Below are 576,716 nucleotides of genomic sequence, written 5' to 3'. Positions count from 1 at the left end.
GGGCTGAGGAAGTGGAGGGGAGAGGGCCCTGGCTTCTGGGACCGCCTGACCACGAGGTTTGCTGGATTGATCTGGCCTGAGGTTTGCTGGATTGATCTGGCCTGGGGAGTAGAGGCTGCGTCGCCCCGCAGGGGCTTGGAGGTGGTGGAAGATACGCCTGCGGCCACATGGTGAGGAGGCCTGCCCGGGCTGCCATAGGAGTGCCCTGAGGAGCTATACTACTGACGCTCAGCCCGGAGCACAGAGGATTCCTGCAAGGTGCTAACTGGTGGTGCCTTCATTGGGCTGAAGAGAATGCACGTCGTAGGTGCGCAGCTGGTGTGGTTGTGACGCACGTTGATTGATGAGGGCTCCTGGGTGGCACAGACACGGTGTCGGGAGGCCCGGCGGGGCGCACCAGTCTCGAACTGTGAGAAGAGGAAAGGCCGAGGTGCTTTGTGAAGTGGTACGCCCTCATCTAAATCAGTTGGGCTCCTTGATTGGAGGGTGTTCTGTATTGACCGTGTGAGCTCCAGGAACTGCTATTCGCATTCCGTGGGGGTGCGAAGTCTGTATTGGGAGCCAAGGACTGGGTGACTGGCTCTGCCCCATAGGAGATCCGGGGAAGACTGAACCACAGGAGGTGGGTAGTCGGACATCGAGAGGGGGTGGGTGCTCTGTGACCTTGACGGCGAACCATAGAACGGGGAAAGGTGGCAAGATGGCGACGAGCCCGGAGCAGGACAAATCCTTACATCGATCCTCCAAGGGGTCCGGGTCCATAAAATTAAACAGACTGGACCGGTACACCATCTCTAAGGGTTCCCCGGTAGAATCGAAGAAATCCCCATTGGGGGTGAGGAGACCGCTCTGGTCCCCACGGAGCTGACGTTGACAGATCTTATGGCGGCCATTGGTGGGGTTCGGGCGGCCTTGGGTCAGCAGATGGAGGGCTTGGATACAAACTGGACACCATCACAATCGAGATGGAGTTGATAAGGGCAGACCTCTCAAAGGCCAATGAGAAGGTGAAGTCATTGGAGCTAAAAACGACTAGCCTGATTGACTATGTGAACCAGCTGCAGCAGGAGGTGCGGGACCTCAGGGCCTCGAGGGTCCTCACGGATCGTAAATTGGACGATTACGAAGGTAGGGCTAGACGCAACAATGTCCATATCCTCGGAGTGCCTGAGAAATCAGAAGGCCAGACACCGGATCTGTTCGTCGAGGATATTGTCTTAAAGCACCTCAAACCTAAAGGGCTCAGCAATTTCTTCATGGTTGAGAGAGCACACAGAGTCCTTGGAGGTAGGCAGACGCCGGGAGCGCCCCCCTGCCCTATGATTGCAAGGGTCCTGAATTTTCGCGATAGGGATGTCATTCTGCAGGTAGCGCGAACTGGGCCCCCTTTGAAGTATGAGAATGCAACTCTGTCCTTCCCAGACTTCACTCAAATGGTGCAAAAGCTGCATCAGGGGTTTTTAGCGGTGAAGAAAAAACTGAGGGACAAGGGTCTCAAATATGCTATGATGTTTCCAGCCCGCCTCCGGGTGGAGCTTAAAGGGATAGCCTGGTTCTTCGATAACCCCGAGGTGGTGGTGGACTGGCTGGACAACATGCACGAGACCGAGCTGGAGAGCCGGGACGGAGACGAAGCGGAGGAACAATGAGCTGGCACAAACTGCGTCAGGGAGGCATTTGCTGCGCTATGTGGGGAACAGGGGGTGGGGTGGGTTTGCGACGAACCCCCTGATTTATCGTGCAGACATTGACACTATGGTGTTTAGACTTGGTAGGGGGAATGGTTGAGGGACTGGGGACAGGGGTTGGCGGGGTTTAGTGGACCCTCCTTATTTTCTACCGTTAGTTGTAGATTGGAGTTTGGGCGAAAGGCACACTGCTAGTTGGGGATGAGCGTAAGCTACATGCAGGGTGGGGGGAGGGGGTTAAAGGTTGGGGTGCGTTCCTTCTTATGTGCTTCATTGTTAGCAAGTTATTGTTTTTTTGTAGCGTCAGGTGACCTTGATATGCTTTACCATTACAAGGTCTACTGGTAATCGCTGTATGGCGCTGCAAAGGGGGAGCTATAAGTTGATAGCGCATGCCGGTTTTACCACAGGGTCCAGGGGGGGGGGGTTGGGGGGGGGGGGAATGGGGGGCATCCTTGTGAGAAATTCCTTCCCACTGACTGTTTAGGCCACGTGGGCTGATAACAGGGGTAGATATATATATTGGCATCTTGGGGTTGTGGGAGGGGAAAACTTACTTTTTTGTCTGTATATGTTCCGCCCGGTCTGCAGAATGAGAACTTCCGTGACCTGTGCGCAGTTTTCTTAACCCTACCTGTACGGGTGCTGATTGTAGGCAAAGATTGCAATGCGGTAATGGATGGTGGTATGGATAGGCACCCGGTTCGATCTCTGCCGCCGTCCCAGAGGTGGTTATCAGACTTTGTAGAAACGACTGGGCTCACGGATGGGTGGAGAGCGAAGAACCCGAGTGAAATACACTACACGCACACCTCAGCTGCGCATCGCACACGGTCGAGGATAGACTACGTATTAGTGCCAAGGTCGCAGGTTGCATGGGTCCGTGAAGTGAGACAAGTGGGTAGGGGGGATCTCCGACCACTCCCCAATCTGGCTATGGGTAGAGGCAGGGCAGAAGGATGTTGGTAGGATCACTCCCATAAGTGCCTGGCATTTACGAGACCCCAACACCCAAAAAGAGGTGGTACAGGCCACTATACGGTATTTCCATGAAAACGTGGGAACATTTAAGTCGTCTCAATTCGTACAAAACAGTTATCAGGGGAGAAGTACTATCCCTGGTCTTGGGGAAAAAGAGTAAAGGTCGAAAGGAGGTGGACAAGTTGGAGGTAGACTTGGCGGATATGGAGGGGGAGATTGCGAGGGCTGCCACCCGTGAAGAGACACACCGTTTGAATCTCCTTAGAGATTAATATAGGAGCATAGCTAGAGAAAGGGCCAAAATAGAACATGCCGTCACCCAGAGCAGGGTCTATGAGCATGGCGACAAGGCAGGGAAATTGATTGTATGGTTGGAAAAAGGGGAGTGGGGATCAAGGTTGGTACCGGAGTTGCATGTCAGGGGCTCAGGTAGGGTGACAGACCCGCAAATGATAGTCGATGAGTTCTCGGACCATTTTCAATTGGTTTATACATCTGTAAGCACATATTCAGAGACGGATAATGCGGCTATGATTCATGATATTCCAATGCCCGCCCTGTCGGAAGAGGATGGGAGCTACCTAGACTACCCCCTCACGAACGATGAGGTGGCACAGGCTATAAGAGGGGTTCATTCCAGGAAGGCCTCTGGCCCGAACAGAATTCCCATTGAATTGTATAAGATCAACGCCGACAGGTTAGCTCCATTCCTCCGGGGCATGTTTGTCAAAAGCAAGGGAAAGGGTCAGCTCCCGTACGATCAGCGAATCGCGAATCTCATGGTCATCCATCAAGATGGCAAGCCTAAGACGCCATGCTTCTCGTACAGGCCAATCTCGCTCCTAAATGCTTAGCCTAAGGTACTGGCAAAGCTGCTGGTGACCAGGTTGGCCAAGGCCATCACTACTTTGGTCCAGCCAGATCAGTCCGGCTTCATGCCACGCCGGAATACAGCCCTTAATCTACGGAGGTTGCATGGGATTCTGGGAGGCGCATCCCATATACATGAACCGGCGGTTCTGTTGTCACTAGATGCTACTATGGCCTTTGATACGGTAGAGTGGCCCTACTTGTTTGCAGTTTTGAGTAAGATGGGCATTGGCCCATATTTCATAGGTTGGGTCCGTCTCTTTGGGTCCACTGGCTAGGGTTGTGGTGAACAACCTCAAATCCGCCGACTTCTCGTTGGAGAGAGGCACACGTCAGGGGTGTCCTCTATCCCCATTGTTATTTGCGCTGGCGCTCAAGCCCCTGGCGGCATGGGTCCGTTGGGACCGGTCGATCAGGGGACTACGTTGGACGCTAGAGTGGGAGGATAAGATCTCACTTTACGCAGACGATATACTGCTTTATCTCACTACCTCAAGGGAAATCGCTGATTAGTTTCCTAGATGGCTTGGCTATATTCGGGAGATATTCGGGTTTTGCCATTAATTGGGCAAAATCGGTGCTCTTCGTCTTAAGCGGGGACCCCCCAGTCCTTCCGGGTTCCTGCCCGGTGAGGGTTGAGCCGGTGGGTTTTCGGTACCTGGGTATGTACCACACCATGGACCAAAAATTGAGATATGACAACAACCTGGGGCCTCCTCTGGTCAGATTCCGCTGAGATGTGCTTCGGTGGAAATCGCTGCCGCTCTCCCTGCTGTGTCGAGCGGTGTTGTTTAAAATGATAGCCCTTCCCCGCTTCCTATATGCGCTCCAAAACACGATGGACCCGGTGCCTACCGCATACTTTACGGAGATAGATTCCCTTCAAAGACAGCTCCTCTGGGAGTGCAGGCCCGCATAGCTTTTTCCAAGCTTACACTTCCCTTGTACGATGGAGGGATCGGACTACCGGATCTCCGGAAATACTACTCTGCCTCCCAGCTGGCAGCGGTAAACCACACGATCTACGGGTCCCCTTCTGATCCTGGATATGCGATGGATCGCTGCCAGATGCCTTGGGGAGACTTTACTAGGGCCCTATACGCTAAGAGCGGCCGATTTCCCCTTGTGGGGCCGGCGGCTCGTGCAGTTCAGGTATGGCATACAGCTAACCGATTCCTTAAATGGGAGGGGAGAATTACTTTAGCGACCACTTTGTGGAATGCAGAGAAATTGGGCAGTCTGTGGAAATCGAAGGGCTTTGACAAATGGGATCTCATTGGGATTTCACAAGTTAAGGACATCTGGGGGAAAGATGGGAGCCTCACATTTGAAGCCTTGCAGGGAAAATAACAGTTGCGAGAGAGTGAGCGTTACCATTACCTCCAGGTTAGACACGCCCTTTCTACAAATATCCCCCGGGGCACCATACTCTCAGAGGCCTCTCCATTGGAGGACCGGGTCTTGGATGGTCATGTCCCAGAAAAAACTATCTCGCTAATATACAAGAAACTGATCAACCACACCGGGGACCCGTTGATGACTCTCAGGGAACAGTGGGGCGCCGATGGCCTGGTGCTGGATGATGAGGACTGGAGGGAGGCGGTTGCCTCCCCGAAGGTCGTGGCCATCCAAATGAGACACCATGTGGTGCAACTGAAGATCCTCCATCGGTCGTACACCACGGGACCCCGGCTAGTGAGAATGGGGCTAGCGGCGAATGGGGAGTGTCGGATGGGTTGTGGAGAGATCGGGACTTTCATGCACATCTTGTGGCACTGCGTAGAAATACAGAACTACTGGGGCAAAATCCATGATAAGATACGCGAAGTGATGGGGGTGGAGCTAGCGTTGGAGACCCGCTGATGTCTTCTGAATATCTGGGAGCCTACTGACCCGACTTCAAATGGGAAACAATGGGTGACCCTGGCGTGCATGATTGCTAAACGTTACATCACTCAGCTTTGGGGTGCCAGGCAGGCGCCTCAGATTGGAAAATGGACAGAAGACCAGGACTGGTGCATATTCAGGGAAAGATCCATCTATGTTTTTAGGGGGTGCCCCCAGAAGTGGGGCAAGGTGTGAGGTGCCTGGAATAGTCTCAGGGGGTATATATGTACCCCTCAGAGTATTGACATAAAGCCAGTGGGGTTGGAATCCCCGTGATCCTTTAAAGTTATTCTGCAGTATTTTTCTGTACATGGTTTTTTATATTTGATTACTGTAAAACACCGTTTGTCGCCTGATGCTTTTATTTTATTTTGTTTATGTTTAAATAAAAAGAATTAAAAAAATAAAGACAAATCTTTGCGTTGTTGATTTGCGCGACCGTAATCATAGCATTTGGGTGGATAGGGAACCCCTGCCTATTAATGGTGAGATGCTGATTACTTGGGATACATCTGCGGAATACCACCAAGTAGTTTTGTGTTAGGAATCCAGGCATTTAACTTCATTTGTCACGCCTGAAGGTGCTTTTCGGTTCATGCGCTTGTCATTTGGGTTGGCATCAGCTTCCTCCGTCTTCAAAGGCTCATGAAGCAGATACTGTTGTAAGGGAGTTTGTTACTTTCAGGGCGGCATTTTAATTTTTGGTCAGAATTTGAACACCACAATGGACGTTTAAACAAGGTTTTGAGTATATTGCAGGAAAAGGGAATGACCTTGTGGGAAGACAAGTGTAAAATCGAACAACTAGGAGTTGACTATTTAGGCCACTATATATCTATCTAAAAAAGGCATTAGTCCCAAGATGAAGTTGATAAAAGCTGTGTGTGGAGAAGGCCCCGGTTCATGGTAACAAAGATCAGCTGAGATCCTTTTTTGGACTTAGCTGAATACTACTCAAAGTTTGTACCACATTTTGCTAACAAACTAGCCCCCTTAGAGATTTGTTAAAAAAGGGAGTAGTGTTTGTGTGGAATGATGAATGCCAGGAAGCGTTCAACAGGGTGCGGTCAGACATCATACCTGCATGTCCTTTGAAGTTGTTCTATACCAGGGATAGTAGCATCAATGTCACAGTTGTGAGCAAATTCGGTCTTGGTGCTGTACTCATGCAGAAGCGGAGTAATGGCAAAGAGGACGTATTTGTATTTGCTTCCCGAGCACTTAAGAGGAGCAGAGCATACGTATTCTACCATTGAAAAAGATGCCTTAACGTTGTGGTGAGGAACTCAGTATTTTCACACGCATGTATGGGGTGTTTCTTTCTTCTTGAGAACTGTCACCGTTAGTAGAACTATTCAACACAAAAAGGGGTGATGAAGACACTCCCAGAATTGCTAAGTAGAAATATCGATTGCAGGAGTTCAAGTCTGACATTGAATATGTTCCTGGTAAAATAAACATCAAGGCTGATTTTTTTTTCTCGTATGCCTTTGGATGATTTGAAAGAAAGTGTACAATGGGCCATTGATGGAGACGATGAGTTGGTGTGTTTAGCAAATTCCATTAATAAATAGTGTGTTACAAGGATTGTTGGATAAAAGTGAGTGGATAACAGAGTTGGGCAAGGATCCCATTCTGTGCAAGGTCACAAGCTGGGTAGTGCAAGTTTGCTTAATTTGAAATCTTTGGACAACAGTTTCATGCCATATAGGTAGGTTGCGAGTGAATTGCCGTGTGATGGAGGACTCTTAAGGAGGCTTGGTCAGTTAGTAGCTCCTGTGAGTTTGAGGTGGAAGGTTTTGGAATTGGTCCATGAGGGCCACTGCGGCAGGCAAAAGAGCCATGAAACATGGAGTACAAGAAGATTTCTGGTGGCCCGGTGTTGATAAAGCAGTGGAAAGCCACGTGCGTGACTGTGGGCTTTATATTGTGAGTGGTAAGTTAAAAGTGACTCATCCCACCCCTACTGACCCAGTAAGTTCTCCTTTGGTTCCATGGGCGAAAGTAGCATTGGATATTGCGGGCCCCATTAATGTTTTAGGCGATAAGTCAAAATTTTCAATTGTTCTCATAGACTTTATGTAAAGTGGCCTGAGGTTGGTTTTGTAAATAATATTAACTCCGATGCAGTTATACAATTTTTACACAAAGTCTTTATGAGGGAGGGTTATCCTGCAGAAATTGCAACAGATAATGGTACACAATTGGTATCCAGTGAAATGGAAGCCTTTCTGGAATCACAGGGAATCAGGCACAAGAAGACATCCTTGTATCATGACTGACTGAATTATTTATTAAGCGCACTATTGCAGAGGAGTCTTGGCGCTGCGTGAGGATTAGGATGACCACTTCCAGTCTAGGATTTAGTAAATAACCAGGTTTTTTAAAGCCTTTCTAAACAGGATCTTGTTACTTTCCAGGCGTAACTCCGTGGGCAAAGAATTCCACAGCTTTGCCGCCTGAAATGAAAAAGCCTTGCCACCCCATCAGGCTCTCTTTATCTTTGGTAGGCAAACCAGACCCAAACTACCAGATCTTAATGTGCGAGGCCGTACATAACAAGGTAAAAAAGAACCAGGAATCCTAGAAGCAATGGTCTAGTTGAACGTTTCAATCATATGTTTCAATCATAGCTGAAGGACAATTTGCAACTGGCATGCGTCAACAACTTGGATTGGAAATCAGTTGTGGAGGATATACTGTTCTACAGGAGTTTACAGTGCAATTTGCTTTAAAAATCCAATACAGCTTTATTCAATGAATGTTCCAGGAGCATTCCTAAACAAGTATTGGCAATAGGTCTGGCTTTAAAAGAATGTTGTATGGTAATGTGAAACATTACAAGTAGTTAGCACAGGAATTGATATGTATTTGTGTAGTAGCAAAGAACTGTAGACTAATATGGGTGTAGGTTAAATGGTAAGGTGACAGTTCCACTATCAATCCAGACCTAAAACTCCTTGTAGGTTGATGCCTGCCTTCCTTCTTACCTATACTGCCAGAGAAAAATACTATAAATTATCTAGTAATCCAAGACAATGTAATAGTATGTGTGTCCCTTCGAAAGTTCACCTCAGGCAGCAGGATAAATAAACAAAATTATCACAACTGTGTGAAGAGCAAGCACCTTTTTGTGGAAGCACTCAAATTCTGCCCAATCAAAGCATGTCCCAACATATCCAAACTTCTTCTCCTGGTGTTCTCCCATAATTTTCTTGAGACAATTATGCGCTATGCTGTGAAGCCAGACCATAAAAATCGACTTTAAAGTTGGTTGCATTCTGTTAGTAACAACAAAAAAACTTACTGATGCCTGGGTGTGCTTTTTTTGAGTACCTTATAATGAGGCATGCTAAAATGTGAATGTTTTTACTTTAGTGAAAGTCAAGTGATGGATGAGGAGGGTTGGTATAGCCGGCCTTGAGTGTATTCCTTCTTGGGTAGGAAAAAGGAAGATTTCTGGCTCCGAGTGTTGTGAATGTATCTAGGACCCTAATTAAAACATTCCCGATGTATGCCCTTATGTGGTTATAACAAATCATATCCTTATAAAGGCATAAGAATCATATCCATATTAAGTCATAGCCAATGCAGTCCAAATACGGCAAGGCTACTCCCATAGACTCCTAGAAAGCACAACGCGTTCTTAAACAAACCAAGCCTCCAGCAGCCCGGGAATTCCCCCTGCTTCTGTTTTGATTTGTCCTAGAACTCCTAAGAGTCCTGAAAGAACTAACAGTTCTTAGTGACGTCTTATGTCCAACCTTACGTCCAACTCGGCACCTTCCAGGTACATATATACTAACATCTGCCTTAAGCAAGACACAGTGGTTTGGAGCAGATCTGCTATCTACTTGCCCGACAACCTGCTGATGAGAGTGCCGAAGGAAGCCGACCCTCCCTGTTGACGCACTGAGAGAGCCACAGTCTTTTCTCCTGCCGAGAAATCCAGCTCCAGTGTTTCCCTGACACCCTCACGGGTTTCTGGGAGATAGAGTCCTGAGAGAGATACAAGACCTCCTTCATTCTATACCCAAGGTACGGAGCGGATTAGACCGATAGAGAATTCTTGATTCAGATTCTTGGCAAAAAATGTAACTCATCTACTCCTTCCCAAGTACTAGGCTTAGGTTAGGTACACCGGGGTAGGCGTATCTTAGAAACACCAGTTGAGTACCTTTAGTCATTATTTTATCATTGTATGTATTTTATCCATTTTAAGTACCTTATGGCTTAGAAACCATATAAATGCTTTTACAGTATTATTTCATAATACTCCTTTTACTGTACGCACTTCACTTTATGACAAGTATTGCAATTGTGGCAATTCATTTCTCTTGCATGAGAAAGAAGACTGCTCAATAAATAACCCTTTTATTGAAAACGCCTGTCTCTCTATTTCTCTGCATTTCTGGTGAAACGAAGCATGCACGATTGACTGAGTAAAATAGCTATCTATTGTTTCCGCGACTCTGGAGATATTCCTTATTTCAGGGGGGAACAAAGTTGACATGTTATATGGTTGTCAGAAGCTAATCCCTTCTTGTCTATTCAGGAAAGTTAACACCTTCTTGTTTAGTCAAAAGTTTCTAGTGACCTCTGAGCTAGCTGGCACACACAATTAAGTCTAACATATTCAATAGAGACCTAGTCGACCTCAGTCCTACGTCTAAACTATTGTTTATGTTATTCCAATGTGCGAGCCTATTGGGAATATAGGAATTACACTACATGGCGCCCAACGTTTGGTAAGGCGATAATTTAACGCTAGATACTAGAGTAACTCAGTCGTGCTTTTCACACAGACCTCTTTTCCCGTAACAACTCCAATAGACGTCTGGATGGGTAAAACGTTAATATCCGCCAAAACTTAGTAGGAAGAGATTCCTATGTATTAGTTTTTAGGTCTCGCCTTTTCCATTCCGAAGGAATAGAAAATGGAGAGAATTCAAGTGCTCAAAATACTCGTCAAACCAAGGGTTTTTTGGTGCGGTTTTCTTCTAGTTCACTTGGCCACAGGCACGCGCTTTTGGGCCATAAACTTTCACGGCCATCTGTTTCCAAGCTCCAGCACCTCCCCTCTCTCTCCCTGCACACAGCCTTACTTAGATTTCTCCTCCCCCTCCCCAGCCAGCTTTCCCCAGGCCGTGTTCCCTCCCACCTTTCCTCCTCTCTGTCCCTTCTTTCATTCACAACTTGTTTGTGATTGCATTAAAACCAAAAATGTTCTATATCCGTTCTAAGTGCACCTGCCTGCAGGTAACCCATACTATGTTCTTTTATAGCAATAAACCATGGTTCATTTTTAAAATTGCTATTTTTTATTGCACACATTTGACTACCATGTTTAGTTGTCAGTTTGTGTTTTGTTTAACTTGTTATTTTGTGGCACCCTGGTATAATAAAAAAAAATAACCTTCGCCCACGCGTGCAAAACATTTTCGTTTGAGGTAGCTCAACGGACTAAGTGCCTGCCCTTGTAAAATGATAGATTACATCTTTTATCATTTTGCGGTCGTTAAAAATTGGACCCTCGATTAAGATAATAAAGTCTGCAAATAAAGCGCCACGAGTGAACTGAAGTGTGGTGTGCGCTAGAAAAAGGTTCAAATCACTGTAACTTTCTTTCTGTATCTGTTGGTCTCCTCTCTTTTCTCAACATTTTCTCTCGTATCTAGTTCTCCCCCTTCCCATTTTCTATCTTCTTTCTGAGCTCAGAACTATTTGATTCTCAGCCTTTTCCATTTTTTCTAGTAACTGTCATACGTGTGCTCCTTAGCACCATCTCTCGTTTTTTTTTTTATTATTATTTTTTTTTACAAATTTCCCATCCTTGCCCCTGCTTGGAGTGACCCCTTTTAACCCTGATTTCTGGCATACGTGAGCCCGGGCTCTCACACACTTACTGGTCTGCCTCTTTTCTCACCATCTCAAGCTTTTCCATAATATATCTGAGCCATTTGTTCACCCTCCCTCTCCTGTTTCTTCCTCAGCTTCTGACCCACGTGCGTCTCCTCCCAGCACCCAGCCCTTCCTCTCTTGCCCCCCCCCAATATCTCATCTGGGTGTGCTTTCCTTTATCTGGCCAGGTCTCCCGCCCATTTTAAGAGGTCCGCCGAAGGTTTGTTTTCTCTGGAGGGGAGGTGGGGCTCGGATGAGAGAGAGGAGGCCGCTTTTAATCCTCTTAACAGTTCAAACATTTCCCTCCGCTTCATCCAGCCTCTACTTGAATATTTATCCCTTTATCGCTTCAAATGGCCCCCTTCTGCCTCTTTGTTTGCGCCCTGGGGGGCTCTGCATATCACACAGTACTTTGTGTTTACAAAGCTTTCTCTGAGAGGGGATAGAGGTGGGGCTCGCGGGACTGGGCACCCCCTGCCTCTCCTCTTGCATATGTGTCTCCCCCCGCTGTGCCTTTGTCACTGACATGGGGTAGGTGTGACTGTTTACCTTTTCTCGGTACCCCGGGCTGCAATGCCATAAAGATTATAAGGCCAAATGCTGAGTGGAATGTACGTAACGCCTACAATAGGATCTTAAATGGCAGGTACAGCGCTAGCCCCTCAAAACTCGTGGCCCCAAAACCTAACAATCTGTACCACTGTTCTCAATCTTGATAATCTGAACCCGTTTTGACATTTCGCGTTGACATTTAATTAAACAATACTGCCCTTTGTTGGCCCCCAAAAATGATCACAACATATAGTTTATACCCCGGCGTCTCGTCTCACACCAAAATACAAACCAAAGAATGCGCAAGGTTTGTGACGAGATGTTAGTTGTGGGAACAAGTGACGCCAACATTAATTGGTGGTAAGAGCCTGGACAATGAATGAACAGGGATTATATAGCGCTGCAAACGTCCCGGGTGAGTCCTGTCAAGTCAATTCACGGTGTCCCGCCGTCACTACAAAATAATAGTCCTACTTCTATGTTCTTGGCATGTCCCAGTAGGACCTCTAATATGAACAGAACTTGGAAGACTTCTTTCTGTAGCACCCCTCCCCTCTCCTTCTAACTCAGGGTGTATCCTCTTCACTGCTCTCCTTATCTCTCTCCCTCTCTCCTTCTCTCCTCTCTCCTATTCTCTCTCTTGCTCTCTTTCTCTCTCTCTCTCTCTCCTTCCCTCTATCCCCTTCCCTCTATCCCCTTCTCTCTATCCCCTTCTCTCCTGTCTCCCTCTCTGCACTTCTCTCTCATCTTCTTCTCTTCTCTCCTTTCTCTCTTTCTCCCATCCATCCTTTTCACCCTTCTCTCCCCCTCGCTCCACTTTTTTCCTTCTCTCTCCCTCTCGCTCTCCCTCTCTCTGTCTCCTTTGCTTTCTCTATCTCTCTCTCTACTTCTCTCCCCTTCTCTCCGCCCACACTCCTCACTTCCATGCTCTCCGATTCTCCATCACTGTGCCTTCCTCTCTGCCTTGCTCTCTATCCGCTCTGCTTCGCTGCATCCCCCGTCTTCCATGCTGCCCGCATCTGTCTCCAGACTCCCTTCCTCCCGTTTTTATCTCTCACTAACACACCCTCTCGTCTTTTATATCTTCGTGTCTCGCTCATACTTTTTTGCACTCATCACTTTTCCTCATCACCCTCGCACTACATTATACTTCTCTCTTGCACTCCTTCCCTATCTCTCTCTCCCGCCCATCTCAGTTTACTTTCTCCCCTTCCAGAAGGGTGTAAAAAGGCTGTTTATTAGGGAGCAGGGTGGGCAATGAAACAAACATCATAGCAGGATGGGCAATAAAACAAACACCCTTCAATAATTAAAAAAATTAAAAGCCATTGTTATTTGTAATATCAATACATCTAAGTCACGTCAATACAAAACATGTGGCATTACAAATGCTAAAAATGTCACATTTGCGAGAGTTAAAAGTATTGGCATTGTAAATCACAAAACATAAATATAAAATGTAATTTACAAAACCAATAGCTCCAACTTTCCTACTGAGAGACCTATTGGCAACGCCAGTGCTTGTTGGTTTAGTCAACATTGGAGGGTAGTGTTCCAAAATATTGTGCACCTAATCTTGGTTTCCTTGAAACTTGGTCTGCAAACTTTCATTAAACAATGTTGGAAAACGGCGACAACAACACAACCGGTGGAGCTGCAGTAGATGCGAATCAACCGGGTTCAGACGTTACAGGATTTAATGAAAATCAACAGAGGTATTCTATTCATGGATAACTAAAATAGAGGAATCTCCAGAGGAATACGTTCCTTTCAAGGAAGTTTAAATTCCACTAACTTACCAGGAGCATGAGCTCTGGTTTAATGGCGCCCTAAAACATCAAAATCACATTACCAGGCTCGGTCCACTAGGTAGACCAGGAGCCACATGGCCGGTTCTAGCCAGCTATACACCACATCCTGACATTGAAAAAATGTCAAGCAGAGAACTTTTAGTTCAGCTAAAATAACTAATTAAAATACATAGACAATTGGTAGAATATGTCATGCGAACTTTAACAGTCCAACCAGCACTAAAAATTCCACAGCACACCCCTCACCAGGGGAACACAAATAAAATTACACCACAGACTATTCAATCAGTCATTGGCAAGTTACCCACAAAACGGGAACAAATTCCATTCTGGTTAGCTCAAAAGATTACTCAGAGGCAGTATTTCCTGATACTAACCCTCACGAAAAACACAGAATTTTGACAATCTGCTTACCAATGGGGATTGCACCACATGTGGAGGACTGTGACACTTGGGGAACAGTCTTTGCTTCAATATACACAAAAGCAGATGGTGTTCCGTCTATGGCGGTTATACCAGATGTACTAAGACAGATTCAAAATGATACGGTCCAGAGCCTGCTTTAACTCTAGGTATGAAACTACTAAAACACTTTAAGCAAGTCTCAGCTATACTACTAGCCAACATAAAAAGGAGAACCAGCATCTGTGGCAATCCGCCAAAAATTAAAAGAAACAGATATAGCAGAACAACCTATTGAACTTGCCAGAATAATTGAAAAATCCTATGAAGAATTAGGTAGAGACAGTTTGGGTGGGAAACCACTAAAACCACAACGAACAGAAAATCCTGAAAAGACTTTCATTAAAAATAACTTAATAAAACAGTTCCAGACCAGAGGAAGGTCTCCCCAACGGAGCGATAGATCTCCAGAACGGGGGTAGGTCTCCCCAACGGGAGCCCTCTGAGAAAAGATATAACCTTAGAAATAGGGAAAATTTGAGAAAACCTGACAGATATCAAGATATTGATACACGCCCCTCTCGATCTTTTCAGACTTCCTCACAGAAATCGGAAAGAAGAGGACGGTCAGAACATAAAGAAGAGCGCGTCAAGTCCAAAGACAAAGAACCTGCTCATCAAAGTAAAAAATTACTATTTCCCAAAAAGAAGGTAGCCAGCATTAAAATAAAACATGCAGAGGATCCTGAGGACACAACTCAAGAACGGAGAGTGGGCCCTAACAATGTTAGACAGCTCAGCAGAAGTGACCTTATTTCACAAGATCCTGATTAATCTTCTGGAGACAGTGGACACGAATGAATACATTCAGGTGGAAACTGCAGACACCAGAGTTAGCGTGCCCCATAAACTATATGAAATAACATTACGTATAGAGGGGGACAAAACTAGGACAATAAGAGGTCTCTTTTGGGAGAATCTATCTAAAGGCTATGATATCCTTCTAGCAGAGAAAGACTGGCCACCAGAGTTTGTTAGGGAGTGCCCACATGGCGAAGAAATGATTATGCCTGCCTTCTCAAATCAAATTCCAATTAATAAAAAATACACATATGCTAGAAAACGGGCAGTGGCCCAAGCTTCTGCATTATATAAAAATGATGTAGGATAGGATGAGGATTCTCCTCACCATAAAATCCAGTTAAAAAAAAATCAACCTACTGCACAAAGGCTGTATCCTATTAAGCAAGAAGCTAAAAAAACAAGTCAGGGAGATCTTAGATCAACTTGAGTACCAGGGGGTGATTGAAACATGCACCTCCCAAATGAACAATCCTTTGTTTCCTGTCTCCAAACCAGACAATTCATATCGCCTAGTATTGGTTTGCAGACACTTAACTCTTGTTGCAAAACATTTGCAGTACAAAACTCACACAGTGCAGCACTAATGAATAATATCGTGCGCAAAAAAATATAAAACGACATTAGATATTTCAAATGTTTTTTTCTGTCAAAACATTGCACCAGAAAGCAGGTATTTAACTGCTTTCTCCCGCATGGGGGTCCAAAAGCAATTTTGTCGTCTCCCACAAGGATTCAAGAATAGCCCAGGATTATTTTCAGCCAGGGTAACAGAGTTACTACAAATGTATGATGATGAGGCATTATCCTATGTCGATGACATCTATCTTACAGACAATGACCTGTAGACACACTTGAAAAGAGTGAACACCTTCATACTTGTGTTCGCATCTGAAGGGTACAAATTTAACTTTAAAAAGTCACGAATTGCCCACCAGACTGTCCTATTTTTAGGATATGAATTATCAAGTGAAGGCAAAAGCCTAGCTGACAACTTCTTAGAGAAGTGTGCAGTACTCCAAGCTCCAAAAACGCTGAAAAACTTACAATCAATTCTAGGTTTCCTGAACTTCGGAAGAACTTACATTCTAAATTATGCAGAGAGGGTTAAACCACTCTACGAATTATTAAAACCTGATTTCAAACCAATTAATTGGACTCAGAAACACACAGAAATTTTACGATCATTACAAACAGACATGTTAACTAAAACAAACTGCAAACACGGGCAAACGAACGCAACCTTGTAATCCGAGTCATCCCAGGAAGATGCGGATTGACATACCCGACCTCTAATGAGGGAGAAAATGTACCAATAGCTTACAAATCACACTTGTACACACAAGCTGAAATGAAATTCAGTTCTACTGAAAAAATTCTAACTGCGGTACAAACTGCTGTAGCAAAAGAAAGAGCCCTCGCACAAGGTAAACGTATAATAATCGTTACACCAGTACCTGCTTTAGAAGCAGTAACAAGAGCAAGCATTCCAAATGCTAAAGCGTTACATCTGAGATGGATACAATGGGTTAATTCTCTTGCTGCACCAGACGTAGTATACGAATTTGATCCTAACTTAAAAACGCAAGAATTTCTCCAATACGAATACGAATGTCCTCTGCCGACTGAGATTCTGCCTCTGGAACATTACCGCTGTATAATATATACAGAGAGTTCAGCACAGCCCGCAGTTGGGGGTAAACAAGCATATAGTGCTGCGTGCGCGATTGTTAAAGGTCGATGGCACGAAGGAAAATTTAGACCATTGGTCACTATAACAACTCAATCACTCGGAGATTGTACAGCTCAGCGAGCTGAACTACAGGCTTTTAAAATGGCGCTTGAAAATACTGATCGCGAATTCCCCACACTAATAGTGTGCGATTCCTATTACTGCGTCCAGTCCTACAATGAATACTTGCAGAACTGGGTTCAAAATGGTTTCAAAGATGCAAAAGGTGGCACAATCAAACATAAAATGTTTTGGGAACAAGTAGTTCTTTTGCAGAAAGAACTACAAAAGACTCATGTGATACATACACTGAGTCACCAGCGTGATGGCGTTCACGTTGCAGGGAATTCATTGGTTGATAAAGCTGCGAAGGCAGCTGTGCAAACGGCTTCCGTAGCAGCAATCCCCCGGTCAAAAACAAAAACAGACAGCGATATACTGCTAGCTGTCAGTGCTTCAGTAAAAGACAGTGGTAAGACACTCCCGAAAGGCTTTCCAGTAAAGTACTCATACAAAACTGATGCAAACAATGTTCCTTTTGCTGTAATCCCTGGAGTGGGGGTTAGGGCAATTCCAAACATGGAACATCGGTTAGGACTAATCTTAGCAGCACACGAAGGGCTCCCCTCTGCACATGCAGGTGTTTCCGCCACAGTATCGTTATTAAAACAGAGATACTGGTGGCCACGCATGAGAAAACAGACTAGAAACTAGGTTTTAGAATGTGAAATATGCCAAAAAATGAAGGTATCAACAGTGAAACGACCTGCCCTGACACCCCTTCTAATCTCAGACAAACCATTAGCATGTGTTTACCTGGACCACTGTGGTCCCGTACAAAGGGATGGCAACTATAAATATATCATGGTCGCATTGGATTCCTGCACGAGATCCATTTGGATGTGGCCTCAGCGCTCAGCTGACGCCAGAACTGTTATAAAAGATTTGCGAGTCTTTATCGGCACATACGCAATTGACATGCTACATTCTGACCAGGGTCCTGCGTTTAGCTCTCGAGCTTACAAGAAGGCCATGGCCAGCATGGGCATTGCATTGCGGTACTCTAGTCCATTCCATTGTCGTGTTCTATCTAGGACCCCGCTCAATATTGTGATCTTATGCCCTAATACGGCTATAATCCATCCATACCCCTATATTGGCATCAACGATCAGAGCCATATTTCAGAAACTCGCCTCTGCAGCTCATTACAGTATATGACACAGCAGAAGCCACTATCTAAGATTCCTAGATTACACACCAAGTTCTTTCACCAGATAAAACCCCCAGCAACCTGGGAAAGCCCCGCTTGCTATGTTTTGATTAGTAATAGAACTCTAATGAGCACTGTAAGAACGACCGGTTCTTAGTGACATCTTTATTGACGTCTTATGTCCAAAAACTTACGTCAAACAAGGCACCTTCCAGGTATAAATAATACCAACATTGCCTTAAGCAAACACAGCGGTGGTGATAGAGAATACAGGAGCAGAACAGCTGTCCCTTGCAGAGCCCAGGAGATGCGAGAAACTCACGGACGCTGCCCCTCCTCCTCCTTGACGCGCTGAGAAACACGCTGTCTTTTCTCCTGCCGAGAAAATCCAGCTCCGGCGTTTCCAGCCTACCCTCGCGGGTAACTGGAATATCGAGTCCTGAGATGAGATACCAGACCTCCAATATTCTATTCCAGAGGTACAGTGTGGACTAAACCCTTAGAGAGAATTCTTGAAGCAAACCCTTGGCAAAACCAACTTAACTTAAACTGCTACTTACTTACTCCCTCCCAAGTATTAGGCTTAGGTCAGGTACACCGAGGTAGGCGTAGTTAGAAGCACCAGTTGAGTACGTTAGCTAAATGTATATATGAATGTATATATTTTACTCGTTTTAACCATTGCATGGCTAAGAAACCATATCAATGCTTTTACAGTATTATTTCGCAATCCTCCTTTTACTGTACGCACTTTTTATAATAACAAGTCTTGCAATTGTGGCAATTCATTTCTCTTGCATGAGAAGAAAGACTGTTCAATAAATAATACCTTTTTATTGAAAACGCCCGTCTCTCTATTCTCTGCATCCTGTGAAAGTAATTCTTGCACAACTGACTGAGTGAAATAGCTGTCTCTTGTTTCACACGACTCTAGAGATTGACTCTTATCCTAAAGGAGCAAAGTTGTCATGTTTATGCGGTTGTTGGAAAACTGAATCCCTTCTTGTCTGAGCCAGGGGAGCTTATCACTCCCTATTCAGTCAAGAAAGTTTCCAGTGACCTCTGAGCTAGTTGGTACAAACCCAATTAAGTTTAGCATAGTCAGTAGAGACCTGGAAGATCGCACTTCTACGTCTACACTGCTGTTTATGTTATTCCAATGCGCAGGTCCTATAGGGAAAATAGGAACTACACTACACCATCCTGAGGGAAATGCGGTAGTGGGGAAAAAAACTGACATAAAGCAATCTATAACAGCGAGGGTATTAGGTTTGGGTGATGGGTGGGTCAAACATCTAATAAGTGTCCAACGTAGTCTTAATCTGCCGAGAAATTCTCTGGGTGGAATCACTCGTATGAACTTTTGTTTGGTACAAGAATGATAATCGAAGACCTCAATTATCAGGCTTCAGTGGTGGAACAAAAAGATTTTTAATATCAAAGATCGTTTGGCTGTTTTACAGGACTTGAATGAAACAAGAAGAAGTCTGAGTAACACAAAGCTAAAGCCAACGGCCACTGATGAAAAACCACCTGTCCCAGCAAGACCTGTCTGGATTCCAAAGATTGGGGATCTGGTCAGAGAAAAGATCGCGGTGAAGAAGGAATTGGGCCTTCTTACAGAAAAACAGTACCTGTCTTAGCTATCAGCGGAACAAGATCAGTAGTACTACCGCCCCTTGCTGGTAAAAAGGAGAACCGAGTTGTATCAATCGACCTGGTAAAACCACAACCATGTGGCCAATAATAAGTAGTAGGCCCAGTGGATTCCCAAGATTTAGCATAAGACCAAACCTTACTACAATCCAAGAGGTTCAAACTGAAAGACTAAAAAGATTTGATAAACCTGCAGTGAATAAAAAAAGGACTATGCAACAAAGCCATGGAACTAGTGCCTCTTGAAACCCAAGTTGCAACAGTTCGTCAAGAAACACCTGTCTACAATGATGTAGCCTCTGACTATACTAATATGACAAAGGAAGAAGCAAATCCAAAGATCAATGAAAATCCGGAAGCAATTCTAACAATTGACAGAACTGCATCTGGCTACTTTATCAACTTCGATGACTTTTCTGATGATCCAATTGAACATGGAGACAAGCCAGCAAACAAAACTTTCAAAGACGAAATTACAGAACTCTTTCATCAACTTGGAGAAACATATCTGATTTCACCCTGGATTGAACTGTGGATTGTGTTAGGTGTACTTTTCCTCCTGCTCTGGCTCATCTTAGTTTTAAGCTTGGGAAGAATGATCGATAGAAAATACAGTACAATGGACACAGTAAGTCAGAACATCAATTTGGTTCTAACACCTCACAGATCCTCTCACATTGAAAAAAGAGAACTATCATCAGTGAACATCACAGCCATTGCTATACCTGGTGGTGTAGCATGGGACAATACTGATTACAAAATCTATGGCCCGGTTGAACTCTTGAAATATCCACATCAGTTCAAGATTTCTTTAAGTGACTTTGTAGCACCTAGTACTTTCTGATGATTGGGACTTTTGAAATTATTCTTAATATGATGTCCGATTTAGAAATGTCAGCAAAATGTACAGAACATGATTTACAAGGTTCATCGAATTATGAAGAAATGTATTGCTTTAATCATTTTGGGCATCATTATTTGCATAAATCTGCTAATCCTAGAAATGTTTTCAGTTATAATCAATGGGAACATTGTCCAACTCCGCCAAAAGGCAGTTCGAAAACATTTTATGAGAAATTCCCATACTTCTCAGGGTTTAATATCACTGATCCAGAAACGTTTTATTTTAAAACTATGAATAAGACAGGAATGAAAAACATGTTGACTAACACTAAACTGATATATTCTGAAAAATGTTATGAAAAAATGTCTACATTTGGTTTTGAATTTTGGAAAAACAACATTGAGACAAAAACTGTCTGGGGTACAAAAGAATGGCAGGTACAAGGTTTATAATCATTATTCAGAGCCTGCATGATCCCAGAACAAATAATATTCCTGAATGACACCATTCAACAAACAACACTTGACTTTACTTAAAGAAGGTGCTGACTTGCGAGATTTCTTACTGGGACCTCGCAAACAGCGTCAAAAACGTTTCATATACGCCGGTATTTACGCAGCTTACAACGAAGCTTGGAAAATAACACAAATTGGATTGTATTAATTTGGAAAAATCACTGTCTGTAGTGGACAATGGGTTAACGACTGTCCTCCAGAAATTATTCACTGGACAGCATTGTATCATCTGCTATTGATATAATAGAACAGGATATGCTAATGTTACAACATGGCCAGTCCCAATTACGTTCTATTGTACAGCTTGGCTGGACGTTACAAAAATCTGCGTTCAGGCTACGTGCCATGGCGTCTGATAAACACAACGCCATTATTTTCTATCTTTAATCTTACTGATAAACAAATCTCTTTGGCACAAAGAGGGGCAGACTATACGGTGCTGAGCATTGAAAAACTAGAAAAATTACCATTGACAATGCCAAAACGACCGGTCATTGAGTGGATAATCCATGGCACCATTACAATCCTGATAACAACTTTTCAGTTTCAATACTGCCAAAAGTATATACCAGCAGGCCTGTATGAAAGGTTGGGTAATGGATACATCAAGTCAACCTGGAATTTGCCTTATACACATAGATGTTGGAGTAGGGGCAAGAAAGAGGTATTTCTTAGTGGTAATAACTGTAAAAAAATCACTAAGCGGTACACTTCTGTGTCAAGGAATTAACTTGCATGGAGCCTGCGATGGTTCATCAAATAACCTTTCATGTCACCTGCACGGCACCCCTGCTACACAGATAGAGCCTTTTTTCAGACAGCTTTCCAACGGCAGCTACGTTCTAATAAGTTACCACAGTTGTTGTGGCATGGTTCCAGGAATAGCCTATCTCGTGAGCGTTACTTCCATGGTCACTTGTTGTATGCAAGTATTGTATCCAAACAGCAAACCAGACATGGAGGCGGCAATATGGCCTTCTTTGAATATCTCTTCTATTCGAATTGATACTTTAAGCAGAATGAAGTCTATTCTTTTACAAACCACTGTGCCTTTAACCTCGTCTAGAGAAACGTATGATCTGCAAGTTGGAAGGACAGCAGCAGAGATACATGCATTATTAGCAACAAATTGCCCCGTACATTTCGTAGAAATTTTAAGTCAAATCTTAAACATGTCTGATACCAGTGGCATCGCATATTTATTTAAGACAATTTTTTCGGGACGGTTAGCACCCTTTGAAGCAGTTCTTGGCATCTTCCAGAATTTCATGCATTCTATGTTCGGCGGCCTGCCTCTCATCTGGGACTCTTAGCAGGAATCTTATTTTTGTTCCTTCTGCTCCGATATGGCAAGTGAAGTCACAGACAAAACTCAGGCTACAATGGAAGACACGATCCTAGCAATGCAATACCGAGAGCGGATTACTAAAGTCCTCGGCTTGGCTCGGCTAAGAGATCTGAATACAACCTGGTTTCTTTCATTCAGACTAATCTGGCAAGATTGCATCTTACCTGTTCTACGATGCCTGCTTTGCGGAGAAGAATGAGTATTAGACGTCTGTCTTACACTCCCATCAGCAGTACCTATGGATGTCGATACTTTGCTTGGTTCGGTAACGGCTCATGCAACGTGTTATCCCCAGCGGCTACCCATTCTGATGACGGCATTCGTGGAGTCTCACCATTACGATTAGGTGGCGGTGAGGTACGAGATGAAAGCGCCACACAGGTACAACCTTCCGTGACCATTGCTGATCTAAACACCGATGATGGTAATGCTTCGCACATATGCACTATTTCTACTTTTTCGACCTGGTCCAACTTTCACCTACTGTTGTAGACAAATTTTTTACCAGCCTATCTGAGTTAATGTTCTCTCCTAACAACAAGAATAACTTTTGAAATAGTAAGCACACAGCGTTCCCTGAAACTCTGAATTCGGCCTTCAGTTTTGATAAACAGAACTTCTAAAAAAACATTAGAACTATTTTTTTCTTTCTTCCCGAAAGCAAAATTATTTTTCTTCAGTTCATAAAATATTTACCTTTTTTGGCACATGATACTCTGCTTAAAGTAGAACTATTCTTAGAGAACAAGATTTTCTATTTTTCAAATATCTAGAGACACTATTTTGACTTAGCCTCCAGCATATGTACAGTCTTGTATAAATATGTGATGAAATGGTCTCGACCTTCTCTTCTGTTTTAAGAGCCATTTCATAAATGTGAATTTCGCGATTTATTCAGTCAACATTCTAAATGTCCAAAATATGCATTATCTGAATGACACCACTGCTTACAAAAAAAAACGGACCGTATTATACTCATTTTTCGTGTATATACCATTTCAAATGCTTACTATGTATTTTGGGGTGGGCTGGAAAATACATGCATCGTTATATGTTTAGTATTGCTTAGTATTTAGTAATGATGGACATTATACGTGGAGTGGGTTTTGTGAATGTAATTAGGACCCCAATTAAAACATTCCCGATTTATGCTCTTATGTGGTTATATCAAATCATATCCTTATTAAGGCATAAGAATCATATCCATATTAAGTCATAGCCAATGCAGTCCAAATACGGCAAGGCTACTCCCATAGACTCCTAGAAAGCACAACGCGTTTTTAAACAAACCAAGCCTCCAGCAGCCCGGAAATTCCCCCTGCTTCTGTTTTGATTTGTCCTAGAACTCCTAAGAGTCCTGAAAGAACTGCCACTTCTTAGTGACGTCTTATGTCCAACCTTATGTCAAAATCGGCACCTTCCAGGTATAAATATACCAACCTCTGCCTTAAGAAAGACACAGTGGTTTGGAGCAGATCGGCTATCTACTTGCCCGACGCCCTGCTGATGCGAGTGCCGAAGGAAGCAGACCCTCCCTGTTGACGCACTGTGAGACGCTGTCTTTTCTCTCCCGAGAAATCCAGCTCCAGTGTTTCCCTGACACCCTCACGGGTTTCTGGGAGATCGAGTCCTGAGAGAGAGAGAGAGAATATTGGGTATAGAATGAAGACCTCCTTCATTCTATACCCAAGGTACGGAGCTGATTAGACCCATGGAGAATTCTTGATTCAGATTCTTGGCAAAAAATGTAACTCATCTACTCCTAGTACTAGGCTTAGGTTAGGTACACCGGGGTAGGCGTATCTTAGAAACACCAGTTGAGTACGTTTAGTCATCATTTTATCATTGTATGTGTTTTAGCCATTTTAAGTATCTTATGGCTTAGAAACCATATAAATGCTTTTACAGTATTATTTCATAACACTCCTTTTACTGTACGCACTTTACTTTATGACAAGTATTGCAATTGTGGCAATTCATTTCTCTTGCATGAGAAAGAAGACTGCTCAATAAATAACCCTTTTATTGAAAACGCCAGTCTCTCTATTTCTCTGCATTTCTGGTGAAACGAAGCATGCACGATTGACTGAGTAAAATAGCTATCTATTGTTTCCGCGACTCTGGAGATATTCCTTATTTCAGGGGGGAACAAAAGTTGTCATGTTATATGGTTCTCAGAAGCTAATCCTTTCTTGTCTATTCAGGAAAGTTAACACCTTCTTGTTTACTCGAGAAAGTTTCTAGTGACCTCTGAGCTAGCTGGCACACACAATTAAGTCTAACATATTCAATAGAGACCCAGTCGACCTCAGTCCTACGTCTAAACTATCGGTTATGTTATTCCAATGCGCAGAGCCTATTGGGAATATAGGAACTACACTACACGAGATTTGCTTTTAAAGTGGACTGACACTTTCATGGACATGCAAGGCTATATAGAACGTGATGCAAGCACATTTTATGTGGCAAACAAACCATACTGTACTCTAGATACTTGAGATGTTATAAGAGGTCTTAATTACTACTTCATTACACAAAACGGAGAAGACTTTGAATCCAGAATGTGGAGTAGAGTACTGCATTATGTCATAAAAGAGTTCTGCAATCACACAGACAATAGTGTAAAAGGTTATCTATTTACTGTCACGTTACTTAAAGCAAATAAAAAAAATTACCTTCTGCTGCTTACTCTCGCTTTACCCATATGTTACTAACAGAAACTGCACCCGATTATATAAATTTCAATTTGTTTACATACAGCACAGTTTGACAAAATCATTACATCCACGAAAGGGATGATTAACTGACCGCCAGTGTTTAAGCACAGTGTCCAAACATGCAGCATTCCAACAGCACCCAAGAAAGCAAGCTTATCAACAACTGATCATGCCATCTTCCATCTCTCTAGATAACAAGTATCTTCAGGCCTCGAGAATGTTCAGTTACTTACTGTTAATCTTCATTACCCCGCTAAAGGTCCTCCTCGTCCCAGTCCTTACACAAGTGAGCCAATCCTGCCCCCGAGAGGCTAGTCTAAAACGCTAGAATTTCTTTTATGTTTAATATATAAACCCCTCCCACCCACCGATGCCTGTTATCAACAAGAACAGACCAACCACAGTAGGAGGGAACAAGGCTGGGATGATGAGGACCGTATTCAGGTTAATGAAGATTACAGGTAAGTAACGAAACAGTACCCCCTCATATGCCCTCCTCATCCCACTGCTTACACAAGTGAGGACCTAACAAGCAAAAAAACACCAAGAAAAAGGCATGACACCAGGGATACACGCAGAAATACAAAAGTGTAATCGAACACATGATTAAGATACAGCAGCGTTCTGAACGCAAACAGCAAAATTGTCCACAGAGGCATGCCAGACATCAAGGCGCTAATGCTGGACAAAATTATGATGGGACTGCCAGGTAGCCGACCTACAAATCTTGTAGATAGATTCACCAGCCGCCTCAGCCCAGGAAGCGGACACTGACTGCGTTGAACACCCCTGAGTCTGAGCCGGAGGAGGAAAACCCACAGACTTATAGGACTGACAAACTGCCAAACGCACCCACCGACTGATGAAGGATGTAGACACCTTCTTCCCCTCAGCCACACCACCACAGGAGACAAACAGGGCAGGATAAAGACAAAAACCCTGGGTACCCTGGAGGTTAACCTGAAAGGATTTGCCAACATCCGAGGTAAAATGAACAAGAGCATCCCCATCCCAAGGAAAATCAGGAAGAATCACCTCCCACTGCAAATGGAACGTGGAGGAAACTTTAGGAAGAAAATCCGGGTCAGGCCACAACACTACCCTTTCCTGTAAGAACTACAAATAAGGAAAGGAAGCAGGCAAGGCACTCAACTCACCCAACCGCCTAGCTGAGGGGATGGCCAACAGGAAGGCCAATTTAGTAGTTAACCACAGCAAATCCGCCTCCAACAAAGGCTCAAAAGAGGACAACTGGAGGCCCCTCAGACCAGTCAGCAAATACCAAGAAGGCACAATCACATGAGCGACCGGAAGACAAAGCCGAAAACTCTACAGGAGCCGACCCACCAAAGGAGTAACACACTCCAAGAAGGCCCCCGAGCACCTACATGCCCAAACAGCAGCCCACTGAGCTGACAAACTAGAAGGGGACAGATCTTTCAGAAAACCATCCCTGAGAAACTCAATAGAGGCCAGATAACTAACCACAGGATCCACTCCATGAGAGGTACACCAAGTGACAAAAGAACCCCAATGTTTACTGTAACTCTTAAGAGTAGTAGGCCTACGGGAACGCTGGATATCACAGGCTACCAAGAAAGAACAACCCAAAGACTCCAACGTCAAACGTTCAAGGGCCAGGCCGTCAGCTTTAACTGACTACGACGAGGGAAGGACAGAAGCTGGAACTAAAGCGCGGGAAGCCGGACAAACCCGGCCCGAACAGAAGCATCAACAATGGGAACCAAAGGCGGTGCGGCCAAAAAGGAGCAATCATGAGAACAGACACCTTCTCCACCCAAATCTTCTGCAGCACCCTCAGGAGGAGGGGAATCTGAGAGAAGACACACAGAAGGCCTGGGGTCCAAGTAATCAAGAGGGCATCCACCACCCACACCTGAGGACAAACCAGCTCGACCAGAACCGAGAGAGGAGGAAGTTGTGCGGAGAAGCAAAAAGGTTGATCCAAGGCGTCTCGAATCGAAGACAAAAGGTACCGGGACAGGGGAACAAACATATGTAACAGAACCAAAGATGGAAGGTTGCGGCTCAAGCTGTTCGCATGAAAGTTCAGATAACCCTGAATGTAAACAGCCCTCAAGGCTGAAAGGTGAGACTCCGCCCAGACACAAATCATGGAAGCCAGCAGATTCAGAGACATGCACCATCCCCCTTGGTGGTTCAAGTAACAGCAAGATATTTGATTGTCGTTACGAACCAACAGATTAGCCCCCGGGAGGGGAACCTGAAAGAACAGTATCGCTGGCCAAACGGCTGCCAACCAGGGCCGAACTAGCCACAGCGGTCACCGAGCATTTCCCCGGTGGGCTGTCAGGGTGGGGGACAATTTTGGGCTCCTGGGGGGCCTTTTTTGTTACAGGGCCGTTTTTGCAGCATAGCTGCAATTTCGGCCCATGTAACAAACTCGGCCTAAACTAGCCCTGGCAAACGGCTCGGCCGCAGCCCCAACCTTCGGGGGGCCAGCCGAGGACTTTGCCATGGCCGGTTTGGGTTAACAGTCCGGCCCTGCCGCCAACTCCCACCAATTCGCGGTACGGGTCGTAACCTGCAGTGGAGGGGTCCAACGAGACAACAGATGATTCAACAAAGGCTTGAGGTGCAAGCAAGCCAAGGGAACCACAGCTGTGGTCGCAGCTATCAACCATGCCTACCAAAAATGTATGTGTCCTTGTGTAACACAACTGGTGCTCATGTAAAGCGCTCCGATACCTTTGGGTCAAGTGCACGCTATATAAAACTGAAAGAAAAAAAAACCCTGGACCCGCAACCAAGCCCGAGCTGGAGCAAACGGCCGACTCAACAGGTCCCACAGAGGAAGCCGTAGGGAAGAGATGCGAGCAGGAGGGAGAAACACTGACCCCAAAAAGGAGTCGAAAAGTCCCCCAATAAACTGCAATCTCTGAACAGGGACCAGATGAGACTTCGCCAGATTCAGCTTGAACCTCAGCCCCTGGAACATGAACATAGTCGCCTCCACTGCCAGAAGAGCCTTAGGAAAGGAGAAAGCAGAGATCAAACAATCATCAATATAGGGAAACACAGAGAACTCCGAAGCTGTAAATCCCCCACAGCAGGAGCCAATACCTTGGTAAAAGTCCGGAGAGCAGTAGTGAGGCCGAAAGGCAACACCTGAAACTGGTAATGTGCCCCGTGCACCACAAACCTCAGGAACTGCTGGCTTCCAGGAAGGACAGGAACGTGAAAATAGTCGTCCAAGTCCAGAGAAGCCAGAAACTCACCCTCCTGGATGAGAGGCATGATGGACTGCAAGATGGTTATCCGAAAATTATCCAGCCGCACTAACTTGTTCAGAGCCTTGAGATTCAGAATCGGGCGGTACGAACCATCAGGTTTGGGACCAAGAAGAGAATGGAATAGAAACCAAGGACCCGTTCCGCCTCTGGAAAAAGGAGAGCAGCGCCCTTCGCCATTAACATGTCCACTCCTGACAACATAGCAGACCTCTTCACAAGGTCTCTTGACAACGGGGTAACACGATAATAAGTCTGAGGAGGAGGACCCCAGAACAGAATCAGGCTGGTACGCCTGACTGATAACCGGCAGGACCGCTGGTCGGAAATCAGAGACAACCACTGATACAAGAATAAACGGAGCCGAGAACCCACCTTGGCATAGTCGGCCCTCATCCCAAGACCCTGAGGCTGCTGCTGCTAAGGCCGGAACGCAGTCCCCTGAACACAGGCCCATCCACAAAAGGGCTGAGAGAGGAGAGAACACCCTGAAACCCCTACTTATGGAAAAAGGACGACTTCATCTGGACACACTGTAAAAGGTTTCAACAACTTCTTCTCTTCCGCTGCACTGTTGTGTTTAAATCGTCCCCAAAAAGCCGTGGACCCTCGAAAGGCAGTTTATGAATCAAGGCCTTCTAAGCAGCTTCAAAACCCCAAGGCTTTGTCCACAGAGACCGCCTACCAGTCATCGCTGCCCCGGCAGAGAGAAGGCCCACAGCGTATCAAAAGTGACATCGAACAGAAACGGTGCCAAGACCTCTATCTGTGTCAAGATAGGAGCTGGATCCAACAGATCCTGAAGACAAACAAATTCTAGAAATCCTTTATAAGGACCTGGGAGTCATAGGCAGAGTAAGGGATAGCCCAAATCTCAAAATGAGATGCAGAATAGGAACGTTTCAAGGCCGTCTCCACCTTCCGTTCAACTGGATCAGCAAGGGAAGCCTCCTCAGAAGGCAAATAAGAGGAAGAAGCCAATGAGGACAAAACAGAATTGACCTTTGGAACCTGAGGGCACTGGACATCAAACTCCGCCATGCGATACCTCTTGCCCAAAAAGTGAGGAATCCGCTGCTTGGCGACCTCAAGCCATTCTTTGGCCAGAATATCCTTATTGACATCAAGTGAAGGTAAGTCATCCACCACTGTGGTACTATAGTGGGAGTAAAATCCATCATCCACCAAAGACTTAGGATCAAAATCCAGGACCTCATGAATATAGGCCAAGATGTACGAAATAAATTTACCCTGGATATATTTCCTATTAGGGAAGTTGCCCAAGTCTTCATCCTCCTCCTCTTTGGATTTCTTGGCAGAAGGCTCAAGCAGAGCAGCTTGAAAAGCAGAATGAATCAGATCCTGCAAATCAGACCTGGAAATCTGCAATAGGTCATCCTCCTGCAAATCTTGCACATTATTCTATTTGGAAAGAGACTTGGCAGGCACCGGGACCGAATCCTCATCCCCCACGGCCAAGGCAGAAGCTCCAACCACCAAACAGGAACCAATAGAGCAAGGGGAAGTGCCAGCAACTTCCCATAAATACCGCCTCTCAGCAATCAAGTCTCAAAATCCACAAGACTTGAATTGGCAAAAAGACAGCCCCACATAAACAGAAGACATGGCCGCGGGAGCCGGGAGCTACTGAAAGCCTGAAGCACCGGAACGGCCCGTTAACCGAATGCAAAGAAAGCTGCCAGCCCCAGCCAAGCACATGCACGGGGAGCGCGTCGGAAAACATAGCAGAGGCGCGACCGACTGGCTATCGACATAACAACCACACACAAACTAAAAATAAATAATGTAAAGGAAACACACTACATTGCAGCCCCGACACGGATGAAGAAAACCAGCACTCCGACAGCATATCACACAGGAAAAAAAAAAAAACAGGCATGGTGGTGGGTGGGAGGGGTTTATATAATAAACATGAAAGAAATGCTAGCATTTTAGACTAGTCTGTCAGGAGGCAGGATTGCCGCACTTGTGTAAGGACTGGGACAAGGAGGGGGTAATGAGGGGTTGCAGGTTGAAACTCGTGTCTATATTACTGGTGCACCTTTTCTCTACAAGTATCCTACTGCTTGGGCATATATGCTGTCTCAGCCCGCCGCCTTCTACTTCGCTGGAGCTTCCAAGCTGCAGTTGTGATCCTCCAATTTAACAACATTCTCATCCTCTTTGCCAGGGTCATCTGTTCCGCCGGGGTCCTTACATTCTTTCTGTTGGATCCATCGATTTACCAATGGCCCTCTGATGTACCAGCTGCCTACTAGGCAACTTATGTCACACACATCTCAACCGCTGATGTACCAGCTGCCTACTGGGCAACTCATGATAAACCTCTCAACCGCCTGGTGTTCCTTTGTTTGAGGCTCTATATAATTGTATACTGTTACGTGTGAATCTATTATCAAGTTATGTATCTGTGCGGCTACACAGACAGTTCCGAAAGTATGCATTCTCAGAGATGCAGTGATTTGCATTCCTTCAAAAACACAAAATGTATTTACTTGAAAAAAGTTACTCAACTTTAGATGTATATAGCCTACAATGGTGCTTACATTCATCCACTAGCACATAAACTGATTCTAGCAAGTTTACTTACTGACTAATTAAAGAACTACAACTGAACTAATCATTTGCATGATGCTCACTACATTGCTTTCTATTACTTATTTACTTGGGTAATATTAAAGTTTGTTACTGAAATGCTGTACAAAGGAAGATGGTGCTACAAAACACGATACACAAATTTTATGGCTGTGAAAAAATAAACGTGTGATTGAGATATTGTACAAAGGTGCTGCTGTGAGCCGTATAAACAGCGACTACAGACGGTATGGTACATACAGGTTGTTTCACACATATGACATTTAAAATGTAGTACGAGTTATTACTCTTCTTTCTGATGGACTACTCTACAAGGTATTTTTAACTGGGTGTGTACGCAGCAAGGCCTGATGTCAGTAGGCTGCCAGTTACACTGAGTTTTACCAAGGAGGTAAAAGATTTTAACTTATGCGGCTGCATGTGGTGGTCTAGGTGTGACCAGAAGACTCTAGTTAGCAAATTGCAGGTTTCTAGTGTGGGTTGTATGTAGTGAGTTAAGATTTCAGCTGCATACTTTGAAACTAGAGTTAATAACTTAGTTTTGCTTAAAACAACCTGAATGTGTGTGGAAATAATGGGGTAACGGCATGCCTGAGGAGGTTAAGTAGAGTTCGGGTGGTAAAGATAAATACTTTGTCCAATGGAGATAAGAAAAGTTGAGGTAGACCTATGAGCAGGTTGTTGAAGTAATCAAATTTACAAAGCACAAATTAATTTATTAAGACTTTAGTAGTATGACACGGTGCAAGAGAACATATTTTTATATACATTTCGTGCCAGATAGTGTGCTGCAGTAGGTAGTAGCATTCAATGTTTTGAAGGGCTGAGCAACATTCCAAGGTTTCTAGCCAAGAGGAAAAAGTCAGGGAGAGGGTATGGGAATGGACACAGATACGTGGTGGCTTAGGTGCAGATGAAGAAGGAATGTAGAAAACTACAATTTTGGAAAAGTTCCGCGTGAGAGACCTTGGGTGTTATCTGCATTCAGTGGATAGAAAAAGTCACAAGATACCATAAAGCCAGGGTATTAAAAGAGAACAAAAGAGCCTCTGGGACGGAGTCATTTAGAAACTGCCTTACAGTGAAGTTGGTAGAGTTAACTTTGAGTCATATGCCACAAAAAAAGAAGTAGTCAAAGAGTTGTGAGAGAAGAAAGTTAAGTGAATTAGGATGAATGAGTGTTAAATGCAGAAGACATACCTAAGAGTATAAGTATAGATGATTGCGGTGAGCCACTGAGATAATGCCGATTACATGACAGTACAAAGTTAAGTTGCGTGAAGAGCACAGAAACCATACTGGAGGAGACAAGAATATTGTTAGAGGAAAGATTTGTATTCAGATGAAAACTAGGCATTTCAGTAATTTGGAGAACAGAAACTATGCGGTAATTAGAGGTAGGGTCTGAAGTGTTTTTTTTTATTTAAGTAATGGTAATAGAACTGTAGTTTTGAAACAAAGTAGGCAGGTAGCATACGGTGGGGTGACTGAAAAGAAATTAAGTATATGAGAACCTTGGAGAAGAGAGCAAAAGGGGTAATAATTTGAGGCATGATAGAAACAGATAGGGAGCATTATGGATTTGAAGATTTACATTGTGCCATTTACAAAGAAGTGTTCTTATCTTGGTCTTCTATAAACAACTGTCAGGCATGACCTGGTGTTGTGGGTCTAGGGTATCAGATAATATTGTGTACAAGTGATAGTCAATATGAAAAGTATGATGGTGGATTTTATTGAATTGATCAAAAGATGTGGTGCGTTGCCAAGGCACGATATGGTGGTATTGGCTAAGGAAAGCAATCAGAAGTAAGTATAGGCATCTGGGTGCCGGGCATGGCGAGTAGTGAAGGAATCAATATTAGAAAACAAGAATGTACACGGATTTATAAATTAATTTGAGGTTGCGATTTTCCCTCACAGAGTGAGGGTTTGGACCGTGTGTTAACTAACAAGTGAACAAAAAGTAATTGGGAAAGCAGAGCGTTCTATAGTCTGATGTTGTGTCTGAGTCTCAAGTACCCCAGCAGGAAAAGTGTGTTGGGCTCAAATCAATGACATGCACAGCAGTGGACAAAAGGAGGACATGTGTCTAACTCCTTTGGTTCAGGCATTGTAACAGCAATGTCTTCATAACTTTCCTGAATGCCCATAGATGAAAATACTCCTGTGAGAGAGACTGGGTGTTAATCCTGATCTCAAACCACGTAAAAATCCTAGTTGAAACTGGCCATAGACATAAATGTTGGAGTCACCACAAAATCTCCGACAGTGGTGATCCACGGTATTCAGTTTAGATCACAAATATTAAACTGGTGTGTAATTTTCAAGATACTACTAAACTAGCTGTTTCCGACTCCCTCGTTTACTTTTCCTACCATTTTCAATGAGACAATCTTGAAACTCCTGCGGCCCCATTTTTGACAACACATGCATTGAGAGAGGGAGGGGGGGGGGCTTACCTATACCCATAGCTGTGTGTGTCCATCTTATAAATGTTAGGTTGCAATGAAATCAGTAGCAGAAGGGCAGACCATCATGCAATCGAAAATGGCCCTGCTATCTTTTTAATGTTAGGCGTTATGCAATCCAATATTACTCGTCTCAATTCTCTACTGTTCAGACGCACAAGAATTAAATATCAATAGTGCCTGTCTTCGATTGACTGTTTAATAAACAGTGATTACCCTCCCCACCCCGCGCAAACAGAACCAAAAGAACAAACGCTACTTGATTTGGTCCCTGCTTTTTTAAAATCTTCTGCAAATGTATTTAGCACCACTGTAATGTAGTTTGGGCACATATGACACGATTCCCAGTCCATAACTGCACATTACGACTCTGGACTACTCTTTGGAAAAGGTAGAGTTTGAATTCAAATCAACCTTTGTACAATAGCCCGCGCTTGTCATAACTTAAAAACTCAGAAGGGAGTGAATTTGGAGGGCGTTATAAGGTTTCTCGGGTACAGACCCGGGAAAATTACGTTTTATCGAGGATAGAGGAATAGGTAAAAAGTTTGGTTTAGCCTTACAAAGTAGGTGAAGTATATAGTAAAATTTTTCAAGCTGTTGAAATGAATTTTAAGTTAAGAAAAAAAACTGACATTTTAAAACTAGCCATTTCACAGACTCGGAAACTGGGCAAGTCCTCAAAAAGTGGCGTACTGTATTTAAATCATGTGCGCAATACGTGTTTTCTACTCCTTGTTACTGTAGAAATAACTTTAGAACATAAAAGCGGGTCTGTCCACAATGAAATATATCTACGCAACTTCTCGTTAAACGGACACTGAATTTTAACATGAAATCACATTTTTACACAAAAAGTGCCTAAGCTAAACTGCAATTGAAGACGTTTATAAAGCTATACAAATGTTAATTACCAAATCTATTTTCTCAGCATACATACGATTCGAAAACGACGATTATAGGATTTAGACAACCCCACCCTCTGACGTCTCTTTTTCTCTAAACCTCAGTGTTTCCCTAGTACTGTCCTGTCAGTGCGACAGGGTGTCGACGTTTAGGTTACCTGCTCTTCTTCCGGTGTGAGCTGGGCGGCCATGCCGACGGCCGCGGCGTCCTCGACGGCCACTGTCGCCACTCTAGTCCGGGGATGCACACCGGGCCTCCGCCGCTACGAGCAAAAGAGGAAACCAGCTGCCTTTTGCCTTCCGCCAACGGATGCCTTAAATTCCCCCTTTTCGGATTCCCTTTCCAGCATTTCTGTATTTATTATATATTTTTTTAAACTTTAGGTGCAAGGTTTTGGAAAGGGGCGTGGGTTGACGTCTATAACATCTGGAAACGGAATGCCGTTAAAAACCAAAATAAAAGTCCAGTGGTCTAGTTGTAGAAGTCTTTCTTTATTTGTATCTGCTGCAGGGGGCACGCTGTTGGTCTGGTCTCTCGCGCAGGAAACGCCAAATCCCGGATCGGAAAAATCAAGGCAGACTTTGCAGAGAAGTGTGTAATATTTCCATGAAAAATCGTCAGTTCCAGGTAGGCAGCAGTCACTTTGCGAGCTCCCCCTCGACCCTTAACAACACTCATGTGGGAGCGGGCAAGAAACTAAACGTATATTTTAGGGGGTTTCTGCTTCCGGTGATGGTTTTTCATGGAGAAAGCACCCTTCGAAGGCTTAACTTTGGTGCCTTTTCTTGGAAAGCAGCATCGGCGTAGGCTAGAAACTGCAGCAGCCACCTCTTTTTCTTCCTCCGCCTCCTTCCTGCCTGCCTGCCTCCTCCCTCATCAACATTCTTCGCCTCCACCCCCCCAACTCAAACCATGACCGGCCTCCAGCTGTAGCTCCGCCATTGAGAAATAGGAAGAGGCGAGAGAGTGCTTTCCATTCACAAAATATGCAGAGCAGAAAGGAGAAAGGGAGATGCCGGTCGCATAGAGGAAGCAAGAATCGGGAAGGTTTTCATTTCAAAACCAGGCAGAGAGTAATCAGGGAGCGGATCGTTTACACGCGTTATCAGTTCCACTCCCACAGGACAGCTGATCAATGCATCATTATCAAGCAAATACTCGCCTTTTGCAGGACTTAAACATCAATGTGCTATGTATAAAATGATACATACTGGAGTGGAAATTGATATGTTTTAGTCCGTTGCATAATGCAAGCTTGACGTTGTACATTTATATAGTACATTTTAAAAAAAACATCGATAAATTCAATAGGGCTAGATAGTGAACATCTTTTGATGTTGTACACATATGTTTTCTGTTGGGTATAGCCAGATTCGTTCTGGAGCAGGGCTCGTTATCGTGGGGGCGGGGAAAAGGTTGTCCCTTAATCTCGCAGTTGTGACAGTATACTAACCTAGAGTTTTTATCGGATTCCCTGAGCACTAACACAGTGTAAATATTATTATATATTAATAAAGTTTTCAGTTATTTATTCAAAAAGAAGTGTTCAATAGAGTCCAATTTAATTCCGTAGTTTTTATTTCCGTATTCTTTCAATTTCCCAACAAAGACTTGTTATAGCACAGGTCCAATTTGACATAGTATAGCCGATACGACAGCCAACACGCATGTTTCGTCAATGGAGTATTTTTCCAAGAGACTTCATCAGGGCTGTAAATATTTATTTATTTATTTTATTTAATGCATTCTTATAAAGCGCAGACTTCACCCGAAGGTGTCAGAGCACTGTACAATAGTACCAGTTACGTTACATGAGAGAACCAATACCGTTACCATTCTTTAACATTTCTCAGTATGAGGTTAATCCTAACCTCCACCATGAGAAAGGAAAAGAGGGAACGAAAATCGAGGATATACAAAAAACACCAAAAATTGTGTGCAATCGGAACCCAACCACCAATCGCTCCAAGAGCAGTCTGGAATTTTTGATAACATTATTTTCAATGGGCCAATGACTTTATCTACTCAGAATTAAAACCAAGATCAAAACCAACTAAACAACCGTGCAGTACAGCGAGAATTGCAATTCTCATATTTACATGACTACAGAATCTGGATTTCATTAAAGACTCGGAGGCTGACATTATGCATAAACCTTTAATGCAGACCCCAAGCAGCCACATCACAATACAAAGGTTCTAAATAGAACACAGGCAACAGCAAAGTGCCATAAACTAATAAGAGACAGCCTCTTTTAAATGAGGAGAATAAAGAAGGTATAGTTCATAAAATTCTTGAAACGTCGAAGAAACCAAACTTCGAAACTTGAGTCGAGAAGGCAGAGAAGGAAGAGGACCATGCAGGAAGCAATCTTGAATGAGATGACGTAATCACTGTCAAGTTCAGGCATTATCTGAAAAGATAAGGAAATTAGTCCTGAAAAACCCAAAAATACAAATCCAAACATGTCATAAAATACAAATACAAAAGTACACTAAGGATTGTAAAGATCATAAAAAGACTGTAAAGCATTACATTACAATAAATTGTACAAGGTAATAATACTCATTGGAATGCCTCCAAAGGGAGGGAGGGAGGGATAATGTCAGCCTCCGAGTCTTTAATGAAATCCAGATTCTCTAGTTATGTAAATATGAGAATCGCAATTTCATTACAAGACCAGAGGCTACATTATGCATGTTGGTAGCTTCCTAAAACAGCATCAGACATGTGTTGGATGGGTTTACAATAATGACGAGCAAAGGTACTGGCATTTGACCAGTCAGCAGCTTTTAAGATGTCTTCCACCTTACCTCTGGACCAAAGTGATTTGCTAGCCATAGCACCCCTAAGGGAGTGAGCTTGAAATTTACTCAAGTCAACACCAGCAAGATTCATTGCGGACTTAATCCATCTAGCAATAGAAGAGGTACTAATTCCCTTATGTGGCTTAACGAAGGAGATAAGCAATTGATTAACACCAACAGGACGGAGTCCAGAGATTCTAAGATCATATTCCTTCATGCATTCAACCACGCAGAGTTTGGGATGAAGGTCAAACCGTGAATAAAATATGGAGTCAGACACGGTCTTAGTCCTCCTATGGATATCGAACTTGACGCCAAATACATTGTAAGAACGATAGGTGATATCAAGAGCACGGATATCTGAAGATCTTCTGCAAGAAACTAGGCATAAAAGAGTAGCCAGTTTAATGGAAAGATTCTTTCTGTTGAGGAGAGAATTAGAAGGCCAATTATTAAAGAGATGAAGAATCAAATTTACATCCCAAAGTGTATCATACTTGGGTTTAGGAGGTCTTTTAAGACTGATACTCTTCATTACCCTACAAATGATGACATTCTTCCCAATGGTCTTCCCATTACCAAGAGTATGGCCTGCAGATATTGCAGATCTAAAGCAGTTGATGGACCTGTAACTAAGTCCCCTTTCGAATTGTTCAACCAAGAAACTAGTCACATCAACAATAGGGGTCTCCAAGGGATCCAGGTCCCTTTCCAAGCACCAACGTACCCAAAGTTTCCAGATTCTGTTGTATCTGTAATGGGTGCCTAGTGCCCAAGACTCCCGGAAGAGGATTGAAGCTGCATCCGAAAGACCCGAGATTTCGTTAGATCTCCTGACAGCCTCCAGGAAAGAAGGGATAAACTCTGGTCGAGAATTAGAGGATGTATACGATCATCCAAATCTGTGAGAAGATCTTTCAGTGAAGGGATTAAGAAAGGAATACTGCAAGTCATCTCCAGAACTGTGGGAAACCACGCCTGGGAGGGCTAGAAGGGAGTTATCAAGAGGAGGAGACACTGATCTTGTCTCACCTTCTGAAGCACTCTCTGAATCATTGCGAAAGGGGGGAAGGCATATCCTCGAATACCCTTCCAGGGTTGAAGGAACGAGTTGAATGCCAGAGCACCCGGGTCGGGCACCCAGCTGTAATAATTCGGGAGTTGGAAGGTGAGTCTGCTCGCAAAGAGATCCACTTCCAGCGGACCCCAGATCTGATTCAGGGTTCTGAAGACAGAAGGATTCAGCTTCCAATCGCTGAAATCTATAAGGAACCTTGAGTTCCAGTCTGCGGAGGAGTTTGCTGCGCCCGGAAGATATTCCGCTTTCAGAGCAATTTTGTGCTCTAAGCAAAACATCCAAAGTTTTTTCCGCCAGATTCGAGAGGTCTGCAGACCTGGTGCCTCCAAGGCGGTTGATGTAAGCAACTGCCGACATGTTGTCCATCTTTAAAAGGACAGACCTCCCCTGAATGGAATTTCCGAAGCTCATGAGGGCACATAGGCCCGCGGTCAATTCCAGGTAATTTATATGGTGGAGAGATTCTTGCGGTGACCAAAGTCCTCCAGTGTTCTGACCCAGAAGACAGGCACCCCAGCCGTGCAGGCTGGCATCCGATTCCAGCACAAATTCCGGGGATGAGCCAAAAATGGCTTTCCCATTCCATGCCTCCAGGTTGTTCAACCACCAGACCAAATCTGAACAAGAGTCTAAGTCCAGAGAAATGCGATCTCCGTACCAAAGTCCGGACCTCAAAGCTCTCGCTTTGTTCCTCTGAAGGGCTCGATAGTTGAGAGGCCCTGGACAAATGGCCTGTATCGAAGATGAGAGGAGACCCAGCAGTCTGGCCAAGTCTATGAGGGAGAGGCTCTGTTGGTTTAGAGCATATTTTATCTGCTTTTTTATTTTGGTGATTTTTTTTCGAAGGAAGAAGGAGGAGACAACTGGTTGTGTCGACCGTGAAGCCTAAAAATTCTATTGTTTTTGAGGGGATTAGGCAAGATTTTTCTTTGTTTATGATGAAACCCAGGTTCTCTATTAGTTTTGAAGTGTCTGTAAGTAATGAATCTGTTGAGTTGCCGAAGGTTTATAACCGGCCTCCAACTTTATCTACTCAGAATTAAAACCAAGATCAAAACCAACTAAACAACCGTGCAGTACAGTGTGAATTGTAAAATCACCAAGGAGGACAACTCAATACTACTTATATATCCAGCTCACCTCAAACAGTTTTTATTATTCTCATTTGTGCTTCTCAGTGTTCCAGAGTCCTATTATATTCTAGCATAAGTGAACAATAATATAGTGACACTCCTATCAGTAAGAGTACTATTATGGTATCAAACTGCATATTTCACTTGAATAACCACTCTTCATGCTACTTACCACATCTATTTCTATCAATTTAATGCATATTCTCCGTTTCATACGTCAATTTCAAATTGGTCCAATTTCCAAGGAACCTGTAGGCTCTTCCTGGTTGCAATTCGCTATTACAAAACAGATTATATTCATAAGTACCAAGACCCATTTTTAGTACTTGTACTCTTACATAAAAATATCCTCAAAGCTGTTCATCAATGTAGTCCAGCATATGCTAAGTATTTAAGGACATATTGTTATTTTACTATCGTATTAAGTACTATTCAGCATATCCAAAAACCATTAAAACCTAAAAATCCTTCTCCAAGTATAAAACTACGATTCCAAGCGAAATATTGCCCCGACATTCATTATATTTTCAATCTCACCTGTATGGATTTAAGAGGGGAAAGGTGAGATTTGGGGAGGCCAGCAATAAGAGAATTGCAATAATCCAATCTGGAGAGAACCATAGATTGGAGCAAGGATTTTAGGTCTTGCTCCGGAAAGAAACGTCGAATCCCCCAGAGAAGGCGCAGTTGGTATCATGCATTCTTTGCAATGGCATTTATGTAGGAGAGTAGATTGAGTCTTTTGTCAAGTATGACACCAAGGGATTTTGTGCTGTCAACAATGATAGGTTTATTGTTCAGTAAATTCAGCTGATCAATCCAAGATTGAACTGGAGGAGGAGAGAGTGAGGTAGAGAGGAGGAGAAATTCAGTTTATAAGGATTCAGAATGCGTTGTTGAGCTAACATCAAGTTTTGAATAGAGTTGAGTGTAGAGTTGAGGATTGCGATATCATGTGTGGAAGACACCTTAAGGTAGATTTGAGTGTCATCCGCATAGAGATGGTAATGGATCCCAGATTTACTTAGGAGATTTCCCAATGGTTCTAAATAAAGATTGAACAAAGTGGTTGCAAGGATAGAACCTTGAGGGACAACTTGACCTACCGCCAATGAAGACGAAAAACTGTTCGCTATTTTGATCATTAGGGATCTGTCGGAGAGGAATGATGCAAACCATTTAGGCACTGTGCCTTCCAAGCCCATTTTCTGTTGAAGAGTGTTAAGGAGAGTGTTGTGATTAACAGTGTCAAAGACCGCAGAAAGTCTAGAAGAATCAGAAGACAAGACTCCACCAAATCGAGTCCACGCAGCCAATCGTCGATAACTTGCAGAAGGGCTGTTTCGGTGCTGCATTTTTTAGTAAAACCAGACTGGAAATTGTCAACAAGATTATTATCCTTAATATGTAGGGAAAGTTGTTTCGCTACACATCTTTCTGTGATTTTCACAAGAAAAGGGAGGTTAGTGATGGGGTGGAAGTTGTTGAGGTCGTTCACATCAGCAATGGGTTTTTTAAGAAGTGGGATAAGCTGTCCTGTTTTAAGGGCAACAGGAAGGGAACCTTGGCTGAGGAAGAGGTTAACCAGACTGGTCCAATAGGAAAGAGTATGGGTATAGAAATCAATGGCAATGTCACTAGGGATGGGTTCAAACGAATGGTTAGAGGGTTTTGTTCAACAGAAACGTTGTCCTTCATCTCCTAAACCAATGCAGAGGAAATGATTGGACTTTAAAAGAAAGCTCAGCAAACTCCATGAAAGACAAAGGTAAATGGTCTCATCTGGTGAAGAAATATACCTTCCAATTAAACTAGGAAAAAAAAAATAGACACAAAAGATTGCAATTGAAGGGAGTATCAGGTAGGGTTGAACTTTGCCTCCATATCTTTAAAAGAAAGCAAAACTCCTGTTGCTATAGTCAGAGAGATATTCCTTTCTATTACAAGATCTGAGGCTCAATAATGAAAAGTTTAAAGCTTAGGAATAACATTGCAAGACACACATTCTACTGATCAGTAATTTAAAAAAAAGTTGAAAGAAATTAGACTCCCTTCAATCAATCAATCAATGCATTTATATAGCACGCTACTCACCCGGGAGGGTCTCAAGGCGCTGGGGGAGAGGGGTATGTCACTGCTCGTACAGCCAGGTCTTGAGTTGCTTCCTGAAGGAGAGGTGGTCTTGGGTACGCCGAAGGTGAATGGGGAGGGAGTTCCAAGTCTTGGCTGCCAGGTAGGAGAAGGATCTTCCTCCGGCGGTGGCTCTGCGGATGCGTGGTACGGTGGCGAGTGCGTAGCTGGTTGATCGTAGCTGGCGTGCGGGCGTGTAGAAGGTCATGCGGTCATTGAGGTACTTGGGGCCCAGGTCGTGTAGAGCCTTGTGTGCGTGGGTGAGGAGTCTGAACGTGATTCTCTTGCTGACGGGAAGCCAGTGCAGTTCTCTCAGGTGTCCGGTGATGTGGCTGTGTCGGGGGATGTCCAGGATGAGTCGTGCGGAGGCGTTCTGGATGCGTTGGAGACCAATTTTCTGTTTTTGGAATGTCCCCCAGTCATCCAGATGATATGTACAACTTAGGTAGTCTAGTCCATCTTACAGAATGGGCTCCAAAGAGGGATACGCCAATGCCAGCTTCAGTTATAATGCATATAACCCATCTGGGAAGGGTATAGATGAGGAAAAGGTTATGTGATACAAACACGAATCCAGCCATTTTTGTATATACCTGACTTTGTACATCTTTGTCTGTGAAGTTTTTCCATGTACATGCTGAATTGTGCATTTTCTTGTTCTCTATGCCCTTGAAAATTACCAAATGGTTGCTAGACTAATTACACCCTGTTAATCATTTGTGGTTCTCTAAGATGGAAAACCATACTTTTTATCCATCCAATCTGCAGTTCATGAAGCCATGTGAGTCTCGCTCTCATTACTTACCTTGAAAATGTAGTGTGGTTAGCTATATTTTTTCTATGTATAACTGGAAGGAAATTTCCAATGGACTAGGGGATTGGAGTGGAGTCTGCACGCAGACTTGTTTGTAATATAGTATAAATATGAAAGGAGAATTATTTAAGTTGTTCATTCCCTTAACTGACATGTTTTTCCCGTGTTGGTTTGTGCCTGCTCAAGCGTGATTACACTGCTCTGCTTTACCTCCAACTACCTGTACTTCTTTGGATTTAAATGAACATGAGTGGTATTATCTAAGGCGCAGTGGAACGCAATCCATAAATTGTTAGAATAGATAAATATGCGATAGCATTATCGTACATAAGTTGGCATTTGCAGCGCCATTTTGTATAAGGGCACCATTTTGTACTATGATCAAAACGAATCCTTTGTCATTTTCGAGATACGGCCTTCTCTAGGTTATGTTTCTTTGGAACAGAGTTCTGTTACACTAATGAGTCCACTGTACTTATTAGCGTATTACTTACCTTTAGATGGAAGCCTTCTCCCACTTGTCTAGCTGTGGGCGCAGGCAGAGTGACCTTGACAAGTAGATAAGTTGTGCCCGGCCTCAGAATTGAAACTTACCCCTTTGTAATTTATTGTCCAGCTGCATCTCCTTGAAAAAAATTCCATGGTGGACGTGCTTGTATTGGTTTTGAAGTGTACATAATATATTGTTATGCTTGCTGATGTCAGTCAAGGTTGCCAGATTGGGCTATTTCCCGCACAATTGGGCGATTCTTTTCCCAGTTGTGCGGGAAAAACCCATGCCTGGCGGGGGGCTAGGTTTTGGGCTACTTTGGCGTTCTTGTGCGGAAATAACTGGCCTGGGCGGGCGCCCACATTCACCCACACACACTCTAATCTCAGTCTCTCAGAGAGCATCGCGCATAGTCACTGGAGGGAGGGGTAGCCGGTCCGATGATTGATGGGCCTGCCTCTGCGCAGGCACATGATGACCCCGCCCACCCCTAGAGCAGAAGGCAGCCTTAGCATAGGTCTGGCATCCAATAAATGATTGGGGCCTGCAGGCCTGGCTCAGTCCTCCTTGCTACATTCTTGCTTGTTGCGAGTGTGTTATCTAATCTGGTTGTCACACTAATTCATTTGCTGCCCCCTCGCGCTTCCCATATATGCTGGGGGCTGACGTCACGTGAGCAGTGCACGCTCGCTTTGCTTTCGGAGCGGGCCCCCGGGGCGGCGGACGGTGTGTGGAGATGTTACTGGTGGACTGGTGGTGCCTGTGCCGGTGACTGGAGAGGAGAGGAGCGGAGGTCTGGAGGAGGACTCGTGAGGTAAGTGACACTTTTCGTGTGTCACTGCTGCTGCCGGCCGCTGCCGCCCACCCAGGCTACACCACAGCCAACTTGCGACAGCGCCCAGGCCCAGCCCTAGCCCTTTAAGAGCAGCACAAGACACGGTGACGGCGTGATGCACTGACTGACTCAGCAAGCAAAAGTAGGCGAGCTGAAGCCGACACCAGCCTCGGCCCCCAGGCCGCGCAAGGTCCAGCAGCCCCATCTTTATTTACTTTATTTATGCATATTTATATAGCGCAGACTTTGCCCGAAGGCGTCAGAGCACTTCACAAAAGGGACAGTAATGATACATGAGGAGAAAATTAAACAAAGTACAAAAGCAGGCTATTGTTAAGACCAAGAATACCCATTTTTAAACTGGTTCTCTCTTGCCAGGATGCCCATCACACAGTTTTGTTTTATGGGTTAATCTTGCCCCGTGGTCAGTCCCTGTGCCTTCAATGTGCCAGAGTATTGAAGGTGTGTGCTTGGATCTAGTGACTGCCCGAATCTTTGGCTCGGACACAGCCAAAGAATCGGGCGGTCCTATAGATCACAGTGACTAGATGCGAGCACACACATTCAATAATCTGGCACATTGAAGGCACAGGGACTGACCACCGGCAATATTAACCCATAAAACAAAACTGTGTGATGGGCATCCTGGCAAGAGTGAAAAAGTTTTTTAAAAAACGAGAAGCCGGTTTTAAGCAGACCACACATACGTAGATGGTGCAAACCAGTTGTCTGTTGTCTGGCAGCTAGCTGCACGTTTAACTAATTCACCTGCCACCATTTGCAGGACAAACAAAACATATTAGTAGTTATATGGGAAATAAGTCATACAATCTACACCATATCACTCTGCACTGCTACAAGTTAAACACTTGTGGTCATTGACTAGGTCTGTTGACTTCCATTACAAAGGCCTAGCGAACAAGGCCTATATTTACTCAGCACAGCAACTGAAGCTAACTTTGGAAGCTCCTAATTCCAAGGACATCCCTCTCCATCTGTTCTCAGAGCCGGTGCTCCGTCTGGAAAAGCAACTATGTGTCAATGCCCCCAGACTCTGACGTGCACGTGAAAGTATTTCACACATAGCATGGGCACTTGCATGCTGGTATTTTTAGTCTCCCTATTTGGCCAAAGTACTTCAAGACCCACAAACACTTTGTGCAACCAAACGAAGAATAATGGTAGAATAGTAATCTATCCTCTCCTATAAATTTTAGGGAACTTATTTGCCTCTCTTTCGAGTTTCAAGGTAGACTCAGAAATACAGGCACTTTCAGGAGGCAAAAGCAGACGTTAAGTTACATGAGGCAAAAGTGACAATTGTGAGCGAACAAAATACATGAGGTAGTGAACACTGCATTACAGGAGGAAAAAGTGACAAGTGTGCAGGTTACAAGAGAAAACAAAGTACAATTAGAGGTATAATACTGCAATATATGCTAGACACTCAGGCACAAGAACAAACGTTAGGTAGGCAATGGTGGCACTTGTGCAAGTATCAGAAGCAAACAAAATGTGAGAGGTAGCAAACAGTGTATTACAAGAGAAAAGTGGCGTGTGCATGTTACAAAAGAGTACCAAACACATGTACAAGGATAATACTGCAATAAAAGGCAAACACTCCAACCACAAGAACACACTGGGAAGGCACATCCATAGTTATGGAGAATAGAATTTTCAGTAATGGGAGGTCTTCCTTCAGATAATAGAAAGGGCGTGAATTACTTTTGGAGGTGTCTTTGGAAGAGGAGAACTTTGAGGTCCGTTTTGAAGGCCTGGGAGGAGGAGGTGGTGGTCTGGAGCTGAGGCGGAAGGGAGTTCCACATTCTCACCGCGTTGCCTGAAAAGGATTGGGGCATCGATCTTTCCTCTTTGAAAGTGGGAGGTTCAAGCAGTAGATATTCCGTGTTATGTGATGGTCTAGAGCAGAGGTCTTCAAACTTTTGAAGGTTGAGCCCCCCCAGCTGAATTTTTTTAAATGTCGGGCCCCCCACCACCTGACAGATATTTCTGGAATCTGGTACACTACATAATCGACCGCCACCCGCATATCCCTGGCCATATCTGGCAAATAATGTTCAAAACAATGAGTGTTTCCTCCTTCTCCATGAATTCCCTCACTACCACTCACCAACAATGGACCTCATCTCTCTATAGCACCTTTCTGGCAAACATATATATTTTTTTATAGTGCTACTCATAGTTTCATCATACTCAGGGGCATATGTACAAGCCCCTATGGACACCACACTGTCACTTTTTAAGACGTTGTGGTGGTGATAGGGGCATTGCCGTATTTACACGACAGAGTTAAGCCACTTAACTTTGCTTAACGCTGCCTTGTAAATAAAGCCCTCTTTCATACTATGCTTAGCGTGAAAGGGTGGGCAGTGGGTGTTGCAGTGGGCGTTCCACTGCAACAGGCACTGATTTTGATGTTGCGCCCTATTTACCAGGGCAGCGTAAAAGTGAGGCAGTGTTAAAATTAAGAACAGGGAAAACCTGGTCTTAAGCTGGCGAAACTAGGAGAAATGCATTATTTCTCCTCATTTTTGATTCATCCATGTGTGCTGCCTTGTGCAGCACACATGGAAAAAGCAAAATGCCTTGTATTTGTACTCTTTAAAAAAATCCATTTTGTGATTTCTGTGTGTGCTGCATTAAGCAGCACACATGGAAGTGAGACAAATGGCATTTAAAGATTGTTTATGTACAGGAAGGTCCCCCTCCTGAACATAAACAATATTTTCCCTGCACCCAGACACCCTTGCACTATGGCGCAATGGTGTCTGCATTGGCGCTATACTGCTTAATGTAGCGCCAGCGCAGGGGAAACGCAAGGCTACACCATATTGTTGTAAATATGGTGCAGCCTTCCGTTTCTGAAGTGGTGGAGAGAGGCTTTAACCCATGACTGCTGACGCCTCACTCCGCAACTTCCTTGAACATATGCCCCTCAGTTCTTTAATCTGCGTGGTACACCTTCTTTGTAGCAGGCACATTAACCCTCTGTGCTGTGAGGGTGGCAGGAGTGCTCATGTGAGTGCACAGTGAGGTATGCAACAGTGTGAGAGTAGGGTAAGTGGAGTGACTGCAGGGTGACTGAGGTGACCATATGAATTTGGGTGCGCATGTTAGTGCAGAGTAGGACTAATGAATGCATTGTTAGTGATGGGCTTGTTTAAGTGAGATTGCAGATTGAGCAGTGAGGGGGACATGTGAGTGAAGTGTCACATGAGTGCAGGGTGGCTAGTGTGCTTGTGTGGCTACAGGTTGAGGTACAGGGAAAACCGCGGAAGTGCATTGTGAGAGCAGAGTGATCACTGATTGCCGGTTGAATGGTGTGAGTGCATGGGGGTCAGTATGAGGGAATTGTGATCGCTTTGAGTGCAAGGTGAGCATGAAAGTGAAGGGCGAGAATGAGGAGCAAGTGGTCTGAATGCAGGGTGGTTTCCCTGACACTTACAGTAACTCAGCATGCTATTGACGGCAGCAAAGGGTTTGAACAGAAAATATAAATAGAGAGCACTTTAAATTGTGTTTTAGGACTGCCTGAATGAAATGACTGATAATAAAAGGGAATAAAGACAGAAAAGTCACATCATAAATGAATACATACTTCTTTATAACCCCTATTTAGTGTCAAGAGAAGCAATTTGCAGGCTGTTTAAACACCTGACTGGGATTTGTCTTTTGGCAATTTAAAGCCCTTTTAGCCCTGTGATCATTGTGCTCCTGCCAGTGTAATTTAAAAAGCAACAATGTCACCTTTCTGGGAAGTGCTGTACATCCCTGGACGGGGTTAAATTCCTAGAGCTGAAATGCTTCAGCTGCAGTGGGAGGAAGGAAGCCTTCTCTGCTAAAACTGAAAGCAAGTTACAGACATTCATTTCTGAGGCAAGGAGTCTCCTCTGCTCTGAAATAGTTGCTTTCAGTTTTAGAAAAGGGGTCTCCTTGCCTCCCACTGCAGCTAAAGCATTTCAGCTGTAGGAATTAACCAGGATAGCCCCCCCCCCCCCACACAAACCCAGTGTGTGGCAGCCTGGATGAAACAGCTTCCTGCGCACACAGCCATGAAAATTTCACAGGTCCTTAAAAGACCTTTTTCTTGTTAATGAGTCTTTAATGGTTTTCACCCCTTCTTCGGGCCCCTGCAGCTCCACTCTGCTGTTTGTTTCTTCAATCAGTAGAGGACAAAGGTGAGATTTACAGAGGAGTGTGTCCCCCCCCCCCCCCCCCCCCCCCGAGACGGTGTTGCGCCCCCCACAGATTGAAGAACTCTGGTCTAGAGCCTCCAGAGAGTTTCAGTTTATTCGCCAGGTAGCATGGAGAGGAGGAGTGCAAGGCTTTGTGGCTAATACAGGCAGTCTTGTAGATAGCTCTAGCTCGATGGGAAGCCAGCGGAGGGTGCATAACATTGGTGTGATGCGGTGTGAGCCTCAACCTAGTCCCAACAGCCATGTCACGCCAGGCCCAGCCACCCCAGGCCCAGCCTCAGGCAGACCCAGCACCCAGCCTCAGCCCTGAGCCCAGGCCCAGCACCCAGCCTCAACACCAGCCAGGCCCAGCCCCCAGCCGCAGGCAGGCCCAGCAACAGCCTCTGCCCAAGACCAATGCAAAAACCACAGGTGATGGACAGAATGCAGAACAATGTCATACATTCAACCCAGTACAGAGATCTGGGCCTAAATCCATCGTTTTTGTGCACTCCACACCACCCCAGTTCAGAAATGGCCATATGCAAATCAGTCTGACCCTGTGCCTCATGGGAACAGTCCAGCCCGAACTGCCAAGCCATGCCTTCCCTGGACCGGAAACAAGCTTCCGAGGACCGGTTTCTGGCATTCCAGCCGTCTTCAGCCCGGCTTGCTTGAATCCAGTGGTGTGGAGTGCATGGGACTCACGTCTGAGCATACCCATCACACTTGGGGTGACAAATGCAAAAACCACAGGTGATGGACAGAATTCAGAACAATGTCATACATTCACCCCAGTACAGAGATCCGGGCCTAAATCCATCGTTTTTTTGCACTCCACACCACCCCAGTTCAGACATGGCCATATGCAAATCAGTCTGACCCTGTGCCTCATGGGAACAGTCCAGCCCGAACTGCCAAGCCATGCCTTCCCTGGGTCGGAAACAATCTTCCGAGGACCGGTTTCTGGCATTCCAGCCGTCTTCAGCCCGGCTTGCTTGAATCCAGTGGTGTGGAGTGCATGGGACTCACGTCTGAGCATACCCATCCCACTCAAAGTGACAAATGCAAAAACCACAGGTGATGGACAGAATGCAGAACAATGTCATACATTCACCCCAGTACAGAGATACAGGGCCTAAATCCATCGTTTTTTTGTACTCCACACCACTCCAGTTCAGACATGGCCATATTCAAATCAGTCTGACCCTGTGCCTCGTGGAACTGTCCAGGCCAAACTGCCAAGCCATGCCTTCCCTGGACCGGAAACAAGCTTCTAGGACCGGTTTCTGGCATTCCAGCCGTCTTCAGCCCGGCTTGCTTGAATCCAGTGGTGTGGAGAGCATGGGACTCACGTCTGAGCATACCCATTCCACTCGGGGTGACAAATGCAAAAACCGCAGGTGATGGACAGAATGCAGAACAATGTCGTACATTCAACCCAGTACAGAGATCTGGGCCTAAATCCATCGTTTTTGTGCACTCCACACCACCTCAGTTCAGACATGGCCATATGCAAATCAGTCTGACCCTGTGCCTCATGGGAACAGTCCAGCCCGAACTGCCAAGCCATGCCTTCCCTGGACCGGAAACAAGCTTCCGAGGACCGGTTTCTGGCATTCCAGCCGTCTTCAGCCCGGCTTGCTTGAATCCAGTGGTGTGGAGTGCATGGGACTCACGTCTGAGCATACCCATTCCACTCGGGGTGACAAATGCAAAAACCACACTTGATGGACAGAATGCAGAACAATGTCTTACATTCACCCCAGTACAGAGATCTGGGCCTAAATCCATGGTTTTTTTGCACTCCACACCACCCCAGTTCAGAAATGGCCATATGCAAATCAGTCTGACCCTGCGCCTCATGGGAACAGTCCAGCCCGAACTGCCAAGCCATGCCTTCCCTGGACCGGAAACAAGCTTCCGAGGACCGGTTTCTGGCATTCCAGCCGTCTTCAGCCCGTCTTGCTTGAATCCAGTGGTGTGGAGTGCTTGAATCCAGTGGTGTGAAGTGCATCGGACTCACGTCTGAGCATACCCATCCCACTCGGGGTGACAAATGCAAAAACCAAAGGTGATGGACAGAATGCAGAACAATGTCATACATTCACCCCAGTACAGAGATCTGGGCCTAAATCCATTGTTTTTTTGCACTCCACACCACCCCAGTTCAGACATGGCCATATGCAAATCAGTCTGACCCTGTGCCTCATGGGAACAGTCCAGCAGGAACTGCCATGCCTACCATTCCCTGGACCGGAAACAAGCTTCCGAGGACCGGTTTCTGGCATTCCAGCCGTCTACAGCCCGGCTTGCTCGAATCCAGTGGTGTGGAGTGCATGGGACTCACGTCTGGGCATACCCATCCCACTCGGGGTGACAAATGCAAAAACCACGGGTGATGGACAGAATGCAGAACAATGCCATACATTCACCCCAGTACAGAGATCTGGGCCTAAATCCATCGTTATTTTGCACTCCACACCACCCCAGTTCAGACATGGCCATATGCAAATCATTCTGACCCTGTGCCTCATGGGAACAGTCCAGCCCGAACTGCCAAGCCATGCCTTGCCTGGACCGGAAACAATCTTCAGAGGACCGGTTTCTGGCATTGCAGCCGTATTCAGCCTGGCTTGCTTGAATCCAGTGGTGTGGAGTGCATGGGACTCACGTCTGAGCATACCCATCCCACTCGTAGTGACAAATGCAAAAACCACAGCTGATGGACCGAATGGAGAACAATGTCATACATTCACCCCAGTACAGAGATCTCGGCCTAAATCCATTGTTTTTCTGCACTCCACACCACCCCAGTTCAGACATGGCCATATGCTAATCAGTCTGACCCTGTGCCTCATGGGAACAGTCCAGCCCGAACTGCCAAGCCATGCCTTCCCTGGACCGGAAACAAGCTTCCGAGGACCGGTTTCTGGCATTCCAGACGTCTTCAGCCCGGCTTGCTTGAATCCAGTGGTATGGAGTGCATGGGACTCACGTCTGAGCATACCCATTCCACTCGGGGTGACAAATGCAAAAACCACAGATGATGGACAGAATGCAGAACAATGTCTTACATTCACCCCAGTACAGAGATCTGGGCCTAAATCCATGTTTTTTTTGCACTCCACACCACCCCAGTTCAGAAATGGCCATATGCAAATCAGTCTGACCCTGCGCCTCATGGGAACAGTCCAGCCCGAACTGCCAAACCATGCCTTCCCTGGACCGGAAACAAGCTTCCGAGGACCGGTTTCTGGCATTCCAGCCGTCTTCAGCCCGTCTTGCTTGATTCCAGTGGTGTGGAGTGCTTGAATCCAGTGGTGTGAAGTGCATCGGACTCACGTCTGAGCATACCCATCCCACTCGGGGTGACAAATGCAAAAACCAAAGGTGATGGACAGAATGCAGAACAATGTCATACATTCACCCCAGTACAGAGATCTGGGCCTAAATCCATTGTTTTTTTGCACTCCACAACACCCCAGTCCAGACATGGCCATATGCAAATCAGTCTGACCCTGTGCCTCATGGGAACAGTCCAGCCCGAACTGCCAAGCCATGCCTTCCCTGGATCAGAAACAATCTTCTGAGGACTGGTTTCTGGCATTCCAGGTGTCTTCAGCCCGGCTTGCTTGAATCCAGTGGTGTGGAGTGCATGGGACTCACGTCTGAGCATACCCATCCCACTCAAAGTGACAAATGCAAAAACCACAGGTGATGGACAGAATGCAGAACAATGTCATACATTCACCCCAGTACAGAGATACAGGGCCTAAATCCATCGTTTTTTTGTACTCCACACCACTGCAGTTCAGACATAGCCATATTCAAATCAGTCTGACCCTGTGCCTCGTGGGAACTGTCCAGGCCAAACTGCCAAGCCATGCCTTCCCTGGACCGGAAACAAGCTTCTAGGACCGGTTTCTGGCATTCCAGCCGTCTTCAGCCCGGCTTGCTTGAATCCAGTGGTGTGGAGAGCATGGGACTCACGTCTGAGCATACCCATTCCACTCAGGGTGACAAATGCAAAAACCATAGGTGATGGACAGAATGCAGAACAATGTCATACATTCCCCCCAGTACAGAGATACAGGGCCTAAATCCATCGTTTTTTGTACTCCACACCACTCCAGTTCAGACATGGCCATATTCGGTGCACAGACAAAATATCGACTCCAAAATATCGACTGGACATAATATCGAGTTTTAAATATAGACTGGACAAAATATCGACTGGACATAATATCGACTACAAAAATATCGTTTTTCAGGTAAGTGAAGTAATATCGACTGTATAAAATATAGATAGCAAAAATATCGATTTTTTAATAATATATAATATTTTATAGTGTATTTTTATGTAATAATATGTGTGAAAAGTGTGTATTAATGTTATAAAATATTTTATTAAATGAATTTTGTTTTTATAATAATTGCGTAATGTAATTCTGTAGCGGGTTGTGGGTTTATAGGGGAATAGGGTGGGAAGTAATTTAATAATAATTAATTAATTGATATATGTTTGTAAATATTGTTAATTAATAATTAATTGATAATTAATTAATAATAATTAGTTAATTAATTAATATAATTTTGTACATATTTTGTATTAGTAATTAATTGGTAATTAATTAATTGTAATTAGTTAATGACATTAATTAGAGTACATTTTAATATATATAATTTTGTGTTATTGTTAAGTAATTAATTGGGAAAAAATAATATTAATTATTAAAATAATTACAGCTAATGTGCTAATATATTTACTTTATTGTTATTGTTAATTAATAATTATTTGGTAATTAAATTATATTGATACATTTTGGGTAAAGGAGTATTTTTAGGGTTCAGGGTCAGTTTTCAGTTTTTGGGTAAAGGGGCATTTTTGGGGTTTTGGGTCAGTTTTCAGTTTTAGGGTAAAGGGGTATTTTTAGGGTTCAGGGTCAGTTTTTAGTTTTTGGGTAAAGGGGCATTTTTAGGGTTCAGGGTCAGTTTTCAGTTTTTGGGTAAAGGGGTATTTTTAGGGTTCAGGGTCAGTTTTCAGTTTTTGGGTAAAGGGGCATTTTTAGGGTTCAGGGTCAGTTTTCAGTTTCTGGGTAAAGGGGCATTTTTAGGGTTCAGGGTCAGTTTTCAGTTTTAGGGTAAAGGGGTATTTTTAGGGTTCAGGGTCAGTTTTGGGTTTTTGGGTAAAGGTGTATTTTTAGGGTTCAGGGTCAGTTTTTAGTTTTTGGGTAAAGGGGTATTTTTAGGGTTCAGGGTCAGTTTTGGGGTTTTGGGTAAAGGGGTATATTTTAGGGTTCAGGGTCAGTTTTCAGTTTTTAAACAATATTTTTGCTAATCGATAATGTGACCGTCGATACTCTTTGGAGTGGGAATAGTATTTTTTACACTTCTGGTATTGTACGGTAATATAATAGTATCTTATTTAATTATAATATGTTACTATATATATATGTTTTAACAAATAAGATTGTAAAAAATTATTGTTATTATTTTCATTTATTATTTAATTATTATAATTTAATTTAAGTATTTTTAAGTATATTTTAGTAATTAAAATTTAATATTAATTTAATTTAACACTGTTTTTAATAAAGTCGATATTTTTTACATCTATATTATTGTAAACGATATTTTGTACTCGATATTTTTGTACTTACCTGTTTGTAGATACAAACTCGATATTTTGACTGTCGATATTTTGTCCACGATATTTTGGCAAGTCGATATTTTGTCCCTCGATATTATTTCAGTGATCCGCCATATTCAAATCAGTCTGACCCTGTGCCTCATGGGAACTGTCCAGGCCAAACTGCCAAGCCATGCCTACCCTGGACCGGAAACAAGCTTCTAGGACCGGTTTCTGGCATTCCAGCCGTCTTCAGCCCGGCTTGCTTGAATCCAGTGGTGTGGAGAGCATGGGACTCACGTCTGAGCATACCCATTCCACTCGGGGTGACAAATGCAAAAACCACAGATGATGGACAGAATGCAGAACAATGTCTTACATTCACCCCAGTACAGAGATCTGGGCCTAAATCCATTTTTTTTGCACTCCACACCACCCCAGTTCAGAAATGGCCATATGCAAATCAGTCTGACCCTACGCCTGATGGGAACAGTCCAGCCCGAACTGCCAAGCCATGCCTTCCCTGGACCGGAAACAAGCTTCCGAGGACCGGTTTCTGGCATTCCAGCCGTCTTCAGCCCGTCTTGCTTGAATCCAGTGGTGTGGAGTGCTTGAATCCAGTGGTGTGAAGTGCATCGGACTCACGTCTGAGCATACCCATCCCACTCGGGGTGACAAATGCAAAAACCAAAGGTGATGGACAGAATGCAGAACAATGTCATACTTTCACCCCAGTACAGAGATCTGGGCCTAAATCCATTGTTTTTTTGCACTCCACACCACCCCAGTTCAGACATGGCCATATGCAAATCAGTCTGACCCTGTGCCTCATGGGAACAGTCCAGCAGGAACTGCCATGCCTACCATTCCCTGGACCGGAAACAAGCTTCCGAGGACCGGTTTCTGGCATTCCAGCCGTCTACAGCCCGGCTTGCTCGAATCCAGTGGTGTGGAGTGCATGGGACTCACGTCTGGGCATACCCATCCCACTCGGGGTGACAAATGCAAAAACCACGGGTGATGGACAGAATGCAGAACAATGTCATACATTCACCCCAGTACAGAGATCTGGGCCTAAATCCATCGTTATTTTGCACTCCACACCACCCCAGTTCATACATGGCCATATGCAAATCATTCTGACCCTGTGCCTCATGGGAACAGTCCAGCCCGAACTGCCAAGCCATGCCTTCCCTGGACCGGAAACAATATTCCGAGGACCGGTTTCTGGCATTCCAGCCGTATTTAGCCTGGCTTGCTTGAATCCAGTGGTGTGGAGTGCATGGGACTCACGTCTGAGCATACCCATCCCACTCGTAGTGACAAATGCAAAAACCACAGGTGATGGACAGAATGGAGAACAATGTCATACATTCACCCCAGTACAGAGATCTCGGCCTAAATCCATTGTTTTTCTGCACTCCACACCACCCCAGTTCAGACATGGCCATATGCAAATCAGTCTGACCCTGTGCCTCATGGGAACAGTCCAGCCCGAACTGCCAAGCCATGCCTTCCCTGGACCGGAAACAAGCTTCCGAGCACCGGTTTCTGGCATTCCAGACGACTTCAGCCCGGCTTGCTTGAATCCAGTGGTATGGAGTGCATGGGACTCACGTCTGAGCATGCCCATCACACTTGGGGTGACAAATGCAAAAACCACAGGTGATGGACAGAATTCAGAACAATGTCATACATTCACCCCAGTACAGAGATCTGGGCCTAAATCCATCGTTTTTTTGCACTCCACACCACCCCAGTTCAGACATGGCCATATGCAAATCAGTCTGACCCTGTGCCTCATGGGAACAGTCCAGCCCGAACTGCCAAGCCATGCCTTCCCTGGATCGGAAACAATCTTCCATGGACCGGTTTCTGGCATTCCACCCGTCTTCAGCCCGGCTTGCTTGAATCCAGTGGTGTGGAGTGCATGGGACTCACGTCTGAGCATACCCATCCCACTCGAAGTGAGAAATGCAAAAACCACAGGTGATGGACAGAATGCAGAACAATGTCATACATTCAGCCCAGTAAAGAGATACAGGGCCTAAATCCATCGTTTATTTGTACTCCACACCACTCCAGTTCAGACATGGACATATTCAAATCAGTCTGACCCTGTGCCTCATGGGAACTGTCCAGGCCAAACTGCCAAGCCATGCCTTCCTTGGACCGGAAACAAGCTTCTAGGACCGGTTTCTGGCATTCCAGCCGTCTTCAGCCCGGCTTGCTTGAATCCAGTGGTGTGAAGTGCATCGGACTCACGTCTGAGCATACCCATCCCACTCAGGGTGACAAATGCAAAAACCAAAGGTGATGGACAGAATGCAGAACAATGTCTTACATTCACCCCAGTACAGAGATATGGGCCTAAATCCATCGTTTTTTTGCACTCCACACCACCCCAGTTCAGAAATGGCCTTATGCAAATCAGTCTGACCCTGTGCCTCATGGGAACAGTCCAGCCCGAACTGCCAAGCCATGCCTTCCCTGGACCGGAAACAAGCTTCCGAGGACCGGTTTCTGGCATTCCAGCCGTCTTCAGCCCGGCTTGCTTGAATCCAGTGGTGTGAAGTGCATCGGACCCACGTCTGAGCATACCCATCCCACTCGGGGTGACAAATGCAAAAACCAAAGGTGATGGACAGAATGCAGAACAATGTCATACATTCACCCCAGTACAGAGATCTGGGCCTAAATCCATTGTTTTTTTGCACTCCACACCACCCCAGTTCAGACATGGCCATATGCAAATCAGTCTGACCCTGTGCCTCATGGGAACAGTCCAGCAGGAAATGCCATGCCATCCATTCCCTGGACCGGAAACAAGCTTCCGAGGACCGGTTTCTGGCATTCCAGCCGTATTCAGCCCGGCTTGCTTGAATCCAGTGGTGTGGAGTGCATGGGACTCACGTCTGAGCATACCCATCCCACTCGTAGTGACAAATGCAAAAACCACAGGTGATGGACAGAATGGAGAACAATGTCATACAGTCACCCCAGTACAGAGATCTTGGCCTAAATCCATTGTTTTTCTGCACTCCACACCACCCCAGTTCAGACATGGCCATATGCAAATCAGTCTGACCCCGTGCCTCATGGGAACTGTCCAGCCCAAACTGCCAAGCCATGCCTTCCCTGGACTGGAAACCAGCTTCTGAGGACCGGTTTCTGGCATTCCAGCCGTCTTCAGCCCGGCTTGCTTGAATCCTGTGGTGTTGAGTGCAGGGACTCACGTCTGAGCATACCCATCCCACTCGGGGGACAAATGCAAACAACACAGGTGATGGACAGAATGCAGAACAATGTCATACATTCACCCCAGTACAGAGATCTGGGCCTAAATCCATCGTTTTTTTGCACTCCACACCACCCCAGTTCAGACATGGCCATATGCAAATCAGTCTGACCCTGTGCCTCATGGGAACAGTCCAGCCCGAACTGCCAAGCCATGCCTTCCCTTGACCGTAAACAAGCTTCCGATGACCGGTTTCTGGCATTCCAGCTGTCTTCAGTCCGGCTTGCTTCAATCCAGTAGTATGGAGTGCATGAGACTCACGTCTGAGCATATCCATCCCACTCGGGGTTACAAATGCAAAAACCACAGGTGATGGACAGAAAGCAGAACAATGTCATACATTCACACCAGTACAGAGATCTGGGCCTAAATCCATCGTTATTTTGCACTCCACACCACCCCAGTTCAGACATGACCATATGCAAATCAGTCTGACCCTGTGCCTCATGGGAACAGTCCAGCCCGAACTGCCAAGCCATGCCTTCCCTTGACCGTAAACAAGCTTCCGATGACCGGTTTCTGGCATTCCAGCTGTCTTCAGCCCGGCTTGCTTGAATCCAGTGGTGTGGAGAGCATGGGACTCACGTCTGAGCATACCCATTCCACTTGGGGTGACAAATGCAAAAACCACAGATGATGGACAGAATGCAGAACAATGTCTTACATTCACCCCAGTACAGAGATATGGGCCTAAATCCATGGTTTTTGTGCACTCCATACCACCCCAGTTCAGAAATGGCCTTATGCAAATCAGTCTGACCCTGTGCCTCATGGGAACAGTCCAGCCCGAACTGCCAAGCCATGCCTTCCCTGGACCGGAAACAAGCTTCCGAGGACCGGTTTCTGGCATTCCAGCCGTCTTCAGCCCGGCTTGCTTGAATCCAGTGGTGTGAAGTGCATCGGACTCACGTCTGAGCATACCCATCCCACTCGGGGTGACAAATGCAAAAACCAAAGGTGATGGACAGAATGCAGAACAATGTCATACATTCACCCCAGTACAGAGATCTGGGCCTAAATCCATTGTTTTTTTGCACTCCACACCACCCCAGTTCAGACATGGCCATATGCAAATCAGTCTGACCCTGTGCCTCATGGGAACAGTCCAGCAGGAAATGCCATGCCATCCATTCCCTGGACCGGAAACAAGCTTCCGAGGACCGGTTTCTGGCATTCCAGCCGTCTTCAGCCCGGCTTGCTTGAATCCAGTGGTGTGAAGTGCATCGGACTCACGTCTGAGCATACTCATCCCACTCGTAGTGACAAATGCAAAAACCACAGGTGATGGACAGAATGGAGAACAATGTCATACATTCACCCCAGTACAGAGATCTCGGCCTGAATCCATTGTTTTTCTGCACTCCACACCACCCCAGTTCAGACATGGCCATATGCAAATCAGTCTGACCCCGTGCCTCATGGGAACTGTCCAGCCCAAACTGCCAAGCCATGCCTTCCCTGGACCGGAAACCAGCTTCTGAGGACCGGTTTCTGGCATTCCAGCCGTCTTCAGCCCGGCTTGCTTGAATCCAGTGGTGTTGAGTGCAGAGACTCACGTCTGAGCATACCCATCCCACTCGGGGGACAAATGCAAACAACACAGGTGATGGACAGAATGCAGAACAATGGCATACATTCACCCCAGTACAGAGATCTGGGCCTAAATCCATTGTTTTTTTGCACTCCACACCACCCCAGTTCAGACATGGCCATATGCAAATCAGTCTGACCCTGTGCCTCATGGGAACAGTCCAGCAGGAAATGCAATGCCATCCATTCCCTGGACCGGAAACAAGCTTCCGATGACCGGTTTCTGGCATTCCGGCTGTCTTCAGTCCGGCTTGCTTCAATCCAGTAGTGTGGAGTGCATGAGACTCACGTCTGAGCATATCCATCCCACTCGGGGTGACAAATGCAAAAACCACAGGTGATGGACAGAAAGCAGAACAATGTCATACATTCACACCAGTACAGAGATCTGGGCCTAAATCCATCGTTTTTTTGCACTCCACACCACCCCAGTTCAGACATGACCATATGCAAATCAGTCTGATCCTGTGCCTCATGGGAACAGTCCAGCCCGAACTGCAAAGCCATGCCTTCCGGGGACTGGGGCTGGGCAGAAATGCGATTTCTGCCCAGCCCCCCTCCCAGCGCTGCATTGTTTTCACGGCCGGCCTCTGGCCGTGAGTCGCATTTCTCCTTCCTTCGTGCCCAGCCCCCCTCCCAGCGCTGCCTTGTTCTTATTGTTGTGGTCCCGAGGCACTAACTGCTATGCCGTATTATGTATGTTTTTCATGTCTTTTTGCGTGCTCATTTTAATAGTGAACATACATTTCGTGCATACTTTTTAATGTTATTATCTTTATTTAGAGGAATACACATATATTATGTCCGTACACTTAACTTTTATATTACTTCTGTCATAGTGCTACACCTGCTTCTTTGCTAAACTTCTGTTGGTTGTGTCGTCAAAATACAGAACTTCAGCGTATTGTGTACATGTTTGCTGTATGTGCTTACCTATTACACTCAGTTCGCCGTAGTTCGTTTTCCAGGTGAGCAATAAGTGCCCCTGTAGTCAATATTTGCCAGGCCTTCTATTAAGCAACAATTATGTGCCTCTTCTCTGCCCTCGTAAGCCTCTCATAAACCTTTTTAGCACACTACAGGTCCGTACCTGTTCTCACTATTAAAAAAAACCCAGCGTGCGGCAGATGTCTTACTAGCAGCATGTATAATTTTGCTATTAATATGCCCAAGTGGCAATAAAAGCATTACCGTATTGTGTACGCCTTCGCTGTATCTATTTACATGTTTACTTTACTTACTGGTGCTTTTTTTTATGGAAGCACAATCTTTTTGTGTGCTTTTTTAATATTATTATATTTACTTCAGCAATACACATAACCCCTATGCTCTAATACTGTTATTACTCGTACCGCACTTAGCCCTTAAATCCCTTCACTTTAGCCCAGCCACCAATCAAATTTACATACAGCATAGTGTCTGTCTATTTCAACACTGCATTATTTCTATGCAGCTACAGCCCCGTTCACTCCGCTTAATTATGGACAACACTTTTATCGTGCTGCAGTTATATGCCCTTAATGTGCAGTCACTAACAGCATTGTTATCTTAACACCGTCCATATTATGTTGCATTTGCAAACATTTCTACTTTTCTACAAGTCCCTTAGTCACTAACAGCATTGCTATCTTAACACCGTCCATATTAAGTTGCATTTGCAAACATTTCTACTTCTCTACAAGTCCCTTAACAATGTTTCCACAGCTGTATACCTATAGTTTATTACGCCATGTTCCCCTTCATATTACAACTGCGAGCCTCTAACGTCTGTCTCTGCTGTTCCCCATTAAATTACAAGTTAATCACAGGGTGCTCTACCCTCCTGTTTACTCTTCCGTTCTATAACATTTTTTAGGTCTCGCAGAGAGACCTATTGAAGTCAAACTAGAAAGCTGAGTTCACGATGCGGATTTGTAGAAGTGCACGTGCTCGTGAACGTGCGTCTATCCCCCTGCCTTGCTCTTCAAAGGCTCCCCTTACCATTTGCTCCTGCCTCCCCGCACACTGCTTCACACTTCACGGCCGCCTGACTCGCATTTCTGCCCAGCCCCATTCCCAGTGCTGCCTTGTTTTCTTTCCTTTCTATCCCTCATTTCAAGCTTGTTACAACTTCTGTTGCTGAGCCCTGGGTGCTATTTATTGTATCTGATAATTTCCAGACCCTGCAATCAGGGATTTTTTTCAGGTGAGATAAGTATTGCAACCCCCTCGGGCCAGTCCTAATGAGAGCCTCAGCCGAACCCTCGCAGAGCTTGTCTACATATACATTAAACGGAGACTCATTTTAAAGGATAGTGAACAATTACAGTGCAATTAACTCTCTGGGGCCGGCTTGTGTGTAGTACTGCCACATTCCAAAGCTAATTAAAAAGCTGAGTCGGCTGCAACAAACCTAGCGCCACATGCAGGCCCTCGCTGTTCGACTCAGACTCTCATCCTTCAAAGGGCAGCAGAGTGAGCTGTGATGACGTATCCATAGTTGTTTACAGGGGTCCCAGAAGCTATATAACACCTGCCACATGCTCTCTCCTGTTAATGACGTGGTTCTTTAGGTAGGCGTTTGTGTCCTACTTTAATGTGACATTTTGGGAGCAGCAACGAAGACGCTTTAGACTTTAATTTAACCATTTTGCAGCCTTCTCAGTACCCTTTTCTAAGTGTACAGTTCCGTGACGATAGTGATGTTAATGTAGGAAAATATAGATTTTTCCAGAGGCCCACTAGGCCCCTGATGCGCGCACCTTCTGTTTGCCAGGAAAAATGCGCGCGCACACACATACAACATCCAATTAACCCCACCCGATTTGTAGTAGATTTTGAAATTCACATATTTAGCAAATAATGGATCTCACTCTGCCTCCCCTGCATTATTTAGCTGTACCTGATGTTGGTAATGAATATATTTGCATCCTTGTAAAATGAGAAAACTTGCTTTGCACATTTTGTGTGGACGTGTGCAGGAATTTTTCAGCTGCCAGTGGAGCCGTGTGGATGTAATGCACAGAAGATGTTTATATTCACTATTTCTACATACTGCATCCGAATTCAGAATTACATTGATGCTGTTTTGTGTTCAACTTCTTCTTTCATGCTCGCACGTGCAGATAAAGCCTGTGTGTTTCTTTCTGTTGCACTGTTTAGCGGCAGGGTGTTAAATCGCAATTGTCATGATGATGGTATACACACACAGGTACTAATTGTGCTGGGGAGGCGGAAAAATGGCCATGGCGCTCTCTCACGATAGTAGTCTGAATTTGCCAGAGTCATTGCATTGTATTGCATTTATATAGCGCTTACTAGCCCTGACGAGGCGTCGAAGTCGCCAAAAAGGCAAACTGTAGCAGCTATGTGCATTCAAATTAAAATAGGAAAGCAACATTTGTAATGGCGCCTTTATGCTCCCTGTGTTTTGGCACGTCACTACTTCTCCGGTGATATATGTGAGTAATAAATGCATTGAAAAATAAGTTCAAATATTTTAAGGGTTTGGCTAATTTCAAAATAGATGAAATATAATGGCGTTTGAGACTCTAGGATACAGTTACCTGCCTGTTTTAATGACGCAGAATACCATTTCTCATCCTCCCAGTGCTCAAAGCAACTACATTTTGAACAGCCTTTATCCCAACCCCAGATGATCAAGATTTGGGGTCACCATCTTCTAATTCACGAGTCAGGATAGTATAGGGTGGAAGTATGCTGAGCGGTGACATTAAAAGCTCAACTAATCCCACAAGAGATAGCAACTCCTATCTTTGTAGAAACTTATGGTAGGCTTCATGTCTTATTAAAACAAAATTGAGCTGGCATCCAGGCGATTTATTACATAATCCACACAGTAATACTAATGTAAGATGGGTTGTCCCCCTAAATTGGTTTAATTGCTTCTGAGTGAAAGACTTCTCTCTCATGGGACAGTTTCTTTTGAGTCAAACCTTTGAGGTGATTTGATGATATGAGGTGAGTGTACAGCCTGCATTCATGGACGCAGAGGGTGTTTCTTAAATATCCATTTTCATTCTAGTACAGCGGATACGGTCCGACTTTTTATATTTTCTCTGTCTCTCGAACACGCCCGAGGGCGTTAGACAACGGGACAGGACGTCGCAGATTTGCCCACACAGCTGTATTTTTTTTCTGTGTCCTGTCATTTCCTTCCAGCATTATTTTTTTCTTCTGTTTGTGACTCAACGTCATTGTCCTAACCCCTTAATTAGTCGATCTCTTCACCCCTTACTGTACTTCATCTGTTAGTGGATCACCCTCTTTGCAGTAACCCCTCACCTGGTCCCTGTTCACCCCTCACTCAGCGCTCCTCTTTTCATCTCGCACTTTACTTGTTATGTTAGTGACTCCCCCTCCTTATTGTGACCCTCCTACCCCATTCTTGACCAGTCACTCGCCATGCATTAGCTACAGCTCACCAGTGGGCCTTTTGCCCTTCACTAAAAGCTCCTCTCCTCATCTTCGTTTCCCAATCCTCTCTGCACCCCCAGACTCACCCACTGTTTCCCAAAGTGCACTTCCAAACTACTCTCTAATCATGGTTTACCCAGGTGCTGCTTATCACCCCAGCCCTCGCCCATTGCTTATCCCTATTGAAGCATCTCCTCTACTCGCCACTCTCCCTTTCCATTTACTCCCAAAGCCTTCCATTGCCCCCGTATTACCTCTCCTCACTGGCACTCACTACAAGGGACACAATTTCAAACTGGGTGGAATTACACTCTTTTCCCCACTCTCTCCTACTTCCCTTGCAACATCTTTCTATTTTTAATTTCTCTTTTCTCGCCAAATGTTTTTCCCTCTCTTCCACAATCTCCCCTGCATCACTCATTCCATTGACAGTCTTCCCACCTTCAACCCCGCCCTTCACTCCCTACCTTACTGTTACCCTTTATTCACGCACGTCTCTCCTCTTCCTCGCACAACTCGTTTTTTTTATTATTTCATATTGCCAATGCTTGTTTTCCCTTCGCTTGCCCCGTAATCACTTTAGCAGCGCCCCATTGATGTTCTCCTTCAAAGAACATCCTTTTAGGGCTGCGACAACCCGCCCCCGCCCCCCTTCCCCTCCCCTCCCCCTCCCTCCCTCTCCCTCTCCCCTCTTCCTCGCACAACTCGCGTTTATTTTTTTAAAATGATTTCATATTGCCAATGCTTGTTTGGCATGCTCCTATGTGGCCCTTTCCCGCTGCACACATCCAGCTTTGTACTGTTGCAAGGGCTTGGCAGAGAAGCAGTTTGCACCGCTGCTCCATTTGAGAACCCTTTTCAAGGTAATAGCCTGGTGTTTCCCTGCTGACCACCATGACGTAAACTACTGACCGCCTTCCCTTCCCCGTATCTTTCCACCTCTTTTGGCGCCCCTCCTGTCTAGCACTCCACTATTTGAGCACATTCAGGCATTTTTTAAAATGTTAATTATAAATTGGACACTTAATTCTGGAATCTTGCAAATAAAACGAGCAACCGGGAAGCAAGCCGCTACCTTCCCGACCCCCATCGCTCAGAAACAGGGGCTCTGCTAGCACACGCACAGATAACGCCAGTAGTGAGGACTTGAAACCCTTATCTCAGCTGGCAGCGCGCCTTCCAGTCAAGCTGATGGACCAGGCTGTCGGGAGGGGGCATTTGTGGGTGTAGACAGCAGAGCTGGAAAAGTGCACTGGTCAAATGCAAAAGGATGGCTACAATGTGGTTGGTTACAGTGCTTAATTTGAGTCGGTGGTTTCCGGGGCTCGGCACCGGCTCTTAATTATCAACACCGGAGCTTGTGACAGTCTGCCGCAAGGGGGCATGGTCTTGATAATTTAAAGATGACCACAGCAACAGGTAATCAATAATGTAATCTAAATTCAAAAAATTACTATTAGCCGTACTTCTAGCTTTTGGGGGCCTGAAATAGTCCGAATGATCACACTTATTGGAGTGTGATGGTTAGTAGTCGTGTTGTTACTATCACCCCTGATGAAAACGTGTGCTGTACCTGAAAACAGGGTCAGTAATAAGCTAAGGAAGATGTTTACAATTTTGAAGGTCCTCATTTGACAGGAAGCCACCCCCAAAGTGTTTTGCAGTCACAGCTCAGCAGTACCAATGACATTTAAGCTCTGTGGTGGAGCGGGCGATTGTATTGAAATACCCAGTGCCTCGTTGAGAGAGTGATAGTCTGTTTGTTTCTCAGACAGCTGGCCATTATAGGTGCCTGGTGGCAATGGGCTTCCCAGAGACCCTTAACAATTTGCCCTGCTGTGGGCACATTGTTGGACAATGGGAGTCCTTACTTCTCTAGTACTTGGCTCAGACTTTGCACCTCAGTCCAGCCAGGGGGCAGTGGTTCTCTGATCCTGCAGTACTTGATTCTGCTCTGATCTCTTGTCTGTACATACATATTTTTGAATTATTTCAATAGTGTTTTAATACTGGATTAAACCCTACAGGTAGGTGCATTAGCTACTTTGTGGATGCTTAATTGAATGGCAGAAGTGTTTCTGTGAAAGCAAGATAGAATCACTAAATATTTGCAAAGGAGCATACAATTAGATAGTCGAAATCTTGCCTCAAGAGAAATCTCCGGACATTTATGATTGAAACCATTTCCCTGTTCTCTTCTCTTCTCCCGTGCTGATCTGCTGCTCTCTTCCACCCGCCTCCTTCTTTAACTCCCAGTTTTCTTCTCCTGTGCTAATCTACTGTTCTCTTCCACCCGCCTCTTTATCGAACTCCCTGTTCTCTTCTCCTGTGCTGATCTGCTGTTCTCTTCCAACCCGCCTCCTTTTTAACTCCCTGTTCTCTTCTCCTGGGGCCGAGCTGCTGCTCTCTTCCACCCCACCTCCTTCTTTAACTCCCTGTTCTCTTCTCTTCTCCTGTTCTGTTATGCTGCTATGCTGCTCTCTTCCACCCACCCACCTCCTTCTCCAACCCCCTGTTCTCTTCTCCTTAGCTGATCTGCTGTTCTCTTCCACCTGCCTCTTTCTCGAACTCCCTGTTCTCTTCTCCTGTGCCGATCTGCTGTTCTCTTCCACCCGCCTCCTTCTTTAACTTCCTGTTCTCTTCTCCTGTGATGATCTGCTGTTCTCTTCCACCGCCACTTTTTTAACTCCCTGTTCTCTTCTCCTGTGCCGATCTGCTGCTCTCTTCCACCCGCCTCCTTCTTTAACTTCCTGTTCTCTTCTCCTGTGATGATCTGCTGTTCTCTTCCTCCTGCCTCTTTCTGGAACTCCCTGTTCTCTTCTCCTGTGCCGATCTGCTGTTCTCTTCCACCCGCCTCCTTTTTAACTCCCTATTCCCTTCTCCTGTGCTAATCTGCTGTTCTCTTCCACCGCCACTTTTTTTAACTCCCTGTTCTCTTCTCCTGTGCCGATCTGCTGCTCTCTTCCACCCGCCTCCTTCTTTAACTTCCTGTTCTCTTCTCCTGTGATGATCTGCTGTTCTCTTCCACCCGCCTCCTTTTTAACTCCCTGTTCTCTTCTCCTGTGCTGATCTGCTGCTCTCTTCCACCCCACCTCCTTTAACTCCCGGTTCTCTTCTCCTGTGCTGTTATGCTGCTCTCTTCCACCCACCCACCTCCTTCTCCAACTCCCTGTTCTCTTCTCTTCTCCCGAGCTGATCTGCTGCTCTCTTCCACCACCTCCTTCTCTAACTCCCTGTTCTCTTTTCCTGTGCTGATCTGCTTCTCTCTTCCACGCCGCCTCCTTCTTTAACTCCCAGTTCTCTTCTGCTGTGCTGATCTGCTGCTCTCTTCCACATACATTCTTCTCTAACCGCACACACACATACACACAACCACACCATACACACAATCTCACACACAACCATACACACAACCACACACACACAATCACACCCAACCACACACACAACCACACATACAACGACACATACACACAACCACACACAACCACACACACATCACCACACACACAACCACAACTGCCTCACTCTATCTATCTGTCTATCTATCTATCGCCCTCACTCTATCTGTCTATCGCCCTCACTCTATCTATTTATCGCCCTCACTCTATCTATCACCCTCACTCTATCTATCTATCGACCTCACTCTATCTATCTAGCTATCTATCTATCGCCCTCACTCTATCTATCGTCCTCTCTCTATCTATCTGTCTATCTATTGCCCTCACTCTATCTATCTATCTATCTATCTATCTATCTATCTATCTATCTATCTATCTATCTATCTATCTATCTATCTATCTATCTATCTATCTATCTATCGCCGTCACTCTATTTATCTATCTATTGCCGTCACTCTATTTATCTATCGCCCTCACTCTATTTATCTATCAATCTATCTATCTATCGCCCTCACTCTATTTATCTATCTATCTATCGCCATCACTCTATCTATCTTTTGCACCACCACAGCATCACTCAGGGGCACCACAACATCACTATTCACTACCACAGCATCACTTAACGCCACAGCATCACTCATCGCCATCACAGCATCACTCAGCGCCACCACAGCATCAATCTGTGCAACCATTCAGCAACAACTGGTTCAAATATGTTCTCTCAATGTTTCAAGCTTTATTACAAATGTCACAAAAAGATGTTAATATTTCACTTCCGTTCTTGGATTTTCGTCACAATAAAATACCCTGAACATAATCTTCACAAAAGTTAACTTTTATTTAAGTATTAATTATTTAAAAAAAATTAAAAGCCATTGTTATTTGTAATATCAATACATCTAAGCCACGTAAATACAAAACTTGTTGCATTACAAATGCTATAGATGTCACATTTGCAAAAGTTAAAAGTATTGGCATTGTAAATGACAAAGCTATTAATTTCGCTATTTTCAAAACCAACACATAAATAAAAATGGTGTCATTTACAAGACCAATAGCTCAAACTTTCCTAATGCGAGACCTATTGCATTGCAAATGCTTGTTGCATTTGTCACCCCGAGTGGGATGGGTATGCTCAGACGTGAGTCCCATGCTCTCCACACCACTGGGTTCAAGCAAGCCGGTCTGAAGACGGCTGGAATGCCAGAAACCAGTCCTCGGAAGCTTGTTTCCGGTCCAAGGAAGACATGGCTTGGCAGTTCGGGCTGGACTGTTCCCATGAGGCACAGGGTCAGACTGATTTGCATATGGCCATGTCTGAACTGGGGTGGTGTGGAGTGCAAAAAAACGATGGATTTAGGCCCAGATCTCTGTACTGGGGTGAATGTATGACATTGTTCTGCATTCTGTCCATCAACTGTGGTTTTTGCATTTGTCACCCCAAGTGGGATGGGTATGCTCAGACGTGAGTCCCATGCTCTCCACACCACTGGATTCAAGCAAGCCGGGCTGAAGACGGCTGGAATGCCAGAAACCGGTCCTCGGAAGCTTGTTTCCGGTCCAGGGAAGGCATAGCTTGGCAGTTCGGGCTGGACTGTTCCAATGAGGCACAGGGTCAGACTGATTTGCCTATGGCCATGTCTGAACTGGGGTTGTGTGGAGTGCAAAAAAACGATGGATTTAGGCCCAGATCTCTGTACTGGGGTGAATGTATGACATTGTTCTGCATTCTGTCCATCAACTGTGGTTTTTGCATCAGCCCAGGACCAGCCACGCCAGGCTCTGCCCGGAGCCCAGGCCAGGCACCCAGCCTCAGTCCCGAGCCCAGACCCAGCCCCCAGCCTCAGGCCTCAGGAAATCCCAGCACCCAGCCACGCCAGCCTCGTCCCAGCCTCGTCCCAGCCTCGTCCCAGCCTCGTCCCAGCCTCAGCCCAGCCTCAGCCTAGCCTCAACCCAGGCCCAGCCACAGCCACAGTAAGGACTGGTCTTAAAATTGAGTAGCATTAAGGCAGGTGCCCAGTTAACACCCTCCCACCATCTGTATATTGAGTATATTGAATACAATGTATGTTTGCCCTTAAAATTGTTTCTGATGATAATTTGTGCATAATTTCAGACTTGCTAATTTGGGCTGGTTTTTGGTCTGGAACTGGTCTGATTGGGCTTATTTTGGGCTTATATTTGAGCGGCTTTGGGGTTGTGCCGGGTCTAAAAATCTGGCAACACTGAATTGTCAGTCCCTCTGCAGCACTCCTAGCGACTGAGCAGACCGGGCTCTGCTCTAAGTGTACTTTGTATAAACTGTTATTGGTTTGTATTCTCCACTGTCTGACCGACTCTTCATTAGTATGGAAGGCTGAGAGATGGTTGTGAGTGACCCTAATTGGGCCACTTCCTTCAGTTGGCGCCTGAACACGGACTCCTTTGGGTAAGTGACCCATCCCCTTCTTGCGGGGTGGGGGTGGTGGAGGTCGATGACATTGTAAGGTCCGACGTATGGATCAAAGAGTTCCTGGTACCCGCAGCTGCCCCTTCTGTCCTGCCGGACGGTGCCTCACCCAGTGGTCATCCTGACTGGAGTCCTGAACAGCAAAACCCTTGGATCTGACCGCTTGGTCTGAAGAGTCGGCTCTGAAGAATTAATTTGTTTTACCTGCGTATACCAGGTGAGTTTGTTTTGGTTCTCTGTGTACCATTTTGGTTTGTATTTGGTACGGTCTAAGGAGCGTCTTTGGGATAAAAGCAATTGCAGTTGTTTTGCTAGGCATAACATAGTGAACTGGTTTTCTTTTGAGAATGCCTAGTGCAAGTAAGTTGTTTTTCTTGTGTTGATGTTGCTCTGCTGATGCTCAATTGGAAGAAAGTCAGCCGGCACCTCCAGAAGGCACTCTGAATTTTGATAAGTATGTGAAGCATGGTCTTGGCCCTATTATGTTTAGTACATTATGGCACAAAAATACGAGGGACAATGCCGAGTTGATGGGCACTTTCGATGAACAAAAAGATTGAGTATTTACAAGAACAACTGTTTAAGATACGAAGTAGGCAGTCTAGGTTTGATTCCCTCAGAACATGGCAGAAAGCAGCTAGACAGAAGAGGTTGAAGGCAGAAAAAGAGTCCCGGAAAGCGAGAATGCAGACATTGACTCAGAAGGCTGTGGCATATGACAGGGAAAAACAGGAAAAGGGTGTTGAGTATGAAGATAGAAGGTTTCGAATATAAATTAATAAATCGTATGTGGTTCAGGAAGAAGATTATCTTTTGTCGAGGAATTGTTGGATACTCGACCCCCGCCTCCATATGCCAGACAGAGAATGTATCCCACTGTTCCTGTGCCCTCACAGCCGCCAGTTGCGTCCACTGTCTCTGTCACTGTATCTACTGCTGTTATTTCAATGGCTGCGGCTTCAGCTCCTCCACCTCCTCTTTCTTCTGTGTCTTTACCGTCTGTGGCGACTGTGAGTGTTAGTTCTCCTGCCACACCTATTGCCTCAGCGTCCCTTTCTCCAGCTCTTTCTTCTGCGACATAACCATCCGCACTGTTAGTGCCTGTTACTTCTGTTGCCTCTCCTACTAGGGTCTTTCATCCTCCGACATCAGTAGTAGGACACGGGTACGTGGATTTGAGGATAGGGACTGGATTACATTTATGGAGCGTATTGGAGCGTATGGGAGCGTTAGTGCGATCGGATGTGGGAGACGGTGAGAAACAGGTAATAGCTAATCAGTCTGCACAGTGGGCACATCATCCTATTAATAGTGTAGAGGGTGACTGGGCGACTATGAGAGATTTTGAGCTCTTCATATAACAGCATGCCCTTAAACACATGTGCAACTTTTTTTTTTTTTACAATTTTTATTATTAAGATAATCAATGCATTCCCAGGATAACAAAATTGACATGACGTGTAGATAGACCACAGTATTAGATATACAATTTTCTCCCCATTTCCCATAGATCCACATTTCCAGGACAACATAATTGGCATGACGTGTACTTATGTCACAGTAGTTAAATATACAATCCTCTACACAGTTCACATAGTTCCATATGTGAATATCAGTTTTTTGCACCCTTCCCTCACATACACAGTCATTTTCCAACTATCTGCTTCTCTTAGTGTATTCAAGCACTCGTATCCGAATCAGAGTCCTCAGTAGGCGGTGGTTCACATACATTTCTCCGGTAGGAGTTTCAGCACCCCCAGACCCTTTCTCACTTTTTTGGACAGCCTAGGTGAATAAAAACTAACCTTTCTGCTACCATTGCCAGATCCATATCCTTGTACCACTGGGCGAGCGGGGGCCCATCCTAGACCCCCAACGTTGGGCAATATTCCGCTTTGCTATTGTTATTCCAACGGTCACTCATCCCTGAGCTGTCGTGTTTAAGTCTGTTGGCTCCCATATATTGATCAGGCAACACCGCGGATCTGGCAATACGGTGACTCCTGTGACCTGGGTGAGCGTCCTCATCACTGCCTCCCAATATACCACTATCCTGGGGCAGCTCCAAATGGTATGGGAGAATGACCCTAGCTCCCCGCACTCCCTGAGACAGTTCGGCGTGTCTGACCGCCCGATTCTATGGCGGAGCACCCTCTTATAGTTGTACGGTGGAGAATTTTAAGTTGAACAAGCCGTAACCGTGATGGAATAGCCACCTCTCTAGGAGAAGCCAGCGCCTCCCTCCAGTCTGCCTCATCGATATCCCCCACCTCACTCTCCCATTTGGCCTTAACAGTCCCTGTGGGGTCAGGTCTATTAATAATTATTTTTTTATATGTCTTCGAGATTGCCTTTTTTTATAGATGGTCCGTAAGGAGTCTGTTCTCTAATGGCAAGGATTCCACCGGGGTCCCATCTGGTGGTAATACTGACTGTAGTGCTTGTCTGATCTGCATATAGCGGAACCTTTCAGTCTCAGCCAGACCATAAGTGGCCTGGTGATGCGTGAATTAAACTACCTTACCCTTCTGCCACAGGTCCCCAACAGTTGATATTCCTATGGTGTCCCAGTTGCGAAACCCCTTGGTGTTACCCAGCATTCCTAGCTTCTTTGTGTCCCATAGTGGCATTGCCTGTGTGATCACAACTTCCTATCCCAGCGCGCGCTGAGCCACAAACCATATGTGTATTGTGTGCAGTGTGGTCCGGTGATAGTGTACTTTCTTTTTTTATTATATAGGGCATTCATGATCCCTGCCGGCGCCAGAAGATGTCGATGTAGCCTAAACGCAGGCTCTTCTTGGGGAACATGCAGCCACTGGTTTACCGGGACAAGGTGGGAGGCCCAATAATACGCCCCAATGTCTGGAAGAGCGATCCCGCCATCATACCAGCTTCTAGTGAGTTTTTTTGGTGCTATGCGGGGCGCCTTTCCGTCCCAGAGCAGTGTATTCACCTCCGCGTCGATTGCACCAAAGTACGCTGATGGGACCGGAAACTGAGTGTTTTGCAACGCATATAAAAATCTTGGTAGCGCCATCATTTTAAAGAGCGCAGCATGGCCTAGGAGCGTCAGTGGCAATGTGCACCAATGCTTAACATCTTTTTTAAATTGCGCCTGGGATTGGGCCAAATTTGCCTCAATAAATTGTGCTCGATCATGTGTAACGAATATTCCTAAATATTTAAACCCATTTATAACTATTTGTAGGGTACATCCTCTCGGCAGTCGCGGCGTCGGGCCCTGTAGGACATATAGCAGTGATTTGTCCCAATTTATTGTGTACCTGGATACTCGTCCATATGTCGCACATAGGTCCAGTAGGCAATTAATAGATCGCGCAGGGGACGTTAAGTACAGCAAAATGTTGTCCGCATATAGTGAAATGCGATCTTCCCAGCCGACTGCCCACCGAATGCCCCATATCGTAAGTTCCTGTCTAATCCAGGCCGCCAACGGCTCAAGCACTATTGCGAAGAGCAGGGGTGATAGTGGACACCCCTGTCTTGTTTCTCTTCCTAGTGGGAATTATTTTGAGAGGTAGCCATTAACCACCACCTGCGCCATTGGACGCGTGTATAACAGACAGATTCACCCACTGAATTTTGGTCCAAAGCCCATGTGCTGGAGGACCGCGAAAAGGAAGGGCCACTCCACCAAGTCAAACGCCATACGTGCGTCTAGGGAGAGTATGGCTGCGTCCTCTGCCAATGTCGATTTGAGCTCTATTACACCAAACAGCCGCCTGAGATTAAGTGCTGTGTTGCGGTGTGGCATAAAGCCTGATTGATCCGGGTGAATAATTTCTGACAAATGCGTTTGCAGCCTAGTGGCCAGTGTCTTGGCAAGTATATTTGCCTCCGCTTTGAGAAGCGACATCGGCATATATGGAGTGCATTCTTGCGCCGGCTTTCCGGCCTTATGTATAGCGACTATGGTAGCAAGGCGATGGTTTCCAGGCAGAGCACCAATCTCCAAGCTCTCCGTGTACATGTTTAACAGATGTGGTACTAATTGAGCAGCGCCAAGTTTATAGAGCTCCACTGGGATCCCCTTAGGCACCAGCGCCTTCCCAGTGTGGAGTGCCCTAATCGCCTGCGAGATTTCTTCCTGTGTGATGTCTTCTTCTAAAGCAGTGACTGCGTCCTCCCCAAGGGTGGGTGGGTGTATGTCATGCAGAAAGGCCAGGTTATCCTCAACTGTTGCAGTGGCTACTGGTGTATATACCGATTCATAATGGTCCGCAGGCGCTTCGGAAATCTGTTGCGGGGCAGTTACCATGTCTCCATCTTTGGTACGTATCTGCTTTATCCAATTTCTCGCCCTCTCTTTTTTCCCCAACCAGGCCAGAAGTATGCCCGCCTTATCCCCTTGGCTATGTATTGTATGTTGAGTATTGGTCAGTCTGCTGGTGACCTCCTCTCGCGCGTATGCTCTATATGCCTGCTGTGCCAGGTGTAAAGAGTGCGCCGCCTCCTCCGAGTCGCTCAGCGCTTGCGCCCTCTCTACCCTCGCCATCTCTGCCTCTAGATCGTCAATGTGTTTCTGGTGTTCCCTCTTTTTACCTGTGATCAGTGATATTGCGTGGCCTCGGAGTACCATCTTATAAGCCTTCGATCAAACCGTTGATGAGGGGACTGAGTGTTAATTTTCCTCAAAGTAACACTTAGTGACCTGTAGCAGGGACTTTCGTAGCCTACGATCCTGGAGATATCCCGGTCTGATGGGGAAGAGCCTCGTAGTTTGTGGGGTAAATGATGTATATGTAACAATGACTGGGGATTGGTCTGATGTGCCCCTAGGTAGAAGTCTAATGTCAGTCAAACCCAGCATCCAAGTGGCCAACGTGTAGATGTAGTCTAGTCTAGAGAAACTATTATGAGCCCCGGAGTGAAACGTATATTGTCTATCAGTCGGGTGTCTAGTGCGAAGACGAAGTTGTTGTTGCAACAGGTTTTTAGGGGGACTGGCAGAGGATGTGGTGGTCCTGCCCGACAGATTCCACACACTAGTAGGCAGCCGAATGCTACGCCTTTCGGCCCGAATCAGTGTGCATACTGTAAGCAGGAGGCACATTGGCGTAGCGAGTGTCCTGTACTTTTGCAGAAGGTAACCATTATAAACAATGGGGAAGTCCCAACTAGTCCTTGGACCTGGGTATCGATTGTTACAGAGAAACAGTGGTCCTGGACCAATTATTCAAAGAAATTATTGGATAAAGAAAATTATAATTTCATCCTTTTAGAGCTTACAATAGTTAGCTCACAACCATCTATAAGTCATTGGATTATATCAAGAAGATGCGCAAATACCAGTATGTTGTATTACAATATAATTATTTAATAATTAAAAGAACAAGGTTTACACAAACCTTAGAGGGTCATGGAAGAAGGAAAAGGTTCTAGGGAACGTGTAAAAGGAGGTGCTCAGATATATATAAGAGGAGTCAAGAGAACCTTGAATATAGCCGAGCGTTAGCACTGATCGCTACTTATTGACATATCCGTTAGAAAGATCTTAGTTGTTAAATTGTATTTTTGAGGCCAATTTCCTTAACAGAACTACTATTGTTTGTTTATTGAGTCTTTTACCCATTTTAATTAATTCTACGTGTGTTTGTGGAGTTACCGCCCCCTGTTCTAGGCCACTGCCCTTTCATGGTATATATTCTCCCGCTGAATCCTCACCATTTGGCTGAAACCGCGTTGGAGTAATGAAACCAATTGCAACACTTCCAGGTAATTACCCTCAAAACCGGCACTATTTAGGAATGCATTAGCGCTCCTGGGATAGAATCTATAACAGGTTCCCCTCCTTTCCTTCTAGTTGTATACATTACTCTGTGTCCCGGAACGCTTTATTCAATCGGTAGACTTGTGCCACGTTTGCAGGCCTTGAAAGTATATTCTTCGGATGCTTTGGGCTCCACCACCATGGTTTAGCCAACTTACAGACTGAATTCAAACCAAGTTGGCTCCTGCCATAAATGCGGGTGAGTTACCACACCCTAGCCCCTTGTGTCCCTTTATACTGAACTACATTTATAGAATTTTGGCAACCAATGTTATTATTAATTTGCAGGTATTGGTGCCACATTTATTGAACCCAAATTGGGCACTACATGATTGATGAGGTGGGTCTAATACACTGTTCCCGCCGTTTGAAGTGCAGATACTATACATTGTTAATCTGTATAGGTGCCTGTTTTAAGTTCTAATGTTTTTAATCTGTAGGGTCACTTCACCACTCTCCTTGTCCTGAGGAAGATCTGCATGGCTGAGGTACTAAATTCCCTCAGTTGCCAATAAGACGGATCGAAACGTCAACGATACCCCATATTGCACCTGGACCATTCTCCCTATTCTCCCCATCACCCCCGTTTTCAGTCAAATGAGTCTCTCCTAATAATTTTATGACAAATATATTTCGAATGAATGTTTTGAATATGGCCAGGTTGCATTGAACTGTTTATTCGATATCCGTTTTGTACAATTTTTGTAAATACATGCCCTTTATTTTCTGCATATCTTGAGTTCTCTTGACTCCTCTTCTATATATCTGAGCACCCCCTTTTACATGTTCCCTAGAACATTTTCCTTCTTCCATGACCCTCTAAGTTTTGTGTAAACCTTGTTCTTTTAATTATTAAGTGAATATATTGTAATACAACATACTGGTTTTTGCACATCTTGTTATCTTGATATAACCCAACGACTTATAGATGGTTGTGAGCTGACTATTGTAAGCTCTAAAAGGATGAAATTATAATTATCTTTATCCAATACTTTATTTGAATAAATGGTCCAGGACCACTGTTTCTTTGTAACTTTTGCAGAGATGGCAGTCCCTAGAGGATGCCTTTTTCGTGGACTGGGTCGTTGAGCTGGTGGGGCACAGAACCCTGCAGCTTCACAGGGTCGTTCTGATAATAATTACTTTGACAGCCCTCGTGAGGGAAAATACTATCATGATGATTATGATATGGTGGAAGTGACAGGGATGTCTTGTAGCTAGGATAGTCGGGGGCAGAGTGCGGGACCAGTTTCGATACCTGTAGACCAGCGTGGCCCTTATGTAACTGCGGAAGTGCATGGTTCAGCTAAAGAATTTTTTGGTCAATACAAGTGCGACAAAAAGCTTTGTCTCTTGACATATGGTCCCTGGGGCGGCTCTGTCTGGCCATAATAGTGTTTCAGTAGGTTTTTCTGGTCTACCAGTTGTAAGCCCCATTTCAAAACCTCTTGCGTTGACCATTGGTCCTTTCACTGTGGATTCACCACTTTTGCTGACATCTAATTGTGGTGAAAATGTGATGGGTTTGGATTTGTTGAAAAAATTGCATGCTACAGTTTATTGTTCTCACACGGGTATCTATATGACAATAAGTCCAGATGTAGTGTGCGCTAAACAGTGTTTGTCCAAAGATGCGCCTCTTCCTGTTGAATTTAAAGATGTTGGTAACAATAAGAGAGGAAGGGAACTGACTCAACGCTCCTACCGTGCCCAGCATCAAGGGCGGTGTGCCACTTTCGCTACCATCCCCCTCCCGAGACCCATGGTGCTCTTAATGTTAGCAATCTCTAATAATCTCGGTTCCACTCCATTGTGACGCAATCTTGTTAAAGTGTTTTTACATAAGATAATTTCTTTTTAACACTACTGAACCTAGGTTAGGGTGGGCATTAGTGCGCCCATACCACCGGTGTTCCTCACCACACTTTATCACACTTTATTCCACTGGTCCTGACGAATGCCTGTATAACTACCTTCACATAGGCAGAAACATGTTGACCTCACATAAAGGATAAATCTGGACTTTTAATTGTGGTCCTATATCCTCCACCTCTGTTTTTATATATGTCTGATTGGCAAAACTAATAAAACTTTTTTTGACACAATTGGGAAATTTCTAAATCACTATATTCACACTTCACACTTCAAAAAACCAGCTCCGCAGTAACCTGGCGTTGCAGCACACTAGGGTGGCATTCGGCCACTCCTGGTGGGGTTCGATGATGAAGCATGTCACTAACTAGGTTGGTGAGTGAGGGCTTTCTGAACAACCTAATAAGGTTTCTCTCACAGTTGACCCTGGACTGTCGATATTGTTACATGCTTGCTCTTTCATTTTCTTTGGCATGACGCTCCTTAGTTGTTTTTTCGAATTTAAAGATGTACCACCCACTTTGTGGGCAACAGGCAACACAGACGTGGGACTTTTGCAGCTACTACCAGTTTCAATACCGGTCAAGGATGGTGCTATTTTGCCCTGTATTACTCAGTATAAAATAGCACAGGCCAGAGAGCGAACCATATTGCAAATTATTCAGAACTTGATTAAGAAGGGAGTGGTAGAGGAGACGTCTTCTAATATTTGTAATAGCTCTATTATTCCAATTCTTAAACATATGTCCTTAGGTACTCCTGATGAGCATGAAGATGTTTATCTTTTTGTGACTGATTTGCGCAAAGTTAGTAAAATAGTGGTTCCCCAGTTTCCAGTGATCCCTGACATTACTACTCTTTTGAAGATGATTCCTTCTTCTGCTAAATTCTATTCCGTCATCGATTTGAAAAATGCATTCTTCAGTATTCCTATTAATCCAGATAGCAGATATCTGTTTGGGTTCACTCTAGCTAGGAGGAGCTTTAGGTTCTGTAGAGCTCCTCAGGACTATATAGAGAGTCTGAGCATCTATAGTCGGGCTCTGAAAGGTCAATTAGATTCCCTTTCACTTCCCACAGGTAATGTATCAGTGCAGTATGTTGACGACCTCCTTATCGCTTCTGATACTGAGCAGGGTTGTAGAGATAGTACTGTCAAATTGTTATTGCATTTGGCCCAACATGGACATAAGGTGTCCCTTTCTAAATTTCAGTATTGTCGACAGGAGGTCACCTATTTAGGCACCGACTGTCGAAGGAGGGTAGGAGATTTACCCCAGAGCATATCAGTACCATTGTTAAAATGCCCATTCCACAAACTCAGAAAGATGTGCGCGCTTTCCTAGGTATCACTTTCTACTGTTGGCAGTGGATACCTAACTATTCCTTATTAATCAAACCCTTGCTTGCACTAACCACTAAAGATGTGCACGAGCCACTGCCCTAGATGCCTGAATGTCAGAAGTCTTTTGAGCAATTGAAAACTGTGCTTTGTTAAGCTCCAGTACTTGGCACCCCTGATTACAGCAAATTGTTTGTGTTGTAAGTCCATGAGATGGTTTGTTGCGCACTTTCTGTTTTAACACAAATATTTGGAGACAAGCAGAGGCCGTGTGCTATTTCTCTGCTTTTCTTGATCCTGTCGCAAGAGCCCTCTCAACCTGTCTAAGAGCTGTCACGGCTGTGGCCGTCTGAATAAGACAATAAGACAATCGTACTTGATACTGACCTCACAGTCATGGTACCCCATGCTGTGGATATACTTTTGAATAAGACCAAGACACAGCACCTCACCAGTGCTTGTCTGATTGGCTATGAATTAACATTGTTTGCGTAACATATTACGATCAAAAGATGTGTCACTCTGAATCCAGCCACGTTACTGCCAATCCCTCCTGAGAGTGATGAAGTCGATAAACATGACTGCATCTTCTGGACAGTACGCGACGGTACCTGTAATACGGTCTCCGTTCTCTAGCGTCCATAAAATCCTCGAGGAGGAGCGGCGGGGAACGGAGACCGTATTACAGGCACCGTCGCGTACTAACGCATCACATCTACCTTCCAGCCGGTTACCCTACCGAGCACTCTGACCCCCCTCCGCCTTGGAGTTTCCCCTAAAGGGTCCGGAATCAATATACTTCTCGCATTGCCAAAGTGATACTTTCCAGCTAACCGGGGGTCTCGAACTACCATTCCACTTGGAATTGAATGTGAAACTTTTTCAGGAATACATCGTGGTCTACTGTGATCATTCTTACAGATCAGCCTCCTAGGAGTAACCTCATCTAGGATCATCACATGGACCTGACTATTTAGTACATGCCCTGATGAAATTCCCTAGGCACGAATGGGAATGAAACGCGTTGGCTGTGCCGTTGTATGTGAAAATAAAGAATACATTTAGAAAAAGAACAGAAGATCTACGCTTTTTTTGGACTCTCTTAGAACATTGACTTCATTGAGTGCGCCTCTCTATTCTTTTATACTGAGTGAGGGACTGGTTGGCAATATTTATTTTAATTTTATTTTATTTGAAAAGTTTTATAAAGCGCAAACAAGACCCAGACGGGTATCAGAGCGCTGTACAAAGAGAAAAACTAAAGTTAACTTGAGTAAACAGTATAAGTACAATACAATAAGGCAACATAAGAGGAACATGAAGCATAAAAGTAAATGTGGGTGCTAGGGAAGAAGTGGTAGCAAGTGAACAAAGAGGTAAAAGCTCTACTAGTCGGCCCGTGCCATTTTAGCATCACACTACGTCCAAAGAACGACAAAATACATTTATAAACTAAAATAAACATTATTGTGAAGCACATATTTCAAAACACAGAGTAAGAATGATTGTCAAGCATACATTTCAACACACAAAGTAAAAATGATTGTCAAGCACGAGAGGGCCGTGTCTAGCAAATGACATAGGCTATTGCTGATGAAGTTCTTCCAAAAAATTCTTGGAGCCAGCCCTGAGAAGGTGCGAATGTAAGTTCTCTTTTTTGTTGAATTTAGGTGGTTTCAGTAGATGGGTATTAGAGCTTCTTAAGTTTTGAATGGAACCGGAGAGCTCGAGTTGTTTTGCCAGGTAAACAGGGCTATTGAAGTGTATAGCTTTATGCTTCAGACAGGCTATCTTGAAGCAGATCCTTGCTTCAATGGTAAGACAGTTAAGTTGAATTGAGTCATGTGAAATATGATCATGCTTTCTGGAGCTTGTGATTAGTCTGGCAGAAGCATTCAGAGTAGCTCTTAGCGGAGCTAACCTAGATTTAGGAAGCCCAGCTAGGGTCACCAGGCCATATTCTACTCTTGAGATAACTAAGGATTGGATAGCTGACTGGATGTCCTCAGGAGGTAGGAAAGGTTTGATTTTCCTAAGAGTGTTGAGCTGGTGATTGGCACTCTTAATGGTGGCACTGATGTGACATTGCATGTTTAGAAATGTGTCCAGGGTGACACCTAAAGAACAAGCAGGGTGCAGTGGAGTGCATAGATTTTTTTAATCCAGTTTTGCGTAAGGGTCTCGTGATGACAGGGGGTAATCGGGAGAAATTCCGTTTTGAGTTTTAATGTCATCTGGAAAAGAGATCTTCAAATACAGTTGAGTGTCATCCACGTACATATGGTACTGAATGTTTGGACCATTCAGAATAGCAGTTAGAGGTTCCATGAATAGATTGAAGAGCGTGGGGAAGAGTTTATATTTATGCGGTACTCCAAAAGAGACCGTGGTGCTGGCAACCAAAGATTGGTTGACTTTGATTCTTTGTGATAGGTTATGCAGGAAAGAGAAGAACCAGTTTAAGACAGGGCCAGATAAACCCATCCTATATTGAAGAAGGTTAATCAAGTATCAAAAGCTGAGGACAAGTCCAGAAGAATTATAAGATAAGGAGTATCTTGGTCAAGAGCTCTTATGGCGTCATCAACAATGTGAGTTAGTGCTGTTGCTGTACTATGACCTGATCTAAAGCCTGACTGATGTTGGTCTAGGAGCTGAAATTTCTCGATGTGGACGCAGAGCTGTGTGTGCACACATTTCTTGAGCAATTTCGCTAAAGACATGATGCTGGTGATCGGACGGAAGTTATTGGGATCTGTTAGGTCTGCATTGGGCTTCTTGGGGATGGGTATGACTTGCTTCATTTTTAGGCAGTCAGAAATCCTCCCCTGTAAGAGAGAGTGTTGGATGATCCTGAAACAGAGAGGCAGAATGGCCCCATTGAGGTCTTTGAGCAACTTGGTGGGGAGTGGATCACTGAAATGGTTGGATGGTTTAAGAGATGCCAAGGAATGTGCCGCTTCTCCAAATACATGAGCAGGACGGTATTCCAGCAGGCATTGTTTTTGGGTGTGTACTCTGTGGGGTAAAGCGGAGCACACTATGACGCAGGTACTGCCGATCACAAGGAGCTCGTAAACAGGTTAGCAGTGGCACGTTGCAGTTCCTACTCAATACTCCTAGACTTTTCAGAAAAGTGTGCAGAGAAGTCCTCACTGGGTGCAGAGGTTTGATTGCTGGATTAGGATTAGCCTGTTGTTTAATTATATTAAACAGTTTCTTGGGACGGTTTTTAGTGCTGTCCAGCTCCCTGAAATGATCTGATTTAGCAATGTGAATGACTTTGTAATAAGAGCTTCTCATCTTCCTTAACTGTTTGAGACTAGAGGTGGAGGGGGCATTTCTCCAATGTATCTCAGAGAGCCTCAGTTTGCGACGTTTAAGGGCACCATTGAACCAAGGTTTGGATGGTTTGCAAGGAATCCTTTTGAGAAGCTTTGGGCTGCAGAGTCGGGAATATTTGACATGGCGTTGAAGTAATGATCCTTCAACTCTTCAGTGGGCAGTTCCAGAAGATTCTTGCTCAAGTTGGATAGGTTAGAGATGTTGATGCCTCTCAGATTACGAGTAAATTGCTTTTTTTTGAGCGGTTATCCTTGTCTGAGCAATAACTTTACCTGAATGTGAAAGGAGATTTGGTGATGATCCGACCAATCATATGGTACTTTGTCATCCAGTTGAATGATGTGATCTCTAGCTATGAAGAGGTCAAGGGTAGCGCCCTTATAGTGGGTGGGATTGTTGCAGGCCTGTATATAGTTGAGGTCGGAGAGGAAAGTCTTAAAAGCACACAAACAAACTTGCCCTTGTTCCAAATTTCAGTGACTAGGAACTCAGGAGGACATCAGATCCTTATGAGTTTGCTTCAACACAAGGCTAGTACGATGGATGCGGGCAATGCCCCCATCCCCAATTTAACAGATCTATTGCATCTGATAATTTCATAGCCAGGAGAAATTAAGATATCAAGAATTGGAGAGGAGGAGTCATTAAGCCGTGTTTCCGTAAGAATCAGGAGGTCTAATTCTTGTGATATGATGAGTTTGGAGATATCCGCTGCGTGTTTCACTGCTGATCTGCAGTTGAGAAGCATCGATTTGATATGAGAGTTTGTAGTTGCTTGCACTAGCCAGGATGCCTTTGGAGTAGTGCATAGCTTTGGGCGACTATGGGCAGAGAGAGGGTTTCTTACTTAGCATGGTATAAAGATCCAACATGGGCATCTAATATTGAGGCTTTTGTCTGCTTTGACACTCCCTAAGCAATTGGCTATAGTAAAGTGTAGTGCTCACCGAAAGGTTACTGATTATGTGTGATGGGGTAATGCATTTGCAGGTCAGACGGCTAAGGAAACACCCTGGAATAAAATGAAAAGGATGTTCGCAGCAGGTCTCACTAGGTGGGTGCCTGAATTACTATGTTTGAACACACACTTGAGAATGTGAAAGAGATACAGTGTGAAGCCACAATGGAAGAGTTAGAAGTGTGGCAGGAAAGCACAGCAGAATTGAACGATGAGGGATGATGGATTGATAAGTCAGGAAAACAGAGATGGATGTTGACAGACGCATATATTCTTCCTGTAGTCACAATGGCTCATGACCCAGCCCATATTGGTGCTAAGGGTATTTGTAGTTGTTAGATCACACATGGCAGAATGATAACATTTTGAAAACAGCTGCACACTTAGTGTTGTATTTCATGGTGTGCACGATGCACAGTCCTGAAAAGGGTACCCCTACACCACTGGGTAATTTTGCACCACCCACTTTCCCTTTTGAGGTCCTCCAGATGGACTATGTTTCTGCTTGCCCCATTTGATCTGGAGTGATAATGGGAGTCATTTTGATGCTAAGGTGATTCAATTAGTTTGCGATGGGTTGTGTATTAAGCAGAAGTTTCATGCTGTCAATCATCCATAGTCAGCAGATTTCGTTGAAAAGTACAATGGTACTCTCAAGCTAAAAATAGCAAAGATTCAGGAGACCACAGGGTTACAGTGGCCAGATACTTTACCATTAGCTCTTTTGTCTACAAGAACAATAGCATATTCTAGGACAGGATTGTTACCGTATGAGGTTGTGTTTGGACGCCCGGCAAATGTCTGGGGCGTCCCCCACCTTTGGTGGTTTTCTGATAATGAGTATCAGTTGTTGATAGATTATCTTTGCCAATTAACTGAAAGTTTGCGTTTATTCACCAACAGGTCCAGGAATCCCTGCCACTTACACTAGAGGGGACCAGATACGATATTCAGCCTGGAGATTTTGTCCTGATGAGCAATTTTCAGCGGAAGAAGAGTTTGGAGCAGCGGTGGAAGGGGCTGGAACAGGTCCTCCTATCAACACGCACACAGTCAAGGTTGCTGGCTGTAAGAACTTGATCCATGCGACTCATTGTCACAGGGTCCTTCTGTCTCTTCTGCCCTATGATCAGTGGATAAAAGATGGAGTAGGGGACTCTGAGTGTGAGAAGGTGCCTCGATTTGTCCCCTTCAGTGACCAAAACGGATGAGGAAAATAATGAAGTGCTAGTTTAGGGTGATGTAAGATTTGTGCACTGTTTGAACATTGGACAGGATAGATTAAACGTGTTCCCTTTGGGGGGTACATTATCCTGATTAATGTGGGAACCCGAGCTTAGGACAGAGCAAGCTCCACCGACGGTGTGGATGGACAATAGGAGCCTGTACCAGTGAGGCTCTGACGGACACTGGCAACTTGTATATTTTTCTTGTTGGCATTTTGCCCCTTTGATTCATCATTTGTTATGCATCCCTTTGGCAGAATGGTTGCTGATGAAGAGTAGCCAGTGATTCCCCTTGTTCATACACTTGTATTTTGGTCAACTAAGAAACAGATACTATGTACTACTTTTGTGATGTCACTCTCTATTAATTCTGGGTGGGGTGTCCTGTGTTTTTGAGCATGATCAGAATGCACCGTCAAGTGTTGAGAACAAGATTGTTTTCCAAACCCGCACTAAAAGGACAGCCTTGAGTAATGTATTTCTAGACACACATAAAAGATTTTTTGGAGCAGGCACAGCTTGTTATCCCACCGAATCTGTTACAAGTTTATGGACTGCTTACCCATTGTCACTGATCAATTACTTGTATACTCGCGCAGACCACTTCATAGAAGTAAGGGGTGAGTTTGGTATGGGGTACCCTGGCCCTTGTTTGTATTACAAAAAGCCGCGAGGAAAGGGGTACCGGGGGTGTGATAATAATACGTACTGTGATCACTTGTATATGAGGGAGCAGAACATCACCTTGGTGGGCTGGCATTATCAAGATTTAACGGTTACTCGAAACGCTGGTTTTTATCCCGCATGTTGCCTGATAATTAATTGCACTGATGCATTTCTGTATGTCAATTGTTCTTGAGTAATACTGTTCAAAAATACAATGTCTCTAGTGAAAAAGAAGGATCCGAGTACCTTCGGAATAAATACTAGATATGCTCCTGTAGATTATCAAGGCCCACTTTATGCACACCCATGATTTTATTTTTATCCAATGGCACCTACTCAGATGTTCATAATGACACAGATGATGTTTCTTTAGGAATGGTGCTCCCCCTAGGCATACCCTGTAAGTATAGCAAGCCTAGTGTAAGATGGGTAAAAAGAACATTGACTGCAGAGTTTTGTGACTTAGTGACAGATTTGGAAATTAATAATTATAGTAATGGTATCTGTATATTCTTTCTTCTATTATTACCTTTGGTGGTACTGCAATGGCCAGGGGTGAAAGAGCCACAGAATATTTTGGATGCAAGCTGCAGATACTGTCTAAAGTAGCAGCATTATTACTTGACATCACCACCCAATTGGAAAGTATGTGGCTATATTCCGAGCAGACTAGATATGCTGTTGATTTCATTCTAACGAAGAATGGTGGTGTGTGCGCTGTAGTAGGAGTCCAGTGTGTAGTCGAGATCACTAATATGAAAAAGAACATTACCCAACGCATTTTAGACATCTTAGAAAATGTAAAAGGAATGGAGAGTGGGAACTGGAGTTGGTCACTTTTTAGGTATGGCACTTAGAGTTGCAGTGCGCAGCACTGCTCTCGCAGCGCAATACTTTATGTAATCAGTAAAAAGCCTTTGGAAAGCTGACCACATGCTTGTGCGTGTGGTTTTGTTTTCCTTGCAGGCTATTGGGCGTTGCGTGCGTCTTTCTAACAAAGACAGCACGCAATTGGGCAAATGGGGGCGCCTGTCCCGCATTTTGCCCCGCTCACGGTTTATTGGTGTCTGTTAAACGCACGGCCGACATCTGTTTTGCATTATTGTGCCTAGACTCATGCGCCATAATGCAAAACAGATGGAGTGCTCCCTCACACCACTCTCGGCTTATTACAGCCTTCTGTTTGTCACCTCTGGCTTCTAATTGTATTTTTAGAAATCTGAGAAACTGTTTTTTTTTCTATTTTTAAAGCTCATCTCTGAGGAAACTCTTTGTGACTAAAAGAAAGCCAGATGAATAATGCAATCTTAGATACCATCTAACCAGGCACGAGTGACTAGCTGTGTTCTCTCGTTTGCACAAATGGATGGAGCTGAAGTGTTAAAATTCATGAGTTAGGAAGCTGCTCTGTGCAGATCTGGCTTCCCTCGTCAGGCTAAAGGAGCATCATTGTGCGTAAAATATGAAAGATGTCACCTATGTGTGTGCCTTCGTGTGTGAAGAAAAGGCTACTGGGAGCATATTTAAAAACAATCTAAATATTCCATCCTAGTGACCGTGCGCTAGACATTTTTATTTTACTGTAAGTTAAAATAGCTGCCATGGCAAGATGAAAAGGATGCAGATAGGTGTTCCTTGGTTCAAACCGAAGTAAGCCCTGTAATCAGCAAGAATCCGCGGAGTGTATTCGGGTGTATTTTTAAAGCTGAAGTTATCAATCGGTTATCATACCAGTCGGTGAAGTCCATTCTTGCTTCGGGCCAATACACAGGAAGTCCCTTGGTGATTCCCTTCCTTCCAACCCTCCAGGCACTGATATGGCTGCTGGCTGCTTTAACTTCTGATTGCCAAAGTCAGTGGAGTTATAACTTACAGACCTTCGGCTTTCTCAGCATGGTGGGCTACAGTGCACTTTGTTGAATAAAGACATACATCATAAGTACAATGAAACCTCCATCTTTGCTTGAATATAGTGCATCAGACAGGGTGCGAGTCACACTGGCACTGCTGCGTGCTTAGAGAGCCTCTCGTTGAAATGTAGTTTTGTGCGGGTTAACAAAGGTGGCCCGAGTTCTTGAAGTGACTAATGGATAGTTGGTCCTGACGGTGGCAAGGTGCATGGCATATCCTCGTGGAGTAGCGCACTGGCAGTATAGAAGACAAGATATCCCCTCCTCTGGGCAGAACTTATTGAGAACTTGGGGCCGAAGATGGATATGCACTCTTTCTAGAAGTGCCAAATCACTACATTTATCGGCACGTCTCAGCGCATCATATCCGCAGTCTTACCGCTGCTTTGTAGATTACAAGAGCGAATGAATGCCCTCAGGTTGAACCTTTAGCATGTCAGCACTGTTGCATCACCTGACTAGGTACGGGCTTGTGTGTGTACTCAGACAGGGCCTTAAGTAGTCCGATTCTCAGACCCTGTAGTAATTACAAACGGACTTGACCATTATATAATTCTTTAATGCTTGAATAATAAAAACCATTTCAACACGTTCTCTGACCTATACCTAAGTAGCCAATTCTCCTCCCCATTGCAAGTTGTGGAGTCTCCCCAAATAACGATCCTGGAAATACGAATCAACACGTTCTCTGACCTATACCTAAGTAGCCAATTCCCCTCCCCATTGCAAGTTGTGGAGTCTCCCCAAATACCGATCCTGGTGTTATGTGGTCAGCATTCTAGTAGCTGGGGTGGGTGGAGCCAGATCGGTGTAAGGGAAGAGGAGGAGCGTGGACAGGATGGGGCTAGTTAGAGTAGGGACAGGGAAGTGATAAGAAGTGAGTAATAAAGCTCCTGAATAGTTAAGCACGTGTCTGTCATTATTGTATGAGAGAGACACAATAACTGGCGACGAGGGTGTGATGGGCATGATCACTGCCCACAGAACCCCACGAGAGTGCCCTGTCCCGTGCAGCATCGAGGAAAGGAGAACGCTGCCAAGTGAAGCGGAGCTGCCGCCTGAAAGGAGAGGCCAGCAGCAGGTGACCCTGTCCCTCCAGCGACTGCGAGGGAGCCAAGAGGGGGCCGAATCAACGAGCACTGAAACGCTCGGGAAAAGGAAACTGTTCGCGCGAAATGAGACTCACGCCGGATGCGTGCAACTTGGTGTGCGCTGAAAAAACAGAAGTCGGGAGCCCACTCCGACTCTGCCTGGCACCCCAAAGTGGAAGAAACCTGCTCCGAGCGGAGGACGCTGCCCCAAGAAGGTCCGCTGGCAAGCGCCGTTGAGCGCGTTGAAATTGGAGCTCAATCGGCTTCCGACATCGGAAACCTCACGCCCGATGCTTGAGCTTCGGCACGCTGTCGCCGAGTGAACGCGGGACCTGGGAAAGCAAGGTGGGAGCCCACCCCAACCTCACCTGACTGTGGCAGATGCTGAGGAGAACTGAATCCTGAAGTGTGCTGCCTCCTGAGAGCGACTGCTGGTGAGTCCCGAGTGAAGTAGCTGGGTGCCGAGTGAGCAGAGAGAAAGCCTTGTATGCATATAGCAACGGCGGCCATCTTGAAGTCAGGCAGCTTTAAGGATAGACCCATTGGTCATTGTGGGGCGGCCATCTTAAAGTCAGGCAAAGTAATTGGCCAGTGAAACGACACGCACGAGCTGCAAAGAGACGCATAACAAGTGTGAGATAGCACAAGTGACCAAGAATAAACAAGCACAAGCGAAGCTAAATAAACATTGCAAGAGAAACGACAGCAATTAACCTATCCAGGCACCTGCGAACAGGTCGATTAGAGGCAGTAACGGCGGGAAGCACGTGTTACCAAGATGGTGACACCAGAGACATCCCCACAGCGAAACGAAGTCAAGCCGATCGTTGCAGGAGGGTCGCACCTGCGGGCCCCGGAACCCCTAACACTGACCACAGGAGGGAGCATGGGTCCCAAGTGGCAAGAGTGGCTTGAAGACTTCGAAGACTACATTGAGGGATCTAAAGTGACTGTCAATGAAGAGAAATTGATCGCTCTCCGCAACCTGGCAGGTCGGGAGATAAGCAAAATAATTAAAGATCTTCCCCCTGCAGATGCCGGAACCTATGACAAAGTACGTGAAGCGCTGAACAAGAAATTTCTCCATTAAAGAAATTTGGACTATGAACGTCATGCGTTTCATCAAGCGCACCAAGGGAAGGACGAGGCGATGAGCGCATTCATCACCCGACTGCGACGGCTATCCCGACATTGTGAATTCGACACCTTTTCAACGGATGCTGCCATAAAATCGCAAATCATAGATGGGTGTCACTCAGAAACCCTCAGGAGGCGGTTGTTAAGAAAACCCCATGAACTAGACGACATTGAAGAAATGACTCGCGTCTATTATCAGGCCAAGGAGCATGCCACCAACATTGAAACAGGACGCAACGAGAGTCATGAACAAGTGCGTCGCGTCCAAGCCAAAGGCAGCAGTCGAAGAAGCTCGAAAGACAAGCAGTGGAGGTCACAACCATCGTCTCACCAAAGGTATCCAGAACACAGGAGACGAGAAACTGGGCAGAGGGAAAGGAGACCGGAGAGGACAAAAAATGCTACAGGTGTGGATATGACTACCCTCATGCGGATGCTTGCCATGCCATGGGTCAGAAATGTAGGAAGTGTGGGCGGACGAACCACTTCGAAGCGATGGGTGGGGACTATCACAAAGAGAGGCGAAGCGAAACAACGAGGTCGTCTCGTTCTGGCACAAGAAAGCATCATATAAGAGCTGTGCAAGGAAAGACCACATTATCCTCAGGCTCATCACATTCCAGCCGAGAGTCGCGAAGATCCAGATGGGAGTTTAGATCACCGTCCCGGGACTCCAGATCATCATCCAGAGACTCTGAATACACAGTTGAATACGTGAACATGATTGCAGACCCTGACCAACTCAAAAAATATCCACGCTTGGACATAAAAGTAGGGAACCATGACACTAAATTTGTGCTAGATAGTGGGGCTTCGCTGAACTATATCCCGGTAACAGAATATGAGAGGATGAGCCCTAAGCCTCCACTAACGTATGCACCAGTCCGAGTTTTCACTTGGGTGTCCAAGAGACCACTTCAATGCTTGGGCAAATTCCCAACGACACTCAAACACGACGCCATCACCATACCGGCGGTCATACATGTCATCAAGGGCCCAGAGGCTGACTGTCTACTCAGCCTACCAACTGCAGAGCGTCTCCGCCTTGTTGAGATCCTCTTTAAGGTCAACGATGACCAAGACATTGTCAGCAAGTTTCCCAGGCTGTTTCAAGGACTGGGGAAAATGAAGGGTTGTCAAATACGTCTACACATCAATGAACAGATAAGGCCCGTGGCACAGCACCCTCGATGTGTACCATTCCATCTCCAGAAAGCCGTCGAGGATGAACTTCATGACCTCCTGTCAGCAGACATTATTGAGCAGACGGATGGTCCGACCCCATGGGTATCGCCAGTGGTTATCGTACCCAAGAAAGGCACTATTAACAAAGTGAGACTGTGTGTCGACATGCGATTGCCCAACACTGCTATTGAAAGAGAGCGCCATCCTGGGCCACATCTGAGCGTCATGATTTCTGCTTTGAATGGGGCGAGGGTATTCTCGAAGCTGGATTTAAACAAAGGCTATCACCAGCTGGAGTTGGACGTCCAGTCCCGTTACATTACAACATTTGCAACCCACTTAGGACTCTTCAGATACAAGAGACTGAGCTCTGGGGTCTCATCAGCCGCAGAAATTTTTCAGGAAGCAATCCGGCAGATCATTCAACATGTCCCTAACACTCTAAATTACAGTGACGACATCCTTGTGTACGGTTCCAACGTCCGTGAACATGACATAGCACTTGATCGCGTCTGCCATGCCCTGCTAGATGCAAACCTGACATTAAACAAAGACAAGTGTGAGTTCCACCAGTCCACTTTAAAATTCTTTGCCCACATTTTCTCAGGTGCAGGGATGAAACCTGATCCGGACAAGATAGCGACTCTGAACAACACCAAGAGCCCTCAGGATGTCAGTGAACTAAGATCATTCCTGGGGATGGCCAGCTACTGCGCCCGTTACATCAGAGACTATGCGACCATCAGCCATCCTCTTCGCATCCTCACCAATCAAGGACAACCTTTTGACTGGACGCCCCAGTGCGAACAGGCGTTCAGGGAGATCAAACATGCAGTGGAGTCTGCCGACAATCTCTCGTACTTCAATCCTAGACGGAAAACCGAAATCACAGTAGATGCTAGCCCCGTGGGGCTAGGGGCTATCCTAGCACAATATGACGATGACTCTGACCAGCGACGTATCGTTGCCTATGCCAGTCGCAGCTTGTCTGATCCTGAAAAGGCATACTCGCAACCTGAGAAAGAAAGCCTTGCGGTGGTTTGGGCAGGTGAACATTTTCATGTTTTTATTTACGGCAAGCACTTTACTTTGATCACCGACCATCAGGCGCTGGTCACCATCTACGGCAACTCCAGATCCAAAATGCTTCCGAGGATTGAGAGGTGGGGCTTGAGACTTCAGGAGTATACTTTCACTATTGTCTACAAACCCGGGAAGGCAGAAAACCCGGCTGACTATATGTCCCGTCATCCCCTTGCATCATCGGACTCCAACCCCTCCATTGCCGAAGAGTACATCCACTTTGTGGCCGACTAAGCATTGCCACCTGCCATTGCCATGGAAGTTATCCGAGAAGTCACGGCGCAAGATGCTATCCTGCTGAAAGTACTCCGCAGAATTCAAACCAACCGGTGGAGACATGATCCTCAAGAAGAAGACAATGACCCGGCGGTCAAGCAGGCGATGCAAGCATTCCGACACGTCTGTGACGAACTGTCTGCTACCACAGATGGAATAATACTACGAGGTCAACGGATCGTGGTCCCCAATCAGCTTCGGCAAGGTGTCATCGACCTTGCACATCAATGCCATCGAGGAGTAGTATCAACAAAGCGAGCCCTCAGGGAAGGTGTGTGGTTTCCTCTCCTCGACCAAATGGTAGAGTCCACCCTGAAAGATTGCCATCTGTGCCAGCTGACCAACAAAGGCGACCCAACCGGCTCCATTGAAAATGACCACCCTACCCAATGGAGTATGGCAAGAACTTGCCATGGATTTCTACTGCCCACTATCCTCCGGCAAGTACGTGGTCGCCATAATCGATGAATACTCCCGATATCCCATAGCGCAATTCGTGCCATCCACAAGTGCCTCCAGCACTCTCGAAGTGCTTGATGAAGTGTTTGCACAATGGGGTGTCGCCAGAGAGGTGAAAACGGACAATGGACCTCCGTTCAATGGGCACGAGTTCAGTGCGTTTGCCAAACACCTGGATTTCAATCACAGGAAGATTACACCTCTTTGGCCACAGGCGAATGGCACCATCGAAAGGTTTATGGCCACGCTCAAAAAGACATTCCAGTACGCCACGGCTGAAAAGAAGGACCTGCAAGTGGCCCTCAACGAGGTCCTCAGAGCATATAGGACAACTCCTCATTCAACCACCGGACAGTGCCCCGCAACGCTGATGCTGGGGCGCCCCATGAGGAATCGCATCCCGACGTGGGAAGGGGCCTTGCGAGCAGTGTCACCAATCCGCAGTCATCTAGAAATGATAGCGACTGATAAATGCAACAAAGACAAGATGAAATCATATGCCGATGCCAAAAGAAGAGCGAAATCACACTCCCTGCATGAAGGAGACTACGTGCTTGTCAAGCAAGAGCAACAAAGAAAAACTGACTGTCGATTACGAGATGAACCTTTGCTGGTCACCCAACAGAAGGGTACCATGCTAACTGCGGAATCTGATCAACGGCGAGTTACCCGGAATGTGTTGCAATTTAAGAAGTGTCCTCAAATGGACCTTCAGTGAATGTGACTGAACTACTTACTCCGGAAGTATCCGATCAAGTTGACCAAGAGAGCAATGGTCAGCAGAGCGAATTCCTGATCAACGAGAATACCGGGGTCATGGCTACGCGACCCCGCCGAGATGTCCAGCGACCCAAGAGACTCATTGAGGAGATATGACTTAACACACTGTTCTGTTTGTTTTATTAAGAAAAGGGGAGATTTGTTGTGGTCAGCATTCTAGTAGCTGGGGTGGGTGGAGCCAGATGGGTGGAAGGGAAGAGAAGGAGTGTGGATAGGATGGGGCTAGTTAGAGTAGGGACAGGGTAGAGATAAGAAGTGAGTAATAAAGCTCCTGAATAGTTAAGCACGTGTCTGTCATTATTGTATGAGGGAGACACGACACCTGGAAATGCTATTATATTTTCAGCTGCATGCCGTGCACTTCACTACACATTCTCGTTCGCGCGCCAAGCCTACCTGCTCTAGAGAATATTTTCCTCTTATACCTGTAAGATAATAACATGCATTTATGCCACTGCTCAGCCCACCTCCCCAGTGACCACTCAGAGCATACAACTTCATGTTGCATTTGAGGTAGGTGCTGTGTAATGATACAGGTGGGGGGCAGTGATGACCACTGCTCTACGCATTGTTTTGCTGTAATACTGTTGGAATGTTGATAGAAGCTTTGTTGTTCAAAGGAGTAGAGGTCTGGGGTTTTGGGCATGCAGAAAGGAGTGTCACCTTAGGAGCGTGTTGTTCTTTTTATGTCTTGAATTTTGAGAGTTAATGTGAATAGAATCTTGTGGCATAGTTTGGGAGCACGAAGAGCAAATTAACAGAAGCAACATCGAAGAATCGAATTAGAAAGGGTATGTGGGGAGGAGGAGCGGCAGGGGCACCCTTTCGCTGACGAGGAGGAGGAACAACACCCCACTTCCTGGTTGCCAACAATCCAGAACCAGGAAGACTGCAGCAGCGCTCGAGAGGTTGAGCGGCAGAAAGGGGAGGAGTCGCGTCATCGAGCGGAAGCAGGAAGAATAAGAGGTGCGGGATTAGACCGGACGGTGTGCAAGGACGGAGAGGAGGTAGCGGAGCACCTGGTAGCGGAGGACGGAAGAGAGGAGAACATGAGAGTAGCGGAGGACCGAAGAGAGGAGAGCGTGCTAAGAGCAGCGGAGGACCGAAGAGAGGAGAGCGTGCTAAGAGCAGCGGAGGACCGAAGAGAGGAGAGCGTGCTAAGAGCAGCGGAGGACCGAAGAGAGGAGAGCGTGTTGGGAGCAGCAGAGTCCAACGATCCTGACACTGTTTCCAAACCCGGCGGGCTGAAGGGAGAAGAAGCCACGGGTCCTGCTGCTGCGGTCCGAGAGGTGGGCCGCAGCCCAAGGCAAGTGTTGTTGAAAGGGGCATTCTGGTGGGGTGTGTGGGGAGAAGGGAGATAGTATGTTAGGGGTGGCGGGAGGTAGGGCACGTCCGGAGGTGAGCCTTGCACAGAAACCCCCCCCTTGGTGACGGTAGCACGACCACTTAAAGCTAAGCAGAACAATAATCCCCGGTTGTTTTCTTTTCCATGAGGCTCCAAGAACTGGGATATACATTCGGACAAAACCCCTGAGGCTCCAAGAACCGAGAAAACCCCAAAGAAGAAAAACGAAGACCGGAACAATCCTGACCTGTAGTGTGGTGTTAAAACAATTGGGCTTCATAATAAAAGTGAAACTTAGAACAAAGTCACTACTTGGGTCTCGTGCTCTGTACACTACTATCTTCTGACAAAATATAAAAGAGAAGGCAAGAAACCCAAATAAAGATGAGCCCGAAAGCTACACATATAAAGAAAAGATAGAAGGAAACAAAACATAAGTTAGGAGTGCTGAGAGATAAAGGGCATGAATTTTGAGTGTCCAGAATTTAGTTCTAAGCACATCGGACATAGTATCAGTGTGACGGGCGCAGGCGCAAGGGGCACAGGAGTAATGGGCGATAGGCGTGTCTTTGTTAAGGAATGCTTTATTGCTGCAAAAAGGTAGTCCGTACACGTTTTCCTGGTAGGGACAGTCCTAAGCGGGCAGCGGCTTCTGTTGGTCCTCCTACTCTGGGGCTTGGTGGTTTTACTCCTCCGATAGCCTTCCGGGCTTCGTCGGGGCTTTCATTCGTCAGGGTTCGTCTTGGCTTTCGGCTCTCGGACAAATAAACAAAAGAGGGCAACTCGTGAGATCAGCGTTCTCAACTCTGCAGATGTACGGGAGGGGAGTGAGGAATAAAGAGCAACAACCCGTGAATGGCTACTATATACAAGTGCAGGGAGGGGTAGTGCTCGGGAAAAGGGAACCGGGACAAGGGGATACCACTATCATACAATGGAACCGCCCTTCCATCCCACCCAGCCCCTGATCTTATCACGCACCTGGGCTAGTCACCCCCTCCCCCGGGTGTGTGGCCGGGTGGCTCGTGGGGACGTTGGCCTCCTGGCGTCTCCTCCGTCACAGGTGCCTCTCCTCCTCCGCTCGCAACTCCCTCCTTCCCTCTCGACTCCTCTTCCGTATTTCTCCAACGGCTCCACTCCTCTTCTCTCAGTCTCCCCACGTCCTCTCCTCTCTGGGTGAACAAGCACACCTGGTCTTCCGGAACTTCCGTATTTGACTGCAACACGTTGTCTTGAAGTCCCTCCCACTCATCCTCCGACGGGGAATTAAAGGGCCAAGTACAGCCTTCCTCACTGTGGGAGCCAAGTCCGTAATCGGACCTGCTGAAGTCCGTCTGCTGTGGATGAGAAGAGGGGGGGTTGGTTTGAGAGTTCCTGCAGGGTCCTAGAGTCCCGTACCTAGTTATCGATAAAGTCAAGGGGAGTCTGCATGCCCGCCCCGTTACAATCAGTTACTATTCTTGTATATGATCATTATTTTTGGTTTGGTTATTATTCCTGTACATGATTATTGAATTTTGCTCCCTTTAAGTCATTATGCTCCATCGTCTAGCACATTCTTCGTTCACCCAGGTGTATAAATGATCTGTTAGATGTTCAACATTTGATTCAATGCATTTTAGACTTGACTCTTGTTTTGATTATTGTTTTGGGTACTGGTCATAATTCCTGTATATGATTATTGTATTTACTCCCCTTATCTCTCTATGCTCTATCGCATAGCCCATTCCTACTCGGGAACTGAGGTTATATAGAGCTGTTATGTTTGTACTAGTTGATTCAATGGCCCTTAGATTCCCCAGGTTAGACTAATGTTCTGATTTGTTACCTTTGCCTCAAATTGTAAAGTGCTCTGATATCCTTCGGGATCAAGTTCGCGCAATATAAAACTTTATAAATAAAATGTTATACATGATGAACACCTTAAAACAGTAATATATACAATTGAACCGTCAACATAAATTCATAGAAATAAACTCAATAAAAACCTGTACCTCCAGCTTCGGGAGCCTCATTCATCAGACAGTGCAATTGCGTGCTAAGAGTGCGGATGCTCCATTTGTGTCCAGTGCTGGTGGGGACAGTTTAAATACATCCTTATTGGATCAGTACCTTACTTAGTTTAAAATGCGAGTGCTTATTATATGATCAAAAGAAAGGTAAACATTTCAGGAAACAAAGACCATTATAGAGATGGAAGTGCAGATACTCATTGAGCGATCTAGGACAGTGCATTATGAAAAAGTAAGATGCAAGTGCTGCTTTATAAAATCGAATTTCAAAAATGTAGTGCACTGGTGCCTATGATGAAATCTAGGACAAGTTCTAGGCATGAGAGCAGTGACCATTATAGAGATGAAGGTCCTTCGTGCTCGTTAAGAAGTACATTTTAAGAGTTAAAGTGCAAGTGCTGTTTAGAAATACAGGGTGAAAATCAAGGGCATTGCTCTCTTCTCAGTACTTTGCAAACGGGTCCCTTTTGGGGCCCTGTATTTAGGTCCTTATTTTATAGGCAGAAAGACCCACCGAATGATGAACAATGAGTGTAAAAAAGTTAAAATAATCCATGTTGAAATATATATCTCGCATGCTTCTCTTACTCTTGCATTCCCTAATAGTGTTCGATATTTCCAGGGTGCTGTGTGTCCTTTGGTATACTCAATAATATGCACCACTCGCAAACAGTCGCCAAATCACTTGATCCCACATCAACTGAACACAAGGGAGTCTAGTTGCTAACCCAAAACCAGTGCTCAAGTGGTAGAAATGATATGTCTTTTTATTAAATGCATTAAAAACATATAGCAAAATTAAAAACAAGATACAAAAATCACATAGAAGTTTGAGCTATTGGCGTTGCAAATGATAATGCAATGCCAGTAGCTCAAACTTTCTGTAATGCCAGACCTATTGCATTGCAATGCTTGTTGGTAGTTGGAGCTGGATCCTTTAGAAAGTGATTTACTTCATTGTGATTCTGATTTCTTGCTGCATTCTGGTCCAGTGTCTCTCCTTATGTTGTTCATATTGCACCACCCTTCTCGCTCCTAAGAGAATATCAATTCATGATACTAATGCAACTATTAGTATTCAGAAGGAGGTAGAAGATCACATGCAAATAGATTAGGGTATTTTTGAGACTTCTTCCCTCCTTACTGCTTCCCTTCCCGAAGCTGAAGATATGGAGTGCTCTAAAGTAGTTTATTCATGATCTCTTGAACTATATGTCTTTCTGTTATTACACAAAAATGTTTAGCTCCTGCTAAAAGGAGGGTCTCTGTAGAATATTAAAATATGCTTTAGCATTATCTCACATAAGTTAGCATTCGCAGTGACATTTTGTGTAAGGGTGACATTTTGTATCAAGATCTAAACTAATCCTTTGTCATTTTCGAGAAACGGCCTTCTCTAGGTTATGTTTCTTTGGAGCTAAGTTCTGTTACACTAATGAATGCACTGGTATTAATAGCGAATACCTTCCCTTTAGATGTAAGCCTTCTCCCACTTGTCTAGCGGTGGGCACCGGCAGAGTGATCTTGACAAGTAGATAAGGTGTTCCCGGCCTCCAAATCGAAACTTACTCCTTTGTAATTTACTGTCCAACAGCATCTCCTTGGAACATTCCATGGTGGGCGTGCTGTCATTGGTTTTGAAGTGTACATAATGTAATGTTATGCTTGCTGATGTCAGTCCCTCTGCAGCACTTCTAGCGACTCGGAAGACAGGGCTCTGCTCTGAGTGTACTTTGAATACACTGTTATTGGTTTGTATTCTCTACTTTCTGACCAACTCTTCATTAGTAAGGAAGGCTGAGAGATGGTCGTGAGTGACCCGAGTGACTTCCTTCAAAATGGCTCCAGAACAGGGACATCTAGGTGGAACATCCAAAAGCATTTGTGTCTGTGGCTGAGGTGACACAACTCAAGATTAATAGATTATGGGGGCCCTTGCAAGAAGAGACTGGCTTCTCGCAGCTGCCATCTGAACTCTCGAACTGCTGTCCCTTGGGAACAGGATCTCCTCGGTAGAGGTTCCAAACTGGTCAAGCGAAAAGTGTCTGAATTTTAGAGTACAGAGAGTCACATGTCTTCAGCAAACACCTGGTGAGATTGTTCTGAGTTATTTTGTATTAGGGCTATTGAATTATTGATTAGTTTTTGGTATTGAGAATTTTATTGCACTACATTGGTTGGATTTCTGGTTGGACCTTATAAATAGGCCTAGATTGATTGTATTGGAAAGTTTATTATTTAGATGGTCTCTGACTTTAAGGGACAATGAGCAAACTAATTAAATGTATTTCGCAGTGTTGCTGTTGCTGTTTCATGAGTTCACGTTTGGATGAGTCCCAACCAGTCCTGTTGAGGGTAGTCCTCCATAGAAGATGACAACATATGGGACAGGTATGAACTTGTAGAACAGACTATGGCATCGATATACTAAGGGAAATGCGGATTTGAGATGTCTGGTGGACGATTCATTTGATCTAGATAAAGTTCAATATTTGCAGTGATGTTTGTTTGAGGAAAAAGGTCAGACAAGTGATGTGGGACAGTTTCAATAAATCGGAAAAACATGTTACAATATTAGTATCAAAAGAACAAAAAGAGAGGGAACGAGAACAGAAAAAGGGAGTGTTGCAGAAAGCCAAAGCATATGACCAAATAAAACAAACTGAAAGTATTGAATGTATGGACAGAAAGTTTGGAATGACCACTAACAAGACATACGTGACAAAAGGACAGGGATGAGGTATTAAAAAGACTACTGGAGAATCCCCCACCAAATGTCCCACAGGTTTCCAAACCTGCCCCACAGGCACAAAATGTACCACTACAGATGGGTCAGAAGGGAAATGCACCTCTAGTACCCGTTCCAAATGTACCAATTCTTCCTTTTTTATTACCAGGTAAGCATCTGCCTGTCACATCTAGACCAATAATCAACCGCCTGCTGTTCAATAGCAGTCACAAGCAGGACAAGCGACACCTGCACCAAATGTACTGACTATCCCTCAGGTACATTTTCTACCTAGGCTAGTGACTGGACAAACCGCCTCTGCATCCCAATCAGCTGGAAACACACCTGCCCCACCTTTGATTCACATGCATAGTGGTAATTTGAGAGATAGGAGTGGGAGTTGGAGGGAGAGACCTAATACCAGATATAGATCACAGAGAGCTGACTTACAAGAACTAAAACAGATAGCCATAGATGGATGGATGACATAAATAATGCCACCATGAATACTGTTATGTATGCAACAGTAGATAGGTTTGATGCTTTTCAGCAAAATTTACTCATTCAATATATTACTGAAAGGATAGAGGACTGTTGTATATGGTGTAATAAAAATACCCCCACAAGTGGTGTTCCAATTGTGGCATGATATGCAAGGTCACATGATCCCTTCCCCAGATATTCCCTTGACTGTTGCAAATTGTTTGCATTGGAGTGTTAAGATTGGAAGAATATATCAAGAAATTAATGAGGAATAGCCCATCAGGGAAATACACTCCCGCCCTGCACTCCTTGCTGCTGCTGGTTTTCCTGTTCAGAACCCCATTCCCCAATTCAGCCATACTCCCTGGAGTAGGCATAAATTAATGGCAATAAAGAAAGATTTGCCAGACTTTAGGAAAAACCCAAAGGGGTTTTATGAAGCCCTGGAGCCAGCTACTAAATTATGTTTAATGACATTCAAGGACTTGGATCTATTTTTTGATGCCCTACTCCCTAGAGAAATATCGAAGGGAATACATAGACATGATGATTTATCACACTTTGGGCATGCCAGGGGGCATTTATTTTTAAAATGTAGACACAAAGAGAAGGCAAGGAGACCGACCAGATCTACTTATACTTGATTTACTTGATCGTATAATTGCTAAATTGCTATTAATAATACCAAGGGAAGACATAAATTGGGATAAAATACAGGTTGTGAACAAAAGCCTACAGAAGAAGTCTCCAATTATTTTTGGGATGGAGGAAATATTTAGGGCTCAGAGTGGGCAGGATTCGGCAACTGTCACAAGGAAAAGAATGTTTGCTGACAAATGTGTGAATAATTTGATGAAAGAATTAGGAGAGATGATTAAAGTATCATAGAGCACCTGGCCAACTAAAGAACCTGCAGATCTTTTGGTAATGGCTACATATTATGAGAATTATCTGAAAATGAATAAAGATAAGAATGATAAGAAAATGAAAGAATTCAAAACAAAGGTTTTGCTACAGAAAGCCTTCCCAGAAAGGGGAAGACAAAGGAGTGTGGGAATGTCAGGGGAGGAGGTTTTGGAAGAGGGGTGGCAGAGCCTCATCAGCTCCTGCGCCACAACACAGAGCAGGATTAGGCAAAAATCAGTGTGCCTATTGCTTCCAGGAGGGTCATTGGAATAATGAATGCCTTAGCCTACATGACCAACCAATGGGGGTCGAGAGGAAGAGGTAGTTTGGGACCAAGGGGTACAGGGAGAAGTGGCACAAATAGGCAAGATTTCGCCCAGCATGAGAATGACAATAGATGTCAGAAATATTTTGATGGCCAACAAATTGACAGAAGTTTCTATAATTAAGATTATACTGACATTGATTACAATACCTTTGAGTATTTGCAATAGGACAGCAATGGTAAAGGTGGAAAGAGGGTCATGATTCCAGTTAATCAAGCAGGCCCGTATGTCACCCTGGGTATAAAAGGGAGAAGTATGTGACTTCCTTGTTGATATGGGTGCAAATCACACCTCTGTGGATTATGACTAATTTCCGTGGGCTTCCCTCTCTGGCAGAATTAATACATCATTGGGATTCTCGGGTTTCCCAATCCAGAACCCCATCTCCAAACCCCTAGATGGTAGATCCCTTCGCCACCTCTGCCCCATTTGTGCTCACTAAAAATGTTGCTGAGAACTTATTAGGTCTTGACCTATTGAAAAGACTGAATGCTAACATTTATTGTTCTCCTGATGCTGTTTTTATCTCAATGGCTTCTGAGAACTTTAGCAAATGTTTTACAATGATAGATGTTACTCACCTACCACCTGAATTACAGGCAATTGATAAACAGTCTGGGCTTCAGAAGTTAATGATATTGGTAAAATGGACATAGAATCCATAGAAATGACTGTTAAACAAGGTGTTTCTCTACCTCGTATTCCTCAATACAAAATATCCCGGTAGGGAGAGGAATGTCTAAAAGATGCTATCTCTGATTTAATATATAAGGGTGTAATAAAAGAAACATGATAGCCCATGTAACAGTCTTATACTTCCTGTTCTTAAAAAAACACAGAGATAATACCTGATCCATACAGATTAGTGATTGATCTTTGAGCCATTAAAAAAGTTGTAGTACCCCAATATCCTGTTGCTCCTGACACAAATTATATTTTTACCATGATTCCGTCTTCAACCAAATATTTTACTGTGCTTGATTAAAAAAATTATTCTTTTAGTGTGCCCATTGCTAAAGGAAGTCAATACCTTTTTTCATTTTCATTCAAAGGGTATTCCTCTCAATTTACTTGAGCTCCCCAAGGGTATACAGACATCCTAGCATATACCGTCAAGCTTTGAAGAAACAATTAGACCTTTTTACCACTTCACAAGGCTCTGTATTACTCCAATACAACGATGACCTATTAAATGCCTCAGATACATAGGAATGTTGTATGGAGACAACAGATTTGTAATGTTATATAACAATTATAGGGGTTTCCTTTCTGTGGTTATTTCATTATCATTATATACTAAATCAGACCAATAGAGCAAGACACCTGTTATGAGACAAGTTTTAGTTTCAAGTATCCTCAGTAACACATATACCTTCAGACCAGAGATTGTATCAAAAATGTCACATTTATTAAAAAAGAAGAAAAAAGCATTTATATTAAAGGATTCAAACAATTTCACATAAGCATTATTATATCATAGAAATACATGCATATACTCTTTCTTCCAAGTGTTGCAATATAAAAACATATAAAGACAAGTAAAAAAGCCAGTGTTGTCGACGCGTTTCAGTGCTTAGTTGGGTAGAACACCTTCTTCAGGACTATGTTTAAAAACTTCATAAATCTAAAAGAAATATATATGGCATGACATTAGTACAGGGTACATGAGGATTTTTTTAACAGAAACACTTTTGGTCTAAATTCATACAGGGTCAAAACTACTAGTGGTCAAATTGTCTTACTCTTAAAGCATTTTCAATTTGCTATGCCAGTCTTGATCCTGGAGTGGACTATTCCTTAGTTTGTATATTCACCTCAGCTTGACCATCTGAAGAATCTTAAAATAACAATAATACTTGATTTAGCACATGGTTCTCTATGTAGTTCATATATTATTTCTTTACGAGCACCAATCCTTACTTGATAGTGATGTAGTACTAGATGGAGACTTCTCCAAGCGCCTGCGTTTTATCTAGGTCGCCTCGAGATATACAGGAACCTTCTTACAAGTTAATTTGAATTGCTTGTTTCTTTGAAGGAAATTTAGGCGGGCTTCTCACCTGCAAGCAAAATTCAACAGGCAAGGTCGATTACCGTGTCTGATTTTGAGTATATTTACGTGCATACAGTCACATTAATATCAACAAGCACTTAGCCAGTGCTTCGTATTATTATTTTCGAGAGCCTAAACGCGCTTAACTCGTGGCTACAGGATTATAGCGCGATATAATTAGAGTGCCTTGGTTAGTTTCTATTAAACTGCACAAAGGATGGTGGCTATATCGTTTATGCCTAGTTATATTAGTAGTAGTTATTCGTGTTAAGGTTGTGCTAAGATTACAGGTACAAATACAACCTCCAGATAATGTGTTCGTGGTCTAAAGTCTTAAAATACGGGATTAATATAAATGTTAGGCACATATTAATTAGAAAGTGTTCCAAAGGCTCTGTTTAAGTCATGATAGCAGAGCATTGCAGCCAATATGGAGATTATTTAGCACAAAAACAGCTACTTGATGCACTATTTTTAGTTTGAGTATAGCGGTGGTATTTAGCAAAATAGATGAGGGGTAGGCTATGGCTAGGCAGCCAGAGAATTATTTCTCAGGACACGGGTATGAAGCTCCGCGTTCGTGGGCAGAGTCTTACCTGGATTAAATTCCTTCCACGCGGTCCGCCTGGTCTCCCCGGTCTCCAGAGTCGGTATGGAGGCCGGGGCACGGAAGTTGTATTTATACGCGTTCAAAGAGCGGTAAGCGTGATAACTAGATCCACCTGTTATTGATTAGGTGTAGTGATGGAACAACCGCGCCATTTTGGTAGTTTTTCATTATCGACTTTAAGACTCCGAAAGTAAAAAAGGACTTGGATAGGTGCCGATTCGTTGTCAGAGTAACGCATGGAATGCGTTGGTGTCCGAAAGTGAAAACGGACTTAGTTTTCCGTCGATGCCATTGTCGCAGTTTATCAAAACAATGGCATCGACGGAAAACTAAGTCCGTTTTCACTTTCGGACACCAACGCATTCCATGCGTTACTCTGACAACGAATCGGCACCTATCCAAGTCCTTTTTTACTTTCGGAGTCTTAAAGTCGATAATGAAAAACTACCAAAATGGCGCGGTTGTTCCATCACTACACCTAATCAATAACAGGTGGATCTAGTTATCACGCTTACCGCTCTTTGAACGCGTATAAATACAACTTCCGTGCCCCGGCCTCCATACCGACTCTGGAGACCGGGGAGACCAGGCGGACCGCGCGGAAGGAATTTAATCCAGGTAAGACTCTGCCCACGAACACGGAGCTTCATACCCGTGTCCTGAGAAATAATTCTCTGGCTGCCTAGCCATAGCCTACCCCTCATCTATTTTGCTAAATACCACCGCTATACTCAAACTAAAAATAGTGCATCAAGTAGCCGTTTTTGTGCTAAATAATCTCCATATTGGCTGCAATGCTCTGCTATCATGACTTAAACAGAGCCTTTGGAACACTTTCTAATTAATATGTGCCTAACATTTATATTACTCCCGTATTTTAAGTCTTTAGACCACGAACACATTATATGGAGGTTGTATTTGTACCTGTAATCTTAGCACAACCTTAACACGAATAACTACTACTAATATAACTAGGCATAAACGATATAGCCACCATCCTTTGTGCAGTTTAATAGAAACTAACCAAGGCACTCTAATTATATCGCGCTATAATCCTGTAGCCACGAGTTAAGCGCTTTTAGGCTCTCGAAAATAATAATACGAAGCACTGGCTAAGTGCTTGTTGATATTAATGTGACTGTATGCGCGTAAATATACTCAAAATCAGACACGGTAATCGAACTTGCCTGTTGAATTTCGCTTGCAGGTGAGAAGCCCGCCTAAATTTCCTTCAAAGAAACAAGCAATTCAAATTAACTTGTAAGAAGGTTCCTGTATATCTCGAGGCGACCTAGATAAAACGCAGGCGCTTGGAGAAGTCTCCATCTAGTACTACATCACTATCAAGTAAGCATTGGTGCTCGTAAAGAAATAATATATGAACTACATAGAGAACCATGTGCTAAATCAAGTATTATTGTTATTTTAAGATTCTTCAGATGGTCAAGCTGAGGTGAATATACAAACTAAGGAATAGTCCACTCCAGGATCAAGACTGGCATAGCAAATTGAAAATGCTTTAAGAGTAAGACAATTTGACCACTAGTAGTTTTGACCCTGTATGAATTTAGACCAAAAGTGTTTCTGTTAAAAAAATCCTCATGTACCCTGTACTAATGTCATGCCATATATATTTCTTTTAGATTTATGAAGTTTTTAAACATAGTCCTGAAGAAGGTGTTCTACCCAACTAAGCACCGAAACGCGTCGACAACACTGGCTTTTTTACTTGTCTTTATATGTTTTTATATTGCAACACTTGGAAGAAAGAGTATATGCATGTATTTCTATGATATAATAATGCTTATGTGAAATTGTTTGAATCCTTTAATATAAATGCTTTTTTCTTCTTTTTTAATAAATGTGACATTTTTGATACAATCTCTGGTCTGAAGGTATATGTGTTACTGAGGATACTTGAAACTAAAACTTGTCTCATAACAGGTGTCTTGCTCTATTGGTCTGATTTAGTATATAATGATAATGAAATAACCACAGAAAGGAAACCCCCTTTTTTGGTGTCACTATTTCCTAGTCCTTTCTGGGTTTGTTCGGGAAAACTCTCTCCTGTTTTTCACCATATAACAATTATAGAGCACAGCTTTCACTCCAAGGAGCATCATGGGGCTATACGGAACCCTACAATAGGTACAGAAAGTAACACAGAGATCAGAGCAGTGAGATGCATAAGGCCTCTGTGGCACCAAAAATCCAGGTTTTCAGGGCTTTTCTGAAATTTAGTTCTGTCTGAATGAAACGAAGATGGCTGGGAAGAAGATTCCAGGGTTTGGTCCCCAGGACAGCAACTGATTTGCCACCCTTCGTGGAACACCTAAAGCTGGGGGCTTAAGGAGATTTGCTGACGAAGATCTGAGGGGGCGCAGCGGCACCTATTTGTGCACCTAGACCGTATGTATTTGGGTCCTGATGGTCTAAAGGCTCTGTAGGTAATTAACAGGATCTTGAAAATAATTATTTTAAGGATGAGTAGCCAATATAACGGGCTGCTGAGGGTGAGGAGCCCCGTGGCCATTTCAGGGCTAAACATGCAGCTGCATATTGGACGATCTGTGGTTTGTTCAGAACAGGTTTATTAGTCCCTGCATATAAGCTGTTACAATAATCCAATCTTGACGTAATTAGGGCTACTGCCACTGCCTCTGGTTCTGACTATGCAGGGGAGTAGGTCAAAGCATTTTTTAAGGGACTTTATCAAGTGAAAGCACTTGCCTGCCACAGCTAGAGCTGGTGGACAAAAAGATAGTAAGGTATCAAATTTCACTCCTAGATTCTTTACTACGTTTACAGTATTGGGAGGAGGAGAGATATCTTTGGCCCACCATAGGCAGGGCGAAAAAGTGTTGGATTTTCCTAGTGGCATGATCTCTAATTTCTGAGCCTTACATTTCAAATGATTCTCTTCCATCCATTAAAATACAGCTATGAGGCACAGTTGGAGATTCTCTTCAGCCTTAGTGGAGTCTTTGTCTAACACCAGAATTAGCTGAGTATCATCAGCATATGAGATGGTCTCGATGTTGATCGATGATATCAGGTTAATGAGGGGATCCATATCAACATTAAACAGCACTAGGCTTTGAGCAGAGCCCAGCGGAACACCAGAATATAAGCGTTTTTCTGCTGACTGATAGTGGCCAAGAGTGACTACTTGTCTCTGATTGGACAAAAAAGATTTCAACCAAGCGAAGACCAGGTGGGAGATGCTATATGTTTTAAGACGGTCCAGTAAAATGTCATGGGAGACCTTATCAAATGCAACTGAAAGAGCTAATAAAATCAGCACAGTGTTTTTTCCTTGATCTAAGGCGGATTTGAGAGTTTCCATGGTGTGTAGGCACGTCGATTCAGTTGAATGCTTAGGCCTGAAATCTGATTGGCTAGGATGCAGAATTGTGGTCTCTTCTAAACAAGAGATCATAGATATTGACCAATTTCTCAGGGATTTTTCAGAGGGAATGAAGCAGGGAGATAGGACGGAGATTTGAGGGAGTTGTAGGGTCGACTAGTTGTTTTTTACAAAGGGGTTTAACTGCCATGATTTTCCATTCCATAGGTACTCTCGCTAGTGAGAGTGAGGAATTTATTATCTTATTGATAACTGGGTTGATGATGTCAATAATAGCATGCAAAACCACTGGGGGGCAGGGGTCAAACGGCGACCCTGACTTAAAGGAAAGAATGGCTTGGCGTGACTGTTCCAAACTAATGGTTTGGAAAAATTGGGAAGTAGGTCTGTCACCCACATAGTTAGAAGATACCTCTATGGAAGATGAGGGGGATATCTTAAAATCTTTTTGTAAAATTAGAATTTTCTGTACAAAAAATCGGCACTTTGATTGCAGAGGATCTGTGATGGCGGAATATCTTGTTTGAGTATTTTAGGGTGGGTAAAGGATTTCACTATTTAAAAAATATTTTATTGGTCCATCAGCAAACCTGAGTGAATTAGTAAAGTAGGATTTCTTTTCAACTCTAATATGTTGTTTTGAGAGCCATTTTGTTGCAACATTTAACACTCTTTGGACATAAGTATCTAAAATGGAATATTGTCAACAGGAGGTTGCCTATTTAGGTCACCTCCTGACAAAGGGGGCGGGGGGAGGGGGGTAGAAGACTGCACCCACAAATAATGTATTTGGTACAGAAAATAAAACATCCCTAGACCCAATCTGATGTTCACGCCTTTATAGGTATGACTTCCTTTGCAGGCAATGGATACCTAACTTCTCTTTAATTATAAAACATTTGCTTGCTCTAACATCGAAGAATATTGGTTACCCACTCCCTTGGACATATAAGTGTTAGCATGCTTTTCAACAACTAAAGACTGCCTTATGCAATGCACCTGCTTAGAGTATCCCGGATTATGCCAAGGTATTCTGCTTGATGTGCATAAAAAAGATGGCTGTGCTTTGTCTGTTGTGGCACAATCCCCTTAGGGGAGGAATAGACCTTCTGCCTATTTTTCCTCCTCATTGGATCCAGTAGCTAAGGCTTTTCCAAATTGTTTGCACACAGTAGCAGCTGCTGCGGTCAGACAATCTGAAATACATGTTATAGGTTGCAATTTGACAGTTATGGTGCTGCATGCCATGCATGTGCTACTAAACAAAACTCAGACCCTGCAACTGACCAGTACAAGCGTAACAGGGTCTGAGTTAACACTTTTTGCTCCAAATATCATTCTGAAGCGGTGCAATGTTTTGAACCCAGCTACATTGCTGCCCCTACCCAGTGATTCAGGAGAATAACACCATGATTGTATGTCCACCACTGAAGAAAAGACCAAGGGATGGGTAGATCTGACAGATACTCTTATATCTGACCCACAGGGAGAGTTGTTTGTACAAACACTGCTGCATATGCCATCACCACTTTGAAACAGTAGTAGAGTTATGTAAAATACCTCAAATGTCAGCACAAGCAGCAGAAGAGTTTGCCCTCACATGGGCATGTGAATTGAGTAAAGATCTGATATACCAACAGCAAGTATGTCTTTGGCGTTGGCCACTTATTTGGGTGATTATGGAAAGAAAGAGGTTTCTTGACCTCACATGGTATTAAAATACAGCATGGGGAATTATTAGTAAAATTATTGGATGCCCTGATGTTACCCCAAAAACTGCCATTGTTAAATGCAGTGGCCATAAAAAGGTTATTGATAAAATAGTTCAGGGAAATGCTTTTGCAGTTGAAATAGCCAAGCATACAGCCAGATCTAAATATAGTTTAATGTATGTTACAGGACCAGCTAGATGTGTCCTTGAAGTACCAGTGTTTAACAATACCTTAGAATGTGTTAGAGAGATACAAAGGGAAGCTACCATGGAAGGGAAAGAGACATGGCAGATGATACCGGGTGTTGGGTATGTCACGACTTGTGATGTTCTTACGAGTTCTGGCATGTTCGGTTCTCAACTTCGGTTCTTGAGTGTTCTGGTCTGTCCGAGGTAAGGGCAACCCTTTATGGTAGCCACAGTGATGCCGACAATGAAAAGCCAGAGCAGACTGTGCCTTCCAAAAGGAGTCCCAAGAGCAAAAACCCCATAGGGGAAATGTCTGCTGAAGGCGGAGACTCCAAGAGTGGAAAGGAAGGAAAAAACCTTCAAATAAAAGCAAACAACAGCAAGGAGTGGAGAATAGAAGGCAAGAATTCCAAATCGGAGTGGAAGGTTTCAAGGAATCCAAACTGAAACAGAAAGCGCCAACTGGAAACAAAAGTGCGTCAACAGGAAGCAAAAATACACCAGGCAGAAGCAAAGGTCACCAACAGGAGCGAGGACACACAAGCTGGAGCAAGGAGTGTTGCAACGCAAGGCAATGAAGGATTCAGCCCCTAAAAATACCCATAGGCAGGAAGTGCTATAACAGGAAGTGATGTAACAGGAAGTGATGTAAAAGGAAATAATTAGTTGCCATCTTGGATAGGGAAAAGTAAATATAAGGAATAGGAAAGGTCACCATCTCTGAAAGGGTTAAACAAAGAACTTTCCCAAGGCCCTCTGGGAAACAGGGCTGGGGACTCACGGGAAGAAGTAACAAGATGTCACCAGGAGAATATACTGGAAGCTGCAGTGAAATATGCAAAACAAAAGGTGAGTGAAAATATACCCCATAGAAGTACTGGAAGCAGCAGCTTCAATTTTGGAGCTGCAGTGTTCCTACTGGGCATTAATGAGTATTAACGGGCCGCCGCGTGTTACAGAGTGTAACAGCGATGCTGAAACTGCGGGCTGCCATTCAGCATCGCAACGTGCCAGAGAAGATGGAAGCACAACTGGGGCACGCAGGCTGCACCGCAGCCCCCGTGATGATGAAGTGAGCAGCGCCGCAGGCTGAGCCATGGCCTGCGGCGCATCAGGGTAGATTTGTCAAAAAGCAAAGATGGAGGCTTCCTTATTGTTATGTTAATGCTATTGTTACCATGCGACATTGGGCCACACTTCTTTGGCAAAGTGATGGACCTGGTCTGCTAAGGCTTGCAGATAAGGTAAAAGTTTCATGTTGTCCACCATCCACAGGCTACTGGCCTAGTGGAAAGATACAATGGTATCTTGAAAGTGAAACTGGGGAAGATATGCGCTGAAACAAAACTGAAATTGCCTGAAGCCCTACCAATAGCATTGCTTTCCATTCGCACCACTGCACACTCGAAAATGGGGTTATCTCCTTATAAAATTGTCATGGGGAGGCCTGCAAAGGTATGGGGGCGTACCTAGACAAAAGACATTTTCTGAAATCGAATATCCCTTGCTGGTTGACTATTGTGAACAATTGACAAAAGATTTGCTTCTCATTCATCAGCAGGTCAAGGACAGTCTTCCATTTTACCTCGAAGGAGCCGGACATCTACTGAGGGCGGGAGATTGGGTCTTGATCTGAAGCTTCCAAAGAAAATCTAGGCTTGAGTCTCACCAAAAAGGGCCGGTGCAAGTGCTACTTGCAACTCAGACTGATGTCAAGTACATGGGACACAAGCACTGGATACATGCCAGCCATGTCAAGAAAGCTCCATTGCATTTGTCCTATGATCAATGCATGAAGCAAGGGATTCCTGATTTGGAATGTGAACAAATTCCACAGTAAGTACCTTTTAATGATAGCGAACTGGTTGAAGAAGGAAAAGTAGCACATCCATTGATCAACTTTGTTCCTGTTTAGCCCAAATTGATACCAATACCTCTATGTCCAGCGCCAAGACACCTCAGGGTATATGCTGCGCTTTACAAGTACCAATAAATAAATAAATAAATAAATATGTGAGCATCTGCTGTGTGATTCACCTAGGAATCATTTGAGACCTAGGATTTAAAAAAATTATAGACTTTCATTGAAAAAACTATCTCTGGAGAGATTGCAACCCATGCTGGTGGTCAAGACCACCAACGTCTGGACCTGCACATAAGCCTGCCAGCAGTTTTTTTTAAATTAAAGGACACTGGGAACTGTTAATGTTCTTTGGTAAAGTAGATAGGGATTTTTAGGATGTCTTAACCATGTTACTTTTGGCTGTTTGGTGTTTTTGATTTGTTTCTCTTTTGAAAAAAAGAAGAGGACTGCAGAAACAAGTTTATCTGTCCAAGGAAAGGAAGGGTAGAAAAAAAAAAGGCCTGAGCATAATGACAAATATTAGAAGAACCATCAAACGCTCATCAAGAACAGGTATTTGTATATCATACATGATAAATACATTATGGGTAAGACTAAGAGTATTGAATCTAGACCGTATGGGAAGTCACCCTCTGATATGTGGCAGAAGGGGAAGACTGCAGTGTCTGGTCTACAACAATTTTGGACCAAGAAAGTGGAAATGGTGGTGCTACTGTGCCTTCTGATAATATTAGGAATGAGAAGATTGTTCTGGTGGTTAGAAGAAAACCACCTATTCGCCAAGTCAGTGACAACAGATACCACACCAATACCAGACCATCATTACATAACCCTCACACCTCATAAGCATACACTCCGCTTGCATTATTATATTCCTTTAGGTTTTACATAATGCCCATCTTGGCTATAATGCTAAAGATTGTTGGATATATGGCTTCCTGCCATCTTCAGTATAAATGAAGGCACCTCTTACTTATTCCCCTACCTTTATCTCACAATGGAGTGCCTAGTGGGAATTGAATTATGTTTCTATATTAAAGTACTAATAAGACTGTACAGAGCCAGTTATCACCTATATTATCTATGCTGGCCAAATGTTGTTAGGATCTATGGCATCATGGAGGAGAGGGAGGAATTCACCGGACATAACAATTCCTCTATGCTATTATAATTTAATGAGAGAAAGCTGTCCAAGGTGGCTATGAAACTCATCCCGTCCCGGAGTTGTTGTCCTTAACACGTCCTTACTTTTCAAACAGGAGACGCCAGTCCCGCATTTATCGACCTAACTGGGAGCCTCTGGGGGGAACGGGCCCTCCTCCCGTCGCCCTAACTTGTCTCGGCATCTTCGCCTTTGACCTTTCTGACACCTACAGTCTAGAAGTCTTTGTAGAGCCTAGTATTGCTCACTAAACTGCACGACCTATCCATCTCCTAGAAATTGGACTCGGAACCTACTCTCTCCCCGTGGACTGTCAACTCCCTGAAGTCTTTGTGACTTGCTTTGTAAAACTCGCCCTTGAATTGGACCACCTAGCGAGCAGGGGATCACAGCTCGTCCTGCCCTGCACTCTTTTATTAAGAGAACCTTCCCTATCTGTGGTCCTCGTTTCCCTCCAGTTCATCTCCGCCCTGATGAAGGTGTAGCCGCACTGGGCTATGCACCGAAACGCGCGTCGGCGTTTGTTCCACCCTTGGAACCTACAAAAAGACTCTCTGGGACTTTATGCCATCTGTCCCATATCCATCACATACATCTGTGGCTACTGTGTGAAGTGAAGTGTGTATGACTGTGAATGATTGTGTGTGTGTGTTGGTGACATGAATTGTGGGAACATGGTCTTTGTTTAGGAAATAACGCCCCTACCCTACCCTTCTTTTATTGTATATTTATATGTGTAATTGTTGAATATGTGTGTTGATACTTATGAAATACTAAATGAAAATGAGATAAAAATGAACCGAAATAATTTATAATAAACTGTTTTGATAAAATATTTGCTGTGATGTATTTTTGAGATATCCCTACGGGTTTCAGAGTGAATTGTAATTCTTCGGACCTATTATAGGCCGACCGCTTAAACTTCAGGGCAGGTTCCCGTTCCTGTTGTGATACTTTAACTTTCCCCATCGACCTGCCTTATATTGATGTGGGGTCCCCCTTTCCTCTGAAGGCTATGAAACTCATACCTGTGCATTCTCATAGAGCCCTCTTTTGTATTCAAGGTGAAGGGCCCCTTGCTGTTGTTAATAGTATTTGCTCCTGTACAGTGATATTAAATTGCACAAGGTCCCCATCATTTGTGCCCTTGCAAAACACCTATTTTGTTTGTGGTAATCAGGCTTATGTCTGGCTCCCCGGAGGATGGTCAGGCAGATGCTATATCACATGTATTCTCCCTCCCACTTACCTTGCACCCACTGTTTATCACAAGACATATTGACTTAATAAGCGGGAAGCACAGGTTGACCAGACAGATACCACCCTGAAGCAATTTATCGATGCAATGATGGGCCGGGTGCCTTTCTGGGGTCCCATTGCAAATAGTGTTCAGGTCTGTTGATTGACCAGGATAGTGGAAGCTGTTATCAATGAGACTGCAAATGCACTCAGAAACAGTACTGTATAAATGCAAGCTACCATGTCGCTTCCCTTTAAAATCGTATTGTTTTAGACATCCGTTTAGCAGAAAAAGGAGGGATATCCCGTATAATTGGCAGTTTCTATTGTGTGTATGTCCCAGACAACGCCCCTAATGTAAATTTGGTCATTCAAAAACTTCACAAAATTACGGCTGAGATACATTAGGATACTGGTTATTGGACTTGGTCAGGTTGAGTTAGAGAAGTACTCCTCACATGGGGCTGGAAACTATTAGTGATTGCCTTGGTTATAGGTTGGATTATTTTAGGGTGCTGTCTATGTGTGAATTGCCTTCCCATGAGCTGCACCACACTCCTTTTCAGCCGGTAAGCCTCCTACAATTATTGTTCCACAATAAAATATGCTTATGATTCAAGATGAAGAAATTCGGGAATTAATTAGCATTAGTGTTACTGCCTGCACAGATTAGCCTTCTTACAAAGAACAACCCTATAATGGAGAATATCTAAAAATGAAGTAATATCATGATATGAGGGACCAATCCAAATGACCTACTTCTAAAACTATAGGTTAGCAGGTAATGACAAAATGTTGAACTTATGTTCAAGGAACATTTGAGGAAAAGGTATGATCCGAACACGAGTCCAGCTATTTTGTATCTCCCTGACTTTGTACATCGTTGTCTGTGATGTTTTTCCATGTACATGCTGAATTGTGCATTTTCTTGTTCTCCATGCCCTTGGAAAGTACAGAATGGTTGCTAGAATAATTACACCCTGTTAATCATTTGTGCTTCTCTAAGATGGACAACCACACTTGTTTCCATCCAATTTGCAGTTAGTCAAGCCCTATGAGCCTCACTCACATTACCTACCTAGAACATGTAGTGTGGTTAGCTATCTTGTTTTGTATGTATAACTGGAAGGACATTTCCAATGGACTAGGGGAGGGTAGTGGAGTCTGCACGCAGACTTGTTTGTAATATAGTATAAATATGAAAGGAGAATTGTTTCAGTTGTTCATTCCCTACACAGACATGTTTTTCTCATGTTGGATTGTGCCCGCTCGAGAGTGATTAAACTGCTCCGCTCTACCTACCTGTACTCCTTTGGATTCAAGTAGAAAAGTGTGGTATTATCCAGGGCGCGAGGGTCCGCTTTCCATAGAGAGAGATGCCAGATTAAGTAGCTCATTGAAATAAACCAGAAGTTGTGAAGTAGAAAGATGAAAAGAAGAAGTTGTTGATTCATTGTAATGAAGGAATATAACTATAAATAGTATTTTAAAGTCTGTAAAAGCAGGATAAAAATAAAAGTATACTAAGTCTTAGTACCTCTGGTATCAAAGAAGGTCACATTCTCTGAGGAAAAGATCAATTAGCCACATCTAAAGCTCTCTCATTCGACACTCTTCTAAACAATATAAAATATAGCAACATTATCAATTTTGCTGATAACTGTTTCAAGGAGAAAAATTCTTTATCATTCTAAGAGCAATTCAATATCATTTTAACACCCCTTACATCAGAATACTTCTGTTTAATGAGAGGTTTGAGACAGATCAACTTCAAGAATCTGCAAAACAGAGAAATGCTTTCCAGATGGTTTCCATTTGACCAGAATATGACCTGCGGAAATCATTGACATGTAAGCATTCACTGTTGAAGCTTACCAAGAGGACTCCTTTAAGGGTGCTAGCGAAAGAGACACAATACACAAAGATCTCTCGGGAAATTACAGAGAGCTCCAGAAGTTGCATATGCCATAGATGAGCTGGCCAAAATGGAGTCACAGCAACCAGAGATGATAAATACCTCCTGAGATGCATCAAAATTCAGAGAATAACAGCAAAAGGAGGAAATACATAACCTTGAAAAGACTCCCATTGATGGAGGAACACACTCACTACCTCGACTTCCAGATATGGTTTCTAACTGAAGAACCGGAGCACTTCGCGATTTAAGCGATAGGCAAAAGTATCTATCTGAGTCCCGGATTCAAAGCTTGACCCCGGGTTTGTCACTTCTCCTTGGTGGAGTTGTATGATTGCTTGTTTTCATTGCAGCTGCAGGATTCGTGACAGATATTTCGTGTTTTGTAGAAGGCCGCCGCAGAGCTCTTGGGTTACGCTGCCATCTTGGCTTGCGCCAAAGCATAATTTTAGACGAAAATTGCAAAACACCATATCCAAATCAGCTAAACATTGGCCCTTGTACTTCTTAAGGAATTTGTTTATATATTTGACAGTTGAAAATTTTACCAATTTGAAGAAAAATATAACAGTTCACCCAGCCCTGAGGTAAGCTTTTTATGGCAAAGGATTTTTCAAGCAACTCTAAGGGCTAGATGTATGACCATTAAGTTTAGCGAGTCTCAAATTGAACAAAATTGCGACTCGCTAAACTTCATGTACAAGTGTCTCAGAAACGGTTGCAATACCCAATGGGGTCGCCAAATGCATGCCTCATGAATATTAATGAGGCTGTCGCAATTCGCGACCCCATTGACCACCATGTTTGGGACTGTTTTTAAATAAAGCAGTTTTTTTTAAATGCAGGCTGTTTTCCTTTAAGGAAAACAGGCTGCATTTAAAAAAGAAAAATGAACTTTTCAGTTTCATTTTTTAAGTCCGGGCAGAGGTCCCTGGGACCATTGCCTGCTCTTAAAATAATATTTATGCTCCCATTTACAAAGGCAAAGGGGTCCCCTGGAGACCCCTTTGATGTTTGCGAGTGGTTTACCACCTACTGAAAGTAGGTAGCAAACTGCTAGTGTTTTGCGGCCGTAAATACGGTTGCAAAACAACAGTACATGGCATGGTGACTCGCTATTAGAAAGGGACGCCCCTTCCTAATAGCGAGAGTCGCAAATGCTATTTTTTAGTCAGTGACTCGCAAAATAGCATTTGTACATACCTGGTACCTTTTTTGCGTTCGCAAGCGGGCCTATCTCCCATATGCGGCCACAAAAAAGGGTTGTACATCTGGCCCTAAATAGCTTATATGACTCTGACCCATTTTAAAAGACCGATTGCCTCCCGTGACTACATCCCTGCCTCGTATGGCCAAGCAAACCTTTCTGGTGGCTAACTCTAACGTGATACCTGGGGCCCACAGAAAAATATATTCTCCTTTCCAGGTCTCCACCAGGGAGAACCACCAGTTCCTCTCCTTTGCCTGCCTGGAAAGGGAAATTGATGCTGAGAATGTGTGGCTCCTGTGAAGATGTAAAGCAGTTAGGTACTCCACAGGCCAAAAAAACAAAGAGGAGCTGGAATATTGCCTGACTGGACCCAAACAAAAGACCTACAATACAGGCTATTTATTTTATTTATTTTATTGGATTTGTATTGTGCTTAGCTACCCTCAATGGTTTCCCCGGCGCCAGGGACAGACTGAAGAAAGAAAACAAGCAAGTGCAAAAAGAGATCACGAAATAAGGAGATCAAAACAGAAAGGTCTTCAATTTTTTGCGAAACGCCAGAAGATTAGTTTCTGTTTTTAACGCCAACGGAAGAGCGTTCCACATCTTCGGTCCAAGATATGCGAACGAGCGACCTCCCATTTTAGCCAGTCAGATTCTTGGAATCAAAAGATTGCCATTATTAGATGACCTTAAAGAACGGCCAGGTAGATAAGGCTAGACAAGGTTCAGGAGGTAAGTAGGAGCAGAACCCTGACGGATCTTGAACAAAAAACACAGTGTTTTAAAAGTCACGCGATCTGAGATTCTCAACCAGTGTAGGTCACGCAAGGCTTGCATTGCGGACGTTCTCCGTGGAACATTACGCAAGAGGCGAGCGGCTGAATTTTGTACCACTTGGAGTTTGTTAATTGTTGCTTTGTCCGCTCCAAGATAAAGCACATTGCCATAGTCAATGCGGGACATCACAAGGGCCTGGACGACAATTCTGCGGGTGGACTCAGGCAGCATCCATAAGATCTTCTGCAGCCAGCGTAAGATGGAAAAACAGACTGCAGCGACCTTAGTCACCTGCTGCCTCATCGAGAGTTTGTCGTCAATCAGGAATCCGAGGTTACGAGCAACAGGCACAGGGGTAGGCAGAGGACTCATATCACAGGGCCAGTGTCTAGAGCCCCACAGATCTTTATGCTTGCCTAATATGATAACCTCGGTCTTATCTCAGTTGAGCTTCAGCAGATGGTCTTGCATCCAAGCTGCAACGCGAGAAAGGCCAATTTTGAGGGCAGAGACTTCCTGGGCCCTGCTGCTAGAAAGAGAAAACACAATCTGCGTATCGTCTGCATATGAATATATGGACAGACCGGCGTCCTCTACGATGGAAGCAAGAGGTCTGATGTAAATATTAAACAACAATGTGTTTAATATAGACCCTTGAGGGACGCCGTAAGCTGAAGAATGAATCGCAGATTCAGCCTTGTTTGAGAAAATCTGGAAGGTGCGCTCATTGAGAAATGAGGCCACCCAGGCAAGCTCTGATCCATCAACACCAAGGGAGCAGAGGGACTCCAAAAGAGTGGAATGAGACACGGTATTGAATGCAGCGCTTAAGTCAAGAAGAATAAGCGCAAAGGTCTCACCGCTATCTATACCGTGTCGGAGTAGCTCGGTCACCCCAAGGAGTGCGGATTCGGTGGAGTAATTAGCGCGAAAGCCTGATTGGGATGGATGGAGATATCCCACGTTTTCAACAAACTCATTGAGCTGAGTGTTGACGTGACGTTCCAATATTTTGGAGCAGGCTGGTAGCAGGGATATAGGCCTAAAAATGGCTAAATTTGTGGTGTCAGCACCAGATTTTTTGAGCAAGGGGACAACCATGGCATTTTTCCATTCCTGTGTCACCAGAGATTCGGTGAGAGAGATGTTTAATAACCTCATTAAGAATCTCCGTGGTTCAAGGTCTAGTTGTTTTAGTATCTTCATAGGAACTGGATCCCGAGGAGATCCCGAACGGATACTATTTAGACAAGACAGGAAGGAGGAGTCATCAAATAGTAACCAATTATAAATAAATACAGTGGGAGAGAAAGAAACACTGCAAGAAGGGCCAGGTTGAAGGGAATCAGTTGGCAATGAGAGGGGGGCCAAAGATTGAAAGATGCCCTCAACCTTAGATATAAAGAAATCCGCAATGGCATTACATTGTGTGCCATCCAGGGCCGGCATGGAGGGAGTGGTGTCTGCTCCTGTAAGTTTCTTTACGGTGGCAAAAAGAGTCCGAGGACAGTTTTGCGCAAGGGTAATAGTAGAAGCAATATAAGTGGCCTTGGCACGTTTACAATTTGCATGGTAGACTTTCAATTCGTCTTTGTAAGCCACCTTGCAAGGAGTGGAGTATGAAATCCTCCACTTCCTCTCCAGGGCCTTACATTTGGCACGCTGGATTTTTAATTTGTCGGAGAACCAAGGTGCAGGGGGGCGCAGGGATCTATATTTGCTGCTAGAACGCGGGTTAAGGGCAGTCACTGCGTCTGTCAGCCAGCAAGAAATAGAAATGTTCAAGTCCTGCTCAGTATTAATAGGACTTCCTAGGCAAAACTGATGAAATCTCTTTCTTTGTTAACAAATTTTCACTGTAGGCATAAAAAGAGATGCTTTTACAGAATCTACTGTGAGGCCGATATGGTTGAAACACATCATGGCCCCAAATAGTTATGATTCTATGCAATACAATGGAATGTTTTCAATTCTATAACCTTGGTGTGGCCTGCTTTTGTTGTGCAAATCACCACAATACAGACGATATATATATATATCGAACAGATCCTCAGTGCGTGCTTCGCATATTAGTGTCATGATTCACCTCGACCTCCTGATTAGGTTTATCAGGTGCTTAATTGTTTTCATAAAACCCACCCCTGTCCCGTGCACCAGCACCTCAATGGCAATGTTAGTGTGATTTCAGAGTACTTTCAGGTGTGAATTTAACAGAATGCTTTCCGTATTTTTTATGTATATTTTTCCTTATTGTACACGTTAAATAGACTTTCCTTCCTTAGACCCAGAAAAGTGTAAGGCTTGCAGAAGAGTGAGCTTGATTTCCGAGAGCCGCGTTCAGCCCTCGGAATGCAGCCTCTGCCGTTTGTGTGCGCACGCGAGGGAAAGACGCTGTTCCTGAAAGCCGCGTTCGGCTTTCGGAAAGCAGACACGTGCGTGCGCACGTTATCTTTGGGTGCGGTTGCCTATTTAAACCGCACCCAAGTTTACTGAAGCGCTTTGCCTCCTGCTCGCTTCCCTGAAGGATCGCGCTGCTGGTTTCCTCGCGTCTCCAGGGATTTCGCCGCCAGCCACGCCCAGAGTCATCGGACAACAAAAGAATTCCATGGAGCAAGCCTGAAAGAGAAGACAAGACACAAGTTAAGTGTTATTTTTGATTCTTCTGATTTTGGCGCCCAACGAAAGAAAGAACAAGCAAGGACTTGGGAACTTTATTTCTAGGAAACAGAGACTACTTGCAATTCAGGATGCAGGATGAATAACTTTCATTTTATGTTTCTTATTTGAGAACTGACCAGTTGGTTTATTCAGATTGTGCTACTAGTCTGTGAACTTTACAAATGTGTACATTGTATTGAGTAATTCTTTGGTATTGAAGGTCAATGTTTATAATATGTATATGCTCTAGTTTTTGGGGAGTTAATTGGAAGAGTGTAGGTGCATCTTTTATGTGTTGCAACAGGTTTGAACACAAAGGAAAATAGGATTGCACCTTCAATTTTCATCTTTCAAATAAGTCAAGTAAGTTCGAGTCAAGAAGGGGAATTTAGACTAAACAAGTTATAGATATCTAGTAATATCACCTCTTGTTCTCCTTAGTTCCTGAGAGCGTGACGTCAACGCCTCTTCAAAGGACTTCCTCTACTCCACTTCACGACTCCTCGACAACCACTCAACCCACGACAAGAAATACTGGACGAAGGACAGTTGGCACTGATCGCAGGTAGGACACTAGAAAGACAAGGTTTAGAGGAATTAACTCTTTAAGGCAAGAGGAGGGATCTAGGGGGCCAGGATAACTAATTAAAAGACCCATAGTAAATATCATTTACTCGTTATTCCACAGGTCGACAGTGAAAACCCCTTCACCATCCCATCTCGTCCAGTACCGGCCCTCCTCCCTAAAGTCTAAGTTTATTCTAGCTGTGAATAATTTAAGACAGCAAGTTTATAGTTAGATTTCTGGGAAGTTGGTCCCTTGCGTCTCTGCGAAAAACTTCTACGTCGTTCAAGATCTTCAGTCTCTGCTCAAGGTAAGGAACGACGTAGTTTTGGCTTTTGACAGAAGGCAAAGCCCACGAATACATTTTCGCCCAGACGCAATGGACCAAATAACTTTGCAGGATATTGCAGCTATTTTGAAGGATCTTAGAGATGAGAACACGTCCTTACGTAGGGATATGTCAGTTTTACAGGAGTCCATTCAACGGAAGCCCGTTTTGTCACCCGCTACTTTTCAAAGCCCTGTTTCCGAATCCGGAACATCCACTCAAATTCAGGTGGTAACCCCCGTGCCCACTCCATTGGCACCTCCAGAAAGGTTTACTGGAGATTGTAATAAGTTTTCGATATTTCTACAACAATGCCATCTACATTTTATGGCTAAGAAAACGGCCTTTCCGGATGATTCATCCAAGATAGCTTTTATGTTATCTTATTTTGGAGGAGATGCGGCCCTTTGGTCAATTCCCTTTGTAGAGAGTGATGACCCGATTCTCTACAATTTGGCTAATTTTGAGCGAGCTCTAAAAAAGATCTTCGCAAAACACGTTTTTGTTCAATCTGCTGATAACGAGTTGTTAGGTTTGAAACAAGGATCTTCAGATTTACTCCATTATATTTCTCAGTTTAATCGTTTAGTTCTTGAGGCAAGATGGCCTTATGATAAGAGGGTTTCTATTTTTTACAGAGGCTTGAGGGACGATTTAAAAGATATGGTGACTCAAATCCTGGAACCCCCTGACGATATTACTGATTTTATAGACTTAGTGGTAAAACTGAATAGCCGAATAATCGAAAGAAAAGGAGAAAAAGGAAAGAGCGACAACAAATTGATATTCGTCAAGGAAAGAGGTTCTACGCCTCGTGAGGTTTCTTCTAGAATTGAGGCGGCAGAACCTATGCAAATAGGAACGGTTAGGGGTCCCCTATCTAAGGAAGAAAAAGATAAGAGTCGAAAGATGAATCAATGCTTATATTGTGGGAAATCTGGTCATTTTGTTAAAGATTGTCCTACTCGTCCCGTTAAAAGTAAAACTAAAACCTCTGACATTGCGGCAGTTCAGCAGCCTTCGGAAAACTAGAAAACTCGACTAATGAAGAGGTCAGTTTGTCGAGTTCAGTTGCTAATTTGGCCTCTATTGCTCCACCATCTAGTTGTAAACACTTCTGTATCTTAGTAGAATTAAAGAGTTTATTTTCCCCCTCTCCTGGAAAAAGAGTTGAAGCAGTCATTGATTCAGGAGCAACAGGAAATTTTATAGACTCTCATTTCTTCTCCCAGTTAGGTTTCAAATCCGTCCTAAAGGATCATCCAGAGATAGTGAGAGCAGTAGATGGGAAAGAGTTAACATCCGGGCCCATCAGTAAACAATCTGAGGTTTTAGAAATGGATTGTTCAGCAATCCATAGGGAAAGGATAACTTTTGACTTAATCGATGCACCTCAATTCAGACTAATATTGGGAATTCCTTGGTTGGTTTCACACAATCCTCAGATAGACTGGGAAGCCAAGACTTTGACTTTCAAATCCTCTCAGTGCCTAGATCAATGCTTTCTTTTAAAGAAAGATGAGGATGTTATTCAAGGACATGACTTTTGCACTGAATCTACTAGTGTTTTAATGTTTGAGGGGGTTCCTTCTGTTTATTCCGACCTTTCCGACGTCTTTGATAAAAAGAAGGCTAACACACTTCCTCCTCACAGGGATTTTGATTGCAGGATAGACCTAGTCCCCGGAGCAACCTTGCCCTGTAGTAGAATTTACGCGTTAACTGAGAAAGAAAATGTACACCTTAGGGAATACCTTGATGAATTCTTGGCTAATGGGTTCATCCGACACTCCAAGTCGCCTGTGTCTTCGGCTCTCTTTTTTATTCCTAAAAAAGGGGGGGAATTGCGCACGTGCATCGATTACAGGGCTCTGAATAACGTGACCATTAAGAACAGGTACCCTTTACCTCTGATTCCTACATTACTAGATCAAGTTAAAAAGGCCACTATTTATACTAAATTGGATTTGCGCGGGGCTTATCACCTTGTTAGAGTCAGAAAAGGTGACGAATGGAAAACAGCATTCAGAACCAAATTCGGCCTTTTTGAATACCAGGTGATGCCTTTCGGACTTTGTAATGCCCCTGCTGCTTTCCAATTTTTTATAAACGAAGTCCTACATGAGTTCTTAGACGTATGTTGTGTTGTCTACATAGATGACATCTTGATTTTTTCCAACTCAGAAGAAGAACATGTACAGCAGGTTCGGGCTATTCTTCAAAAATTGCTTTCCAACTCTTTATTCGTAAAATTGGAGAAAAGCCTGTTTCACGTTTCTAGAGTGGATTTTCTTGGGTATATCATCAGCCCTAACGGTATTGAAATGGACCCCAAGAAGGTGGAGGCTGTAAATTCTTGGCCTAGCCCTTCTTCAGTGAAACAGGTTCAGAGCTTTTTGGGCTTCGCAAATTTCTACCGCCGTTTCATCCAAGATTTCTCCCAGATCATTACTCCTATCACCAAATTATTGCGTAAAGGAGCAAAATTCGTCTGGACAGATCAGGCTGAATTGGCCTTCATGGAATTGAAGAAAAAATTTACCACCGCTCCCATCTTAAGTCACCCAGACCCCAGTCAGCCTTTCATTGTTGAAGCTGATGCCTCGCAGTTGGCGCTTGGGGGAATCCTATCACAAAGACATACTGACACTGGCCAAATGCATCCCATAGCCTTCTACTCCAGGAAGCTCTCCGAAGCTGAATTGAACTATGCCATAGCTGATAAAGAACTTTTAGCCATAAAAGCAGTTTTTGAAGAATGGCGTCATTACCTGCTCGGTGCTCGACATCCAGTCACAATATACACGGATCATAGGAATCTTCAAGCATTAAGATCTGTAAAAGCCTTATCCGCTAGACAGTTGAGGTGGTCAATGTTTTTTAATGATTATGATTTTGTGATCACGTACCGTCCAGGAAAAGAAAATTTGAAGGCAGATGCTTTATCTAGAATTGGGTACAATTTAACTGAACAAACTGAATCTTCTCAAGAAAGTCAACCTGTAATTCCTAACTCTCGCTTTCAAGCTAGTATATCCTGTTGTCCAGTGATTTCTGATATCAAAAGAGAACTAACTTCTAAAGGACTTGAAGAGTGGAAAAAGAAGTACCCTCTTCTTCAGCAAAGAGATGATTTGATTTTCATGCAAGATCTCGTTTTTGTTCCCACTGTGAAGATCAGGGAAGAGATATTTCATTTCCACCATAATACTTCTTTGACTGCTCATCCTAGTGCGATGAAAACATACGAATTAATCAAAAGAACCTTTTGGTGGCCTTCCATGTTTAAGGATGTACAAGATTTTGTTGAAACTTGTAGTGTTTGTATTCAAAACAAACCCTTACATCAAGCTCCTAGTGGTCTGTTAACCCCACTCCCAATTCCACCTCAACCGTGGCACACTATTTCTTTGGATTTTATCGTGGAACTTCCTATTACCAAAAAGGGGTTCTCTACAATCCTGACCATAGTTGACCAGTTTTCACGTATGGCCCATTTTGTTCCCTTAAAGAAATTACCTACGGCTTTAGAACTAGCTCATTTGGTAATGACAAATGTAATTCGATTACATGGTATTCCTTCGGTGGTCATTTCCGACAGAGGATCTCAGTTTGTGTCTCGAGTTTGGCAGAATTTGAGTACTCTTTTAAACATGGAGGTCCGCCTATCTTCAAGTTACCACCCTCAAACGGATGGTTTAACTGAACGCACTAATCAGACCATTGAACAGTTTATTCGCTGTATGTTAACAAGTGCAGAGGAAGAATGGTCAGATTTACTCAGTCAATTGGAATTTGCATACAATAACGTGAATCATTCTTCTCTGGGGATGTCCCCATTCTTTTGTAATTATGGTTACCATCCCAAAAGTTTCCCTGAGGAGATAAAGACACTAGATACTGTACCAGCCATTACCAGTTATGTTTCGAAACTATCCTCAATCCAAGAGTTAGCAGCGTTCAAACTTGCACAAGCAAAGGAATCTCAGAAAAAATCTGCAGACAAACACAGAACTGTACAACCATCTTATGCTTCTGGAGATAAGGTTTGGTTAAGCACCAAAAATCTGAGAATTAAGGGAAATTGCAAGTTTAACCCAAAATTTATTGGCCCTTTTGTTATTGAAAAGGTTATAAATCCCGTATGTGTCAGACTGAATCTTCCCACAAAATATAGAATCCATCCTGTATTTCATGTGTCTTTAGTCAAACCCTTTCATCCAAAGACTCGAATAATTCAGCCCCCATCCTCTTTAATAATCGATGGAGACACTGAATTCGAGGTGAAATCAATCTTAGACTCCAAGAGAATTCGAGGGAAATTGTTTTATCTGGTTGATTGGAAGGGATACGGTCCTGAAGAGAGATCGTGGGAACCTTTGGAGAATCTGAAAAATGCCCCTAGAATTGTAAGATCATTCCATGTTCGTCATCCAGATAAACCAAAACCTATCCCACCCATTTTGGGGGGGATCTTGAGGAGGGAGTACTGTCATGATTCACCTCGACCTCCTGATTAGGTTTATCAGGTGCTTAATTGTTTTCATAAAACCCACCCCTGTCCCGTGCACCAGCACCTCAATGGCAATGTTAGTGTGATTTCAGAGTACTTTCAGGTGTGAATTTAACAGAATGCTTTCCGTATTTTTTATGTATATTTTTCCTTATTGTACACGTTAAATAGACTTTCCTTCCTTAGACCCAGAAAAGTGTAAGGCTTGCAGAAGAGTGAGCTTGATTTCCGAGAGCCGCGTTCAGCCCTCGGAATGCAGCCTCTGCCGTTTGTGTGCGCACGCGAGGGAAAGACGCTGTTCCTGAAAGCCGCGTTCGGCTTTCGGAAAGCAGACACGTGCGTGCGCACGTTATCTTTGGGTGCGGTTGCCTATTTAAACCGCACCCAAGTTTACTGAAGCGCTTTGCCTCCTGCTCGCTTCCCTGAAGGATCGCGCTGCTGGTTTCCTCGCGTCTCCAGGGATTTCGCCGCCAGCCACGCCCAGAGTCATCGGACAACAAAAGAATTCCATGGAGCAAGCCTGAAAGAGAAGACAAGACACAAGTTAAGTGTTATTTTTGATTCTTCTGATTTTGGCGCCCAACGAAAGAAAGAACAAGCAAGGACTTGGGAACTTTATTTCTAGGAAACAGAGACTACTTGCAATTCAGGATGCAGGATGAATAACTTTCATTTTATGTTTCTTATTTGAGAACTGACCAGTTGGTTTATTCAGATTGTGCTACTAGTCTGTGAACTTTACAAATGTGTACATTGTATTGAGTAATTCTTTGGTATTGAAGGTCAATGTTTATAATATGTATATGCTCTAGTTTTTGGGGAGTTAATTGGAAGAGTGTAGGTGCATCTTTTATGTGTTGCAACAGGTTTGAACACAAAGGAAAATAGGATTGCACCTTCAATTTTCATCTTTCAAATAAGTCAAGTAAGTTCGAGTCAAGAAGGGGAATTTAGACTAAACAAGTTATAGATATCTAGTAATATCACCTCTTGTTCTCCTTAGTTCCTGAGAGCGTGACGTCAACGCCTCTTCAAAGGACTTCCTCTACTCCACTTCACGACTCCTCGACAACCACTCAACCCACGACAAGAAATACTGGACGAAGGACAGTTGGCACTGATCGCAGGTAGGACACTAGAAAGACAAGGTTTAGGGGAATTAACTCTTTAAGGCAAGAGGAGGGATCTAGGGGGCCAGGATAACTAATTAAAAGACCCATAGTAAATATCATTTACTCGTTATTCCACAGGTCGACAGTGAAAACCCCTTCACCATCCCATCTCGTCCAGTACCGGCCCTCCTCCCTAAAGTCTAAGTTTATTCTAGCTGTGAATAATTTAAGACAGCAAGTTTATAGTTAGATTTCTGGGAAGTTGGTCCCTTGCGTCTCTGCGAAAAACTTCTACGTCGTTCAAGATCTTCAGTCTCTGCTCAAGGTAAGGAACGACGTAGTTTTGGCTTTTGACAATTAGCAGGTGCAGACTCCATGAAATGCGGTGCTCAATAATTAGAATTTAATTTTTCTCCCAGAGTGTTGCTCATTACACGTTTCGGCCACTACCTCTGGCCTTTATCACATGATTTCGCTACATTGTGGTGCAGTATTTAAAGTGACGACACATCCTGTGTTCCATTACATTGAGAGTAAAGAAGCACTACTGCTTTCACAAGATGAATGAAGAAAAGATTAACAGCTTTGCAAAGACATGAATGTACACATTGTGTGTTTGTACCTACCCTATGGCCTGCTTCAACAACAAAAAATGCTCATAACTATAATTGAATCATCCAATTGGAACACCACATAACAGTACAAATACAAAGCGCACTAACAGTTTATAAAGATCAGCCTTCGAGTGTATTGTAAAATGACAACGGCAATTATAAAACACTGGCAGCATCTCATATACAGATTACAAAATATTTAGAAATTTTAAAAAGTATCTAAAAATATATAAAAATATCTTGAGAGTATTACAAAAACTTATAATGCTATAAATCAACATTTCATCAAATGTATGAGCTTCAATGTTTATGCTTACTGTGCAAAATTGCATTTCAAGTATAATACAGTTACTGCGCAAATACCACTGAACATTAAGATGACTGCAAATAAGGCAATATTCAAACAAATAAACATAATTCGATAATGCATATTGCTGCTCTACCAGCCGTATTGCACGTTGCCCTATAAACAGAGTACAAACACTCTTTTAAAATACAATTACATGCGTTAAAAAGTAAACTTTTATGTCTATAATTGATGTTGTTTGTATTCCCTTATTTAAAGTGCATTAATATTGTCATAGTGAAAGTGCATTTGTGTATAAAGTGCAATGTGGTTTAAAAGTGCCATGAATTATAATGTGCAGTTTGCAAATCGTTCCCGAATTTAATCAGTTAGTACTATAGGGTGCAGTGAACATAAACAGTTGAGCAATAAAAGTACCCAGGGATGTTGAATGGAAGAGAGGGCAAACAGTCATGCTACGAAAAACCATAAAACCCTATAATACATGTACCAAACCCACAATGGATGATTGGTCAGCGTGTATTAAATGGTAAATGTTCAAATGCATTCATAGTGTCCAACTATTGGCCAAAATTGAGCAACATTCTTCATTACAGGAAATGATGAAGATCATCCCCAGTGTTCAAACCCATCGGGGTTTTAGTATCCAGTTCTAAAATAAATCTGAATTCAAGTTGTCTTAGTGTCTTTTCACGATTACCTCCTCTTTTATTTGCCTGTACATCTTCTATGACAAATATTGAATGCAGTTTAAGTTGTTGTGTGTGGATTTAAAATGACCTGCTACCGGATCTGTGGGGTTGGAGTGGACGATAGCTCGCAGGTTTTGCAGAATTCTTTTATGTACCTGTAATTTTATGCTCCCCATGTAGCGTAGGCCACAACTACATTGCAGGACATATCCTGCATACTCAGTTCTGCACATATAATGTCCTTTTAAATTAATAGGTTTTGTAGCGAATGCTGTGCAGTATGAGGAACTATTGATACAGAATTTACATGCACGACATGTGCGGCACTTGAAAAAGCGAAACTAGGGCGTTAGCCAACTAGATTTATGTTACATTTCTGGGCTGTTCTTCACCAATTCATTCCGCATGGATGGTGTTCTGTGGAATGTGAACACTGGTCTATCACGTAGTGTTTGTCTGAATGTATATATATAAAAACCTACTGGCGATTGCCATTAAGTAGTTATAGTAAGGACCATAGTTTCCATAGGAAAATAGTTTTGTTTTGCCAATATATGTGGCGCCGCTTGACAAATCTTAACAAAATGTTATGCCAATGGGATTTTTCATTTTTTGAACACCACTTCATACATGCCAATTTTTTAGGACAGGGAAGTAGGAGATTTTGAAACAGAAATTGGGAGAATGTACTTTCCCCGTTAACTTCTATTGAAGAAAATGCAATTTCAGGCAGAAGAAAAATTGGGAGTCTCCTGCCTGAATCAGGTCTATTGACTTGTATGCCACTACAGCCCGAACTCCTGAACGGAATTGCAACAAATCTGGCAGAAAGCTAGATGGTGGTCCAGAAAACATGCTTTTAGTGATTTGGTGTAAATCTGTTCAGTAGTTTCAGAGGTATTTAAGTTAAAAAATATAGCTATCTGGGAGCCCAACAGCCTACTGAAACCCTACTGAAATTTGATTGCCAGCCAACACTTTAACCAGGAAGTGTTTGCAGCCTTCTTAGGACCAATATACATGATAGCACCCTATTGAAATGCATTGTAGTGAATTGCAGGTTTTGAGGGTCACAAAAAGTAGAACATATAAAGATTGCTAACAGATTTTAGTTATAATATAATTCATTTGTTAATGGTACCATACTAATATTACAAATTGTGGTGTATTCAAAGGTGATTTTACCCTGTGGAAAAGCCTTCTGTTTGAGAGAAAATAGTTTTCTCATGATTTCCCCATAGAGGTTATGGAAGGTGCTCCAGAAGCAAAAATTAAAGCATATTTTCTGTAAATTCACTCTATTATTCTCAGCCATATGAAAATGAAGTCCGACAGTTGATTCCCTTGTGATCTACTGCAGCCTCCCAGAGTGCTCTAAAGAACACTTAAAGCACCAACGGTGTTACTTGTGACAAATGTATGGAACACCTGAAGTCCTGTTGATTGAATCAAACTGGTAAAGCATTTCATTTAGAAAGGAACACAATGAGGGGGCTCAGCTTGTCATAGAATTTGAAGTTAGTGCTTTGTTTAACACACTTCAGTCAGCTCTACTAACCTTGGTATGGGGTGGCAAGAAACCTAGGTGCAGCTGGGACTTATTATTATTATTATTGTTATGATATTTCTTATATAGCGCCAGAATCAACCCCCAAAGGGGTATCTCCGCGCTTGCCTTGGGAACCCGTCCTGGTTTTTCCCTGTGAGATAGCCCCTACAGGGCATCCCCAAGGTGAAAGCCAGGCATCCCGCCGCGGGGGGGCCGTTGTGGAGATTAAGCAAGCTTAATGCCCAGAGTTGCAGAGTGTGAACCCATGATTAGGTCAGGCACCGAAGCGAGAATTATCGAGTCCGTGGACATTTGAGCTTAACACCCTGCCGCGTCGGGAATTGAACCCTGGTCCCGTTTCTGACCTCTGCTTCAGGGTCTGCCTGCTCTAACCAGTGAGCCACACTTCTCCACTTACTCACGCAGTCTTTCGAAAGGGGGGGCTTTGAAGCAACTGATATGCGCTTATATTACCTCTGTGCTCAGGCACAATTTGTGCACTATTGGTACCACCCACAGCGGTTCCAACCACATGTAGCGATCTAAGTGGATACCGTGCATACGATCCTTCTAGTGGCGGCGATATCGGGGGGGGGGGCATTGCGCCTGGAGATTAACTCTGTAAAATGCGCTGCCTGGGCCTGGCAGACACTGGCAAAGCAGGTGCACTTGGACAATCTTAATGCCCCGGTGCTGCCGATTGCTACACACCCAGACATCACTGCCACCCACAAACCTGTTGGCTGTGCAGACACTACGGGTGGCCGGTGTCATGCAAATGAGGGATTTATACAAAAATGTTCAATTCCGATTGCATATCGACTTACAAGCAGGGAGAGAGTATGATATTATGCTGGGATTTAAATATGTGAGGGTTTGACAGGCGATCAGATCTATATTCCCTGACTTCCCAGAAGAGCCAAGACCTTTGACAGTGCTGTGGGTGGTGCTAGAGGGAGAAGATACAAAGGGTTTTATTACTAAGCTGTATAATGCATCTATGAGGAAGATTAAAGTCAGTGAGCCCCCTTCCTTAGTCAAGTGGAATGCAGGGTTGGGTTCCAATATGACGTTGGAGCAGTGGAAGTTCTGTTGTGAGTTGACAGGCAGACTGACAGCGAACTGTAATCTCTGTATCGTACATTTTACATTTCTGCATCAACTATATTACACACCACCTCAATTGCTGGGGTTTGGCTTGCGGGAGTCTGCGTGCTGTATCAGATGCGGGCAAGATGACGCAGACTTCCTGCATCTTGCTTGGAGCTGTGACAATATCCATGCATTTTGGAAGCAAGTGGCAAAAATACTCACTGAGGTGGTGCTGGAGAATGTGGTGTGTGCTCCGGATTTATGCTTGCTGGGACTAGTTAAGAAACTTAAGCCATGCATTGTGGCTGTCTCAACCTTATTTGCCAAGCGGGTAGTGGCGCAGTGTTGGGGCGCTAGAACTATCCCTACTGTGCAAAAGTGGATCCGGGATCTAATCTATTGCAGGGAACAACTGGGAGTGTACGCGGAGTACTAAAAAAATAAAGTGAGGGGGGTCAAAGGGGAATATTTAACGACCACGGTAGCTCAAGCCCCTGCAACTTATTGAAAAAACAAAGAGGAGTTACCTGGTCCAGGTAACTCCTCTTTGTTTTTTCAATAAGTGTACGCGGAGTGCCTGATGCCTCGAGGCCAGCAGATTTTTGGGCTCCACTGACTGTGTACCTGCTTGGGAGGCGCGATTTACAGCGGGTGTAATACATACCACAGTGAGAGTGGGAATTTAAAGATTAGAATTGTGACTGCTGATACATGGAGTCAAGCGTGTGCTATGCAGGTAGATATAGGATGTTTTTCATGTATTGCAGTTTGTGGAAGGAGGGAAACAGTTCAGTTGGATGTTATATTTCCAAAGTAATGAAGCATAAAGCCTGTATGAAAATGACGCTGTCAACTATTGCTTGGGTCCAGTGTGACTTATATTTCATTGCCTTCTAGGCTGGTGAGTAACATTTTTTTTTTTAATAATAAAAATATCGTGAGTTAGAAATATCGACAGCAAGAACATCATGGTCAAGAATATCGACTTAAGGTAAGTAATATCGATTTTAAAAATATCGAAGTGTTTAATATTGTTTGCAAAAATATAGTTGTTAAAAATATTGTATGTATTTTAGTATATATTTCATATGTATTTTTTGTATAACGATTGTTTGTATTTTTAATATATGTGTTACATTTTTGTTATTATTAATTTTTTATCTGAATTTTGCGCTTTTAGTTCCATTGTGGGTTTACAAGCGAATAGGGTGTGAAATAATGTAATTATATTAAATGTTTTTATTTTTGAAATTTGCGTTTTTAGATCCATAGCAGGTTGTGGGTTTGTAGTGGAATAGGGTGAGATGCAATTTAATTATATTACATTTATTATTATATTTTTATTTGAATTTTGCGTTTTTAGATCCTTTGCGGGTTGTGGGTTTATAGGGAAATAGGGCGGTAAGTAATTTAATTATATTACATTTATTGATATTTCTTTTTATTAATATTTGTTTAATTGGGATATTATAGTGTTAAATGTGTAAAGGAATTTTTATTAACTAATATTTGGTTGCTAATTATTTTGAATTAATTAACTGGTAATTATTTATGGTATTTGTGTAATCAATTGTATGCGTGTGTTGTGGTGTTTATAGGTGTAAAGGGTGGGAAGTAATTTATTTTTAATTTATGAATTCAAATTTGTTAAAGAATTTTAAGTTAATTGGGTAATAATTTTGGTAATTTTGTAATTAATGTTAGGTGTGTGTTGTGGTTTTTATAGGTATAAAGGGTGGGAAGTAATGTATTTTTAATTTATGAATTAATAAAAGGTTGCTAATTAAATTTATTAAATAATTTGTAATTAATTTTGGTAATTGTGTAATTAATTTTAGGTGTGTGTTGTGTTTTTTTTATTGGTGTGAAGGGTAGGAAAGCTGGGAAGTAATTTATTTGTAATTGATGAATTAATAATTTGTTGTTAGTTCATTTTAATTAATTGGTAATTAATTATGGTACTTGTGTAATTAATTTTAGGTGTGTGTTGTGGCATTTATAGGAGTAAAGGGTGAGAAGTAACTTGTGTTTAATAAATTAATATATAGTTGTTAATTAATGTTAGTTATTTGATATTTATTTTGGGTAATTGTTTTTTGAGTGTGTTGTTTTTATAAGTGTTAAGGGTAAGAAGTAATTTATTGTTAATTTATGAATTAATAATAGGTTGTTAATTAAATGCAATTAAATAATTTGTAATACATTTTAGTAATTGTGTAATTAATTTTAAGGGGTCGATTCCGATTCGGGAAAGGAATCCGTACGACGATTCGTATTCGTAGCCGTTTCCGTACGAATCGTACAAATCCGTCCCAATCGGGTAGTACGATCCGTAGTTAAAAAATACTTCTGAATCCTTGCGAACCGTACGAAAATCAAGCAAAAATCCGTACGATACGGACTCGGAAAGGGAACCGTACAATTCATAAACATGCTGTACGACCCGACAAGTACGATCCAGACCAGGGACCGAGAACGCGATTCGTACTGGAAAACGTCGCCGTGTATGAACTGCAATTTGTACGGAAAACATCGCGTATGAGCAAGCCACACAATCAAATACGAAATGAAGCCCCCCTGAATGAGGCGCACACGAACCCTGTAAATGCGTCGTGTATGAGCGAGCCACTAAGTCAAATACGAAACGAACCCCCTGAACGAAGCGCACGCAAACCCCGTAAAAACGTCACGGATGAGCAAGCTACACAATCAAATACGAAACGAACCGCCCCTGAATGAAGCGCATGCAAACCCCTAAAAACAGCACAAGGAGGGTGCAAACGACTCGCACAACACCACAAAACATGTCTCCTCTGTACAAACCATTGGAAATGAATGTCCTGGCCAGATCCAAACAGGCAAACAGAGGGCCTAAATCAGACCCACCCCTTATAACACACCCACCAAAAATTCAAAGTAAGCCCCACCCACAAATGGACCAATAAAAAGGGCCCACACACACAAACCATCATCCTTTGCAACATACCCATTTAGCTACAGAGACAACTCACCAACAACTGCACACATCCACCTTCACACATACCCCCCAATCACATTCAGACCCACACTCCCCCTTCACATTCAGACCCACACACCCACATCCATACACACCGTCACCCCCAATCACATTCATCCCACACCATGTCCGCACAGAAGAATCCAAAGTTTACAAGCCACAGCTGTTTGGCACATTGGTCAGACGGACCAGCATAGCTGAGAAAACACGCCTTGTGGGAGAGGATCGTCAATAGGGTCAATGCTGTTGCACCCATCAGGCGCACCAGGAAGGATTGCCAGGCCAGGTGGTACGATCTGCGGAGGATGGTGAAGTGGAAGATGGACGAGGACTACGCCCAGAGCCAGCTCACTGGAGGTGGTGGTCCCCGCAGAGCAGTACAGTACCATTCCTGGGAGGAGAAGGTCATGGCCCTGCTACCACTGGTGGGAGTACATGGAATTGCAGGAGTCGTGGAGCCTGGTGAGTATACAAACAACTCATGTAACATGGGAGTAATGGCATCCACACCCCAAGTACAAAAAATGCCCACAACAACCCCCAAGCGCCCGTTGCACACAACTACAGGCAAAAACAACGCTAATGCCACTACCATGTGTATGCCCCATTGACAAACCAAGGCCATGCTATGCCATGCTACAGGAAGCACAGACCCAAGAATGGACGTCCGGTATGCTGGGAGGGTGGGTGTCACAAAATGCATCGTGGACTCCAAATCAGACCCAATTGCATGGGCGTCCGCAGGAGGGGGCAAGGGTGGCTCTTGGCCCCCCCTGGATCGCCAGTGTGTCTGGGGTGGGCCCCGTCAGGGTGGCCCTAGTCCATCATGCTTTTGAAATGGTGATATTGTTCCAGGTGGCAGTACCCTCCATTGTTTGGGAAGGGTGCTAGGGGGTTACCGAGAATTGTGCAAGGCAGAGGGGATGAGGGTGCAAGGGGGAGGGTTAGAAGGGTGCAAGGGGGAGGGCGAGAAGGGTGCAAGGGGGAGGGCCAGAAGGGTGCAAGGCAGAGGGGCGGAGGGTGCAAAGGAGAGGGTGATAAGGGTGCAGGGCAGAGGGTGAGAAAGGTGCAAGGGGGAGAGAAGGAGGGTGCAAGGGGGATGGTGATGAAGCAAAACATTTAGCCACTCCTATCGACATTTCTATGTACGCCCATGGCCAATTGCACTTATCCCATATGGCCCAGGTACACACCCATGCACAATGCTCAATGCACAGGGAGTGAGAAAGTACTGACAAGATAGCTGACACTGGGCCCTGGTGTAGGCAGCACATGGCCCTCCTGCAAACACTAACACCAGGACAACAAGGTCAGATATCTTGGACAGGAACTCACAACCACTGTCATGGCAGCATGCTCCATGGGGGGACAGCCACACCACGAGGGACGCCCAGTTTCAAATCAGACTCCAACTACCAGCAAGGCCTGTCACACACACCCCTTAAATAAACATAGCCTCCTGGGACAGGCAATGGAGTGCCCCACTGTCACAATAGTCATGTAACACAACAAAACAAATACAGATCTGATGAAGCATCTAAGCAAAAAATGCACGGTGCTGATTCCCAAGTCCCTTGCGCTTCTTTCAGTACGCCGGTGCTTTACCTTTGTGACACAGCCGATGCACAAAAGTTGTGCCCTGGTGCTGGGTATTTATAAGGTGATGCATCTGGGATATGTGTCACGTTCTAAAACCCTGCACCAGAAGTAGGTGTACTGGTTCGGGGGGGTGGGCGGTTGGTGGCCGTCACAGCGCAGCAACACCTCCCAAAAGTGGCTGAGTGAAATCGTAAAGATTTCACTTAGTCACTTTTATGCGCATGCTGCCTCAAAACCCTGTGCATGCTTGAAGCAGGCTTAAGGATTGAAGCAGCATTGTGCAGATAGGGCCACACAGAGCATTGCTGAATCTGCGTTACGCCGGCGACACAACTCCAGCCATGTGCCACTTCTATGGCACAGATGCGTGACACAGCTGTGCCGTTTTTCCACCATGGTGATCTGCAGTGTAAATGTGTTGCATCCATGCTGGCAGAGCTGTGGTGCACAATGACTGGCAAATCCCTGCCGACATGCATGGCTGTGCCAGGCATTGTAAATAGTCACTCACATGTCAATGACTCCTGAGCACAGATCAATCTGACCCCACAACATACCCATCCACAAGTGAACATTGAGAACAATCCAAAGCATAGACAACTACCAGGTGGAACAGTGCCAATGACAATGTATATGAAAATTGGATGTTGCAATAAATGGCATTAACATTGTCTGTCTCTCACACCCACAGGGCAACGTGCTGAATCTACCCCCAACGAGGGGGGAGATGAATCACAGTCCCAGGCTACGCAGGACCCTGATCCCACCAACAGTGACGCCTCTAACCACTCCATGGATGACCCCGACCAACCTGGCACCTCTGGAGCCCAAACCCGTTCAGCAGCTGGATCAGGGACATCTCCGCCAACCACTATACCCATTCCTGCCACATCCCAGCAGACATCTCGGAGCTGTGCCCACACTGCACAACTGAGCCAGTCTGACAATGAGGGACAAGGTTCGCTGGGCACCGAGGAGGTGGCAGGCAATACCACCACTGCCATCCCTCAGGGGTCCCGCCAACACAATGTGCCTACAACGGCAGGGCAGGTTCGTGTGGGCAGGGGTGGTGGGAGTAGCACCAGGCGGAGGCGAGAACCTGACCATCCAGCTGCAGGGCTTGGTATGTCTGAACTATGAAACATCATGGAGGCATACTGGCGGGACACCAGGGAGTTCAGCCAGGTAGTAGGGGCCCTCACAGAAATCAAAAACCTGCAGGCCGAGCAACACGCCAGTCAATGAGAACACCAAGGACGGATGGAGGCAAGACTGGATGAGCTCTTGGCGCTGCAGAGGGACATAAGCCATTCACTCCGTCGGATCACTGACAACATGCAGCACCCTCCCTGTATCACCAGGCAAGAAACATCGAGGGGAAGACTGCCAACAGGCACGGGGAGGGAGGAGGAGGAGGAAGTCCAACGGAGCGTCCCATGCATCGTCAAGGCCTGCATATGAGGGTTCCCCAAGTAAGGTGGGTCGTCCACGGAAAAGACAGTGAGAGGCAGTGGGCCATGCGCATCTCCCAGGTCACCTGGTCTGGCATCTTGTCTTTGGGTGCAACAGCATCACCTTATTGACTGTCCTACTCTCCCACATGGACTTGCTGAGTGCAGTCTGAACAATGATGCCACGCACTATGGTCTGGACTCTTTTGACTCAAACTGCAAGGCATCACATCTGCCTCTGTGAACTTTGGATTCCCATCATTTTTGTACAGCACCTAGCACTTACTCACGTTTCCCGCACAAGATTGATAAATAAACAAAACAAACACAATAGAATTTAATGTTGCAGTCTTTTTTACAGGAGTCAACAACATACGTGTAGGGAGATGTCAAAGTATGCCAGAGAGTGGAACAAAGTCAAGCCATCAATACATGGGATCTGAGTCTGGTTGAGGACACACATAGGTCACAATGTATCATCAAATACATACATGGAGCGCAATAGTCACCCGTGATGGTTTCAATCTGCTGAGGGGGGGGGCTTGCCATACTGCTCTGACAGACTGTTTAGGAAGAGTTTCATGAAGGTGTAGAGGTCATGGGTCATGTGGAGGGGCCCAGGGAGGGAGTACCAGGTCTGTTTGGTGATGTGGGAGAACTATCTCCGCAAGCAGTTGTACTGTGGATGTGATGAATGGTGCCCAGGGCAAGGGTGACTGGACGGAGTTGGGGCAACAGGGTGTTGGATCGAGACATCCATGTTCGTCTTTGGGGGTGGGGTTGTGGAGTGCCTACTGAGTGTGGCTGAGGAGTATGAAGGTGATCCTGCAGTTGACAGCAAGACTATTGTAGGTATTTCAGGTGGACAGTTATGTGGCTGTGGCAGGGGATGTTGAGGATGAGGTGTGCGCATGTACCCTGGAAGTGCACAAGTCCTCCTGGAGTCTGGCTCTTGTTCCTGAATAGAGGGTGTTGCCGTAGTTTAGCCGGCTGGTGTGGTGGACCTGGGTGACTGTCTGTCTTGACTAGGAGTGGATCTATCTGAAGATCATTTGCAGCAAGCATAGGGACTTGCAGCATGAGGTAGTGATGGTGTTGACTATCATTGTCATTGTGAGCGAGGAGTGTACGATGAGCACCTGCTTGCGTGCGTGGCCACTGTGTGCTTGTGCGCTGCCCAGGCCAGTGTGACACAAGGAATTGTCCCAGCCTCAGATGATGAGCTCAGTCTTGTCCAAGTCCAGCCTCATGTGCCTGATGTTCATCCATTTGTCAACGCACCTCATGCCTTCTTGAATGTTGGATCTGAGAGTGGCTGGGTCTTTGGTGAGGGTGAGGAGCAGCTGGGTGTCAATGGCATAAGACATGATGATGAGGTCGTGTGCGCATGTGATGTTGGGGAGGGGGGTCATGGAGACATTGCAGATTGTCGCGCTGAGAGATGAGGCCTGGGGCATGGACCCGATGACCCCAGTATACTACGTGACGAAGGAGGGATGCGGACTCCCTGGGCCTTGCTGGGGAGGTACTTGGCGATTTCATGCTGGGTCTTCCTGTGGATCCAAGTGTTGGAGATGTGTGATCTGACAGTGTGGTAGCACATGGTGTTGAATGCCATTGAGCAGTCGATGGGTTGAGGGTGGTGGTCTCACCATTGCTGAGCAGGGTCCAAGATGTCATTGGTGGTGGCAATGAGGGCTGTTGCAGTGTGGAAGATGGTCTGGGGCGGGTTGCCTGGAGATGTTTTCTTGGAGGGAGATGGTCAGTTGCTCCTTGACTGTCTTCTTGATGACATTTGCCGGGTAGGCAAGCAGGGTGATGTTCCAGGACATCCTGCGGTACTGACACCCGTTGTCAAAGAAGCCCTGGGTTCTGCATGCCTCCAGCTCCCATGGAAAGTGGCATACTCAATGGAGACATTCATGACGTGCCGGATGTGGGCTTCAAGGATGGTGTATGCTGTTATTGAGATGTGTGGGAAGGCTCCTGATGGAGAGCTGAAGTGGATGGTGAACATGAGCTGGGTGGTGTCTTTGCTGCTGAAGGGAGTCCAGGACCCGAGGGGGGGTATGTCCTGTGGAAAATAGCACTGTCTCCCTCTGTGTGGCGAGGCTTTCGTGTACGTCCACAAGCTTGAAGTGGTACTAAGTTGCAAGGGATCACCTTCACCTTGCAAGGGTGGGATGTCTTTTGGATGGAGAGCTGGGGTTAGATAGTTCACTCACAATGCAGATGAGGTCATTCATGTTGTGTGTGTTGGTGCCTAGGCCATACCTGAAGGTTGTCCTCTTGTCCGTGCTGATGATATGGTGATGTCTGTGTGTGGAGGATTTCAAGGCTGAAAGGTAACTGATGGTTGTTTGTTTTACAAGGTTTGCACATGAGTCCGGATAGACCTGTATGAGTCCAGTAGGTTTGCCTTCTCCCTGATGGCTTAACTGTTGTTGTGCTTCACATGAAATTCCGCCAATGTGGCAAGTGTGTTGGATCAGTCGCTGATCCAGTGTGTGTGGTTGCAGGGTGTGGCGCTGTCCTTGGATGGAGTGTCCTGTGTGAGGGTGCCACACAGCTCGTTTGTGTTGACTCAGTTCAAGCTTTTTTGATGTATCTGTAGCGGAGTGTGGTGCAGTGTGTTGTGTTTTGGACAACTGGATGCAAATGTTCATGTACCAATGCAGGATGGTGGTGTGGTTGTCCTCCAGCAAGGAGTTGCTGTCCCCTGACCCATGTAGTCTGTGTAGGTGAAGGCCTGCGTGCTGATGTAGTTGTCCAATGTCTGCGGACCAATCAGTAAAGCCGTTTCTCAGCTTTGGTGTCTCAGATTTTGCCACAATTTCATAGGAAGCCTCTCTGCTCGAATTGCAGATGTGTAAAGCCGGTTCCCCTACTGACCCCTTGCCCGCCAAGCAATACAACATCCTTTCTAGGATTCACAATCCCGATTTAAACGCCATCTGGAACCTTTCCCTCAGATTGTGCTCTAATCCGGATGCGTGGAAAAACATGTTCCTCCTGCCCATCTTAAGGAAAGCCAATGCAGATCCTGAATCTCCTTGCAATCATAGACCTAGCTCTCTTTTACTAGCTCCGGCCAAGATTTCATTGAATGTATTCTGGCAGCAACTTACGGCCTTTGTTGAAGATAATAGTCTCCTTGACGACTCACAATCCAGCTTCCATCCAGGCTATAGTACGGAGTTGGCTCTCATAGAAATGGCAGACTTTATACTCTGGGCGGTCGACGGAGGTTCCAAGGCGGTATTGGTGGTGTTAGACTTGTCTACAGCATTTTACACCGTCGACCATCCCATTCTTCAGAACCGCCTTAAGACCGTAGTTGTGGGGGGCTCAGTGCTGAACTGGATATCGACCTTACTATCTGACTGCACACAACAGGTCCGGACCTATCCATTCATCTCCCCAGTCAAACCACTGAAGTGGGGCGTGCCGCAGGGCTCTGCTCTAAGCCCTCTGACTTTTAATATTTACTTAACCCCGCTGGCTGAATCAATTGCCATGTCTGAAGTCAAAATCATATTATATGCTGAAGATCTTCTGTTCACCTTAAATGCTGTGTGTGCTGCAAATTTTGACCCACTCAAAAATTGTCTCTACATTTTTGCGGCCTGGATGGACCACAATTTCTTGAAACTTAATCCAGATAACACCTAGGTCCTATTTTATGAACCAACCTTCTCCCCTCTCTTCCAATCTGTGATGGCCAGAGGAACTGGCCATTGCTCCGGCAGACAAGGACTTGGTGAGGAATCTGGGAGTTAGATGGGACATTCAGCTATCCCTTGCCACACAGGTACAAGAGGCGTGTGCCGCTTGTTTTGGAAAGCTCTAAATCATCAAGAGATTTATTAACTATCTGCACAATGTAACCCGGAAAACGATGGTTCACGCACTGATCACCTCCCATTTAGACTACGCGAAAGGCTCATACGTGGGTCTCACATTAGGCTTGCTCTGTATACTGCAGACGGTCCAAAACGCTGATGCCCCCCTGGTATGTGGAATCCCACTTTGACCACATATCTCCCCGTATCTTATACTACTCCATTGGCTGCTCATGGCTACACGAAAAGACTTCAATGCGCTGACATTCGCCTTCAGGGCAGGACAAGGCCGTGGTCCGGTCTACCTTAAGAAGAACCTCCGTCCCTATTGTCAATCAGGATCTCTACGTTCCAATTACAAGCACTTGCTCATTGGTCCTTGGTTTGCAAAACCTAGATCAGGAGGTGAAACCTTTCAGTTAGGAACCACCCAATGTTGGACTAAGCTACCTCTTCCGCTGCGTATGATTCTGTCTGAATATGAGTGTTGCAAAGCCCTTAACACCTGGCTATTTAGCCTGCTTGATTAGTTGCTCCTCCGTATGCTGTCTCATTTTCATCCCACTACAGCACTGGGGCACCCCGTTGGGTTAGATGTGCGTTCATAGCGACATATAAAAGCAGCGCTTCTTTGACGTGTTGTTCTTTTGTGGGTAATCCGGTTGAAAAGAAGCGGGAGTCGAGATTCGCTGGACGACATGGGGACGTTTTTATAACAGAGGACTTGAGTATTCTGGCATAGATGGGGTAAATTAAGTGGTATGAGGTTACATTATAGTGGGAGTGGATCCTGAAGGGATTGAATGTGCAGCTGTCTCGCCATTTCTCTATTACGGACGTTGTTGCTACACCAGGAATGTACTGTCTCTTCCCCTGGGTGCTGGATACCGCTCTAGTCATGACGCCGGCTGTCCTTCCTTTTTCCATTCTCCGGCACCAAAAAAGCGGGTGTGTGATCTCTTTAGTTTTTTATTACGCTCCATATTCAGTGCTCCTTTTTTTAAAATACCTTCGGAACATTGGTCTATAAATTGTGTATTTAATGTCCCATCATGTGAGAGTTGTTTGACCTATCTAAAAGTCTGTTTTCACATATAACCGGTATCAATAAGGTATATGTTTACATAAAAAAACAATGTGTTTCTGTTGTGGCTGTTTTTGTTCGCCTTATCTTTCTGATATCTTTTTGGTTCTCTGGCCTGAAACATGCGTTTATATGGATACGTTTTACCCTATCTTACCCTATCTTGCGTTCTTAGATACCTAATTGTATTAAATATATGCCCGCTTGATGTTGCAATTTTGGTACTGCTGCATGTCTATATGTACATGTTGCATGTTCTACTATTTTACTCTTGTGCAGGTGTCTGGTCTATTTTCTATTTTATATTTTTTCTTCTCTGCTTGGAGCTATTGGGTGTGTTACATATCATAGTTTACACCCTAATCGCGCGACCAAATTACTTTTGAAGGAAAAGAAAGATTCATTCAGGTAAACTTATGGACCTGTAATAGGAGGTTTTATTATAATCTGTGCCAATATTTAGCAATTATAATTGCATGTATGTCCTTTTTTACCCTTAGCTATTATGTTGTTTAAGTAATTTTGCTTGGACTCGCATCCTGTCCAAGTTACGTCCTCCATTCTTTCTTGCTTTCGTCGTTACATACACAGGACACGTGTACCAACAAGGTACTTTCTGTATTTTTAGGTGATGTTATATTTGTTAGGGAATTCAACTTAGGTATCAATGTATGGATACTTATTTTTCCTTCTTTCTTTATTTTTTCTCTCTTCTTAGTTTTAGCTTATTTGCGTGCATATTTATTCATCTGAAAAAAGTGTGACTACAGTTAATCCGAAAAAACCTGGTGAGAATACCAATTTAGGATGTTCTTGTAGTTTGAAATCAAGTTGGCCCCAGTAAAAAACTCGGAATACTGTTTCTTCTAAAAGCAAAGACTCTGAATATTGTTTTCTTGAAAATGTCTTGGATTTCTTTCTAATCTTGCATATTGTTCTTTCTGTTCTTCTAGGGGTTAATTGTTTTATTTTATTTATCTTCTTTTCTTTATCTTTGGAGTTCTTTCTGCTATGAGTAATTTTCAAGTCTATAAATTTCCCTTTTTTTCTCTTTTTTACTGTTGTTTTTCTCTTTTCTCCTTCGAGGTTTCATTTATCATGTGTCAATACATGTCATTTGCACATGAACTAGTCATAAGTTTGACTGTTCTGGGTACATCTTTATTAAAAGTTGTTTGTGATGTCCTTCAAAAAAAAATATATAGTAAAACAGTAGTATAACTTTTAATGGGCACTTGACTGTAAGAAACGTGTATAAACATGCATTACAGCTGGAGAATTTGTGTTTTGATTACTGTATATGTTGTGTTTACAGCCCTGAGGAAGCCCTTAACGGGCGAAATGCTTTGGCTGTTTCTTGGCTGTTTCTTTGATCACCCTATATTGAGAATATTGGCTGTCTACTTTTATCATCGTGTCAAGAAGATTTATTAAAACAGGACTTTTTCCACATCAATGAAGGACATGTGTTGTGTTTTGTTGTATTGATACATTTTCTTATCATTTTCATTGCTGCCTCTCCATTTGCTAGTTGTTTACTGTTAGTTCCTTGAATCCTCAGAAACGTGTGATGCTCAAAGTGGTCCATCTCCCGATAGCCCCTTGGTCTGAGTAGAAATGACTGACCCAAATGGGTGATCAGGCGAGGGATGAAAGAAAGTGAACAGCAGGGAGGGAGATCTGAAAAAAAGGTAAACAAGCATAAGGATTTAACACTTCTTGTCACTGAATCACAGAATACCTCTGGACCTATACTGTAACAGTTACACCTGTAAAGGAAAACAACAGCCACTGTATCGTAGTTGGGATCACAGTAATGAAAATGATACTAGATCTGAGGATTGAACACAGACACATAAAAGGTATCAGAGTTTTGCAGCTAAATGAAGGGAGTATAACGCTCTGCAGGATGCTTCAATGCACTTTTGTATTTGAGTATTTAGAGCAACTGGTTAGTTGCGGGTCATGGTTATAAGGATGCAAACGCATCTCGGTTTGCATCGATAGCTCACCCAACTTAATTTTGTATGTTCCCCACTTGTTCTTCTCGTCCAACCCATCTCTCTTCTGACGCATAGTGAATGATGAGTCTGTATTGTACTGAGACTCACTGCAGGCTCTTATTATTATGATTTTCATTATTTCTCTCTAGCTAATAGTGCAGAACCAGGGGCATAGTCACTGCTGCCCTCCTGTATGTACAACTTGATGTAGATTCATTTTAGTAAGGATGTGCCATTGACCACTACCATCCAAAGATTGGTGAAAATGCTGCTCCCTACATGCTTCAATCTGAGCGTGTTTACAGCGAGAATGCCCTGATATTAGTCTACCGATCCCGGTTTAAATATCAGTCACCGCGCGCATGCTTGAGGGATTAGTGTCTTCCTGTGGGTTATGGCTAGGAGTTGAGCCCGTATATTCAATTTAGAGCACAGCATGCTCGGATGCCTTCTTGGACGAGCAGAGAAAGGTTCTTGTGAACCCGCTCGAGTCACCCCTAACGAAAGCTTGTAGACGGGTTCCCCACTCATAACCGATAGACAAATAAACAATGCGCCTACAGGTCGCGGGTTTCGTATCAACTGCGCATGCGCGAGAGAATAGTGTTTTTTCTCGCGCCTTCCTCCGTGATTTGTCCATATACACATCATGGATGTTTTACTACCCAATTACCGGCTACTATATATAGAGCCAAGGCGGTATGACACTCACCTCCACTTCCGCTTGGTTTCACATCAGAGGCACCGACGGACAGGTGAGCTACTTCAGTCTTTTCTACACTCTTTTTATACGTTCTCCTGCACATTAGTTAGTTTCCATGGAGGGGAATAGTTCAGCCTACTCCTGCTAAGGAGAGATGTTTAACAAGAGCTTGAATGGCCTTTTCAGCCTCAAGCACCTTATCTCCATAATGGGACCCCTTAAACTATTTAGCTCCTGCTGAGGGGAAGAGTGTAGCCCACTTTTGTTAACAAGAGCCCTGATAAGACTTCTCTACCCATAACATTTCTGTATTGGGACTCTGGGGTTACAAGTCCCTTATATACTCTAGTAACACATGTCTGGGTTTCCCAGTGAACTACCTTTGAGCACCCACCCTCCAGTATGCTGTGATTTTGAATATAAAAAATGTTTATTTCCCGGTAATAACATAATGAGCTTATCTGCAGAGGCACATTTATATGTCTACATTGCATCTCATGACATGAATGAATGCCACAGCGTGAGGGATTCCTTAAACAGCCTATGACAGTCCCTATGTAGATCGGCTTGGTGGTTAGACTAGTGGGGTTCTGACACACGTTTGTTGGGTTTATGTGTAGATTAATCAGGTTGGGCACCTTACAGTTCTGTGCTGAATGTGCCCTTTTCTCTACACTATAGAGCGGGGCCTCATACTCCCGAGCGGTCGCCGGGTGAGGTGAGGTCTTCACCCACACAAAGCTGACGTTGATCCACATTCGGTCCATCACCTGTTTTGTTTGCAAATTCCGCCATAAGTGCGCTGGGGATGCCCAGACGTGGGTCCCAGAGCCTCCACACCACTGGAGTCAAGCTAGCCGGGCTGATGAGAGGTGTTACCTCGAAACCGGTCCGGTCCTCGGATGCTTGATTCCGGTCTGGGAAAGATATGGCTGTTGTAGTTCGGACTGGACTGTTCCCATGGGGCACAGGGTCAGAGCTGATTTGCATAAAGCCATTATCTGACCCAGGGTGGTGTGGAGTGCAAAAAACGATGGATTTAGGCCCAAATCCTTGTACTGGGGTGAATGTAAGACATTGATCTACATTCTGTCCATCAATTTGTTTTTTGTAATTTTGTCCTTGGGTTGCATAGCGGTATCATTAGCCGTGGCATGTTGGGATATCCCGAGTCACCTACAAAGATACATCATGTAAGCAAGTGGTTCAGGAGATGCCGTCAGAGCAAAAGATACTGAAACACACAGGACAAACAGAGTTTACCCACCAACAAGACAACAAGATCGTTGCACAGCTGCAGCATTATTCGTGGCACCCTCCTACGCCTCATTATGAATGCATCGTGTGCCGATCCTGGAAAACGTGCACAAACATGGCAAATCAGCATGTTAGCAAGACACACCACCCGGGCATTTATTGAATGATAATGTTTCCTGCTGCAGTAAGCCTGCTCCTGAGCCTGTGGTGGCACCAAAGCCACATGTCTCCCATCAATGGACCCAATGATGTGTGGCATCCCCCCCAGGGCATAGAATTCACTCTTGACATCTGTCAATTTCAGGAATAGGAAATTTGATGCATTAATCAACGTGCTCCAACATGGCTGCTAAAACATCACGCAGGACACGGCTGAACATTGTTTGGGACATCCCACCAACATCAGCTATGGTTAATTAAAACGTACCTGTAGCAAAAAAATGGAGGGCTACCATCACCTTTATCTTGGGGGTCAGCACAGTAGGATACCTGTGTTGCGGTTGGAGATGTGGTCCCAGCCTGTTTGTCAAGTCCTGAATCAACTGTCGAATGAATCTGTTAACGTCGGATGCAGGCACGTTCCCTCATGGTAGCCAAGTCTGGAAATGGCCTTGGTAGAGGTGGTGCCCTGCAGGACATATTTTGGAAGAATGGAGAATAACTGTCAGCCACATCGATATCAATGTACGTAGCACATGCAAAACTGCTACTACACATCAGGTCACTAGGGAGTCTGGCGTGTGAAATACATCCAGGACACATATGCCAGATTGCTGGCCCTCCTGCGAAAACCCAGATACACCTGTTGATTGACCAATAAACATGACATGCCCTCAAATGAGCTGCTGGTCTGGTCTGAATGAACAGCCCGAGATATCACTGGAGTGACACACGTCACCAAACCTGCAGTGGAAGGTTGTCATCCCATCCAGACAGCTGACTGCAAGGCACACGCACAGGTCACATGGAATGTCAAATGTACATATCAAACACATTGCGATTAAGGTGTGCATGAGACAACAAACCAACACAGCCATTGTCACGATGCAGACATGTATGCCTGGGAATAAATGATGTATGATGCCATCTGACCCAAAAGCCGTTGGAATGCACATGTGGCATGGTGTGCGTAGATGTGAAACCATTCCCATCTGAACACAGACCCATGTTAGATGCACCAACAGCAGATGAAGTTTACAGAACACAAACAGCAAGCTTAATGTTTAACATGACACACACATGACATTGTCACATAGGGTCATGCTGAGCATGAAATGTCAAGTGACAAAGTGCCCCAGTCCCTGGCATCATGAGACAGGTGCCCTTAGTGATGACTGAGCCATCCTAGTGTTGATGTGCATGACAACAGGTGCATAATGATACATATGGGACAAGTGTAAAGGTGATGTGTACCACATAGTGTCCCATCACACATGACATGTGTCAACAGGTCATCACACATCGATTGTGCAACAAGATCAGATGCCCTGTGCTATATCACTGCCTGCCACACCTAAAGCCTGCACATGAAAGTTTGCAATGACAAGAACTTGATAGACATCCTTGTTTGAACCATACCCCTACATCCCCGCTGTGTGTGCACCACGTATCACTATTGTAATGGTGCCATACGTGAGCGTGTGAAACACCCCATACCCTTGCATTCACAACAGCGTCTGAAATGCACCGTACCCCTGCATTTACTACAGCGTGTGAAATGCACCGTATCCCTGCATTCACTACAGCGTGTGAAACGCACCATGTGTTACGCACCGTACCTCTAAATTCACTACAGCATGTGCAACGCACCATACCCCTGCATTCACTACAGCGTGTGAAACGCACCATGTGAAACGCACCATACCCCTGCATTCACTACAGCATGTGAAATGCACCGTACCCCTGCATTCACTACAGCATGTGAAACGCACCGTACACCTGCATTCACTACAGCGTGTGAAACGCACCGTACCCCTGCATTGGCATTAGTGTGTGAAAAGCACCGTACCCCTACATTCCGTGCGTGTGTGCGCATCGTCTCACTATTGTAATCGTGCCATATGCAAGCGCACCGTACCCCTACATTCTGTGCTTGTATGCGCATCGTCTCACTATTGTAATCATGTCATACACAAGCGCACCGTACCCCTACTTTCCGTGCTTGTGTGCGCATCGTCTCACTATTGCAATCGTGCCATACGTGAGCGCACCGCACCCCTACATTCCGGGTGTGTGCGCATCGTCTCACTATTGTAATCGTGCCATACGCGAGCACACTGTACCCCTACATTCCGTGCGTGTGTGCGCATCGTCTCACTATTGTAATCGTGCCATACACAAGCGCGTGAAACGCACCATACACGTGTGTGGATCTCAAAAAAAGTTAGGGGACACCTAGGGGACAAGTAGTAGGCCCTGAATGCATCCTGGTTGTCATGGATACTGTGAGTGTGTGCTACAGGTGCCCTGCAAAAGTCAGTTGGGCAAAAATATACAATGTTGCAAAATGATTGTGGAGCTGAAGCTCAAATTTTGAACAATGTGAATGCGTGTCAGAGCTGTATGTTTAAAGGGATTGGATGAAACGTACGATGCGAACAAATCTGACCTATCGCTCTGTACTCCTCGAACCGAAAGCCCATCAGCAGCACTGATTTAAGGCTGCATGAAGCCCTGAGAGAGCACTTGCCTGCACAACATTGGAGTGGACCACACTGCTGCTGTCTCTGCATCCTCTGGCATTTCATGGCTTGTACAATGGAGAGGGCCCCAGCCTTCAGTGAGGAGGAAAACCAGGCCCTGCTGGATGCCATTCTACCACAGTACAGCAAGCTGTATGAGAGACCAGAGGAGCAGGTGAGTGCTGATTGCACTACCTTTGAATGTGTGCACCTGTTGTGTGAGTGTCACAACAGGCATTGTGTATTGGTGGAACAGACATGCAATGTGGCTGTGAGTGAGTCCCGGGGGGATACATGGTGGTGTTCCTCATGCAGAGCATGATGTAGTTCATGTGTGTTCACTCCTCACTTGCATTGTGCTTACTGGATAGTGAATGACACTTTCAGCCATGCCAGACTTAGGTGACTTTATTCTCCAATGTCCTGAGGTGGAACAGTGTTCCCCCAGGAATGACAGGTGACTGTACTCACAGATGTTTATGACTTGAGGGGACCTGTGGTGAGATAGTCCACATGATGTGTTTGACTTCATGGACATAGAAGTGTGTGAATGTTCCTTGTTATCTGGGTGAGTGTGTATGTGATGTGTTGCACCACTGCTGCGTGGCGTATGCAGCAGCTCTGTCATCTGATGTGACAAGTAAGTAGTGCTGTGTGCCTGACGTGCAAAGAACAGAACAAATATGGCGGGTGACTGAACCCTACGGAGAACGAACGGTACATTGCAGCTCCAATACCGGTGATAACAGAAAAAGTGTCTCCGGAGACTTCCACGCCAGTCCGTTCCACTTCAACTAGAGAAAGCGGCCAATTGTATACCCTTAGAGGCTCACTGGACTTCACTAATTATCTTTACAGTAGGAGCCTAAATTCTTGATTCGTGATTTATTAGTACATCTGGGCAAGTTCTTCGTGTTTTTGACAAAACGGTTGGAGCACACCAATTACGACGGATTATCATTAGCCCATGTCCTGATGAGGCCCACCATAGTCAATGGGTCAACTCCATCCGCATCACGACCAACACCGACGACACCCTCGCACCCGCCGAGCACCTGCCCTTCTAGGTCCACATCAACCCCAAGACCACCCTCAGAGGCACCCTCATCTACAGACCCCCGGGACAACGCACACAATTCAGCGAAGACATCGCCGACTTCATCAGCCCGCACGCTCTCTGCTCCGCTGACTACATCCTCCTCGGGGACCTCAACTTCCACCTGGAGAACAACAACGACCGCAACACCACCACCCTGCTGGACAACTTCGCAAACCTGGGACTCAAGCAACTGGTAACCACCCCCACCCACTACGCCGGACACACACTCGACCCCATCTTCTCATCCAGCAAGGACATCGCCTTCAGCCACGCCACCGGACTCCACTGGACGGACCACAGCTGCGTCCACTTCAGCTTCGGAAGGACCACGATCCACCACCACCAGCAACAGGTTGCACGCAGAAGCTGGAATAAGATCACAGCCTACCAGCTCACTACCTCCCTGAGCATGAACCCTCCCTCCAGCACAACGAACCCAAGCCAGGTGGCTACCAACCTCACGAAGTGGATCAGCGACTGCGCAGACGACCTCGCCCCCCTGAGGACCCCGCCTAGCAGACCCGGTAGCAAGAAAGCCCCATGGTTCACCGACGAACTCAAGAGCTCCAAGAAGAACTGCCGAGCCCTCGAGAGAACCTGGCGCAGAGACCCAACTCCAGACAACATGGCTGCCCTCAAGCTCGCCACCCGAAAACACCACCAATTCATCCACGCCACCAAGAAAACCGCATTCAAGGAACGACTGGACAACAACGCACACAACAGCAAGGAACTCTTCAACATCGTCAAAGAGTTCTCCAACCCCAACGCCGGAAACAACAACATCACCCCTTCGCAAGACCTCTGCAACTCCCTCGCCTCCTACTGCCACAACAAGATCGCGGACATACACAACAGCTTCAGCACTCAACCGACGCACGCCACAACCGATCCACCGCCCCCCACCACCACCCTCCGCGCCTGGACTCCCGTCAGCACCGAAGACACCGTCCGCACGATGAACTCCATCCACTCCTGATCTCCAACCGACTCCTGCCCTCACCACGTCTTCAACAAGGCCGACGCTGTCATCGCACCCCACCTGCGGGACATCATCAACACCTCCTTCGACACCGCTACCTTCCCGGAGAGCTGGAAGCACGCCGAACTCAGCGCCCTCCTGAAGAAACCATCAGCCGACCCCACCGACCTCAAGAACTACCGCCCCATCTCGCTGCTCCCGTTTCCTGCAAAAGTCATCGAGAAAACCGTCAACAAGCAGCTGGCCGCCTTCCTCGAGACTAATGGATCCCTCGACCCCTCGCAGTCTGGCTTCCGGGCCAACCACAGCACCGAGACCGCCCTGATCGCAGCCACCGATGACATCCGAGCACTGCTTGACAACGAGGAAACAGCGGCCCTTATCCTCCTAGACCTCTCCGCGGCCTTCGACACTGTCTGCCACCGTACCCTAATACAGCGCCTCAACAACGTCGGAGTCCAGGAGAAGGCACTGGAGTGGATCCCCTCCTTCCTCGCCAGAAGGACACAGAGAGTCCGCCTCCCTCCGTTCAGATCTGAAGTCATCTGCGGCGTTCCTCAAGGCTCCTCGCTCAGTCCAACCCTCTTCAACGTCTACATGAGCCTCCTCGCAGACATCGCACACCAGCACAACCTCAACATCATCTCCTACGCCGACGACACCCAGCTGATCCTCTCCCTCACCAACGACCCCGCCACCGCCAGAGCCAACCTTCACGAAGGGATGAAAGAGGTAGCCGAATGGATGAAGAACAGCCGCCTGAAACTGAACTCGGACAAGACGGAAGTCCTCATCCTGGGATCCTCACCCTCCACCTGGGACGACTCCTGGTGGCCCCCCGCCCTAGGCAGCGCACCCAAACCACCAGACCACGCACGCAACCCGGGCTTCATCCTGGACTCCTCCCTCTCCATGACCAAATAAGTCAACGCCGTCTCCTCATCGTGCTTCAACATCCTGCGCATGCTACGTAAGATCTTCCGGTGGATCCCCACCGAGACCAGGAAGACGGTCACCCAGGCCCTCGTCACCAGCCGTCTGGACTACGGCAACTCCCTCTACGCCGGAACCACCGCCAAACTCCAGAAGAGACTCCAGCGGATCCAGAACGCCTCGGCACGACTCATCCTGGACATCCCCCGTCGCAGCCACATCTCCGGACACCTGAGAGACCCGCACTGGCTCCCGGTCAACAAGAGAATCACCTTCCGACTCCTCACCCACGCACACAAAGCCCTACACAACCAAGGCCCAGGATACCTCAACAGTCGCCTCAACTTCTACGCTCCCAAACGCCAGCTTCGATCGACCAGCCACGCCCTCGCCGCCGTCCCCCGCATCCGAAGAGCCACCACAGGGGGACGGTCCCTCTCCTACCTCGCCGCCAAGACATGGAACTCCCTCCCGACTCACCTCCGCCTGACCCAGGACCACCTCGCCTTCAGGAAGCAACTCAAGACCTGGCTGTTCGAGCAGTAGCGGACCCCCCCCCCCCCCATGTCCTCCCCCCAAGCGCCTTGAGACCCTCTGGGTGAGTAGTGCGCTATATAAATGCTGTGATTGATTGATTGATTGAATGGGCTGGAACGCGTCGACATCCACGAAAAGACACCAGTTAAAAAATCTTACGTTGTGTAAATATATATTTAAAAAGAGTACAACAAGATGATAGGTTGAAATAATATATACCTTCCATATACTTTTGATTTCTGGTTAGATCTTGTTTCACAGGAATGCTTAACTGTACATGTATATAGCATCCTCGTTTCCCAAAAATTTTTGGGCTAACATACTTGAAAAAAAAGATATAAAAAAGTTAATATAAGTGTATATATATGTGTAAAAAGTAATGTGTTGTGTATATATATGTTTGGTTTGTCAATGTTTCTAAATATTGGTTCGTAAAGTAACAATCCTTTGTGGTAAAAACATTTTTTCTAATTGAGGTAAAAATAAAATACCATTTAGAAATTTGTGCTATGTTTTTGATCAGGTACGGAGGTGTATAAATGAGTTAAAATTTGCTTTGTGAATATGATTTGTTTCATTTAGGAGGAGACAGTTTATGTTGCTCTTTCAGAAATAGATTGTTTTAATTAGACCTAAGGCATCGCTTTTTTGGAATAATATGACTTGCAAAGCTAGCATGACACCTGTGACACCCCATTGTCAAGTGGCACATGTGCAAAGTGAGAGTTGTATCCGCTATTGACAGTGACAGGCGAGTGATCTGTGCCAGGGTGTGCCTGTCTGGTCTGCTGAGGTTTTTTCAGTGGAGTGGGATATGTGACTGCTTGGCACATGCTGTCCCACACCCTACAGTTGCATGTGTTGCCCAGTGTGTGCCATGATCAGTGAGTGTGTTGCACCCGTTAGGCCATCTGTTGCCTTTCAATGCCATGTAGTGCATTGGGGCTTGCCCACAGGCCTAATTCACATGGACAATGATGCAAGTCCTGTCACCATCCTATGCCCTGTTCACATTATCAATGGTGTGCAAGTGTGTGTGTCTGGGACATGAAACAGGTGTAGTGATGTTGTTTCACTTTGACAGGTAACTGCGTACGAGAAGGGGAAAAATGGTTGGAGATTGTCAGGGCCGTCAGGTCTGCAGGGGGCCATTGCCGGCGGCTGTGCAACATCCAGAAGCGTGGCAAGACATCCGGTGCTGGACTCGGCGTATCGCCGGGTCCAGCTGAAGATGGAGCTACCCACGCTGGCATGGTGGAAGCCGTCACCTCACCCCCCACTTGCTCCAGGTCCTGGCAGTCGTGTTTCCAGACCTCGATAGGCAGTTGAAGGACAGACAGCAGCAAGGAGGGGGTAGGTACATGGCTGTTTGTTGTGTTGTGTGTCACCTTCTTTTTGAAGTGCTCTGAAGCCTGGCTACACTACCACAGTTGGGGTGTCTGCTCAGACAGGTTATATGTACAGTGTCTTTCAGATTCCCCATAGTCACCTGGTGCTCATTTTCATCCCTTCTCCTCCTTAACAAGTGTCCCCTGGTCTTTGTGTAATCACATTTTCCCATGCTCATCTAGGGTGCAAGAAAATAAGACTGCACATTGATTTCCGCATTATGTTCGAGGGTGGTCTATGACATGTGTTGGGACCTTACCTGTGCCATGACCTGTGCACTGTGTTTGGGCTTCATATTCGTTTGCACTGATGATGAGTCTCAACATATGAGTGTGAGGTTACAACTGCACACCCTTGCAGCATGCATGACCCGTGTTGTGTTCTCAGACATGAAGTACATCAGTGGGAGATATGCATAGTGCCATGACGGTTACTCATGGTACAGTCAGCTCATTCCAGACCCACGGATCAGTGTGCCCACTACAGTCCCCTGAGACACCCTGGCCTCTTAATCATGCGTGTCATCCAACACTGTGCCTGTTGTATGTGGGTTCAGCATGGGTCTGCTTCTGTGGTATTGTACCCTGGCATAGTTTGTATTTTTCCTGTGTCTGCTATATGTGTCCACTGGACATGGATATAAGATTTGGCTTGTGCATATCCAATTTTAGTCTCCTAAGCACTTTATCACTTTACTTTTCACTCACATTTACGCACTGCTTAACAGTTGTTACCCAAAGCCCAAACAGATTTCCACTTTCACTGGGCCACACATCTTTAGTTAACTATTAACTTTATTGAAGTGGGTGCAACATCTTCTCTTCTCGGTGTGAAGGATCCCAGATGATGACAAGGGCGGTCTCGGTCGACAACTGATGGGTATTTTCTTCACATGTAGAAAGTATCCTGTTGACCATTGCTATGTCACACTCTGATACACAATATTCTCTGTTAAATGTGTCTCTATTTACGGTTCTCCTTGTTGTCAGATACTCAGTCGGTCAACAGTCTGTTTTTCTCTTTTGACCCACAGTTACTTTGTGTTTGTTTAAAGGGTGTGTATTTAGCCAGCAACCTCCATGGGTGGGTATGCATGTGGACTTTGACATCACACCCACATGTGGTATATCACGCAGTGTGTGACAGAAATCCATCCTCCATGGAGTGGGACACTGCTGTAAGTGATGTGTTGCTATGGCACTATCATGAAAGTCACAAGTTAGGGATGTGCACATACCCCCATGTAGTTGTGGTATGCATATGATGATGTCCCCCTATATCTGAGCACTGCTGGGAGTCCTCTGCATCCACCCCTCATATGTCTGGACACTGCTGGGAGCCATATACACCCACCCCTTATATGTCTAGACACTGCTGGGAGTCATATACACCCACCCCCATACTGTTGGCCTATGCTGGGAGTCATATACACCCACCCCTCATATGTCTGGACACTGCTGGGAGTCATATACACCCACCCTCATATGTCTGGACACTGCTGGGAGTCATATACACCCACCCCTCATATGTCTGGATACTGCTGGGAGTCATATACACCCACCCCCATACTGTTGGCCTTTGCTGGGAGGCATATACACCCACCCCATACTGTTGGCCTATGCTGGAAGTTATATCCACCCACCCCTCATATGTCTTGACACTGCTGGGAGTCATATACACCCACCCCTCATATGTCTGGACACTGCTGTGAATCATATTCACCCACCCCCATACTGTTGGACTAGGCTGGGAGTCATATACACCCACCCCTCATATGTCTGGACACTGCTGAGAGTCATATACACCCACCCCTCATATGTCTGAACACTGCTGTGAGTCATATCCACCCACCCCCCATACTGATGACCTATGCTGGGAGTCATATACACCCACCCCTTATATGTCTGGACATTGTTGGGAGTCATATTCACCCACCCCCATACTGTTGGCCTATGCTGGGAGTTATATACACCGACCCCCATATTGTTGGCCTATGCTGGGAGTCATATACACCCACCCCCATACTGTTGGCCTATGCTGGGAGTCATATCCACCTACTCCTCATATGTCTGGACACTGCTGGGAGTCATATCCACCCACCCCATACTGTTGGCCTATGCTGGGAGTCATATACACCCACCCCTCTTATGTCTGGACACTGCTGGGAGTCATATACACCCACCACTCATATGTCTGGACACTGCTGGGAGTCATATCCACCCACCTCCATACTGTTGGCCTATGCTGGGAGTCCTATACATCCACCCCTCCTATGTCTGGACACCGCTGGGAGTCATTTCCACCCACCCCTCAGATGTCACGCACCGTACCCCAACATTCATGGCGTGTGTGCGGCTCATATCACTATTGCAATGGTGTCATTTGTGAGCGTGTGAAACGCACCGCACCCCAATATTCATGGCGTGTGTGCAGCTCGTATCACTATTGCAAAGGTGCCATATGTGAGCGTGTGAAACGCACCGTACCCCAACATTCATGGCGTGTGTGCGGCTCGTATCACTATTGCAATGGTGCCATATGTGAGCGTGTGAAACGCACCGTACCCCAATATTCATGGCGTGTGTGCAGCTCGTATCACTATTGCAAAGGTGCCATATGTGAGCGTGTGAAACGCACCGTACCCCAACATTCATGGCGTGTGTGCGGCTCGTATCACTATTGCAATGGTGCCATGTGCGAGCGCGTGAAACGCACCGTACCCCAACATTCATGGCCTGTGTGTGCGGCTCGTATCACTATTGCAATGGTGCCATACACGAGCGCGTGAAACGCACCGTACCCCAACATTCATGGCGTGTGTGCGGCTCATATCACTATTGCAATGGTGGTATAGGCAAGCGTCAAATATAATATCACCAGGGAGAAAACGATAAGTATGAAGCAAACAATAAATTAAAAAGTACAAAATATTTTGTTTATTAGGTATATATACTCAAGATAAAAACATTAAAATTCTAACACATAATAAAATAAGACACATAACCTATTCTAAACAATCAATATAATACAAAAAATGACACCATTAATTCATAAAACAGTGGCGGACAATGTTAGTCCTCTTTGACGCGCGTTTCGGCGTTTTCACAAGAACGCCTTCTTCAGGAGCCACACATACAATCTGAAAGACATACACAGCAAATTAAAATTTATACTTAGAGGAAAAGTGCTCACCTGTCATAAATACTTCAACACAGTTACATGAGAACATCTATCAAAGAGCTGCTTTACATATCGAAAACTCCCTACTCGGGTAGCTTAACTATCAAGCTACACAAGGTACAAACTATAAGATGTTATATTTGAGCAGTGCTGTAGTTTCTGTATATAAGGGCCTTGTAAGATAAATAGACCCTTCACCCAATGGTACCTGTGGCTCGGGGAGCTTAATAAACTAGAGTCATCTTACCAAGGGTGACAGATAGGGAAGTTATTCTCAGTATCTACAGATATATTCTCCTGATTGAACCGGCATCACTATACGTGAATTTTGTAACCTAATTCTCTTCAATATAGTAACTAGTTCAAATAAAAGAGTGGAATTTATGATACACATTTCCTGATTGTGGACACAGGGCTCTCTGGGCATTATTTGTAAACAAGATGAAATAGAGCACACATGCAGGGTATGATTAAGCGATAACTCAATAATTTAACATAATGATGTGGTTGATTACTGGACTGGCTACTATTTGATATTTACAGTGATTCAATAATCTAACTAGGTAATCTGATAATCTAGCTGAATGGTACAGTACATATGCATTCTCCTTACCAAGTATCTGGATAATCTGTATAGTTCCAACCGATAAATGGAACATATAAGGGAGATCTGTCCTCAGTGGGAGTAGATGAGGGCTCGGATTCTTATAATTGTGCTCAACCGTCAATTCGAAATACTAAACAAAAATAAATGTTTTTAGTTCTTTGGTTTGTGTACTCAGATTATCTAAAGGTATTATATCAAACTGAGGTTACATCGATTCCTACCTAATGTTGTATTTGGTGATATATCCGGTGTAGTATTTGTGGGAACCGTCAGTAATTTCCAGTTACTATAGGTCAAAAAGAAACATAAATAAAAACTGGATCATTTATTTGACTAGTGCCGAGCGGTTGGGACCGTCAAACCTTTGGTTTCAATGCTGCAGCGACTCTTACCTAGTATGGTTAGCAAGGCAGTTGTTGATACCAAACCGGGATGGCTGCTTTAAGGTCTAGCGCTCGTTACTGCTGATAATTAATTTCGCACTGTGGGCATCAAAAAAGGAAAAAGGTATCATTGACCTGGGTGTTCAATAAACCCAAGAACGGTGGCGGTTATGAAAATAGTAAAACAGCGACCTACAGAGTGGGGCCCAAGTATTTATAAAATGTCTCCACGCTAGCGTTAGTTTAAAGGCTTTAAGATATGCGTAGCAGACTTACATGAATAGCGTTCTGTAGAAACATTAATGTTCAAGTCGATATATCTATTTCACTTCGCGTGTCTCTAATATTGGGATACAAACGAGAAAATACAAGGAACCATTACTAAACGGAGCCATAATGGGTCATGAACTGCAGTAACAGGATAACTTCAGAGACGGGTATCGTTCGCTTACCGGTGATTAAAAGGGAGTTTGCGTTAACAAGCTTCGGTGGAGTCAAATAATGTTCAGGCGGCAAAGGGGTCACAGTCGGTGTGTCTGCTCCCTTGGCTCTGTCTCTATTACTGAAGAGCAAACAAGAGGTGAAATGGGCCATTACTAAATAGAGCCAAGATCGATGAATAACTACAGCAGTCTTAAATAAATTAACGGGGTGGGAGGGAGCCGTTCGCTTACCGGTAATTAAAAAGACATCTGCATGAACATCAACCTGCGGGCGTCACGACCGATGAGTCTGAAAGGCGTCCCGCAGCCGTTGGAAAGGATAATCAACTCACAAAAGGTAACACCCTTCTTTTAAAGGGCCATCACTTAGGTGTCAATGTAAGGTCATTGGTTGGCCAAATTAGCTACGTCACATGAGGAGGTCTCGGAATCAAGAATATAGAAAAAGGACTCCTGGTGAACGTATAGCATCGTTAATGGTGATAAATATAACATACAGATTATGCGTCGCAAGCAACAATGTTGCATTGATACTTACGCTTGTGAAAACGCGAGCGAGGCAAAGAATGAAGGTATATTCGACATATACTGGAAAGCGTACATATCGCATAAGTGAAGCAATGTGGCCCGCATAACGCAACCAATAGCTGGCACTAATTAATACAAACAGACTGTGCGTTACGCGCAACAATGTTGCATGGAGACGAGCGGGCAGGAATGGTACATTTAATGAATCTGGACCATTTATTAAACCTGGAGGGAATATGTACAAGTGGCCACAGGACACAGATCAGTGTAAGAATTTAGCGAATAACTTTGACTTATTAACGTAAGTAAATGGACAGGAGATACCTATAACTACGGAATTTAATCCATAGTACTATTGCATCAGACATAATTGCAACGTTCCTCATAGTGTTTCAAAAGATGTTGTTGAGTATTCAAATTCTGACATGATGATTTCTAATCTGGGGTAGTGCATTCCTGTCATTGAAAAAATATTAACACGGTATTTGAACTGGAAAGGATTTATGTCACCGGGGAATAAAACAATGCCGGTACTCCCCATGGGGCAACACTACCGTTTAGGAACAGATCGCATTTTCCCAAGGGATTTCATTATTTAATCCCTTTCTGTGTGTGTCCAAAATAAAAATCCAGTAGACTTCTCGCTTTTTTCTGATCGCGCATCCTCCTTTACTATCTGGGGTCTTAATCTTTTCTAGGATGCGCCAGCATATGTCTTCTGGTTTATGATTTGAATCCAGAAAATGTTTTACTATCGGCGCATTCAATTTCTGGGTTTTGATGGCTGATCTATGTTCGGTGAGACGTGTTTGGATAGACCTGCACGTCTCACCGACATAGCCCATACCACACGGGCAACTAATGAAATAAACCACATTGGTGGTTTTACAATTCCACAGATCGTGTGCCTTAAATGTAGCTCCATTGTGGGTGAAAATCTCACCACCCAGAACAGTTTTACAAGATTTACAAGAGGAGCATGGAACTGTGCCCCGTACCGGTAGATTCGTTAATAGTGATCTTTGTGTCTGGTCACCATTCTTCTGTTTAGAGTTAAATTTTGAATGAACTATTTTGTCCTTCAGGTTCCTATTCCTCCTGTGCGCAAACAGGGGTTTAGTCAGAGTGGAAGTCGAAGAGGGATTGCAATTCAAAATATGCCAATTGGCATTGATAACTTGCATAATTCGTTCGTTCATGGTCGAATGGGTGGTGACACACACAATTCGATCATTCTCCTTATTGTCTTTGGGGGTGAGCAACGCGTCACGGTCAAAGAATCTAGCACGTTTGTAGGAATTCCTTATTAATCTGTGCGGGTATCCGCGTTCACAAAATTTCGTGCGCATAATAGCAGCTTGCCTATCGTAATCCTGCAAATTTGTGCAATTCCTACGAACTCTGAGGAATTGTGAGAAAGGGATACTCTCTCTTTGGCATTTCGGATGGAAGCTACTAAAATGTAATAAGGTGTTTCGCGCTGTTTTTTTCACGAATAAGTCCACCTCCAATTTATCAACGTTGACTCTAATGAGAAGGTCTAAAAATTCAACTTGTTTCTCATTATACTGAGCAGTGAATTTCAGATTGCTGTCTGTTAAATTAATCCATTCCAAAAACTCCAAGAGAGTGTCTTTCCCATTGGTCCAGATAAAAAAGATGTCATCGATGTATCTGGACCAATGGGAAATGGACTCAAAAAAGGGGGCTACTTCATTGTCTATGAAACGTTCTTCAAACCTCGACATATATATATTCGCTATCGATGGGGCAACAGAGGCACCCATACTTACGCCTCGCAATTGGCGGTAAATATTTTCACCAAATTCAAAAAAATTGTCTGTTAATACAATGAAGAGACAATCTATAAGGAATTTTTTGGGGCATGCGATATTGTGTTTCTCAATGAACCAATCTGTGGCCCTAATAGCTTCGTCAATGGGGATGTTACTGTAGAGGGATTCTATGTCGAGGGTTACAAGAATATCCCTCCCTGGGGTGATATTCAGATTTTCAACAGTGTTAATCATATGACAGGTGTCATTAACATAAGATTTGATCTTTGGAATGTGAGGTCGTAAGAAATGGTCTACAAATTTGGAGAGGGGTTCTGTAGGGGTACCTATGGTAGACACTATTGGTCTGTACGGGGGATTTGTTAAGCTCTTATGAATCTTAGGTAGACCATAAATACAAGCAGTTTTGAATTTGTTTGTATTTAAGAATTCGTGATCTTGGACACTAATTTCACCGTCAGATAGGGCACCATTTGTCAGAGTCATGATTTTCTTAATAGTAGTATTAATGGGGTTACATTTAATCTGTGAGTAGGTGGAACTATCACTCAACATAATCTTCATGTTATGTTCATAATCATTGGAGTTAAGTACCACAATTCCTCCTCCCTTGTCTGCACTCTTGATTGTCAGATCTTTATTCTCGGAGAGGTCTTTAAGGGCACGGGATTCATTCACCGTAAGATTATATTTAGGTTTGGGTATGTATCTTAACGTTTTCTCTAATTTTTTCATTACAACCAGCTCGAAAGCTGCGACTTCTGGTCCCAATTGATCTAACCCTGGTGTGAACGTGGAGGGTAAAGAGATTGTGGACTGTCTCTGTGTTCTGGAAATATCTACATTGTCCTCTTTATTAGCAAAGATCACTATTAACGAATCTACCGGTACGGGGCACAGTTCCATGCTCCTCTTGTAAATCTTGTTACGACTGTTCTGGGTGGTGAGATTTTCACCCACAATGGAGCTACATTTAAGGCACATGATCTGTGGAATTGTAAAACCACCAATGTGGTTTATTTCATTAGTTGCCCGTGTGGTATGGGCTATGTCGGTGAGACGTGCAGGTCTATCCAAACACGTCTCACCGAACATAGATCAGCCATCAAAACCCAGAAATTGAATGCTGACGGTTCCCACAAATACTACACCGGATATATCACCAAATACAACATTAGGTAGGAATCGATGTAACCTCAGTTTGATATAATACATTTAGATAATCTGAGTACACAAACCAAAGAACTAAAAACATTTATTTTTGTTTAGTATTTCGAATTGACGGTTGAGCACAATTATAAGAATCCGAGCCCTCATCTACTCCCACTGAGGACAGATCTCCCTTATATGTTCCATTTATCGGTTGGAACTATACAGATTATCCAGATACTTGGTAAGGAGAATGCATATGTACTGTACCATTCAGCTAGATTATCAGATTACCTAGTTAGATTATTGAATCACTGTAAATATCGAATAGTAGCCAGTCCAGTAATCAACCACATCATTATGTTAAATTATTGAGTTATCGCTTAATCATACCCTGCATGTGTGCTCTATTTCATCATGTTTACAAATAATGCCCAGAGAGCCCTGTGTCCACAATCAGGAAATGTGTATCATAAATTCCACTCTTTTATTTGAACTAGTTACTATATTGAAGAGAATTAGGTTACAAAATTCACATATAGTGATGCCGGTTCAATCAGGAGAATATATCTGTAGATACTGAGAATAACTTCCCGATCTGTCACCCTTGGTAAGATGACTCTAGTTTATTAAGCTCCCCGAGCCACAGGTACCATTGGGTGAAGGGTCTATTTATCTTACAAGGCCCTTATATACAGAAACTACAGCACTGCTCAAATATAACATCTTATAGTTTGTACCTTGTGTAGCTTGATAGTTAAGCTACCCGAGTAGGGAGTTTTCGATATGTAAAGCAGCTCTTTTGATAGATGTTCTCATGTAACTGTGTTGAAGTATTTATGACAGGTGAGCACTTTTCCTCTAAGTATAAATTTTAATTTGCTGTGTATGTCTTTCAGATTGTATGTGTGGCTCCTGAAGAAGGCGTTCTTGTGAAAACGCCGAAACGCGCGTCGAAGAGGACTAACATTGTCCGCCACTGTTTTATGAATTAATGGTGTCATTTTTTGTATTATATTGATTGTTTAGAATAGGTTATGTGTCACATTTTATTATGTGTTAGAATTTTAATGTTTTTATCTTGAGTATATATACCTAATAAACAAAATATTTTGTACTTTTTACTTTATTGTTTGCTTCATACTTATCGTTTTCTCCCTGGTGATATTATATTTGATGTTTTTTTCACATTGTCCTCTTTCCCTGTCAAACATATTCTGTTGCTCTAACAGGGTCCTTGTTATTTACGCCAAGGTATAGGCGAGCGTGTCAGATGCACCGTACAAGTCCACTTCCGTTGTTGAGGTAGACCCTTTTTCAACAGGAGCTCAAAACGTCCATAAAAGCAGAGTCTGACCCGAACCGCATCTCCGGTAGGCGACATAGACGCCATGAACCCCACTGTCCGTGTCATCCCAGTCCTGTACGCCTACGACCTGTTGCACAGAAACCGACGACGGCGCATACGGTGAAAACAATGTACAGCAACAACGGAGCACTATTGCAATAGTAATACGAGCAGCACACACATGCCATGAATTTTGGGGTATGGTGCGTTTCACGCACTTGCGTATGGCACCATTGCAATAGTGATACGATGCGCAAACACGCCATGAATGTTGGGGTATGGTGCGTTTCACATGGTGATGCGAATGCAGGGGTATGGTGCCTTCCACTCGGTGCTTTTCACAGGCAGGGGTATGGTGCATTTCACACGGTGCGTTTCACATCAAGGGGTATGGTGCGTTTCACATGGTGCACTTCACACGCAGGGGTACAGTTCACTTCACATGGTGATGTGAATGCAGGGGTACAGTGTATTTCACATGGTGATGGAAATGCAGGGGTATGGTGTGTTTCACATGATGATGCGAATGCAGAGCTACGGTGCCTTCCACACGGTGCTTTTCACACGCAGGGGTACGGTGCATTTCGCATGGTGCATTTCAGACGCAGGGGTACGGTGCCTTCCACACGGTGCGTTTCACACGCAGGTGTATGGTGCGTTTTACATGGTGATGCGAATGCAGCGGTACAGTGCGTTTAACACTCTGATGTGAATGCAGGGGTATGGTGCAGTTCACACACTCACGTATGGCACCATTACAATAGTGATACAAGGCGCACACACGGCAGGGATGTAGGGGTACGGTTCGCTCAAGGATGTCTATCAAGTACTTGTCATTGCATACTTTCATGTGCAGGCCCTCGGAGTGGCAGCCAGTGATATAGCACAGGGCATCTTATCTTGTTGCACAATCGATGTGTGATGACCAGTGGACACATGTCATGTGTGATGGTGCACTATGTGGCACACATCACCTTGACACTTGTCCCATGTGTATCATTAGGCAGATTTTGTCATGCACAGCAACACTGGGATGGCACAGTCATCACTACCGGCACCTGTCTCCTGATGCCAGGGACTGGGGCACTTTGTCAACTGACATGTCATGCTCAGCATGACCCTATGTGACTATGTCAGGTGTGTGTCATGTGTTACTATGAGCTTGCTGTTTGTTTTCCGTAAACTGAATCTGCTGTTGGTGCATCTAACATGGGTCTGTGTTGAGATGGGAATGGTTTCACATCTACGCACACCATGCCACATGTGCATCCCCACAGCTGTTGGGTCTGATGGCATCAGACATCATATTTCCCCAGGCATACATGTCTGCGTCGTGACAATGGCTGTGTTGTTTTGTTGTCACATGTACACCTTAATCACAATGTATTTGATATGTACATTTGACATTCCATGTGACCTGTGCATGTGCCTTGCAGTCATCTGTCTGGATGGGATGACAACCTTCCACTGCAGGTATGGTGATGTGTGTCACTCCAGTGATATCTCGGGCTGTTCACTCAGACCGGCCCAGCAACTCATTTCAGGGTATGTCCTGTTTATTTGTCAATCAACAGGTGTATCTGGCTTTTTGTAGGAGTGCCAGAAAGCTGGCATATGTGTCTTGGATGTATTGCACACGCCAGACTCCATAGTGACATGATGTCTAGTAGCAGTTTTGCATGTGCTATGTACATTGCCATTGATGTTGGCTGACTGTTAATCTCCATTATTCCCAAATATGTACTGCAGGGCACCGCTTCTACCAAGGCCATTCCCAGACTTGGCTACCTGATTTTCCACGTTTGTGCATGTTTTCCAGGATCGGCACACAATGCATTAATCATGAGGCGTAGCAGGGTGCCACAAATGATGGTGCAGCTGCGCAACGAGCGGGCATGTCTTGTTGGTGGGTAAACTCTGTTTGTCCTGTGTGTTTCAGTATCTTTTGCTCTGACGGCATCTCCTGACCCACTTATTTACATGATGTATCTATGTAGGAGACTCAGGATATCCCAAAATGCCATGGCTAATGACACCTCTCCGCAACCCAAGAACAGCTGCAGATCAGCTGTACAATAATGCACATGGGCAGACCAGGCGAGTGATTGAGAGGACGTTTGGCCTCCTAAAGAGCCGATTGCGGTGCCTCGATAAGACCGGGGGATCCCTCCCATATGCACCGGACAAGGTCTGTAAGATCTTCATCGTGTGCTGCATGCTGCACAACATGGCAGTTGAGTAGGCAGTGCCACTCATCCTGGATCCTGAGGAGCAGGAACATCCACCTGCTGAGGATCAAGGGCTTGGTCACGATGCAAGTGAGAAGGAGGAGGAGGATGATATCCGGAGTCAGCTCAAAAGCAACTTCTTCTCATAATTGTGAGTCACTGGGAATGAGTGAGCAAGCTTGTAGCATTGAGTGGCATGTGTTGCAATGTGTGTGTCCAGCTGACTGCATGCAAAGAGACTTTGATATGTGTTCTGATGTGTCACGCAAGTGCTGATGTCATGCCACACAGTAATGCGCAATGACTTTCCTTGAAATTTGCATGTGTCCTACATAGTTCCTGTTTCGTAACTGCCCATGTCTTTTGCAAAGATTTTTACTGGTGAACTCTTGCATGTGTCTGTCATTCCCAGGTTGCTGTGCCTGTTGTCTGTTCGTGTCATCTTTGTCCTCCTGCTATTCCTCATGATGATTACAACGTGGGCTGAATCAGCGTTCCATGCACGGACATGTGTAAATGTCAGTTCGGGTAAGAGATCCAAACAGGCTTTTTTGTGTTGGTATGGTTTGGGAATGTGTGGGAAATGTTTCTGTGCATGTTGTAGTACCATGCATACATGTCTCATCAGCATGGATCAAATTACATGTTGCACCACTCCCATGAAATGACAGTCACCCTTCTTGACAGTCATCTGTAGTGGAATGTGGACTCTGGTGAAGGCATCAATGTGTGTAAACCTTGCCGCTGACACATTATGGATACCACGTGTTGACATTGTGTGGGACATCACAACAACAGGCTCTATGGGGAATTGCAGCCTCGCTGTGTGCAGCAGGATGTGTTTGACTCATCCACTTAATCTTGTGTGCCAGTACATTTTGATTTCCAACAAACATGTTGTGAAGGTGTGGTCCAGCGTATGTACTACATGTTCTGTCAACTGTCCTGTGAGTCTGTTCATATGGATGTATTGCCCTTTGTGCCAGTATGCCATGTCACTGTCACGTCGCTTCCTCAGGGCAGGTGGAGAACACTGCTTTGCAAGCCTTCTCTGTAAGTTGATAAGAAATTTCTATTCCCATGAAGCCAAGAACGTTGCGCTGTTGACGGCACAACGTTGCGCGGGAGCAAATGTAAGCGCTTCCGTGGCACTAGTCGGGTGCCGTAAATTACAGGATTCTCCTGTGGTGTGCTGCATATCCTGGTGACGGTAGGGGTGCTTTTGTGCCATCGCTCCTCTATTCTCTCTCTGTTAAGTTCCGGCCCAGCAGCTTGTTTTTTTAGGCATTTGAAAGCCCAGTTGGACGAGCCGATGATTGGCTCTTGCGGGGCTTCCTTGTGTTTACCTAATTCCCTCCCTCTTTGGGCGAGCTTCTTTAGGCTCTTGCTGGGGATGCGTAATTTCCATTCTTGACGCTCACTGATTGTCTTGGGTAACTACGGATTGTTGGCTTTGTGTGAGTCGCGCTGCAGCGCTTTTGAATTTCTGTTTATTGGACCTTTTTCATACTCTGTGATTTTCAGGATTACCGCAAGGCTTAACTTGCCTTGAAGCAGCCTGCAGAGCGTCAAACCCCCTTCATATCGCTGCAATACTCTGCTACCTTTTATGTGTCTTCTGTGATCCCTGTGCTACTTGCAAAATCCTTGGAACAGGATCAAAAAATTGGCCATTTCTTTTGCAACTCGTACAACATAATCTTTGGTGTGTTATGGTGTTTCATCACCTTTCCATGTGCTATGAATTCATGTGCATTGTTCATCTCTGTTTTCTCAGTAACGTGGCTGTTAAGACTTTTTTGAGTATCTTGATACGGCTGGATAAATACATGTAAACGTATGGAACATCCTTCTTTGTAAGTGTGTAGTAATGTCCTTGTTTGATCCTCAGATCTAGTAGCACTTTCATTACTGAGATCCCAACTAGGATACAGTGGCTGTTGTTTTCCTTTACAGGTGTAACTGTTACAGTATAGGTCCTGAGGTATGCTGTGATTCAGTGACAAGAAGTGTTGAATCCTTATGCTTGTTTACCTTTGTGTCAGATCTCCCTCGCTGCTGTTCCCTTCCTTTCCTTCCCTCGCCTGATCACCCTTTTGAGACTGTCATTTCTACTCAGACCAAGGGGCTATCGGGAGATGGACCACTTTGAGCCTCGCACGTTTCTGAGGATACAAGGTCCTAACAGTCACAGGCAGTCCTGTGCACATTGTTTCACCAGCAGTACAGGTAAACTCATTACATGACTGTTAATTTATTCAGAGCAATGGCACTGGCCAGGGACATTGTCTCATGCAGCATGGCCTCAACACATACTTGATCCGTTTGTGTAGTAAATGTGTTCAACACAGTACAATGTGCCTCATCACTGTCAACGCAGTTCTCTTGTCACTTTGCATGCGTCATCTATGGAATAATTGACAAAGATTGTGCATATGGGAGTATGTGTATTTTACCAACATGTATGCAGTTCTTCATGGCTAATGATCCCTATTGTGCATGAAGTACTTGGTTGTGTATGTATTTGTGCAGGTTGCTACCCACAATGGGCAGGCAACACCTGATGACGCTGTGTGTCCTGGGCGCAGCTTGGCCTTTTGGTGCCTGATCCTGTGCCCGTCATATTTGGTGATTGTTCTTCCATTTTCTTTCAGTGACCCATGAGTAACCAGACACTCCTTCCTTTCCATACACCTGTTACATTGTGCCTTTCTAACCTCCTTGTCTTTGTGTGCTACTTTTTGCCTGGTGTCTCACCCCTTCTGCCGTCAAGTGTTCACTCATTCCTGCTGCTGCCTCCCCTACGGTACCGCACCACCGAGTCCCCCGATTCTGCAACCCACACGCCTCCCAGATGCTCCTCCCTCCACCCATTCTTAATGCAGACAGCAGCTTGTTTGTGCCACTGTTGTGCCACCTCCGTGCCAAAGGCAGGACCGTCAAACCCCGCCAGCGCCTGCAACATGCACAATGCAAGACCCTCTGGTCCTTGCATGACCCACGTAACACAACAGACTTATGCTCCAGCCACCCTCCAAACAAGGAACACTAGACAATCAACCACCTGCTATCAGGCAACCCCTAAGCGCACACACGACAGCTTCACATGATGTGTGTGCAACTCCTACTGCCTACACCACGCTGCCTGCCTCACAGACCTTGTCCGTACAACCAGGTCATGTGCCTCCTACTGAACACCCGCTCCATCCACCAGCCCGCCATTGGACTCTGTTACCTCCTCAACACAACAGCCCGACACATCGCCTTCAGTACATTAACCTGGTTGAACGCAACCTCAGCATACAACTTCAACATTGCCATCACAGACTGATACTACAAGATCACCTGCAGGGACTGCACCAATAATCCAGGAGGATGAATTGCAATTCATTCTGAAGTACACCCTCAGAGTCATATACAAAAACAAGGACACACTCAGCATTGTGAAGCACCTGCACTTCAGGTTTCACACCAACCCCCTGACCACCCTCAGTCTAACACTCATCTACAGATCTCCAGGCCTACACCCACAATTCCGCTAAGCCATCAACAAATACATCAGCACGCAGGCCCTCACCTACACAGACTACATGTGGCAGGGGGACAGCAACTATTGGCTGAAGGACAACCACACCACCATCCTTCATTGGTACATCAACATTTGCATCCAGTTCTCCGACAAGCAACACACTGCCCCACACTCTGCTACAGATTCCCCAGAGATGCTTGACCTAAGTCAGCACAGATGAGCTGTGTGGCACCCTCGCCCAGGACACTCCATCCAATGCCACCGCCACACCCTGCAACCTCACACACTGGATCAGTGACTGATCCAACACTCTTGCCACATTGGCGGACTTTCCTGTGAAGTACAACAACAGTTAAGCCACCTGGGACAAGGCAGACCTACTGGACTCATACAGGTCTAGCCGGACTCTCGTGCAAACCTTGCGAAACAAACAACCATCAGTTACCCTTCAGCCCTAAAAATCCGCATCACACAGACATCACCATATCATCAGCACGGACAAGAGGACATCCTTCAGGTAGGGCATAGGCACCAACACACACAACATCAAGGAGCTCATAAGCATCGTGTGCGAACTATCTAACCTCAGCTCTCCATCTAAAATACATCCCACCCTTGCAAGGCCAAGGGGATCCCTCGCAACATTCTACCACTGCAAGCTCATGGACGTACACGACAGCCTCGCCACACAGAGGCAGACAGCGCGATTATCCACAGGACAAACCCCCCCTCATTTCCTGGACTACCGTCAGCAGCAAAGACACCACCCGGCTCATGTGCACAACCCACTCCGGCTCTCCTTCCCACAAAACATCTCAATCACAGCATACCCCATCCTTGGAGCCCACCTCCGGCACGTCATGAAAGTCTCCTTTGAGTACGCCACATTCCATGGGAGCTGGAGGCATCCAGAGACCCGGGCCCTTCTTTAACAATGGACGGCAGTACCGCAGTATCACCAGGAACATCACCCTGCTTCCCTACCTCCAGGCAACCCACCCCAGTCCATCTTCCACAGTCATCACCCCACTGAAAGAGCCCTCATTGCCACCACCAACGACATCTTGGACCCTGCTCAACAATGGTGAGACCACCACCCTCACCCCCTCCACCTCTCAACGGCATTCTACACCATGTGCTACCACACTGTCAGATCACACATCTCCAACACTGGGATCCAGAGGAGGGCCCAGGATGAAATCGTCAAGTACCTCACCAGCAAGGCCCAGGGAGTCCGCCTCCCCCCTTCAGCACGTAGTACACTGAGGTCATCGGCCCATGCCCCAGGGCTCATCTCTCAGCATCACGATCTTCAATGTCTCCATAACCCCCCTCCCTACTATCACATGCGGACACAACCTCATCATCATGTCCTATGCCATTTATACCCAGCTGCTCCTCACCCTCACCACAGACCCAGCCACTCCCAGATGCAACCTTCAAGAGGGCATGAGGTGTGTTGACAAATAGATGAACATCAGCCACCTGGGGCTGAACTTGGACAAGACTGAGGTCATCATCTGAGAATAGTCTCCTTACAGCTGGGACAACTCCTTATGTCACACCGGCTTGGGCAGCGCACCAGCACACAGTTCCCACGCACCCAAGCAGGTGTTCATCGTACACTCCTCGCTCACATTAACCATGCAACTCAACACAATCTGTACCTCATGCTGCAACTCCCTCCGCATGCTGCAAATGATCTTCAGATAGATCCACTCCTAGGCAAGACAGATATTCACCCAGGTCCACAACATCAGCCGACTCAACTACAGCAACGCCCTCTTCGCAGGAACAACAGCCAGATTCCAGGTGGACTTGTGCACACCCAGGGTGCACCCGCACACCTCATCATCAACATCCCCTGCCACAGCCACATGACCGTCCACCTGAGATACCTACAATAGGCTCACTGTCAACTGCAGGATCACCTTCAGACTCCTCAGGCACAATCAGGAGACACTCCACAACCCCAGCCCCAAAGACGATCATGGACGTCTCCCATCCAACACCCCATTGCCCCAAATCCGTCCAGCCAACCTTGCCCTGGGCACCATTCATCACATTGACAGTACAACTGCATGCTGGAGATAGTTCTCCCACCTCACCAAACAGACCTGGTACTCCCTCCCTGGGCACCTCCACATGACCCATGACCTCTACGCCTTTATAAAACTCTTCCAAAACTGTCTGTCCGAGGAGTATGGCAAGCCCACACCCCTCAGCAGCTTGAAACCATCACGGGTGAGTATTGCGCCCCATGTATGTATTTGATGATACATTGTGACCTATATGTGTCCTTGATCAGACTCAAATCCCAGTGTATGGATGGCTTGAGTTTGTTCTACACACTGGCATACTTTGACATATCCCCACACGTATGTTGTTGACTCCTGCTAAATGAGTGCAACACCAATTTTTCTTGTGATTGTTTTATTTATTTGTCTGTCTTGTGCGTGAAACGTGAGTAAGTGATAGGTGCTGTACAAAAATGCCGGGAATCCAAAGTTCACAGAGGTAGATGTGATGCCTTGCAGTTTGAGTCAACAGAGTCCAGACCACAGTGCTTGGCATCATTGTTCAGACTGCAACCAGCAAGTCCATGTGGGAGAGTAGGACAGTCAATGAGGTGATGCTGTTGCACACAAGGTCAAGGTGCCAGACCAGGTGACCTGGGAGATGCGCATGGCCCACTGTCTTTTCCGTGGACGACCCATCTTCCTTGGGGGACCCTCATATGCAGGCCTTGGCGATGCATGGGACGCTCCGTCGGACGATTCCTCCTCCTTCTCCCTCCCTGTGCCTGGTGGCGGTCTTCGCCTAGATGTTTCTTGCCTGGTGACACAGGTATGGTGCTCCATGTTGTCTGCGATCCGACGGAGTGAATGGCTTATGTCACTTTGCACCTCCAGGAGCTCAGCCAGTCTTGCCTCCATCCGTCCTTGGTGTTCTCGTTGACTGGCGTGTTGCTCGGCCTGCAGGTTTTTGATCTCTGTGAGGGTCCCCACTAGCTGGCTGAACTATCTGTTATCCCGCCGGTATGTCTCCATGATGTTGCGTAATTGAGACATACCGGGCCCTACACCTGGCTGGTCAGGTTCTCGCCTCCGCCTGCCGCCACTCCCACCACCCCTGCTCACACGAGCCTGGCCTGTCGTTGTGGGCACATCGGGTCGACGGGACCCCTGAGGGATGGCAGTGGTGGTGTTGTCTGCCACATCCTGGGTGCCTGGCGAACCTTGTCCCTCATTGTCAGACTGGCTCAGTTGTTGACTGTGGGCAGGGCTCTGAGTTGTCTGCTAGGATGTGGCAGGAATGGTGGTGGTGGTTGGCGCAGATGTTCCTGATCCAGGTGCTGCACGGCTTTGGCCACCAGAGGTGCCAGGTTGGTCGGGGTCATCCGTGGAGTGGTGAGAGGCATCGCTGTTGGTGGGATGAGGGTCCTGCGGAGCCTGAGACTGTGATTCATCTCCCCCATTGTTGGGGGTAGATAATGCACGTTGCCCTGGGTGTGAGAGACAAACAATGTTAATTTAATTTAATGCAACATCCATTTTTCATACACATACTGTTCCACCTGGTAGTTGTCTATGCTTTGGATTGTCCTCAATGTTCACTTGTAGATGGGTATGTTGTGGGGTCAGATTGATCTGTGCTCAGGAGTCATTGACATGTGGGTGCACATTTACAATAACTGGCACAGCCCTGCATATCAGCAGGCATTGGCCAGTCATTGTGCACCACAGCTATGCCAGAATGGATGCAACACATTTACAATGCAGAGCACCATGGGGGAAAAACGGCACAGCTTTGTCACGCATCTGTGCCGTAGAAGTGGCCCATTGCTGGAGTTGTATCACCGGCCCAACGCAGCTCCAGCAATGCTCTGTGGGGCCCTATATGCACAATGCTGCATCAATCCTTACGCCTGCTTCAAGCATGCACTGGGTTTTGATGCAGCATGTGCTTAAAAGTGACTGAGTGAAATCTTGTAGTTTTCACTCAGCCACTTTAGGGAGGCGTTGCTGCGCCAGAACGCCCACCCACCCCCGCGCCAGAACACTTACTTCTGGCGCAGGGCTTTAGAACATTACACATCTCCCAGATGCGTCACCTTGTAAATACACAGCACCATGGCACCACTTTTGTGCTGCCGCTGCGTCAAAAAGGTGTCACAAGGGCGGCATGAAAGAAGCACAAGGGGCTTGTGAATCTGCACCTTGCATTTTTTGCTTGGATGCTTCAGCAGATCTGTATTGGTTTTGTTGTGTTACATGACCATTGTGACAGTGGGGCACTCCATTGCCTGTCCCAGGAGGGTATGTTCGTGTAAGGGGTGTGTGACAGGCCGTGCAGGTAGTTGCAGTCTTATTTGGAACTCGGCCTCCCTCGTGGTGTGGCTGTCCCCCCATAGAGCATGCTGCCATGACAGTGGTTGTGAGTTCCTGTCAAATATATCTGACCTTGTTGTCCTGGTGTTTGTGTTTGCACTGGTCCCAGGGGGCCTTGTGCTGCCTACACCAGGGCCCAGTGTCAGCTATCTTGGCAGTACTTTCCCACTCTCTGTGCATTGAGCATGGTGCATGGGTGTGTACCTGGGCCACATGGGATGAGGGCAATTGGGCATGGGCGTCCACAGAAATGTTTCTAGTGGTCGGCAATTTTTTAACTTCATTACCATCCCCCTTGCACCCTTCTCACCACTGCCATGCACCCTTCTCCCCCTCCCCCTTGCACCCTTCTCCCCCTCCCCCTTGCACCCTTCTCCCCCTCCCCTTTGTACCTTGCTGCACCGCTGCCTTGAACCCTTTTCTACCTTGTACCCTTCTCTCCTCTGCCTTGCACCCTTCTCCCCCTCCCCCTTGTACCCTTCTCCCCCTCCCCCTTGCATGCTTCTCCCCCTCCCCTTGTTCCCTTCTCCCCCTCCGTCTTGCACCCTTCTCCCCCTTGTACCCTTCTCCCCCTCTGCCTTGTACCCTGCTCCACCTCCGCCTTGAACTCTTTTCTACCTTGCACCCTTCTCCCTTCTGCCTTGCACCCTTCTTGCCCTCCCCCTTGCATCCTTCTCCCCCTCCCCCTTGCACCCTTCCCCCTCCCCCTTGTAACCTTCTCCCCTCCACCTTGCACCCTTCTCCCCCTCCTCTCCTTGCACCCTTCTCCACCTCCCCCTTGTACCCTGCTCCACCTCTGCCTTGAACCCTTTTCTACCTTGCACCCTTCTCCCCTCCGCCTTGCACACTTCTCACCCTCCCCTTGTACCCTTCTCCCCCTCCCCCTTGCACCTTTCTCCCCCTCCCCCATGTACCCTTCTCCCCTTCCCCCTTGCACCCTTCTCCCCCTCCCCCTTGCACCCTTCTCTCCCTCCCCCTTGTACCCTGCTCCACCTCCGCCTTGAACCCTTTTCTACCTTGCACCCTTCTCTCCTCTGCCGTGCACCCTTCTCCCCCTTCCCCTTGCACCCTTCTCCCCCTCCCCCTTGCACTCTTCTCCCCCTCCCCTTGTTCCCTTCTCCCCGCCGTCTTGCACCCTTCTCCCCCTTGCACCCTTCTCCCCTCTGCCTTGTACCCTGCTCCACCTCCGCCTTGAACTCTTTTCTACCTTGCACCCTTCTCCCCTCTGCCTTGCACCCTTCTCACCTTCCCCTTGCATCCTTCTCCCCCTCCCCCTTGCACCCTTCCCCCCCTTGTACCCTTCTCCCCCTCCCCCTTGCACCCTTCTCCCCCTCCCCCTCCCCCTCCCCCTTGCACCCTTCTCCCCCTCCCCCTTGTACCCTGCTCCACCTCTGCCTTGAACGCTTTTCTACCTTGCACCCTTCTACCCTCCCCCTTGCACCCTTCTCCCCCTCCCCCTTGCACCCTTTTCCCCCTCCCCCTTGTATCCTTCTCCCCCTCCCCCTTGTACCCTGCTCCACCTCTACCTTGAACCCCTTTCTACCTTGCACCCTTCTCCCCTCTGCCTTGTACCCTTCTCCCCCTCCCCCTTGTACCCTTCTCCCCCTTGCACTCTTCTCCCCCTCCCCCTTGCACCCTTCTCCCCCTCCCCCTTGCACCCTTCTCCACCTTCTCCTTGTACCCTTCTCCCCCACCCCCTTGCACCCTTCTCGCCCTATGCCTTGCACCCTTCTCGCCCTATGCCTTGCACCCTTCTCCCCCTCCCCCTTGCACCCTTCTCGCCCTCTGCCTTGCACCCTTCTCGGACACCCCCTTGCACCCTTCCCACCAAATGGAGGGGGCTGCCACCTGGAACAATGTCACTATTTCAAAAGCATGATGGACTAGGTCCGGCCCTGACTGGGCCCACACCAGATGCCCTGGCGATCTGGGGGGGGCAAGAACCCCCGTTGCCCCCCCGTGGACGCCCATGCAATTGGGTCTGATTTAGAGTCCTGCATTGCATTTTGTGACACCCACCCTCCCAGCATACTGGACGTCCATTTTTGGGTCTGTGCTTCCTGTAGCATGGGACATAGCATGGCCTTGCTTTCTCAGTGGGGCATAAACTTGTTAGTGGCATTAGCGTAGATTTTGGATGTAGTTGTGGGTCTGTGGGCGCTTGGGGGTTAGTGCAGGCCTTTTTTGTACTTGGGGTGTGGATGCCATTACCCCCATGTTACATGAGTTGTTTGTGTACTCACCAGGCTCTACGACTCCTTCAATTCCATGTACTACCACCGGCGGTAGCAGGGCCATCACCTTCTCCTCCCAGGGCTGGTAATGTACTGGTCTCCGGGGACCACCAACTCCAGTGTGCTGCCTCTGTTGGTACTCCTCGTCCATCTTCCGCATGATCATCCTCCGCAGATCGTACCACCTGGCAATCCTTCCTTGTGCGTCTGATGGGTGCAACAGCATTCACCCTATTGACTATCCTCTCCCACAGCTGTGTTTTCTCAGCTATGCTGGTCCGTCTGACCAATGCGCCAAACAGCTGTGGCTCGACTCTGATGACTTCATCTACAAGGATCTCCATCTCCTCTTTTGTGAACTTTGGATTCTTCTGTGTGGACATGCTGTGGGGTGACGGTGTGTATGGATGTGGGGGTGTGGGTAAAAATGTGATTGGGGGTATGTGTGAAGGTGGATGTGTGCAGTTGGTGGTGTGTTGTCAGTGTGTCTTGCTAATTGTGTCTGTTGCAAAGGATCATGGTTTGTGTGTGTGGGCCCTTTTTATTGGTCCATTTGTGGGTGGGGCTTAGTTTGAATTTTTGGTGTGTGTGTTATAAAGGGTGTTTGTGAGTTAGCCGCTCTGTTTGCCTGTTTGTATCTGGCCATGACATTAATTTCCATGGTTTGTACACTGGAGACGTGTTTTGTGGTGTTGTGTGAGGCGTTTTCACCCTCCTTGTGCTGTTTTAGTGTCCGCGTGGTTCAGTAGGGCTCGTTTACTTGTATTTGCTTCTATTTATTTGTGTGTGCAACGCGACATTGTTGCTGCACAAGTTGTTTTCTACATCCTTGTTCTGTTTTTAGGGGTTCGCGTGCGCTTAGTTCCGGGGAGGTTCTTCTCGTATTTAATTTTGTAGCTGGCTCATATGCGACGTTTTTACGGGGTTCGCGTGCGCTTCGTTCCGGGGGGGTTTGTCTCGTATTTGATTTTGTGGCTCGCTCATACGCGATGTTCTTGCAGGGTTCGCGTGCGCATCGTTCAGGGGGTTCATATCGTATTGGATTTTGTGGGTCGCTCATACACAACGTTTTTACGGGGTTCACGTGCGCTTCGTTCAGGGGGTTCGTCTCGTATTTCATTTTGTGGCTCACTCATACGCGAAGTTTTCCGTACGAATCGCAGCTCATACGCGACGTTTTCCGTACAAATCGCATTCTGATTCCCGGGTCTGGATCGTACTTGTCAGGTCGTACAGCATGTTTACGATTCGTACGGTTCACTTTCAGGGTCGGTTTCGTATGGTTTTTCCCTTGCTTTTCGTATGATTCGCAAAGATTCGGACATATTTTTTACCTAATGATTGTACTACGCGATTCGGACGGATTAGTACGATTGGTACGGAAACGGCTACGAATTCGAATCTTCGTACGGATTTGTTTCCCGAATCGGAATTGACCCCTCTGTGTGTGTGTTTATTTTTTTTAATTAAGTTTATTTGTAATATTTTGTAAAAATTTATATTATCATTTATTTTATTTTGTTGTCATCCATGGGTGATCTGTACGAAAACGGGGCGATGTTGCCATTCGACATCCTGCAGGACCGCTTTGAGCTGGCGGGTGGAGACTTCCTCCTTTACGCGGCTTTAACGGCGGCGATCCGCAAACACTGGGGGGCGGGCATGTCGGAGCCGCCATTGTCCCTGGGCTGCCAGTACGTCGTGATGATGGCGGGGACGGTCAAGGCTGTCACGTGCCTAACTCGACGCATGGTCTCGGAATCCGTCGCTCCACTGCTGGCCTTGAAGGCGAAATGGCTGTATAGAAAATGAGAGAAGGCACCCTGCCTGGGATTTGTAGAGGTCCTAGCTAAAGGATCCAAACATGATAAGAAAAGGGGGGGTGATTAACCCAGAGGCTGAAGCTGCACAGGACAAGAACTGGGTCAATCCAAACAAACTCAACAACATATATTGGGCGAATACATATTTTTTATTTTTTCCTTTTTAAATATATTGTTTGTAATTTTCAAAAGACAAACATGTATGAATTAAATAGTCACAGTGATATTTTACAAGACACATGACAAGAATTTTTTTGAATTAAGATCTGCCCAGTACTGACCACACTTTAACCAAACAACCACACTCATTCACACAGGGGTTTGCTCTAACTAGTGTTTGAACATTCAGCTTTCATTCATCCATTCATTCCTATAGTCCTGGCGTAGACAACAATAGATGGTAAATAGGTTGCCTAAATCGGGAGGTTAATCCAGGCAGATGGTACTGATACGGGTCCTGATGTAGTTAGGACAAAATGCCGTATTCCTGGGAAAACATGCCGACGCGCGTTTCGGTGAAAGGCCAATGTGGCCACACCTTCGTCAGAGCCGGGGCAGTATGCTGGGCAGGGGGCAGGAGTAAAATCTGTTTGCTTTATTGAGAAGGCATAAGACGGAGATAGGGTTTAAAGACAGCCTTCACGAAGTCAGGAGGTGGACGGATTCCAGTTGTTACCAAACTATTAGGTCTCAACTCGTGGTCCTCAGAAGAGATTTGCAAGGCGCTTTACTCTAACCAGTGGTTCACTTTAGCCGGGTAACCAGAGATAAGGGGTGGCCGGTCACTGTTAGTCGTATTCTCTTCAGCGGTGTTTAGCGGTTAATTTTTCTATTATCTGTTCAAGAAAATCCTATTGGTCATCAGGTAGGGTGTCGGTCCGTCACATTGCTGTCTTTAACGACTTTTGCGATTGTAGGCAATCCTGCAAGCACTAGTACTATGCCTTCGGTGCCGCGGGCGGGAACAAGACAGTCAGGTCGGGTAATGTTTAACAAGAGGTTCTTCAAAGGACGGAGCCGGGCTTTATAGTTTGGATTCCAATGGCTATGTACAATCGCCTGATATCATAACGGGAAACTGCTCGCTCAGGTTCCTTCAAGGGACGGAGCCGGGCTTTTTTATTTTGGATTCCACCGACTATGTTAAACCACCTGAGATCGCGACGGGACACTGCTCACTCGGGTTCCGTCATAGAGTCGGTCGTTATCTTCCGATGGGGTTCCGCCGGCTGCCTCGGTCGGCCAACTGTGGGATACAGGACACTCAAACACTGGGGGGCGGGCATGTCGGAGCCGCCATTGTCCCTGGGCTGCCAGTACGTTGTGATGATGGCGGGGACGGTCAAGGCTGTCACGTGCCTAACTCGACGCATGGTCTCGGAATCCGTCGCTCCACTGCTGGCCTTGAAGGCGAAATGGGAAGCTGATTTGGCGACTGAGATCCCCGAGGAGGCATGGAATGGCATACTGGAGGGGGCCCGGAATGGCACGCGCAACGCGAGGTTCCAGCTGGTGCACTTTTATGTCCTACATAGGGCCTATCTGACCCCTGACAAATTGCATAAGTACTTCCCGGCCCAACCGGCGTCCTGCCCGCGTTGCCCGGCAGATCCCGCCGATTTCCAGCACATGTTCTGGTCCTGTCCTGAGCTGGGGCCCTTTTGGAAGGAAGTAGTGGAGGTGCTGAGGGAGGTGACGGAGAGGGATCTGCAACTCACCATGGCGCATTGCATACTACACTGGTTCCCACACACATCAAAAAACAAAGTCACTAGCAAGTTTTTGGACTTGGGGCTCCTCCTGGCGAAGCGGGCCATTACGTCCCAATGGAAGGCGTCCAGGGGCCCCGTGGTAGAGCGCTGGAAGGCTGAGCTACATAAATGGGCTAGATGTGAGGGTGAGCTTCGCCTGCAGGCAGCGCTCAGGTTAGACAATGACATGGCACTGGAGAGAGCCAGGGCGTGGGAGGGGCTGGTCCTAGATCTCACGCTCCTGGACATGGAAGAGGAGGACTCCCCGGTGCATAGCCCGGCTCCGGCAGGGCGCCCGCCTGACGGGGGGACGGCTTAGGCCCACGTTGCTGCACCCCCACCTTTCCGTTCCAATGTGAAGACTTACGGATGGTTGCTGATAAATCCTGGTGCTATGCTTCGGATCTGGTCTTGTTGGAAGGGTTGAGAACTCGGTTAGGTGATACTATGGCACGCCTGGGGGGGAGGGGGTCTGGGCGGGGACGGGAGGGCGGTTAGGGGCGGTTCTGGACGAGGGTGGAGGGGTAGGTGGGGATGAGGGTGTTGCGGGGGAGAGGGGGGGGGTTTGTTCAAGGAGGGTGAAAAGTGACTCTTGGTTCAACAGGACTTGGGGCATGGAAGAGGGAGCACTAGGACCAAAAAGCAGCTCTGCCATTCCCCACCCACCTGGTGGCTATAGACCTGTACAGAATGCTCCAGCACAGTTTCTTTTTCCCCCGTGATATTGCCGCTCAACCTCCGGGGTGTGAGCTGAATGGCTGTGTGATACAGGGATGAGGGAGCGACGCTTCAATTGAGTGCCAAGGGGAATGGATTGAATATACTGTATGCCTCTCTGATTTGCTGCAATAAAAAGATATTTACAAAAAAAAAATCATTTATTTTATTTTGTCAAAATTAATATTAATATTTAATATATATTATTTTATTTTATATTTATATTTAAATCAATATTTTTTACATCTATATCTTTTACATCAATATGTTTAATTCAGTATTTTTGTACTTACCTGTGTAGGTATTGGAGTTGATATGTTTATATTCTATATTTTTTTCTGATATTTTTAACATCGATATTTTTGTCATCGATATTCTATCAGTGAACCGCAGCAGACTGCTAGTTATTTCCCTGGTGATCAGCAGTTTTACTACAGTATTCTAATGAGTAACTAGTGTGCTAGCATTCTGTTTATGCCAGAGGTGCGGCACATGTGAATGCCATCTTTTTTTTTTTTTTTTTTTTGAAAACCTTTATTGTGCATCAAAACAGAACAAATACGGGCCTACAACCTTCCGGCCGGCCACGATAACCATTGAGCATCAATGCAACTTTACGGCGACACAGTGATATCTCTCGTTGTAGGCAAGCATTAAAGGGGTTACACTGTAGTTACCATATCACCATGTCACAGAATCAGTGAAGGTTAATTTTAAGGTTTTCATCGCTACAATTAAGATCAGGTCGTACTACTCCGCACGTATACAAGCTAGAGAAAGAAACTAGGTCCATGTAGGTGGGACTCAACAACAGACACCCTTATCAATCAGTGCGGCTCGCAACATGCAAGTTCCAGCTAGAGGATGGCCACACAGCATGCACACCCCAAGAGAGGATGCAGCCTCCCAACTAACACCGCACTACCACCCATCCCCCAGTCTGCCTAACACGGCCTAGGAAAGAGAAAGCGTACAATAACAAAAGGCACCATAGAAAAAAACACGAACTAAAATGTACCCCCCACCCTACACACATGCAGAGGCTACGGCCTACCCCCCCCTCTAGCAGAGTGTTTGTCTCCCCAAAAAACCCGAAATGTAGTAAGAGAAGAGAAAATGGGAAGAAGAAAGAAAAGAGAAAGGAAGAAAAAAGAAATACAATTCACATAAGAGCGGAGGAGGGCCAATTAAGTATATCCAATTCGATTAGCATAAGGTTCCCTGGCCGCCCTTACCCTGACCCCAAGACCAGTACAATACCAATATTCAAATCCCCGGCAGTCCATCAGCGTCCCAGCAGCAGAAGAGAGACAGTCCTGATCCAGGAGGGTGCTTCTTCAACCCTGTCCCCTACGGTGCGGTGCAACGGCGCAATCCAGCTGTACGACAGACCTCTTAGAAGGTGGAAACAAACAAAGGGACCACAGCTGAGTGAGGGAACGATCGCCAAAGTCCATCTCGGACGCAGTAGTGTGTTCCACAGTCGTGGCAGATGATCCATAGTAAGGCAACAGTTCACCAGAGGCAGCTAGTCCAAACGACAATGATCGCTTCAGGGTGGGAAACGGAGGTCCGCCAGTAGCCCCCGAGGAAGTCCTCAGGCGTAGCGTCTCGCTGCGTCTCCCAAGCCAGGCCATCTCTCCAGAGAGTGTGCGTTCCTTCGGGGGTGTCCCCACCTGCATTACAACAATAACTGGGTCTCGCGACCGCAGCGGTTTGATGGCGACAGTAGTGAGGGAGCCATGGATAGCAGCTGCAGAGTGTGGCGCAGTGTCCCGCATGCAGACAGACTGGGGGGCATCAGGCAGAGTAGCATCCACCCGAGCCCCAAATTCACAGGCCACAGTACGCATGGCGGACCTGAGGTCGTCTAGAGCGCTCAGAATGTCACCAAGATGCAAGGGCGCCTCAAAGGGCAGGGACGTTACCCCCTCCAAGTCTCTGGGATGGCAAACGAGAGGTAGACCCGCTGGTCGTTCATCCTCACTCTCGGCGAGCCTCGCTGCATCCTGCCGTGTCGAGGCACGATGGAAGCGGTGTAAGGGCACAGGGGCAGCAAAATCCATCCCGTCGCAGTTGTGGAGTGGTTCGGGCCGACGCCCGCGTCCCACCAGCAGCCCTGGGCTTGCAACTGCAGAAGCCGTGAGCAGGCAGCAAGATGGCGCTCGCAGAAACTGCAAGGGAAACAATGTTGCGGAGGAGCCGTCTTGGGACCGGGGAGCAGATACCTTGTAGCTCCGATAGCAGCGGTGTCCGAGATCAGGAGTATTGGAGCCAGGTGCCGGGATATAGGCGCTGCTGACAGGACTCTACCGCCGGCTCCATCCGAGCTACAATGGCCGCCGTCTCTTTGTACGGGGCCGGCCGTTTCCGCGAGACAAAGACCCGGGCTGCGCTGATCGGCGTCTGGAGGGGTGGAGGCGTCCCGGGGCTTCCACTGCGGGGATCAAGAAAAGAAACACATCAGCGTGACCGGGTTTGCCTCCCGGTTCCGCTGTCGTAGCTCAATGCTCCAGGAAAAGGCAGGATAGCGCGGAAACCGGGAGGATAGCAACAGGGTCAGCGGAGCCGAGGAGTCAGGCGGCCATCGCGGTTGCGAGCTAGGCTCCTTCTGTGAATGCCATCTTGACGGAATCTGAATTCAAAACTGAAAGAATTTTCTACTGAGGCTACTTCAGTAAATGGTGAAATTAGGGCACTTCATAACAAATGATTCTCCCAAGATTGCCACCAGATAAAATAAAGCCAAAATATGGCACAAAGTGCAGCCCAATGACAGAAGTGTGCAAAACACTTAATTATTTTGTTTATTTTCAGTTTTATACAGTGCAGACCTGACCCAAAGGTAAAGAAGTGCTCGGCATGAGCACAGTTACATTACACAGGGACATATTCATTTTGGTTTTAAGCATAGGGAGATTAAGGGATTTGCCCAGAATCACAGGATGTCAAGCTGATGCCCAAACTTGAACCTGATTCCACAGTTGCAAAGTCTGCAGCTCTGGCAGTAACTCCACATTCTCTCCATTAAATGTAACATATAGTCAAGTGATCAATTAAAAAAAAAAATAATAAAGATAGCAAATTATTTAAAAAGGCTTTGTTGCTATTTGAGAACTCAGAAAATACATCTTCATTTTAGTTGTTTAGAGCACTAACCATAATTTCTCATGGAGAAAGGCACAGAGGCAACTAGTTGACCATGCTGTGTAGGTAGAGGGGCACTAGCAGCACAACAGGCCATGGGAAAGGGAAAAGGGGGGCAAGGACAACAAACCAACCATGCAGTACAGGAAAAAGAGGCTGTGGCAATATAAAAGACCATTGCCGTCATCCTGCAAAAAACCCCAATTGAGTGAGGAACTTTCGCCAGGCAACTGTGAGCGACTTCACCAGAATGGAGCCAAATCTAAATTGCATGTAGAGCTTTCTATCCAAGGGAACTGTAATGGCCTCTAAGTATTGCTCATATTTTCTTGTCAGTTTGAACTCAAGAAAATCTGATGTAAGACGGCCCCATTGGTGATAACTTAAAGAAGACTGGGCCACCCAGTCCCAGTCCGAGTATTGTTTCTTAATTAAGGGCTTACTGGGACGTAGTGCAGGGTCCCTAACATCCCATAGTCCCTCAAGCCCTATTGAGGTAAGCAGGCTTTTCAATTTGTTAAACCAATCAATGTTCTTAAAGCGGTCGAGGGCAATTCCCTCAGATAGAGCAGCGGCATATGGGAGCAACTCAGGAGTACTCCTAAGACGCAACCAAAACAGAAGGAGTGGAGATTAGACTTCTCGGTGATAGAGGTTCTGCCCATATGCAGCCTAAGAGGATGCAGGGGGTGCTCTGTGGGAGTGAGACCAAGACTCTCAAACCCCCACAGTACAGCACCATTGAATTGAATTGAAATGGTATTTATATAGCGCATGGCTACCCGAAGGCATCCCAGCGCTTGTAGAGACCAAGGCAGATGATTTGCGGGATTTAAGGGAATAGCCACGTCTTGAGAGATCTGCGGAAGGAAAGATGATTGAGTTCAGCCCGAAGAAGGTGTGGAAGAGAGTTCCACAGTTTTGCGGCATTTAGAGAGAATAGTCGTCCTCCGCTTCTGGCTTTTTTAATTTTAGGAACAGATGCCAGGATTAGTGATTTGGAACGGAGGGTTCTATTGGGCTCATACCGCTGTATGATGTTCTTGAGGATGGGAGGGCCTAAGTTATGGAAGGATTTGTGGGCAATGCATAGTGATTTAAAATTAATGCGCTCCTGGATAGGAAGCCAATGTAGAGCCTTAAGAGCTGGTCTGGCTGATTGAATTTTGGGAACATTAAGCAGTAATCGGGCAGCCCGATTCTGGGTGGTTTGTAGCCTGGCAATGGTGGCTAGCGGGGACCCCAGACACAGCGCGTTGGCGTAGTCCAACCTGGACAAGACAAGGGCTTGTACCATGATTTTCCTAGCCCCAAACGGTAGGATGGGGAGAATTTTACGAGCAGTTTGAAGAATGCCAAAACAGGTGGCGGCTGTCTTCCTAGCTTGAGGCTTGAAGGACAGGTCTTGGTCCAACTAGACACCCAGGCTTTTGAGCTGGGGTTTAGGCGAGGGGGCAGGACCTAAGATGGTAGGCCAGATTTCTTTCACATTGAGTGGCGAGCGATTTCCCAGGACCATGATTTCACTCTTCTCCCCGTTAAGTTTCAAGAAGGAGTCCCTCATCCAGGAGGCTATCTCTTAGAGGCACTTGCAAGGACCAGGAGAGTTACTGTCTGATTTGTTGAGTCCAATCACTAATTGCGTGTATCATCAGCGTATGTAATGATATGGATTCCAAAAGGAAGAACTGCCTCAGCTAGGGTGCAAGTATAGGCGTTAAAAAGAGTAGGGCTCAGCAAGGAGCCCTCTGGAACTCCACAGCAGAGAGGGGTTTTCTTGGAGATAGCTTCATTGTGGAAGACTTGGAAGGACCGATTCTCAAGGAACGACTGGAACCATGCCAGCGCGGATCCAGAGATGACTAGGTCGTGAAGCTTTTGAATTAGAATCTGATGGTTCACGGTATCAAAAGCTGCGCTGAGATCGAGCAGCAATATTACCGCTGTGCCGCCCGAGTCCATTACTTTCCTAGCTTCATCCACCACCGAGATCAGGGCAGTTTCAGTTCCCTGAAGAGGGCGAAAGCCTGTCTGGGTTCGGTGGAGGAGATTAAGGGTCTCTAAAAAGTAGGAGAGTATCACATTGACATGTTTTTCCGTGATTTTACTGATCCCAGGCAGGAGTGAAATTGGACGATAGTTTCCTAAGACCAGTGGGTCAAGGGAGGGTTTCTTCAGCAAGGCCTTCACCATTGCTTCCTTCCATGTGGGAGGGACCACTCCTGAGGCAAGTGAGGAGTTAACTAAATCTAGAATCACCGGGAGAACTACCCCAGCTACTTGCGTGAGCGCTCGGAAGGGAACAGGGTCTTTAGGTGAGCCTCTTTTGACTTTGGCAAACAAGATTTCTAACTCTGGTAGTTCTAAGAGTGCAAATGAATCAAGAGGCGGCTGGGTTCTGCCTGGAAAAGAGGGTACCAAACCTTTATTTGTGGGGGGGAAAGAGGAGAAGATGGTATCAATTTTAGTAAGGAAGAAATCAGCAAGAGTGTTGCACTACGCTCCCGATGTATCCGGAGTGATGGGGTTGGGGGGAGCTTTGAAAGGGTTTTTACAATATTAAAAATCTCACGCTGGGAGTTGGATGAGGCTAGATCCGCTCAGTGGCCTGAGCGGATCTAATTTCCGCTTTGTAGATTGTAACGAGGACGACATGCCTCAGGTTCACTCTACGAACCCGACAACCACGAGCGGGTATTCACCTTGTGACCCCCCCTCCTTTCATTTCAGCCATCGCACACGCCGGTTTGGACTGGGACCAACGAACTATATAGCTGTGACGCGGAAGAGGAAGGATGCAGCCCTTTTAACTGGCCTGGGACCGGTGAGGAGGAGGAGCCCGGATACACCTCAAATACGGCAGGTGAAAGCACTCAGGTGTGCTTGTTCACCGGAGAAGCGGAAGGCGAGTGGAGAGGAGAGGCGTGGAGTGAGAAGAGAGGAGAGGCGTGGAGCGAGAGGAACCAAACGAGAGAGGCGAGGACAGTACCCGGTATTCCAACTACGGAGGAAGAAGAAGACGAGTGGAGAGACCCGTCGGCGGTGCGGGAGCCTGGAGGCCAACGGCAACACGAGCCGCCCAGCCGCACACCAGGAGGTGTGTGGCTCTCAGAGGTACGCAAGTGTATCATGGACTGGGTTGGGAGAAAGGGTGGGTCAGTAACGTAAACGGCTTCCCTTCGCTTCCCGAATTACCCTCCCTACACTCCCTCGTTCCCTCACTTAGTGAGCAGAAGTCACTGTTGGTGTCCCCTCACACCCTTCCCTGATTACCCGGTGTTGGCATATCACTAGAGACTGATACGTCCTCTCTTGTGTCTTCCCGTGTCTTCCCTCACGGCGGAGTGCATTTCACCACGGAGACCGACGAAGAACAGACTCGACGGAGCCCCATCCGAAGAAAGGAGGAAGGAATCCGAAGAAGACCCAAAGAAGAGAGAAGCAGATCTCCGCGGAGGGCTCCTGTACGGAAGATGTGCACTGACTTTTTGTATCAACAAATAAAACCTGCAAGAACCAAAACTCGACTCCTGCCCATTCCTACCCAACCCGCTACATTGGTGGAGAATGCGGGCAACCCTTCCATTGGCTTAACAAAGATGGACGCCGTAGTACAACAGCTAGTGAAGGGACAGGAGAGGCTGGAATGGGTGATGGAACAACAGATAAGGTCGGCAGAGGCGGACCGGGAGATCATGAAGGCAGCCATGACCGCTCATGCAAGTGACCCGCCCACGAAGAGCTGGCCGGCTACAGGAGGGGGAGCTCCTCACACCATCAGTGGAGTATCCCTACAGAAGTATCAACCGGGGGAAGACCCGGATTCATTCCTCCTTAATTTCGAAAGGGCCGCCAGGGCGTGCGGGTGGCCTGTGGCGAAATGGCCTTTCTCCCTCGCTCCCCTGTTGGTGGGGGAAGCACAGGCGGCCTACCAGGTGGCGAATCCCACGGGAGACACCCCCTACACGGACGTAAAAAGAATTATATTGGACCATTTAGGTTTGGACACCGAAGCCTACCGTCTTTGGTTCAGAAAAGAAAGAGGAATCCCCGGGTAAACCCCCAAATCCTGTTCTTCCGGTTAAAAATGGCCGCCGACAAATGGCTAACGCCGAATGTGAGTACAAAGGAGGAGATAATGGACTGAGTGTATTTAGAGCAGTTCTTAGAAGCCCTCCCTTTCGCCACTCAAAAATGGTTGAGACAACACCATAACCTTACAACGGCCCAGGCAGTGGAAATGGCTACCACGTTCTCTAGGGCACAGCCAAGACTTCCCCCTTGGGAGACAGAGAAGATGGTGAAAGTGGGCCATAAGATTGAGAAGCCAGTGAGAACCCAGGAACACCCCAGGCCGAAGCCGTGGAGACCCGCCCCCCCCTACGCCCGGGGGACCACAGTGCTTCGAGTGTGGTAATTGGGGGCACATTGCACGATTGTGTCCCCGATGGAAGCAGACAAAGGAACCAATGGAGGTGGGATACCTCCCAAGGACTGTATTGTATTCGGAAGAGATGGGCCACGCGTTCAGAGTGAGTGTAAGGGTAAACGGGTCCCTTATAAAAGCCCTCCTAGACTCTGGCTATTGTCAGTCAGTGGTACAGTCACAACACGTGAAAACCCCTCAATATATCCCCAATGAAAGGGTTAACATCAGGTGTGTTCATGGGGATGTCAAACCCTACCCTGTAGCCAACCTTCCCATAGTACCTATTCAAGGGGAACCCCGCACGATTAGAGTAGGAGTATTGTCCTCCCTTCCTGAAGACCTGATAATAGGGACAGACAATCCCTCTTTTCTACACATGTTCAGGCAAAGTATAGCTCCCGGAGCGAACACCGGTCCTAAGGATAGAGACCATACCCAGCCCTTGCCCGCCTTGGTGTCTTCCGAACCGTGGGTATTAGACCGGAGTTTCCGGTTTGCACAAACGAACGATAACCCGCTGTTTAACGCATGGGAACAAGCACACCAAAACATGGGACAGACCACTACGCAGTACCCCAGGTTTTTCGTGAAAAACAACCTTCTGTACAGGCAGGGACAAAAGGGTGACCCTGAGCAACTCCTAGATCCCGTGTCTTTTAGAGAACAGGTATTGTTCTATTCGCATGCACATCTGGTGGCAGGACACACTGGCGCAGAAAAAACGACGCAAAACATACTCCGGCATTTCTACTGGCCAGGGATATATAAAGACACGATGACCTTCTGCCAGGAGTGACCGTGATTGGTGACCGTGTGCCCACTTTCAGGTGGATTTACCTTGCTACTGTTGTATAATAAACTTGTTGCTGATGTGTGATGGACCTGTGCTTCACTTGTTATGTGTGTTGTCTATCTTCACACATATGACTGGCCTTTGGTTCCCTCACCTGTGGGCTTGTTAGCACTGACCTTGGATAGGTGTGATGTCTGTGCATTCCATTGTATTTCTGGTAGTCATCTTCGTAGACAATGTGTCACATGTCCATGGTGAGTATGTGTAGTGGGGCCCTATTGGTGTGTCTCCCTCATATGTGTCACATCAACATGAGTCACATAACGATAATGACATTTCTGTAGTAGTTTGCATGAACTGTCTTTTCGTTATTTCATCAGCTCCACAACACATACCAAGTTTTAATCACAAAATAGGCAGTGTTAGACGGACCGGGAGGGTCGGCCGAGATTACGGGGAGAGGTCTCCAGGGAGAGCCGTCTCCAACGACTGTACAGATAAGTAACTTCCCCCCCACAGACGGACACCACACAAGATTGAAGGTTAACGAGACTTTACATGCACTTCTTAGGTTACGTTGATATAATACAAGGAGGTCTGGACTCAGGGGTCCCCTCGGTTCTGATCTCTGGTTGAGGAAAAGGGTAGCGGGACAGTCTTAGTTACCAATGAGTTCAATAGCTCTCAATCCTCGAGCTCGGTGTGGTTGCTGGTCGGGCCGTGGAGGAGCCAAGCAGGTCCCGAGATGGATGAAGGGTGGTCGGCGGGCCGTGGAGAAGCCAAGCAGGTCCCGATATGGATGAAGGATGGTCGACGGGCCGTGGAGAAGCCAAGCAGGTCCCGATGCAGATGACAGTTACAACGGTCCGCGGCCTCGCCAGCAGATCCGGACGACGGTGAAGGATGAAGGTTACGACGGCTGTGGCAGCGCCAACAGGCAGGATGATGGTGCACAGGACAGAGCTACGGCAGCGCCAGTAGTCCGTCCAGGATGAGTTCTTCTTTCGTCTCTCGACTCCAAGATACAACTGCCTTCCTGTTCTGGAGCTGCCCCAGTTATAGGGCTGGCGTGCTTTGATGTCCGGACCCTCGCACTTGGAGGTCGGGAGGTCCGGGATGAGGGAGTCCAGACACCCAGCAGGGGGGTGGAGCCAGCGCCCGGGGAGGCGATGGGCGAGCGGCACTTGGCGGGGGAGAGCCATCGGCACCTCTTTCTCCCATTGACTTGCCAAGTAGCCCGCTCACCTCCTGGGTGGAGGGTGGTGCCGGAATGTCTGAGGCCGGGCTAGGCCCGGGGTTGAGGTCGATCGGGGGCCAGGCGGCCTCGTGGCGAAGTGTCCAAGATGGCGGCCCGGGCTGGGCGCGTGGGTCGGCCGTGGATCGGACCCACGAGGTTATCATGCTCGAGGGCAGGTGTCCCTGAGGGGACGTAGGACGTGCAATGGTGGTGTGTGGTGCTTGTATGACTGGCTCGGGCTTGGTCGAGCCGGGGGAGAGTGGCCCGTCATGTGGCCTGTCCAACATGCGTCCCCCCCAGCTGAAGGCGGGGAGAGTTACCCATCCTCTTGGGGACTCTCTTCGTCGAGGCGGAAAAACCGGGACAGGCCATCCGCGTTGGCGTGGTCAGACCCAGGCCGGTGTTCAACGGTAAAGTCCATACCTTGCAAGGAGATGGACCAGCGTAGCAGTTTTGGGTTTTCCCCCCGCATATGCATCAACCACTGCAGGGGTCGGTGGTCAGTCTGCACCCGGAAGTGGGTGCCAAAAAGGTAGGGTCGGAGCTTCTTGAGGGCCCATACCACAGCGAAGGCTTCCCTCTCTATGGTGCTCCAGCGTTGCTCCCGTGGTAGGAGTCTCCGGCTGATGAAGGCCACCGGTTGATCAAGGCCTTCGGTGTTCACCTGGGACAGGACCGCCCCAATGCCCTGGTCGGAGGCATCCGTCTGGACGACGAACTCCCGGCTGTAGTCTGGGGCCTGGAGTACAGGAGCGGAACACATGGCGGCCTTTAGCTGTTCGAAGGCCGCTTGACACTCTGGGGTCCAGTTCACCTTCTTGGGCTGATTTTTCGACGTGAGTTCGGTGAGAGGCCCCACGATGGTACCATAGTCTTTCACGAACCTTCGGTAGTAGCCCGTGAGGCCCAGGAAGGCTCGCACCTCAGTTTGAGTGTTAGGGGGTTGCCAGTTCTGGATGGCAGCAATTTTCAGTTGAAGAGGGGCCACTAGACCGCTTCCCACTTGGTGTCCGAGGTAGGTTACTGACCCTTGTCCAATTTGACATTTGCTGGCCTTGATCGTGAGGCCAGCTCGCTGAAGGGCTTGCAACACTGCTTGGAGGTGGTGGAGGTGCTCGGTCCAGTGGTGGCTGTACACAGCGATGTCGTCCAGGTAGGCGGCGCTGAACTCTTCGAGCCCCGCCAGGACCTGATTGACGAGCCGTTGGAACGTCGCTGGGGCATTTTTCATGCCGAAGGGCATGACCGTGAAGTGATAGTGGCCATCGGGGGTGGAGAAGGCAGAACGTTCTTGTGCTCGGGGTGTGAGGCCGATCTGCCAATATCCTGCCGTTAGATCGAAGATGCTGAGGTAGCGGGCAGCGCCCATTCGGTCGACCAGTTCATCTGCCCGGGGGATGGGGTGTGCGTCCGTTCTGGTGACTTCATTCAGGCCCCGGTAGTCGACACAGAACCGGAGTTCGGGTGTGGTTCCGGGGGCGGCTGCTTTGGGGACCAGTACGACCGGGCTGGCCCATGGACTGTCGGAGGGCTCGATGACCCCGAGCGTGAGCATCTTAGTTACTTCCGCCTGGATGCAGGCCCGTACCCGATCAGGTACGCGGTAGGCCCGGTGGCGGATAGGAGGGCTGTCTCCGGTGTCCACATCGTGCACACACCAGGAAGTGACACCTGGGGTGAGGGAGAACAGGCTGGCAAACCGTGATAGGAGGGCTTGGCACTCTTGGCGTTGTTCCTGGGAGAGGGTCTCCGAGAGTCGGACCCCATCCACGGAGCCGTCTTGCTCCTGGGTCCGCAAGAGGTCAGGGAGAGGCTCGGAGTCGTCCTCAACCCCGTTGTCTGTGGCCATCAAGAGGCTGAGTTCTGTTCGTGCAAAGTGGGGTTTCAGTCTGTTGGTGTGGAGGACTCGGAGCGGATTCCGGGCGGACTCCATATCGATCAGATAGGTGGCGGGTCCCTTGCGCTCGATTACTTTGAAGGGTCCCGTCCATTTGTCTTGGAGAGCGCACGGTTCTGTGGGGGACATTACCCAGACCTGTTGCCCCGGCTCGAATTCAATAGATGAGGCGTTCTGGTCATACCATCTCTTCATGTCCTCTTGACTGGCCTCTAGGTTGGCTTTCGCTAGGTCTCTGAACCGCTGGGACTGGTTGCGGAGGGTGAGGAGGTATCGGAAGACATCTGGAGGACTCTTGGCCGGAGGCAACTCCCAGCCTTCTTTGATCAGGCTGAGTGGCCCCCGTACTGGGTGCCCATAGAGCAGCTCGAATGGGCTGAAGCCTAGGGACTTCTGTGGGACCTCCCGGTAGGCGAAGAGGAGGCACGGCAGCAGCACGTCCCACTGGCGACGGAGGGGTTCTTCCAATCCCCCGATCATCCCTTTTAGAGTGCGATTGAACCGCTCAACAAGTCCGTTTCCTTGGGGGTGATAGGGGGTCGTGAAGCGGTAGGTGACCCCACACTGTTGCCAGAGGGACTTCATGTATTTGGAAATAAAGTTCGTGCCTCTGTCACTGACGACTTCTCGGGGGAACCCCACACGGGAGAAGATCCCCATCAGGGCCCTGCCGACCACTGGGGCTGTGACGGTCCGGAGAGGAATAGCCTCAGGGTAGCGGGTGGCGTGGTCCACTAGTACTAGGATGAAGCGATGGCCTTGTCTTGTACGTGGGTCTAGGGGTCCCACAATGTCTATTCCGACCCTCTCAAATGGGGTCGTGACTACGGGAAAGGGTTGCAGGGGGGCCTTTAATTTGCGGCCGCTCTTCCCACTGGCTTGGCACGTGGGGCAAGATCGGCAATGCTGGTGCACATCGTTTCTCATTTTTGGCCAGAAGAAGTGGGTCACTAGGCGGCTGTAGGTTTTATCTTGTCCCAGGTGCCCTGCCAGGGGGACATCGTGGGCCAGATTTAGCAGGAAGTCTCTAAAGCGGAGTGGCACCACTAGTACTCGGTTGGCCCCCAGCTCGGCGATTCGTTGCTCGCTGTACAGTAGGTCATTGTCCCAGTAGACCCAATGAGTTCCGGAGGTATCCCCTGCGCTTTGGGCGAGCGCTTGTTGTCGGAGTCCCTCAAGGGAGGGACAGGTCTTCTGCTCCTGACGAAATTGTTCTTGTGTGGGCCCCCCTTCTTGAGCCCACTGGTCGAGATTAGCAAGGTCGGAAGGTTGAGCAGGTTCGAGGGGGATGCCCTGGTCGGGGGTCTCGGCGGGGGCGACCGGAGGCGGAGGCGCCGGCCATTCTGGTTCTTCCGGGTGATGGTTGGCACGGGCGGCCATAGACCGGGTGGTGACGCACGCCCAGTCTGGGACGCCCAACATCCCCAAGTGTTCTTTTCGCTCCACGGCTGCCCACGGGGAGCTTTCCAGGTCATTTCCGAGGAGGCAGTCCACGGGGGCGTCGTCTCGGACCGTTACTTTCAACATGCCGGAGACCCCTCCCCACTCAAAGAGGACGCAGGCCATCCGACACAGACTCTCCGAGTTGTCGGCTGATCGTACAGGGCAGAGAATGTTCGGTAGATATTGTTCTGGGGTCACCAGATGACAGCGGACGGCTGTCACACTGGCCCCGGTGTCTCGAAGGGCTTCGGCCCGTTGTCCATTGATGCTCACCCATTGGCTGTACTTCTGGGTGTTAGCGGGTAGGGGGACCCGCGGGACCATGTCTCTTCCCCCTAAGCACGCGAGAGTCATGGCGGCTGGCTCCCACCCTTGATACTCTTGCTCGTCTGTTTCTGGTTCCTCGGAGATCTGTTCTTCCCCTAGTGCCGCGGCGGCCACCTGGCGGGGTCTTGGGCTCGGATACTGCGGGCAGCTTGGGTCATTTGCATAGTGGCCTACTCGTTGGCATCGGTGACATGTAACATTGGCTCTGTATCCCGGTCGCGCCGGGGTGCTGCCCCGGTTGGCCGGGGGGGTGGTGCTGGTAGTGGGGGCGGCCGGAGTGTTGTCTCTTCCTCGTCCTTGGCCCCCTCCTCCTCCTCTGGATCGGTGGTGACCATTGTTGTTCCTGTTCTGCTCGTAGGACCCAATCCGGCCCACTCGGGTGATCTCCCACCGGTCAGCTTCGGCTGCGAGCTGCCGGGGATCGGTTAACTTGCTGTCGAGGAGGTGTTGGCGTAGTTCAATGAAGCAGTTGTTGGACAGATGCTCCCATACCATCAGATTGAACAACTGCTCGTAGGTCGTGACGTTGTTCCCTCTGATCCAGCCTTCGAAGGCTCGGCTGAAGTACGTTACGTAGTCCACCCAAGTTGTACCTGGAATGCGTGTGCAGTCTCGGAACCTCTGACGGTACATCTCGGGCGTGAGGCCATAGCGAGTGAGGAGGGCCGCTTTCATATGGTCGTAGGAGGTCATCTGGTGGTCTGGGAGCTGTAACAGAGTATCGCGGCCCTCATTGAGGAATTTGCCCCATAGGCCGGCTCCCCAGTCGGCTCTATCGATCCGGTGCGCAGTCATCGCGATTTCATATGCCTTAAACCATTGCTGGATGTCGTCTTCTCGAAAATATTCTCGGACCACATCCTTGGGGATGTGCACTTTTTTGTCCGTGGTCCCGGGGGTGGACGGTCTGTCGGGCACCCCTAAGTCTTTATTCTGTTTGCGCAGGTTGATCTCGGCTAGGTTCCGCTCGTGCTCGTACGTTAGCCTTTTTTCCTCGAGCTCCCTTTGCCTCTGTTTCTCCTCTCTTTCTTCTCGGAGGCGAAGGTGCTCTAAGTTTATTTTTTGCTCGGCCAATTTGAGTTCTATGTCCATCTTGAGTCGGGCCATTTCAAGTTCGTGTAGTCGGGCTTTTTCTCTTTCTTGGATCTCGTCTTGCGAGAGACCCGTTCTTTGCTCTTCAGGGGCCGTGTTGGTCTTTTTCGCGGTGCTTTGCTCCGGGGCTTCGACATCCCCGGTCTCTGCCCAAGATTCTAGGGCATGCTTAAAATCGTCCTTGGTACTTAGTCCGGTGGTAGCGATACCTAGTTCGATGCAGAACTGCTTTAGTTCACGATGGCTGTATTCCTCTAGCTTTTCCATTTGGAACTTCTCAGTTGATCCGCTCTCTTTAGTCGACATTGTTGTTCGTTGTGGGGTGAGCTACTCTCTGTACGTTATGCGGTGATTCGGATCGCGCCGCTGGCCACCAATGTTAGACGGACCGGGAGGGTCGGCCGAGATTACGGGGAGAGGTCTCCAGGGAGAGCCGTCTCCAACGACTGTACAGATAAGTAACTTCCCCCCCACAGACGGACACCACACAAGATTGAAGGTTAACGAGACTTTACATGCACTTCTTAGGTTACGTTGATATAATACAAGGAGGTCTGGACTCAGGGGTCCCCTCGGTTCTGATCTCTGGTTGAGGAAAAGGGTAGCGGGACAGTCTTAGTTACCAATGAGTTCAATAGCTCTCAATCCTCGAGCTCGGTGTGGTTGCTGGTCGGGCCGTGGAGGAGCCAAGCAGGTCCCGAGATGGATGAAGGGTGGTCGGCGGGCCGTGGAGAAGCCAAGCAGGTCCCGATATGGATGAAGGATGGTCGACGGGCCGTGGAGAAGCCAAGCAGGTCCCGATGCAGATGACAGTTACAACGGTCCGCGGCCTCGCCAGCAGATCCGGACGACGGTGAAGGATGAAGGTTACGACGGCTGTGGCAGCGCCAACAGGCAGGATGATGGTGCACAGGACAGAGCTACGGCAGCGCCAGTAGTCCGTCCAGGATGAGTTCTTCTTTCGTCTCTCGACTCCAAGATACAACTGCCTTCCTGTTCTGGAGCTGCCCCAGTTATAGGGCTGGCGTGCTTTGATGTCCGGACCCTCGCACTTGGAGGTCGGGAGGTCCGGGATGAGGGAGTCCAGACACCCAGCAGGGGGGTGGAGCCAGCGCCCGGGGAGGCGATGGGCGAGCGGCACTTGGCGGGGGAGAGCCATCGGCACCTCTTTCTCCCATTGACTTGCCAAGTAGCCCGCTCACCTCCTGGGTGGAGGGTGGTGCCGGAATGTCTGAGGCCGGGCTAGGCCCGGGGTTGAGGTCGATCGGGGGCCAGGCGGCCTCGTGGCGAAGTGTCCAAGATGGCGGCCCGGGCTGGGCGCGTGGGTCGGCCGTGGATCGGACCCACGAGGTTATCATGCTCGAGGGCAGGTGTCCCTGAGGGGACGTAGGACGTGCAATGGTGGTGTGTGGTGCTTGTATGACTGGCTCGGGCTTGGTCGAGCCGGGGGAGAGTGGCCCGTCATGTGGCCTGTCCAACAGGCAGGTATAGTGTAATAGTGAGTTTATTTACATACATGTGTGGAGATAGTGCTGTACATGAGGTTTAGAATCCAAAGTTCACAGATGAGTTAGAAGTCTTCGTAGATGAAATGTCCAGAGTGAAGTCCACATTCATCTCTTACATTGGAACAACATGGACCCTCCATGTCATGTTGGGGAGTTGTGTCATGTGCAACAAGGTGAAAGCTTTGCACACAAAGGCCAATATCCAAAACAGGTTCTGGGTTCCTGGGGGATGTGCACGGACACCAGTGGCTCACTTGTCCTTCTTTGGACGACCCCGCTTCTTCTTCTGGGGGGATCCTCACGTGCAGGCCTTGGCGGTGCATCAGACTCTCCACCAGATTCATCCTCCCTCTCTGTGGCATTTGCAGATGTTGCAGCAACAGATGTTGTAGGCACACAGGGAGGTGTGGACATATTTCTGCTGATCTGGCGGAGACAAGTCAAGATGTCGCTATGCACCGTAGTAAGTTTGTCCCACTTGGACTCCATGCGTGCATGGTGACCAGTCTGCTCCTGATGCCTGTCCTTGAGGATCCCCACTAGCTGGCCGAATCCTTCGGTGCTACCCTGGTACGCATCTATGATGCATAGCAGTTGTGGGTCATCATGCAGGCCATGCCCCTCTGCAGGCCGTGACCTCTGCCTGAAACCCCTCCTACCATACCTAGCCACACGGGCAGGACCTGCGGTGGCCCTCACAGGTGACCCTGGGACACCTTGGGTGTTGCTACTGGTGTTATTGTCCGTGGCTTCCTGGGTGGCCGATGGCCCTGTACAGTTTGGATTTGGTGTCATAGGTCTGTCCGTGTTGGCGTGGGTGCAGATGTCAGTGCTGCTGGGGCTGCATGATGACTCATACCGGAAATGCCAGGTTGTTGGTCTTCATCCGAAGAGGACAGAGCCAGATCCATACCAGAGAGCTCGTCCTCCACCAAAGTCTGGGCCAGGGACTCCTCTTCACTTGCTGCTGTGTCCCCATGAGCACATGTTTGGAAGAGTAATACATTGTCAGTTATGTTTCTACAGGTATTGATGGTTCACATTTGTATTTAGCAACTGGGTGGGAAGAAGAGGTACAGATCGATTCAGCTTGCATTGGGTAGTAATTACAATGAAGGGGTGGAAATGGATCACTCGTCCTGTGCAACCAGGGTATTTACTTATTTTCATTCCTTACTAAATGCCATGATATACGTACACAGGAATGGGGTGGTACATCTTGGTTCACCGTTTCAGTGTACCGTAGCAGCATTTACATTGGGTCACCATTTGTGCAAATATGCTGTGCCTCCACCTGAAGGTGGACTGGCTGCTTCCACAAGCGTGTCTAGAGGAGAAAAAGGCTCTAGGATCACATGGGGCTGCAATATGTTGTCCAACAGTGAACAACCCTGGTGTGGTGGATCAGTAGCTGGATCCACACACGCAACAGCTTTGTTTGTAACTTTGTACATCACAATGTTCACCATTTTACCTTTGCCTGTAGGTGATGTGAGTGTTTTTGACTCACAGCACGTGGCACAGACATGCACTCTTAATTATCATCTCTGGGCACTCTTGCGAAAGCTGCCAGTTTGCATCCAGGCGGGGGCACAGCATATATGCTAACATGGTGACCCAATGAAACTACTATTACAGTAGACTGATGCGGGAAATAAAGATATTCAGCATTACGTGGGTGTATGTATGCGAGGTTTTGAATGGAGGCAACACAATACGTTATGACCCGGGTTGCACAGGACAAGTGAACCATTCCCCCTCCTAGATTTTTGGATACATGACATTTGCAACATGACGTCAGGATGCGTGCCTGTACACTGCATTGTCTTCAGTTGTCACAGACAGAGATTGATATTGTTGTTGCACATTGTCCAGCCATCATGATGCCTTTCAATGTGCATGTTGGAGTGTGTACATGGCCAGCTCATGTATGTATTTAGATGTACATGGTCATTGGTACTCAAGGGCCAACAGGTGGCTGACACAGGTGTGTCATCCCTGTTTAAATTTGACTCTGCTTTCCTGTGAGGGAGTGTGGCAGCAATGGCAAGATTGCTGACAGTGTTGGCCTGTTGGCTGTTGGTGCACAGTTCTCAGCAGGGCCTTGTGCTCCCCACTACAGGGCCCAGTCCCAGAGTTCTTGGCAATCCATTTCCACTCCCTGTGAGGTGAGCATGGTGCAGTGTGAGCTTGCTGGGCAATGTAGGTGGCTGAGGATTGTGAGGGACTGCAATTCCCAGCATGCTCCGGGCTACACCCCCCTTCCCAGCATGCCCTCACATCCTTCCTTTGGACTCTGCTTCCCTGTGAGGGGATTTGTATGTGCTGACAAGATGGCTGACAAAGGAGTTCTGGTGTTTGGTAGTGGTCAATTCCCAGCAGGGCCTTGTGCTCCCCACAACAGTGCCCAGTCCCAGAGTCCCTGCAAGTACATTCCCCCCCTTGTGAGGTGAGCATGGTTCAGGGAGGTGTTGATGGTCCAATTGGGAGAGGGAGCATTATCTGTGATAACAACACCATCATGCTTTTGGATACACTCACAATATCATCATACCCACTATTCATTCCTGTCAGTCATCTACACTGTGAGGTAGTGGTTGTGGTGACAGAAATGTCTGACACTGTTTATTTAGATTGGTTCCACTAGCTTGCTGTATTTGTTGTTAGGTTTGTACATGTCATGACACAGTTAGGTATCACCATGAGGTGGGCGGTATTGTGTTTGTCTGACTAGCATACACCCCTTGGGCTGATTCACTTTTGTTTATTATGCTTTTGCTATCAGTGCATGTTTTCACTACCCCCTTAACAGTGATGTGTGTGTATTGCGACACAATTTTGAGTATATTGGTTATGTACTCACCAGGCTCTGGTATGTCTGGTAGGCCATGGACGCTTTCTGGTGGTAGCATGTCCCACACCTTCTCCTCCCAGGACCTGAAGTAGACTGGTTTGGCAGGAGGGCCACTGCCTGTGCGATGGGCCAACTCGTAGTCCTTGCGGATGATGTTTTTGATCCTCCTGCCCACATTATACTACCTGTTCTGGATGTCGGTCTTTGTGCGCAACATTGGTGCCTGTGCGTTCACCTTGTCCACAATCCTCTCCCACATCTTGGTTTTCTGTGACATGGGGATTCTTTGTACCAATGAACTAAGCAAATGTGGCTCCACTCTTAGGGTTTCATCTACCAATATTTCTAACTCACTGTCTGTGAACTGTGGATTCTTCTTAGGGGGCATGGTGATGGGTGGTGGTGGTGAGTGATGTGTGTGTGCGCAAGTGAGGGTGGGTGGGTGGGTGTCTATTTTGCTAGGTCTATGTGAGAGTTCTTTTGGAGGGGTGTTGATGGTGTTAAGGTCGTTTGATGGGTGAGTTTGTATGTGTCTGTGTTTGCTGCCTGAAGTTGTTCTGTGCTGGCTGGTCTGTTGTATGTGCAAAGTATCATGGTAGTAAATTTTTGACTTTTTATAGGTGGAGTTGTGGGTGTGTCTTTGTTGCTTCTTTTTTTTACTATTTATTGACTTTGTCAATGCTTGATTGGTCCTTTTTTGGTGTTTTTTCCTTGTGGCTTTGTGGGCATGTAGGAGACGTTCTTCGGACCGAGTCGGGCACTCATGTTGGCTCGTGCGGGCTGCTCTGTGTCTTTTACGCTGGTTTTGTTCAGTGTTGCATGCGAGTCGGTAGCAGGGCTCTCTCTCGCTTCAGGTGCCGTGCGTGTCGGTCATGCAGCTTGTGCTCCGTGCAAGTCGGCCTGATTTCAGATGCATTGCATCGTACTGGCCGTGTCGGACGTCGCGAGTACCTCTCGGTCAGGTTTATTCCGGGTTCGTGTCAATCGATGCGGCTCGTGTCCATTTTCCGGCCAGATAGCTGATTTCTGTACGGCTCGGTCGTACGGCTTGTTTTCTGGACGGGTCACTTGTAGTTCATGGGCTTCTCTTCATACTGCATGGGTCATACGGTGCCTGTGGGTGTCGGTCGGACTCCATTCCGGGTCTGAGTCCGAAATCGGAATCGACCCCTAAGTGGTTAAATACAAGGTAAGCGATTGCTCGTTTAAAGAACAGATTTAACATTTAAACAGTTATGGTTACGTATTGCGATGATGTGAAGCAATTAAGGAGCACCCTTCTAAGTCTGCGTTAGGTTCACGAACCGGGCCTTTATCAAGGAGGCTCACGCAGATCGTGGAGTCAATGATTGAGCCATAACTTCCTGTACTTAACCGCATATTGGTTTATCGTGTGCAGCATTGTCTCTTTGAAGTTGGGGAACCACCAACTTTGGATCTCCCATGAAATTAATATTAGTTGCCCTGACGAAGTTCGGTCACTTAAACGATACTCGTTGGCTGCAATTCATAAACTCTGATAGAATTTGAAATAAAGAATTACTTCACATAAAGGAATTGACCAGAATTTGTCACTGAAAAAGATACGTCTGGGAGTACACCTCTCCAGTTTCATAAAGTTTCCCAATTAGGCTTGACAGTTTGCATCTCACAGCGGTAGGTGCAGGAGCCGTTGGTGCACACTACCTTTCATCACACTCTTAAAAACTTAAAAGGGAACTTAGCAGAGAAGTGCGGCTACTGGGGTCCGCCATTGGTTCTTTGACACTGCTTAACATTTAAATATTGCAACATTGTGGCAAAGCCTACTCTCGGTGCGTTTGTTGGATTTTGTGTGCTAAATAAATCCTTAGGTGGATTTAACCCCCCCATGAGTGCTGGTAATTTCTTTGTGGATAGATATATAAATATATATCAGCGCTCATGGAGAGCTGTTAATTGAACACGATTGTCGAGCGCAATAATCAGCGGACTCCATTACCCAAGAAGCAACGCATAGTCTAATTATGAGCGTCCAAAAGAGTGCGATATGGCAGAACAAGGGTAATATAAGCCGGCTTGCGCTCTTCTGACTACTGTAAGCCTTTGAAGAAGGGGAGACCCTGAAACGCGTCGGGCTGTCGTCAGGTAATATTATTTACTGAAAAATTTCTCTGTCTGTACCATTAAAAAGCTTTGGGGAGAGCGGCTTAATCTGTTGGACACACCCCACCGAGCTGTAATATAAATATATATATATATTAATAAAAAAATATATTTATATATAAATCTTGCTAAAAGTAGTCATCCACCTAGCCTAGTAAAAAGCATACCCTATGGTGAACTGCTGAGGCTAAAAAAGAATTGCTCCCGAGATGTAGATTTCATGATAGCAGCAAATGAGAGCGTGCAGAGGTTTCGCATGAGAGGATATGATCAAGATATGCTAGATCGAACCCTCAGAAAAGTGATAAGGATTCCCAGACAACAACTGCTTGCATGTAACCCCAAAAGAATTGAAGACACTGAAAATGTGAATAAATTCAGGATGATTACAACATGTTCAGAGGGGGCTAATGCCCTGAGAGGTATGCTCTCTATAAGTTGGCACATACTGCGCACGGATCCAGTGATTGGATGTGATGTTCCTGATAGACCACTTATCACTTTCCGAAAATCACGATCCATAAAAGATATGGTAGTCCATAGTCACCTTGCACCAACAAAAACAACCGGACACGCTGAGAGACATGGCGGGGTTTTTCCCTTGTGGCAAATGCCGCGCATTCTATTCCAGGTCTAACCCGGCCTAAAAAGATCAAGCATTTCATTACCTGCACGACACCATATGTGGTGTACTGTCTTATATGTCCCTGTGGTCACAAATATATAGGGAGTACAATCAATGGGGTGAAGATGCGAGTGTTGGAACACCAACGGGCCATAATGAATAAAGATGTGTCTTACAGAGATATCTTCCGCTGCCGCATCTCCATCCCGCTCATGCGAGCATGTGAAAGTCTGTATTTTACTCTTGAGTTCTCCCCAACATCTACGTTCTCGGGCATTTTAGTTTATCGTCCCCCGGGCCCGTTGAATAACTTTATTACTGAGCTGACAGATGCGGCGGCTAATCAGCTGCTTTTGGCTGCAAATTTTACATTGCTAGGCGACTTAAACCTGCACCTAGATGACCCCCTAGACACTCCAGCTACTAATCTTCGACTCAATCTCCAAGCCATCAATTTGTTGCAAAAAGGTGTCCACCCAACACACAATAAAGGCCATCTTCTAGACCATATTTTCAGTAATCTGGACAGTCTCACAGTGGAAATTCCTAGGCCTTTGCCTTGGACCGATCATTACTTAGTACCTTTTACATGGCCGATTAATACTCCCCCTAGGTCTCAAAATAAGAATAAGCACCAGGGTAGGAAATGGGCTTCATTGCCTCTGTCTGATTGGGAATTGGCACTTAAGAAGCGTGCACCCTCCAAATCCATGAATCCCAGTATAGCTACGGCTAACTATGAGAACTGGATCACGGATACTTTGGACCAGGTCCTCCCTAAAAAATCTCTACAGTCCATTAAGCGATGCAAAGTGGCCCCATGGTACACCCCCACCCTGAGATCCATGAAACAATTGTGTCGCAAGCTGGAGAGAGCCTGGAGGCGAGAATACTCACAATCTAAGAAATCTGAGTACAGAGCTGCGATTAAATTATATAAGAGAGAAATGAAAAGCGCACAAATTCAATTTTATGACTCTAAAATCAAGTCAGCTGCTAACTCGCCTAGAGAAATATTTAAAATAGCTAAGTCACTAATCTCCCCGCCCCCTGAGTGCGTCTCCCCCACTGGGGCACTAGCCCGTTGCAACAATTTGGCAACTTTTTTCTCTCAAAAAATTTTGACCATCTACTCCTCCTTTCCCACCGATACAGAGAAACGGGACATCACTGATGACCTTAAAGTGAACACTCCAGTCCACAGTTCGCTTGAGGAGTTCCCTCTTCTTGATCCAACAGCACTGAAGAAAATTTTCTCGAAAGTCACCTCAGGATCTCCTAACGATCCTGCACCTCCTCAGACCCTCCTTAAGGCCAGCGAGGCAATATGTCCTGTCATCATAGATGTCCTAAATTCATCTATTGTTTCCAGCATGGTCCCAGCCCAGTGGAAATGTGCAATGGTAAGGGCCCTTCTAAAAAAACCTTCGTTAGACCAGAACAACCTGGCTAACTTCCGCCCCATCTCCCTTCTCCCTTGGATGAGTAAGTTGCTGGAGAGGCACATCAATAACATCTTGGTAGAGTATCTGGAGTCCAACGACCTACTCTGTGCCTCCCAGACGGGATTCCGCCCTCAACATGGCACCGAAACTGCCTTACTTGCAGTAACGGAAGAAACAAGATCTGTGCTGGACCAGGGAGGGAAGGCAGCCATTATATTATTAGATCTTAGTGCCGCGTTCGACACGGTTAACCATGCCACACTATTACATCGTCTAAAAGGCATGGGCGTGTCGGGCGCGGCCCTGAAATGGCTGACCTCCTTCCTGGATGAGCGCTTCTTCCAGGTGTTTGAGGGCGAGGTAACATCCTCGAAACACCCTCTGAGCTGTGGGGTTCCTCAGGGCTCGGCCCTGAGCCCCACGCTCTTTAATGTCTACATGAGTCCTCTGGCAGGGATAGTACAGCCCTTCGGTGTGCGTATTGTCACCTACGCGGATGATACCCAACTTGTGGTCTCCCTGGATCACACGGAGGGTTCATCCAACACCTTAGGGCCCTGTCTAGAGGCAGTAGCCAAGTGGATGCACTCCTCCTGTCTCAGACTCAACGGGGAGAAGACGGAGATTATGCTACTGGGCAATTCCGCACCTACCATTCTGGCCCCCATCTGGCCCGCCTGTCTGGGGGTTCCCCCCCTGCCAAAACCCCACATCAAAAGCCTCGGAGTCTGGCTGGATAAATCATTGGATTTTTCTGTGCAGGCTACCAAAACTGCTTCCATCTGCATTGGTCTGTTGAGAATGCTCCGGAAGATTCTCCCATTGCTTCCTTTCCAGGCGAGGAGGATCATGGTTCAGGCCCTGATACTCTCCCGCCTGGACTATGGAAATGCATTATATCTGGGTGCTCCGGTAGCAGTGATCAATAGACTCCAAGTTACGCAGAACTGTGCTGCTCGACTCCTGTTCGGCATTCCCCGGGGCCAATCAGCTAGGAAGGCTTTAAAAGAACTCCACTGGCTCCCAATAGCTGCCAGAATGCATTTTAAAGCTATGTGCATTGTGCACAAAGCCTTTCACCGAACAGGCCCAGCCATTTTGCTCCCTCTGGTTGTACCTTACGTCCCATCGAGAACCCTTCGTTCCAGCACCCTCCATTTTGCCACGACAACTAAAGTCAACAGGGCTCGCTGGGGTGGTCGGGCGTTTTCACACTTAGCAGCGAAGATGTGGAACTCACTCCCCCCAAGCATGCGTGAAATCAGCAATCTGATGGTCTTTAGGAAGACTTTAAAAACTTACCTGTTTGCCAAATTGTGTTAATCTTGCTATCTGCTTACCACACTTTCAGTTCAAGCGCCGCGAGGCTTTAGGGTATGTGTGCGCTATATAAATATAATTTTTCATTTCATTTCATTTCATTTCTTATCCTGTGGCCAGACATTTTGCTCAAGCGCACCAGAGTAATCGAGAGTTACTCCAATATTTTGGTTTGGACCACGTACCATCTAATCCCAGAGGGGGGGACAGACTAACACGCTCACGCAGACTAGAGTTGCGTCATATAATTGACATGCAGACAAAACAGCCGGGTGGGCTTAATATTGGAGAGGAACTTGGTGTACACCTGGGAAAATAACCAGACTGCAGGGGGCAGACTTTGTAAATAGATCAATGCAAGTAGATTCTCATGAATTAAGAACTATATTCCTGTCCTTATATTTGATCTATTCTCCTTTTTGCATTGTATAGCTTCTTTGCTGAAGTTCAAATCTACTTTCCCCTTTTTTCTTTTCCTCTTTTCCTTCTCTTCTTCTCTCTCTTATCTATTTTCGTTCTCTTCTCTTTCTCGTTGCATGAAGTTTTGTCAATCGGACACGGGTACAAGTTTTACTTTGGCTCTCTTTTATTGTATATTGATTCATATGAGTTAAAATCTGAGACTGTTGGGTTTATGATTATCCGATTTTGGATTGAACCAGGCTTTGTTCTGACACATGACAGTCTCTTTGAAACTGGAATTTGGGTTTTTATGAATTTATGAATTTGGGAAAGCCGATTTACGGCTTAATTATGAGAGTGCAATTTGATATATCCCGGATGCATTCCCTTGGCATTACCTATTGGAAGAATGAATTGATTTGTAAATGATGAAAATAATGTAAATAATGAAAAACTATGCTACAAAGGTGATGGTTTCTTGTGGACTGCGACCTTGCCGATGTTGCCCCAGTCGGTGACACGCCGATACACGGCGAGATCACATCAATTTTCACCGACTTGGGTTCAAGTCATATGTTAATGTAACAATGATGGTAACAACTTAATCCCCGGTGCAACTGGATGACGATCGTATTGTCCAAAATGGTGTATACATTGTATATAGTGTAAATATTTGTAAATAGGGCTATAGAGATGCCATGACATGCTGATACACAGCGAGATTAAAATTCACTGTAATTCAGTGAAATCGGCATTAGTATAACACAGGGGTCAGAACACATTGCGAATATGTCACTGTGTGAAGTATCTGACCCACTTAGTAATGGCTGCCCTTTTGTAAGTATTTACATGATTTGTCCTTTTTTCCTGTTCATCTGACAGGAAGTGAATTGTATATATTGTGTTGGGTAACGCGGCACATACGAACACTGACGAAGGACTTGAGGTCTGAAACGCGTCTGTTTGTCTTGTCAGAAAAGCCGAAATAAATCTTTGTAAACATACATAACAATGAGTGCGTTATCGTTTCTGGAGCAAGGGACGATTGGAGCTGCTATATATATATATATATATATATATATATATATATATATATATATATATATATATATTCAAAACAGAAGGTTGCTCGTCGCGTAAGAAGACCCACACAGCGTTTTCTTTCAGCCTTTAATTTGGTAGACAGCTACAAGCCTGTTCACAGGACCCTCGAGCGTACTGTCAGCTGATTCTGCCACACGCGTTCCGGGACCATGTCCCTTGTTCACTGGCTCAGCATACTGGGAGGTAAGGCAGCGCATTCTCTTTACCTTTTTCAAGTGTTCTTTAAGGACCGCCTCACATCGGGCGTGTCAGCGCTACGCATGCTGGTTCATGCAGTTCAAAATAGCAGTTCTTGAATAGGCGCTGTAATTTACTTCCACAAATTACACAAGTTGCCCAGGTCCCGAAAACTGCTTGCAACTTCTTTTGTGTCTGCCAACTCGACACGCTGTTCCAATGCGTGCCTTTCAAGTTCACGGCACACGGACCTGCAGTTGCGGGGGGGTTCTTCTCGTGGCCAGTGAAAAAACGACGCATAAAGGTGAAACGCGACGTTTTTTCACTTGCCGAATAAACTTTCACTGCAAGTAACCTGGGTGTCTGAGTATTTTCCTGGGATTTATGGAAAGTTGTGGCGAATGTATATATATAAGAACAACTTAGTAGCATGGTTCCGCTTCATTGACGACCTGTTCGTCATATGGAGAGGTAGTCAGGAAGAGGCCCTCAAATTCATTGAAGATATCAATGATAACCCCCTTAACCTCAGATTCACTGCATCACTCAGTCAGGAAACAGTCACCTTTTTGGATGCTGAACTCTATACTAATGGGTGTCGTTTGGAGTCTAGGGTTTACAGAAAAAGGACAGCAGGTAACAGCATTTTACATGCTGCCAGTGCGCACCCGGTCCATCTCATTTCCAGTATTCCATATGGGGAAATGCTGCGGTTAAGACGCATATGCAGCAACCTATTGGAACTGGAACAAGCACAAATGGAAAGCAGGGAGAGGTTCCTTGAAAGAGGATACTCTGCAAAGGTGATAGACAAAGCTGTGCAGAAATCCCTAATAAAGAGTAGAGAGGAGCTCCTTATTAGTAAAGCAGATAAGGAGCCCCCCAGCGGAGGCACATCTAAACCAGACATAGCTGAGCCTGAATGCTTCAGATTAATTACAGGATTCACTAGACAACACCAGCAAATAAAGAGAATAGTGAATAAACACTGGCCCATTGTGCTGAGGGATAGTGTTATAGGCAAGAGTTTACCTAAGTCTATTTCTTTGACCTACAGCAAAGCCCCCTCCCTAAGGGACCACATAGTCAAAACCAACCCAGACCCCTTTACTAGAACAGAGTGGTGGCAAAGAAATAAGGGGTTCTATAACTGTAAAATCTGTAAAGCGTGTACCCATGGTGAAAACACCAAAACCTATAGGGATGGGTTCACAGGTAAGGAACATCCTATAACCCAAGTACTCACGTGCAAGACAGAATACGCCATATATGTTTTGCGTTGTCCCTGTGGCCTGCAGTATGTGGGCAGCACCAGGAATGCTGTCCATAAGCGCATTTTGCAACATCTACGAGCAATTACAAACATGGACAGCACATATCCTGTTGCACGCCATTTCAAGGACCACCACCAAAGTAACAACAGTGGTCTCAAATACTGGGTTATTGATTCTGTCATCAACACCAAAAGAGGCGGGGATAGGGAGACCAAGCTTAGAAAGCTGGAGACAAAATACATCCTCCTGCTCAATACTAAGGTGCCCCATGGGTTGAATGTGACTGAGGATCTCCACACTTGCCTGCTCTGAAAGACTTTGAGTATTAGGAATGTGTACTCTCCCCCACGTGGGTAATGTCCATGGTAGTCACCCGGCTGGGAGAGTGCTGGGACAGATCCCGTGGGGGCTGCGAGCAAACACAATCCACAAGAATCATCACTGCAAATAATAATGCTGCTATAAGAAAACTATGTATGTTTAGTTATTATTGTTTTTCACTGTGCACGTTTTTTTCAAACCAGGTTAACTACCATTGATATATGATGAACTGTATAGGTTTTTTAACATTTGGTTGTTCGTTTATTTATACTTTTTGGATTAGTTTGGTGTTGGGTTACAGGCCCTTGTGGACCTGGTGTATTTGTTTTAACTCGTTCTAGCACATATACATTTATTAACATGGAGATCTTGGCACTCCCACAGTGATTTTCAACATAAACTTGTATGACTAATGTATGACTATTATAAAGTAAGACGTACCCGTTTAGGATTGGAAGCCTTAACATAACACGCTGTATAGAGCCCTGTACGAGCAGAGGTATAATAACTTATCTCCTCATCGACAATCGATATATTTGCAAACGCTCACTGTATTTGAGTGAAATGGATCAGGACCCTGATATATTGCATTATAAGTATTTGCACTTTGCTAATTTTGCACATATTAACGCACTTTTTTAAGCACTATATGCACTTTAAAAAGTTAGCACGTAGCACTTTATACGTATTTCATACCGGGATTCCTGAATTAGAAAACAGAATTTTAAACCTTGTTTGCCAGTATGTAAATATAATGATTAGGGGTTTTATAATTCTATATGCTTTAACCATGGTTTTAAAACGGGTCAGTGTAATAGATTTGTGTATTTTACCATAATACTTTCTCAGTCACTTTTGTTATTTAATCTGTTGAATATCATTCTTATGAGATTTGAATCTAACTGTATTTTACATGTATTAAATTCTAAAGAAATCTAACTGTATTTTACATTTATTAAGAAACCCTAAAGACAACATGTTGCCGAGTATACTACAAAGTATGTTTTCCATGTTTATTAGCAAGTTTGCACAGGTGTTTTAAGTTAACCACTCGCTTTCACTTTAAAAGGTGTACCCAGTCAAATGAGCGCTGTCATGTGATCAAGGCTCCGTTAGAGCCGAAACGTTGGTGACTCTTTCTGCGTGAATAAATCTTTACACACCTCGAGGTCCGTGTCCGGAGTCTGCTTGCTGTGTTGCGCGAGCGTGCGAGCTGGGAGACAGACGGTGCACAGGATATATATATATATATATAAATATATATATATATATATATATATATATAACTATATATATATATATATATATATTTTTTTTTTAATGTAGATTTATATAGCACAAACTCGACCCGAAGGTATTGGAGCGCTTTACATGTGCACCGGTTACGTTACACAAGGACACATTCATTTCGTTTTTTTTGGTAGACTACCCAGAGTTCTCTCCTTCTTTTTTGCATAATTTATGCGTCACTCTATGCCTGAAAGGGTTTTGTTTTGACTTAATACTGGGTGCTCCCTTGTGTCTGGACAAAGCTATACCTCTCTAAAGAGCTCTAATTAGAGCGAAACACTGTGTCAGGGGTTGCTTTTACTCATTTCTGGTTGGCTTGAGTTGGTATTTCACTTAGTCAAAGCTGTAATATTGTGCCTGGAGTGATAAATGGCTTTGTAATTTTACAGCTCGGCAAGGACAGCACTGTACAAGTCCTATGCTTAAAGACTTTGCTGTATAAATTGCAAAAGACTTTGTCATTTTCTATCTCGGCTTGTATAGCACTGTGTTAATCCTATGCTTAAAAACTTTGATAGAAAAACAGACATTTGAGGTGAGCATATCTAGAGTGTCGCTGGTGTTGAGAGTGCTCTAACAGGGGCTGCTTTCCACCTAAACTTGAGAACTACCCAGAGTACTCTCCTTATTTTTTGTATAGATATATATATACATATATATATATATATATATATATATATATATATATATATATATATATATATATATATATATATATATATATATATATATGTATATATATATATATATATATGTATATATATATATATTTCTATATTTCTATACTACTATTATAAAGAGAGAACTGTGTCCTTTGTACTTTGAATAAGTAAAGTTTGTATAACTGTATAGTTGAGGAAATGGAGGTGTGATTGATTCTTTGCATGACTGACTAGGTGTGTGAGTAACTCCATGGATGAGTGACAGTCTGTGAGTGTCTGTTTACACTGATTGTATCTAAGGTTATATTAGAGTCTGAAGAGGTTCATCGTATTATCACATGAATGATATCATCAGTGATGTGATCAGTAATGTCAAATGAGATGTCATCAGTGATGTCATTTGAGATGTCATCAGTGATGTCATTTGAGATGTCATCAGTGATGTCATCAGTGATGTCACTAACCATGTCATGAATGATGTAATATGTGACATCATCAGCAGTGGATTGCGGGTGCGCGATATATAGTTAGTGCAACTAACTATATATGGAATTTCAATGGTTTTGTGTGAGTAAAATAAGGTTTTGTAAATGCGAATTCCTAACTATATATGGTCTATAACCTATGGTTTTTTCAGTGAATATATATATATATGAATCCACAATCCTGAGGTGCCAGCAACCACGCACGGAGGTATATATATATATTTTTTTGATGTAGACTTATATAGCACAAACTCGACCCGAAGGTATTGGAGCGCTTTACATGTGCACCGGTTACGTTCCACAAGGACACATTCATTTCGTTTTTTTTTGGTAGATTAAGTGATTTTTCCCAGAATCACAGGATGTGGACACGACCCCGAGGCTCGAACCTTGCACAACCTCTCTAGTCGTCAGACCTCATCCTCTATATATTACTAGCACAAATTTTATTGCATGTTTCATAGGTACAGAGATGATCGTACAGAAGAATGATTTCCAACATAGTAGTACATATCATTGCACATTAAACATTGAAGATATGTTAGAACATTTACTAATATTTACTAATAGTAATTGTGAACAGAAAATCAATTCTTAGTATTTCAAATCCCACCCACCCAGATTTGTACCCAAAACATTAAAACTGCTGTGTGTCATGTGTGGGTCATCAATATGAGAAGGAGGAGAAAGGAGCACTTATATGGGTGTTATGTAATGTATTTAGGAAACTGGCGAACATTGGTGATAATAGGAGCCACCCACTAGCATTACCAGGTGAGATTACTACTAAAGCAAATAAAAAGCAAACCTTTACACAAAAGCACCTCACTACTGGTAATGCAGCTTATCAGACAACACACTCTTTTGAACAAGGCTCAAAAGTGCTGCAAAGCCGTATATACTAGTGACAATACAGCACTGTCCAAATTCGGGTAACATAACATTATATGATTCAGATATATCCTTCAGGGTAAAACGATCTCATTACAGACACAGAACCACACATACTCACACAACCCCCCATCCCCCCATTACTACATATTAGAAAGCAGGGGCATCACTCATGATTACACAAATGACAAAGGTGATCCAAAATCCTGGCCCACTTTCTTTTCTCCAACACAGAAAGGCATTCATGAGGCAGTGGCCACATATTCAGGGTTAGAAGAGGACTGAGAGTAGAAACAATGCTGTTTACTTTCACAACAGGAAGCATGGCGACTTCCGTTTCAGAAAAACAAAAGCACGCGCAGGGAAGAGGCAGAGAAATAGAAAAGGGGACAGACCAGCATTCCTAAGGGAGATACTCACAAGAAAGGAAACGAGAAGCCAGACGTGGGAAAGAAAAGGCCAGTGGAAGCACGAGAAAGGTCAGAGTGATGAGACAGAGAGGAAATGGGCTTTAAGCAGTATCCGTGCAGTTAGTGACACATGCCACCAAAACAAAATAAATTGGGCTGCATAGCTCTGGTGGCCCAGGATAAGCCTAAAAATAGCGCTGCTGGCTCTACAGGAAACTGCTAGAATGTTCGTCAGAGTGACGCAAGAGTGATGTCCACAGGCATCAAAGGAAACCGTGCGCACAGTCCAGCTTAATAATGGATTACATACCCTATGTCATCATCATAATACTTTATTTCGGCAGAAATGCCACAAAAGTTTCCCACATTCACAATTTTGCGCCAATATACAGTATAGGAACCTACAAAAGTGAACTGTTGGTGGATATCAACATAGCTGAATAAAAAAGACAAATGGACAAATAGCTAAAATACATATGAACATATTACACTTACAATTTGGACATTTACAGCCTGATTCATCAACGACCCGTTTTGCGAGTCTATAATAGCGAATCATAAGGAATCGCTATTACACGCTCGCAAAACGGGATTCATGTAGGAATCGCAAAACAAATGCGATTCCTACATATTCCTTATTTGCGATTACCAAATTGCTAATCGCAAATAAGGAATAACTCCCCATTCAATCCTATGGGCCTAAAGGCCAAAAGGCCCATAGGAATGAATGGGGTGTATTCCTTATTTGCGATTAGCAATTTGCTAATCGCAAATAAGATAGCGATTTAAAGGGTGCCAGGGGTGTCCAAAGGACACCCTGTAGCACCCCTTAAATGCAAATTTAAACAGGTGTTGCGCACACACATGTCCAAAGGACATGTGTGTGTGCAACATGCAACTTAGAAAAATGCTTTTAAAAGCATTTTTCTAAGTTTTTGCTATTTACCACGAGGTTTGACCTCGCGGTAAATAGCGGGCCGAAATTGCGAAATCGCTATTTATAAATGGATGATGAATTGCATTTAAGGAATCTCAAATAGAGATTCCTTAAATGTAATTCTTCGCAAAACAGCGAAATCGCTATTACCGATTTTTGCATTTGGGATGATGAATCCCAAATGCAAAAATCGCACTCGCAAAGGGCCAGATTCTCAGAATCTGGCCCTTTGCGAGCGCAATTCAGCGTGATGAATCAGGCTGATAGATACTAAGAGCACCGGGCACCCAGAGAATGTCCTGTTGAACCCTTTCTGCCTGGTGCTCAATAGTGACTCTTGTAGTAACATAACTCTGTTGTCCACTACGTTATAAGAGCAGAATGAGGGAAATATCCCAGTAACAATTGTGTTAGCCCAGTCGCAGTTCCCCCGGACCATACCATGAAAAGTGCAAATGCAGACAGTACAATGAAATTAAGGTGCTTACAGTATCACATTAAAATTTCTATTAAATAAATAAGCTGTGTGAGGCTACAACTAAGGAATAAAAAAGTTAAAGTCAATAAGCTTTATAAACATTAGCCTAAGATACTCAATGAACAATTTTCTGAAAAGATCTTCGAATGCCCACATCTTGCCTAAGAACGTGGCAACTGCGTGTACTATCAGCAGGCTGCTATCAGATTTTAAAATGTGCAGTGACAATGAGTACCAAGGCTCTTACAGAGAGGGGCTAACCATTTCGACCATGGGGCTCTAAAAAGTGGACAAGCGAATAGTCTGTGGGATATTAACTTGGCAGCTAAGGGTCATCCTGCAAAAAACCCCAATTGAGTGAGAAACTTTCGCCAGGCGACTGTGAGCGAATTCACCAGAATGGAGCCAAATCTAAATTGCATGTAGAGCTTTCTATCCAAGGGAACTGTAATGGCCTCTAAGTATTGCTCATATTTTCTTGTCAGTTTGAACTCAAGAAAATCCGATGTAAGACGGCCCCATTGGTGATAACTTAAAGAAGACTGGGCCACCCAGTCCCAGTCCGAGTATTGTTTCTTAATTAGCGGCTTACTGGGACGTAGTTCAGGGTCCTTAACATCCCATAGTCCCTCAAGCCCTATTGAGGTAAGCAGGCTTTTCAATTTGTTAAACCAACCAATTTTCTTAAAGCGGTCGAGGGCAATTCCCTCAGATAGAGCAGCGGCATATGGGAGCAACTCAGGAGTACTCCTAAGACGCAACCAAAACAGAAGGGGGTGGAGCTTGGACTTCTCGGTGATGGAGTTTCTGACCACATCCAGCCTAAGAGGATGCAGCGGGGTGCTCTGTGGGAGTGAGACCAAGACTCTCAAGAATGTATTCTCCATGGTCTGGAGACCATCCAAGGTTTTAAATCCCCACAGTACAGCACCATAGAGTCATAAATGTGGAGGGAGCCGCAATAGGTCTGCTAGAGGAGGTCCTATGCTCTTTAATCAGAGCCCATAGCAGCGACGGCTCGTGGAGGGAGTTACGGTGGGGCAGGAGGGCGGGGAGGGGGAGGGGCAGGGCGGAGGTTGCTAAAAACCGGCATATGGATAATTGCAGGTAAGTAAACAATTTAATTAATAAAACGAATTTCGTAGCTCGCACTGCATTGCATTTTGCGATGCAAGGCGCACTACGAAATTCGTTTTATTAATTAAATTGTTTACTTACCTGCAATTATCCATATGCCGGTTTTTAGCAACCTCCACCCTGCCCCTCCCCCTCCCCACCCTCCTGCCCCACCGTAACTCCCTCCACGAGCCGTCGCTGGCCCATAGGTCTGTCAGTGTAGCAAGTTTCGGTTTATTATGTGGGGGTTCCATGAGTGATCATCAGAGAGGGTGATCCCCAAGTATTTAAAGGTATTCACTCTTTCCAGTGGAAACACCCCCTCCCCCTCCAGTGTGAGCTTCCATTAAAGGTTTTGTGGGGATTGATCATTAACAACTTAGTTTTCAATGTGTTAATCTCCAGCCCACTCATGGTACAATAGGCCTCAAAGCGAGTAAGAAGCATCTGTAGACCACTCAGGGTTTCATGGAGATGAATAACTAGTGATAAGATGTCAGAAGGAGTCCCAGCTCAATTAAGACTGACCAAAGCTTATTCCTGGGGACCAGGTCAAAGGCAGACCTTAGATCAATAAACGCTTCCCTGACCGATGACCACAGTTTTCCATACCAATAAAACGAATCGAAATACCTGATCAGTAGTACTGATCTTTTACCTGACCCCAGCCTGGTAGGTGGACAGAATGTTAAAGTCTCTACACCAGGCCTGTATTTTCATGAGACAAGAGTGAGCAAACACATTTTGAACACAGTCTATCAAACTGATAGGTCTGTAGTTAGAAGGTGAGGATCAATCGCCTTTCTTGTAGATTGGGATTACTTCAGCTCCCTTCCAAGAAGGTGGAATAGGGGCACCCGCTGCAGTATCATTTGCAGGGACTAGAATATAGGTAGTACAATTCTCGAAATCGTTAAGAAAAACATCTCCCAGAATGCTGTCAGGCCCAGCGGCCCTCGCCCTTCTAATGGAATTTATACTGGACCTGATTTCAGCTTCTGTAAAGAAATCAGCATAATATGGATGGGGATGGTCAAGAGTATAGGCTGTCCTATCGGAATTATGGGGCTCGGAGTATGATGTAGAAAAATTATCTTGCCAGGCTGCGATGGAGATGTTATTACTTGGCGACGAGGGCCTAATGGTGTCCCCCCCTAGTGACTAAGAGCAAAAATGGTTTTGAATTGTGTCTATTGCAGGCGTCCCTAATTGACAACCATCGGTTCTCCTCTCATTCCCTCTTTGCTCTGGCCTGAGCTGCATTATAGGCACTTCTTACTTCTCTCAACTCAGTCACGTTATTTGCCCGAATAGAAACTACTAGGGGCATATTTACAAGGACGGAGTTAAAATTATCGCCGCTTTAGCAGCAGAAAACTGTCGCTAAAGCAGCAATAATGAGCTTGATAATAGGCTCTTGAGAATTCCAGAGAATTTCAATAGAAGCCCAAGTTTACACCAGAACAGGGGCTTCTATTGGAATTCTCTGGAATTCTCAAGAGCCTATTATCAAGGCCATTATCTCCGCTCTAGCTGCAGTTTTCTGCCACTAAAGCGGCGATAATTTTAACTCCGTCTTTGTAAATATGCCCCTTGGTTTGTGTCTAAGGCTCATACACTCTTTGTTGTACCAGACAAACTGTGACCTAGTCTTACCTGTGGTATCATTAGAATGTGATGGTTCTTTAACCCCTTCAGTGCTCGTGACAAGGTCAACTCGTCATGGGTTTTACCTACGCTGTACGTTTGACGAATTGACCTCGTCACGTATAATGGGAATGCTGAAGTAACAGCACCCAGCGGGAATTGCCCGTAGCACCCAAGGTGCTAAAGAGGGAGGCCAACAGACTAAAGAGGTGGTCATGGCATCTTGTGACTTCGCCCAGCATCCCCTGGTTGCAGCTAGATATAATAGTCATGCTGTCAAGAACATTTGATGTGATTACTTCGAGTTTGTCTTCATCAAGAGATATCCAAGCCCAATTGAGTCGTCTGTTGTCATTGGAAGGACATACCTCCCTTGTCATAACAAAGAGACTGGTTGAATTCAGACACTTATCTAAGGGTGATACCAGGGAGAGCTCTAAGGGGTTATGATCGCTGTCTGTGGTAGTCCCCACCACCATATATTGGCCACAGTCTCAGATCTAGCAAGAAATAATCAATACAGCTTAAGTTGGTGGTTCTATTAAAAGTGTGAGTCCCCCCTTGGATCTGACCTAGTGCGGCCTTTGGCTGCCCTCAATCCATACTCAAGGGTTAAAGCATTAAGCCTTAGTGCTACTTGTGACCATTTTTTGATGGGAAGCAGATTGAGGGGGGGATACATGCCACAGCTCATCCTCTTCTGTGGTACCACATATGTCCTCCCTAGCTAATGGCTCAAAGGTGATGTTGAAGTCGCCCGCTACACTTAGTAAGGGCTTAGCATCTCTAGTATCAAGTAAATTTTCCAGCGCTAGTAAAGTTGCCGATCGTCTGCCTGCAATGGGTCAGTGAGAATAGACTACTGCATGGGAAATTAGGACGAAAACAGTTAAAACAGATGCTAACTTCCTAGAAGATTTGGAATTATGGTCTGAAATGCTTAATATGTTACTACTGGAGGATGAGAGCCAATGGAGAAGTGGTGTTTTGGTTGAATGATTTCTACTGTGGTGAAATATCAATGCCGCCTATGATAGTTGCTATGGTCCTGTTTTAGTTTCTCTTCATGTCGCCTAAATCATAGTTTAGATTTTTAATGTATAAATAAAGTCTTTAAAGAATATAAGTAAGGATCTCATCTGCAATGTCCCAAACCCTGCTCAATATATCATGAGACGTGACGTCATAAAGAGAGGCTACTCTTGAAGGCGAGGCCTCCTATGTGATGTGTAAGTGCATGCCCTTAGAGGGTTTAGATCCAGCAGGATCCCAGATAGTCTTACAATGTCTCCTTGGAGCACACTTGGGACCTCCTAGACAGACGTGCCTCCTGCATGGGAAGGGTCTGCTATTTTTCCTGCACCCTCCTCCGTACGTTTTCTCCACCTATGAATTTCCTGAGTGAAACAGGAGTGCTTCCTTTATGGAGCGGTATCTTAAAGTGAAGTAGACCTTTTCTGACCATTTTTGCAGAAACACCAAGAATGTTCAATGCATACCCTTTTTAGAAACACTCCATCACTCCATCATTGCTCGAGAAAGTTTACCATTTTGTATTGTAAATAGCGTTATTTCATCTCTTCAAGATGGCGCTTTCATTTGTGTTATGATCCGTTTTTTGTTTCAATGAAATGAGCCTTATCAACTTCCGCCTTGCCGTCGCCAGCTGACACTGACGAAGGCAAGTGCTGAAACGCGTCTGTTTGGATTGTTTTTGCGCTAAATAAACCGTACGTGGTTTAAATCTCTGCTGCGAGTGCCGTTTTGTTGCTGATCTGTTGCCGGTCGCAGACCTGCGGAGCTTTCAATATATATATATATATATATATATATATATATATATATATATATATATATATATATATATATATATATATATATATATATATGATGTATATGTTGTATATTGTATTATATGGAAAGATAGAGTACAAGTGAAGGTGCTCTCGCTGTATATAATCATTTGTTTTATGTGCTCCACCTAGTTGTTTGATATAGCTATATATGTGACTATAATTTGTGTATTCATTACTTTATAAAATTCATTTTTGGATATATCAAGGCTTTTAATTTACCCTTGATTACAAATAAATAATGAATCGATCCCTCTGTGCTTCTTTGTATTTGTATACATCTTTTTGATGCCATGTGCTCATGTACATGAGGGTAATTTGGGCACAACCCCTCCTTTTTTCCCACTATTTGCTCATAGCACAGCTTTTTATAAAACCAGAGGCCTCGCGTCGGCAGACTGGATCAATCGCTATTAAATGTCTGCATTTTCTATTCTTCCTTGGGGCAATAGAGTTCATTTGCATGCACAGAGCTTCAGTTGCTGAAATGGCATTTCCTAAATGCAGTTTAAAATATCCCATTAAATAATTGAACCGCAGTAAAACACTGTAAGAGACACGGACAGAATGCACCTTTAGGTAAAGCAAAGAGCCTAGGAAGACCCGCTCCCTGGTCCTGTGGTACGGCTTGCGCGCCCTGAAGTCTCTGTTTACCAGCGAACACCTAGTAGAAAATGGCGGCTCCTTTTGGGTGAGGCCAGTTGCCGTGACACACCAGAGGCTCGTAGATGCCCATCATCACCCCGTCCACCAGGCGGAAGAGGCCACAGCTGGCAAAACCTGAAGGGAGCGCAGCTTCTTGTACGTAACTGTCTCCTCGGATCGTTTTAAGAACTGGACTATTGCCACCAGATCGCAAGCAGGAGCCTCCCCTCCTTTGGCACGGGGTGTCTGTCCGGGCTCACGGATAGTGGGAGGTGGGACGGGCTCACGGATAGCGGGAGGGGGGACGGGCACACGGACAGCGGAAGGGGGGACGGTCACACGGACAGCGGGAGGGGGGACGGGCTCACGGACAGCGGGAGGGGGACGGGCACACGGGCTGCGGGAGGGGGGACGGGCACACAGGAAAAGAAACCAACATGCTGATACGAAGAAAAAAAACAACAACCGCCCACCGACACATGAAGCACGAAAATGGGCGGGATGAGTAAAAATCGCCGGAACGCCCACGAATCTGCTCGGGGAATGAGTGACGCATCTCTGTTCCAATGGCTAGCCTCCATTTATGGAGCTAGCCAATGGAACAGATAGGCGGAACAAAGCCCCAGGCTGTTCTCAAAAGATTTCGCCTGCGCGAACGCTGCTGCGCAGCTGATCGCTAGGCAAAACCTAAAAAAGTACCGCAATCCGACAATGAGCAACTGAAAAACACTACTGAAAGCAATTAATCTGAATAGGGTTCATACTCCAGGGAAGGGAAAAATACACAAAGGGAAAGTGAAAGTGGCATGCGCGGACCAATGAGAAGCAAGACAAGTATACTGATGAAGAAGCCAACCAATGGTACATAATTGGTAGACTCTAAGCCAATTTAAACTAACAAAATGTCTTGTAAGTGACAGCGCATGTGCTGTCTCAAGGACTACCTAAACATGAACAACCATGGTAACAATGTTACTGCACACTGTGCCTTATGTTTGAATTGAAAAGTAAAATTAATAAGCAATGGTAATCCTGTGGGTGTATATTACCTCCCCGCTTTTACAGTCCCACCCTAATCAAATGACTGTTGCACAGAGGAAAACATTTATTTCAGACAATAGAGGACAGTGGTATTACTTGAAAGTACAATGAAGTTGTCTAACCTTGAAAGCAGAAGTAATAGCCAAATCAAAGACCATCTTCTATGAAGTCAATTTTAAACGCATGCTTCAATGCAATTTAACCAGGTCACTCAGTCCACAAGCCAAAACATGACTGAGGTTCCACTGTACCCAAGCAAAAACCTTTAGAGTAGGTACTTCCAGCGATTAGGAACTGCTGAACAATTATCCAAAAGAACCCTCATTTAATCAAGGTCTGCAGTAGAATGGTGTACAGGTTTTGGAGGTGTGGAAATTAAGGGCCATTAAAAAATTAATTGTGGTTAAGCTACATTTATATACAGTCCAGCATAAAGGTAAGTAGTGGAGAAGTTGATCTCTTTCTATAATCACCCCAATCACAGTACAGCGGTCCACATCAGTTTAGGACATTGAAAACCTTTTTAAGAACAATCCAAGCCACTAACATTTACAAATTGGATATCTAGGTGCTCACAAGTACCTGAGCTCCACCCTCTTTAGCCCAAGGTAACAATGGAATGCTTGGGCCAAAAAAGTATCTCCTGAATTTACCGAGCACTGGTGATCAATGCACCCGATCCCGTGCACAACTCTGGGGCCAGTGGCATTGAGTCATTGGCCAATTTGCAGACGAAGAGTGGCAAGAAGCTAAGATGGCTGTCAGAGGTTTACCCATATTGACAGTGCTCTACTTAATTCAATTTTAAAACTTTCACAGTGAACGTTACGACCCAAATAAGTTGTGGCACATTGGCCATAAACCAGACAATCTCTGCCCGAGATGCATCATGGAAGGCGCAGGCTTCTGTCATATGCTGCAGCAGTGCCCACTCATTGCCCTATACTGGAAGAAGATATATGACACACTGGCTGCCCAACTCGCAGGCCAGTAGATACCGCATCCTCAGCCAGGGAGAGCCAGTGAAGTTTGCACGCTGCGGTGGCTTAGTGGGTACAGACATGACTGGAAGCCTCTTCCATGGCTACAAAAGGAGCAAACGGCAGATTGGGGGTATTGAGGGTCCATTGAAAGGCATGGGACCTGGCCATAGCCAAAGCGCTCCAGCACTGAATCTGTCTTGTCTCCGAAGAGACAGGACACAACATAGGGCATGTCCATACAGATGTTTGGGCATCCCCAGAAAAGCCAGTAGTCTTCAACCAGGCATGGCACAGTAGGGCCACCATCAGTGAAACCACTCTGTCAGGTCAGTTGGTGGTGTCCAATCCACATCCAATGATGGAACTAGCCGCATCCCTCCCATCGGCAACAGCCTGTAGGAGAGCACGGCTTGGGCCTCCTCCGGAACCGTTGGCAGCACCAGCGCAACTGTATCCCACACAGTGAGGGAATAGTGGGCCAATATGAATGTTGTGTGGATGGACAGCAATGCCAGCCTGGTGGAAGAAAAAATATCTTGCCTAAATTGTCCAGCCTCTTGGATTCCCGATCTGGTGGTGTGGTGGGGAATGCGCCAGGACCAATATGGGAAGTGGAGGCTTGGACGACCAAGGTCTCAGAGGTAGGGTGTTCTGTGAGGAATTTGGGGTCCCTAGAGCAGGGCAGTGGTGGCTGGCTAACATCCTGTTCACAGGAGCCCCTGTGATGGACTTAGACCAGGTCCCAAGTAGGACATCAGTAAGTGCTTTGTTAAATGGGAGAAGTGGTTCTGAGGGGGACATTCAGGCTGAAGCACTTCTGTCAAGACGTCAGTCTTGACTGCCACAGAGGGCAAACTAAGGTCCATGACCTCAGTCACCCTCCTCACCCCCATTGCAAATGAAGCTTCCTCCTCCATAAGCACGGTCGGGGAAGAAAGCATGCCAGTATCTGGAGAAGTATCCAGTCCAAATCCTCACACCAGTCTATGTTGGTATCATATGGCTAGTATTCTACATGGTCTAGCAACACAAACCATTCTTTCCAAAACCCTAGCCCATGAGAAAAGGGCTCAGGCTCCGGGTCTGGATGACATAGCTCTAGTTTGCGTTGGGTGATGCCCCTTCAGCTCCGTTTCAGAGTTGGCGATATAAATGGGGATGGCACAGTCTGTGGGAGTCGGAAGCGTTGAGCTCATGACCGGCGCTGGAGAAGCTTGAGATGGCATGACCGGTGCCAATCTGGATCCACCTGTAGATCTCTGGGGCCCGACTGGCATTGGAACCAGTGTGTATCCAGTAGGAGCCCTTCCTAATGCTGTGGGCCCAAAGGTGTGCCAGATGAAATGGGACACCTAAATCTGAACTGGATAGCCTCATCAAATTCTTGAAATTCGGCAGTGGTTGCTCCGGCTCCCAGAAATCAGGGGAGGGGCAGAGATGGCCTAGGTGCTGGCTCAAACATGGAGCTAGTCCTTGAGTGTCGACGCTTCCTCGTTGGCCGACAGATGAGGTGAAGTCGAAGCACGCTTCAATGACTTCTTTTTGTGGGAGTGGGACTTAAACGTATGGCCTGATGGCTTAGAGTGCGACAAGGATCTTCGAATCTGCAACTGCTCCCTTCCTCTCGACCGGGATCTTGTTTGATGCGGCGTTGAGCCAGCAGGAGATGACGGATCACTCCCTCAAAGGCTTCGGGTGCATGGTGCGGCAATCGGAGCAGCACTTCGGGTTGCGCTCGAGGCACCAAAGCAAATAAGTAGCGGATCTGTCACAGACATCGAGCGGTGACAGGCGCTGCAGGACTTCAAAATGGCCTTCTTTAATGACATTCCTATCACACAGGCAGAAAAAAAACCTCAAACAGCCTCAACAAGCGTTTAAAAAAAGTTAGTAAACAATTGATTAAGTGGTAGTTCATCCTGGATCTGTGCTGACTAGCGCTGAAAGAATAGAACTAAGGTAAGAAATCTACAACTAGAAGTCTCTATCAGATAAACCTTGACATAACCTCAAAAAAAAAGTTCTCCAAAAATTGACTAAGGGATTGTTCTCCATCAATCTGTGCTGACTGGCGAGGAGAGGAAAGGAAAAACTGAAGTCAGCGCACTGGAGTGGCGCCTATAGAGGCGCTTTGCATGTCGCTTTCGGCACAGACAATGTCACACTGGGCTACTGCTCACGAAAAAAATTCCAGATCCAGTCAGACGCCTGAGGATAATTGTAAGGTAAGGAATCTGCGGGTAGAAGTCTCTGGGGACGGTCTGTGTGTTGCCCCATAATTAGCGAGCGGTGTAACGTATAGCATGCTATTGCATAAACTTTCCCACATCTAAACGGGACAGTTACTTTGAAATTTCAAATTAAAACAGGACTCCCATCACCCATAAATCACCCAACAAACACAACCCCCACTTTTTCATGTGGGTGTACTCGCATTTCTCTCCAGGTTTTCTAATCCCGACAGGAACCACATTGATACAATGTGTGCATAGGTCGTACATTTACCCATACCTCCTCCGGTATCTTTTCCAGACTGAAAGCTTGACTTTTACTAAGCAGGAGGTTTCATGGGATGCTCTGGCTTGGCAAAATAAACATCTACTTTTTTATCTACCTGCAGAATCTCACTCAATAGTTCCTTAGCGTTATTGGGTCCTTGATCAAACCAGCCTTCCACAAACTGCAACTGTGATCCCAAATAATACTCCTTCATATCTGGAACACACAGTCCCCTTTCCTCGCGGGTGCATGCTTGTGTTATAATTTTGACTCTGCTGCTTTTTCGATCCCATATCAAAATCGCTTTGTAATAACCATAGTTGCCATATACGCTACACAAAACAAGTATAAACACCTGGATAGCGCCATCATATATGCTACTGCTATTCTCCCGGACATCAACAGTGGGAGTGAGACCCAGAAATCCAACAACCCCTTTGGCCTTTCAGTTATCAGATGGGGTACATCTTGTGCCATTTACTTTTTGAGTTCACTATCATTATCCTCAAGTATTTCATGCTTATATTTTGGTGGAGAGATTGAGTGAGGTGGTTGAAGGAGAGTTCCATTCATAATGATCAACAAGTTATTCCTAAAGGCCAGCTGACCTCATGCATACTGTAGTCCATGCGGTAGATACATCTATCTCCAAAAGTGTTATCTATATGGATTTAGTGGATGTCGAAAAAGCATTTGCACACGGTCTGGAGTTATTTAAGAGGATATCTAACATATTATAGACTGTCAGATGTTATTATATGAGGTGCTAGGACTTTGTATAACGACAACAATTTGCCAGGCTAGACATAGTTGAGTTTGTTTCAGAAGCAGTCAAGATACACAGACTGATCAGTGCTGTCTGTTTCACCTCTTTTATTCACTGTAATAGAATTGTCTGGATTTTAAGCTAATGATCTGATAATGTATAAAGGATAAGCTGTAAATTCTTTAAAGTGTGAAATAGTGCAATGGCATTGCAAGTATCCAAGTGTTGCACAGGCGTTTACTGTAATATACCTAGGAGTTAGATTCAGCAAAAGTATGGGACAAGCAGAGCAGCAAACTGTGATCAAGTCATCACTGCGGTCAAGGCCATGTCAATAAAATTAAATCTTGTCAACTTGACTGCAATCAGCGGATCAAAAACCCTAGGTTCTACCATAATTCAGCTTTGCTTTTGAGGCCCTCACTCTCTTTGTTGAAAATATATTTTCTTTTCCAATTAAGCTACATTCAGAAATCTAGAAATTTGTACTTTAGAAATGTATGTGTCTACCTCAGAAGAACTTGAGGAAATCTTTGATAAAAGGAAGATGGGACATTCGGACATAAAGCTTGGTAATCTGGCTGGCACCTGAGGTTTTTATTGAGTACATATGAAGAAGAAACTTTTCTTATAATCAAGAGTAACCCCCTTTTCAAATAGCAGGTTACCTACACAGATTTTCACTATCAAAATTTCGAAAAACATTACTGTAGGATCTGCTTTCATGGTTACCCAAGCTTTTTGCTTGGTGTCAGCATGTTTTTGACTTGTCTGACTTGGATCCTGCTAACCAGGACCCCGGTCACTGTGCTTCTTCCCTAAATTGCCCATGGTAAGTACTGTTGTACCTCCACAATGGGGTACTGGTGTACCCTTGTAGGTCCCTAGAATATGGCACAGAGATACCATGGCCATAGGTACACCAGGGGTCTCCCATAAGCTCCAGCAACTATTATGTCACCCATGAGAGACCATCCAAACTGTGAATACTGGCCTGCATTTGCAGCCTGTGTGAGTTGGTGCTTGCACCCCTCATGAAAGATATGGGTTTTCTAATATCTGAGGTCACTGTACTAAAAACCTATGTCGCCCCTATGGCAGGTCTTTCAGTCCTGAAGACAGGGTGCATGGTTATAAGTGTGAGGGTGCTCCTACATGAGCTGGACACTGCTACAAACCCCTGAGTAGATTCTCCAGGCTTTTTAGTGCGGTCAGCCATGTTGCGACATATAGTCGACATCAGTCATTATGAGATGTCTAACTGTATAGTGGCTGCACCGAACCCGGTCATGTTGGGTATCAAAAATGTATCCCTCTGTTTTACCATTACCAGCCTTTCATGGTCTGTGACCACAAACACAATTCTACCCTCCAGCAGAACCAAGTTCAATCAGGGGAAGGTAGAACAATAGGTTTCCTGTCACAGGTAAGTTTGAATACCTCCCAGACAGTACTTAGTGTATTGGGCTGGGAAGGCGCTTGCCAACACCACCGGAATGTTTGAAGGGCACATTTGGTTCCCCCCTTGCATACTAGGTTGAACCAGTTCAGGGGAGCCCTTGGCTGCTGCTCTGGCGCAAAACTGGACAAAGGACATGGGAGTATCCTCCCCTCTGTCCACCCCCTCATCTGTGAGGGACCCTTGAGTTGTTCCAACACATCCCTTAGGGTATTTAAGGACTTACCTGTGGATGGGTCCTCAGATTCTTGGAGGGACAAGACTCAAGACTGAAACTACGTCACTTTTCAACTATCTGGACACTTGGACTTGAGAGACTGCATCAAGGAAGACTCCTGCTGCTCCTGGTCTAGCTGTTCTGCAAGTCTTCTTCTTCGTCTGTGTCTGTGCTTCTTTCAGGATCTTGACCAGACCTGTGGGCATCGAGGATGCCAGAAGTAATCTGCCTTGGAGTGAAGGAGTCACTCTCCTGCATCTGATGACACCGCAACAAAGCTGACCGGTCTCCTGCTCCTGATGTCCCCGTACTATGAAAGGCTCAGCAACACAGGTGGCGATTCTGCAACTTTCTTGAGGCCTGACCTGTCCTCTCTGCAATTTTGAGGCCAGTATCCCTCCTCGGAACTGCTGTATAGTTAGAAACCTTAGAAAGGGAATACCACCTGCTAAAAGCTTGAGAGAGCCAAGGCCAAGATCAAGAAGGAGCAGTTGGTCGAGACCCTGGAGAGCCCTAGAGGTGCGGCGATTTCCACCCGCCTTTGCTTGATACAGTTCCGATACCTGCACCGCACCTACTATACTCGACAGCGCTTGTGGAGGGCGGGCTTGATTACCTCGCCCAAATGCCTTAGGTGTGGCACAGGGGAGGGTATGCTGTTGCATACGGTATGGGATTGCCCCGCGCTGCGAAGGTTCGGGGGGGGGGGGGTGCACTGCTGTTTGGCGGAGGTCCTTGCATGGGAGGTACAGATGGACCCTACGCTAGCACTGTTACATGTCATGGCTGGGGTGGGGGCAACCGGTATAAGAGGCACTTGCTGCTCCTGGGACTCACATTGGCTAAGCGCAACATTGCCAGAGCGTGGAAGGCCCCCGGGCCCAGTCACTTGCCGCCTGGAAGAATAGCATTGATAGTATGGGTCTGGAGCAGCCTATCTTTGTTGCAAGGGGGTGCCTCCGTAAACACTTACAAGATATGGAAGAGGTGGGCGGATTATCAGGGCCTTGACCTGGACCCGCCAGCGGAGGAGGCCGTTCCTCTGATCCCCTGATTGACGGACTAAGCAAAGACACTATCTGTGTATTGTGTATATTGTTCAGGCCTGATTTTGCTCCAATTAACTGGTGGGGGGGGGACAACTGCGCAAGAGGATGGGGGAGGGGGGAGTTAGGGGGGGAGGGATTTGCTTCTCTTTTCGATACTCCTTGTTGGGGGATTTTTTTTGGGGGGGGTATGCTGTCGCCATAACATTGTTGATAGTGATCAAGATACGTTGATTGTGGCAGTGAACTCTGGAGGTCAGGGCACTGCATGAGTCATGTCTGATACAATAACATTTGTTTAAAAAAAAAAAAAAAGAAGGAGTAGTTGGCCCTTAATAAGGAGACCCTGGATGTTCAGAGGGCTAGGAGGATTTTGGGACTAAGGTCCCATGGTGGTAGCGCTAGCAAACCTGGGATTAGGGAGACTTCTTTTGATACTAGGTACCTGAGCAGGATGTTCCCTCATTACCAGGAGGAGGATTAAATCCATACATTGATCTCTGCCTTGGAGAGGGCCTGTAAAGTTCAGAAGGTCAGGAGGTCCCTCTAGGGCACTGGGCAGCTATCCTGTGGCTCTCCTTTGCTAATAAAAATATAGAGACAAGCTTCTCACTGTCAGGGAGGAAGATTCTGACAACTACTCAGTCTCGAAGAGTGCCCTCATAGATGGGTATGGTTTAACTACTGAACAATACAGGGTTAAGTTTAGGGACACAGAAGGCACACCCAAGACTGAGTTGATGTTGTAGACAGTGCTATTAAGGCACTGTAAGGTTGGCTTCATGGAAGTGCTTTTCATGACTATGAGGCACTGTACAATTTATTGATGAAGGAGCACATCCTTAAAAATTGTAAAAATGTGCAACTGCACCAGCACCTGGTGGACTCTGATCTGACCTCTCCACAAGACAGACAAGACAGAAAGAAGACAGACCAATGGGTCTGCACCAGGGTCAAGCAGACAAATCATGGTGGTGGTGACCAGAAGAAGCAAGATTCATCTAAGGTCAATAGGCAGAAAGGTAAAGACAAAAAACAGTCTTCACAAGGTCTCCTCTGGTGGTGGGTTCCAAACCTATTCTTTCGGTGGCAAAAAACCTTGGAGCTTCCTGTGCAAGGAGAAAGGTTTTAAAGCAAGGGATGAAAATTGCTCTAAAGCTGACACCAAGGAAACTACTATTAATGATCCTAAAGCAACTAATCCCCATATCACCAGTACAAGTAGTAGTAGTGCTCCCAAGAGATTGGTTGGGTTAACCTTGGGTTCTGAAGTGGGTTCTGACCTAGTCACTCATGCGGTCCTTGTCTGTGCCAGTGGCATGGAACTTGCCCCTTTACTTGTAAGTCCCTCTAAATTGGGAGAGTACAGACAGCCCCTGATTAATGGTCAAGAAGCTGAGGGGCATACAGGGCACAAGGGTCAGTGTCACTATGGTGACAGAGAAACATGCATCTCCTAAACCGATCATACTAATCATTCATTAGCAGTTGTAAATATCAGCTAGTGAGGGGTAACTGGACCTTAAAGAGTTGTGGGTTTCTCCAGACCTACCTGTGGACTGTCTTTTGAACAATGACTTAGAAACATCAGCCTGGTCTGAAGTGGCCTTCAGGACACATGCAGAGGTGATGGTGATCTCTGCCAGTGCATTTGCTGTTACCAGGGGTCAGGCCAAACAGTTAGACACTGAGGGAGCTATTGATCCTAGAAGAATGGACCAACTAGTTCCTAGGAGAAAAAGCAGGAAGGGTAAGGAATAATCCTCTTCTCAGACTCCCAGTGAGGATCAGTTTCTTGAGGGAGGTGACCTCAGCTCCTGTGAAGCAACTGTCCCGGGGAACTTGGGCCTGACACAATTCTTGGGGACATGAGGCCCTCCCAGGGCAGACTTGAGTCTGGAGCAGAAATCCTGCCCCTCTCGTGAACATTTCATATATCAAGCTGCTGCTGAGGCAGGGAATGTCAGTTGATCTCATAGGATCTATTGGGAAGATGTGCTCCTGTTTTCTGAAAGTAGAGACCCCAAGCCTGGTGCCACTAGGAGGTTGGTCATACCTCAGAAATTCAGAGGGTTTTCTTTTATCCCTTGCACATGACATTCCCATTGCAGGACATCTTGGGCAAAGCAAGACTTGGGACAGGTTTGTCCCTCACTTTCACTGGTCCCACATATCTGAAGATACAAAGGAGTTTTTTTGCTCCTGTGTCACTTGCGAAGCCAGTGGTAAGTCAGGTGGCACTATAAAGGGCCCATGGATTCCACTTCCAGTGGTTGGGAGTTCCTTTTGAGGGTAGGGATATAGCGTGTTGGTCCCTTAAATCCTCTACCAGCATCTGGACATCGTTACATCCTAGTGGTGGTAGACCATGCCACTAGGTATCAAAAACTTATTCCCCTTAGGACCACTACAGCACCGGTGGGGGCTAGGGCACTTCTGGGAGTTTTATCCAGAGTGGGGTTTTCTAGGGAGGTCTTGTCAGACATAGGTACACATTTCATGTCTAGCTACATCACTACAATGTGGAAAGAGTGTGGTGTAAACTATAAGTCTACTTCACCCTACCATCCACAATGCAATGGGATTGTTGAAAGGTTCAACAAGTCCTTAAAGTTTATGAACATGGGACTCCCAGAAAAGCTCAGGGGAAAAAGGAATGTCTTACTACCCTGCCTTCTCTTTTCCTACAGAGAGGTTCCTTAGAAGGGGGTGGGCCACAGTCCATTTAAACTTCTGTTTGGACATCCAGTTAGGGGTCCATTGTGTCTGGTTAAGGAGGGCTGGGAGAAGCCTCTCAAACCCACTAAACATTACATAGTGGACTATGTCCTTAGACTGTGTTCACGTATGGCTGAGTACATGAAGAAGGCCAGCAATAACCTTGAGGCCAGCCAGGAGCTTTAGAAGGCTTGGCATGACCAAATGGCTGTTCTGACTGTTTACCGTCCAGGACAGAAAGTGTGGGTGTTGGATCCTGTAGCTCCAGCAGCTCTACAGGACAAATTGAGTGGACCCACACCGGTGAGGTCACCTATCTGGTTGACATAGGAACTCCAAGTCCTCCTCACAGAGTTCTTCATCGTGTGAACTGCCCAAAGCCTTTTATTGACAGGGCTGGTATGAGCTTGCTTATGGCCACTGATGAGGGACAGGAGGAAGAGAGTGGTCTCCTCTCTCAGGACTCTGTTGATGGGTCAGTTGAAGGAGTAGACTTGGCAGGCAGCCTCACTGACTAGCAGCAAGCTGATTGTAGGCAAGACCTTAATCAGTTTCCCACCTTGTTTTCTCAGACTCCCAGTCAAACAACCTTGTGTACTCATGAAGTAGGCACAGGTGACAGTCTGCCTGTCAAGAGTAAAATCTAGAAACAGCCTGACCAAAGGTAGCAAGAGTTGGGGACCATTATACCTTTGGATATTCCTTGGGCTAACACTGTAGTCCTTGTGCCAAAACCTCTTTTCCAAGATGGTGAGACATTAGGTTTTGTGTAGACTATAGAGGTCTCAATGCAGTCCCTAGGGCTGATGCCCATACTATTCCCAGGGAAGATGAGCCGATTGATAATTTGGCCTCTGCCAAGTATCTCAGGGCATTTGACCTGAGTGGTGTTACTGGCAAATTAGACTCTCTGAGGATTCCAAACCAAATCCAGCATTTCCAACACCTTGTGGGCATTAACAATTTATTGTAATGCCTTTTGGCTTGAAGAATATTCCTGCCACATTTCAGGGGTTGGTGAACAAAGTCCTAACAGGTCTGGTACCCTATAGTGCAGAGTAGCTAGATGATTTTGCGGTCTTTAGCTCCACCTTAGAGGATCACCTGTCCCACCTCTGGAATGTTCTGGAGCCCTGCAAAAGGCAGGCCTCACTATCAAGGCTACAACGTGCCAGACAGAGCAGAGCAAGGTTGTGTATTTGGGCCACCTTTTAAGTGGAGGCAAGGTTCAACAATTGGAGAGCAAACTCAAGACCATAATGCACTGGGTTGCTTCCACTACCCAGACACAGGGCAGATTTGTCTTGGGCCTGACTGGGTACCACAGGAGGTTCGTTAAGGGATATGGATCCATAGTGACTCCCCTTAACGATCTCACCTCCAAAAGGATGCCTAAGAAAGTTCAGTGGACAGTTAGCTGTCAAAAGGCATTTGATGACCTGAAGCAGGCCGTTTTCTCTGCTCCCATCCTGCAAAGTCCTGATTACTCCAAAACCTTCATTGTCAAGACAGATGCTTCTGAGATAAGGGTAGGTGCAGTATTATTGCAACTTAACAGAGATGGCCAAGACCAAGCAGTAGCTTTTATTGGTAGAAGGTTGACCCCCCAAGACAGAAGTGTTGGTCAGCTATTAAGAGAGAGGCTTTGCTGTAGTCTGGGCCTTGAAGAAGTTGACACCATACCTGTTTGCCACTCACTTAATTTTTCAGACAGATCATAAGCCCCTCTTATGACTTAAATGACAGGGGGAAATCCCAAACTTTGGAGGTGGTCCATTTCCTTACAGGGGATGGACTTTTCAGTGGAACATAGACCTGGGAGTAACCATGCCAATGCAGATGGACTATCCCGAGATTTCGACTTCGAAAATAAGGACTCAACTGGGCAAAGTATGTCTCACCTCCTTTTGTTGGGGGGAGGGGGTTATGTGGGAAAGTAGGATCTTATTTCATGGTAACCTCCACTTTTTGCTTGGTGTCAGTCTGTTTGTGACTAGTCTGACTGTGATCCTGCTAATTAGGAACCAAGCCAATGTGCTTCCTCCCTAAATTGCCCATGGTAAATCCTGTTTTACATACACAATTGGCTACTGGTGTACCATTGTAAGTCCCTAGTATATGGCACTGAGGCACCCAGGACATTGGTGACACTACAAATCTGGGAGTCGAATCTCCAGGCTTGGTAAGTGCAGTCAGCCGTTTTGATACATATAGTGGACATCAGTCATTACAAGATGTCTAACTATGTAGTGGCTGCACCAAACCCATTCATGTTTGGTATCAAACATGTTGGAATCATACCACAACACTGATTCCAGTGTTGGCAGGATGATTCCATGTACTAGGGAGCTCCCCTTGGGTACCCCCCTGAAATACCAGTACTAACCTTTCTAGGTGTGTGCACTGTGTCGACTTGCCATTGCCAATATTTGTTGACTCTGCACTGCAGAGATCTTCAGGCTAGTTAAAGCTCCAGCATCTCTCCCTGCCAAGTACAGCATCCTCACTGCATCCTCTGCACCATGGACCTTCCTTCTTGGTGAGCTGTTTGAGATTCTCTTGCGACTCCTGTGCCTTCGGCCTGTGGATCCTCTTGAGGGTCTTCTTCTGCTCTAGTGGGCTCCCCTGCTTGCTCTGGGCTTGCTGAAACTCTCCTGCTGTTAGCCAGTCCCTTGGATCCTCTTGAGGGTATTCTTCTGCTCCAGTGGGCTCCCCTGCTTGCTCTGGGCCTGCTCAAACTCTGCTGCTGTTAGTCAGTCCCTTGGACTTTGCTGGTCCTAACGTTGCTCTTTCTTTGCTTTACATGCCAGTTGCAGCTGTCAAGGCTTGTTGGTGCTCCCAATGGGCACCGACTCCCTGGTTCTCGACTTCCGACGTGGACATCCCGTGCACGGCTCTTGGTCTTCCTCAGCGTCACCTGGTCCTCACAGCTGCAGCAACAAGGTCAGCGTCAACACATCCAAACCATTCGACATCGGTGGGCACTGCTCTTCTGTGCCTCCTGGTCACCTCTGAGTGACATAGACTCTGTCCCCTCCGCTTGCAGGAACTTCACATCAAGAATTCACACTTGGATTCCACCGAACTCTTGCACAGTCTTCTCCAGCAGCATCTTTTTTTGAGTCCTCCATTATGGTCTACAGCGGTTTCCAAAGTCAATTTGCATTTATGTACCCGGCTTCCCTGGTGTAGGTATCCTTGTGCCTGGGGTATTCAGCAGTGGAGTGACTCTCCAACCAGGTTTCTTCAGGGTTCACTGGGAAGGATCCTTCTTCATAAAAACTTCAACCGCAACTTCCCCATTGACGTCTATTGGACATGCAGCGGTGTTTCCACTCTGCACACAGCCTCTGTAGGGTTCCTGTGTACTTCCTTGGGTGGTTCCCTGTGCCCCCATGAGTCTCCTGGTCCAAGTCCCAACTTTGGTTGCAGTTTGCATTCCACATTTTTAGAATATGGTTTGGTCTCTTCCTGGAGACCACTGTATTTTGTGCTGCTTACCGTATTGCAATTGAAGTATTATTGTGCATTTGTGTTGATATCTCTGGGTAGGAGGTATACCAATATGTTAGCGAGTGTTGTGTAATAAGTAGACATTTTTAGATGAACACTGTGCTTTTTCATTAACCTACACTACCTGATTGAACTGGTAAACCAAGCTGCCTAACACTCCTTCAAGATAAGCCTGAAGGCTGCTCTCCACAGCTACCACTTTGAGAGCTTTGAATGTTTATTAAAGACCACTAAATTCACCATAAAGGTTGCCTGGATGAGTGCAAGGTGCAACACTTAAATGAGTGTGCACCATATACTAAGCTAGCCTATAAATGATGCTCGCTATGGGTCAAGGGACTGCACTGCATAGAACAAAAAAGACTTAAATACTTATTAACACAAGCTGACTTAAACATTAGTCAAAAACTCTCTCTGGACGGGAAATTCTTAACTAAGGATACAATAATAGTGGCAAGTGTTGTGGAAGATTAGAAAGACCTGATTAATATGGTCGAGTGCGGAAGAGGATCACTGCAGTTAGAGATACTTCTTAGCTCCCAAGTGAATCGTTGCCATTGGTGAATTCCATCCTACCCGGGGCTGATAAAAATCAAAATGACAGTGCAAATTAAGTGGAAAGCAGAACTGAGTCTCACCTTAGACACCGGGTAGTATTTGAAAATTCTTTAGGTCTCGCCTTTTCCATTCCGCAGGAATGGAAAATGGAGAGAATTCTAGTGCTCAAAATACACGTCAAACTAAGGCTTTTTTCTGTGCGGTTTTCATCGAGTTCACGTGAATCACGTGACCAAACAAGCACGCGCATCAGCCTCCCTCCCTCCCTCCTAATTGCATTTTTTCACGGCCGCCACCACATCAAAGGGTTTCTCCCAGCGTGCGCTCTGCGGCTTCTCCTCCCCTAATTATTCATGGCTAGCCGGCCGTACTTTCAGTTTCCCGGCCGATCTTGTTTTTTTTTTTTAATGGGGGTTGCTCCATGTTTTCCATGTTGCTCCGCCACTCCCTCAGTGTTGTGCTTTCCCTTGTGTGCTTCACCTCCCACGCATTGCTTTTTTCCCTGTGTGCTTCTACCCGTTCCGCGTTGCTCTCTTTCTCCTGTGTGCTGCTGTTCTCACGTGCTCCATGTTGCTCTCTCTCCCCCTGCTTGTCCAGCCGCCATCCTCTATGATCTTTCCCGCACCAGTACTTTCCGTGTTACTTCTGAGCCCAGCTTTCGTTATTGCCACTCCCTCAGTGTTGTGCTTGCCCTTGTGTGCTTCACCTCCCACGCATTGCTTTTTTCCCTGTGTGCTTCTACCCATTCTGCGTTGCTCTCTTTCTCCTGTGTGCTTCTGTTCTCACGTGCTCCACGTTGCTCTCTCTCACCCTGCTTGTCCAGCCGCCATCCTCTATGATCTTTTCCGCACCAGTACTTTCCGTGTTACTTCTGAGCCCAGCTTTCGTTATTTCCCTCCACCCGCCTTAAAAAAAAAGCTTTGCCACTGCTTTATTTTTCTTTATTTACGAGTACAACTTGGATCAGTAAATGAAAAAAAAAGAAAACTTCACACGCACGCTGTAGGTGCGTTCATGTATTGTGCTTTACCTACAAAATTACACAGATTTTAATGGGGGGTGCCTCTTTATCCATGCTGCACAACATCGCTAAACAAGCATTGGCATGTGTTTAATTATCCAGCACAATATCCTTGGTGCAACAACATCAACTGTTGCATGGCTAAACACTTATAAGGTACAAGGTTTAGCCATGCAACAGCTGATGTTGCATAAAGGATATTGTTCTGCAAAACTAAATAATTATAAGGTCCCAAAAGCGAGACCTATTCTTTCTCTCACTCTGTAATGCTCTTTCCCCTCCCGACGCCAGCCAATGCTTTACTACAATTGTGAAAGCTTTAAAGAAAACAGTAGCCAGATGCCCGTGCTAATGTGACCCTACGATTAATATTGGAAACTTCTTGGAACAGTTTATTTTAAACAGTATATTTAAAGCCTTGCCGTGTTTGTCTGTTTCTTAGATGATTTATATATGACTACTGTGCCGCTGGGCCACTAAAAGCACTGCAGCACTGTAAATATATATAAATACGAAAAATGTTTAGTGAAATTCAGAAAGTACAGACAGTCACAATAAAAACAGCAGACAGTGTGCCTCAGCGGGTGCACGAGAAGCTTACACTTTCTGGGATAAGCTCCTATTTTACAGAGATTCTTATCAGGTGAAAGCAGAGAAACGTTACAAGGTCCTTCCGCTTCCGGTTGGCAGATGTCCACTCATATTCCAGAGCTAAGGGCTGCATTCCATGGGCCCGACACTACTCGGACCTACTTAGAACCCCCGCTGTGCTCTCGGACTGATGCTTGTAAGACAGCTCGGTAATTAGAACGCTCGCCACTGACATCGGCGGTCAACCGAATGGCATGAATTTGAATCCTGGTGAGTCCAACTCAGCCTGCCACCCTTCTCTGGGAGACAAATGGAGTGCCTTAACACTGGATAATAATATGAAATTTGGTTTATGATTTGAAATATTTGTTTTAAGGGTTGAGCCATAATATGACAAATATTTACTTATGGTTAGGTATGTAAGTGTTAGTACAGCACATTGCAAATGAAGGCCACTTCTGAGCGTGGGGTTGAGTCCCACACGCTCTTAGATGACCCCAAATGGGTTCAAAATCCTCATTAAGCCATTGCCCAGTTCCTGTATTGGATACAGCGTGGGTTAGATTACACACATTGTCAGTTCATTGTTCTGTAATTGAAATTAGATTTTGCTTCTCCCGCCCCAGGCAACCCAGCTATACTTGTCACATATAATGTTCAAACAAACAAAATTTGGAGAAACATTTTTTTGTTCAATTTTACTTTCTTTTTCTCCACATTAACTGATTAAGATAACAGGACAACTACAATTGTGGTAATGATGTTAAACCTTGCAAGCATCACTTACATATAAGCAGGCAAGCAATGGAAAACTGCTACGTAAGGTAATGTGGCTGTATATGTAGGGGAATGCTGATGAACGTATCAGGAATCATTTTTAGCCGCCAAAACCACCTGGATGCACTCGGATGCGCCGAGGGGCTTAGCTAGCAAGATGGCGGCGTGAGGCGCTCATAAGAACACCGACTGGGAGGCACGGAGGACAGCGTGGTCCATTACCTGGCAAACTCACCCAATACCCTCCTATACTGCTGCAGCATGTGCTGGGACGTCTTTTCATCTATGGGAGCCCGGTGTGTGGAGCTGTAGGCCCCAGCCACACACGACCCTAGGTTGAAGCCCCATCTTGCGGAAGCACCACTGCGCCATCACAGGAGCAGAGTGGGTCTGGCGGCGGGGTAAAGGACACTATTAACAGAGGCGAGGGCCTCCCACAGGGATGACAGACTGAATACTGGTGCTAGTCTCAGATATTACAGCACTGGCCAACCAGACTTCCAAATTAGGGCCGCCGGTGACAAACTGCTGAATATACGAGTGGGAACTTGGCCCTAAGCACCTCCTTTGTTTGACAGCAATGACCTCCTGAGCCAACCCACTGACCCTTGCAGACTGTGTATAGTAGCTCAATGCTGGCTTTAACCTGGATTCCGCATCTACAAACATGGGATTGAGATGCCTGCTCTGGTACATGAGAACTGGGACCAGTTCTTTGGAACTCTTTGCCCTTAGCCCTGCGTAAGGAGGTAAATCTCGCCAGTTTTAAGAAAGGTGTAAAAACCTGGCTCTTTGATAAATAATTGCAGGCTTTCAATAGGTTGTTTTTCTGCGCTTTCGGTGTTTCTCAGCTCTCACATCTTTTGCGCCGGGAAACCCTTTGTGGGTATCTGCGCGCATTATAAGTGCAAAAAATAAAATAAATAAAAATAAAAATAATCCCAGACTATTGAAGTGCTTTTGGCAGGCATTACATTGCTAAGGGACAGGTCTCAGGTGCCTCTTCTTAACAGAGTTTTAAATGCCCTACATGAGCTTCAAACGATCCTCATAACACGTCTGGTGGGTGGAAAGCCCATTGTCTCGCTCTTTCACTATCTGCCTGTATAAACTGGAGTGGGGTTATCAACCACTGATTCACTCTTGCCCTGCCGCCTTATCTCAGTGAGGACGTCCTCCCCTGTAGTGCAAAAGCATCAGCGAGGAACAGGAGGCAACATAGGCTTCACTGCATACTGATTCCACAATGGGCGAGACCAATGGTCCAGCTCTGGACACACATCGCCAACCCAAGGAGTGTCGTGGAGGGGTCTTGCTTGTAGCGCAGTGCCGCATTGACTCCCAAACCTTGATGTTTAAAGACAGTGGTCCTTAGACAAGGGAAGATTAAAGGAGAATGAATATAGACCAAGTGGAACTATATTTTTAAGGAAGTGTCCAGCCAGACAATTTATTATCTTGATAGAAATGATCACAAAACAATAAACCACAGAGTATGATGGAAGCGGGACACCAGCCGATGTCCGACTAACACACTAAGGGAGCACAAACAAAAAGCGAAGTAGTAGGCAATAACAGGTCATCTGGATATTGTAAATCATAAAGCAGATAATCCAAAACATACACATGCAAAATTTTGTATCAACTATGCATTTAGTGCATTTAGGTCGACGACGTTTCAAACCTTTAACAATATCAGTTCATCCTCAGGACAAAGAATAATTGCCTAAAGAGTTAACATTCACAGTTGTCCCCACTGTGTGGGAATCAATATGCCATACCGTAACAGAAAAATTAAGAAGAGAAGGGAAACATAAAAAGAATGAAACATGTCAGTAAATCATTGGTACAACTGCGTATACAGTGCAAGACTCATTCCATGCCAAGGTGTCAGCGGCAACGGAGTGTGATGCATGCTGGATACAATTCAGAAAAGGGGGTGGTGATGGACAGAGTATCTGAACTAAACAGAACACTCATACCCAGTCAACAGATCAGGGCTTGATCCATCACCGTTTTTTTTAGCTCACTGCACCATCCCAGCTCAGAACCTGGCTACATGCAAATTAGTCTGTCCCTGGCCGAGTGCATCATAGGAACAGGGCAGACCAAACTACCAAGCCAATTCTTATACTGGGAAAGAAACAAGCTTCCAGGGACCGGTTTCTGGCATTACAGCCGTCTTCGTCCCGGCTTGCTTGAATCCTGATGGTGCAATGAGCAAGGGACTCACATCTGAGTATACCCTTCCACGCTTATGGTGGACAAAACGATTCGGAAAAGGGGGTGGTGATGGACAGAGTATCTGAATTAAACAGAACACACATACCCAGTCAACAGATCAGGGCTTGATCCATCACCGTTTTTTAGCTCACTGCACCATCCCAGCTCAGAACCTGGCTACATGCAAATTAGTCTGTCCCTGGCCCAGTGCATCATGGGAACAGGGCAGACCAAACTACCAAGCCAATTCTTATACTGGGAAGGAAACAAGCTTCCGGGGACCGGTTTCTGGCATTACAGCCGTCTTCGGCCCGGCTTGCTTGAATCCTGATGGTGCAATGAGCAAGGGACTCACATCTGAGTATACCCTTCCACGCTTATGGTGGACAAAACGATTCAGAAAAGGGGGTGGTGATGGACAGAGTATCTGAATTAAGCAGAACAGTCATACCCAGTCAACAGATCAGGGCTTGATCCATCACCGTTTTTTAGCTCACTGCACCATCCCAGCTCAGAACCTGGCTACATGCAAATTAGTCTGTCCATGGCCCAGTGCATCATGGGAACAGGGCAGACCAAACTACCAAGCCAATTCTTATACTGGGAAGGAAACACCTTCCGGGGACCGGTTTCTGGCATTACAGCCGTCTTCGGCCCGGCTTGCTTGAATCCTGATGGTGCAATGAGCAAGGGACTCACATCTGAGTATACACTTCCACGCTTATGGTGGACAAAACGATTCAGAAAAGGGGGTGGTGATGGACAGAGTACCTGAATTAAACAGAACACTCATACCCAGTCAACAGATCAGGGCTTGATCCATCACCGTTTTTTAGCTCACTGCACCATCCCAGCTCAGAACCTGGCTACATGCAAATTAGTCTGTCGCTGGCCCAGTGCATCATGGGAACAGGGCAGACCAAACTACCAAGCCAATTCTTATACTGGGAAGGAAACAAGCTTCCGGGGACCGGTTTCTGGCATTACAGCCGTTTTCGGCCCAGCTTGCTTGAATCCTGATGGTGCAATGAGCAAGGGACTCACATCTGAGTATACCCTTCCACGCTTATGGTGGACAAAACGATTCAGAAAAGGGGGTGGTGATGGACAGAGTATCTGAATTAAGCAGAACACTCATACCCAGTCAACAGATCAGGGCTTGATCCATCACCGTTTTTTAGCTCACTGCACCATCCCAGCTCAGAACCTGGCTACATGCAAATTAGTCTGTCGCTGGCCCAGTGCATCATGGGAACAGGGCAGACCAAACTACCAAGCCAATTCTTATACTGGGAAGGAAACAAGCTTCCGGGGACCGGTTTCTGGCATTACAGCCGTCTTCGGCCCGGCTTGCTTGAATCCTGATGGTGCAATGAGCAAGGGACTCACATCTGAGTATACCCTTCCACGCTTATGGTGGACAAAACGATTCAGAAAAGGGGGTGGTGATGGACAGAGTATCTGAATTAAACAGAACACTCATACCCAGTCAACAGATCAGGGCTTGATCCATCACTGTTTTTTAGCTCACTGCACCATCCCAGCTCAGAACCTGGCTACATGCAAATGAGTCTGTCCCTGGCCCAGTGCATCATGGGAACAGGGCAGACCAAACTACCAAGCCAATTCTTATACTGGGAAGGAAACAAGCTTCCGGGGACCTGTTTCTGGCATTGCAGCCGTTTTCGGCCCGGCTTGCTTGAATCCTGATGGTGCAATGAGCAAGGGACTCACATCTGAGTATACCCTTCCACGCTTATGGTGGACAAAACGATTCAGAAAAGGGGGTGGTGATGGACAGAGTATCTGAATTAAGCAGAACACTCATACCCAGTCAACAGATCAGGGCTTGATCCATCACCGTTTTTTAGCTCACTGCACCATCCCAGCTCAGAACCTGGCTACATGCAAATTAGTCTGTCCCTGGCCCAGTGCATCATGGGAACAGGGCAGACCAAACTACCAAGCCAACTCTTATACTGGGAAGGAAACAAGCTTCCGGGGACCGGTTTCTGGCATTACAGCCGTCTTCGGCCCGGCTTGCTTGAATCCTGATGGTGCAATGAGCAAGGGACTCACATCTGAGTATACCCTTCCACGCTTATGGTGGACAAAAAGATTCAGAAAAGGGGGTGGTGATGGACAGAGTATCTGAATTAAACAGAACACTCATACCCAGTCAACAGATCAGGGCTTGATCCATCACCGTTTTTTAGCTCACTGCACCATCCCAGCTCAGAACCTGGCTACATGCAAATGAGTCTGTCCCTGGCCCAGTGTATCATGGGAACAGGGCAGACCAAACTACCAAGCCAATTCTTATACTGGGAAGGAAACAAGCTTCCGGGGACCGGTTTCTGGCATTACAGCCGTCTTCGGCCCGGCTTGCTTGAATCCTGATGGTGCAATGAGCAAGGGACTCACATCTGAGTATACCCTTCCACGCTTATGGTGGACAAAACGATTCAGAAAAGGGGGTGGTGATGGACAGAGTATCTGAATTAAGCAGAACAGTCATACCCAGTCAACAGATCAGGGCTCGATCCATCACCGTTTTTTAGCTCACTGCACCATCCCAGCTCAGAACCTGGCTACATGCAAATTAGTCTGTCCCTGGCCCAGTGCATCATGGGAACAGGGCAGACCAAAGTACCAAGCCAATTCTTATACTGGGAAGGAAACAAGCTTCCGGGGACCGGTTTCTGGCATTACAGCCGTCTTCGGCCCAGCTTGCTTGAATCCTGATGGTGCAATGAGCAAGGGACTCACATCTGAGTATACACTTCCACGCTTATGGTGGACAAAACGATTCAGAAAAGGGGGTGGTGATGGACAGAGTACCTGAATTAAACAGAACACTCATACCCAGTCAACAGATCAGGGCTTGATCCATCACCGTTTTTTAGCTCACTGCACCATCCCAGCTCAGAACCTGGCTACATGCAAATTAGTCTGTCCCTGGCCCAGTGCATCATGGGAACAGGGCAGACCAAACTACCAAGCCAATTCTTATACTGGGAAGGAAACAAGCTTCCGGGGACCGGTTTCTGGCATTACAGCCGTCTTCGGCCCGGCTTGCTTGAATCCTGATGGTGCAATGAGCAAGGGACTCACATCTGAGTATACCCTTCCACGCTTATGGTGGACAAAACGATTCAGAAAAGGGGGTGGTGATGGACAGAGTATCTGAATTAAGCAGAACACTCATACCCAGTCAACAGATCAGGGCTTGATCCATCACCGTTTTTTAGCTCACTGCACCATCCCAGCTCAGAACCTGGCTACATGCAAATTAGTCTGTCCCTGGCCCAGTGCATCATGGGAACAGGGCAGACCAAACTACCAAGCCAATTCTTATACTGGGAAGGAAACAAGCTTCCGGGGACCGGTTTCTGGCATTACAGCCGTCTTCGGCCCGGCTTGCTTGAATCCTGATGGTGCAATGAGCAAGGGACTCACATCTGAGTATACCCTTCCACGCTTATGGTGGACAAAACGATTCAGAAAAGGGGTTGGTGATGGACAGAGTATCTGAATTAAACAGAACACTCATACCCAGTCAACAGATCAGGGCTTGATCCATCACCGTTTTTTAGCTCACTGCGCCATCCCAGCTCAGAACCTGGCTACATGCAAATGAGTCTGTCCCTGGCCCAGTGCATCATGGGAACAGGGCAGACCAAACTACCAAGCCAATTCTTATACTGGGAAGGAAACAAGCTTCCGAGGACCGGTTTCTGGCATTACAGCCGTCTTCGGCCCGGCTTGCTTGAATCCTGATGGTGCAATGAGCAAGGGACTCACATCTGAGTATACCCTTCCACGCTTATGGTGGACAAAACAATTCAGAAAAGGGGGTGGTGATGGACAGAGTATCTGAATTAAACAGAACACTCATACCCAGTCAACAGATCAGGGCTTGATCCATCACTGTTTTTTAGCTCACTGCACCATCCCAGCTCAGAACCTGGCTACATGCAAATTAGTCTGTCCCTGGCCCAGTGCATCATGGGAACAGGGCAGACCAAACTACCAAGCCAATTCTTATACTGGAAAGGAAACAAGCTTCCGGGGACCGGTTTCTGGCATTACAGCCGTCTTCGGCCCGGCTTGCTTGAATCCTGATGGTGCAATGAGCAAGGGACTCACATCTGAGTATACCCTTCCACGCTTATGGTGGACAAAACGATTCAGAAAAGGGGGTGGTGATGGACAGAGTATCTGAATTAAACAGAACAGTCATACCCAGTCAACAGATCAGGGCTTGATCCATCACCGTTTTTTAGCTCACTGCACCATCCCAGCTCAGAACCTGGCTACATGCAAATTAGTCTGTCCCTGGCCCAGTGCATCATGGGAACAGGGCAGACCAAAGTACCAAGCCAATTCTTATACTGGGAAGGGAACAAGCTTCCGGGGACCGGTTTCTGGCATTACAGCCGTCTTCGGCCCGGCTTGCTTGAATCCTGATGGTGCAATGAGCAAGGGACTCACATCTGAGTATACACTTCCACGCTTATGGTGGACAAAACGATTCAGAAAAGGGGGTGGTGATGGACAGAGTACCTGAATTAAACAGAACACTCATACCCAGTCAACAGATCAGGGCTTGATCCATCACCGTTTTTTAGCTCACTGCACCATCCCAGCTCAGAGTCTGGCTACATGCAAATTAGTCTGTCCCTGGCCCAGTGCATCATGGGAACAGGGCAGGCCAAACTACCAAGCCAATTCTTATACTGGGAAGGAAACAAGCTTCCGGGGACCGGTTTCTGGCATTACAGCCGTTTTCGGCCCGGCTTGCTTGAATCCTGATGGTGCAATGAGCAAGGGACTCACATCTGAGTATACCCTTCCACGCTTATGGTGGACAAAACGATTCAGAAAAGGGGGTGGTGATGGACAGAGTATCTGAATTAAGCAGAACACTCATACCCAGTCAACAGATCAGGGCTTGATCCATCACCGTTTTTTAGCTCACTGCACCATCCCAGCTCAGAACCTGGCTACATGCAAATTAGTCTGTCCCTGGCCCAGTGCATCATGGGAACAGGGCAGACCAAACTACCAAGCCAATTCTTATACTGGGAAGGAAATAAGCTTCCGGGGACCGGTTTCTGGCATTACAGCCGTCTTCGGCCCGGCTTGCTTGAATCCTGATGGTGCAATGAGCAAGGGACTCACATCTGAGTATACACTTCCACGCTTATGGTGGACAAAACGATTCAGAAAAGGGGGTGGTGATGGACAGAGTACCTGAATTAAACAGAACACTCATACCCAGTCAACAGATCAGGGCTTGATCCATCACCGTTTTTTAGCTCACTGCACCATCCCAGCTCAGAACCTGGCTACATGCAAATTAGTCAGTCCCTGGCCCAGTGCATCATGGGAACAGGGCAGACCAAACTACCAAGCCAATTCTTATACTGGGAAGGAAACAAGCTTCCGGGGACCGGTTTCTGGCATTACAGCCGTCTTCGGCCCGGCTTGCTTGAATCCTGATGGTGCAATGAGCAAGGGACTCACATCTGAGTATACCCTTCCACGCTTATGGTGGACAAAACGATTCAGAAAAGGGGGTGGTGATGGACAGAGTATCTGAATTAAGCAGAACACTCATACCCAGTCAACAGATCAGGGCTTGATCCATCACCGTTTTTTAGCTCACTGCACCATCCCAGCTCAGAACCTGGCTACATGCAAATTAGTCTGTCCCTGGCCCAGTGCATCATGGGAACAGGGCAGACCAAACTACCAAGCCAATTCTTATACTGGGGAGGAAACAAGCTTCCGGGGACCGGTTTCTGGCATTACAGCCGTCTTCGGCCCGGCTTGCTTGAATCCTGATGGTGCAATGAGCAAGGGACTCACATCTGAGTATACCCTTCCACGCTTATGGTGGACAAAACGATTCAGAAAAGGGGTTGGTGATGGACAGAGTATCTGAATTAAACAGAACACTCATACCCAGTCAACAGATCAGGGCTTGATCCATCACCGTTTTTTAGCTCACTGCACCATCCCAACTCAGAACCTGGCTACATGCAAATGAGTCTGTCCCTGGCCCAGTGCATCATGGGAACAGGGCAGACCAAACTACCAAGCCAATTCTTATACTGGGAAGGAAACAAGCTTCCGAGGACCGGTTTCTGGCATTACAGCCGTCTTCGGCCCGGCTTGCTTGAATCCTGATGGTGCAATGAGCAAGGGACTCACATCTGAGTATACCCTTCCACGCTTATGGTGGACAAAACAATTCAGAAAAGGGGGTGGTGATGGACAGAGTATCTGAATTAAACAGATCACTCATACCCAGTCAACAGATCAGGGCTTGATCCATCACTGTTTTTTAGCTCACTGCACCATCCCAGCTCAGAACCTGGCTACATGTAAATTAGTCTGTCCCTGGCCCAGTGCATCATGGGAACAGGGCAGACCAAACTACCAAGCCAATTCTTATACTGGAAAGGAAACAAGCTTCCGGGGACCGGTTTCTGGCATTACAGCCGTCTTCGGCCCGGCTTGCTTGAATCCTGATGGTGCAATGAGCAAGGGACTCACATCTGAGTATACCCTTCCACGCTTATGGTGGACAAAACGATTCAGAAAAGGGGGTGGTGATGGACAGAGTATCTGAATTAAACAGAACAGTCATACCCAGTCAACAGATCAGGGCTTGATCCATCACCGTTTTTTAGCTCACTGCACCATCCCAGCTCAGAACCTGGCTACATGCAAATTAGTCTGTCCCTGGCCCAGTGCATCATGGGAACAGGGCAGACCAAAGTACCAAGCCAATTCTTATACTGGGAAGGAAACAAGCTTCCGGGGACCGGTTTCTGGCATTACAGCCATCTTCGGCCCGGCTTGCTTGAATCCTGATGGTGCAATGAGCAAGGGACTCACATCTGAGTATACACTTCCACGCTTATGGTGGACAAAACGATTCAGAAAAGGGGGTGGTGATGGACAGAGTACCTGAATTAAACAGAACACTCATACCCAGTCAACAGATCAGGGCTTGATCCATCACCGTTTTTTAGCTCACTGCACCATCCCAGCTCAGAGTCTGGCTACATGCAAATTAGTCTGTCCCTGGCCCAGTGCATCATGGGAACAGGGCAGACCAAACTACCAAGCCAATTCTTATACTGGGAAGGAAACAAGCTTCCGGGGACCGGTTTCTGGCATTACAGCCGTTTTCGGCCCGGCTTGCTTGAATCCTGATGGTGCAATGAGCAAGGGACTCACATCTGAGTATACCCTTCCACGCTTATGGTGGACAAAACGATTCAGAAAAGGGGGTGGTGATGGACAGAGTATCTGAATAAAGCAGAACACTCATACCCAGTCAACAGATCAGGGCTTGATCCATCACCGTTTTTTAGCTCACTGCACCATCCCAGCTCAGAACCTGGCTACATGCAAATTAGTCTGTCCCTGGCCCAGTGCATCATGGGAACAGGGCAGACCAAACTACCAAGCCAATTCTTATACTGGGAAGGAAACAAGCTTCCGGGGACCGGTTTCTGGCATTACAGCCGTCTTCGGCCCGGCTTGCTTGAATCCTGATGGTGCAATGAGCAAGGGACTCACATCTGAGTATATCCTTCCACGCTTATGGTGGACAAAACGATTCAGAAAAGGGGGTGGTGATGGACAGAGTATCTGAATTAAACAGAACACTCATACCCAGTCAACAGATCAGGGCTTGATCCATCACCGTTTTTTAGCTCACTGCACCATCCCAGCTCAGAACCTGGCTACATGCAAATGAGTCTGTCCCTGGCCCAGTGCATCATGGGAACCTGGCAGACCAAACTACCAAGCCAATTCTTATACTGGGAAGGAAACAAGCTTCCGGGGACCGGTTTCTGGCATTACAGCCGTCTTCGGCCCGGCTTCGTTGAATCCTGATGGTGCAATGAGCAAGGGACTCACATCTGAGTATACCCTTCCACGCTTATGGTGGACAAAACAATTCAGAAAAGGGGGTGGTGATGGACAGAGTATCTGAATTAAACAGAACACTCATACCCAGTCAACAGATCAGGGCTTGATCCATCACCGTTTTTTAGCTCACTGCACCATCCCAGCTCAGAGTCTGGCTACATGCAAATTAGTCTGTCCCTGGCCCAGTGCATCATGGGAACAGGGCAGACCAAACTACCAAGCCAATTCTTATACTTTGAAGGAAACAAGCTTCCGGGGACCGGTTTCTGGCATTACAGCCGTTTTCGGCCCGGCTTGCTTGAATCCTGATGGTGCAATGAGCAAGGGACTCACATCTGAGTATACCCTTCCACGCTTATGGTGGACAAAACGATTCAGAAAAGGGGGTGGTGATGGACAGAGTATCTGAATTAAACAGAACACTCATACCCAGTCAACAGATCAGGGCTTGATCCATCACCGTTTTTTAGCTCACTGCACCATCCCAGCTCAGAACCTGGCTACATGCAAATGAGTCTGTCCCTGGCCCAGTGTATCATGGGAACAGGGCAGACCAAACTACCAAGCCAATTCTTATACTGGGAAGGAAACAAGCTTCCGGGGACCGGTTTCTGGCATTACAGCCGTCTTCGGCCCGGCTTGCTTGAATCCTGATGGTGCAATGAGCAAGGGACTCACATCTGAGTATACCCTTCCACGCTTATGGTGGACAAAACGATTCAGAAAAGGGGGTGGTGATGGACAGAGTATCTGAATTAAGCAGAACAGTCATACCCAGTCAACAGATCAGGGCTCGATCCATCACCGTTTTTTAGCTCACTGCACCATCCCAGCTCAGAACCTGGCTACATGCAAATTAGTCTGTCCCTGGCCCAGTGCATCATGGGAACAGGGCAGACCAAAGTACCAAGCCAATTCTTATACTGGGAAGGAAACAAGCTTCCGGGGACCGGTTTCTGGCATTACAGCCGTCTTCGGCCCGGCTTGCTTGAATCCTGATGGTGCAATGAGCAAGGGACTCACATCTGAGTATACACTTCCACGCTTATGGTGGACAAAACGATTCAGAAAAGGGGGTGGTGATGGACAGAGTACCTGAATTAAACAGAACACTCATACCCAGTCAACAGATCAGGGCTTGATCCATCACCGTTTTTTAGCTCACTGCACCATCCCAGCTCAGAACCTGGCTACATGCAAATTAGTCTGTCCCTGGCCCAGTGCATCATGGGAACAGGGCAGACCAAACTACCAAGCCAATTCTTATACTGGGAAGGAAACAAGCTTCCGGGGACCGGTTTCTGGCATTACAGCCGTTTTCGGCCCGGCTTGCTTGAATCCTGATGGTGCAATGAGCAAGGGACTCACATCTGAGTATACCCTTCCACGCTTATGGTGGACAAAACGATTCAGAAAAGGGGGTGGTGATGGACAGAGTATCTGAATTAAACAGAACACTCATACCCAGTCAACAGATCAGGGCTTGATCCATCACCGTTTTTTAGCTCACTGCACCATCCCAGCTCAGAACCTGGCTACATGCAAATGAGTCTGTCCCTGGCCCAGTGCATCATGGGAACCTGGCAGACCAAACTACCAAGCCAATTCTTATACTGGGAAGGAAACAAGCTTCCGGGGACCGGTTTCTGGCATTACAGCCGTCTTCGGCCCGGCTTCGTTGAATCCTGATGGTGCAATGAGCAAGGGACTCACATCTGAGTATACCCTTCCACGCTTATGGTGGACAAAACAATTCAGAAAAGGGGGTGGTGATGGACAGAGTATCTGAATTAAACAGAACACTCATACCCAGTCAACAGATCAGGGCTTGATCCATCACCGTTTTTTAGCTCACTGCACCATCCCAGCTCAGAGTCTGGCTACATGCAAATTAGTCTGTCCCTGGCCCAGTGCATCATGGGAACAGGGCAGACCAAACTACCAAGCCAATTCTTATACTTTGAAGGAAACAAGCTTCCGGGGACCGGTTTCTGGCATTACAGCCGTTTTCGGCCCGGCTTGCTTGAATCCTGATGGTGCAATGAGCAAGGGACTCACATCTGAGTATACCCTTCCACGCTTATGGTGGACAAAACGATTCAGAAAAGGGGGTGGTGATGGACAGAGTATCTGAATTAAGCAGAACACTCATACCCAGTCAACAGATCAGGGCTTGATCCATCACCGTTTTTTAGCTCACTGCACCATTCCAGCTCAGAACCTGGCTACATGCAAATTAGTCTGTCCCTGGCCCAGTGCATCTTGGGAACAGGGCAGACCAAACTACCAAGCCAATTCTTATACTGGGAAGGAAACAAGCTTCCGGGGACCGGTTTCTGGCATTACAGCCGTCTTCGGCCCGGCTTGCTTGAATCCTGATGGTGCAATGAGCAAGGGACTCACATCTGAGTATACCCTTCCACGCTTATGGTGGACAAAACGATTCAGAAAAGGGGGTGGTGATGGACAGAGTATCTGAATTAAACAGAACACTCATACCCAGTCAACAGATCAGGGCTTGATCCATCACCGTTTTTTAGCTCACTGCACCATCCCAGCTCAGAACCTGGCTACATGCAAATGAGTCTGTCCCTGGCCCAGTGTATCATGGGAACAGGGCAGACCAAACTACCAAGCCAATTCTTATACTGGGAAGGAAACAAGCTTCCGGGGACCGTTTTCTGGCATTACAGCCGTCTTCGGCCCGGCTTGCTTGAATCCTGATGGTGCAATGAGCAAGGGACTCACATCTGAGTATACCCTTCCACGCTTATGGTGGACAAAACGATTCAGAAAAGGGGGTGGTGATGGACAGAGTATCTGAATTAAGCAGAACAGTCATACCCAGTCAACAGATCAGGGCTCGATCCATCACCGTTTTTTAGCTCACTGCACCATCCCAGCTCAGAACCTGGCTACATGCAAATTAGTCTGTCCCTGGCCCAGTGCATCATGGGAACAGGGCAGACCAAAGTACCAAGCCAATTCTTATACTGGGAAGGAAACAAGCTTCCGGGGACCGGTTTCTGGCATTACAGCCGTCTTCGGCCCGGCTTGCTTGAATCCTGATGGTGCAATGAGCAAGGGACTCACATCTGAGTATACACTTCCACGCTTATGGTGGACAAAACGATTCAGAAAAGGGGGTGGTGATGGACAGAGTACCTGAATTAAACAGAACACTCATACCCAGTCAACAGATCAGGGCTTGATCCATCACCGTTTTTTAGCTCACTGCACCATCCCAGCTCAGAACCTGGCTACATGCAAATTAGTCTGTCCCTGGCCCAGTGCATCATGGGAACAGGGCAGACCAAACTACCAAGCCAATTCTTATAATGGGAAGGAAACAAGCTTCCGGGGACCGGTTTCTGGCATTACAGCCGTCTTCGGCCCGGCTTGCTTGAATCCTGATGGTGCAATGAGCAAGGGACTCACATCTGAGTATACCCTTCCACGCTTATGGTGGACAAAACGATTCAGAAAAGGGGGTGGTGATGGACAGAGTATCTGAATTAAGCAGAACACTCATACCCAGTCAACAGATCAGGGCTTGATCCATCACCATTTTTTAGCTCACTGCACCATCCCAGCTCAGAACCTGGCTACATGCAAATTAGTCTGTCCCTGGCCCAGTGCATCATGGGAACAGGGCAGACCAAACTACCAAGCCAATTCTTATACTGGGAAGGAAACAAGCTTCCGGGGACCGGTTTCTGGCATTACAGCCGTCTTCGGCCCGGCTTGCTTGAATCCTGATGGTGCAATGAGCAAGGGACTCACATCTGAGTATACACTTCCACGCTTATGGTGGACAAAACGATTCAGAAAAGGGGGTGGTGATGGACAGAGTACCTGAATTAAACAGAACACTCATACCCAGTCAACAGATCAGGGCTTGATCCATCACCGTTTTTTAGCTCACTGCACCATCCCAGCTCAGAACCTGGCTACATGCAAATGAGTCTGTCCCTGGCCCAGTGCATCATGGGAACCTGGCAGACCAAACTACCAAGCCAATTCTTATACTGGGAAGGAAACAAGCTTCCGGGGACCGGTTTCTGGCATTACAGCCGTCTTCGGCCCGGCTTCGTTGAATCCTGATGGTGCAATGAGCAAGGGACTCACATCTGAGTATACCCTTCCACGCTTATGGTGGACAAAACAATTCAGAAAAGGGGGTGGTGATGGACAGAGTATCTGAATTAAACAGAACACTCATACCCAGTCAACAGATCAGGGCTTGATCCATCACCGTTTTTTAGCTCACTGCACCATCCCAGCTCAGAGTCTGGCTACATGCAAATTAGTCTGTCCCTGGCCCAGTGCATCATGGGAACAGGGCAGACCAAACTACCAAGCCAATTCTTATACTTTGAAGGAAACAAGCTTCCGGGGACCGGTTTCTGGCATTACAGCCGTTTTCGGCCCGGCTTGCTTGAATCCTGATGGTGCAATGAGCAAGGGACTCACATCTGAGTATACCCTTCCACGCTTATGGTGGACAAAACGATTCAGAAAAGGGGGTGGTGATGGACAGAGTATCTGAATTAAGCAGAACACTCATACCCAGTCAACAGATCAGGGCTTGATCCATCACCGTTTTTTAGCTCACTGCACCATTCCAGCTCAGAACCTGGCTACATGCAAATTAGTCTCTCCCTGGCCCAGTGCATCTTGGGAACAGGGCAGACCAAACTACCAAGCCAATTCTTATACTGGGAAGGAAACAAGCTTCCGGGGACCGGTTTCTGGCATTACAGCCGTCTTCGGCCCGGCTTGCTTGAATCCTGATGGTGCAATGAGCAAGGGACTCACATCTGAGTATACCCTTCCACGCTTATGGTGGACAAAACGATTCAGAAAAGGGGGTGGTGATGGACAGAGTATCTGAATTAAACAGAACACTCATACCCAGTCAACAGATCAGGGCTTGATCCATCACCGTTTTTTAGCTCACTGCACCATCCCAGCTCAGAACCTGGCTACATGCAAATGAGTCTGTCCCTGGCCCAGTGTATCATGGGAACAGGGCAGACCAAACTACCAAGCCAATTCTTATACTGGGAAGGAAACAAGCTTCCGGGGACCGGTTTCTGGCATTACAGCCGTCTTCGGCCCGGCTTGCTTGAATCCTGATGGTGCAATGAGCAAGGGACTCACATCTGAGTATACCCTTCCACGCTTATGGTGGACAAAACGATTCAGAAAAGGGGGTGGTGATGGACAGAGTATCTGAATTAAGCAGAACAGTCATACCCAGTCAACAGATCAGGGCTCGATCCATCACCGTTTTTTAGCTCACTGCACCATCCCAGCTCAGAACCTGGCTACATGCAAATTAGTCTGTCCCTGGCCCAGTGCATCATGGGAACAGGGCAGACCAAAGTACCAAGCCAATTCTTATACTGGGAAGGAAACAAGCTTCCGGGGACCGGTTTCTGGCATTACAGCCGTCTTCGGCCCGGCTTGCTTGAATCCTGATGGTGCAATGAGCAAGGGACTCACATCTGAGTATACACTTCCACGCTTATGGTGGACAAAACGATTCAGAAAAAGGGGTGGTGATGGACAGAGTACCTGAATTAAACAGAACACTCATACCCAGTCAACAGATCAGGGCTTGATCCATCACCGTTTTTTAGCTCACTGCACCATCCCAGCTCAGAACCTGGCTACATGCAAATTAGTCTGTCCCTGGCCCAGTGCATCATGGGAACAGGGCAGACCAAACTACCAAGCCAATTCTTATAATGGGAAGGAAACAAGCTTCAGGGGACCGGTTTCTGGCATTACAGCCGTCTTCGGCCCGGCTTGCTTGAATCCTGATGGTGCAATGAGCAAGGGACTCACATCTGAGTATACCCTTCCACGCTTATGGTGGACAAAACGATTCAGAAAAGGGGGTGGTGATGGACAGAGTATCTGAATTAAGCAGAACACTCATACCCAGTCAACAGATCAGGGCTTGATCCATCACCATTTTTTAGCTCACTGCACCATCCCAGCTCAGAACCTGGCTACATGCAAATTAGTCTGTCCCTGGCCCAGTGCATCATGGGAACAGGGCAGACCAAACTACCAAGCCAATTCTTATACTGGGAAGGAAACAAGCTTCCGGGGACCGGTTTCTGGCATTACAGCCGTCTTCGGCCCGGCTTGCTTGAATCCTGATGGTGCAATGAGCAAGGGACTCACATCTGAGTATACCCTTCCACGCTTATGGTGGACAAAACGATTCAGAAAAGGGGTTGGTGATGGACAGAGTATCTGAATTAAACAGAACACTCATACCCAGTCAACAGATCAGGGCTTGATCCATCACCGTTTTTTAGCTCACTGCACCATCCCAGCTCAGAACCTGGCTACATGCAAATGAGTCTGTCCCTGGCCCAGTGCATCATGGGAACAGGGCAGACCAAACTACCAAGCCAATTCTTATACTGGGAAGGAAACAAGCTTCCGAGGACCGGTTTCTGGCATTACAGCCGTCTTCGGCCCGGCTTGCTTGAATCCTGATGGTGCAATGAGCAAGGGACTCACATCTGAGTATACCCTTCCACGCTTATGGTGGACAAAACAATTCAGAAAAGGGGGTGGTGATGGACAGAGTATCTGAATTAAACAGAACACTCATACCCAGTCAACAGATCAGGGCTTGATCCATCACTGTTTTTTAGCTCACTGCACCATCCCAGCTCAGAACCTGGCTACATGCAAATTAGTCTGTCCCTGGCCCAGTGCATCATGGGAACAGGGCAGACCAAAGTACCAAGCCAATTCTTATACTGGGAAGGGAACAAGCTTCCGGGGACCGGTTTCTGGCATTACAGCCGTCTTCGGCCCGGCTTGCTTGAATCCTGATGGTGCAATGAGCAAGGGACTCACATCTGAGTATACACTTCCACGCTTATGGTGGACAAAACGATTCAGAAAAGGGGGTGGTGATGGACAGAGTACCTGAATTAAACAGAACACTCATACCCAGTCAACAGATCAGGGCTTGATCCATCACCGTTTTTTAGCTCACTGCACCATCCCAGCTCAGAGTCTGGCTACATGCAAATTAGTCTGTCCCTGGCCCAGTGCATCATGGGAACAGGGCAGACCAAACTACCAAGCCAATTCTTATACTGGGAAGGAAACAAGCTTCCGGGGACCGGTTTCTGGCATTACAGCCGTTTTCGGCCCGGCTTGCTTGAATCCTGATGGTGCAATGAGCAAGGGACTCACATCTGAGTATACCCTTCCACGCTTATGGTGGACAAAACGATTCAGAAAAGGGGGTGGTGATGGACAGAGTACCTGAATTAAACAGAACACTCATACCCAGTCAACAGATCAGGGCTTGATCCATCACCGTTTTTTAGCTCACTGCACCATCCCAGCTCAGAACCTGGCTACATGCAAATTAGTCTGTCCCTGGCCCAGTGCATCATAGGAACAGGGCAGACCAAACTACCAAGCCAATTCTTATACTGGGAAGGAAACAAGCTTCCAGGGACCGGTTTCTGGCATTACAGCCGTCTTCGGCCCGGCTTGCTTGAATCCTGATGGTGCAATGAGCAAGGGACTCACATCTGAGTATACCCTTCCGCGCTTATGGTGGACAAAACGATTCAGAAAAGGGGGTGGTGATGGACAGAGTATCTGAATTAAGCAGAACACTCATACCCAGTCAACAGATCAGGGCTTGATCCATCACCGTTTTTTAGCTCACTGCACCATCCCAGCTCAGAACCTGGCTACATGCAAATTAGTCTGTCCCTGGCCCAGTGCATCATGGGAACAGGGCAGACCAAACTACCAAGCCAATTCTTATACTGGGAAGGAAACAAGCTTCCGGGGACCAGTTTCTGGCATTACAGCCGTCTTCGGCCCGGCTTGCTTGAATCCTGATGGTGCAATGAGCAAGGGACTCACATCTGAGTATACCCTTCCACGCTTATGGTGGACAAAACGATTCAGAAAAGGGGTTGGTGATGGACAGAGTATCTGAATTAAACAGAACACTCATACCCAGTCAACAGATCAGGGCTTGATCCATCACCGTTTTTTAGCTCACTGCACCATCCCAGCTCAGAACCTGGCTACATGCAAATGAGTCTGTCCCTGGCCCAGTGCATCATGGGAACAGGGCAGACCAAACTACCAAGCCAATTCTTATACTGGGAAGGAAACAAGCTTCCGAGGACCGGTTTCTGGCATTACAGCCGTCTTCGGCCCGGCTTGCTTGAATCCTGATGGTGCAATGAGCAAGGGACTCACATCTGAGTATACCCTTCCACGCTTATGGTGGACAAAACAATTCAGAAAAGGGGGTGGTGATGGACAGAGTATCTGAATTAAACAGAACACTCATACCCAGTCAACAGATCAGGGCTTGATCCATCACTGTTTTTTAGCTCACTGCACCATCCCAGCTCAGAACCTGGCTACATGTAAATTAGTCTGTCCCTGGCCCAGTGCATCAGGGGAACAGGGCAGACCAAACTACCAAGCCAATTCTTATACTGGAAAGGAAACAAGCTTCCGGGGACCGGTTTCTGGCATTACAGCCGTCTTCGGCCCGGCTTGCTTGAATCCTGATGGTGCAATGAGCAAGGGACTCACATCTGAGTATACACTTCCACGCTTATGGTGGACAAAACGATTCAGAAAAGGGGGTGGTGATGGACAGAGTATCTGAATTAAACAGAACACTCATACCCAGTCAACAGATCAGGGCTTGATCCATCACCGTTTTTTAGCTCACTGCACCATCCCAGCTCAGAGTCTGGCTACATGCAAATTAGTCTGTCCCTGGCCCAGTGCATCATGGGAACAGGGCAGACCAAACTACCAAGCCAATTCTTATACTGGGAAGGAAACAAGCTTCCGGGGACCGGTTTCTGGCATTACAGCCGTTTTCGGCCCGGCTTGCTTGAATCCTGATGGTGCAATGAGCAAGGGACTCACATCTGAGTATACCCTTCCACGCTTATGGTGGACAAAACGATTCAGAAAAGGGGGTGGTGATGGACAGAGTATCTGAATTAAGCAGAACACTCATACCCAGTCAACAGATCAGGGCTTGATCCATCACCGTTTTTTAGCTCACTGCACCATCCCAGCTCAGAACCTGGCTACATGCAAATTAGTCTGTCCCTGGCCCAGTGCATCATGGGAACAGGGCAGACCAAACTACCAAGCCAATTCTTATACTGGGAAGGAAACAAGCTTCCGGGGACCGGTTTCTGGCATTACAGCCGTTTTCGGCCCGGCTTGCTTGAATCCTGATGGTGCAATGAGCAAGGGACTCACATCTGAGTATACCCTTCCACGCTTATGGTGGACAAAACGATTCAGAAAAGGGGGTGGTGATGGACAGAGTATCTGAATTAAACAGAACACTCATACCCAGTCAACAGATCAGGGCTTGATCCATCACCGTTTTTTAGCTCACTGCACCATCCCAGCTCAGAACCTGGCTACATGCAAATGAGTCTGTCCCTGGCCCAGTGCATCATGGGAACCTGGCAGACCAAACTACCAAGCCAATTCTTATACTGGGAAAGAAACAAGCTTCCGGGGACCGGTTTCTGGCATTACAGCCGTCTTCGGCCCGGCTTGCTTGAATCCTGATGGTGCAATGAGCAAGGGACTCACATCTGAGTATACCCTTCCACGCTTATGGTGGACAAAACAATTCAGAAAAGGGGGTGGTGATGGACAGAGTATCTGAATTAAACAGAACACTCATACCCAGTCAACAGATCAGGGCTTGATCCATCACCGTTTTTTAGCTCACTGCACCATCCCAGCTCAGAGTCTGGCTACATGCAAATTAGTCTGTCCCTGGCCCAGTGCATCATGGGAACAGGGCAGACCAAACTACCAAGCCAATTCTTATACTTTGAAGGAAACAAGCTTCCGGGGACCGGTTTCTGGCATTACAGCCGTTTTCGGCCCGGCTTGCTTGAATCCTGATGGTGCAATGAGCAAGGGACTCACATCTGAGTATACCCTTCCACGCTTATGGTGGACAAAACGATTCAGAAAAGGGGGTGGTGATGGACAGAGTATCTGAATTAAGCAGAACACTCATACCCAGTCAACAGATCAGGGCTTGATCCATCACCGTTTTTTAGCTCACTGCACCATCCCAGCTCAGAACCTGGCTACATGCAAATTAGTCTGTCCCTGGCCCAGTGCATCATGGGAACAGGGCAGACCAAACTACCAAGCCAATTCTTATACTGGGAAGGAAACAAGCTTCCGGGGACCGGTTTCTGGCATTACAGCCGTCTTCGGCCCGGCTTGCTTGAATCCTGATGGTGCAATGAGCAAGGGACTCACATCTGAGTATACACTTCCACGCTTATGGTGGACAAAACGATTCAGAAAAGGGGGTGGTGATGGACAGAGTACCTGAATTAAACAGAACACTCATACCCAGTCAACAGATCAGGGCTTGATCCATCACCGTTTTTTAGCTCACTGCACCATCCCAGCTCAGAACCTGGCTACATGCAAATGAGTCTGTCCCTGGCCCAGTGCATCATGGGAACCTGGCAGACCAAACTACCAAGCCAATTCTTATACTGGGAAGGAAACAAGCTTCCGGGGACCGGTTTCTGGCATTACAGCCGTCTTCGGCCCGGCTTCGTTGAATCCTGATGGTGCAATGAGCAAGGGACTCACATCTGAGTATACCCTTCCACGCTTATGGTGGACAAAACAATTCAGAAAAGGGGGTGGTGATGGACAGAGTATCTGAATTAAACAGAACACTCATACCCAGTCAACAGATCAGGGCTTGATCCATCACCGTTTTTTAGCTCACTGCACCATCCCAGCTCAGAGTCTGGCTACATGCAAATTAGTCTGTCCCTGGCCCAGTGCATCATGGGAACAGGGCAGACCAAACTACCAAGCCAATTCTTATACTTTGAAGGAAACAAGCTTCCGGGGACCGGTTTCTGGCATTACAGCCGTTTTCGGCCCGGCTTGCTTGAATCCGGATGGTGCAATGAGCAAGGGACTCACATCTGAGTATACCCTTCCACGCTTATGGTGGACAAAACGATTCAGAAAAGGGGGTGGTGATGGACAGAGTATCTGAATTAAGCAGAACACTCATACCCAGTCAACAGATCAGGGCTTGATCCATCACCGTTTTTTAGCTCACTGCACCATTCCAGCTCAGAACCTGGCTACATGCAAATTAGTCTGTCCCTGGCCCAGTGCATCTTGGGAACAGGGCAGACCAAACTACCAAGCCAATTCTTATACTGGGAAGGAAACAAGCTTCCGGGGACCGGTTTCTGGCATTACAGCCGTCTTCGGCCCGGCTTGCTTGAATCCTGATGGTGCAATGAGCAAGGGACTCACATCTGAGTATACCCTTCCACGCTTATGGTGGACAAAACGATTCAGAAAAGGGGGTGGTGATGGACAGAGTATCTGAATTAAACAGAACACTCATACCCAGTCAACAGATCAGGGCTTGATCCATCACCGTTTTTTAGCTCACTGCACCATCCCAGCTCAGAACCTGGCTACATGCAAATGAGTCTGTCCCTGGCCCAGTGTATCATGGGAACAGGGCAGACCAAACTACCAAGCCAATTCTTATACTGGGAAGGAAACAAGCTTCCGGGGACCGTATTCTGGCATTACAGCCGTCTTCGGCCCGGCTTGCTTGAATCCTGATGGTGCAATGAGCAAGGGACTCACATCTGAGTATACCCTTCCACGCTTATGGTGGACAAAACGATTCAGAAAAGGGGGTGGTGATGGACAGAGTATCTGAATTAAGCAGAACAGTCATACCCAGTCAACAGATCAGGGCTCGATCCATCACCGTTTTTTAGCTCACTGCACCATCCCAGCTCAGAACCTGGCTACATGCAAATTAGTCTGTCCCTGGCCCAGTGCATCATGGGAACAGGGCAGACCAAAGTACCAAGCCAATTCTTATACTGGGAAGGAAACAAGCTTCCGGGGACCGGTTTCTGGCATTACAGCCGTCTTCGGCCCGGCTTGCTTGAATCCTGATGGTGCAATGAGCAAGGGACTCACATCTGAGTATACACTTCCACGCTTATGGTGGACAAAACGATTCAGAAAAGGGGGTGGTGATGGACAGAGTACCTGAATTAAACAGAACACTCATACCCAGTCAACAGATCAGGGCTTGATCCATCACCGTTTTTTAGCTCACTGCACCATCCCAGCTCAGAACCTGGCTACATGCAAATTAGTCTGTCCCTGGCCCAGTGCATCATGGGAACAGGGCAGACCAAACTACCAAGCCAATTCTTATAATGGGAAGGAAACAAGCTTCCGGGGACCGGTTTCTGGCATTACAGCCGTCTTCGGCCCGGCTTGCTTGAATCCTGATGGTGCAATGAGCAAGGGACTCACATCTGAGTATACCCTTCCACGCTTATGGTGGACAAAACGATTCAGAAAAGGGGGTGGTGATGGACAGAGTATCTGAATTAAGCAGAACACTCATACCCAGTCAACAGATCAGGGCTTGATCCATCACCATTTTTTAGCTCACTGCACCATCCCAGCTCAGAACCTGGCTACATGCAAATTAGTCTGTCCCTGGCCCAGTGCATCATGGGAACAGGGCAGACCAAACTACCAAGCCAATTCTTATACTGGGAAGGAAACAAGCTTCCGGGGACCGGTTTCTGGCATTACAGCCGTCTTCGGCCCGGCTTGCTTGAATCCTGATGGTGCAATGAGCAAGGGACTCACATCTGAGTATACACTTCCACGCTTATGGTGGACAAAACGATTCAGAAAAGGGGGTGGTGATGGACAGAGTACCTGAATTAAACAGAACACTCATACCCAGTCAACAGATCAGGGCTTGATCCATCACCGTTTTTTAGCTCACTGCACCATCCCAGCTCAGAACCTGGCTACATGCAAATGAGTCTGTCCCTGGCCCAGTGCATCATGGGAACCTGGCAGACCAAACTACCAAGCCAATTCTTATACTGGGAAGGAAACAAGCTTCCGGGGACCGGTTTCTGGCATTACAGCCGTCTTCGGCCCGGCTTCGTTGAATCCTGATGGTGCAATGAGCAAGGGACTCACATCTGAGTATACCCTTCCACGCTTATGGTGGACAAAACAATTCAGAAAAGGGGGTGGTGATGGACAGAGTATCTGAATTAAACAGAACACTCATACCCAGTCAACAGATCAGGGCTTGATCCATCACCGTTTTTTAGCTCACTGCACCATCCCAGCTCAGAGTCTGGCTACATGCAAATTAGTCTGTCCCTGGCCCAGTGCATCATGGGAACAGGGCAGACCAAACTACCAAGCCAATTCTTATACTTTGAAGGAAACAAGCTTCCGGGGACCGGTTTCTGGCATTACAGCCGTTTTCGGCCCGGCTTGCTTGAATCCTGATGGTGCAATGAGCAAGGGACTCACATCTGAGTATACCCTTCCACGCTTATGGTGGACAAAACGATTCAGAAAAGGGGGTGGTGATGGACAGAGTATCTGAATTAAGCAGAACACTCATACCCAGTCAACAGATCAGGGCTTGATCCATCACCGTTTTTTAGCTCACTGCACCATTCCAGCTCAGAACCTGGCTACATGCAAATTAGTCTGTCCCTGGCCCAGTGCATCTTGGGAACAGGGCAGACCAAACTACCAAGCCAATTCTTATACTGGGAAGGAAACAAGCTTCCGGGGACCGGTTTCTGGCATTACAGCCGTCTTCGGCCCGGCTTGCTTGAATCCTGATGGTGCAATGAGCAAGGGACTCACATCTGAGTATACCCTTCCACGCTTATGGTGGACAAAACGATTCAGAAAAGGGGGTGGTGATGGACAGAGTATCTGAATTAAACAGAACACTCATACCCAGTCAACAGATCAGGGCTTGATCCATCACCGTTTTTTAGCTCACTGCACCATCCCAGCTCAGAACCTGGCTACATGCAAATGAGTCTGTCCCTGGCCCAGTGTATCATGGGAACAGGGCAGACCAAACTACCAAGCCAATTCTTATACTGGGAAGGAAACAAGCTTCCGGGGACCGGTTTCTGGCATTACAGCCGTCTTCGGCCCGGCTTGCTTGAATCCTGATGGTGCAATGAGCAAGGGACTCACATCTGAGTATACCCTTCCACGCTTATGGTGGACAAAACGATTCAGAAAAGGGGGTGGTGATGGACAGAGTATCTGAATTAAGCAGAACAGTCATACCCAGTCAACAGATCAGGGCTCGATCCATCACCGTTTTTTAGCTCACTGCACCATCCCAGCTCAGAACCTGGCTACATGCAAATTAGTCTGTCCCTGGCCCAGTGCATCATGGGAACAGGGCAGACCAAAGTACCAAGCCAATTCTTATACTGGGAAGGAAACAAGCTTCCGGGGACCGGTTTCTGGCATTACAGCCGTCTTCGGCCCGGCTTGCTTGAATCCTGATGGTGCAATGAGCAAGGGACTCACATCTGAGTATACACTTCCACGCTTATGGTGGACAAAACGATTCAGAAAAAGGGGTGGTGATGGACAGAGTACCTGAATTAAACAGAACACTCATACCCAGTCAACAGATCAGGGCTTGATCCATCACCGTTTTTTAGCTCACTGCACCATCCCAGCTCAGAACCTGGCTACATGCAAATTAGTCTGTCCCTGGCCCAGTGCATCATGGGAACAGGGCAGACCAAACTACCAAGCCAATTCTTATAATGGGAAGGAAACAAGCTTCCGGGGACCGGTTTCTGGCATTACAGCCGTCTTCGGCCCGGCTTGCTTGAATCCTGATGGTGCAATGAGCAAGGGACTCACATCTGAGTATACCCTTCCACGCTTATGGTGGACAAAACGATTCAGAAAAGGGGGTGGTGATGGACAGAGTATCTGAATTAAGCAGAACACTCATACCCAGTCAACAGATCAGGGCTTGATCCATCACCATTTTTTAGCTCACTGCACCATCCCAGCTCAGAACCTGGCTACATGCAAATTAGTCTGTCCCTGGCCCAGTGCATCATGGGAACAGGGCAGACCAAACTACCAAGCCAATTCTTATACTGGGAAGGAAACAAGCTTCCGGGGACCGGTTTCTGGCATTACAGCCGTCTTCGGCCCGGCTTGCTTGAATCCTGATGGTGCAATGAGCAAGGGACTCACATCTGAGTATACCCTTCCACGCTTATGGTGGACAAAACGATTCAGAAAAGGGGTTGGTGATGGACAGAGTATCTGAATTAAACAGAACACTCATACCCAGTCAACAGATCAGGGCTTGATCCATCACCGTTTTTTAGCTCACTGCACCATCCCAGCTCAGAACCTGGCTACATGCAAATGAGTCTGTCCCTGGCCCAGTGCATCATGGGAACAGGGCAGACCAAACTACCAAGCCAATTCTTATACTGGGAAGGAAACAAGCTTCCGAGGACCGGTTTCTGGCATTACAGCCGTCTTCGGCCCGGCTTGCTTGAATCCTGATGGTGCAATGAGCAAGGGACTCACATCTGAGTATACCCTTCCACGCTTATGGTGGACAAAACAATTCAGAAAAGGGGGTGGTGATGGACAGAGTATCTGAATTAAACAGAACACTCATACCCAGTCAACAGATCAGGGCTTGATCCATCACTGTTTTTTAGCTCACTGCACCATCCCAGCTCAGAACCTGGCTACATGCAAATTAGTCTGTCCCTGGCCCAGTGCATCATGGGAACAGGGCAGACCAAAGTACCAAGCCAATTCTTATACTGGGAAGGGAACAAGCTTCCGGGGACCGGTTTCTGGCATTACAGCCGTCTTCGGCCCGGCTTGCTTGAATCCTGATGGTGCAATGAGCAAGGGACTCACATCTGAGTATACACTTCCACGCTTATGGTGGACAAAACGATTCAGAAAAGGGGGTGGTGATGGACAGAGTACCTGAATTAAACAGAACACTCATACCCAGTCAACAGATCAGGGCTTGATCCATCACCGTTTTTTAGCTCACTGCACCATCCCAGCTCAGAGTCTGGCTACATGCAAATTAGTCTGTCCCTGGCCCAGTGCATCATGGGAACAGGGCAGACCAAACTACCAAGCCAATTCTTATACTGGGAAGGAAACAAGCTTCCGGGGACCGGTTTCTGGCATTACAGCCGTTTTCGGCCCGGCTTGCTTGAATCCTGATGGTGCAATGAGCAAGGGACTCACATCTGAGTATACCCTTCCACGCTTATGGTGGACAAAACGATTCAGAAAAGGGGGTGGTGATGGACAGAGTACCTGAATTAAACAGAACACTCATACCCAGTCAACAGATCAGGGCTTGATCCATCACCGTTTTTTAGCTCACTGCACCATCCCAGCTCAGAACCTGGCTACATGCAAATTAGTCTGTCCCTGGCCCAGTGCATCATAGGAACAGGGCAGACCAAACTACCAAGCCAATTCTTATACTGGGAAGGAAACAAGCTTCCAGGGACCGGTTTCTGGCATTACAGCCGTCTTCGGCCCGGCTTGCTTGAATCCTGATGGTGCAATGAGCAAGGGACTCACATCTGAGTATACCCTTCCACGCTTATGGTGGACAAAACGATTCAGAAAAGGGGGTGGTGATGGACAGAGTATCTGAATTAAGCAGAACACTCATACCCAGTCAACAGATCAGGGCTTGATCCATCACCGTTTTTTAGCTCACTGCACCATCCCAGCTCAGAACCTGGCTACATGAAAATTAGTCTGTCCCTGGCCCAGTGCATCATGGGAACAGGGCAGACCAAACTACCAAGCCAATTCTTATACTGGGAAGGAAACAAGCTTCCGGGGACCAGTTTCTGGCATTACAGCCGTCTTCGGCCCGGCTTGCTTGAATCCTGATGGTGCAATGAGCAAGGGACTCACATCTGAGTATACCCTTCCACGCTTATGGTGGACAAAACGATTCAGAAAAGGGGTTGGTGATGGACAGAGTATCTGAATTAAACAGAACACTCATACCCAGTCAACAGATCAGGGCTTGATCCATCACCGTTTTTTAGCTCACTGCACCATCCCAGCTCAGAACCTGGCTACATGCAAATGAGTCTGTCCCTGGCCCAGTGCATCATGGGAACAGGGCAGACCAAACTACCAAGCCAATTCTTATACTGGGAAGGAAACAAGCTTCCGAGGACCGGTTTCTGGCATTACAGCCGTCTTCGGCCCGGCTTGCTTGAATCCTGATGGTGCAATGAGCAAGGGACTCACATCTGAGTATACCCTTCCACGCTTATGGTGGACAAAACAATTCAGAAAAGGGGGTGGTGATGGACAGAGTATCTGAATTAAACAGAACACTCATACCCAGTCAACAGATCAGGGCTTGATCCATCACTGTTTTTTAGCTCACTGCACCATCCCAGCTCAGAACCTGGCTACATGTAAATTAGTCTGTCCCTGGCCCAGTGCATCAGGGGAACAGGGCAGACCAAACTACCAAGCCAATTCTTATACTGGAAAGGAAACAAGCTTCCGGGGACCGGTTTCTGGCATTACAGCCGTCTTCGGCCCGGCTTGCTTGAATCCTGATGGTGCAATGAGCAAGGGACTCACATCTGAGTATACACTTCCACGCTTATGGTGGACAAAACGATTCAGAAAAGGGGGTGGTGATGGACAGAGTATCTGAATTAAACAGAACACTCATACCCAGTCAACAGATCAGGGCTTGATCCATCACCGTTTTTTAGCTCACTGCACCATCCCAGCTCAGAGTCTGGCTACATGCAAATTAGTCTGTCCCTGGCCCAGTGCATCATGGGAACAGGGCAGACCAAACTACCAAGCCAATTCTTATACTGGGAAGGAAACAAGCTTCCGGGGACCGGTTTCTGGCATTACAGCCGTTTTCGGCCCGGCTTGCTTGAATCCTGATGGTGCAATGAGCAAGGGACTCACATCTGAGTATACCCTTCCACGCTTATGGTGGACAAAACGATTCAGAAAAGGGGGTGGTGATGGACAGAGTATCTGAATCAAGCAGAACACTCATACCCAGTCAACAGATCAGGGCTTGATCCATCACCGTTTTTTAGCTCACTGCACCATCCCAGCTCAGAACCTGGCTACATGCAAATTAGTCTGTCCCTGGCCCAGTGCATCATGGGAACAGGGCAGACCAAACTACCAAGCCAATTCTTATACTGGGAAGGAAACAAGCTTCCGGGGACCGGTTTCTGGCATTACAGCCGTCTTCGGCCCGGCTTGCTTGAATCCTGATGGTGCAATGAGCAAGGGACTCACATCTGAGTATACCCTTCCACGCTTATGGTGGACAAAACGATTCAGAAAAGGGGGTGGTGATGGACAGAGTATCTGAATTAAACAGAACACTCATACCCAGTCAACAGATCAGGGCTTGATCCATCACCGTTTTTTAGCTCACTGCACCATCCCAGCTCAGAACCTGGCTACATGCAAATGAGTCTGTCCCTGGCCCAGTGCATCATGGGAACCTGGCAGACCAAACTACCAAGCCAATTCTTATACTGGGAAAGAAACAAGCTTCCGGGGACCGGTTTCTGGCATTACAGCCGTCTTCGGCCCGGCTTGCTTGAATCCTGATGGTGCAATGAGCAAGGGACTCACATCTGAGTATACCCTTCCACGCTTATGGTGGACAAAACAATTCAGAAAAGGGGGTGGTGATGGACAGAGTATCTGAATTAAACAGAACACTCATACCCAGTCAACAGATCAGGGCTTGATCCATCACCGTTTTTTAGCTCACTGCACCATCCCAGCTCAGAGTCTGGCTACATGCAAATTAGTCTGTCCCTGGCCCAGTGCATCATGGGAACAGGGCAGACCAAACTACCAAGCCAATTCTTATACTTTGAAGGAAACAAGCTTCCGGGGACCGGTTTCTGGCATTACAGCCGTTTTCGGCCCGGCTTGCTTGAATCCTGATGGTGCAATGAGCAAGGGACTCACATCTGAGTATACCCTTCCACGCTTATGGTGGACAAAACGATTCAGAAAAGGGGGTGGTGATGGACAGAGTATCTGAATTAAGCAGAACACTCATACCCAGTCAACAGATCAGGGCTTGATCCATCACCGTTTTTTAGCTCACTGCACCATCCCAGCTCAGAACCTGGCTACATGCAAATTAGTCTGTCCCTGGCCCAGTGCATCATGGGAACAGGGCAGACCAAACTACCAAGCCAATTCTTATACTGGGAAGGAAACAAGCTTCCGGGGACCGGTTTCTGGCATTACAGCCGTCTTCGGCCCGGCTTGCTTGAATCCTGATGGTGCAATGAGCAAGGGACTCACATCTGAGTATACCCTTCCACGCTTATGGTGGACAAAACGATTCAGAAAAGGGGGTGGTGATGGACAGAGTATCTGAATTAAACAGAACACTCATACCCAGTCAACAGATCAGGGCTTGATCCATCACCGTTTTTTAGCTCACTGCACCATCCCAGCTCAGAACCTGGCTACATGCAAATGAGTCTGTCCCTGGCCCAGTGTATCATGGGAACAGGGCAGACCAAACTACCAAGCCAATTCTTATACTGGGAAGGAAACAAGCTTCCGGGGACCGGTTTCTGGCATTACAGCCGTCTTCGGCCCGGCTTGCTTGAATCCTGATGGTGCAATGAGCAAGGGACTCACATCTGAGTATACCCTTCCACGCTTATGGTGGACAAAACGATTCAGAAAAGGGGGTGGTGATGGACAGAGTATCTGAATTAAGCAGAACAGTCATACCCAGTCAACAGATCAGGGCTCGATCCATCACCGTTTTTTAGCTCACTGCACCATCCCAGCTCAGAACCTGGCTACATGCAAATTAGTCTGTCCCTGGCCCAGTGCATCATGGGAACAGGGCAGACCAAAGTACCAAGCCAATTCTTATACTGGGAAGGAAACAAGCTTCCGGGGACCGGTTTCTGGCATTACAGCCGTCTTCGGCCCGGCTTGCTTGAATCCTGATGGTGCAATGAGCAAGGGACTCACATCTGAGTATACACTTCCACGCTTATGGTGGACAAAACGATTCAGAAAAGGGGGTGGTGATGGACAGAGTACCTGAATTAAACAGAACACTCATACCCAGTCAACAGATCAGGGCTTGATCCATCACCGTTTTTTAGCTCACTGCACCATCCCAGCTCAGAACCTGGCTACATGCAAATTAGTCTGTCCCTGGCCCAGTGCATCATGGGAACAGGGCAGACCAAACTACCAAGCCAATTCTTATACTGGGAAGGAAACAAGCTTCCGAGGACCGGTTTCTGGCATTACAGCCGTCTTCGGCCCGGCTTGCTTGAATCCTGATGGTGCAATGAGCAAGGGACTCACATCTGAGTATACCCTTCCATGCTTATGGTGGACAAAACAATTCAGAAAAGGGGGTGGTGATGGACAGAGTATCTGAATTAAACAGAACACTCATACCCAGTCAACAGATCAGGGCTTGATCCATCACTGTTTTTTAGCTCACTGCACCATCCCAGCTCAGAACCTGGCTACATGCAAATTAGTCTGTCCCTGGCCCAGTGCATCATGGGAACAGGGCAGACCAAACTACCAAGCCAATTCTTATACTGGAAAGGAAACAAGCTTCCGGGGACCGGTTTCTGGCATTACAGCCGTCTTCGGCCCGGCTTGCTTGAATCCTGATGGTGCAATGAGCAAGGGACTCACATCTGAGTATAACCTTCCACGCTTATGGTGGACAAAACGATTCAGAAAAGGGGGTGGTGATGGACAGAGTATCTGAATTAAGCAGAACACTCATACCCAGTCAACAGATCAGGGCTTGATCCATCACCATTTTTTAGCTCACTGCACCATCCCAGCTCAGAACCTGGCTACATGCAAATTAGTCTGTCCCTGGCCCAGTGCATCATGGGAACAGGGCAGACCAAACTACCAAGCCAATTCTTATACTGGGAAGGAAACAAGCTTCCGGGGACCGGTTTCTGGCATTACAGCCGTCTTCGGCCCGGCTTGCTTGAATCCTGATGGTGCAATGAGCAAGGGACTCACATCTGAGTATACCCTTCCACGCTTATGGTGGACAAAACGATTCAGAAAAGGGGTTGGTGATGGACAGAGTATCTGAATTAAACAGAACACTCATACCCAGTCAACAGATCAGGGCTTGATCCATCACCGTTTTTTAGCTCACTGCACCATCCCAGCTCAGAACCTGGCTACATGCAAATGAGTCTGTCCCTGGCCCAGTGCATCATGGGAACAGGGCAGACCAAACTACCAAGCCAATTCTTATACTGGGAAGGAAACAAGCTTCCGAGGACCGGTTTCTGGCATTACAGCCGTCTTCGGCCCGGCTTGCTTGAATCCTGATGGTGCAATGAGCAAGGGACTCACATCTGAGTATACCCTTCCATGCTTATGGTGGACAAAACAATTCAGAAAAGGGGGTGGTGATGGACAGAGTATCTGAATTAAACAGAACACTCATACCCAGTCAACAGATCAGGGCTTGATCCATCACTGTTTTTTAGCTCACTGCACCATCCCAGCTCAGAACCTGGCTACATGCAAATTAGTCTGTCCCTGGCCCAGTGCATCATGGGAACAGGGCAGACCAAACTACCAAGCCAATTCTTATACTGGAAAGGAAACAAGCTTCCGGGGACCGGTTTCTGGCATTACAGCCGTCTTCGGCCCGGCTTGCTTGAATCCTGATGGTGCAATGAGCAAGGGACTCACATCTGAGTATACCCTTCCACGCTTATGGTGGACAAAACGATTCAGAAAAGGGGGTGGTGATGGACAGAGTATCTGAATTAAACAGAACAGTCATACCCAGTCAACAGATCAGGGCTTGATCCATCACCGTTTTTTAGCTCACTGCACCATCCCAGCTCAGAACCTGGCTACATGCAAATTAGTCTGTCCCTGGCCCAGTGCATCATGGGAACAGGGCAGACCAAAGTACCAAGCCAATTCTTATACTGGGAAGGGAACAAGCTTCCGGGGACCGGTTTCTGGCATTACAGCCGTCTTCGGCCCGGCTTGCTTGAATCCTGATGGTGCAATGAGCAAGGGACTCACATCTGAGTATACACTTCCACGCTTATGGTGGACAAAACGATTCAGAAAAGGGGGTGGTGATGGACAGAGTACCTGAATTAAACAGAACACTCATACCCAGTCAACAGATCAGGGCTTGATCCATCACCGTTTTTTAGCTCACTGCACCATCCCAGCTCAGAGTCTGGCTACATGCAAATTAGTCTGTCCCTGGCCCAGTGCATCATGGGAACAGGGCAGACCAAACTACCAAGCCAATTCTTATACTGGGAAGGAAACAAGCTTCCGGGGACCGGTTTCTGGCATTACAGCCGTCTTCGGCCCGGCTTGCTTGAATCCTGATGGTGCAATGAGCAAGGGACTCACATCTGAGTATACACTTCCACGCTTATGGTGGACAAAACGATTCAGAAAAGGGGGTGGTGATGGACAGAGTACCTGAATTAAACAGAACACTCATACCCAGTCAACAGATCAGGGCTTGATCCATCACCGTTTTTTAGCTCACTGCACCATCCCAGCTCAGAACCTGGCTACATGCAAATTAGTCTGTCCCTGGCCCAGTGCATCATGGGAACAGGGCAGACCAAACTACCAAGCCAATTCTTATACTGGGAAGGAAACAAGCTTCCGGGGACCGGTTTCTGGCATTACAGCCGTCTTCGGCCCGGCTTGCTTGAATCCTGATGGTGCAATGAGCAAGGGACTCACATCTGAGTATACCCTTCCACGCTTATGGTGGACAAAACGATTCAGAAAAGGGGGTGGTGATGGACAGAGTATCTGAATTAAGCAGAACACTCATACCCAGTCAACAGATCAGGGCTTGATCCATCATCGTTTTTTAGCTCACTGCACCATCCCAGCTCAGAACCTGGCTACATGCAAATTAGTCTGTCCCTGGCCCAGTGCATCATGGGAACAGGGCAGACCAAACTACCAAGCCAATTCTTATACTGGGAAGGAAACAAGCTTCCGGGGACCGGTTTCTGGCATTACAGCCGTCTTCCGCCCGGCTTGCTTGAATCCTGATGGTGCAATGAGCAAGGGACTCACATCTGAGTATACCCTTCCACGCTTATGGTGGACAAAACGATTCAGAAAAGGGGTTGGTGATGGACAGAGTATCTGAATTAAACAGAACACTCATACCCAGTCAACAGATCAGGGCTTGATCCATCACCGTTTTTTAGCTCACTGCACCATCCCAGCTCAGAACCTGGCTACATGCAAATGAGTCTGTCCCTGGCCCAGTGCATCATGGGAACAGGGCAGACCAAACTACCAAGCCAATTCTTATACTGGGAAGGAAACAAGCTTCCGAGGACCGGTTTCTGGCATTACAGCCGTCTTCGGCCCGGCTTGCTTGAATCCTGATGGTGCAATGAGCAAGGGACTCACATCTGAGTATACCCTTCCACGCTTATGGTGGACAAAACAATTCAGAAAAGGGGGTGGTGATGGACAGAGTATCTGAATTAAACAGAACACTCATACCCAGTCAACAGATCAGGGCTTGATCCATCACTGTTTTTTAGCTCACTGCACCATCCCAGCTCAGAACCTGGCTACATGTAAATTAGTCTGTCCCTGGCCCAGTGCATCATGGGAACAGGGCAGACCAAACTACCAAGCCAATTCATATACTGGAAAGGAAACAAGCTTCCGGGGACCGGTTTCTGGCATTACAGCCGTCTTCGGCCCGGCTTGCTTGAATCCTGATGGTGCAATGAGCAAGGGACTCACATCTGAGTATACCCTTCCACGCTTATGGTGGACAAAACGATTCAGAAAAGGGGGTGGTGATGGACAGAGTATCTGAATTAAACAGAACAGTCATACCCAGTCAACAGATCAGGGCTTGATCCATCACCGTTTTTTAGCTCACTGCACCATCCCAGCTCAGAACCTGGCTACATGCAAATTAGTCTGTCCCTGGCCCAGTGCATCATGGGAACAGGGCAGACCAAAGTACCAAGCCAATTCTTATACTGGGAAGGAAACAAGCTTCCGGGGACCGGTTTCTGGCATTACAGCCGTCTTCGGCCCGGCTTGCTTGAATCCTGATGGTGCAATGAGCAAGGGACTCACATCTGAGTATACACTTCCACGCTTATGGTGGACAAAACGATTCAGAAAAGGGGGTGGTGATGGACAGAGTACCTGAATTAAACAGAACACTCATACCCAGTCAACAGATCAGGGCTTGATCCATCACCGTTTTTTAGCTCACTGCACCATCCCAGCTCAGAGTCTGGCTACATGCAAATTAGTCTGTCCCTGGCCCAGTGCATCATGGGAACAGGGCAGACCAAACTACCAAGCCAATTCTTATACTGGGAAGGAAACAAGCTTCCGGGGACCGGTTTCTGGCATTACAGCCGTTTTCGGCCCGGCTTGCTTGAATCCTGATGGTGCAATGAGCAAGGGACTCACATCTGAGTATACCCTTCCACGCTTATGGTGGACAAAACGATTCAGAAAAGGGGGTGGTGATGGACAGAGTATCTGAATTAAGCAGAACACTCATACCCAGTCAACAGATCAGGGCTTGATCCATCACCGTTTTTTAGCTCACTGCACCATCCCAGCTCAGAACCTGGCTACATGCAAATTAGTCTGTCCCTGGCCCAGTGCATCATGGGAACAGGGCAGACCAAACTACCAAGCCAATTCTTATACTGGGAAGGAAACAAGCTTCCGGGGACCGGTTTCTGGCATTACAGCCGTCTTCGGCCCGGCTTGCTTGAATCCTGATGGTGCACTGAGCAAGGGACTCACATCTGAGTATACCCTTCCACGCTTATGGTGGACAAAACGATTCAGAAAAGGGGGTGGTGATGGACAGAGTATCTGAATTAAACAGAACACTCATACCCAGTCAACAGATCAGGGCTTGATCCATCACCGTTTTTTAGCTCACTGCACCATCCCAGCTCAGAACCTGGCTACATGCAAATGAGTCTGTCCCTGGCCCAGTGCATCATGGGAACCTGGCAGACCAAACTACCAAGCCAATTCTTATACTGGGAAGGAAACAAGCTTCCGGGGACCGGTTTCTGGCATTACAGCCGTCTTCGGCCCGGCTTCGTTGAATCCTGATGGTGCAATGAGCAAGGGACTCACATCTGAGTATACCCTTCCACGCTTATGGTGGACAAAACAATTCAGAAAAGGGGGTGGTGATGGACAGAGTATCTGAATTAAACAGAACACTCATACCCAGTCAACAGATCAGGGCTTGATCCATCACTGTTTTTTAGCTCACTGCACCATCCCAGCTCAGAACCTGGCTACATGTAAATTAGTCTGTCCCTGGCCCAGTGCATCAGGGGAACAGGGCAGACCAAACTACCAAGCCAATTCTTATACTGGAAAGGAAACAAGCTTCCGGGGACCGGTTTCTGGCATTACAGCCGTCTTCGGCCCGGCTTGCTTGAATCCTGATGGTGCAATGAGCAAGGGACTCACATCTGAGTATACACTTCCACGCTTATGGTGGACAAAACGATTCAGAAAAGGGGGTGGTGATGGACAGAGTATCTGAATTAAACAGAACACTCATACCCAGTCAACAGATCAGGGCTTGATCCATCACCGTTTTTTAGCTCACTGCACCATCCCAGCTCAGAGTCTGGCTACATGCAAATTAGTCTGTCCCTGGCCCAGTGCATCATGGGAACAGGGCAGACCAAACTACCAAGCCAATTCTTATACTGGGAAGGAAACAAGCTTCCGGGGACCGGTTTCTGGCATTACAGCCGTTTTCGGCCCGGCTTGCTTGAATCCTGATGGTGCAATGAGCAAGGGACTCACATCTGAGTATACCCTTCCACGCTTATGGTGGACAAAACGATTCAGAAAAGGGGGTGGTGATGGACAGAGTATCTGAATTAAGCAGAACACTCATACCCAGTCAACAGATCAGGGCTTGATCCATCACCGTTTTTTAGCTCACTGCACCATCCCAGCTCAGAACCTGGCTACATGCAAATTAGTCTGTCCCTGGCCCAGTGCATCATGGGAACAGGGCAGACCAAACTACCAAGCCAATTCTTATACTGGGAAGGAAACAAGCTTCCGGGGACCGGTTTCTGGCATTACAGCCGTCTTCGGCCCGGCTTGCTTGAATCCTGATGGTGCAATGAGCAAGGGACTCACATCTGAGTATACCCTTCCACGCTTATGGTGGACAAAACGATTCAGAAAAGGGGGTGGTGATGGACAGAGTATCTGAATTAAACAGAACACTCATACCCAGTCAACAGATCAGGGCTTGATCCATCACCGTTTTTTAGCTCACTGCACCATCCCAGCTCAGAACCTGGCTACATGCAAATGAGTCTGTCCCTGGCCCAGTGCATCATGGGAACCTGGCAGACCAAACTACCAAGCCAATTCTTATACTGGGAAAGAAACAAGCTTCCGGGGACCGGTTTCTGGCATTACAGCCGTCTTCGGCCCGGCTTGCTTGAATCCTGATGGTGCAATGAGCAAGGGACTCACATCTGAGTATACCCTTCCACGCTTATGGTGGACAAAACAATTCAGAAAAGGGGGTGGTGATGGACAGAGTATCTGAATTAAACAGAACACTCATACCCAGTCAACAGATCAGGGCTTGATCCATCACCGTTTTTTAGCTCACTGCACCATCCCAGCTCAGAGTCTGGCTACATGCAAATTAGTCTGTCCCTGGCCCAGTGCATCATGGGAACAGGGCAGACCAAACTACCAAGCCAATTCTTATACTTTGAAGGAAACAAGCTTCCGGGGACCGGTTTCTGGCATTACAGCCGTTTTCGGCCCGGCTTGCTTGAATCCTGATGGTGCAATGAGCAAGGGACTCACATCTGAGTATACCCTTCCACGCTTATGGTGGACAAAACGATTCAGAAAAGGGGGTGGTGATGGACAGAGTATCTGAATTAAGCAGAACACTCATACCCAGTCAACAGATCAGGGCTTGATCCATCACCGTTTTTTAGCTCACTGCACCATCCCAGCTCAGAACCTGGCTACATGCAAATTAGTCTGTCCCTGGCCCAGTGCATCATGGGAACAGGGCAGACCAAACTACCAAGCCAATTCTTATACTGGGAAGGAAACAAGCTTCCGGGGACCGGTTTCTGGCATTACAGCCGTCTTCGGCCCGGCTTGCTTGAATCCTGATGGTGCAATGAGCAAGGGACTCACATCTGAGTATACCCTTCCACGCTTATGGTGGACAAAACGATTCAGAAAAGGGGGTGGTGATGGACAGAGTATCTGAATTAAACAGAACACTCATACCCAGTCAACAGATCAGGGCTTGATCCATCACCGTTTTTTAGCTCACTGCACCATCCCAGCTCAGAACCTGGCTACATGCAAATGAGTCTGTCCCTGGCCCAGTGTATCATGGGAACAGGGCAGACCAAACTACCAAGCCAATTCTTATACTGGGAAGGAAACAAGCTTCCGGGGACCGGTTTCTGGCATTACAGCCGTCTTCGGCCCGGCTTGCTTGAATCCTGATGGTGCAATGAGCAAGGGACTCACATCTGAGTATACCCTTCCACGCTTATGGTGGACAAAACGATTCAGAAAAGGGGGTGGTGATGGACAGAGTATCTGAATTAAGCAGAACAGTCATACCCAGTCAACAGATCAGGGCTCGATCCATCACCGTTTTTTAGCTCACTGCACCATCCCAGCTCAGAACCTGGCTACATGCAAATTAGTCTGTCCCTGGCCCAGTGCATCATGGGAACAGGGCAGACCAAAGTACCAAGCCAATTCTTATACTGGGAAGGAAACAAGCTTCCGGGGACCGGTTTCTGGCATTACAGCCGTCTTCGGCCCGGCTTGCTTGAATCCTGATGGTGCAATGAGCAAGGGACTCACATCTGAGTATACACTTCCACGCTTATGGTGGACAAAACGATTCAGAAAAGGGGGTGGTGATGGACAGAGTACCTGAATTAAACAGAACACTCATACCCAGTCAACAGATCAGGGCTTGATCCATCACCGTTTTTTAGCTCACTGCACCATCCCAGCTCAGAACCTGGCTACATGCAAATTAGTCTGTCCCTGGCCCAGTGCATCATGGGAACAGGGCAGACCAAACTACCAAGCCAATTCTTATACTGGGAAGGAAACAAGCTTCCGAGGACCGGTTTCTGGCATTACAGCCGTCTTCGGCCCGGCTTGCTTGAATCCTGATGGTGCAATGAGCAAGGGACTCACATCTGAGTATACCCTTCCATGCTTATGGTGGACAAAACAATTCAGAAAAGGGGGTGGTGATGGACAGAGTATCTGAATTAAACAGAACACTCATACCCAGTCAACAGATCAGGGCTTGATCCATCACTGTTTTTTAGCTCACTGCACCATCCCAGCTCAGAACCTGGCTACATGCAAATTAGTCTGTCCCTGGCCCAGTGCATCATGGGAACAGGGCAGACCAAACTACCAAGCCAATTCTTATACTGGAAAGGAAACAAGCTTCCGGGGACCGGTTTCTGGCATTACAGCCGTCTTCGGCCCGGCTTGCTTGAATCCTGATGGTGCAATGAGCAAGGGACTCACATCTGAGTATAACCTTCCACGCTTATGGTGGACAAAACGATTCAGAAAAGGGGGTGGTGATGGACAGAGTATCTGAATTAAGCAGAACACTCATACCCAGTCAACAGATCAGGGCTTGATCCATCACCATTTTTTAGCTCACTGCACCATCCCAGCTCAGAACCTGGCTACATGCAAATTAGTCTGTCCCTGGCCCAGTGCATCATGGGAACAGGGCAGACCAAACTACCAAGCCAATTCTTATACTGGGAAGGAAACAAGCTTCCGGGGACCGGTTTCTGGCATTACAGCCGTCTTCGGCCCGGCTTGCTTGAATCCTGATGGTGCAATGAGCAAGGGACTCACATCTGAGTATACCCTTCCACGCTTATGGTGGACAAAACGATTCAGAAAAGGGGTTGGTGATGGACAGAGTATCTGAATTAAACAGAACACTCATACCCAGTCAACAGATCAGGGCTTGATCCATCACCGTTTTTTAGCTCACTGCACCATCCCAGCTCAGAACCTGGCTACATGCAAATGAGTCTGTCCCTGGCCCAGTGCATCATGGGAACAGGGCAGACCAAACTACCAAGCCAATTCTTATACTGGGAAGGAAACAAGCTTCCGAGGACCGGTTTCTGGCATTACAGCCGTCTTCGGCCCGGCTTGCTTGAATCCTGATGGTGCAATGAGCAAGGGACTCACATCTGAGTATACCCTTCCATGCTTATGGTGGACAAAACAATTCAGAAAAGGGGGTGGTGATGGACAGAGTATCTGAATTAAACAGAACACTCATACCCAGTCAACAGATCAGGGCTTGATCCATCACTGTTTTTTAGCTCACTGCACCATCCCAGCTCAGAACCTGGCTACATGCAAATTAGTCTGTCCCTGGCCCAGTGCATCATGGGAACAGGGCAGACCAAACTACCAAGCCAATTCTTATACTGGAAAGGAAACAAGCTTCCGGGGACCGGTTTCTGGCATTACAGCCGTCTTCGGCCCGGCTTGCTTGAATCCTGATGGTGCAATGAGCAAGGGACTCACATCTGAGTATACCCTTCCACGCTTATGGTGGACAAAACGATTCAGAAAAGGGGGTGGTGATGGACAGAGTATCTGAATTAAACAGAACAGTCATACCCAGTCAACAGATCAGGGCTTGATCCATCACCGTTTTTTAGCTCACTGCACCATCCCAGCTCAGAACCTGGCTACATGCAAATTAGTCTGTCCCTGGCCCAGTGCATCATGGGAACAGGGCAGACCAAAGTACCAAGCCAATTCTTATACTGGGAAGGGAACAAGCTTCCGGGGACCGGTTTCTGGCATTACAGCCGTCTTCGGCCCGGCTTGCTTGAATCCTGATGGTGCAATGAGCAAGGGACTCACATCTGAGTATACACTTCCACGCTTATGGTGGACAAAACGATTCAGAAAAGGGGGTGGTGATGGACAGAGTACCTGAATTAAACAGAACACTCATACCCAGTCAACAGATCAGGGCTTGATCCATCACCGTTTTTTAGCTCACTGCACCATCCCAGCTCAGAGTCTGGCTACATGCAAATTAGTCTGTCCCTGGCCCAGTGCATCATGGGAACAGGGCAGACCAAACTACCAAGCCAATTCTTATACTGGGAAGGAAACAAGCTTCCGGGGACCGGTTTCTGGCATTACAGCCGTCTTCGGCCCGGCTTGCTTGAATCCTGATGGTGCAATGAGCAAGGGACTCACATCTGAGTATACACTTCCACGCTTATGGTGGACAAAACGATTCAGAAAAGGGGGTGGTGATGGACAGAGTACCTGAATTAAACAGAACACTCATACCCAGTCAACAGATCAGGGCTTGATCCATCACCGTTTTTTAGCTCACTGCACCATCCCAGCTCAGAACCTGGCTACATGCAAATTAGTCTGTCCCTGGCCCAGTGCATCATGGGAACAGGGCAGACCAAACTACCAAGCCAATTCTTATACTGGGAAGGAAACAAGCTTCCGGGGACCGGTTTCTGGCATTACAGCCGTCTTCGGCCCGGCTTGCTTGAATCCTGATGGTGCAATGAGCAAGGGACTCACATCTGAGTATACCCTTCCACGCTTATGGTGGACAAAACGATTCAGAAAAGGGGGTGGTGATGGACAGAGTATCTGAATTAAGCAGAACACTCATACCCAGTCAACAGATCAGGGCTTGATCCATCATCGTTTTTTAGCTCACTGCACCATCCCAGCTCAGAACCTGGCTACATGCAAATTAGTCTGTCCCTGGCCCAGTGCATCATGGGAACAGGGCAGACCAAACTACCAAGCCAATTCTTATACTGGGAAGGAAACAAGCTTCCGGGGACCGGTTTCTGGCATTACAGCCGTCTTCCGCCCGGCTTGCTTGAATCCTGATGGTGCAATGAGCAAGGGACTCACATCTGAGTATACCCTTCCACGCTTATGGTGGACAAAACGATTCAGAAAAGGGGTTGGTGATGGACAGAGTATCTGAATTAAACAGAACACTCATACCCAGTCAACAGATCAGGGCTTGATCCATCACCGTTTTTTAGCTCACTGCACCATCCCAGCTCAGAACCTGGCTACATGCAAATGAGTCTGTCCCTGGCCCAGTGCATCATGGGAACAGGGCAGACCAAACTACCAAGCCAATTCTTATACTGGGAAGGAAACAAGCTTCCGAGGACCGGTTTCTGGCATTACAGCCGTCTTCGGCCCGGCTTGCTTGAATCCTGATGGTGCAATGAGCAAGGGACTCACATCTGAGTATACCCTTCCACGCTTATGGTGGACAAAACAATTCAGAAAAGGGGGTGGTGATGGACAGAGTATCTGAATTAAACAGAACACTCATACCCAGTCAACAGATCAGGGCTTGATCCATCACTGTTTTTTAGCTCACTGCACCATCCCAGCTCAGAACCTGGCTACATGTAAATTAGTCTGTCCCTGGCCCAGTGCATCATGGGAACAGGGCAGACCAAACTACCAAGCCAATTCATATACTGGAAAGGAAACAAGCTTCCGGGGACCGGTTTCTGGCATTACAGCCGTCTTCGGCCCGGCTTGCTTGAATCCTGATGGTGCAATGAGCAAGGGACTCACATCTGAGTATACCCTTCCACGCTTATGGTGGACAAAACGATTCAGAAAAGGGGGTGGTGATGGACAGAGTATCTGAATTAAACAGAACAGTCATACCCAGTCAACAGATCAGGGCTTGATCCATCACCGTTTTTTAGCTCACTGCACCATCCCAGCTCAGAACCTGGCTACATGCAAATTAGTCTGTCCCTGGCCCAGTGCATCATGGGAACAGGGCAGACCAAAGTACCAAGCCAATTCTTATACTGGGAAGGAAACAAGCTTCCGGGGACCGGTTTCTGGCATTACAGCCGTCTTCGGCCCGGCTTGCTTGAATCCTGATGGTGCAATGAGCAAGGGACTCACATCTGAGTATACACTTCCACGCTTATGGTGGACAAAACGATTCAGAAAAGGGGGTGGTGATGGACAGAGTACCTGAATTAAACAGAACACTCATACCCAGTCAACAGATCAGGGCTTGATCCATCACCGTTTTTTAGCTCACTGCACCATCCCAGCTCAGAGTCTGGCTACATGCAAATTAGTCTGTCCCTGGCCCAGTGCATCATGGGAACAGGGCAGACCAAACTACCAAGCCAATTCTTATACTGGGAAGGAAACAAGCTTCCGGGGACCGGTTTCTGGCATTACAGCCGTTTTCGGCCCGGCTTGCTTGAATCCTGATGGTGCAATGAGCAAGGGACTCACATCTGAGTATACCCTTCCACGCTTATGGTGGACAAAACGATTCAGAAAAGGGGGTGGTGATGGACAGAGTATCTGAATTAAGCAGAACACTCATACCCAGTCAACAGATCAGGGCTTGATCCATCACCGTTTTTTAGCTCACTGCACCATCCCAGCTCAGAACCTGGCTACATGCAAATTAGTCTGTCCCTGGCCCAGTGCATCATGGGAACAGGGCAGACCAAACTACCAAGCCAATTCTTATACTGGGAAGGAAACAAGCTTCCGGGGACCGGTTTCTGGCATTACAGCCGTCTTCGGCCCGGCTTGCTTGAATCCTGATGGTGCACTGAGCAAGGGACTCACATCTGAGTATACCCTTCCACGCTTATGGTGGACAAAACGATTCAGAAAAGGGGGTGGTGATGGACAGAGTATCTGAATTAAACAGAACACTCATACCCAGTCAACAGATCAGGGCTTGATCCATCACCGTTTTTTAGCTCACTGCACCATCCCAGCTCAGAACCTGGCTACATGCAAATGAGTCTGTCCCTGGCCCAGTGCATCATGGGAACCTGGCAGACCAAACTACCAAGCCAATTCTTATACTGGGAAGGAAACAAGCTTCCGGGGACCGGTTTCTGGCATTACAGCCGTCTTCGGCCCGGCTTCGTTGAATCCTGATGGTGCAATGAGCAAGGGACTCACATCTGAGTATACCCTTCCACGCTTATGGTGGACAAAACAATTCAGAAAAGGGGGTGGTGATGGACAGAGTATCTGAATTAAACAGAACACTCATACCCAGTCAACAGATCAGGGCTTGATCCATCACCGTTTTTAGCTCACTGCACCATCCCAGCTCAGAGTCTGGCTACATGCAAATTAGTCTGTCCCTGGCCCAGTGCATCATGGGAACAGGGCAGACCAAACTACCAAGCCAATTCTTATACTTTGAAGGAAACAAGCTTCCGGGGACCGGTTTCTGGCATTACAGCCGTTTTCGGCCCGGCTTGCTTGAATCCTGATGGTGCAATGAGCAAGGGACTCACATCTGAGTATACCCTTCCACGCTTATGGTGGACAAAACGATTCAGAAAAGGGGGTGGTGATGGACAGAGTATCTGAATTAAGCAGAACACTCATACCCAGTCAACAGATCAGGGCTTGATCCATCACCGTTTTTTAGCTCACTGCACCATCCCAGCTCAGAACCTGGCTACATGCAAATTAGTCTGTCCCTGGCCCAGTGCATCATGGGAACAGGGCAGACCAAACTACCAAGCCAATTCTTATACTGGGAAGGAAACAAGCTTCCGGGGACCGGTTTCTGGCATTACAGCCGTTTTCGGCCCGGCTTGCTTGAATCCTGATGGTGCAATGAGCAAGGGACTCACATCTGAGTATACACTTCCACGCTTATGGTGGACAAAACGATTCAGAAAAGGGGGTGGTGATGGACAGAGTACCTGAATTAAACAGAACACTCATACCCAGTCAACAGATCAGGGCTTGATCCATCACCGTTTTTTAGCTCACTGCACCATCCCAGCTCAGAGTCTGGCTACATGCAAATTAGTCTGTCCCTGGCCCAGTGCATCATGGGAACAGGGCAGACCAAACTACCAAGCCAATTCTTATACTGGGAAGGAAACAAGCTTCCGGGGACCGGTTTCTGGCATTACAGCCGTTTTCGGCCCGGCTTGCTTGAATCCTGATGGTGCAATGAGCAAGGGACTCACATCTGAGTATACCCTTCCACGCTTATGGTGGACAAAACGATTCAGAAAAGGGGGTGGTGATGGACAGAGTATCTGAATTAAGCAGAACACTCATACCCAGTCAACAGATCAGGGCTTGATCCATCACCGTTTTTTTAGCTCACTGCACCATCCCAGCTCAGAACCTGGCTACATGCAAATTAGTCTGTCCCTGGCCCAGTGCATCATGGGAACAGGGCAGACCAAACTACCAAGCCAATTCTTATACTGGGAAGGAAACAAGCTTCCGGGGACCGGTTTCTGGCATTACAGCCATCTTCGGCCCGGCTTGCTTGAATCCTGATGGTGCAATGAGCAAGGGACTCACATCTGAGTATACCCTTCCACGCTTATGGTGGACAAAATGATTCAGAAAAGGGGGTGGTGATGGACAGAGTATCTGAATTAAACAGAACACTCATACCCAGTCAACAGATTAGGGCTTGATCCATCACCGTTTTTTAGCTCACTGCACCATCCCAGCTCAGAACCTGGCTACATGCAAATTAGTCTGTCCCTGGCCCAGTGCATCATGGGAACAGGGCAGACCAAACTACCAAGCCAATTCTTATACTGGGAAGGAAACAAGCTTCCGGGGACCGGTTTCTGGCATTACAGCCGTCTTCGGCCCTGCTTGCTTGAATCCTGATGGTGCAATGAGCAAGGGACTCACATCTGAGTATACCCTTCCACGCTTATGGTGGACAAAACAATTCAGAAAAGGGGGTGGTGATGGACAGAGTATCTGAATTAAACAGAACACTCATACCCAGTCAACAGATCAGGGCTTGATCCATCACTGTTTTTTAGCTCACTGCACCATCCCAGCTCAGAACCTGGCTACATGCAAATTAGTCTGTCCCTGGCCCAGTGCATCATGGGAACAGGGCAAACCAAACTACCAAGCCAATTCTTATACTGGAAAGGAAAAAAGCTTCCGGGGACCGGTTTCTGGCATCACAGCCGTCTTCGGCCCGGCTTGCTTGAATCCTGATGGTGCAATGAGCAAGGGACTCACATCTGAGTATACCCTTCCACGCTTATGGTGGACAAAACGATTCAGAAAAGGGGGTGGTGATGGACAGAGTATCTGAATTAAACAGAACACTCATACCCAGTCAACAGATCAGGGGTTGATCCATCACCATTTTTTAGCTCACTGCACCATCCCAGGTCAGAACCTGGCTCCATGCAAATTATTCTGTCCCTGGCCCAGTGCATCATGGGAACAGGGCAGACCAAACTACCAAGCCAATTCTTATACTGGGAAGGAAACAAGCTTCCGGGGACCGGTTTCTAGCATTACAGCCGACTTCGGCCCGGCTTGCTTGAATCCTGATGGTGCAATGAGCAAGGGACTAACATCTGAGTATACCCTTCCACGCTTATGGTGGACAAAACGATTCAGAAAAGGGAGTGGTGATGGACAGAGTATCTGAATTAAACAGAACACTCATACCCAGTCAACAGATCAGTGCTTGATCCTTCACCGTTTTTTAGCTCACTGCACCATCCCAGCTCAGAACCTGACTACATGCAAATTAGTCTGTCCCTGGCCCAGTGCATCATGGGAACAGGGCAGACCAAACTACCAAGCCAATTCTTATACTGGGAAGGAAACACCTTCCGGGGACCGGTTTCTCTCATTACAGCCGTCTTCGGCCCGGCTTGCTTGAATCCTGATGGTGCAATGAGCAAGGGACTCACATCTGAGTATACCCTTCCACGCTTATGGTGGACAAAACGATTCAGAAAAGGGGGTGGTGATGGACAGAGTATCTGAATTAAGCAGAACACTCATACCCAGTCAACAGATCAGGGCTTGATCCATCACCGTTTTTTAGTTCACTGCACCATCCCAGCTCAGAACCTGGCTACATGCAAATTAGTCTGTCCCTGGCCCAGTGCATCATGGGAACAGGGCAGACCAAAGTACCAAGCCAATTCTTATACTGGGAAGGAAACAAGCTTCCGGGGACCGGTTTCTGGCATTACAGCCGTCTTCGGCCCGGCTTGCTTGAATCCTGATGGTGCAATGAGCAAGGGACTCACATCTGAGTATACCCTTCCACGCTTATGGTGGACAAAACAATTCAGAAAAGGGGGTGGTGATGGACAGAGTATCTGAATTAAACAGAACACTCATACCCAGTCAACAGATCAGGGCTTGATCCATCACTGTTTTTTAGCTCACTGCACCATCCCAGCTCAGAACCTGGCTACATGCAAATTAGTCTGTCCCTGGCCCAGTGCATCATGGGAACAGGGCAAACCAAACTACCAAGCCAATTCTTATACTGGAAAGGAAAAAAGCTTCCGGGGACCGGTTTCTGGCATCACAGCCGTCTTCGGCCCGGCTTGCTTGAATCCTGATGGTGCAATGAGCAAGGGACTCACATCTGAGTATACCCTTCCACGCTTATGGTGGACAAAACGATTCAGAAAAGGGGGTGGTGATGGACAGAGTATCTGAATTAAACAGAACACTCATACCCAGTCAACAGATCAGGGGTTGATCCATCACCATTTTTTAGCTCACTGCACCATCCCAGGTCAGAACCTGGCTCCATGCAAATTATTCTGTCCCTGGCCCAGTGCATCATGGGAACAGGGCAGACCAAACTACCAAGCCAATTCTTATACTGGGAAGGAAACAAGCTTCCGGGGACCGGTTTCTAGCATTACAGCCGACTTCGGCCCGGCTTGCTTGAATCCTGATGGTGCAATGAGCAAGGGACTCACATCTGAGTATACCCTTCCACGCTTACGGTGGACAAAACAATTCAGAAAAGGGAGTGGTGATGGACAGAGTATCTGAATTAAACAGAACACTCATACCCAGTCAACAGATCAGGGCTTGATCCATCACCGTTTTTTAGCTCACTGCACCATCCCAGCTCAGAACCTGACTACATGCAAATGAGTCTGTCCCTGGCCCAGTGCATCATGGGAACAGGGCAGACCAAACTACCAAGCCAATTCTTATACTGGGAAGGAAACACCTTCCGGGGACCGGTTTCTCTCATTACAGCCGTCTTCGGCCCGGCTTGCTTGAATCCTGATGGTGCAATGAGCAAGGGACTCACATCTGAGTATACCCTTCCACGCTTATGGTGGACAAAACGATTCAGAAAAGGGGGTGGTGATGGACAGAGTATCTGAATTAAGCAGAACACTCATACCCAGTCAACAGATCAGGGCTTGATCCATCACCATTTTTTAGCTCACTGCACCATCCCAGCTCAGAACCTGGCTACATGCAAATTAGTCTGTCCCTGGCCCAGTGCACCATGGGAACAGGGCAGACCAAACTACCAAGCCAATTCTTATACTGGGAAGGAAACAAGCTTCCGGGGACCGGTTTCTGGCATTACAGCCGTCTTCGGCCCGGCTTGCTTGAATCCTGATGGTGCAATGAACAAGGGACTCACATCTGAGTATACCCTTCCACGCTTATGGTGGACAAAACGATTCAGAAAAGGGAGTGGTAATGGACAGAGTATCTGAATTAAACAGAACACTCATACCCAGTCAACAGATCAGGGCTTGATCCATCACCCTTTTTTAGCTCACCTCATCATCCCAGTTCAGAACCTGGCTACATGCAAATTAGTCTGTCCCTGGCCCAGTGCATCATGGGAACAGGGCATACCAAACTACCAAGCCAATTCTTATACTGGGAAGAAAACAAGCTTCCGGGGACCGTTTTCTGGCATTACAGCCGTCTTCGGCCCGGCTTGCTTGAATCCTGATGGTGCAATGAGCAAGGGACTCACATCTGAGTATACCCTTCCACGCTTATGGTGGACAAAACGATTCAGAAAAGGGGGTGGTGATGGACAGAGTATCTGAATTAAACAGAACACTCATACCCAGTCAACAGATCAGGGCTTGATCCATCACCGTTTTTTAGCTCACTGCACCATCCCAGCTCAGAACTTGGCTACATGCAAAGTAGTCTGTCCCTGGCCCAGTGCATCATGGGAACAGGGCAGACTAAACTACCAAGCCAACTCTTATACTGGGAAGGAAACAAGCTTCCGGGGACCGGTTTCTGGCATTACAGCCGTCTTCGGCCCGGCTTGCTTGAATCCTGATGGTGCAATGAGCAAGGGACTCACATCTGAGTATACCCTTTCACGCTTATGGTGGACAAAACGATTCAGAAAAGGGGGTGGTGATGGACAGAGTATCTGAATTAAACAGAACACTCATACCCAGTCAACAGATCAGGGCTTGATCCCTCACCGTTTTTTAGCTCACTGCACCATCCCAGCTCAGAACCTGGCTACATGCAAATTAGTCTGTCCATGGCCCAGTGCATCATGGGAACAGGGCAGACCAAACTACCAAGCCAATTCTTATACTGGGAAGGAAACAAGCTTCCGGGGACCGGTTTCTGGCATTACAGCCGTCTTCGGCCCGGCTTGCTTGAATCCTGATGCAATGAGCAAGGGACTCACATCTGAGTATACCCTTCCATGCTTCACCGTTTTTATTGCTCACTGACACCTTAACAACCCTTCCCTTTCCTCACAGATTCATTTGAGTCACCTCTTGGATTTCCCATTGGTAAGGTTTTTACCGATTATTACGGCAACTGACCCAATGGTCATTAGATCGGCTTCATTGACCTTATATTTCCCCTCCTTAGAATACAGTTTTATATTGAGTCTCGGGCTGAATCCCATTCAGCCTCACCCCACCGGTAAGCCACTTGTTGTCACTATAGATCTTGATTTTTGCGCACATTTGCTTATCATTTCACCCCTGTAAGTACCGGTTCGCACCACCATAGCCCTCCACCTCGGTCTCAATTAAGGACACAGCTCATCTGCACAATTACGTATTAGCGGTCCACTTTATTTCCTCTTAGCCAGTCTGAGCTATTACTTGTCACTAATGGGACGTTGCGCCACTCGCCTTGCTCCCACCTTCCAGCACACTGCTTGTATCCAGCATGCATCACACTCCGTTGCCGCTGACACCTTGGCATGGTAGGAGTCTTGCACTGTATACGCAGTTGTACCAATGATTTACTGACATGTTTCATTCTTTTTATGTTTCCCTTCTCTTTTTAATTTTTCTGTTACGGTATGGCATATTGATTCCCACACATATTGATTCCCACACAGTGGGGACAACTGTGAATGTTAACTCTTTAGGCAATTATTCTTTGTCCTGAGGATGAACCGATATTAAGGTTCGAAACGTCGTCGACCTAAATGCACTAAATGCATAGTTGATACAAAATTTTTCATGCATATGTGTATGTTTTGGATTATCTGCTTTATGATTTACAATATCCAGATGACCTGTTATTGCCTACTACTTCCTCTTTTGTTTGTGCTCCCTTAGTGTGTTAGTCGGACATCGGCTGGTGTCCCGCTTCCATCACACTCTGTGGTTTATTGTTTTGTGATCATTTCTATCAAGATAATAAATTGTCCGGCTGGACACTTCCTTAAAAATATAGTTCTCATTTGGTCTATATTCATTCTCCTTTAATCTTCCCTTGTCTAAGGACCACTGTCTTTAAAAATAAGTACCTACCCATGGTCCTTAGCATATTGCGCCCTGGGATCCCTTGTCTTGTTTAAATAATATGCAGCGCAACCACCTGGTTGCAAGGTTTCGCACCCCTACCCTCATTTGAAGTGGGTTACCTTCCCTTGTCTGTCTTCTCACTCCTATCCCCTTTCTCCTTTTCACCCTTGGGCATGTCTGACCACACGCCCCTATACAACGAGGAGTATTTAAAAAAAACTCTTAGAAGGCCCGTCCCTACTCACAGACAACCCAGAAAGTCCTAGCACACTCAATGTTCCTTTGGGCGACCAATTAGAAAAAATTAAGAAAAAGGCTGTCAGATTGGAATTGATGATACTACTTCTCACTCAGTATCTTAAGGCTAACATTATTCCCCTCGGATTACAAGTTCGTAACATACCGGGTGTTTTCACTGATAACCCCAAGTACATTACGGGGTTCAGCTACATTAGCACTGGTTACTCTAGGCAGTGGATGGCATTAGGTATTGATATTGCCTCAGAAGAGCTTAAAAAATTGGGATTGGAAATTCTAGATCTAGAAAAGCAAATTAATGATAAGTGTCCTCTACCTGACTGTAAAAAACTACTGGACGATATAGCTAAAACTGTAGGCGATTTTCATAGAATTGAGTTGAACAAAAAAACAACCAAAGTTAGAAAAGACATTAAAAACATTTCGCAAGAAAGGGCGTACCCATATTTAGTTAAAGATTTTTACACTAATAGAGCATATAGTGGTCCTCAAAATCTCAATCAAAGACCTTGGGGACGCTATAATAAACGCCAGACATTGGTTGGCTTTTCAGACTCTCCGGCCGAGTCATCTGACAGCTCCGATCAAGGCAGAGCACCTGGCCCCTCTAACAGACCTCCTTTTTTATCCCGAGGCCAAGCAGATCCCCCCAAGAGAGGGAAACTCAAGCCAACACAACGGGGCCCTTACCCATCAGGCGAACGCAACACCAGACGCCAGCATTATCAATGGTAGATCCGCAGCTTTCGACCCCCACTAATAATATGACTACCCTGGATGATTTAACTAATTCTAATCTTTGCCTATCTTCAACCTCCCACACCATTCTCTTTCCAACAACGAATTGTCGCTACTCAGCAAGGGCCTTTCATTTGTTCCGACTGTACGTCCGAATTATTTGGATGTTCAGACTGAACTGCTAAGGTTCTTTAGAAAACTGAGATTGCATGCCTTTTTTCTACTCCATCCCAAGCCTGCACCAGTATCCAATACTCCGTTCCGACCACCTTCCACTTTTTCTTACCTGTTGGTAGCATGGTGCCTCCAGAAATTTTAACATTTGAAAAACTGGTCCTACAGGACCTCTCCATTTTGGAGAAGCGTCATTCCTTCATCCCCTATAACATATCTTTGGATGAGAAAAAAGCGTTACTTAGCATTAAATCAAACTCTGACTTAATCATAAAGTCTGCAGATAAAGGCGGTGGAATTGTTTTGCAAAGTCTTGACACATATAAAACAGAAATTCTCCGTCAATTGAATAATCCGTCACACTATGCTAAACTTCCAAAGAATCCGATTATGGAGATACAGAACCCGATACAGTTGATTACCAAGGAAGGCCTAGATTCTGGCTTTCTTAGCAAAAAAGAACATCTTTTTCTCAATGCCAGATCTCCACGCACCCCAGTTATTTACACGCTACCGAAGGTGCATAAGAACACTGAACACCCCCCTGGCAGGCCCATCGTGTCAGGGTGTGGGTCTGTTTTAGAACCCTTGGGTCTCTTTGTGGACTATTTCATTAAAGACTTTCTGCCTGCTACCCAATGCTACATTCGTGACAGCATGCACATGATCAACCTGATAGAGGAGCACCCTTTTGACTCCACGTCCAACGTACTCTGTACTCTGGACGTGGAGTCCTTATATACTAATATACCTCAGAATGATTCTATGTTAGTCATCGAAGATATTTTGAACAGACGTCCCAGACCCCATCGCAGACCCACATTGTTCATTTTACAACTCCTGGAAATTTGTCTATCCAAGAATTATTTCTTGTTTGACGGTCAATATTATGGCCAGATCAAAGGCACTTCCATGGGGAGTGTTTTTGCCCCCAACCTGGCGGTATTATACATGGAAAGCCTTGAATATGGGCGCATTTTGACTCCGTCTAACCCCTTCCATAGTGGCATTGCCCTATGGAAGAGGTACATTGACAATATTTTTATGATCTGGAATGACTCTGATGACCTGCTACCCCAATTTTTACATTGGCTCAATGCCAATTGTAGTGGTCTCACTTATACCCTAACTACAAGCCACTCTAGTATTCCCTTCTTAGACCTTAACATACAGGATAAAGAGGGCGCACTCATCACCAGCCTCTATAGGAAGCCTACTGAGCGCAATACTTGGTTAAGTTACAAGAGTAACCATCCTAGAGCGCTTCGTGATTCCCTCCTTTATTCGCAATTTTTAAGGTTGAGAAGAAATTGCTACCTCAGAGATGATTACTTTAAGGAAGCACAATTACTTAGCGCCAAACTTAGCGCTAGAGGCTACCCTCGCAGATTGATAAGAACCTCACTAAAAAGAGCGTGGTTTTGCCCAAGGGAAGTGTTGTTGGAACCCAAACCGAAAAAAGCACAGAACCGGCTGGTATGTGTGACCACCTTTTCGCCAGCATCTAATTCCCTCACTAAGAGTATTAAGAAACACTGGCCAGTGTTGAATGCAGGCCAACTCCAGCTAGACAAACCTTTGTTTGCCTTTAAGTTTCAAATGTATTTTATTGGGTTTTGCAGCAGGTTGAAATTTAGACATCTCAGCACGTTTTACAGGCACATGGCATATATAGCGGGCGGGACAGACCAGTATGTCTTCCCTAGCATGGAGTGTCCACTCGATACAGACATGCCAAAGGGCTATAATGACATCATTAGTGCAAATGACCTGCAATGTAATTAAATGACTTAAGAAGAACAACAAGAACCGAAAACTCTCAGCCCACCCTCCCCCAGTCCCCCCTCCCCCACCCGACCAGTGTGCCTTGTGGTGCCATATGGGTCATCAACGGGCCAGAAAGGTCCAACACCACCGTCTGGAGAGTCAGCGAGAATCACAGGTGGCATCGGTGAGACGTAGAATTCTAAGGTACTTGGGGCATGTAACTTCATTGAATTCCCTGGATAGGAGGGTCAGCAAAGGAAGCCATGTTTTCCGAAACGCTTCAGTTGAGTTGGTAAGTGTGGCGTGAATGCGCTCCATCCCAAGTGTATACCAGAGTTTGTGGAGCCACCCCGTGTATGTCGGTTTAGTTGTGGAGTCCCATAGTGAAAGTATGTGCTGCGTAGCGGCCTGTATGGCAATGCCCATTTGCCGACCTTTTAACGATTTCATGGGGAAGGTCAGTGTGTTGGGTAGACCTAGCAGTGTGTATGCCGGGAATCTCGGGATTTCGGTCTCAAAAACAGAGTCTATATCGTCCAAGACCGCCTTCCAATAGTCCCCGAGTTCCGAGCACTGCCAAAGCAAGTGAGTCAGGGTGCCCTTGTCCCCACATCCCCTCCAGCATAGCTCGCTATGTGCTGGGTTCCCTTTGTGTAGGCGGACTTGGGAAAGGTACCAGTACGTGGCCAACTTTACTGCTGCCTCTCTCGCCTTGGTATTATGTGTGGTGTGTGAAGCCCTATAATAGACATAGCCCCACTCCTTAAATGTCAAGGCCCTGCCCAGTTCAGCCTCCCATCGCTTCTGGCTCGGTGTTTTAACCGGAGTGTGTGGTGGTGTGAGCATTTTGTACAGTTCTGAGATGAGGTGTTTATCTGTGTCCTTAGTGAGTAACCATTTTTCGAATGTTGACATGGGGCGACCCACTAATGCAGCGGTGCCCGGGTCTGAGAGCCAATGTCTAAGTTGGAGGTATTGGAAGAGATGAGGGTTCTCTATGCTGTACCCCTGTTTGATATCTGTGAATGGAAGGAATCCCCGTTCATCAAAGAGGTCGCACGCGGCACGACATGTCGTACCTCGCCATTGGGAAAAGGCGCCAGCCCCAACACCAGGGGGGAAATCTGGGTTATCCAATATGGGAGTGAATGGGGAAGGGAAGGTTGTTTGATTGCGTTTGAGTGCCACCCTATCCCATATTTGCATGGTCGTGCGTGTGATAGGAGACCGCAGCATGTACCGCAATCTATGTTGCCTAGCGAGGAATGGAATCCTCCATAACGGCGACTGTGCCATAGCCCTGTCCTGGAAAAGCCATCTCTTCTCCGATTCAGGCCTGTACCATTCTACGAGGTAACGGAGTTGAGATGCCTGAAAGTAGCACATTAAGTTGGGGACACCCAGACCCCTGTCGTCCATGCTCTTGTACGCCAGTTGTTTGTGGATCTGTGCCCGTTTACCTTCCCAGATGAAGGCTAGCAGGATGTCCTGCAACGTTTTCAAGGTGCCTGCCGGGGGCATAACTGGGATGATCTGAAAAAGATATAAGATCCGTGGCAGGATCGACATTTTCACTGCCGCCACCCTCCCTAGCAAGGAAAGGGGCTGTTTGGCCCATCTTGCCAGATCCGTCCGGATCTGGGTAGTGAGAGCATTGTAATTAGTCGACACTGTGAGGTCTGTCGAAGAGGTTAGGGTAATCCCCAAATACGGTACCTGGGTGGCTAGCTGGAGACCGCTCCCCTGACCAATGGTAGGAGCATGTGGGCGTGTATTTTTGCCCAGTGGTAAGATCAAAGACTTATCTATGTTGATTCGAAACCCCGAAACAGCTTCGAATGAAGCAAGTTCCTCCATAAAAACGGGTATAGAGCTGTTAGGTTGGTCCAGAGCAGCTATGACGTCGTCTGCATAAAGACTGATGGTATGGGGCTCGTGCCCAAAGTTGACGCCCTTAATGTGCGGGTTATCTCGGACCCTCTGTGCCAACGGCTCTATTTACATGGCAGAGAGAAGAGGGGAGAGAGGACACCCCTGCCTGGTGCCCCGCTGGATTTCGAATGGACTCGAGCGCAGGCCCCCCAGGCGAATCCTCGCTTGCGGGTGATGGTAACAACTTGCTATACGAGCGCAGAAGCGGTCGCCCAATCCAAAACAACGCAGAACTTGTTGTAAGTAGTCCCAGTTCACGCGATCGAACGCCTTCTCTGCGTCGATAGCAAGGAGCGCGGAGTCTGAGGCTTGAAAATGCGACTTGTCTATGAGGTGCAGCACCCTTTTGGTATTGTCACTGCACTGCCGGTTGGGCACGAAGCCTGATTGGTCGGGTTCTAGAATCCGGGAAGGCAAGGGCCAAGGCGTGCGGCAAGGATGCCTGTAAATAGTTTCAAATCAAGATTCAATAATGAAATGGGGTGGAAGGCGGAGCAATGTGTGGGTTTCTTACCGGGCTTTGGGAGCACTACCACTTCCGCGGCCAGCATATCCGGAGGTATAGCGCCCGTCCCCTTGAAGGAATTGAAGAGGCGGGTAAGCACAGGGGCTAATTGCAGTTTGAAGAGCTTGTAAAAACCCGCCGAGAAGCCATCCGGCCCCGGGGATTTGAGTGGGCGCAGACGGGATATGGCCGCCAGAACTTCATCTTGACGTATAGGGGCGTCTAGGGCGTCCGCGTTAGCTTTTTGTTTGCCTTTAAGAAATCTAAGAATCTGAAAGACCATTTGGTGCGTGCAGCACTACCCGCTCCTGAACAAATGACCACAATTGATACACTTTGGGGGCTACCAAGACTCACTGGGCATGTCAGGTGCGGCAACTGCTCTATGTGTGACAGTACTATAGAGGGCAAGGAATTTATGCACAATGATATCAAGTATGAGCGTAAAGAATTCTCCAATTGTAACAGCACAAATGCCATCCATGCCATTGTTTGTCCGTGTTCTATGATCTATATAGGGCAGACAATTCAGAAGGCGTACACAAGAATGTGCCAACACCGGAGCAGAATACGATGCAGGACTCCTAATGCTCCTCTTGTGCATCATTTCACTGAACAATCCCACACTGTAATGGACTTCAAATGGACTATCATCTCTGTGATAAGACTCCCCAGCCGCGGAGGTAATTTGCAGCAGTTGCTAAACAAGGAGGAACTACGTTGGATATTGAAGACACAAAGTCTGCACACTGGCTTGAATCGGACTGAGGATTGGACCTCCCTGATCTAGGCACCAGCTTTGTCTGGTCGAATGGAACTTTACTATGACTCTGGTTATAACTGGACTACTTACTTCTGTTCAGTACGCTCTGACTGGTCTATTTGCTTTTATCTGTAACCTTCTACCGCTAATTTTATGCCATCAGGCTCATTGTAATTCGTTTTTTCATGAAAGTTTTAATTATTGCTATTTATGTGGTATTCGACCTTGTAACTTTGTCACTGTATGTCTGATGTGGGTATCACGAAATGCACTTTCTCACTTGGAGAAACAGCTATGCAACGACTCGTTTTCGTCTAAATTGCGGACCTTCCGACCGCAGTACACCTAAATGTCCGCCACACTTTTAATTTGTGCCCAATCCAAAATGGCAGACAGTTTTTGCCATGTTCCTATTGGTCCCTAGCCTCCACGTGAATACGATTGTTTCCCATATCGCGTTCACATTCCTCCGAGTGCACGCCGTGCTGAATTTTCATGCCTGCAAGGACCCCCATTGCGGACCTGCTCGCTTCATTGCCAGGTAAGACTACGGCGACCCCTGACAAGACCATTTATACGATCTTCCATGAAATGCTGGCATTATTGCCCCTTATTCATTTTCTGTTTCAACAGAATTCTAAACGAGGGCATCTTCTCTGTCGGTAAGCCCCAGTAGCGAAGCACTTATGCTTCACCGTTTTTATTGCTCACTGACACCTTAACAACCCTTCCCTTTCCTCACAGATTCATTTGAGTCACCTCTTGGATTTCCCATTGGTAAGGTTTTTACCGATTATTACGGCAACTGACCCAATGGTCATTAGATCGGCTTCACTGACCTTATATTTCCCCTCCTTAGATTACAGTTTTATATTGAGTCTCGGGCTGAATACCTTTCAGCCTCACCCCACCGGTAAGTCACTTGTTGTCACTATAGATCTTGATTTTTGCGCACCTTTGCTTATCATTTCACCCCTGTAAGTACCGGTTCGCACCACCACAGCCCTCCACCTAAGTCTCAATTAAGGACACAGCTCATCTGCACAATTACGTATTAGCGGTCCACTTTATTTCCTCTTAGTCAGTCTGAGCTATTACTTCTCACTAATGGGACGTTGCGCCACTCGCCTTGCTCCCACCTTCCAGCACACTGCTTGTATCCAGCATGCATCACACTCCGTTGCCGCTGACACCTTGGCATGGTATGAGTCTTGCACTGTATACGAAGTTGTACCAATGATTTACTGACATGTTTCATTCTTTTTATGTTTCCCTTTTCTTCTTAATTTTTCTGTTACGGTATGGCATATTGATTCCCACACAGTGGGGACAACTGTGAATGTTAACTCTTTAGGCAATTATTCTTTGTCCTGAGGATGAACCGATATTGTTTAAGGTTCGAAACGTCGTCGGCCTAAATGCACTAAATGCATAGTTGATAAAAAAAAAAATTCATGCATATGTGTATGTTTTGGATTATCTGCTTTATGATTTACAATATCCAGATGACCTGTTATTGCCTACTACTTCCCCTTTTGTTTGTGCTCCCTTAGTGTGTTAGTCGGACATCGGCTGGTGTCCCGCTTCCATCATACTCTGTGGTTTATTGTTTTGTGATAATTTCTATCAAGATAATAAATTGTCCGGCTGGATACTTCCTTAAAAATATAGTTCCATTTGGTCTATATTCATTCTCCTTTAATCTTCCCTTGTCTAAGGACCACTGTCTTTAAAAATAAGTACCTACCCATGGTCCTTAGCATATTGCGCCCTGGGTTCCCTTGTCTTGTTTAAATAATAATAATCCCAAACCTTGATGGGCCTGCTCCTCCGGCTATGCCTCCACTACAAAGTCGGCCACGAATACCATAGGTTAACACCTTTTCCAACAGGGTCTCGTGCCTATGTCACAAACTGTCATTACATGTAGCAGCCACCCTATTATTTGTCTCTTTCATAGCCAAGCTGTGGCATCTGGCTAAACCGACTTTCTTTATGCCCCTAAAGCAGCTGCTCAGTTTCCAGTTATTTCACGCAAGCAGAGGAGCGAGACTACCCCTCTGCAACATTTTCAGAGGAAAACAGGTCACTCACTAAAGTAGATTTACTCAACTCACTGCGGGAGTTTAAAAAAAGAACTACGTAAAGAGCTCAAAGCAGATTTGGCCCCCCTCTGAAGACTCTGAAAGCTGATCTTAAAATAGGCTTACCTCGCTCTATGACAAGATGTGGATTCGGTGGGTACCCAGGTGATGGATCTGGACAGGAAGCCTCTGAAGCTGAAGGGCTGCACTGGCTTGATAGAAGACCTCACACACTCCATATGCGGTCAGCTACAAATGACCCTATTATACTGCGAAGATTTGGAAAATTGGTGGCGGCGTGAAAACATCAACATCTTGGATCTCAAAGGTGTGGAGGGATCTGATTTGGAAGCCGTTGTGACAGGTCTATTCTCAGAACTGCTTGGAGATGCAACACTACAAGTTAAACTTGACAGGGTTCATCAAGTGGGCATACAAATGAACAACGAGAAAGGCGCCTATGGGACTTGCTGGCAAAAATTCACTCCTTTAGAAGAAGAGAGGCCATTCTACGAACAGCCCAAAAGACAGACACAGTTACTTGCTCTCTCTTGTCACACTGGCCTGGTGGCAACAGTTCCGGCCAATATCCAATAATCTGCGACAAGATCATGCCCAATATCAATGGACTTATCCCTTTGGATGAGCCTTTGACTTACATAACATATTCCACCACGTCACAGAACTGGCTGAGGCACTGACACTTCTGGTCCTGAGGCTACATCTTCAAAGGGCGGCCAAGAGATAGCACCTATGGAAGCCGGACTGCGGGCATCTGGCTCTCCCATCATCGCCCTCACCAGCAACGGAAATGTTAAACTCCCATGAAGATTCATCGGTGACTTGAGGCCGCTTTTTTCTCCATGCCTAAGCTAGTCCCAAGCTGGACTGCAACTGGCAGTCTGGAACGGCTGAGCGACAAGGACTTTGCAAACTGAAAACTTTGACGAGACAGAGTGTGCAACGATGGAGAGGGGTCTCGATCCTATGTGGGGACAGGAGCAGATCTAACCAGGTTTTTCCATCCCACAGGGTGTGTACTACCTTAACTACAGATGCCGCTCTAGCGTAGCATTGGCGGATTTTGACCTAGTTCTTCATGATGATGTTTGTATTTGGGGACGAGTTGTCCCTTTATTTTCTGTTTTAGGATTTTAGTTTCATTTTGAAAATTTGGACTGCCTGAGAGGTAATTTTTTCTTTTTTGGCTCTGGTGGGAAACAGGGATGGGATTGCCACGAGCCACCTAGAGGCGGAAGGGATGGGAAGAATGGCTGGAGGGGGGTGGAAAATAGGGAGGATTGGCAGAGGACCCTTTCGGTGGATGGGAGAGTGGCACTTTGAAATTTCTAAAATATGGTGATTATTACACTAACCTAGAAATTTGAGGACCTAAACTCTCTGACCAAGTGCCACAAAGTGTGGACAAACCTTCCTGATCAACATCACGACGTGATAGCGCTACATGACACACATCTCAAACGAGATTAGGACCAGAGGCTTCAACACAAATCTTACCCCATGATATATAAATTCTAAACCTCCTCTAAACATAATTTACTACTTACTTGTCCCTCAGGGGTTGATAGTTCGGATCCTCAAAGATCGCCCACAGGCAGCTTCCCCAAAACACTTAAACAGGTCATCAAAGATAGAGGCTTAGTAGATGCTTGGAGTTCGCTTTACCCCAATGATCATGATTACACTTTTTTCTCTCACGTTCACCATAGTTATTCCCGCCTAGATTATGTCTTTATATGTCAAGCTCTTAGTGGAGACTTAAGGAAGGCTTTCATCCACCTACGTACCATATCGAATCATGCTCCTGTACCAGTAACACTAGATTGTCGTAATCCACTACAGAGACTTTGTCATTGGTTTTTTCCTCACTCCCCTACAAGAGACCGCCTCTGTAGGGATGACCTGTGAAAAGTTATTCGAGTTCTTTCAACTCAACAACCCCAGTGACACTACCCCCACTAACAACTGTTCAGAAAAGGGGGTGGTGATGAACAGAGTGTCTGAATTAAGCAGACCACTCTTACCCAGTCCAAAGATCAGGGCTTGATCCATCACCGTTATTTATCTCACTGCCCCATCCCAGCTCAGAACCTGGCTATATGCAAATCAGTCTGTCCCTGGCCCAGTGCATCATGGGAACAGGGCAGACTAAACTACCAAGCCAATTCTTCACCAGAAAGGAGACAAGCTACCAGGGACCGGTTTCTGGCATTTCAGCCGTCTTCGGCCCGGCTTGCTTTAATCCTGATGGAGCAGTGAGAAAGGGACTCATGTCTGAGTATACCCTGCCACACCTATAGTGGCCAAAAACGATTCAGAAAAGGGGGTGGTGATGAACAGAGTGTCTGAATTAAGCAGACCACTCTTACCCAGTCCAAAGATCAGGGCTTGATCCATCACCGTTATTTATCTCACTGCCCCATCCCAGCTCAGAACCTGGCTATATGCAAATCAGTCTGTCCCTGGCCCAGTGCATCATGGGAACAGGGCAGACTAAACTACCAAGCCAATTCTTCACCAGAAAGGAGACAAGCTATCGGGGACCGGTTTCTGGCATTTCAGCCGTCTTCGGCCCGGCTTGCTTGAATCCTGATGGAGCAGTGAGAAAGGGACTCATGTCTGAGTATACCCTGCCACACCTATAGTGGCCAAAAATGATTCAGAAAAGGGGGTGGTGATGAACAGAGTGTCTGAATTAAGCAGACCACTCTTACCCAGTCCAAAGATCAGGGCTTGATCCATCACCGTTATTTATCTCACTGCCCCATCCCAGCTCAGAACCTGGCTATATGCAAATCAGTCTGTCCCTGGCCCAGTGCATCATGGGAACAGGGCAGACTAAACTACCAAGCCAATTCTTCACCAGAAAGGAGACAAGCTACCGGGGACCGGTTTCTGGCATTTCAGCCGTCTTCGGCCCGGCTTGCTTGAATCCTGATGGAGCAGTGAGAAAGGGACTCATGTCTGAGTATACCCTGCCACACCTATAGTGGCCAAAAACGATTCAGAAAAGGGGGTGGTGATGAACAGAGTGTCTGAATTAAGCAGACCACTCTTACCCAGTCCAAAGATCAGGGCTTGATCCATCACCGTTATTTATCTCACTGCCCCATCCCAGCTCAGAACCTGGCTATATGCAAATCAGTCTGTCCCTGGCCCAGTGCATCATGGGAACAGGGCAGACTAAACTACCAAGCCAATTCTTCACCAGAAAGGAGACAAGCTACCGGGGACCGGTTTCTGGCATTTCAGCCGTCTTCGGCCCGGCTTGCTTGAATCCTGATGGAGCAGTGAGAAAGGGACTCATGTCTGAGTATACCCTGCCACACCTATAGTGGCCAAAAACGATCCAGAAAAGGGGGTGGTGATGAACAGAGTGTCTGAATTAAGCAGACCACTCTTACCCAGTCCAAAGATCAGGGCTTGATCCATCACCGGTTTTGTAGTTTGGTTTGCCCTGTTCCCATCATGCACTGGGACAGGAACAGACTAATTTGCATACAGCCAGGTTCTGAAACTGGGATGGTGCAGTGAGCTAAAAAACGGTGTTGGATCTAGCCCTGATCTCTTGACTGGGTGAGAGCTTTCTGCTTAATTCAGAGACTCTGTCCCTCACCACCCCTTGTTGTAAATATTTTTGTCCACCCTAAGCGTGGAAGGGTATTCTCAGATGTGAGACCCTTGCTCATTGCACCATCAGGATTCAAGCAAACCGGGCCGAAGACGGCTGTAATGCCAGAAACCGGTCCCCGGGAGCTTGTTTCCTTCCCAGTCTAAGAATTGGGTTTTGTAGTTTGGTTTGCCCTGTTCCCATCATGCACTGGGACAGGAACAGACTAATTTGCATACAGCCAGGTTCTGAAACTGGGATGGTGCAGTGAGCTAAAAAACGGTGTTGGATCTAGCCCTGATCTCTTGACTGGGTGAGAGCTTTCTGCTTAATTCAGAGACTCTGTCCCTCACCACCCCTTGTTGTAAATATATTTTTGTCCACCCTAAGCGTGGAAGGGTATTCTCAGATGTGAGACCCTTGCTCATTGCACCATCAGGATTCAAGCAAACCGGGCCGAAGACGGCTGTAATGCCAGAAACCGGTCCCCGGGAGCTTGTTTCCTTCCCAGTGTAAGAATTGGGTTTTGTAGTTTGGTTTGCCCTGTTCCCATCATGCACTGGGACAGGAACAGACTAATTTGCATACAGCCAGGTTCTGAAACTGGGATGGTGCAGTGAGCTAAAAAACGGTGTTGGATCTAGCCCTGATCTCTTGACTGGGTGAGAGCTTTCTGCTTAATTCAAAGACTCTGTCCCTCACCACCTCTTGTTGTAAATATTTTTGTCCACCCTAAGCGTGGAAGGGTATTCTCAGATGTGAGACCCTTGCTCATTGCACCATCAGGATTCAAGCAAACCGGGCCGAAGACGGCTGTAATGCCAGAAACCGGTCCCCGGGAGCTTGTTTCCTTCCCAGTGTAAGAATTGGGTTTTGTAGTTTGGTTTGCCCTGTTCCCATCATCCACTGGGACAGGAACAGACTAATTTGCATACAGCCAGGTTCTGAAACTGGGATGGTGCAGTGAGCTAAAAAACGGTGTTGGATCTAGCCCTGATCTCTTGACTGGGTGAGAGCTTTCTGCTCAATTCAGATACTCTGTCCCTCACCACCCCTTGTTGTAAATATTTTTGTCCACCCTAAGCGTGGAAGGGTATTCTCAGATGTGTGACCCTTGCTCATTGCACCATCAGGATTCAAGCAAACCGGGCCGAAGACGGCTGTAATGCCAGAAACCGGTCCCCGGGAGCTTGTTTCCTTCCCAGTGTAAGAATTGGGTTTTGTAGTTTGGTTTGCCCTGTTCCCATCATGCACTGGGACAGGAACAGACTAATTTGCATACAGCCAGGTTCTGAAACTGGGATGGTGCAGTGAGCTAAAAAACGGTGTTGGATCTAGCCCTGATCTCTTGACTGGGTGAGAGCTTTCTGCTTAATTCAGAGACTCTGTCCCTCACCACCCCTTGTTGTAAATATCCCACTAACAACTGTGACACCTTCAAAGAGGTGCGGCAAGGTAAATGCTTAGCTTTGATTTCCACACTTAACAAAGGACCGCAGATGGTCTGGTGGAATATACCTCAATATCCCACATTATTTTACACCGCAGGGAATAAGAAAGCGGTTTTTACAACAACCGCGTTGTGATTCCGCATACCATTACTCCGCAAGTCGGCACAATGACTTGCGGAGGGGGGTTGCTGGAAGTTGGAATAGTATAATTTACTATTCCAACTCCAGTCAGTGCGGACACTAGGGAAGGTGTTGGATTTTAAATCCAACGCCGCCCCCTCCCCTCTGCAAGTCGTTGTTCCGACTTGCGGAGTAATAGTATGCAGAATCACAACGCGGTTGTTATAACGACCGCGCTGTGATTCCATGCGTGGTAAAAGATTAGTTGGAAATGTCCAACACCGGTCTGGTGCTGTAAACAGAGCTGCAGCAAGTAGAAGCGGCCCATGAGGCTACCTAAAGTTTAGCCTAGAGGAGGATAACCACCTTACGTAGGTAGCTCAATGCCATTATGACTAACAGAACTGAGTTCACTCTCCTTCGCCTTAAACACACATCCTATCACCAGGGAAATAAGGTGGGATCACACTTGGCGACACAGCTCATGGACAAGCGTGCCAGGGAATACAGTGGGGACATCTAAACTGACTCTTTGTACACAACTGATTATCCTTCTACAGAAATTCAACTTGATTACTTCGAAAGAGTAAACCTCCCACAAGTAACTACCTCTCAAAATGAAATCTTGTGTGAGCCTAACGAGGAGGTCAGGGAAGCCATCAGGGCCCTGTAACTCCATAAGTCACCAGGACCGGATGGTCTTAAAGTGTAATTTTAGAGGACATTCTTCTCTGATCTAGTAACAAATGAAACTGCCTTCTTAGACTATATAGAGGGGGCAGGCTCTGTAACACTGGTAATGGGTGAGGCCCTAACATCAGTCATCCCTAAAACGAGTCAACATTCCCACTCTTGTAGTTCTTATAGACCTAGTCTCTTGCTGAATCTAGATGCCAAGCTCTAATAAAAAAATCCTGGCCACAGGCTGGACGATATGATGTCAGACTTGGTCCATCCGGCCCAGCCCGGCGTCTTTAAAGTCAGACAAACGCATGATAACATGAGGAGTGCGCTTCACCACATTCAAAAAGCCACTAATAAACCAATACCTGCGATTTTGTTAGGGCTCGATGCAGAGAAGGCTTTCGAACATGTGGACTGGGCCTTTTTATTCCATACGCTGAAGAGATTTGGTTTTTGGGATTCATTCACAGCAATGATACGATCCAACTACGCAACACCACGATCCAGGGTACTGGTGCACGGGGTAAGCTCGGAATTATTCCACCTAGGAAGAGGAACGAGACACAGATGTCCTCTTCCTCCTCTCCTATTTGCACTCAGCATGGACTACCTAGCTGCTAATATCAGGGCGGCGCAAAATGTCAGTGACATTACAATCAGTTCAGTGGAACACAAAATGTCTTTATTTGCTGCTGACACTGGCCTTGTCCTAGTCCTCTCTAACTGCACTTCAGTACAAACTACACCACTATGAAGTGGCAGGCTTCCGTATCAACTTAAGTCTGTTTTACTCAATTTTATGATGCCCACCACGGATATGGAAGACCTGACAGACTCTCCACCCTTCCAATGGGCTAATAGAGATATCATTTACTTAGTCATTAAAACTACCCCCAGATTATCAGTCCAGTATCGGGCCAACTACTTATCTCTTCTACAGCAATTGAAGGCAGACTTCAAAAGCTGCATGCTTGCCATTCAAACTGCTTCAACTCCCAAAAGAGGAGGGTGACTAGCTCTTCCCAACTACCACCTCTACTATGGAGCAGCACAACTACGGGTTATATCGGGATGGTCACTGCGGGAGGCGTACTAACATGGGCACCCCTTGACAGAGCAATAGTGGGTAGAGTCATCTGGAATGTCTTGCGGAAGCCAAAAACGGACCATCCCCCAAATGCATACCTGAATACTGTAACGAAAATGACCCTAAAAATCTAGGATGAAGTCAACAAACTGGCAGAATGGATCACCTTTCCCTGCCCATTTACACTGATACACTATAATACTGCATTCCCCCCGGCCTTGTTGTCTGGCCCTTTTGATGCCTGGAGGGAGGGAGGCGGTCTAACACTCTCGGATCTCTTTCATAAATGTGACATCCCGATGTTTGTACATTGCCAACTCGATTTTCACCTTTTAATCTAAAACGGTACCGCTACTCCCAGATGAAACATCAGGCGCTTCAACCAGATGTATGATAGGCGACCACTGGAGGTCTCAACCTTATTGAACAATTTGTTAGAAGGGCGGGAACAACCATGTGAACCATCTCCTCTCTATACTCCTTACTACTCATCACATTTTGCAACCCGCAACCTCGGCATATATCTTTTTTGGAACATACTTTTGGTGGAAGACATACCTGACACAATGGAGTAAAATTTAGAAAGACATCCCGAAACCTAGTCACTCCATGGGCATGAGGGAGGCCCACTACAACTAGTACCATTACCCCACTAAGTTGAAAAAAAATCTTCTTCAACACATCGGACTTATGCTGAAGGGGATGTGGGCTCCTAGGCGACTTTCACCAGATATGGTAGGATTGTCCAACAATTTGCACACACCGGTCAGGAAGCCTGGCACAAATTAAAGAGATCCTGGGTTACCTCCTCCCCAACACTCCAGGTTTTGCACTGTTGCGATTGAGGGACAATACTTTGAAGCGCCAGACTAGAGGCAAAAGAGCTATAATGTGGCTATGTCTAGGTACAGCAAAAATGACTGTTGCCACCACTTGGAAGAAGAAAGAAGCCCCCACGCTAACAAAGAAATGCCTGTTTATGGAAGGCCTTTGACACTCAAAAGAATGGTGAACATTTTCAGGCATGTTTTAAAAACTTTGAATTCACTTGGGGACCTTTGGTATCTTACCTCTCCAGATGCCTGCCTTTAGTGGCCTGTCCTGCAAGTCTTATAGCACTCCACATTTTCTAATTCGGAGTCCCAGTAGTGCAACTCCCCGGGCCCTATGCAGAGAACCTCCCATCTAGATAGGTACTGTTTAAAATACTTATCAGAGCCACCACCGCTTCTACAAGTCGAATTACAACCACCATGCACCTAATTCTTTGTTGATACCAGAGTTTATGTATTGGGGGAGGTGGGTTTAGTGGGGAAATGGTTTGCACAAGATATACTCATGAGATATTAACTTCAATTAGCATCTATGTTGTTTTTAATGATATCCCCTCACCAAAGGTCACTGTTTGTTCAATTTATTAGCTATACTGTAATTGCTGAAGGGGAAAGTTTTTAACGTAAAGCATTTCTTGGCTATGTGAAAACTGCAATACAGACAGTTTTGACAAAATAACGTGAGAGTTAAAAATCTTACTTTAATTCAACTTTATGCACATTAAACACTCTGGTGGATTCAACCAGGGCCCCCAAGACAGTCTATGTACGTTAATCTAAGAAATAGATTTCTTTTAAAACGTATTACAGGAATGTGATGGGCTTTACAAAGGTTGTACAGGCTCAAAGAAAACCTTCAGTAATATAGTTCACGATTCATAAATGTTTCTTTATGAGGCTGGTCTATTACGAAGAAGTAGTATCACAAAAGTGTTAAAGAAACTTTACCTTTTTATTATAGATTTAAAAAATCCAGGTCAGAAACACAACGAACACTCTCGTTTACAAATCGGACGAGTCCTTCTAGAAGGAGTCTTCCTCAGTTATACAGAGACTACAATTGAGTGTTTGACCAGGCTGCAACCCTCTTCCATACTGGAGAATCCAAATGTCACAAAACCATTAAAAAATATGAACTACTAGAAGTTAAAACTAAACTAAGAATAACAATGTCTCTCATATATACATTTGTACTGCTCACATTGGATGTGAGAAGCAACAGTTTCTCTGGGTTACCCAACATTTTCAGAAGACCTTCACATAACAGCCTGTAATAGGATATTTTGCCCTAATAAACAGAAGAGCAAAGACCCTATTCAGTTTCTGAAATCTTCAGTAGCTAGGCACATTCACAAAGAGACTCTCTTCACTCAACAAATCTTCGTATGACATCAACAGTCTTCTTTTGTTGGTTTGAGAAAATGTAAAGTGGTGAAGTCTTTCAGTACCACACCATGCTGAGTTTCCACTAGTGAACAATCAATATTACTGATGCTTCAGCTCTCCATTTTTGAAGGTTTTTTCTTTAAAGGATCATCTTGTGAAGTAGGTGTAGACAAGTGTTCAAGCTCATAACATCCATTAGCAGCTGCTGGCTTCACTCCACTGTCCCCTCTGTCTTCAATGCCTATGCTCTTCTTGTGCTCAATGATCTGTTGCATTTGGTGCATCGCGTAGTCCGGTTTTGTCGTCAATGGTCCAGATGGGACAGTCATCCCCAAGATATCAGACACCATGTACGGTTTGAGCCAGCCAACCAGTGGCGTACTCCCAGGGGTATAGTGGGTCATCTTATGGTAAAACAGCAGTCCATCCACCTGAAGAGGGACAGAAAACACGTTAGAAGGACTCTTTACAGTGCCATGCCATTTCCTTTTCATAGAAGTATTCAAGGTTTCTGAAGAAAGTAGGAGGTGTAACCAGCAATGGATAACAACTGCGCAATAAGACGCATTTGTTCAAATAAGTGACAAATGTATTGCATCCTGTTCAGATACGATCCAGAGGAGTCCTTACCACATATAATGCCACAGCTGAATAGTAAGGACAGATGTGCACGAATAAAGATTGAACCACACCCAACTCAAACATTAGACAGGAAATGAAGAGACTAAGAACTGAATGGCCAGGGAATAATACCACCGTCTACTCTGACATGAGAATGTAGGATAATTCACACACAGTTTACAAATATTGATGAGGTAAAATGGATGGCAAACATGGGGATCCATTAGCTGTTTCTATGGCGAGCTCTGATTCCGTCGGAGGTCGCTGTAGAATTTTCTAGAGGTTGTAGCAATATAGCTATGCAAAATGAAGTAACCAAATCTAAGGATCATCCTAAACCTGGCAACTGTGAAAAATAAAATCAACCTCACTCAAAAAGAGGGGGGGAAACTATGCATTAAGCAGCCCACGCCTCCCACATGGCAGAGTACCTATATCAGGAATTGGGTTGGGTCCCTGTAACGCCAGGTAGGCAGGACCTCTAATAAAGCAATCAGCGTTATATAATGCCTTCCGTGTTAAGTACTTAGATCACAGTTAGGAGTACAATGTCAATAAATCTATTGTAACAGCGGTAAAAGATTTACACAGTAATTCAAGAATGAGTTGTTCAGTGTGTACTCAAAATATAAAAACATACAGGAACAACCTGGTAAAGTGAACTTGTTGTTTTTACAAACATGACTAACAAATAAAATTCACTCACTTCCTTCTGTACAACAGTTGCTATAAGAACAAAAAAGACCTTCAGCAGTGTGCTGGGTGATAAGTGATATAGTGGCGCAATAATAGTTCCAAAAATTACACAAAAATAACAAATTCAAGCTCAAAGAACTCCTTGATTATTCAAGCAATTCTAATGTAAAAAATATATTCGTTACATGCATAGTTCATTTGGGACACCAATCCAATATTCAGTGAATAACTTAGGACTTTGGCAGGTTAGTTGGTTCTGCAGTCCCACTGTCAAGGTGATGTACTGAAGGATAAGGACCCTATCGACATTAACCTCACACTCAGATAGTACACATAATCGTGAGCCAGAGTTAGTTCAATATTCTTTTTGGTCTTTATTTACTTGAAGAATTGTGTTGACACAAGTGGCGGAGTCTCCTCAGGATGGGGGCTGGGATCCATTTACACAACGGAGCACAAAAATAATTCTTAATTAAAGAGGGGTGGGGGTTCTTGCCTACTTAGGAGAAATAAGGGAAAAAAAGGTGGCCAGAGAGAGTAAATGGCAGCATTTGTTAAGCGGACAGCTACCCGGGTCCTGGGCTAACCTGCCGCTGGAGCCGGGGATCGGACCGTGAACCCTGTGGTCTGCAGTCAGGCACCCTCACCGCTGCGCCACACCTATTCAGGGGGAGACAGGAGAAGAAGCACAATTGGTTCCGTTCAGAGCACTTACTCAGAATGCGAGCGACAGGACCTAACAGTGAAGGAGAGGATGCATATAGAAACAAGAAACCAAATGGATTGGATTGCGCAATGGTTTGCAATAATAGTGGATGGAGTGGGGGACACCCGAAGCATGTATCTTGACTGAGGGGGTAACAAGAATGCTTAATGGTAATGCATCCCACATTACTCCTAAAGAAAGTAGCAGGTTACTGGAAGACGACGCGCAATTTGCTATATGTTGAAGGAATTGAGATCATGTGGACAATGCAAAAAAAAGAATGAAGAAGCACAGTGTTGCTTACCCTTGATGAACATATCATACAATATTATGTTTAGTGGAGCTCTCGATCAGTAAGAGGGATGAACTTGTGGAGATACGGCACCGCCGGTCTAATGGACAAAAATTGATGCCCAACAGTGTCCAGGCATTTTTGAAAGGGGGCAGAAGGCAGGTGAATCCATGAAGAAAGTGTAGTAGTCATTACCTAACAAAAGCTTCGGATGAATTTGGTACAGGGTTTAGGTCGCTCTTAGCACTGGGTCATTCTACACACTTGGTTTGTGGAGTCCGTGCGCAATTTCTGCATAAAAAGCGCATTGTGTGTGTCACATCTCATGCTTGGGTTGCTAGGAAGGATGTGCAACGTGCACCACCAATAAAAAAAAAAACAGCAGAGGGAGTGTGTTAAGGAGGGGGGACATTTTCCTTATTTGAAAGCCACTTAGCTCCAATGGACCTGCGGTGACACAAATGAAATTGAAGACAAAGGCCGCAAAGAATTCAACGGGGGTGGGGACATGTTGTAGTCTTTGATGCAGATCATGGTTGATCTACAATCCTGATGGTAGGCGAGGACCAGTTGAGGCAGAGGTTGGGAATACAATTTCAACGAAAATGAACTGTTCTGTTGGGGGCATAAGAGGGGGAGTTTGCATGTTCTGGATTCCAGGCATTTTGTGGAGCCCAGAGTGTAATGCTTCAAACTTCATAACGAGGAAGGCCTCTATTTTGAGTTAGTGCTTGTCCATATCTCCTCCCTTGGGATTAGGGCGTATGGCTTCCAATACTGACAATTTGATGTCATTCTCAGCAAGGGAACGCTCCAGGAGGTGTTTTACCAATGGCGCAGTCATCACTTGACATTTCAGGCTGGATTTGTGGTGGCTGATCCTCACTCTTACTTCCGGATTAGTTCTGTCCATGTATAATCTATTGCAGGCATAAAGTATGCCATAAATTACATTTCCGGTTCTACAATTAGCAAATGTCTTTTGCATTGCTATTTTTTTTAATTAAACTTTTTATTGGAATTTTGACAGTACCAACATACATTGTACCTTCTTTGTTAACACATTTGCCAATCAGAGCGTACATAAGTATAAACCAGTGAAGTACAATTACAGTTGCAGTACATCTCAGTACATATCAAAGAAAATACTTAAATCCCCGAAACTCCCCCCTGGTCGATCCTCACCCAGGCGATAAGAATACTTGTGTGCACAACTCTGGTCGGACACAGCAAGAACATGTACTGCACAGTGGTCAGTTACAACCAGGAAGCATCATCACAAAAGTGGAGTGACCCACCATTCATTTCCGACAGTAGAGTATTTCCTGTTCATTGATAGTGTATTAAGATTCTCCACAACACTGCACCTCATGGAACATTACCCTTCAGAATTAATCAGGATGAGACATCGGATACGCTGTAATGGGGCTCCAAAAATCTTTAGGACGGGAGGATTCCAGTAACTCTTCCTCATACACTTGCAACTGGTCCCTACAAAAAACCAGGTCCTTAAGTGACTGCTTTATAGTGGGGGCAGACCTCAATCCCCATCTCCGCGCCACCGCCCGCTTTGCAAGCAAGGTGGAGACCGCCACGATGCTTCAATTAGTTGACTTCAGACGTTTCACGTACCCCAGGTATCTCTGACGGAAGACGGAGCCCTCAAAGTTTGATCACGAGGAACGAGCTCCACTGTGACGTCAAATATCAAGTTGAAATTAATGTCCGGTATACGGTCATTCAACTATTTTGAAAATTTGAGAAATTCCGTGGCATTAAAGGGCGAAATGCAGAATACATCGTCTTGCACCTATACCATGAAGATGTCCATTCGGCAAATGGAATTTTTGGGTTGTATCACTTATTTTCAGAAGAGTATGCAGGTTTTTCGCCTACATCCACTGGCCGGTGAAGAAAGGGAGTGGGAAGTGGTTGAGGGGGAAACAAGGCAAACACAAAGAGATGATGGACGGACCCAGCTATATGCAAATCAGTCTTGATCCTGTGCCTCATGGGAACAGTCCAGCCTGAACTGCCAAGCCAGGTCTTTCCTAAACCGGAAACAAGCATCCTGGGACCGGTTTCGGGGTAACACCCCTCTTCAGCCAGGCCAGCTTGAAGGCAGTGGCAAAGTGAGCAGGGGGATCCACGTCTGGTCATACCCTGCCAACTGAGGGCAAACAAAGCAAACACATGGAGATGATGGACAGAGCGCTGAACATTTTCAGACACTCAGTCAAAGATCTGGGTTTAATCCATCATCGTTCTTTAGCTCACCTGGCCACCTCAGTTAAGACCCAGCTATATGCAAATCAGTCTTCACACTGTGCCTCATGGGAACAGTCCAGCTCGAGGTGGATAACATTACATACATTAACTGAAAATATCCAAAGACTCCATGAACAAGACATGCCCTGTCCGTGTGCGAAGAAAAGATGCCTAGGCTGTCCCGGAGCCCACAATGTGACAGTTGAAGCTTCTGGTTCTGCACTTGCCGTGAGGTGAATAATACTTAATTAAATAGGGCAGATTAAGTTCCTGGAAGGTGTTAGATATTGCATACGCAAGCCACACTTATGAAGGGTTTGGCTTGCGAATGCGGTTAGTTTCTCCATACTCAGTAGATCCCAGAGTTTGTGTGCCCATTCTATGTGTGTAGGAGCGGTGTCAGTACCCCATTTTGATAACAGGACTTGCTTTGCTGCGCAGAGGGCTAATGTGATAGCCTACCCCTTTGGGGAGCGTAAGAAGTATGTGAGTGCTTTGGGAAGCCCTGGTAGGATGTAGCTGAGGAAGCGGGTTAGCTCAGTGATGAACATTTGATCTATGTCGCGAGCATCTCAGACCAATAATGGTGTAGCTTTGGGCAATGCCACAGCAAATGAGATATTGTGCCGGAATGGCCTTCATCCATTGCTCAAGGGGGTAGGCGTGTCATACTAATAGTGTAGTAGCTTAAGGACTGTCTCCCTTCCGGCGGCACTTCAGGCAGACGTGCGGGCCCTATGCAGAATATCCATAGAGTCCTTATCTGAGAATTTTCGTTCATATTCAGCCTCTCACCTTGTCCTGGCTGGCGAAAGCAGGGCATTGGCGGAAGGGTTTAATAAAGTGTAGATATCCAACAACAGGCGTTGGTCATCCTTCTGGGACAGAAGCCAGCGTTTAAATGGCGTGTGGTCGCACCATTGGCAGGTTACCCAGTAGCAGACAACTGCGTACATCCACTGCTCTGAGCCTGGGAGTCCAAAATCCTGCTGAGGTCTAGGAAAGTCCAGCAAATCCCGTTCATCAAAAAGGTCCCCGCCGCATTTGCAATTGGCTTCTTGCCACCAGGAGAAAGCCGACTCGTGCATTGCAGATGGAAAGTCTGCATTTCCCGTGATTGGTGTGAGGGGGACACTGGAGTGGAAAGACATCTAGGAACACTCAATCTGTTCCAGGCCCCAACCGTGGCCTGACCACAGGATATTTACACCCCGGGAGCAGTTCTTACGCAGGAACAAGGATATCTTCCAAATATGTATGCCAGCCACCGCCTGATCTAGGTAGCACCAATGCTTCTCTGTAAGAGGCTGCTACCATTCCACTAGGAATCTCAACTATGCTGCTTGGCAATAGCGCACTAGGTGAGGTATACCCAGCCTGCCCTTAGCTACTGGAAGATATGCGCGCTCCCTTGCCATCCTGGCTTTTCTTGCCTCCCCATATAAAGGACTCTAGCGTTGATTGTAATCTCTTCGTCACAGAAGAGGGTGATTGTAGAGGGACTGCTTGCATTAAATATAGAATCTTGGGCAGGTGAGAAATATTCACTGCCACTTTGCGCCCCGACCATGACTGGATAAGTGCGAGCACCATAGACCGTAGTGAGGAATAATTGTGCAACAGACACCTTTCAATAGTGCGGAATAGGAGGATACCCAAATATGAGATACCCTGTGTAGCCCATGCAAAGGGAAATGTTTTAGCCAGGTGTGCCTGCTCGTCCCGCGGAATAGTGCGGTTGAGGTCCAGGGATTTGGTAGCATTCATCTTGAACCCCAATGCCTCCCAGAACTCCGCAAGCTCTTCCAGCAATGGAGCCAGCGACTGGCGTGATATATTGACAGCAAGCAGCACATCATCTGTTTATAACGCTATTTTGTGTGCTTGTGCACCCATCCAAACCCCCTCGATGAGTGGGTGTCGCTGAATACGCGCCACCAGCACCTCCATGTAGAGCACGAACAGGAATGGGGAAAGAGGGCACCCCTGTCGCTTGCCCCTCGAGATTCGGAACGCAGGGGACAGTGCCCTATTGACCCGGACTAACTCTTTTGGGTCTGCTTAGCTAGCCCTGGTGGAAGCAGGGGCCCAGACCTACAATCTCCAACATTGTCCGCAGAAGAGGCCAATGCAGCCGGACAAATGCCTACTTGGCATCTATTGATAAATGCAGTGTGGGTGTCTGAGTGGGTGGTTTTGTTGACTAGATGGAATATTCGCTTTGTGTCGTCCCCCCCCACCCCCCGCATGTACGTCCAGTAATGAAACCTGATTGATCTGGATCCACCAGTCCGAACATGTACATTATCAACCTGTTGGTGAGAATCCCACAAAATATCTTAGCATCCACGTTGAGCAGGGATATGGGTCGGTAGGAAGCGCATTACTGTGGGTCTTTCCCGGGTTTTGACAGAACTGTTAAAATGGCCGTTTTCATGGTCTCCGAGGGGGTACCCGTGGAGCTAAAAGAGTTATATAGCCAGGCTAAAATGGAAGACAACTGCTTCGCAAATGTTTTATAAAACCCAGCCGTAAATCCATCCTGCCCAGGCGCTTTATCTACTTGGAGCCTCCCTATTGCCTCAGGGACTTCCTAGGAAGTGATATCGGACTATAGTGCTGCAGCTACAAGTTCCGTCCATTTCGGGGACATGCTCCATATACAAAGTACGGTGCACATGTTGTAGAGGCTCTGCTTTGTATAGTTGAGTGATATCGGACTATAGTGGTGCAGCTACAAGTTCCGTCCATTTCGGGGGGATGCTCCATATACAATCTACATGGCACTGGTTGTAGAGGCTCTGTTTTGTATAGCTGAGCATAAAATTGACCAAATTCTGTAGCAATCTCTGCCTCTCTCACTAGGGGTGTTGTGTGTCGATTTAGATTCCGTACGAAATTCACGATTTATGCCCTTATATAGGTACAATTCACATTGCCATTATTTAGGCATAGAAATCCAGCCCTTATTTAGGCATTGCTCATGCTAACCAGATACAGGCATGGCTACTTGCATCCGATAGTCTACGTCACAACAAGTTATTGGACAACCAGACTCTTAAGCCTTTAGGACTTCCCCTTGCTTGGATATTGATTTCTCCAAGAACTCATTTATTATGCATGAACATCTATTTTTCTTAGAGGTTCATTCATGACTTTCTTATGCCCGACTTTTACGTCAATACTGGCATTCCTAAACACCTTCAAGGTATAAATATGCCTTTCCTTGCCATTGCAAATCACGGTTCGGTCCACGGTTCGACTGCCTACCTGCACGATGGATTAGTTACTTACCTGTAATCCTAGTTCTCTTCCAGGGGTATACTCAAAGTCATAAGCACTGAATTATCTCCGCCCATGAGCGGGAACCCGGAACACATAAACAATATACATATATATGTGTAAATATAACCAAAAGTACATAGTACTAACTAATTATACACATATACATGTATAATAACCATAATATGCAGCCTAACATATATACATAGGCTAATAAAGCCAAACCTTACACACGTTCTGAAGCACGAAAATATGTTGTATATAAATGCAATAAACAGCCTAAGATGCATTTCATAACCATGAAAAACCTTTTATTTTCATCAAAGAACCTGTTGTAAACAGTTATTAGCCTTCAAGGCGGCATATGAAAAAATGTCTGTGTACAGAAAATCAGACTGGCACCCTGCCTTTAAGGCCCCAGAGAATCTGCACACTTTACCTTTAAGGCCTCCAGGAGAACTCTGTTCCCATCATGCACCACAGGTGACAGTTAGGCCAGTTCTTTTGTACGGTACAGTAAACTTTAGCAGGAATCTGCACTTAAAACTTCATAATACATATTGAAAAGAAAAACCTCAATGCTACTGCTCGCCCGGGGAGGCGGGAGGGTGCTTATGACTTTAATGAGTATACCCCTGGAAGAGAACTAGGGGATACTCATTAATAGTCATAAGCACTGAATAGAGTAGCAAGCTCATACCCACCAGAAGCGGGCGAACAGATAAATGCATAGCCACACTTTTAAACCACAGTGTTAAGCTAGAATTAGCAAACACATTTCTGAGAGATGCTTGTCCCACTTGTGCATCAAACTGCGCATCAGAATCCAGACAGTAATGGCGTCTAAACGTATGCACTGAATGCCAAGTAGCTGCTTTACATATCTCTGACATCACCACATTCCTAAGGAGAGCTGTGGTAGAAGCTTTCCCCCTCGTAGAATGCGCCCTAGGTCTACCTGATAAAGACTTGTGGGCTAGCTGATAAGTCAGTAGGATGCATGACACTATCCATCTAGAAATGGATCTCTTGGACGCTGCCAAACCAGTATTTGTAGGACCATAGTTCACAAAAAGACGATCCGTGTGCCTCAAAGACTTTGTTTTATCTAAGTAAAACTTCAAAACCCTTTTCAGATCTAATGAATGGAGAGTCCGTTCAGCCGTACTCGAAGGGTTTGGGAAGAAAGTAGGCAATGTTATGGTTTGAGAATATGAAAATCCGACACCACCTTAGGCAGAAAAGCAGGATGAGTTCTGAGTACCACTCTGTTTCCATGAAAAATAGTGTAGGGTTCATTGCAACACAGAGCCTGGATTTCGCTCACCCTACGAGCAGAAGTGATGGCCAACAGGAACGCTACTTTCCAAGATAAGTGTTGTAAAGACGCTTTATGTATGAGCTCAAAGGGGGGACCCATTAACTTAGTCAACACCACATTAAGCTCCCAAGGTGGAGAAGGGGACCTGACTGGAGGATACACCTTCCTTAACCCTTCCAGAAAATCCTTCACCACAGGCATTCGAAAGAAAGATACCTGTTTTGGCGACTTTCTATAAGCAGTTATTGCAGCAAGATGGACTTTGATGGAACTAAACTGCAGACCAGATTCAGCAAGATAAAGTAGATAAGGCAAGATCACCTGTTCTTGACCATGAATAGGGTCAAGACCCTTACTCTGACACCAAAGGTAAAAACGTTTCCACTTAAATCCGTAGGATTGTCTTGTAGAAGGTCGTTTTGCCTCCTTAAGGATGTTCATACACTCCGGATTCAGCAGTAAGTGCCCGTACTGGATGACTTCAGGAGCCATGCTGCCAAGCGTAGGGAGGGCAGATTGGGATGAAACACTCGCCCCTCCTGTTTGGACAGAAGATCCGGGCGACACAGCAATCCCCGGTGTGGCATTATGGACAACTGGAGGAGATCTGGGAACCACCACTGGTGTGGCCATTCTGAGCAAATCAGAATCATTCTGGAGTCGGTCTTGTACAACCGATATATCACTCCTGGTATCAAAGTTGTCGGTGGAAAGATGTACAGCAAGTTTTGACACCAGTCTATCAAAAGGGCATTCCCTTGAGACCCTTTCTGGTAGAACCTGGACGCGAAGTTGGGCATTTTGCCTGGAAAATGCTGTGCGCGACGTCTTCGTTGAGAACCCAGTCGTGCGCTTCAACGGAGTCTCTGCTGAGGTCGTCCGCCTGTGAGTTGAGACTCCCTGGTAGGTGAATCGCTGTTATGGACAGGTCTCGTGCAAGTAACCAATGCCAGATGGTCTGGGCTTCTATGGACAGAGTCCTGGATCTGGTACCCCCCTGCTTGTTCAAGTAATACATTGTAGTTGTATTGTCTGTTTGCACTAGGAGGGACCGATTCTTTAGAGATGGAGCCAGGGACTTGAGAGCAAGATGGACCACTCTGAGTTCGAGTAGATTGATGTGATATCCTTTCTCGAAGTCGGACCATAGCCCTTGTACCTGAAGAGGGCCCATATGCGCCCCCCAACCTTGGAGCGAGGCATCTGTAATCAGAGTCTGCGTTGGTGGGTCCTGATGAAAAGGAACTCCCTTCATCAAGTGTGCCTTCTTCATCCACCACCGGATGGAATCTCTTGCAGACTCTTGGAGACGGATTCTATCCTCCCAGCATCCGGTCCTCTGTTTCCACTGATCTTCCAGACACTACAGTAGAGAACGCATATGCAGGCGTGCGTTTGGCACGCTGAAGATGCACGATGCCATGGACCCCAGGAGAGAGGACACTTGCCGGACTGTCGGACGTGCAGACTGACTGAGAAGTAAACACTTCGCCTTGATGGATGACCACCTCTCCTCCGAAGGACACACGCTTTCTTCTTCTGTGTCCAGGTGAGCACCCAGGTAGTGGATCTTCTGGGTGGGGTTCATTATGGACTTCTTGTAATTGACTTGAAGACCCAACTTGCCCATGAGATGGAGACATATCGATAGATGTTCTTCCAGTAGCGATGGGCATGAACTCTTCAGAAGCCAGTCGTCTAAGTACGGATATATGAAAATCCGTCTCTTTCGAAGACAAGCCGCAACTACCGCCATACATTTTGAAAATGTTCTGGGAGCTGATCTCAGGCCGAAAGGGAGCACTGCATACTGATAATGATGAGCAGCTACTTGAAACCTGAGGAACTTGCAATGTTTTCTGGATACCGGAATATGAAAATAAGCATCTTTGAGATCGATGGAGCACATCCAATCCCCCTGGTGCAACTGAGGGAAGATCTGATGAAGAGCCAGCATTCGAAACCTCTCCTTTTGAATGAATTTGTTCAACCGTCTCAAATCCAGAATGGGTCTGAACTCCGTAGCTGGACCTTTTTTCTTTACGAGAAAAAAATCGAGAGTACAGGCCTTGACATCTCTGCTGAGATGGTACTGGTTCTATTGCCTTCTTCAGAAGGGTATTCGCTTCCTGTTGTAAACGCTTTATATTCCACTGTAACCTCGTTAGAAGACGCATGACAGGGGGAGGCTTCGTGAATCTCAAAAGGTACCCGCTTTTGATACTCAGTACCCATCTGTCCCTTGTGATCTGTTTCCACTAGTCCAGACAAAACACAATACTTCCTCGAACCGGAGTGGCACACGGTTGCAGAGGAAGCCTCCGTTCATTGTTTTTTAGGCTGCTTGGTAGCAGATGACTGCTGCCTATTTCCGTTGCCTCTGCCTCGTCCAGGTCGTCGCTGTTGGAATTGAGACCTCTGTTGATTCTGGCCTTGGTTTTGCGAGGGCCAATTCGTCTGTTGGTTCCTCTGCTGGAAAGATCTCTTGTCAAAGGGACGAAAATTGCCCGACGTTTAAATTCTCTCTTCTTTTCAAGACCTACGGCCTTAAGAGTGTCCAACTCCACCTTCATTTTTAGCCATCTTGTCGTCAGCGTGAGATCCAAACAGGGTCGAACCATTAAACGGTAAATTTACCATTTTTCTCTGAGCCTCAGGCTTTAGCCCAGTAAGACGAAGCCAAGCTGAACGCCTAGCACAAACACAGTGTGCATAACCATGAGCTGACAGATCCGCCACATCAGCGGCAGCGCTAATGCTCTGGTTAGCCACCAATCATCCTTCTTCCACAATTTCCATGAAGTCTTTCTGATCCTCCTTAGGGAGTTTATCCGCAAAACGAGCCACCGAATCCCAGAGTAAACGATCATAGGGGCCCAATAGGGCTGCCACGCAGGCCACTCTCATAACCGACCCCGAGGTGTTGCACATTCTTCGCCCCAAGGAATCCATACTCTTACTATCCTTTTCAGGTGGGGCAGAAGAGGTAGATGCTGCAGAATTCGCTTTTCTGACTGCCGCCACAATAAGTGAGTCTAGAGGTGGGTCAGAACGCAAAAATATCGGTTCTTCTGGAGCCTTGTACTTCTTTGCAATCCTAGAAGGACCTGAACCCACCGTGGCCGGAGTTAAGAATGTTCTCATTGCTGGTTCTATCAGACCGGGCACTAACGGCAGAAGAGGCCTGCCAATCGTCTTGTGATGCAGGGTTTCAAAGATAACGGATGTTGCCATTTGGGGAACTGCCATCTTGATGTTGAACTTATTCGCCCCATGACATAACACATCACTAAATGTGCTCAAATCATCCACAGGAGACACTCTGGAAGGAGGAGTAGATGATATAGTGGGAGAATAGTCTCTATATGAAGATCTTAAAGAAGACGAAGAAGACGTAGAAGAAGGTGAAGGGGTTCTACGCCGCCTCTGTGGAGTTGCTGATCGCTGCCTCCTACGCTCCCTTGAACGCGATCTCTCTCTCACAAGGAATTTTGAGCGTGATCTTCTATGCAGCTCCGTCTGAGGGACCGGAGCCTTCTTTCCCATTAGTCCCACATCTGGACGCATTTTCCAATGTCTAAGACTTTCCAGCCACCTCGGTGACATGTTAATAGGTTGCTCTGTACGCTCAGGTGAAGTCTCAGGTGAAACCTGCACAATTTGCAGTCCTGCTGAAGACTTGGAAGCTCCGGAGACTACACTGTGCTCAGAGACCAATGAGCCAGATGGAGTCCGTTGTCTGGGCACCAATTGTCTGTCATCTGACAACTGCCCTGAGGTTGAGCCAGATTGAGCCACCACAGAAGAGTCCTGGTGTACTGTCTCTTGACCCACCGCAGACCTGTCGACTTGCTGGTCCTGTGGTGAAGACACCACTAAAGGTTGTGGACTTATTTCTGACCTCGACAAAGACCTAAGTGAGGTCCGAGAGGCTGGTTTTGATAGTCTCAAAGCCGACCTGTGTTCAGGTGGGGGAGACCTAGACACTCCATGCTTCGAGCCCGAAGCAGGCTTCGACGTCGACTTACGTCGCGATGGAGACCTTGATCTTCTCCTCTTAGGTCTCGACGTCGAAGGCGTTGTTCTTCCTCTCGACGTCTACCTCCCCAACCCACTCTGCAAAGAAACTGGAACAATATCACCATCGACCAGATCTCCTCATCGCTTCTTCAAAACTCCCCAGCCCACTCCTCAAACGCAGACCAAGCAGCCACCAACCTCACCCAATGGTTATCCAACAGCGCCGACATCCTAGCACCACTGAAAAAACGACAAATCAAACTAGGCAGCAAGAAGGCCTCCTGGTTCAACGATGATCTTAAGAAATCCAAGAAACTCTGTCGCTCACTGGAGAAGGCCTGGAAAAAAGACCCAACCACCAGCACCAAGGACGCCTTCAAAAACGCCACCCGCATACACCACCGACTGATCCGGAATGCCAAGAAAGCCGCCTTCAAGGACCAACTAGATAACAACGCCCACAACAGCAAGGAATTATTCAACATCGTCAAGGAATTCACCAACCCCTCAGCCAACTCCAACGACATCACCCCCTCTCAAGCCCTCTGCGACTCCCTAGCCTCATTCTTCCACAACAAAATTGCTGACATCCACAACAGCTTTGACAACCGACCCGAAGACCAACCCACCCAACCCCCTGCAGGACCCCCACCCCCCCTGAACATCCTCAATGACTGGAAGCCAATCTCCACTGAGGACACCATCCGTCTGATGAACTCTATCCACTCAGGATCCCCCACATACCCATGCCCTCACCACATCTTTAATAAAGCAGACTCCATTATAGCACCGCACCTCCGAGACGTCATCAACAGCTCCCTCAACTCTGCAACCTTCCCGGAAAGCTGGAAACATGCCGAACTCAGCGCCCTCCTGAAGAAACCCACAGCTGACCCCACCGAACTAAAAAACTACCGCCCTATCTCACTCCTTCCATTCCCGGCCAAAGTAATCGAGAAAGCGGTCAACAACCAGCTCGCCGCATTCCTCGAAACCAAAAATCCCTCGACTCCTCACAGTCCGGCTTCCGAGCCAAACACAGCACTGAGACCGCCCTCATCGCAGCAACAGACGACATTCGAACTCTACTGGACAATGGAGACACAGTTGCCCTCATCCTCCTCGACCTCTCCGCAGCCTTCGACACGGTCTGTCATAGCACCCTTTTACAACGCCTCAGAAACTTCGGAATCCAAGGAAAAGCACTGGAATGGATCACCTCGTTCCTCACCGGAAGAACCCAGAGAGTCCGCCTTCCACCATTCAAGTCAGAGGCCACTGAAGTCATCTGCGGCGTACCACAAGGATCTTCACTCAGCCCCACCCTCTTCAACGTATACATGAGCCCCCTCGCGGCCATCGCACGCCAACATAACCTCAACATCATCTCCTACGCGGATGACACTCAACTGATCCTCTCACTCACCAAAGACCCTAACACCGCCAAAACCAACCTGCACGAAGGAATGAAAGAAGTAGCCGAATGGATGAAGCACAGCCGTCTGAAACTGAACTCAGACAAAACAGAAGTCCTCATCCTAGGCACCTCCCCCTCAGCCTGGGATGACTCTTGGTGGCCAGAGGCCATTGGAAAAGCACCCATCCCGACGGACCACGCACGGAACCGGGGCGTCATCCTGGATTCCTCACTCTCGATGAACAGACAAGTCAACGCCGTTTCTTCATCTTGCTTCAACATTCCTCGCATGCTCAAAAAAACATTTCGCTGGATCCCCACCGAAACTAGAAAAACAGTCACCCACGCTCTGGTCACGAGCCGTCTGGACTACGGAAACACCCTCTACGCCGGTACCACCGCAAAACTCCAGAAAAAACTCCAACGCATCCAGAACGCTTCAGCCAGGCTCATACTAGACATCCCGCGTAAAGATCACATCTCTGGACACCTGAAAAACCTCCACTGGCTCCCCGTCAATAAGAGGATTACTTTCCGGCTCCTAACCCACGCACACAAAGCGCTCTACGAAATCGGACCCGAATGCCTCAACACAAGACTGTCCTTCTACACCCCCTCCCGCCAGCTACGATCCGCCAACCAAGCCCTTGCCACTGTACCTCGCATCAACAAAACCACCATGGGAGGTAGATCCTTCTCCTACCTGGCAGCTAAAACCTGGAACTCTCTTCCCACTCACCTTCGCCTTACTCAGAACCACCTAGCATTCAGAAAGCAACTTAAAACGTGGATATTTGACAAGTAATTCCCCACCCTTTTCCAAGCGCCTTGAGACCCTTTGGGTATGTAGCGCGCTATATAAATTTATTGACTTGACTTCCTCGACGACGACGTACGTCTCTCTCTCGACCTCGGTCTTTCCTTCGACGTCGATCGATGACTCCCTCTCGACGATACACCTTTCGATGTCGACACTCGATCCTTCGACGACGGACGCCTCTCTTCCCTCAACGTCGAATACATACGATCCTTCGACGTCGAACGTTGAGCCCCCAACGTCGTCCTTACTGCAATCGACACCAGATGTCTCGACGTCGAAACAGATTTCGACGGCGACTGTCGAGATGCTGAACCTTGCCTCACCGGCGAAGTTCTCTATGTCGATGGAGCTCTCTTCGACGCCGACACTGACGGCGATCTGGATCTCGACGTCAAGAGCACCTTTTTTGACGGCGACGCTCCCTGGGGTCGATGTTTTTTAGTTCTACCTTCTGGAGAAGCTGTTCTTCGACGTTTGTGTTGAGAAGATTTTTATTTCTTTAATAGTATTCCCAATTATCGCTGTTTTTGTCATTGTGTAGTGACGAAGGTCACAATAATTAGCCCGCATATATGTAAAATTAAGGGGTACCTTTGTTTTTCACATCCACAGATATTTACTGATGTGACCTTTTGTTGTACATAAAACAACGAACTTAATTTCCGTATTGGAAAGGTATGTAATAATGGTATGGTCCGCCTTATATAAAACCGCGATAATTGGGAATACTATTAAAGAAATAAAAATAGAAATTCTCCCTTTATTCATACAGAGACAACAGAGTTTGCTAAATTGTAAAAGGTCAACTTGTGAAGGGTCTATCATCAAAAAGAACCCACAGGAAGTCTCTTTAAAAAATAGTATTTTTCCAGTTGAGATATCTCCACCTGTAATAAGGTAGGCACACTGTAGACATAATTCTAATGTTTGTGCTTCTAAGAACAGGGGCTCACAGCATTGGACAAAGGTTCCAAGGGAGAGGCAAAGACATGGAGGTGTTAAAAATGGGGTACTGTTGAGTAACATATTACCCAATGAGTTGCTATTGAGAATTTGCTTGTTTTATTAATAAAAAAAGATAACATGGGATATGTGTTATTTGTATAACAGAAATAATGTAGAGCAAACTGTGATTCAATGGAGATAGAGACAATTGTTAAAATAAAGACCAGAATTATGTGACAACAGTAGAATTTAATCATAGGAATAGTACTGTGTGCAATACAGAGATATGTCCTTTTTCTTGCCTCAAAATATGGATTGTAACTCTGTGTGTTTTTTAATTATTCAGAATCAGTCCTGAGGAAGGTGTGATAAACAGAAAACCGAAACGCGTCGCCTTTGTTTGATTCTTTGTTTTACTGTAACTTTTATCCAATTGTATAAAATGATATATTGTTTTTATTGTTTTTTAATGTTATGATTATGCATAATGAATTTTTTATATAAATAAAACCTAAACAGAGTTTTTTACTGAACAACTTATTGTGATGATTATTATTTTTGAGTTAGTCAATACTATTGATATTCTATGCAATTCTACTGTGTCTTCTCCATCCTTGAGGTGTATATAAGAAAAATCGACCTACTTCATTGTATTTGTAAACAGACCACATTGTGCCTTTGCCTCCCTCGCCCACTTGATGGTATGCTGTTTTGATAATACACACCCCTAATAGTTAACATAGTAACTGGACGTATTCCATATTGTCCTTGTTACTAGGGACCTCTTCCTTTTCAATAAGCTCTTCCCCCAGTCCCTGAGATGCCTGTGTGGGGCCCTCCTTTTCTTTTTTTAAATTTATACTCGGCTTTTCAGCTGAGGAGGTTTTGTTTGGCACTGCAAATTAGCAGCGTGGTAAAATTGATAAATACCCGAATCTAAAATAGTTAAAACTATATATAATAAATGGAAGGTATAAAAACATATAGTTTTTCGGAAGATCAATTTAATAAACTGATAAATGGGAAATCCAGGAACACTACCACAGTCAGGTTAGATAAAACTGATGAAGAGCAATGGGAGAAACTCTGGAATCTAAAAAAGAAAGCTATAAGCGCGGAACTCCACGCGGAGTTCCTAGTAGAGTACTGTAAAAATTGGATTATCCCCAAGGGCCTTCAGGTCACGAATGAACCTGGTATCTTTATAACAGATAGGAAATTTATAGAAAAATGGACCCTTGTAGCCAACAGGTGTAGTAGGGATTGGATCCTGTTAATAATAGAAACAGCAAATGAATTCTTAGTCATCGAAAGGAAAGAAATAGAGGAGTTAGAAATTAAACTACAAGAGAGCACAGCATTGGAAGATGCTCCGGCTAAACTAGATGAAATTCAAAATGATGTAGCAGGGTATAATGAATATCTGATCAAAAAGAAGAGCAATAAGCTTAAAAAAGACATTGAGAATTACAATCCAGAATTTGTTTATCCCTACTTGCAGAAGGATTTTTATGAACGCCCTAAGGAACAATTCCAGCCACGGAGACAGTGGCAGAATCAACCTAGAAACCAACCCAGGAGAAGGGTGAGGTTCTTTGATTCCTCATATTCAATCACAGACTCAGAAGGGGAACTACCAAATGACAAACAAAAGCGGGGCCTCTAATAAGCAACAACAATCGAGGTTTGTCTTTTTTAGACAAACACAATCAGACATATGGTCAACAACGAGGCAGAGGGAGGGGCCGTGGCAACTACAACCAACAAACACAATACTCACATGTCCCAAACCCTCAACGTCCACGGACCAGGAGTCAGAAACAATGGGACTAGACAATAAAAAAAAGGGGTCGGTTATAAACTTATCAGACCACCAACTAACCCCAGTAGAGATCAAACTATTTGATAGGGGCCTAGGATATGCAATTTGTTCCCCGGTAGACAGATATGCCTTGGAGAGGGATTTACAGAATCTATTCAGAAAAATTAGACTCCAAATTTTTTTTGATGGTAAGGATAAACCATTAAGACAAAATAAGTCAGGGTTGAAGAATAAATCCACTTGGACCCCATCTTTAAACACTGTACACAAGGATGTATAGGCCTTTGAGAGGTCCGTAGATAAAAGCGTAGATAATCTCTTGAAGCAAAAAAACTGGACACCGTTCAATCTGACCAAGGAAGAAAAAGGAGCATTACAACGCCTATAACAAAATGTAGGTTTGACAGTGAAACCAGCAGATAAAGGTGGGAGCGTAGTACTGATGGATAATAAGGATTATGACAATAGAATGCTCAAACTTTTGAACAACAGTGAACATTATAGAAAATCAAGTAGGGAAGAATGGAATATTCTTAAGGGAGACATAGGAAGAATGCTAAGATCAGCAAAAGATGAGGACATCATATGCGAGGAAGAATTTGCATTTATGCTTAATACAGACCCCCTGATCCCGGCACTGTATGGCCTACCCAAGGTGCATAAAGATATAAAAAACCCACCCATGAGGCCCATTGTATCCTGTATAGGTTCCCTCACTGAACCCTTAAGTAAGTATGTGGAGGTTTTCCTGCAACCCCTAGCACAACAGCAAAAAGCTTACATTAAGGACACGACCTCCATGATTAGTAAGGTAGAAGGATTGAGTTTCAATCCGGATACACAGGTGTTAGTGACTTTGGACATCGAAGCACTTTACACAAACATCCCGCAGAACAGTACTATTGAAATCATGGAGGAAATTTTAAGCGAGAACCAACAAGACTTGACAGACCATCAAACATTTATTTTAGATTGTATCACCCTGATCCTTAAAAACAATATTTTCATGTACTAAGAGGACCTATTTATGCAAATCAAGGGGACCAGCATGGGGGCCACATGTGCCCCCAGTCTGGCCTGTTTATACGTCTCAAAATTTGAAGACAGACACATCTATAATATTACCGCCCCATTCTATGAAAACATCTCGGAATGTGGTCGGTATATAGATGACATATTTTTTATATGGACAGGAGAGAAGGAGACCCTGAATGAGTTCCTACTCTGGTTAAACTTGGGTGACGAGAACATCAAATTCACATCCCACACAAGTAAACACCAAGTAGAATTTCTGGACATTATTATCAAACATACAGAAGGATACCTGACGGTAGAATTATATACGAAACCGTCCGATAGGAACAGTATGTTGCATTTTAATAGTAACCACCCTGCAACACAAAAGAACAACATCCCTTTTGGGCAATTTCTTCGGTTACGAAGAAATTGTAGCTCGATGCAAGATTATGAGACACATGCAGAAACTCTGAAAAGCAAATTTGTGGAGAGAGGCTACCCAAAAAGGATAGTGAGGCATGCTTATAAACGGGCGAAATATTTTAATAGAGACAATTTCTTTCTGCCCAAAAATGAGAATCAGAGAAGTACTCCACCTATTATGTTTGTTACTAATTTTTCCCAAGTTAGTAATAAGGTCAAAAACATCATTAATAGAAATTGGCATCCGATCTCAGATAAAACAAATATATCAATTTCTAAGCCCATGTTTTCCTTTAGAAGGAATAGAACTATTAGAAACTCTTTGGTTCACACCTATAGAGAATTGCCAAAAAACTGCCAAACAACTATTGATGGTAATCCTTTACCAACTGGCACGCATCCTTGTGGTGGTTGTGTAAATTGTGCCAGTATTATTAAGGGCAACAAATTGATAGTTAATGACAAACCAGTATTTATTAAGAGTTTCATCAATTGCAGAACAAAAAATGCGATTTATCTCATTCAATGCCCCTGCAATAAATCATATATAGGTGAGACATCGAGGGAAATTAGACTACGACTTAATGAACATCGATCAGCCCTTAGAACTAACAAAATAGGAGCACCCCTCACTGAACACTGGAGGACCAATGGACATGCAATTGATGATCTGAAATGGTGTGGTTTAGAAAAAATAACAGGCAGTAAGAGAGGTGGCAATCAAGAGAGTAAGAGAAAAAGAAGGGAACAATTCTACATGCCCACTCTAAATAGTGTAAGATGTGGATTAAATTCTAGAGAGGATTGGGAGAAAATCATCAAGTGAATATAAATAGGTGGCTTATAGACAATGGGGGACCTTTTACTCTTAGCGGGTATCTGTGACAGCTAGAGAACTATAATGACAAAAATGTATAAATCAGCTTGACCCTGAATATATATAGGCAACATAGCGGCATTTTTTCAGATGTATTTACTGGGGTTACCATAAAGTGATGAAGTGTTGAGATTAGCAAAGACTGAACTGAACCAATGCAACAACGGGCGCAACTCTGAACGTCGCCGTGTAACATCGCCGTGGAACATAGCGGCAATATTCAAAGTTGTAAACTAGTTTAACAGATAGCGGTGGAATACTTAGATTAGAGAATTAGGTAACCAATTGACCTCAGAATAAAGAGCATCAAGGCGATTGGATTAATATATGTTTTAATAAATAGATTGGGATAGCGTATAAAAGATCAAAGAAAACGGTCGCTCAATCGCGTAGGAGGTGACATGAGACCCATAAGTGTATTAACCAAGGCTTAACAGGACAGTTACTGAGTCCAGTTTAAATATAAATATAAATACAACATCCCCCGGACAAACCGATAATTTTTTAATGAGGTTAACAATATAGCGTTTATTTACTTACAATCAATATGCAAATAGTAAATCCTGACAAACGCATATTTTTGGAAAGGGTAAACAATTTAACATTTATTTATTCACAATCAATGTGTAATAGTGAACCTCGTGAATTATCGTTATCGAGATTTTTAGTAATAAACAAAAGGGACAATAAAACGAGCGGCGGCGATTTAGTCCGTCTTTGAGTAAATAAACGTCATATTTCCCCATGGTAACGCATTTGTAGTAGTGATCCAATGAGGGCCAAGTGTAGGAACTGGACTGGCCAATAACAAGGGTGCACGGAGGAAACTATAGACAGCCAAAAGCGTTAGGTTTCCATAGCTACACTTCCCAGATTGGTTGGAAGGTAGCGAATAGCATTACACAATACGGGCGCCCAATTAGATAACGGGAAGCATATAAACCCGGAAGGCCGCTTCATTCTCCCATTTCTGTTCGACATAGTTCAAAGAAAGCGGAAGGTGACGAACTGCCAGGAAAACAGGAGCAGGGAGGCCGAGCAAAACTAAGAGGGTAAGAATTACCGTATGCAGGGCACCTATCTTAGAAACAAAGAACTCTTTGAGAAGTTATTTTGTTTTAAAACTGAGTAATAAATATAGAGCTATGGGTGCTTACTATCAAGATATAGGTGAAATAAAGAAGCGCAAGTCAAGTCAAAACCTTACCACAGAAACATAGAATGTTTTGAGAAATTATTCCGTTATTCTGAATCAAAATAAGGAATTTTGAGTTATGGGTACTTACTCTCAAGATAGAGATAAATGAAGTCTTAAATTTTTTTTTTTATGTAGCGAATAAACATGACTTGTGGGATTAGGTGCCTGTAATTCATTGACAGGAGCAGAGTATAGTCAACAAGAGAGTGAGCTGTGATGCGCTTGAATATAGACATTGGGGCCATAAGATCATAATGCCTAAATACATTTATAGGTAACAAGAAACTGATGATATCAGCCCAGTTTCCACAACGATCTGACCGAATTGAAAGCGGATCAGGACGCCAGTAATAGATCCTTATACAGATCCCAAAGGGTGAGTGATATATTAATTAATAACTGATACATTAATTTATATAGGGCAAGAGACATTCGACTATTGAGATATATGTGTTTAACCCTTCAGGAAATCTTACTGACAGCAACAGTTACAAAAACGGTGGCTCCTCCTGGCAGACAAATACAGTGAAGGTCACATCTGAGTCACAGGTATAATATAAACTTGATCATTGTGTAGTGACGAAGGTCACAATAATTAGCCCGCATATATGTAAAATTAAGGGGTACCTTTGTTTTTCACATCCACAGATATTTACTGATGTGACCTTTTGTTGTACATAAAACAACGAACTTAATTTCCGTATTGGAAAGGTATGTAATAATGGTAAGGTCCGCCTTATATAAAACAGCGATAATTGGGAATACTATTAAAGAAATAAAAATAGAAATTCTCCCTTTATTCATACAGAGACAACAGAGTTTGCTAAATTGTAAAAGGTCAACTTGTGAAGGGTCTATCATCAAAAAGAACCCGCAGGAAGTCTCTTTAACCACATGCGCGCTGCGTTGATTCTCCTTCTATGCTGACTTTTTAAAAAACCCATTGTTCATGACGAGCTGGGCTCGTCATCAGTGTTTGAGAAGGCTACACCATGACGAGCCCAGCTCGTCATCAGCCTCGAAGGGGTTAAAAAATAGTATTTTTCCAGTTGAGATATCTCCACCTGGAATAAGGTAGGCACACTGTAGATATAATTCTAATGTTTGTGCTTCTAAGAACAGGGGCTCACAGCATTGGACAAAGGTTCCAAGGGAGAGGCAAAGACATTGAGGTGTTAAAAATGGGGTACTGTTGAGTAACATATTACCCAATGAGTTGCTATTGAGAATTTGCTTGTTTTATTAATAAAAAAAGATAACATGGGATATGTGTTATTTGTATAACAGAAAAAATGTAGAGCAAACTGTGATTCAATGGAGATAGAGACAATTGTTAACATAAAGACCAGAATTATGTGACAACGGTAGAATTTAATCATAGGAATAGTACTGTGTGCAATATAGAGATATGTCCTTTTTCTTGCCTCAAAATATGGATTGTAACTCTGTGCGTTTTTTAATTATTCAGAATCAGTCCTGAGGAAGGTGTGATAATCAGAAAACCGAAACGCGTCGACTTTGTTTGATTCTTTGTTTCACTGTAACTTTTATCCAATTGTATAAAATGATATATTGTTTTTATTGTTTTTTAATGTTATGATTATGCATAATGAATTTTTTATATAAATAAAACCTAAACAGAGTTTTTTACTGAACAACTTATTGTGATGATTATTATTATTTTTGAGTTAGTCAATACTATTGATATTCTATGCAATTCTACTGTGTCTTCTCCATCCTTGAGGTGTATATAAGAAAAATCCACCTACTTCATTGTATTTGTAAACAGACCACATTGTGCCTTTGCCTCCCTCGCCCACTTGATGGTATGCTATTTTGATAATACACACCCCTAATAGTTAACATAGTAACTGGACGTATTCCATGTTGTCCTTGTTACTAGGGACCTCTTCCTTTTCAATAATAACTGTTTACAACAGGTTCTTTGATGAAAATAAACGGTTTTTCATGGTTATGAAATGCATCTTAGGCTCATGCCTGTTTATTGCATTTATATACAACATATTTTTATGCTTCAGAACGTGTGTAAGGTTTGGCTTTATTAGCCTATGTATATATGTTAGGCTGCATATTATGGTTATTATACATATATATGTGTATAATTAGTTAGTACTATATACTTTTGGTTATATTTACACATATATATGTATATTGTTTATTAGTTCCGGGTTCCCGCTCATGGGCGGAGAGAATTCAGTGCTTATGACTAATGAGTATCCCCTGGAAGAGAAGCGGTTCGCCACGGCAAGTTCGGAAGGAAGTCCAGTCCCCAACTGACGCACTGACCAGATGCTGCCATCCACCTAGCAGAGAAATCAGCTCCAGTGTTTGACTGTTAGAAATCGAGACCCGGGAAAGAGATTCCAACCGCTCTCATTCTAAGGTATGGAGCAGACTAGAACCTAGAGGGACTCTTGGCAACTATAGTTAAACTAAACTATAACTAAACTAAACTATAGCTGAACAGCACCTACTTCGACCCTCGTACTACACTTAGGTTAGGTACACTGGGGTAGGATTATTTTAGAAGCACCAGATGAGTATTTTAGCCTGTGTTATTTATGTATTTTTATGAATATATGTCATAGCTACAGACCATGCTATTGCAGTATTATTTAACCCTACTACTAACGCTGTAAGTAATATTCTTCACATTCTGTCTTACGATTGTAGCAGTTCATATCTCTTGCATGAGAAATTACTGTTCAATAAACCCTTTTTATTTAAATGCCTGTCTTTCTATTTCTGTGCAACTCTGTAGAAACGAAGCATGCACGATTGATTGAGTGAAACGGTTATCTATTGTTTCCACGACTGAATATACTGTTCTGATTCCAAGGGAAACAAAGTTGCCATGTTTATGCGGTTGTCAGAAATTAATCCCTTCTTGTTCATTCGAGAAGTTTCTAGTGACCTCTGAGTTAGCTGAAACACACACAAGTAATTAAGTTTAATGTACTTGGTAGAGACATACTGACCTCAGTCCTATGTCAAAACTATAGTGTATTTATTCCAATCCGCAGAGCCTATCAGGGATATAGGCACTACACTACAGGGGGTGTTGGTTGTGATCTATTAGGACTTGTATGCAGCGCGCTTGTGTCTGAGTGCGTAGTCTGCGAGCAAGGAGTCTACCCGCCATGTTTACCCCCGGATACTAGCTTTGCTTCATGGGGAGCAGCGCGTATTCCGCAGCATACATATCTAGGGCCTTAAGCTGCTTCCTGGAAATAGTTAGTTGATGTTGCGCCTTATGTTACCCTGTTAGTCTGGGCACCTCCATGTCCCTCACTCTCCCCTCTAGATCCGCACGCTTAACACTACGCTCCCTGTTAAGCAGATGCTATAGCTATGAAAGTTCCTCTCACCACAGCCTTAGACACTGTGGAGATCAAGGTGTGTGGCTGGTCATTAGTGGAGAGGCAGTCTGAGATACCACCCTGAACCACTTTAAGGGCTGGTTTGTAGGAAAGCAGTTTAGGGTTAGGGCGCCACATTCTAGAGCACTGGGTAGCACTGGGAGGTGCAGCGTAAGCGTGACGGGTGAGTCATCCGAGGTAGAGTCAACTTCAATCTCAGCCTGTGTCACCGTTGGAAGTAGGAAGGGAGAGACTAAAAAGAAGTTGATTTTGGCATATGACTGGTGTGCGGCCGAGAAGTATGGGTATGTCCTTGAGGAAGAGTGTTATGTTCTCCATACATCAACCAATCCCGCATCTGTAAGCCACCCCAGCCCCTGTGGAGTAAGCGCTCCCGTTGAGCGGGTTCCTGTGTAACGTGGCATCTCCTACCATGCTGAAATCCCCACCTATTAGGATATTAATATCAGGTGTTGTGAGAATCGTCACAATTGTCTGGCAGATAACGGGTTCCTGGTGGTCATTTGGTGCATAGACGCACGCAACTGTAAATGTGCACTGGTGAAAAGAGATCCGGACGGATAGCATGTGGCCTGTGACTTCAGAGTGTGTTTGAAGGACCTGTCCTTGAAAGTGTGTAGCTAGCAGAATGGCTACCCCTGCCCTCATACCGGGATCAGCTGACCAGTATTGACGGTCGAAACACTTTGATCGCATTTGGCTCCAATCTTTATTTCAGAGGTGGTGTTGAAAGTGAGCCCATATTACTATCGATGCCCGGGCTGCTGGCGCAAGTTGCCTCTTAGTTCCCATTCTGAATAGTTACCAAATAAAGAGACGGGCGCTGGAAGCAGGAATCACAAGAACAGGATTTATTGCTCATGAGGAGAGCCTGTCATTTCGGACACGAAACACAGTGTCTTTTGGGAGGTGCTCTAACAAGTTCTCTGAGACATCGCCTTTTATACCTTACAAAACATTCCTTATTACAATAACGACATTGTGAAACAAGGGAAAGACATCCCCATAATCTTCGTGTCAATCCCACCCCACATACATCCACAATAGAGGCCCTTAGCCTGCCGATAAGAGGAGGGGGCAATCACGCAGCTGAGTGTTCCGCCGATTCTTTGGATGTGTGCGCCTGATCGTACCCCAGGGGGTGGGGAGGCCAGGATCAATAGTGGGTCCTTTGAAGAGGAGTGACTCCATACAATAAGGGGCAGTAAACAGTATCTCCCGGCTTAGGCGATGGCCTCGGACCTGTGTGGACAGTCAATCGCGGAGGGAGGGTTTACCAACAGAGGGGTTATTCATGAAAGGAAAGGAGGTGTTGGTCAGGCGCGGCCGTGACTCCCAAGGACAGGGTCAGGCGGACTTGTGCATGTGAGGGAGGGGGCAGCCAGGGTGCGCGGAGGAAGAGGGTCATTTGAGAGTGGGGGGGGGGGGGGGGGGGGGTGTTCAAATGCGCGCAGGAGGGAAGCCGGGGATTTCAATGAGCGGGCAAAGAGGCCATGGTGCCTAAAATGGCTGTCAGGTACATGCGGACATGGGCCTTTGCTGGCGGAGTGATGCGGTCAACGTCTCATAACATTCATGGTGCGCACAGGGAGGGGAATGGGAAAAGACAAATGAACGCCGCTTATGTACATCAATTTCGTGAATTTCCACAGTGGGTCTCCTGTAATAAGCGTATGTCACAGTGTATTGCCTTCAATTGGTCCAGTAGCGCTATTCTCTTTGCTGGTGAGTTTAGGCCCCTTACATTAAGAACAATGTTCCCTCTAATTTCTTTTCTCTGTGTGTGGCAGTGTAAGGTCTCTGTGCGCTGCAGCATGGCTCTGTGCACCAAAACCCGTCCAGCTTGTTGTGCAGATAATTGACCTAGGTATTGGAATGCAGGAGGCCTGCTTGATGGGGCAGGCAGGCCGGACTGGGAACCCAAAGCAGCCCTGGCAATTTTTACGTAACGGGGGGCAGGGGGAAAGTGTCAAGCACTACTGCTGAACAAAACCATTCCCCAGCACTGCTGCTTTTGTTACTGGGGCTGATATTGGAGCGTCGCTGCAAAATTGCCCCAAGTACCCGGCCCCCACTGCTCCTAAACTGGCCCCCACCCTTCCAGTCTCCCGGGCAAATGCCCGATGCCTGCTACAGCCAGTCCAGCCCTGGGGAAGGCTTTGGTGTTGGTGGCAGGCATACACTGGTTGTGTCATATTGGAAATGAACAGGTGCAGTGCAGAGCGTCTGCAGCCATGATACAATTACCACAATTACACTAATGTATATTAAGAAACCGGGGCAACCTGCCCCATTGCATAGGACCAGTGAACCTCTGCTTACCTAACTAACTACACAGGCGCGGCTGAGGGACATCTTAAGGATTTTAAGGGCCCTAGGCCAAACGTATTTAGGGGGCCCCTGGGCAGATCACCTATGAATTCATGATTCAGTTTCAGCTCTCTCGTGCCCTCTTTGGCCAGATCCCAAACAGTGCACAGACACACAGGTTCAAATTCTAAATGTGTTTATAGTTCATATTCGGGGATAGTGATGTATTTTCCAATATAGTAGAAGCTCACAAATTCTACTGCAAATAATCACTGTGACATCCTCCCATTTCTCATATCTGAGATCCTGTTTGGATCTAAAAGAAAATGTTTTCATGGATGTTGCAGGAAACACAACCACATTTGTCATAAAATGTCTAACTAAGCGTGCGAAAGCAAATGACACACAATTGGATGGAATGCAGAACATATCAAAACATTCACCCCCAGTCAAGGGATCTTGGTTAAATCCATCATTCTTTTTCTCACCATGCCACCCCAGTTTAGAGACCAAGCAAGCACCTTCCGGGCAACAGTGGAGTAACAAATTAAGAGGAGGCAATACTAAAGAGGGACTAACAAGCCCATTTACGATTTAGAAGCCAGCATTTAGTACAATGACACAAGCCAATGGCAGATAAGGGGCAGAGAGTGGGCGGTTCTTCTATTCACTACTCCACAACATGTCTCGCAGAGCAGTGCATGCGTGCTGGCTCTAGGCTCGATCTAAAAACCTAAGTGTCATGTAGTGCGTGGTATCCATGCATAATCTGCCTGTAGCCTGTCTGCATTGCCGGGTGCTTGCATCACTGCAGAGTATGCAACTCAGTGACGCTGTCTCTATGGAGAATTGATACCATGAGTCACATTTTCTTAATTGGCGGCTGATGATCTTTGAACATGGTATGTCATAGTACCTGCCCCAAACTAGGTGAGTTGGTGAAACAATTGAGTTCCACTTTCTCAAGGGCGGGCCTAAGAGTTTTCTGACATAAAAAAAAAAAGACTTAAACGTGGGTGCAAAAAGTGCATTTTGGGCACAACCTTCCCATCACGTTTTAAAAAGCTTAGCCGATGAGATGACACGAAATATTCTAGCACGTTTATGATGTACCAAGCAAACCCAGGTAGGTGGAGAATAAAGAGGGGAATTTGAAACTAATAGCTTAGACATTTGTCACAAACTCCGAATTATTATTCGCAAATAAGATAAAGTGATCTTCAAAAAACAGGGCTATGAAGCCCCCTACGATGTTTATTTACTGTACTGCATGCAGCTCCTGGCTCACAAGATCACGTCTGGAAACGCCATCTGAGAGTTTAATATATACCAGGAGGCGTGTGCAGTGGTAGAAAAATTATAAGAAGGAAGCAACGCTGCAGTTTTCACAAAAAATGTTCCTGCAGCTTTAGATGATGCAGCTGAGTCCCTCTTCCCCTCTGCCTCACGCACTCCGTGCCCAGCCTGTCCACACCAAGAGGCCACTGCAGAATGATCTGCTTTCACTGAGAGTCCAGCTCCACACCACCAAAAACAAACTGCACTGAGCCTGCAAAATCTACACCCTGCACCCAGCTGCGATACCAGCTCTGTTACGTCTAGGACTACTGCACAAAGAGGATCCCGACTCTAGAGCCTGCATGAGGATCTACAGAGCCTGGAACCTAAGAATGCCTAGCACTCACTTTTGCTCCCAGAATCTGCTGTACTCTAAGCCCCAACTGCATCTAAATCCTGTTATACTCGGAGCCTGTAATGAACACAGAACTCGCTGTCTGAGCTTAGCTCTAGTTCCTGCTGCACTCTAAGCCTAGATGTGCATGCAGAGCTTGTTTCCTTTGGTATCAATATATCTGTAAGAAACATTAGTTAGTGATATATTCCGTATCTTAAAATTAACCCCAGGCGTCAGACTGGAAAAGGAAAGTTTTCGTCAGCAGTACCCTTGTGCGTCAGTAGGCGTCATTGTGCAGCTCCGCGTACGTCGCTGGTATCGCATCGCCGAGATGTCGTCGCTGGAGCTACTTCGAAGTGCCCACGGGTGCTGATGTCAGTTCTGTACACGAATTTCCATGCTAGGAACACAGAGCCATGCAAGATACTGACCACTGGTGAATTGAAACTAGGGCCATGAAAGGGATGACCTTAACCCAAGAAATCAGTTCGGAGAACAGGGAGGATGGGTGGGGTGGTAAGGAATCTATCACTAACTAATGTTTCTTACAGATACATCTTTACCGAAGGTAAGTAACTTGTTTATCTGAAAGAAACCCGTTAGTGATAGATTCCTTACCTACGTTGGGTCCTGACAGATGGCATGCAGGGGGACACCACGTCCCAATGTAGTAGTAGCTGCTGTCGCCTTGGTAGAATGGGCACGCAACCCCACCAGAGGTTCCTCTTTAGCCAGAGAATAACAGGCCCTGATACAAAAGACGACCCAGCGGGAGATACTCCTCTTGTGTATAGCCCGGCCTTTCTTGGCACCTACGTAGCCACCAAAGAGCTGGACCCGTAACTGTTGTGTGACATTCAGGTAAAACGAGAGTGCACGTTTTGGGTCCAGACGGTGGAGCCCCTCTTCCTTTCTGGAAGGGTGCGAAGGAAGAAAGAAAGTGGGCAAGGCGATAGTTTGCCTGATGTGGAAGGTTGTGACAATCTTTGGCAAGAAGGAAGGACGAGTGAGAAGCACAACCGTATCAGGATGAACCGACAGAAAGGGAGGCTTACAGGAAAGAGCCTAGAGCTCACTCACGCGCCTAGCGGAGAGGATGGCAACCTGGAAAGCAGTCTTCAAAACAAACTAAGAGGACAGTTGTGAAGCGGCTCAAAAGGAGCGCACATCGAATAAGTAAGAACCAGATTTAAGTCCCACTGCGGCATTACAAACAGAATAGGAGGGAAAAGGTGTATATTACATTTGAGAAATCCATTTATAACATGGGACTTGAAAAGATCAGGGAGTCTGAGAAAGGCTGAAACTGCAGAAAGGTAACCCTTAATAGTGCCCAGAGCAGAGCCCTGCTGGGCCAGAGAAAGAAGGAACAAAAGGACTTCTGAAAGATGGGCAGAAAGGGGATCCACAGCCTTCGCTGTGCACCATGCCAAAAATGTGTTCCACCGGCAGGAGTATACCGATTTATTGGAGGGACGCCTGCCTCCCAGAATAATATCACAGACTTCAGGAGGTAAGTCAAATGGAATCAACTGTCGCCGCTCAATCTCCACGCATGTAGGTGGAGGCTGGACAGGTTCGGGTGGAGGACCGTCTCCTGCTGCTGCGACAGAAGATCCTCCCGAAGAGGCAGTCGGATCAGGGAAGCCATGTTCATACTGAGTAGCTCAGGATGCCAACCTCTTTGAGCCTGGATTGGCTTTTTCGAGCCCAGTCCACGGCCACAAGAATGACTTGTGCCCGGTCGCACCTGATCTTCTTCAGCGCTTTGGGTAGAAGTGGTATAGGCGGAAGAGCATACAATAGACTGTAGCTCACTCGCTTTGGTGGCGAATAGATCTAACCAAGGCTCTCCCCACTGTTGAAAGAGACCTTGCACCACCGCCGAGTGAAGACTCCTTTCCGTGATCCATCATGCACCTGCGGCCGAGTTTGTCTGCCCTGGCGTTCAAAGACCCTGCCAAGTGCTGAACCGTCAAGGAAATGCCTTGACGTTCCAGCTATGTCCAGATACGCAGAGCCTGACATAGGGTCGAAAACCCCACCCCTCCTAGCTTGTTGCAATACCACACAGCCGTGGTGTGGTTTGTGAACACCTACGCTACTCTCCCCTTGACAGAGGGAAGGAATGTCTTCAGTGCAAGTAGGTTCACCCGGAGCTCCAGAAAGTTGGTATGGAGCTTGGACTCTGCCGGAGACCAAAGGCCTCTGATCTCCACCTCTCTCATATGGCCACCCCATTCCAGGAGGGACGTATCCGTCACCACTGTGTGCTCCGGTTGGGGAAGGGACAGGAATCTGCTGCGGGCCCAATGTTGGTTCGTGAGCCACCACTACAACTGTTGTGCAGTGCCCTCCGAGATCTGGACATACTTGGACAGGTCCCCTTGATGCTGCGCCCACTGGAACTTCAGGTCCCACTGCAGAGCCTGCATATGCCATCTGACAAGATTGGTCAGCAGGATACAGGAGGCCATGAGGCCCAGCAGCCTCAAGGTCATCCTGACCAAAACTCAGGACAAGGGCAGAAAGATCCGAATCTTAGCCTGAATGTCCCGGACCCGCTGCTCGGAAGGATAAACCCGAAACTGCGCAGTGTTCAGAACCGCTCAGATAAAGAGGAGCTTCTGAGAGGGAATCAGGTGCGACTTCGGCACGGTGATGGAGAACCCCAGCAAGTGCAGGAGGTCGGCCGTAGTCTGGAGTTGGGAGATGACTGCCTGGGGCGAGCCCGCCTTCCAACAACCAGTCGTCGAGATAGGGGAGGACTGAGGAGAGGACTGAAACACCTGATCTGCGCAGATGAGCTTTGACCACCGCCATCACTTTTGTGAACAGTCGAGGGGCCCTGGTAAGGCCAAAGGGGAGCACAGTGAACTGAAAGTGCTTGTGGCCTACCGTGAACCATAGGTAATGCCGGTGGGTTCGGCAGGACGGGGATATGAAAATAAGCGTCCTGCAAGTCCAACGCCATCATCCATTCTTGTGGGTCTAGGGCAGACAAGACCTGAGCAAGTGTGAGCATCTCGAACCTCTACTTCCAGAGGAAGCGATTGACATTCCAAAGGTCCACAATAGGACAGAGGCCCTTGTCCTTCTTTGGAACCAGGAAGTAGTGGGAGTAACAACCACGACCAACTTCTGGCGTCGGAACGCGCTCGATGGCCCCCTTGGCCAAGGGGGCTGCAACTTCCTGCTGGAGAAGTGCCAAGTAATCCCCCAGCATGCGGTGGTATTGAGGTGGCATGGCTGGAGGGGTAGTCTTGAAGGGGAGGCAGTTGCCCCTTCGGCATATGTGTAAAACCAACCTGTATGAAAGAATGGTCCATCAGTGGGGGAGATGATGGCGAATCCTGCAACCCACTGCCGTTTGGTGGGCCCTGAAACACCAGACTAGGAAGGTTTGGAGGTAGTGGCGGCAGGGGAGGTGGTGGATTGACCCGCCGGCTGGCCCCATGACCCACCTCTGCTGGTACCACGGCTGCGCTGAGACTGTTGCAGCGTAGGCCTGTGGCTCTGAAACAGATGTGTTTGGGTGCCCCTTCCTTGGCCACGAAAGGAGTGAAAAGCAGAAGTGGAAGGAGTGCGCGTGGCTGAAAGGCCTAAGGACTTGGCCATAGCCCACGAGTCCTTAAAACGCTCCAACGCAGTATCTGCACCGTCGCCAAAAAGGCGAGTGCCATCAAAGGGCATGTCCATCAGAGTGTTCTGGACATCCCCGGAAAAGCCAGTTGTCCTCAGCTAGGCGTAACGCCACTGTCATGGAAATCACTCTGACCAGCGAGTCGGCGGTATCAAGGCCACAACGAATTGTGAACTTGGCTTAGTCTCTCCCCTCAGCAATAGCTTGTGAGAGCTTCGTCTGGGCCTCCTTTGGACACTGGGGCAGCACCTGCCCAACCGTATCCCACAAAGAGTGTGAATAACGGCCCAAGAGGCAAGCGGTGTTCACAGACCGCAGCCCTGAACTGGAGGAAGTGACATTTTTATTCCCTAATTGCTCCAGGTTCTTGGATTCCCTGTCCGGTGCTGCGGAATGGAATGCACTTGGAGACGCAGTAGCTTGGACAACCAAGCTCTCAGGAGTAGGGTGGTGGGAGAGAAAAATGGGGTCGCCCGGGGCCGGGCGATGGCATCATGCCACGTTCCTATCCACAGGAGCCCATGTGTTGGCCTGGACCAGGTGCCCAAAAGGACGTCTGAAAGTGCATCGTGGAACGGCAGGCGCAGCTCTGTAGAGAAGACGCCGGCCGAAGTACTTCTGTCAGGAGGTTAGTCCTGAGGGCCACCGTCGGGAGCTGGAGGTGGAGAGCCTCAGCTGCCTTACGCAACACTAGAGAATATGAACCACCCTCCTCCGTAGCCACGGTAGAAGGAGACAGTGCGCCAAGTTCTGGAGTAAAATCCAGCTCACCTGTGTCCCCCAAATCCTCTTCCCAGTCCGGGTCGAACTCACATTGGGCAGCGAGAGGGTCGACAGACCCCTCCCAGTCCTCCCAACCTGCCAGGCAGGCGGAAAGGAGGGAGGCGGATGGATGAAGGGATAGAAATGCCCCATGGGCGGCAGAATTGCTGCGATCGACACCGGTCCGGCACCGTCCCCACGTCGGGGTGGAGGCTGGGGGCCGGCCGGTGGCGTTGCCTTAGACGTCAATGGAGGTTGTATGAGGTCACCCAACATCGGCTGGGATCCAGGCATGGATCCATGGGGGTCTTGCGGCGTCAAGACTGGAGTAGTCAACTACGTCGGGCCGGAGAGTACCGAGGATCCCCATGGCATAAAGGCAGGCCGGCGGGGCCAGACGCACCAAAACGAATATGCTACTTACCAGTATGCATCTGTTCTTGGCATGTAGGGCTGCTGACATTCATATCTGTGCATAGATCGCCGCCTAGTGTTGGGTCCGGATGATTGCACATTGTTGTCCTGAAAGAGTCTTCGAAGTATCACGAGATAGGTGGCTCCTCCCCTGGACTACAGTGCGCATGGGCATCGACTCCATCCCCAGATTGTTTTTAGCCATTGTGGCCAAGATGGAGTGAAACTCAGTGAATGATGACCATGCTATGAGTATATATGTGAATACTGCAGCTACTACAGGCGCCGGGGAGGAGGGCGGGTGATATGAATGTCAGCAGCCCTACATGCCAAGAACAGATGCATACTGGTAAGTAGCATATTCGGTTCGAGGCATGTGGGCTGCTGAATTCATATCTGTGCATAGAATACATAGCAGTCCCTCCATAAGCGGCGGCAGCCTGTGCCAGCTGCAGCAGTTTGGAAAAGTGTTTTGAGAACAGCCTGCCCTACAGCTGCCTGCTGTTTGGAGTGCACATCAACACAGTAATGCTTAGTAAATGTGTGTGTGGTAGACCATGTGGCTGCTCTACATATGTCCTCTAAAGGAATGTTTACAAGGAATGCCATAGAGGCCCCCAACTTTCTGGTGGAGTGGGCTCTTGGTGGAATGCTAAGAGTGCGTTTTGCTTTTACATAGCAGATCTGGATACATTTAACGATCCACCTAGCAATACCAGCCTTGGAAATAGGGTTACCTTTGTGGTGTGGCGCAAAGGCGACAAAGAGTTGCTTAGTTTTTCTAAAATCCTTGGTCCTATCAATGTAATACATTAGGGCCCGTTTAACGTCAAGGGTATGGAGCATCCGCTCCGCCAGTGACTCAGGATTTTGAAAGAAAACAGGTAATTCGATTGTTTGGTTGATGTGGAACTGAGACACAACCTTGGGCAGAAACTTAGGGTTAGTGCGAAGCACCACCCTGTTGGAATGAATTTGGATAAATGGCTCTTGGATTGTGGGGGCCTGCAATTCACTAACCCTCCGTAGCGATGTAATTGCTATGAGGAAAGCCACTTTCCATGTCAAGAACTGAATCTCGCAGGAATGCAGTGGTTCAAAGGGAGGACCCATCAGCCTGGTAATGACCACATGGAGGTTCCACTCAGGAGCTGGTGGAGTCCGTGGCGGAATGACTCGTTTGAGGCCTTCCAGAAAAGCCTTGATGGCAGGCACCCTGAAGAGGGAGAGGTGCTGCCTATTTTGGAGATAAGCGGCCATTGCAGACAGATAAATGCGAATGGAAGCATAGGCTAGATTACACTTGTACAGATGGAAAAGGTAACAGATGAGGTTCTGAATAGAAGCATCCAGCGGGTTAATGTTGTGGTCTGCACAATAAATGACAAACCGCTTCCATTTTGCCGCATAGCAGGCTCTAGTAGTGGGCTTCCTCGCCTCCCGAATGATGTCCATACAGTCGGAAGGTAAGTGCAGGTAGCCAAACTCTAGGACTTCAGGAGCCAGATCGAGCTGTTGCGGATCTGGGTGCTGAATGTCGCCATGGCTCTGCGTCAGAAGGCTGGGTGTCAGATGTAGCCTCTGATGCGGTACCACGGACAGTTCTAGAAACGTGGTGTACCATGGTTGGCGAGCCCACGTTGGAGCAACCAGGATGAGAGTCATCGAGTGCTGGCTGAGTTTGCGTGCCACCAGCGGAATCAGAGGTGCTGGGGGAAAAGCGTACACAAATTTGCCTGACCAGTTCATCCATATCGCATTGCCCTGCGACTGTGGGAACCTGGCGGCGAAGCTTTGGCATGTTGCGTTCTCCTTTGTGGCGAACAGGTCAATCTCTGGATGACCCCACCTTTGGAAGTACGGCCGGAGTACTGATGGATGTATCTCCCACTCGTGCATCTGGTGGCTGTGCCTGCTGAGCAGGTCCGCCATCTGATTGTCTTTGCCCGGGAGATGCTCTGCCATGAGGAAGATGTTCCTCTGAATGGCCCACTTCCACATGCTCTGAGCCAGAGGAGACAGCTGCGGAGAGTGTGTGCCTCCCTGCTTTTGAATCTAGTACATCGCCGTCATGCTGTCCGTCCGAATCAACACGACCTTGTTGCATGGATGTACTTTGAATGCTTTCAACGCCATGAAGATCGCCATCAGTTCTAGAACATTGATGTGCATCTTCCCCTGTTGCTGCGTCCATAGTCCCTGCACAGTGTATTGGAGTACATGCGCTCCCCATCCCTGGAGAGAAGCGTCCGTTGTCAGGATAATCTGTGGCACAGGCTCCTGGAACGGTCGGCCCTTGCAAAGGTTTCGTGGATTCCACCAATGCAGAGAGTTGTATGCCCGACCGCTCACCAACACTAGGTCTTTCAACTGGTTGTGAGCCTGAGTCCACTGACGTGCTAAGCAGTCCTGAAGTGGATGCATATGTAGTCTGGCGTGCGGGACAATGGAGATGCAGGAGGCCATCATGCCTATCAACTGCATGTACACTCTTGCTGGAAGCGAGTGTTGAGGTCTGAATTTTTGGATCAGCGACTGAATGCTGCTGACTCTCACTGAATTTGGCTGGGCTGTGGCCGCCAGAGTGTCTATGGTCGCACCCAGATACTGCCGTATATGGGCGGGCTGGAGGTGGGACTTTGGGTAATTCAGTGAGAATCCCAGATCGTGCAGGAGGTGAATGGTGTGGGACACGTGGTCGGCACACTGCTGGGCTGACTTCGCTTGGATGAGCCAGTCGTCCAGATAGGGATAGACGTGGATGTTGTGACGTCGTAGATGTGCCGCCACAGTCGCCAGGCACTTCGTGAATACCCTGGGTGCCGTGGTGACCCCGAAAGGCAAAACCTTGAACTGGTAGTGCTGGTTTTGGATGGTGAACCTGAGGTATTTTCTGTGTGAAGGATGTAGCGGAATATGGAAGTACGCATCCTTCAGGTCCAAAGTTGCCAGAAAGTCCCCCTGTCGTAGCAGTGGGAGAACCTGCTGCAATGTTAGCATGTGGAAATGCTCGGACAGGATGTAAAAGTTGAGGGGCCTGAGATCCAGGATGGGCCTGAGGGATCCGTCCTTTTTTGGAATCAGGAAGTACAGGGAGTAAACTCCCGTGCCTTTTTCCTGCATGGGCACGAGCTCTATTGCCCCTTTTTGCAGCAGGACTGTGACCTCCTGCTGCAATAAGTGCAAGTGCTCGCCTGACATAGGACGGTTCCTTGGGGGTATGTTGGGTGGAGTGGATGTGAGCTCCAGACAATAACCAAATTGGATAAGCTTTCTGACCCACCTGTCCGTGGTTATGGACTTCCACACGGGCAGGAACTGCTGGAGTCTCCCCCCGACCGGTGTTGTGTGGTCGGGGGGCAGTGACAATGCGTCACTGTTTGTTGGCGGTAGAGGACCTGGAGCTCTTGTTGCCACGTCCTCTGCCCTTGGCGCTGTTGCCGCGGTATCCACCTCGACTCTTGTTGGCATAAGTAGTCTGGGTGTTGCCTTTGTAGAACTGCGCGGACTGCGAAAGTTGACCCCTTGAGGTGCCTCTGGTATTGGAGCGACGAAAGGACCCACTCCGAAACTGCTGGGACTGCAAGGCACCCATGGATTTTGCAGTGTCGGTGTCCTTCATTTTCTCAAGGGAGGTATCAACCTCAGGGCCAAACAGGTGATCTGGGTTGACCGTTTGGTTCAAGATGGTGGTTTGAATGTCCGGCTTGAACCCAGATATTCTTAGCCAGGCATGTCTGCGAAGCATAACGCTAGTGTTAATGGCGCGTGCGGCGGTGTCAGCCGGGTCTAGAGCGCACTTTATGGAAGCGTTGGAGATCAGCTTCCCCTCCTGTATTAGCATCTCAGCCCCTTCCTTATATTGATCGGGCAGGTGTTGCAAAAGGGTCTCTAGGGTATCGTAGTGTGCCCTGTCATAGTGCGCAAGGAGCGCCTGTGTCTTTGAGATGTGCCATATGTTGGCTGCCTGCGCTGCTACTCTCTTCCCTGAAGCTTCAAAGACCTTCGATTCTTTGTCTGGGGGAGGAGCATCACCCGTAGTCTGAGAGTTGGCCCTCTTCCGGGCATTTGAGACAACCTGGGAGTCCAGAGGCAACTGTCCCCTAATATAAGTTGGATCTGTAGGCGCTGCCTTATACTTCTTGTCGATCCTCGGGTTGATGACTCTCGCCCTGGTGGGCTCTTTGAAGACTTCAGCAGCGTGCTTTAAAACACCCTTCAGCATTGGCAGAGTTTTCACAGTCTTTTCAGAGACAGAAAAGGTGTCAAAGAGGAAGTCCACGTCTACAGGGTCAGCATGCAGCTGGACGTTGTGATTGGCTGCTGCCCGCTCAATGAGGGCATTGAAAGCCGCAGAGTCTTCAGTGGGTGAAGTTTTAGCGGAGAAGAGCTGAGGGTCCTGCCCAGAATGTGGGTCCCCAGGCTCACCAGCACCAGAGCAGGGCTCTGCCACATCCTCTGGGTCTGTGTAGACTGGATAGCTATATTCATCTTAGTCATCGCCCTCACCAGCGTCCACATCGGAGTGAGTGGGCGAGACTTCGTGAGCTTGTGGTGAAATGGGCTCCACCAAGGCTGGAGTACCAGCAGAGTTCATCTTCCGCTTTAGTGGGATCTTGTACGACTCCAATTGGGGCTCCGGGGTGATTTTCCTCTTCAGGAGGGAAAGCCTGCCCGTTTCGGCATCGATGAAATGTTCTTGACGCTCCTCTTCTGAAAGTTGTCGAGGCCGCGGGCCATGGACCACCATCGATGCCTTTGGCGTCGAAGAGACCTTTTCGGGCACGCCGGCCCCCGGTTTAGCAGCGAAAGCCTTCGGCGCCGTCTTAGGCGGCAAGGTAAAAAGGATCGGCGCGGGCGCCTTCGCCGGTTTCTCCAGAGGCTTGGCCGGCGGAGGGTCCTTCGGCTCGACTGCTGCGGCGCCATCCCTTATGCGCTGGCTGCAGGGACTCTGTGACCTTTTTCGTGAACGCGGCAGATGGACGTGCCTGTTCGACGGAGTCCTTAGAGGTCGGTTTCGGAGTGGATTCCTTAGAGGTCCCCTTCGGAGCCGACACACTTGGCGCAGCACCCTTGGCCTTGTCGTGTGGAAGCGGGGCAGAGAGGGCCTTCGGGTCGTCGGGCCGCTTCTTCGGGTCGGTAAGAGACCTCTTGGGGTCGTCGACAGTTTTCTTGTGATCGAGTCGACCCTTGCCGGCGTCGACTGTCTTTGGCGCCGATGCGGCCGTGTCCGACCCCTTTACTTTCGGCTTCGACGTAGCAGCCTTCGGGTCGGCCATTTTGACGTGGCCCTTCGGCTCGATGGCCATCTTAGGTTTCTTCGGCGCCGAGGCCTCCGAAGTCTTCGATCCGACCAATGCGATGCGCACTTTCGGTTTCGATATCTGTGGCGTCTAGACCGTAGATTGCACTTTCGGTTTCTGTTTCACCGGGAGTGAATCGGTACCAATGTCCGTGGCCGGGCCAGCAGGCGGGGCCGAGGAACTCACATCAAGGTCTTGGGTAAGGCCCGAAGGCGATCCCTCGACCTGGGCCTTATTGATCGGAACGGCCCCAGAGTCAGTTTGAGGAAGCTCCTCGTCCGAGCTGTCCTCCATGGCCCCAAGGGCCCCGTCGTCGTCTCCTACCTCCTAGACGACTTCACCAAAATCTTCGGCCTCAGCGTCGTAGTCGTTCTCGACCTCCGATGCGGGGTTAGATTCTGAGATGTCCTGGATATCTTCATCCTCGACCTCCCCAGCATCGAAAATGTCCGTAGGCGCCGGTGCAGATTGCTGGGCCTCCAGGCGCGCAGCTCGACGGAGCTTGAGTGTCTTCTTGGACCGGAATCTCGAACAGGCCATACACTTGGCCTCGTCGTGGTCCGGCGACAGGCACTTGTTGCACACCGGATGGACGTCGATGTGTGGGTACTTCGAGTAACACACCGGACATCTTTTGAATGGGCTTCGGTCCATGATGGTCGATGAGTCTGGAGCGTCGACTAGGCCCTCCGCGCAGAAAGCACGCGGAAGTACAGAGCTCGGCTTGGAGCCGAGGAAAGTTGCGAAGCCGAACGCAAGACAATACCGACGCAAGTCTAAAGACCTTTTGGTCTCAAAGTCAAGTTAAGTTAATTCTTATCGATTCCGACAAGAGGGAACCAAAGACATCCGAACCCAATGGCGGAAAAAAACAATCTGGGGATAGAGTCGATGCCCATGCGCACTGTAGTCCAGGGGAGGAGCCACCTATCTCGTGATACTTCGAAGACTCTTCCAGGACAACAATGTGCAATCATCCGGACCCAACACTAGGCGGCGATCTATGCACAGATAGGAATTCAGCAGCCCACATGCCTCGAACAGGCGGGACATGGCTGACAGAAAATCCTGCAGCTGGGCCGAAGTCTGACGGACCAGGAAAGGGCGGGTAGGCCGTCGGCAACTGCGTGGGCTCTGCCGGAGCCGCGGGGGTGGCACCACCCGCACCCTCAGCCATGTCGCGCGACAGGCTAGGGGAATGCGAAGAGCGACGACGCTTCTTCGACTTCTTGAGCTTCTCGTTACCTGACTCCGAATGCGAAGACTTTGTCGAACGATGGTGGTGGTGGTGGCTCCGCGACCGGTCTCTCGAACTCCCATTGGACCGGGACCTTGAACAGCGCGGAACCGACTCCCGGGCCCTCTAGCAACTTTCAGGACTGCTCCCGCGGAGCCAGGGCCCGGCATTCGTGGCACGACTCGGAGTCGTGCTCGCGCCCCAGGCAGTCGAGACACTCACAGTGCAGGTCCATCACCAACATTGTGCGGGGACAAGCCACACAAGACTTAAAACCGGGCATCCCTATACACCAGGAGTCAAAGACAAGAAACAAAGACAAAAAGACCCAAAAATAACTCAGCCAAAAATTGACTGGGGGTACCACTCTCTCCGGATCTGTGCTTGCTGGCGCGGAAAAAGAAAGAACTGACGTCAGCAAGCGTGGGCGCTCCAGTGACGTCATCGCGGCGACGACGCTAGCAACTAACGCGGAGCCGCACGAAGACGCCTACCGATGTGCAGGGGTACTGCTGATGATAACTTTCCGGATCCAGTCAGAGGCCTGTGGGTAATTCTAAGGAAAGGAATCTATCACTAACATGTTTCTTTCAGATATTGAAAACAGCGGAGACCTGGTGTGGAACCAAAGAAGGGTGACAATTACTGCAATACCCTGGAAGGGGCACTAAGGAAAATCCTCATGAGGGAGACTCACTCTACGTCTCTTTCAGGGATGGGGTTGGCTCCGTATAAAGTCAAAATCTCTGGTAAAGCAATCAACATAAACAAAGCTTGCCAACCTCAGTACTTAGATCACAGTTTTAAGTACAATGTCAATAATTCCACTGCAACCAGGGAAACAATTCTATACAGTAATTGTAGGAGTTGTTCAGTGTGTAATCAATAAAATATTAACACATACAGGAAAGAACCGTTAAAGAAAACATGGCGTTTTTATAAAACATTTGCATCAAATAGTACCTCGATCATAGCGCTAGTTGCAAAATGACACTAATTAAAATGAAGCAATCAATACTTGGTCCATGCTTCACGGAAGGGAGAAAGAAGAGGAAGTTAACCAGGCATGTGTTGGCGAATTAGGATGCAGCAAATAAGAGTTACAATTGAAGCCATCAAAAGGTAAACAATGGCAGGCTCCAATCCTCTTTTAGCAAAGAAAAAGTTATGCAAGAGACAGTGCATGCATGTGCTGTCTCACGTGAGACCTAAATCATTGTGCACTACATAAATAGTTCATTTGGGACACCAGTCCAATATTCAGTGACTTACATGGGACTTTGGCAGTTTAAGTGGTTTGTTGGCCCCTCTGTCAAAGTGATGTATTCGAGCATAAAGACCCAGTAAACATTAATTGTACACAATCTTGGGTAGCCAGGGAGAATGCAACATACTTTTCGATCCCTATTTCCACGAAGGGTTGAGTTGACGCGTATTTATCCCTACAATAGGTAAGGCTTCCTTAGGACGGTGGCTTGTTTTCAGTTTTCGCAAGGGAGCACTGAAAGAATGTTTAATTAAGCAGGGGATCTTGTGTACTCTGGGGAAAAAAAACGGGGGCTAGTTCGGGGGCGAGGGATTTGCGAGAATGGTTTGGGACGCGGCACTTGTATATCAGTCATTTAAACAAAATCAGGGGCAAATAAATTCAAGTACATCGCAAACAGTTACACCATCATTAAATGCACTTTAATTACAATACATGTACATTGCATACAAAAACAGCGCACCATTGTTTAATAAACTACTGTGCTACCTTATTTAAAGTGAATATCTTCAAATTCTAATAAACTAGCAGGCTTGTTTTTTGAAAGAACACAAGATCCACGTCCTCTTTGTTGCCAACATTCTATGTTGATATTCTGTTTCTTTCATGTTCACAAACCTGAGCAGTGTACGGGCCTTTTCTATGCTCAATACTCTCCATCTACAGTAATTTAAGTTAAATGGAAAGTTATTCTTTAATATATTGTTTCTTAATGGTATATATTTTGCCTTGTAAAGAAAAAAATACTAGTTATTATTTGCCCCTATATTACTTTAATAACCTGTTCTTAAAAAGAATGCATTTATGAAAAAAATATATAATCTAAAAGTGATATATTCTAACTAAAAATAACCCATTCTAAAACAGTATTACATTTTGCAAAAGGATTATGTTACTTACCTTCTAAGCATCTGTTCTTGGTATTTAGAGTTGTAGATTTGCATGCTTTGAATACTCCTGCCATCTAGTGTTAGTTCTGAATGTTTGCAAGTTGTTTTTCTTCTAAGAAGTCTTTTCCAGCCACGAGGTAAGGTAACTTCTCCTTTATGTAGTGCGCATAGGCAACAACTCCATTGTTAGATTGTTTTCCCGCAAGAGGGTGAGAATGGAGTAATTAAGTGTAGTACAGAGATGTCCATGCGTAGGTAATGTAAATAATAGGACCTACAACAACCAAAGGTGTCCGGGGAGGGTGCATGTGAATCTACAGCTCTACATGCCAAGAACATGCTTACAGAGTAATTAACAATCCATTTGAGGCATGTGGCTAACAAGTGGGTGTTGCAAAAAGTGTTTTTAGCACTGCTTGTCCTACATGAGCTTGTTGATGTGCTAATAAATCCACAAATAAAGTTTGGTAAATGTGCATGTGTAGATCGTGAAGCTACCTGGCATAAAGGAATGTTACGTAAAAAGGCCATAGAAGCTATTTTGCGTGTAGATGTGCTCTAGGAGGTATGGTTAAAGTCCATTTAGCCTTAACATAGCATGTAGGTATTTAACTATCCATCTAGAAATACCTGATTTAGAGATAGGATTTCCCTTAAGGGATGGAGCAAATGCAACAAAAAGGTATTTTGCTGTGCGAAAATCTTTTGTTCTATCAATATAGTAGAATGGGGCTCTTTTGACATCAAGTGTGTGTAGAGCCTTTTCTGCTACTGAATTAGGTTGAGGGAAAAACACAGGTAACACAACTGATTACTAAATGTGAAAAGCAGAAACTACTTTTGGAAGGAATTTTGGTTTTGTACAACGCACCACTAGGTCTATGAAGCTGAAAGATTCTTCTAAGGTTATTTCCTGTAGCGCTCCAACACGCCATAATGAAGTGATTACAATTTCGTTCATGGGAAGTTGCCTTTCTAATTGCTATCAATTGTGCAATGGCTTAAAAGGTGGACCCAAGAGCCTTGTGAGTGTTACGGTTGTAGGCAGGTGGTAACCTGGGTGGTATTATTCCTTTAAGGCCTTCCATGAATGCTTTAATTACTGGAACTTTGAATAAGCAAAGTGGAAGAGGTTTGTTATATTCTGTGATAACACAATTGATTCGCTAGATGCATCTATTTGAAACATTATTTGCTCTCTTTTTTCTATTCGACTACACCTTGTGGCAGTAGCTGTGTATCTGCAAAACATACATTTATGTTTATGTATGTTTTGCAGATACGCAGCTACTGCCACAAGGTGTAGTCGAATAGGTGTGTAGGCTAAGCCAACTTGCCAGAGATGCAAAAGAGAGCAAATAATGTTTCAAATGGATGCATCTAGCGAATCAATTGTGTTATCACAGAATATAACAAACCTCTTCCACTTTGCTGCATAACAAGCTCTAGTGGTCGGTTTCCTTGCTTCTTTAGGAATTGTCATACAGTCTGGTGGTAGATTTAGGTATCTGAACTCTATGATATCAGGAGCCAGATCGCTATGTTGAGGTCCTTGGGCTTTGGATGTCTGATTTCTCCTTGGCTCTGAGTGAGAAGGTTGGAAGTGAGGTGCAGTTTTTGGTGTGGAACCACCGACAGTTTTAGTAGTGTGGTGAACCATAGTTGACGATCCACTAGAATCAGTGCGAGTGATGTCTGTGAGTTTCCGAACCAGAAATGGAAGGAGAGGTAGAAGCAGGACAGCGTAAGCATAGGCAAATATCCCTGATCAGTTTATCCATAGGGCATTGCCTTTTGAAAGTCGGTGAGGGAATCTGGACACAAAGCTTTGGCATTTTGAGTTCTCTGCTGTGGCAAAGAGGTCTATTTGTGGAAATCCCCATTTTTGGAAGTATCGAAGGAGAATCTGGGGATGAAGTTCTCATTTTTGTATTCATTGCCGCATCCTGTTGAAGGTCGGCAAATTGGTTGTGCATGCCTATAAGGTGTTCTGCTAGAAGATGAATTTTGTGACATATTGCCCAACACCAAATGGTCTGAGAGGCTTGACAACTGTAGAGAGAGTGTCCCCCTATTTTTTTTACAAAGCTGTCATTTTGTCTGTCTGGACTAGGACAACTTTCCCTAAGAGGTGAGGCTGAAAAGCTTTTAGAAGTTCAAACTAATTGATGTGGGGAATTTTGTGTTTGGTGTCCCCAAGCCCTGGATTGTTAGATGCTGGAGATGGGCACCCCAACCTGTGAGATTCATCTGCTGTTAGTCCAACTTGAGGAATCGGGTCAATAAAGGGCCGCCCTTTTGATAGGTTTTCTGTGTTCTACCACTGCAGAGAGGGTTGAGTGCAGCTCTCTACCAACGCTAGATCTGTTAATTGACACTGTGATAGATTCCACTGGCGTGCTAAGCATTTCTGTAGAGGACGCATGTGTAATCTTGCGTGAGGCACTACTGTAATACATGATCCCATCATCCCTAATAGTTACATGACATTTTTCACTGTTAGGTATTAGTTGTTTTGAAACTATAGTAATAAAGTTTTGAATTCTGGATGCATTGGGAGAGGCTAAAGCTGTGTGAGTGTTTAGCGTTGCTCCTGGATATATTTGCAGCTGTGAGGGTTGAAGAAGGGACTTTTGAAAAAATGACTGTAAATACCAAGTGATGGAGAAGGTTTATGGTAGCTTGAGTGTGTTGTAAACACTTTCTGTGAGTTGGCTTTGATGAGCCAATCGAACAAGTTACTTACCTTTGGTAACGATATATCTATAAGAAACATTAGTAGTGATAGATTCCTTACCTTAAAATTACCCCAGGCATCAGATGGGATCCGGAAAGTTTTTGTCAGTAGCACCCCTGCGCGTTGGAAGGTGGTGTTGTGCGGTTCCGTGTCAGTCGTTGGCGTTGTAGTTGCCGTGATGACATAGCGGCAGCTACTTAGACGCTGCCCTTGCTCGCTGTCAGTTCTGTAGACGACTTTACGCACCAACAACGCAGAGCCATGCAAGATACTGACCACTGGTGCCTCGAAACTAGTGCTTTGAAAGGGATGACCTTAACCGTAGAAATCCATTCGCAGAAAAGGGAGGATGGGTGGGGCGGTAAGGAATCTTCCACTACCAATGTTAGCGAAGGTAGGTAACTTGTTCATCTGAAAGAAACACGTGGTGATAGATTCCTTACCTTAGAATTCGATACCCCAGCAATATCAACCCCAGTGGTGGGTCTGCTAACCAAGATCACACCAGGAAGTCCCAGAGAACAGAACGCAAAAGACACACAATTGATGGACGAAATGCAGAACAAATCAAAACATTCACCCCAGTCAAGGTATCTAGGTTAAATCAATCATTCCTTTGCTCACCATGCCACCCCAGTATAGACCTGCCCATATGCAAATCAGTCTTGACCATGTGCCTCATGGGAACAGTCCAGCCCGAACTGCCAAGCCTGGTCCTCCCCGGACCGGCAACAAACATCCTAGGACCGGTTTTGGGGTTTCCCCCTTCTTTATCCAGGATAGCTTGATTTCAATGGCACAGTGTGCCCAGGACCCAAGTCTGGGCATACCTGGCGCACTTAGGGCGAGAAAGCAAAAGACGCACAATTGATGGACGGAATGCAAATCAAAACATTCACCCCCAGTCAAGAGATCTGGGTTAAATCCATCATTCTTTTGCTTACCATGCCACCCCAGTTTAGAACGGCCAAAGAAGCAGTCTCTCCGGACTTGGCTGTCCAGGAATAGTGCTTTGTAAAAGTGTGCAGCGAGGCCCACGTAGCTGTCTGGCAGATGTCTTGTGAGGGGACTCCACGTCCTAACCCCGTAGTGGCCGCCGTCGCCCTGGTGGAATGGGCGCACAGCCCCAAAGGAGGCTCCTTTTTAGCCAGAGAATATCAGGATTTAATACACAAAACAACCCATCGGGAGATAGTCCGCTTGTGTACTGCCCGACCTTTCCTGGCACCCACATAGCCAACAAAGAGCTGGTCATTCACCCGGAACTGTTGTGTGCGGTTCAAGTAAAACAAGAGCGCACGTTTTGGGTCCAGTCTGTGGAGCCTCTCTTCCTCTCTAGATGGATGTGGAAAGAAGGTGGCAAAGTGATGGTTTGCCCGATGTGAAAGGCAGTGACAACTTTTGGCAAAAAGGATGGACGGGTTCTGACCACAACCTTGTCCGTATGGACAGATAGAAAATTAGGTTTACAAGAAAGAGCCTGGAGCTCAATTACTCTCCTAGCGGAGGTGATGGCAACCAGGAAAGCAGTCTTCAAGGTAAATAGACATTGAGGATAGTTGTGAAGTGGCTCAAAGGGAGCGCGCATCAAATCTGTAAAAACCAAATTCAAGTCCCACAGCGGCATCACAAAAGGAATAGGAGGGAAAAGGTGAATAATGCCTTTGATGAATCTATTTACAACAGGGGACTTGAAAAGAGAGGGTTGATCAGGGAGCCTGAGGAAGGCTGAACTAGCAGAAAGAAAACCCTTGATAGTGCCCAGAGCAGAGCCCTGCTGGGCCAAAGAGGACTTCTGAAAGAGGGGCAGAAAGTGGATCCACAGCCTTAGTTGTGCACCATGCCATAAATTTGTTCCACCTGCAGGTGTATACCAACTTAGTAGAGGAACGCCTAGCTGCCAGAATGACATCACAAACTTCAGCAGGCAAGTCGAAAGGAATCAACTGCCAACTGGACAGGTTCGGGTGGAGGACCGTCCCCTGCTGCTGCAACAGAAGATCCTCCCGAAGAGGCATCGATGGTCATACTGAGTAGCTCAGGATACCAAACTCTTTGAGCCCAGTCCGGAGCTACAAGAATGACTTGTGCCCGGTCACGCCTGGTCTTCTTCAGCACTCTGGGCAGAAGTGGTATAGGTGGAAAGGCGTACAACAGACTGCAACTCCACTTGCGATGAAAAGCGTCGCCGAGGGAGTTCCGCCTTGGCAATTCCAACACGCAGAACTGTTGACATTGATGGTTCTCTTAGGTGGCAATTAAATCTAACCAAGGCTCTCCCCACTGTTGAAAGAGACCATGGGCCACGTCTGAGTAAAGACGCCATTCGTGATCCGTCATGCACCTGCAGCTGAGTTTGTCTGCCCTTGCGTTCAGTGAACCTGCCAGGTGTTAAACCACCAGGGAAACGCCCCGATGTTCCAGCCATGTCCAGATGCGCAGAGCCTCCTGACATAGTGTCCACAACCCCACCCTGCCCTGTTTGTTGCAGTACCACATGGCGGTGGTGTTGTCTGTGAACACCTGCACTACTCTTCCCTTGACAGAGGGAAGGAATGCGTTTAGTGCAAGTCAGATCGCCCAGAGCTCCTAAAGGTTGATATGGAGCCGGGACTCCGCCAGAGACCAGAGGCCTCTGATCGCCACGTCTCCCATGTGGCCGCCCCATCCCAGGAGGGACGCATCCGTCACCACTGTGTGCTCCGGTTGGGGAAGGGAGAAGGATCTGCTATTGACCCAATGCCGGTTTGTGAGCCACCACTGCAATTGTTGTGCAGTGTCCTCTGAGATCTGGACGGACTTGGGACAGGTTCTCCTGATGCTGCGCCCACTGGAACTACAGGTCCCACTACAGAGCCTGCATATGCCATCTGGCATGATCGACCAGCAGGATGCAGGAGGCCATGAGGCCCAGCAGCCTCAGGGTCATCCTGACCGAAACCCAGGATACTGGCCGAAAGATAGAAATCAGAGTCTGAATATCCTGGACTCTCCGTTCGGGAGGATAGACCCAAAAGAGTGTCGTATCCAGAACCGCTCTGATGAAGAGGAGCTTCTGAGAGGGGATCAGGTGCGACTTCGGCACATTGACAGAGAACCCCAGTAAATGCAGGAGGTCGGCCGTAGTCTGGAGGTTGGAGACAACTGCCTCGGGCAAGCCCGCCTTCAACAGTCAGTCGTCCAGATAGGGGAAGACTGGAACCCCTCATCTGCGCAGAAGAGCTGTGACCACCGCCATCACTTTTGTGAACAGTCGAGGGGCGCTGGTAAGGCCAAAGGGGAGCACAGTGAACTGAAAGTGCTCGTGGCTTACCGTGAACCGTAGGTAATGCCGGTGGGCCGGCAGGACCGGGATATGAAAATAAGCATCCTGCAAGTCCAATGCTACCATCCAGTCTCTAGGGTCGAGGGCAGACAAGACCTGAGCCAGAGTTAACATCTTGAAGTTTTCCTTCCGGAGGAAGAGATTGACGTTCCGGACGTCCAAAATGGGACACAGGCTGTTGTCCTTCTTGGGCACCAGAAAAAAGTGGGAGTAGCAACCACGTCCTACTTCTGGTGCTGAAAATCTCTTGATGGCCCCCTTGGCAAGAGGACCACAACTTCCTGTTGAAGAAGTGGCAAGTGATCCCCCGACATGCGGTGGTACTGGGGTGGCATGGCTCGAAGGGGAGGGAGTAGCCCCTTTGGACTAGTTGTAAAACCCACCTATCCGTAGTGATGGTGCGCCAGTGGGTCAGGTAATGGTGAATCCTGCCGCCCACTGGCGTTTGATGGGACTGATAAATCGGACTAGGAAGATTTGGAGGGCAGTGGTGGTCAGGGTGGAGGTGGACTGACCCGCTCGCTGGCCCCCTGACCCACCTCGGCAGGTCCCACGTCCACAGCCGCACTGGGACTGTTGCTGCGCAGGGATGCGGCTCTGAAGCGAACATGTTGGGGCGCCCCTTCCGTGGCCACGAAAGGAGCGAAAAGCAGAAAGTGGAGGAGGGCGAGTGGCCGAAAGGCCCAAGGACTTGGCCGTAGCCAGCGAGTGCCTAAAGTGCCCCAACGCATCATCTGCCTTTTTGCCAAAATAAGGCGAATGCCATCAAAGGGCATGTCCATGAGAGTGTTCTGGACATCCCTATAGAGACCAGTTGGTGGAGCGCCACTGTCCTGGAAATCGCCCTACCCAGCGAGTCGGAGGTGTCGAGGCCACAACAAATTGTGAACTTGGCTGTATCCCTCCCTTCAGCACTAGCTTGAGAGAGCACTGTCCAGGCCTCCTCCTGACACTGAGGCAGCACTTGCGCCACCGTATCCCACACAGAGTGAGAATAACGGCCCAAGAGGCATACAGTGTTCACCAACCGAGCCCTGAACTGGCAGAAGAAAAAATCTTCTTCCCAAACTGTTCTAGTCTCTTTGATTCTCTGTCCGGGGGTGTGGTAGGGAATGTGCTCTGGGACAAGGAGGCTTGGAAAACCAAGTTCTCAGGGGTGGGGTGTTGGGAGCGGAAAAGGGGGTCGCCTGGGTCCGGGTGATGGCATCGGGCCATGTTCCTATCCACAGGAGCCCCTGTGTTGGGCATGGACCAGGCGCCCAAAAGAACGTCAGAAAGTGCATCATTAAAGGCAGCAGTGGCTCCGCAGAGGTAGCCGCCGGCTGAAGCACATCTGTCAGGAGGTTAGTCCTGACAGCCAATCTAGGGAGTTGGAGGTGGAGAACCTCGGTCGCCCTACGCAACACCACTGCGTAACTTGCACCCTCTTCTGTAGCCACAGTAGGAGTTAGCATGCCAAGGTCAGGAGAGGTGTCAAGACCACTGGCATTCCCCAGCTCCTCTGGCCAGTTTGTGTCATACTCACATTGAGCTGTGAGAGGGTCCTCACACCCCTCCCAGTCCTCCCCTTCCTCCGAAGGCTGATGTACAGGCCGAAAATAATGAGGTTGGACATAGGGGTAGAAACGCCCCAACAGAATTGAGCGACGCCGTTACGGCACCGTGTCCACATCGGGCTGGAACCGGAGACGGTGCCGTCCGGTGGCACGGGCGACGTCAGAGGTGGTGCTGGTGGGGTCGACGTCAGTAGAGGTGTCACAAGGTCAACTGGAGTCGACTGGGATCCAGGCCTGGATCATTGGGGCCCTGCGGGGTGAAGTGAGGGGGACAATCCACTACAGTCAGCAGGCCATTAACACGCAGTTTCTGGAATACTATTCCACTCTTTATTGCAGCAAACTGGACCTCAGAGAGTTAGAGGAAGGGGATTTCCTTGATATAGAATTGCCTCAGATCGGCGCGAGAGACGCGGACAGCCTGGGACGACCAGCAGAATTGGGTGAGGTCCGGGGAGCTCTAAAGCTCCGGGTACCGACGGGTTACCATCGGAGTTCTATGTCACTTATATCGACGTGCTGGCTCCGCAGCTGGTATCCCTTTATAATTTATCAAAACAAGAGGGATACTTACCTACCTCTACGAGGGAGGCAGTGATCGTACTGCTCCTTAAACCGGGTAAGCCGGAGTGGGATCGAACAGCGTACCGCCCCCTGGCGATGTTAAACATTGATTATAAGATCCTGAGCAGTATCTCGGCCAATCGCCTAATGGGGCACATGATAACCCTGGTGCACGGGGACCAGTCTGGATTCATTCCCACCCGGAACGCTGCCATGAATATCCGGAGGGTATGTCAACTGATGAACGAGGCGACAGCAGGAGTAGATGAGGCATGTATACTATCTATAGACTTTGAAAAGACCTTCGATAGCCTAGAGTGGCTGTATCTGTTTCGGGTTTTGAGGGACTTTGGCTTGGGTGAGGGGTTTGTGGACTGGACGAAGATTCTCTACTCTCGCTCGACGGCCGGGGTTCGGACGGGAGGGGCAATTTCAGCTGCTTGGGGAGGGGGATGAGACAGGGCTGCTCGCTGTCTCCCCTCCTGTTCGCCCTGGCAATGGAGCCCCTAGCGGCTCACGCGCGGACAGGGAGACACTACAGGGGCATAGAGAGGATGGGTCAGATGCACTATATTGCCGACGATTTGTTTATGTACCTTGCCAATACTACTGATGAACTACGTGGAGCCCCGAAATTGCAGGAGAGGCTGGGGCGAGTCGCGGGACTCAAAGTTAACTGGCCAAGACCTGTCTGTTTCTGGTATGGTGGGGGCGAGACGATCCTCCTAAGGGGATTGATGTAAGATGGGAAAGCAGTTGCTTACCTTACTTGGGGGTTAGAATTTATCATGAGGCTGCTGATTTATTTGAGGGTATCATAGGACGAGTCTTGCGCACTACCAAGAGTGATCAAGACTTCTGGGGGTCCTTACCTTTGTCGGTTGCGGGACGGTGGCAATACTAAAAATGATAACGCTTGCCAATATGTGGTAACCTCCATGGGTAAGATCAAGGTGGTTACGTGTTTGTATCGGAGACTGACACAGTGCTTAAGGGGTCCTTTAGAGGAATTGCGTACTAAAGGGGAAACTGACCTGGGAACGCCTATAGAGGCAAAACCCTGGGAGCTGCTAAGGGAACAGGCATGGAAGTGCTCCCGAAACGCAAGATTCCAACTCATCCAATTCTATGTGTTTCATTGAGCGTACCTCACTCCGTACAAAATTAATGAATTTTTTGGCTCCCACACTGCCTGCCAGCGATGCAGACTGGAAAATGCAGCGCTTATGCACATGCTCTAGGATTGTCCATTACTTCAGGGGTATTGGGGAGAGGTTCTGGCCAAATTGACAGAGGTGACGGAAAGGGAACTGCAGCATACAAAAGGGCTCTGTCTGGCGGAGCGAGTGATTCTTATAACAGCTACTCTCCCCTCCTGAGGCGGAAGCCGGGAGGTCTCCTACCTTTTCTTATAGCCATCAGCATTTTAATTTGTGTAAAATCGTTTTCTGCATACTTGATGTCGTTTTTGCACACTTGATTTTAAAAAGTGTGTAGAGACTCCCCTGCGCTTCTTGGCGCTTTGTGTCCCTACTCCCTCCTCCCTTTACCTCCGGACCGGCTCTCGCCTGAGTGTAGACGCCGAGGACAGGGTCTCCGGTTTCAGGGGCCATATTGGGTTGGGTTGGGCTGGTGACGCGCTCTGGCAGCGCTACAAAAACGGACGGTGATGACTCCGCGCAGCGGACGCGCCGGACCTGCGCCGGAGTCGTGCCAGAGTCCTGTCCGTCTGCGCTCGTCCTCGCTCGATCGGGCTCAGGGACCAGGCACTCTGGTAGGCGTTTGTCCTACTCTGCAAATGACCTATTACTAGACTCAGGTGGGCATATTTTAAATCCCACAACGTTGTCCATCCTAAAGGAACTTAACATCTTACGTTCTCCTAGTTGTAGGGACACTCTCCAACTTTCTCCTTTGAAGCTTGCTAGCCTAAATACTAGGTCACTTCAGAAACATCACCTGGAAATATTCACTCTTTTACAGGATGAGACTATCGACATATTGACCCTTACGCAAACATGGTTAGGTGAAAACTCCTTCCCCGACATTATAGCTGCTCTCCCAAGTGGATATGATATGATCTGGCATAATCGTCCGGACGAGGCTCGAGGTGGAGGCGTAGCAATTATTTTTAAAAACAGCTAACAGCGGCTAAAGTCCTAGCTGAAACAATAAACTCGGTAGACTTATTTGGAGTAAAAATCACCCTGAATAATTCCTGTTTTATCATTCTTACTGTCTATTGTCCACCACAATGTACCTCAGTATTCAATGAACTGTTCTCCCCTATTGTATCGGATATATGTACACGATACAAGAACATTTTGGTGACAGGTGATTTTAACGTCCATTGGGACAGGGCAGACAAAGATCTGCCAACACGTCAGTTACAGACCTCCATGACCGGATTAGGCTTTGAACAATTAGTGGAAGCCCCAACTCACATAAAGGGCCATACCCTCGATCTAATCTGGACCTCTATTCCAGAGGTGGCCCTCACGAGCATTGTACCATGTATCTGGTCTGACCACCATCTACTCCTGTGTGATGTTCCACAGGATAGTCCTCAGGTCAAACTCCCGCTAAAAACTAAAAAAGTGCGTCAGTGGAAAAAAGTTGACTCGGCAACCCTAACCGATGCCCTTTCCAAATATTTACAACAGTCAACGACCCCACATGACAATCCAGATCTAGACCAAAATTATAACACCATAGTGGCGAGTCTTAGACAATCTATTGACCAGATAGCCCCGGAAAAGACACAGAAAATAAAGGGCGCGGAAAAAGGGGCCCTTAGTTTACCCCGATCTTGAGGGATCAAAAAAGAAAGCTTCGCCATTTTGAGAGATGCTGGAGGAAGTCTAAAGACGATACAGATCGTGAACTGTATAAAACATCTCTGAAGGTATACAAAAAACTTATTGTATCAACTAAAAGGGACTATTACGAAACCCGCATAAAAAATGCAGTTAATGTCCAGAAAGAAACTTTCAAAATTTTAAAAGAACTAAGTAAGAAGGATTCAAGGGTAGATACAGTGATAGATTGTAACACCTTCCAAGGCTACTTCCTTGAGAAAGTGGCAACCATTCTGTCAGATATTAAGAAGGATATCCCTAATATGCCTACTATTTCACAGGCCCCCCAAACTCCTCCGAATTTCACTATCTCTAGATTTCCAAGTATAGATTCTACAACTCTTAGACAGCTCGCCATTTCAACCAAGTCAGGCTCCCCCGCTGACCCTTGCCCCCCGGAATCTTTCGGTTGGCGCTCCCCGTTCTGGAGGACCAGATCCTAGGCCTCTTAAACAACTCACTAGACATAGGCCTATTACCAGCTAGTTTTAAAGAGGCACGCGTCAAACCCTTGATAAAAAAATCAGGGGCTGATCCGACCTGCTACAGGCCAATATCCCAGCTGCCTTTCCTGTCCAAGATTTTAGAACAGCATGTGTTAAAATCACTGTCATCTTTCCTGGAGTCATATCATCTACTCCAGGAGCGGCAAGCGGGGTTTCGTGCCCATCATAGCACCGAGTTAGTAATGCTCTCGGTGCTGGATGAGCTCAGATGCATGGCTGACAGTAAAAAACCAAGCGCCCTGATACTTTTAGATCTTTCAGCGGCGTTTGATACTGTCAGCCATGCCTTGCTCCTGGACAGGCTGGCTGTGTTTGGGATAAAAGACCAGGCCCTCCAATGGTTAAAATCCTTTTTGTTAGGGAGGACTCAGAGGATCCAACTAGCAGACCGTGTTTCTGAGGTGGGTGTTCTGGAGTATGGAGTCCCGCAAGGGTCCGCACTCTCACCACTCCTGTTCAATCTCTATCTTCAGCCACTGATAGACTCCCTGGCGAACATGGGCTGTAAAGTCTTTAACTATGACGATGATACTCAGCTGTTGCTGAGTATCGACAATACAACATCGGCTCAGTCCATGGCCCAGAATATACTAAGGTTCACGGTGAGCTGGATGACGACGAATCTGCTAAAAATTAATCCAGATAAAACGGAGGTCCTGGTAGTTTAAACTGCCACCTCACCTTGGAATGATTTGTTCTGGCCCCAAGAGCTTGGACCGACCCCAAAGCCATGCCCCAGCGTAAAGAGCCTTGGTATTAAGATCGACCAGGAGCTCTCAATGACCAGCCAAGTATCCTCTGTCGTTGGAACTTGCACTAACTTGATTAGGCAGTTGCGAAAGTTAGTCCCCTTACTTTCTATATACATGCTCCGAACCATCGTCTCGGCAACAATAGTCTCCAGGATCGACTATGGGAATGCAGTATATCTAGGTCTGCCAAAAAATCTGATTAACCGCCTGCAGGTCACCTTGAATGACGCAGCACGGTTAATTTTCAGACTACCCAGACAGACCCAGGCTTCCCCATTACTGCACAGGCTACATTGGCTCCCCATAAAGCAAAGGGTGGAATTTAAATGCCTGTGCATTACCCATAAGGCAATTTATGGGCAGGCACCTGCCTATATAAAAGAGAGGCTTGAAGTCTACAATCCCAAGCGAGCTTTAAGATCTTCCAACTCCCAATTGCTGTCATGTCCGCGCTTTAAAATGACAACCAAAGGCGGGAGATCCTTTTCAATCCAAGCCCCACAAATGTGGAATAAGCTACCTGAGGTCCTTCGTAAAGAAACTAATCTCCTCTTCTTTAGGAAATCTTTTAAGACACTTTTATTCGGAGACGCCTTTGGATCTCTGTGAGTTAGGCCGATAATTTGAATCCCTGCTTACTTATCCTCTCTTGTTGCTGTATTCTGTCAGAAGCGCCTAGAGACCTGACGGTGATTTGGCGCTATACAAAATCCAGATAACAATAACAATAACAACAATAGCATACTCCAGGGGTGTGCCTGCTACACTGGTTCCCCCACACTGCCCGCAACAAAACCACCAGTAAGTTCCTGGATTTGGGGTTAGTCCTAGCCAAACGTGAAATTACTAGCCATTGGAAGGCGGCCAAAACCCCTAGGGTAGCATGCTGGCTGCGGGAATTTATATAATGGGCGGACTGCAAGGGGACCCTCAGGCTCCAACTAGCTCAGAGGACCGACAACGACAAACTGTGGGACATGGCAAAAGCCTGGGTGGCGATGGTAGATCTGCTTAAAACTCCGACTGACGACGATGACTGACCCTCCCAGCTATGGGTGTTTCCTTAGCTACATGATCCACAGCTGCAGGCCGTGGGGCGAGAGGGTGGGGGGTGCATCCTCCCGGGTGGGACATGAACCACTGTCATAGAACATCTAACGTAGTGTGCAAAATAAATACTGTACGTAAACTTGCTGTTAGGGAAAGCGATATGTCTGAGGGGAGGAGGAGGGGGAGGAGGGAGGTGGGGCCAAGGGGGAGGGACCGGAGCCATTGAGTTGGGAGGGGGATGCGGTCTTTGTTTTCGGACTTGATGAATAGATGCCGACAATGCTTGCATAAGCTGCAAGTATAATGTATTTTATAAGATTGTAGGTTTGCGGTGTCTGAACGCCATATGAAAAATCAATAAGTGTTTAAAAAAAAAAAAAATTGGGGGGCCCTGCGGTGCCAGAGCGGGAGCCGACAGATGCCGGAGCTGCTGACAGTAAAGGGCGAGGACCCCGAGTCAGGTCCGCGGGGCCAGACAGCCCAAAGAGGAGGGCCATTCGCTGACAGAAATTCCTGCAGCTGGGCCGGAGTCACCGAAAGACCCGGGAAGGACGGGAAGGCCGACCGCAACTGCCTAGGCTCCGCCGGAGCCGCGGGTAAGGCACCACCCGCACCCTCAGCCACATAGGGCGAGGGGAAGTTGGAGAACGATGACGTTTCTTCAACTTCTAGTGATGCTTCGCTTTACCTGACCCCGAGTGCGAAGGCTTTGATCCTAATGAATGAAAGTGATGGCTCCGCGACCGGTCCCTCAACCTCCCACGGAACTGGGACCTTTAGCAGCGTGGAGCCGACTGCTGGACTTCTAGCAACTTTCGGGACCGCTGCCGCAAAGTCTTCGGCGCCATGGCCCGGCAGTCGGGCGCAACTTGGGATTGTGGTTTTGCCCCAGGCAGTAGATACACTCGCGGTGAGATCCGTCACCGACATCATGCGATGACATTACCATCAAGACTTGAAACCGGGCATCCCTACGGCACCAGGAGTCAAGTGTCTAAAATAAACAGACAAAAAGCCTTGAAAAACGTAGTAGAAAAATGACTGGGGTTACCGCTGTCTCCGGTTCTACGCTTGCTGGCGCGAGCGAGGGCGGCGTCTCAGTAGCTGCTGCGAAGTCATCTCGGTGACTACGACGCCAACGACGGACGCAGAGCCGCACAACGCCACCTTCCAACACGCAGGGGTACTGCTGATGAAAACTTTACGGATCCAGTCCGACGCCTGGGGGTATTATAAGATAAGGAATCTATCACTACGTGTTTCTTTCAGATATTCAGATTCGGGAAGACATGAATTTGTTGTCTTCTGAGATGAGCCGCTACTACTGCTAGACCTTTTGTGAATACTCTGGGTGCAGTAGTCACTCCGAGTGGGAGTACTTTGAATTGATAGTGATTTTCTCCTATCACAAATCTGAGATATTTGCGATGCACTGGATAGACAGGAATATGGAAGTATGCGACCTTTAGGCCTAGACTGGACATAAAATTGCCTTGTTGTAGAAGTGGAAGCACTTGTTGAAGGGTAACCATATGGAAATGTTCTGACCGTATGTATAGGTTTAAGGGTCTGAGATCTAAGATTGGTCAAAGAGACCCGTCCTCCTTGGAGATTAGGAATTAAAGTGAGTAGATTCCTGATCCTTGATGTTGTAATGAAACTGGTTCTATAGCTCCTTTTGTTAGAAGAGTGTGTACTTCTTGTTTGAGGAGTTGTTGGTGCTGTAGTGAGAGTTTGTGAGTGTGAGGAGGAATACAGGGAGGATTTGCCGATAAGCTCCAGGCAATAACCATGTTGGATAATGTCTAATACCCATTTATCAGCTGTTACTGATTGCCAAATGGGAATGTATTGTTGAAGGCTTCCCCCACAGGTGTAAAATGGTCAGGGGGAATTGTAGGCAAGTCACTGTTTGTTGGGATATGGACAGGTACGTGTCGGTGTGCCTTTACCTATGCCTCTGAAATGGTTTCCTCTGTGCCCACCTTTATAGAAACTTCTTGATGGCAAAGGCTGTGTGTTTGACCTCTATGAGGACACCTTTGGATCCTCCTCTGTAAAATAAGCAGTGAATGGAACCTCTAATGGATGGTGACTGAAGGGCTTCCATTGATTTTTGACACTTCTGTGTCCTTTTTCATTTTCTCAAGTGACTCATCTACTTGAGGTCCCAAAAGATTGTCTGTCAACGTTAGTAAAAGGAATGGTTTATTGAACCTCTGGTTTAAAACCAGGGATTCTAAGCCATGAATGCCTTCTAAGAAGAAAACTGGTGTGAATACCTCTGTCTGCAGTATCAGCAGCATCTAGTGCACATCTGATAGATGAATTAGATATCGGTTTTCCCTCCTGGACAAGTTCTTGTCCTTTTAGGTCGAGCCTTTACCATTCCGCAGGAATGGGAAATGGGGAGAATTCAAGTCGGCTATTTTCTCGTCAAACCAAAGGGCTTTCAGCCCGCGGTTTTCATGCAGTGCCCGTCAACATGCACGCGCATCGCATGCAAGCCCAGCCCAGTCCTCCCCTCATTCACGCCCACCCACCAGGCTCTCCCGCCCCCATCAGGCTTCTCTCCCAATCCGCATGCAAGCCCAGCCCAGTCCTCCCCTCATTCACGCCCACCCACCAGGCTCTCCCGCCCCATCAGGCTTCTCTCCTCTCCCAATCCGCATGCAAGCCCAGCCCAGTCCTCCTCTCATTCACGCCCACCCACCAGGCTCTCCAGCCCCCATCAGGCTTCTCTCCCAATCCGCATGCAAGCCCCTCCCACACCTCCCCTCTCTCTCCACGCAATCACAGGCATGCACTTCAGTTCCGCCTCCCCCTCCCACACCAGCACCTCCCCTCTCTCTCCACGCAATCACAGCCATGCACTTCAGTTCCGCCCTGAGAGCATGGTATGGCAACATTCGTCGTAGCAGAAGGGCAGTGACAGAGCCGGAGACCTCGCAGCTTGTGGCGGTCCGTCCCTGGTTCAATTTTTCCTCAGTCTTCCCCACTTTTTCTCTCTCGTGATGTCTGTTGTTTTCTTCGTCGTGCTCTCCTCCCTCCTTTTCTCCAATCATGTATTTGTTCTTCCGGTATCTCTCAGCCTCCCCGCGCGCCCTCCCTCCCTACCTCCAAACAGCAGGCTTCAGTCACAGAGGGCAGATCTCACTTTCTCACCCATGCACGTTCACAGAACATTCAATTATGGCTTTTTCCCCACAGCCTCACCCCCTCCCCCGCTCCTGATCATCGCAGACTCCCACCAACCCCCCCCCCCCGTCATCCACATCCTCGCGTTGCAGCTCTCTCGTCCCGGGCTGCTCGCCCTCTCCTTCGGTCCTTGCAGACCCCCTTACTGTCCGCCACATCCCCTCATCCCGCCCACCACAGAACTCCGCCGTTTCTTCATGGACCCTTCAAAACACCAGATGCCATCGCACTATAACCCTAGGAAACTACCCAGCTCCCCCTCTAACTACCCAGACTCTGTGAGGAACAGAGACCACAGAGCCCCCACATTACGTTGAATTCGGACCGTTTACACCATGTTAATTGCACTCCCGCCCCCATCCGGCTTCCCTTCGGCCTCTCTCCAGGCCATGTTCCCTCCCCTGCCAGAGTCCACCCCGCCCCTAATTTATCTCTCACATCAAAGCCCCCAGGACCCCCTCCCCCGCTCCTGATCATCGCAGACTCCCACCAACCCCCCCCCCCGCATCCACATCCTCGCGTTGCAGCTCTCTCGTCCCGGGCTGCTCGCCCTCTCCTTCGGTCCTTGCAGACCCCCTTACTGTCCGCCACATTCCCTCATCCCGACCACCACACAACTCCGCCGTTTCTTCATGGACCCTTCAAAACACCAGATGCCATCGCACTATAACCCTAGGAAACTACCCAGCTCCCCCTCTAACTACCCAGACTCAGTCATAACCCTTCCCCTCAGCCCTCGCTCACCCCCGCAAGACCTCCAGCTCACGGCGCCCCCCCTGCAGACTCCTGCAGTATCTTAAAACCACAGCCATGCACTTCAGTTCCGCCCTGAGAGCATGGTATGGCAACATTCGTCGTAGCAGAAGGGCAGTGACAGAGCCGGAGACCTCGCAGCTTGTGGCGGTCCGTCCCTGGTTCAATTTTTCCTCAGTCTTCCCCACTTTTTCTCTCTCGTGATGTCTGTTGTTTTCTTCGTCGTGCTCTCCTCCCTCCTTTTCTCCAATCATGTATTTGTTCTTCCGGTATCTCTCAGCCTCCCCGCGCGCCCTCCCTCCCTACCTCCAAACAGCAGGCTTCAGTCACAGAGGGCAGATCTCACTTTCTCACCCATGCACGTTCACAGAACATTCAATTATGGCTTTTTCCCCACAGCCTCACCCCCTCCCCCGCTCCTGATCATCGCAGACTCCCACCAACCCCCCCCCCCCCCCCCCCGTCATCCACATCCTCGCGTTGCAGCTCTCTCGTCCCGGGCTGCTCGCCCTCTCCTTCGGTCCTTGCAGACCCCCTTACTGTCCGCCACATCCCCTCATCCCGCCCACCACAGAACTCCGCCGTTTCTTCATGGACCCTTCAAAACACCAGATGCCATCGCACTATAACCCTAGGAAACTACCCAGCTCCCCCTCTAACTACCCAGACTCTGTGAGGAACAGAGACCACAGAGCCCCCACATTACGTTGAATTCGGACCGTTTACACCATGTTAATTGCACTCCCGCCCCCATCCGGCTTCCCTTCGGCCTCTCTCCAGGCCATGTTCCCTCCCCTGCCAGAGTCCACCCCGCCCCTAATTTATCTCTCACATCAAAGCCCCCAGGACCCCCTCCCCCGCTCCTGATCATCGCAGACTCCCACCAACCCCCCCCCCCGCATCCACATCCTCGCGTTGCAGCTCTCTCGTCCCGGGCTGCTCGCCCTCTCCTTCGGTCCTTGCAGACCCCCTTACTGTCCGCCACATCCCCTCATCCCGACCACCACACAACTCCGCCGTTTCTTCATGGACCCTTCAAAACACCAGATGCCATCGCACTATAACCCTAGGAAACTACCCAGCTCCCCCTCTAACTACCCAGACTCAGTCATAACCCTTCCCCTCAGCCCTCGCTCACCCCCGCAAGACCTCCAGCTCACGGCGCCCCCCCTGCAGACTCCTGCAGTATCTTAAAACCACAGCCATGCACTTCAGTTCCGCCCTGAGAGCATGGTATGGCAACATTCGTCGTAGCAGAAGGGCAGTGACAGAGCCGGAGACCTCGCAGCTTGTGGCGGTCCGTCCCTGGTTCAATTTTTCCTCAGTCTTCCCCACTTTCTCTTCTCTCGTGATGTCTGTTGTTTTCTTCGTCGTGCTCTCCTCCCTCCTTTTCTCCAATCATGTATTTGTTCTTCCGGTATCTCTCAGCCTCCCCGCGCGCCCTCCCTCCCTACCTCCAAACAGCAGGCTTCAGTCACAGAGGGCAGATCTCACTTTCTCACCCATGCACGTTCACAGAACATTCAATTATGGCTTTTTCCCCACAGCCTCACGCCCTCCCCCGCTCCTGATCATCGCAGACTCCCACCAACCCCCCCCCCCCCCCGTCATCCACATCCTCGCGTTGCAGCTCTCTCGTCCCGGGCTGCTCGCCCTCTCCTTCGGTCCTTGCAGACCCCCTTACTGTCCGCCACATCCCCTCATCCCGCCCACCACAGAACTCCGCCGTTTCTTCATGGACCCTTCAAAACACCAGATGCCATCGCACTATAACCCTAGGAAACTACCCAGCTCCCCCTCTAACTACCCAGACTCTGTGAGGAACAGAGACCACAGAGCCCCCACATTACGTTGAATTCGGACCGTTTACACCATGTTAATTGCACTCCCGCCCCCATCCGGCTTCCCTTCGGCCTCTCTCCAGGCCATGTTCCCTCCCCTGCCAGAGTCCACCCCGCCCCTAATTTATCTCTCACATCAAAGCCCCCAGGACCCCCCTCCCCCGCTCCTGATCATCGCAGACTCCCACCAACCCCCCCCCCCCCCCGGCATCCACATCCTCGCGTTGCAGCTCTCTCGTCCCGGGCTGCTCGCCCTCTCCTCCGGTCCTTGCAGACCCCCTTACTGTCCGCCACATCCCCTCATCCCGACCACCACAGAACTCCGCCGTTTCTTCATGGACCCTTCAAAACACCAGATGCCATCGCACTATAACCCTAGGAAACTACCCAGCTCCCCCTCTAACTACCCAGACTCAGTCATAACCCTTCCCCTCAGCCCTCGCTCACCCCCGCAAGACCTCCAGCTCACGGCGCCCCCCCTGCAGACTCCTGCAGTATCTTAAAACCCCCCTCCGCGCATCAAGGAACACTACGTTTCATTGCCAATACTACACCTGCCGTAGAGCCGATTCATTGTAAATAGAATGTTCCTCCCGCACTGGCGGTGCTCCTAATAACGATGCTATCTTATTTGACAAATCTTTAATAAAAACAGTTTTCTTCCCAATACACTAATATTTAGTGTAAATTTAGTCCGCCGGTGAGTCAGCCCGGATCGGCTGCCCTCCGCCCACCTGTGTGTCTCAGGGACACCACCACACTACTCAGGGACACCACCGCACCACTCAGGGACACCACCGCACCACTCAGGGACACCACCACACCACTCGGGGACACCACCACACCACTCGGGGACACCACCACACCACTCGGGGACACCACCACACCACTCGGGGACACCACCACACCACTCGGGGACACCACCACACCACTCGGGGACACCACCACACCACTCGGGGACACCACCACATCACTCTGGGACACCACCACATCACTGATGTACACCACAAAATCAATCAGGGATACCACCACACCACTCAGGGACACCACCACACCACTCTGGGACACCACCTCATCACTCACGGACACCACCTCATCACTCACGGACACCACCTCGTCACTCACGGACACCACCTCATCACTCACGGACACCACCACATCACTTTAATACACCACCACATCACTGAGCACCATAACAGCATCACTCAGCACCACAACAGCACTGTCCTTGCTGGCTAACAACAAGCATTCCCATAGCCAATAGGACTCGCATTAGGAAAGTGTAAGCTATTGGCTTTGTAAATAGCAATGCCATTAATTTATATATTTTCAATGCAAACACATATTATAAAAAATTATTGTCATTTACAATACCAATAGCTCACACTTTCCTAATGCGAGACCTATTGGCAACGCCAGTGCTTGTTTTTCTTGTGTTGGCCTCGACGATATTGAAGTAACTGCTCCATTTTATCCCAGTGGACCCTGTTATATCTAGCTAATAGGCCTTGTGTATTAGCTATACGCCAATGGTAGGCAGATTCTACAGCTACCCCTTTCCCTGATGCATCTATTAGCTTAGATTCCTTGTCTGGAGGAGGTGCATCTGCTGTAGTTTGTAATTTGGGCCTTTTCCTGAGCATTTGACACAACTAGGGAATTCAAATGCAACTGTACTCGGTTGGGGGAGGTATGTGTGTCTCGTCAACCCTAGGTGACCCATACAGGGTCTTTAGAAAGCTCATCAGCATGGCGCATCATGCCCTTTAACATAGGTAAAGATTGTCTTCTTCTATGTGATGTCCCTAAAGATCTCAATTAGAAAATCCTCCTCTAAGGATGCCTTATGAAGTGTGACCCCATGGTATGATACTGCGCTTAAAATTATCTCTCGATATGCTGTGTTGTCATCAGGAGGTAATGGCTTTGTAGGGTAGAATCTGAGAAATGATTCTTTCAGATCCTCAGATTCTTTCAGACCCAGCTATATGCAAATCAGTCTTGACCCTGTGCCTCATGGGAACAGTCCAGCCTAGTCAGGATCATTATCGTTAGGAGGATCAATGTTATAATCATTTCATGGATCTATAGATGGTGGACCATCATCCCTTGTGTAATCAATATCAGGCTGTGTGTGCGGTTAACCCTGTGGTGTGATATCTAAAGGGTCTAAGCCTAGTGATGGTGAGGGTCTGATGAACAGGGTGAATGGGGCTTGTAGCTATGTCCTTTTTCTTCAGAGGGATTTTGTAACTTAAATTCTCTGAATGAATGTTCCTTTTAGACTTGGGTGTGCTCCCTCAGGACCAGAGGGTGGCCACACTGGTCACTATACACAAAGTAGGTAAGCCCAGAAAAAAAAGTGTTTCTTGTACATCTCGCTACTGAACGCTGAGCCCAAAACACTAGCCAAACTACTGCCCGTTCGTCAGGCTCGGGTAATCAACAAACTAGTAAACTCAGACCAATCAGGCTTTATAGCCCATAGAAAACACGGCACTCAACTTGAGGAGGCTCAACGGGGTGTTAGGACGCCATGAATCTACAAGTGAGGATTCAGTCTTGGTATCCTTGGATGCCACAATGGCCTTTGACACTATTGAATGGCCATACCTCTTTGCGGTATTGGCAAGATGGGATTCGGACCAAAATTTATCAAATGGGTAAAACTTCTATATTCAGAACCCCTAGCACAAGTGGCCGTCAACAATAAAATACTCGGAGGTCTTCTCCCTCGGTCAAAGGACTAGACAGAGATGCTAGTTGTCCCGTTTACTTTTCGCACTGACTCTGGAACCCCTGGCAGCTTGGATCTGTATAGACCCCATTATTCGGGGCCTGTAATGGGCTGAAAACTGTGAAGACCGCATTTCCCTTTATGCGGATGACATACTATTGCATTTGGCATCCCCAGGGCATCGCTGAATAGAGTCTTTAATATATTTACTAATTTTGGAAAATATTCAGGATATACAAATCAACTGGAGTCAATCCTTGATCTATGTCCTCAGTGGAAGGCTTCCTCCACTGCCCAAAGCTTGCCCAGTACACGAAGTGAAAGAAGGATTTCAATACCTGAGAATGTGTATAACAGCAGACCCCAGGGTTAGCTATGAGCGTAACCTACTGCCCCCGCTACAACCACTAAAATGAGATGTAGGAAACTGGAAAAGTCTTCCAATTTCGTTACTGAGAAGAGCTGCACTATTTAAAATGATGTCGTTAACACGCTTCCTTTATGCCCTCTAAAACATCCCAAACCCTGTTCCTGAGAGATACTTTAAAGAGGTGGAGAGTGTGCAGAGGGAACTGCTCTGGGATGGACATCCCTATATATCACTTCCAAAACTGGTGAGGGGATGGTACGCTGGAGAAATTGGGTGGCCACACTGGTCACTATACACAAAGTAGGTAAGCCCAGAAAAAAGTGTTTCTTGTACATCTCGCTACTGAACGCTGAGCTCAAAACACTAGCCAAACTACTGGCCGTTCGTCAGGCTCGGGTAATCAACAAACTAGTAAACTCAGACCAATCAGGCTTTATAGCCCATAGAAAACACGGCACTCAACTTGAGGAGGCTCAAAATGCCCCGGATAGCAAAATACTACTATTGGGCGACTCAATCGATCGCTGTCAATCATTGTACGAATCCACACTGGGATCACCCGGGCTACAGAACACACAAAATTTCCAATTACGGGGCTGACAATACACTAAGTACAAGTGTGGCACGCAGCCACTAAAAGTATGGGCTGAGGGCCAAAAATAACTCGGCAACTCCCCCTGTGGGATTCGGAGCAGCTGGGCACATTGGGAAAAACTAAGGGATTTGATACATGGGACACGATTGGGATCTCAAAGGTCGGCAACTTGTGGAGGGGGGGAAGAGTTATATCATTTGCCACCTTACCACGGTAAGAAATGTGTTACTTACCTGTAACTGCAGTTATCCAGTATTGGTATCTTTCATAGATTCACATGCCTGAATCATTCCCCATCGTCGGGGTGGGAGTCCCCGGTATATAAAATAGTAATGTCCTAAAGACATATATATATATATATATATATATATATATATATATATATATATATATATATATATATATATACACACTAATAGGCCAGAGGCCTCACATTAGTAACCTAACTGAGTCCTTTTGTGAAAAGGACCAAACTTTGGCCAGGAGCCCATCAACTACTACCACCCTCTAGAACCTTCCTGGAAGGAGCCTTAGTCCTTCAGATTTTCGTAAGCACCGTGCTAAGTAGTACCTACTGAGAGAACGAAGGTGAGCCCTTCCAGGGGAGGCGGGTGGGTTGCATGTGAATCTATGAAAGATACCAATACTGGATAACTGCAGTTACAGGTAAGTAACACATTTCTTATCCAGTATTATGGGTATCTTTCATAGATTCACATGCCTGAATCAGAGTAGCGAGTAGTAGGCAGCACATTTCGCATAATATAGTATGTAAGACACCTGATAATAACTTATCAATAGTGCAACAAAATAAACTGCAAACAGTAGCAAGATAAGAAATGTGCAATCAGTAAAATTGGAAAGGTGGGATGAAAGGAAGAAGGCTCACCTCTAATGGAATAGATGACGGAGCACCTTCTGTCCCACTGCTGCATCCTTGCTAAAAAGAAAGAAACACCCAAGAATCTGCATCTGCTTCTGTTTGTTTAATTGTTGATGTCACAATTTTCTATGTTTAACCTCACCTTATTGTAGTTGCGAGAGCTCAGCTGTTTACATGTTAAGTCTTTGACTTTATTTGGACGGTTAAGGGCTTTTTTCCGTCTGCTCTTCACGCACTACTTACCTACCGACTCACACCATACACTGTAACGTAGAAATTGAGGCAGAGCGCCCTCAGCATCTGTTATCCTTAAAAAACCCTGTGCAGCTAGTTTCGCTCTAGTGGAATGAGCCCGAACCTTGGCTGGCAGAGGATGACCCGCTTGTTGGTGGCAGAAGGCAATAGCTGCAGAGATCCATCTTGAAATGCTCTGCTTTGTCAATGGTAGGCCCTTCCTGGGCCTGCTGAAGGCAATAAATAATTGGTTGGATTTGCGAAATTGTTCTGTTCTATGAAGGTAGAATCTTAGACATCTCTTCAGATCTAAGGAATGTAGAGATCTTTCTGCTGTAGAGGATGGATTAGGGAAGAAAGATCTCAGGACAATAGGTTCGTTCAGATGAAAAGCAGACGGAACCTTTGGTATGAATTTGGGGGTAGTCCGTAGAATGACTCTGTCCTGTTTAAACTGAAGGAACGGGTCCTGAATACAGAAAGCCTGTAGCTCGCTCACCCTCCTTACTGACATGAGAGCCAGCAAGAGAGCTGTTTTCCATGAAAAGTATTTGAGATCCGCTTTATGTATCGGCTCGAAGGGATGCTTCATCAACTGCGCCAGGACAAGATTGAGCTGCCATGTAGGTGGTAAAGGTCTCACTGGAGGATAAGACCTGAATAAGCCTTTTAGAAACTGCTTGATCAGTCATTTGGACCATAGAGAAGCACCAGACGAAGAGCGTATGAATCGAGATATGGCTGCCAGGTGGACTTTGATTGAGGCAAGGGCCAGTCCCGAGTTGGCTAGGTGAAGCAGGTAGGGCAGCAGTTGTGCCGGAGATGACGAGAACGGGTGCAGGTTGTTCGCTTTACACCATAAACAGAATCTCTTCCACTTAAGGGAATATGTCTTATTGGTACTGTCAGCCCGGGCCCGGTCTAGGACAACCCTACAGTCCTGAGGGATAGCTAAGTCCTGGAACTCTCTGAACTCAGGAGCCAAGCCGATAATCTGAGAGATGTCAGATCTGGATGCTGGACTTGCCCCTGGTTCATGGTGAGGAGATGCAGGTAAGGCCTGAAAGGAATCGGAGGCTCCAGCGATAGAAGGTGGAGTTCTGTAAACCAGTGTTGGCGTGGCCACACTGGGGCTACCAGGATCAAAGTGCAATGCTCTGCTTTCAGTTTCCGAAGGACTCTGGGGATCAGGGGAAATGGTGGAAAAGCGTGGGCAAAGACGTTGCACCATGTCATTGAAAATGCATCCCTGAGAGACCCTTTCTGGGGAAGCCAGCTTGTGTAATGTTGGCATTTTGCGTTGATCTTTGTCGCAAACAGATCTAGGGGAGGTCTGCCCCATCTGGAGAACACTGCGTCGAGGGCATGTTGGTCGAGCTCCCACTCGTGGCAGATGGAGCGTTGCCTGCTTAGAGAGTCCGCCAGGGTGTTGTCTGCTCCTGGGACGTACTCCGCCCTCAGCGAGATGTTGTGTTGGAGTAGCCACTTCCAAATTCGCTGCGATTCTTGAGACAACGTCATGGCTCGAGTTCCCCCTTGCTTGTTTAAGTAGTGCATTGTGGTGGTGTTGTCCGTCCTCACAAGCACTGGGGAGTTCCTAATTCTGGGCAGGAAAGCTCGAAGAGCCAGGTACACTGCCCTCAGCTCTAACAGATTGATTTGGAGCAGTTTCTCTGCTGGCAACCACTGACCATGTATCTGAAGTTCCTGCAGGAACGCACCCCATCCCTCCAAAGGTGCATCTGTTATCACGTGAGGGGAGACTGGAAGCAGGAATGGAAGGCCCTGGTTCAGATTTTTTATTTGAAGCCACCAGTGCAGGGCGTTCACCATGAACGGGGTGATCCTGAGTCGATCGTCGAAGGATCCCGTACTTTGAATCCACTGAGCTGATAATGCCTCCTGTAAGGGACGCATACGAAGGCGGCAGTGTGGAATTAGGAGGATGTTGGAGGACATCATTCCTAACAGTGACTTGAAAAGTCGCACCTTGATGGTCTTTCTGAGCTGAATGTGTGCGGCCAGCGACCTCAGTTTGGCCTGACGTTCCTGAGATGGAAAGGCCTTCTCTTGATGTGTGTCCAGAATTGCTCCCAGGAAAGTGAGGCGTTGAGAGGGCTGTAGTACTGACTTTTCCTGATTGAGTGTAGGTCCTAGACTTTTGAAGAGCTGAAGACAGGCGTTGGAAGACCTGTTCACACCTTCTAGTGTAGGAGACTTGATGAGCCAGTCGTCCAGGTAGGGGAATACCTGGTGATGCTGTTGGCGAAGGTAGGCTGCCACTGGAGATAGGCATTTTGTAAAAATGTGTGGCGCCGACTTTAGGCCGAAAGGCAACACTCTGAATTGGTAATGTCTGCCCGCCACAGTGAACCTTAAGAATTGGCGGTGTCTTTTGTGGATGAGTATGTGGAAATAGGCATCCTGGAGGTCTAAGGACACCATGAAATCCCTGGAATTGAGTAGTTGTAACACCTCTTGAATGGATACCATCCGGAACAATTGTTTTTTGAGGCATGTGTTGAGGTTCCTTAGATCCAGTATAGGTCTCCATTTCTTCTCCTTTTCCCGTATCACGAAGAACCACGAGTAGAATCCTTTCCCCCTCTGACCTCTGGGAACTCTCTCTATGGCTCCTTTTTGAAGCATTAGTGAGAGTTCCGCTTGAAGAAGATGAAGATTCTTGTGTGGCAGGGGACATGGAGGGTTCGAAGGAGGAGTGTCCACAAACTCCAGAGTATGCCCGAACCGAACCAGTTGGAGAACCCAACAATCCGTAGTTATTTTTTGCCAATTGTGGAGGAAATTTGAAATTTTTCCTCCAACTACGTAACATGAGGAAGAAGCTGGCCTGTTTGAGAAAGAAGTCACTGTCTTCTGGGGGGATCTTTCTTTCCTCCTCTCCCTCGAAAGGAGGACTTATTGAAAGAGGACTGGCCTTGTTGTTGCCTCTGTTGGAATTGAGGTATGTATTGCTGGGACGAGCCATAGGTGGATTTGTACCCCTGGTATCCACCTCTTGTTTGCTGGCCTCTTCCTCTGGAGCCTCGAAAGGAAGTATTCTTGTACTGGAGTGTTCCCAGGGATCTTGCGGTCTCTGTATCTTTCTTGATACCCTGGAGCATCTCGTCGATATGCTTCCCGAAGAGAAGCTCGCCGTCGAACGGCATATCCAGTACCTTGGCTTGGACTTCCGGCCGGAAAGATGTAGCTTTCAGCCAGCCTTGGCGCCTAAGGACAGCCGCCCCTGCCAGCTGGAGAAATCCTGTTGAGGCGATATCCATCGCCACATCAATAATCTCCGAGGCGGACCGCTCTCCTTCAAGGAGGATTTTCTTGACTTCTTCCTTCTGCTCCTCCTGCAGTGAGTCTAGGTATGGTGCTACATCTGCCCACATCTGGCGATTGTAGCGTCCCAGGAGCGCAATCGAGTTTGCTGCTCTGACGTTAATGGCCGACATCGAGGAGAACCTCTTCCCGATGTTATCGAGTTTACGGCCTTCCTTGTCCGGAGGCGCAGTCAGTGCGGCAGCCGGATTGTTGGATTTCCGTGCGCGTCCTGTGTGATCACAGAGTCCGGTTTAGTATGGCCTGTAAGGGATGCCGGTGCCTTGTCCGGGGCCTTGTATTTCTTATCAAGTCTGGCCGGCACTGGAAGTAGAGATGAGGGGTTTTGCATTATCTTTAATCCCTGGTCCCAGATGTGTTCAATGATCGGGATTGACCGGACCGTCTTTTTGAATGGCTCCTTAAAGTCGTATAAGAAGCAGTCCTGAGGTTGTGTGGTCATTTCTATTTTGAACCTTGCTGCTGCACGTTCTATAATATTGTGAAACCCCCCGATGTCCTGTTATGTTATGTTATGTTATGTTATTTATTTTCTTGTATAGCGCAACGGTTACTCAAAAAGAGTATCCCGGCGCTTTAGGTAAGGTGAACAGGTTTCAAGAATAACACATTCAGAATAACACAACACAGATAAAAACAGTTAAGAAGTCAACAGAAAAAACGGAGCTACTGGCAGACCTATTGAGAAAACAGCCAGGTCCTCTGGAGGGGAGTCCGCCTGTGCCTGATCTGGAGAAGCTGGATTTGAGATAACGTATTCGTTACACTCGTAATCCTGTATTTCTCCCTCTTGCTGTTGACCCTCCTCTTCCTCTTCCACTGTTTCCTCTTCGTCCGAAGATTGTTGCGGAGGCAGAGACACAGGATCTGGGGTAATCACCAGTGGAGGTGGTCTATGGCGAGGAGGAGGGGCAGATACAATTTGAGGTGGCACCACTGGAGGTGGCGGAGCAAGTGGGAACCGCTGTTTGTAGTCCGCTATAAGGAATTGGAGGTCCGAGACAATTGAAGCCGGGAGGCTCACCATAGGCTGTGAAGGAGGAGGCGAATGATGTTCCTCTTGATATGGAATGTCTTCCTGATCCATGTCTTTGTTGTCCGAACTCTCATGTACCTTAACAAGTAGCTGTGATGGGCTTGTTGCCGTTGGGAACATGGCGCCATCATCATAGTCCTCAGTCTCCAGTAGATTGGCCGGTGGCAGTGGCTGGACTCTGCTAGGAGACGTCGCTTCTGGCATCAGCGTATGCGTTGACATTTTGAAGTGTGTATAAATATACTTTAGCTTGGGAGAGCCTTCCGTAGACGGGCCTGTCGACGGGGTGGTCGTCGACGGTGAGAAACTGACGGTCACTGCGAACTTCTCTGTTGTTTTCTCCGACGACGATGTCGTAGACGGTATCGTCGTCGACGGCTTCGTCGACGCTGGTGTCAACGTCGATGGCCTTGTCGACGAGGTGGTCGTCTACGTCGAAGGGACTTTCGTCGACGACTATGGCTTCGGCGTCGACGGTCTTTTGACAGGAATAACAGATGTTATAGACCTACCAGACGACGACGAAGATGAAGTAGATGTCGTCAAGGCGGTGAAGGCAGACGCTGTCGACGTAGAGATGGTGACTGTCGACGCTGTCAAAGGCATGGCAGTAGACGCTAGCACAGGCTTTTTGAATGTTGTTTCCTGAAGAGAAGTCTTCACTGCCATGGTCTTTGGACGACCCTCTGAAGACTTAGGCGTCTTCTTTTGAGGAGGCATATTAGACAGACCTGGAGAAGTCGGTCTCGGCCTTTTAGAAGAGGAGTGTGAGCTCCTAAAGAAACACTCGCTCTCACCTGAGGAGACTGCTTGATCCTTGTCCTTCAGTCTCTGAAGCCACAGAAGCAGGCGTCCCTCTCTGTCTTTAAGAGTCTTGACAGAGAAAGTGCAACAGACCTTACAGTCCTTGGCAGAATGGTCAGGGTAGAGACAGTCTTCATGTTGGTCATCTACATGCAGTCTCAGCTTCTTACACGAGGCGCAAGGTCTAAAGAGCCCTTTTTTAGGAGTGGTAGACATAGTAGAATCTAGCCCTCCTTCACAAGAGTAAATAGCAAGAGAAAAATATGGATAAAATCCAGAAAAAACAGAAACCTGAGCAGAGCTCTGTGGAGACTCCCTTAGCACGACGTACGGTAGAAAATCTGAGGGACTAGGGCTCCTTCCAGGAAGGTTCTAGAGGGTGTTAGTAGCTGATTGGCTCCTGGCCAAAGTTTGGCCCTTTTTACAAAAGGACTCAGATAGGTTACTAATGTGAGGCCACTGGCCTATTAGTGTGTGTGTGTGTGTATATATATATATATATACATATATATATACACTTCTCCCGTTTCCAGCCAAAGTCATCGAGAAGACCGTCAACAAGCAGATGGCCGCCTTCCTCGAGACGAACGGATCCCTCGACCCCTCACAGTCCGGCTTCCGAGCCAAACACAGCACCGAGACCGCCCTCATCGCCGCCACCGATGACATCAGAGCCCTGATGGACAATGGAGAAACAGCGGCCCTCATCCTCCTAGACCTCTCCGCGGCATTCGACACGGTCTGCCACCGCACCCTAGTACGGCGCCTCAGCAACATCGGAATCCAGGACAAGGCGCTGGAATGGATCATCTCCTTCCTCGACGGAAGAACACAGCGAGTCCGCCTACCACCGTACAAGTCAGAAGCCTCCGAAGTCATCTGCGGCGTCCCCCAAGGATCATCCCTGAGCCCCACCCTCTTCAACGTCTACATGAGCCCCCTCGCGGCCATCGTACGCAAACACCACCTCAGCATAATCTCCTACGCCGACGACACCCAGCTGATCCTCTCCCTGACCAACGACCCCGCCGCCGCCAGAGCCAACCTGCACGAAGGGATGAAAGAGGTAGCCGAGTGGATGACGACCAGCCGCCTGAAACTGAACTTGGACAAGACGGAGGTCCTCATCCTGGGCTCCTCACCCTCCGCCTGGGACGACTCCTGGTGGCCTCCCGCCCTGGGCACCGCACCCAAACCGACAGACCATGCACGAAACCTGGGCTTCATCCTGGACTCCTCCCTCTCCATGACCAGGCAAGTCAACAGCGTCTCCTCGGCGTGCTTCAACATCCTACGCATGCTACGGAAGATCTTCTGGTGGATCCCCACAGAGACCAGGAAGACCGTCACCCAGGCCCTCGTCACCAGCCGACTGGACTACGGCAACGCCCTCTACGCCGGGACCACCGCCAAGCTCCAGAAGAGACTCCAGCGGATCCAAAACGCCTCAGCCAGACTCATCCTCGACATCCCACGATCCAGCCACATCTCCGGACATCTGAGAGACCTTCACTGGCTCCCCGTCAACAAGAGAATCACCTTCCGCCTCCTCACCCACGCACACAAAGCCCTACACGACCAAGGCCCGAGCTACCTCAACAGCCGAGTCAACTTCTACGCTCCCAAACGCCACCTCCGATCAGCCAACCACGCCCTCGCCGCCGTCCCCCGCATCCGAAGAGCGACTACAGGAGGAAGGTCCTTCTCCTACCTGGCCGCCAAGACCTGGAACTCCCTCCCGTCCGACCTGCGCCTGACCCAAGACCACCTCTCCTTCAGGAAGAAGCTGAAGACCTGGCTGTTCGAGCAGTAGCGGCACCCCCCCCCCCAGCGCCTTGAGACCCTACGGGTATGTAGCGCGCTTTATAAGTGTCACTGATTGATTGATTGATTATATATATATATATATATATATATATATATATATATATATATATATATATATATATATATATATATATATATATATATATATATATATATATCTATCTATCTTTAGGACATTACTATTTTATATACCGGGGACTCCCACCCCGACGACGGGGAATGATTCAGGCATGTGAATCTATTAAATATACCCATAATACTGGATAATATGAAACGACAGACACATAATATTTTCAATACCTGCAAGTGAGGCAAGCAATGAAGTCACAGCTACCGAGGGGGGAGTCCCCTCGGGAGGCCTCACCCCTAGAAGATAGATCCCTAGACGGTTATATGCAAACGAAAGCGCTATCCTAAACATATAAAAACTGATTAATAATGCCCTAGACCCCCTAGGAAAGTTCTTTGGGTGCTGGGAAAGGGACATCTCAGAACTGGATGAAGACGAATGGCAGGAGGCGATTGCCACCCACAGAGAAGTAATGATCAAGCTCTGCTTCGATTGGTCCAAATATAGATTCTCCATAGAATATATGTCACGGGATCAACACTAGCTAGGATAGGCAGAAATAAAGACTGAGAGTGTAGGAGACAATGCGGCCAAGAAGGTACATTCATACACATACTGTGGGAGTGCAAGTAGATTAAGAAATAGTTGATAGGAATACACCTTAGAATGAAGGGACTCCTTGGGGTATGAATGGATCTCGATATCAAAAAGGTGCTTATTGAATATCTGGGAACCCACAGATCTCAATAGTAAAGATAGAACATGGGAGACATCGGGCCTGATGGTAGCTAAAAGGAATGTGGACAGAATGTGGGGGCAAGTGCTACAGCTACAGTGGAAGCCTGGAAAGCAGATATGGACTGGTGCATGATGACGGAAAAAACTGTATATATAGCAAGGTGCTGCCCAAACAAATGGTCACAAATATGGGGCACATGGAACAGATAGAGGTAATATCTATGTTCCACCAACTGTCCCCTCCCATTCTGTTTCACCTATGCTATAAATAATGTAACGCAGGAATGTCAAGTGTTGACAAGTGTAATTGATTGATTTACGTGTATATAAGCTGACTGACAAAACTTCTTAGAAGAAAAACAACTTGCAAACATCCAGACCCAACACTAGTTGGCATGAGTATGCGAAGAATGAGTAGTTAAAACACACATGCCTTAAGCATATATTTTAAGATACTTTTTCCAAAATAATGTATTAAATTACTTCCCACCCTTTGCTCCTACAGGTTTAAATCATTAAAAGAAATGTAAACTATAAAAATAATTGTTTTTGAATATAAAATGGAAATAATGTATTCTTATGAATGTATTTCCCACCGATAGCCATGTATTGTGTTAAAACAACCCAATCCTAAAAAGAATGTAATACGAGAAAATATAATTTAAATGAATTTAAGAAGTAAATTAAAGAAGGGAATTCTGTTTTGTACATAAAATGTAGTGTAATATATTCTAATAAACTTACTTTCCACCCTTTACCCCCTTATCACTTTATTAACCAGTTCTAAAAGAGAATGAAATTTGAAAAAATATAATTACGAGTTCTTAAATAGAATGAGTTTTAAATCCAACTATGCTCAGTGGAGCTCTTAGCCAGAGTGGGAGGGACAAACTTGGTGGGACCAGGCACTGCGCATTTTTGCTGGAATAAAAGTTGATAGTAATAAGTAGCAAAGCATTTTTAATTGTTGAGGGGGCAAACGGAAGGTGTCACTGATGGCATGGGTCCAGATGGCATTGTTAGAGCTGTAGTGTCACATCCAATAAAGCCTATATAGCTTCATCAACAGTCAGCTGGGTACCAATAAAAATCCACCGTAGAGATTTGTGGAAGAGGTGTGGTGCAGCGGCCAGGGTGCCTGACTCCGGACTACAAGGTTCACGGTTTTATCCCTGGTGCCGGCGGCAGGTTAGCCCAGCACCCTGTGACTCTGGGCAATAGCTTGCTTAATCTTCCCGACGGCCCCCAGCGCCGGGACACCACTTTGGAGGTAGTTGTGCACTTTATAAATACTGCTATTGCATTTCATTTCATTTATGGGCATCCGCAGAAGGGAGTTGTTTTGAAGATGGTATTCTTTTGTTTTACGGTTATGGTTTAATACCCCCTAAAATTAATGCTATCCCTTCATCCCACCTTTCCATAACACTCGTGGGGATATTTTTTTCCAGTTTTATAAGTGCTTTGGGGAGATTCTCACTTCAGGAGTGGTTTGTATTGCAGGAATCTGCTGCAATTTAATGCTGTTGGGCTCTCCATGTGGCAGCGGGATGCAAAACAGCGAACTCTCAGAATACTTCACTCTGTAGGTCTTTTGTCCCTTCTTCAGTCTCAGGATAGTTGGGACAGAGCACAGGAAGCCTTCCGATTCTGTTCCCTCATTGAGTGGTCTCTTCAGTTGAGCACATGCCACTCCCCCTCATTTCCTCCTCCAACTTACGAAAAGCTACAAAGGTAAATGCAATACACTAATTGCCACAGAAAAATAATTTCCAGACTGCATCCAGTGATCTGAGGGAATACTTATGATCTGCCACTAGCTACAACTGTGCCATGGACTCTTCACAATGGGCAGTATTTTAAAAGCCTCTGAATGTGAGCCTGTGTTGACTAACTGCAGTTAATAACAAAGACATATATTTATTGGAGGGTTGATCGTGTTTTAAATCCTGATAATACACTGGTAGCTTCAACAGCTTACGTCTCAAAACGGCCGATGGAGAAGTAGCGCTTCCCGAGTCCTCCGTGGGTAAGGGATCGCCATCAGCGCAAATCCTGGGTAAAACCAGCCCATCGAGCCCAACGAACAAAGATATCAGTCAATTCAACCTAAGTAATCTCTCCGTACCTGCGTTCTGGAACATCAGGACCGAGGATACAGACTCAGATCTCCTGCTTCGGACTACCACAACGATCGCTTCCTGCCACATCGGTGAGCCCCGGACCATAGATCAGACACCGGAGATACCCTCCTCGACCGGCGTCATTTGGATCCGAGGTTCTAGAAGGGCCCTGCTCTACCTCGACGTGACGACTCCCGCTGACCCACTTGTTACCTCCTCGCAACGGAGGTGCCCCCCCTTCCTGTTGGGCATGGTGGCTGGATCATCGGCTTGACTGTTCTTGCGGGCCCGCCTCCAATCAGAGGCTCACCGGTCTGTGGTAACTCTACGACCTGGATCTACTGCTTTCTGGCCGAGGTGGACGGCCTCACTGGGAAGACCCAACACAGTGGGAGCAGCCCACAACCTCGTACCTCCGATGTGGTCACGAGTCGTTGCACCACAGGACAGAGGAGAGTGGACCTGCGACTCGTCTGCTGCAACTCGCTTGGCTATAGATGGTTCTTGATGAGCCTTGTCCATAAGAGCTGCCACACCGCCTTACAAGGGGGCCTCCTCGCTGGGATCTCCATGCGGACGACCCAAACTAACAAGGTAAGGGTATGCCCTCGCCACGCCCGCAGCAGCTGTAGTTGTGCCGCCTTGTGAAGAGGCCCGACCGTCCAGAGGTCCATTTATCATCCCTGACCTCCACTCCTCCTGACTTTTCTCCGCATTGAGACACCGCAAGCTACATTCAGGGGCTCTCCTCCCTTTCCCCAGACTTTCCCTGCACTTGGTACTCCTGATCGGTCCCACACCTAACATCTGGCAACTACATCGGAATGCCGAGCCTACCGCCTCCCTACTTGATCTCTGCATGGCTCCGCCCCCCCACCAGATCGAACCACTACCAGACAACAAGCGCTCATCAAGCTACAGTTTACCCCAAAGATTTTCCACAAAAAATAAAAAATCTATCTCGTTAAACACATCGGTCGACCGGACATGTTGCCTCTGCTGTTAATGAAGAATCTATGATTAATCGAGGGATTAGCGAATTCACAAGCTGTGCTTCTCATGTCCCCGCAAGGAGGGGCACTAGCAAACAGACTCAACCCCTGATTGATGCTCCCCATGAAGACAAGCATACATCTTTACTATCCTACTCGCAGCAACTCCCAACACTAGTCGTCTTTCACTTTCCCCTCCCCCTCCTCTCTCACTGCCCTTTCCCCACAGACCACTTGTAATTGAAAGTGGACTGAGAGCAACTTCCTGCTATGGTGGCCATTGTGGACAGGTCTCCCACAGACTTCTAACCCCTCTACCCCTCCTACAATACTGCCCCATCTCCAACTCTAACCTCGCTTGCCCCTCCCCCAGGTGAACCGTAGCACTCCCAACACCCAAGCATAGGCGACCACCACCACAGAGAGAAGCGGACTAAAAGACTAGGCTACCTTTCCCACCAAAACTATACCAAGACCCAACCTCCTCCAAAGCCCTTTAACCACATGACTGCTGGCCATTTTCCCCTCCTGTGCTGGAAAATGCCATTTTAGTGGCACTATGACGAGCTCAGCTCGTCATCAGCACACGACACCCGTGGGTGATGACGAGCTGAGCTCGTCATCAGCATCGAAAGGGTTAAGGGACAACAATCCTGAAATGGTCTATGTGACTACACTCCTACACTCTCAACCCCACACAAGGAGCTCAGACCCAGATCTGAAAGCGACCTCTGTCGCTCACCCTACCTAAACCCAGGAGCCACCTGAACCTCTCACCTCCCCCTCCCCCCCAAACGCCCTCTGCCCAAGGTTTGCCCCATCCCCAACCTCTCTGTAGCCCCCAACCCTGCAGCTACCCGTCTACCTAGAAACCCCGTGCATCCCCTACCCCTAAATAAGGAGGATGTCATCCAACCTGCCCCCACCAGAACAACCTTTTAGCCCCCACCCCCTACTTCTCACCAATCTTAAACCCCACGGTCCCCACTCCTTCTCCATCACCTACCCACCCAACCTCTCACCTAACGCCGCCAAAATCTTTAAACACAGAATACTCAAGCAACACCCTGAAACACTCATAGCCAACCTCTACCATAACTCCTCCAAAGGTAAGACTAAAACAGACCTAATCTTCTACACCACCCACCAAGCAAAATGGAGAAATAACCTAGCTAACCACCTGCGAGTTACCAAAACCACCAACATCCCCCATGGCCAAATACGGATTATCTTCAAGTCTTCTCCCTTCAGAATCAACGCCACCATAACAGTATATAGAAATGGCAAAGTCATGGTCCAAGCCAACGACTCCAATCTGAACCAATATGAACTCGCCTTTTCCAAGCTATGTAACTCCATCTCGACCCCGTCCAACTGCCCACTCCTTCCTTATACGCCCGCAGAAACGGTTCCAAGAAAGAACGGCCATGAAACCTGCCTCAAGCGCTCAACGACTGAACTCAGACCTACACCACATCCCAGATCCCTCTCTAGCCCCCCAGCTCCTATCCCCCCAACCACACCTCCCACCCTGAGAAAACATGCCCTGCCCCACCCCCTAACCACACCCAATATATCTACCCCAATCCCCCTACCCGCGCTAATACGAACACCCACCTATCCAACGTCAAACCCTCAGACAAAAAAACCACCAATACACTCGAGAAACACCCTCCACAATCCCCCCTACCACCGCCCATCGGAAGACGAATGCCTCTCCATTTCCCCAAATCTTACCAACCCTCGACCCTCCTGGCCCAACCTACACCCGCAGTCGGATCTGCCAACCAACCCCTCCCCTCCCTCTAACCCAGAGTCAATGACAGTACTAACTAAATGCCTCACACACATAGAAAAACAACTGAATGCCCTCTAACCAATGACCCCAACGCACCTCATAACCATAACTGAAAATCTATCCCTTCTCCACAGCCAAATCAACACAATCACGCAGTGCATAAACAAAATCCTTCTCAACACCAATGCGCGCCCCTCCCACGCCCAACACTCAATACTCCCCTCCCTCAAACATCAGTGAGCCACCTCAACTGCCCAATTATTAGTCGACCAGCTGGCGCTCCAACCCTTGCAGCACCCAATCTCTCAGACCAAGAAGAGGGAATCCTGAGATGTCTCTGAGAGAGGCAACAACACTTGCTAAAACCTACAAACCACCCTTCCAACATACAGATAATCACCGGAATGGGTAGAGCCACAATCAACCAACCAACCTAAGTCTACAAGACTTCCCTCCCATCGCACAACCGTTCCCCAAGCTCCCTCCTCCTACAAAAATCACTCCAACATCAGCAAGTTAAACTGCATGCTTATAAACTGCAGACCCGTAGTCAAGCACGCAATAGAGCTGGCTGATGCCATACTGACACAAAACAACAATAGGAGAGGCAGGGAGATTAAGGAACCCTCTCTTAGTCCCCGGTTAGTACGTATAAACAAAAAAAGAGAGGTTAAATAGGTCTCAAAAAGCCACAGAGACGGAGCGATGCAACTGGGGAATCACAGTCTCACTCTAGAGGTTTTCCTCCTCTGATATTGTCTATCCATTACTAGCAATTCTGTGACACCACAACCTATGTATAGCTTTGAATCCACAGTGTTTGAATTATCATGACCCATGTCACACTGCCTGCATACTTGTTTGCAGTACATACGGAGCAGCTTATGGATCGAGTAAAGTTTTTATTACAAACATTGAGGCAGCAGGGCTGCCATGGTAACATGCACGGTCCGATTGGCTATGGAATCCAAGCCTCGATCAGACAAGCGCCACGCCCACCTAACCCGGGCCGGCACGTTTAAAGCCTCGCTTTGGTGCGGGACACGCCCACCCGGAAGAGCGAGGAACAACGAGCAAACGCTTTTTAAACTCAGAAACCGGCCCGCTCCCCATCGTCGGGGTCCGGTCCTGAGGTTTGTTATGCTAGGTGCAAAAGCGGGCTGAGAGCGTTGAGGGCGTGAGTTGCTGAACCACCATAATCTGCCTTCAGCGACGCGATCGAGCTAAGTCAAACCCGATCCAATGTATTTCAAGCATTTACTTTCTATTTTCAGGATGTGCCAGGTACGCTCCAACCCCCCTCCCGAGACCCATGGTGCAGTTAGCGCCATATTCTAAAGTGAGATATCTATTGAATCCTTGAATTATTCGGTGGGGTCACAGACCTTTGGTCCATTGATCCCTCCTATGGAGTGCTTTTATCGTGTTTTTAACCCTTTCTAGTCACTCTGTGTGTTTTAAGCACTTATTTTCACTCCACTTACCCAGAGTTAGTGGTATCATCCCTATAGGGCTATATGGATGGTGTTAACTTTAGTGTTTATTTGGGAACACTACCTATGCCACAACTATGGAGCACCATGGGCAAACGCAATGACCTATACCAACAACTAATTGTGTGTATGTCTTCTTTGTTGGTCTGTGTTATTCATTTTACAGGTGCAGAAACACTCCTAAACTAGGAGTATTTTTGGAATGAGCAACCTGCTCTTCCCCCTTTTTTTACGCACTTTATCACATTTTTGATTTTTTCACTTTTACGCCCCCAGGTTAGGGTGGACGATTAGAGAGTCCATACCGCCGGGGTATAAACTAGTCCTGATGAATACCTAGGTAAATTTAAACCACTGCAAAGGCAGAATCATGTTGACTGACTAACTTTAATTTTGAATGAACCAATCCATTACCTTTGGCAAAAAATTCAGACACATAACCCCTTTTAACCGTGTCCTAGGGATCAATCATTAAAATATTTTTTGCAGATACCCTTTAAGGAACTTTTACTTTTATACCTCACTGCACGCCCTTTTCACACAACCAGCTCCTCAGTCTTCTGGTGTCGTAGCAGACCAAAGAGGCACTCGGCCTCTTTTGGTGGGAGCCTATGATGAAGCATGACACTGACTAGGTCGGTGTGTGAGGGCTTTCTTATCCACCCAAAGTGAGTGTGTGATTCCCCAGTTGCATCGCTCTGTCTCTGTGGCTTTTTGAGACCTATTTAACCTCTCTTTTTTTGTTTATACATGATGCCATACTGAGTCATGGTATTCACATTGCGTTCCTCACCAAAACCTGACTCAATAAAAACATCCTATCTGCTCATTGACCTTCTAGTCCTCCCTGGATTCTTCATCATTAAAAAAGACAGAATAGTCCAAGCGGTGGCAGCATTGCCATCATCCATAAGATCATCAATATAGTTGAAATTAAAACCCACTCCTTCTCTACCTTTGAATACCTCTACACCAAAGTAACACGTCAAAACAACAAAGTACCAAAATGCCATCTCATCTACCACCCCCAGGAAATTCTCCTGATTTTGGAGAACAAATATCGGACCTACTCATTTATTTATTTAAAGAGTTTTATATAGCGCTGGTTAGACCCGAAGGTATCAGAGCGCTTTACATAAGGTTCCACATAGTTGCAAACTTTCATCAGTTACAAGTTACCAAAGATACCGGTAAAAACATTTGGGGTGGAGAAGGGAGAGGGGGGTAAGGGAAAAAGGGAGAGGGGGGTAAGGGAAAAAGGGGTAGGGAATAGATACGACAGAGACGAAGGGAAAGTCTGCCCAAGGTACGGCTGGGTAGGTGACGGCCGAGGGGGAATCCGCAGCCCATCTCCTCTTCAGCTATCAGGTAGCTCCACTGGGCATCAGTCAAATAGCTAGGTCTGAACAGAAGCGCATTAAAGGGATAGAAGGCAAGAAGAACGGAGCGTAGAGAGGGAAGAGGGTAGGGTGAAGGGGTAGGTGGGGGTACGACAGACAAAGGAACGTCTGCCCAATGTCCGGCTGGGTAGGTGACCGGGATACATTAATAAGCCCTTGCTATTGTTCATTTTTTTAATACTGGCTGCACTGATCCGACCTGACTGTCCACAGTGGATCCCAGGCTGCCCCTGTTCTTGATGCCGTACTGCAGGCAGTTGGGGGCTTGAGAGAACATTCCTTGCCCTTCCAGCTCCAGTGGCGTGGCATCTGTGTGGCCAGAGGAGTTATGGCATAGTTTCTTCGGTCCCAGGAGAGAGCCTCTTCTGCATCTGGATATGTGCGGACTCCGGTGCTTATGCGGAGCTCAGCGGTGTCTGCCAAAGGCTGTGCAGGCTCTCCAATCACTATCGCCAGCCCAGGGTCCCAGTAGCTCCCAACGCCACTGCTGCGTCATGCCCGGAGTGTCTCGGTGCCCCCGGGGCTTCTCTGCTGCGTCCGGCGCCGGAGCCACACAAGATGTCCCAGGCTCCAGCGGTGATTATAAATAGTGATCGCTCTGGAACAGGGTTTTACTCCTTTCGGGCGCTCTGGGGCCTGCTCCCGCACCAGGTGTGTAACAGCGAAGCAGTGCTGTTCTCGGCACTGCTTGTATCGGGTTAGCAAGCAGCAAGCGCCATCTTGTTTACCTGATCCCTAAGTGTACGGAGGCTGATTTTAGGCTCAAATGTCATTTTTACTCTGTGATTTTCGACTCCGCAGCTGCTGCTAACATTCCGATCCCAAAATTTTGGTTTTGCGAGGGGGTAAGAGGTGTTCGAGTGCCGTTCTGTTGTGCGCTGGGTCTGCACGGAGCTTCAGCTCCAAGCAGCCATCGCGGTCGCCGATCCGCCCACGCCGTTCCTGGCTTCTTGATAACATCATCATGGGTGAATTCAACCTCCCCTGGAATAACGATAAGGACACTGTTCTACAGTCACAAAACAAACTCTTTTTCACAAATGAGCTCACCTAACACTGCAAGGGTCAAACCCACAACAAAGGCTCTACCCTAGATGCAATCATAGCTAAAAACGAAACAATAACCATCAATAACATTCTCTCAATCGACTGGTCAGACCACCACATCATTATATTCAACAGCAATCAAACCGCAGCTCCACCAGTCAAAACACAAATTACCCATCAAAGGAGCCGAAACCTCAATGACATCCCCCTCCCTGTCCTCGAACAAACCATAACATCACTTCTCCCACCTCCACAGACAACCTTAACACGGTTGAGCTCACTACACTATACAACAGGACAATGACAACTGCTCTTGACCAACTAGCCCCCTTAAAACTGAAAATAGTCTGAGACATCCCTTCCCGGGCCTAGTTCAACAAAGACCTCAACTTAGAAAGAAGAAAAGTAAGAGGCGCTGAGAGGCTCTGGAGAGGTAACCCATTCACAACCAGCCTCTTTTAGCTCAGAAAAGAACGACGTAATTACACACATAATCAAGGAAAAAGCTTTCTTTTTACGGAGTGCACTAGGCAAAGCCAAAAAACGCCCAAAGAACTTTTCAACATCATCCAGAAACAGACCTCCAAGTCTACCAAAGTAAACCCTTCTGCCTCCAAACTTCAGTGTAACAACCTGGCCAAATTTCTTCAATGACAAAATCACCGATATCGAGCTCTCCCTAGACCAGCACCATCAATCTCAACACACCAAGGGGCAGATTTATGAGGCCCTTGCGCCACGTTTACGCCGCTGTTGCGTCACGCAAGGCGGCGTAAACGTGGCGCATCCCTACGAACGATTTACAACGTGACGCATCTAGGCAGATGCGTCACGTTGTAAAGCCCTGCGCCGCTTGTGGGCGTTCCGGCGCAGGGTGGGCGTTCCGGGGCAGGTGCGCCTCGCAAAAGTGGCTGAGTGCAATCTATGAGATTTCACTCAGTCACTTTTCAGCCAATGCTGCGTCAAAAGCCTGCGCCTGCTTGAAGCAGGCGTAGGTCTTGACGCAGCATTGTTAAAATGGGGCACCCCCGAGCCTTGCTGGAGCTGCGTCGCGCTTGCGACGCAACTCCAGCAATGCGACACATTTCCGGCACAGATGCGTCACGCATCTGTGCCGTTTTTGCACCATGGTGCGCCGCATTATAAATGCGGCGCACCATGGCTGGCGGAGCTGGGGCGCACTGTGGCGCATGTTAACTGGCGCATCCCTGGGGATGCCCCAGTTAACATAAATCTGCCCCTCAATACTCAACCATAACGAAACCTAACCCAACCCCAGTTCCCGACATTCTCCCTGAAGCCGAGACCTCTATTCTAACAACCACCAAAATAAGCCTTCACCCAAAACCCCCATCTTCCTCCAAGCGTGGGAAGGACTTCAAACATCTCAACCTAATCCCACAAACGAGTTCTGGTTAAAATGTAAAAAATGTAAATGGATACTTGTATAGCGCACTACTCACCCGCAAGGGTCTCAAGGCGCTTGTACGAATACCGCTGTGGAACCCATCCTGGCTTTCCCTGTGAGGTGTCCACTCCTGGGCACCCCCAAGGTGGAGGCCAGGCATCCTTAGCGTTGTGGGGGCCGTTGTGGAGATTAAGCAAGCTATTGCCCAGAGTTGTAGAGTGGGAATCCATGATTGGAATAGGCACCGAGGCGAGAATGATCAGGTCCGTGGAATTTTGAGCCCAAGACCTGCCGAGGCGGGGAATTGAACCCTGGTCCCGGGCCAAACCTCTGCATAAGGGTCTGCCGCTCTAACCATTGAGCCACACTTCTCGACTTCTCCATGGTTGTGTACAATGTAAAAAAAAGAAAAGGTTCTTTTGATACTCTGACTCCTTGGAGAACTGGAAAAGGAACTCCGTGGAAATGGTGCAATTCAGAGTAAAAAATAAAAAAGAGCTGTAAGAGACAAAAATGCTGCTTCTCCATTAACTTTACAAAACCTGGAAGTTGTTGGAGTAAGACATGAAATGGAGGCCAACTGAAGGCTTTGTAACTAATTTATCCAATGAGATACTCAGTGGAAAATGGGTTTTTGCACCTCTTTGTATAACCAATGAGCAACATGAAAATTAAAGATTCAAGAGTGATAAACAGAGCTGTGTGGAGGGATCATTACCTTAAATGTGAACTCTGTAGACAACACTTCACAGATGCTCTCTGGTGAACATGCAAAATGTTGCAGCCTCACAAATTTAAACTGCAAAAAGGAAAAAGAGGGAAAATGTCAATAATGAGAACCTACAAGGAGGCAAAAGAAACTTTTATAGGAGATTTTAGCTAATCTCTACAGACCCAGTTTCTGTTATATGTTCTAGGGGTACAGCGTTTCCCATGACTACTTGAGCTTGTGTGCCCTGTCTTACTGTAAGCTCTCCATGGACGGGAGCACTCTATCATTGTCTGTAAGAGTAGGACGACAGTCACAGTAACATGCTCTAGAGAGCTTGCTCTTACCACAATCAACAGTCGGGCCTGCATAAACGGTGTTACGTTTAGACATTTCAAGCTGCAGACTCCCAATTATCCGCTCAGCTTGTATGGATTGTGCTTCTCTGAGATGCCAGGAGGTTCATTCCAAACCCTGCATCTGCAGGACTTGTGCTATGTAAAGTCCTGTTCATAATGTTGCCCACTGTCTCTAGGCTTGTGGTATTTATTGGAAGCTCTGATTTTCCCCTTGATCTGTGGTACTCTATGCTCAAATAAGGGAGTTTCCAATTAATATGAGCAACCCTTAACATCTAAATCACATCTTTCCAAACTTTTAATGTTGGTGACACACTTTTTGGAGGTGCATCATTTTGGGACACAGTAAGGCAGCGGAGCACGCGAACGAGCGTAGTGATTGAGCCCAAACCACCTAAGGTGGGTTTTGGGGGGGGGGTGCAGGTCTTTCTCCCTCCCTCTCCTTTCCTCGGTTTCCCCCTGACGCCCTCCCTCTTTCTCCCTCTGCCTCCCACCCTCTGTCTGCCACCCTCACTCCCCCTCCGTCTCTCTCCCCGTCTCCCTGTATCTGTATCTGTTGCCCTCTGTCTCCCTCTCTCTACCTCCCTCTTTCTCCCTCTCCCTCTCTGTCTCCCTCTCCTTCCCTGTCTCCTTCCCTCTGTCCCCCTCTACCTCTCGGTCTGTCTGAGTCTCTGCCTCTATCTATCTGTCCCTGTCTATGTCTGTCTGTCTGTCTGTCTGTCTAGGTCTCCCTCCGTCTCCCTCTCCATCTCTCTGTCTCTATCTGTCTGCTCCTGTCCCTGCCTCCATCTGTCTGTCTCCCTCTCTCTGTCTCCGTCGCCCTCTCCTCGGTCTCCCTCTCTCTCTGTGACCTGTCCCTCTGTCTCTCTCTCTGCTCCTTCCCTCTCTGTCTCCCTCTCCCTCCCAGGCTCAGTCTCCCATGCTCAGTCTCCCATGCTCAGTCTCCCATGCTCAGTCTCCCATGCTCAGTCTCCCATGCTCAGTCTCCCATGCTCAGTCTCCCATGCTCAGTCTCCCATGCTCAGTCTCCCATGCTCAGTCTCCCTGGCTCAGTCTCCCTGGCTCAGTCTCCCTGGCTCAGTCTCCCTGGCTCAGTCTCCCTGGCTCAGTCTCCCTGGCTCAGTCTCCCTGGCTCAGTCTCCCTGGCTCAGTCTCCCTGGCTCAGTCTCCCTGGCTCAGTCTCCCATGCTCAGTCTCCCATGCTCAGTCTCCCATGCTCAGTCTCCCTGGCTCAGTCTCCCTGGCTCAGTCTCCCTGGCTCAGTCTCCCTGGCTCAGTCTCCCTGGCTCAGTCTCCCTGGCTCAGTCTCCCTGGCTCAGTCTCCCTGGCTCAGTCTCCCTGGCTCAGTCTCCCTGGCTCAGTCTCCCTGGCTCAGTCTCCCTGGCTCAGTCTCCCTGGCTCAGTCTCCCTGGCTCAGTCTCCCTGGCTCAGTCTCCCTGGTTCAGTCTCCCTGGTTCAGTCTCCCTGGTTCAGTCTCCCTGGTTCAGTCTCCCTGGTTCAGTCTCCCTCCCTCCCTCTGCCTCCCTCCCTCCGTCCGTCTGTCTCCCTCTCTGTCTCTCCCTCTCGGTCTCCCTCTCGGTCTCCCACTGTTTCCCTCCCCTAGTCTGTCTGTCTCCCACCCTCCATCTCCCTCCCTCAGTCTCCCTCCTTCAGTCTCCCTCCTTCAGTCTCCCTCCTTCAGTCTCCCTCCTTCAGTCTCCCTCCTTCAGTCTCCCTCCCTCAGTCTCCCTCCCTCAGTCTCCCTCCCTCAGTCTCCCTTCCTTCTGTCCGTCCGTCTCCCTCTCTCTGCCTCTCCCTCCCTCTCTCTCTCCCTCCCTCTCTCTCCGTCTCCCTCCCTCTCTCTCCGTCTCCCTCCCTCTCTCTCCGTCTCCCTCCCTCTCTCTCTCTCCGTCTCCCTCTCCCTCCCTCTCCCTCCCTCTCTCTCGGTCTCCCACGGTTTCCCTCCCCTAGTCTGTCTGTCTCAGTTGTCTGTCTCCCACCCTCCATCTCCCTCCCTCAGTCTCCCTCCCTCTGCCTTCCTCCGTCCGTCCGTCTCCCTTCCTCCGTCCGTCTCCCTCCCTCACTCCCTCCGTCCGTCTCCCACCCTCCCCGTCTCCCTCCCTCCGTCCCCCTGTCTCCGTCCCCCTGTCTCCGTCCGTCCGTCTGTCTGTCTGTCTCCGTCCGTCTGTCTGTCTGTCTCCGTCCGTCTGTCTGTCTGTCTCCGTCTGTCTCCCTCTCCCTCAGTCTCGTCCTCCTTCAGGTCTCCCTCTCCCTCAGGTCTCCCTCTCCCTCAGGTCTCCCTCTCCCTCAGGTCTCCCTCTCCCTCAGGTCTCCCTCTCCCTCAGGTCTCCCTCTCCCTCAGTCTCCTCCTCCTTCAGGTCTCCCTCTCCCTCAGGTCTACCTCTCCCTCAGGTCTCCCTCTCCCCCGGTCTCCCTCTCCCCCGGTCTCCCTCTCCCTCAGGTCTCCCTCTCCCCCGGTCTCCCTCTCCCCCGGTCTCCCTCTGTTCCTCCCCCTCTCCCTCTGTTCCTCCCCCTCTCCCTCTGTTCCTCCCCCTCTCCCTCTGTCTCTGTCTCCCTCTCCCTCCCTTTCCCACTGTCTTCCTCTGTCTCCCTCTCCCACTGTCTTCCTCTGTCTCCCTCTCCCACTGTCTCTCCCCGTCTCCCTCTCTCCGTCTCCCTCTCTCCGTCTCCCTCTCTCCCTCTCCGTCTCTCCCTCTCCGTCTCTCCCTCTCCGTCTCTCCCTCTCCGTCTCTCCCTCTCCGTCTCTCCCTCTCCGTCTCTCCCTCTCCGTCTCTCCCTCTCCGTCTCCCTCTCTCCGTCTCCCTCTCTCCCTCTCCGTCTCCCTCTCTCAGTCTCCCTCCCTCCGTCCCCCTGTCTCCCTCCGTCTGTCTGTCTGTCTCCGTCCGTCTGTCTGTCTGTCTCCGTCCGTCTGTCTGTCTCCGTCCGTCTGTCTGTCTGTCTCCGTCCGTCTCCCTGTCTCCGTCTGTCTCCCTCTCCCTCAGTCTCGTCCTCCTTCAGTCTCCCTCTCCCTCCTCCTCCTTCAGGTCTCCCTCTCCCTCAGGTCTCCCTCAGTCTCCTCCTCCTTCAGGTCTCCCTCTCCCTCAGGTCTCCCTCTCCCCCGGTCTCCCTCTCCCCCGGTCTCCCTCTCCCCCGGTCTCCCTCTCCCCCGGTCTCCCTCCCCCCGGTCTCCCTCCCCCTCGGTCTCCCTCCCCCCCGGTCTCCCTCCCCCCCGGTCTCCCTCTCCCCAGGGTCTCCCTCCCCCCCGGGTCTCCCTCTCCCCAGGGTCTCCCTCTCCCCAGGGTCTTCCCTCTCCCCAGGGTCTCCCTCTCCCCAGGGTCTCCCTCTCCCCAGGGTCTCCCTCTCCCCCGGTCTCCCTCTCCCCCGGTCTCCCTCTCCCCCGGTCTCCCTCTCCCCCGGTCTCCCTCTCCCCCTGTCTCCCTCTCCCACTGTCTCCCCCTGCCTCCCTCTCCCACTGTCTCCCCCTGTCTCCCTCTCCCACTGTCTCCCCCTGTCTCCCTCTCCCACTGTCTCCCCCTGTCTCCCTCTCCCACTGTCTCCCCCTGTCTCCCTCTCCCACTGTCTCCCCCTGTCTCCCTCTCCCACTGTCTCCCCCTGTCTCCCTCTCCCACTGTCTCCCCCTGTCTCCCTCTCCCCCTGTCTCCCCCTGTCTCCCTCTCCCCCTGTCTCCCTCTCCCCCTGTCTCCCTCTCCCCCTGTCTCCCTCTCCCCCTGTCTCCCTCTCCCCCTGTCTCCCTCTCCCCTGTCTCCCTCTCCCACTGTCTCCCTCTCCCACTGTCTCCCCCTGTCTCCCTCTCCCCCTGTCTCCCTCTCCCCCGTCTCCCTCTCCCCCGTCTCCCTCTCTCCGTCTCCCTCTCTCCGTCTCCCTCTCTCCGTCTCCCCGTCTCCCTCTCTCCGTCTCCCTCTCCCCCTGTCTCCCTCTCCCCCTGTCTCCCTCTCCCCCTCCCCCTGTCTTCCTCTCCCCCTCCCCCTGTCTTCCTCTCCCCCTCCCCCTGTCTTCCTCTCCCCCTCCCCCTGTCTCCCTCTCCCCCTGTCTTCATCTCCCTCTCCCCCTGTCTCCCTCTCCCCCTGTCTCCCTCTCCCCCTGTCTCCCTCTCCCCCTGTCTCCCTCTCCCCCTGTCTCCCTCTCCCCCTGTCTCCCTCTCCCCCTGTCTCCCTCTCCCCCTGTCTCCCTCTCCCCCTGTCTCCCTCTCCCCCTGTCTCCCTCTCTCCGTCTCCCTCTCTCCGTCTCCCTCTCTCCGTCTCCCTCTCTCCGTCTCCCTCTCTCCGTCTCCCTCTCTCCGTCTCCCTCTCCCCCTGTCTCCCTCTCTCCCTCTCTCCGTCTCCCTCTCCCCCTGTCTCCCTCTCCCCCTGTCTCCCTCTCCCTCTCCCCCTGTCTCCCTCTCCCCCTGTCTTCCTCTCCCCCTCCCCCTGTCTTCCTCTCCCCCTGTCTTCCTCTCCCCCTCCCCCTGTCTCCCTCTCCCCCTGTCTTCATCTCCCTCTCCCCCTGTCTCCCTCTCCCCCTGTCTCCCTCTCCCCCTGTCTCCCTCTCCCCCTGTCTCCCTCTCCCCCTGTCTCCCTCTCTCCGTCTCCCTCTCTCCGTCTCCCTCTCTCCGTCTCCCTCTCTCCGTCTCCCTCTCTCCGTCTCCCTCTCTCCGTCTCCCTCTCCCCCTGTCTCCCTCTCCCCCTGTCTCCCTCTCCCCCTGTCTCCCTCTCTCCGTCTCCCTCTCTCCCTGTCTCCCTGTCTCCCTCTCTCCCTGTCTCCCTCTCTCCCTGTCTCCCTCTCTCCCTCTCTCCCTCTCTCCCTCTCCCCCTGTCTCCCTCTCCCCCTGTCTCCCTCTCCCCCTGTCTCCCTCTCCCTCTCCCCCTGTCTCCCTCTACCTCTCCCCCTGTCTCCCTCTACCTCTCCCCCTGTCTCCCTCTCCCTCTCCCCCTGTCTCCCTCTCCCCCTGTCTTCCTCTCCCCCTCCCCCTGTCTTCCTCTCCCCCTCCCCCTGTCTCCCTCTCACCCTGTATCCCTCTCCCCCTGTCTCCCTCTCCCCCTGTCTCCCTCTCCCACTGTCTCCCTCTCCCACTGTCTCCCCCTGTCTCCCTCTCCCCCTGTCTCCCTCTCCCCCTGTCTCCCTCTCTCCGTCTCCCTCTCTCCCTGTCTCCCTCTCTCCCTGTCTCCCTGTCTCCCTCTCTCCCTCTCTCCCTCTCTCCCTGTCTCCCTCTCCCCCTGTCTCCCTCTCCCCCTGTCTCCCTCTCCCCCTGTCTCCCTCTCCCTCTCCCCCTGTCTTCCTTTCCCCCTCCCCCTGTCTCCCTCTCACCCTGTCTCCCTCTCCCCCTGTCTCCCTCTCTCCCTCTCTCCGTCTCCCTCTCTCCCTCTCTCCGTCTCCCTCTCTCCGTCTCCCTCTCTCCGTCTCCCTCTCTCCGTCTCCCTCTCTCCGTCTCCCTCTCTCCGTCTCCCTCTCTCCGTCTCCCTCTCTCTGTCTCCCTCTCTCTGTCTCCCTCTCCCCCTGTCTCCCTCTCCCCCTGTCTCCCTCTCCCCCTGTCTCCCCCTCCCCCTGTCTCCCTCTCCCCCTGTCTCCCTCTCCCCCTGTCTCCCTCTCCCTCTCCCCCTGTCTCCCTCTCCCTCTCACCCTGTCTCCCTCTCCCCCCCGTCTCCCTCTCCCCCTGTCTCCCCCTCCCCCTGTCTCCCTCTCCCCCTCCCCCTGTCTCCCTCTCCCCCTGTCTCCCTCTCCCTCTCCCCCCGTCTCCCTCTCCCTCTCACCCTGTCTCCCTCTCCCCCCGTCTCCCTCTCCCCCAGTCTCCCTCTCCCCCGTCTCCCTCTCCCCCCGTCTCCCTCTCCGTCTCTCCCTCTCCGTCTCTCCCTCTCCGTCTCTCCCTCTCCGTCTCTCCCTCTCCGTCTCCCTCTCTCCGTCTCCCTCTCTCCCTCTCCGTCTCCCTCTCTCCGTCTCCCTCCCTCCGTCCCCCTGTCTCCCTCCGTCTGTCTGTCTGTCTCCGTCCGTCTGTCTGTCTGTCTCCGTCCGTCTGTCTGTCTCCGTCCGTCTGTCTGTCTGTCTCCGTCCGTCTCCCTGTCTCCGTCTGTCTCCCTCTCCCTCAGTCTCGTCCTCCTTCAGTCTCCCTCTCCCTCCTCCTCCTTCAGGTCTCCCTCTCCCTCAGGTCTCCCTCAGTCTCCTCCTCCTTCAGGTCTCCCTCTCCCTCAGGTCTCCCTCTCCCCCGGTCTCCCTCTCCCCCGGTCTCCCTCTCCCCCGGTCTCCCTCCCCCCCGGTCTCCCTCCCCCCCGGTCTCCCTCCCCCCCGGTCTCCCTCTCCCCAGGGTCTCCCTCCCCCCCGGGTCTCCCTCTCCCCAGGGTCTCCCTCTCCCCAGGGTCTCCCTCTCCCCAGGGTCTCCCTCTCCCCAGGGTCTCCCTCTCCCCAGGGTCTCCCTCTCCCCAGGGTCTCCCTCTCCCCAGGGTCTCCCTCTCCCCCGGTCTCCCTCTCCCCCGGTCTCCTTCTCCCCCGGTCTCCCTCTCACCCGGTCTCCCTCTCCCACTGTCTCCCTCTCCCACTGTCTCCCCCTGCCTCCCTCTCCCACTGTCTCCCCCTGTCTCCCTCTCCCACTGTCTCCCCCTGTCTCCCTCTCCCACTGTCTCCCCCTGTCTCCCTCTCCCACTGTCTCCCCCTGTCTCCCTCTCCCACTGTCTCCCCCTGTCTCCCTCTCCCACTGTCTCCCCCTGTCTCCCTCTCCCACTGTCTCCCCCTGTCTCCCTCTCCCCCTGTCTCCCTCTCCCCCTGTCTCCCTCTCCCCCTGTCTCCCTCTCCCCCTGTCTCCCTCTCCCCCTGTCTCCCTCTCCCCCTGTCTCCCTCTCCCCTGTCTCCCTCTCCCACTGTCTCCCTCTCCCACTGTCTCCCCCTGTCTCCCTCTCCCCCTGTCTCCCTCTCCCCCGTCTCCCTCTCCCCCGTCTCCCTCTCTCCGTCTCCCTCTCTCCGTCTCCCTCTCTCCGTCTCCCTCTCTCCGTCTCCCTCTCTCCGTCTCCCTCTCTCCGTCTCCCTCTCTCCGTCTCCCTCTCTCCGTCTCCCTCTCTCCGTCTCCCTCTCTCCGTCTCCCTCTCCCCCTGTCTCCCTCTCCCCCTGTCTCCCTCTCCCTCTCCCCCTGTCTCCCTCTCCCCCTCCCCCTGTCTTCCTCTCCCCCTCCCCCTGTCTTCCTCTCCCCCTCCCCCTGTCTCCCTCTCCCCCTGTCTTCATCTCCCTCTCCCCCTGTCTCCCTCTCCCCCTGTCTCCCTCTCCCCCTGTCTCCCTCTCCCCCTGTCTCCCTCTCCCCCTGTCTCCCTCTCCCCCTGTCTCCCTCTCCCCCTGTCTCCCTCTCCCCCTGTCTCCCTCTCCCCCTGTCTCCCTCTCCCCCTGTCTCCCTCTCCCCCTGTCTCCCTCTCTCCGTCTCCCTCTCTCCGTCTCCCTCTCTCCGTCTCCCTCTCTCCGTCTCCCTCTCTCCGTCTCCCTCTCTCCGTCTCCCTCTCCCCCTGTCTCCCTCTCTCCCTCTCTCCGTCTCCCTCTCCCCCTGTCTCCCTCTCCCCCTGTCTCCCTCTCCCTCTCCCCCTGTCTCCCTCTCCCCCTGTCTTCCTCTCCCCCTCCCCCTGTCTTCCTCTCCCCCTGTCTTCCTCTCCCCCTCCCCCTGTCTCCCTCTCCCCCTGTCTTCATCTCCCTCTCCCCCTGTCTCCCTCTCCCCCTGTCTCCCTCTCCCCCTGTCTCCCTCTCCCCCTGTCTCCCTCTCTCCGTCTCCCTCTCTCCGTCTCCCTCTCTCCGTCTCCCTCTCTCCGTCTCCCTCTCTCCGTCTCCCTCTCTCCGTCTCCCTCTCTCCGTCTCCCTCTCCCCCTGTCTCCCTCTCCCCCTGTCTCCCTCTCCCCCTGTCTCCCTCTCTCCGTCTCCCTCTCTCCCTGTCTCCCTGTCTCCCTCTCTCCCTGTCTCCCTCTCTCCCTGTCTCCCTCTCTCCCTCTCTCCCTCTCTCCCTCTCCCCCTGTCTCCCTCTCCCCCTGTCTCCCTCTCCCCCTGTCTCCCTCTCCCTCTCCCCCTGTCTCCCTCTACCTCTCCCCCTGTCTCCCTCTACCTCTCCCCCTGTCTCCCTCTCCCTCTCCCCCTGTCTCCCTCTCCCCCTGTCTTCCTCTCCCCCTCCCCCTGTCTTCCTCTCCCCCTCCCCCTGTCTCCCTCTCACCCTGTATCCCTCTCCCCCTGTCTCCCTCTCCCCCTGTCTCCCTCTCCCACTGTCTCCCTCTCCCACTGTCTCCCCCTGTCTCCCTCTCCCCCTGTCTCCCTCTCCCCCTGTCTCCCTCTCTCCGTCTCCCTCTCTCCCTGTCTCCCTCTCTCCCTGTCTCCCTGTCTCCCTGTCTCCCTCTCTCCCTCTCTCCCTGTCTCCCTCTCCCCCTGTCTCCCTCTCCCCCTGTCTCCCTCTCCCCCTGTCTCCCTCTCCCTCTCCCCCTGTCTTCCTTTCCCCCTCCCCCTGTCTCCCTCTCACCCTGTCTCCCTCTCCCCCTGTCTCCCTCTCTCCCTCTCTCCGTCTCCCTCTCTCCCTCTCTCCGTCTCCCTCTCTCCGTCTCCCTCTCTCCGTCTCCCTCTCTCCGTCTCCCTCTCTCCGTCTCCCTCTCTCCGTCTCCCTCTCTCTGTCTCCCTCTCCCCCTGTCTCCCTCTCCCCCTGTCTCCCTCTCCCCCTGTCTCCCCCTCCCCCTGTCTCCCTCTCCCCCTGTCTCCCTCTCCCCCTGTCTCCCTCTCCCTCTCCCCCTGTCTCCCTCTCCCTCTCACCCTGTCTCCCTCTCCCCCCCGTCTCCCTCTCCCCCTGTCTCCCCCTCCCCCTGTCTCCCTCTCCCCCTCCCCCTGTCTCCCTCTCCCCCTGTCTCCCTCTCCCTCTCCCCCCGTCTCCCTCTCCCTCTCACCCTGTCTCCCTCTCCCCCCGTCTCCCTCTCCCCCAGTCTCCCTCTCCCCCGTCTCCCTCTCCCCCCGTCTCCCTCTCCCCCCGTCTCCCTCTCCCCCAGTCTCCCTCTCCCCCAGTCTCCCTCTCCCCCTCCCCCTGTCTCCCCCTCCCCCTGTCTCCCTCTCCCCCTGTCTCCCTCTCCCCCCGTCTCCCTCTCCCCCCGTCTCCCTCTCCCCCGTCTCCCTCTCCCCCAGTCTCCCTCTCCCCCGTCTCCCTCTCCCCCCGTCTCCCTCTCCCCCCGTCTCCCTCTCCCCCCGTCTCCCTCTCCCCCCGTCTCCCTCTCCCCCGTCTCCCTCTCCCCCCGTCTCCCCCCGTCTCCCTCTCCCCCGTCTCCCTCTCCCCCCGTCTCCCTCTCCCCCCGTCTCCCTCTCCCCCGTCTCCCTCTCCCCCCGTCTCCCTCTCCCTCTCCCCCCTGTCTCCCTCTCCCTCTCACCCTGTCTCCCTCTCCCCCCGTCTCCCTCTCCCCCTGTCTCCCCCTCCCCCTGTCTCCCTCTCCCCCTCCCCCTGTCTCCCTCTCCCCCGTCTCCCTCTCCCCCCGTCTCCCTCTCCCCCCGTCTCCCTCTCCCCCCGTCTCCCTCTCCCCCAGTCTCCCTCTCCCCCAGTCTCCCTCTCCCCCAGTCTCCCTCTCCCCCAGTCTCCCTCTCCCCCTCCCCCTGTCTCCCCCTCCCCCTGTCTCCCTCTCCCCCTGTCTCCCTCTCCCCCTGTCTCCCTCTCCCTCTCCCCCTGTCTCCCTCTCCCTCTCCCCCTGTCTCCCTCTCCCTCTCACCCTGTCTCCCTCTCCCCCCGTCTCCCTCTCCCCCAGTCTCCCCCTCCCCCTGTCTCCCTCTCCCCCTGTCTCCCTCTCCCCCTGTCTCCCTCTCCCTCTCCCCCTGTCTCCCTCTCCCTCTCCCCCTGTCTCCCTCTCCCTCTCCCCCTGTCTCCCTCTCCCTCTCCCCCTGTCTCCCTCTCCCTCTCACCCTGTCTCCCTCTCCCCCAGTCTCCCTCTCCCCCGTCTCCCTCTCCCCCAGTCTCCCTCTCCCCCTGTCTCCCTCTCCCCCCGTCTCCCTCTCCCCCCGTCTCCCTCTCCCCCCGTCTCCCTCTCCCCCGTCTCCCTCTCCCCCGTCTCCCTCTCCCCCAGTCTCCCTCTCCCCCGTCTCCCTCTCCCCCCGTCTCCCTCTCCCCCCGTCTCCCTCTCCCCCGTCTCCCTCTCCCCCGTCTCCCTCTCCCCCCGTCGCCCTCTCCCCCGTCTCCCTCTCCCCCCGTCTCCCTCTCCCCCGTCTCCCTCTCCCCCGTCTCCCTCTCCCCCGTCTCCCTCTCCCCCCGTCTCCCTCTCCCCCCGTCTCCCTCTCCCCCGTCTCCCTCTCCCCCCGTCTCCCTGTCTCCCCGTCTCCCGCCTGTCTCCCTGTCTCCCGCCTGTCTCTCTGTCTCCCGCCTGTCTCTCTGTCTCCCGCCTGTCTCTCTGTCTCCCGCCTGTCTCTCTGTCTCCCGCCTGTCTCTCTGTCTCCCGCCTGTCTCTCTGTCTCCCGCCTGTCTCTCTGTCTCCCGCCTGTCTCTCTGTCTCCCGCCTGTCTCTCTGTCTCCCGCCTGTCTCTCTGTCTCCCGCCTGTCTCTCTGTCTCCCGCCTGTCTCTCTGTCTCCCGCCTGTCTCTCTGTCTCCCGCCTGTCTCTCTGTCTCCCGCCTGTCTCTCTGTCTCCCGCCTGTCTCTCTGTCTCCCGCCTGTCTCTCTGTCTCCCGCCTGTCTCTCTGTCTCCCGCCTGTCTCTCTGTCTCCCGCCTGTCTCTCTGTCTCCCGCCTGTCTCTCTGTCTCCCGCCTGTCTCTCTGTCTCCCGCCTGTCTCTCTGTCTCCCGCCTGTCTCTCTGTCTCCCGCCTGTCTCTCTGTCTCCCGCCTGTCTCTCTGTCTCCCGCCTGTCTCTCTGTCTCCCGCCTGTCTCTCTGTCTCCCGCCTGTCTCTCTGTCTCCCGCCTGTCTCTCTGTCTCCCGCCTGTCTCTCTGTCTCCCGCCTGTCTCTCTGTCTCCCGCCTGTCTCTGTCTCCCGCCTGTCTCTGTCTCCCGCCTGTCTCTGTCTCCCGCCTGTCTCTCTGTCTCCCGCCTGTCTCCCTCTCCCCCGTCTCCCTCCCCCCGTCTCTCTCCCCCCGTCTCTCTCCCCCCGTCTCCCTCTCCCCCCGTCTCCCTCTCCCCCGTCTCCCTCTCCCCCCGTCTCCCTCTCCCCCGTCTCCCTCTCCCCCTGTCTGTCTCCCTCTCCCCCTGTCTGTCTCCCTCTCCCCCGTCTCCCTCTCCCCCGTCTCCCTCTCCCCCTGTCTCTGTCTCCCTCTCCCCCCGTCTCCCTCTCCCCCGTCTCCCTCTCCCCCTGTCTCTGTCTCCCTCTCCCCCCGTCTCCCTCTCCCCCTGTCTCTGTCTCCCTCTCCCCCTGTCTCTGTCTCTGTCTCCCTCTCCCCCTGTCTCTGTCTCCCTCTCCCCCTGTCTCTGTCTCTGTCTCCCTCTCCCCCTGTCTCTGTCTCCGTCTCCCTCTCTCCGTCTCCCTCTCTCCGTCTCCCTGTCTCCCTCTCTCTCCCCCTGTCTCCCTCTCCCCCTGTCTCCCTCTCCCCCTGTCTCCCTCTCTCCGTCTCCCTCTCTCCCTGTCTCCCTCTCTCCCTGTCTCCCTCTCTCCCTCTCTCCCTGTCTCCCTCTCTCCCTGTCTCCCTCTCCCCCTGTCTCCCTCTCCCCCTGTCTCCCTCTCCCCCTGTCTCCCTCTCCCTCTCCCCCTGTCTTCCTTTCCCCCTCCCCCTGTCTCCCTCTCACCCTGTCTCCCTCTCCCCCTGTCTCCCTCTCTCCCTCTCTCCGTCTCCCTCTCTCCCTCTCTCCGTCTCCCTCTCTCCGTCTCCCTCTCTCCGTCTCCCTCTCTCCGTCTCCCTCTCTCCGTCTCCCTCTCTCCGTCTCCCTCTCTCCGTCTCCCTCTCTCTGTCTCCCTCTCCCCCTGTCTCCCTCTCCCCCTGTCTCCCTCTCCCCCTGTCTCCCCCTCCCCCTGTCTCCCTCTCCCCCTCCCCCTGTCTCCCTCTCCCCCTGTCTCCCTCTCCCTCTCCCCCTGTCTCCCTCTCCCTCTCACCCTGTCTCCCTCTCCCCCTGTCTCCCCCTCCCCCTCTCCCCCTCCCCCTGTCTCCCTCTCCCCTGTCTCCCTCTCCCTCTCCCCCCGTCTCCCTCTCCCTCTCACCCCGTCTCCCTCTCCCCCGTCTCCCTCTCCCCCAGTCTCCCTCTCCCCCGTCTCCCTCTCCCCCCGTCTCCCTCTCCCCCCGTCTCCCCCTCCCCCCGTCTCCCTCTCCCCCAGTCTCCCTCTCCCCCTCCCCCTGTCTCCCCCTCCCCCTGTCTCCCCCTCCCCCTGTCTCCCCCTCCCCCTGTCTCCCCCTCCCCCTGTCTCCCTCTCCCCCTGTCTCCCTCTCCCCCTGTCTCCCTCTCCCTCTCCCCCTGTCTCCCTCTCCCTCTCCCCCTGTCTCCCTCTCCCTCTCACCCTGTCTCCCTCTCCCCCCGTCTCCCTCTCCCCCAGTCTCCCCCTCCCCCTGTCTCCCTCTCCCCCTGTCTCCCTCTCCCCCTGTCTCCCTCTCCCTCTCCCCCTGTCTCCCTCTCCCTCTCCCTCTGTCTCCCTCTCCCTCTCCCCCTGTCTCCCTCTCCCTCTCACCCTGTCTCCCTCTCCCCCCGTCTCCCTCTCCCCCAGTCTCCCTCTCCCCCAGTCTCCCTCTCCCCCAGTCTCCCTCTCCCCCGTCTCCCTCTCCCCCCGTCTCCCTCTCCCCCCGTCTCCCTCTCCCCCGTCTCCCTCTCCCCCGTCTCCCTCTCCCCCCCTCTCCCCCGTCTCCCTCTCCCCCAGTCTCCCTCTCCCCCAGTCTCCCTCTCCCCCTGTCTCCCTCTCCCCCTGTCTCCCTCTCCCCCTGTCTCCCTCTCCCCCTGTCTCCCCCTCCCCCTGTCTCCCTCTCCCCCTGTCTCCCTCTCCCCCTGTCTCCCTCTCCCTCTCCCCCTGTCTCCCTCTCCCTCTCCCTCTCACCCTGTCTCCCTCTCCCCCCGTCTCCCTCTCCCCCCGTCTCCCTCTCCCCCCGTCTCCCTCTCCCCCCGTCTCCCTCTCCCCCGTCTCCCTCTCCCCCCGTCTCCCTCTCCCCCCGTCTCCCTCTCCCCCGTCTCCCTCTCCCCCCGTCTCCCTCTCCCCCCGTCTCCCTCTCCCCCCGTCTCCCTCTCCCCCGTCTCCCTCTCCCCCCGTCTCCCTCTCCCCCCGTCTCCCTCTCCCCCCGTCTCCCTCTCCCCCTGTCTCCCTCTCCCCCTCCCCCTGTCTCCCCCTCCCCCTGTCTCCCTCTCCCCCTGTCTCCCTCTCCCCTCTCCCCTGTCTCCCTCTCCCTCTCCCCCTGTCTCCCTCTCCCCCCGTCTCCCTCTCCCCCCGTCTCCCTCTCCCCAGTCTCCCCCTCCCCCTGTCTCCCTCTCCCCCAGTCTCCCCCTCCCCCTGTCTCCCCCTCCCCCTGTCTCCCTCTCCCCCTGTCTCCCTCTCCCCCTGTCTCCCTCTCCCTCTCCCCCTGTCTCCCTCTCCCTCTCCCCCTGTCTCCCTCTCCCTCTCCCCCTGTCTCCCTCTCCCTCTCCCCCTGTCTCCCTCTCCCTCTCACCCTGTCTCCCTCTCCCCCCGTCTCCCTCTCCCCCGTCTCCCTCTCCCCCGTCTCCCTCTCCCCCGTCTCCCTCTCCCCCGTCTCCCTCTCCCCCGTCTCCCTCTCCCCCCGTCTCCCTCTCCCCAGTCTCCCTCTCCCCAGTCTCCCTCTCCCCCAGTCTCCCTCTCCCCCTGTCTCCCTCTCCCCCTGTCTCCCTCTCCCCCTGTCTCCCTCTCCCCCTGTCTCCCTCTCCCCCCGTCTCCCTCTCCCCCCGTCTCCCTCTCCCCCCGTCTCCCTCTCCCCCCGTCTCCCTCTCCCCCCGTCTCCCTCTCCCCCGTCTCCCTCTCCCCCCGTCTCCCTCTCCCCCGTCTCCCTCTCCCCCCGTCTCCCTCTCCCCCGTCTCCCTCTCCCCCAGTCTCCCTCTCCCCCGTCTCCCTCTCCCCCCGTCTCCCTCTCCCCCCGTCTCCCTCTCCCCCCGTCTCCCTCTCCCCCGTCTCCCTCTCCCCCCGTCTCCCTCTCCCCCGTCTCCCTCTCCCCCCGTCTCCCTCTCCCCCGTCTCCCTCTCCCCCCGTCTCCCTCTCCCCCAGTCTCCCTCTCCCCCCGTCTCCCTCTCCCCCGTCTCCCTCTCCCCCATCTCCCTCTCCCCCGTCTCCCTCTCCCCCAGTCTCCCTCTCCCCCCGTCTCCCTCTCCCCCGTCTCCCTCTCCCCCATCTCCCTCTCCCCCGTCTCCCTCTCCCCCCGTCTCCCTCTCCCCCCGTCTCCCTCTCCCCCAGTCTCCCTCTCCCCCTCCCCCTGTCTCCCCCTCCCCCTGTCTCCCTCTCCCCCTGTCTCCCTCTCCCCCTGTCTCCCTCTCCCTCTCCCCCTGTCTCCCTCTCCCTCTCCCCCTGTCTCCCTCTCCCTCTCCCCCTGTCTCCCTCTCCCTCTCCCCCTGTCTCCCTCTCCCTCTCCCCCTGTCTCCCTCTCCCTCTCACCCTGTCTCCCTCTCCCCCCGTCTCCCTCTCCCCCAGTCTCCCTCTCCCCCAGTCTCCCCCTCCCCCTGTCCCCCCCTCCCCCTGTCTCCCTCTCCCCTGTCTCCCTCTCCCTCTCCCCCTGTCTCCCTCTCCCTCTCCCCCTGTCTCCCTCTCCCCCTGTCTCCCTCTCCCTCTCCCCCTGTCTCCCTCTCCCTCTCACCCTGTCTCCCTCTCCCCCCGTCTCCCTCTCCCCCAGTCTCCCTCTCCCCCAGTCTCCCTCTCCCCCAGTCTCCCTCTCCCCCAGTCTCCCTCTCCCCCGTCTCCCTCTCCCCCGTCTCCCTCTCCCCCGTCTCCCTCTCCCCCCGTCTCCCTCTCCCCAGTCTCCCTCTCCCCCAGTCTCCCCCTCCCCCTGTCTCCCTCTCCCCTGTCTCCCTCTCCCCCTGTCTCCCTCTCCCTCTCCCCCTGTCTCCCTCTCCCTCTCACCCTGTCTCCCTCTCCCCCCGTCTCCCTCTCCCCCCGTCTCCCTCTCCCCCGTCTCCCTCTCCCCCGTCTCCCTCTCCCCCCGTCTCCCTCTCCCCCCGTCTCCCTCTCCCCCCGTCTCCCTCTCCCCCCGTCTCCCTCTCCCCCCGTCTCCCTCTCCCCCCGTCTCCCTCTCCCCCCGTCTCCCTCTCCCCCCGTCTCCCTCTCCCCCCGTCTCCCTCTCCCCCGTCTCCCTCTCCCCCAGTCTCCCTCTCCCCCGTCTCCCTCTCCCCCAGTCTCCCTCTCCCCCGTCTCCCTCTCCCCCGTCCTCCCGTCGTCCCCCTCCCCCTGTCTCCCCTCCCCCTGTCTCCCTCTCCCCCTGTCTCCCTCTCCCCCTGTCTCCCTCTCCCTCTCCCCCTGTCTCCCTCTCCCTCTCCCCTCTCCCTCTCCCCTCTCCCCCTGTCTCCCTCTCCCTCTCACCCTGTCTCCCTCTCCCCCCGTCTCCCTCTCCCCCGTCTCCCTCTCCCCAGTCTCCCCCCTCCCCCTGTCTCCCCCTCCCCCTGTCTCCCTCTCCCCCTGTCTCCCTCTCCCTCTCCCCCTGTCTCCCTCTCCCTCTCCCCCTGTCTCCCTCTCCCTCTCCCCTGTCTCCCTCTCCCTCTCCCCCTGTCTCCCTCTCCCTCTCACCCTGTCTCCCTCTCCCCCCGTCTCCCTCTCCCCCAGTCTCCCTCTCCCCCAGTCTCCCTCTCCCCCAGTCTCCCTCTCCCCCGTCTCCCTCTCCCCCGTCTCCCTCTCCCCCGTCTCCCTCTCCCCCGTCTCCCTCTCCCCCGTCTCCCTCTCCCAGTCTCCCTCTCCCCCAGTCTCCCCCTCCCCCTGTCTCCCTCTCCCCCTGTCTCCCTCTCCCTCTCCCCCTGTCTCCCTCTCCCTCTCACCCTGTCTCCCTCTCCCCCCGTCTCCCTCTCCCCCAGTCTCCCTCTCCCCCAGTCTCCCTCTCCCCCAGTCTCCCTCTCCCCCGTCTCCTCTCCCCGTCTCCCTCTCCCCGTCTCCCTCTCCCCCGTCTCCCTCTCCCCCGTCTCCCTCTCCCCAGTCTCCCTCCCCAGTCTCCCCCCCCAGTCTCCCCCTCCCCTGTCTCCCTCTCCCCCTGTCTCCCTCTCCCTCTCCCCCTGTCTCCCTCTCCCTCTCACCCTGTCTCCCTCTCCCCCCGTCTCCCTCTCCCCCCGTCTCCCTCTCCCCCGTCTCCCTCTCCCCCGTCTCCCTCTCCCCCCGTCTCCCTCTCCCCCCGTCTCCCTCTCCCCCCGTCTCCCTCTCCCCCCGTCTCCCTCTCCCCCCGTCTCCCTCTCCCCCCGTCTCCCTCTCCCCCCGTCTCCCTCTCCCCCCGTCTCCCTCTCCCCCGTCTCCCTCTCCCCCCAGTCTCCCTCTCCCCCAGTCCTCACCTCCTCCCCCGTCTCCCTCTCCCCCCGTCTCCCTCTCCCCCCGTCTCCTCTCCCCCGTCTCCCCTCTCCCCCCGTCTCCCTCTCCCCCGTCTCCCTCTCCCCCCGTCTCCCTCTCCCCCCGTCTCCCTCTCCCCCCCGTCTCCCTCTCCCCCCGTCTCCCTCTCCCCCAGTCTCCCTCTCCCCCCGTCTCCCTCTCCCCCGTCTCCCTCTCCCCCATCTCCCTCTCCCCCGTCTCCCTCTCCCCCAGTCTCCCTCTCCCCCCGTCTCCCTGTCTCCCCGTCTCCCGCCTGTCTCTCCGTCTCCCGCCTGTCTCCCTGTCTCCCGCCTGTCTCTCTGTCTCCCGCCTGTCTCTCTGTCTCCCGCCTGTCTCTCTGTCTCCCGCCTGTCTCTCTGTCTCCCGCCTGTCTCTCTGTCTCCCGCCTGTCTCTCTGTCTCCCGCCTGTCTCTCTGTCTCCCGCCTGTCTCTCTGTCTCCCGCCTGTCTCTCTGTCTCCCGCCTGTCTCTCTGTCTCCCGCCTGTCTCTCTGTCTCCCGCCTGTCTCTCTGTCTCCCGCCTGTCTCTCTGTCTCCCGCCTGTCTCTCTGTCTCCCGCCTGTCTCTCTGTCTCCCGCCTGTCTCTCTGTCTCCCGCCTGTCTCTCTGTCTCCCGCCTGTCTCTCTGTCTCCCGCCTGTCTCTCTGTCTCCCGCCTGTCTCTCTGTCTCCCGCCTGTCTCTCTGTCTCCCGCCTGTCTCTCTGTCTCCCGCCTGTCTCTCTGTCTCCCGCCTGTCTCTCTGTCTCCCGCCTGTCTCTCTGTCTCCCGCCTGTCTCTCTGTCTCCCGCCTGTCTCTCTGTCTCCCGCCTGTCTCTCTGTCTCCCGCCTGTCTCTCTGTCTCCCGCCTGTCTCTCTGTCTCCCGCCTGTCTCTCTGTCTCCCGCCTGTCTCTGTCTCCCGCCTGTCTCTGTCTCCCGCCTGTCTCTCTGTCTCCCGCCTGTCTCCCTCTCCCCCGTCTCCCTCCCCCCGTCTCTCTCCCCCCCGTCTCTCTCCCCCCGTCTCCCTCTCCCCCCGTCTCCCTCTCCCCCCGTCTCCCTCTCCCCCCGTCTCCCTCTCCCCCGTCTCCCTCTCCCCCGTCTCCCTCTCCCCCGTCTCCCTCTCCCCCTGTCTCCCTCTCCCCCGTCTCCCTCTCCCCCGTCTCCCTCTCCCCCGTCTCCCTCTCCCCCTGTCTCTGTCTCCCTCTCCCCCGTCTCCCTCTCCCCCTGTCTCTGTCTCCCTCTCCCCCCGTCTCCCTCTCCCCCTGTCTCTGTCTCCCTCTCCCCCTGTCTCTGTCTCTCTCTCCCCCTGTCTCTGTCTCCCTCTCCCCCTGTCTCTGTCTCCCTCTCCCCCTGTCTCTGTCTCCCTCTCCCCCTGTCTCTGTCTCCCTCTCCCCCTGTCTCTGTCTCCCTCTCCCCCTGTCTCTGTCTCCCTCTCCCCCTGTCTCTGTCTCCCTCTCCCCCTGTCTCTGTCTCCCTCTCCCCCTGTCTCTGTCTCCCTCTCCCCCTGTCTCTGTCTCCCTCTCCCCCTGCCTCTGTCTCCCCTGTCTCTGTCTCTGTCTCCCCTGTCTCTGTCTCTGTCTCCCCTGTCTCTGTCTCGGTCTCCCCCTGTCTCGGTCTCCCCCTGTCTCGGTCTCCCTCTATCTCTCGCCCTCCTCTATCTCTCGCCCTCCTCTATCTCTCGCCCTCTTCTCTACCTCCCTCCGTCTCCCTGCGTCCCTCTGTCTCCCTCTCCCTCCCTCTGTCTACCCCGGACTCCCTCCATCCCTCGGTCTCCCTCTCCCTCTCTCTCCGACGGTTTCCTCCTCTCTGTCTCCCTCAGGCAGAGAGACAGACAAAGGGAGGGAGACAGACAGAGGGAGGGAGACCGAGGGAGACAGGCAGAGAGAGAGACAGACAGAGGGAGGGAGACAGACAGTATCCCTCGGTCTCCCTCCCTCCCTCCCTCCCGCTGTCTCCCCCCTCTGTCTCCCTCCCTCCCTCCCTCCCTCCCGCTGTCTCCCCCCCTCTGTCTCCCCCCTCTGTCTCCCCCCTCTGCCTGTCTCTCTGTCTCCCGCCTGTCTCTCTGTCTCCCGCCTGTCTCTCTGTCTCCCTCCTGTCTCTCTGTCTCCCGCCTGTCTCTCTGTCTCCCGCCTGTCTCTCTGTCTCCCGCCTGTCTCTCTGTCTCCCGCCTGTCTCTCTGTCTCCCGCCTGTCTCTCTGTCTCCCGCCTGTCTCTCTGTCTCCCGCCTGTCTCTCTGTCTCCCGCCTGTCTCTCTGTCTCCCGCCTGTCTCTCTGTCTCCCGCCTGTCTCTCTGTCTCCCGCCTGTCTCTCTGTCTCCCGCCTGTCTCTCTGTCTCCCGCCTGTCTCTCTGTCTCCCGCCTGTCTCTCTGTCTCCCGCCTGTCTCTCTGTCTCCCGCCTGTCTCTCGCCCTCCCGCCTGTCTCTCGCCCTCCCGCCTGTCTCTCGCCCTCCCGCCTGTCTCTCGCCCTCCCGCCTGTCTCTCGCCCTCCCGCCTGTCTCTCGCCCTCCTCTATCTCTCGCCCTCCTCTATCTCTCGCCCTCCTCTATCTCTCGCCCTCCTCTATCTCTCGCCCTCCTCTATCTCTCGCCCTCCTCTCTACCTCCCTCCGTCTCCCTGCGTCCCTCTGTCTCCCTCTCCCTCCCTCTGTCTACCCCGGACTCCCTCCATCCCTCGGTCTCCCTCTCCCTCTGTCTCCCTCTCTCTCTGACGGTTTCCCCCTCTCTGTCTCCCTCAGGCAGAGAGACAGACAGAGGGAGGGAGACAGACACAGGGAGGAAGACCGAGGGAGACAGGCAGAGAGAGAGACAGGCAGAGAGACAGACAGTATCCCTCGGTCTCCCTCCCTCCCTCTGTCTCCCCCCCCCTCTGTCTCCCCCCCCTCTGCCTGTCTCCCTCTGTTTCCCTCCCTCCCTCTGCCTGTCTCCCTCTGTTTCCCTCCCTCCCTCTGCCTGTCTCCATCTGTCTCCCGCCCTCGGTCTGTCTCCCTCTGCCTCTCTCTCCCTCTGCCTCTCTCTCCCTCTGCCTCTCTCTCCCTCTGCCTGTCTGTCTCCCTCCCTCTGCCTGTTTGTCGGTCTCCCTCTGCCTCTCTCTCCCTCTGCCGCCCTCTGCCGCCCTCCGCCTCCCTCTGTCGCCCTCCGCCTCCCTCTGTCGCCCTCCGCCTCCCTCTGTCGCCCTCCGCCTCCCTCTGTCGCCCTCTGTCGCCCTCTGTCGCCCTCTGTCACCCTCTGTCACCCTCTGTCACCCTCTGCCTCCCTTCCTCTGTCGTCGTCCTCCCTCGGCCTGTCTGCCACCATCTCCCTCGGTCTGTCTGCCTCCCTCCCTCCCTCTGTCTCCCTCCCTCTGTCTCCCTCCCTCTGTCTCCCTCCCTCTGTCTCCCTCCCTCCGTCTCCCTCCTTCCGTCTCCCTCCCTCCGTCTCCCTCCCTCCGTCTCCCTCCCTCCGTCTCCCTCCCTCCGTCTCCCTCCCTCCGTCTCCCTCCCTCCGTCACCCTCCCTCCGTCACCCTCCCTCCGTCACCCTCCCTCCGTCACCCTCCCTCCGTCACCCTCCCTCCGTCACCCCTCCCTCCGTCACCCCTCCCTCCGTCACCCCTCCCTCCGTCACCCCTCCCTCCGTCACCCATCCCTCCGTCACCCATCCCTCCGTCACCCATCCCTCCGTCACCCATCCCTCCGTCACCCATCCCTCCGTCACCAATCCCTCCGTCACCCATCCCTCCGTCACCCATCCCTCCGTCACCCTCCCTCCGTCACCCTCCCTCCTTCACCCTCCCTCCGTCACCCTCCCTCCGTCACCCTCCCTCCGTCACCCTCCCTCCGTCACCCTCCCTCCGTCACCTCACCTTCTCCGGCACCTCACCTTCTCCGGCACACAGACAGCCCACACACAGCCGCACCCGAGCACTTCACAGGTCTTTAATAGACCATTTACTTGTTAATGAGGCTTTGTTGTGAATCGCCCTGCCCCATAGAGCAGTGTCTAGGAATGCCTCTTAATTAGCAGCAGTTATGTCCGCGACACACTAACCATTTGCAGGCGACTCAGTACTGTGTCAGGACACACAGTTTGGAAAGCTCTGATCTAAATGCTTCTAAGGCTGGTTTTGGCATAAGCTGTTAAGCATTAAATAAAACACACCACCAGGTACTCAGATCGACCTCTGTATTGAGAGCCCATTGTTATTGTGCAGTTAATATGTCCATAAATCACTAAATATGACGCTGGGCAATGCGGTCCTAACGTGTTCTATATGCGTGAGTTATGAGAACTTTCAGCTGCATTCAATACGGTGTCACACATAATATTGCTGGAAACAGATAAGAGTACAGGGACTGCATTTGAGTGTATTTCCTCTTATCTTAGTGACCTGCAAGGTTTTATTCGCCTGTACATTTCCTCCGTTAAAGCATTAAGATGCGGAGTGCCCCATGGCTCTGCCTTAAACCCGCTGCTTTTTAATATTTACATGGCTCCACTGGCAGCCCTAATTTCTAGGAGAGGGGTCATGGTGGCTTCATAAGTGGATTACACCCATCTGGTGGTCTCCTTCAAACATCACACTACCGCAGCTTTTTTTTAAAAACTTTTTTTTATTAACTTTGTAGTGAACAATACAGGTCATATTGGCTTCTAAACAAATAACACAGTTATGCACAAAATACCAGGGATGTTTCACTGAGGGGTCCCTCCGAGGCATGTATGATCATGTGTCCATTTGCTCGTCTTTCTTTCAGCACCATTTCAGTACTTGGGGAGATACATATCTCATACATATCTCTCCTTGATAAGTATTCCATTTTCCCCAAGTTTTATCCCCTTTTTTGGGACACCCTTTATTAAAACACTTTTTTCTCTGAGATCATGCATTTGTGCATTTCTTTAGCCCATCTCTCGAGTATGGCACCTCCACGGCACCCCAGTGCATTGCAATGCTGCATTTGACCATTGTGTACCCCAAGGTGTCCCATTGTTGTTCCATTGTGATGAGATCTGTTGCGTCCCATATGTTGAGAAGTCCCAATTTTGGTGTTAATTGGATATCTTTACCTATAGCCATTTGTAGGTGTCATATAGCTTTCCCCCAGAGTGGCGCTGCGCTAGGGCATTTCCATAGTATATGATAGAATGTGGACTCTTCCGAGCAGCGTCGGAGGCAAAGTGGATCTTCTCTATGCCTAATCATGTTGAGAGTGATCCTGGTTAAGTAAGTTCCATGTAAAATCTTGAGTTGGATAAGGCAGAGTTTTAGTGGGATAGCCGCTTCACGTGAGGACATTAGTGCAGTTCGCCATTACTCATCCTTAAGTGGCCCTAGTTTAGCTTGCCATTTTTCTCAGAGACGGAGTGGGAGAGCTAAATGGTTGCTCATTTTCCTATATGTCAACGATATGGCTTTTTTCCCTAAGGGTGCTGACAGTAATTGATCTTCTAAAGGGGACGCCTTCGGTATCTCCCCTGGTGTGGAAATTGCGGCAGTCAGGGTGTGGCGGGTTTAAAGGTATCAAAACACTTCCCTCTGGTGCAAATAGTATTCTTTTTGCAGTTCAGAGAATTACATTTTTTCCCCTTTTTCCGTAGGTCACCTACGCTAGAGATACCAATGGTGTCCCATCTGTTAAATCGGGGTTGGTTACCCAGCATCCTAGTCTCTGGGTGGACCATAATGGAATGGGTGGGGTCAGGATATCCTGCAGGCCGAGTTTATAATTGGCCTGGCGCCAGGCGTAAATGGTTAGGGTAGAGGGGTCAAAATAACGGCTTTTCTTAGCTTTAGAATATAGAGCCTCATTCTACCCCTCCCTCCCCATCTGGTATCTGTCTAATTGATAAGCAGGTTCTGTCTTGGGATGGTACACCCAGTGATTAACAACCACTAGCTGCGATGGCCAATAGTAAAGGCGCATATCGGGGAGTGCATCGCTATACGAGGTGTCTTGCCATCCCATATCAGTGTCCTGAATTTATTGTCTATGTTTTTTAAGTAAGACTCGAGACTTTAAGGGGGCTATTCTGGAGGATATATAAGAAATGGGGGAGTGCCAGCATTTTAAAAAGAGGGCCACTTGTCCTAACAGATAAAGAGGCAGTGTCTTCCAGGGTCACATAATTTCGCAATCTACTCAAGGAAGCCTCAAGATTTTTAATATAAAAGATTTGGATTCGGGGTTATGAAGATACCAAGGTAGCGGAAACCCTCCTCCGCTATTTTAACCTTGCAGCTCTGCGGGAGTCTTGGTTTCCGCCCATGGATTGTGTAGAACACTGATATGTACCAGTTACCAGTTAATAGAAGAGCCCCAGTATTTGCGAGAATTCTATGTATTGATTTTGCTGGTGACGCGAAATAAAGCAAAATATCTGTCCCTCTGCCCATTTCAGCCCTCTAAGTAGTCTGTCTCCTCTGACCAAAGTCTCCAGAGGTTCAAGCATCAGAGAGAAAATCAATGGCGACAGGGGTCACCTCTGTCTAGTACACCCCTTCAGTGAGAATATTCTTGATGTGTGCTTATTTACCTTAATTCAACCCTTTAGGTCCGTGTACAGAAGCTTAACCCACTCAAGGAATATCAGGCCGAAACCCAATTGAAGCCGCACCTCAAAAAGGTATGGCTACTCTGTTGTGTCGAACGCCATTTTGGAGTCTAAAGAAAGTATTACTGTATCTTTTGTGATTATACGTTTCCGCCCTAATACGTTCTGGAGTCTGCAGATATTTAAAGCTGTGTTTCGGCTGGGCGTAAAGTCGGATTGGTCGGCGCGTACTATTGAAGTAATGATAGGGGCTAGTTGGGAGACTAGTATTTTTGCTAGGATTTGGCCTCCGCATTTATTAAGGAGATTGGCCAGTAGGACCCGCAGCTATCAGCAGGTCTTCCTTTCTTATGGATTACTATGATTGAGGCCATTCTAAGGTCCTCCAGTAGGAACCCCTTCTCACTGCTCATTTCTCCTGAGGTGCTGTTCATTTAAGGAATTCGATAGGGACACCATTAGGCCCCATTGCCTTCCCAGATTATATATTGCTAATTGCTGAACAGATTTCTTCATTGGTGATGTCCCCTTCCAGCAAGTCTCTGTCGATGGTGGATAAGGTTGGCAGAGGTATATCCACCAGTAATTGATGCAAGTCTTCTGCTATAGTAGTGACTGTTGGGGTATATATCTGCTCATAATGATCGGCAAAGGATTCTGCAATCACTTGCGGGTCTGACAGAATATGGGTGCTGTTTATGCATAACCGGGGGACCCACCACTCGGCCTGCTTCTTTTTTTCCAGCCAGGCAAGCAATGTACCCTCCCTATTCCCAAGTTTGTATATTTTAAGTTGGGTAGCCATATGTTTGGCCCTGGCCAATTCTTCTACCGCAGCTTTTGCTTCTTTTAAAGACTGCCTAAAAGAAATAGCAGGATGGATGAACTAAAACTGCTTACAATTGAATGCCGATGGAGGAGCTACGTCAGCAAACAAGATGGCTGCTTAGGATCCCGGCTCAGCCGACCTCCATAACCCGCCACAATATCCTGTACGTTATCCTGATTTTAGGCCTAATCTCTGTGTGCATGAACTGTTCCACACTCCGATGGTGAAATCCGGAAACTTTTATTGGCTTGTTTGACGAAGTTCCATCGAGTTGAAGTTTGCGGCCTACTCCAGCGGTGAAGCCGGGGCCTCGAGTACTTTCACAGCCGGGCTGCAGTGCATCAACATCGGCCGGGAGACCCAAGCTGGGTCCGGTCAATCGGAGTGGAGGCTTTGTTTAAGCCCGAATTTGGCGGCGATCGTTTCTATTGCTCAGCATCGATGGAGGAGCGGTTCTGCTTGCTGTTGGCTGCGGGTGGGGATCCCCGTCCCACGGACCCGGTATTGGGCCGCCGGGGTTCTGTGGGTCGGGGTATCTGGCCTGCGGCCTTAACCGGGTTGACCGTGGCTGCGAATAATGACCGGTCACCCTCCACATCTGCACGTTCGTGATCCTGTTTGTCCCCCCAGTGGATGCCAGATTCACCCGGGGAGGTGATTGTGATTGGTATCGGACATGAGACTATGGATCGAACGATGCATGAGCCATCGCTGAGGTCAATACTGGCAGAAATGTGGGCGTTTCGCTTACATGTAGATGTCTTATTGAGCAAATTGGACACGCGCCTATCTGAGACGCTCCTGGTGGAACCGGACCCAGCCTTACTGTTGGACCAGGAATCTGCAGCCATTCAAACCGCGGCCATTTTGACTCCGTCTGGGAGACGGTGTTCCCGAGGAGGTCATTGCATTGCCGAACCTTCCACCACTATCGACTTTGGAGATATCGAAAGGAGTTCCCATCCCGGAGACTTTTGTTTGTGACTTTCCATTCATTTTGTGGTCATCTTCTCCTTTCTTGGTGACTTTACGACTCCTGTGCAGGATACATTGGGACTGTTCATCTAGGAGGGAGAGTTCTTCTGTGTCTGAAGTTCTTGTGGACTCACTGCCTACAAGTCGCCATGGATTGATTCTTGATGACTCCCTTCTCCTTTATTACTTCTTTGTGTGCTTTTGAGTCTAGCTGGGGGAGGGGTTCGTGTGCTTGTTCGGAAGGGCCAAGGTTAAGATCAACTAGGTCGGGAAGGGTTGGAGTGGCTTTCACAAGTGTTTGACCTGCAACTTTTTCATCTAAGAGGCTGGGCGGTGTATCACGGTACCCCCTAATTTTTTTATAGTGTTGTCATAAGTTTGTCTTTTAGTGATAGGGGTGTCTGTTTCTGGCGGGGGGACTAAAGGGGCTGGGAGCCCAAACGGATAAGCTCTCCTCCATTCTTTTTCCTACCTTTAGGGTTTTAGTTATTAGGGGCGACAGGCACGCTGCTAGTGGGGTCAGGCTGTAGCCATTTGCAGGGGTGCAGGGTGGGGGGGTGGAAAGGGTTTTTTATTTTGCCTTTTTTTATTTCTATGGCCTTTCTTTTCCTTCTTTTTCTTTCCTTAAAGGATCAGTATAGCTTTAATAATATCCGGATTCCTGGGCGGGCAGGCCTCGAGAACTGGCGCAACATTGAATGTATATTGTGTTGTCGTTTTTGTACCGATCCATATGCTTTGGCGCCAATGCTCCATTATAGCGGTTATTACATGAATATCCTATCTCTTGCCCTGTCCTGTCCCCCGCATTCTTCTCTTTGATTGAATGGGACCTGATCCTCTCTTATATAATATAAAATGGAACCTCTGTCTCATCCTGGAACCCAGTTGTGCATTCTAATACAAGTTTTATCCTGAATCGCTGCCGGACCTCTGGGTTGTCGGCTGATGAGCTGTGTTGTACTGTGATATCAGCGGTCTTAATTTGTTTATCGGCCGGCCCCCGCGGTTGTAGGCCCATGCTTGTATTTTTATTGAATGCTAAAATAAAGGCCCCCCCCCACCCCCCAAAAATAAATAAATAAATAAATAATTGAATGCCGATGAGATGGAGGTCTTTTTTTTAACCAAACATCCCCCTCCCCCTTTCCAGCCTATGGTAGCCCGGGGAGCTTGCTCCCCTCCCGTCCATAAAAACTCGATTAAAAATCTTGGAGTCAGATGGGATAGGGACTTGGCCCTTTCGGCTCAAGCACGGCAAGTCTCGTCTGCCTGTTTCGGAAAGATGAGAGCTATCAGGAAATTACTGGCCTTCCTGCCGGAGGACTGCGGTTCATGCCCAGGCGACTTCTCACCTTGACTATGCCAATGGCCTTCACCTGGAAATGCCAGAGTTTTTTATCAAAAGGTTGCGAACGGTGCAGAATGCGAAGGCAAGGCTAATGCGCAGGGTCCCGCTGCGCCAGGACATTTCCCCTCACCATAAACAACTACATTTGCTCCCGGTAGCCAGGAGGATCGAATTCAAGGCACTCACTTTCCCTTTCTGTGTCATTCAGGGTAAGGGCCCGGCTACCTGAGGAAGCGGCTCAGCCTGTACCGCCAGGAGTGGCCATTTAGATCCAACTATCAGTGTTACCTTGCTGTCCCCCATTTTTCTAATGCAAGGCAAGGGGGAGGCGTTTCTCGGTTCGGACCACCAAGCTGTGGAATGCCCTGCCTCTCTACTTACGCATGCTGAAATCGGAGTAAGATTTCAGAAAGGAGCTGAAAACCTGGCTCTTTAAGCAAGGGGAATAGCTGTCCAGGCATTACACTCACTAGTTTGCTGCGTTAGCGCCGGGACACCTCGCCTGAGGTAGTTGTGCGCTTTATAAATGTTCCTGTATTGATTGATGGATTGATAGATATGTAGCATTATGATGCATACAGCAGTTACTTATCAATGATGTATAGATAACTGGAATAATTATGTTGAAGCATTCAATCCATTCTGCTGAGTTCCTCACTATTTGAAAATGTATTAAGATATACTAAAAAACGTAATTTTTTTCAACTCATTATGCAAGCTTCTAGCAACTGAAGAGTCTTACCGGGTTAAGTCGGGTTATCACATCCAGGCCTTCTTCTTCTTGCACTTTGGACTCAATCCAGAAGAAGCGAAAATCCGTCTGTTAAGTGGAGAGAAGTCTCTCCAATTAGTTTCAAAAAAAGAAAATAAACAAGCAAACTCACAGAAGACATAACAGATTGTTTCACACTTAGAATAAGAAAGTCAGCTACATTTACTGCTACCAACCAGTGTATTCTTTACACCAGTTCCACCTACCAATGACTCAAGACAATCAGACCCCCCCCCACCCTCACGGATGGTTGGATCAAGAACACTTGCACCATCGACTTCTAACCAAGAGAGAGCTTGAGAGCCTATTATCGACCCACTGAGTGCATAAAACCCCCAGCAACATCTAGCATCTAGGGTCTGGCAATCAGTCACAGTAGGCATAGAACACACAAGACCTAACTATAGTGCTCTCAGGCCCATAGACACCACCCTCAAAGAAATTCCTGTTTAGTAAGCTGCACAAACGGTTAGAAAACTTAAGACAGGCTCTAAGCAGAAATGTCAACATGCTGCAAGAACCTCTAGCCACAGGTAGGCAGAAAAGTTATTTAGTTAGTTAAAGTGATTGCAAACAGACTTCCCATGATTTGAATAGGTATACATTACGAGTATGAACATGGCCGGACTGCAAAGGTGTTTTGCGGGTGGGCATCCTTGGTGTGGTCTGTGATTAGGCATCTGTGATAGAACTAAGCCCATCTTGTTCATGAAGTTGTGTTTCGACTAAGCACAGTCACTCCAAGTTAGTGCTACTGTTACTGGCAGAACTGCTGGCGTTATAAGCACATCTGTATTGCCTAACTTTGCTACTGACATTCCATAACGACAGGGCATCAGTTCACCAAGATTCTCAGCAGCTTTCACTGGTACTACCTAACATATATTTTAGATCGAGACTTAAAACTGCAGATTCCTCACCTTTTAACTATCCCCCAAGGGGTCAGACTTAGGTACGGTAAATCTTCAGCAGTACCATTAAGTAGCAGCTCCGACTCTGCGTCAACGTCATTCTGCACCTGATGTAATGTGTGATGGCCTATATAGGCACCACCCATGCGCAAGGGACATCAGTTCCTTTCTTTTTGCGTCAACGAACACAGATCCTGAGCTACCCCATGTCTCTTTGAGACTGTCTTTAAACTTTTTTTCAAACCAATTCTACAGTGTGCAAGGCACTATATCACCTCCCAAATCTACAGGATTCAAACCGTGTGGAGAAAGTTACAAATAAATGTCTGTGATTGACCCACACGTATGCCTGTGGGAAAACCACAACTCCCAAGACCTGCTGTGACTGTGCCTTGGTGCACTCAAAGGCTACCTGGGATTAGGATGTAAAGAAGGTCCTGGTAAAGGACCGCAATACTCCATGTCATTACCAATGAAGGTCCAGAGCCTGCTCTAGAGACTGGTGCTGAGATAAATCATCACAGAGGTCCAAATCCTTGGGTAAGACAAAATACCTCCCCGCCCCTCCCACCTCAAAAAAAACCCACAAGACTACCAAGCAGGACTCTGCCTTGTCCTGCGACTCTTGATTTTCTGTGAAGACACAAGGGTGTCAATGTGCCTCCAGTTCTCGTTCCCGAAGTTGTTCCACTTCTGAGCTGATTCTGACATGTCCAACGCCACCCTGAATTTCCGGGGCCATCTACGACACTGCAGCAAATTGAAGACTTCCGTAAAGCCACGCTGCAGCTTTTTTGCAAGTTGCTAGCTCCCACTGACATGTCTGCAGCACCTTTAGGAGCTGTGGGCCCCCCACAGGACTTTGGCTGTTGGGTTTGCCTTCAGCACCAGCTAGGCCCTCTGTATTAGTTTCAGGCTGACCCCAAAACCCAACACCACGAGCCACACCAGAACATGCCCCACCAACAACAGAAAACTATAGCAACGCATTGCGATGGCCGAAGCAGAGACGGCGGCGCCCCACCTCAACTGAGCCCATTAGCTGCTTTGACTACACCACAGCCACTTACCCACCCTTCTGGCTCAGACCCTGGAAAGACCCAGACCCAGACCCTGCTCAGACCCAGACCTTCTGGCCCTTGCCTCCTGGAAAGGCTCATGTACTACACAAATTATTTGGTAGGTAGTTGGACAATGGCGTTTATAATGCTGTGATTCTTGATATAAGGGCCGCCAGGACGCTAGTGGGCTAGATACCTCCCAACAGTGAACTGGTGTCATCCCTGGGGCACGGCAATGAAGGGGAGAACATCCTTCACCATGGTTGTGAGGAGGGCGGTATAAGTTCTGGATTTTCATCTTCCTACCCAGGATGTCAAGACCAATGTTTTGACTGAGGTGCTCAAATCTGGCCAAACCAATTCTGAGCCCCTTTTGCCTTTTAATGAGCTACTTACGGACATGCTTTTGATGACGTGGACCAAGCTCTGTCCAGGCCCCTCTGTTAATTGGCAGGTTGCTATGAGCCATCTAACAATCTTGGCGGACTAGACTTTCTTATCCAACACCTTACTCCCAAGAGCCTTGTGGTACAAGCTCTGGTCAGTAAGCTTCAGCCAAATTCGTTCTCGACTAATATCTCTGACAAGGAAACCAAATGAATATAGACCTTTGGGAAATGGGTCTTCTCGTCCGAGTGTAGCTCTCTTCTCTGCCAAGGCCAAGCAGCATTCTAGGCTGCTGTTCTCAAGACTTGTGGGACTCCATGGCTCAAGTGCTTCCCATAGTTCCAGAGAAGGCCTGTGCTAGCCTATTTCAGGAAATTCAGAAAGGTTGTGATGCGGCCAAACCTACTTTCTGCTTCAGACTGGACACTAGGGATTTGCTCTTGGAGCTATTGTGTGTACCTGTTCTGCAGGCCCACCGGCACTACCTACGAATCACGATGGACCAGGAGCATTTTCACATCTCTGTGCTCGCCTTTGGCCTCACTAGTGGTCTTAGGGTGTCCACAAAAATTATGTCTGTGGTTGCAGCACACCTTCGCAGGTGAGAAGTTCCAGTCTTCCCCTAACTAGACAACTGACTGTTGAATGCAGGCTCGCCTCAGAGAGCCGTCATCCACCTCCAGACTACGCTGTACCTCTTAACATCACTGACGTTCACTATCAATATGCGAAGTCACACCGGAGTCCTTCACAGATGCTTCCCTTTATCCTAGCCATTCTGGACATTAAAGGAAGAGGAAACACATTGCCTGTCATAACAGCACACAATTAGCCCACATGCATTGTGGTAAATGCAATGCATGTGATAACACTCACTTCAGTTGAAAGTATTTAGTATTCACCATTTTTTATGCAGTCAATGCTGTGTCTCTCTAAACAAGTGTTTCAGGTCTGATGTGCTTCTTCAGTAGAGAGTAACAAGTGAAATGTGTGGGTGCAGGCAATGCTGTTCAGTTTTTTCAGGTTTAGTACCACCCAGAGCACAGGTGCATTCCAGATCTTGTCAGCCCAATTGCTCAGCAAGGGGCCTATCAAAAACGGGTGAGGGAGCACACTGCCTGGCGTACCAGCACACAATGAGCCCAGATGCATTGTGGTAAATGCAGTACATGATAACACTCACTTCAATTAAAAGTCTTTAGTATTCACAATTTTCACCATCAGAAGAACAAGTTACATAACTTCTGGATTTCTCTTTCTGGTAGATACTCTATTCTGAAGCCTGGAGTAAAGGTATGTGTAGGAAAGTGCCCCTATTAGACATGGTCACTCCCACTTCTTGCCAGGTATCTGATGCAATTTTGACAGAAGTACACAGGGTACCTGCTATCCAGGTCCTCCGTGCCGGGTCTCTTTCCCATTAACTGTACAATTGCCCTCCCCTCCCCACTGGCAATACCTTTAACACCGCTTTTAAGTCCCTAGTAAATATTACCCCTGGTACTTAGGACAAGGAGGTAAAAAGGGTAACTTAGGGCTACAACATGCATTGTGCCACCCTAAGGGACCCCCGAGAACCATCATGCAAATTGCCATTGCAGACTGATTGACATGGTGCAGAGACAAGTGAAGACACAGGATTGCATCCCTCTAGTGTGGTATGCCAACAAACACTGCATGTAATATAAGTAAGTAACCACTACAACAGGCTTTACAGCCCTAAGGCAGGGTGCATTATATTACATGTGAGGACATATCTGCATTTGCAGATATGCCCCTGTGATGTCCATGTTGTTTCTTGGAAATTGACTCCAGTGATGGATTTATTAATACATGCACCCAAGGGCACCTTAGAGGTGCCCCCTGAAAACCTACTAACTACTAATGTACTGGCAGACTGGTATAAACCAGCCTTTCCCCCCACAACAGATTTCCGATCCCCTGCAGGTTAGAGTCCGCACTTTCCGAGTGCAGAAACAATGTCTGCTCCGGCTGCAGGTGTTGTTACCGCCTCCAAGCAGGATCTCTGAATAATTAGCATATCAGAGCAGAAGGCTTCAAGCGACTCTGCAGTCTTTGATATGTGACCCAAGGCTTAACCAGATAGGGGAAATGCCACCCCCTGCCCTAGACCCATTTGGCACGAGGACCGGCGGAAAAATAAGCTAGTCAGGAGGCATGTACCATCCCCTACAGACTTGTTCCACCCCTAAGGTGGGCTACTTTAATTGGACACAAAACCTAGAATTCCACCATCTTGGTTTCGGCGGAATTAAGCTCACTGGGACAGGGTATGCCCACTTCCCACAGGAAGTGGTAATATAAACGGCAAGTAGCCCATTGGCTACTACCAGTCACTCCCCCTTAATCCTATTAAATTGAGTATTTAGGAGGCATCACTGATGCTAGATTCAACGGATCCAAAAGAGGAGGATAAAGAAGAGTTGCTAGACAACGAGAACTGAATATTGCTATGGACCTTTGGCACCAAACCCTGCCTACCTGCACCAGTCTTCAAAATCGTGACCAAGTAACTCGTTCTGCAGCTGGGCAACTACCAAAGGCCCCAGTAGACTGCCAGCCCTTTGCAAATTGCCAGGAATCTCTTTTGGAGTAGAGGAACTACTCCCCTGCAGTCCGCAGAACCCAAACAAGCAAAGTTTGGTTAACCAAGTTGCTGTTCCCCAGCCCAAAGTAGCAGCTCCGCAGAAGAGGTATCTGTGCTCCTGAAGGTCTGATTTGTCCTCTCACTGAGTGAGAGGACACCATGAGCAATCAGAGCCACACAGGACAAATAACCGGAGCACTGGACCCATTTTAGCATCCTAGGCACGTTTGAGTCCAGTTGGGACTCAAACAGCACAGAGATTAAGCAGCCGCCGAGGGGCTTCAACACCGCAGAGACCCACTTCCAGATTTGCCTAGCAGTCCTGATTTTTGTACCCTCAACTGGCGAGAGACAACTGTAAGGCCCTAAGAGGCACAGACCCCAGCCGACATTTTCACTCTGCACCTAAGCGCCCTAACTTGAGTACTGACGAACCGGTAGTGCCTCCTTGTATAAAGGACCGTGTGACCCAAGACCCCCATTTGGGAGCTCAAGGACTTGTCTCCAAGTTCCCCTCTTCAGCCTGTTTCCAGGCAGCTCCCCTTCTTTCCACTGCCCTACCGCGCAAAGCTACCAACCCGACCAGCACCTTTGCACCTGGACACCCCCAGGCAGGTAACTAGTAACTGCTGGTGGTACTGTGGACCATGACCCCCTACAACCTTAAGTCCCGAACAAGACCCCCAAAAACAGACTGTAAATAACTCTCTGCAACATATGCCTTTCGTCCCACAGGGAAGCATTGCCGTGTAAAGACGCATTTAAGTGAACGGTTTACTTACCTGTGAAATTCAATATTTGAAAAAGTATTTACCTGACACGAAGTTCTTGGTATCAGAATTTATATAAAAACACAAATTATTTTTCTAAATTGGTCTCGGATTTATGCTTGAGTGTGTGGCTCATTTATTGCCTCAGAGTACAGCAAATGCTTAGCACTACCCACGGATAAGCCTAAACTGCTCACCCCACTATCGCAAAAGGAAGCATTGTGTTCGAATTTTGCCTCTGTAAACCAATAAGGGTTGCCTGGACTTTTAACACAGGAGAACTTGTTTTGGTCCACTATTTAAAGAGCCGTTTTTCTACATTGTGGGCTTTTGAAAGTGTAGAAATATGAAGGGGGCAAGAATAGAGCTGAATACACACATACTTCCTGCAAGAAGAAAGCTCTGAAAGTGAGGGATTTCTCATTGAAACTAAAAAATTCAGTTTGAGGTCATAATCTTTAATACCTTCTATGTGTATGGAAAACCTTTAGAGTTGCTTAGTTTAAGTTAACTTTATGGTCATGGTTGAGGTAAAATATACAAAATGTGAAGGAATGTTAGTGTTATTCTCAGTCACTGGTAACTCCTCGGGCCGCATTCCAAGCCATCGTTATTTTGAACAGCAGGCCACCCCAGTTTGGACCCAGCTATATACAAATCAGTATTGACCCTGCACCAATGAGAACCACCCAGCCTGACCTGCCAAGCCAGCTCCTTTCTGAATCAGAACAAGGGCAACCCAGGACCGGTATCACCCTTGCTATGGGCTTATCAGCAGGGTATAGCTTGGTTCCAGTAACACAACTTGCATGGGGCCCTAAGTCTGGCATACCTGTCCCACTTAGCATGACATATTGATGTATACAAAAAGTGATGGTAGTAATACTTGAAATTAATCTCAGGCCCTGGTAAATATTCCCGGCTGCATCTCAATCCATCATTATCTTGCACATCATGCCGGGTTGGACTCTAATATATGCAAATCAGACTTAACCCTGCTCCAATGGCAACAGTCTAGCCCAAAGTGCCAAGCCAGGTTCTCCCTGTACCAGAACACAAGCAAACCAGGGCTGGTTTCGCCCAAAAGTGCCAAGCCAGGTTCTCCCTGTACCAGAACACAAGCAAACCAGGGCTGGTTTCGCCCTGGTTATGGGCTCCTCAGCCAGGTATAGCTTGGTTTTAGTAACAGTGTGCATGGGACCCATGTCCCATCCAACAAAAAGTGATGGATGGAATGATACGGGCTAACCCGGTCCTAAGCTGCTTGTATTCTGGTTTAGGAAGGACCAGGCATGGCCATCACCTTGTTGTAGTTGCAGCTGACGCTCTAGGTGCAACTGGTATGCCCACCTGACATGTGTCCCATGCTCACTGTGCCACTAGACTCAAGCTGTACGGTGAGCTCTTATCAGGACAAAAACGGTCCTTGGTTGCTCGCATTCCGGTTCAGGGAGGAACTGACTTGGCAGTTTGGGCTGGACTGTTCCTATGAGGAGCAGGGTCAAGGCTGGTTTGCATATGGCTGGGTCCAAACTCAAGTGGCATGTGGGGTGAAAAACGATAGACTGGGAAGAGGTCAGAGTGATTGTCAGTGGCAGATTAATTCAAGCATTCCAACCATCACCTTGTGGTTGTTGCAGTTGACACCCAAAGTGAGATAGGTATGCCCAGACGTGGGTCCCTTGCTCACTGTGTCATTGGACACAAGCTATACCTGGCTGATGAGCTCTTCGAAAACAGAACTGGTCCTAGTTTGCACGTATTGTCTAAAGGGAGGACCTGGATTGGTAGTTCCAGATGGACTGTGCCCGTGAGGAACAGAGTCAAGCTGATTTGCGTATGGCTGTGTCCAAACTCAGGTGGCATGGTGGGTGAAAAACAATGGCTTGGGATGCAAACCCAAGCAATTGCCAGTGGCTGAGATTAATTCAAGCATTCCATCTATCACCTTGTTGTTGCTGTACTTGATACCTTAAGTCGACAGGTAAGCCCAGACATAGGTCCTGTGTCCTCTGTGCCTCTGGAATCAAGATATACCTAGATGAGCCATTATCAGGGCGATACCTGTCCTAGGTTGCTTGTATTCCAGTTCAGGGAGGACCTTGCTTGGCAGTTAGAGCTGGTCTGTTCCCCTGAGGAGCAGGATCACTGCTGATTTGCATTTGACTGGGTCCAAACTCAGGTGGCATGGTGCCGATGGATTGGAGTGCGCCTGAGCGATTGCCAGTGACTGAGATTCATTCAACATTTCCATCCAGCATTTTGTTGTTGTATGGTTTAGGTAAAGCAAGTACTGTAGTTCTTATTCTTTCTGTGTAGGTTTAGTGACTGTTAGAGTCTTCCTGAACTTCTTTTGCAGTAACAGGTAAATAACCATCATCTCCAAAACAAAAGATGAACTACAGAATTAATTTGTGCAGAAAAAGTAGAATTATTTTTCTTTTCACATATATGTGGCATCTACCATTTTTCTACCATGGAAATGCAGATGGTTGCAACCTATGTACAACTTGCAAAAGAATACAAATACAGCTGCTGGATTCTAGGATATACTTCACAAGTCCTCCTATCTACTTTTCTTTCACAGTCCACATGTTAGGTCGCTACATTGTACAAGATAGCACTTAGGAGGAGCAGCTAAGATTGGAAAGCTACGTGACTGGTGGTCTTCACTGGAGAGGAGTAGAAGGTTAAGCATGGATATTACCCATCCAATAGCACACTGCAAACAAAAAACAACAAGCATTGGCATAGCCAATAGGTCTCGCCTTTGGGACCTTATAAGTATTTAGTTATGCAACACAATATCCTTACTACAACATTAACTGTTGCATGGCTAAACACTTGTAAGGTTCCAAAGGCGAGACCTATTAACAATGCCAATGCTTGTTGTAATTGTGACTTGCTCAACGAAGCACTGTTGTGGTGGTCTTCCTTGCCCTACGGCTCTGTTCTGTAGTATCCCTGAAGAACAAGTTACTTACCTTCGGTAACGCTTTTTCTGGTAGATACAGTATCTGCCTGTGGATTCCTCACCTTGTGAATATCCCCTTGCGTCAGCAACATTTGGAAATTCTTTTTGTAGCTTCGCGCCGACGTGGACGACGTCATAGAAGCACAGCATTGCACGCGACTCCGCTGACGTCACCGACACTACAATAGGTTCACGCCAGCGTGATGACATCAGTTCTGCCCTTTTTTCCGTGCCTTCGAGTCACACGGACGGACCAATGACAGTAGAAATATACACAGAATACACAGTACACAAATATCAAGGTAACACACACAGTGTCAAACAAATGCAATAAAACATTTGAAATAAACAATTCCTTGACAATAAAGTAAATACATTACAGTAACTCTGATATAGAAGAGTGGACAACGGGGAGGCGGGTGGGTCAGTGAGAAATCCACAGGCAGATACTGTATCTATCAGAAAAAGCGTTACCGAAGGTAAGTAACTTGTTCTTCTGATGGATACATCTGCGAGTGGATTCCTCACCTTGTGAATAGAGTCCCACAGCAGTCCCCACTCCCGGAGGAGGGTGTCCACTCTTCTACACCAAAAAATCCTGGAGGACAGAGCGCAAAAGTGACCTTCCCTCCTCACCTCGGCATCCGAGCAGTAATGCTTCGCGAAAGTGTGGAGGGAGGTCCAAGTCGCAGCCCTACAAATATCCTCTACAGGTACACCCCTAGACAAAGCAGAAGTTGACGACTTTGCTCTAGTAGAGTGAGCTCTTATACCCTCTGGATGTTCCTTACTGGCCAAAGAGTAGCATATCTTAATACAGAGGATGATCCATCTTGAAAGAGTACGCTTGTGCACCGCTCTTCCTTTCTTGCAGCCAGCAAATCCAACGAAGAGCTGGTCATCCCCTCGATAGTCTCTAGTCCTATCAAGATAACAGCACACCGCCCTCTTAGGGTCCAGACGGTGTAGTCTCTCCTCCTCCTTGGAAGGGTGAGGGGGAGGATAAAAGGTAGGAAGGGTAATAGTTTGTCCTAGATGGAAGGGAGTTACCACCTTAGGGAGAAAAGCAGCCCTGGTCCTAAGAACCATTCTTTCAGCATGAATGGTCAAGAATGGGGGCTTAGAACTAAGAGCTTGAAGCTCACTTACCCTCCTTGCCGAGGTGATCGCAACCAGGAAGACCGTCTTAAAAGACAAAAGCCTCATGGGACACTTTTGTAAGGGTTCGAAGGCAGAACCCATCAAGTAGGTTAAAACAAGATTTAAATCCCATTGAGGCACAATAAAGGGAGTAGGAGGGAACTTATTTGTGAGGCCCTTCAAAAACCTCAAAACCACGAGACTTGAAAAGCGACGGCTGATCCAGCAAACAGAGAAATGCAGACAATGCCGAAAGATAACCCTTGACTGTGGCAACAGCAAATCCCTGCTGTGCCAAAGAAAGAGCACATTTTAGTGGAGTCACGCCTAGCCGAAAGAATAACATCCACCACATCGTGTGGGAGAGAAAAGGAATTCAGGTTGCCCCGTTCAATCTCCAGGCATGAAGGTGTAATGTCTTGAGGTGGGGGTGTAGAACCTGCCCCTCCATCGGGGAGAGGAGATCTGCCCTGAACGGGAGATGGAGCGGCGGGCGAGAGGAGAGGTGGAGAAGATCCGTGTACCACACCCTTCTTGGCTAATCCGGGGCAACCAGAATAACTTGGGCCTGGTCTTGGTGAATCTTCCTCAGAATCCGAGGAATCAAAGGTATGGGAGGAAACGCGTAAAGGAGTTGATTTCCCCAACTCAACTGAAACGCGTCCCCCAAGGCTCCTTGCATCGGATACTGGAGACTGCAGAATGACAGGCAGTGAGCATTCTCACGAGTGCAAACAAGTCCGCCCGAGGAGTCCCCCATGTCCGAAAGACTTGACTAACCACCTCCGGGTGAAGCCTCCACTCGTGGTCGGCCGAGAAATGCCGACTGTGACTGTCTGAACGCACGTTCAGAACTCCGGCCAGATGATTCGCCATCAGACAAATCTGATGGTCCTGAACCCAGGACCAGAGGCGCAGAGCCTCTCTGCAGAGACACTAAAATGTAAATTGATACTTGTATAGCGCACTACTCACCCGCAAGGGTCTCAAGGCACTTGTACGAATACCGCTGTGGAACCCATCCTGGCTTTCCCTGTGAGGCGTCCACTCCTCGGCACCCCCAAGGTGGAGGCCAGGCATCCTTAGCGTTGTGGGGGCCGTTGTGGAGATTAAGCAAGCTATTGCCCATAGTTAGTGGGACTCCATGATTGGAATAGGCACTGAGGCGAGAATTATCAGGTCCGTGGAATTTGAGCCCAAGACCCGCTTAGGCGGGGAATTGAACCCTGGTCCCGGGCGAGACCTCTGCATCAGGGTCTGCCGCTCTAATCATTGAGCCACACTTCTCCACTGCGACCCCACTCCTCCCTGCTTGTTGACATACCACATCGCGGTCGTATTGTCCGTCAGGACTTAAACTGACCGACCGCGAAAAGAAGGGAGGAAGGCCTTGAGTGCCAAACGAATCGCCCGTAACTCTAGAAGGTTGATGTGAAGCAACCTTTCCTCTGGAGACCAAAGACCTTTGACCTCCAGTTCCCCCAGATGAGCACCCCACCCTAGAGTGGATGCATCCGTAATCACTGTAGCCACCGGGGGAGGCAGATGAAAAGGCTTTCCCTGAGACAGATTGCCTCCCACGCTCCACCAAGATAGATCCGCCGAAGTTTCTCTGGAGATCCTCAGAGACTCCCTGAGATCTCCGTTGTGTTGATACCACTGCCTGCAGAGGCACCACTGGAGCGCCCTCATGTGCCAGCGTGCATGGTTGACCAACAGAATGCAAGAAGCCATCAGACCGAGCAGGCGAAGGACCTTCAGGACTGAAACGACCGCCCCATTGTAAAATAAAGGAGTCATTTTCTGTATGTCGCGAATCCTTTGAGGAGGAGGGAATGCACGACATACAGTTGTGTCCAGTACAGCACCTATGAACAGGTTGCGCTGGGAGGGCACCAGGTGAGACTTGGGTACATTTATTGAAAAACCCAACCGGTACAACAACTGAGTTGTCTCCTGCAGATGCTGGAGCACTTTCTCTGACGACTCTGCCTTGATCAGCCAGTCGTCCAAATTGGGGAATACTGCAACCCCCGACCTTCTGAGATGTGCAGCCACCACCGCCATCACCTTGGTGAAGACTCGAGGCGCAGTAGTAATTCCAAAAGGAAGGACCGCAAACTGATAATGTTGCGATCCCACCGTAAAACAGAGATACTTCCTGTGCGACTTCAGGATTGGGATGTGAAAATACGCATCCTGCAAGTCGAGCGACACCATCCAGTCTTCTTCCAGCAGCGCCTGAAGAACCTGCGCAAGGGTGAGCATCTTGAACTTCCCTTGCTTCAGATAAAGATTCAAGATCCTGAGATCCAGGATTGGACGAAATCTGCCATCCTTCTTGGGAATCAGGAAATACCAGGAGTAGCATCCCTGACCCCTTTCCTGCTCTGGAGCCACCTCTATCTACCCTTTCTTAATAGTGTCTGCACTTCTTCCTGCAGAAGTAAGAGGCGTTCTTCCGTGCAAAAACCTTGACAAGGAGGGTAATAGGGAGGGAATTCCCGAAGGGGAAGAGCATACCCATTTTCTACGAGATTGAGAACCCAAAGATCTGATGTAACTGATTCCCAATCCCGTAGAAAGTGGGTAAGCCGACCCCCCACCGGACCCGCATGATCCTGAATGGCGAATCTAGGGCTGCTTTTCTGAGGCTGGGGGGTTGGAGGAGGTGGAGGAGGAAGTGGCTTGACGTCCTAGAGGACGAGCTCTTTGTTTATCCCTGTATGACCTGTACAAGGGATTCTGCTGCTGCTGTTGCTGCTGCTGCTGACCTTGCCGATAGGAGCGAAAGGAAGAGCGTCCGAATCCTCTGAACCTTCTGGTAGAAGAACCCCTGGTCTGAAATCCTAAAGATTTGGCAGTAGCCCTACTGTCCTTAAATCTTTCTAAGGCTGTATCAGCTTTTTCCCCCAAAGAGTCCAACACCATCAAACGGCAGATCCAACAAAGAAGCTTGAACATCTGCCGAAAAATCTGAAGATTTCAGCCAAGCAGATCTTCTTGTGGCAACCACAGTACCCATGATGCGTGCCACCGAATCCGCAGTGTCTAGCCCACTTTGTATCACCTGGCGAGCCGTTGTCTGTGCATCCGTCAACACCTCCTCAAAATCCTTCCTGCTGTCAACAGGGATCTTAGATGCCAGAAGACACATTGTATCCACGAGAGCATGCACATATCTCCACATAAGGCAAGGCATTGGTTGATTTTAATGCCATACTCGCGGAAGAAAAGGTCTTTTTTGCAACCTGATCTTGTTTCTTGGCATTCTTATCCCCAGGCACTTGAGGAAATGCACCCACAGTCTTTTTGGAACAGGCTACCTGGATTACTAAACTTTCAGGAGAAGGATGAGAAGTCAGAAAAGCAGGGTCTTCAGGAGCGACCGTGTACCTTCTTGCCACACCCTTGGAAACTGCTGGTGCTGTAAGAGGCTTTTTCCAAACTTCCATAATAGGCTCCGTTAAGGCTTCATTAAAGGGGAGCAACAGTTCCACCACAGAAATGGGTGAATGCAGAACCTCAATCAGTAGATTGGACTTAAATTCTACTGTAGGTAGAGTCAAATTCAAAAGTTCCACTGCCTTCCTCATAACCAAGTGATAAGGCTGAACATCTTTTGAAGGGGCATTGGACACAGAAGGTAACTTCCGCTCGGGAGAAAACTCCAGGCCACTAGCCTCCGCCAGATTCTCGAAACAGTCATCCTCAAGTTCACCTTCTTCCATTTCAGCTTGAGCCTCTGTATATCTCTGCTCCTCCATGAGGCACTGAGCCTCCCTCCTGGACCTTTCCTTCACACGCCACGCCGTCGGATCCACCAACGACTCAGACAGAGCCGGAACCGGCGTCGGTATCTAATCCGATGGCATAGTGGGTTGGTCTCGAGGTCGACTCGTTGCAGTCTACGTCGGTATCGGCGTCGACGACCTGGGTGGAGCCGGGTATTCCCACGGCGGTGTCTGAGCCGGCATGAACGGCATAAATGTAGCCGGAGCATAGGAGTGAAGAACCCCTAAATTGAAGGCTAGTGGACCCATGGGACCCGAAGGTGCGCCAGACATAGCGTTCAAAAACGCTGATGGGTCTTGGCCTGGGGCTGGAAAAGGTGGCTGAAGACCCTCAGACTGGCCTTGAGGTGGTACCGAATTCGGCTCTTCCACAGGCGCAGAATCCTCACCCACAGGAACTTCTTCCTCATCCTCTCAGGCCGGGGACGGTGCCGGCGACTGAGCCTGCGACTCCAAAGGCGAAGCTTCACCTTCAGGACTCAAGTCCTCCTCCAGAGAAATCACCTTCGAACGTACCTTCTTGGGTGACTTCGACCTCGAGTCCGAATCCCTACCGGAGTGACGTCGGGACTCATGTCTTCTTTTCTTATGCTTCTTCTTTGACTTCGAAGCATGATCTGATGAGGACTTCGAAGTCGACACCGCTCGAGACCTTGATCTCGACCTCGACCTTGATCTCGACCTTCTCGAACGAGACCTCGAAGACTTTCTTTCCTTGTCATCTTTCAGCTTCGCCACCAGTAGTTTGGCCTCCCTCTCACGCAGAGCCTTCGGGTTCATCTTCCGACATGAAGAACATCCATCGACATCATGCTCCGAACTTAGACACCAGATGCAATCTTCGTGCAGGTCCGTGATTAACATCACTTTCCCAAATTCTCTGCAAGGCTTGAAACCGGTCTTCTTTGTCGACATCGTGAAAGACACAAAGAAACAGGAAAGTGAAGAAAATAGCAACAAAGTTACTAAAAGGCTACAGAGATTCCCCGAAACCGTTCGCGTCGACGATGCGGAAAAAAGAGAACTGATGTCATCATGCCGGCGTGGGCCTATTGTAGTGTCGGTGACGTCAGCGGAGTCGCGTGCGATGCCGTGCCTCTATGACGTCGTCCACGTTGGCGCAAAGCTACAAAAAGAATTTCCGAATGTTGCTGACGCAAGGGGATATTCACAAGGTGATGAATCCACTGGCAGATGTATCTATCAGAACTTTTGTTTCTCTCTTGTTAATCACGGTGCATATTGTGGAGCGTGTGGATTTCTTAAGCTTCTCAGCTGAAAGCAGTTTTGTTTGATCTACTGCCATTGAGTGGTAGCGGGGGGCGTTCCAGTTTGACAGCTGGCTTGGGAGTTTTCAAATGCTGTCCTTGTGGCTGCAGTTATTTCCTCGGAATGAGGTAATATAAATTTTATGGTCATGTTGTGTTCCCTAGCGAGTACCCCACCGACTCCATGTACGAGTTAAAAGTGCATGTAACTTCCCTCCTGTACCAGCTATGAAGACGCAAATACATTTGCGTCCAACGTTAACTTGTCCTCTTTCAGACCCACCATGAATGGGTTTGATGGTCCGTTCCTAAGTATGCTATGCCAACGTCTTTTTGAAGTGTACTCCTACGTTTTTCAGCCTGGCTGAAAGTAGGCCCTGAATCTCTGCCACCGAGCCTCTTTTCTGGCTTCTGACTGCGAGGGCCTCTGCCCAAGCAGCCCCCGTACCCGTGAACTCTGACTTACTTCTAGCGCGGCCCTCCGTGCTCAGCTCAGCCTGCTGCCTGCCAAGATTGACTATAATCTTCGAGTTATCTGTTTTCCTCCCCGAAGATACATTCCAGCCTGCTAGCTTCAGTAAACATCCTTCCTCAGCTACAGGGCTAAAGGGCCGACCTGTCTTTATGCAAGTAATTCATAGCCTCTGTTGCCATGCTTCCATGGAAGGCCCCATGCCCCCACGCTTCTCATACAGACACTCAGGCGCTTATACACGCACTCACAGCAAGTATAGAATAGCTTCTGCTCTAGAGACCTTTCTGCCCAGATAGCTTAGTTCCTAAACATCAGATATCAGATATGATAGAAGCACAAGTTGATCTGACATGCCAGACTTCTGTCTCTTTCCGCCAGTGTAAATGTCAAGTCCCCTGCACCCCGTCTATCACACGTCATGCAGCTGCGCGCGCATCCAAGCTTCCGATTTCTGCTGACATTGCAACATTCTGTTAGCACCACCCCTTGGTGCCACCCACTTGCGTCACCTATCAGTGACGTTTCTAGCACACACCCTAGTTCACGCCTAGTTTACGCCTCTTGATGATGTACTAGCACCACGTGTATACTGTTATCTTGTCTTCTCTCAGCTGTTACGCCTCTTACATTGAACATTATGATGTAAATCAAGTATATAAGCTATGTATTGTCAATAAACGACAGCGCGCTCATCTATCCCTTCTGACATCCTGTGTGGTGGTCAGAACATGATATCCTGATTCCTTTATGAGGAATAAAACCCTTAGAAACTCTTACACCACGGACTCTGTTTTCCTTCATTTCGATTGAGTTATTATTGATTAAGTACTTATCTGCATAGAAATTAAGAGAGTAAATTAATTATTTACATCATTTTGGCGCCCGAATAGGGACCCCTCCCCCACCTCACGCGCCGGAAGGTGCGTTGCAATCCGTGTCCCCTGCCATCAGTTAGACGGACCACACGTGTACTGGCAGGATTTCCTGCATCCCCCTCTGACACACGGAGGTGACGAAGACTGCGATCAGTGCCCAGACGAGGCGGTGAGGAGTGCGGAGGATCCCGACCAGAGCCCAGCCGAAGGAAGCAAGGTCCGAGGTGTGAAGAGGCCCACCAGTTTTCCGAAGTTTTCCGAAGTTTTCCGAAGTTTTCCGAAGTTTTCCGAAGTTTTCCGAAGTTCCGAGTCGAGTCCAGTCGAGTTTTCCGAGGCCTTCTGTTTTCCGTGCTTCCCGGTGAGTACCATTGCTGGGTCGTATCTAGACGGGTTTGGGTACGCAAGTCCGGTCTGCACTGTTTTTAGGCAGTGTATCTGTACTGTTTAGCAGTATATAAAGTATTCCGAATTTCTGCACTGTTACAGCAGTGTATCTGTATCGTTGAGCGGTACATTCAGAGTAGGGGGAAGTTAGCTATGTCTTTAAATGTTTCATGTGATTAATGTCGTGGTATGAATGTGATTGTTTTTGTGCATTATTGTGTTTTTTTTTGTTTAAATAGTTACAGGCGAAATTAAGTATTAAGGATCAAGCATTTCAGTATCAAGTAGGCACAATGCCGTTTTTTAACAAATTAAAGCAGATAGGAACTAGGAAAGGGATGTTAGAGGAAGAGATTCCAATCCCCCCTAGGGACACTCCAGGTAATTTCATGTATAATAAGCATGGCATAGACGCCATCTTGTATCTAGAGTTATGGACAGATTATACCAAGCACCTAGAGGAAAGATACCGATGGCCAGTTAACGGAACATGGGATGCCGAGTGCATCATAAAGGTAGAAGAAATATTACGGAAAAAGAAAGCTAGACAATCTCAGAAAGACGCCATAGAATTTTGGCGTAAGGAATCACGTAAGCGTGCTGATAGAGCACTCCGTAGAGAAGACAGGCTTAAAGAATCAGAAAAGGCCCAAGAAAACGAATTAGTTACTGAGGGAATTCGAGTAAAAGTAGAACAAATAGATCGTATCCAAAATGGCAAAGTGAACAACATGTATCTTTTGGCCGATGGTACCCCTGACGCCATTTCAGAAATACCGAAAAATTTGCCGTCACCATTAGTTCCAACTAAAGTAATGCATAAGACTACTAAAGACATATTCCTAAATTCATATCTCGAAGATGTAGCGCCAGCTTACACCAATCTGCCTGTTCGTGCCCTGCCTACTGACAGGGCCGGGGGTGGTACTGCCCCCCAAGATCACTCTCAGCCGACACCGAAAAAGACTAGTTCCGTTCCGCCAGCTCCGCCACTTCCCTCACCTAAAACTGATCTGCCGAAACCACTTCAATCAGATCCTACTAAAAGACAAATTCAGATACTGACTACACACAGAGATAATGCCCAAGTTTCCGCTTCAGGAGGTGCGACCGCGGGTCTCCAGACCCCGCCACCGACTCACAGATTAAATCTCAGAGGTATGCAGAGTCCTCTTACGCACAGATCCCCCCGTTCTTCTAATTCATCCCGTCTTGATGCACTAAAAGAAAATATGTCAGTTTGTAGATATGATCCAGAACCTGGACAGGACGACTTAATGATATTAGCGTCTTTACGGTTAAGATCTGCTACTGATAGTTTGTTATGTTATGCAGGAATGAAGGAGCGCCTAGATAGAATATATGAGTTCGTTCAAACGGGAAAGGACCCCGACAGTATTAAGGATGCCCTGGAGAAACAGAAAGTTAACATGCAAGCACTGATACTACGATTTTTCATAAATTGTCTAATAAGAGAACGAGACAGGCCCGGAACAGATCAGAGTGAATTAGATGCATTGAACAAGTGGGGTCAAAATATAGCTGATGGAAAACATGACAGACAAAATTGCATAGAGGCCATGTATAAAAAGATTAAGAAAGCAGTGATAGCAGTACACGAGAAAGAGAAAGAAAAGGTTCCCTCCGAGGAGGAAGAAGAATCTGAAGAACTAGAACCGACTACAAGCACTATAGCATATGTAGGTAAGGGAACTTATCTTAGGAAGGGTATCCGTCCAGAAAGCAAGAGAGTTTTCTTCTCTGCCTTAACGAATCCGAATTCTGCTGAGCATCAGTTCCAGGAAACTGATAAACGGCTTCGAGATCGAGTGGGGTACCATGTACTCAATTCTATGGATGAACAAGAATTAGCCCGATCAGCGGTATCATGGGCCGAAAATGCAGACATATATAATGATGACACCGTAGCACAGACATTTCTGAACCTCTCCCCCGACGAACAGAAATTAGCAGGGGTATATATGATTCAGCACCTTCTCATTAAGTACAGAAAACATTATTCCGATCCAGGTCCCTTACATGAGACACTAGAAGCACTACTGATGGATAGATGGAGAGGCCTAAGCACTAAATTAGTTCAAATAATTCTAGAACAACGACGCAGATATGATACCTTTGTAAGTCCTGAATATGTCCCCGCCCCACCTCCAGAAAGGAAAATGTACCATATGCAGTGCGGGGGTGGTATTGAAAGTCAGAACCCCTTACGAGAAGTACACCCTGTTATGGGTGAGGACAAGGTTTTGAAACGCGTGTATGTGCACACGCCTCTGACTAAATTAGAACTGTTAGAAATGAAGAAATTAGTACCATGCCATGATAAAGACCCTGCAGGTTTCCATAGAGAGCTTAAAGACATGTTATTAATGGGGGACTACACATATGATGATATCATGAAAATGTTGAAAGTATTATTGCCTACGGGTATATTCGAGAAATTAAAGGAAAAGGAATGGGAGGTGGGAGACACAAAGATTGCCTGGGCAGAAATAGAAGACGAAGAGAAAAAACGGGTTCCAGGGTTAGGCCTTGGGGACAAAACTAAAGCATTACCAGGTTTGATAGTACAGGTCCTGCCCAGATTATTGACAACTAGAAAGGAGGATTGGGATGCAATCTCGTCCTGTAAACAGAAACATGATGAAGATACTAGCGACTTTTATTCAAGATTCGAGAAATGTTTTATTATCAATAGTGGCCTCCAGCCAAGTAGCGAGTCGTACCCACATCTTTTTGTATCAAAGTTAGTCGAGAATTCCCTACCGTTAGTTAAAAATAGAGTGTATAAAGTCGAGAGTACATGGCAAGCAAATACGCCATCCCAGATGTTACAAATGTTACAATATCACCAGAATAGAATTAGGGAAGAACAAGATCAGGAACAGAAGCGCATGAAAGACACGAAAATGAAAATGTTAGTAGCCCAGACGGTCCCATCCGACAGTCACAGGAAAGGTACGACCCAGACAAGTCACGCTGCAGCTCCTGTTAAAGGGACATGCAATTATTGCAAGCAGCCAGGTCACTACGTACACGAATGTGCAGTTCTGAAACATAACATAGCGACAGGTAAAACTAAAGAGAGACCGCATCCGCCTAGACAAGACCATAACCAGCATCAGTCTACACAGAATACACAGCCCATGCATGCATCTGCACAGACAGCACAGACCGTAGCAGTACCACAGCCACAGCCCATTGCTGCAACTCAGCAAGTCTCACAACAGATGTACCAGTATGCCCAGTCTGCTTACCCCGAATATTCCCGATATACATGAAACAGCCTAGAGAGGGAAGGTGGCTTGCCTCTTATCGAGATTCCTGTAGATCAAGAAGGTCCTTATGTACACAGTCAAGTATTGGGGAAAGATAGAAAGTTTTTAATTGACACAGGGGCAAGTCGCACTACAATAAGTCATGACGAAGTTCCAGGGGCACCCCTCTCAGGCTCACAAAATGTTTCCCTTGGTTTTTCAGGACAACCTATTGTAAATGAAGTATCAGAACCAGTTCCCCTGGCTGTGGGTCCATTATCACGCGTTACAGACCTGTTACTAACAAAATCATGTCCGGAAAATCTGTTAGGAATTAAAACACTGAAGGCTCTAGGAGCTATAATATGCTGCTCCCCGGAGGGGGTTAGACTCTTTCTGCGGGATTTCAAGGGTCATTACGTCCTTCGTGAGTTTGACGTCAGATTGAAAAATGTACCTGATTACTTGTGGGCAAAAGGCCCAACTGATGTAGGATGTATGCACATTACACCATACCGCGTTACCCTCAAGGCAGGTGTTGTATTACCCAGAATCAGACAATACAAGTTACCACCCGATGCTGTAGCGGCTTTACTGAAAATCATTGAAGAGCTCATTGCCCAAGGAGTGGTCGTCGAGACCGACTCCAATATCTGTAACTCACCCATCATTCCGATTCTTAAACGTACTGATCCCAATGCACCGCCAGTATATCGGCTGGTGATTGATCTTCGAGAATTGAATAAATGCATTATCCCACAGTATCCTGTGGTCCCCGATATATCATCTCTCTTGACTGCTATTGATTCAGAAGCAACGTTCTTTACTGTAATTGATCTCAAGAACGCCTTCTTCAGCGTGCCTATTGATCCAGAGAGCCAATATCTCTTCGGATTCTGTTTAAATGGACGCAGTTTCAAATTTTCGCGCGCACCTCAAGGATTCACAGAAAGCCCCAGCATCTATAGTCAAGCACTGAAAAGACAACTAGATTGTATTCAAATGCCAGTTAACACCGCTTTACTACAATACGTCGATGATCTGCTGATCACCGCACGAAGTGAGCCCGAATGTGAAAAAGCATCACTGACAGTTTTACATTTCCTGGCCGACAAGGGACACAAGGTGTCTCCTTCGAAGCTACAATTCTGTGTTCAGCAAGTTGTGTACTTGGGTCACTTGCTGTCCAAAGTGGGGAGACAGCTCACTCCCGATCGCATTCAGTTAATTGTGAACATGCCGCAACCCAAGACACAAAAGGAAGTGCGGGCCTTCATAGGCCTCACCTCGTACTGCAGACAATGGATTCCCCAGTATGCATTTCTAGCTAAACCACTCATCCAGTTAACGACACAGGAGGCAGCGACTTCGACTGTCCTCCCTTGGACTCAGGAACACACACAAGCTTTTGAAGAATTAAAGAAAGTTTTATGCCAAGCACCAGTTTTAGCGACACCATGTTACAGCAAACCGTTTACACTTTTTGTTACAGAACGTGATGGCACAGCGTTGTCTGTCCTCACTCAAGACCAAGCAGGTTCACATAAGCCTTGTGCTTATTTTTCTAGTACATTGGATTCAGTAGCTCAAGCACTCCCTGCGTGCTTAAAGTCAGTAGCAGCAACAGCGTTAGCAATAAGACAAAGTGATTCAATTGTTTTAGGTCATCAGTTAACAGTTCAAGTACCACATTCTGTAGAGGTTTTGTTAAACAGAACCCAGACTCAACACTTAACTATAGCACGACTGACAGGTTATGAATTAACACTATTCCAGCCACACATAGAAATCAGACGTTGCAGCATCCTGAACCCAGCAACACTGTTACCTACAGTTATGACAGATCCAGCTCCGCATGATTGTATAGAAATAATTAATGCAGTAACTAAGCCTAGACGAGACTTAACAGATGTCCCATTGACAAATCCAGACCTGACACTTTATGTGGATGGTTCATGCATGAGAACAAGTACAGGAGAATTAGTGGCCGCGTACGCCGTGACCACTGAAACTGAAATTAAAGAAACACATCGTATTGACACACTGTCTGCTCAAGCGGCAGAGCTCATCGCTCTGACTCGAGCCTGTATTCTAGCCAAGAACAGAAATGTTAACATATACACAGATTCCCGCTATGCCTTCGGAGTTGTACACGACTTCGGAGTCCTCTGGCAAGAACGAGGTTTTCTGACTTCCCATGGGGCCAAGATCCAACATGGCCCCCTCATTCAAGCACTGTTAGAAGCAATACATTTGCCCTCGGGCATATCAGTCATGAAGTGTAAGGCACATACTAAAGTCACAGATTCTGTTTCCCAGGGTAACGACCTGGCAGACCAGACAGCAAAACATACAGCACTGACTCACACCCAGACTACTGATGTGACAAAGACAATAGTCCAGACCCAGTGTATGGCAGTTAGAGATCCCGCCCTAGATGTAATTGATATCCAGACACATGCTACTCCAGAGGAGATAAAGAAATGGACTGAACTAGGAGGGATTCAGACAGATCAAGGTTGGGTGACGAAGGGAAAATCTATATGGTTTCTCCCCGACTCAATGGTTCAAGTCATGATAAATACAGCACATAGTCCTGCCCATCTTGGAGAGAAAGCCATGTTAGACAGTTTACAGAATCTCTGGTACAACAAACACTTACGAGCAGCAGCAAAACAGAAAGTGCGTACTTGCATGATCTGTTGTCAGTTCAATCCAGGTAAAAGTGTCCCTGTTGAGCAAGGTGGATTTCATCCTCCCGATCACCCTTTTGAAGTCCTCCAGATGGATTATATCCAGATGAATAGCTGTAGAGGATTTAAGTATGTCCTTGTAATTGTTTGTGCTCTGTCCCGCTGGACCGAAGCATACCCAGTCCCAGACTACACTGCTCCGACCACTGCCAGACAGTTGGTTCGTGAATTCTTCCCACGGTACGGTTTGCCCCGTGTCGTGTATTCAGATAACGGACAGCCGTTCTCGTCCGAGCTGATGAGACAAGTTTCCCTCTTGCTAGGATATCAGTGGAGGTTCCACTGTGTCCGACATCCCGAAGCAGCTGGCCTTGTAGAAAGGCATAATCAGACACTAAAAATCCGTCTTGCCAAGATCTGTCAGGAAAAAGGGGTCGACTGGATAGTCGCCCTGCCCGTGGCACTATTCTACATGAGAATGGTCGCCCACTCGAGATCAGGGCTATCCCCGTACGAAGTGGTCTTTGGCAGACCGCCGAATATGTGGGGGACGCCCGTTCCGAAAAAGATCACTGATATTGATTGTAACATGTTGACAGATTACCTTGCCTCCTTGATGTCTGCACTCCAATCATGTCGTTCACAGGTTGCCGCAGCCTTCCCTGACAACACCGATGTAAAGGCGCATGAGGTCCGTCCAGGGGACCTGGTACTCGTCCGGAATTTCGACCGGAAAAGTCCGCTGGAGCCCCGCTGGAAGTCTCCAAAGACCGTTCTGCTTACCACCAGGACCGCCGTGAAAATCGAGGGGAGAAAGGGGTGGGTCCACACGAGTCACATCAAACTATGCAATGAACTAAAAAACGGACTGAAACAGGACTCTGACTCGTCCACCCCCACCAAAGACTGTGTTGAAGCACAAGACGTTACTGTGCCTAAAAGAGAAAAGACTCCTCAAGAACTTTACCGTATGAAGCTTCGATCTAGCAAGTCAGACAGTTTAATTGTTTAAGTCCTCCCCTAGGTGAATCGGTTAAATAGTTTCTGACATGTATCCCCTAGATCGAGTTAGAGAGAGAGAGGAAAAGAGAAGAACATATTGCAAATCACTTCGTAGTCACTGCATAGTGACACTAATAATCATGTTTATTCTGAGTATTCTAATTATTATTGCCAGCATTCTGCTTCCTATGTACTGGCCTATTTTCAGGCGTGAACAATCTGCTTACAATGTCTCTGCTGAACACACTTTTAGTGAACTTCCCGCACATGAACTCTTTTACAGACTTGCGCTGCGCAACAATACATTCATTAGTATGTTACACCATTCCCATCAGACAAATAATGCTACAGACTGTTGGATATGTGGCCGACTCCCTCCCTACCAGAATTACAAGGGAGCTCTGCCTCTCTTTCCGTACCCATTCACTCACAATGGCTCCTGTGGAGCATGGTTTAAAATAATTAATTCTTTAGATCCTGATATTGCTGTTTTCGATGGGGGCTGGGTTTGGGGAAACTTGAACTTAGTCCTGCTCAACGTCTGTTATCCTGATAAAGAGGGACTTCCCACTCGAATAGGAACTGATCTAGAAAATGAAGTATATGGATTAGGTAATTACACAATTAGCCTTATGATCCTCACTGTTGAATCTGAAACTGCTCCAGTTCTGCCCCATATGTTAGTACTACCAGTCACAGGTGAATTATGTGTTAGCAAGAAAGGTTCAGTACACGTAGGTCATAGTAAATGCACTACTGTGGTCGAGTTCAGTGACCATGGTAAATCGTCCTTTAAAGCTATCAGTCATTCCTACTTTGTTTGTGGTCATACCGCATACATACGTTTGCCTCCAGATTGGGATGGTACCTGTTACATTGCCTTCCTCCTGCCACCTGTTTTTCTAGCTCCCCCTGATTACCATAGAAATACGAATCTAGCACCGAATAGACCCAAAAGAGATATTCCCCTTGTCGACTACACAGAAACGGCATGGGAACAGTACACTGATTTCAATAAAGGATTCTTTTTCTTCCTAGGGCCTGTCCAAAACAGTAAATTAATACGCAGATTAACGAGAACACTCGAAGCAGTAGTGAACGAAACTGCCTCCGCTCTAGGTAACTTAACAGAGGAGCAGTCTGCTATACGGACTGTTGTCCTTCAAAATCGCCTTGTGATTGACGTCATCTTGGCAGATAGAGGTGGAGCCTGTAAGGTCATCGGGTCAAGTTGCTGTGTTTTCATTCCACAAAACGCACCATCTGTCTATCAAGCTATCACCCGTTTACATAAAATTGCAAATCAGATACATCAGAATCCAGGCACCTGGACTTGGTCCGGTTGGTTCTGGACTACGTTAACAGCTTGGGGATGGAAGATCTTATCCTTCCTAGGCATTGGCCTTGTTATAGTATTCAGTTGTTGCCTGTGCCTGCAGTGTGGGCCAGCGATATGTGGACTGTGTGCCACATCCTGCATTGAGCATTCCAGTTGCCTCTCAAACAGTCAAAGAAAGAAAGACGAACATATAATGTTACAAGAACAAACTGATCGATTTATGAGGATCGATATATCATGAAGGGTCCGTAGGGAACAAGGAGGGAATGAGGTAATATAAATTTTATGGTCATGTTGTGTTCCCTAGCGAGTACCCCACCGACTCCATGTACGAGTTAAAAGTGCATGTAACTTCCCTCCTGTACCAGCTATGAAGACGCAAATACATTTGCGTCCAACGTTAACTTGTCCTCTTTCAGACCCACCATGAATGGGTTTGATGGTCCGTTCCTAAGTATGCTATGCCAACGTCTTTTTGAAGTGTACTCCTACGTTTTTCAGCCTGGCTGAAAGTAGGCCCTGAATCTCTGCCACCGAGCCTCTTTTCTGGCTTCTGACTGCGAGGGCCTCTGCCCAAGCAGCCCCCGTACCCGTGAACTCTGACTTACTTCTAGCGCGGCCCTCCGTGCTCAGCTCAGCCTGCTGCCTGCCAAGATTGACTATAATCTTCGAGTTATCTGTTTTCCTCCCCGAAGATACATTCCAGCCTGCTAGCTTCAGTAAACATCCTTCCTCAGCTACAGGGCTAAAGGGCCGACCTGTCTTTATGCAAGTAATTCATAGCCTCTGTTGCCATGCTTCCATGGAAGGCCCCATGCCCCCACGCTTCTCATACAGACACTCAGGCGCTTATACACGCACTCACAGCAAGTATAGAATAGCTTCTGCTCTAGAGACCTTTCTGCCCAGATAGCTTAGTTCCTAAACATCAGATATCAGATATGATAGAAGCACAAGTTGATCTGACATGCCAGACTTCTGTCTCTTTCCGCCAGTGTAAATGTCAAGTCCCCTGCACCCCGTCTATCACACGTCATGCAGCTGCGCGCGCATCCAAGCTTCCGATTTCTGCTGACATTGCAACATTCTGTTAGCACCACCCCTTGGTGCCACCCACTTGCGTCACCTATCAGTGACGTTTCTAGCACACACCCTAGTTCACGCCTAGTTTACGCCTCTTGATGATGTACTAGCACCACGTGTATACTGTTATCTTGTCTTCTCTCAGCTGTTACGCCTCTTACATTGAACATTATGATGTAAATCAAGTATATAAGCTATGTATTGTCAATAAACGACAGCGCGCTCATCTATCCCTTCTGACATCCTGTGTGGTGGTCAGAACATGATATCCTGATTCCTTTATGAGGAATAAAACCCTTAGAAACTCTTACACCACGGACTCTGTTTTCCTTCATTTCGATTGAGTTATTATTGATTAAGTACTTATCTGCATAGAAATTAAGAGAGTAAATTAATTATTTACATCAGGAAGTGAGGGCAGAGTTGTAGGTTTTTAGTTAATTGGTAGGGAACTGAATAAATAGGTCTACGATCACTGTTGAGGTTGTGTGTTCATTGGTTTGAAGGGGTGTAAGAAATTAGGTGGTGTTCTGGGGCAACAATTTGTACGTTTTGAGCTGTAGAGAAGGTGATGGAGTGACAAGGATAAGGTGGGCTGAGGGCATTAGCGGAGTAGATGGTGGGAGTTGATGTGGAAAGGTGGAGTTAGAGAGTAGAGTTGGAAACAGATGGTAGCGAGTTACGTGGTGGCTGAGTTGGAGCAGAGCAGTATGCTGGTTCCTAAATTGGAGTAAAGCATTTTGTAATCCGAGAAAAAGTTCAAAGGCAGGCTAGCATGCAGAATGAATAGCATTTACACCTCTTTATTTGTAAAAGACGAGCAAAGGTGTGCTAAGGGGAGGGGTAGAGTAAATGAATAACACGTGCAGGGTTTGGAGTAATTGTGGGCAAAGCAGTGCTAGCAGGAGGCCACAGCGTGCAAGTGATAACCCCTGTATGAAACAAACACTACATAATCTTCAACATTTAATGTGAACATGCCCCTAAGTATTGACTAGGCGAGACCTAAAAAAGAAGGGTGAATCCGCAACATGCGAGGAAGCGCCACCCCCCGTAAAAACAAGGCAAAAGATTAACAAATAGGAGAGGAGGGGGAAGTGCTGGGAACAGGCGCCGTCTGAATGCCTGTGCACCATGGCTCGTTTGCTTTACAGCCGTCAACCGGGGCATAGCCTTAGTAGCAGGCTATAATGCTATATTGTGAATAATGCTAAAAATTAAATGTTTAAATACATAAATAGACCTCCAGCCACAGACTATAGGTGCTGTATTATCTGAAAACAATGTGACCAATAATTTGTGTACTCCTGAACACACACATTGGCACCGTGGCACTTGTAATTCCAGCCACCATCTCAGAGAGGCTTGAACATCAAGCGTCTCACTGTTAAAAGGGACACCTCTTGGTGCTACACTACAGAGCAAATCCAGGAATTTTGAAAGCTCCCACAATCTGTGGGTATTGACGGCAGATATTGTGCAAGATAAGTCAGTATTAATTTGTGCCAGTGGTTGCGGGTGGTGGGCATGAACACTCATTTTGGGGGCCAAGACTTATTTTGCACCTCAGACTTTCTCACCTAGAGAGAGAAAAGCAAAATTGTGAGAAAGAAGAGGAAAGTGAAAACTAGGAAAACAGTGAGAAAGGCAGAAAGGATGGATGAAGAGTAACCTACAAGAATTAGATTTTGAGGCAAAAAGTGTAGAGTGGTTAAAAGAAGAGGCATGAAGCGGTATAAGTAGGCGCGCAATGTATTTGCCAATCCTACCTTTTGACAGGGCAGGTTTGAGCCGCAAAGAAACACCTTTTGGCCATGAACATGAATGTTTCTTTGTGAAAAAATATTAGTCAATTGTTAAAAACTAGTATGGGGTGACAGACAAAAAATACTTTATTTCCTGCAACACTGGTCTGGAACGGAGTTAACAAGAAGTTGAAACCTTTTACCTAGGCATTTCCTGTGGCCCTCTGTCTGTCCGCAATCTCTCTTGCAGTGGCACCCTTAATGTTATCTACATTAAATTTGTTTGCGATTTGCGGACTGGCCCGAGTCGTGAAAGATAAAAGCGCACTGTGCGTTTCTGGGCAATGGATGAACCTGGCCCTTGAAATCCGATTTGCCCTCTCCGCGCGCTGGAGCCAGGAAGTAGAAAGCTCTCAGCAGTGCTCTTAATGCATTATATATATCTCCCCGCTTATGTTGACTCCTGCCATGTGCTCCTGTCCTGTCTCTGCTGTGGTCAATGGCTTTGAAGCTCTGCACCTGGAGTGCATTAGAAATGGCTAACATTGGCGACATCCCTTCCGCTTGTCCAAGGTCACACATACCTAGAGTAACAGTAATAACCGTTGCGCTGCATAAACATATTATAAATGGTGCCGCCATTACTGCAGTGAGTCATCGCTAAATGTTCACTTCAGACATTGTCACTGTATTAGCTCTGTTTAAACTGTTTATTCGTTTTAAATTACCCTCTTTTGAGGGTGTGCAAGGTCATCAGTTAGTTCATACAGAGCTTCCACTGCAACTAGGCAACAGGGGAGGGGAGGCAAATTATGTGGCAGAGAGGGACAAATTATTTGGCAGAGTTGACTAGATTATTCAGGAGGAAAATGACAACTATGCAGTGCATTGTGGCATATTTTGCGATCATATCATTTCATTATTTTGTGATTTTTACACGGTAAAACGTCTGTGCAATTAGTACAAGTTGTATACCCAAATGTTACAATAAGCAACTAAAGGTGTCCAGTAAACGTTTGCAAAGGGGTTTCCACTGTGCAGCAGCAGGTGTGGCTGCATCTGAGTAACTTTTGATCCGTTTGAGGTAGAAACATTTTTTTGTTAGAATCTGAAAATGTTGCAACAGAGGATGTATTATATGGCAAATGTGGGAAATGCTCAAATATGTAAAGCCACAGCTGCACAAACGCACAATTCCAGTGGCCCAGAAAATCGGTTTTATAACCTTGTTTGGGTCTTTGGGAATGGTTTAGAGTTGGGTAGTGACATGTAATGCAGAGAAAAAAAGCACTTCTTCACTACAAGCACTCACCAGTCATAAAACTTCAGCCGGGGAAAAAATATCTTACTTATGCTAGAAAATGAAGTGAGTTTTCCTGAGATTTTGCTCCGCAAATCATGCCTTTGCAAAAATAATTTTAAAAAAAAGAAACTGAGGCATCACAACCTTTGTTTGCTGTGACTATGACACTTGCCCGTCCTTTCCTGCATGGCCCCTTCCTCCATTCCTCTTGAAAGCCCTCACCCCTCCCCCGACACCCCTCCAGGGTCCACTCAGCTCGAGTCCCCTCACCTCCCCATGTGCCACCCTCCAGCAAAGCGCTTTGTATGATGAAATGCACCATTTTTTGGAATAAATTGTTCAAATTTCTCCCACATGTCTGTTCAAATGTCTAAAGTACATTGAAGTACTTTTTCCTCCTTGCATACCTGCTGGTAGTAGATGTTTTGTATACTTCACTGTGGCAATGTCCTCATATTGTCTGATGATTTCTCTTACCTATGTTGGTAGAGTCATGTCTGTGGAAAATAAGAGATGTCTCATGTATTGATTACTAGACTTTCTTTGCAGACTCCTCTTCTCTAATTATATATTTGTGATATTCTCGAAACTTGTTATATTATCTCAACATATGTGTACATTCACGTTTATACTTATATGTTTCTATACCTTTTTTTACCTCTTTAGTACATCCTGGTCTTCTAGACTTTTGCTTTTCGCCTGAGACAAGTGATTTCTTTCTAATATGGTCACACCACCAAGATCCAAGCTTTTACACACCACAATTCTAATACCACTCTAACATATTCCCTTTTCAATACTCTCCCTATTTAGTCTTCCTTTATGACCTACAGTAATGCAATTTCTTTTTACCTGAGCTGCTTTGGTCAGTTTACAATTATTAGGCCTTACATCTATTCAAGATCTATTCGACATGCTATATTCACATACTTTTGTTTGATGATTTAGAACCAATATCCTCTGTGCTTCTTGATGTTGGTTCAGTTATAGGATATATTTATACCTATTCCCTACTTTCTTGACCACAACCCTTGCACCTATATAGATGCTATGTTCTGCTATTAGGCATTCCCCTCTACAATATGGCCGCCGTGACTATGTGCTTTCAGATGAGGTCTTACACCATTTGGTTATGATCGACAACAAGAAGTATACTTTAACTGATATTACAAGTATTTTAATATAACAACATGTTTATTTTAAATTTTTGAATCTATTGCTGCTTTTCTTTATATATATTTTTCGCACTTTTTTCGCACCTTTATCTAATGGATTGGCACTCTTCCCTTGTAAATACGTTTATATATGACATAAGTCTCTAAATGACTTTAATGGTGGCGAAAAACACCTGGCGCCAGTTTTTCTGTACTTTCCCCTACATTCTATTGAATATAGTGTAGGAACGAGATACGTTGATGGCCGCCGTAATATCTATCGCTTCTGAACCTATCCAATATGGCCGCCATGAACATTTGGGGTGTTTGTGTTCCGTCATACTACTGATATCTTATACCCATTTGTTAAGTATATTAAGGCAACATACATACCTAGCAATAGACTCTAGGTGTGACAACAATTCCTCTCTGTTTTCACGAGCATAACTCTGCCCGATTACACGTATTTATAGGTTATTTACATCATTCCAATATGGCCGCCGCCATATAACACCCGTGTTTATTAGATCTATGCTCGGAACGACCCAGGTGTACCCAATTAAGCAATTATACCTAGTATAAATAAGAGTGTGGAAATGCTTGTTCTCCATCAGGCGCTATACGGACTGAGGAGACAAGACATCTGGGCTCGGATTCTTGAAAACAATTCTCACGGTAAGACCAGCGGGCACTTCTCCAACCTATCTCCGAGCTAGCCAGTACTAGGCTTACCATGCTCCTTTGGATGCATGTGTTCTGTACTAGTGGTGGTTGTCCTCTCTGATTCCTGTCTATAGGTGTTTGTTCTAATCTGGAATCCTTCTAATATCTAAGTTGTGGACAATATTTGCCAACAAACTTGTATATTAATATATCTTAAGTGAACTATAAATATATATATATTTTTTTCTATGTAAACATTAATATTTATCCTTATCCCATTCACCCATTGACAGTTTATTTATCTCACATTTTGGGTATTACTTTATCCCTATGGGAGGCTTCTACTTCATAATGCTCTTAGCGCCTTTTTTAAATACTTATTAGTTGTACCTTTGAAGTTGTGGGAACTAATACTATAACCCCACCTTTTTTTCTCCGCTTTTTTCTTTTTCTTTATATGTAGAAATATGTCGGAGAAATAAGGAATCTTCTTGCTGCTGACCGCTAGTTATATTTCAAGGTCCAGTTGGAGACTTTCAGGTGATTATTTTGCGTTAGATTTTAAATTGCATTGTGCACTTGGCAGTTACTTTCCTTCCTCCGCTCCTTTATATCTAACATTGATGCATAATTTTTCTATTATTTTTCCTTCCTTTCTTTCTCAGAACTAAGGTGCACACCCCTGAGATTGGTGCATCTTCACTAATGATCAGCTTACGATTGGATCTACATTTTCCTTATCGTATGCATAATAGCTTTATTTAGGTAAGCCATCATTTATGAGTTTTCTGTATACTCTCCCTAAATGATAGATGAGTTAACTTTATACAGGGAAGGACATAATTGAATAGTCTTATGCATAGAATGCAAAATATGGTAAATATCCTTGCCTGATCTGTTCCTAGGCTTAGAATGTAAAATTTGGCAAATATTTTTACCTTTTCTGTTTATTACAGACAGGTATTGATTATGTGAACAATATCATTCTCTTCACACATATACCTCTTCCCTCACAGCTTACCATTTAGCCCAGTTAGATGTCCATCCTGGAGGATCGCAATACTTCAGATCTTCAGTAGTTTTGACACTTATAAGTGAGTTTCGCCTTCTTTATATATTTTTCTTTTCAATCACCTGTGACCAGTATTTTTGTAATAGTATGTCAGATAGGGTAACCTTAGATGTATATCCACTAAGTTCCTTTGTCTCTCTCTTCCTGACTTTTAATTACTCCTGGGTCTTGTGTCATGCATTTATATCTCTTATCTTTTCTTTACTTTTTCCTATCTTTGTCTCCCACAGTTTCTCATAGACAGTGAAATCCATTCCGACTGTTTGGTCTCCAATATAGGACCATGCACACTGCACAACAAATGTATCTCCTATGCTTGGTAGGTGTCATCAGATCTTTTATATTTAATTTTATGGTGGCGACCGTATGTGATCTCACTTGTCATTTTCTCTCTTTTCTGCGTTTCCCAGCAAAGCATGATTGTCTATGGTTTTATGTTGTTACCTTTGGACATATTGGTAAATTATTTCTGTTATACATTGGAAACATGCTTCATCCGTATTACCGATGATTCTGTCTGCTATGATAAGTTTATGATATTGTACATGTTTTAGTACCTGTTCACACTTTGACCCATTTGGGGTTAAGCCATGTTTAGATGAATTTAAGAAACTTTGGATTTTAGCAAACTAAGACTGTTTCTAACAATAGATTCATAGTAAATGTATTCTTTTAAATTTGTGACTATGTCTACTCGGCTGAGCTGTACAATAGTCCATGATTTTAACTGTATGTTTATGTGTTTGACTTTGTAAATGCAGCCCTGAAGAAGTCCTTTCCAGGACGAAACGCGTCGGCTGTTCGTTTTTCTACTATTGATAAATAAACCAATCAAAGAAATCAGACCTCTGGACGTTACTATTTTTGCCTTTACAATTATTGTGTTGTATTTGGATACCTCAATTTATGGTGCACCTGTGCTTTTTTCATTATATGTTTAAGTTCTGTATAGGACTGTCATTGTGATGGTGGGTGCTCCAACGGTGTGCACATAATCTCTCTTTCAATCTCACACATTGGAAGGGTCTTAATACAATAGAGGGAATATTTGATCAGGTGCTTGTTTATGAAGTTTCCACCATCTGCCATGTTTTAGCAAAGCGCTTTGTATTGTTAAACAGGTGCTGTTGTCGCAATTCTGGGGATTGTTACTTGAATTTCCAAAAATAGCCAGAGTCATTTAAAATAAAAGGTTACAGAATGCGGCTTCCTCTGCTACTTCCCGTTTGTGTCACCTGAACTCCGACCCCGTTGATTTAGTTAGGATATGGACCCGCAGCATACAGTGGCTCATCCCAGTCGCGCACAGCGCCCACAGCCAGTCAAGGCACTGCAGTGAGCAGTGTGCTCTGTGATTTTGACACCTACATTAAGATCGAGGAATGCGGGAATAGAATACAATGTGCCTGGATTTAATGCGAAAAACCAGGGATCAGCAAGAGGTGTGTCAGGGGCAGGGAACTCTACGGTTCCACGAGCGAACAAACGCCAAATGGGAGAGGAGGGGTGGGGGTGGGGTTGGGTTGGGGGGGGGGGGGGGGGGGGGGGGGGGGGAGTGCTGAACCTGACTGGCCAGGCCAAGGACGCTTCGCGAGGCTGAGAGGAGAGCACGCGGCGTCAGTAAACAGATTAAAGGAGAGGGGGCTGGGCAGGCACGCGTGTGCAGATGTACAAAGATGGCTGCTCTCGCCATTCACAAAGGTAAACATGCACGCGGACGGACAAAATTTAAGTACAAAGATAGCCGTCAGGCTGTCCACATGGGCGTAAATTTTTTGTCCCGAAGTGTGCATGTTTACCTTTGTGAATAGCGAAAGCAGCAATCTTTGTACATCTCCACGCTTGTGCTTTCAGCTTTGGCTGAATCGATTACAAAAGGTCCTCTCCATGGCGAGAGTAACGCATGCGCTGCTTTCGCCAGGCGAGACCTTAAAAGGTAAACAAAAAAATAAAAAATAAATAAAAGTAACACAAGAGGATAAGTGAAACTGGTTGAGGCAGGACAGCTAAATAGGGATGAGACCCTTCATAAATATTATTGTTTATTTCCAGAATAAACCTCCTTTTAATAGTAATAATAAATGAATAAATAGTTTTATTGCGTGGAGGAGGAGCTACGACGGCAAACAAGATGGCTGTTTAGGCTCCCGGCTCCGCCGACCTCCGTACCCCGCCACAAGATCCTGTACATTATCCTGATTTTACGCCCAGCCCGTGCGTGAATGAACTGGTTCTCATTCCGATGTTGAAATCCCAAATATTTTATCGGCTGGTTTCACGAAGTTACATCGAGCTGAAGATTGTGGCCTATTCCAGTGGTGAAGCCGGGGCCTCAAGTATCTGCAAGGCCAGGCTGCAGTGCAACAACATCGGCTGAGTGACCCAGGCATGGTCCGGTCAATCGTAGTGGAGGCTTCTTTTGTGCCCGAATTTGGCGGCAATTGTTTTCTTTGCTCAGCATTGATGGAGAGGTGACCTTGCTTTCTACTGACTGTGGGTGGGGGTCCCCGCCCCACGGACCCGGTGTTGGTTCCCGCCGGGTTTCGGCGGGTCGGAACCCCGGCCTGCGGCGTTAGGCCGGGTGAACGCGTCTGTAGAGAACGACGGGTCACCGTCCACGCTTGCCCTTTCGTGATCCTGTTTGCTCCCCCCGGAGATGCCAGATTCACCCGGGGGGTGATTGTGATTGGTATCGGGCCTGAGACTAGGGATCGAACGGTGTCTGAGCTATCGCTGAGGTCAATATTGGCAGAACTTTGGGCGTTTCACTCACAAGTGGATGTTTTATTGACTAAAATGGATGCAAGCCTATCTGGGATGCTACTTGTGGTGCCTGACCGTGCCCCACTGTTAGAACAGCAATCTGCAGCCGTTCAAGCCGCGGCCATTTTGACTCTGTGCGAGGACCCCGTGGGGGAGTGAGTATTGGAACCATCGGATGGTGCCCTAGAAGATGGTGTCCCCGAGGTCGTGAGTGTACCATCGCACCTTCCTACACTATTGACTTTGGAGGTATCGAATGGCGTTCCCCCCCCTCGGAGACTTGTGTTGTAGACTCTTCTCTCATCTTGTGGTCGTCTCCTCCCTTTTCGGAGATGTTACGACCCCGGGGCAAGAAACTTCCGGACTGTCCAGCTAGGAGAGGGAGACTTTCTGTGCCTGAAGTTCTCGTGGACTTACTAGCTACAAGTGGTAACTGATTGACTCTTGATGACTTCCTTCTCCTCTATGACTCGTTTGTGTGCTTTTGGGTCTCGCTGGGGAGGGTTCGTGTGCTGTTTCGAAAGGGTCAAGGTTGAGATCAATTAAATTGGGACGGTTTGGAATGGCTATTATGGACATTCGATCTGCAATTGTTTGATTTAAGAGGCTGGGTGGTGTATCACGGTGCCCCCTAATTTCTTTTATAAGGGTCGCTCTACATCCGTCTTGTTGCGATAGGGAGTGCCTGTTTCTGGCGGGGGGACTAAGGCGCTGGGAGCACATGCGAATAGGCCCTCCTCCATTCTTCTTTTTCCTTCCTTTAGGGTTTTAGTTACTTGGGGCGACAGACACGCTGCTAGTGGGGTTAGGCTATAGCCATCGGCAGGGGTGTAGGGTGGGGGTTGGAGGGGTTTTTTATTTTGCCTTTTTTATTATCTATGGCCTTTTTCTCCTTTCTGTTTCTTTCCTTTAGGATCAGTATGGTTTGTGCTTTATTTTGATTTCACTGTTTTCTGGAATTTAGTGCCCATGCTTCTTACGTTAGTCGGACTTCCGGGTGGGCAGGCCCTGGGAACTGGCGCTCACGAAAATGTATATCGTATTGCTGTTTACTCTGATTCATAAGTATTGGTGCCAGAGTCCCACATATGGCTGTTTCTTGATGTATATTCTGTTTCTCGGCCTGTCCCCGTATCCTCCTGTTTGATTGTATGGCACCTGATCCGTTTATTTAGATAATATATTTAAAAAAAAACCTCTATTATATCCTGTGACTTATTCACACGTTCTAATACAAGTTCTATCCTGAATCGCTGCCGGACCTCAGGGTTGTCGGCTGATGAGCTGTGTTGTTAATTATGTTTAGCGGCCGGCCCCTGCGGTTGTAGGCCCATACTTGTATTTTATGAATGCTCCAATAAAGGTTTAAAAAAAAATTTGTTTTATTGCATATAATTATTCAAATCATTACCAAAAAAAAGCTCCTTAAATAAAATTCAAAAACACATACTTGATTTAAGATTTATATCAATCTTAAATCAATTGTGGTAATTCTTTATATACCCTTTTACAAGTATGATAGGCTGGATGGGGAAGACAGTGTTGCGAGTGTGGAAATCAAGGATAAGAGGTAGAGTATATTGATGGGAAAACAGCCACCGGAGTAATCTTACAATCTACGTCAAAAGGTGAGATGCGAGAACAGTCCTTAACCCCATCTCCCCACACCCAATCTTCCTATAAAACAATAGATTACCTGACAATCGTACACAGGATGGCCCCTCCAACACATAACATCCAGGATGTAGTACGTTCGGGTAACTTCGCAGAAAATGCAGTCAAGGATAGTGTAATCTATCAACAGAAATCATGTCAGCATGGCCACAATAGTGCTTTCCCCTCAAACTGGATCTATTTTTTTAATGTATTGTTTTTTAGATACAACAGTTCATCTTACATATTTATCACTAAAGTTTACAACATAATTATTCAGATACACGTCAAATTTAAAATAAAATAATATACAGTACAGCAAAGAAAGCACTTCATTGCATTCACATGAATTATCATTGTAAAATACATATAGGAAATTAAAAACCCCTCCATAGATATGTGACCCATGGCTCCTCCCCAACTATGGTGATCATTAAAGCTTCCTTGAAAACATCTGAGAATGCCCTCAAGGTTCCCTAATCAACAATATTTTGAACCCTATAAAAAACTGCAAGCTCAGACAGCCAGTTTATCTTGCCCTCCAACTGTTTCTATGTCAGTACAACTCACGTCAATTGGACCAAAGGGATTGCCATCGCAATTTAGTTTCTCATGAGTAGCGAGGTTATTGCCTACAAGCTGGTCAGTGTGCTTCCTCCCAAATACAGTCTTAAGGATCAGCTTTCTAGCCTTGAAGCATGGGGAGAGAATAAAACAGTTCTCAAGTACCCCACATTATAGGCTTATAACACATCGCCTCTATTTTATATGCAACTAAACTAGCTATTTTCTGATAGGAAAAAGATTATATGACAGTAGTCACTGTTTCAAATACCCAAGTAATTTTATTTAACAGAATTAATTTAGATTTAACTTTTATGAACTCATCTATCTCAAATGAGTGATTATTTTGAAATAGGACTTATGAGTCTCCTTAACACTTGGAGGGAGACCTTTCCAAGGAGAAGAGCTGTGCTGTTCCTATGATGTAAAACTTCCATAAAGGCACTAAGGTATGGGTCTGCTGACAAAGCCAAGAGATCTTCGTTTATATACATCTGCCTCGATATTATCAGTGAGGGTAAACCGATATGCTCTCTTCACAGCATTTACCACCCACCCAGGGAAAACCTCACCTTCGCCCAACAAATCATGGATATGATCTCAACCAATTCCGGACGACAGCTCACCCAAATATACCTTGGTGACTTCAACCTCCACTGGAACGATCACAATGATGCAGTGGTAAATAGTCTTAAAAATTTCCTCAACGCCCTTGACCTCACACAATTATGCAACAGCCCGACCCACGAGAAAGGCTCTATCCTAGACCTTATCATCTCCAAAGAGGACGCTATCCAACTTGAGTCTATCCAACCCTGTGACTGGTCAGATCATCATATTGTCACATTCTTCATCAATGAAAAAGTCAAACTCAACACGGTTCAATCCTCCAAGCCTAAAGTCTGGAAAAGAGACCTGAAAAAACTCAACCCAAACTCCCTACCCTCGAACAGCTGCGGCCTCCTACTCCCTCCTACCGGCGCTACGGACGTCCAATCCTTGACTGACCACAATCTCAACGCCATGACCTCAATAATTAATGAGGCTGCACCCATGCAGCTAAAAAGAGTCTCCGCAAAATCTCCAATCCATGGTACGACGGGAGCCTCAATGAGGACAGACGAGCTATGCGAATGGCAGAGCGCACCTGGAGATCAGCTCCCTCTGCACTGCACCTAAAAACCCTGAAGAAAAAGAGAAACGCCTACTTCAGGAAAATAAAGCGCACAAAATCAGACTTCTTCAGCCTCCAGCTCGACCAAGCAAAAAAACCGTCCGAGAAAACTGTTTGAGCTAATCAGAACACAATCCAAGGAACAACCCCAACCACTCAGCACTATGTGCGAAGCACCCTCCTGTGAAGACTTTGCTGCTTTCTTTCTCCAAAAAACTGACAACATAAAGAGTGATCTCCTCATTGACGCAAGCCTTTACTTTAAACCCCACTGCGTAGCACCCACTGAACCAAAAAACAATGCTACATGGTCATCCTTTAACACCTTCTCTGAAGAAGAAATTGGCAAACTGCTCAGCACCTTGAAACCATCCAATCATCTCATGGACCCCCTCTCTGCTAACGCTGTCAAAGACTTCACCCCGTTGCTCCTTCCACTCTGGACTAAAATTATCAACAGCTCACTTCAACAAGGAACCATCCCTGACTCCCTCAAAGTTGGACATGTCGCACCTTTACTAAAGAAACCTACAGCCGACCCATCTGATCTAAACAATTACCGTCCCATTACCAATATTCCCACCCTCGCCAAACTCTTGGAAAAATGCGCACAACTACAATTGACTAAACAAATTGATCAGTTTGATCTCCTCAACGCTCATCAATCAGGCTTCCGAGCAGGACACAGCACAGAAACTGCTATGACTCACATAATTGACGACGCCCTTCAGATCTTAGATCAAAATGATACCTACCTCCTCATCCTTCTTGATCTCTCTTCAGCATTCGACAGCGTTAAACATGAGAATTTACTCGAACTTTTAAACACAAGAATGGGTCTATCTGTGACTGTTCTCAAGTGGTTTACTTCCTTTCTACACAACAGGTCGCAGAAATTCAAGAGCAACAACCTGATGTCCTCGCCAATACCTGTATCGTTAGGCATCCCCCAAGGATCCTCCCTATCCCCATCATTGTTCAACCTAGTTATGGAACCTCTCACCACCTTGTTACAATCATCCAATGTACTCTTTCACATGTATGCCGATGACACCCAACTATATCTCAAATTACAATCCCCCAAAGACATTTTACTCCTGAACTCAACGATCAGAAGCACCCAATCCTGGCTTGCCGATAATCATCTCAAACTCAATGCTCTGAAAACAGAGTTCCTTCTGATCTCACCTCCCGCGAAGATCTCTACCACTCAAATTTGGCTTAAACACCTAACTGCACTCAATGTCCAACCCACCATTGTGGACTCAGCAAAATCTTTAGGCATAACACTCGACACCAATCTCAACATGCAGCAACATATCAGCAAGGCAACTAAGGGAGCGAACTACCAAATCAACACCCTGAGGAAACTTAAACCCTTCCTCCCAGCCAAAGACTTCCAAACTGCAGTACAAGCACTAGTCATCCCTTGAATAGAATACGGCAGCATCGCCCTCTGCGGTCTCCCTCTAACTACTACTGCACCCCTAAGAGCTTCTCTAAACGCTGCAGCGAGACTCATCACTGGGTCAAAAAAACACTCGCATATCTCCCCTGACTTGAAATCCCTGAACTGGCTGCCTTTTGAAGCCAGAATACACCTGAAAATCGCCTGCATGACACACAAGGCTGTACACCTGAGCTCACCCGGATACCTCACCCAGAAGCTGACAATCTCTGGCGGCTCTAGAAACACAAACAATCTTCTGCTAAAACCTCGAAGATTCCGGAAGGAAAAAACTTATAAACGCTCCTTCTCAGGAATGGCACCCAGGATCTGGAACTCACTCCCTCCTGAAACCAGGCTCATCTCCTCCATCACACTTTTTTTTAGAAAGAAGTAAAAGCTATCCTCATGGCTAAATACACTTGAACTATTAACGTGGATTTTTAAAGACTCTGCACCGATCTGTATTTTCTGTTCGATCCCTTCGATTATTTGTATTACTTGTATTATTGACTTACCTGACTGTCTATGCTCACACTTACTTGTACTATTTGCATTATTGATGTGCCTGTTTTACTATGCTCCCTCATGTACCTACCCCACCCCTCTTATTACCTACAACTACGCTATACCTAATGGCCTGTTATTCACTCTCCTGTTTGTATCCCCTGCTTTGTAAAGCACTCTGATATCTGCAAAGATCTTGTTCGCGCTATATAAAACTTTCAAAATAAAATAAAAATAAAAATAATAAAACTCAACCTTACCAAGGGGAGGATGGTTAGGCCTAGTAGTCGTTTTTCCACTTTCTGTATATGATGACATCCCCCTATTCTATGGAATTCTAACAATGCTAATTGTTCTGAATTTATGCATTTTGCTGCTGGTAAAGGCTTGTATACTGCATTATAGAGCACGATAGTTAAAATAAACATTTTGAACTATTACAGTGGCTCCGCTAATTCTTATTGTGGACAAGTACGAGTGAAAAAGGGTATGTCTTGCTACTGCGATTCCTGAGAGTCTGTAGTGTTGTCTTCCGGGTTGTCTCATAATTTGTAGTTTCGTGAATATGTAGGAGAACATATGAGACACTATATCTTGTCGGTTTTGGGATTTTGGGTAGTAAGGTGGTAGTAAGGTGGTAGGAAGGTACAACCCCTGTACACAGACGTCCTGTTTTCCTACGCATAGTTCTGTGTATGTGCAGAATCCCTGCAACAACAGGTAGTAGTGACTCAATAACTTTAGCAGTCAAAGATAGCTTGGATTTAAATTAGGCACTCAAGTTCTTCAGTGTCCTTGATGGTACACAAGCTGGTTCAAAGTTATTTGCCTCCACGAGTCTGACCAGATATCTTACTTGTTGCCTAGTACCAGGACTTCCTTCGTTCCAGAATTCAGCTAGAGCTCATTTTCTGTCATACAACTGGAGACTGGAAGCATATATGTGTAAACATTTTCTTGTACAAGAACCAGGTCAACATCAAGACTGACAATGAGCTGTTGTATAACCACAAAAGACGAACCCATAAGAAATTATTATTGCTTTGAGGAGAAGGCAAGATGGCATCCGCACGACGGACGTGTGCGGGAGGGCTTTCCCGTTGCACTCACGGAGACGATACTGCAGCGATTTTCGCCGGTGAGCGCAGGCTGGAACTTGTCTTGAAGCTTTCGCAGCCGGTTAAAGAGGAAAGATCTGTCTTTCCGCGAGGCGGAGAGACGCTGTGTCCATGGGTGAGTAGAACAGAGCGGACCACGGAGTCCGGCGTGGTGCGGCGGCTGCTAAATGCCAGCTGGGTGTGTGCTCGCGTTACAGCTCACCTGAGGTCGTTTGGAGCCGGATGATTTGTGTGAGGAGCCAGAGGAGAGCTTCGCAAGCGAGACTCGGAAAGCTTTAGTTAAGCACATGGCAAGCACTGGAGCATAACAGCACAATAGCGGTTACATTTCAATCTTTGTGGAAGAAGACTTGTAACAGTAATTGATATAAAGCGCTTTGACGAAACCGCTTGAGACTTTATTGGAAAACTTCGACGCTGCCGTGGACTGGCTACGAGCTCGTAGACAACAGATTAACAAAGAGATTAACAAAGAGCAGCCGAGATTATTCCGCTGAGTTTGTGAGAAGCTTGCTGAGAGGCAATTTAATATTTGGAACTTTTTACCGCTGGAGCGCACTAAATTCACTATATTAGGGTAGTGGGTGCGACATTGTGTGTTCTGCTTTGAGACACTGTTTTGAGGCTTGTCATAGCACCTAAGGTTGCTCGTGGAGGGGAAACAAGAGCTATAGGGGAAGGTGTGGTAGGAACACGCGCTGCACTTGCCGCAAAAATGTCTAAAGAAATGCTGGGTGTTGAGGACTTGGAAAGTACTGGGCAGGGCAAAGACTTAGTTCAAGGAACTCCTAAGATTTCTCAAATGTTTCAGTTAGTCACTGGGAAAAAAGCTGGGATTCCTGCCGCTAAATCTTATAATTCGGATGCCCCGTTAGCGGGCAGTGAAGTGTCCGCTGTATCTTTCGAGCTGAGACTGGCATCTCCAGCGCATGTGCAGACATCTCAGACTGTGGTTGATGGCAAAGAGTGTACTTTACCAGATGATGATAATGACACTATCAGTGACTATGTTAATGAGCCTTTAAGTAGTAAAGATAACGAGTTCTACTCGCTTTCAGAGCATTCCGAAGGATCTGATTTGGAAGGAGATCTCCTATTACAGGAAGATGGGTCCGGAGATATTACCCCTACTGTGATGGATGACAGTCATAATAAAAATACCCCCCCACCCCTCCCCGGGATGTATCTGTAGAGGCACTTACGGCTCAGAAGAAAGATAGGGAAAGAATTATGGGACCAGCAACTGCAGAAACGCCTGACTGGGATCTTTCTAGTGCGGAACAGTTACTAGAGAGATTGGACATATCTGGCCAAGCTAGAGGGGGTCTAGTTGTGGAGATACCAAGCCAGGTGTCGTTGGAGAAAATTTACAGATCCATCTCAGAGCATAGGTTGGAGGTTCGAGCGGAGCATTTAAAAATGCACACTGCAAGCCGGAAATTGCAAAATACTGTCAGACGCTTGGCAAAAACATGTAATGACATGACTTACTGACAGGATGGCGGAAGCTGAGGCCCGCATATAATCACTCGACGACCAGATGGTGACCCAAAAAGAAGTTGTTGCAGACATGAAAGTGCACAAGGATGATGTACATGATAAGCTTGCAGACTTAGAAAATCAACTACGGCGCAATAATTTACACATTCTTGGGGTCCCAGAAGGTCTTGAGGGGCATGATATCCGCAAATTCGTAGCTGAGTTGTTTGAGGAAGCACTCCCCGAGGTGAAAGAATGGAACTGGGTCCGTGAAATTCAACGGGCGCATAGATTTCCATTTCGGCAACAACCTGCAAGGAGTGGGTAAGCAGTGCAGCAACCGCAGGCCATATTGATTTCCTTAAATAATTCTTTGGCTAGGCAGGCACTGTATGATCTGGCCAGACCAGATAAGAAGAGATGTGGCAAAGGGATACAATTTTTTGTGAGGCCTAACTACTGTCACTCCACAGTTGAAAAGAGATGGCAGTTAAGGCAGCTGCCCGCCCCGTTCCAAACAAAGGGCCTGCAAGTTTTTCTATTGCAACCAGCTACTTTAAAGATAGTCAATAAAGGACAGACACGATTCTTTACTTCTGAAGTTGCTGCTAAAGAATATCTTCACTCTTTGGCTTGAAGGACTAGTGTATAGGCATGGATGCTATATATCTGTAATGAGACATTTTGTTTTGTGGTTATGTGCACTCATTTGTTTGTCCTAATGTCTCTAGTCTTGTATATTTAAGATCACAGGAGGGCTGAGTACTAAGCGAGCCATTCACCGGGCATCAAAAGGGTGATTGGCCCTATTGCCTCATTGAAGGGGGAGGAGGGGTTCTGTTGGGTGGGGGAAAGGGGGTGTAGAGGGACACTTGTGGTGTATTGGGTTGGGTGGGCATTTGTCAAAGGGTAAAAAGGGTAAAATGTCAGTTCATAGTATGTGCTGTAGGAACTTCAGTGTATATCCACTTTTTTCTGTATGCTAATGGCCAGCGATACACAAGCTTTAATGACAGATAGGAGTCTACGTATATCTTCATTTAATGTTTGTGGGCTGAATAATTTCCTCTAGAGGAAACGCGCGATTGCCGAGCTGCGGTTAATCAATCCCGACAATCTTTATTTACAAGAAACGCATATTCCTTGGTCCAATCGTAGGATATTATCGGAGTTGGGATTTACATTACTATTGGCATCTAGACAACCTACCATGAATAGGGGGGTGGCAATTTTGGGGTGTTGGGGTGTAATCGGTACGGGTAGAGAGAGGGCGGATAAGGGAGATAGGCAATCACGAGTGTATTATAGGGGATACTAAGACTACAATTTGTACAGTGTATGGGTCAAACTGAAGCAGAGATCTTGGAATCTTTGAATGTTGAGTTAGCATTGCGAGGGACCCCTTTGTTATTATTTGGGGATATTAATATACATGGGGATTCTCAGATATGGGAAACTCAATTTACTGACTACAAAGGTCGTAAGCCAAATGTATTCAGGGCTCTGCATCAGCTGTTACAGCAACACGGTCTTGTGGATGGGTGGATGGTGGTGAATTATGGAGATCCAGGGTATACGTTTTTCTCTTCTCCCCATAATAAGTTTGTTAGGTTAGACCATATTTTTTTACCTCCGATTTTTAACTGTCTGTGCAAAGATGCAGGTAATGCCCCGTATTACGTCGGACCACGGCCCTGTGGTTATGGATTTGGCTCGCTTTAACATCATGAGGGAACAGCAATCCTTCACATTTAGTAAAAAGCTTGTAAGCGATGAGGAATATATATGTCATATTCAACTTTGGGCTACGCGGTTTTTAGAACAGAATAGAGGAACAGCTACCCAACCAATAATCTGGGACTCTTTTAAAGCAGGACTAAGGGGTGAAACATTTAGTAACGGCTGGGTTAAACAGAAGAAACAAAGCATTAATAGCGGATTTACTTGAGGATTTAAGAAAGGCTGAGTGTGAGCTTATCTCAGTGATCAATGCCAATATGGACAGTCAAATAGCAAAAACTAAGGTAGAGTGCAGTAAGGCTAGGATTAATGGGGTCTGAAGTCAAGAAATAGCAACCCAGTTCAAAATACATAAAGCTGAAAGATACAAATATGGAGAAACAACTGGTAGAGGTCTAGCTCAAAGACTGCGGGGTAGGCAGGCATCTCAACGAATTGAAATCTTGGAGGGGGGTACAGCTGAGACTATGGAAGGTATTGAATATGCTACTTACCAGTATGCATCTGTTCTTGGCATGTAGGGCTGCTGACATTCATATCTGTGCATAGATCGCCGCCTAGTGTTGGGTCCGGATGATTGCACATTGTTGTCCTGAAAGAGTCTTCGAAGTATCACGAGATAGGTGACTCCTCCCCTGGACTACAGTGCGCATGGGCATCCCCTCCATCCTCAGATTGTTTTTCGCCATTGTGGCAGAGATGGTGTAATACAATGAGTGATGTCCATGCTATATAGTAATTCTGAATGCTACAGCTGCTACAGGCGCCGGGGAGGAGGATGGGCGATATGAATGTCAGCAGCCCTACATGCCAAGAACAGATGCATACTGGTAAGTAGCATATTCGGTTCGAGGCATGTGGGCTGCTGAATTCATATCTGTGCATAGATTACATAGCAGGCCGTCTTGTTAGCAGCGGCTTCCCGTGCCAGCTGCAGCAGTCTGAAAAAGAGTTTTGGAAACAGCCTGTCCTACAGCTGCCTGCTGTCTTGAATGTACATCTACGCAGTAGTGTTTCGTAAATGTATGTATAGTGGACCATGTGGCTGCTCTACATATCTCTTCTAAAGGAATATTACCCAGGAAAGCCATGGATGTTCCTAACTTACGTGTGGAGTGTGCTCTTGGAGGAATGGTTAGTGTGCGTTTAGCCTTTGCATAGCAAATCTATATACACTTAACGATCCATCTGGCTATTCCTGCTTTGGAAATGGGGTTGCCTTTGTGCTGTGGAGAAAAGGCAACAAACAGTTGTTTTGTCTTCCTGAAATCCTGTGTTCGGTCTATATAGTACATAAGAGCCCTCTTGACATCTAATGTGTGTAGAGATCTCTCTGCGACTTTTACGGATTAGGATAGAAAACTGGCAGTTAAATGGTTTGGTTCATGTGGAACTGCGAAATCACCTTAGGCATGAATGTAGGGTTGGTGCGGAGTACAACTCTATTTGCGTGGACCTGTATGAATGGCTCTTGAATGGTTAGTGCCTGGAGTTCACTAACTCTTCTCAGTGAGGTAATGGCTACTAGAAAAGCAACTTTCCAGGTCAGAAATTGAATCTCACAAGAGTGTAGAGGTTCAAAAAGTGGTCCCATTAGTCTGGTGAGGACCACATTCAGGATCCAGACTGGTGAAGGTGGGTGTCTGGGAGGGATCACTCTTTTAAGTCCCTCCAGAAAAGCTTTAATGGCAGGCACTCTGAATAGTGAGAGGTGCTGCCTGTTCTGAATATAAGCTGCTATTGCGGATAAATGTATACGAATGGAACTGTACGCTAGATTACATCTGTATGAGTGCAACAAATAACAGATAATGTTTTGAATTGATGCATCCAGTGGGTTAATATCATTATTGTTACAATATATGACAAACTTTTTACATTTAGCCGCATAACATGCTCTGGTTGTGGGTCTTCTTGCCTCCTTGATGATATTCATACATTCTGGTGGCAAGTTGAGGTAGCCAAATTCTAAGACTTCAGGAGCCAGATCGCCAGGTTGAGCTGTTGCGGATCTGGGTGCTGAATTTCGCCATGGCTCTGCGTTAAAAGTCTGGGTGTTAGCCGCAGTCTTTGATGCGGTACCACAGAAAGTTCTACTAGCGTGGTGTACCATGGCTGGCGTGCCCACGTCGGAGCAACCAGGATGAGTGTCTTCGAGTGTTGCTTCAGCTTGCGTGCCACCAGCGGTATTAGAGGTGCTGGGGGAAAAGCGTACGCAAATCTGCCTGACCAGTTCATCCATATCGCATTGCCCTGTGACTGCGGATGTGGGAACCTGGATAGCCCCACTGCTGGAAGTACGGTTGTAGTACTGATGGATGTATCTCCCACTCGTGCACCTGGTGGCTGTGTCTGCTGAGCAGATCCGCCATCTCGTTGTCCTTGCCCGGGAGGTGTTCCGCCATGAGGAAGATGTTCCTCTAAATGGCCCACTTCCACATGCTCTGAGCCAGATGAGACAACTGTGGAGAGTGTGTTCCTCCCTGCTTCTGTATGTAGTACATGGCAGTCATGTTGTCCGTCCGGATCAACACGACCTTGTTGCACAGGTGTACTTTGAAAGCTTTCATTGCCATGAAGATTGCCATCAATTCCAGAAAGTTGATGTGCATCTTCTTCTGCTGTGTTGTCCATAGCCCCTGCACTGTGTAATGGAGTACATGAGCTCCCCATCCTTGGAGAGATGCGTCCGTATTATCTGTGGTACAGGCTCTTGGAACGGTCGGCCCTTGCAAAGGTTTTGTGGGTTCCACCAATGCAGAGAGTTGTATGCCGACCGCTCACCAACACTAGGTCTTTCCATTGTCCTTGAGCCCGATTCCACCGACGTGCCAAGCACTCCTGAAGCAGGCGCATATGTAGTCTCGCGTGCAGGACTATGAAGATGCAGGAGGCCATCATGCCTATCAACTGCATGAACACTCTTGCTGGAAGCGAGTGTTGGGGTCTGAATTTTTGTATCAGCAATTGCATGCTGTTTATCCTCACTGAATTTGGCTGAGCTTTGGCTGCCAGAGTGTATATTGTCGCGCCCAGGTACTGTCGCACGTGGGCGGGCTGAATATGTGACTTTGGATAACTCAGCGAGAATCCCAGACTGTGAAGAAGATGAATGGTGTGGGACACGTGGCTTGTACACTGCTGGGCCGTCTTTGCTTCAATAAGCCAGTCGTCCAGATAAGGGTAGACATGTATGTGCTGTCTCCTTAGGTGTGCTGCTACTGTCGCCAGGCACTTTGTGAACACCCTGGGTGCCGTCGTTACTCCGAAAGGGAGGACTTTGAACTGATAATGTTGATCTTGAATAGTGAACCGGAGATACTTTCTGTGTGATGGGTGTATGGGTATATGGAAATACGCATCTTTCAGATCTAGTGTTGCGAGGAAGTCTCCCTGACTGAGTAAAGGTAGAACCTGCTGTAAGGTGAGCATATGAAAATGCTCTGACAGAATGTATCTGTTTAGAGGCCTTTGGTCCAGTATGGGTCCGAGAGACCCGTCCGTTTTGGGTATTAAGAAATACAGAGAGTACACTCGTGAGCCTTGGTCTTCTACAGGCACGAGCTCTATGGCTCCTTTTTGCAGCATGCTGACGACCTCCTGCTGCAATAAGTGTAAGTGCTCTGTGGACATAGGACGGAGTCTTGGTGGTATGTTGGGTGGAGTGGATGCCAGCTCTAGACAGTACCCGTACTGGACAATGTCTCTCACCCACCTGTCTGTGGTGATGGATTTCCAGACCGGCAGGAACTGTTGCAGTCTCCCCCCGACTGGTGTTATATGGTCGGGGGCAGTGACAGGGCGTCACTGTTTGTTATTGGCAGAGGATCTGGAATTGTTGTTTTGTCTTCCTCTGCCCTTGATGTTGTTTCCACGATATCCACCCCTGTTGTGTTTATTGTAGGTGGTTTGTGTACCTCCTTTATTATACTGTGTCTGCTATGTGTTTTGGCCTCTTGAAGGTCCTCTAGTATTGGAGCGACGAAAAAGAGCCACCCCGAAACTGCTGCGACTGCAGAGCTCCCATAGACTTTGCAGTCTCGGTGTCTTTTTTAACTCCTTCGCTGCGGCGGCTATTCCGCCGCAGCGCTAAGGGGGGTAGGGCGGCCGCGCGGCGGTCACGTGCTTGTGACGGAACCGTTCCATCCCGGCTCGCGGGTGAGCTGTGCTTGTGACGGAACGGTTCAGTCACAAACGCGCCTGCTCAATGGAATGCGCCGCGCAGGCGCAATATCAGCGCCGCGCAGGCTCGCTGAGCAGGCCCTGACGGAACCGTTCCGTCACAAGCACAGCTCACCCGCGGCTTGTGACGGAACGGTTCCGTCACAAGCATGCAAGGGGTTAATGTTTTCAAGGGTGGTGTCAACCTCAGGTCCAAATAAGTAGTCCGGGTTAACTGGCTGATTGAGGATAGTAGTTTGTATTTCTGGTTTGAATCCCGAGATTCTTAACCAGGCATGTCTTCTTAACATGACGCTAGTGTTAATGGCCCTGGCTGCAGTGTCAGCTGCGTCTAGCGCGCACTTGATGGAAGCATTGGTTATAAGCTTTCCTTATGGATTAGCAGCTCCGCTCCCTCCTTGTTCTGATCTGGTGGGTGTTGAAACAGTGTCTCAAGGGTATCATAATGGGCCCTGTCATATTTGGCTAAGAGTGCCTGAGTGTTGGCAATGCGCCAGATGTTAGCTGCCCGTGCTGCCACCCTTTTTCCCCCAAGTTTCCAGTACTTTCGACTCCTTGTCAGGAGGAGGAGCATCACCTGTAGTCTGGGAGTTTGCTCTCTTACGTGCATTAGAAACAACTAATGAGTCCAATGGCAAGTGTCCTCTTATATAAGTAGGGTCCACAGGTGACGGTCTATATTTCTTTTCAATTCTAGGTTTTAATACCCTTGCTCTGGTGGTCTCCTTAAAAATGTCATCATCATGATTAAGGACCCCTCTTAGTATGAGCAGAGTCTTGACGGTTCTTTCCGAAGTGGAAAAGGTGTCGACCAGAAAATCTTCCTCAAAAGGGTCAGCATGTAGTTGCACATCATGGTTACCCGCCGCTCTTTCGATAAGGGCGATAAAGGCAGTAGTGTCCTCAGTGGGAGATGTTTTTACATTGTATATATGTGTGTCAGGGGCATTTTGTGGATCCCCTGGGTCAGCTGGGTCTGCCCATGGTTGGCTCTGATCGTCGGGATCAGTGTCCACATGATAAGTGGCATCCTCATTATCGTCATCCCCTGCATCCACATGGGGATCCGAGTATACGGGTGAAAAAGACTGAGGTTCTTGTCCATAGGATTGCAGAGGTTCCACAAGAACTGGTGATGTGGTTGAATCCCTCTTCTTCTTTAATGGAATCTTATATGACTCCATGGGTGTTTCTGGTATTATTTTCCTCTTATACATGGATAGTCTACCAGTGTCCGAGTCGATGAACTGCCTCGACTCCTGTTCAGGCTCCTCTGTAGCCCCTAGTCCCATCGACACTCCTTTAATGGCTCCGATACCCTTTTTCGGTTTGAACATCTTCGGTCGCACCATCGGTGGCAACCCGAATTTGGTGTCGATGTGGTCTGAATTTTTCCGACCAACTTCGGGGTTGGGGCCTTCTTTGGGTCGACCATTGTAGCCTTTTCTTTGATGCGTTGGAGTGACTCCGACACCGGTTTGGATACAAATGGGGTCGGCTGTGTCGACTCGACAGGGTCCTTGGAGCCAGGCTTTGTCTTGGTCTCAGGCCTTGTCCGAGGATCGACCCCCTCTCTCGGTTCGAGCCTCTTGTCTGTGTCGACTCTCTTTGGCGCCAACTTAGTCGGTTCGACAGCCTTGACCTTGGTCTTTGATGCCCCAACCTTCGGCTCGATGACCTTTTTGAACTTCTCGTATCGATGGCCTTCTTCTGTTTCTTCGGCTCCGAAGGGTTTGAGGCCTTGGAACCAACCAGAGTCAGCTGCACTTTTGGTTTCGTTTTTGGTAGTGATGCTTTCGGTTTCGATTTCTTTGGATCGACCAATGGCATTTTCGATACCGATGGTTCTATATATATGTTCGTAGCCGGGCCTTTATGCGGGGCTGTAGAACGATTCGATAGATCTTGGGTAAGGCCTTGTGGCGATCCCTCGACCTGAGCCTTATCGAGTGCTTCATCGTCGGCCCCCGTATCGATGGTTGGGCCTAGCTCCTCGCCTGAGCTATCTTCTACGGCCCCAAGGGCCTCTGCGTCGTCTCCTACCTCATCGACGTCATTTTCTTCTTCTTCCAATATCTCTTCATCTTCGACGTCATACTCTGAGTCATGCTCCGAAACAGGATCAGAGTGTTCTTCCCGATCCTCCAGATCAATGACCTCTTCTTCTTCGTCCCGAAGATGTTTTCTGGATTAGGCGCTGATCTCTGCGACTCTAATCGAGCCGCGCGTCGAATCCGAAGAGTTTTCTTCGACCTGAACCGGGCACAGGCCATACAGTTGGCTTCGTTGTGATCCGGGGACAGGCACTTGTTGCACACCGGGTGGACATCGATGTGCGGGTATTTTGCATTGCAAAGTGGACACCTCTTGAATGGGCTTCTTTCCATCGTAGATCGGGTCGAGTGTGGAAAAAAAAACTGTCTGATTCCTCGATGTCCTCTTGAAGCAAAGTTATCGGTACAGAATGAAACGATACTGACGCTGTCGAAAGCCTTTTGGCTTTGTAGAAAGTTTTCCTAACTTGAGCTAAGATAGTAACATCCGAACCCAATGGCGGAAAAAAACAATCTGAGGATGGAGGGGATGCCCATACGCACTGTAGTCCAGGGGAGGAGTCACCTATCTCGTGATACTTCGAAGACTCTTCCAGGACAACAATGTGCAATCATCCGGACCCAACACTAGGCGGCGATCTATGCACAGATATGAATTCAGCAGCCCACATGCCTCGAACAATGGAGGTATTTCATTCATATTATAAAGAACTAGCAGCCCGTCCCGACGTTGTCCGGGTATGAATTGCTGCCGGCCAGTAGTATATTGTTTTGTAGGATTTCGTTTTGATAGCATTTCTTATCTGCGACCGGCCTGTGAAATGCTCCGATTCACAGTGCACTGCTGATGCACTTAAGAGTGCGCGTTCAGTAGTGTGTGAACTCTAGTTTCCCTACTTTATTTTTCCTTGCAATATTATATAGCGCGAACTCGACAACATTGCATGAGCACAATTTACATTACAGAAGAACACATTCATTTATGGTAGGTACGGGGAGACAAAGCGATTTGCCTGGAATCACAGGATGTTGAGCTGATGCCGAGATTCGAACGTAGCTCCCCAGCTCTAAAGTTCGCAATTCTAGAACTTGTGGCGGGAGGTGTGTCTAAAAGTGTATGTCGGTGCTGGCCATCAATGAGAGAGACCTGTGCATTTTTCAAATGGGGAGTAAAAAAATATGAGTATGTTGCTGGAGATGTGGGCCGCCGTGCCCCGGGGGAGGGTAAAAACCCATTATTCCGCAACTTTCTTTCCACATACCATCACTCCGCATACTTTCATTACGAAATTACCATGACTCCGAAATGCCATTATAACGCTTGGCATTACATTTTATATGCTTTTACCACGCATACATTTACAACGAAATTCATTGTAAATGCATGAATGGTAAAAGCATGTTATTCTTTTTAATGTTTGGATAAGGTAAGTATGGGTATAGGGGTATATGTTTTAGGGTACTGAGGTATATGTTTTGGGAAGTTTGGGTATTTTAAGGGTTCAGATATAGTTTGGGGTTTTGGGGTATAGGGGTATTTTTAGGGTTCAGGGCTAGGTTTGGGTTTTGGGGTACAGGGGTATTTTAGGGTTAGGTTTGGGTTTTGGGTACAGGGTTATTTTTAGGGTTCAGGGCTAGGTTTGGGTTTTGGGGTACAGGGGTATTTTTTGGGTTCAGGGGTAGGTTTGGGTTTTGGGGTACAGGGGTATTTTAAGGGTTCAGGGCTAGGTTTGGGTTTTGGGGTACAGTGGTATTTTTAGGGTTCAGGGCTAGGTTTGGGTTTTGGGGTACAGGGGTATTTTTAGAGTTCAGGGGTAGGTTTGGGTTTTGAGGTACAGGGGTATTCATAGGGTTCAGGGCTAGGTTTGGGTTTTGGGGTACAGGGGTATTTTTAGGGTTTAGGGATAGGTTTGGGTTTTGGGGTACAGGGTATATTTATAGGGTTAAGATGGGTTAGTGTTTAAAGGTATTGGGGTATTTTAAGGAGTAAGGGTGGGTTATGATTATGGGGTGCAGGGGTATTTAAAGGGAGCAGGGTGGGATTAGCACACGAAATGAGACCTGGCATGAAGGGCGGAACGTACCACACGCCCCCAGTGTTTGTCACGCCCCCAGCACACGCCCACAGCACAAAGCAGGCACGCCCACAAGGGACTACTTTACTGGCACGGTTCTTTTACCTTTTAAATGTATATGGTGGGCGTCTGCATAGCCTGTGTCCTTCTGCTGCAACTGCCCTTTCCAACGCTGTATTGGGGGTTGTGATTGGTGCTGTGGTTCCTGAGATTACCCGCCTCAAAGGTTTGGGTTCTCTCTTTATTATATTAGTATGGATGGATTATATACTCCAGATCCTGTTGCTCAGGGTCAGATTGATCAATACCTTCGTGAATTTGATTTATCTGAGCTAGGGCCTACTGAAAGAGAAGAGCTGGAAGCTCCAATTTCTATGCAAGACCTACAGACAGCATTAGAGGACTTAGCGCTAGGGAAAGATGCTGGACTGGATAAACTTCCATTGGAGGTTTATCGGAAGCTTTTTCCTATTATAAAGGATGATATGCTTGCTACTTTTACATCCGCTCAATGTGGAAATCCCCCTCCATCTTGGGATGATGCAAATATAGTGGTCTTTAAGAAGAAAGAAAAGTCCCCTAGACTTCATGGGTCATATAGACCTATATCACTAATAAATGCGGATGCCAAAGTGTACTCAAAAATACTTGGAACTCATCTAGTGCAAGTTCTTCCACCGCTGGTATCTTGGCATCAGCGCGGTTTCCTGCCTGGCAGGAGCACGGTCAACAATCTGCATAGGGTTATAGCGTTGCTGGATTATGCCACTCCACTACAAAAAAAATAGCTATAATTTTGTTAGATGCTGAAAAAGCATTTGACCATGTATCATGGGCATTTCTATGGGCTACAATGCGTAAGATGGGGTTTGGTCCCCAGTTTTTGCTAGCATGACAGACAATGTATAAACGCCCGCGGCCTAAGATTTGTAGAATGGGGCAAGAATCATCCTTTGTATATATAACCAGGGGTACGCGGCAAGGATGCCCATGTTCGCCTCTACTTTTTGCCATTTACATTATACCAATTTTGCAAATACTGGAGACCACCAATGGTATACAGTCAATGGTAGTGAGCCAGCATCAAGTGCGTGTTCTCGCTTACGCTGATGACATAGCGGTTTTAACATCGGACCCACAGCAACCACTAAGAGAGATTGAGCATCTGACCCAGAAGTTTGGGAAGGCCGCAGGATATAAGTTAAACATCTCAAAAACCCAGGTTGTTTGTACTGAGGGGCTTTGCCCTGGAGAGGCCGGTGTGACAAGAAGCAAGGTACTTGGGGATTAAAATTAGGATGTCACTCCAAGAGATAGTCGATGTAAATTGGGCCGATATACTACGGTCAGTTAAAAGACAGCTGGAAAAAGTGGAATGCCTACACCTACCAATGGTAGGTTGACTGAATGTTTTAAAGATGTGTATACTCCCCAGGGTGATTTACTACTTTGGACGTTACCGTTGGAGCTGACATGAGCACAATTAATGCAGCTGATTAATTAATTAATAAACCAATCTGTTGCAGATAGGTTTATTTGGGGCTGGAAGAAGGCCCGGCTTGCTTCAAAACATATGATGTTATCATTGGCACGAGGTGGGTGAGGAGTGCCGAAGTTTGCTTTTTACTATTTGGTTTGCTTCCTGCAAAGTATGAAATATTTGGTTATTGGGGGAGAAACAATGTTGTTTGAATCCCCAAACATCTATCAGATGTTATTAGGAGTCCAGGCGCGAGAAAAGCCTTGCTTAAGTATTTTGAACCAAGTTATTTTAAAAGAACGTGATTTAAATCAGTATCTGCAGCCTATAAAGCTTGGAAGTGGACGAGTAAAATCATACCAATAAACCGGATTTGTTACTATACGCCTTTCGATTCCACAGAAATATTCCCATTGATATACTGGAATACAAAGCTGACCACATGGAGGGATAAGGGGATTCGTCGCCTAGGGGATATCTATAGTGCTGGGGCAATTGTTTCTTTTGCAGAACTAGTCGAACAATTTACAGTATCCAAGAATGATTTTTAAAAATATTTACAGATACAGGACTTTATTTCAAAAACACTGTAGACATTTGCCTATTCTAACTAATTTACTTCTAGAAGCTTTGACTAAAAGGGCTAAGATTGGGATTCTGTATGATGTATTATTGGCAATGCAGCGTGATGACAGATTCAAGATAAGAAGTGGAGGGATAGACTTGGCAATTCTGGTTTATTTGTGCAAGAATCAATTGATATGGCTAGCAAGTTATACTGAAGGCAAACCTGCGCACCCAACACTATAAAACTTTGTTTAATCTATACAATACACCTGCTAAATTGATGAAGTGGGGTGGTGTTCATGATGGAGAAAGCTTTAGGTGTCAGTCGGATTTAGCAGATATCGTACATATATTTTTTGATTGTATTGCGTTGAGAATTTTTTTTAATGTATTGCACAATTTCTGTCTCAAACAACGAGGGTTAATGTCTCTATTTCTAGAGAGATTATGTTTTTAGGGGTGTGTGAGGACATGGCTGTTGCTCAGCTATGTATTGCTTCGATGTGGTTGCAACCAGAGGCGCCATCATATGAAATGTGGCGAGCAAAGTTTTATGATGTGTTAAACCTTGAATTTAATTTGTATCGTATTAAATCGCTGAAGAAAAAACAATTAGGGCTAAAAATTTGGCAGCCCATGCTACAACATATGGAGATGTAGTTTTGAAATTATGTTTTAGAGGATATCCATTTTTGATTTTTTATGGAATTTTGCAATGTCTCTACAGCACTTTGATGGTTGATCAATGTATGATTTACAATTTCTATATATGCTATGAACTGAACAATAAATAATAAAAAAAATATTACTGCTTCAAGTGGTTTCACATAAACATAAAAAGAAAGTGTGTGGCTAATAGACAAGCCATGTTGGATGTCACACTTCACACTGCCGAGAATAACAGACTGATCTGCCTTGTATGAAGAACCTGACCCAGTTCAGGACACTAGCGCCTAGACCTACTTTGTACATCACAAGTGAGCTACCACAGCTTGGTAGAGATTTGTGGAGCTCAACGACAGCTGTAGTGGTTTACTTTCCGCAGTAATGCTATTCCCTAGCTAATCATTATTTAATTATATATATACGACCCTGGGTTATTTTCTAAGTTCTGAGCCACCAGACTGCTTTTATTTTTTACTGGTCCTGTCATACACATTTCCACTGTAGAAATACGTATCCTGCAACACTCTGGTACACAGCAATGCCGTCAACGGGTAGGATTTGGGCTAGAATAATCATATTGCACTTTAGATGCCAAAAGATGATCGCATAGGTAATCTCTTTTCGCTTCAGGAGTTTTACCATCTCTTTCAACAGAAAATTTGTAGGAGGTGGAGAGTGAAAAGACAGGCAGAACAACTGACTCCCGTACAACCACTGAGATTAACGCATCATGATTTTTCTCCAAACACGAAGAGAAAGTGACTTTCCTTTCCCACTACATCTCCCAATTGCCCAGATTTTTAGGGCAGAAGGAAGATATTACATTATATTTCTTGAGTTCCTCTCATACATCTTTCTTACAAAATGGAGAACTGTTGCAATGATTTTATGAACTCACAAAAGCCATAAGTCACATCATCCTTAGCTCTGAAGGGGACTTTGAGGAGTGGCTGGGTCTTGCTCATCTCAAGTCATAACAGGACTCACAGTTTAGTCTTTCACTGATCAAAAACCTCACTGTGGTTGGAAAGCTAGCCATGTTTCCTCAAAAGTCCCACAATATCAATCCCAGGTCCCTCATGCAGCACGTTCACAGGACAAACACAGCATATGCAAAGCCAAGTTGTGTTATCAGAAATTCATCTGTCAGGGTGAAAGGATGAAATCTTGATCCACTTTTCTCACAGAATTACTAGCTTACACCTCCATATATGGGTAAATGGTAGAGGCTGCCACTAGACCCATGTCCCAAAAATGCTATGGAAATTATCCAGATTATCAGATTGATAAGAGACAACTTTTCAAGAGATGCATTATCTTGCTTACACATAAAGAGAATACCTTTTGGGAAACATATCCTGCAACATCCAGCACATTTTCTTTGAAGGGAATAGGGGCCCTTTGCTGTGAACAGGGGCCAAGTCAGTGGGCGTCATTCTCTTGTTAGCTTCTACACAGCTTTTTGTCTTTCTTCTTCTTTTCTTGTGGTTGCTGGATCTGAGGAAGGTATGTTAAGGGTGCCCCCCAAATACTAAATTTAGGGGCGTTACAGGTAGGTAAAGGGCAGAGACCAATGGGTCCCTTCCCTGGGGTGGGCACAGCCCCTATTCTGCCACTCTCCAGCTGGAGGCGGGGCAGGAGCCTGTCCCCTATTTTGCTGGGGCCCCCCCATCTCAAAATGGCGGGGCTTGAGGTTGTGTTTCACCTCGCCTCCCCAACCTTAGGTGTGGAGTTGGCAGAGGTGGCACACCTCTCTTCCTTACTTTGTTTTTACCGCCGGTTCTCCCTCCCAAAGTGGGGTGTAGAACCAGTGGGGACCAGTTGCTAAAAGCAGCAAATGGCCTGGAGAGGCTCCCAAAGGCAGCATGCCTTTGAGGCTTCTCCTTCGTGAACCCTGCCCATCCTTGGGGAGGAGGCTTGGCACCTCGTCCCAGGATGTGAATTGTTTCGGGCCCCCCGAGAGCAGACACTCAGTCAGGTCACTGGATGTTGTTCGAGTTTCAGGGGGCATCTCTAAGATGCCCTCTGTCGTGCATTTTACAATAAATCCCACACTGGCATCAGTGTGGGTTTAATGTGCTGAGAAGTTTGGTATCAAACTTCCAAGTGTTCAGTGCAGCCATTATGGTGCTGTGGAGTTCGTAATGACAAACTCCCAGCACCATATACTCTTAATGACAACACTGCACTTACAGTGCCCAGAAATAGACCTGGATATTGTAGGGGTACAGGGCTCATGCACATGTACCCTCACCACTGGCATAGGACACCCAGCTAGAGGGGTGACTGATGTATGCCAGGGCAGTGTTTTGTGGGCATGGCACACAGGGATATGTGTCATGTCGACTCTTTGTTTTGTTCTGCACCAAAACCCTCAACCTGCAAAGGCAGTGTGTGGGTGTCAGTGTCTCTAAGGATGGCACAATTAGGGAACTTTCTGGTCACAGTGCACTGGTTACCTATGGTACCATTTACCAGGGGCAGACATGTGGCCAGAGATGCCAGTTGGGTTTAGGCTCCAATGCAGTTTTAGGGAAGGAACACAGGCCCTGGGTACCTGATTGGCAGGATCCCAGGGCAAAGCACATCAACAATTCAGCAAAAAGTGGGGGCATACCATGCAAAAGATGCAACTTTCTCACACTGATTCTAGGTTATTTGTTGCAAATTGCACTTTTTGTGCTAGACAGCTGGGAAACACCTTGCGTGGGAGCTTTTTGTTAATTGCCTATTCAAGCGTGTTCCGTGCCGCCAGTCTCTTTCATTGCTGCCAATTGCCTTGGTTTGTTGCTGGTCTAGAGTCTAGCAAGGCCCCTTCATTTAATGGTAGCAGATGAGAGGATGCGCGGTGAACGCATGCAGCGAGCGAATCAAAGGCGCCAAGGCAAGCCGGCCTATGCCTGTCCGTGCCAGAACAGGGCCCGGACCCCTACCCGCTTGGAACCTGCTGAATTTCCAATAATAAGATACTCAAGCATGGAGACGAAATGCCTTAATAGACGGCCAAAAGAGGCCGGTTTGCACTCTTGTAACCCAATCGATTTAATGGGTAAATACCACATCAGTCAATAATGTCCAGATATGATTGAGCCCATACATTTACTAGATCCTTGCATTCTATTAATTAAAGGAACCCTGAGGGAAAAGAGCCAGTTAATGCCAACTTGCAAATATTTTTGTCAATTGTAGACCCCCCCCCCTAAACATAAACTAGAAGTGGTTACCCTTTTAAAGGAAATGCAGCCAGCTATTCTGTTTTTGACAGAAACATGGTTTGATGAGGAATGTGGCTCTGGTATTGTAGATGCCCTGCCACCTCGATATCCTTTTGCTAGGTTTGATTGGGTGGGAAAAGAGGTGGAGGAGTTGCAATAATTGTAAAAAAGGATTTAGACTGTAAGGTTATCACAATGTCAATCCCAGGTAGTGAAAGTTTGGCCGTCTCTATTAAATTTTCCCATACATTTACATTCTCAGGGTTACGGATATAATGGCCTCCAGGTCCAGTTGCAGAGTTTATGAATGCAGTGCCGGATATAGTGGTTGCCTCTAGTCTGCCGACAGCTAATTTTACGGTTTTAGGTGACCTAAATATTCACATTGAAAACGCAGACTGTGTACAGGTTGCAAACTTTTTACTTGATTTGTCTGTGATCTACTTATCCCAGTTGGTTAAATCTCCGACTCACAAGAAAGATCACATTTTGGACCCAATTTTTACTAATCTATCTAACTTGAGAGTAGATTCCCCCCTGCCAATGGACTGAGTATATCATAGCATTTCCGATTCCAATAGTTGGGCAACAAGCCCCTAGAGTAACATATTCTAAGACCTTTTGGCAATGGTCTAAATTCTATACGGTCAGATGGGGGCAAGCCTTAAGCAAATTGGCACCCAGTTCAACTGTATACACTGAGGTGTCCGATATCATACACAGGACTAAAGAATTGGATTACAAAAAATCTAGATGATTTAATTCCATTAAAGAGGAGTCAAAACACAGCACCTCGGGGGAAAAAACCTTGGTTCTCTGAAGAATTAAGGGTAGTAAAAAAAACGAATGCACAAAATCTGAAAGGAAATGGATAGTCAAGTATGATGATCTAAGTAAACAGATTTATAAAGCATCTTTTAAAAAAAAATATCATCAAGCTACCCGGAGAGCCTGAGCAAATGGACTCACAGAAAGTTTAAAGCAATCGGCCATCTCCTATATTAAATAGTATATTCCTTTCTAAACTATGATCTACCAGAAACCGGGTCCACTGCATCACCAGAATGTTGTGAATCTCTTGCAATCCACTTTCTAGAGAAACTAAGGACATTTATGATACATTAGCTGGCTCTCAAGACTGTAGGGATAGTACAGAATACAGATTGAGAGCCAACAGCAAGTCAGTAGTTTCTGCCTTTCCTTAATTGACCACAGAGGATGTTATGGCGGTGATCAGGTTCACCGCTTGAACCAGCTGCGACTGATAGTCTGGTGAAAGGGGCCAAAGTGATGCTTACTGCCCTGACCGATCTGTATCATCTTTCCTTCCAAGAACTTTAGTATTCTAGAGGAATGGAATAATGCTATTGTTCGCCCATTTCTAAAGAAACTTAATTTAGATCCTGAAATAAGCAACTACAGACCCCTTTTCTATTACCTGGTGTTAGTAAATTCTGGAGAAAATTATCAATGGGCTTATTGCAGATCATTTGGAAACTAACAACATTCTTCACCCTACCTAGACAGGTTTTCATGCTAGTTGCATCACAGAAACAGCTCTCTTGTGGGTCACAAAAGATCTTAAAATGATTACCGACCATGGTGAATCAGCAGCACAAATCCTTTAGGACCCAAATGCCACCTTTGATACAGTTTCCTACCCTATTCTTCGTTATCATTTGAAAGAAATGGTCATCATAGGAAAAGTTCTTAGGTGGCTTGCCTCATTTCTGGACAAACACAGTTTTCAGGTTAGCGAGGGTGACTTATGATGTCCAGCCATCTGCTGTTCTGGGAAGTTCCTATACAGACGATACCCAGCTGATTATCATACTGGCACCAAACATGGGCACCATTGTAGTGAGACTTAAAAGATGTCCGCGTGGATGACAGCTAGTTGCCTGAAGATGAATGGCGAAAAAACAGAGGTGTTGGTACTAGGGAATAATCCGACACTTTGGGATTATGTCATCCGGCGATCTGCTCTAGGGGAACGTCCAGTCCCAAAGTCAGAAGTAAAGAGTCTAGGGAAGATCCTTGGCAATCAGCTAACTACGGCCTCTCAAGCAAAAAAGGTGGATAGGAGCAGTTTTGGCCTTTTGAAAGTACTGACGAAGGGTTGAAATGGCTCCTGATAGAAGCACGTAGAGTTGTGATTCAAGGTCTGATTCTGTCCTACCTTGATTACGGCAAATCGCTGTATTTAGGCAGTCCAAAAAGAGAGTGACTAAATCTGCACATTATCCAAAATGCTGCTGCTTGGATTCTGTTAGGCACTGGCACTGAATCATCATCGCCGGCGCTTGAGCATCAGTTAAGGACACATTCATTTTTGGTAGGCACAAGGAGATTAAGTGATTCGCCCAGAATCACAAAGTTGAGCCGACGCAGAGACTCTAACCTGGTCTCCCAGCTCTGAAGTCGGCAGCTCTGACCATTAAGCCATATCGTCTCCCCACCTGTAGGGTTTCATTCTTATTAGTTGTTTCTATGTAAGGCAGTGCTAACAAGAGACAAGGGCTGGTGGAAGCGGTCTCCTGATGAGCACTTATTTTTTTTTCTCACACATTAACCACTGCAGTTTATTTATTTATTTAAACTTATAAAGGCGCGCAGCTACCCGCAATGGGTTTCCCGGCGCCAAGGGATAGACTAGAGAAGAAAGAACTACAAAGCTTTAAAGAGTGGGACAGCTAGAAAGAGACTGTTCTGAAGATTATTGCTGGAAAAGCCAAGTTTTTAATCCCTTGCGAAACCTGACAAGATCAGTTTCCAACTTCAGCCGAGCAGGCAAAGCATTCCAACTTTTGGTGCCCAGGTGCAAAAATGAGCAGCCGCCCATCTTCACCGGCCTAAATCTAGGAACGACAAAATCTCCTTTACCTGCAGATCTGAGAGTACGGCTAGGTGTATAGGCATGAATAAGACTTTGAAGTTACCTGGGGGCAGAGCCCTATTTTATCTTAAAGATATAACATAAAGCCTTAAATTTAATTCTATTCTTAATTTCTAACCAATGCAAGTCGCGAAGGGCTGAGGATGCGGCCGCATTTTGAACCACCTGAAGTTTTCTCACCGTTGTCAAATCTGCACCAAGATACAGTACATTCCCGTAGTCCAGGCGAGATGCTATCAAGGCCCGGACCACCGTCCTTTGAGTGGCAACCGGAAGCATCCACAAGATTTTTTGGAGCCATTTTAGTGTGGCAAAGCAGCATAGTGAGCTTTTCATCAATTAAAAATCAGAGATTGCAAACCTGGGCCACGGGCTTCGGGGTAGGACCCATACTCTCGGGCCAGTGTTGGGGGCCCCAGAGATCTTTGTCCTTATCCAGGATCACAATCTCGGTTTTGTCACCATTTAACCTAAGGAAGTTTACCTGCATCCATCTTGCCACTTGGGACAAACCCAATTTAAGTGCTGAGACATTGCTGCCGTCCCTTCCAGATAGAGAAAAAATAATTTGTGTGTCATCGGCGTACGAAAATAAAGTTAAGCCAGCTTCTTCCACAATAGTGGCCAGGGGTCTAATGTAGATGTTAAAATGTAATGAGCTAAGAATAGACCCCTGGGGCACGCCGTACGCCGGCGCACAAATATTAGACGATGCTTTGGCCGAAAAAACCTGGAAGGTACGCCCACTCAAAAAAAGAGGCTATCCAAGTTAGGGATGAACCCCCAACTCCCAAGGATTGGAGGGATGAGAGAAGAATGTAGTGAGACACGGTATCGAAAGCAGCGCCTAAATCCAACAGGATAAGCGCCGATGTCTCCCCGCGATCGATACTGTGTCTCAGATTCTCAGTAACCCCCAAAAGAGTAGTTTCAGTGGAGTAGTGGGCCCTGAAACCAGATTGTGATGGATGCAGATAGCCCGAACTCTCCACCAGATGGGATAGTTGGGAATTAATATGCCTCTCTAAGATTTTGGAAAAAATAGGCAGCAATGAAATGGGCCTATAATTGGATAGGTTTGAAACATCCGCACCTGCTTTTTTCAGCAGGGGAACTACCATTGCGTGTTTCCACTTCTGTGGGACACATGATTCTGTCAATGAGGTATTCAGAAGTTTCATCAGTACGCGACGGGAGTTTAAATCAAGTTGTTTTAAAATTTTTGCCGGAAGAGGTAGCATTTATTATGGCAACCAAAGTAAATACAGAATCACGCTAAAACCTGCATTAAAACCTGCATTATTTTCTACTTAGATTGCACATAGCAATCACCCCCCAGACGTTCTTGAATGCTCATGAAGCAAGCAAGCAATACTTGATCAGTATGACCACAGCTTCTATAACATTATTAGAGTGGTTTATGTTTTCTATGTTGTGTGTTTTTGTAAGTGTCTGTTTTTTCCACAGGGCTAATAAGCACATGGTTTGTTCCAGGGGATTGCACCTATTAGAACTACCCATTACCAGGGTGACCATTATTCCTTTTCTTTGTCTTTTTCTCAGGTCATGCAATTTGCATAAACTTGAGCCAATCCGCTGTAGGCACATAGTAGCCTGTAGTTAAACACAAACACATATATATTTTTTTTTTTCACTTTTTGTTAAGAACATAAAAAACATTTTTTGACATTATAGTGAAACGTGAGTAAGGTGGGGGAAGTTGTGCCCCCGTCCTGAAGAAGGAGCTTTGCCTCCGAAACATGTCGACGCACACCTGAGGTACTGTCCATAATCACAACAGGTTTACCTCGCACTTCACTTCTTTTAATAGTACCAGCCCGGGGTCATGAATAAAACATTTTTCAAGTACGCCCACGAGCCAGGTGCTTTTTAATTTTTTCACCCCAACCCACCACTCACATAAAATATACCCAATCACATGCACCACATATAGTCATAACTAGAAGTGCTCCCGCGTAGTCGTAGGTTGCAGCACGTTGCATCCCGTTAGAAGGGTGCGAAGACCCCTATGATGAAGCATGACACCAAGGGGCCTTTTGGTGTGTGAGGGGTATTTTACAAAACACTAAGTGCTCCCATACTACTGTGGCAAACACTTCCCCAATACCCCAGTAGGACCCCTTTTCCAACATGCATTTCACCTCTTGTTGTAGCAGGGTGATGTGTTCTTTGGACATAGGACGGTGTCTGGGTGGTATGTTTGGGGGGGGGGTAGAAGTGAGTTCCGGGCAATAACTATATTGGATAATTTGTCTCACCCACCTGTCCGTGGTAATTGCGTTCCAGACAGGTAGGAATTGTTGGAGTCCGCCTCCGACCGGTGTTAGGTGGTCCGGAGATAGCGTGATGAAGCCACTGTTTTGTGGCAGTGGAGGCTCTGGTGTTATTGCCTCCACGTCCTCTTCCCTTATTATTGTTTCCCCGATAACCTCCTCTGTTGGAGTTTTTGGTAAAGGAACTTTGTGTGTTGCCTTTGTATGATGATGACGTTTGGGAAGTATTGCCTCGTGTAGCTGCCCTGTATGAGGAGCGTCGAAAGGAACTTCTGTGTTGCTGAAACTGCAATACTCCCATTGACTTTGCGGTTTCTGTGTCCTTTTTCATTTTATCTAAAATGGTGTTGACAGCAGGGCCAAAAAGGAAGTCTTGGTTGACTGGCTGATTAAGGATGGTGGACTGCACCTTGTTCTTAAAGCCTGAAATACGCAGCCATGCATGTCTTCTTAGTAAAACACTAGTGTTAATAGACTTGGCAGCGGTGTCCGCTGCATCAAGCGCACATTTGATGGAGGCGTTTGTGATGAACTTTCCCTCCTGTATGAGGTCATCAGCTTGGTCTTTAAAAGGCTCAGGTAGGTGTTGCATTAAGCTTTCAAGCTGGTCGTAGTGTGCCCTGTCGTAACGAGCTAGCAGAGCTTGTGTATTGGCAATCCTCCATGAATTGGAGGTCTGTGCTGCTACCCTTTTACCTGAGGCTTCTAGTATCTTTGACTCCTCATCGGGGAGAGGTGCTTCCCCCGTTGTCTGCAAGTTAGCCCTTTTTCATGCATTAGCCACCACTAGTGAGTCTAATGGTAATTGACCTCTGATGTAGGTAGGGTCTGAAGGGGCTGCTCTATACCTTTTCTCAATCCTGGGATTGATTACCCGTTCCCTAGCTGTATTCTTAAATATGTCAGGTGCGTGTTTTAACACTCCCTTTAGCATAGGAAGTGTTCTGACACTTTTTTCCGAAGGGAAGGTGTCAAATAAGAAGTCTACCTCTACAGGGTCATTATGCATATCTACATTGTGGTACTGTGCTGCCCTGTCTATTACTTGGTTGAAGACAATGGTGTCATCAGTGAGTGAAGGCTTAGTTGGATAAGAGGAGACCTCAGGGATGGGATGGGTGTTATAAGGGTCAGTTGACTCCTCCCATGGTTCATTTTGTGGCTCAGGATCCTGTGGATAATCATGATCAGGCTGGGGATCCTCCCATGTGTTCCCCTCATTGTCCACATCGTGAGAAGGAGAGTAAGGAGGAAAAGTAGTAGTAGGCATAATGGGATAGAATGGAATGAAGGGTCTAGATGGAGAAGTCCCAAAGTCCTTCTTTTTTAGTGGAATAGGGGAATGAGAGCCAGTGTCCAGTGGCCTCTTTTTCCTGTGCAAGATTGTCACTTTACCAGTCTCTGGATTAATATATATTTTTGCCTGGTCGTCTGCTGGATCAGGATGGAAGAGTTCTTCCTCCAATGTTCTTGGTTGTGACTTTTTGGGGTCGACAACACCTTCTGCCGACGACTTTTGGTGCCTTTGTGCTTTCTTTCGGCTCGGGCCCTTTTTTCGGGTTGGCGAGTGTTTTCGGGTCGACCGGGTCTTTCGGTTCAACACGTTTCTTGTGCTCGACAGGCTTTTTTGGTTGACTGTCATTTCCTGAGTCGATGGTCTTTTTAGGATCGACTGGTGTGTTTGGAGCACTGGTCTTCGGGTCGATAGCCTTCTCCGGCCAGATTATAGGCTTCGATACGGCACCCTTCCCTTCGGCGACCTTCTTTGATTCGGCAACTTTTGGCACAGCCAGCCTTTTCGGGTCGACATCCTTTTTTGTGTTGGCGCCCTTCGGCTTAGCGTCCTTTTTGGGCTCAACGGCTTGTTTCGGGTCGGCCTCCTTCGGCTCGATGGCCTTTTTCGGGTCGACGTTTTTCTTGGGGTCGACGTCTTTAGGCTGCATGGCCTTCTTCGGCTTGACGGTGTTCTTTGGATCGACGCAGTAAGGCTGTACGTTTTTCTTGGGGTCGATGGCCTTCGGGTCGACGACCTTTTTAGGCTTTGGAACCTTCTTTGGGATTGCCGTACTTGGTCCTGGGGTCTCTGAAGGTTTCGGTTTCGGAGCCGAGCCGGATGGCAGGGCTGGTGAATGTTTCTTTGGATCTTGGCTAAGGCCTTTTGGCGATGCCTCGACCGGAGCCTTTGGTAACGGCGTAATCGGTGTCGGGGACAGTGTACTCACGATTTGCCCCGGTGGGATCTCGTCATCGGAGTCAGAGTAGTCCTCGACGGTGACGATCTCTAGATCGGAATCTGAAGCTTCTTGTAGTTCTTGGTCATCATCAAAGATGTTGTCCGGTTCCGGTGCCTGACGCTGCATCTCTTGCCTAGCGGCCCGTCGATTCCGTATGGTTTTCTTAGACCGAAACGGGGCGGAGGCTGGGCATGTTTCTTTCTTATGGTCTGGAGAAAGGCACTTGTTGCATACTTGATGCTTGTTAGTATGCGGGAACTTGGAGTGGCATTGTGTGCATCTTTTAAACGGGCTCCTTTCCATCGACAGCAGGCCCACGTGGCGTCGAAAAGGCCCAACGGCCCGCGTCGACGACCGATTCGAGATGGAAAGCTTTATCGAGTCAAGAGGTACCGAGAGATAACAATACCGTTGAATTCGAAGGCCTTTTGGCCTTTATATAAGTTTTGTTTCGATTCCGAAGTTGGAGTGTAGGAATAACATCCGAACCCAATGGCGGAAAAAAACAATCTGAGGATGGAGAGGATGCCCATGTGCACTGTAGTCCAGGGGAGGAGTCACCTATCTCGTGATACTTCGAAGACTCTTCCAGGACAACAAAGTGCAATCATCCGGACCCAACACTAGGCGGCGATCTACGCACAGATATGAATTCAGCAGCCCACATGCCTCGAACATGACTGTACCACTTGGGGTGTGATTTTTGCGGCAGTCTGTACTAGGTGCTTCGGCACCCCATCAATGGCTGTCCTGCCCTCCGTCATTAAGCGTGTTCAGAATGAACACGGACCAGAGGCGGCTCTGAAATTGGGAATGGAACTCATGGGAGCGTTTGACATGGTTCGCGATCTCGTCCTTGCTAATGTCAAGGGAGATGCTGTAAGTTTCCAAGTGTATAATGCTTTGCGCGAAATTCCAGAGGCCGAGAAACCCCATCAGTTACAGAAAATTATTACGGAGTCTTATAAGACTGTTGGCGGTAATAGTTTAGGTGTTAAGCCTTTTGCTAAAAAACATACTCTGTAGCTAACTCAGCAGGCGTCATCTGATAAAGATGAATGCCCGAAAGTTCCGAAACAAAATTGGAGTAAGAACAAAAAACAGGGGAAACAGCAACAGAAACAGGGGTCCAGTCCTGCTTCACCTACACCTGCCTCTACTGAGCGTACATAAGAGTTGTGCGACCGCACTACCATTAAGTCTCCGTGATAGATTTCAGGTCCCTGAACAACGTTCTCCTTGCTCTTCGCAGGAAACATCGGTAACACCCACCGGTGGAGGAGGCGACGGCAGAAGACAAGGTGCCCAACAGAGCCGTGAGCAGCCACGCAAGGCTGAAGGAAAAGGCAAGCAGGACGAGTCACTGCGTCAAAGGCCCCATTTTCAGAAGAAGAAAGTTTCTGCGGTAACAGCGAGATATGCCACAGATAGTGAGAACGCAGCTTCGGAATCTGACATAGGCGCTGACGTTGCTGGACAGCGTGGCGGAGATTACCATCATTCGAGAGGCGTTGCGTCCACTACTGAAGGTGACAGCGACTGACACCTTCGTTGTAGTTGAGATAGCTGACACTAGAATGGCTCCCCCTGAAAGACTTTATGAAATTGCCCTCATAATTGAAGGTGACATAGCACGTACCATAAAATGGGTATTTTGCGAAAATCTAACTATCACCTATGATATTTTGTTGGCGGAGGTCGACTGGCCCCCACCCTTTGTCTTAGCTGCTCCACAAGGGGAGGAGGTAATCCTCCCTGCTTTCGCGCACACAGTGCCGAAGGAGCAGGCGCTGCAGTTTGCAGAAGATTGGGCTAAGGTGCTTGCGCCGGCGTTGTACCGTACTCACTGTGGATGGGACAAACTTTCCCCTCAGCATGAGATTCCTTTGCGGTCATTGCCACTGCATCAACTCCAGTACACCATGCGGCGAGAAGCGAAAGCTTCTGTTGTGGAAATCCTTGAACAATTGGAATATCAAGATGTAATTGAAACGTCTGTGTCTCCGATGAATAACCCTCTTTTTACTGTGACAAAGCAAGATGGCTCGTACCGTTTGGTGTTGGATTACTGCCACTTAAACTCACATTGTCGTACGTGTGCGGTGCAGAATACTCACAGCTCTGCTCTTGTGGATAGTCTCGTGCATAAAAGGTTCAAAACCACACTTGACATATCCAATGTTTTTTTGCCCACAATCTGTCCCCTCTTAGTAGTCAATGGACAGCTTTTACCAGTGGTGGCAAACATCGCCAATTTCTCCGTTTGGCTATGGGCTACAAGAATAGTCCAGGCGTCTTTGCCATCCGCATTGTCTCTCTCTTGGAGGGACTCGACGCAGATGCATGTTCGTATGTGGATGACATTTATCTCAGACGGCGAATTATGGCCGCATCTGTGCCGTGTAGACCGCATAATTTGCCGTTTTGCGGTTATAGGCTATAAATTTAACTTAGCAAAATCACACATTGCAGAGTACACAGTGTTGTTCCTGGCCTACGAGCTCAACAATGAAGGGAGAGGTTTAGCTCCTCACTTCCTCGAGAAATGCGCACTTTTGCGAGCTCCCACAACACTGAACAATTACAATCTTTACTGGGCTTTTTGAATTTCAGGGCGTACCTACATTCCCGAATACGTCCAGCTTATCAAGCCACTTTACACGTTGATACAACCTACTTTTTCCAAATCGTTCTGGCTACCTGAACATTCAGCCATCTTGCAATCTTTGCAGGCTGATCTTCTAGAATCTAAATTCTTGTCGACTCGTGATAATCACACCAACCTGGTGATAAGAATCGTGCCAGGGGCAGTGGGTTTCACATACCTCACTTTTAATGAGGGTAACACAGTCCCTATCGCTTACAAGTCACACTTGTACACTTCGGCTGAGTTGCGGTTTTCCACTCTGGAAACAATTTTGACAGCAGTGCAAATGGCGATTTTTAAGGAACGTGCACTATCACAGAGAAAACACATTTTGGTTGTTAATCCGTACCCTGCCTTGGAGGCAGTGACGAAAGCCAGTGTACCAAATTACAAAGCTTTGCACCCTCGGTGGATACAATGGGCCACATCCTTAACATCCCCGGATGTCACATTCATTTTTGGTTTCTCTTTGCAGACTCAGGAGTTCTTGCAGTATGAATGTGTTCATCCTGCTCCTCTGACTATGCGCCCACTTGAGGATTTCCGTTGTATCATTTACACTGACGGAAGTGTGCATGCGGCTACGGTTTCAAAGCACGCATATTCTTCGGCCTGCGCAATTGTGGTTGGTACTATGGTGTATGGTGAATTCAAGTCCGATGTTGTCAGAACTTCGTGCTCTGATGCTTGCATTGGAGTAAGCCGATCCCAGTGTGACTACTCTTATTTTAAGTGACTCTTACTACTGTGTTCAATCATACAATGACAATCTACCCTTTTAGACTCAAAATTATTATTGTGACTCCCAGGGTCACACAATAAAACATAAAATGATCTGGGTTCGAGTGGCTGGGCTTAAAGAATGGCTGCCACTTCTTTGTAATTCATACTCTGGGTCACCAGCATGTTGGAGTTCGCGCTGTTGGCAACTGTCTCACGGATAAAGCTGCGAAGACAGCAGTTGCAACATATGCAGAAGCAGCGGTTACACGTTCCAAAAGTAAGATTGATGATGACATCTTGGCAGCTTTTGCCGCAACAGAGAAGGGAGGTAAATACCCTAGAGGTTTCCCTTCTAAATACTATTATCATTTAAGTCCTGATAAAGTTCCTTATGTGAGAATTAACGACGTTGGTGACAGGTTGATACCCAACGCGGACCGCAGGAAGACTTTGATTACAGCAGCCCACGCTGGGATGGCTTCATCGCATGCCGGCGTGTCAGCTACTGTTTCTCTTCTCCAGCAACGGTATTGGTGGCGGGGTTTGATCAAACAAACGCATGATTATGTCGTTCAATGTGACATTTGTCAACAAATTAAACCATATACTACTGCACGTCCGCCCCAAACTCAGCTGTACATATCTAATAAACAACTTGCGTGTGTCTATTTGGATCACTGGGTCCCTTCTCATCTGATACTGCATATAAGTACATCTAAGTAGCAATTTCTTGCACGCACTTGGTGTGGTTGTGGCCTCAAAGGAGTGCTGATTCCAGAACTGTCGTAAGCGATTTGCGTGTCTTTGTGGAAATTTTTGCACGTGGCACCTTCCATTCACACCAGGGTCCAGCGTTTGCCTCTAGGGCATACAAGGATACCTTTTTTTTGGGGGGTCCAAGTCAAACTTTCGTCTCCATACAGGCCTGAGGGTAATAGTATTGTGGAGCGGATAAACCGTGACTTGAAGCAATACTTGACAGCGAAGGTATTGGGTGCTGGCCGTGACTGGCTAACCTACCTCAGTAGCATACAGCTTGCACTAAATAATCTCCCTAGAAGGTCTCTGGGTCTCCATACGAAATGCTCTTTGGCATCAAAATGTTTGTCCCGGACCTTGATGGTCTAGACATGGCGGCGGCCGCCGAATCTTTTGACGTAGATGAACATTCTAATGTTTTACAGAACCTACAAAAGACCAGAGACAGTCTTGCAAAGGAACACTTGCCCTCCACATCTGATGCTGCCTTGCAGATTCGGCTGGCTACCCCAAGTTGGAGAACTGGTCCAAGAGAAGATCGACAACAAGAAGGAATTCGGTCCCTCCTATCGAGCTCCAGTTGCTGTGCTTGGCGTGCAGGGCACAAGAACAGTCATTTTACCTCCTCTTCCTGTGCGAAAGGGGGGGGCAGGGGGGGGGGGGGGGGGAACAGGTACATCTCCATTGACAATGTCAAACTACACAGGGTGGCCGATTCTTCATAGTATGACGCCTGCGGTTTCGTGTCCAGCAATGGTGCAACACTATGTTTTGTTCCCGGGTGCTGACATCGGCCCTGATGTTGTCATTGAAATGAATACAGTTGGGAATCCTTTATTGAATCCATCTGCTGGTGATCCTCTTAGCCCCTTCCATGCTGATGACGGCCCCCATCCGTCATGCATCACGGTGCTCGTGTGCTCATGACGGCTGGGGGCCGTCAAAGCCATTCATTCTTTAAAAGCCTAGCACACGAGCAGAATCGGCCCAGCATGGAAGGGGTTAATGAAGCTGAATATACTTACCCCACTGACTTGACTATGCCTGATTTGGAGACATGTGTGGCTAATCAATTCCGTTTTTCATTTGACACTGGCTCGTCAACATCTAAGTCCCCTTCAAAAGTTTCGATTTTTGCTACCTGGTTTAAAAAAAGGTTTTTGAATCCACCTTAGACTTACATTTGGCTGGTGCTTTTTTCAAATTTTTTATTTATGTCCATCGGATTTGTGGTGTATTTTTTCGTTTTATAGATGGACACTACGTTCAAGAAAGAACTTCAGAATGATTCCCAATTTACTCCGTGTTTCTATGGAGGATGTAGTTAAACAGAATATTCGCTCTGATGATTGGGACGTCCAGGCCGTAGAGGCTTTATTTTCTGATCTGAAATATTATACTGCCTTCGATGCTGAAGATTTATATTTAGAGTCTGCAAATTATGGCGTTTTGTACTGTTACCAGCTGTTTGGCAATCACTTTCTGCATAAGACGAATTCATTTAGAAATGTGGTTAACTAGACACAGTGGGAAAACGGTCCCGCACCTGTGGAAGGCAGCTCAAAATTCTTTTAAAAAAGTTTTCATATTTTACTGATTTTAATCAATCGAACCCTAATGCATTTTATTTTAAGATGACAGAAAAGTCCTATTCCAAGGATAGACTTACCCACACAAAATTACTGTATTCCAAGTCCTTTATTGACCAGTTGGCTGTTGGGGGCTATAAACTGTGGAAAGATACCATTGATCTTTAATCTGTTTGGGGTTCTAAAAATTAGCAAGTGCAAGGCACAGAGGCTTTGCATCGTGATGGTCTCATCCCAAACCATTGGTTGTTTCTGAATGCCACTATTTCACAAACCACCTGCTTCGGATTGGCTACTTCTAAAAGATGTAATGCTCCTTTGTTTCCTGATTTGGGTGAATTTCCCCATTGGAATAATTACACCAATACTACCCTAAGTGAATTACAAGCCCTGTTGAAAAATTCATCTTTTAATGTTTCCGGCATTAATCCCGAAGGCTTGTTGCTATGGCAAAAAAGTGCAGATCCCTGCCAGCACCGTTTTGTGGGCCTGACACTGGCTATACAGAGGTTAGAGTAGATCCCAGTTCTCAGACTCAACATTCAGTCACCACCTATTCTGTATGCAAATTATGCCAGAGTTGGCTCAGACATTCACCCTTGGCATCTGTTGAGCTACATTTATCCAAACTCACGGACGCAGTTGACTTAAATAATTTTGTTAAAGGTCTTGCAGCAGGCAGATCGAAAAGATGGATATATGCTGCTTACAACGAGGTTTGGAAATTGTCCCAGATTGAAGCTGCTTCTAGGCTCAGAGCTATAGATCAGGCCAATTTAGAAAAAGTGCTTGCCGTTTTGGATAATAGCATTAACACCCTTTCTTCCCGTATTTACACATTAGATAATATTGTTTCATCTGTGGTTGATATTGTGCAAGTCTGTACCATGGGCAGAATCAACTGCGTTCTCTTATGCAATTTGCTTGGACTCTTCAAAAGTTGAAAAATGGAAAGGTGCCTTGGGATTACATGAACATGTCTTTGTTATTTGTGCCTTTTAATATGACTTTTAAACAACAATTTATGTCAACGAAGGGTGCACGTTTTCACTGTTACATATTGAAAAACTGGAACCGTTTCCATTTTCAGTGGCAGAGTTGAATTCTGCAGTTTGGCTCATCCATGGGTTGATAACTCTACCTTTCCCCCTTTTTAGGTCGAGCGACCTATCTCAATGCGCATGCGCATTAAGCGGGAGCGAGATATAAAGGGGCTTAAACAGAGCTTACCGAGATCGGGCGATTCCATGAAGTGCCCGTGAAAGCTCGCTCAATGCGCATGTGCATTGCCATAAAAAGCGCATGCACAGACACCAGCCTCCCTCCCACAGTCATCCCCCAGCGTGCGCTGTGCCAACAAGCCTTTGAAGTGAAGCTTCAAAGGCTTCACACGTTTCTCGCATTTCTCCTCCCTCCCTCGCCCTTCAGCGTGCCTTTTCCCAATGTCCAAAGAGTCTGCGGCTACGTTTCTCCTCAATGTCCTTCCTTTTGTTGTTCACCCTGCTCCCTTTCTTCCTTCGTTCCACCCTTTCCTTCTTTTGGCCCGTCAGCCTCTATCCTTTCTTTCCCTCTTCCTTGTTCATATATATTTCCATTCCAACTGCAATTCCCAGCAGGCAATTAAGATCGGCCAATATCAGTCTCCTCCCTGTGCCACGCACAAGATCGGTCACCTGGGGAGACAGGCGCTTTCTTGTGGCCACTCCAAAACTTTGGAACCTCTTGCCACTAGCCATCAAAACCGCCCCGAATCTGATGAGCTTTCGCAGGCTCTTGAAAACATGGCTGTTTAATCAGTAAGAGGATGGCTTGATGATAGACTCCAGTTTGCTCCACAGCGCCGAGACACCTTCGGGTATTTGTCGCGCTATAAAAGTTGCGTAAATAAATAAATAAACTGCATTTATTTATTATTTTTGTTGCTTTCCCTTTGCTCGACTAATAGCACGGCGTCTGTGAAGCGGACGCCATACTTCATGTTTTGGACGGCATTTATATTACGGCCGCCTTATCTTTCCTTTCCGTCGCTGCCTCTATATTTCTGGCTTTCTCCCTCCCTCCTTGCGATAGGAGCCCTCATCCCACCCTCCGAGCACAAACGCAGTTTACACAACCATTCATTGACATGTGAGGTGACATTGTAATTGAAAACAATTTAGAATATGCATTTTCATGCCTATGTAGGCAATATCAGCGTCATCTACCACAAAAGAAGAGTTATTTGAGAGAAAAAGTGTGCAGTTTAAAAAAATATATATTACCGTGTTGCAATAGTTTATTTTTACTTCAACGTATTAACTAGAAGCAGGGCCTGGTTTTATATAAAATAGCAGGGCGCCAAGTCTCTGCTGTGCTACCTCAGTGCTGCGGCTATCCTGCCTGGTGATCACTGTGTTTTAAAAAAATCCTAATGGGTAAACTATAGATTTCACGTAAATCTGTTACTGGTGTAGCATCGCGCTACTGAAGGACAACATAGTGCACTTTCGACAACACATGCACCAACCAGTTCAAAGTTGTTTGGGATTTTGCAAAAAGAACAAGTAATGACTCCGCCAGCCAAACTTCGACCAGAGTATGGATGTCATTCTTTCGGGCTGTGTGTTTATTCTTTTGTGCTGCTTTTTAGACTTGCGGACTTTCAAGACCTATTGATGATTTCATTTTACACCGCCTTATTTGTAATGGGAAGGATGGTGCGCAAAGCCTGTTTGTCAAATCCTGCATTACTCTACGTGCATGTGTGTGAGGGGCCCAGAACAGAGAAAGGGTACATGCTTCGGATGGAGAGTTTCCCTACTCAGTTACCCTGCTAATGAATCCATTTATGTCCTCGGAGGGTTTCGGACGGGGCAGAGGTCAGTGGTGGCACAGAAGCAGAGTTTCACCAGCTGAGGCTCGCATGAAGCCGCTACCACAGCCTCAGTGTCGGGACCTTATAACACGAGCCCGGTCACGAGCTCCTCTCCTCTCTTAGCCTCTGCTCGGAGGTCGTCTGATAAACTCCCCACCCGCGCACCCCTGTCACTTGACCTCTGTTAACAGCCCGGTGCAAAACGACCACCTTCCTGGTTTAGAGACAAATCCCGTCTCGCCCCGTGCGTCCGACCTTCGTCGTGTTAACAAAGGTGCACAAAGCCCAGCGCCGCAGCGTTGAGTTTTAAGATCGCTAAAAAGTTAGAACGCATCTGCTAGTTGCCCTGGCCGCCCACCTCAATCAGTTTTCAACAAGGAGTAGTTTAGTGTGTGGACGTATTCAAACACAGCCTGCCCTCTCATAAAAGTATTGTGCATGATATGTGAAACATATCACATGGGGTTACTTACTGGCACTATCTGCAGTTCGACACAAGATTTAATCACACCAGAGGAAGTAAATGAGGTGCCGCTCCAAATTCCATGAGTAGGTTTCAAAAGAAGCTCTCAGATTGCAGCTTGGCTCATTAGCACAATAAACCTGCAGATGAAACTGTTCAGCTTCTTTTGAAACATGCTCGTGCAGAAAAGAGTGGGGATAATTATTTGTTTTATCTCTGTACGCAGAGTGACGTCTTTCAGCTTCACCATTTCAAGAGATAAACAAGCGCTCAGTTTCATCTGTGTATGACCTGCCGGGATCTAGGCAGAATCCTAGCATGTCGTCCTAAACATTCATCTTTCCAATGTTGGTACATTGTTCAGGGCTCTCCACTGAATAAGAGAAATGTTGAATAAATATGTTTTATGTGAAGAACTTTGGATTACACGATAGTAATGTAGTTGAGCTCCTCCTGTGTGGCAGCATATATCCCGGTTGGTGCAGACTTTGACTGTCGTCATCTGTGCATGCCATGCAGCACCTCTCAGGTTTTCCACATCTGACTCTCTCCCTCACACACATGTTTGCACCGCCCCTTGTGACGTCACGTCTCACTCTGTAGACCTGCATGGCCAGGCTCCTTTGCTCTTTAAAACTTTTCCTTGCTGAAGATGGCATCTGCCAACACCTGCTGAAAGGGGGTGCGCACTACGAGCAAAGGTATCACTTCATCGCCACTGTTTGCAGCAAATGGACACTTTTTAAAAAACCCAACCCTGCTCTCTAGAGATGTGGCCTAACGACCAGAGCTGCCATCTAAGTCACGTAAATACAAAACATGTTGCATTTCAAATGCTATAGGTGTCACATTCGCGAAAGTTATAACTATTGGCATTGTAAATGACAAAGCTATCAATTTAGCAATTTTAAAAACCAAGAAATAAATAAAATATTTGTCATTTACAAGACCAATAGCTCCGACTTTTCTAATGCGAGACCTATTGCATTTCCAATGCTTGTTAAATTTGAGTCATGCATGAAACACTACGCAATAGGTAGATTTGAACCTTTAGGTGGTACTTATCTTCATGAAGTCTGGAATCTCCCGTTCACATATAGGTGCTTGAGGGAAGGAGAGGAAGTTTATTTGAAAGGTGAAGATTGTACATCCACATCAGATCACTCTTTAGTCTGTAGAAATCTGTAATTGCACGGTTCTTGCAATGTACTTGCACCGAACCTTGCCTGAGTTTTGAAAGGTACTCCCACCCCGGCTATTACACCGACTTTCACGTTACTTGCAAACGGAAGTAATTTGTTATTAGATAATGAAGAGCGCTGTGGTATGCTTGCCGGTATTCCTTATATCGTTACAGTTTCCCAGCATGTAGTTAGCTGTAAAAATGTCTTGTTTCCTCCTCCACATGGGAGGCTCAATGTTTCCATCTGGCCTTCTAGCACAACCTTGAAAGCAGAGTTCAACAAGAGGAGTCGAATAAGAGCTATTTTGTCCCAGAAGGAAGTCCCCCTTACATCTGCGCACAAGACATTCGTCCTTCACGTTGCATATACTCGTACTGAGGTGAATGCATTATTAAATACAGATCTGCGCCTGCATTTCGGTGCTTTGATTTACACAATCGTTAATGCCTCGTAGACTACGTGCCTGGCACACTTTATTAAAGTAGTAAGTTCTGGCCTTGTGACCTCATTCAAAACTATATTTGGTGTGATCCCTGCATTTTTTCATTCGATTTTTGAGTGTCTTCGGCGGTTTCCCATTAATTATCGCTTTAGGAGCGGGCATACTGCTGTTAATTTGTTTACTCCAAAATGGACGCACAGTCTGTGCCCCACAACGATCTGCCCTGGCTGCTCCAGCTTCGTAACCGGATGCTAGAATACTATGGATCGCTGCCTCTGGAGTATGGTGTATGGTTTATCTTTCTGGTTCTCATTCTTCACTTGCGTGCAGCCTGTTTTCCAGTGCCTGGATTGTGGATTTGAATGGGCCCTGGATTTGTGTCTCTGCAACACAGTGTCTCCTGACCTGGATTTTAATCTACTAATGAGTCCCTTAGTTGCTCATGAAATAGATTGTTCTACTTCGGGATTATGGCCTGCGCAGGTGCTCATGGGGTTTTAGGCAATTGGAACATTTGGACTACGGCCAATGATTTTCTAGCGAGCAGTTATCTTGAAGTAAGCACGAGTTGTCCTCTGCTGGTGCTAGAGGCTCCGGCAATTGAAGAACATGTATGTTCATTTCCATTACTTAATTGGATGGCTGAAATGTTCATGGATAAAGACAGCGACTTCCTATTGGAGGCCGTTGCAACGTTTGGTGCCTATATGCTGTTGGATTGAAGTGTGAATTTTTCTGCTTCATAGACACGTATTGAACTCGTGAAAAAAAAAATTCTCTACTGCCTTAATGTTTTTCTTACTTTTTTAGGTCTTTTTTCACACCATGGCCCCTTGATTGTCTTCCCTGACTTGGTTACTTTTTAATTCAGATTTTTACGCCCAATTCTCAAGTTTGGCAAAATTCCTGAAGTTGGTTCGGTCTCATTCGAACTTGAACTCCGTATTCTATGAAGCTTGCCCCCTTTATTGTGCGTTCCCTGATCAAGGTAGGGTGTAGTATGGCCTAGGGCCTGCTTTGCACGCATGTTATGTTAGCATGGCTTATTAGAAGTTTAAACACCATTTTACCTTTTGCACACAACACTGCATAGCTGTTTTTGTAAGTTAGCCTTCATGAAGGTCTACACATAAGAAAGGGTTGGTTTTCAACATCTCTAGACTTACATCGTGCCCCTAGTCTGAACAGTGAGTGTTGAAGCCGTCAAGGTTATCAAAACAGGTTAGCTGTTTTTCTACATGTTCGAGTAATGCTTTCTAGACAACATTTTGGCAGCTATGAGCCAGGTAAGATTCTGGTGCCTTTATTATTCCACACTTGCCATGATTTCACACACTTGGAATATTTCCGTGTCCAGGGATGCAGAGAGCCTATGCTGATCCAGATGTAATTTACTCTTACTGAGCGGAAAGGTAATGGGTCCCCCACACAAGCCTAAGAGACCTTCTATAGTTTATAATACATAGTTCCTATACAGGGAGGGTGTTAAAAATAGGCGCTATAGGACCGGTTTTCACCTTCATTGTAATAGGATTTCTCCTTTGTATTTTATGGAATTGAAACCACGCTGACCATATTATTTTTAATCATATGTCTGCTTATGTTGGTTAAAATACCGCATATGAGATCACGTTGTTAAAATAAATATTTTAACCTCATCGTGTCTCTTATTTACTCCTGTTGTGGACTGGTATGAGAGTATACCAAAAGAGTGTTCTCACTTCCTACCATTCCTGAGATGGCTCTAAGTCGCATGTTCTAATTTGTCTAATCATTGGTTACTTTGCTATAGGATGAAGAGCTAATCTGACACTGATGCTTGCTGGTTGGGGGTTTTCTAGGTACTGAGGTGAGTTTCTGGTACACCACAATTCACTGATGTCCTAGGTCTCTGTGCACAGTTCTGTGTATGAGCAGGATCCTTGCCACATTACTTTCTCTATTTTAATGTCCCATCTATCCTGAAAGAGTATATCTATAACATAAGGAGCATTTGACTAAAAGGTATCTACCTTCCAATTGGTTTGAAGCAATGAAGTTGTGGAAATCTAAACTCTACACTTCTCAAGTGTTGAAAATACCCTACCACCAGGGTAAGTGACTTAAGTGGCACAACCAAAGGGAAGGACAAACAGTGCAGGTGTATACAGTAGTTAGCGCCGAAACCAAATAATGCATATTAGGCTAATTTCTGGGAATCTGTTCCCAGTATTAGCTGTTTTCTCTAAATCCAGTCATGGATGAATAGGAAGAGCGAAGGGAGGAACCCAGCAAGTGGTTACAAAGATCTCCCTAAAACAAAGTAAAAATAAATAGAAAATAGCTGCAGGTGGTTGGGAAGTCAAGTATGATCTCTTCTGGAAGTACAAATTGAGAAATAGTACAATAGGAAGGAGGGAAAAGAGAGAGGCAGCAAAAAGCTACTTGATGGACATTTTTATGCACGGGTTGAATGTTAAAGTGAACATTTCAATACAAACCCCTTCTCAATACGCACAACCTGATTTGTCAAAGATACCCACAAACATAATTCTGTGAAGGGAGTTTTAAATTAAACTAACATGATTCAAGATAATCTCTCCGCTCACCAATACACACTTCAGCTGTGCATTACTGGTGTTACCCTACCTTTTCCAAGAGCAGAGTTCTGCTTGTTGCCTCCAGGCAGGAGTGAAGGAAATCGGTTCACACAGTAACCACTCTTAGTGTATGCTGTCGTAGAGCCCTTTTGGGGGGGAAAAAAGATAATCACTTGCAGCCATGCTGTTCTTATGCCTCCCAAAATAATATGCAACTTAACGTTCTCTAAAAGGTGATCCCTTTCCATCAAATGTTTGTTAAAAGGGTCACCACAACTATTTGCACAACAAAATAAAACAATAGTGATTAAGGAAATTACACTTAACTATTTGATGAGCGGTACCATCTACCTGATAAACTGCACAATGATAGGTGTGGTACATGCTAATGGGGTAACAAAACAATATTGCAAGAGACATATCAATGTCAACTTTTGAAGGTCTTAATAACAGAACAGACGGAGGAAAGTTGTTTTTTTACCAAAAGTGATTGGCACAGAGTTTTGGAATACGCAACCCAATCACACAACAAACGTTTTGAAAACTGGATTACCTACTAAAACAGTTAAGGCAGAAACTCCACATCTTGTCCAATTTTATAAAGCTACCTCGCCCAATATTAAAAAAGCATCCCTTTTGGACTAGGAGTACCCATCAAACAAGATTATGTAAATAATAGAAGGACTTAGTGGCAGCACATTTTAAACAAATGTTAGCTAAGCCTCATATGATGGACTATTCAGATATATTTTCAAATTAGAATTAGATACGAGTATTCTCAAACAAATTGAAAAACAACTTCTATAAAGAATGAGATGAATAACCAACAGATGATATCAATAGGAACCTATGAGATATTCAACAACCGAGGACCAGAAAATATTGTGGCAAGATAGATGATATTATACAAGTAATCTTTTCTACACTTGGGAAGACAATATAGGATATCAGACCATGCAAATCAATAAAATAAGATTCTTTAAGTGCAAACAATAGCAAACCTCTGGCCTGTCATTCATGGTTCATGTGCTATTAGTACAGACAGCAACAAAGATTCAAGTTGAAACTGCACCCCAAACATTTTACCTCAAAATTGCTGAGCTTTTTTTTTGTTTAATTTTTTTGAGTTGAGTCAATCCCAAAGAGAGATTGTACTGTATTTGCATTTATATAGCACCTACTACCCCTAAAGTACTTTACGGCATGTAGCACACTCCTCTGGAACCCAGGGATAACCCAAGCTCAAGATCAACTCATGAAAAAAACACAGCAATTATTATTTCAATCTGTGCACTTGCAGCAGATGAAAAACAATTGTTATTGAAAGGTATGAACATCATACCTCCATATATTATTGCTCTATTTCAAGAAACACTGGATATGTTCAAATTCATGCAAAATGTATGTACAAAATGATTTAGCGCACAGACCTGGCTGGCAGAGAACCACCTCAAATTGAATGCTCTTAAAGCAGAATTCCTCCTTATAGCCCCTCCCGCCAAAGTCCCCATAATGCAAGATTTGATCAAACACCTTACGGCACTCAACATTCAACCAACAATCGTGGACTCAGGGAAATCCTTAGGAATAACTCTCGACAGGAACCTCACTATGCAGAATCACATCAGCAACGCTACAAGGGGAGCAAACTTCCAGATAAACACTTTGAGGAAGTTGAAACCCATCTTGTCAACAAATGACTTCAAGCTGGCAGTACTAGCTCTGGTTATGCCTTGTGTGGTCTCTCTGTGTGGCCTTCCAAAAGTCACTACAGCTCCCCTCAGAGTTTCCATAAATGTGACAGCGAGACTCATCACCGGTTCGAAAGGAAGGTCCCACATTTCCCCAGACTTAAAATCCTTGAATTGGTTACCGTTTGAAGCCAGAATTCATCTAAAAATAGCGTGCATGACGCATAGGGCCATACATCACAATGGACTCAGCTACCTCGCACAAAAACTGACGATCTCTGGGGGGGTCTAGATCTTCAAGAAGTGCGGAAAACCGTCTACTGAAACCTCAAAGATTAAAAAAAAAGAAAACTTACAAACGAACCTGCTGTGGGATGGCGCCCAGGATATGGACTACACTTCCCCCAGAAACCAGACTGAATGCTTCTACCACATCTTTCAAAAAATAAGTTAAAGCGATTCTCATGGCAAAATTCACCTGATCATAGTCTTATGAAACTCTGAACTCATTCGTACACTTACTAGTAATCCTTACTATTACAATAGTCCAATATGACATCCTAGTCACTATCTACCTTCGAACTGATTCAACAGGTTTGTCATGTTTGGGTCCTAATACTCTCCTGTGCAATTTGTTGGTTATGTATATGTGTTTTACTTGCTTCTATTTGTTTCTTTATCTAGCTGTATTCAATGTAAAGCGCTCTGATATCCGCAAGGATCGTGTTCGCACTCTATAAAACCTTCAAATAAAAGTGTCTTAGAACATACCACCAGAAGCAAATATACAAAATTCCAATAGGAATTCATAACAAATAGAGACTCTGATGACAAGCAGCAAAACATTTTATTACTCTAAATGAAGCTACTGAGGAGCGATCCTTAGTCTTCATGAACACTGCAGATTATAAACAGGAAGGAAAAAGACAGCCTAATTGAAATTATCTGAAAGTGCTGTGGAATCCACCACTAGAATTTCATAGAACTACAAGTATTTTAGACAAAGCTTTACATCAGAATTGGATATCAAAGAATACTAAAAGTTTCTTGTTCATCCACTAGTTAAGACTGCATTGTGGGCATAGGGCCTACTACACGAGCTCTGTATTGGTTAAAATGGGTCTTCTGAATTCTCCATTATGTCCCTGTGGCTGCGGCCATGTAGGTACTTATTTGCATCAATGGTGGGAATGTCCAACTCTTCAGAGGTATTGGGGGGAGATAATTACTGCCTTATCCCAGACTTGCTGTAAAGATGTTGAGGCTACTCCGAGGCTAGGTCTCATGAACATTAGGGACGCCACTGACCTGTCTAGACCTGAGCAACTGTGGGTCTCCTTGGGATACATGGTGGCTAAACGTAACATCGCTAGAAAATGGAAGGGTGGGGTTGAATTGAAATGCTCAGATTGGGAGTCCGACATGGACTGGTGCATGCAGGCCGAGAGAGTGGTGTATGAAAGCAGGGGTTGCCCGGGTAAATGGACGAAAATTTGGGCCCCCTGGAACGAGAGTAGAGGTTGGCTGTTGAGGTAATATGAATTTTTATGGTCAATTGTGTCCCCTAACGTAGACCCCAACGGCTCCATGTACGTGCTTCAAGTACATGTATGTTCCCTCCACAACCAGCTATGAAGACGCAAATACACTTGCGTCCAACGTTAACATGTCTTTTTTCAGATCCACCATGAATGGGTCGAATATTCAGTTCCTAAGTATGCCGTGCCACCGTCTTTACATGGTGCACTTTCACGTTTTCCTGGCTCTGGCGAGCTAGGCCCTGATTTCTGCCGTCGAGCCCTTTCTGCCTTCTGCCTCTGAAAGCTGCAGCCTGGATCTGCATCCATGACCCTTACCCTACTCCCTGTGCGGCGAGCGGTGCCCGGCTCAGCCTGCTTGCCTGCCAAGACTGTATTTTGCCTTCAAGTTATCTGCTCCGCTCCTCGAAAATACATTCCTGTCTAGTGATTTAGGAAAACATCTCCCCAGCTGCAGAGCAAAGGGCCCGGCCTTTCTGTCTCCGTGCAAGTAATTCATTGCTCCCGTTACCATGGTAGGCCCATGGCCCCCTCGCATTACACGTAGACACGTAGTCACATATGCATGCACTAGCAGTCAGTATAGAATAGCCTCTGCCCGAGAGACCTTTCCTTCTAGATAATACAGTTCCTCAAACACAAGATATTAGATATGATTTGGGTTTAGGTTGTTCTGACACGCCAGACTTCTGTCTCCACGTATAGTGCTAAATGTCAAGTCCCCTTCACCCTCCAGTTCCACGTCAATCACACGTCATGCTGCTGCGCGCGCATCTCTGCCATATATTTCTGCTGACACTGCAGGATTCCTCTATGGATCCACCCACCGTGACACACTCATGTGACGTTTCTAGCACACACCTCCGTGTACGCCCTCGTGCACGCCTTCTGTTACGTACATGTGTCCTTAACTCTTTTCTCTCAGCTGTTACGCCTTCTGTATCCATCACCATTGTATGCATTTACTATATATATTGTACTCTGTTAATAAAGCATTGTCTATCCTTTCCTGAACCTTCGTGGTGATGGAACATGATACCTGGTTCGAACCAATTCCATTTTATGGAATAAAACCCTTATAAACTCAGATGCCACGGACTCTGCCTCTCATTTTTTTGATTGAGTTATTCTTATTGAACTTTACCGCATAGAAATTCCGCATAGGTAAACTTTATTTACCACATAATTTGGCGCCCGAATAGGAACCCCTCCCCCACCTTACGCGCCGGCGGTGCGTTGCAGGCCTAGCCCCCTGCCACAGCCGTGACGGACAACTACGCGTACCCGCAGGATTTCCTGTATCTCCCTCAGGCCAACGGAGGTGACTGAGGCTGCGATCGACACCCAGACGAGGCGGTGTGGAGGATACCGACCAGAGCCCAGCCGAGAGAGCAAGGTCCGAGGTGTTCAGAGGCCCACCAGTTCCGAAGTTCCGAAGTACCTACGTCACGAGTCGAGTCCAGTCCGGTCCAGTCCAGTGTCGAGTTTCCGAGGCCTTCCGTTCCGTGCTTCCCGGTGAGTACCGTTGCTGGGGACGCATCTAGACGGGTGCATTAATTTGTGTCCGGTCAAGACGGGTTTGGGTACACAGACCCGGCCTGCACTGTTAAGCAGTGTATCTGTACTGTTTAGCAGTATATCAAGTATCCAGCTGTCAAGTTATTGTCGGTTCCGAAATGTTTTAATGTGTTTTAATGTCGTGGTATGAGTGATTGTTTGATTTTCATTACTGTGTTTATTGTATTAGTTGTGTCCAAGTCCGAGTAAGTATCAAGTATCAAGTATCAAGGTTCAGAATGCCACTGTTTTCTAAACTGAGACGGATAGGAACTAGAAAAGGGATACTCGAGGAAGCTGTTCCCATCCCACCCAGGGACACTCCCGGTTATTTTATGTACCACAAGCACGGCTTAGACGCTGTATTATATCTCGACTTGTGGGTGGATTACACTAAGGATTTAGCAGAGAATCAGAGATGGCTCGTTACAGGGACATGGGATGCCGAGTGCATCATGAGAGTAGAAGAAGCATTATGGAAAAAGAAAGCCAGACAGTCACAGAAAGATGCCATTGAACTATGGCGTAAAGAATCACACAGACGGACAGAGAAAGCACTCAGAAAAGCAGAGAAAAGTAGAGAGGATTCTGAAAAAGCCAAAGAGAAAGAACTACTAGAAGAAGGAGAACGAGTTAGAATGGAACAACACGATAGACGGAGTAATGCCATTATGACAGGATTGTATCCAGTCCTGGCCGAGGGCCTGCCCAAGGCGACCCCGGAAACACCGAAAAATCTGCCCCCTCCATTGGTTCCGACTAAATTACGTCACAAGACCGCAGCAGACATTTTTATTTCATCCTACTTGGATGATGTAGCTCCCGCATATGCTAATGTACCTACCCGTGTACCACCGGCTGACGGTAACCCGCCCCCTGATCATCAGCCCCCAGGTCCGCAACAGCAGACCCCTCCCGCACCGTTTCCTGCACCCGCACCCGTTGTCCCTCCTGGTATTCAACAACTGCACCCGCTTAATCCTTTTGGGGCTGACGCTGCTCAGGCCCCAACCCAGTTACAGCAGGTACCGACCCTACAGCCGGGTTATGATCAAGCCTCCGCTTCAGGAGGTGCTACAGGAGGTTATCAAACACCCCCACCGTTACACCGAGTGACAATGAGAGATTTAGCAAAGGCTCGGACACCTAAAGGTGCACCGGCCGAACAGCTTAGAAGAGAACTTACAGATTGTAGATATGACACAGTACCTGGTACAACAGGACCCATGTTGTTAGCGTCCCTACGTTTGAGACGTGTTACAGATTATTTGATATTACTACCAGGAATGCCAGAACATCTAGACAAATTGTATTATTTTATTAGAACAGGAGAAGGACCGGAGTGTGTTGCTGAAGCCATGTCACGTCAGAAAGTAGAGAACAAAGGTTTAATAATGCGATTTATGGTTAATTGTTTAATAAGAGAACAAGATCAGGCAGGTTTTCCCCAAAGTGAAATGGATAGACTGAATAGATGGAGCCAGAATATCGCGGATGGTAAACACGAGAAGGAGAAAAGTGTACATACTATGGTTAGAAAGATCCGTAAAGAAATAATAGAAATACATGCCCAGCGAGCACCTGAAGAACAACTTGAATCAGACGGTCCGACTTCCTCGCAGGAGGAGGATGATACAGAGGATCTAGCAGAAACTTCGCATCAGTCAGACAAAAAGATGATAGGATATGTAGGCAGAGAGAAACTCCCTAGACCGCATCCTTTTGATAGGCCCTTCGACAGACCCATTCGTAAACAAGAAACGTGTGAAAACAAGAAACGTTACCTCTGTCCAAAACCAGAAACATTTCACTCTGCCATGTCAAAGCCGATGACTCCTGAACATCTATTTCAGGCTACCGATAAAGTACTTCAAGAACGAATGGGGTACCATGTACTCAATTCCATGGATGAACAAGAATTAGCCAGGTCAGCAGTACAATGGGCTGACAATTCTGATAAATATAATGATGACGCAGTAGCGCAAACCTTTTTGAATCTTTCCCCAGACGAACAGCGACTAGCTGGTATGTACATGATACAACACCTCCTTACGTTGTATAAGAACCAACATTCTGATCCAGGTCCCCTACCTGATGTACTAGTAGAGTTACTCATGAATAAATGGAGAGGCCTGGGTACCGATTTAATTAAAGTAATTTTAGAACATCGACACAGATATAGTGCCTTCCTGAATCCACAGTTTGTTTCAGCTCCACCCCCAGAAAGGAAAATGTTTTACATAGACAGACAAAATCCCTTGCGAGAAGTACATCCAGTCAGGAATGATGATAACACCCTTACACGTGTGTATGTATACACGCCCATAACTAAAAGGGAATTATTGGAAATGAAGAAATTAGTGCCCAGTCATGATAAAGACCCTGCAGGTTTTCACCGTGAAATAAAAGACATGCTACTCATGGGAGATTATACCTATCCCGACATTATGAAAATATTGAAAGTATTATTGCCTGCCGGTATTTACGAGAAACTCAAAGAAAAAGAATGGGAGGTGGGAGACCAAAAGATAGATTGGGCTGCATTAGAAACTGAAGAAGCAACCCGAACCCCAGGGTTGGGTCTTGGGGACAAAACTAAAGCATTACCAGGATTGTTAGTACAGGTCTTGCCACGATTATTAGCAACTAAAAAGGAGGATTGGGATGCAATCTCAGCCTGCAAACAGAAACCCGATGAAGACACTAGTGATTTTTATTCCCGATTTGAGAAATGTTTTATTATTAATAGTGGCCTGAAACCAAGTAGCGAGTCATACCCGCACCTTTTTGTATCCAAATTAGTTGAGAATTCCCTGCCCCAAGTTAAGAATCGTGTATTGAAAGTCGAGAGCACATGGAAAGCAAACACGCCTTCCCAAATGTTACAGATGTTACAGTACCACCAGAACAGAATTAGAGAAGAACATGATCACGAACAAAGACGTATGAAAGACACGAAAATGAAAATGCTAGTTGCTCAGTCAGTTCCAGCTGACGGTCAGAAAAAGGGCATGACACAGTCCAATAATTCAGCAGCTCCTGTTAAAGGGACATGCAACTATTGTAAACAGCCAGGTCACTATGTAAACGATTGTGCAGTCTTGAAACACAATATATCTACAGGTAAAACTAAAGAAAGACCACGTCAACCTAGACAAGACCAGGTCCAACAACACGTACCACAGAATGTACAGCCTATGCATGCTCCACAACAGACAGTACAGACCGTAGCGGTACCACAGCCGCAACCGATTGCCGCAACACAACATACAACTCAGCAGATGTACCAGTATGCACAAACTGATTATTCCGATTACCAGCGATACACATGAAACAGCCTAGAGAGGGAGGTTGGCTTGCCTCTTATTGAGGTTCCTGTGGATCAAGAGGGTCCTTACGTACATAGCCAAGTGTTAGGAAAAGATAGAAAGTTTTTGATTGACACAGGGGCAAGCAGAACAACAATCAGTCACGACGAGGTTCCAGGGGCACCCCTCTCAAGCTCACAGAATGTTTCCCTTGGATTTTCAGGAAAGCCTATTGTAAATGAAGTATCGAAACCAGTTCCCCTTTCAGTTGGTCCGTTGTCTCGCACCACAGATTTATTGCTCACGAAATCATGTCCAGAAAACTTATTAGGTATCAAGACACTGAAAGCTCTAGGAGCTGTAATTTGTTGTTCTCCGGAAGGAGTAAGATTGTTTTTGCGTGACTTTAAGGGTCACTATGTGTTGAGAGATATTGATCCCAGATTACAGAATGTTCCTGCACATTTATGGGCACAAGGCCCCTCTGATGTAGGTTGTATGCACATTACACCATACCGAGTTACACTGAAACAAGGTGTTGTTCTACCATGCATCCGACAATACAAGTTACCACCAGATGCTGTAGTGGCTTTACTGAAAATCATTGACGAGCTCATTGCACAAGGAGTGGTTGTAGAAACCGACTCGAATCTATGTAATTCCCCTATCATTCCAATTCTTAAACGTACTGATCCGAATGCCCCTCCAGTTTATCGATTAGTGATCGATTTACGAGAATTGAACAAATGCATTGTACCACAGTACCCTGTGGTTCCAGACATCTCTTCATTATTGACAGCTATTGATTCAGAGGCAACGTTCTTTACTGTAATTGATCTGAAGAACGCCTTCTTTAGTGTCCCAATTGATCCGGAAAGCCAATATCTTTTCGGATTCTGTTTAAATGGCCGAAGCTTCAAATTTGCACGGGCACCTCAAGGATTCACAGAAAGCCCCAGCATCTATAGCCAAGCATTGAAAAGACAACTTGACAGTATTCACTTGCCTGACAACACTGCCCTACTTCAGTACGTCGATGATCTATTGATCACCGCCCGTAGTGAACCAGAATGTGAACAAGCATCACTGACCGTTTTACATTTCCTGGCTGACAAGGGACACAAGGTGTCTCCTTCGAAGCTGCAATTCTGTGTTCAGCAAGTGGTATACCTTGGGCACTTGCTGTCCAAAGGGGGGAGACAGCTAACACCTGACCGTATCCAGTTAATTGTAAACATGTCACAACCCAAGACACAAAAGGAGGTACGGGCCTTTATAGGCCTCACTTCTTACTGTAGACAATGGATCCCTCAGTATGCATTTCTAGCCAAGCCACTCATACAGTTGACAATCCAGGAGGCAGCGACATCGACTGTCCTCCCTTGGACGCAGGAACATACACATGCTTTTGACGACTTAAAGAAAGCCTTATGTCAAGCACCAGTTTTAGCGACACCATGTTACAGCAAGCCTTTTACACTTTTTGTCACAGAACGCGAAGGTACTGCATTGTCAGTACTCACCCAGGATCAAGCAGGTTCACACAAACCGTGTGCTTATTTTTCTAGTACATTAGATCCAGTAGCCCAGGCTCTGCCTGCGTGCTTGAAATCTGTGGCAGCAACAGCTCTAGCAATCAGACAAAGTGATTCCATAGTGTTAGGACACCAATTGACAGTACAAGTTCCACATTCCGTGGAAGTTCTTTTAAACAGGACACAGACTCAGCATTTGACTATAGCACGATTGACAGGTTACGAATTGACATTGTTTCAGCCACACATAGAAATCAGACGTTGCAATACATTGAATCCAGCTACACTTCTGCCATTAAGTGAGACAGACCCTTTGGCACATGATTGTGTTGAAGTCATTACCATTACGACGAAACCCAGACAAGACTTGACAGACACTGTATTACCAGATCCAGACCTGACACTTTATGTGGATGGTTCATGTATGAGAACAAGTACAGGAGAGTTAGTGGCCGCATATGCAGTAACGACAGAAACTGAAGTCATAGAAACGAATCGTATTGACACTATGTCAGCCCAAGCAGCAGAGCTCATCGCTCTGACTCAAGCCTGTATTCGAGCCAAGAATAAGAAAGTTAACATATACACAGATTCACGTTATGCCTTCGGAGTCGTACACGACTTCGGTGTACTCTGGCGAGAGAGGTTTCTTGACCTCTCACGGAGCCAAGATCCAGCACGGTCCCCTCATTCAAGCTCTGTTAGACGCAATACATTTGCCTACAGCGATATCCATCATGAAGTGTAAGGCACATACGAAAGTCACAGATACCATTTCCCAGGGTAACGACCTGGCAGATCGAACAGCCAAACTGACGTAAATAATTAATTTACTCTCTTAATTTCTAGGCAGGTAAGTACTTAATCAATAATAACTCAATCAGAAGGAAAAAAACAGAGTCCGTGGTGTTAGAGTTTCTAAGGGTTTTATTCCTCATAAAGGAATCAGGATATCATGTTCTGACCACCACAGGGGTGTCAGAAGGGATAGATGAGCGCGCTCTCGTTTATTGACATTACATAGCTTATATACTTGATTTACATCATAGGTTTCAGTGTGAGAGGCGTAACAGCTGAGAGAAGACAAGATAACAGTATACACGTGGTATCAATACATCATCAAGAGGCGTAAACTAGGCGTGAACTAGAGGTGTGTGCTAGAAACGTCACTGATAGGTGACGCAAGTGGGTGGCACCAAAGGGGTGGTGCTAACAGAATGTTGCAATGTCAGCAGAAATCGGAAGCTTGGATGCGCGCGCAGCTGCATGACGTGTGACTGACGGGGTGCAGGGGTCTTGACATTTACACTGACGGAAAGAGACAGAAGTCTGGCATGTCAGATCAACTTGTACTTCTATCATATCTGATATCTGATGTTTTAGGAACTATACTATCTGGGCGGAAAGGTCTCTAGGGTAGAAGCTATTCTATGCTAACTGTGGATGCGTGTATAAGCGCCTGAGTGTCTACATGTGAAGCGTGGGGGCACGGGGCCTTCCATGGCAGCATGGCAACGGAGGCTATGAATTACTTGCATTAAGACAGATTCGGCCTCTTGGCTCTGCAGCTGGAGAGGATGTTTACAGGATCTAGTAGGCAGGAATGTATTCTCGGGGAGCGGAACAGATAACTCGAAGGTTATAGTCAGTCTTGGCAGAAAGCAGGCTTGAGCTGAGCGCGAGGGGCCGCGCTGAATATAGGGCATAGTTCATGAGTACAGAGGTAGCCTGGGCAGAGCCAGGAGCCACAAAAGAGGTTCAGATGGCAGGAATTCAGGGCCTACTCTGGCTAGAGCAGGAAAAAGCGAAAAGTGTACTACAAAAAGACGTTGGCATAGCATACTTAGGAACGGACTATATAATCCATTCATGGTGCGTCTGAAAGAGGACAAGTTGACGGTGGACGCAAATGTATTTGCGTCTTCATAACTGGTACAGGAGGGAAGTTACATGCACTTTAAGCTGGTACATGGAGTCGGTGGGGTACGCGCTAGGGAACACAACATGGCCAAAATTTAATTTTCCTCATTCCCTCCTTGTTCCCTACGGACCCTTCATGAAATATCGATCCTCATGAATCGATCAGTCTGTTCTTGTAACATCATTTGTTCTTCTTTCTTTCTGTTACGTTTTGAGTGAAAACTGGAATGTTTAATGCAAGAAGTGGCACATAGTCCACAAATCGCTGGCCCACACTGTAGGCACAGGCAGCAACTGAATACTAGGACTAGGCCAATGCCTAGGAAGGATAGGATTTTCCATCCCCAAGCTGTTAACGTTGTCCAGAACCAACCGGACCAAGTCCAGGTGCCTGGATTCTGATGCATCTGATTTGCAATTTTATGAAGACGGGTGATAGCTTGATATACGGATGGTGCATTCTGTGGAATGAAAACACAGCAGCTTGACCCGATGACCTTACAAGCTCCACCTCTATCTGCCAAGATGACGTCAATTACAAGACGATTCTGAAGGACAACAACCCTCATAGCGGACTGCTCCTCTGTTAAGTTTCCTAAGGCGGAGGTAGTTTCATTTACTACAGCTTCAAGTGTTCTAGTTAATCTGCGTATTAATTTACTATTCTGGACAGGGCCTAAGAAGAAAAAGAATCCTTTATTAAAGTCAGTGTACTGTTCCCATGCCGTTTCTGTGTAGTCGACAAGGGGGGCATCTCTTCTGGGTCTATTCTTTACTAGATTGCTATTTCTATGGTAATCAGAAGGAGCTAGAAAAACGGGTGGCAGAAGGAATGCAATGTAACAGGTACCATCCCAATCTGGAGGTAGACGAATGTATGCGGTGTGACCACACACAAAGTAAGAATGACTGATAGCTTTGAAAGATGACTTTCCATCATCACTGAATTCGACCACAGTAGTGCATTTACTATGACCTAAGTGTACTGAACCTTTCTTCTTGATACATAATTCACCAGTGACTGGCAGTACTGACATAATAGGTAGAACTGGTGCAGCTTCGGATTCGACGGTAAGAATCATAAGGCTAATTGTGTAATTACCTAATACATATACTTCATTTTCTAGATCAGTTCCTATTCTAATGGGGAGTCCCTCCTTATCCGGGTAACAGACGTTTAGTAGGACCAAGTTCAAGTTTCCCCAAACCCAACCCCCATCGAAAACAGCAGTGTCGGGATCTAGAGAATTAATTATCTTAAACCATGCTCCGCAGGAGCCATTATGAGTGAACGGGTACGGAAAGAGAGGCAGAGCTCCCTTGTAGTTCTGGTAGGGAGGGAGTCGGCCACATATCCAGCAGTTTGTAGCATTGTTAGTTAGATGAGAATGATGTAACATACTAATGAATGTATTATTGCGCAGCGCAAGTCTGTAAGAAAGTTCATGAGGAGGTAACTCACTAAAAGTGTGTTCAGCAGAGACATTGTAAGCAGATTGTTCACGCTTGAAGATAGGATAGTGTATCGATAAAAAGATACTAGCAATGATTATTAATATACTGATAATAAACATGATTATTAGTGTCACTATGCAGCGACTACGAAGTGATTTGCAATATGTTCTTTTCTTTTCCTCTCTCTCTCTAACTCGATCTAGGGGATACATGTCAGAAACTATTTAACCGATTCACCTAGGGGAGGACTTAAACAATTAAACTGTCTGACTTGCTAGATCGTAACTTCATACGATATTGTTCTTGAGGAGTTTTTTCTCGTTTGCATTCGGAAAAGTCTTTGATATCAGAGTCTTTGGTGGGGGTGGGTGTGTCTTGTTCCGGTTTCAGTCCTGGGAATGTTTTGATATGGCTTAGGTGGACCCACCCCTTTCTTCCTTCCAACTTGACTGCGGTCTTTGTTGTTAAAAGAACGGTCTTCGGAGATTTCCAGCGAGGCTCCAACGGACTTTTCCTGTCGAAGTTTCGGACTAAAACAACGTCACCGGGGCGGACATCATGCTCCTTCACATCGGTGTTGTCAGGGAAGGCAGCGGCAACCTGTGAACGACATGATTGGAGTGCAGACATCAAGGAGGCAAGGTAATCTGTCAACATATTAGAATCAACATCGGTTATCTTTTTCGGAATGGGCGTCCCCCACATATTCGGTGGTCTTCCAAAGACCACTTCGTACGGAGATAGCCCTGATCTCGAATGGGCGACCATTCTCATATAGAATAGTGCCACCGGCAGGGCGACTATCCAGTCGACCCCTTTGTCCTGACATATTTTGGCAAGGCGAATCTTTAATGTCTGATTATGCCTTTCTACAAGGCCTGCTGCTTCTGGATGTCGGACACAATGGAACTTCCACTGGTATCCCAATAACAAGGAAACTTCTTTCATTAGGGCAGACGAGAATGGCTGACCGTTATCTGAGTACACAACACGAGGCAAGCCGTACCGTGGGAAAAATTCACGAACCAACTGTTTGGCAGTGGTCGGAGCAGTGTAATCTGGGACTGGGTAAGCTTCGGTCCAGCGGGACAGGGCACAGACAACTACGAGAACATATTTGAATCCTCGACAACGGTCCATCTGGATATAATCCATCTGGAGGACTTCAAAAGGGTGATCGGGAGGATGAAATCCACCTTGCTCTACAGGGACGCTTTTACCTGGATTGAACTGACAACAGATCATGCAAGTACGCACTTTCTGTTTTGCGGCTGCTCGTAAGTGTTTATTGTTCCAGAGATTTTGCAAACTGTCTAGCATGGCTTTCTCTCCCAGGTGGGCAGGACTATGTGCTGTATTTATCATGACTTGAACCATAGAGTCAGGGAGAAACCATGTACATTTTCCCTTCGTCATCCAACCCTGATCTGTCTGGATCCCTCCTAGTTCGATCCATTTCTTTATTTCGTCTGGAGTAGCATGTGTCTGTATGTCAATAACATCTAGTGTGGGATCTCTGACTGTCATGCAGTTTGTCGGATCTGTTGTCTTGATCGTGTCAGCTGTCTGAGTGTGAGTCAGTGCTGTATGTTTTGCTGTCTGATCTGCCAGGTCGTTACCCTGGGAGACAGAATCTGTGGCTTTAGTATGGGCTTTACACTTCATGACTGATATGGCTGAAGGCAGATGTATTGCTTCTAACAGTGCTTGAATGAGAGGACCGTGCTGAATCTTGGTACCATGAGAGGTCAAGAAACCTCGTTCCTGCCAGAGCATGCCGAAGTCGTGTACGACTCCAAACGCATAACGGGAATCTGTGTATATGTTAACATTTCTGTTCTTTGCTAGAATACAGGCTCGGGTCAGAGCGATGAGCTCTGCCGCTTGAGCAGACAGTGTATCAATACGATGTGTTTCTTTAACTTCGGTTTCAGTGGTCACGGCATATGCGGCCACTAACTCTCCTGTACTTGTTCTCATGCATGAACCATCCACATAAAGTGTCAGGTCTGGATTTGTCAATGGAACATCTGTTAAATCTCGTCTGGGCTTTGTTACTGCATTAATAATCTCTATACAATCATGTGGGGCTGGATCTGTCATAACTGTAGGTAACAATGTTGCTGGGTTCAAGATACTGCAGCGTCTGATTTCTATGTGTGGCTGGAATAATGTTAATTCATAACCTGTCAATCGTGCTATAGTCAAGTGTTGAGTCTGGGTTCTGTTTAACAGAACCTCTACAGAATGTGGAACTTGTACTGTTAACTGATGACCTAAAACAATTGAATCGCTTTGTCTGATTGCTAACGCTGTTGCTGCTACTGACTTTAAGCATGCAGGGAGTGCCTGTGCTACTGAATCCAATGTACTTGAAAAATAAGCGCAAGGCTTATGTGAACCTGCTTGATCTTGAGTGAGGACGGACAATGCTGTACCATCACGTTCTGTAACAAAAAGTGTAAACGGTTTACTGTAGCATGGTGTCGCTAAAACCGGTGCTTGGCATAAAGCTTTCTTTAATTCCTCAAAGGCTTGTGTGTGTTCCTGCGTCCAAGGAAGGACAGTCGAAGTCGCTGCCTCCTGTGTCGTTAACTGGATGAGTGGTTTAGCTAGAAATGCATATTGAGGAATCCATTGTCTGCAGTACGAGGTGAGGCCTATGAAGGCCCGCACTTCTTTTTGTGACTGGGGTCGGGGCATGTTTACTATTAACTGAATGCGATCGGGAGTGAGCTGTCTCCCCACTTTGGACAGCAAGTGACCCAAGTACACAACTTGCTGAACACAGAATTGTAGCTTCGAAGGAGACACCTTGTGTCCCTTGTCGGCCAGAAAATGCAAAACTATCAGAGATGCTTGTTCACATTCGGGCTCACTTCGTGCGGTGATCAGCAGATCATCGACGTACTGTAGTAAAGCTGTATTAACTGGCATTTGGATACAATCTAGTTGTCTTTTCAGTGCTTGACTATAGATGCTGGGGCTTTCTGTAAATCCTTGAGGTGCGCGGGAAAATTTGAAACTTCGTCCATTTAAACTGAATCCGAAGAGATATTGGCTCTCCGGGTCAATGGGTACACTGAAGAAGGCGTTCTTGAGATCGATTACAGTAAAGAACGTTGCTTCTGAATCAATAGCAGTTAACAGGGTGGAGATATCGGGGACCACAGGATACTGTGGTACAATGCATTTGTTCAGTTCTCGAAGATCAATCACCAACCGATATACTGGCGGTGCATTGCGGTCTGTACGTTTAAGAATTGGAATGATAGGTGAATTACAGATATTGGAGTCGGTCTCTACGACCACTCCTTGGGCGATAAGCTCTTCAATGATTTTCAGTAAGGCCACTACAGCATCGGGTGGTAACTTGTATTGTCTGATTCTGGGTAGAACAACACCTGTCTTAAGTGTAACACGGTATGGTGTGATATGCATACAACCTACATCAGCTGGGCCTTTTGCCCATAAGTGATCTGGTACATTTTTCAATCTGACATCAAAGTCACGTAGAACATAATGACCTTTGAAATCTCGTAGAAAGAGTCTGACTCCCTCCGGGGAACAGCAAATTATAGCTCCTAAAGCCTTTAGTGTTTTAATTCCTAACAGATTTTCGGGACATGATTTCGTAAGTAACAAGTCTGTAACTCGGGATAATGGACCCACAGCTAGTGGTACTGGTTCTGATACTTCATTTACAATGGGCTGTCCTGAAAAACCAAGGGAAACATTCTGTGAGCCTGAGAGGGGTGCCCCTGGAACTTCATTATGACTTATAGTAGTGCGACTTGCCCCTGTGTCAATTAAAAACTTTCTGTCTTTTCCTAATACGTGACTATGTACATATGGACCTTCTTGATCTACAGGAATTTCAATAAGAGGCAAATCACTTTCCCTCCCTAGGCTGTTTCATGTGTAACGCTGATAGTCCGGATATGCCGACTGGGCATACTGGTACATCTGTTGTGAGACTTCTCTAGTTGCAGCAGCGGGCTGTGTCTGAGCATGCTGTGGCTGCGGTACTGCTACGGTCTGTACTGTATGGGACTGATCATGCATAGGCTGTGTATTCTGCATCGGCTGTTCGTTCTGTGAGGTCTGTTGATGACCCTGTTCATGTCTAGGCGGACGCGGTCTTTCTTTAGTTTTACCTGTCTCGATGTTATGTTTCAGGACTGGACATTCATGTACGTAGTGACCTGGCTGTTTGCAATAATTACATGTCCCTTTTACGGGAGCAGCAGAATGATTTGTCTGAGCCCCACCTTTTCTATGACCCTCGGCTGGAATTGTCTGAGCTACTAACATTTTCATTTTCGTGTCTTTCATACGTTTCTGTTCCTGTTCTTGTTCCTCCCTAATTCTATTCTGGTGATATTGTAACATTTGTAACATCTGTGATGGCGTATTTGCCTGCCAAGTACTTTCAACCTTGTACACTCTATTTTTAACCAGTGGTAGGGCGTTCTCTACTAATTTCGTTACAAAAAGGTGTGGATATGACTCGCTACTTGTTTTCAGACCACTATTGATAATGAAACATTTCTCGAATCTTGAATAAAAGTCACTAGTATCTTCATCTTGTTTCTGTTTGCAGGACGAGATTGCGTCCCAATCTTCCTTTCTAGTTGTCAATAATCTTGGCAGAACCTGAACTATTAAACCTGGTAATGCTTTAGTCAGATCCCCAAGGCCTAACCCTGGGACTCGTTTCTTTTCTTCGTCTTCTATCTCCGCCCATGCTATCTTTGACTCTCCCACCTCCCAATCCTTCTCCTTTAGTTTCTCGTAAATGCCCGTGGGCAACAGTACTTTCAACATTTTCATAATATCATCATACGTGTAATCTCCCATCAATAACATGTCTTTAAGCTCTCTGTGAAAACCTGCAGGGTCTTTATCATGGCACGGAACTAATTTCTTCATTTCTAATAGTTCTAACTTAGTCAGTGGTGTGTGAACATACACACGTTTCAGGCGTTGGTCCGCACCCATAACTGGGTGTACTTCTCGTAAGGGATTCTGGCTTTCAATGCCGCCACCGCATTGCATGTGGTACATTTTTCTTTCTGGAGGCGGGGCGGGAACATATTCAGAGCTCAGGAAAGTGTTATACTTACGTCGTTGTTCTAGAATTATTTGTATTAATTTGGTACTAAAACCTCTCCATCTATCCATGATTAGTGCTTCTAATGTTTCGTGTAAGGGACCTGGATCAGAATGATGGTTTCTGAACTTGATAAGGAGGTGCTGAATCATGTATACACCTGCTATTTTCTGTTCTTCCGGGGAAAGGTTCAAGAATGTCTGCACTAACGTGTCATCATTATATATGTCTGCGTTTTCGGCCCACAACACGGCGGACCGGGCTAGTTCCTGTTCATCCATAGAATTGAGTATATGATACCCTACTCGATCTCGAAGCCTTTTATCAGTTTCCTGGAACTGATGTTCAGAAGAATTCGGATTTGTTAAAGCGGAGAAAAGAACTCTCTTGCTCTCCGGACGGACACCTTTCCTAAGGTAGTTTCCCCTACCTACATACGCTATCATATCTGTAGACTTTTCTGATGTTTCATCTTCATCTTCCTCCCCGGAGGAGGTTTTATCTGTTTCTTCCTGATGTGCAGTTAATACTGCCTTTCTAATTTTCTGGGACATAGTGGCTATACATGATAGCTTGTCATGTTTCGCGTCTGCTATATTTTGGCCCCACTTGTTTAATTCGTCTAACTCACTTTGATCTGTCCCGGGCCTGTCTCGTTCTCTTATCACACAATTTATGAAGAATCGTAAAATCTGTTTTTGCACGTCAACTTTCTGTTTATACATGGCAGCTTTGACACTGTCGGGGTCTTTCCCCGTCTGTATGAATTTGTATAGTCTGTCGAGAGCTTCCTGCATTCCTACATAACATAGCAAGCTATCGGTGGCAGATCTTAAGCGTAGTGATGCTAATACCATCAGATCGTCTGTTCCGGGTACTGGATCATATCTGCAGAATGACATCCTATCTTTGAATGCGTCTAGCCGGGCTGAATAGGGAGACTGGGAAGGATTCTGTGTGTCCTTTAAATGTAATCTGTGTGTCGGTGGCGGGGTCTGTAGACCCGCTGTCGCACCTCCTGAGGCGGATGCTTGGGCATTATCTCTCCGCGGAGTCTGTATCTGAACTTGAATCTGTCTTTTAGTAAGATCAGGTAGTACTGGTTTCGGTAGGTCTGTCTTAAGTACGGGGGGTGGCGGAGCTGGCGGAGCGGGAGAGGTCTGTTGCGGTACCGGCGGAACTGGATCTGGGGGCGTAGTGCCACCCCCATCCCTGTCAGTAGGCAGGGCACGAACCGGCAGATTGGTGTAAGCTGGTGCTACATCCTCTAGATATGAATTCAGGAATATGTCTTTAGTAGTTTTATGCATTACCTTAGTTGGAACTAATGGTGTCGGTAAGTTTTTCGGTATTTCTGATTCAATTTCGGATGGGCCATCTGCTGCGAGGTACATACCGTTTACAAGATTATTTCGGGCACGGTCTATTTGTTCTGTTTTTACTCGGATCCCTTCAGTAACTAATTCGTTTTCTCGCTCTTTATCTGATTCTTTAAGTCTGTCTTCTCTACGGAGTGCTTTGTCAGCACGCTTACGTGATTCCTTACGCCAAAATTCTATGGCGTCCTTCTGAGATTGCCTAGCTTTCTTTTTCCATAATGCTTCTTCTACCCTCATGATGCACTCGGCATCCCACGTTCCGGTAACAGGCCATCTGTGTCTCTCGTCTAGGTGTTTGGTGTAATCGGCCCATAAATCTAGATATAATATGGCATCTATGCCGTGCTTCTGATACATAAAATTGCCTGGAGTGTCCCTAGGGGGGATAGGAATTTCTTCCTCTAGTAACCCTTTCCTAGTTCCTATCTGTTTTAACTTGCTGAGGAACGGCATCTGGTTTACTTATTACTTGAACGCTAGATCTTTATTCCTTGATACGAGTTGCTAGTTGATACAAGAAATACAATAATACACAGTAAAACAGTCACATTCATACCACGACATTAATCACATGAAAACATTGAAGACATAGCTAACTACCCCCTACACTTGAATGTACCGCTCAACGGTACGGATACACTGCTGTAACAGTGCAGAAATTCGGAATACTTTATATACTGCTAAACAGTACAGATACACTGCCTAAAAACAGTGCAGACCGGACTTGCGTACCCAAACCCGTCTAGATACGACCCAGCAATGGTACTCACCGGGAAGCACGGAAACAGAAGGCCTCGGAAAACTCGACTGGACTCGACTCGGAACTTCGGAAAACTTCGGAAAACTTCGGAAAAACTTCGGAAAAACTTCGGAAAAACTTCGGAAAACTGGTGGGCCTCTTCACACCTCGGACCTTGCTTCTTTCGGCTGGGCTCTGGTCGGGATCCTCCGCACTCCTCACCGCCTCGTCTGGGCACTGATCGCAGTCTTCGTCACCTCCGTGTGTCAGAGGGGGATGCAGGAAATCCTGCCAGTACACGTGTTGTCCGTCTAACTGATGGCAGGGGACACGGATTGCAACGCACCTTCCGGCGCGTGAGGTGGGGGAGGGGTCCCTATTCGGGCGCCAAAATGACGTAAATAATTAATTTACTCTCTTAATTTCTAGGCAGGTAAGTACTTAATCAATAATAACTCAATCAGAAGGAAAAAAACAGAGTCCGTGGTGTTAGAGTTTCTAAGGGTTTTATTCCTCATAAAGGAATCAGGATATCATGTTCTGACCACCACAGGGGTGTCAGAAGGGATAGATGAGCGCGCTCTCGTTTATTGACATTACATAGCTTATATACTTGATTTACATCATAGGTTTCAGTGTGAGAGGCGTAACAGCTGAGAGAAGACAAGATAACAGTATACACGTGGTATCAATACATCATCAAGAGGCGTAAACTAGGCGTGAACTAGAGGTGTGTGCTAGAAACGTCACTGATAGGTGACGCAAGTGGGTGGCACCAAAGGGGTGGTGCTAACAGAATGTTGCAATGTCAGCAGAAATCGGAAGCTTGGATGCGCGCGCAGCTGCATGACGTGTGACTGACGGGGTGCAGGGGTCTTGACATTTACACTGACGGAAAGAGACAGAAGTCTGGCATGTCAGATCAACTTGTACTTCTATCATATCTGATATCTGATGTTTTAGGAACTATACTATCTGGGCGGAAAGGTCTCTAGGGTAGAAGCTATTCTATGCTAACTGTGGATGCGTGTATAAGCGCCTGAGTGTCTACATGTGAAGCGTGGGGGCACGGGGCCTTCCATGGCAGCATGGCAACGGAGGCTATGAATTACTTGCATTAAGACAGATTCGGCCTCTTGGCTCTGCAGCTGGAGAGGATGTTTACAGGATCTAGTAGGCAGGAATGTATTCTCGGGGAGCGGAACAGATAACTCGAAGGTTATAGTCAGTCTTGGCAGAAAGCAGGCTTGAGCTGAGCGCGAGGGGCCGCGCTGAATATAGGGCATAGTTCATGAGTACAGAGGTAGCCTGGGCAGAGCCAGGAGCCACAAAAGAGGTTCAGATGGCAGGAATTCAGGGCCTACTCTGGCTAGAGCAGGAAAAAGCGAAAAGTGTACTACAAAAAGACGTTGGCATAGCATACTTAGGAACGGACTATATAATCCATTCATGGTGCGTCTGAAAGAGGACAAGTTGACGGTGGACGCAAATGTATTTGCGTCTTCATAACTGGTACAGGAGGGAAGTTACATGCACTTTAAGCTGGTACATGGAGTCGGTGGGGTACGCGCTAGGGAACACAACATGGCCAAAATTTAATTTTCCTCAAAACATACAGCTCAGACTCAGACTCACGCAACTGACCTGACAAAGACAGTAGTCCCAACACTGACACATTGCATGACAGTTAGGGATCCCGCCCTAGATGTAATTGACATACAGACACATGCTACACCAGACGAAATCAAGAAATGGACTGAACTAGGAGGGATCCAGACAGAACAGGGATGGATGACGAAGGGAAAAGCTACATGGTTTCTCCCCGACTCTATGGTTCAAGTTATCATTAACACAGTACATAGTCCTGCACATTTAGGAGAAAAAGCCATGTTAGACAGTATTCAAAACCTTTGGTTCAATAAGCATTTACGAGCAGCAGCAAAACAGAAAGTGCGTACTTGCATGATCTGTTGTCAGTTCAACCCAGGTAAAGGCATTCCCGTAGAGCAAGGTGGATTTCATCCTCCCGATCACCCTTTTGAAGTCCTCCAGATGGATTATATCCAGATGGAACGTTGTCGAGGATTCAAATATGTCCTCGTAGTTGTATGTGCACTTTCCCGTTGGACAGAAGCATATCCAGTCCCAGATTACACTGCTCCGACCACTGCCAAGCAGCTGGTACGTGAATTCTTCCCCAGGTATTGTTTGCCCCGTATCGTATACTCAGATAATAGTCAGCCATTCTCGTCCGAGCTTATGAAGCAGGTATCACTCATGCTAGGTTATCAGTGGAAGTTCCACTGTGTCCGACATCCCGAGGCAGCAGGTCTCGTAGAGAGACATAATCAGACCCTGAAAACACGTCTCGCCAAGATATGTAGAGAGAAAGGCGTTGACTGGATAGTAGCTTTACCAGTTGCACTCTTTTACATGAGAATGATAGCACATTCAAGAACAGGGCTATCCCCGTATGAGGTGGTCTTTGGTAGGCCACCGAATATGTGGGGGACGCCTCTGCCTCGTAAGATCACAGATGTTGACTGTAATATGCTGACAGATTACCTTGCCTCCTTGATGTCTGCACTACAATCATGTCGTTCACAGGTAGCTGCAGCCTTTCCCGACAACACCGAGGTGAAGCCACACGAGATCGTCCCTGGAGAATACGTTTTTATCCGGAATTTCGACAGGAGGAGTCCGCTGGAGCCCCGTTGGCTGGCGCCGAAGCTTGTGTTATTGACAACAAGGACAGCAGTGAAGGTGGAGGGCCGCAAGGGCTGGCTCCACTCGAGTCATGTGAAAAGACACTATGGACTGCCGCCAAAACCAGACTCCCAGCCCTGCCCCCTTCCAGAGACTGATACTAAACTCCCCCTGGTAGAGAAAACTCCTTCTCAAGAATTTCGTATGAAGTTGAGGTCTAGCAAGTCAGACAGTTTAATTGTTTAAGTCCTTCCCTAGGTGAAGCGGTTAGACAGGTTCCTGACATGTACAAGTTAGACCCCAATAGAGAGAGAGATAGACAGAAACAGATCAAGAAACATGAATATTGTAAATCTCTCCGTAGTCACTGCATTGTGACATTATTGATTATGTTTTTTCTGAGTCTTATGATTATTGCTGCAAGCATATTGCTACACATGTACTTTCCTATTTTCACACGTGCGCATTCTTCTTCAAATGACACTGTCGAGCATACTTTCAGTGAATTGCCCCCGCACGAGTTATCTTACCGACTTGCACTGCGCAATAATACATTCATCAGTATGTTACATCATTCCCATCAGACCAGCAATGCTACCAATTGTTGGATATGTGGCCGACTCCCTCCCTATCAGAAATACAAGGGAGTTCTGCCCCTCTTTCCGTACCCATTCACACCTAATGGTTCCTGTGGTGCATGGTTTAGTTTAATAAATTCTTTAGATTCTGACTCCGTAGTTTACCAGGGCAATTGGGTATGGGGAAATCTGAACACAGTTTTGCATAAAGTATGTTTCCCTGACAAGGAGGGTCTTCCACAAAGGACAGGGACCGATCTAGAAAACGAAGTATATGGATTAGGTAATTTTACACTTGACCTCATGATTCTGAATGTCCAGTCCGAAGCCGAACCAGTCTTGCCCGCTATGTCAGTATTACCAGTCAAAGGTGAATTATGTGTCAGAAAGAATGGTTCAGTACACCTAGGTCATAGTAAATGTACTACTGTGATCGAATTCAGTGATAAAGGCAAGTCTACATTCAAAGCTTCCCGTCATTCCTATTTCATTTGTGGTCATACAGCATATATACGCTTACCTCTAGATTGGGATGGTACTTGTTACATTGCATTCCTTCTGCCACCTGTTTTCCTAGCCCCTCCTGATTATCATAGGGACTCCCATCTAGTGCACAATAGACCCCAGAGAGATCTCCCGATTGTCGACTATACTGAAACGGCATGGGAGCAGTATACAGACTTCAATAAAGGTTTCTTTCCCTATTTAGGTGCTGTCTTTAATAGTAAACTGATACGTAAATTAACCAGAACCCTCGAGGCAGTAGTGAATGAAACTACTTCCGCCCTAGGCAACTTAACAGAGGAGCAGTCTGCTATGCGGATTGTTGTTCTTCAAAATCGTCTTCTTCTTGACGTCATCCTGGCCGATAGGGGCGGAGCTTGTAGAGTCATCGGATCGAGTTGCTGTGTTTTCATTCCAGAAAACGCACCATCAGTATATAGAGCCATAACCCGTTTCCACAAGATTGCAAGTCAGATACACCAGAATCCAGGCACCTGGACTTGGTCCGGTTGGTTCTGGAGCGTGTTATCAGCCTGGGGATGGAAAGTCCTATCCTTCCTCGGAATAGCCCTTCTCATAGTGTTCAGTTGTTGCCTATGTTTACAGTGTGGGCCAGCGATTTGCGGCTTGTGCGCCACATCATGTATTCCCCATTCAAGTCCACGTTCTAAATCCCGCCAGAAAAAGGAAGAGCAAATGATGTTATATGAACAAATTGATGGACTAATGAAGATCGACATATCATGAAGGGTCCGTAGGGGACAAGGAGGGAATGAGGTAATATGAATTTTTATGGTCAATTGTGTCCCCTAACGTAGACCCCAACGGCTCCATGTACGTGCTTCAAGTACATGTATGTTCCCTCCACAACCAGCTATGAAGACGCAAATACATTTGCGTCCAACGTTAACAGGTCTTCTTTCAGATCCACCATGAATGGGTCGAATATTCAGTTCCTAAGTATGCCGTGCCACCGTCTTTACATGGTGCACTTTCACGTTTTCCTGGCTCTGGCGAGCTAGGCCCTGATTTCTGCCGTCAAGCCCTTTCTGCCTTCTGCCTCTGAAAGCTGCAGCCTGGATCTGCATCCATGACCCTTACCCTACTCCCTGTGCGGCGAGCGGTGCCCGGCTCAGCCTGCTTGCCTGCCAAGACTGTATTTTGCCTTCAAGTTATCTGCTCCGCTCCTCGAAAATACATTCCTGTCTAGTGATTTAGGAAAACATCTCCCCAGCTGCAGAGCAAAGGGCCCGGCCTTTCTGTCTCCGTGCAAGTAATTCATTGCTCCCGTTACCATGGTAGGCCCATGGCCCCCTCGCATTACACGTAGACACGTAGTCACATATGCATGCACTAGCAGTCAGTATAGAATAGCCTCTGCCCGAGAGACCTTTCCTTCTAGATAATACAGTTCCTCAAACACAAGATATTAGATATGATTTGGGTTTAGGTTGTTCTGACACGCCAGACTTCTGTCTCCACGTATAGTGCTAAATGTCAAGTCCCCTTCACCCTCCAGTTCCACGTCAATCACACGTCATGCTGCTGCGCGCGCATCTCTGCCATATATTTCTGCTGACACTGCAGGATTCCTCTATGGATCCACCCACCGTGACACACTCATGTGACGTTTCTAGCACACACCTCCGTGTACGCCCTCGTGCACGCCTTCTGTTACGTACATGTGTCCTTAACTCTTTTCTCTCAGCTGTTACGCCTTCTGTATCCATCACCATTGTATGCATTTACTATATATATTGTACTCTGTTAATAAAGCATTGTCTATCCCTTCCTGAACCTTCGTGGTGATGGAACATGATACCTGGTTCGAACCAATTCCATTTTATGGAATAAAACCCTTATAAACTCAGATGCCACGGACTCTGCCTCTCATTTTTTTGATTGAGTTATTCTTATTGAACTTCACCGCATAGAAATTCCGCATAGGTAAACTTTATTTACCACACTGTGCACCCCTTTAGTGACACCTCTCCGTTCGCTGTTGCTAATGAGTCACTGTAGTCTGGTGTTCGTTGAAATCAGTTACAAATAGAAAACTTTATTTATGCTCCAGTATAATGTGTTCCTTAGTGATGTTTACGACTATTTGTTGGCCTCTTTTTAAAAAAAAATATTCATTGTTTTTATTAAACATTCGACAGAGATACAAAGCAGAGGAATCAAGTACAGAACATTCAGTGGGAAAAGCATTTAACACCAGTTTATGCCAGAGCGCCATGGGTATGACTATGGGGTGGAGGGATCTTCCGTGTCAATGCTATGCGGGTGCTTGCAGATATGGCCTCGATAGGAGTTTCAGGGGCCCCATATTTTGGACCACTTGGGGCATCCCCGAGCAGTATAAACTGTCTTTTCTCTAAACATACACCAGTCTAGGCCTTATGTCCAAGCTTCCACTGTTGGTGGGAGTACCGCCCCCCCATAGTCGAACAATGTTCCTTTTCGCCAGCATAAGTCCTAGTGTGGCCCACTGTGTTTGGTAGTTATTGAGTCTGTGACTTCCCATATGTTTAGAAGGCATCTGCGTGCGTCCGGATGAATGACAATAGCGAGCACTTCACTTAGTATTTCGTGGATATTGCACCAGTATGTCTGCATGTATATGCACTCCCATAGGATGTGTAGAAAGGTTCCTTTTCTCCTACAATCTCCTTAGTCAGCCCATGCGTACTACACTAGGAGCTTTGATGTATACCCTATGGAGAGTTTTGAGTTTAACTAGTCGATGTCTGGTCAAGATTGCTATTACTTTTGGTGAGGACACTGGTTCTTGCCAGTCATTGTCATCTAACTCGATACCATCCCTCACCCATTTCGCAGGCAGCGGCCCAAGGGGGTTTGCCATATTGTTGATCAGTTTTTTTTTTTATAAGGTCAGTGATTTAGTTTTCTCAGGCAGGTACCCATCCAACAATCTATCTTCTAGCGGCGAGGGTTCTGAAGGGGAGGATCTGTGTGGGAAGTGGGGATTTTAGCTCGTGTCGGATTTGCGTGTAACGGAAGTGTTCTGTGGCGGACAGTTCGTACTGTTGCTGCAAAGAAGCAAAGGATTTCACTTCACACTTGTCCCACAGGTCTCTGACATGTGAAATTCTGATGTCTCACTTATCGAATCCCTTTGATTTCCATAGGTCACCTAATTGTTCAGAGTCCCACAATGGGGTCGCTAGAGACAGCTTTCACTCCAACCTAGGGTCTTAAATTCCGGTGTGCCAAACATGGACTGAGTCATCAGTTGGTCCCGTCAAGGGGTACCGTTTGGGTTTGGAATAGAGTGCCCTATTATAATTCCCTCCCGGTAGGATCCATTCATCCATAGCATACCCAGGATCATCAGATCGTCCATAGGTGCCCTGATCAATAGGTGCTCTGATCAATAGCTTCCAAGTGGGCTGCACAGTAATATCGCTAATTCCCTCGTTTACTGTAAGCTTGGTCAATGCTATGCGGGGTTTCCCATCCCACAACAAATCTCTCTGCAGGGTTTCAACCTCACTGAAATACTGCGCTGTGACAGGGTCCAAGGTGTTCTGCAAGGCGTAGTGGAAACGGGGCAGCGACATCTTGAAGAGAGCCCCTTGCCCAGCAACGAGAGTGGAGAGTTTTCCAGATGGCTATGTCACGTTTAAGCCTCTGCAGCGGTGGGAGGAGGTTTTGAGCATAACGGAGTTTGGAGTCTAACGTAATATAGATACCTAGGTACTTGAAGCCCACCATGTTGATAAGGATTGGGCAGCCGTTCAGAGAGGAGGGTGGGTCACCTTTGAGGACATATAGGAGGGATTTAGCAAAGTTGATGGAGAATCCAGAATACCTTCCAACGATTGCTGTAATGTCTAGGACACATACCAATGACTTCTTGGGGGAGGCCAGGAACAGAAGGATGTCATCAGTGTACAGGGATATACAGTCTTCCCGCATAGGAGACCAGCGCAGACCTCGCATTTCCGGATCTTGGCAATCCATGCCGCAAGTGGTTGGAGGGCGAATAGAAGGGGGGGGGGGGGGGGGAAGAGGGCATCCCTGTCGGGTACCTCGACTTAAAGTGAATTTGTCTGATTTCTTGTTATCGACTACGACCTGTTCTCGGGGCTCTGAATATAGAATCTGTACCCACTGGATGAACTCCGGGCCGAATCCCAGCTTTGCAAGAACAGCAAAGAGAGAGGGCCATTCGATGGTGTCAAATGCCATGGTTGCATCCAATGATACAACCACGGCATCCTCTAGGATGGTATCCTCTCCCTAGCACTCCATGCCGTCAGCCCAAGTTCAGCGCTGTATTGCTGTGCAGCATATAGCCGGATTGGTTAGGATGAACTAGGCTTCCAATTATTTTGACCAGACGGTTCGCTAGGAGTTTATCCAGGATTTTAGGTTCTGCGTTTTGTAAGGAGATTAGCCTATATGAGGCACAGTCGGTTTTGGGTTTACCCTCCTGATGTATAGTGACCAATGTGGCTATTCTCTGATCTGGCAGCAGAGTCCCCATCCCTCTTCTCTCTTCGAACATGGCCTTTAGATACGGGGATATTTTGTCGGGTTTCCGTTTGTAGAGCTCAACAGGCAGACCATTTGGGCCTAGAGCCTTACTGGAGCGCAGTGATCTAACAGCTTGCGCTATTTCGTTGTTGGTTAACGCACTGTCTAAGAAGTGCCTTGTAGTGAGTGGCAAAGTGATTTGTGATTTCTTGAGGGTCGTTGGTGATTATGTTGTCTGTACCTACTAGTTAGTACCAAACAACTCGCCCATTCCTTCTTGTCGAGCCAGGCGACTAGCTTCCCAGCTTTGTCACCCAGGTCATATATTCTACCCAACTTTTCTCTCCCAAGGACTTTGGCCCAGTCTGTTACTAGAGCTTTGTACTCCTCTTGTTTGAGGCATAGTGTGTGGAGTTTCTCATGTGACCCCAGTTTCTAACTCGCATTCCAGTCTACCTATTTCTGCCTCCACTTCTACAATCTCCTTCTGGCTGTCTTTCTTCATACCTGCGATTAGGGATAGTGCTAGTCCCCGATTAAAAAATTTGAACGCCTCCATAGGGTCTGGGAATAACCTACTGAACCCTCATTTTCTTGGAAGTATGTGTGTATAGCTTTTAATAATGTTTTCCGGATTCCCCACCCCATCCTTCCCCCTTCCCAAGAAGGAAAACAAAGAAAACGTTAAAAGAATTACCCTTACTACTTTGTTGGCCACTTTTGATTTCATCCTTATTGTATATTTTAATTACTGCTTTTTTTTTTTAGTATTTGTGTTGATGTGTGATATTATTTAGTTTGGCTTTCTTTAATTAAAAGATTTTAAAAAGCCTGCAGTGTGGGTTTAGACTACAGAGCCCGTGCTACAATCAGCCAAGGCAGCTCACTCTTGTGTTTTCAGTCACTGATATAATGTGCTTCTCTTTGGCTTATTACAAGGCGGAATGTACTCCCCGAGCCTTTTCAACACTGCTTTTGCCAGCCCCTGCATGTGATGCCTTAGAAATCTGTCCAGGAATGAGTAGCAGCATCGAGCTATACTTAGAACGTGGTCCATCTTTGCAAGTATTTCTCCCACGGCTTTAACCGGTTGCAAAGAATCTTAAGACATTTGTAGTGTCTTTCCCAGCCCGGGTAAATGCAAATGATCAAGCCACACACAGAGATTATTAGAACACGTCTTTATTCCTCAGTGTGTAAACGTTAACTGAACATTCTGTTCACTGTTCTACGGAGTTCGTAAGGAACTAAAAGGGTCCCATCAGCTCTAACTCACAAGACACTACATCACCCCCTTTGTTAAATAAAAAGTATAAATAATACATATATAAATGACAACTCATCAATAGGTCGTTTTGGTGCTCAAAGCAATTGTGCAGATATGGTAACTTCTGTCATCTGGAGGTGGGGAAGGTCGAGCCAGGTGCTAGAAATCCGAAGAATTTCAAGTAATGGACTTTTCAGGACCATGAGCAGTCATTGTGTGTCCTTTACTACTCACAATCCTCAGTGAGTCAGCATCAAAAGGAGCATCAGATTTGAGTTTCCATTTCTGCCTGACAATAACTTGGTTTTCTCTATTGAACACCGTTTTCCGAGTACAGCAGCGTTTATCGGCATAGTTCTATTTATAAATATTAGCATAGGTCTTCATTTTGCGTTTGGGAGACGAACAGTAGTGCGTAGTTTATCAATGTCAATAGATCTTTCGGTGGTGGTTCCCATGGCTCTCCCAAACATTAAGGTGGTAGGGCTTTCACCTGTGGTAGTATGGGGAGTTGATCTGTATAAACGAAGATTAAAGTGAAGAACTGACTTGAGCAAGTATTTCCAGAATAGCGCACGGAACGGTCTTCTTGAGGGTGCTCATAAATTTCTTGAGAACACCATTTGCATGTGGCCAGTGAGGTGTGCTTATCTGATGCTTGATATTTAGATGAGTGAAAACATCTTTACATTTGAGACTATTGAAAGGCGGGCCATTGTCAGATTTCAAAATCAATGGAACACTATGTTGCAAAAACACTTTCCACTCTCTCACTGACTCTTTCATGAGTAGTTGACAACAAATCTTCTGCAACAGGAAAACAGGAATATTCATCAACAATCACAAATAGATGATGTCCACCGTTAAAGGGTCCAAAAAAATCAATTGCAATCTTCTCCCATGCATGTTTTGATAGCTTAGACATGTTTAATGATGCAGGGTTGTTTTGGAGAGCAAGCAGTTGCACAAATAAAATGCCCTTAACTCTTTTTCAACTCTTTCATCAGGACGAGGAACCCACACTCTGCCCCGTAGAGCTCGTTTAGTAGCAACAACTCCACAGTGTCACTCATGGGCCAGTTTATTAACTCGTCTCACTGGCATGACAATTCTCGGCCCTTGTTAGAGGATGCCTTTTGGGGTAACAAAGTTATTCCTGCACGTTTTCTAATTTCTGGCATTCAAGGACACGATTTCTCTGCGATTGATGTGCAATAATGCCTTTGAGTATAAGCAAATCTCTGTCGGTGCTCATGGCAGCATTGATTTTTTCCACTGATATGACAGCCGAGGTACTATATTTTTACGATGAAGTTAACATAAGCATCAGCCGCTTTAGAAGGAGTGCCAGGACACTATAATGGTACATGTGAGAAGTAGTAAGCAGAGTTTTGATCTTTTACTGGACGATGCACAACTGTATAATCATACTCCTGCAATCGCAACCCCCACCTCTCAATGCAAGGGGGCATCTTGGCTTTAGGATTGCCGAAAATGGTCAGCAATGCTTGGTGGTCAGTGACAACTGTGAAATGCTTTCCATAGAGGAACACATTAAAATGCTCACAAGCCCACAGCAAGGCTTTCTTTTTCAGGTTGTGAATAGGCACGTTCCGTTGATGACAAACTCCAGCTAGCATAAGCCACACATATGTTTTGGAGCATTGGGATGCCCTGTGTGCTCGGCATCCCACTGCCTCACTGGATTTTCATCAATAACAACCTCTGTCTGCAATTTTGGATCAAAGTATGCCATTTCAGTGGTGTTCTCAAGTTCATGCCCGATTTCCTTGAAGCTTTGTTTAAAATCATGTGACCATCAAATTGGAATATTTTGGCAAGTCTCTTAACAGGGCACTAACAGTGGCAAAGTCATGTATATACCTTGAACAGTAACTAACCATACCAAGGAAGGATCAGAACATAGTTACATCTTGTGGGTGAGAAGTTGATGACAAGACTTGTAATTTATTTGGATCTGGAGTCATGCCCCATCAGTATGATAGGACCAGAAAACTTATGTTTGGTTTTATGAAACTCACATTTTGCTGCAGTTAAAATTAAACCTGCATCTGCAAGTACATGACACACTTGTGTAAGAGCTTTTTCATGTTCCTTTCGTGTGGCCCAAAAACTAATCACAGTAATTAAAAGCATTTGTGACTGGCTGTATCATGCAACAAATTACATCCTGAAGAGTTCTGCAGTGGATGACACTCCGAACTTAGCCTTTTATATAAAATAAACCAACAGGAGTTGAAAAGGTAATAATGTACCTACAATTGGTGATACCATTTGTTCAAATCAAGGTTGGAATTTTTTTTAGCTAATTTCAGCTGCATAATCATAGCAGCAATGTCCAGACCTGGATGTCGTTCTCTTTAAATCACTATGCTCGCTTGGCGCATATCAATGCAGATGCGCATGGCTCCACCACTATCTTTCTTCAGCACTAACACTAGAAGTGATACCCATGGCAACGGACCAATGGTGCTCAATGATATTGTGTTTTAACAATGTCTCAAGTTTTTTCTCAACAGCCTTCTGTTAATGATATGCAATACAACAATATAGTTGAGCAACAGGACGGATGTCCTCATTTATGTGCAGTTGCACCTTCATGGACTCAAGTCTTCCTAGTCCAATGAACAAGGATGACAACTGATCTCATGATAGGCATAGATTTTGCAGTCTACAGAAATCATCCCCATGTCAGCAGCAGTGCTAACACTAAGTAAACATGCGGTAGATGAAGTACCTTGCAGGACATGAACTGATGCTTGTACTTTGGTCTTTTTATGCTTTACAGTGGCTATGTATGAACCTTGACTTTACAGTGGAGTCAAAGCTGCCCACGTAATCTGGTTGTGTTAGACTTAGCATCGTATGAGGTAAGAGAAAGCACTCTACGACTTTAAGAGATCTAGGGGCTTCAAATCCCATGTTGCCTTGTAGTGGAAGCTGCCTCTCCGAGTCACCCCTTTTTCACAGAGAAGTAGAATTGAACAGTGACTAAACTTCCTGCCATTTATCCTACATGACCAAGAAAGCAGGGCTGTTTATTACAGTAGAAAACTGACCCTTTTTGTCATGGTCATTCTCACTTCATGCCCCTGGTACTGATGCTTTTTGACTGATGTGCACAGGGACCTTGCTAACCAGCCCCACTGCCAGTGTTGTTTTCCCTAAAACAAGGTAAAATTGTCTCATTGTAACACAATGGCCACACACTTTATCACCCTTGTTAAGTTACTAATAAGTTTTACGCCAGGTAACTAGGGCATGGTTACTAAATATGGTCTCAACAACAAAGAGGACACTGTACCTAGACGTAAGATGCAAAAAGTCATCTGAAACGTCAGGGTGCAAAAAGTCACCCATTCAGTTTAAAGTAAAGGAAAAAGAGGTACAAGAGAGGAAGAAAAGACTAGGTGTGAAAAGAGACAATATTGTCCATAGTAGCCCTCACACACCCATAGGATGTCATGCTTCATCATCGGGCCATTTTGCTCCACGTAGGGCCGGCGCTGCAATTCCCTACTGGCCCCATACAGGGACACTTTGGCGGAGATCTTTTAGGACAGCCGGATGGTGCATGCGGGTGTGCGGGCCATCCGGCTGTCCTAAAAGATCTCCGCCAAAGTGTCCCTGTATGGGGCCAGTAGGGAATTGCAGCGCCAGCCCTACATGGAGCAAAATGGCCCGATGATGAAGCATGACATCCTATGGGTGTGTGAGGGCTACTATGGACAATATTGTCTCTTTTCACACCTAGTCTTTTCTTCCTCTCTTGTACCTCTTTTTCCTTTACTTTAGACTGAATTGGTGACTTTTTGCACCCTGACGTTTCAGATGACTTTTTGCATCCTACGTCTAGGTACAGTGTCCTCTTTGTTGAGATATTGGTTTGGGAGCCTGGACACTGGACCTTCATGTAGCTCCTTGTGTCTCCCTTTTTGTGTTCATAAATACTAAATATGGTCCCCAAGGGCTGCAGCACGTATTATGCCACCCTAAGGGACCACCATACAAATTGCATGCAGCCTGCCATTGCAGACTGTATGTCATGGTGTGAACCATGAGCGAAAACACAAATTGGCACACTCGCTGTGTGCCATGCCAAAGTCGTTGCATGTAATATATGTAAGTCACCCCTACAGCAGGCCTTGTAGCCAATGGCAGGGTGCCTTATATTTCTTGTGTGGGCATATCTGCATGAGAAGCTATTCCCCTGTGTGGTCTAGTTCAATTACTAAATGGTAAAAGGGAACAGGGAAGCCATCTTTAGTACATGTTCGGGCGCTAGTCAGTACGAGTTCCCCAGCTACATAATGGCTTTACAGAAACCTACCACGGTTAGTATCAAACACCTTTTCTTAATAAATACATACTGATCCTAGTTTTTTATTTATTATGAGATGCACCCAGAGTGCACCTTAGAGGTGTCCTATGAAACCTACTACTCCTCTAGTGTGCTGACTGACTGGTATTGTCTAACCCACCACCACAGACAAGTTCCTGTCATCCTGCAGGTGAGAGGCCATGCAGACCTGGGAGATGCTACCCCTTTCCCTAAGGCCCATTTGGCACCAGGACAGACAGGTAATTAGCTATGCAGTATTCGTGTTGCACCACCAGGTTCGTCACATCCCAAAGGTGGGCTACTTGATGTGCTTCAGGAAATTGGAATTAGGAACTTTGGGACAGAAATTCGTCCCACTTCCCACAAGTGGTCATGTAGGGGATGTAGTGACTCCCAAGGTAAGTAGCCCATTGGCTACTACCCTTCACTTCCCTTCAGAAGGAAAATGAAGAGCTAAAGAATGCAAAATGTATCGAATAGCTGTGGACTTAGAGCCAAAACCTGCCTGACTGCTTGCTCCTTTCTCGACAGTTACAAGGGCCTGACTCGTGCTGCAGCTGTGATTCCTTCAAAAACCTTAGAGGACTGCCAGCACTTCATCAACTAGCCAGCACTTCATCAACTAGCCAGCATTTCAGTTGAAGTGGAGGAGCCACTTCCCTGCAGCCAACAACCGCACAGTCTGGTTCAATAATATGCTGACCACAGGGTCCAAGCATGCAGCAGCGGCCCAGGAGGAGGTCACTGAGTGCCCAGGAGGCCAGCCTGTCGACCCATCTAGTCTTTGAGACGCTGATCCAACCTAGAGGCTTCCTGCACCAATACCCGGGATACCGGAGCCTGTTGCAAGCACCAATGCTTGTTTGTATTCAGCCCAAACATCACAGTTACCAAAACCGACCTGGCCTATGATGGACTGCAACAGAGGCCAACTCCACACCAGAAGTTGTTTTGCTGTGTTTCTTCACCCTCTTCTGCAGGTGCACCGAGAACTGTTGAGAGCCTTGAACTCACCGACCCGCCGGATTAAAAACCTATGCCCATTGAAACCAACAGTCTATGTAGTCCTGAGACGCTCAAGAGCTGAGCCCCTTTGAGTTCTGCTGGACTGGTCCCCCATCCCCACTTGCAGCCTCTTTTTGCAGGTACCGTTTCCCATTGACTTTAATGGGTAGCGTTTGAAACTACCATCACATATACCAACTCTGCACCCAGACACCCAAGGGCAGGTAAAACTGAACTCTTGGTGCTTTCTCGGACCTTGGCTCCTACTTACCTTAAGTCCAGTAGAATAGTCCTGAAAGTTGTTTGCAAGAAAGTCTATTCAGTTTATATTTCTCCCAAAGGATTACAATACCGCGTTCAAAGCTAATGCCTCAAATCTGACAGCTGTATTTTCTGCATTTATAAAAAAAAATTATAAAAATCTTCGTAATTTTCATAAGTTGTTGTAGCATCTCCTTTTTGAGTGCATGTCTTAATTATTGACTCTGTGTGTGTAACATATGCCTAACACTCCCCCGATACGCCTAAGGCTGCTCAACCACACTACCAAAAATAGAGCACCTAGGAATTGTTTAAGCAAGCTTATTTACACTAATAAGGGTACTCTGTGCACAGTGCACCTCATTTTGGTACACTATATAGAGAGCCAGCTTCCTACAATTACATCATTGAAGATCACTATGCTGCAGAATCAGGAATACAAGTAACCGTTTCTTCTGCATTGTAGGGTCTTCATTGAGTCATAAATTTTAGAACAGAGCAGCAAGCAAGTCCACAAGCATTGCAGCTATTGTCCTTAAGGGATAGTGACAAAATGTTCCGGACGTCATTAAACAGGACTATGAAGAAAATCACACAAAGAGATTCTTAAGCGTGGCTTAACCCACATTAGAGTCAGCTCTTGGTGGAGTATAAACAATAGTGTCTTGTAAATGTTAGAACAGATTGTCATATATATGAACAGATTTCCAAGTAGCTGCTTTACAAATCTCCTCCAACTGGATGTTTTGTAACCAGACCAGGAAGTTTGGAGCTTTAGAAGTAGGTGCTCCTTTACAAATTCACAACAAAGAAATGCAAGCAACAATTCACCAAGAGATGAATTTTATACTGTATGAAACGGACAAAGATTGATTAAAGTTGAGTACATTTATCCAGATAGAAGTGAAATACTCTCCTACCATCTAAAAGGTAGAGAGATGGAATGAGAATTCAGCTATGGAAGAATGTTTACTGAAAATTAAGAGTTTGATTAATATAGAATTCTGAAACTCCCTTTTGTAAAAATGAAGGGTTAGTTCACAGTGGTATCTTGTTGGAGTGAAAAATGTTATTGGGTTCAACAGCAGAGAGAACCTGCAGTTCGTGAACTCTTCGTGCAGAAGTGATAGCTATTTTTTAAGCCTGTTTTTTTAGGTTATATCGTGCAGCAAAGCTCTGTACATGCGTTCAAAGTGATGAGCAGCTAATGTGGACAGAACTAAACTGAGGTCTCATGGTGGGGAAGGCGCTCCTAAGGGTGGAAAAACCTTCTTGAAACCTGGTATGTATGTAGATGGCATTTTTATTGCACAGACCTAGTGAAGGGCATGTGTGAGCTCTGCAGAGGCAACCTTAAAAAGGACTCATAAAATACCCCCATTTTAAAGGATAGGATCGAGCCTTTTAGGCATGCCATCAAACAAAACTGTGGCTTAGAATTGCTAGATGTAACCAGTATAAATAATTTCTTAACATAAAATGGGATCATAACTTTTCTGTACACACCCAAACAAGATCTCTTCTATTTGAAAGAATGAGAGGATTTCATTGCTAGTCTCTCAGCTTCCTTCGATATGTCCATGCAAGATTTAGACAAATTCAAATATCCATAGTGTCTTCTTTCAGAAGCCATGCTGCCAAAGTCAATGACATCAGATTTGAATGGAACATGTGCAGACGTTCCGGAAACCACCATATCAAAATAAGTGTTGTCTGGGAAGTTTGCAGCTTCAATAGTACCAATCAAATAGAATGAATAGGAGGAAAGTCATATAGTAATTTGCTTCACCAATTCAAAAGGGCCTAGGGGAATCGGACTCTCCTTTCCTTAAGGCGAAATGTGGGCATTTGGCATTTTGCACTATTGCAAACAAGTCTAGCTCTGAGAAACACTATTCTGAGAAGATGCTGTAAACCACTTCGTCGTCTAAACCCATCTTTATTTTACTTGTGGATTCGGTTGAAAAAAAAAAAAATCACAGTTGATTCTGGGCTAGATAAGTTGCCCTTACTGATAGCGCCACAACCAAATTATTTGGTCTTCCAACAACAATGGTCTGGATCAGGTTTCCCGGTTTGTTCAAGCAGTAACTTGTGGTGGTGGTGTCTTTTTGCACAAGAATCAAATTTGATGTGAGGGGTAGTAGAAAAGCCTAAAAGGCCAAGGACACAGCCCAGAGGAAGTTAATGTGATAAGCTCTCTTACACTGACCTGAACACAGGCTTCGCACAGTTTGACTGCCAAGGTGAACTCCCCAGTATAACAAAAAATATATCTGTTTACTGCTATTGGAGAAGGGATTTTGCATTGAAATTACATGTCTTTCAGATTTCTCCTTTAGTACCATCATAAGAGGGACTGAGCTGCAATTTGTCAACTGCAGTTTGTCCCCCCTGTTGTCGACTTTCTTCAACCGCTAATATAATCATTTTTTGCAAAGGTCTCATATGTAACCTTACAAATAGGACAACATGTAGGCAGGAGGCCATTGATCCTAGAAGTGAGGAAAGCTGGCAAACTGTTAGTAGTTTTTAAGCTTTCATAAGATACCATATGATACTCAGTCTTTTGAAGCAAACACTCCTAGGTGTACTATACCAAAAGTTGCTCCAATGTATTTCAGTTCTAGAACTGGTGACGACAAATTGACTTCTGCAAAATTATTTTCACACCCTGCCGATGGAGTAAGAACATAGTGCAATAAGGATCTTATTGGAATGCCTGTTTTGATCAGCGAGTCAACGAAGCATGGGCATTTGCTGATGGTGGGCAAACCACCACTGACATACATTTGGAAAATGGCTCAGGTGCAATTTCAGACAGAAAAGGAAAGACCACATTCTAGAAATGCATCTTAACCATCACGATGGAAGAGATTTCTGGTGTCACCTTGCTATATGAATGAGGAAATGCATAACCTACAGATTTATTTTATTTATTTATTTATAGAGTTTTATATAGCGCAGACGAGACCCGTGGGTATCAGAGCGCTTAACAGGTAAAGAATGATATATAACATTATCAAAACAGTAAAAACAAACAAAACAAAATAGATAGGAGGTAGAGGCAGTATAGTGTATGGACGAAATTAGCTATATAAATTCCTAGTGTCAACACATATATCCATTATAATAGCATTTATAACAGAAAATCGATATGAGGTAGAAGGCAATACAATGTGTGGGCATGGTTAGATATATAATTTCCTAATGTATGTGTAATTGGCCTTAGATGGCTAGTAGGGCTTGGCTAGTGTCCTGGTATCAAACCAGGCTCGGTGAGGTAGGGTTATATGGCATTCCAGTGCATATAAAGAGTAATAAGGATGAATACATATAGTGAGGTAGAGGTTATATAGTTTTGTCTGAGATAAGTTTACAGGTATATGAGGTAGCAGTAGCGTGTCAAGCCTCTGCTTGAGCATGGCCACAGTCAATTGTCAGTTATTGATCTTCCAGTTTTCATAAAGAGGACAATCCTCTGTTAGTGTAAATGGTCATCTCAGTAATCCGTAGGTTTCTCTTCGCTTCCAAGCAGAGTGGTCGCTCCCCTGCTGCTGCGTTATCGCTGCAGAAGGTTCACTTCAAGATTTGCAGTATTTCCTACAATTATATCCTGCTTTGTATTCAATTTACCGCTGCGCGCTCTGTATAACGCTTTAGCCCATTTACATACTTGATTTGCTGATTGTTTCAATACTTGATTTGCTGATAGTTTCAATTGTTGCATTGCCAGCGTAACTTTAGTAGCAGATTTGCTCCCTGAATAATTGCGTGTGCTGAAAATCGCCGCTTTGCTTTTTGTCACTGTGATTGCAGAGTATTTCTCAGCATCAGTGTTTTCCCCCCTAGCGCTCTCTCCGCGTCCTGACCCCTCCGCCTCCATTTTGTGTTTGTTGACCTCCTCCTTAGCCCGACCCGCCTCCCAGCTGAACCGCCCTCGCCCCTCCCCCTCCTCTGTCCATTAATGTTAGATGGTCCCACGCGCAGCGTCCACGCGCTACGTACACGCCGAAGGTGCGCCAAAGGTAAGCCCGTCTACGCCCGTCCGCGCCTGGACCGCGCCCAGCGCTATACCCCCTGCCCCTCGCGCTGCCCAGCCCCCCCGCGTCACCTACGATGCCGCCACCCTCCTAGCCCTTAACCCCGGTCGCGCCCCCAACTGCGTCCAAGCCGCTCCTGGACGCACCCATGGACCGTTCTCCTGCTTCTCCTGCAAATTTAGCAGCACCGACAACATCTCCGCTACGACCACACCACAGATTCCCGACCCCAACCACCTAGAATGCATCCTTCTCAACACCCGCTCGCTCCACAGGCACGCCATTGACCTTTGGAACCTACTAGACACCATCTCTCCTGACGTCGCCTTCCTAACGGAAACATGGATGAACGCTTCCTCCGCCCCTGACATCGCCATCGCTATCCCTGATGACTATAAGATCACACGCAAGGACCGCAACGACCATACAGGAGGTGGAATCGCTATCGTCCATAAGAAAACAATCCGCATCTCAACCAGCTCTGATGCCAACCTCGCCAACTCCGAACACCTTCACTTCCAGATCCACATCGACCCCAAGACCACACTCAGAGGCACCCTCCTCTACAGACCACCAGGACCACGCGCAAAATTCAGTGAAGACATCACGGACTTCATCACCCCACACGCGCTCCCCTCCAAAGACTACATCCTTCTGGGAGACCTCAACTTCCACCTTGAAAAGATCAACGACCGCAACACCGCCACCCTCTTAGACAACCTCGCCAACCTTGGACTTAAACAACTGGTCACTTCCCCCACCCACATCGCAGGTCACACTCTCGACCCCATCTTCACCTCCAGCAACCATGTCTCCTTCAGCCACACTACAGATCTCCTCTGGACTGACCACAGCTGCGTTCACTTCACCTACAACAAGCCGAAACCCATCATCCACCTCCAACCAACTCTACAAAGAAACTGGAACAAAATCACCACAGAGCAGATCTCCACATCACTCCTTCACACCTCCCCAGCCCCCTCTTCTAACGCCAACGAAGCCGCCTCCAACCTCACCCTTTGGTTATCCAACACCGCCGACACCCTAGCACCACTGAAAAAACGTCAACACAAACTTGGCATCAAGAAGGCCTCATGGTTCAACGACGACCTCAAGAAATCCAAGAAACTGTGCCGCTCCCTTGAAAAGGCCTGGAAAAAAGAACCATCCACCCACCAGCAACAAGGACGCCTTCAAAAGCGCCATCCGTACTCACCACCAACTGATCCGAAAAGCCAAGAAAACAGCATTCAAAGATCGACTTGACAACAACGCCCACAACAGCAAGGAACTTTTCAACATCGTCAAGGAATTCTCCAACCCCTCGGCCAATTCCAACGACAAAGACCCATGCCCCCACCACATCTTCAACAAAGCAGACTCCGTCATAGCTCCGCACCTCCGAGACGTCATCAACTGCTCCTTCAACTCCGCTACCTTCCCAGAAGATTGGAAACACGCTGAACTCACCGCCCTTCTGAAAAAACCAACAGCAGACCCCACCGAACTCAAAAACTACCGCCCCATCTCGCTTCTTCCATTCCCGGCCAAAGTCATCGAGAAAGCTGTCAACAACCAGCTCGCCGCCTTCCTCGAAGCCAACAAATCACTCGACCCCTCACAATCTGGCTTCCGAGCCAAACACAGCACTGAGACCGCCCTCATCGCAGCAACAGACGACATTCGTACTCTACTGGACAATGGAGACACAGTCGCCCTCATCCTCCTCGACCTCTCTGCAGCCTTCGACACAGTCTGCCACAGCACCCTCTTACAACGCCTCAGAAACATCGGAATCCAAGGAAAGGCACTGGAATGGATCACCTCGTTCCTCACCGGAAGAACCCAGAGAGTCCGCCTCCCACCATTCAAGTCCGAGGCCTCTGAAATCATCTGCGGCGTACCACAAGGATCCTCACTCAGTCCCACCCTCTTCAACGTATACATGAGCCCCCTCGCGGCCATCGCCCGCCAACACAACCTCAACATCATCTCTTACGCGGATGACACTCAACTGATCCTATCTCTCACCAAGGACCCCAGCACCGCTAAAACTAACCTACACGAAGGAATGAAAGAAGTCGCCGAATGGATGAAACAAAGCCGTCTGAAACTGAATTCAGACAAAACAGAAGTCCTCATCTTAGGTAAATCCCCCTCTGCATGGGACGACTCCTGGTGGCCGGAAGCCCTCGGAAATGCACCCATCCCGACAGACCACGCACGGAACCTTGGCGTCATCCTGGATTCTTCACTCTCTATGAACAGACAAGTCAGCGCCGTATCCTCTTCCTGCTTCAACATTCTTCGCATGCTCAGAAAAACATTTCGCTGGATCCCCTCCGAAACAAGGAAAACAGTCACCCACGCTCTAGTCACGAGCCGACTGGACTACGGAAACACCCTCTACGCAGGTACCACCGCTAAACTCCAGAAGAAACTACAACGAATCCAAAACGCCTCAGCCAGGCTCATATTAGACATCCCACGCAACGAACACATCTCTGGTCACCTTAAAGACCTCCACTGGCTACCCGTCAATAAGAGGATCACTTTCCGACTGCTTACCCACGCACACAAATCACTCTACGACATCAGACCAGACTGCCTCAACTCTCGACTGTCCTTCTACACCCCCTCCCGCCAACTTCGCTCTTCCAGCCAAGCCTTCGCCACTGTACCTCGCATCAACAAGTCCACCATGGGAGGCAGATCCTTCTCATACCTGGCTGCCAAAACATGGAACTCACTCCCCGCTTACCTTCGCCTCACCCAGAATCACCTAGCGTTCAGAAAGCAGCTTAAAACGTGGATATTTGACAAATAATTCACCTCCCCTTCCTAAGCGCCTTGAAACCCTCTGGGTATGTAGTGCGCTATATAAATGTTGTGACTTGACTTGACAGGTCGGGTATTTACTCATCAAGTGGTTCTTAAGTTCTCGTTTGAATGTTACTGTATTTTGGATCTTCCTGATGTTTGGCGGGATTGAGTTCCAGACTCTGGGGGCAGCTCCAGAGAATGCTCGGTTGTAGGTCTTTTTCTGGTGGAAAAAGGCTGGTCGCAGTAGCAACTCTCTTGCGCTTCTAGTTGTTCTGTTACCTCCTGATAACTTAAGTTTCTTGGCTAGGTATCTTGGGGTGTTGTAGTGAACCGCTTTATGTGTGATACAGGCCATCTTCATTTGGATTCTGGCCTCGTAAGGTAGCCAGTTTAGTGCTTTCAGGTGAGGAGATATATGGACTAATTTCTTCGTTCCCGTAATGAGTCTTGCCGCTGCGTTAAGGCAGGCTTTTAATGGTGCTGTGGATGTTTTCGGTAGGCCAGCTAGTGTGGTGCAGCCGTATTCGATCCTCGAGATAACTAGTGATTGGATCGCCAGTTTTAGATCTGTCTCTGAGATAAAGGGTTTCAGTTTTCTTAAGTAATTCAAGTGGAAGCGGGCGCTCTTGGCCATTGAATTAATATGGTCTTTCATGTCAAGGTTTTCATCTAGCGTAATTCCTAGTGATTTGGCTGAGTTCACTAGGGTTGGGGTGCAATTTAGCGCCGTCACCATTTTAGTCCATTCCTTAACTTCAGATTGGCTCTTTGTCGGTGAAATTAGCAGGAATTCTGTTTTCTGGGCGTTTAATTTCAGATGGTTCATGGTTAACCATCGCAAAGCTTCTTTTAGTGTCTTGTTCATTAGGTCAATGTCCTCAAGGGAGGTGATCTTTATGTATAATTGCGTGTCGTCTGCATACATATGATAGGATATCTGTGATTTTTGAAGAATCTCCGTGAGAGGTTCTACATACAAGTTGAATAGATCTGGGGATAACGTTGAGCCTTGTGGGACCCCAATTGCATTGGGGCTCGGGGAAGAGATTGCTTGATTAACCAGGAATCGCTGAGTCCTATTCTGTAGGAAGGAATTGAACCATTTCAGTACGTTTCCGGACAGACCCATCCTGTCTTGTAGCCTGGTCATTAGTACTTCGTGCTTTACCGTGTCAAATGCTGATGATAAGTCTAGGAGGATCAGTAGGCATGTTTGGTTACGGTCTAGGGCTTGTAAGGCGTCATCGACAATGTGCAGGATCGCAGTTTCAGTACTGTGTCCTGTTCTGAATCCTGATTGGCAATCGTCCAGTAGCGAGAATTTCGCTATATGTTGGCTTAGTTGGCCCTGCACGCATTTCTCAATGAGTTTGGCCAATAGAGGGATGTTGGTCACTGGACGATAGTTGTTCAGGTCTGTTGCATCAGCTGTCGGTTTTTTGATGATGGGCACTACCTGCCCTGTTTTTAGGCAGTCAGGGAGAGTCCCTTGTGCAAGTGAGGCATTTATTATCTCAGTCCAGATTGGAACTAGCGTATGGCTGATTTCTCTTATACACTTTCCCGGTAGAGGGTCTTGATAGTGGTTGTTTGGTCTGATTTCCGCTAGCGTTTTGGCGATCTTTCCCTGGTCGTACAGTTCAAATGTATCCCATATTGCCTTGTTTTTTGTTTGGAGACCCTCTGTTAAGACATTGGCCTCAATTTTAGGTGGAGGAAGGGTCATCAGGTTAGTTGCTGCATTTGTGAGTTCAACTTCAAGCAGCTTGGATTTTTCCGTGAAAAATGAGGAGAATTCCTCGCAGCTTATGGGAGTTTTAGTATTCTCTTGAACCGTTTTGGCGAGTTTGTTTGACTGTTTTAAAATCTCGAAGAGTTTTCGTGGTCTGTTTATGGCATTGTCCAATTCAGCTCTGATAAATTCTTTTTTGGAGTTGATTATCTTTTTGTTATATTCGTTTCTTGTTTTCCTGAGGGCTATCAGCTCCGGGGAGGAGGGATGTTGTCTCCATTTCCTTTCGGCCATTCTCAGTTTGCGCGTGTCCTCGTTCAACGACTCATTAAACCAGGGATTTTTTGGTTTCTCCGCGAATTTTTTCAGTTTTTGGGGCATGGTGTCATTGACGATATTACCGATCGAGGTTACGTAGTGATCCGTCAGCTCATTGACATTTTGCTTATTGTTGGGTGGCTTCAGATCTTTTTCACATCTTTCAACCAGTAGTTCAATATTGGCCTCCTTTGTGTCTCGGATCAGTTTCGTGAGCTTGCGAGGTTGCACGGTCCTGCCCTTTTTCATTGTAGGTATCGCGAATGTTATAGCGTGATGATCAGACCAATCACATGGGTCTATAGCGAGGATTGATGCCTCATCATTTCTTGAGATAATCCAGTCTAAGGTCGCTCCTTGTGAGTGAGTGGGTTGGTTGCATGCTTGTGTAAGTTTTAGCTCACTGAGGAAGCCCTTGATCGAGTTGATCAGTTTGTCATTGCCGTCCTCCCAATGTAGGTTAAAGTCGCCTAGGTATATGTTATTGGCATCCGAGTTGGAGTTGGTCGTTATGATCTCCATCAGTTGCTCTGTGAACTTAGCATTCTCTCCTGGTGGGTGGTAGAATGCATGCAAGTTGCAGCTTTGATTATTTGGTGTTCTTACATTAATACCAAGGTATTCACATGATTCTAGGGGGTCAGATTGGAATTGGCAGACCTTGATCTCTGTGCGATGAATGCACGCTATGCCTCCTCCCACATTCCTTGGTCTGTCTAACCTGACGATGTTATAATGTGGTGGTATTAAGAGATCCATGGTGGGGGAAGATGATTCGTTGAGCCATGTTTCCGTGAGGATGGCCAGGTCAATTTCCTTATTCAAGATGAGGGCAGCTATGTCTGATGCATGTTTAGTTGCTGAGCGACAGTTAAGTAGTAGACAATTTAGGGGTTTCTGTGACCTAATGCGTATTCCATAATCAGATTCAGGAGCGATTAGCTGGATATGTTGTAAATTTTGGTGAATTGCTTTCCTGTCATTCTTTCTGGACGTTCTGTTAGAGTCAGTGGGTACTACTTTGATATTCTCCTCCCTATTCCAGTCAGGTTGTTCATAAGATCGGAGTAATGCCAGTGCTTCTTCATTCGCCAAGGGCTTAGTCCTGTTAGGTCTGTTGTGTCTGAGTACCAGATTCTGGATGTGTGAGACCTTGGAATGCGTACTTATCGCCATCTCCCATATTTTTCCAATTGTCTGTGAGACGTTCATCGAATTTTGTGCCAGGTTACCTACGAGTTTCTGGAGCTCCTTGACTTCTTTCTGTGTTCGGGATGATTTTTTATGTGAGATAGACCTGGCTAGATGGGTGTTGCATTTTGTTCTTCTCCGTGAATGATCCGTTCTCATTGCCATAAATCTTTTCTCGGAATCCTTAGTTTGGTTCTGATTTCTGGCTCTATAAGCGGTGTCCCCGTTACTTCTAATGTTATGGAATGTAATGGGCGTTTTTGTGGATAGTGAACTAAGATACTCAGGTTTCCTCTCGGAGGGAGGATGGAGAGGGTCGATAACGTCTACCTTGTTCATTTCGTTAACTTCGTAGAGGGACTTGCTTGGAGCTGGGGTACACTCTTGAAGTGTGGTGGAGTTATGCGTTAGCTGCAACGGCTCTTTCCTTGGGGCCTGGTTCTTCTCTTTGATTCCAGGGTTAGTGGGCAACGCTGTCCTTTCTATCTCGTTCTCTGTTATTACCAACGCGTTTTCGGTTGAATCTTCGGTGTTAGCGATATGGTTGATCTGGTCGTCATTTTGATTAGTGACTCTGGTATTGGAGTCTTTGTTTACAAGTGTGTCATCTGGAAGTGTCCAGTTTTGTTGATAACTTAGTCCATCTATGTATTCCTTTAGATTTTGGAAAGTTCTCTCAAATTTTTCGAGTTCTCTGTTGGTTGCTTGTATCAGCACTATTCCCGTTTTATATATAGTAATGCATAATTCTGTCTTACTTCTTTTTGTTAATGCGGTCGTTATTTTTGTGCCATATGGTATGTTTTTTATAGTTTTAGTGAACAGCATTTCAGTCAGGGCGTTACGCCATTTGGCTGTTTTATTTGTATAGAATATAAGGTCGTTCATCTTGATGCCTTTGACTATATCAAAATATGGGTCAGAGAACAGCGTGTCCGGGTATTTTCTCAATGTGTTGTGTTTAAATTTTTTGGCAGCATTTTTGGATAGCATTGAGGGGTAGACTAAGCTCTTTGCAATGAAGCCAGTCGATCCTTGGTATCTTCCCTCCATTTTTGCTTCACGTTGAGGGTCTGCAGAGGCCTATTGACTGTTTTGACCTGAGTAGTTCCCAGCTAGTGTAACCAGGAGGATCTAGAAATCTAGGAATCCCCTGGGGGTGGTGGTAACTCAGTACCTAGAAATCCCCTGAGGATGGTAGTCATTTAGTACCCTGGTACAGTTACTTTGTTCTATAGTTTGCTCATTGTTATAATGCCTTTGTAGGTGTGGAAGATATAGGAGGTGACAGTGACTTCCAAACTACTGTTTTGTATTGATCTTCTAGTTGATTGGTCCTTATTAGTTATGTTGCTTATTCACATCAAATCCGTTCTTTGTAGGTATTATGATGCCATCATTAGTAAATATTTAAATTAATTTAACAATTAATTAACAATCCCTAATTGTGAGAGCTAGTTGTCTGGCTAGTAGCCAGTGACGAGATGCCAGCCGAGTCTATCCCCGATGATTTCCTGAGAGGGGGGAGGATTCTTTCTCTTTTCTCTTGAGGTTGTTTAGACCTTTTTTTTTCTTTCCTTGGTCCTTTCTTTCTTTCCATTATTCTTCTAGGGGTTGATTAGTCTTTCCTTGGTCCTTTCTTTCTTTCCACTATTCTTCTAGGGGTTGATTAGTCCCTTGTTATTTTCCTTGGTCCTTTCTCACTTCCTACTTCTTAACTTGATTCCCGGCGCCAGTCCTTTTTCAGTTTCAAGTTACAGATCAATCAACACATACAGTACCCCTCTCCTGATTGTAACAAGAGTTGATGTAGCTAGGCATACATACCCGTTCCCTCCCAATCCATTTGATGGCAAAATTATGTAAGAATATAAGATGGGTCTGAAGTCTGTACAGGGTATCTTAATTAGATACCTTTCCCAATTTGATGATGGGGAACAGGTTCTCTTTATCCCTCCCTAGTCTGGCATGCTTACCCATTTCCTCCCATTCCATTTGATGGCAAGTTGATGTACGATGGATTTGAAGTCTGCACAGGGCATCTTAAACAGATGCCTTTCCCAATTTGACTATGGGGAACAGGTACTACTGATGCCTTCTTAAGCTGAGAGAATGTCTCCTTGTGCAGGTTGGCTAGATGATAGTTTTCTGGCGGCGTTGGCAGAACTGAAAGAGGGGAATATCCATCATTTACAATAACCAACACCCATTTCATGTAATGTTTTGACACGCTTCGATATGTTGAGTAATACACTGTGGAATGTAGAATAGATAGGGGGGGTGTGTGTGGTGTGTGGTGTGTGTGTGTTTCTTCTGTCTGTCTAAAGGGGGGTGCTGGGTGTGTGTGTGTGTGTGTGTGTGTGGGTGTGTGTGTGTGTGTGTGTGTGTGTGTGTGCTAGGCATGACCACAGTCATTGCCATGAGTTGGACAGTGGATGTCAAGATTAATTTTTAACTGAATTTGACTGGCAGACTTAAAGCCTCACCTCTGATGATATATGCACCTTTGTTATTGCAGTTGGCAAGTCAGGTATAACCAATGAGGGCATTAAACCTAGTATCTGATAGCAGCAGTGGTCCTTATGATGACAGTCTTATCTGAAAAACTGCTAGTGGTCACAGATTCACAGCTGTGTATTCATTCAGAGCATCTCCCCCTCCGTGTGGGGGCCATACAGTGTGGTCAGAAAAAGATATGCTTAAATGTTTTAACTGGATATCAGTCTTCAGAAACATTAGATGAAACAAAGATCATACCCTCAGTAAAACAAAAATGGATATATCCAGGTCTGGCAAGTACATGCCTGCACTTATTTCCACATCAGTAGTCCTTCCTGCACAACCTACTGAAAACACTTTTGGGGTAATACACTGGCAAACTTTTGTACTGTTTCCCATATGAAACAATCATACATCCATAAATGATATGAAGCTCTAAAGCTTAGATGGCCGCAGAGGAATTAGGGCAGATCTTTCCTACAGCATCCCTTCTCTTGCCTTCCCTATCACGAGGCGCCGTAGCCTCCAGTGCCAATACGTGACTCTTCTCTACTGCCGACACAAAAATATAATATGACTGTGGGTCAAAATGCAGCAAGGCTGGTGGATCCTGTAATTGAGATATAGATCTCTTTAGCAGAAAAGCAGTGGCCGCTTTTGTCATGGCAGGAGTGAGGAATTTCTCTCCTGCCATTTCCAGTAGACCTAATACTAGAAGTAGCAGGGGTCTGGGTGTTTCTCTAGGCTGAAGATATATACTGCCATATGAGGAGCCTCTATTGAGATATTAAGTTTGAATGCTCTTCATGCCATCCTGAAAAGTGATTATATCATCTACCAGTGAAATTCTAGATAGTGAACACGTAATGGATGTTGTAGTTTAGGAAGAACTACTGTTTCAACCATTTGAGGATCTGCCTAGTGACTGAGGAGGAGTCCCCTTGTGACTATGGTGGATGATTATCTTCTAGAGTATGAGGCGAATGCAGCGGAAGTTGAGCTGCCTCTACTGGTCTATGTTCCTTTGGAGTTGGTGATGGAGGCCTCTTCCTAAAACGGGGACAATAATATTGATCATTTTGTGATGATAAAGCTGGAAAGCGGAGTAGTCTTTAGAGTTTGAACAAGATCCACTGCTGTAATCTTGAAGGCAAGATCCCTCAAATGTACTGGAGTGGGCATAGAAGCGACCTTTTCTTTGGAATTATTTCCTCCACAGAAGCTAGCAAAAATCACAGACGGATATATGAGAAATAGATAAGGAATTCTACCTAAAACAAAAATTGGTTTACACAGCCAATAAAATTCTTATTATAATTTGTAGAAGGAGGTTACATCAAATGAAGAAGATTTATATAATTCAGACCAAACATCTGCAGAAAAAAGGGCTGAAAAACACCCTCAGCCTTCCAAGGTCACCTCTCATGAGCAGAAAAAGTACTGACTCAGAGACAACTGTCAATATAAGGAATCATGGGATTAGAAGCTTCTACACATGAAAGGCACATGGTGGCACTCGTCTAAAGCTATGCCAACCAGGCCTCTTTTGTCCCTTATTCTAGACATTTAGGCAGTAGGTTAGGTTAAAGATTAGTAATGTCGTTTTATGAAAAGGTTTATTTTGAAATAGTAAATATTACAGAAAAAATAAATCTGCCATTGATGGCGTTTGGAAGGTGTCTTCTACTATTAATATGCTCGATTTATTAGAGGACCCTTGCACCAGCGTGATTTTGGGTCTGTGTAACTAGTTTGAATCCATGCCCCTGACTCAACCTTTTATCAAAGATTCTGTACTCGAACTGTATTCCCTTTTCACAGATTACTCAGGCATTTCTAAGGAAGGGTATTCTCTCATTAATGGTGTACAGAGAAAACAAGAAGAGTAGTGAAACCAAGGGCTTTCTTGAAGTTCAACATGGCCATATTTGTGCATTATTCCAGTACCACATAACATCTAATCAGGTGATAATTCCAGGTGCACTGTGGTAGGTCCACACACATGTGAGTTGGAGTAAGAACGCCTGGACAGCTTAGAGGCAGCTTCTTACCTTGGATGCTACAACAAGTGATCTTTTCCCGACCGGACAAACAACCAAAAGCCAATCCTGATTCAATTCCGGGGGAACATCTATCAGCCACTCAGATAGCATCAACTGGAAACAGGAGCAAAAACAGGAAGAAGGATCGGTTAATGGTGGCACAAGTACCAAGGGAGGCATAACATTGTTCCAACATTATTTACATTTAAGCCTCAGTAAAGTGTACTGTGGCAGTAGTTGTGGACTCGCCCTGAATACCAGAATGTATCTGTAATCGTAGTAAAATATCAAAGACAGTGATGATACAACAATGCACACCGAATCATTCACAACCAAACCCTGCCCAACAAAAAAATCTCAGTCATAATCATAACAGACGTAGCAGAAGTACCAGCATAGAGACAGTGCAGCTTTGCAGTGGCAGTTACAGTACACTAGATACAGAATAAGGATACCCTACAATATACTCTTTCCTGGCATACAAACAGGACAGTGAGGGCATGCCTTATCTTCCATGCAGCTTGATTCAAGAGAGGACCAAGCATCACAATCTGCAGTGCTAATTTAATATCTTCCATTACGATCAGGTAAGGCGATTTTGGATAAAGTTGAAAGGATGTCCACATAACTGCAGTAATAAATGAGTCCGGTCAAATCACAGTTTCAACACCCTTTCAGTTGCCTTGGTGGGCTTCCTCTATAGACAAAAGGGAATGTCTGAGCACCAAATATTTTTTCCAACCCACTGTCCATCCGTTCACAACAAATTCAAAAATATGCCAAGGTATAAAAATAAATTAATCACCAACCACTAAAATGTTAAGCATAAAATACATTTCCTATGGCCGCCTTTACATAGCCCATGCTTCTTCAACTCTGTATCAAACAGAAATCAAGGCAGGTGTTTTTAGTTTAAAGGATTCCATGGAATAGATTAGAAGTTTGTCAATCTGGGAGTAATGTCACTTGAGCAGAAATGTTGTACAAAGACACATTACTCATTTAGATAGATCAGTTTGAGAGCTACTCACTACCTTGCTGTCCATTCCCCTCATCCTTTGTTCATTCCTGCTATGTACTGCCGTTTCTCTAGGAGCTGGTACAATGAGGCAAAACAGTGGTTTATTTATAAATGCATCATGTTTCGAAGACGCAACACAAGTAAGTGGGTTGCGACTGTTCTAATCTTTTGCTTTATTTTTGTCCAAGTGTCTGGTCAATATAGGCGGAGCAAGCATTTTCAGTTGATCATTCATGGGGGTCTATCCTTATTATAATCCTTTATGGTCTCCAGCATTGTATCCCAGTTGGTTATTTTTGTAGGCTTATTCTGTTGGCTCCGATGAACACAGAACAATTTATACGGTCCTGGGTAATGTGTACTGGCTCCATGGGTCATGTGCCCTGGAGTAGCACTGTGTGAGGAGTTGTTCATGGAGCATAGGACTATGTGCAATGGAGCACACATTCGCTGTGAAAGGCCCGAGCAGTCGCCAGAGATTAATCCAAGCATTTCTTCCATCACTTTTGTTGCATTAGGAGTTCCGCAGCTTATGTTATGCGCTCTCTTGAGCACGCATTCAGATTATTAGTTTTAGTTTGGGAATCTCAAGCTTAACCGGTTTTGTTTGCAACACAATATATACATTTAGTGGTTGTAACGTTGAAAATTTACTTTTATGCTTTCAAAATTAAATACATTTTTTTCTAGTGGTGAACACTTTATTGCACTCAGCTTCAAGGCGTTTCATTATCCTGTTTGCAGATATGAAGGGTTCATTAAAACAGATCGTTATGATGAGGCATTCAGGAGATAAGGAAGACCTCCTAACTTGTTACAGCCAGGCAGTGCACTGGCGCACAAACCTTTTGAGCAAACCCCAACTCCAAAATGGTTTCTATGGTGTGCATATTTAAAAAAAAACAGCAGATGTCACATTAGCATTGTGCAAGATGACAAATCAATATATTTTTCTCTCACCAAGTCGCAAACCCATCAATCCAACAGGCCACATTCTATGCACTTTTTCTGAAACTGCATAAAGACACGAATGAATGCTTCACATGGCTCAGATTAGCTCAAACTTAAAAACAAGTGACATACTGCTCAGAAACCCCTAGTGTCCTTAATATTATGTCTGGCATGAGCAGCCTCATGCCCAAGACCCACCAAAATACGTTGGCAATTATGATCTTCACTTTTTTTCAAACAACTTTTCTCCGCTCACCTGGTTGGCATAAAATTTTGGTAATTTCTTGCCAGCATCCACATCCATCTCTTCATCCCCTGCTCCCTCCTCTGGTTTTTCTTCCACATCATCTGTTTGTGTCCAGTCATCTTCAGCCAGCCTCCGTGCATGATTTACATAGTCCAGGCGTTTTCTACAAGAAAGACAAATGAGCTTCAAAGTCTTAGAAGAAGTTGATGTTCTTCCAGCCAAGCCGTCTGCAACGCTTTACAAAAGCAGACAATAATTTAAATAAATGTTCTCATCATTAAGCAGAAACATAATCCATCAGTCTGTGTAGGCGCAACCTGCTCAATGGTGAGCCTCGATGTTTGTAGAGGAGCACAGAGGATGCAAAGGAATTAAGCAAAAAGCACTAACAGGTTTTGACTAGGCATAAACACACCATAAACTTACCATAATAAAATCGGATTTCACCAAAACAAACAGACGCCCAATCAATCACCTAAAGGAAAGTTTTTATTATGGTTGAAAACACTGTAGGCTACGCTTATGCCTTAAAATAATTCAAGCTAAAACATTAATCTCAATAGAAGTATTGTCTGAACTTCTACCTACTGCTGTGGAGAAGCACTGAAATATTACTCGCAACAGTATTAGGGAAACTATACTGCAGTGGATTAAGTATGCCATCAAAGTTCAGAACTGCTGCAGCTATAGCAGGTTCACCCTTTTCAGGAATCACGAAGCAGTGGTTCTTCTGAATAAGGCCATACACAGGGGAGGAGCCAAGCCGGCGATCGAGATGGCCGCGTAGTGAATCGGCTCCACCGACTTCACTTCCCCGCGGCACTATCCTGCTATCCATCCCGTGCCCCAACCTCATCCCCGGCATCTGGAGCAGTTCCGGGTCTGATTGGTCCCGCTCTGAACAGTCCCAGGGCTCCGGGGACCACGCTACGTCGACGGGCGCCTCGGGGCCTTGCCTGGCGAGGAAAAACGGGGCCTCACGTGACTTACGAGCCCGCCAGTGGAGTGCGCCCAGCGGGGACCGAGGTCCGGTTGTTGCTGGCGGGCCCGGGAGGCCACAGCAGCATCGGGGAGTCCGGCCAAATATCGGCGAGGTGACACGGCGGAGGTGGGGACGAGTTGGCTGGCCACAATAACGGCGAGAGGCGATCCGAGGCCTCGCACGGGAGATACGCCTGGAGTGACTGGTAAGGCCACCCGGTGAGCAGCCACGGCAGGGGCAGTGGCACGTTCAACGCCGGATTGAAACAAGTGACTGCAGTCACCCTGGGGCACACAGCCGCATTTAAAAAAAAAGAAGCGGCTCCGAGGAGCAAGACAGTGAGCCTCACACCACGTGTACCTTGCTGGAGGTCGGGCCGGTCGGGACCGAGCAAGGGAGAGAGCGGGCATAGAGCGGCACGCCACCATTAGCAGGTTGCCCACCAACAGAGGCATTCGGGGGTAGAGTGAGGTTCCCCAGCTGGCGAGTGCAAGGCGGCAGGAGAAGAAGGTGCGGTGGGCACAAGTATTGATGGAGGCCCAGGCTTGGGGTGCTTAGCGGAAGTGGTGGCTGGGGAAGAGGGGGATACTTTCCCAACTGAGAGAGGGCCCGCTGGAGGAAAGACTTATGGGTGGCGGCAGCGCTGGAAGGGAAAGACTGAGTCCTATGAGGCTCCCTCACGCTGCTACAACTTGAGGCCGGGAGTGCGAATTGGTGAGGGGGAGCCCCTAAAATGTGTGTCGCCGGTGGGGACAAGTGAGTGAACAATCAACAAAGACGGACGTTGCCCTGCCGGACCAACCGGAAGATCGGAGGTGCGTACTCGCACGACCGAAGACGACACTGGGAGGCCTTTGAGCGGTGCGACGGGTGCCGCCCTTGGGAGTGGAATAGCTGGGGTGCGCTCTGGATCGGGAGGCTGAGTAACAGACCGGTGGATACCCGGTGGTCGGAGACGCCAAAAAGAGACAAAAGACCGAATCCACTTTGAGGAGTACGCGATAACTGGCGAGGAAGGCCAAGAAGGTGAAATGGCGACAAAGCTGGAACAGGAGAAGTCCCTACCTTAGTCGTCCAAGGAGTCCAGGACTATACAGACAAGCAAGCTTGACAGGTACACCATGCCAAAGGGATGCCCGGTGGAAACGAGGAAGACCCCGTCAGGGGGGGGGGGGGGGGGGGGGGGGGGGAGGGGGGGAGACGCCACACAACCCCTCGTTGAGCAAACCCTGGCGAATCTCATGGCGGCAATAACTGGAGTACAGACGTCCCTGGGTCAGAAGATGGAGGCCCTAGATACCAAGCTGGACACTGTCACAATTGAGATGGGGCTGATGCAGGCGTATCTTGCAAAGACTAACGAGAAGGTCAAATCCCTCGAGCTCAAGACAACCAGTCTAATTGATGACGTGAACCTGCTGCAGCAAGAGGTGCAAGACCTCAAGACCTCCGGAACCCTTGCAAACCGCAAGCTGGACGAGTTTGAGGGCAGGGCCAGACGTAACAATGTCAGCATCCTGGGGATTCTGGAAAAGGCAGAGGGTAAACGCCGGACTTCTTTGTAGAGAACACAGTCCTCAAACATCTTCAGCCCAAAAGTCTTAGCAACTTTTTTACGGTGGAAAGGTCGCATAGGGTCCCGGGGGGGTAGGCCCAGGCCAGTGGCACCGCCCCGCCCCATGATTGCAAAGGTCCTGAATTTTCGGGACAGGGATGTCATCCTTCAGGCGGCACGTGCCGGGGCTCCCCTGAGATATGAAAACGGGACACTCTCCTTCTCCCCGAACTTCACCCAAATGGTTCAAAAACAGCGTCAGGGCTTCATATCGGTGAAGAAGAAACTGAGAGATAAAGGACTAAAATATGCCATGATGTATCCGGCCCGCCTTCGCGTGGAACTTAATGGAAATACCTGGTTCTTCGACAATCCGAAGTGGAGACGGACTGGTTGGAAACCGGGGCCCGGGGTGAGATGGATGAACAATAACAGATCATGAACCGACCGGAAAAGGAAAAAGGTTCAAACTGTGCCATTTTGTGTACGGGGGGATAGGTAATGTTTTTCCCTGCCAAGGAACATTGGACCGTTATTATGGTTGACTGTACAGATCAGGGGCAGGGCCGATGAGGAGGGGGTTGGCGGGACGGTCAGGGCCCTCCCTACATTTTCTACCTTTAGTTAGTTGTAGATTGGTGTGGGGGCTACAGGCACACTGCTAGTTGGGGATGAGCGTAAGCTGCACGCAGGGGTGCAGTGGTGCAGGATGGGGGGGAGGGAGTTTGAGTGTTGTTTTTTTTTTCTATTTCTGATTCAATTTGACACAGAAGTATTGTCGATTTGTGTTTCTTTTGGTATAGCATCAGGTGACTTAGACAGGATCTATTGTTACAATGTCTATTGGTAGTAAGGGATTGGGGTATCCACACTTAGTTGGAATGTCAATGGCCTGGGAGACAAGATTAAACGGGCATGGTGGGCCAGTTGACAAGAAGACACTCCCCAGACGTGGTGTTGCTACAAGAGACGCACATGGTAGGTAATCGTATGATCCTCTGTAGGGGTGGCTACAAACTGGTGGCACATGCCGGCTTCACCACTGGGTCCAGGGGAGTGGGAATATTAACGAAAAACTCCTTTCCACTGGCTATACCGGCCACGTGGGCTGATAATCGAGGCAGATTTGTTGGTGTCTCGGGCTGTGGGAGAGAAGAGTTGTCACGTTTTTGTCAGTCTATGTACCACCGGTTCTCCAGACAGATACATATCGCGACCTCTGTGCGATCTTCTTGACACTACCTGTTGGGATATTGATTGTGGGTGGAGCCTTTAATGCAGTGATGGACGAGGAAGCAGATTGATGCCCGGCTAGAACTCTGGCGCCGTCTCAGAGCTGGATGCCGGATTTCGTGGCCACGACAGGCCTTATAGATGGGTGGAGATTAAGTGATCCCGATGGAGTACATTACACACACATGCTGCACATAACTCCCTATCGAGAATTGACTATGTCCTGGTGCCGGCATCTCAGGAAACTTGGGTGCAGGAGTGACGTCATATAGGTAGGGGGATATCAGACCACTCTCCAGTCTGGCTCAGAGTAGAGGTGGGGCAGCGGGATGCAGGAAGGGTTGCGCCCATTAATGCATGGCAATTGAGAGATCCTGACATCAAAAAGGAAGTGCTACAAGCCGTGGAACGATATTTTCAGGAGAATGTGGGAACAGTAGAGTCAGCTCAGTCATTGTGGGAGGTCTATAAGACTTATCAGAGGAGAGGTGCTATCCCTGGTCTCGGGGAAACGGAAGAAAGGAAGAGCAGAGGTGGCCAAAATTGAGGCAGACTTAGCAACAACGGAGGGGGAGGAGTCGAGGGACCCCACTCCTGATGGAACGCACCGTTTGCGGCTACTCCAAGACGAATATAAAACGCTGGCAAGAGATAGGGCCAAAATACAGCATTCAGATGCCCAGAGTAGGGTGTATGAACATGACGACAAAGCAGGGAAACTTATAGCTTGGTTAGAAAAAGGGGAGAGGGCGTCGAGATTGGTGCCAGAATTAAATATAGGAGAATCGGGAAAAGTGACAGACCCACAAGTGATAGTCGAGGAGTTCGCGTACCATTATCGTGCGGTATATACACGTCTTAACCGCATCGCTGCGGCGGCTTTTCCCGCTGTGTGCGGCAATTTTTAAAAAGTCGCGTTACATGACGAGCTCAGCTCGTCATCCGCACACGACCACCGTGGCTGATGACTAGCTGAGCTCGTCATCAGCAGCGAAGGGGTTAAAGTGACTATACATAGGATGAAAATGGGGCAATGATACAAGACATCCAGTTGCCTACATTGTCAGAGGAGGACAGGAAATACCTAGACTCCCCCCTTACTAATGATGAAGTGGTGCAGGCCATTGGGGGTGTTCATTCCGGGAAGGCTTTGGGCCCGAGCGGTATTCCCATGGAATTATACAAACTTAACGCGAATAAGGTGGCACCGTTCCTCCGCGCAATGTTCGTGGAGAGCAGGGAAAAGGGCCAACTCCCCTACGACCAACGAGTGGCAAACATTGTGGCCATCCATAAGGTCGGTAAGCCGAAGACGCAATGCTCCTCCTATCGGCCGATCTCATTATTAAATGCTGAGCCTAAGGTGTTAGCAAAATTGCTGGCGACAAGGCTTGGTAAAGTTATTTCAAATATGATACACCCAGATCGGTCAGGCTTCATGCAGTGCCGAAACACGGCCCTCAACTTACGACGGTTGCACTGGATCCTAGGGGGGGGCATCAAAGATTCACGAATCAGCAGCACTGTTGTCCCTAGATGCGACCATGGCATTTGATAGAGTCGAGTGGCCCTATTTATTCGCCGTGTTAGGGAAGTTCGGTATCGGCCAGGATTTTATCGGATGGGTCCGTCTTTTGTACACAAGTACCCTGACCAGAGTAGTGGTGAATAACCACAGGTCAGCTGATTTTGGTCTACATAGAGGCACGCGACAGGGGTGCCCACTGTCTCCACTGCTATTTGCATTGGCCCTGGAGCCGTTGGCAGCATGGGTCCGATGGGACCGATCGATTAGAGGGTTGCGTTGGAACCCGGAGTGGGAGGATAAGATTTCACTGTACGCAGATGATATTTTGTTGCATCTCACTAGTCCTAGGGAGTCCTTAGTCAATTTTCTGGATGTTCTGGCAATCTTTGGGAGATAATCCGGATTCGCCATTAATTGGACGAAGTAGGTGCTCTTAGTCATCAGTGGAGATCCTCCCATGGTCCCGGAGTCCTGCCCACTACAGATCGAGGGAAAACTGGGAAAGGCTTGGGTCCTGTCACTATCCGGCCTGGACCACTCTTCATAAAGTAAACAAACAAAGTGGCCGGACAGCTTGAATTTCAATGATCATTCACCACCTAGTTCGATTAGTTACTAGGTTGGACAAACATGTGTCTTGAATCACTTTTTTATTTTATAAAAAGGTTTAGAAAAAGTTTTTGGGCGTCAAAAGACGCAACATTAACAAACAATACATTGAATAAATTGAGATCAACAATACGAAAGATGAAAACTTAGACCAAGGAAATTCAAACAACATAGTTTACATAGACAACTATACTATGCCTCGAGTTGAACAATCTGTGAGGCACCAATCCTGGATATGGAATAAACAAGTGGACTAACAGAATAGAATACTAGCCTACTTGTTATCATCTGCAAAGAATACACAGTGCATTTCTCACCAAGTGCTGCGAAAATAGGAATTACAAAAAGACTACTCTGCAATTTGCACATGTATTAGTTACATTCCTATTGAGCCTAAAGACATTGGTATCTTGCAGGTAAAGACGTCGACGCGTTTAGAACCCAACTGTGTTTGACGGGTTCTCCTCAGGACATGGACTGGGGGGTCGTTGTCGCTTTGTGGCGAGGGGTTCAGATCACTCCCTCGAAGATGCGCCTAGGTGGCGATCACTGGGAGGGGTGCCGGTACAAATCAGTACGATGTGCAGGTCAGGAAAGCTTTGTTATGCGGGCATAAATCCCCTCGTGGACGCGTGTACAAGCGGCAGCCGCCGCCTCGGCTTGTGCGTTCTCTATGACGTTTTAGAAGCGCTTGAATCCGGCACCCAAAGACAGCTTGTGTCTTTCCACAACCCCTCGCCACAAAGCGACAACGACCCCCCCAGTCCATGTCCTGAGGAGAACCCGTCAAACACAGTTGGGTTCGAAACGTTTCTTACCCACAAAATGTGATGCCACGAATACAGCACTCCACCCACTTGTAGCACAATACTCTTGTGAAGAAACATCTGACATCTCTTTAGTTCTTCGCTGGACTCAACTGCATGAATCCTTTTAAAGCCAGAATGTTTATGCACCTCTGCGCCTGAGCTTTGTTTTCTTTCCAAAAATCTGCATTAGGTTCTTCAACCACATGTACCTCTTTTGGCACATTCAAGGCTATGCAATGGTGGAAACCTTCATCAATATGATAAAATTTTGAAACAAACGTGCTCAATAGTTGTTGCATTTCTCGAATGGACAAATAGAAACATCAGCAAGCTCACCAAGGAAAAGTTGCTCTAAATGCTTGGAGTCCAGCAATATCAAATATATTTGTTTTTTTCCGAGGAAAAGTAGTATGCACACGTCAATTTAGTAATATTAGCGCAAATCAATAAAATATGGTACAGGACTACACGTAGTGTACAAATACCATATGTTTTCTATGTCTACCTTACATAGGAATTTATTGGTTAATACTTGACTTCCCTTGCCCTGACTAGCTGATAGAAGAACTTTCTGAACACGATGCTGGTCAGATTTTTAACAATTTCTTTTTCTAAAACATGATAATTCCATCAAGCCTCCTTCGTGCAGGAACATATCTCTACAAAGACTTTACCCCCCAACATTGTTCCTTTGGGTTGCCCAAGTGTAGTGGACTATATATGTATGGGTTTTCTACAGGTTCAGTATTGCCCAAAGGGGAAAACCTTGGTTCAGACATTTTAGACATTTGAAAAGCAGCAACAAGCAAAATGCTAATCTGAGGGGGAAATCTAATTGCCAGAAGCCAGAAAAGGAAGCAAAACAAAACAATATGAAGGCCAAGAAGAAGCAAGCGAAGAGCTTGTTAATGGAATGACAAATTAAAAGTAAAGAAAACAGGATGCCCCCCGCATTAGCGTACAAAGCATAGGAGAGACTGGATAGATATGGCATAACGTATTTGTCGGTTTCCAGATTTGCATGACTACATCACAGAGAGATTCTTTCTTCACTCCCTGGTAAGCGTGAGTTTTCCACTCAAGAAAAAAGTGTCTTTCCTAACTGTTCCCAGCGCCTTCACACAGGCAAAATATAAAGGACTTACAATTTCTGCAGCTCCAACAGCTTGCGCCTCCGTTCTCCCTGCTCCAGAGAACTGTACTTAGATTTGTATTGTGCCAGACGTGGATGTGGTGCAGCTGTGCTGTTGGGCTCCTGTGACACTGAAAAACTGCCAGCCAAGGCTTGGCTAAGCTCGTCCATCCTGCTACCTAGGCTCACAAATGAAAGAGAACACAAGAGGCAAGCATGAAATGAGGTGTACATAGTTCCTTTTAAAAACATCACAAAAACAACCACCACTGCATGGGAGCCTTATGGAACCACTGTTTACACTACAGTTAGGTGCAGCGATGAGTCTATAACTATAATGCAAAAAGTAAGGCACAATGATTTCCAGAAGCCCAAACTCATTATTTTAACTTAATTTTTACAATTCACCATTTGCACTCCAAAGAATGTTTGCCTTAAAACTGTTGGCTCCAAGCATCCTTTAATGGTAGTCCGATGTAACTGCAAAAACATTTTTTTTAGGCTGTTACAAGACAAAGGGGAAATAGGTTAACACACATAGCAAAAGATAACAAAAACACAACCTTTCTCCTTCCAGGAGCTAATATCCCAGAATTAAAGTTACACTTCTTACCATTACTGGTCACAAAATCCTACATACACACGTTAGTACAGGGGGTTTAACTCATGCATCAGATGAGCAAGTTGAATCATTTCACTATTCAGCACTGGGTAACCCTCAAAACAATAACCAAAAGATCCCTTGTTACAGGGTAAACATCATGAGGGCGAGACCTAAAGAAAAAATACTTTGCTGCAGACCATACTGGTTCATGCTGTAAAATGGAGATGAGAATTGGGAAAAGACAAACTTAGCACGCTATTTAAATGCAGTTCATAAATATCTTTGTGTACGCATCAGAAGTCAAAGGCACTACACCTGGAAACTCGCACCTGGCCATCGGCCATATGAGTCAACAGGTTAACCAGGGAAACAAGCAAACATTCTGAACTGTCATTTTACAAGTTGCCAAGAGATCGACCTAGGTATAAAAAGCATGTTTTGAAAGCAAGCAAGTTTAAAGTATGTTAAATATCAAGAATGAAAGGAGGTGTGCATGTACAGAGAAACCTTAACATTTACACACTGCAAATTGAACTTATTTAGATTTGACAATAACGTTAGCAAGTAGCATGCAGTTTATCAGAGGCTGAAGAATAAAAGTTTGACTTTCACTACAAGGAGCCACAGAGGTCATACGCATACATTTGAAGTAGGTGCATAATCCCCTCAATGGTTTCCCAAGCTCATAACTTGTGCCATGCAGGTTACATAATGATCTATGCAACAACAGCATGAAGCTTCTGCACTACCCAACTGAAATTTTGGAATCCTAGTTAAATCGGGCTTTCGCCTCAGATACAGCACTGAGATGAAGGTGGGGTGGTGTCCAATTACATTAAATGATAATTAGATCAAGAGAGCAACACAGTCTTGGTATTATTAGATACCTAGGTGGCGTATGACACCATCTCACACCCTGTTCTCCAACAGCATCTTATGACATCTGGACTGGAAGACTGACTCTCGCCTGGATCCAGACCTTCTGTGGTCAAGGTGTGTGGGTGGACCCTAACACTTTGGCATCCATGGCTCTTCACCAGAGGCGCTACCTTTTTCATATGGCCCTCTTGGCTCTCCTCTAACCCCGATGAGGTACTTTGGTTTGAAGACAGTCCTTATGCAGACGACACAAGGCTGCTTCTCTCATTTGAAAAAGGGAAAGAATCAGTGATACCAAATTATTTTAAATCCAGTTTAAGATTAGTACTGCATTGGATTTGTATTAGCTGTCACAATGCAATCCAGGGAAGACTGAAATCCTGTAATTTGGAACTTTCCAGTCCAGGTAGTGGGAGAATGGTTAGCCTGATACCTTGCTACCACGAAAAACAATGCCATAGAAGTTGGAAGTGAAATAGCTCTCCTTCATGTTGCAAGTGGCAGCAGAGGTGGGCTCTTGTTTTGAAATGCTCCAGTCCTTTATAAAAATGCATTCTGGAAAACAGTTGCCCATATCCTTATTACATCCACATTGGACTAGGCCAAATTCCTTAATCTTAGTTGTGATAAAGACTGGTATGGCAGCTGCAGGTGAAGTGCCTGCTTCTTAAAGTGCCCGGATATGCGTCGGTTTGCAATCATCTTAGACCCTTGCACTGACTGTTCGGCTGGTCAAACAAAGAATTCTGTTTCGCCTTGGTGCTTCTACATTGGGGTTTCTATGCAATAGGCCCTAAGTATCTGTCAGATGGGAAATAATGCAGTCCTGACCACGCATTACTTTTACAAAGCGGCCTTTCCAACACAAATGCCTTAACCAAGCTTGTCTTTCCCACACACCTTTACCATCCATATCATTGCAAGGGGATTGAGGGTTTTGGGGTAGGTGAGGGTTTTAGATTGCAATGATCAGTTATGGTTTAGGGTTGATATAGGTTTTTGGGAGGCATGGGTAATTAAAGGGTTTAGGGTGAGTATGGGTTTTTCTGTGGCAAGAGTAATTTTTAGAGTTTAGTGTGGATATTTAGGTGGCACAGGTATTATTAGGAGTATAGGCAGGTATGGGTTTTTGGGTGGCAGTTGAACTTTTAGGGTGGGTATGGATTTTTGGTTGGCAATGGGGATGTTTATGGAGGGTGTGGGTTATTGGGTGGCAAGGGCATTTTAGGATTCAGGGTGAGTATGGGGCTTTGGGTGGCAGGAGTATTGTTAGGGTCTAAGGTGGGTATGGTTTTTTGGGTGGTGAGGGTACTTTTAGGGTTTATTGTGGGTAGGTCTTTTAGGGTAATAAGGGTATTTTTAGGGTTTAGCGTGGGTGGATTTTGAGTGGGAAGGGTATTTTTAGGTTTTAGGGTGGGTCGGAGTAATTTTAGGGTGGGTTTGGGTTTTTGGGTGGCAAGAGTATTTTTAGGGTCTATAGTGGGTATGGGTTGTTAAAGATATACATAGACATAAACATAAATGTGCAGGATCTCCAATGTTGCCGTTGTTTGTTCAGTGCCTGGACACTTCAAGGAGTAGCTGAGTGCTACACAAGTATCTTTCATTAATGCATTCATTCATTTGAACCTGTGACACATGCACAGTGCTATGAAGAGGCAATGTTGACACCGCTACTGAACTACGACTCGGTTAAAAGATTACATGCTAAAAGAAACAAGTACATATAGGAGTATGTGCATGTACCCTATGCCTGCGCCCATCACTACTACTGCGCAGTCTTTGGAGCTCCCCAAAAAGGGGAAAGTAACGCCCATAAACCAAGGGAAGGCGGACGTAACATTTATCTCTCTTGCACTCCACTTCTGGATGCTAAGGAGGTTTGCATTTTAGATGTGGTGCTCTGCCAGGCTCGGCTGGGCACTTCTGCCTCCTCCCAGACAAAGTCGCAGCATGGTGCCGACGTGCCAAAGGAAAGCCGTCTGCGCCCGTCCGCACCTGGACCGTGCCGTGTTCCAGGACCCTTGGCCCTTGTCTGTCAGGTGCACATAGATGTAGATTATATTATATCAGTGAGCAATTAAGAGGTATCAATATTGGTGGCCATCGGTGTAAGCAGGTTTGTGCCCAACTAGACCCGGCCATTCTCCCAAACAGGGTCACAGTTCTGTGTCCTACATGTGGTTTGAGACTGGAGGCCCAAAACCGGATACAGATTAACCAGACTGTAACGATACTCAGAAACACTCAGCCCAAAATAAATTATGATAAGGATAATGAAAAGGACAAGGTCTGTTCTGCTCCAATTAATGCACACTTCCTCCTAAAGCATAGATACAAAGTAGCAGAACTCTTAGATAATTATCATCTTGATCTGCTATTTATCACGGAAACATGGACAGACCCCTCTGCAGGCCCAGATTTTTTATTCGCCACCCCAGATGGCTTTGCTGCATATAGATGCGACAGAGTAAAGAAAAGAGGGGTGGGTTGGCTCTTGTATACCGAAATGACTTTTCAGTCAAGATAGAGACTATTCCCTCCATGGTATGAGACATTACATTTTAATATAATGCTCACAGATCATCAATATTTTGAGGGGATCCTCTTATATAGTCATCGGGCCCCAGAGGTGATTTCCTATCAGCAATAGGAAATATTCTGGAACCTGTGGCAGGTGAATCTAATTGTACCATTCTCTGGGATTTTAATTTTCATTCAGAAGCCGCCGAAGATAAGGATTCTATAACCCTTACCTTGGAGTTAGAGATGTTAGGTCTTTCTCAAAAAGTTACGAATCCTACGCACTCAGCTGGGCATACACTGGATGGTCTTTTCACGAACAAGGAGCAGATCGCTATAAAGGAGATCCTCCCTCTGACGTGGTCAGAACATTTTGCAGTTTTATTTGATATTGGGATATTGGATTTTTCCCTTCCACTCCCCATCTCAATCTCCCCAAAACAGTTTAAGGCTTGGAGTGGGATACAGCAGGCCATTTTTAAACAGCATCCAATTAACACACAACCAGAAGAGGTTCCGGACCCAGAACTGGCCTCCACAAACTATAAGGAATGGCTTTTAAATGCTTTTAATAATCTAGTACCGTTTAATACTGTCTCCAAAAACAGGAAGGCTCCATCAGCCCCTTTGTTCTCTGAGGCATTGAGTCTGGAGAAACAACGCTGTAGGAAACAAGAAAGGCGTTGGTTCGTAGACTATGACAACCATGAGAAATCTCTCTACAAGCTGGCACTGGCGAATTAAAAAATATCTTATACTTATAGGAAAAAGCAATTATTACACCAGCAAAATAGAAACTGCACAAGACTCAGCTAAACAGCTGTTTCAATTTGTTTCTAAGCTGGCAGGACCAGCGGATAATTTTGCTAGTTAGCATCCCAAATACTTTGCAACTCATTAGCCAGTGGCTTTCAGGTTAAGGTGGGGTAAATTTACTCGAACTTTACTGCCCCCACAATGGGTTGGAATCAGCTGGTTGGAGATGGCAAGAGTAGGAACAGTTCCACCTTAATGGAATTTAGGCCAGTCTCAGTAGATCAGATCACTGTTCTGGTTAACACAAGCAAATCAGGCTCCCCATTTGACCCATGTCCCCCATCAGTCCTGGAGCTGGTCCCAGAGCCGATAGGCACCAACCTTACCAATATTTGCAACTCTATGTTTTTTTTTTTTTTTTAAACCTTTATTTGTAAAATGCACAATACACAGCGTCGGCCTACAACCCCTCGGGCCGGCCGCTATGACATATGGGAAAAGGATAAAAAAAGAACCAATAGGACAGAACGCCGTTAAAGCAGTCTCTGAGCGAAGAGTATCGTGTGGAACATAGAACCATAGCAGGAGGATAGAAAAAGGTTTAATTTTATGATTTTGTCGAGTACAATTTATAAAACTACGAAGAGAGTCGAAGCTAATCAATGATCAGGATAGCTATCATCATTCAAGTAGCACCCGGAAGGAGGCGTGATAGAGGAAGGCATTTGTCAGAAAGCAATTGACCACCATCAAAGAACTAGGACCAACCGCTATGTCACATAATGATACGATACAATAAACTCCCTAATAACACTGAACCCCGACCCCAAAGGAAGCGAAGAGGTGTAGACGAAAAAGAAACAGAAGAAGAGAAGAAAAAGAAAGAGGGCCATAGAAACAAAGAGAAAACATAAAACATCCCATCCCCCCACCCTGCATACCAGCGGAAGGCCACGGCCCACCCCCCCCCTAATAGGCATGCCTGTCGCCCCAAGAGAACCCCCAAGTGGGAAAGAGAATAGAGAGAGTGAGAAAAGACCATCCCAATCTCCAACTCTCAGAAAAGGCGGGAGGAGGTAAGTTCAACATACTCCCGGTCACCACCGGCCCCGTAAGCATCCCCCACCCCAAGTACCATCAGCACGACAGAAGTAGGAAGCAGAACTGCAGGTGGGGAGAGTCATTTCCAAATGTGCGAGTAAATCAGACAAAAAGCAGTCCCATCCTAGTCCCCGCCCGTCAATGCGTCCATCACACTAAAGAAATCACCTAGCCCTGGCCCGATCTTTGGTGACCCCACGTATCCACCCCCCGCGAGAAGCCACAACCGTCGGAGAAAAGGAGAAAGCCCGCCCCAGTGAGAACAAAGAAGCAAAATGGCCGCACTCGATGATGAAGAAATGTCCAAGGACAAAATGGACGTCGCCAGTCCCAATCAGAGCCGACACATAGAAGGAGCTGCATTTTCAATATAATAACTCTTTGCATTGCAGAAGGTGTCTATGTCTCCATTGAATAGGCACAGTATAAAAGGATAGTCGGATGTTGTAGCAGCAGCCCCGTGGACTCCGTGGGCGAGGTTGAGTGTCGCACCGGGGAGAGAGACACTGTAGCAGCGCCAGGGCGGTTAGATCGCAGCTCACACTCTGTATCATCGCGAAGTTGCTGTTTAGTCACACACTCCCGCGGCAACAATGTATCACTGACAGGGATCAGAGGAGGCTGATAGACATAGCAAGGAGAGAAAACAGGCAAAGTATAGCACGATCCAGTCACAAACCCATCCAGTTTCTCCCTCAACAGTCTCGAGTTTGCACGCCACTCATCCCGCAGTCGAGTAAGAGCACGAAGCACAGATGCGCGGGTAAATGTCTGTTGATCATTCATTACCCCCGCGGTATGAGGCGCAGTAGACAGGTCCGCTTCCCAATCGGGTACGAGCTGGGTACACCGGGCAGGAGCCGAGGCGCCGTCCGCCATAGTTGTTGGGGAGCCAGCCGTCTTGATCCTGCCTCCAGGGACAACACAGGATTACCGGCGAGGTCAGCGCTATGGTGCGGTAATCAATCCCTTCGGAACAGGACAAGTCCGCAATCGTGGACGGCTTATATCGAGGCGTCCCTCTCCGCTCGGCACAGGCAGAGGCGAGGCAAGAAAGGAGCCCCGGTAGCCGGGGGCTCCTCCGACACTGGAGAGAGCAAAGCGCGGCTCACCTCCAGAGTCCCACAGATGAGGCGGTAAAATAGACTCCCAGCTGGCCAGCAGTGCCCTCCACACAAGCGCCCGGTGTAAACGACCACAGAGCCATCCGACCAACACAGGATGTCAGCGCCGTTCCAGATCGATCAGCCCCCGCAGCTGCAGCAGACACAGGCGGTCCCGGGTCCAGGGCTAGGAGAGGAGTCGGCGTGTATCTCGACGAAACCTCAGGTTAGCAGACAGGTAGGGACATCGGAGGAACACCAGTGGAGTCAGGAAACGTTTCCAAACATCCCGCTGGTACGCAATAGCAGGATAATGGACAGGATGGCTGTGCGGGAGACAAAGGCTCCGGGAGCCGGGAGACTACACGTCCGTCTCCGCGGCCATCTTGGCTCCTCCCCCCCGCAACTCTATGTTTAGTTCAGGCATCTATCCTTCCATATGGAAAAAGGCCTGTGTTTTGCCGCTGCTAAAAAAATCAGGAGAGATCAAAAACTATCAACCTATTGCACATCTCCCTCTGCCAGCTAAACTCTTTGAAATGATCATAAATAATCAGCTGGCACTATTCATTGAGGAGAATAAGCTGCTGGATGATACACAGTTTGGCTTTAGGAAAGGACATAGCACAAAAACAGCGCTCATTAAAGCGTAGGATGATATCAGGTTTGTGCTTGACAAAGGAGGTGCCGCAGCATTGCTGCTCTTAGATCTATTGCAAAAACAACAGTTGATGGACAGAATGCAGAACAATGTCATACATTCACTTCAGTACAGAGATCTGGGTCTAAATCCATCATTTTTTTGCACTCCACACCACCCCAGTTCAGGCATGGCCATATGCAAATCAGCCTTGACCCTGTGCCTCATGGGAACAGTCCAGCCCGAACTGCCAAGCCATGTCTTTCCTGGACCGGAATCAAGCATCGTAGGACCGGTTTCTGGCTATCAGCCGTCATCAGCCAGGATAGCTTGACTCCAGTGGTGTGGAGAGCATGGGACTCGCGTCTGAGAATACCCATCCCACTCGGGGTTAGATCTATTGGCAGCATTTGACAAGGTTGATCATGTTACGCTGATAAATCGTGTCTCAGCCTTAGGCATTGAGCACAAGGCCAAAGCCCTTCTGTTCTCATTTCTATCCAATCGCACCCAGTTAGTTAGTTTGGGCGACTTCACATCTCCAGTTTTCTCACTCCCATGTAGAGTTCCTCAAGGATTGTCGCCAAGTACGACATTGTTTAACATCGACGTTACGGACTAAGCACGAGAAATTAAATCATTCAGTATGTGTCTCACATCCTACGTGGATGACACTCAACTAGTGATTGCTGTGCATAAATATAGAGATACAGTTGCGGCCAGCTTTCATGATGGTATGTTTGCAATTAGAACCTGGATGTCTCAACACTATCTCAAATTGAACTCAACTAAGACAGAAGTATTGGTCTTTGGAAATCTTTCCTCAGGATGGTGTTCGGGCTAGTGGCCAGATAATCTGGCATTACCCCCAATCCCTGTCAAAAAGGCCAGGAACTTGGGTGTCATTTTTGACGACAGATTATCTTTTATACATCACGCTAACGCAGTGGTCTCTTCATCCTTTTATCTGTTAAGAATGATAAAGAAATGGTTACCTTTTGTACTGGCCAATAACGGAAGAAAGTTAATCGGTGCTCTGGTCATGTCTAAGGTTGACTATTACAACAGCCTGTTTATTAATGCCCAGGAAACGGTTCAGGGTAGGCTGCAGTTGGTACAGAACGCAGCCGCTAGGATGCTGCCAGGTATGCTCAAGTTTAAGTACATTTCTAAGGTGGTGCGACAGCTCCATTGGCTGCCCATAAGATGCAAAACTAAATTTAAAGCTCTTTGTATTGCCCACAAGACAATTCACAATACAGGTCCGGAATACTTGAAGAAAGCCTTTTTGGCCTACAAGCCTATCAGATCTCTTCGATCAGCAGAGGCTAAACTTCTGGTCATCCCTAGAACCGAAAAAACCAACTGGGATGACAGAAGCTTCATAGTTACCATATCCAAATTATGGAATTCTCTTCCTGTGCAGATTAAAGCTAGTCCCACGCTGCTATTATTCAGAAAACAAATAAAAACTTGCCTTTTTAAGCAAAAGAATTATTGACAGACATGCCCCTCCCATCATTAACCATAGACGAAGCGGCGACTCTAGATAGGGACATCCCTGATGATGAAATCATTAGTGCAATAAATAGCATACAATCAGGGAAAGATATGGGAACAAGTAGTCACCCAATAGAACTTTACAAACTCACAGCTTCGAACATTACACCCTACCTACGACAAATATATGAAGACAGCAGACAACAGGGGAGCCTGGTCTATAGACCAGAGATAAGCAACCATAGTGGGTATTCACAAAAAGGGGAAACCGGAAGACTTATTTATGCAGCTCATACCGCCACATATCGCTGCTCAACACGGAGCTTAAAATACTGGCCAAACTACTAGCAAATAGACTCTTACTCAATTTAGTGCACCCAGATCAATCCGGGGATAAACACTGCCTTAAACCTACGACGCCCACACAGTGTACTAGGTAGAAGAGAGACCATCAAGGAAGAGGCAGAGTTAATATCACTGGATGCATGTATGGCGTTGGATACAAATCGAGTGGCCAAACATCTATGGAGTACTGCAACTATTGCGTTTGGGACCAAATACACCACGTAGGTCAAGTTGTTATGCGCAGACCCTTTAGCACAAGTCGTAGTAAATGGGCACACTTCACATAACTGTCCCCTCAAAAGAGGAACATGGCAGGGAAGATCTATTGCCATTGATTTTCGCACTAATGCTAAAGCTGCTTGTTACCTGGATAAGAGGAAATCCCTCGATCCGGGGACTGCGGTGGACTAGGGGGTGGGCGGGCAGAAACTCATTATATGCGGATGATATTCTGAAATTTGTGGCAACACCAAAATTCATTCATTAACAGGAACATGCACATTTTCACTCATTTTGGAAATACTCCAGATACACCATCAATTGGTCCAAGTCTGTACTGCTTAGCCTTCATGGACCTGTGCCCAAACTATCACCCGGCTGTTCAGTAACGACAGCCGAGGACAGCTTCTGTTATCTAGGAATCTACTTCACAAGTGATCCCCCCCCCTTTTCTATACGCATAATGTACTAGGCCTCCTGAAACAATTGCAAAAGGACACAACACTGGAGAAATCTACCACTATCCCTATTAGGACGAGTAGCTCTCTTCAAAATTATGGTACTACCAAGATTCCTGTATGTCTTACAAAATACACCTTACTCTGTCCCGGACTCTTTCTTTACTGACATTGACAGTGAGGTACAAGCACTACTGTAGGGTGAAAAACCCACACAAATTGCTACACACAAACTGCTAAAGGGGTGATATGACGGAGAAATAGCACTTCCAAATAGTCGAATGTACGACTGTGCCGGCCAAGTGGCGATAATCAACCAGTGGATATATGGCTCTCAAACAACCAAGCCTACCAGATGGATACAATACTTATGGGCCCCAGAGGCTACAGACCGGCATTATACGCGAACCCAACATAAGCAGCTTCTAATAGGCCCAACACAACAAACTGTCGCTCTAGGGCACACAGTGACAAAACTGCTAGGGTGGCGGAATAAAGTGACCCAATCCATGCCACTGTGGGATGCTGATAGGTGGGGTACACTGATCAAATGTCCTGGTTTTGATAAATAGGATATGATTGGCATCTCGAGGGTGGGGGACCTGTGTTCAAGAGGCAATGTGAAACCATTTGTCGACATACAAAAAGAATGCAAGATAGCAGATTCCAAGACATCTAGATACTTACAAATCAGACATGCTCTAAGAGCGGCCATCCCACACGGTACAGATCTCCCAGAACCGACACCTCTGGAGATCAGACTACTAAATGTGTATGTTATATTACTGTGAGGTTTTCATCGTATTACATGACTGAATTTGTGAAATTCAATTAAAAAAAGTTTACAAACGAAGTCATAAAGGAAGTTATGCAATACCAGTTAGCATGAAACTCAATTTGAGAAGGGCTCTGCAGGCAACCCTACTCTCTTGCACTATCACAACTAATATAAAGGCATATTTTTATCATTTAAGCTACTTGGGGGGTGGAACCCGGTTCAAATTTGGCCCTTTTATGGTTGAAAAAATGTCTTGAAGATCTGGGGGGTAGGAATACCAACGGAATCAACATGTAAAGAGGCAAGTCGCCGAGTGGACGGGTATAAACAGAGGACAATGTATGGCATGAAAAGGGGGAAGATGTTCCTGTAGCCTTGCCCTGTTTGTGATTGAAAAGTTACCTACAGTGTGGAAGTTCGGGATCTAAGTGGTTGTGCCCCCGTCAAAAAATAAAAATGTTGGCCGTTGCTGTGGGAGTAGAAGGGGGAAATGTGTTGACATTGAAAAGAGTGTTGATTTTCAGTGGGTCACATGAACAGCGGTGGAAGAGAAGCAACAGGGAATGTATTTCTTGACTTGGAGGCTCCCGGATCCCGGACATTTCGGTTCATTTGCAGTCAATTAATTAAGTTATCCTAGTGATGGGGGGTGTTATGACAAGTAGAGTATCTACAAGTGAGGTTAAAGACATTTGTGCCACACCTCCACAGGGAGAGGATGAGACGTAGCACGAGACGCAAGGCAATGCCAGTGAAGTATAGGGAATAGGTTTTAATTTAGATTGTGACATAAGGACTTTCCTTTTCTAGCTTGGTTTGTTGGGGAGAAAGGGGAGCAGTGTTGGCTTTGATGTGTGCGAGACTGTGAGAAATGCTTGAGCATGGAATATGGAACATGGTAATGAACCATTAGAAGGATAATGCTGGACTGGAAATGGTGTGGGTGCCAGATGGAGAACTAGCTGGAGGAGGCAAAGCACACCATATCTATGTTGCCGCATTCCATCCATGTAGCTCCTTTTTTTTGTTGGAATATGCTTGGTGAAATAAAACCTCTTGTAACTACTATTTGGCTAAATATATTACTTGAGTTGTATCAAAGGGATTTATATAAGCGACACAATATCTGAAATGTTACTGTAGCAGATACTGGCAACCAGTAAATGACCAGAGTTCAGTTTTTGAGCTCAACCACAAAATTAAATATTTGTTGTGAGTACTTTGCAGTTTCTGTAACATTTCACGGGCTGCCCTACATATAGAATGACTAATGCCCCCCCTAGCAGCTACTGCATACTAGCTGGGCTGAGATACAAAGTAGACTTTAATAGGCATAACCAGGGCTTTAAGTGGGATGAAACATCAGGGAGGGGGGTTTCCCTAGGGCAAAGCCCATTTAATTAAGGGCGTAGCTTAAGGACACATTAGCTAAATATCTGTGCTTAGCCTAGTGCTGGTAGCATAAACTGGTATTTTGCTGTTCCTGTCATTGCATCCAGATATATGACAAAACAAGCAACACTACACCTACAACAAGCCAGGACTATTGGCGTCGTCAGTGGTTGTTAGTTGCAAAAGAAAAATAAGCAGCAACTATGGCATTGTTGCATATAATATTGAAAATGCTTCAGTTCTGCACGGATGAGACTGTGAAAGAACTAACACGGGTCTCTTTGAAGTTACATCAAAGGCTTTGAGCAGTTGTACAACTGCAGAGTTTAGATTTTTGTTTCTCAACCAGAGGGTGTGGGCAAAAATAGATAGCCCAGTAGGGACACGTTTCAGCACTTGCTTTTAAAAATAGATAGCCAAGTAGGGACCCGTTTCAGCACTTGCTTTTAATACCTGCCGGTGCTGAGCACCTGCAGGACCCGGCCCACTTAAAGCCCTGGGCATAACTAAGAGAGACAGACGTACTGCCGCAACCTGGAAGGGGGCAACTTGAGGGCAGGATCACAAATGATGCTGAAGTCAAGTATTAGTTGTGAATTGTGGTGTCAGGATTAAAAATGATCCGAATGGACTGAGCAGGAAATGCATTCCTCTTCCTAGGAGTAAATTGGGTTTACTAAAATGTAATTGGAGGCGGCTATTTTAAGTTACATCCACCTTTTTAATTGTTCTAAAACAACGTTCCAGAAGTGACAGTTAATTGCTGCACTCGATACGCAGACTGCTGGTTGGGAGTGGACCGCGTCCGACTGCAATTGTACGTAGCGTTTAGAAATTATGAAAATAAGTGGTGGGGGAGAGGCGAAACGAACAAGAAGTCACTACTTACCTGAAACCGGTCCCCAGTCGGCTGCCTCGCACCACCCGGAGCTGAAAAATAGAAAGAGGACAGCGTAAAAAAAGGAAGAAACAAACAAAGGACTATAGAAGGAAGCACAGGAAACGGAAGACGGGTCCACATTACGGAAAACGTACTTTGGTTTTAAACGTAGCGCGGGAGGGGGGTGAAAAGGCGGATGAGAGTTACTCTACCAGGAGACGCAGGAAACTCACTCGGAGTCAGAGCTACTCTGAGTTGGGGAGATCCCGATGACGAAGTAAGGGAGCGCTCTCCCGGACACAAAGCGAGAGCATTACGACCATAGATGCCGATTTTGGCATTGTGGAACCAGGTTCCTGTTTTGGCGCAGGCGCAGCATCCTGTGATTTTGGGGAAATCACATTTTCTCTCCTATTGTCTGTAAAAATTATGTAACCAAGCGTAACGTAACTGGAGCTGCTGTAAACCGTCGTCCCGGTCACTACATTTGGACCGCTTTCTGACAGGAGAGAAAAACACAAGTGGGCGGCTAATTCCACCACCCAGATGAACCTACAGCCCTTAATTAGCTTTTAATAAATAAATTATATACGAAAGATAAACTATCTTCAGTTTCACACATCTAACTAACATGCCGAAGGCCATTATCTGCACTGCTGTTGATCAATAAAATATAAATTAAGAAAACAGTTCTGGCAATGGAAATTCATTTCTGTGGTATAATGTTATTGTTTGAAATGACGCACGTGAACGCACGCGCGTCATTCACAAACAATAAGTGCATTGTAATGGTTTGAATGTGAGTATGTCGCGATTTGTGTTCGCGTGCGGTGTGTATGCAGATCTGTGTCGCGTGTCTGTATGTTGTTCTTTGAATGTTGCGGTGTGCATGCGGATTTGTGTCGCGTGTCTGTGTGTTGTCCTTTGAATGTTTAAGTGAGATATAAATAGTATTGCTGGGCAGTTGAATCTTATCTTAACTGTACGCTGCTGATCTGGCTGGATCATTAAAGACCCGCTTACTTAAATTTACTGGATTTCGCCTTATTATTATTCTGGAAGGTTTCCTTTGGCTTCATTACACTGGCGACGACCGGGAACACGTTTCCACGTGTGCAACGAGTGCATTTTCGAAGGATTTTCCACATTTTGGTATAACCGTTTTCATTGGCCGTTTCACTTGCTGATTTTTCCTTTGGCACTTTCTATTGGATGCCACTTTATTCTTCTCATTGGATAATACAAGAAAAGACTTATAACAGCTCCTTTTACTGGATGTTGCTTGATATCATCATTTTGCTAATAAAAAAAATATATACTTTATTTTCTTCAGTTGAATTGAGGATTGTGAACAACTTGAACAAATCTATCTTGAGGAATATTTACAAGAGGAAAATAAACAGTAAGTGACTTCTGTGATTCGCACACACTGTTGTGAGTCACAAACATTTCAAACTGTAAAATAATTTATCTGTATTTACTGTTTAGATCAGTTATTCATTAACTATGACAGGGATTCAACCTCCTCCATCATTTTTAGCCACTGAAGGTGATCCTCCTATTGAATGGGATATTTGGGAACCAATGTTTTTAGCATATGTTGAAGTCTTAGAGGAAGAAGATTGTGGAGCAGAAAGGAAATTAGCTTTATTAAAGCACTACCTTGGAGGGATTGCACTTAAAGAATTTAAAAGTTTACCTCCTTTAAGTGATACTTCTAATTTGAATGTATATCAGATTGCTACTGAACAACTAGCTATTAGATATGGGAAAAAAAAATAATATGGTCATGGAAAGATTTAAATTTTACTCAAGAAAACAACAAACAGATGAGTCCATTGATAACTATGTATCTACATTGAGAGCATTAGCAGTTACATGTGATTTTGAACATATTAATTATGATCAAGTTTTAAGAGATCAAATTCTTATGTGCACTAATAACAAAAAGATACAACAAAGGTTATGGACAACTTCTGATATGACCTTGAATGCTGCAATTGAAATTGCCAAGTCAATAGAACACTCTGAAAAATTTGTAGATGAAATTCGTTCGCAAAACAACAATAAACCTGATGTTCTAATTCTCAATAAAGAAAATGAAAAATTTAAAGATTCAGGAAAATATGGGAAAACTGTTAATACAAGGAATGATAACCAATATAAAAATGAAAACAGAAATAGATGGCAAAAACCTGATCAAAGAACGAATACGTGGCAAAGATCAGATCAAAGGATGAATATGTGGCAAAGAGCAGACTCAAGAGCATACAATATGTACTGTTTTAGATGTGGTAGTGGTTACCATCTAGGGAATTCGAAATTATGTCCAGCACTGGACAAAATATGTTCAAGATGTGAAAAAAGGGCATTTTTCAAAAGTCTGCAGATCTGCACCAAGGAGAGTCAGTTTAGTCCAAGACCAGGAACATGAAGGTTCAAGTGATTGTGAATTTGATGTAAATACTATAATGTGCATAACTAAGGAACCTAAAGTAAAAAAATTTCCCTCATGTAATATCACCATCAATGGAGTTTCTACCAAAGTATTTGTTGCTAATTTGACACAACCAGATATCACACCAAGTGGATATACAGGCCATAGACTGCAACTTATTGGTTACTTCATAGCTGAACTCAAATTCAAAACTCATTCTACACATGGGAAGGTGTATATTACAAAATCTGGTGATTCATTGTTAGGTTGGCCACACCAAGAACAACTAGGAATGAAACTTGATCCTAATGCTGATCCTCCTGTTTATTCTATCGATTCTGAACCAAGCAAATCTGTGCAAAGTAAAAGTGGAGAAGATTTGATTTCTGAAATTAAAGAGAAATTTCCTAAATTATTCTGCAATGATTTAGGAAAAAAAAAAGGATTTGAACATCGGATAAAAGTACATGCAAATGTTTTACCTGTCCGTCATAAAGTTAGGAATGTGCCTCTTTCTTATAGAGAAAAATTAAAAGAAATTCTAAATGATATGTGTCAAAAGAAAATAATAGAACCCATTGAATCATCTCCATGGGTTTCACCCATTGTAATTTCGATCAAATCTGGGGGAGATCTTCGTGTATGCATAGATTTACGCAGTTTGAACAATGCAATTTGCGTGGATTCACATCCTTTACCCAATCTGCATGAAATGGTTTCCACTTTAGATAATGCCAAGATATTCTCTTGTCTAGACTTAGCAAGTGCGTATCATCAAGTGGTCCTACATGAAGATTCAAAAGACTTAACTGCCTTTATTACACCTGAAGGTTTATACAGATTTTGCAGGATGCCTTTTGGGCTAGCAAGTGCAGCTGCAGTATTTCAAAGGTTGATGAAAGAGACCCTAACTGGGTTAACGGGCAATTGCATTCCAAGATGACATTTTGGTCTTTGGGAAGGATATAATTGAACATGATAAACATTTATTTAAAGTATTGAATGCCCTATCAGAGAAAGGTTTAACTCTGCGTGCTTCCAAGTGTAAATTCAGGAAAGAAGAAGTGGAATATCTTGGACATTGTATTAGTGCAAATGGCATTAGACCTAAAACTTCGCATTTGGAAAACATTAGCAAAGCTCCTGTTCCTCAGAACAAAGAACAGTTAGTTGCTTTTTTAGGTCTTGTGGAATTTTATGCGAAATTTATCCAAAACTATGCAAGTGTGATTGAACCTTTCAGGATGCTCCTGAAGAAGAATGCAAAATTTGAATGGACAGATACTATGACAGCAACCTTTAATGCTGTAAAGTCAATGATTATGAAGGCACCTTGTCTCAAACCATTTGTGATTGGGAAGAAGTGTATTGTGACGGCTGATGCAAGTAATTGTGGTTTGGGTGCTGTGCTGATCCAAGAGGAATGGGGTAAAGAATGGATTGTAGCATATGCTTCAAGAACGTTGAGGGAGTCAGAACGACATTATTCCGTAATTGAAAGAGAACTTTTGGCATGTGTTTGGGGGGCGGAACATTTTCGACCTTTTTTGTGGGGAACGAAATTTACCATTAAAACAGATCACAAGCCCTTGGTGCATATATTATCACCAGGTGGAGGACGTACACTTTCTTCTAGATTAGCTAGACTTTCATCTAGGTTACCAAATTTTCAGTATTCTTTAGAATACATTCCTGGGAAATCAAATGTTCATGCTGATTGCATGTCAAGACTTCCATTGGCATGCAGAGATTCTGATGTGGTTGATAAAGATGAATGTGAGGTAGCACATGTGTATAGTGATGTTAATTTAGTGTTTGGAGAAAATTCAATAGTAGAAGAGGAGATATGGAATGAAGAAATGGACAAAGATTTAGAACTTAAAGAAGTAAAGGAATATGTGCTGAAGGGTTGGCCTGAAGGAAGGAATTTTACAGGAGGCTTAATGAGTTATCATAAAATTAAGGATGATTTGGCGATAGAAAATGGTATTCTATTAAAGAATGATAAATTTATTCCACCTTTTGGTCTCAGGAAAAGATTTCTAGATTTAGCTCATGTGGGGCATTTTGGAATATCAATCACTAGAAGACGTTTAAAGAACAATTTCTGGTGGCCGGGTATTGATTATTTTGTTGAGCAACAGGTAAAACTGTGTGAATTGTGTGCTAAAAGTGATAAAACAGCTAAAGCCTTGCCCAGTGTACCACAACCTGTTGAATTACCTGCATCACCCTGGAATAAACTTGGTATTGACATTATTGGACCATTTGGTGTATTGCCACAACAACATTCTTTTGGTATAGTACTCATAGACTATTTTTCAAAATGGCCAGAAATAAAGATGGTCAGAGAAGTTACTAGTGATGTTATTATACAATTTATGGATGAAATTTTCTGCAGAGAGGGTATTCCTCAAGAAGTAGTAACGGATAATGGTCCACAGTTTGTTAGTAAGCAAATGGAGAGATACTTTAATAGATGTGGTATTTTTCACAGAAGAATAGCGGTATTCCATCCTGAAGCAAATGGTCAGATAGAGAGATTCAATAGAGTAGTCAAGGAGGCTATTCAATTGGCTGTCAAAGGTGGTTTATGCTGGAATAAAGCGTTACAGTCCATGTTGTTGTCATACAGGACTGCTCCCAATGCTATTACATTGTTATCCCCTTTTGAGATGTTGAGAGGGCGTAAACCCAGTACTAATTTGGTTCCTTAGTGGTTAAAGAACAAGGATAGTAGTCGTATTGATTTTGCAGAAGTTGATTTTGGAGAAATTCGCAGGAAAGTTGATGTTTATAAGGAGAAAATGAAGAAGGAGTTGTCAAAAGTGGGAACAAGAAGTTGTGTGCCCATTCGTGTGGGAGATCTGGTGAGATTAAAAAAGGTAGTTATGTACATAAAGGGTTAGCAAAGTGGTCTGATCCTGTTGAGGTTGTTGAAGTATTTAAGAATGCTGTAAGGGTATTCGATGGAAGTGTTTGGCATTTTAGCAGAGTTTCAAAATTTAACATCAGCAAAGATTTTTCTGAAGATGATTCATCTAATGTGGTTTTGGATGAAGATGACTCATTTAATGTGTTTTTGGATGTCAATGCAGACAATTCAAAGTCATCTGAATCATCTACTGTTTCTACTAATTGTGATTCCAACACGCAAGAGTTATTGAGAAGTTCGAGGTATCGCAGAATTCCGTCTAGGTTCAGTGATTTTGTCCTTACTTTAAAAAAAAGGAGGGAGGTGTGTGGTATAATGTTATTGTTTGAAATGACGCGCGTGAACGCACGCGCTTCATTCACAAACAATAAGTGCATTGTAATGGTTTGAATGTGTGTATGTCGCGTGTTGTGTTCACGTGCGGTGTGTATGCAGATCTGTGTCGCGTGTCTGTATGTTGTTCTTTGAATGTTGCAGTGTGCATGCGGATCTGTGTCGCGTGTCTGTGTGTTGTCCTTTGAATGTTTAAGTGAGATATAAATAGTATTGCTGGGCAGTTGAATCTTATCTTAACTGTACGCTGCTGATCTGGCTGGATCATTAAAGACCCGCTTACTTAAATTTACTGGATTTCGCCTTATTATTATTCTGGAAGGTTTCCTTTGGCTTCATTACAATTTCATTCCTTGAAAGAACACTACTTTTTTAGGTCTCGTAGAGAGACCCATTGGAATCAAACCAAAAAGCTAACCAGCGGATTTGTAGAAGTGCACACCCTCGTGCACGAGCTTGCCCGAGCCTTCCAGCAGCATTTCTCCTCCCCTTACCATTTGCTTCTGCCTCCGCGAGCTTCAAAGGGATCTGCTTCCCTGGCCACTGCTTCACACTTCACGGCCGCCAGGCCGTGACTCTTTCGTGCCCAGCCCCACTCCCAGCGTTGCTGGCCGGCACATCAAAGGCTGCTGCTCCCCTAATTATTCACTGCCCACGGATGTCCCTGTAACTCTCATGAATACTTTCTTGTTTAATCTGTATCTGGCACAGCTGTTTTCAATACTCAACAATATCAACTCGCATCCCCATAAATTCAACAGAGAAGAAGCTCTCCTCTCTTGTCAATAAAGCGCTGCTATCAAAAAGGTCACATGCCTGAAGTCTAAAGCCCAAACTGTAGATTTGGGAACTGTTAGTCTAAAGGTGAAACTCGGACTGTTGAATTGTTGATAAGGCAGCTTCTTCACACTGCATGCAATCTCCTGCCCTGGAGAAGCCTGAATGCCAGCGGGACCGCTTGCCGGCTCTGACACTACCCAAAGATAGATATTTGCCATATCTGCACTTGCCCCATCCGAGAAGAGAGGGTTCTTGAAACAGCACGTTATAACAGCCGGAACCCGCACATGTACGAAGGTCATTATAGCCTCACTTCAAGAAGATCTTATGCTTTAGGAAATTCCTAAAATGTATGACCCTTGCAGAATTGACCTTGCTGGCATCACCGAACAGGGGTACCTAATTACTGTGCCCTGACCGCGCTGGTACCGCAGAGCACGCACGCCAAGTCACTGTCCACGTTTGCCGTATTCCGAGTGCATAACGGTTCTGGGCCTTTTATGACGGTGGTTCAGTTTTCTCTTCATTATTCATGCCTTTCCTCGCCAACTAGCAACTTTCATTATTCTACAAACTACGGTCACGGTCCAACAGCTCTCATGTGTTTAACTTCTGATGTTATAACATGCACTTTTCGTCGTCTCTGAGCTCTATTTAATGATCAGCGGTCCTGTTCCTGCCCCAACCCTACTTCTGCTCATTTTAAAATATGCACCACCCACTTTTTCTGCACTCTACTCCATGTTCTTATTGGTATGGAACAATGCACCTAGCACCCTCCTCTTGACTGAGCACGGATTCAGCAATTATGCTATCGAATTAGCATGGGGTTTAAACGGGGAACGATGTCTGCCATGTGATCTTAACACGAGATTAAATGGCTCTTTTACTGTGTTTTTTATTGTAATGAGCATTATTTTATTGTAAGTTTTAATAAACTGAACAATCAATATGCATTCACTTTCGATCCTTGCAGCTCAAGCATGTCGATGGGTGAGGTCTCATATTCTGAAGATATGGACCCACAATGTCTGCTTATACCTTGGTTAAGAGCCGAAATCTCTCGGATTTGGGTTCAGTAGGGTATGATGGAAAGGATTTTCCAAGGGCAGTTGGACTTGTTTACAAAAATGGTATGTGTGCGCATAATACTGTTGAAATGTACAGACCCACTCAGGTATTCGGCCCCAACAAAAAAGAAAGAGGTGCAACTTCTGGTTGGGGGGTGGGGGGTTAATACCAAACGCTGTGTAAATGGAAACGAGTGGAGGGAGAGGAAAATAAATTTCCGGAAGCAATCCGCTCTTCAGCTTTCCTATCGGGTTTTGTAAACGGACGCTTGAATTGTGGAGCGTGAGCAACCGGTTTGCGTGATCAAGATGAAAAAAAACCTCAATCCTAATTCCTGGCCCCCGGTGCCTATAACAACGGACATCCGTCTCCTTGGAAGCTAATCCCGTGGTATTCGAACAATGCATCGGGGGCCTTTAATCTGCCGAACACTGGAAATCTGTATTCGAGGCTGCTTCTCCTTCTCCCTCACCGGCAGGAACCCGAACCGACCTAAAAAATATGCAGTTTCCCAGAACACGGGGCGGGGCTTATTCGAAATCCAAACAAGCACTCTTCATTGTAATCAAGTACACCTGAGGGTAATTGCTCGTTTTTCAGCAACCAGGTGAGCACCAAATCAAGTGAAAGGGCTGACTAAATTATGCGCCAAAAAAAGGCAAAATATGCAGCACATTTCTTTTACAGTATTACTTCATATATTTTCCATTTTTACACATGATAATACTGTCTGGGCAAATATTTCACTTCAGTAGTACCAGTTTAACACCCAAATCCATAAATAAGCAAGTGAAACATTATTAGTTAATCTTTGCAAATGGTCTTCTAACTCTCTTGAAAACATATTGCCAGGTCTTTAATAATTTTTGTTCTTGTTGAGCAAGAAACACTTTTTTGTATATAGATGATGATAGATGCAGCAGATGGTAAATTATGTGTCAAACGCAGCAAATCCTTAAGTATGCAACAAAAGCTTCTTCTGCAGAATCACTTAACACATCTCGGACTATAATGCGGGCACTGGGCATGACGCCTGATCTCCACTCTCCTGTTCACCTGGGACCCTGCACTGCCTTGCAAGTATTTCATCTTTGACTCTGCTTCTAGTACTGGGCATTTGATCTGGCTTGCGTTTAATCACGACTTTGCCTTCTGTACTTTCCTGTGACATTTGTCTAGTTTTTTGCATGCTCACGCCATGCCCCTTTTACTTTCCCATTGGGCATGTTTTTGTTGCCAGCGTTTACTTGGTGCTGTTCCTTTAATGACAGAGACATAACAAGCAACTTTCCATCTCTCCCGGGTGATTCCGCGCATTTACAGACTTTGATTGCCTTACACCCCCGGCGCCTTTATCTCATGCCTCTGCTCATGGAATTGCACATGCTAACATTTACCATGATATATTGTATTTTCTTATGTTATGTCATTTGAGACTTTGCTGAGGACATTTGGCGCTTTCGAGAACATTTGCATCTTTTTATGTATCTCGAGATCTTGATATGAATTTAATATCAATTTGAACGTTGATGTATACATATTATTTGTTTATGTTTTCCGTTCATCGGTTTTCAGGTCTTGACATGTTTTAACGTGTATGATTTGCACAAGATGTCTGCCCCCATTTCCCCGCAGTCCCATTTCTATCACTTCTATTTTACTACATTTAAACGTTTTGCACACTTCTGTCATTTGCGTGATCAAGGCTTGTGAGAAGCCGAAACATGTAGCAGGTGATTAAACACCCTTGGACTGTTCTTGTTTGGCGTATTTTTGGCTGCTACTGAGAGCGTGTTTATGTAGTACTTCTGACCTGAATATATATATATATATATATATATATATATATATATATATATATATATATATATATATATATATATATATATATATATTCAGCTTTTCTCCTCACAGAGAAGTTTCTTCCTCGTGCACTCCCGTGTGACATTCAAATTAAACCACACTGGTTTTTAGTTGATTGTAAGGTTTATTTCCAGCAACCAGCAACACCTTACGCGTTTCGGTCTCTGCGGAGACCTTGTTCACAGGTTAACTCAGTCGACATATTTTTTCATTTTACCTTTAAACTGTACTTGAAGAACATTGATCAGAAATAACTGACACCTACCCTGCCCAATATTAATTTTAATTTGCACTAATTTGTTTTTTACAAAAAATCGTTTTGCACTTTATTAATTTTTTCTTTATCGAGGACATGTAACCATGATACATATGAACAATAGGGTACAACCTTCCTACCAAACAAGCAGAAAATATCAGCCAATTGGTGGGCTTTATATGTGCTGATTGCTTATGCCCACTGGAGGGCTTAATTTTTGTTGAAAATTGTTTCAAACCATTGAATTTAATTCGTATAAATCAGAGGTCTTCAATCTGTGGGGCGCGACCCCCAGGGGGGTCGTGGAGTCCTGGGAAGGGGGTCGCAGATTCTGCCAGAGTGCAGTTCCTGGCGTCTGGCTGATCGAGGGTGCTCAAGGCGGCGGCCGCCTAATGAACACCGAGGTGTGATAAACATCAAAGCCTCGTTAACAAGTAAAGGTCTTTTAAAGACCTGTGATAGTACTCTGGTGTGCCTTTGTGTGCGTCCAAGCTGTTTCAGCCAGGCTGACATACAGGAGCTGGGGGGGGGGGGGGGGGGGAGGAGGCTGTAGCCCTTTGAGTTTAATGGACTTAGCTGTGGGTTTATTTTTACTTTTAACGTTTTTTATAGCGCTAGTTTAACCCGTAGGTATCAGAGTGCTTTACAAATACACAGTAAACAGCAGAAGGACAGCAGAAGGACATTACAATCATATCATTGGTTCAAGTCCCACGAGCCCTCATACCTGGCGCCTGTGCAGGAGAAATGTGGCTGAGAGTCTGTTCTTCATGGTGAGATGTTTTCACAGCCGGCTGCCACCCTCCCCCCCCCCCCCCCCCCCAAGCAGGGAGGCGCAGAGATGCCCTCCCATGAGAGAGGAAGACGAAGCAGAGAGATACTGACCCCCCCATAAGAGAGGCACAGACAAGGTGGGTGAATGAATGATGGGTGGATGGATGGATGAAAGGGTGGACGGATGAAGGATTTATGGATGGATGGATGAAAGGGTGGATGGCTGTATGGATGGACGGATGGAAGGATGAAAGGGTGGACGGATGTGTGAAAAGGTGGGTGGATGAATGATGAGTGGATGGATGTAAAGATGAAAGGGTGGATGGATGGATGAAGGATGGATGGATGTGTGAAAAAGTGTGTGGATGGAGGATGGATGGATGAAAGGGTGGATGAAAGGATGAAAGGGTAGATAGATGAGGGATGGATGTATGGATGGATAAAAGGTTGCATGGATGAATGATGGATGAATGATGGATGTGTGAAAAGGTGGGGGATGAATGATGGATGGGTGGGTGGATGGATGGATGAAAGGGTTGGTGGATGAAGGATGGATGTATGGATGAAAGGGTGGATGGATATATGGATGGAATAATGAAAGGGTGGATGGATGAAGGATGGATGTATGGATGGAAGGATGAAAGGGTGGATGGATGAAGGATGGATGTATGGATGGATGGATGGATAAAAGGTTGCATGGATGAATGATGGATGGATGTGTGAAAAGGTTGGTGGAAGAATGATGGGTGGATGGATGGACAGGTGGATAGGTAACGGATGGATGGATGGATGGATGGATGGAAGGATGAAAAGGTGGATGGATGAAGGATGTATGGATGGATAAAAGGTTGCATGGATGAATGATGGATGGATGGATGTGTGAAAAAGTGGGGGATAAATGATGGATGGGTGGATGGATGGATGAAAGGGTGGGTGGATGAAGTATGGATGAAAGGGTGGATGGATATATGGATGGAATAATGAAAGGGTGGATGGATGAAGGATGGATGTATGGATGAAAGGGTGGAT

The 576,716-nt window shown here is 46.9% G+C and overlaps 2 protein-coding genes across 3 annotated transcripts in view; both read right to left on the bottom strand.

The window, feature by feature from the left end:
• PTPN9 (protein tyrosine phosphatase non-receptor type 9) overlaps nucleotides 1-35,282 on the bottom strand; it is a 354,751-nt gene extending 319,469 nt beyond the window's left edge. Inside the window, exon 1 of the mRNA XM_086959304.1 lies at nucleotides 34,399-35,282. Coding sequence (XP_086815430.1) covers nucleotides 34,399-34,431 — 33 coding nt within the window. The 5' untranslated portion in view covers nucleotides 34,432-35,282. The remainder of the gene's footprint in view (nucleotides 1-34,398) is intronic.
• A 264,354-nt stretch (nucleotides 35,283-299,636) lies between these two features.
• Nucleotides 299,637-565,342, bottom strand: SNUPN (snurportin 1). Of its 2 annotated transcripts, none has more exons than XM_086959302.1 (9): nucleotides 565,248-565,342; nucleotides 552,074-552,239; nucleotides 544,222-544,375; nucleotides 542,003-542,107; nucleotides 491,973-492,069; nucleotides 449,035-449,132; nucleotides 412,570-412,647; nucleotides 385,478-385,558; nucleotides 299,637-300,520 (listed from the first exon to the last, which is right to left on the bottom strand). In XM_086959302.1, the coding sequence occupies exons 2-9, from the start codon at nucleotides 552,229-552,231 to the stop codon at nucleotides 300,200-300,202; spliced, it is 1,092 nt and encodes a 363-aa protein (XP_086815428.1). In that variant the 5' UTR covers nucleotides 552,232-552,239; nucleotides 565,248-565,342; the 3' UTR covers nucleotides 299,637-300,199. The 2 variants fall into 2 exon arrangements, with proteins under 2 accessions (XP_086815428.1, XP_086815429.1); XM_086959303.1 differs by lacking the exon at nucleotides 565,248-565,342 and adding an exon at nucleotides 556,650-556,715.
• Nucleotides 565,343-576,716: the final 11,374 nt, after the last annotated feature.

This window comes from Lissotriton vulgaris, chromosome 2_2 (assembly GCF_964263255.1).
Source record: "Lissotriton vulgaris chromosome 2_2, aLisVul1.2, whole genome shotgun sequence".
Taxonomy (NCBI): Eukaryota; Metazoa; Chordata; class Amphibia; order Caudata; family Salamandridae; genus Lissotriton; species Lissotriton vulgaris.
The sequence above is the reverse complement of the archived record's forward strand: the minus strand, read 5'-3'. Positions and strand labels throughout refer to the sequence as shown.

What these genes read in the sequence shown, in the direction of transcription:
- SNUPN (XM_086959302.1), bottom strand. Translation starts at nt 552,231, where the DNA reads ATGGACGAGCTTAGCCAAGCCTTGGCTGGCAGTTTTTCAGTGTCACAG. An exon ending in CAAAATTTTATGCCAACCAG is followed by an intron (nt 542,108 to 544,221) that starts GTGAGCGGAGAA and finishes TCCTGTTTCCAG; the next exon opens with TTGATGCTATCTGAGTGGCT. An exon ending in TGATAACCCGACTTAACCCG is followed by an intron (nt 385,559 to 412,569) that starts GTAAGACTCTTC and finishes TCCTTTTTGCAG; the next exon opens with TTTAAATTTGTGAGGCTGCA.